This window comes from Ooceraea biroi, chromosome 7 (genome assembly GCF_003672135.1).
Source record: "Ooceraea biroi isolate clonal line C1 chromosome 7, Obir_v5.4, whole genome shotgun sequence".
In the NCBI taxonomy this organism is placed as follows: Eukaryota; Metazoa; Arthropoda; class Insecta; order Hymenoptera; family Formicidae; genus Ooceraea; species Ooceraea biroi.
The window spans coordinates 7,145,205-7,565,784 of record NC_039512.1 but is presented as its reverse complement, the minus strand read 5'-3'; the positions used below and the strand labels follow the sequence as shown (position 1 = coordinate 7,565,784).

The following is a 420,580-nucleotide window of genomic DNA, read 5'->3' as shown; positions in this document are numbered from 1 at the left end:
AACGGATGCACTAGTCCCGCACGACGCGTAGAATACTTAAGGATCCGTGTCTTCTACAGTCCCTACCACCCTATTCCTATCCGCGGCGACCTCCATCTTCTCGAACTAGGCGGTTGGAATGATGTGTAGTACGCATAAAGTATTCCTAGGAGACGATCCGTTTGGAAACTGAGTTACGGTTGCTACGTGGTCCAGGTAGGCAGCGATACGGTCCGCGACATCAACGAAGTCGATCGCGGAATTATGCACGGTGCCGCAGAGACGACGAGGGATGATTATATTTCCATTTGCCGCCGACGTATGGGGAACGAGCGAGCGAAATAGAAGAAATTGAGATTGGGGAGTGGGAAATTCCAAATAGACGTTTACTTATTGTTTTAGTTGCACTCAATAAATTTTTCTTCTTACTCAAAGTTTTATAAGAATGTAATAATTAACGAAACACAGTAGAATAGTATAGGAAAGAGAATATATTGTATTAGAATTAATGTGAGATAAAGAAGGAGCATTAATAGTAATTAGTAAATTATATTTCAGGTATTATAGTTCTTGTACTGCATATAGTTATAAATCTTTTAAATTTATTATACTCAATTTTCAATTTAATTGTATATTCAACAAACAAATCTAATACAGATGAGTAAACGGTTAATATTTTTTTACTTGTTAATCCTTATTTGATTACTGTAATTATAAAATATTAGATATAATTAATACTTTCTTGAATAGAGCAAGATTGGTGGAAAAATTGTTAACTTTAATTCTTTTTATTTTTTAAACATGTAATTTACTTCTGTTATCTCATATTTAAAAAATCATCAAATTACTTCAATAATTAACTCGTTTTAATGTTTATATCGATACAACATTGTTCTTGCATAAAATGTCATTTACAGAAATAAGAGTTAAGATACAGAGGAGACGAGAGAACTCGTTGATCCTACTCATCAATGATGCAGTCAAAGAAGATACACGATGCCGTTGCTCCGATCCGAAGCACGATGCATGTCCTTGGGGGTCGATTTCGCTGCGGACGACACAGCATCGACGAATAATCACCTTTCCAAAGTATCCTCTGACCAACATTCCCATAGCCACCCGCATCCGTGCATGATTATTTATTCAGGATGGATAATGAATCGGACACCCATGGGAGTACAGGCTTTACTTTCGTATAAATCTTCACGTCTATTTCTAAATTTCGGTTAATTCCTGAAGAGTTGTTTAAACATTTTTATGTTTCATCGAATAATGAATACAAACTCTTTCACTCTTTTTGGTTTTTCTGCCCCAGTAAATTTTTGCAAAAATTTAGAATTTCTTTTGTTCAATGAATAAATATCTTCATATGAGTTTCCTTGTTTTCAACGCAGATGTTTTAACAAAGAGTAGATTTTTTAACATCTTTTTTAATATCATAAAATTTCGTATTGCGAGTGGATCAGCAGCCCACGTGCAAAGATTTACGATTGTATGAACTTATGTCGGAATTCAATCGATCTCTGACTGTATTAAGTCGATCCAGCCAAAGGCGCTTGATTGATCGCCAGTACGCGCGACGTGCCCTTTTCTTCCTCACAAGCGTAAGCGACCATTTGTTTTCCTCTTCCCGTTTTCCATGCCGAGCTATTTGTTTAAAGTCGTGCGGTACGCGAAAGAAAGAGAGAGTCGCCTCGTTATTAGAGAAGCCTACTGACAAATGGCTACATCCGTGACAGCTCGTCGCCTGGACGATCGAAGGTCAAGCCCATCAAGCTATTTACGAAAAAAAGGTCTTGCACCTCATTATTCTTCAATAAGACAGGATGCGAACTAATTCGTCAAATAAAATGTAATTTTTTTAAACAAGTTTGAGAATGTCTGATAAGTTTTGAGGAACAGTACGGTCGGATAATAGGATTCTATGGCAACCGAATAGGTGAGGAAGCGTGCGAATTAGTTCGAGTTATGTAGCTCTAACTATAAGTGATTGTGAACGAAATTGCGCTTGTTCTTGTATGTTCCCGTCAACGGAAGGAACATATCTCCGTCACGATCCGCGTGTGGAACGAATTAGTGCGCGACACGCAACACACGAAAATTGCATGAACCGCGCGAGTTCCCTAATCTCCTTCTCAAAAATTCCATTAACCGCGCGGTGTCCGACGATAATTGGACATCGACGTTTTTTAATCCGGCTGACCCGCGCAAATGCGACTGACGCGCAAATCCACGCGTCCAGTATCCAGGACGCATTTACGCGAAATGAGATTTCAGTGTCCGGTTACTCGTTTGCTCGATCAGTCGACACGTAAAGATATACAAAACAAACAAGTGCATCATAGTGCACTCGTTAGTTACTAGAATTGAAGCAAAAATATGTTTTACAAATGTTTGCATAATATTTTACAAATAATTTAAAAAATGCAAAATATAATAAAAATATCACTTCTTATGGTAATAATAATTTTAAACATAGTGATGTAGTTGAATGCGATAATGTATATGAGTGAATCGCTTTTCTGAGATGCAACAATAATGAGAACAAATAAGCAGATGACCCTGTGACAAGAATAAGAACAAATAAGCAGATGACCCTTTCTATTTTATGAAGCGGTTTAAGAGAATCATTTACTCAAATTGAGAGTAATTACATATTTATTACAGTGCAAGTCAGCATAGTGAACAATTTTATTAATATTGATGTATGGAAAAGAGTTTTGCTTAAATAAGCGTGATATCTGATTGTTGGACACAGCTGATAAATTTAATTAATTTAAAACTTAATTGTTCGGGATGTAAATGTTTCGTTTTCGAGGAACGACATTTGTTTTTAGCAAGTGATTATCATCCCATTAATAGTCGATTACGACGAGAAGTTTTGCATCATAACGTCGGGATCAACCTTAAAAAATCGTCCTACGATTATACTTCTCTCCATTCTTTCTAGCGAACACACGTACGTCGGATCTTGGTGCTACTGCATCACTCAGAGTTGTCACAAGCTGAGACAGCTTACGGCATCCTCCACCGGTTTCCACCAATTTGGTGACACGCTCGGGCGTTCGCGGACTTGGACCGGATTATTGCAGGGGGAACGCACAGAACGAGAGTTGTAAATAATATGGAAAACCGTGGAGTGGTATGAGGCAGATGCGGAGTCTCTCCACGAGCAACACCCCACCGGTGTGTAAGTGTGTACGTTTGGCAAGGACACGAGAGAAGGAATACGACGAAGGCAACCGAGTGGCGTTAGAAAGAGGGGAGATCGAAAAGGAGAACACGGGAGGAAGTGCGGAACAGCAGCCTCTCCGACTGGCGGTGGTGACCTGAGTCGCCATATTTCAAAGTGGGGCGTCCTCCGAGGGGCTGTGAATACCTTAATAGTCATAAGGTGTATCCGTATACGGTGGGTATATGGACTTGTCCCCTAAAACGTATTCGAACGTTCTATAGCCGCCAGCTACGGGGGATGATATGGTTCTGGACGATTGTTGCCGCGAAGATACGAGAATGAACACTGAGAACTCGGAGGTCGCAGTGCGCCGAAGTGGTTGTACCGCCGTAGAAATTGTGACAGTCCCAGACTAGGAATACCCGTGGCCAGTGCTCGTAGTGCGGTTGCATTATTAATCAGATTCCGCAACTTCTTCAGACTATTTCTAATGTCGTCCGCATAGATTATCAGGAGTAAGTTTATCATTTTGATCCAGCTTATCTGTTCTTTATCGTTCTTTCGTCGTGCAAAGGGTTTGATTTCAAGTTTGAATAATAATTTTCAAATCAGGGCCACGAGACAAAGTTTCAGAATGTGAGATTTGCGGAATAAATACATGTAATAGATTAAAAAAAACGATTATATATTCTATAATCACCATATAAATCTGTTTTTGCAATTGACTTGATCCATACGGTAATGTTTCACGATCTCGTCTACGCACAGCTCGGTGCTATTTAATAATAAGAGCCTCTCTATTACTCAATGGCTATTAGGAAGAAGGGGGAGGGGTGGTTTTCGGTTCACGGTGCAATCGGTTAATCACCGCTCTCTCATCCCCAACCCGCGCTGAGACAAGGTTTAAGCACCGACGTAGCCGCGCGCCCCTCGGCCCACCCACCAGTCCCCATATCAATTAATCTTACCCAGAATGCAATAACTGTCCAATCTGTTCCCGTAGCCGCGTCATGGTGTCGTGCAGTCTGTACTGTAATGTCCTGCCTCTTTCTCTTTCGCTCTCTACATGTCTCTCTTCTCGTCCTTGCTCTCTCACAGATAAATTTTTCGACGTTTTCTGTCTTTCTTTTGCCTTTTGCGCCGGTTGTTATCCTTTATCTTCGCGATGTCTTGCGCGCGCGATTGGTGCACATTAGCGAGAGCTGTAAACGAGCCTACGGAAAATCTCACGTCTACCCCATCGTCGCATTCGTACAGCCCTGAACGAAATAATGAGCGTGAGAATAGGGAGGGAGGGAAAGCGGAACAAGTCCGGGGAAACTTGGCAGAAAACATATTGGGCCGTTAAGGGGTTCTTTGGGATAGCCTGCTTAATTGGCAGAGCCGTTTAACCCTGAATTACAGCGAGTGAAGCTGGCGGATCCTGATCCGCCAGTACCAGATTCAACAATCTTGATTAATCAAGCTATCGACTCGAGCAAACAGCGGAAGATTATTTAAATTGAGATACGCATTGTACGTCACAATGTAATTATTTTCGATTAGTTACTTATCTGGATGTATAAAATTGTAATTTACATACCTAATCTCTGGAATCCACGTAATATTGCTGTAACAATATATCTAAAAACACAAAATTAGCTCATTTTACTTTATAATTACGTTTGCAATAAAATAGATATCTATTGCTTAAAAATTCAGGAAGAAAAGATATCAAAGTGTCGAAGGGAAAAGAAATTATTGTAGAAACCTTTACAAATAGTAACAGCGTTTATTATTAATAATAATAATGACAATAATATTAATAGCGAGTTTCTAATTACAATAATTACATAATGATATTAATGGTACAACAATAAAAATTTTGATAGCGAGAAAAAGGGAAGAATATAATAACTTTTTAGTGGGACCACTGTGCAAGCCGCCATTAATCAGGACGGCTCTGCACCGTGTGCATGTGTCCGTCTCTATTTATAATATTTATAGCTTCGATTTTTTAAATTCATATTTATATGTATATATTTATACGCTTAGACTAGCCGTGAGATACGGTCTACATGCTATTTACAATTTTTGGTCACAGTTGCAACTTTAGGGATTAGGGTTTAACACCCTTTCTTCAATGACAGATGCGGGAGATATGCAGAATACAGTACGTTCTCTCGCCGTACTTCCACACATTATACGTTCTTCGATGCTAGTCGAACAATGTTCATATTTTCGCATAAAAATGTAGCTCTTACGTGTTATCGATTTTTCCAATCAACAATGAAATATCGGCTAAATGGATGTTTGATTAAAATAATGTCTTCATGTAGTAAATGTGTTAGATTAACATAATTGGCAAGTTGTGAGAATAATGTTCAATTAGCTTGAAGATCGCATTGCGTGTCGTAAGAATATCTACATAAAGAGAAAAGTTACAGTAATTGATCAGCAGTAGATAGAGGCTGATTAAAATAGTGCTAACCATCACTTGTAATAAAAACAGTCAATAGTTCCTTCGTCTTAAATTTACGCATTTTTGTAACTCATAAATTATCTTTTCCTCATAGTAACAAAAAGTTATTTTGTCCGAAAAGAAAATGCTAAAACAGTCAAATTCTCCAACACACTTCATTGCTTAGGAACAACATAGATGCAACATTCTTTAAATGTCCAGTTGCAATAAATTATCAATATATTTATGCTCCATTTATCGTGCAACGGTATAATGCAAGTCAAGAATTCTTAAACTCTTGTGGAATATTTGTATTAAATTAACCATCTTAAAAAAACAGTCGAATAAATATCAACTTATATAACTACTGATAGAAATGTTAAGAGATCAATAAAGATCTCACGCACGCACAATAAAAATGGTAGAATTCTCCCTTTCAGTTAGTTCACATTGTCTCCACAATTCACTCTCAAATTGCACTGTTCCGGCTAATTTTGCGTTTGTCATACCACTTGAATTAATATAAAATTTTGCAGTTCTGTTACTTATTCGGTGTATAAACACTTCAAATATCAACTTTGCTTTTTAATAATCATTAATGTGATATTTCTTAATGATACAAAATATTCCTTTTATAAATTACATATGTTGTAATTCTTTTTACTGATGTATTATAAATGAAAAATTAATGACAATTAACATTTAATTTGAAATATGGAAAATAACGCAAAATGCAAAAGTTGATATTCTCCAGCCAGTAATTCTCCAAGATGAAATCCGTAATTGCTTCACTCATGGTTTTGTTCAAATTATAAATTAATTTATGTCGCTGTCATCGCATTTCCGCCATCATCGACGATCGTGACGATTATTTATGATTTTAATTCTCACAGTTATGTCTTTAACTCGGTCAGTCTGCCTGATTCGCGGGAACAAGCTATCAATTGCGATCATCTCCAATCGCTGTTCCGCACTGGTCCAGCGACGGATTGTCAATCGCTACCTCACCGCTGTCTCACTGCATCATCGGTGGATTTCCACTAGGAAGGGAATTCTGTCCGGGAATTGAACCAATCGGTGGTCGATGCGACGTGTTGAGATCGGCGTGCTGGGTCTCGCGGTGCCTCCTCAGGTCAACCTTCCGCTGGAAAGCTCGACCGCACAGATCGCATGCGAATGGCTTGAAACCTGTGTGCTTTCTCGAATGTGTGATCAGGTTGCTGCTCTGCGAGAACGCTTTGCCGCATACTTGACACTTGTGAGGTTTCTCGCCTGCGACAGAAGAAAGATGGAAACTATTTAGAGAAAATTTGAAATTGATAATCGATTATATTTGAAACTGAATTGTGACACGATAATTATTTGGTAGGAATTAATGTGAATTGTCGAAAAATTAGTTAATTAAGAAATTTATTATGGTTAGAAGATTTCTCTTGTATTTATATCGCTTTTCTATTATGCATAATCAGACTCCAGGATAAATAAATGTGTATAAACATTTCTCTGTTATTTGTTATCTACTCATCTGATCATCCTATATTATAATATGTAAGAAAAACACATCAGAAATCACAATTCTTCAACCATTAAGAAACTTCAACTATAAAACTACTGTTCTTTGTTTATAACATTTTTATTGCAATAATATTCTTTTTTGTGATATTTGATATTTCGTGAGCTTATTCAAATTTATAATCACAACCTCTGACTATAAAGTATTTTGTGAATCTGAATAAGTTATAAAGATATTCCATCACGCAAGCACAATAAGTTTGAAAGAGGAATCGGAAAACTCCGGTAGCGCAATCCAGCTTTCCTCTTACGCCCGCCTGCCACATTCCAGTAAGCATGCACGTTAATCCCGAAGTACCGATTCCCAGTGCCGCGGGCTCTATCTTGCTCGGTCAAGACTCTCCTCGGGCAAAACGGGTGGTCGTAGAAGAGGCAGAGAGGGATGGGGGAGAAGGCTAGCCACCTCGCAAGACGGGTGTAGGTGGCATCAGTGATGCGGGGCACGCCCGGTTAAGATTTCCTCCCAAGCGAGAATCTCAGCCACCCCGGCGGCGAGAAAAGGCAGAGAGAGATAGACCAAGAGGAGACCGAATAGTGGAAAGGGGTGACTATGTGCGCCGCACTAGAGGTTCGTTGTCTCAGGAGCGAGGAGAGAACCCCGGTTGGAAGGGTCGCCGCTCGTTTCTCTCATCCTGGCCGCGAGCTCTGATTGGTGGCCGGGGGCGGCTCCAACCCACGTGTTACCATGACTACCGGCGGGATAACCCGGCTGCTGCTGACTGAGGGTGAGCGAGAAAGAGGTTGCCCGTCGAGGGGTGGTAGCGGCACGACGACGATGCGAACTACGCCGCTGGTGGGCAACGGAGGGCTCGTTAATGGACTCCCCCGTACGTCCATACGTCTAGCCGAGCAACTGGTACACACGTACATACACGCTTGCCCTCTCGGTATCGGCAGGGTGACGGGCGGAGGGTGGATCCATAAACAACTCGTTAGCCGAGCCTTCAATCTCGCCCTGCCGATACGACGAGGCCGTCGATCGCCCTCGCGATTATATCCGGCCGCGATCTTGATTTCCTATCCAGGAAAAAATATCGGCTGCCTCTTCTTGGGGATTTCTCCGGACCAAACGTGCTGATCCGCATTTTGGTGGTACGTTTCCCGAAATCTGAGTTAACGCGATCGTCGATCTCATCGAAGAGCTCAATTCAGAACACGCATACTAGTTAATTCGTTATTAACGTAAGAAATAAATTATTATTTCAAAATGTTTTGTATAATTCTCTTCGACATCTCTGGAAAATCCCATAAAATGAGGTTTCATTAACATTTTTCTGATATTTTAATCATATTTATTATTTTTTAAATATAAGTAACTTTTTAGTCTAATTATTTTAAAAGTTAGATATAAAAGAATAATTATAAAAGATAATTTTATACATACATATATGTGTATTTTCTTTATATGTTTATTAAATATATAACACAAATGCATAACACAATTTTTTAAATAATTTTTAATCAAAATTAACAGAAACGTTTTTACCGTTTTATCACTGTGTGATAAGAATACATATCGACACATTATGCAGTCATTTTATGCAGACATCAGCCGCATAGTTGCGCTTCGGATCAAGATTCACGCGGATTCAGAGTTAAGGACGCGCTTTTGTGAGGGGCGGAGGGTGTACCGTAGGAATTCGACGAGTCTGCCGCTCGATGAAATTCCATGGAGTTCTCCGTGGATCCGGGGGTGGGACGAAACGCTGGAACGGATAGAATTTTCGCGGAGTTAAGCGGTGGAAGCCAGGACGGGGGTGGAAGCACAGGGCGGCCGTTTGAAATTTATGAGCTCGTAAAATCAAGAACCGTCCGAGCGCTCGCACCGAGGTTGCCCGTTTCGCGTCTATATCGCAACGACTTTGCCATGGTTACGGAATATCGCTTCTGCCAGGCAGACGGCCAGCCGAAAATCCAAAGTCCTTCGCTTTCGGTATAAACCTTTCACACTTGACTGACTAGTAAATGAACCCTCGGAATTCAGTTGCTACATACTCTCTTAACAGGATAAAACAAGTTGAACATTTTAAAAGCACTTTCCTCCAATCTCTTTATTTACAAAAAATCGCTCGATTTCAGATTACTCAAGGAATTTATCGTTAAATTTCTGGAAGTTTAAAGTATCCTGTGTATTTGTAGCATAGTCCTAAAATATTATATTTACTGTAAGTGTGTTGCAATCATTATTACAGCAGTAGTAGATATTTGTCTTTGTTTCATAGTGTATAGTGTTGCACTCAATCTTATATTTTTCGCTCTTCGGAAATAGTATTCTTATTTCTTTATGTCGTTGATGTAGCTAGCGCGAATTGCGGTATTTTTTAGCGGTTGAGACGATATTAAGTTCCGCGCTCGTACGCGAGAGAGGGTGGCACTTTAAAATATCATTTTCTTGAGAAAACGAAGGATTAAGGGAACGGAGGAAAAAAAGGAGAAGGGGAGAATAATGTGTAGAAATGGAACGCTGAGTCTACTGGGATTCTCGTTTCTCGGAAACGAAGTAAAGAAGAGAAAGACAGCGCAGAAAAGAAAAGGAGCCGTCGGAAATTTACGCGCTCGTAAAAATCAAGAGCCGTCGGAACTCTCTTGGATCTGTCAGGTTTATCTCTTTGGTAGAATTGTCTGTGCCAAAATAACCGCGTTAATACATTTGTTAGAAGTGATGCGTTACTGAAATGGCTCGTTATTTACAAGATTAAATTCTTTGCAATTATGTAATATTATGATTATTAATCGACTGATGAAAGGACAATCTCTCTTCAATGCAAATATAATCTTGCATAGATTATTTCACTTGTTCACCTAATTCATGGAATATTTCAAGAAAACAAACAAGACAATGCAGTTTCAAGAATGTAATTAAGACACTGATTGTTGATCGATAATGCTACTAGTATTAATGTAAAATACTGATAGTGAACATGAACGAAAGGATTTTCAAAAAGAGAAATAAAGAAAAAAGAAAATAAAAAATTATTAGCGTAAGTAGAATCTATGTGATTCTATGCGCTTAATGTAAATTAATAAAAGTAAAAAGATCGATTTAATCTTTTGACGATTGGTAGCCAATCAAAAGATTTAACAAAATAAATTTGTTACATAAATAAAAAATGACAATTAAATGATATAGTTTAGAATTGAAAATTATATGAAACAATTGCACATATTATTATCAACATTTTCAAATATAAATCTTGATTAATATTTACCAAAAATAATTATAGTTTTTCGAATTGGGACAAGCTTCAACTTTGGGAATGCGCGCATCAAATCTCCAGTGATTCGATCAGCGAGAGAATCGTGAATTCTAGTAGCAGATTCACTGAACAGAGGAATTTTCAAAGAAAAGCGGGAGGCTGATGGAAAGAAAAAAGCTGAGCGTCTCTCGGAATTTACGCGCTCGTAAAAATCAAGTACCGTCGGAGCACGCCCTATCTGTCCTTATCCCTTATGCGAAAGGCAACCACCGGAGTCCCGATCTAAATGTACACAGGTGCATTCTCTGCCGCAGCCTACATGCTCTTGCACGTATGCATGCGTCTTCGAGGAGTGGCGAGATCAAAGATTTAACCGGCGGCGCCAGTTGAGATTCGACGCTCGCGAATTTTTAACCGCGGAGGGGTTGCCGAGCAGGCAGGCTCGGGCAGGGAGATTCGAGGCTGAGAGCCCCTGAGGTTTAAGACGCCATTACATCCCTCGGAGATGTCGGCCGACGCCCCTAAAACTATATTAAACTCCCGGAAATCTTACACGCGCGAAGATGCCTCGTCTCTGCTAATTCTCCCACCCTGTCGCTCGCGCACTCGCCCTTCGCGAGTGCCGTAAGTTCGACCGTTTTCTTCGCACGTCCCTCTCGCAAGAGAACTTATTTTCGAAAGCGGGAGACCGAGATAGCATTTTGATCAACTGCCACGAAGACGTATATGCTATCATTAGTCATCGGAGAACATCAATTCCAAGATTTACTATAAATTTCAGCCTGAATTTAAATTTAAATTGAGATATAATTATTATACTTGTTAATCAAAGCGATACAATGATTATCTTTTTTTAAACATTTCAGAAAATTTATGAGATAAAATATCACAATGCACTACTTCGAGATGTTGTATTTAGTATCGAGATTAGCGATAAAAATAGATCTCGACCGTTCAAAATATTGATTTCAGTACTCGGTCTATTTATTCGTTTTGGAACTTAGAAAAGGCAAACGGTTTGAGCGGGAGTGCAAAGAAGGAGGAGAAAGAAGGAGACAGCTAAAAAGAGAACGATAGGAAGAAATTCTGATATGGAGAAGGTGAACCGGACGTTGGCCGAAGCATTGATTTCTTCTCATCTTCATCGACCACGTTCCGAGCCTCTTGGGGCGTCCCTGCCCTATAACTGAAATCCTCGCGAGAGACGAGAGGAGAGTGGAATCGAAGAAGAGCGCCACATCTCATATTTCATATCGAGGACAGCATGGATTTTCTTCCGTATCTTCAAAGCTCGCGCAAGGATTACCCGAGGATATCAATCAGACCGTTACTTCTGCAGCACAGTGGACGCCTCAGCAATGTATTGACGAATAAAAAATATTAGAAGTTTATGATTGGAGAAACGACAGAAATTATTATTTTCTTAAAACACATGCAGTTTGATTTCACGTTATGCAAGAGTAATAGAGAGCCTTTTTAAAGAATACTTTTATTTTTATAAAATTCATATGCAATTTAGAAAATTTTTAATGTTTTCTTGTTCAAATTAAAATGATGTGAAGATATCTGTGAAAACTCAAGTAACATAATTTTTAAATTTTAACATAACATAATTTTATGTTATTTAGAATAATAAAAACTTTTATTATAGTGCATATTTATCTTACAATTTTATAAGATGTATTACGAAAGAATTTTGTAATCTTAAGATTATTAATCTTTTTGTCAAAGAGATGAAGTATAGTATTTTGTCAATCTATTGTTTGGATCAAATAAAAGCCGTATTTGTATAGGCACGTAAAACTGTACGTACCAATGATATCTATTGGAAAACGGAACTAGAAAAAATCTATTTTCGGCAAATTCTCAATACGAGCGTGCGTTGCGGATGTTTTGTCGTCGTACGAACTACAAAATAAAAAACGTGAACACCAATACTCCCTTGTTCAATATATACGGATATAGCGATTTACAAGTGACCGTTACTGGCCTCCAATTTCGCACTGAGTCACGTTTGTGTTTACCAGTTTACGCCCACGTCAGCCATGATTTCACGCCCCGTCCCGACGAAACATGGGAATCTCTCAGAGCAAAGATAGGTGAAACGATCGATTAAAAAAAAAAAGAAAAAGAAGAAAAATGCCGATTGCAACTAACCTCAATGTGCACTTATTTCCATAACAAATAAATTTTTAACGATGTAATATATTGAATTTAATGTTCATGATTTGATTATTTTGGATATTAAAAACTTTAAAAAATTCAGAAAAGTATAATAATAATTGGTACTTTTTTCGTAAACAATAAAAAGTACAACATTATGATTTGAATTGCAATTACCGAAATGTTATCTTAAAAAAACGCATCTGCTATAACAACACCCACAGAGAAAACCATAAACTTTCACATAGAATATCATTGGTATATGCGACATTTTGGAATGCAACTCGCAAATTCTCTGAACTGCGCTGTCGTTGTTGCCGCCCCCCGGGGCAACATCTACGTACGTAGCGAATGTAAAACACGTACGCCGTCTACACGTGTACGACTGTGGCGTTTTAGCCCTCGGACACCCCTTCGAGGGCGAAAAAACGACTATCGCTATCCGCATACGTCCGTGAAATAATAAATATTGCAGGTATGTCGAATCAATGAGTCCGCTTGCTATTACAGAGATATCTGCACCTTCAAATTGATTTGATTTTGCATTTGAACCGTCTATCAAGCGCAATTTTGTAACTTATATTTGTCAAATTAAAATTAGATTTGTACAATAATATAATATTTTAAATCTAATTCGTAATTATACATATATAAAAATATAATAATATTAATTTATTTCACAACATTTAAAATGCTCCACAAATTAAGTGAAAATTGAAGGTTATAAATTGATATTTATAAGTCACAAATAACGGCCTTCTAACATCTCTTTCATTATTGCATAATTTAATTATAAATCAGTAAGAGTGGCATTTCGTAACAATAATTTTGGCAGGCGCAAATGGGGGACAGGAATCAAGGAAAGGAAGAAGGAAACATGATACAAGGACTAAGTCCGTTAGCTCCTTAGTGCTTTCAGTATACCACAGGGATCCGTGATAATAATCCTCTCCCAGACGATCATGGCGGATGTATGGCTATTAAATTATTAGCGCGTCGATCAACATTAGGAATCGTGACAAATCCGATCTATGCCATCCGCGCTAAGACTCCTTTTACCGCATTGTTCATGTGCGCACGGCTTAATTGCCAATTGTATTTCGAAACGGCATCGTCTTTATCCCTTGTGTTCTCTCTCTGCCTATGTGGTTATTAATAAATGACCCATTATTTCACCTATCACAAAACGATAACGACGTGGAGGAAGTATTAGTTGGTGCAACAATATTTAAGATTTATTGCAAAGATTAAAAAATTAAACCCCAAAAATATATTGCATCCAACAATATAAACTACTCTAAGATAATAAAATAAAATAAAATATATAATTTTAATCCGACTCTAACCATCTATCTATTGTATCTTGTATGATATCTATTGTACATCACGAGACCACAAATGATACCTTGGTGCCAGCGATGCGGCCAAACTCGCGTAACTCTAAAATATGATGCCGCTGATACATTCGGGATAACGCTAAAACAAATTGATTGCATCGATTGCGTCGACCGGCACAACCATCTCGCAACAACTGTCCTCACAATAAATAACAATAACTAACGACCGAGCCCCTGATCGACGGTGAACATCACATTCGTCCCTTTCCACCCTCGGTAGCGTACGACGTATCAAACCCATCCTGGTACGTACGCGCACGGCTTCAAGTGTCAATGACGAGCCAGGGCGAGTTGGGGTTGCATGGACACGCTGATGCTGCTGCGCGCTCCGGGTGCAGTTAATTTCAACCACCCACACCCGGTCTGGTTGTTCGCGTGGGTGGTTACGCGGATAGGCCGAGGAGTGAAAAAGGGGGTGGCGATGGTTTTGAGCGGGTTAGGGACAGGGCGGAGGGAACGGGGGTCGGCGAGTGGCGAGATATATACCGGATGGTAAAGGGGAGGGGTCCGGAGTGGGGCACGAAAGCGACGAACAACAGGCAGGCTGGCGAGAGCGACCGGAGGGGGTTGACGTGCTCCCGGCATGTCGATATCCCTGGAAATTTAATCATGCCGTTCCACTATGAACATCGCGCGCCGCGCCACTCGACGAGCGCTATATGGATGACGCCACGGTCCCGTGGAACGTTATACCGGCGAATTTGCATGTTTAATGCGGTATCGGTTGCTTGCGCGCCGCGCCCACACCCGCTCTCTCACCGGTGCGACATTAAATATAGCGCTGTTAGCCGGCGTCAGCACCTCGTCTAAAGAGTACGCTTTTATCGTCCCTGATGACGAGGATCTCGTCATCGAGATAAATCTTAAGAACGCCAAGTCAGATATAACGACTCACACTGTGATTAAAAGTGAATACTAGCGGTAATATTAATTTGAAAGTCGAATTATATTATAGTTTGTAATCGTAAATGAGAAAGAAAGTGTACTAAATTTATTAAGAGCGGCAGAATATATTTACTTACTTATTTTCTTAATATATTCTTTATTTCCGTAATTTGTATAATTATTCTAAGTTTCATAAAACTTTTTTATCCAACGAACTGCTCCTCCGAGTCGAAAAAGATGACCACACCCAGAGATAAGGGCTGAAACACTAGCCCGAAATAATAGCGTCCAATTAACCCATACCCCTATGCGGAAGACATCCTTTAAGAATAGCAAACAACGATACAATCATGCGATTAATACAACTACGGTAATTTCTACGTGCCGGTTCTACGTGCCGTGTAAACACGCTTTTTACCACATGTGATCCGATATGCTGGGACACGGCGCTGCGTCGTCGTCGCTAACGAGCCGTAAAGTCGAAAGAGGGATGAGAAGGGCCGGGCTGAGGCCTCTTGCACAAGGGGGCCAGGAAGGAAGGGGGTAGACGGTCCTCCGACCATGTCGCGAAGTTTAAACAGCTTAGAGGGATGTTGCGGCGCCCCCGATGCTTGGGGCGCTAAGTCAGCCGGAAACCTCTAATAGCCCGTCTGTGCGAAAAGGAGGAAGAGAGAGGCAGAGAAAGAGAAAGAGTGGAACGTCGTAGTCGGGGATGGAGTCCACAGGCGCACTATGAACACAGCCGCAAAGGTGTCCGTACAGGTTGTATCTCTGCGAGTATACGATAACCGCACCCTCGAGGCGAGCTCGAGGGAAACGCGTTCGACCAGGTATCCGCGTACGTCGCAGCCGCAACTGAATTCATAATTCGAGAGGGGCGAGGGTGGTCGTGCGCCCGTGCCTCTGCGGCCTGGGGTAATTATTAATCGTGTTATGAACGGCGCTGGTATGTGTGTGTTTGTTGAAAATTACGTGGCTATTTTAATGCGTTAGCAATATTTCCCGAGTGTTTTTCTTTCGCGAAATGGTTCTGCATAAATAATCACCATACTGACCGTTTTTTGATGTTGTATGTATATGAGATTCTGTGTATTAATTAAATATATATCGAGACGGCTTACTTGACTGCTCCTGGAACGAGAAGCTAAACTGAATTAACGTATCGCAGAAAACAGATGTGATAACGTTACGGGGCTCATAATGGCAATAGAATAGGAACGTAAGATGCTTTACTCGCATGTCGATTTAACTTCGCGGAGGAAGTTCGGCCGTCAGCCAAAGATTACAACCAGTAGTAAATGCATAATGTACAAAAGATAGGCGCCGAGGCTTTGATGCAGTTGTGTTTACGCGTGTAATCAACGTCGTGGCACAGTAAAGTAGTGGATGACCTCGACGATTCCAATTAATCGTGCCAGTCATTGCGACTGTTTTAATGGATATCGCATTACCAAGTACTTCACGAGACTTGAATTTCCACCGCGATAACGCGTATGGATATTATTTGATGCGTATTAGATATACATATTTTACTCCACGTAACTGTTTGATTCATTGCAGAAACTTTATTTATTGCTTGATCAAATTTTAAGCGCTACGTGTGTCCCATTTATATTATTATTGCTCGCAGAATAATATACCTAAAATCAATTTTTCTGTGGATAGTACAATAATTAGATAAATAATATTTTCCATATATTTTGTCTGATACAAAAGAGGTCGCGTGTGATTGCATGAGAACAACCAATGATGATTTCATCGTCAGAAAAATCGCCTAGTCGCGCGACATACGTCTCAAATATTGCCAAATATTCGGGTGAAATAGAAACATTCAACGAAAAGATCGAAGAGTATACAGAATGCACTGTTCCGCCCCTTTTCTCTTTGCCTCGATCCATCGACTTTACTTTGTACCACCGGCGAACAGGTTGTGTTTATTGTGAAAACATAAAGGGCACGATCACGCTTGTGTGGATAAGACCGCGTACACATTGCGAATTGATCATGCCGGTGACAGCAGGACGATGATTTTGACCGATAATGTTCTTTTATAATTATTGTAACTATTGATATAGAGATACGTAAGAATGTTTTAGTTTTCCATTCGAAAGATAAAAAATGATGAGTTTTAGAAAATACTCTCATATGCAATTATTATTTTTATTAAGAAATAATTAATTAAAAATTATTTTAGGAAAAAAAATATACAATGTTACCAGAAAAATATGGAATTCGACTATTTCTATGTAATATTGTATATTGATATAACTGCTGCAGCACTGCATTCATCAGACCAGGCAGCATCGCACGGGGCTGATGCTATCAAAACTCATCGCCCGCTATCCACCCCACGAAGCTCTGAAAATATTCTAGCGGCCCTTCCAAAGACATTCTGCCGGTGTTTTCTCATCGGAGAGGCTCGTGACCACTTGCCAGTCTGCCACTCCGCTCGTCAACCCCTTGCAACGACCGTGCACTTGACTCGTCGTACCCCCTGACGCGTCCCACCTCGCCACCCTCCCCCGAAAACGTTCGCCTAACTGCGAAGGTAACGCGAAGTAACACGACCCCTCGTAGTCTATTCCGGGTTGCCGACTCGCGCACGAACAATATTTGCAGAGCTCTTATTCCCAACCCCCGTGAGCGGCGGCGCTTCGACCCCCTCTCGTCTGAACCACCCGTTTCTCTTTCCATCCCTCGTGTGCACCAGCAACCACCTACCTACCTACCTAATAATGATTTTACGTTACGCCACGCCGTTCCCCGGGGAATCCGACGGTGCCGCACCCTTATTGCACATGGCCCGTGCGCGGTATGTGGGGTACGTAGGCAGCCGGCCGAAGGGGGGGTCAGAAAAAGAGAGAGGACTGATTATCATTAGCAGCGGAGTCCCAGAACACCCTCGGCGCTACCTCGACGCACGTACGCACGCAGCCGGCGCGTCATTCGAGGTCGTGGGAGCAACGAGATTTGTTCGTGCGTATGATAAAAAAAAGAGAGATTGCGTTGAGGGTAAAAACAGTCCGTCGAATCGATCTAGTAAACGCACAAGCTACCAAGAGGTGTGTAATCCGTCAGAGAGGTTACAAAACGGGATTTTCAGTTTAGATTTTTAGTTTTTTCTTTAATAATTTCTATGACAAAATAATAAACTGCAGGAAATTAATTAAATATATCACTTAAGCGATTTCTATGTAATTTAAATGTAATTAAAGTGTTTTTAAAGATTTTTATTATATTTCAGAAGAACATTATAAAAATTTTATTCGAAATTTCCAGATAAAGTAGAACGTATCAAAAGATGTTTTCATTGTTAAAAAACTACTGGAGTATCTATCCTTTATCACCAAAGAAAAAGCTGTCCCCCGGGAACGGAAGAGTCCTATGGAAAAAAGGACTCGGACTCGTCCCTGTTTCACGGCGCAATTGCCGCAAGCAAACCGTGAACTGTCATTGGTCGAAACTCTCAGGGTACCCTTGAATTTTTCATTTTCCTGAATAATGAATTAAATGTTTCATGGCGACCCTTGGCGCGGAGGATGTAACGGTGCGTATAGGATACAACTGCGTGCAGCATGAGGATTCGTAGGCGGGATCCGCAGGTTGTTAGAAAAGTCTGCGGAAGTGACCATCGCTTTGTATCCTGTTTCGTTGAGTCCTTTCGTTCGGTCGTTTCGGCGACCGTAGAATGAGCGTCGTGGGGGCGGAGGGCCTCGGAGTGACGGCGGGATGGAGTGGCGTGGGGGAGGACAAGGTGATAATTTGATAAGACATCGGGAGGGGTTGCCATGGAGACGATACAAAACCCAGAACCTCTACTGAAACCCTCCAGCAAGCGCGCCTTCTCTCATTCGTTGCTCTCTCCACCCTTGAGAAACCTACTCCTTCAGGTCTCCGCTCCATCAGCCTGGAGACACCGAAGTGTCAAGTGTCCTGCTGCTACCATCCCCTGGCGAATCCCCCGGCTTTCTTACCCCGACCTATCACGCGTAGGACTTCGCGTCCAACATTGATGCGTGCTGTCAAAGATAAACACGCATAGCACAGATATGAAAATACATGAAGGAGGATACGAGAATTATGTCCATCGTTCATAGATTAAAAATGCAAAAAGGAGTAGATGAAATTTTTTTACAAGAACATCAACAGTGCATTAAATATGAATAAAGATTATTCCTTATTTCTGACGAAGTTCTCAAGTAGAAATCATCATAAAAGCCTAAAATATTTTATTCGACATTTCACACACTGGCACGTAAACTCTCATTATCGAATCTAATTCTGATGGAAAAGACACTTCTCATTTCAGGCAAAATCGGTAGTTAAGATATCCATTTCAGGAAGCAAAATCGTATCGTAAACACGACTCACTCGTATATGTCCCGCACAGACTCCGCGTTGCGTCACAATAAAGTTCCATTTCAAGATTGGGGAAGCTACCATCCCAAATCGTGGGAGCAAAGAACGAGGAGGCTAACTGCAAGAGAGAAGGGAGATAGGGAAGCACCCCGAAAGACATTACGATTATTACCGAGTGAAACTCGCAATGTGGGACTCGGCATCCCTGAAATGCACTGGCCACATGTGCTGTATTCAACTAGATCCTCTCGCAATGACTTGGTCCAGACGGTTAGCTGCATTATTTATCGCACGAACTTGCTAGACTAATTGATCCTTTAGGTTCCCCAATGACGATATCGGAGAATCACGAACGCAATTTTCGCATAGCGTCCAAAAGTTTGGTGAGCTGACCATAGTCGAGATAATCGCATGTCCGAGGATCCAATACGAATAATTTTAACATTTCTGTCCGATTAGATAGGGCAATGTAGAATTAGTAGCAATAAAACTACAGTTCGTGATTATTTTTGGGTGTTCCGTGAGTCGTTTTCCATACGCGATAATTGCATTTTAGCTACTAGTAGTTTTTCATTGGAATTTTTATTGGAAATCCATAACAATATCGGATTCATTGCAGAATTAAAGTCAACAGTAATGCTTTCCGCTTTCATTAAACACGCTCTCCATCAATAGCAACTAATGATTTATACATAGCAGGCATTAATATTACTTTTAAGTTTACTGGTCAAATTTTCTTGATTAGTAAATCGCACGAGATGTCATTAGACGAAAGAAATAAATCTTTCCAATTCTCATTATCAAAGCAAGATTCGTAAATAACTTACCGGTGTGTATGTAGGTGTGCTTCTTCATGTCGCTTTTCTGGTGGAATCGTTTGCCGCAGAACTGGCACGGATACGGTCTCGTGTCCGAGTGGATTAGAAGGTGAGTGCTGAGCGTGCTAGATCTCTTGAAGGCTTTGCCGCATTGCTTGCACTCGAATACCTTCTCTGCGGAGTGCACCGCCCTATGTTGCGTGAGACTGATTTCATGGCCGAAGGTTTTGTTGCACAGTTCGCAGGCGAATGGTCGTTTACCGTTGTGGGACCGCCTCGCATGCACCTGTATACGAATTCATCTTTAATCCTATTCTAAAAAATATTATAAAATACACGTGTATACAGAAAACGATACAAATTGCACGTGCCGACATATTGTAATAATTCAGAATAAATTATCGCAATACGGACAAACATCTGAGAAAACTATTTATGCCACTTATCATGTTTTTTAAGTATGAGTAAAATTTTTTCTAATAATGCGTATATGTGGAAACGTAAAAAATTATATGTTACAGATATTTCTTACGCACGTCTTCTAAATACAAGAATACAAAAATAAATTGCAAAAGAAAAATGATGATGATTGTGTAAAAAATAATTATTATCAGCTGGAGGCGATAGAGCTGTCAGAATCCACGCTGAATGTCTCACCGTGTCGACAATAAATCAGAAATGAATCAAAATAAATTGTCGGGTACCGTCGGCAGGATCCTGAGTCTGAGAAAAAAGCGTACGTCAAGAACACATACGTACCTCGAGCCCATGCGGCGTGCTGAACATCTTGTCGCACTTGACGCAGCTGTAGACGTCGCCGAGCGGATGGGGATGGTGCAGCCCGTGCGCCGTGTGGGCCGAATGCAGCCCCGGGTGACCCGGATGAACGCCGCGTAGCAATGGATGCAAGTGCGGCGGTAGAAGATGATGCGGCAGCAGTTGAGGATGCAGGTACGAGAGAGGATGATGCGGATGAGGTGGTAGGAGTCCGCTCTGAAGATGCAACGGCGGATACAGGATGGACGAGCCGGGTGGAGGCGGATGTGCGCCGATGGAAGCGGTTTCTCGATGCGGGGACGCATTCAGGTAAGTGGAAGGTGGATCTGGCCTGAGGAGAGCCGACACGCTAAAACTGTCACCAGATTTTTTCGGCGGATGTAACACAGGTGACGTCGCGATACTGACGGGTGACGGCGAAGGCGTTGACGACGATCGCGGCGGACTCGAAGTGCCCTCGTGGTCATCCTCGTCGCCGACTTCCTCGACATCCACGTCGACTTCCTCCTCGCCGACGTCGAGGTCCATCTCGGCATCCCGCCGCTCGGGCGGAGGAGACTCCGGGCAGGGAGACTGCGATGGCGAGGGACTTCTTGTCGCCGGCGAGCCCACCAGGCGACCCACTCCGAAGGACAACCGTTCTGTACAAGATATTATTTAATAATTCTCAATAATTATTTATATTTTATCAAAGTAATCTAACTTCATTTTAGTACTATCAATTAATTGATAAAGAAGTTTTATTACAAATTAAAAAATTATATTAGATTCACAAATCCATAAAAAAGATTCAGTGATAACTTCTTTCTTTCTCTCTTTCTCTCTATTTGTTCCTTTCATAGATATTGTATTTTTGAATATATAGGTAAACATTTCGTAATCAATAAACCAGAGTACATACACAGAATTTAGTCACGAGACCAAGATGGCCAATGACTGGACGGACGGCGGTTACGTCACGTATGAGATATATACGTGTGTGGGACGAGGAATCCGAAAAAGGAAAGCTACGGGTAAATACAGTATCTTCTGGCGGAAGGACCCGGTCGAAATGAGATTTGAGTCACGTACTGGGCCTTTTTTCTTAGCGTGCTGGCGCAAGGGTGTTTAAGGGATGGGAGCAGAGCATGAGAGGTCATGACAGGGTCTCATGTTGCGCTAACGAGGCATCGCGAGGAGAGAACCGAATAGTGAGGTGCCGAGAGCGAAATGTATTTCTGCGGCGTTTCGTGAAGCAGTGCCCTTAATGAAATCTTCCTCGCACACTGTCAGAATTTTTCAACTATCGTATGTCGTGATTAACCCTTAAGCGTCATAACGCGAAGTTACACTTAATAAAGCAATGACAATAAAGAAAAACGTTATGACTCGTTAGAATGAAGACTTATTTTATTATACATATTTAATTATACATTTTTGCGTAACGTAAGTGGCAGAATAATTGAAAAAAGTAAATTTTTATTATTTCTATTTATATTGTTAATTATTAATGCGATTATCTACTAGATAGCACGTCATGTAATTATAGTTCTAACGTTCTACGATTATTCAATTTATGAGGAGATAAAGCTGTTGACATTATTAGAATATTAAATTAATATTTTCACAGTGACAATTGTAAATTGCATCACATCGCAATTTCGGTATCGCGTGTCAATCGGAATTTACTGCGCTTTCTGATTATCAAATCGATGATTTCCGACGCAGCTTTGATTTGTCTGTCGCGTCATTTTATCTGTTGACTTGTTCAAATGAAACATGATTCAATCATGAATTTTGATGTATTTGTTAGATTAAGCGCGCAGAATGTATGTACTTTGTTTCCAGCGTTATCACCATGACATAGATTTGACGAGAAATTTGGGAGTAATGTAGATTCGATTTCAAGATACGATTAGCACAATACAGAATATATTGATTCATTTATCGTTGATATGATTTGAATTACTTTGACTAAGTATCATGTATCTTGAATAAGCATCTATATATCTTAAATGTCTCAAAATAAATCGCCGTCTTCATTGTAAATGACTGAATAATGACGTAGTCAGCTTAATTCCTAATTTGCATTGAAATTAAATCACACGAACAAAATACGTAACATTAAGATACAAATAAAGAGGGAAAAAGGAACTATAAAGAAAGAAATAAAAATTGCTTTTGCAAACTTTTTGCCTCAAATTCCGAGAAATGAAAGTACATGGAGATCCACAGAAAAATCAGTATATGTTAGGAATGTTTAGAAATTATTTGTGGCATTTCTAATAATTACGATTCATCTCGACTACCTCTAACTAACAATAAGTTGTGATTTACGGCCTTGAGTGAATCGAAAATCGAGCACGCGTGCATCGCGCCTCGCCATGCGGGAAGGAAGGGCGAACTTCGGTTCCTGCGTTTTACGACCCCTCTTGGTATCCGGCAATTTTAGCATCGGACCACTTATTGCGTCTCTCCCGTATACCCGGCATATTATATTTATAATCCGTGCGCGCGACACGCGGTCACGTGCCGGCTTGTATGATGCACCGGTGTCGGTTAATTGCATTTAAAGCTCTTCGCGAGCCTCGTTGTTGGGGTCGATTATTATCGTGTCTCCTGGTGGCTTTGCAATCGAATCAAAATACGACTCGAGTCAGAGTAGCCTAATGTAATGAGAAACCGGCGCCTCGCGCCTGCAGGGATCTGTCCGAGGTGACAGATAGGTGCTTTATTGTACCGGTTGAAAGCACAAAAGAGACGTAAGCAAGAACTAATGAAATTACCAACATTATATCTGATTTTTTTTCCTTTCTCATTTATATTATAATGCATATTCAGAAGTTTGTGTTATTCTAAACTTAAATAATAAACTTATAAATTTATATTCGTGTACAGAAACGATAACATCTGCTGTTTATTGATTTTTGGGACTTAATTTAATACTGATAATGTAACATATTCTCTAAAAGCATAAATATGTTTTTCAAAGAAATGTACCAATAACAAATTGTTGTTTTCTATTAGGATATTCTTACATTACATGAATACTATTTTACAATATAACATTGTCAACATGTAACTAATTTTAAATTAATTGCACCGGAAATTTATTCGATTTATTGTTGTTGGTTGCTGACAATCGCAAAAATCATTCTCTCTTCATCATCGTAATAATCGACTGTTCTATGCGAAATCTTTGGAAGATGGAGAGTCATCAAGATGAGAATCAACAAAAACAAGGAGGAAGTTCGGACAGATGTGACTCGCTGCAAGATAGGAAGAACTGCTTACGCAAATGCTGCGTCTGGGTCGACTGGAATGCGCTAAAAACCGGTGATACAAACCGACGAGAAAAACCACGACGGCAACCGTCCGGCAGATGCGTTAACTTTGGTCCGGGTTTGACGGAGATCCGCACGTCATGCGTGCTTACGCACACATGCATCTGAAACTGCATTGAGATGCACCTCACGTGGTCTGTAGCGGCTTCCAGCCCGATACAGTGAATGAAACTTCTTGACTTTGGAATCGTTTTTGCTGCGGTCTCGCCGATGCGACATCGTAGCCCGCCATGTTTGCGCAAAGTGCTCGGAGCCGCTTATGGGACAAGGCAGACAAAGTTTTCAGAGTGTAGCTGCCACATGAACAACAGTGAACGATCCAGAGTGAGAACACGTTAACTTGTCGATCAGCTAATAGTACATAATTATGTCATCGTAGCGTAAGTTAAAGCAAAATTTTATTTATAATTATTATAGCAGTTTAAATAGAACATCATTGGAAGTGAAATTGAATTAATCACAAATTATAATATCTTCAATTCAAAACAATTTTGCGTATTAAAAATAAACTGAAAAAATCAATATTTCAAATAAATAAAATCAATATTTCAAATAAATCAATATTTTTCATATATAGGAAATATGTAGAAAAATAGAAAGTAAAATTTTGATGTGCTAATTTGATCAATATGCAATTTTGATAGATAAATACGGTTGAAATGATTCAATTTCATCGCAAAAGCATTTCTTATAAACAGTGAATTGGCAAGTCGACTCGTGACAAGGGGTGACAAGGATGCCGAAGACGGTTGTGGACGTAGATTAATAAAAGAAGGCCAAGTCGGGGGAACAATTAGATCGAGTTAATGGCTAACTTTAATCTTCTGTCGTCCGTCAGTCGTTTACTGCGTAGCGATCTGCCGCTATTAAAACTGTTACTGCACTTCAAACCCCTTCCGTGCTGCCGGTTCATGGAAAGGAACACACGCGACCTTTGCCGTATAGGCGGCGTCAATAGAGCCGGATGACAGGACATGTGGGTTTTCACAAACAGATTTTTTATCCACCCGTCAGTGGCTATTTAAAGCTAATCCTGTCACAACGGCGGATCATATCAGAGCATACTTATGAACTTACTTCAAGAAAATTCTTAGAAAAATATTTCAAGAAAAGATTTTCATCCGAAGAGATTCGGATGGAAGGAAATTGATAGATCAGATCAGAGCAACATTTCCATTTCATCAACGTGATTTTTTAATAATGACATCACAAAGAGAGTTCTTGTTTATTTTAAGACGACAGCTACAGTTTCCTCTTAATAATATCCTGCATTTTTCGTGATGAAGATAACAGTGATAATCCAAACAATAATGACACAAACAATAATGCGACGTTGCTCAACGAGCGTTATATTTACGCGACGAAAATCTTGGCGGAGCGGCGATGGAAGCACGACAATAAAAATATCGTAGCCGATCTTATCACGTCCAAGAATGAACGAAGCAGATGAATGGCCACGTGCACGCGCGCGCTCGCGCGCGCAAGAACGAGAAGAGTAGGAAGAGAGTATGCACGAGCGTTTAACATGACAAGATGTTACTAATTCAGGGTAGGTACAAGCACAAAGGGGCCGACGGCCCGAATCCCTGTGCCCGCGCCTCTAATCCGCTCCAATTGGGCCGACAGGAGTTAGAGAGGCCCATGTCCGTCCGCGGTATGACGCGTGCTACCATTTATCCCAATCGTCGACGACGACCGGTCGTTCTTAATGATCGGTAAATAAAAACCCGCCGTCATCCGGGCTGAGGAGGAAGCCATCATCGGGGCGAAAGGTCGACGCTACACCCGCGCGCCTACACCTTCCACGGAGAAATAAGAAGCGGCATTGAACAAAAGGCGCTATAATAATGCAGATAAATGCAATCTAATTGAATTAAATACACATCCTACTGCTCACATACCTGAGTGACTTTTCGGTAAAGGTGGAAGATTCGTAACTTCTGTTGCACTTCCGAAAGGTGCCCACAATCTCGGGAACACTAAACGAACATTACATCCTCCTGAAGCAAAAGAAATATATAATATTATTAATGTAGTTACAATGAAAATGTGATCTATATTAAATTTATTACGTAAAGAATAATATAACAATAGCATTTATCATTTTAAAAAGATACCAATATTTTTATATTCTAAATCTGTTATAAATCTGTACGAATAAAGGTGCTTTTATTAGATTACTTGAAGAGAGTTGAATAAAAAAATTTTTACTTTGTTACTTTTTTGTACTAGAGTATATAAGTTGTTAAATATTATATCAGCATCGAAGGAACGCATATAACGTCGTTACACTTTAGATTTATTATGTGCTTGCCAGAATGTTGGAAGACAATGATACGCAAAATCCGACATGAAAAGATAATGGTGCAAACGGCAAAACGATCGCGTATTTTTCTCGATCGTTTATGCATCGTTACTCTGCGAACCGCTATCGCAGTAACGTCTCAAGCCCTGACAAATTTAGTATTCCTAGTTCGTAGGAAAGATCAACCCCTCGACAAGAGCGTCTTTATTAGAAAGGAAGAGAAACCCTCCTCTATTTATCAACCTTGCCCGGCCATTACTCGCTCTCTTTCTCCCCGAGACCTGCATTCCTATCCCCGAACATTCGCCATCCATCCCGGTTCGTTTCTTTGATCGTTCTAGTAGAGCATCAAAGTTCCAACTTCACGCCAATTCGCCACCCCGATGATTAATGAGACGAGCGAAATCCCCGTCTTTCGCTTAGTACACTACGGAATGCAAGAATTATGCGATATTTCTAATTAATATTGGCACACAATTACATTACGAGATTCATGATAAACCCGAATATTCATTCGCAGCAATCTTTTTACAAATTGTCGATGATTTAATAATAACGTAATTATGAACGTAACAATTACGATTGATAAAATTGATGCTTTGAAGCGTTGCATTGCCTTATATTCGAGTTTATGTATCAAGGCTTTGAGAAATTATTACCATGGATAAAATATTGCACAAGTATTCATTTTATTGTTCACTAGGCCGAAGTTAGCGATTTCCAATATCATAGCAGTGAAATGGAGAAATCCGCAACCATGGTAATAGTTGGAATTAATCGTGATAGTCGGGAGAAGTTGTGGTTTGCAGTTGACAAGCGATCATGCCATAATCCATGTTGGTTTTTTACATAGGCGCGATAATATATCAAATCCGAGCTTTACGACGTTGAGTGTAATCCAGAGTTTATCTAATCATTCAACTCGATCGCACTAAATCAGATCTGTCTTCTATATTGGTACCGTATGCGTCATGCAACGTTTCATTTCACTATCGAATAAGAAGACAAAGTTAGAAGCGGAATATAAAATGCAATGTTATATCGCAGTAAAATAAATATGTGCCAGGAATTGTTTTTCTGTTCTTGATAATAATAAATGTTTTTAATTTAATTAATTACGTTAATTTATTTTAATTACGTTAATATCAAGTGTTTAATTGCAATTTATTTTAATCGAAATTAAATTTATATTAGATTAAAAATTCATATAAAAAAATATATATTGATTACAATACGTAGGAAATGATTTTGTCATGCAAAGATAGAAAAAATGTTTTAACAATAAATGTTAGACAAGAAAAATATTTCTGTATACTGGATAATAACAAATTACTCATGAAATAATAGATTGATCATATATTACATATAATTCATCATCTTTGTTAGTAATCGCCATAAAGATCAATTGATCGATAACAAGGTATCGATCAGCCAGTTATATAGAGAATCGACAAAAAGAAAAAAGAAATGAGAGAAATCCGTAATCCGGGCAATATAGGACCGACTGGGATAATCTGAGATAGCGTGGAGGGATTAGACGCTCCATGCCGCAAAGGCTATCTCATTCTCGCAGGATTATCAGAAATAAATCATATTTTCCTACATAGTAAACGCGCGCGCACCGAGCGTGTCTGAGATAAGATGGTCGGATGTAACACATCGATACTCGTGTATACACAATGCAGGTAACGCGTGTTTGTCAGCCAGCAAGAGCATCGACGATATCGGGCCGTTTTCTCGTGCGACGTTTATCCTGCGTAGTCGGTTTCGCTATCTTCCTGTCGTAAATCTATAAAACGATACAGCCAACGTGATTTGCCGTTGAAACCACCGACGAAAACAGCCGCCGCCGATCGGCAAATCTAGAGAATCAGCTTTTTTAGGATCGAGGAAATTATCTTGAGTTAAAAGTAACGCTGACTTATGTGATAAAATATGCCTTCTTTTTATGTATTAAATAAAAATATACGTTGAAAGCCATTGAATTTGCTAATCGATATAGACACACGCAGAAAAGAAGAGAAAATTGTGCCTGTTAAATTTAATAAAGATTTAAACTACATAGATTTACTTTTATGAATGGTCTTTTATCTTTTCCGAATTGTTAATCTTTTCTCAGTTTTCCCAGTTACTTTGTTGTTAGAATAGAAAACTAGAACCCAGATGCTGCGAGGAATACTTTTGATTCTGTGCCCAATTGTGAGCAGCAATTAATAGTTTGTTATAAAGGACACATACAGCCCTTTTATGCTTAATACTACAACGAAAGTACAGGTGGAAGGAGAACAATCAACCCTCTCGAGCTGCCCATCACCTAGCAATTATCGCTTAAACCGCTTAGCTCGACGCCTATAGCTCGATATTATTGCATTTAGGCTGTTACCGCGATTAGTAGCGGGGTATTAGTATAGGCAGCCGTCTAATGCCAGCCATCCCCTCTCACCTGTTGAACGGACCGTTGTGCACGACGAGAGCCTCTACGCACCTGCACGCGCGTGTGTTCGTGGTGCGTGTGCTACTCGCTCCGGAGCCGCACAAATTGGAGCACGCGTGTGCGTGGAGCGAGCTTAGGCGTTGACGCGAGCTACAGAAGCTATCGCGTAAACGCCACGTTGCAGGGGTAATGGGCAGGTAATAGATAGGATGATGACAGGCGAGAGATGGGCACGGGGGGTGAGTGTCAGCGGCGCACCGTCAGTAAGCGGCAGACAGCTGGGGATGTCAAAGGCTTGAGCGTGATATGCGTTCCGGCTGGTTATTTTGAATATGGGTTTCCGCTGCGGAGAGTCATGTCATCAGTGCGGATCTGCGTTCCCGCTGGCTCTGATCGGTTTGCGGGGATGTTCCGGGTGGAATAATTAATGGCGCTGGGTTTTCAATTGCGATAATGTACCGTTCATAAGCACGCGAATGTAACTGATTCAAAATTGGTATATTAATTCGGAACTTCTGGAAAGAATCGAAAAGTATGTTGCACAGTTTTTTTTATAAAAATTGTGAGAAATTGATATGTTAAAAAATTTTTGTTGGTTGAATCCTTAACTATTATTATCTTATTGGCATCGTAAAATTTAAGATCACTTTTATGTGTATCCTACTTATATAGTTTATTATAATATATTATAATATCATTAAAGTAAGTTGAAAGCTTAGCTGATGATATCATAATAAAAAGCTAAAATACTTGATCTATTTTGTTCTCGTAATAAAAAATGCTACGAAACGTCGCTCAAGAATGCAAAGACATTTAAAAACTAATATGGCGAACACTGATGATTTACTACTCCACTATATTGCTAGAATCATTGACAATTCAGTGTCAACAAAAAGAACACATCATTTGACCACTCTTACCTTCAGTATCGACAGGAATCTGCGGGTTCTCCTGAAGATTCTCATTATTGTTGGTCTCCGGCGGCAACGGTTGCTGATGCACAAGTGAAGAAGCTGGCTGTTTAGGCTTGACAACTCGAAACGCTGATGCTTCGGCAACTCCCCGTCTCGAAAAGTCTAATGGACCCACCCCTACAGGCGAGTGTTGCTGCTGCACTTCCATCATCCTGGACCTCGAGTCCGTTTTCACCTTCTTACAACTTTCTCGTCACTGCACAAGACATTCGCATTCTCTTCTGTCACGCTATGATCCTTCTTTAGCAATAAATGCACACCTTTAATTTTCAAAAGAATTTTTTGCCAAGTTCTTTTTTGACAAGGCCGTCGGTTGAGCTCGCAAAATCCTCCACGTTTTCAAAGAATGATGCCTTTAGAAATAACAAATCATTTATTAAGGTTTTCAAACAGTTGATTCGTCACGAAGGAAAACTTCTTCTTGAAGATTATCTGTTCGCAGATCGTTCATCTTTCCGAAAACTATCAGCAGCCATCCCAAAACAGCGTACTCAGCACAGCCGTAATAGTCTTTTCACTAAGTTCGCAGACACTTGAAGAGGAGCTTGTTGATCGTTAACACCTGGACGGGTCCTGGTAGGACAGCTCCTGCCGACGTCGCGACGGCGAATACCTGTCGTGCAAGAAAGAATGCTTCCGATTGTCAACGACACTGATTTCCGTGCGGTCCATCGGCCGGATGACGGAACAGGTCGAAAACGGCGGAGCACCGGTTCAAGCCCGGGGGATGTGAGAGACGTTGGCCGTTAGAGCGGGTGGGTGCCTCAACGCCGACTGCTGTTAACGGATCTGATAGTGGAGAGACTCCCATGCGATGACGGCCGGAGAGCGGTGGTCGCGGCGACAGAGAGAGACAGAAGGAGCCACACAAACGACGCACACATCGTTGATGTCCACGCGGAGAGGGAGGACACCCACACAGACATCCGATGCACATCGGGATTTTAGTCCCGGGTACCGCCTCCCGGGCACGCCCTCTCACTCTGTTCTCCACCCACACACACACCGGGTCGCCTCGTGTGTTCGTGGCAACGCACACACGAACCCATACACTGACGATCGTCGATCCATGAGGAGGAGTGGGGCAGCGACGCTACCGGACGCTACCGGGCGTCGCTGCTCCGACGTCGCGTGTGGGGTGCTGATGGGGTTCCGCATCCGTTGTGTGCGTGTGCGATATGTGTTTGGGTGGAGGTTTGTGCGTGTGTGCGCGTCCGAACTGCACGGCCACCGAACACGAGACACACGTTGCGCGCTACGCTCTCTCACCTCCCGTTGCAGCATTATGTGGAACCACTCGGCCACCCTGATTCCACTCTTGACTCCACTGATTGATATTTGCGCGCTGCCCTCGCACACTTGAACGTACGTGCACGTACGCCGCCCGGGCGCTCGTCCCTCAACGCCCACCGTGAAGGTGGGTACCAGCGAGAAGTGAACTTAGAAAATTTAGGCAACGAAGGCGAAGGCGGAAGAAAGGTTGCGCTTTTACGGCGGCAACGCTGATCTCTGATACTTCTTGGGAGATGAGATTCCGAAGAGGGCGAAATCTTCGTGATTGGTTGAGAAGTTTTAAGCTTACATGCGTTTCTTTCAAAGAATTGTCTTGTTAGGTGATATCTGTTTTAGTATTGAAAGATTTGAAAAATAGAAACAAATAAGCTTTAGAAATTTAACTGAAGCACTAAAATAAAAATATATAATAATAAAATATATTTTAGATGCTTTATAATTTAGATTGTTTTATAATTTAGTATGATAATAAAAAGTTAAGAATGAACATGATACTGAATTTTAGAACACTAATTTTTAATATTATTAATATTGAAACAGTTATTTGTCGGAACTTTTGTAATGTCAATTTATTAGCCAGCATTCAAATGTACTTTATAATAGATTTTTTTCATATCAACTATCAAAGATTGTTTTAATCTTAAACTTTCATAAAGGTGAGTATTTCCCCAAGAGATAGGAACGTCGAAAATCTCTCACGATACGCTCTGAAAGACTAATTCCAAGCGCGATATCGGCAATAAAGTTTATCAAGCGTCAAACAGTTTTAACGTTTAATCGCATGCCGAAACGCAGCGACGGTGTTTTCTGAACTGGCGTGACTTCCGTCCGATAATCAGAATTTTTGGTGCAACGACACTTCACATATGCCGATAACGTGCTATGTGCAATAGGCTTACCTTTTTGTTGTCAGAATTATTCGCGATGTCACTGTACTTATCACCTTTCTCGTATGTTTAATACTTGTGCATATATATAAAGCATATGTAAAGAGCATCAGAAATGTTTATCGTATTATTCATCGATGCATTAATTGCATTTCTCCCACTTATGAGATTTATGAGAGCTTATGAGGGCTCGATAAGAAACAAAATTACGCGTTTACACTTTTCGTGCGTTTATTAATGTGATGTTTGCGAAATCATTGCGCGAGACTTTTGTGCGTATTTTGTGCGCATGAACTGTGTATCTAAGGAATAACATTTCTTTTACATTAACATGTTGGCAACACATACATATTAACAATTACTCGTGATAATATAATATTCATGCACCGATTCGCAAATGTCTTTCATAATCAATTCCATGAAAATATTATGACAAATAAAGAGTTTAACTGTGTAATCACTTAAGCTGTAACACTTAGATTGCAAAGAATAGATTACAGTGCTCGACCGCCGCCGGCTTCGCTGCATTTCAATCCTGTGATACAATTTGCAACATAATACATAATTTTCCAATTAATGTATTTTTTCGATATTTGTTAACATTATTAAATTTTAGATTTTCTGATATGACAAGAGTCTGCAGTTTATTATTTAGTTTTTTAATAATAATCACTTGTCTATAGTTTAAAATGCCACAGATGCCACATACAGAGATAACATTACTTATCGAATTGAATTTCCAGAATACAAAATCTACTTCTCTTTCAATGAAAATTCCTGGCGGTGCGTATAACTAAATTTCCCAGGAAGATGATTCTACGCAATTTCCTCGTAGATCATTTTCCACGCTGGAAAATCGAGACGAGCGGTTGCAACGTTGTTCAGTCGCGCTCAGGGTGAATACACAAGGTGTAGCCGGGTGTAACACCGAGAGTGTCGTCGTCGTCGGGGACGTAAGTATCCGCGAGGTTGACGCGAGACGAGATGTTGGATGTCAGGCGAGACCGACAAACCGCATCAATCATACTCACTCACTCGCTCGCTCGCATCGTCGTACGTTCTCCCTGGAGCACCGGCGACGTCCCAGGGCCGCTCTATCTTCGGGAGAAAATTGCTTACTCCCATACTGCGAATACGGGAACGATGGTGAGGCGAGCGTGCGAAAAGCTGTACGCCGTACGGCACCCTCGATGTTGGCCTGTAAAAGAAACGACAGCCGAAGGGGGTAGAAGGAGGCGTGAAGACAAGAGCGTGGCAAAGAAATTATGAGGTCATGATGCAGAAATCGACCGCGGAAGGATTCCTTTGTGCGCAGTCAAAGTAAATCGAATTTTTATTGTATAATTCGTTAATTAATTGAGTTTTATCATCTATTGGAATAGAATTATTTTAGCAAGATTCAAATATATACATACAGGGTGAGGCACCTAAAACAGACCACTTGAATATCTCGGCTGTTATTGATGATAGAAAAAAATGTGTCAGACCAAATTTGCATGGTTTCGAGGGACACATAATTTGTTCTAAATAGTTTTTTATTAGGTGGACGCGTAGAGGTCATATGAAGGTCAACTTCGTTTTTTTAAATGGTATGATATGTTTTTTTACGTACCATCTAGTAGAGCGTTTGAAGATGCGCACATTGATCTACAGGTCAAAATCATTCAAGGTCACTGAAGGCCAACTGCAAGGAAAAATAATTTACTTTATATTGCCTAGAGTTCTCTGCTATTAAAAATACCGTAAATTCAGAAATGAAAAAGTTCTAACTGTTAGAAATTTTTTCTTTTCCGAGAAGTTCTGAGTTAATGATATCATTATTTTTTATATTGCCTAGAGTTCTCTGCTATTGAAAGTACCGTAAATTCAGAAATGAAAAAGTTCTAGCCCTTAGAAATTTTTTCTTTTCCAAGAAGTTCTGAATTGTTCATATCATTATTTCTTATATTGCCTAGAGTTCCTCGCTATTGAAAGTACCGTAAATTCAGAAATGAAAAAGTTCTAGCCCTTAGAAATTTTTTCTTTTCCGAGAAGTTCTGAGTTGATGATATCATTATTTTTTATATTGCCTAGAGTTCTCTGCTATTGAAAGTATCGTAAATTCAGAAATGAAAAAGTTCTAGTCCTTAGAAATTTTTTATTTTCCGAGAAGTTCTGAGTTGTTGATATTTATATTTTTATATTGCCTAGAGTTCTCTGCAACTGAAAATACCGTAAATTCAGAAATGAAAGTTCTAGCACTTAGAAATTTTAGTCTTCAGTGACCTTGAATGATTTTGACCCGTAGATTAATGTGCGCCTCTTCAAACGCCCTACTAGATGGTACGTAAAAACATAGTATACCATTTAAAAAACCGAAGTTGACCTTCATATGACCTCTACGCGTCCACCTAATAAACAATTATTTAGAACAAATTATGTGTCCCTCGAAACCATGCAAGTTTGGTCTGACACATTTTTTTCTATCACCAATAACAGCCGAGATATTCAGGTGGCCTGTTTTAGGTGCCTCACCCTGTATATAACTATGGTTATTATTTAAATATTGCTAAAATAATCATACGTTTCGTTTTTCTCATTTGTTGATCGTATATATATGTTGTGATAGGAAAACAAAATATTATAAATGTGCACAAACATATTTATTCAATATTAGGTCGAAGAATGATAAAGCACATGGTCCATTGTGAGACGTATATTGATTCTTTGAATAAAAGTGTTTTGGAAAGAAGGTATCTTATCGATCTCTGCATCCCTCAACTCGCAGTTTTGCTATCGATGACGTGCATCCAAGTCTGCCCGTGTTTGTCTGCATAAATATATGTATACTGGCCGTGATTTACACAAGTCGGAAGATATCTTTATCCTCCACGTTAGTGACATCAAGAGACATAACAAATATTAGATATATTTATCTTATACTTTTATTCTTTTGAAATGTTTTACGATGTTATAAATACTCTTCCCTCTTTAAATTATTCTTTAATTTAATTGTACAAACATATTGTTATGAGATCTTCCGATTGAACACGATTAACTACGCGACAAAGCCGTTCATCGTATATGTGAGATATTACCAGTACTTTGACACGAATACGAGATATGACATCATCGTTGATCAGTATTAATCGAGCATCGATACGCGTGTCACCGCAACAATGAACGCCCACGAGTCGGCGGTACCTTAAAGCAAACTAGTTCAACAACGCCGGATATACAGCGGGCGGCCGGCTGGCGCCACGAATTTAGTACTTGATTGTCCCGTCGAACAATTGTTTCGCCGGTAGTAAATGCGAGAGAGGAGACTGTGAGGATCTGTCTCTTCCCTCCTCTCTTTCTCTCTCTCTCTCTCTCTCTCTCTCTTTGTCTTCTTCTGCCTCTTTTCTTTCTACGTCGGAACAGACGAGACAGCCACGCGGCATACACAGCATGTATATGACTCATTCTCAATCAAGAGAAGGAACATATTAGCGATTGTCTTTACCAATTGGGGATATGTGGGTGATGGTTATCGCCGGGAGGGCAGAGAGGGAGGAACGATATACGTGTAAAATACGCATCGTGGAGATACGCGTATAATTATCTCGCGCGAGATCGCATGTGGGCATGATCGCGCTCCCGCGGAGAACAGATGGACCCCTGCGGGTAGACGAACGATTGTTTTACCGTAAGCATGCGCTATCTGGAAACTGGAACGTAATTGGCAGAAATTGGTCCAATTTAAACCGATTAATCCGGATCCAGAGAGCAAGAATCCCGGCACGAGGTATCGACCGATTAGCGATTCGATCGAAAAGATTATTCCAAACTTTCGAAAATTCTTTAAAAGTAATGCCCCTTTGATAAATTTTTTTATTATACTAACGATGCATAATTCAATATCCGACGACTGAATAATTATATTTCCCATGTTGGAATAATATATGATAACTTTTTAGTTGAATCTATATATGTATATGTATATATATGTACAGTTGAGCTATGATATCTCACATGTTATCATGACGGCAAGGCCATTGCAATATTGTGGCGCAACAGATCTCAAAATTACAACAAACAACAACAGAAATGCTAATTCGTCAACATTAATGAAACTTTGTCCGAATCGCCGTCACTTATCTAATCAGCCAGACGGTCAAATGATTAATACATACGATTTAAATCCGCAGAGATCGATGGATCCTGATGCAACAAATGCCGACCAACGAAAGCGTAGCTGCTTCGATTAAGACTTCAGGTCTCAATAATCATGGCAAAGTTACTGCTGAGTTCATTATACGAAAACAGTTCTGGCCATTTTGTGCTTTCGCAATTGAAACAAAGCTTTTGTCAAATCGTACAGTCAAATATGCCTCCTGCAATAATCCCAGCTTCTCCACGATTATCGGCTCATTAGGTCACTATACTCTGCACAAACAATTAAAACATTATTATTAATCCGAATGATCAAATTAAAAGTTTTTCTTTTAGCACTCTCTCAGTATTATGAGTTACCATCCGGAAAATTGCAGACGCATTATGCGTTTTAAAAAATTGATAATTATCCGCCAAATATCCAAATCTCAAAATAATTACTTCTTTTAACGACAAATAACGACAGAGTAACTGCTCGCCTGTACATTTTATAAAAGAAACAAATATATTATTCTATTATTTATAAATGGACACGGATGGTTGATAAAAAAAATAAACTGGCAAACTCTTGCGTGGAACTGATGTACCGGATGTCATCCGCGCTTGTTCCTTCCGTGCTCGCGAGCAGTTTCGTGCGCGTAATTTTCGTGGACCGTCGACGTCAACTCCCGGAAGGATTTGCAGGAGCCGGGAGCTTCCGCCGGATTCGCGATTAGATTTTCATGCAAGAGGGGACGTCGCGCGCGCGGAGGCGCGCCTTGACTCCGGGACGATGGGAGCGGACATATGGTGTCACGCGCGCGGCGTGTTTTCATCGCGAGGCGGGAGCCGAACAGAGCAGGCTGTACAGGACAGACAAGGTGGTCCGAGAAAGACGAAGAATTAACGCGCGACAAACGAGCGTGACCATGTACACGTACGGGCGAGAAGGGGACTTTGTGCGGGGTTACCACGGGGGAACCGGAGTGTGTAAACCCCCATAATATACGGACATATGCACCGACGAGCACCGACGAACCCTCGCTGGATCCCCGCGGACTGATATTTAGGACCGATATTCATTAGCAGTTTCGCGCGGGGTGAAAAGCGCGGAACCGAAAGGGGGTCGGACAGAATGGGACAGAGAAAGAAAAGAGAGAGAGAGAGAGAGAGAGAGAAGGAGAAAGGGATAGGATAATATGGGCGGGGTACGGTGACCTGCCTGACGTTGTAGATGATAACTGTTCCGAAGGATACTTCGATATCCTATAACGTCATTCCCCTCGTCGATGATCTATGGTTGTGTCTTGATATGCAGGCAGAGAACGGTCCAGATTGAGATATTAAGTATGCGCCACGCACTCCCTCGTGATAATGCGGGTAACAGTGAGATGAGGATTCAGTTTATTGCTCGGACAGCTGGAGTCTCAAAGACGATTTAAATGGGTAATAAATAAATTGTCTTATGCACCCTGAAGACAACAAAATTTATTATCAAGTTTAGTTTACGCGCAGTGACGATTCCCGTAGACACGTAATTATGACATATGTTACGCATGTTATTAATGTCCAGATGCTAATTGAGAGAAACAATTCTTTGAACTTTACACGATAAAACTCACGATCTAACTTACGGTACAAAATTTGCTTTAATCAATTAATTTTCGATGAATATCAATCAATTAATATAAATCAATTAAATCAAACACGCGTAATTGATTTCAACGCATAAAATATTATATCCAATACTGCTGCATTAAAATCCCTTCTCGTCGATAATAGCGTGCGCGAGAAAGAGAAAGAGGAAGAGAGAGATATTACCTGATCAATTTGATAATTTATCGGATTAATAAAATATAATGATGCTCCAATCCGTGGAATCGTAGACTGACGGCAAAACAATACAAATTATTCATGGGATTGCATAATTAGCTGCAACATGTCGTTTTCGAGAATTTATTCGTATACGCAAGATAGACTGGAGAACTTTTACATCAAGTTCAATCTTAATGAGCGACATGTATCACGTCTCCATCCTTGCCTAATCTTAATTTTGGGATTACGTCAGTGACTGAACGAGGCAGACGAGAGAGGCATATCCGGTTGGCTTAGATTGACTTGGCGCCAAGCACTGCGCGTACGACTGCCGGAATTAAATGATTATTACGTTACACGTCGGTCTCAGAACGGAGAAAAGGACGGTGAAGGACATGGGGAGTGATGAGAGGAAACATATAAGAAATGTATTATATTATTGTAATCCCGCTAAGAAATCCAATTATGCTTACTTCCTTAAATGGCATCTTTGATACCGTTAATAAATGTAACATAAAGCTTTGTTATTGAAGATATCAATACAGCTTATTGATGAATTGTGTGGAATTTTAAAAAATGTGCTTGCTTTTGTATTTTATTATACGTGTAAATTTGTGAACAGATGGCGCACTAATTTATTTTGTTTGTGCTTAATTTGATTTGATAAAGATTTATTTTAAGACTTTATTCAACAATGATATTTTATATAGAAGATAATATAACGCACGACACATTAATATCAGACGACATTCGTCATTTTCATCGACAAAAAGGACATAATCGAAACCCGCATACGACAGTTTATAATTTAAAGGAACTCATCAGTGAGATATGTCCATACAAATTAATTTAAGACGGTTGCGCCCCCCGTTGCTTCAGGAATTAGGAAACTGAACAAAACGATTAATTTTTATAAATATACGCGCCGTGGCGCGACTAACGTGGCGCCCTGGCGCGATTCACGGAAACTTGGCGCCCGGAAAAGCTAATTCTTAAGGGAAATAGATGAGGACAATTAAGAAGCGAGCGAACGAGAGCAATTAAAGCGGCGAAAAAGAGATCCAAGGAAATTGAAATCTAATATCGTTTTATAACAATTATATATAACGAAAATAGGTAATAAATAGTTATAATGTATCTAAAAAATAATAAAAATAAAAAGAAACGGAAAATACAGTATATACTGTTTTCAGGTAAGTAATAATAATAAAAATAATGTTATTTTCTCTGAATAGACCACAAGCTTTCAAATGCAGCCAATTCATCCCCTTAAAATACCGTTTCAGCCGCCCTTCATTTGACGTTTTCCTTTGTTTATTAAGATCTTTAGATTTGGTTTTGATTGCCTACCTTAACTTTCAATACGCACGTCTTCGCAACGGAAGCTGGATTTTGGAATCAAGCGGAAGCGCGGCAGTAAAAGCCGACGTAACAGCGCGCCGCGCGCGGCATGGTAATTTCACATTCTCGCTGCCGGTTGAATTCGCTTTCTCTCTTCCTCTCTCTCTCTCTTCCTCTCTCTCTCTCTCTTTCTCTCTCTCACTCTTTCTGTCATGAAGAGAGTTGACGCGAAATGCCCAAGGCTGCTATTCATGCGAGCATGTGCGTGTAACTATCTACCTACCTACGTACCTACAGGGTGAACCGGATCAAACGCAGTTTTGCCAAACGGCCGAGGCGCACTGCCTCATCTGAATTGATAATAGCGACGTCAGCATATCAAAGACCGCGCGATTCACCCGTGCGATTTACCCATCGACATAGATGCCCCTCTTCTTTGCACACTCGCAAAGGTTATGCAAAGGTTGTGTGGTGTAAGTGGTGTATTTAAAGAGAAGGCAAGAGAAAAAGAGAGAGACGAAGGAAAAACAGAGGGACAGATAAGGACGCAGCAGATTCAAATGCGTTTCTCCGTCTTCCGAGAATACGCGAACTCGTGGGAACGAGGACATCCCATGAGGAGAGACTGTCTCCGAGCAGGCATCCAAATTTCGATCTGGATCACTTGACTTCATCAAAGAAACGAATTTTTGACAGCCAGGGGAAGGAGGATTGAAGGAAGAGTGCATGAAAAATATTTTTTTAAAGGTCTTATGTTTGAAAACTCATGCGAAATGTCAGACATCCTCCGAAAGCTATTCATGAAGCATAAGATTGCTTGAATTAAACACAAAGAAGAAGATATAAAAGTTCTATTATCATTAATAGACTTTTAATTTGATATTTATGATCCAAGCCATTAAAACTTACGTTAACAGTAAAAGTTTACCGTCTTATTTTATTCCAGCAGCCTATCGTGAATAAAAGGTTATTATGATTATAACTATTATCTTTTAACTTCTGATCGCAAGATGCATATTTCAGCAGGAAAGCCTTAGTCACGCGCGAATCGCATAATAGATTAGACCTCGTACGAATTCAAAACTTTTCCAATTATTTCCGGCGTACAGAGATTCCCCGGGTCCACAGCAAAATACTCGCTGCGACTCCCCCATTGCCCTCTGTCGTGCTGCCCCTCCGTCCACCCTCTCCGCGCCACGGATAAGAAATTTAATTAAAACCATGGAAAAACAAGAGAAGTACCACGGAGAGTTAAATGAATTCAAGCGGATGACAGAGGAAGGAGCACATGAACAAGGTGAACCACCGCCACAGCACAAGAGTGGAAGTACAGGCACTTCCTTCGCAGCGGGCGGAAGGACATCCCCGCCTTCTTCTGGACTAATCAGAGACCGAGGGCTAATTAAATTAGCGATCATGGCCTTGGATGGGGCAGGCTTCGTGGATAAACGAGCTCCCGCTTTGTCTTCGCCGCCGTTACAGCTCGGCGATCCGGCTCGAATCCCTGGTGTAATGCAGTAAGGTACCCCCGTTGGGCATAACCGCGCCCCTGTTTGCCACTCACTACCCCTGATTAGGTGGACTTCCTGTCCACGAGTCGTCGCGACGAGCCGTACGCGCGCGACCATCGTGTACATCGTCGACAGCTGACCGCACACAACGGCGTTTATTCATATAACGTACGCCTATGTTCGATCCGTCGCTTGTCCGGGGGTTAATGATTGGGCTTGATTGCTTGGCAAACATGGGCGAGCCTCGAATCAACCTCCCGTCCCACTGGTCCACCCCCTTCGTCGCGACGACTTCCTCCGGGGTGTTGCACGTTGTGTCCTGAGAAATGTTTGGACTTCAGCGGATTTGGAAGTAATATCATTTCCAGAAAGTGCATTAATCAGATAAAGAAACTACTACGTGTTGTATTTATCATCAAATGCTCTGCAATCGTCGCACTTCAAAGTACGTATAATATAAATTTAAGTTATTTTATCAAAAGTTTATTACATATTTGTGTAAATCTTTAATGTTGCGAAAATAGTAATTATATTTTGTAATTCATGTTTGCATGTACTCAGAATTTTATCAGCGTCGCAACGAGGTCGAGCGAATACGATGCTATGCTAAACGCGGTCTTCTTCTAAGTGAGCTCGACGAAGAAGCGCGTCAATGGAGAAGGAGAATGGACGAAGATAACAACGATGATGATGATGCTGATGACGAGGATGATGAGTCAGAGTCGAGATTGAGAATAGCGCCGGGGTCAACTGACGAAGGAAGTCCGACTTGACCGGCATCGTTTGACCCTCGAGATTAGTCGATCGTGTCGCGGCAACGACCCATTGATCTGTGATCAATCGGATTCATTGACACGACGCGAAACGCGACGAAAATGAAGATTTCAGAGACTCGACAGAATAATATTTAATCTGAAATGGTATGTATAACATGCATTTTTTCCGCAAATCAAGATTTAAGTTTCCAATTTACTATGTGATTGTGTCATTTATAATGATGGAAGATGATCGTCGGCATTCTTCAAAATCAGGAAAACAAAACGTCAAAAAATCCAAGTGAATTGGCAAGGGTCGGCAATTTTACACGCGAAGTAAATCTCGAATCTCTAGGTTGCGTTATGGCCGCGTCGGGACCAAAGCTTTTAACGGCTCAGGTGGCACCCCGTCGCCCGATAATATAACATTATTTTAGTAGAGACGTTCTGGAAACCAGCAGAGATTGTAACTAGCCGGATTCCAGATCCGACGGACAGCAGCACGGATAAATAACGAGCCTCTTAAGGCCAGCCGATAGTTACGTTCATAGAGATCCTCTGAATTTTTCATCGCCATTGTGGTGAATCATATTGGTCCTTCGAGTACTTCGAAGCTAAATTTCGATATTGAGACCTTCAACGTCAGCAAGCTCTCGAGAAAGATAATCAAGAAGTTATCCAGATGGCATGGATCCACATTGCCACCATATTCCACAGCATTGTAATACAATTTTAGATGAGATGAGACGAGAGAGTGTCATGATTACGTGGGATAAAAGTTTGCATTGAATACATTTTCGATTCAAGGAGTTGCAACGTACAGATATTTAAAAAAAACAATCAAAAAATATATACGAAAAAATGTTTCATGACGTAAATGAAATATAGATATAGAATAAAAACTGTAAGTAATGAAAAGATAAAATTATTGATATCGTAAATAAGAAATTTTATTTAAGAAACTACTTTATAATAATATAGTTTATAAAAGCTAAGGTAAAGCTAAAAAATATATATGTATATAAATATTATTATGCATGTGAAAAAATTTGTTTTTTAGAAAAGATGCAACCGCTCTCGAAGACCTTACGAAAAGTTCTCCTGATAATCGTTGTGCGGGTTTCTTTTTTTTCGCAGCTCCTTAACTTAACTCGATGTCTTTCCACCCTCGCTGTCCAGGTGCTTGCTTTTTAATTGGATATCTCGGGAGTACGCTGGGGAGACATCCGGGAGACGATAAAGCAAACTCGAAAAGTGAGGTCGGACTGCTCGCGAGGGCTCGTCAAACTGCGAATTACCAGCCTTATTATTATCATCCGCGGTTCTAACGCGCTACTTTTTTTCCTTGCGTTCGCGGGGCCCACCCCCTCAAACGACAAGAGATAAAAAGGAGGGAGAACGAGGAAAGCGGAGCCCTCCTTCTGGATAATAATTTGCGGCGCATTTAGTTTTTCAACGAAAAGTAGCAATATGAAGAGCGTCAGAGGGTACAGATATTATTTATCACACTAAACCGCCACGTAGCACTCAAAAAACTATCCCATCTTTACTTCCTGCGAGACAAAAGGGAATGCTTTAAATTAGCAAAACAGGATATGAAAATGCTCATAGAATAAGATATCACCGGCTTATAAAGTAAATGCACGTAAAGAGTAAGCAAATAGTACTGCAAATAATGTAGCTGTGAAGAATAGTTTCAGAAAAGTTTTCTGAGTAAATATTAACACTTATATAATTATTTAATTACACCCGAATTGTAATACTAAAGTTTGGTTAATTTTCAAATTTTACAACAGATAATGCATGTATATAATGCACATCGTTTACAGAATATTTCAAGTTTACTACTCTTTTATATATCTTTAAACGATATTTGTTCTGTTTCTGTATTTTAATTAATTTTTTTTATCTTACAGGAATCAGGAGATAATATCAATGTTTTAAAGTGAAAGAACGGAAAAGTCAGATCTATAAAGCGTTGTTTTTTAAAGGTGATCGGGACAGGAGTATTTGATAATTCCAGATTATCTTGGATACGATCTCTGCCAATTCTCTTCTCAAACCGTTCCCCGCTCACGTTCATCCACGATCAAGCATGAACGACTTGGGTTTCACTTGAAAATTTGTCCACAAGAGCTTTCCATACAGTGGGGACGTCCAATTCTCACGCATTACGCAAAATGACTTCCACAATATCCCACAAAAATTCACAGAAGAAGAGTGGTGCGACTGACCATAATATTTTCATAAGGGTCCACGTCCGTCCATTACAAATTCCCATTCGCCGGGGCTCAAAGTAATTAGCAGCGGAGCCTTGGATATGACGAACTACGCGTTGTGACGGGATTCATTTACGAAACATCTGGAGCGACGCAAACGGACGGACATACGGGATGCATGCAGTTCCGTTTATTCCAGCAATTCCGTTTAAATTAGTTGAACGCGACCGTTTTTATGACGACGCCGAGCGATTCACACGTACCCTCCCCTTCATCTGTTCCCGCGAGTAATCATCCAGATTCGTAAATTACTCGTTGGCACCCGGCCGCGCGTTACTGCACGAAAATCCACTTTGCTCGTGAATTTGCGCTCGCGCTTGATTAAAATTAAAAATTGCCGCGTGATCCATACGGCCGAAAAAGGTGACGCGTTTCGTAACCAAATGACGAGCCTCCTGTTTGTCTACACCATTGATTGGAACTAGAAATGATCGATTAATTGAATGGCAGAAACAAATTTTCCGATGGTCGTTCCATGTGAAATGATAATAATTTCAAATTGATGTACTTGTATGAGTATGCGATGCACAATTGCCAAATTACCAAACGAGATAATGACATTTTTTGGAGCTCAATCGCGAACTCAATTTTCATGCTACGGTTATGTGCGTCATTGTTGACAGAAACATTTTGTGTAAGTTTTTTAAAATATCTTTCCTTCGATTAACTCGATATTGTAATATAATAATATATAATAAATAAAAAGAAGTAAATATCATTCTTTCTTCTTGAATATTATACATTTGCAAACGGAAATTACCATAACGCAACTTTCGAAAGTATCTAATGCACACTGCGCAGAAATATGCGCAAACAACGTGGCGGACCGACTAGGCTGCGGATGTATGTACGCTCGTAAAACAGACATGTCTGGGGCCACAAATTGGAGCGTGCTCCAAGGAGTATAAGAAAGCAGACATACATCCACTGACATACGTTCGCCGAGCAAAGAATGGACGGGACAATAGATCCACTTGAAATCTTCGTTTAAAACTCACGAACGCTGTTGCTCGCTGGAGGAAAAAGTTCTGTCATGTTCAAAAATATACCGTCTCTCTGGTTTTCCTCTTTGCTTTTATATCGACTTGTTTTCTTCTGATATACATCAATAGATAATAAAAATATTGTAAATCAACGTTTGTAATTCACAAAAGTATTTCATTTACGACAAATTATGAATAATTGTAAGTGGATACATCGTATGATAAAATGTTACACAAATTTATTTATGCAACAATCCTAAATTTGTATTATCGTAATTTCACAATTTATAATCACAATATATAATTTACAGAAGAAGACACACGAAAGATCCTTATTAATAATGATTCTTTTGTAATCTGTAACTAAAATTAAATTACAATAAAATTACAATAAAATTACAAAATTCACCACTAAATAGCCGACTACTGAGAAAATGAAGGAAACAAAAAGTTCGGAAAAGCTCGAGTAAAAGCGAGATCTTCTTTCCTCGCCGGCGCGGCGCTTCTTCCTGGCGCTTTTCGACTTTGGAATCCGACGTGATGGTAAGCTCGAGACACGCGCAAACCCAGGGATACTCCGGCAAACGAGAGCGGGCGATATCTTGCTTGGGCAAGGCGCTTAATTAAAACGAGGAACGAGACGCCCGGGGGTACCGCGGGCATCCATCGGCCACCGCATCGCATAACGGCAACGTTTCCATAATTCGGCCGAAAACCCAACCAGCAGACACGGTGGTCAGCAACGGACGCTGTGGATCGCGGGTCCTGACCACGGTTATTAACTGACCAGGATGTACGAGACACCGGGGACCCAGTTGGATGGTGAACACACAAACCGACGGATACCGGCACGGGGCAGAAATACGCGCTCCCGCGTGCAAGCTTCCTACGAGCTATGTTGCCGAAAGGATTGATGGGGACCGGTCATCGGTTATACCCCGCTGAAACACGCTTCGAGCTGCACGCGGGCCCGCAGACAATTGCGTCCGGAGCGTTCCCCGGCGCAATTGAATTATCGGTGATGTGCATGCGCCCGCGCCTCCCGTGTCTACGTGCAATTCGTTACATCGGACCGACACGAATTCGTAAATTCGTAATCGGCCGACGTTTTTCCCGCAATTACGAAAATCTTGCCGCGCCCGGCCCTCCTCTTTTTCAATAAACTGATGGGGGAGTATTATTAATTGGAATACATCCATAAAGTACACACGAACGTGAACTGTGAGATATATTTGACATAAAAAATAAAATGGAAATGCGTAACATATACACATACAACAGTTTATTGCTGCATAAAAACGCTTAGAATTTATGACATCTGCTAGTGCATACAACAGTGGAAAAATTATTTTGCAGTTTTTATGACGACTGTAATTAAGTATATTCTTGTAAAATATCCATATTCACTTGAAAAATACTCATATCCGAAATTAAAATGATTTAAATAACAAGTAGCGCTGATTTGGGCTCTCGACGAATCCGGTCGCTCAAAATAATCACGCTTCGCGTTCCGATATCAAGTCGAAGATGATCGACCCTTTCCTCGCTAAAAAAAAAGAAAAGCAGGAAAGGAAGAAAGAAAAAGGAGAAGCCGTAGGTAGAATTGAGAGAAACTGCCCCAAGCGAAGTCAACCGAGGATCTATCGTCCTCCGGGGACTAACTGGATCGTGCAGGTCGGGAGATAGAGAGACTGAAAAAAAGGGGGAGCGAGGGCGAAAACTGTAGCGGCGGAGAAGGAGAAGACAAGCGGCAGAATTGAATCGAATTGGACCAGCTTGGCACTGGCGTGTTCACAGGCAGTTCGTCCAAGGGTATTTGTTCCGTATACGTAAGCATAGCCTTCGGAGACCTCGTTGCCGGGGGTGTAACGGTAGCGCTGGACTGAACGGAGGGAAAGGAGAGGGAAGGGCGCATAAAGCACCGTCGTCGGCACCACCGGGGCACGTGGTGCATGCGGGGCGTATTAAGTCCACGTGGAGAGAGTCACGCGCGTCTCCTGGGATCGCTGGTAGGAGTCGAGGAGATGGGCGCGACCGCTCCCTGGAGAGGGTGGATGGGTGTGTGTCTGTGTTGGATGAGTACGTGCATGTCCGAACGGCTAATTGTTTAAAATCTGATCGTACGTAAGCGCGTTACGGTGACTAATTAGGCGATGGCCGCGACCGTTGAGTATATCGGGCGCGATTTAATGATCCCACGTGAGGAGGTATTAATTACGTTCGCGAGCGCGCGGTAATTACGGATAGGTGCGGTACGAAATTGCCGTCGCGGAATGAGTTCGCCCGTCAAGGTTCAGGTTAATTATTTGCGTCGCCGGAGGTATGTACCGCGCTGATAAGGAATGATTGCTTAACGATGATGAGTTAAGTAATTTGTCGCGCGTAATTGGTAGATGATGAAAGTTTATTGAAAATAAGAATGTGTGTACATGTAACATCAGAAATAAGTACATGTGATTTGTTTATAACGCATGCAGGGTTCACTATATAATTATAAAAAAATTACTTTGCAATATAATATTGTATCATTAACAACTAAATAACGGAAATGATAATTGTTATTCATTTATTATTCATCATTTTAATGTATAAATATATGTTTATAAATTTATGTATAAATAAAATGTTTTTTATTCTAATATATTAATTTTTACATATCATGATAAGAAATTAATTTATGTATTATATGCGAGAGACAACTTTGGCAAAAGCAAGGAATTTTGAGAATAATCAAGTAAAATCTGATTCTGTATACTCGTCGACGTTAATTAAACGATGGCGTAATTTCCAACTAAGCCAGTTCCAGAGTGATGCGGACTACTGATTCCATGATAAACAGGATCTGATGACACCAACTCATTGATCACAGCGATGAGCTCATGCGCTAGGATAGTAGTAGTAAAGATTTATGCGCGGACTTAACCGCTCGCGGCAGCGATTTCCATAGCTCATTTAATTATCGGTTACAATGCCGTGAAACTGTGATCCAATATGAAAACGTAGTAGCAAATTATTTTAACGAGATCAATACATCTTATATATAGAGAATTATATAGAGAATTTAACAAAGACGTGAAAAATAATCAAATACGAACTATAAATAATAATTATTAAGTAGCAACTGATAATGTAATAACTGATTATTAATATATTCTATTTTTTAACGCCTTTCTAACGCCCGTACATTTAATACGTGATCGTAAATAATGATGTTCACCGTGTGTATTTCATCGCTCTCTTGAGGTATCCTGATACGATTAGTCGCGTGATCAAAATGATAATAAAACATTGCAGGTATAAAACACAACGAGATCGCAATTCCAGCAACGAGCAGAGCACACCCGTGAATTCCGGCACACCCCCGCAATGTAGCCACCACCCTTCACCTTTGATTTATCCTCTTATCATATGCGAGCTCGTTGGTGGCGTGCGGGGGCGGCCGCGAGACTCCAACAATATCGCCACCCCCGGCGGTGGGAGCGCGATGAAAATGGGATTGAAAACCACCAGACTAATCTCCTACCTTTCTCGCGTATATACGCAACATCCACGCTCGTGTGCGCACATACACACACGCGCGCGCGCGCGCGCGCACATGTATGCGGAATCGTCCACCTGCACGATTAACCCCCGCGTTCTTCTGCGTGGGCGCGCACGCGCATGTACCCACGCGCACACACGCAACGAGCGCGTTTAAATGCCTGCATGTACCGCGCGGCGGTGTGCGTACTAGTCGCGTTCAGAAACGGCTGCCATTTAAATAAATGTTTAATCTCGCTCGTCCCCTCGTCCTCCCCGGTTTTCTCGTCGGCGCCTACCCCCGGTTCCTCTTTTTCCTCTTACATTTTGTTCTGGGAGCAGCTCGCCCGATGAACTGGTAAAGGACGGAGGATTGCGAGGAGGAACGCACGGAACAAGTGGGAAAAAGAGAGAGGAAGAGAGATGCCGGATCCAAAGAGCGCGGGATTGCACTGCAAGGAAGCGAAAGCACCGTAGGTAGGACGAAGAGGGCGAGAGAACGGCGGGGGCGAAAGGACCACCAGAGAGCGGCAAGTAAAAAACCAATCGAGTCTGTGCAGTGTGGTGCTGCGCGGCGCTGAATCCCTCCACCCTCTCGGCCTCAACCCCGGTTCCTGGACCATCCGAGAGACCAAGCCCCGCAGCCATTTAACCTCTGCATTGCAAATGCCGCCCCCCTATCTGCCATCCCGCGGCCATCCGGCCCGACAAGGCACGGCGCGGCAAGAAGGGAAACGAGAAGGGGGAGAATGCAGACTTGAGCCGAGACTGTTATTTTAACGAAATATCTTTAAACGTCGGCACGAGGGGTGAGAGCGGGTGGACGGATGGTGGCTGGAGGTGGAGAACGAGCCCCGCCAGTCAGCCCCCGGAGGGAGTGGATGGGTGAGGACGGCGAGACGAGGGGGATGATCTCGGACGAGCTCGAAGCGGAGAGATGAAAGGATACCTAGTTACGGGACGAGAGCACACCGGTTTAAAGGATTACCGGCCTGCCCATTATTCAAATGTATGCTAAACGCGCGGGGCGATGTGCGCGATAGCCTTATCAACCCTCTTGCGAGGCGCACCGTGCCGCGCGGATATTTCACGGTGGTTCGCCGCAATAGCGCTTTCGGCCCCGGACCTATCCATAACTACGCTTTACTCCGACAACGCTTTTACTGTCGTACTCAGCGCTGCCGCGCTGATGACCGGACGCGGAAATTCACCCTCGCTGGCAACTTTACTTGAACGTGCGTCAAAAATAATCTGCTAATTCGTGAAGCTGCTTTGTAAAGATATTTGGATCCTCCTTCTTCTTCGATAATTAATATGCGATAGCTCTATCATCAAAGAGTCGGACTTTTGTGCAATAAGCCATTGAAACTCCCTGAAATTTTTTTCGAAAAATTTCTTTACTGAATACTTCCGGAATTTGTAATATAATAATGTAATTAATATTTTTGTATTCGATTATTATATTAAAAGACTTCAAAAATACAAAACGTTAAGAGACAATTATTTGACGTTGTTGTTCGAGCTGTTATTGCTATTATGGCAATTAAATCTGAGCCTCTTGGAAAAGAAATATCATAACAGATTCTAAACCGCTTGACTCATGATTAGAATGGAAAATCTTAACTGAGCTTTTCAATCCGTTAGCAGTAACTTTTGCGAGGCAGAATTGCCGGTGAATTTCAGATCGCCTATATCGAAACCGCGGCAGTTGCTCTCTTCTCTGTCGGTCGCTCGCAGATACGTTAGTCGTAACGCACGGAGAAAAGTCGTCGCAAGATTTGCGCGAAGCGTGAATGGAAGAGGGCGTGGGAAACGACGAAGTGGTCGCGTACGCGGATAGTGTGCTGACTTGCGACCGGTCCGGTAATTGCCGTAATTGTGCCGAGTGATTCACACATCAGGATCGGCGCGGCGCTCCCGCCACTCCACCCTCGCCTCTTTCGCGCAACACACACACATACACACACACACATAGATATATATATTCGCAGTCGAGAGCATTCGCGCGCGGCAGAGTCGAGAGCGCGAGCGCATCTGCGCGGGATTTCGGAAACAATTGCCGACAATTCTCGCCACTTGACTCGCGGCCAGCGATTGACGTGAGAATCCGCTTAGACGACCGTACAACTCCGCCGCGGAGCGTATGAGGTCATCTTCATTAAATCGTTCTCCGCTTAATGACTGATCTAATTTTTTCCCCTTTGTCTCTCTTTCTCCACCGCCGCCGACAGCGGTAACGCAGGCCCTCGCCCGCGTTGCATTCGCTGCACCACCGATCAGCCCGCTCTTCACCTTAAACTCGCTTTTTCCACTTCTACGGACGGAAACATAATTCGTGGAAAGGTTGTGGTCGTTCTCCTCTCTGGTCTGAAACGCGAGAGAAGATTGACGTTGAACGACCGATTCGCTAGTTTGGATTCACGAGCAATTAGTATCTGCGGAATTATCTCTTCCGGTGAAGCAGTACGTGAAATGCCTCTAGTTTCTCGGATAAAGTTTGCGTTTTTAAAATAAAACGATTCGCATGTAGAGGAATTATGCATTCTTATCTTTAACATGATTTAAATGAAACATACATATATGTATATGCAATTAAATACATTTTATTGATGGCTGATATATCTATGAAAGTTTTTAAATTCTTTGACTTCATAAAAATTTTTTACCGAGAGGACACAGTCAACTTTAGGTGGAGATTTTGTTTATAACATGTAATTTCTTCAGAAATTTGGACACAAATTAATCTCTGCCAATGGCTCATGTTTATTAACATCATATAATTTTATGGTATGTAATAGAATAATGATTAAAAAATATTCAGAAGAAGAGCGCGAATCTTATGTTTAATCATACATCACATTGGTCATTTTATAAATAATCATTAATCACACTTCATAATAATCACATGATTAGCTTAGTATAAATTTAGCTAGTTCTTTTATCATAATCGTGTTAGTTACATATTTCAAATATATTCGCAAACCGTTATCTAGTAATCCGTCCACAAGAGATCAAACCATTCGATAAAATTTAATCCGGGTTGCTTCCAAAAACTTAAATCTCATTAGAGTCATATTCTCTTGTAGAATTTCATACGTGCCGTGTGTGACCGTGAAGGAAATCAATTCAGATCCCTCGGTCCCGCAGGAGCTGACATTTGACACCTCGCCAGGATATTTGCCACCCCGCCAGTGATTGGCTGATTATGATCTCGCTAATCCCGAGACGGGTGGGCTTGGACCACCCCGACGTGATTGCCGAGCTCAAAGACAAATACGTATTGCGCACCCTTCAGAGCTGCGCTTCGCGAGGCGAGCACGCACGGCACGACCCCAATTTTCGTGCGTGCGTACCGCATGCGCGTGTGCCGATTACATGCGATTCCGCTGGGCATACATTCGCCAATGAAAATCGCTGTTCGCGAAATGATATTTCATCTGTACGTTATTCCATTCCATTCTCACTAACTTGTGTCTTTTTTGTATGATAAAATTAGAAGTGCCCGCCATCTTTTTCTCTATAATTGCAAGCTGATTTTAACATACTATATAAATAAAAGCTAAGTTTTTGTATATTATCGTTATGAAACGTGCATCGTAACATGCTTGACAGTAACATAAAATTTGAAGTACAACAATACCAAAATGCGATATAGCTTTTGAATAGTACATGCATAATTTATCTTCCCATAAGTACATTTTAATCTGGAAGTTAATCGTCAACGTATTTATTGTAGAAATTCTCACAGTAGACAAAGGGCAACGCTTTCCATTTTCGCAAAACTCGAATACAAATTACTCCATAAAGTCCTCGTAGTTTAACTTCAAACGCGAAGAGAAGCGATTCCAGGATTTTACCCTCCAATTGACGTCCAAAGCGTTAACGAGAAACGAATGTAACAGTTCTCTGAATAGAAGACAGCATGTCTTCGTAACATCCTGCAAGTTTTCCGTCCTTCAGACGATGCGCGCTCTTTTCCCGTGGAAAATTTCAATTACCCGCGACTTGGTAATGTAATGGAAATTTTACCCTGAATGTAATTCCGCGAGAATCGCGCGATTACTTCTACCTCATGGTTCACGACTTTGAGGTAATCGTGAATCGAAAAGTGCCAACAAAGACGCTGTTCTCGCGTAGCACAGGGCCACAATCAAAATACTAATCGTCTAGAGAGCAAAAGGTGTAAGTCCATAGAAATTAGATGTAAGGGACTTAATATTGCTCGGCGGCGCGGATCGCTAAAGAGTATTACGGGGGATTACCGAGGTAAAGTGACACCCTTGGCCCAGGGGCTGTCGTGGCGCGCCACGCATAGTCTTAACAAAACACCGGGGGTTGGCGGAGTCTTCTGTAAATATTGTTACGGCCACCCCGTCGGCAATTTCGCCAGCCATATGTCAAGCCACCGATGTCCTTTTTAGCGTTTTCGAGCACGCACGTCAGTCGCACGTACGTTAGCTAGTTCTCGACAAAATCGCGACAAGGAAAAAAAATCACGCAGCATGAAAAGATTAGTTTTCAAAGACATTATCTGTATTACGAAAAAAAGGAAAAAATGAAATGCATAGAAGTGCTTATTCTGAAAATTCGGATAACTTTTGTTGATTTCTCCTAATATGTTAGATATCAATAGTTGTGTGTCTTTTAAGAAGAATCATTTATCTTAGATATATCATTTTATATTAGATTATTTTCTAATTTACATGTTATGTTTGCTATTTTCAATCTGTCCACAAAAAAGAAATGCAATCTTCTACATTAATCATATTGCAAATATAAATTTTCGCTGATTGCATTAAATGTAAATAGTATATAGAATGAAACAGCGTTGTTATTATCTATAGATGAAACAGTCTCATCTCTATATAGAATACATCTTAATCAAGTTATTTTGTTATCTTAATCAAGTAATCTCTTCTTTTGTGTTCCCGCAGTTTAGGTTAAGTATTCTTATATGATTCTCTGTAAACGCTATTTCTTGGTCTTTTTACAATAAAATAATCTGCAAAATGACAATATAATTAAATAAACATTGTTAAAATCTATTAAGTAATATATTTTTAAAATTGTAAACATTTTTTTCTTCATATTTAATATTGGAAAATTGAACAGAAGTTTTATTTATATTATTTTTCGTATTGCAAAAATGCTGCTATTTAAAAGTTTGGCAGGGATACACTTGATGCTAATGTGGGATATAAAGCAATAAGTACGGGGGTCAGCAAGGGTGAATCGTAAATTAGAAAGCAGAGCGAGAGAGAGGCGAGAAAGCAGCGGGGTCCCGAATTAGCATCGCTTTCAAGTCGCTTTCTAATCTCGGTAACTGGACAAATTGACACTGAATGATCAGTAACGAACGGGCGTAAGGCTCAAGTGGATTTGCGGCCGTATGAAGGACACCTCGAGAAACGAAGGAGGGGCATCACGTTGCACCGCGCCGTCTTATGTACTATGGTGTACCGCGACCGACACGTGGCACGGATTACATATATGCACATGTTACACGGGCAATTTCGAACGTTTAGCTAACATGCATACTGAAAGAGCCCTTTAAGCGACGAATCAAATCTTTGACACGGTGAGTTAAAGATATCCCCCAAGTTGCAAAGTTTCGCGCTAAAAAAATTAAAATTATTTTATTTATCTTTATTTCTCTATCTCAGAATATTTTTCCCTTAAAAACCGTACAATGATACTTCAGGTAAGGGATATTTTAATAGGGAGTGCCACTAACTACATAAAGAATGTAAACTAATCTGAGAAAACAAGAATCATCAATTAATAAATTTGTTGATTAAATATATTCCAATTTCGCAGTTACTTTATTTTAAATTTATTTGAGAAGTGTCTTCAACGGAAGTAAAATTTTGCAGAATACAGGAAGTAAAATAACTGAGATACGAGCAGATTGTGAAAGACTGCAATCGGGATTAGTCGCGACAGCTGCTATGGATTTCACGTTGCTGACTTGGGATAGAGGGAGGCTTGCTCCTTGGTCGTGGTAAATACGCGCATGGTCACCGTAAACATAAATTCTCCGTATATACTTGTCTCCGGTAGCCACGATTTATTACCCGTGAATCGAGAAGGGGGTGGTTTACAATAGGCCGGTAAATTGCGGCCCGTTTATACCGATGGAGACGTTATAGCGAGTTCGGCGATGCGGACGAACAAGTGTGAAATCAGGTGCATCCATAATGCAAAGGGGTGGGTACGGGATACTCACTCCCAATGTACGAGCTCCCGTGTTGTAACCTTCCCTCGCTCAACCTCCCCCGTCCGCTCGTATCCCCCCAATACACGCTGCAAATCAATTAGACACGCGGCGGAACGTTACGTTTATTGCCGATGTATCGAAAAACAGAACGCCCCGTCGCCGACCCTCCGGAAATATTGCGGATTTCGCAGGAAGACGCACGTGGGTGGACGACGGTGATGAAACGCGAGAAATCCACTCGTGGTCGATTTTTTGGAGTGTTTACGGATTAATCGACGAACGGTTCTCGTCGACTTTCGTAGGCAGGCAGACTGCGGCTTTTAGTCTCAAAACAGAATGATACTCAACACTTTCGAGAATTGAATTCACGGGAGAGAATAATTCCACCCGGAGATGTTCTAATTAAATAAATTAATTAGAAAAGAAAACTAAATTATTACATAGAGTACTTAAATATAAATGTGAAGATAACGAGGATTTAATTACATGTATACACAGATGTTACATATCAAACGTATATGCAGTGAACAGTCATTAATTTATCATAGTAATTTGCAATATAATATATTATTTATAATATTGTAATGTTGAATTCTGACCAATAAGTTTTTATTGAGTCACTAGTACATTATCCTCTTTTTAGATTTATAGCTTATAGATATAAATAGAACAAAATTTACTTTTGATTTGTATTCTCGCAAAATAATGGTACAGGTAACGAATAATATATCATCCTCTGAGAGATGCGGTGCGTTTTTCATGTTGCTGCATGTTTTAATGTTCGATACTGAACTGTAAAAGTGGTGTTGAACAAAGTGCAAAGTGATGCAGATCGTTGAGGATGGCCTTAACTTGGTAAGAATTAAAACGAACTGCTCGAGAGGGTAGCTAAGGGTCGTAACCTCCAGCGATTATACTAATAGTCGGGGCGTAGATAAGCTGACGAGGAATACGGAGAATGGCTAAAGGCTACTAATTGTTTTCCGTCAAGGAAATTTCGTTTAGACGATTCCCGTTCGCTTTGTCTATATTGTAACGAAAGGCGCAGTTAGATTCAATAATCGTGAATTATATTTTATTACTAGTAATTAATTATTGTGTTTTAAGCAATCTATTGGATTGGCCAATAATTTATTTCTATTTTCTAGAGTTGGTGCGGTAAAATTTGAATGTGGCGCCAATTGTACATATTTATTTATATCTAAAGTAAATATTTTTTGAAAGGTGGCAATTCAACTGGCCAACTGATTAAATAAAATAACCTTATAAATAATTAAGATAACAATATATTGTAATTATTACTATTATAAATTCTATTTACAATAGCACGTAGAAAATTTAAATGTTAGCAATGAAATGATAATCGAACAAATATCCTTATTATCATTTAAGATTGTTACGTCAGAACGTACTTTTCAATAGCTTTTAAAGCAAAAGGATAATTAGTAAAGTGGATCACTGCTTATTGAAGCGGATGAGATAAATTTATGTAATGTTCTCGTGAAGTCTTTGGCGAAAAATGTTCCGGATATCTGACGTCCAGATGGAACAAAAATGCTACGTATGTATCCCGATGACCGAGCCAGGTACGATGGCGTACCACCGATGCGGAAGGAAAGCCCGAGGCGTAAAAGCGAACAATGGCCTCCTTTCTGGCAGGTTGATCCTGCTTGAGTAATGTTGAAATCTGGGGCGTTCCTGGGAAAGACCACCTGACCTCTTCGTCCCTCCATCACTGCTGTTGGACCCTCATGGAGTCACGCCCGGTTACAACAGAGATCGAACGCGCCACTAATGACGCTGTTGTGATAACGACTATTACGATTATGTACGAATAATGTTAATAACGCTATTATCCTAAAATCTCTAATAATGATGCGTACACAATGCAAACATATAATGCTTGAAGCATGCAACTTAGACAAGTTAAGGTAATTAGTTTTTTTATTTCCTTTATGAGTATTTTTATTTTATTACATGAAGTATAGAAATATGAAAGTATGAAATATCGGTTTTGATAAATAAATTTAATATTCTTGTGGACGAAATATTACATCGTCTCGAAGAGTAAAACATTTAATTGATAATTAAACTTTTGTAAAACTTATTGCTGAGAAGTACATACAAATTATTTAAAAACTAGAGTACTATTGAATGTGTGACATCCGATATTATATTATTCTTTTTATAAAAAGACTTTTCTTCCTTAGATCGACATAATGTGCTTTAGTGAGAAAACCAGCAGCGTCAAGATGGCTTACATGATTACAACGACGTGACATCGATCTTGAAAAATTGCAGGCGCACATTGTCGCGAACTACTTCTGAATATCATCCCGCTCCGTATATACACCCTTCTCCAGCGGAAGTAAAATTAAACCAATATCCACATTTGCAAGCGCAGTGTCGCATTGCGCTATTCCAACAAGAACGAAAAAAGAAGTGCGGACAGTTGTAGAATCCACAGAGTTCCTCCTCGTACCCTCACTCGAAAGTCAGAAATATCGGAATTTCGTATAGCGAGGAGCGTGCGAATGTGTCTCGGGGATCCCAGAAAACGTCGTTCTGGGATGGACACGCAGCAGGTAATGGAAGATGTGATAATTTAGTATGCACGGTCGGAGTTTATTTGAATTTTATTGGCGGACTCGCTGTCACGTGGGTCACGTGGTCATAGGAGAGTGGCGGCGGCAATGCCGCAGGGGGGTTCCTTTTTCGCTTTATCGGATCGGGGACGAAACGACGCTCCTCCCGTTTTCCCGAGGGGACACTTCCGTCCGACCAATATCGCTCCTCTTCCTCCGTCACTCGAGTCCTCTCGCTCCCAGCCTGTCTCTACTTCTGTACAACCCCCTTACCTCCTCATCCCTTGCCTCTTTATCCCCCTCTCTCTCTCCATCTTTTACTCTCTCTCCCGGGGCGCTTCCAATATCTTTCTAAGTTCTCAGAGCCGGCCATGAATAAACTATTTCCCGACTTTGAATATCTGAGCGTTTTGCGCGGGAATGGGACCGCCATCGAGGGACCGACCGCAGAAAGGACGGAGGTGGGCGATATCGATTGATCGACATCACTCGTGGAACGAGGAAACATCGTAGCGAAAGTGCGACCCTTCAATTTTTCGAAAACGGTTTTAAGAGAGAGAGAAAGGACAGACGATGTTATTTGTTCCATTTTTTTTTACGATTTCAGTTTCTTGGCGATTGTAAAAGATTGTGATAACTTTAGTAATCCGCTAACTTCACAGGAACACATTGTACAATGACTTTTTTTAAGAATTAAGGGAATGAAACTAATCTGAATATGATTTAGATATCCTGATCATATGCAGAATTTAATTGTTTACGGTCTAATATAATTAATAATAATCTAATCCTCAAGAGTTTTTGGACAAAAGCTCCAGAAATCATTGGGTTCATTAACAGATTAACAAAGTGTTTCGCTAATCCACGTCGATCATCAAGCAAAAGAGGTCATTAATTAACATCAGACAGGATTCTTTATTCTTGATCTCGATAGCGGGGCGATTAATTTTTCGTGTCGTCGAGGATGATGAAATCAAGCAGTCAGCATAATGAGTAGCGTTGTCTGCCGCGCAATTCATCGAGTGTCGCAGGAGTAAGGGGCGCGGAACGCGTGCGGGGTGGCGAAGGACGGTGGGGTTATTAATATTCAGAACGAGAAGCGGGAGTCGAGAGCAGTGCCGAGTGACAAATACCTAGCGCCCCGTCCCAACCCCGGCGCGGCTCAACTCTGTAATTAACGCTAATCTCCAGGCCGTTTCTGCGACACCGTACCACCCACTCCGTCTTCTCTCCTGTCTCTCTGTACTTACAGAGTGGAGAATGGCTTTAAGCGGGAGCTCAGTCGATTCCCAGACAAGAGCATTTCGATGTTTTCATGATAAAAAATAAGCTCGTAATTTTATGCTTCCCCTTATCGTTTATGCTTTGTTGTTACACTGCGTGTAAACAATTAGTGTTATTTTTTAATGATATAACAGCACTTGGATTTTTCATATATACTCATATGTATACCGATACAAATGATTAGAAATAAATATGATTAGATATTTACATGCACAGTTAGAAAATTTACGCACAACGTATAGATCTTATGCTATGAAAAAATAGAAAACTCTTGCTCTATGGTTTGCCGCATGCTATCTTCCAGTGAAATAAAAAAACGGCTACCGCATGAGCGCGGCATCCCGTCACGGTTTCTGAATATTTTTGCGAACATTACCGGCCAGCCGTTTATTCGTCATGTGAGCTGCGTATTTAAATTTACAAAACTGCGTACTATATTATAACTGTGCACTGCATATGTAAACCCTCATAAATTTCTTTAATGGAATTCATAGACTAAACAGCATCTTTTATGCATTAAGTTTCATAACTAAAGTTTAATTAATAAATTTCAAAAACTGAAAAAAGAATATTTAAATGCAAATTGCTGATCGAAGAAGCACGATAAACTACAATAAAACACATATCTCATCATATAGTTAATAATTTCACAATTTTATAAATAATTGAATGATTCAACGCCAGAAAAAAGAGATCTATACAACGATTTAAACATTTTTTCGAAGCCTGCGCATCACGTACAACGAACAACACTCGGCAGTCAGTCAGAAGTACGGAAGTACTTGATTAAAGATACGCACATTCAGCATCGTAAGACCTCTGTACGAGCTAGTATACCTCTTATCACGAGAGATTACTGCAGACAGTGTACAACAATTTAGGTGAAGGGACGAGCGCCGGAAAACGGACGTGCCCAGGTACTTCTGACCGTCACAAGCTGCTCTAATCGAGTCCCTCCAATGCTCTGAAACCGCCAGTGTTTCTTCCGTTAAGCTACGAAGGAGTGAGGGAGAAAGAGACGGTCGTAAGGGGTGGGATGCGAGCGAGAGAAAAGGCGGCCAATCCAATTCTGCGCTCAAGCCCGACCGTTGTGATGGCGGAGGGTGGCGAAAAAACGCAGCCACGGCCGGCGCAAGGCAAGCGGTAGGTCTCCGGGCTTTTTTGCGTTTAATCAAGGATATTCGCGGTCGGCTAGTCGCTATTTCAGTCCGCCGAGTGTTAACCGAAGCGCGCAACTACTACCGAGTATCATACCGCAGAAAGTGGATGAAGGAATCTTGGTCCTTTGACCTGCCAGGGACGCTGCTGCTTCTTGTAATTGTCCGTAATCTTGTAAACTGCACTGCGTTTATGTTGGTTTTGCTTACCGCGTCTTACACTGTCATATTCTTTAGCTTCTTGCGGCAATCGGTTAAACCAGCATTCGATATTATAACCTTGTAGACAATTACGAAAGAACAAAGTGATAGATAATGGACATTATGACATCTCAAAATACGTTCGCATTAATTATCAGTATATTCATATATTATATAATCATATAAATAAAGATTTGTTGCAATATAATATTCCAATATATTGGAATTGGATCAATCTTGCTTAATTAAATGAAGACCTCACGCTGTGACACGCTCAAGAATCATTTGATTTGTAGAATCTAATAAAATCGATTAGGGATGCGATACCCCTTTCGCTATCATCGCGATAGTCTAGACGTGATGTAGTAGGAAACGACAACTCTAATTTCGTCCTTAAGCATCAAGTATCCTTGCTGTCACTCCTGTAAATTACTTCATCCCGATGACGCGTTGATCGTCGAAAACACCCTCTGAATTCCGAGTGGGTCACTCGAAGGGGTCACTGACATCCTTTCAACATAACTTTCCACGATCACGATTCACGATGACTGCAGAATAATTTCTTTTTAATATTACTTGATAACGTATGTAATTGTACATATCGCGACCCGAAAGATAAATATGTCTAATTATATTGGGAGTGAAAGATGCTACGAAATAAATTACGTAAATTTAAAAACTCTTTATCTATATTAGATGAGAGAATTTAATATTATATAATTATTATTAATATAACACACACATAATTGAAAACATATTGAGGCATTCATATTAAAATATAATTATTACACACGATAAATTCTATTAAATATCATTTTACAATCAAGAACAAGTAGTGACAATATCCGAATTCAAGAGGAGTATATCAATGCTCGGATAACAGTTCAAATGGGAGCAAAAGGGTTGCTTCCTTCAGGGGTGAAAGCCATGATAATCATAGATGACGCTGGTCGAAACAATGCGCCCAGCATCCGTCGCCCTAACACAGGGCGTGAGTTTCGTCTATGAACTGGGGAGAAGCGGGGGCGATGTCAGACTACAGTGATGTATGGCTGAAGCGAGCTCGGGAAATACCACGTGCCCCGCTACCTAGCATACAGCGACTCGTAAGGATTAGGGTGGCGACCTACTATATTCTGCAACGCATCGCTTCGTGATGCAATTGGATTCCTTTGACCACGAGTACCCTTCCTTTCATCTATCCTAAGATCCATCGTCACCGACTACTGCTTTAACTACTGCTTTACAGGATTATATTGTTCTCAAATTTATAGAATTTTCGAAGTATGAGCATTTTTAATGACTGAACATAAGCAATTTGAAATCGTCGATGCAACGTATTCTCTATCTGATTAACAATCAAATGTAAACTGTAAAAAAATACAAGAACTAGCAATTACCATCTAGTATCGACTAAATCAATAAAAAATTTGAAATAAAATGTATTTAAAAAATATATATATATATATAACAATATTATAATAAAAGTTATAATAATATGTTACAGGATAGATATTTTATAGATACTGAAGAATATATATATGTCTCTTATGCAATACCTACAGAAGAAAAGGAAGTGTGAACAGTTGGGTAAACATTGCATCACTTATCGATAATGCTATGTTCTTATCAATGGAATAAAATTGAAAATCGACAAAAAGGAATTCTCTCTTCAATAAGTGAACCGAGTTTGACAAAAAAAATATGTTACGGGGTTTACTGGTGTAATGCATATGCAGTCATACATATACATATACACTTTTTCATCCATGTATCGGATTCTCATCTATGAGAATTAAAGATTGTTTTAAGAATTTATTATTTATATGTATATTTTACGCTGTCAAACTATACTATTGAAAAATAAAAATTGCATCTGACATGATATTGACACTGACTACTGACATCTCATTTTCTTTTTCTTTTTTTGTAGAAGATAGTGGAGTCCCGTAACAGACTTTTTCAGAACTAATATGGTACGTACACTTCCCTAGTTCCCTAGCAAGTGCAGCCCAGTGCAGCCAGTGTCAGTTTTTGCTGATAAATGCAGTTTGTGAGTTTACCGTGCGGCGTTGAGGCGCAATGATAAACCGAAATTCTGTGATACATATTTACCTGTTTTTAATATATTTATTATTGTATAATGAAGCAAAATCATATCGCGCTGTGGTCGTTATTCATGGCATACTCACCGGCAGCGACAGTATGGAACTTATTGGGAACAGGATCCAGGAGGTAGGAGCAAAACAATCCAGGATATCAGCAGAACAAAAGCCATTGTACACCAACTATGACCTTTATGCGCGAACACAATGCATTTGTTTCGTAGATTGTTTATGATATTCTGTAATAAAATAATCACACATATGCGAATCAATTTAATGGGTATAACATGTATTATCATATCAGTGAATAAAAATAAATTCATAATGTGCATTAATTCGATCTTATCATTTCCCATGATTTTTGTTTTTTTTTATTTTGGCATCATTATATCAAGACTGCGTATTTATATCTGCACTACAGTAATAATTTATAAATAATTTATAGTCAATAAATTAGCTGAATTTGATTTTTCTACTTAAAGCCTATTTCCATAGATGCACCCTGGAACTCCGGTTTATAATACTGTCAGATTCGCAGGCTGGAGTAGCTTAGAACCAATGTGGCAACAGGTAGAAGAAATAGGCACTGATGTTATTTCTATAGGTGCTGCATTTCCCGAGGGAATTAATTTAATTGGCTATAGCCAAGGTGGTTTATTAGCTAGGGCGATATTGCAAAGGTTTCCTGAGCATAATGTGAGAAATTTTATTTCTTTGAGCTCACCGCAAGCAGGGCAGTACGGAAGTATGTGAGATTATAATATTCTGTAAAAAATATGGAAGGCACAGTATTTCTATTTAAATTATGACATTTTTTTTCCAGCACGTTTCCTGCGTTTAATCTTTCCAGATCTAGTATGCGAGACTGCGTACGAACTTTTTTATTCACGACTTGGGCAACATACTAGCGTTGGAAATTATTGGAATGATCCTCATCATCAGGTTAGCATATGAATAATAAACACACGTTAACTTGTATTACAAAAATTCTAAAATTACTTCCTGAGTTCTTCAAGCAGACTATAATCTTATATATTGACACGAATTTTTCCTGTTTTGGTTTCAGACATTGTATTATAAGTACAGCAAATTTTTGCCATATGTGAATAACGAAGCTGTCATTGTCAACAACGCTGACTACAAAGAGGGCCTGACTAAATTGAAACGTATGATACTTATCGGAGGACCAGATGATGGAGTCGTCACTCCATGGCAAAGCAGTCACTTTGGATATTACAATAATAACGAGACTGTGATAGAAATGCGTGACAGATCTATTTATAAAAATGACACCATTGGTTTAAAAACATTAGATAAACAAGGAAAGTTAAAAATCATTACTGTACCAGGAATTTCTCATACCGAATGGCACAAAAATATTTCTATAGTAGATAAATTTTTATTACCATATTTAGATTAAACTTAGTGAAATGTAATTAAATTAAATTAAATAGTAAAATTTATGAAATATAATAATTGGCAGTCCAAAGAATCATTATACCAATTTATACCAAATGATTTAAACAATTACAAATTTACTTTTTTCTTACATTTTCTTGCCTTATAATTTGTATTAAAATTAGATTAATATAATTTTATGAGGGAGAAACATATAGCACTAAATTATCTTATGCATATATACTGTATAATCTATGCTATTCATTACAACTACATGCATCTTTTTTGTAACGGAATTATGTATATTTACGTGCATTTACGACGTAATACTCAATGTTTTAAAAAAGATTATTTATTATAAATATCTGTATTTCAAATTGTTTATATAATGTTTATATATGCCAATAAGAAAATACTTGTAATTGTTATCAATACACACTTACATATGTAATTGTTATCAATAAATTTATTGAGATTCGTCTATTACAAAACTAATTGTAAGTTCACTGTACTTATTTTTGGTTCAGTTAAATTCTTCAGAATAGTACTTTATTAAGTACTGGCACATCACGTCATCATTTCATAATTATCATTGCGTAATTAAATGTCGATGTGTATCACGATAAGTTTTTTTTTTTGAAAAGTTTGAAGCTTTTATCACACGTGCTTCAATGGAACGACTAGCATAAGTATTTAAAATTTTTTGTTGTGTGTAAAACGCGTAATTAAATCCAGTGCCCATTTCGGTTGATCCGATGGCACCATGTGACCTGCATTTCGCACGAGAGCCTCTGTTAAATTGTCGACACTCTTTGTATAACCGGCCAATTCGTCTCCGACTAGCCATACCCTTCTTGGCGCTTTCGCATATTTGTCTGCGCCGGGCCACTGTAACTTTTGCAGATAATTTTCCGTGAGCGGATACGCAACGATGATGTCTAATTGTCCGTTGTAAATGAGCACTCTATAATGTTTCAGGAGGTCGATCAGGAGAACTGCTATAGATTGCATAACGTCTCCTTTTAGATGTTCCTCAACATCGCGAGTTTCAACGTGAAAAGTGTTGTTGCCCACGTGTACCGCACGTCTGACATCGACTCGTTGAATCCACTCAGACATCCAATCGGAATCATTGCTATCTTTTGTGTTCAGGTAGTTGTAATAGTACTCGAAACCGGTTAAATTGCGAAATAAGGATGGCGAGCCGTTTAAATCGCCGTTGAGAAGCGTATCGAAGATCTGAAACGCCTCAATGTATCTCTTTTGCTTTATAAATTCGCGGCCCTTTTTCTCGTACAGTTGAAACAGAGCTTTCCCATTTCGATCTATCAGTCCGATTTGATATAAGTAGTCGCTATATAATAATTGGTTTTCTGGATCACACAACCCATTACCAATGGCTAGTCCCTTCAAGTTAATTTTCGTTTCCGCTTTGATATTGTAATCTTTAATGGCATGAGACACCGCAGGCACATATTTTCCAGCGTACGACTCACCAGTGACGAAGAAGTCATTGTTCTGTAGCTCTGGGAATAATAAAAAGAATTGTACCAGAGCAGTGTGAATATCTCTTCCTACGTGCGTTTCATTCGTAGCGTATCCCTTATCGTTCTCGGTAAAACTGTAGCCAGTTCCAACCGGGTTGTCAATGTAGATTAAGTTGTGTGCCATGTTCCACGAGTATTTTCGCATTTTCAGAGTTTTGTTCGCGGTTACAATGAACGGGCCATTTTCCATGAAAAGGCCAAACATCGAGGTTGCCCCTGGACCACCTTGCAGCCATAATACTACTGGTGCGGTTTTTGGATTGTGCTACAAAAATAATTAAATAATTATTTCTAATATTATCGTACAATCGAATTTATAACAAAATAATATTATCCATAATTTATAAAAACTAAACTTAAAATCTGAAAAGCCAGAACTTAAAATTGGTTTCTTTACATCGCATATAGCACATGATAGATCATTATATGATACTGTAAAACAATATTTCTGCATTTATGCACGACTAATCTTTTGTTTCTCTAATTAAGTACTTTTCTGGGAATTAAGCTGTTCGTCATTACGTGAAAAGATTGCTGATCATCACTTACCATGGCTGGGAAAAACCAGAAGAAAAGATTAGAATTGTATTCTTTGTTGACCGTAAGATAACCTGAGTAACTGCTGATATCGCCCATCTCCTTGTGCTGGACAACAGCTTTTGCTCGTGCTTCCTCAATTTTTCCATTTTCTATCAAAGGCGTGAGGAAGAGCGGTACACCAGCATCCTCTCCGTCGGCGAGACGATGCTCCTTCAATCGCGGATACACGTTCAAGTATCCGCTTAAACTCTTGTGTGGCAATGCGAGAAATAGTACACTTAATGCGAGAATGAGTATTCTGTTCATGTTGCCGGCTAAGAGCTACGACTAGACTAATACTGTCACTCGGGGAACGCTTGGTAAATACGTATTTTTGCCGTTGTCGGACGTACTGATACCACGGCCTTTCCTGTCAATGGTACCACTGCAACAAGCGTGAACAATGAATTATGATACTCATGATGACTCAATCATCAATATATCAGAGCACGGTGACACTTGTATAATCCAACGGAAATTTCCATAATTAACAAGTACGGACTTTCGTTGAATATTATTCGAAAAGATTTATTTATCGTTATCATATCGCATGCAGAGATCGATTTTTGAGAAAGAATTATTCGTATAAATCGAAGCGTAAGAAACCGTTCACTTGCGTCACGTTGCGTTGCGTTAATTACCTCAGATTTGATATTGCTGTTACATTTTTCACGTGTTGACAATGAGAAAAATCTAACTGCACTCTGTTTTGAATTCTAACGGTCGAGATGGCGTTGCAATAATGACTGCTTCACATGAGATGGGGCACTCTGGGGCAGTACGAAGCACGCGAGAGTTCTGCCAGCAATAGGTATCTCACGTCACTGGAAACAGTGCTACGTTCTGATATAATTGGTTAGTACATACATCTTTATTGCGCAGTTCCTTATCATACGAACGCCAAAGTACAAAGCAATCGTCGCTTGGTACACCATCAGCTGATCGCACCTAACTATAACTGACAGTGTGCGTCAAGTTTGCTCGCTCTGACGATCTTGGTGAGGTTAGTTCAACGTTTACTTTCAATTCTGAAATTAATTCACTGCTAATATCGCGCGTCGTAAATTTGTAAATCTCTGTTAACCAAAACGACAATAGTAATTTATATTATGCTTAATTTATACATGCTATATTTTGTTATTATTCTTATATATCTTAAATTAAAATATTCTTTATCTATCTATTTATATTTCTGATATTTATTACATCAGAATATTTATTGCAGAATGCAGTGTTAATATTTCATATTTTTCTTGTTCTTACAGTTGATATGGTATGTTTGCTACAAACGTGAAATCAATTTGCACATACCCACATATAAACATTCAACATGAATGATTCCTTCTTGGAAGAACTAGAGCTGATACCAAAAGACTCGAAGAAGACGACCCACCAGCAAGCAGATCGTCATGTAACTACCAGACATGCCACTTCGTCTCCACTGCTTAACTTTTCGGAACAGGATAGAAGGGACGATACTTTGCGAGCACATAAGGAACGTTCAATTGAAACAATCTCCAATATACCAGATATAAGGATCGTAAGTACTAAAGATCCTTCCTTGAAAGATCCTAAGAAACCGTTTGATCGAAATGTTAAAAAACATTCCGTGAGTATAAAAACACTGGAGAAAAATGAGAAGTCTGTAGAAAGTAAGGGAAAGCTTGTGGATGTGAGAGTAAAAGTGGACAATAACAAACAGCAGAACATCAGCGGAGACCACAAAATAAAATTACAAGAAACAAGACACCTTAAAGTGCCTGAAAACAAAATTGTTAACAGAGATCGTAATTGGCGTTCTGGATCGCACAAGGAGAACTCTCATTTGCTAAATACTTCTATTAAAGAGAATAGATGTTCCCCTGATTCTTCCAATAATCATTCCTCAGATGTTTCTAGTAAGGAGAATAGCCGTCCTTCTGATTCTTCCAGAGAGACTGGTTTTGTTAATTCGAAGAAAGAGAAAGAGAGATTGCCGGATAAAGTGAAAAGATCGGGTTTTACAGTACAAGAACAAGACCCGGTTGGCTTACTTACAGCAATCAAAGAATTGATAAGCACGTACACCAAGCAAGAAAGTACAAAGATTTTACGTGCTATGCAAGAATTACACATAAATTCTCAAGCAACTTTGATAAAAAATCTGCTGAATCAAACGAACGATCTGATTAAAGAAGTCAATCCCGGTAAGGATTCTGCTAGAATAAGTTTTCTGATTGAGGAGAATGAGCAATTGAAACAAGAATTGATTACTCTGCAAGTGCGAACTGAGGATCTACAAAATAAGTTAGAGGAGTTTGAATCCTTGAAACAAGAAAATGCGGCCTTGAAATTGAAATGTCACGAATGATCACAAACATAGAATCATATTAAATATCGGATTAAAAAGTTAATTACGTTTTTTTTGCATAAAACATTAGTAACCATGTTCAGGATGCCTTTTAGTTGCTTAACTTTTGTAAGAAGTGCACATTGCAAGACTGAGCAAAATATTCCTCGTTTGAGAGCTGCCAAAAGAGATTACAATTATAAGCAGTTAATATTTTTGCATTTAGTTTTATATAATGTATTCATGATAAAACAACAGTAATCATTCGTTATCATTTAACTATTAATACATTGTATAATGAAAATATTTACTTATTAAAACTTGATATTACTATTATTGAAATAACTTATTTTTTTACTAAAATGTCGTTATATGTATAAAAGTATATGCCATAATATACGAGCACTAGCTTAAGAATAAAAATTTTGAGTATTTCTTATAATAAAACATTTAACAAAATTTATATTTATATTTACTTGTAACAATTTATTTCTTTCATGTCCGAAATTCCCATTTCTCACAGTGTTTTTATTCAAAAGTTATGCAATTTTACATTAATTGTGGAAGTTATGTAAAACACTTATTAACGAAATCGATATATCCTAAATTCATATTCATTAAAAATGATAAAAACATTGACACATCGAACAATAACGGTTTTCAGGCTTTTTAGTATAAATATATATATATTTAGGATAATTTGCTACCTCACATCAATGCATGTTGATACATTATATTATCTATATACATGTACATTCTTTTTCTTACAATATATTTCTTATTAAATATTTAAGATGTCTTTGGCAAATTAGCCAACTTCGTAAAGCTATTTGCGATAAGAACACTATAAAAAAAAGTATAAAAAGAACAAAAATACCATATTATATTTACATGGCAATTAATTTTTATAAATAACTCCATCTTAAATGCATAATCTGTAGAAAACATATCTATTTTAATAAGCATACAAAATTTAACAATTAAAGCATATCTTCGAGATAATTGCACTGTTACTGATAATCAAATCCATTTCTAAAAATTTATCTTTATCGTGTATATGTGTGATGCGAACGTAAATATTTTGCAAAAACTGAGAAAAAACATTAATAATGATTAATAATGCAAATGCACAGAACTTTGAGAAAACTTAGAATCAATATAAATAAGTTATTATATTTAATCTGGAGAGAGATAAGAACAATTATTTTCTTAGCTTTTATTTTCCAACAAATAATCTTATATTGAATTCCTGAGTTCTACAAGACAAAAGCTGTCTTTTTTTGAAAATTACGTATCATACTGCGATATTTCCAAGTTTTCTATCATACATTCATACATTACTGAAACAAATTTTTTTATATATTTTGGGAAATATTTTTCTCCTTTATGTCAGTATACATATATTACATACATATATTCTTAAAATAATTATTATATGAATTATACGTATTCTTATATGTATTATTTATACTCTTACAAATAAAGAACGACATTTTATAAAATTTATGATTATGGAACTTTGGTCGAAGAGCTGAATTTTCAGCAAAAAGCTATTAATTGAACTTTCTTCAAAGCTTCACACGTTCCAAAAAGCTGACTAATTCCTTTCAATAAAGAATTATTGATATTCATGAAAAACAATATGCATATATAAATTAACAACGTTCATTTTGCAAATTTAAAATTATTTTTCAAGCTTTCAGCTTTTTGGCAATTAATCTTGTACAAAAGATCTATTTCCATACATTTTCTTAATGTATTTTTTTAGAAATTACTGCTATTATAAATGTTGCCTTGGCCATGTTGAAAATACATTTACCTTCAAAACTTTCAGATTTGCGATATTCATAGTAACATTCATAGAATATAAAAATTATTTAAGAACTTTTCTTATAATTCAATCGCGATGTGAATGTTCTCCTCGTCTTAGTTCTACTGGTTCCTCCTCTTCTTCTTGATCTTCATTATCTGTTCGTTCTCCTTCTTCAGGTGGCCTCGTCCATCTAAGAAAATGATTTTATTGTAGTTATATTCGTAAAAAGTAAAAATTTTCGTACATTTCGTATGCAAATTGACAATTTTTACATCGGTTAGTAAAGCTATTTTTTGAAGTCTATAATTTAAAATTTTATCTCCTGCATACACGTGCACACTAATCCAATCATATAAAATTAAGATTACATTAGTAACTAATAACATTATCTAATCTGAAAATAATTAGGGCTTAACCTGATTAATGTTTCTGGTGATCTGTAGAGGAAGATTAGTTTGGCAAACAAGTCTTCTTCAAGACATAAATCGCCACTCTCGCGGACCAGGTAAATATCTAAACAGAGACGGAGAATTCTATCGACGTAGGGTAAATCGTCGAACATGATTTTAGGAGCCATATCGCTGACGATTTTCCGCATCATTTGGCTTATGACTATCACGGCCGTGGTATACAATCCTAGGATTCTGTTTGGAACAATTTTTAGAACAATTTTTAGGCATAGGATTATAAAAATTCTGCATAAAATTTTGCCATGTAAAAAGATCGTCTTCTTTAAACTGTTAAACTTACCCAAATCCGCTGATGAAGCTTAAACTTTCGGGGAAAGCCTTGTCGTTGAACAGAAACATCATAATATAATTGCAATCGTTTAACGGCACTTTGTCCAAAACAGTCTTGTAGAAATTGTCCGTGCATATTTCCTTAATTATCCACCATTGTTGATGAGCACAACATTCTTTATCCGTCGATAATTGAATACTGATGTTTCTGTAGAGATAACTGTCATCATCTTCATCATCGCTTATTTCTAAAAGGACATTATAATTAGACATCTTCTCTTGTCTCCTCATACTTCTCTTTATATTATTTTTATAGCATTCAGTTGCTTACGTAAATGTGATGATTGCATCAATTGTGGAACAACATTGGTGGTTCTAGCTGTAACTTTGAGGAACTTTGGAAAAGCACTTTGCAGTACTATGGTCGCATTCGTTGCATTAGCATTGTCGTTCAGCATGTCCACTAGTTTTTGTCTTATAGGATTAAACTCGTTGTTCACATAAGGTGGCAGTTGTATGTCACGAATGGTTGTGGTAACTCCGCTTGAATCTTTGGCATCTGTTTTCCTTGAAACTGTCCATTCTACATGTATTGTTACACTCGTGTTTCTGGAAGCTAGCTCTGCTTTTAATCTAAGAGAGAAGACAACATAGCAATAATAAATATTTATGAAATGTACACATATTTTATTTAATAAGTATTTCTTTTAATACATAACTCATCAGTTTTATTTAACATTATCAACATTATAAGAAATATTATTTTAAGAGAAAAATAATGAAAATTTCTCTATTTTATAATCAAAAATTTCTATTAACTAATTTTAGTTTTGTTAGGTGCTCATGACATGTTACAGCCAAGCTCTCGTTGAAACAAACCATACTTTACATACCTTGTTTTGTCTGGTGGTGAAATACTCCAAAGATTTCTGGAGAAACCGCTAAATTGTACTGCAGCTACATCAGAAGAGACATAATTTTCGAAAAACGTAACTGCCGATCTGTCTACCGTGTACACGTTTATAGTTGTCAAATTATTGTATTGTTTTTCGGTATATTCCATGATGGAACTGCCTTGCGCCGACATTGAGTAGATGGGTTCATACGGACCAATCCGTATTTTCATGGTTACATCATAAGGCAAGTTTGATATACCAACAGTACTTCCAAGTGCAAAAAGAAGCAACGGAAACCAGATTAAACCGATTATGAGGAAAAGAGCAGTGCCGCCTACTAAATACTTGCTCATTTGTTTTTTCTTTGCTCCTCGTGGCTGAGGAAAATCTGATTCGACTCCTCGCATACACTAAAATTGTACAGAATAATATATTACAATTTTCACATTATATGTATTATATACATGAGAGAAATTATTTTAATTTATTTCAATATCAAGAGAAAAAGGAGTTAAAAAAATAATTAGATATTTTTATACGTAAATATTATTATTATCTGAAAATTTCTTGAAGACATATACATATAAATCAAAACTTATTGGCAAAAAGAAAATATTTATTAAAAAATTCTATTTGTATCATTTTTATATTATGTTTTGCATACAACTTACCTTGATTTGATAAATACTAGCAAAGATGTCTTCCATTTTAAACCAGTCCATTATAGTCATGGATGTATCAGTCCAAATCCAATCCATTACCGCTCGAAGTTCGAAAAGGAAAGGAATCAACATAAATCTGCGAGATATTTTATGTTAACATAAAAATGTTATGTGTCAATATAGAAATAACATAAAAATACTATTTTGTAACAAATGTTACTAACCCTTTAAACAAGGTATAATTCACGATGCTATATTTTTTGCATAAAAAGTTACCCAGTATTCGAGTTGGGTATCCCTGTCGCAATTGATATGCCGCTAACAAAAGATAGAAACATTTCACCATGTACCAAATTTGCGGCGGAAGATTATCATTGAATTGTCTGCAATTGCAAGAAAAATATATTACACACAATAAAAATATCTGAGATAAAGCAAGATAATATATTACCTTTCGGTTACGCTCGGTAAAATGAAAAACATCCAAAGGTGGACGCCAAATACTAAGCAATATTGGAAAATTAATTTTCCCACCATAGATTTTCTGAGGAAAAGAGCTCTGTCAATTACTATCAGAGCAAATTGTAATAGTAACATTAATAGAAAAGGCATTGGAACTCGATTTTCTTGAAAATAAGCTGCTACACCGCCGTCGCCTTGTTGAGTCTAAAGTTAGAAAGAGAGAATACGAAAAATATTAATATTATATACAAATATATATCAATTTTCGTAAATTTTATAATACGATACTTACTCCGAATGCGGAAAATCCAAAAATAAGTAAAAGGAAGTTGAAGAAATCACAAAGGAACATATAAGCGTAAACATTTGTCGTTTCCTTGCCGGTAGGAATAATAATCATTTCGAAGAAGTTCTTAACTGGTGCACTATATTTGGTGACGCTGCAAAATTAAAGAATATATTTGGAGCGATTAAAGACATTAGCATCTCTTAAAGAGATTGTGTTTACTACTGTATTTTATATAAATCATTAAAAGTGAATACCACAAAATATTTTTTCTCAAACGTAATAAATATATGTATACGCATTTAAATAATACGTATTAATAGTAACGTACGTTATATTCATCGTTTTAGAAAATGACTTGCTATGATGATGCACTTCTTCTTCTTCTTGTACGGCCGTGTCATTTTGATCTGTTGGCGATGATGTACTGGCTTCCTCGCCAGTTACATCAGGAAAGTTCAGAGATTGTTCCTGAGATGTTTTTACTTCTTGATGTGAACTGCATATTAAAAAATGATATATTTATAATTAGAGCATAAATATTAAACAATTTTTAATAATGATTGCAACATACTCAATATCTTTCTGCGAGCTGGAGTTTTCCTGCGTTTTGTTTGAAGGTGGCGTCTTCGACGGTACAGCTAATTGAGAAGGTGCAATGCCACGTAGTTTCAGAGGTGCAGCCGTCCATTGGCCCAAAGATTTTAACATAAGTCTATGGATTGATTATATATTATTCTTTATGAAATATTTATTATAAAGACGTAAATTAGTGTATATTGTATATATTGTTAAAATTTGTTTTTATTTTACCTATGAAAGAATAGCATAAGAAGCAGTAATAAATCCCAAAGAGCATAATTGGGTCTTTTTTCAATACCCATAATTCTTGGAATGTAAAATGGGGAGCTTGGTGGAGCTTGCCGATTCCAGATTATTTCCAATTGGAAGATACATTTTATTATGACAATGGCCTAAAATGGTGACGACAATCTTCGTATCTTTTGATATACATGTATAGTCAGATATATAAATTATATGTGTTGCTTACCTCGACATATGCAATTAATGTCACCCAGAATGTCTTGGAGGGTCGTGGAATAGTCAAAGAACCCCATAAGAACACCATAAGCGGCAATGGCGTCGAGAGTACAGAAGCGTTCTTGATTTGATGAAGGAACACCATAAAGTAACAAAGTAAACTGGAATGCGCTAAGATTGCAAACCAGATGGATGCTGCTAATTGTATAATGGGCGGTTGATCCACCTCTGAAAGTTCCCCGACCTCTTCGTCTTGCTGGGCGGCCAAAGTTTGCGAGAAAAGTGTGCTGCATGTATAAAATCCTTGCGTTAATCATATCTCATAATCCAAATAAACTGTTTAACATATATTCGTAGAAGAAAGATGATCTATTGTGTATGTGAGTGACTCACAGTGAGTCTTGTATAACAAATACAAATTACTTAAAACATCAAGATTTCTAGTGTGTAATATAAAACAGGAGTAATATAAAAATAATTTTAATCAGAACTTTATACACATAAAGAGAAATATTGGAAAAATGTAACTTTTGTATTTTATGCACACACAGGAATAATTCCAAGTGTCATAACTGAACAGTATGTATAAACTAGGGGGAAGAACATCTTTCTTCTGTATGGAATTGATATCAAAAGCACATTTAAAGCCCAGTTCAGGAACCAAGTTGCACCTGAAAATGGAACTGAAGATATGCGGAAACATTAAGACGTTCGCCACACAGTGGATGTCCGTTTACTTTTGTCGATCACTGTGCACGATAATTAAAGGGACACATAGGTTGCTTATTACAAATTTTCTTGGTCTTGCATGATCTTTGTCGTGTCAGGAAGCGATTCATTTTCGCTCAAACAACTTGCCACAAAATGTAGCGCGAAGTAGTAGAAGTAGTAGATAATCGGATATTAAAAGATTTTAACTAATGTGTCGCATGCGAAGACAGACGTGCAGTGCATTTGAAATTGCCAAGCACATCGAGATGCCTGGATTTCACGACACACTTTTGGTACCTGGAGGAGGACATGTCCAATCCTCGCTCCAAACTCGGCGCCAGGATTCGGATGTGCGGCACTGCCAGCGAGCTCTCTTTCCTGACACAAACAATAGCACGCTCTTTCTACGTTTACTTCGTACAATATTTTGAACGCTAAGGATTCTAATTAGGATCTTAATAAATTATTAGTTCTACCAATCATATTATCATGGAAAAGAAGAAGATAATAATAACGGAAAGTTTTAGGAAGAAAGATTAATTAAAACGAAAAGAATTTTGCATATTAAATAAATAAATGCATAGAATCTGCATTTATTTTAATGTTTTTATATAACAATATTATTCTTTGGTTTTAATTTGATATAAAACCTTACGATGATTGATTTGATTTAGTTTATCAGTGAATCGCTTCTTATTTTTTTGATATTATGCATTGATTTTGATGCATTTGTTTGTTTATCATGCTGCCGATCAGAAGAAACATTATCGATCTCAGCTACATGATTTCTCATGATTCCTGTTAGGGCTTTTCGCCATAAAGTAACATTCGAGCTCACATGAGATATACAAGCAACTTTTAGATGTTTCTTCTTAAATTTTGCTTAATTTTTAAACAGACATACATTGCTTTTTTGTAATACCAAAACATTTTTAATTCACTAAATAGTTAAAACAAGTAACAGAATAAATTTTCTTTTAGAAAATATAACATATACTTTATATAGGGTTGACCGCGCGAAAAGCCCGTATGGAAGTTTTTAGAAAAATTTAAATGCAAAGCTTTGTATTAATTTTTAATAACAAAGTTTTGCGTTTAAAGTTTGCTAAAAAAATTCAATCCAATATATGTATAGATGTTTAATTAAGCTTAAAATAAATTATTAGATCAAGTGAAAACATAATATTCTAACTAAAAAACAATTCGAAAACACCAAGCTTGTATAAATAAGACTGATAAAAAATTAATTGTAGCAAAAATTATCATATGTAAATAATTACTACATAAAACTGTTTCAGTGGAATTAGTATCAGTTTGATGTAAAGGAATTATCTTACCCAAATATAATAATTATAATTCTCAACTATTAAAGCATTTTACACACAAAAGCCCTTACCTTTCATCTTGTGAGCGCGGTTTACTCGGACCTTCGCCAGGATCAAATGATTCCTCTGTAGTGCCATTTGTAGTCAATCTGTTTTACAGTGAGCACATTTACTACTAGCAGCTACATATCTTTTTTTCATTTCGGGTTTACTAAACCTCCATACTATCTTTTTTACTTACATATTGTTTTAAATAGGATACTAAACGTTTTACTAATTTTAAGAGTATATATAAAAGAGAAAAAAAACAGAGACAGAGAGAGAGAGAAGTACAAATTATTAATAATATTTTTGACAATTAATTAGAAAGTATGCAACAAGTAGCAGAAAATGAGTTTCTTACTGCATAATTATTTTACAAACGATTTGCTGTTATAAATAACTATAAAAATAAATAGAAATAATTTATGGCACCTAATTAATATTATAGGTATACTGTACATTTGCATAAAGTATTAAGAATTATAAGAAAAGCAATATTAAAATAAAACGTGAAATATCATAAAAACTAAAAATAACATTTGTAATGTATTTACATACACAGAATAGCTTTTATAAAAATGGAATTATAGATTCATTTAACAAACATGTAAAATAGTAGCAATACAAGTTATTAATAAATTACACAACTACGTATTTACATGTTTGAAAGCTAAAGGGATACAGCGTTAAGCAATAAATAATATAAAAAAGTATTTTCCAGATGACAAGGATGTCTTTCTCACATGTAGTCTTAGTGATAATAAATACATTTTCCTAATCTTGATTAGCAGATATAACGCGTTTCAGTTTTATGATTGTAATTATTGACGGAAGTAAACTCACCGTTCCTGCATCAGAGGTTGCATCGGTTGCCACATTTGATTGATTCCCAATCGCAATCCCATTCTAAAATCTGGTTTCGCCTAAACATAGTAATTATCAATTATTATTATTATTATTAGAAAATATTAGTATACTACAATAAGGTATTTTATTAGAACAAATTAGTGTTTACTTTTTATATAATAATTTATACCTTTAAGAGTTTCTTTTCTTTCGCCAAAACTTTGCGAATGTATCTATAATCATGGGAGAATCGATTCAGATATTTCGTCATCGAAGTTAGAGTACTATTGATCATCACCAAGAGGAACTTAAAGTATGTGAAAAACGACACTTTTTTCTGATCTTCCTTTTCTTCTTCGTCGCTTTTTTTATCTTTTCTTCTCTCCTCTTCTGCATCTGAAGATTCTAATGACTTAGCCAAGTCTGTTATTTCTTTCTCTTCTGTTTCCATTTCCACCGAAGTGAGACTTGTTCGATCGGGACCCTAATAAATAAATTTTAATTCAATTTTTATATTAAAAATATTATTTATTATTTACAATATATTGACAGTATTTAATTAAGAGAAAGTATTATTTCAGCAATAATTAATTATTTAATATATATTTTATAGTATATTCTTACTGTACAATAAATGTACAATAAGCGGTTATTGTGTACAATAATTGTGGTTACAAAAATTATAATAGCTGGTATTTATACAAGATTTATGTGCGTCAACGTGCAACATAGCCTTTCCACAATTCTACAAGATACAGTATACACATATAGGAATTAAGTAAAATTCAATATAAAATATTAAACAATGTAAAGAGACGATACAGGTGACAACAAGTTTTGTTTTCAATATGAAGCCAACAGATGAGAGAAAAGAAATATTGAAGATTAAAAGCGTTGCATAAATAAATGTTTCATTCGTTATTATTACATTCGTTATTATAATCGTTATTAAAATATGTTGCTATTAATAATTTTTATATTATAACTTATGTTACTGTTTAAGAGATATAGTGTATAAAGATTATGTTTAATAAGAAATATTATATACAGGGTGTCTGACATAAGGCGAAAAACCTCTCGCCCACAAGTAGATCTCGTCAAACTGAATTAAAAAGTCCTGTACCATTTTGCAAACAACCACGTAAAATTTCGAGTAATTAAGTAAAGAAAGTTCGCTAATTCAGCGGACGCGAGGGAAGTACGAATGAATAACGTAAAAAACGCGAGCGCTGGCGTATTTCTAGAAGAACGCGATAGCAGCGAGTATCGGATTACAGCGGCGAGCCAGACGACTTTTTGTGATGTATAAGAAACGGCAGCGGCAGGCGAGGCGACGCTTCTAAGAACGACAACACTTTCTCGGCAACACGAGCGCTTGAATGAGACGCTGAGAAATTATTGTCCACGCGTCGTCTCGCCTGCCGCTGTAATCCGATACTCGCTGCTATCGCGTTCTTCTACGAAATACGCCAGCGCTCGCGTTTTTTACGTTATTCATTCGTACTTCCCTCGCGTCCGCTGAATTAGCGAACTTTCTTTACTTAATTACTCGAAATTTTACGTGGTTGTTTGCAAAATGGTACAGGACTTTTTAATTCAGTTTGACGAGATCTACCTGTGGGCAAGAGGTTTTTCGCCTTATGTCAGACACCCTGTATATGTATAAAAGAGCATTGCAAAAAGAGTATGTAATAAATACAAAATATTCTGAATTAAATTATGGTTATATTAAAAGAGATTCAAAAAGGCATAGCAATTTTAAAAAACAGAAGCATAAATAAAATTAAAATTTTGTGAAAAAATTATTAATTAAATTGTGGTAAATGTAAATCACGAAAGCTGAAATTGAGATTTCAACAGAATAGGTGCAGGAAGAATAAAGTAGATTGCTTTACCAAATAAGAATAGGAGAATATTACATACAAAAGAATTCGAGCACTAAATATGAACACAGAAGTAATATAGACGTAATTTCCACTGAAAGCAATAGCTGATACAATCTGCAGTTGATTTTTCCCAAATAAGGAGTTACCAAAAAGAAAAATATTTTAGTGTTTATCAAAATAAATTAAAAGTTTAGTAAAATTGGATTTAGCTGTAATGATTTAATTGTTATATTGCACATTTTGTCAGATTTAGAATTAACTCTCCCTTAAGAAAGAGTCAATCACACATTGTACCAAAAGTCAGATTTATCTTCTGCTTGGCAGTTCCTTGGAGACAGTATTATACAAGGATAAAAGGAGACAATTAATATAGACAGGTGAGTGTCTGCAACGGTCATGCAGTCTTTTAAAGGGAAAGGGATGTCTCACATCGGTCGCCATCGCAGTGTCGGTCTCGGAGCGAGCACTCAAATAGGACATGGATGATTTCTTCCGTGTTAAAGGTACGCTTCTACGTCGAAGTTTCAGGGCATCCTTTTCAGTCCCTCCGTACATGGCGACGTGCGTCGCAATCTCAATGTCTGTCTTAATCAGCGTGTTCATCAACTGCAAGGAGACTTACGCGTCAATTTTTAAGGTTTCCTCCATCCACCGATCAATTTCGTGCGTCGTTGTATCGGTCGAATATGTTGTGTGCTTCCTCCTCGAAGAGGAAAGTGAGAGGAAGAGAAAAAAAAGAGAAAAAAAGAAAACCAATGGGATGATAGATGCAATCATAGAGCAAAAGAAAATATGGGCACTGATGATGACAGGCATGAGGAAAGATTTTGGTTGCAATCATCACACGAAGAATTTAATCATTCTTTGTAGCAGTCCATTCGAGATGCTTATAGGGAAATTTAAAAATGTCTTTTGACAATCTTATTATATATTTTGTTAGGCATATATCGATTTGTATGTCTTCCTATAAATATAAATATGTATAAAAATATATATATATATATATAATAATATATAAGAATAAAAATAAAATATATAATAAACATATAATTTCATATAAATATATATGAACAAAATTGAATTTTAATTATTAAATACTTAGAATTTTATTAGACACCTTGATGAACCATAATACCTTGATTAGGGATTAGTAAAATTTAAAAAATCTTCCTTATTGTTATAATAAAACTTTTAATAATCACACTCATCAAGTGTTTATATCAGAATTTTTTAGACAAAGTAGTAATTTAATATTATGCACGTTTCTTAATTTTACATACCTCTGAAACAGTCATTCTCCTTCCCTTTTGTTCTTGTTCACAGCGACGTTGTTTTTCTTTCCTTTCAGTTTCGCTATCAGGAATTAAGTCAGTAACATCATCACCCAAATCGTCAAACATGTAGTAATCGCCCGATCTGATAGCTAAGTATAAAAACAAAATTATAAATTTTTTATAAATCATTATTTATACTATAAGTATAAGCAAAAGCCATGCACAGTCACAACATAGTTAGAAGAAAATAAAAGTACATCGAATATATTTTATACAGTAATTTTATACAACAATGTTAATTATTATATATAATGATTATGATATAATTATTAAATTTTCTTGATTACAAATGCACAAATATACGCATAAATGCCAATAATTAATTAAACAACTAATTGATTGACTACATGACAGAACCGTACACGAAACTGAAATCTGTACTAGCTCAAACACTTTATATACAAATTAAACTGGTTAGATTTTGGAATGAGAACATCAATTGCTAGGATATATAATGCTAAGGAATATCTTTAAAAAATGTACATTTACCCTCTCTATTGGTCTTCGGCGTATGAATTCTGTACAACGGCCGCGTTTCTGGATAGAGTTCATCTAATAAACATATACATATATAAAAGATAAAAATAAAAAGCTAAAAAAAAATAGCGATATCAGTATATACAGAGTATATACTACACTATGTTACATATATATTACATTAATTAACGTATAATTGGACTGTTCAATTCCTTTCTCGAAAAAACTGCTGAAAAATAATAATCCATTAAGAAATATGAAGAAAATCGCTCGTTTTATAAGAACTGGATTTATATGATGGTCCATTAAAAATGGATATAAATGAGTAGATTTTATGGATTATGAAATATGAGAATAATGATAAAAGAAGCAAAAAATGATTAACTGATCTCAGAAGCAGTTCAAAGAAAATGATAGAAGAAGATAGCAGAATAACAAAATGGGTTGATTGAACAGGAACTTATGTACAATAGTTTCTTTCAACAGTTTCAGTTGTCACTTTTTTCATATGGTACAACATCTCATATATAAGCATCTAAGAAAGGAACACTTAAAGACACTACCACTTCTAAGACGAGATGACCACCAGATAAAGTAAAGTGTGTATTGTAGCACAATCTAGATATGCAGGCGTGAGGAAGCGAATGTACAGGACACCATAGTGCACTGCCGACGAGAACGTTGGTCTTGATGAGTGATTACACGTGTGATGCGAATGCGGGGAACGGGAAGCCGTCGAGATGATCGACTGGCGCGGAGTATGCAGTCCGTTCATCCATGGTGGCCCGATCGGCAAGCTGGACTGACGCCGATGCCTCATGGGGGATGTGAACGATCGATCGATGAGACTACGATCATATGGCGGAGGTGAAAACACTGGAAACGTCTCATCGGGTGACGGTCCCCGAGGATTTAGTTCGCTACTGGGTGGCGAACCGAATGAGATACGAGTCGGTTCGAGGTAGCCCTCGAGGCTGACAGTCATTACGGCAGAATTTGGTGTGGGTGCCTGTAACAAGGACGCTGCCCGTGGCGTCAGCGGGGGCGGCTCATCATCATCCTCGTCCAGAGGTGTCTGATACCCCTGCGGTGGCGTATGACCCGAGGACACGCAGGAGCTTACACTGGAAGTTCTTGCCAACGGCGCTTGTCCCTCTTTTTTGATGCATTAAAGATAGATATATTGGATGTCATACATTTCACACGTGGCATAATGTCGAGAAACATTATAACACAGTTTAAAAGAAATTGAGATATATTGGTTTGATCAACAATTTCCTTCTGTTTTTTTTGCATATGTGACACTCGAACATCGTACCGATTCGCATAACCAAGCTTGTGCAATAATGTATCGAAAATACTCATTCTTGTTCTTTATAAAACAATGCTCATATTCGAACCAAATGCTCAAAATTCAATAAAATTCAACAAATTTTATTTAAATGCGCATTGAAACGTCATCTTTTAAAAAATCTTTACTTTAGATGTGAATAAATATATATAACATCATTCAGTGTTAACCGTATTATTCTCGAAAATAGAGAGGAAAATTTTAGCCAAACCAGTAATGAAAAAATAGTTAATTTAAATAGAACTTCATAACCGCTTGTTTTCAAAGATTTATGTTTTCTTTAGAACCGCTTCGATAAGATATTATATTCTAAACTGGTAGTGTATATTTTCAATGATTGTCTTACCGTGTTTGTGAATTTGAGGTTCTATATAACTTTTTATCCTTTGCTGATTGGCCTTGATCTTATCCATCTTAAACTTTAATTTTTCTAAGACGGTTTTCTCCACATTTTCTTGAATGTCTATCCGCTTCTGATGCAACTCTTCGAGTAATTCTGCACCGCGAGATGCTAGAACGCTCATAGCTTTCGTCTCGTCCACTAGGTGGAAAAAGTAGTAGCTTTTGAAAAAGCGTTTCTGTATCAAGAGGAAACTAAAGCATAGTCCATCCCAGACCATGCCAATGTCCTCACGAGGAACATTGCACTCAGTGGGATCCAACACTATATCACTAGCGCTCCTGAATTTCTTCAGACATGCGATACCCAGCAGCTGAATCAACCAACATGCTGAACGTTCGAGCTAATATAAGAAAAGGTATATTAATTTATATATATTTTTATGTATACATAATAGTGTGTTAAAATATGTGATTAAAGTTAAAGAAATACATTAATGTGCATCTTACACAAAAATATAATTAAAATTGATACATAGAATAAAAATAAGTTTTTTAAGAATTACTTACATCTTTGATAAGAACGCAACCCACACCCTGAAGTAAGGCTTTCGAGAAGATAACGATGACACAATATCCAATCAGCAGGTTCCACCACTTTAAGATAGTCTTCGTTGGTCTTAGGTAAAAATCGCTTCCTTGCCAAAGAAATATGAACGCTCCTATGAGGTAGCCAAGAGAGAAAAGATTCGTTCTTTTTGTTCCAGCCAAGAACATAATCGACAAAGTCACCCACATGAGACTCATCAGGAAACCACGCTTAGCTACATCTAGCCATGAATGTATGTGAGACACGTAATCCTTCACAGGATTCACAAAATTTGGTTTCTCCATATCTTGGAAAACAGAGTAATTATGTCCAGCTACGAAATCGTTGTTAGAAAGTAAAAAGTTTTGCTGTTCAACGTGGAAGACCAGACTTTGCCGCACTATCATCATTAATAAGATGAAGTCACCTAAATGTAAAAGAAAAAAGATATAAATAAAAAGATTTCAGATATTCTGCTTTGAAATTATAAACTTACAAATCAGTTTTTTGGGATTTGGTGGAAAATCTGGATCAGGTAGGTACATCCATTCCTGTAGCCTCCTCATTACATCAGATTCGTCCCATGGATATTCTAAGACAGACCCGAATAGAATCTTGTTGGTTATCGCTCTCATTTAATTTAATATCTAGTCAATGTAATCGCATTACCTATGCAGAGCCATGAAGGCGGAGCTACGACGATGGCATACTGTATGGGTAGAAGAATTATGGCAAAAAGTTTAAATATAGGCCAAATTCGGGCCACGGTTTTCCTCTTCAACGGAAAGAAAAGCAGTAACCACATACTGTACAAAACGGAATAAAAGTCTAATCTAGTGCCGATCAGCGTGACGATTCCGATGAAGCATATCTCAAGGCCGAATTTATAGAAGCCATAATTGAAGAGGAATTTCAAGCACTCCGGCAATCCTTTGTCAGCATCGGCCCTAGTGATTCTTGGGAACATCACTTGAGGAGTGTCCAGAGATTCTCCTTTATTATGACGATAAAACCATTGACGGATTCTGATTATCTTCCTAAAGGTCGTTACAGTAACGATGCCAATGTAGCCCTTCAACAGTTCTGGTAGTCTACCTGGTTCTGCTTTTCTCATCCCGAACCATTCGGCTATATTGTAGATCGTATTGTTGCTTGCATATTGCTGATTTTCTTCATTAATATTTTTCTGAAATAATTCATTGATTAATGCCTGATGATATAATAAATTTTTCAATCATATTAAATATTTTATTTGTTCTAATACAATATGTAAAGATTTATTTAATGAATCTTACCGTGCAATTGACATCCCAATTATCATGATTAATATATTGAATTTGATACAACATTTTGGTAACCATGAGAAGCGATATGATCGCAGCCATTACATTAATCGTTGTTATCTGTATGTTTCTTCTAAAATTGATCATTATGACTACGGCGACGATAAAGAAGAAATTTATTGCGCATATCTATATATGAACAAATATATATAATTAACTTATTTTTCACTGTTATAACGGTGCGTGGATATGCATCAGAATAATTTTACTCACATCATTGACACACAAAAGGATGAATGAAATAAAAATAATCTTTTGCATGTGAATTTCGAGGAAGAGCCAAGTGTTATTATAAAAATTCACTATATGTTTTGTTATTTTTCGAAACAGCGCAATTCTTTCTAATTTTGACATGTCTGTAAATAAGTTTAAAAATATCTACATAATAATATTCCATAAGTAAAGTAAAAATAATTTATTTTTAAACGTAAATAAATGTAGAGCATACGTTTTAACTGTTTCAACGTGTACATCGTATACTTTTCGTCTTCGGTGAGCGTAACGTCAGCTGGCGAAGACACTGGAATATTTAAGCTAGGAGAATGTCCTAAACTGGCACGTCTAAACGAGCTTTCAGGTCTAAAATCAATCACACACACAAGTTATACTTCTAAATATTTAAAATTTAGCGTTATTGTGCAATAATATTGCCATAAAAGTGCTTTTACAAACCCTAATCTGTCAATATTAGTAACTTCAAGAAAGTCTTTGTGGAAATAATGAATCTGAAGTACTGTGATGATAACGAAAAACGTCGGCGTTAGCAATCTCACGAATAAATCTTTGATTTCGTAGGACTCTAGTCCAATGTCCATTTGCCTAAAATAATATATAATTGTACTCACTAAGATATTGAATTAAAGTTAATGAATTAATTAAAGTTTAATGAAAAATAATTAAGCAATGATTACTTACAGATCTTGATCTATACCAAGATATTCCCAGTATGAAGGAAAATTTTTGAATTGATATGTATATACAAGAATTAGCATGATTATTGAGTATCCAATGACAGTTAGCCAAAATCCATACATTATTCTTCTCCAGGCTATCCACGATATCTGAAATGTTACAATTTAATATTTAATGTTTTCATTAGCAAATATAAACTGAATATTTGTTTCTCTGAGTATTTGTTATATCGCTTTACATACCTGGAATGTAATAACGAAGAAGAGAAACAGTGACATATAAATAATTCTAAAGACTGTCATGCGTTCTCCCGTAATGCCGCAAATAAACAGCATAATCGCCACTACGGCAATCCAAAATTTGGTCAATAAATTATGCAATAGTTTTCCAACATTTTTCATAAATTGGCTCTTAATCTCTGGTGCATCATGGCTCATAGCAGTTGTAGCTGCTGTCGAAACAGATATGTGTAACGGCGCTACCATGTCTTTCAAGGCAGAAGACCGTTTTTGCTGTTTTCGTTCTGTCATGTATTGCCTGAGAGTGATCCAAAACATTGATATGAATAGGCACTGTGAAAAAATAAATTATATATTAAATATATTTCAATGTAATAATATAATACAATTTATATTATACAAAAAATTTATATATATAATTATATGTAAGTACATTTATAATATAAAGTAAAAAATTATAAATCTATTTTCAAAAACATTAGATGTTATTTGCAAGGAATGTACCTTAACTATTAAGTGCCAGCGACTGAGTTTATCGGCTTTGATGAAGCCAATCTCAGAAATTTCGATGCCGCTCACCACTGTCGGCAATTCTTGATCAGTCAAGTCCATGCTGTAAACATATTGTCCAAGAAGTAAGAGGGTCGCATAGAACACGATGAAGGGAGAACATTTCATCATAGAAGCACGTTTATCCGGAACCATCCATAAAATTAGTGCCCATAGAAGCAGGACAAATGTCGTCCAACTATGATACATTATACTCCATGTCTGAAAAATTATAAAAAGGAAATATAATGAGATTTTCTGAATTAATTATTCTAAAATGTTATATTTTATCACATACTTACCATCATTATTATATTTGTAGCAAGATATGATGAATTAACTATTAATTGGAAAATAGAATACACTGCCATGATTATTTGTTCGATGATACCTGGCGTCTCATCAGGTACTCCTAAATTATATATCATTAATTAATCATAAATTCCATTCTGTTTACACATAACATTGCGTATTATATATTTTAATCGTTACCCTCACTGAGGCTCTGCATCTGTATGCTATCATCCGGATGACCATCTTGGTTGACGATGATACTCCCGGTAGTAGAATCCTGAAGAAGGCCCGCTCTTCCGGATCCAAATCGCATCAGCTGTACAGCAAAACAAATGCTATATTTTTTAGTGATGTAATACTTTTAACGATGTAAACTGTAATATTTTATTCTATAAATTTTATTACCGTGCTTCTCCTTCTATGCTAAGACTCAATGTTTCTTCTAAATTTCTATTCTATATAATAACGGCAGAAGCATGCAAAGCGTACAAAATAGTGTACGCTTATTTTTACAATATTTGTTAAGTTTTGTTAATATTGATGATTGCGTGTATGGGAATTAATTAAGTTCAATTCGTGCAAATTTTGCCAAATTGTATGATCATTTGTCCGAATAGAACTTCAAGCCGTTCAACGAATTTGATTTATGTAACATACACAAGCCAGAAAAATAAATAGTTAATGAATTAATCATGCATATTCAATTGATATACGTACAGGCGTTCGCTCGTCAATTGTTGGTAACGAAGAATCTACGACCGGCTTCTAAAACAATGGCAAACTAAACATGCAGCACATTTGCATGTTTCCAAACGGAAAAGGATTTTGCTCAGCATTAAACAACAATGGTACATCTGGAAGGCGATAGCAAGTAAGAATACAAAAAATATTTTAAAATAAGCAGGACAATTTTTTACAAATATCAATTCTTCAAGAGAACCTTTTTGTGGCTAAAAGTTGATAGTAAAAGCTGCGTGAATAATGTCAATAGCTTCTCAAATTAGAATCGCTTGTAGGTGCAAATGTTGATTGCGTGCATGTTTTATATTATCAATTAGTAGCTAATATATTACAGATAATTTGCAAATACAAAAAAAGAAATTATATAGAAGATAGAATTATAAAAAAATATAAAAACATCGAAAAAAATGTTTAAAATGTAATTAATAAAAATTTAAAACTTCTCATGAAATGAAAATATAAAGAATTCAAAGATATTAAGATTAAAGATATTAAATGCATAAATAGTATGTTTAAAAATTAGAATTTAGTAACTCAGAAAAACTTTGAGAAGTTAGTGACATTCCTATTAAAATTGGATTAAATTAAATAATTAAAAGACGAATTAAGAACAGAGATATTTATGTAATTTTTGGCATCCCCAATGCGCTACATATCAGCTAAGATAAAATCTGAAAATACAGCTGACAAAAAAACAAATTCTATAATTACAAACATATAGAAACATTAATCATATAGCGAATCGGCTCATGTGAGACGAAATCTTACACGAGCTTTACGTCGTGCCGATTGCCATCTTTGGGAAGGTGTCCTACGTCTGACGGACACATGCCTAGACAATGGAGTGTCCAAGTTCTCCAATCTACCGCTTAATCGTTTCGTTTTCTGTGCCTGTAATGCCTCGTTAGTAAAAGCAAGATATTTTCAGCAAATTCCTCCACAAATCATATTTAATTTTGAAATCGCCAAGATTGCAAACTTAGTCGAACTTAGAACTGTCAAAGCTTTCAAACTGTTTTCAGGCTTGCAAATTGTTCAAATCTTCTAAATTACCATAATAATTTCCGTAATTATTTCCGTATTATTTTTCTCTTTTTGTTGTTTCTTGTTTTTCCTATTTTTGTTTCTATCAAAAATAGAATATTAAAGCAAAGTTACTTAACAAGTCATAATTAACAAATAGACTGCTCTATATTTATATAAAATATGTAAATGTAAATAAAAATAAACTCTCTAATATCATTGCACAAAGATATTACTCTTGCAATTTTGCAAGGAAAATTTAATCAATATTTGGCGATCTCCTAGTTTTAACAAGCTCATTTAGCAAAATTAATCAGGCGTTGACACTTTCAAATACATGAATTTAAAGGTTTTATTAGGCCACCTGTTAGTTGCAGAGTCAACGTTAATTATCCTTCTCCATAAATGGATTAATTATGTTGCACCCAATAAGCAGCTAGCGAATAGCTTGGGAAGATTTTAACTTTAAAATAGTCCAAGTTCTAAGAGAAGTTTTGATACAAAGAAAAGGAATGTGCTATTCGATATACTATTTCTAATAAAATTTCCCTATAAACTGTAATATTTAGTTTTAGTATTATATTGTTGTGATAAATCATAACATCAAATTTTTATTTTTCAAAATAATACTATTTTCTATAGACACTATTTCTCTACATATATTTCTAACATCGATATTATTACGAAAACACGATATTATTACGTTAGTAATACAGCAATTTGAGTAATTTTAATAAAATAAGAATTAAGGTACTACTCAAATATACTAATTCTAGGTAACGAAGCTTATGTCAAGAACATTATTTTATGTTAGAAATCTATATGTTATCCCTACATACACTGCCCAATGTATCTTTAGTTTTATTATACCAGCTAGTAGTTACCATTTTTTAAAGCACCGTAATTTTTATTAGACAAGAAAATGCGTGAACTTACCGGTTTCTTACTGAGAAACTGGGACTGCAACGCAAGAACGTAGTACAACCAGAAAAGCCTTAAAGCGTATCCGTAAATCAACCAATCGGCATCATCTGTGTACTCCACATCTCTTGGATGACTGCAGTTGGTGTGATAAACTGCAGTTAACATTAAGTAACGTGACCAAGCGCTGGATACTGGAATGATTTCTTGCGGCCACTCATTCTGGTAGGCGAGCAATGCGATGATGTGAACAATCACCACGACCATGACAATCTTGCAGATCACGGCAAAACCTTTTCGCAGTTCTCGATTGCAAGCCCAGCATGTTGCGGCTCCGAGAAAAACCAGGAAGTAGAAAGCTGCCTCTATTGATGGTTTCAAAGCTGCAGTGCAGCATAATGATGCCAGGACAACGTAGGTGCCGATACGTCCCAGGAAATTGATTATCTAAATTGTAGATACGCGTAAATGCAAATTATCTCTCAGTACTTTGTTTTTCGCAAAATGCGTTATTAAACATGTATTTTACATTAGAGGAATTGGTTTTAAAGTGAGCAATATTGAAAACCTTCAGAAAAATAACGCAATTTAACGATTAATATTTTTATATACAATAAAAGTGGCGCATTTTATCGTATATAAAAATATTAGTTGTTAAATACAAAATTTATTCTATGCTGAACATATCGTATGCTTTAATGTACCTTTGAGTTTCTGTCTTCTATTTCCCTCTCTTGAGAATTATTGTCTTGAGGAGGAATATTATCCTCTTCATTGATAGGTTTTTGTGTAAGGAAACGACATATAAAATATATTGCAAGCACGGTAGGTAAGACTATGAATTCTGGCGTTAGCCAATAAAATATTTCCCACACGGATGCACTATCTAATCTGACGAAGCCTATGTGTCTAAAAAGCTTCTCTATAAACTCGCCTGAAAATGTGTGTACGTATGTGTGTTTGTATAATATAACATTTTTAGATTATAATATTATAATGTTTAGATTAGATTAGAAGTGTTGCTTACAGTTTTGCAGAAAGTATCCATAAGGCGGTAGTGATAGGAGGACAATATGAAAGATGATCTGAGATATAGCTATAATAAAGGCTAGGCAAATGCAGGTTTTCAAGTATACTCCTGTATGACCTGTCATGGTCCTGTGCGTCGGTATTGGGACCATCGGAGAATATAACATTAGTCCCAAATAGACGATCGACAATCCCACTGGTCTCCATATTGTACCTGTTATACCAGAATTTATGTTATTACAAGTAATTTTATTAATTTTGTATAATTTTATAAATTTATCATTTTTCCATTTATTATATTAATCTGATTACATTATTCTTGCGATTTATAGTATATCTGTAATAAAAATATTAGAACTATTTAGATAAAGTTTATATTAATTTATTTGCTTCTTTCATTTATTATATAAACTAATTTACTTTACTTTGGTTTTCAAGATTTTATTCAAAGAAGAAACTTTTCGTAAATGTTATACAGGGTGAGGCACCTAAAACAGGCTACCTGAATATCTCGGCTGTTATTGATAATAAAAAAAAAATGTGTCAAACCAAACTTGTATGGTTTCGAGGGACACATAATTTGTTCTAAATAGTTTTTTATTAGATGGACGCGTAGAGATCATATGAAGGTCAACTTCGTTTTTTTAAATGGTATGATATGTTTTTTTACGTACCATCTAGTAGAGCGTTTGAAGATGTGCACATTGATCTACGGGTCAAAATCATTCAAGGTCACTGAAGGCAAGGGAAAATAATTTACTTTATATTGCCTAGAGTTCCCTGCTATTGAAAATACTGTAAACTCAGAAATGAAAAAGTTCTAGCCCTTAGAAATGTTTTCTTTTCCGAGAAGTTCTGAGTTGATGATATCATTATTTTTTATATTGCCTAGAGTTCTCTGCTATTGAAAATACCGTAAATTCAGAAATGAAAAAGTTCTAGCCGTTCGAAATTTTTTCTTTTTCGAGAAGTTCTGAGTTGATGATATCATTATTTTTTATATTGCCTAGAGTTCTCTGCTATTAAAAATACCGTAAACTCAGAAATGAAAAAGTTCTAGCACTTAGAAATTTTAGCCTTCAGTGACCTTGATTGATTTTGACCCGTAGATCAATGTGCGCATCTTCAAACGCTCTACTAGATGGTACGTAAAAAAACATATCATACCATTTAAAAAAACGACGTTGACCTTCATATGACCTCTACGCGTCCACCTAATAAAAAATTATTTAGAACAAATTATGTGTCCCTCGAAACCATGCAAGTTTGGTCTGACACATTTTTTTCTATCACCAATAACAGCCGAGATATTCAGGTGGTCTGTTTTAGGTGCCTCACCCTGTATATACATATATAAAATATATACATATAATCTTATGAAACATAAAAAAGTATATAAAGCTTGCGTATAAAGCTATGCAGGTTTTGATGATATTGTGGTAACGATTATTTTTACATTTGAAAAGGTCATTCATAACAGGAAAGGAATTACTCGGCATGCAGTCAATAATAATACTCCCTAGAAAATGACATTTCAACCCCTCTGAACGTAGTATGAACTATTATACTACTGGATGAACATGTAGTATAAGACTGAAGCAAACTCAGATACATTGATAATGAAAATTGTTATCAAATTTTTGGTCCATTAATGATAATTATTTTTGTTTCATGAGACGTTACGAAAATATAACATAGAAATAAACATAGTTTGTTAATTCACATCTGTTACACTATACTAGAATTTCCGTTTCATGTGTTCTTCTAAATGATTTGCACAAGTAATTTATCATTGTGACTCACTGTCTCTAGCAATTTACTCATTCTATTCGGAGTATGTTATATTAGACCGACATATATAAATAACAGCATTGTGTCGCTGCCAAGTAAAGTCCGCGGCAAACCCCTACAGAGTTTTAATTGTACGCGCGTGCATAAATTTGAGATTTATATTTAAATTGATGCCATTACAACAATATGTTATTTTAAGCATTATTTTTCTATTAGATATAGATTTAATCTTGTATTTAACTATATAAACGAATTAACGAATATAAAAATTAAAAAATATTAATTATTGGCATATATGTGTAGAAGTGAATCTTAATAATTATTACAATGTTAACATTAAATTATTTATTATAATAATTTAAATAACACATAAATTAAATTATAGGTTTCTTATTATATAACTCTTCATCTTTGTGAATTATATCAAAGATTCAGGCTTATAAAGTTCCATGATTACGAAACAGCGGAAATGAGAAGGTTACACGCACGAAAATTTCATCATATTCTTAGGATATATCTATAAAATAAAGTTAACCTTGATTCGATGAATTGTTACGACACAAAGATTATAATAGCTAAAAATCCGTTACATTACCCATAAAATCTTTTTTATACTATATATTATTTAATTCGCACATAATAATGATTTACACCTAGACAAATAAACAACTAATATCTATTTTTATTACTTGAAAAATATTATTAAATTATATATTATTAACTTTATTAATATAAAAAGTTTGCATAGTCTAACCAAACTTAAAAATGATAAAAAATGCATAAATCATAAAATATTTTTTAATAATATATCAGTATAAAATTATCATGTGTGTCGTTTCATCATTATTATTTATTTTATATTTTTATTTAACGATTGATTAAAGATTTGTCATCTACAAAACATCGCAATAAATCGTAGCATGCCATGTTTGCATCAGATATTAAGTTTGTTCTGATAAAAAGAACATAAGTATCCTACTTTCGATGAGAGGATCCTCTTAGTATTCGTTACGTACATTTGTTCAATATAGCTAGCGATTGTATATTTATTTAGATAAAGCTAGCAAATCTCTTGCTCTCACATGGAACGGATATACGAGTTCAACCGCCTGTTCCCTAATTTTAGAACGCTCCCTAATTTACGTGCTTAGGCACGTGTCCGTGATGTCAATGTGGAAATGTGATAGTTACGAAAGTTCATTCTTATTCTATCCTCTTTATCTTTCCACATATCTTATGTTCAAATATTTTGTTATGCAGAAATGCATGTGTATTCATATTATGTCATCTAGTAATTAAAATGCGTTAATGTGTTATAAAAAATAGAAGAATAACTGAAAGCAGAATTGCTGAAAGAATAACTAATATACATACATGTAAATTAGATTTAAAAATTATATTTAGTCAAATTTCTTTTTTAACTGATCAAAATTATGTGAGTATCAAAGTGAATCGTTAACAATAGTAGCATAATGATGTGATCCAGCATGTGGCGAGTTGATAACACATTGATAAATAATGGCAGCATTACTGTTTGATCAATAATGGACGGATCAATACAAAACATTAATCTTAAATACACGGTATATAACTTTAATATTATAATCTTCATTAACTAATCTTTTTAACATGTAGAAACTTTATTAAATAGGAACGTTATTAAAAAATAATGTATGTTAAAACTGCAAAGAAAGTAAGTCAAGAAAAGTCCAATATAAATGTAGTGAACACATGGTCATCAGAGGAAGTTATATATCATCACATGTTGTTTGTCTGCTATCGTGTAGTTATCGTAAAGCGTAATTAGCATAATCCCAAATATGGTTATTTAGAGTGTAGGCAGTAGCCGACCTAAGTCGGATTCCTCAATATGATCATCGTCTATTTCTAGTTATTCTGTTACGAAATACGATAAAGCGGCATTTCGTATTCTTCGTTTTACTGATTTCCAATTACAACGACCAACGGGTTAAGATCGTTAGTCAAACAGAAATGGTGAATTATAAGCATAAATGTCACTGAATGCATTATCATTTCGGCAAAATAATTTTGAAGAGTTCTTTTCATAACACAAAAATGCGATTTTTATATTAATAAATGACTATTTTTTATTTCATTTTTTTATTTCATTTCATTATTGTATTATATTTTATAGCATACAATTTATTTTAAAAACGGTGTATATAGTATTACAACAGCAAAAATATTAATTTTTATATTATTTAATACATTATTTACATTTTCTAATCTTTTTAATATGTAATTATTTAGCATTAAAACAATGAATGTCTGAAAAATACATATTTAAAAAATTAATATTTATAAAGAGATTATATAAAAGTAGATCTTTTCATTTCCCGTGTTTCTCATTTTTTCCTGTTTCATAATTAAGATATTAATTAATTAATATACGATAATTAATTAATTAATATACGAGAAAATTGCATATATTTAATGATGTCCTCATTCTTTTTTGCGAGAGTTAGTAATAAAATTAATTGACATAACGATGAGTGCACAAAAACTCGAATGAGTGTAAACCTTATACAATATTTAAATTATACAATACTTAAATAATATTTAAAAGCATTTTATGTTTATTTTCATCATTCATATTGTTTTATAAATCATCATTAATAATAGATATGCGTGAGCCATTTATTATCTGGATTATAAGGAAACAGGCGAGAGAAAGAATCATGTGAACGGGACTTACATCCAACTAAAATGACTGGTAAAACTACCCTGAGGAGGGCTACGTTCAGCCAGTATTTCGTCATGCCTTGAGCTGCCTGAATGGCCTTTTACCCTGAAATAAAGAAATAAGAGACAGATGAGCAATTATGCAATTGAGAATGTTTCTAAGATTTGTCGAAATTCTATGTCAGAGCGTAAACTGTCCCGGAATCAATAAAACGCTGCCGCAGTCAAACACCTTTAACCCCATTTTGCCAAGAGACACAGTGCTAACGTATCGTGCTACACCCTTCGCTTTATGATCTCGCTGACTTTTTTAGAGTCCAGGTCCCTTTCATAAACCGGTTTCCACTGCTGTTTTTATGTGATATGTTCTTCAAGTCGTCACGCTAGCTGTCCTCGCATGATTCCGTTATCCAGCCATAATATGAGCTGATATCGGTACGTTTACAATTAATTAAAAATAAATAACACAAAATGATTCTCACGATTTCATGTAACAATTTCTTTTGATAATGGAAAATTGATATCTTTATTTAAAGTTGTATTCACTATCAATATAATACTTATATGTATTATTTGGTGATTAGGATATGGTACTAATGTCCAAACATTCCCGACATAACTTCTATTTAAGCAATTCTAGGAACGAAAGTGAGTATGTTTTTGGTCGTAAGAATTCAGAGAAAGTCAGTGAGAATTCAGAGAAGTCAGAGAGAATTCAGTAAAAAGAGGCGCGCCCACCTTAATTACGGGCCAATTACATAGGGGCACATCACTAAGAGGTGCGCCGGTTACACTTTTATCGCATGTGGATACGAACACGAATGATGTATGTGGGAATAAGAGGGAAAAGATATGACGTTGCGTGACGATATTATTCTACCATGGGCAATATCAGTCAATTTTCTTGTATGCAATCCGACAGCACCTTTTGATATATATGAATAAAAAATGAAACGATTTTATGATGATGAAAAGTGAATACAGTGATTAAGAACGGCGTGTTCGATTGCTTTCTTTAACTACCGATGCGAACTTTAGCATCTGATTTTTAGAGAACTAGAGTTTTGGATATAACATTTAAATATATTATAATTTAATTTTAATATGATTCATATAGGAACATAATCGTTCCATTATCAAGTTTTAATCTGTTTATAGTTTTCAAAGCGTAAATTTTAAAAGATTATTTTAAATACATATGTTATGTTAAGCACAATGCGCATAGAATGTTTCCACATAGTTTGCATACCACATGTGTTGCATCGTAATTAGTTATTTAATTTGACTAACAAATACTGAATGAGTAACATATTTGAATTATTCAAATGTACAGGTATATTGGAATTTGATGAAGAAACACTGGTTTTCTTTTATTTATTCCGAAGGTTTAATAGACTTTATAATTACATAACTGATATTGTAGAATTGCATAACTATCGTGATACTTACGCATAAATAGCGTGAGAATTATTACTAATTTTTAAACTTTATTATCGTAGCCAGAATATCATAAATTGTTATATGCGTGTCTTAATCATTGTAACATGCAGGTAATTTTGGCATTATATGTATTGAACAAATTGTTAATATTTGTCATCATCGTTTGTCATATATTACGTCTCACGAATATAATTATGTCCGATGTTTTTACTTACGTTATATTCTAATAATGATAATCTAAACCTGCAGTTTGAACTTGAAAAGAGATATAGTTTTCGCTATTAATAACGTAATCTCTTGACACTTTAATTTTGCTATTATCTGCTTACGCATAAAACTATATTTTGATTAAATTTGTATAACGTGTACAGCAGCATATGCACAGGTTGCGTGTTATGTTGATGTATTTTACGTGCAAATGCGTGACACACGCTATAACGAGGAGTTAATCAAGAGAATGCATAACACCATTTAAAGAGCAAACAGTGCTGTGAAATAACGAGGATTTCTTTGTGTTTTTGATAAATGATAGCGATAGATTATTTCAGCATTTAAAAATGACCTTTAGACAGCATAATTATTTAACAATGACGACAATATCAGATTGATTCTCTTTTTACATAACTCTTTGAAATTATTAAAAGATATGATACGTTAAAGATGCTACAAAATGTCCCAAGAAACTTACACTAAAAACATACAGTTTATTAATTCATTTTTAATTTTATGGAACGTATAACAGAAGAGAAAATATTTAGTCGCAACTAATATTAATTATCGGAACATAATTTAAACACGTATGTCAATTTGCAACCGTAAATACAATGAGAATAGCTAGTGAATTGCAGAATTTTTAAGTACAACATTTTAAGATACTTATTTATGTATGTTACTTGTTAATAAAAAACAAAAACGATAAAACATGTTACTTTATTTATCATTGTTTATAAAAATTGTTCAGTAATGGTAGAAGAGTGAACCGCTTCACTTCATGTCTTTTTTTATCTCATACGTTGTGATAATCATACATGTGCAAGAGGCCTTGTGCACTCAATACGATAATTTAACGGATATTACCGAGTGCAAACGTGATATACGATATAGTACATTTTAAACATTTCCTTAATAATTATAAACAATCTTTTTGCTGGCATAATATATATGCATATATAACCATATTAAAAATATCTATACTTATAAGTATTAATTGAAAAATTTGTCTCTATTTGTTTCTGTTTAATAATGGATAAAAAATTGTTTACCTTTATTCTTAAAAAGAAACTGCATAAAATCTGACTACGTTAGATTAAAAAGGAATCCAAATTGTGTGAATTTAAGAAAGAATTCTCATATAAAGCTTATTTGTACGGATTTATTTCTATTTATCTAGAGGTATCTTGAATTAGCATCGCGAACAATAGTCCTTGGTTGCTACATGTACTTCCCATGCTCACACTTCCGTTTACCTTAATTATCTTGGACAATGCTTAATTGATATCGTAACTTTGAATCTGATGATGATTTTTATTATTTTACACTGCTTTTCAAATATTGAAATATTTTGCAAATATAGATTTAAGCAATATATTTATCAGATTAAACAATTCACTCATTAAATTCGTCATAAGATTATAGGGGTCATTGTAAAGAGTTAATAGTAGTTGATAGGTGTCATAGTATCAGAGAATTTGAATTCAAAGTATTTTTATTTACTATGACAACAAATTTAACATGCAACCTTGATTACTTAAGTTGTGTGCTTTTCCTTCAACATATCATCCATTCATACATCTAAACAAAAATCTCTTCACTTCAAAATTCCACGCGTTGCCTAACAGAAGCGCTCTTCTCCCTTCATCAAAGATCTATTTCAATAAAATCAAGAAACATCAAGAAAGAGGAGCGCCAAAACCTCTAAACATTCTATTTCCGAATTGACGACGTCAGCATTCACATCCACTGTAGTAAATTGCCGTGACAAAAAGCGGAGCGTACCTTATGCGAGCACACTGACGCGCAGTTTCAGAGCATCCCCTTTCAAGGACTTTCTCCCAACCGTCTTTAGGCCAATCAAAAGGTCTCAAAGGGAGCGACATGCGCTCTCTTTCTGGATGCGTATTTCAACAACCGGAAAATAACGAACCATCACGATTACCACCGCTTCACTACACCGGTGCACTTTAGCCACGACACATTCAATCGCATTCAAAGGTATCCGGTATGGCTTTATGAATGGCAGCAGTTCCAGCGCACGCCCACGTGTCACCTACTACGAAATCGATGGAGCATCGACCGACGCTCGATTCTGCTTTACATTAGATTCCAACCGGCCGACTTCCGCCGATGACTAACAACCTACCGCTCGATTTGCCGGTTTGGCACTGACTGACTGGTTGGCCGACCAGGTCACACCGTCAGACCAGGCGCCTAGCCAAGGCTAGGCCTGATACCCGAACGTATTCGCGTACTGTAGAACGTAGTGTGCATGCGCGGTACTGTGTGCGTCATCACGGTGGAATACACAAATGTGATTCAGACTTTTTCTTATTGTCTTCTTTCCGTTTTATTGTTTAACGATCGAGATTCCATCTAGAAATAATTCTCTGCATCTTTTTTAATATTATTAAAAAACACGGGTTTTTATTGTTTTCATATGTAAATTTGAAAACAAGTAATACCGTGAATGTAATTGCGACATTATAATAACAAATAGATATTAAGATGGTCAGCAATATCATGAATTATTTTTTCTTAAATTTTATATTTAGCACGAAATAAGTTTATTATAAAATAAAGTATTTCTTGGATGATAATGTCATGATGTTTGCAGAGATGGCGCCTTAGTTTACTTTGTCGAGGAAATAATCCATGATACGTGTATCGGCTGATAACGTAATAAAACTGTAGCTCTGAAGTTATATATAATGTGTAATTATATCTTTATTTATACTATTTCTCATAAGAATGATAAAAATAAATATGATTTAATAAAATAAATTTAATAAAACAAATCTCTGGACCAAACAAGGAGATTAAAACATATTTTTTTTTATTTCAATCAGTCTTTAATTTTAAGATCGTTCATAGTTAAACATCCAATTGTTTCATCATATAATGGAAGAATGCGAGTATCAGTAAGCTGAATCCCAATGGCACGCAAGTTGCTTTTATCCATGCCCACATACTGCAAAGATGCATATTTCAAAATCGCATTAACGTACACATTAACGAAATGTAAATGCAGACTACTATGCCACTATTTACTCACTTAAATATGTACGCAGAGAGTATAGCTTAAAGCGATAGTGCATCAAAGAAATCAAATATGTGCACATAAATAGCACTAAATGCATTAAATTCAATTATCTACGAAAGGAATGAGCACACTAATGCACACTAATAAATAAGATTGTATTGAAAATATTAGAGTACTCGTAATCGTAAGTTTTATCTGATATGATGTACGGTTCCACCGTTCGCAGAATACCGCAATCGTAGATAACTACAGGTATCAGTGGATTATTATCATTATCCGTTTTGACCTGTTCTATTTTGTAGATTATTGCTTCACCGCTAACTACCTACAAGAAAATATTTAAAATATTAATATAACAAAGGCATATCAAGATATTTTAACAAAATAATGTGAGAGATATTAATAAATATAATAAATCTTTTTAACCATAATTTTATATTTTTTTTATTACCTTCCCGAATGATGTATGAAAGCCATCTAACCAAGGCGCTGTTACGGTAGTGATGAAAAATTGACAGCCATTGGTGTTTCTTCCAATATTCGCCATGCTGACGAATAATGGTACAGTATGTTTCACTTCGAAGGTCTCATCTTCGAAGTACTTTCCATAGATACTAATAGAACCATAGCCATCGGTTTTTTCAACATCGCCAGCTACAATAATTAAAGTATAATTACATAGCACAATCATAATTATGTACAATACAAAATGAGTAAAAATTTTTACTTCTTTATTAAAAATTTTTACTTTTATTCAAGGGATGTAACCTTGGATTAAGTATTTCTTTATCACTTTGTGAAATCTGGTTCCTATATATGTTTTTCCTTCTACGCCAGTAGTAGCAAGAGTGATAAAGTTCTTCACCGTCTTCGGCGCTATTTCACCGAACAGGCCGATAACAATCCTTCCAGCTGGATGATTATCTATCATGATATCGAAATACACCTCATCCGTGACTTCGAATTCCTAAAATAGAATTTTATTCTGTGTCAATGTTTAGTTATTACGCAATTGATACGCAGCCTATTCTAATCTAATAATACCGACAACAACCTAATAGTTTATTTTGCTGTAGTAAAAATAGATCAATGATCATTTGAGAGGAAAAGATATGGCATGTACCAAATATCTTAACTTGTCAAAAACTGTAGCAAAGTGCAAAACTTAAAATGACATATATTCATAGAAGATCGTATATGATTGTACATGTTGGCGCGCGCTTATTAAAGTGTAACAATCGGGGAAACCTTACGATATATTCGTAAAGACGATGTATTCGTCAGACGCACTGATACCTTCTTATTTAGCTATTTATTTTTTCTTTTTAATATAAATTCTCAATCAACGAATAACGGATGAATTAGTGTAATATAATGTTGAAATTTCAGTGTTCATGCAATCAAGGTACAATTTTTATCGTCTCTTATAATATAGCACTATCTCAGTCAAATTTTAATAAAAAAGTTTGTCAAGATGCTATACAATCTAATAAAAATGAAAATGATAAATTGATCGAGTTCATGTAATTTGCATTTCTTATATGTTTTGGATATGCATGCAAAATCGAGATTTTATACAAAAAAGATAGGAAAAATATGACAAAAACTAATTTCCATTTTGTTGAGCAATTACTTACCTATTAATGATACTCAAAAATTTATTATACTTAAAGTTATACTTAAAAAGAGATATCACCGAAAACAATATAACACGATTGTATTAAGCACACGCAGCAAACGGTACCTGGATGGTCGAGACAGCAACAACGAGGGAGAGGATTGTAAACAGGCACTTCATGATTTTACGATTTTGTCCCGAATGATATTTTGGAGCAAGAATCTCACGGTACGATTTTATTTAATCGATCGCAACGATATTTTTGCGTTGACTCGTAATCACGATTGCGGTACACGGTAAAACAACGACGTACGACCATTTTCTTGCAGAAGCCATGCGTCTGCTCGTAGTATGCGCTGTCATCGAGCACAGCGTCGGCGCTACAAATTGAACAAAATAAATTAAAAAATAAGGAGATCTCAGATACATTACTTTAAAAGGAAAATAAGCATGAGTTGAAAAATATTTGATGTTTATTTTTTTATGTATATGTTCCAGTATAAGTTTATTGAACTTATACTAGAAATTTATTAAATGAATGATTTTATTTTATTTTAGAATTTCTAATAATAAAATTCTCATTCGTGGTACAATAGATTAGATTAAATTAGAAGATTAGGTTCTCTGATTTAGAGGTCAACTTTGATATGCGATCGTATCAGCTTCGATAATCTTCGGAGCGTCGATCGAGTAATCCCGTTATATCCGATCACGGAGCGTGGCGCGTATTATAAAAGCTGTGAGTGCTGTGATCTTAAAAACAGTGTTGGTGACGATGAAGAACGGTCGGCATTCAGGAAAAGAGCGTACGAAATGGGCGACATTGACGATAGTAGCAATTGTCATTGTCGTCGTGGACGCAGCTACACTTGGACATCAAACAAAAATTGTGTCGCCTGATGCCAGTCAGATTACTCAACAAGCAAATGACAAGGAATCGAAAGATCCTGTCACAGAACAAATCACTTACGAAGGCGATCAAGTATGGAGAATTTGGAAGACGAAAAACAATAGCGAAGAATTAGTGCAACGTTACGACGAAGACGGTTGTATGTAACAATTTTACATCTGCATAAAATGTACTTTTATTTCTAATTTAAAATAGATATTTATCAAAGATCGTATAAGGATATAGTTTTGGAATTCTTTTGGTCGTAGCATACTCAATATGGTCGAACAATGCGTCGATCGCTGATATTTTTGTTCGGAATTACATGTTGGAGCATGTGGATTCAATATTTAAGAGGAGTGGAATGACATATCAAGTTCTAATTGAGGATGTACAACAAGCGATCGATGAGGAGAATCCTCCTCTTTCACAGGATGAGCAAGAGGAGCTTGAAGGGCGTAAAGGTTTGACGTTTTTATTATAAATATTTATTATAAAGTTTTATTAACAGCTTATGGAATTGCTTATATCGTTTATGTGCTTTAGTATATTCTTCTTCATTCTTTAAATTGCTTTCCAATGGTATTAATAATGGAAAAAAATATATTTATTATATTAAATTTATCTTCTTAACACTGATAAAAGTTGTGAAATTTTATAGTTTACTTTAGCTACTTATATAATTAAAGTAAACCAACGAAAATATCAAAAATAATTATAAAGAAATAAATTTAAGAATAAGTTTAATAAAAGTAGCAATTTTTAATTGATTTTATGCTAAATTACATAAGATTAAAAAAACGAAATAATTAAAATAAATTCTTAAAAAAACTAATACTATTAACATCTTATAATTTCAATTATTTCTTCATAAGACTGTTGGGAATCAATCGAGGTTGTCGGCCTCAACTGAATTTCACCTGGTAACCCGGTTTCGCTTCAATGCTGATTAACATTAACAGTTATACTTTACTTGTACACTACGCGTGTGTATAAAATATGTAGTCGTCACACGTTCTGCCTGCTTTCTGCAGCATTTCGATGTTTTTCCCGTGATCGTTTGCATAGCCAGTCGATTCGACGTCGATTCCGTTATCCAGTAACACAGATTTGACGAGATTTAGTTTTCAATTAAACCACATATGAGAAATTGTTACCACATGTTAGAAATTACATTTACGCGAATCAAGTAAAAGCAACAATCCTTTCACGAAAATTTACAAAAATTACTTGCTATCGCGTCGCGGATTAAGCAGTTGAATAAATAATAAAGCACATTCGCAACTATGATATATAATGATCGCATTGTCACCGAAGTGAGGTTTTTAGTGATTTTTTAGCTCGTTACGCTTGGTGGCAGGGATTCAGACGTAGATATTCACGTCCTCGTCCTCTTCGTTATCCTGTAGCTAGTACATACGGTGTAGGTGGTCCTTGGCATTTTAGGGGTGAGCTTTTTCAAGCGTAATCCGCTTCGTTGATTCAGGATAGCTTCAACTCTACATTATGCTAGCACCGAAGTATTCTATGCTAAAATTATTTTAAAAAATACTCGCTTTATTATATCATATTACATTATATCACATCGATCTGAATCTACGAAGCGGTTGCTAAATAGGGGCATGAGGGCATTGATGCAACCTTTGAATAAAGATATATTTGTCAGGTCATCGAATGGAATGGACTAGTTATCATCGATTGGAGGATATATTGGAATACTTAGATTTTCTTGCGGATACGTACCCTAACATATGTTCCGTTAGGACCATCGGAGAATCTGTTGAAGGTCGTCCTCTAAAGGTATCATCTACGATTTTGATATCTACGTTTCGACAAAATCGACAAAAAGTTCAAGTGTTTAATATTGTTTTATTGTTTTAATGTTAAGGTTTTAAGGATTAGTAATGGTAAACCAAATGCACCAGCGCTGTGGATCGATGGTGGTATTCATGCTAGGGAATGGATATCACCCGCGGCTGTGACCTATATCATCGATTATTTGGTTGAAAATAGTGAAAATTTGGAAGTTGACTATTATATCCTGCCAGTTGTCAATCCGGATGGATACCACCATACCTTTGTCTCCGATCGCCTATGGAGGAAGAATAGAAGGAAAGTTGATTATAGCGGTTGTTCGGGTGTGGATTTGAATCGAAACTTCGGTTACCGTTGGGGCGGAATGGGAACAAGCAAGGATGTATGTCGCGAAACGTTCTCAGGTACCCGAGCGTTCTCTGAGCCAGAAACCGATGCCATTCGAATGTTCTTCGATATCAGCTCGGCAAATTTCAAGGTCAGTTGGATTTAAATCAAATGAACATTTTACGTTCAATTTGCGCGGTATCATTTATTTGATTTAATTAATTACTTTATTTTTTGCTTTTTGATAATACATCAACCTATAATGTAGCAGCATTATAAAGCATTATTTATAAAGCAATTCAATATTATTTTTTAAATTAAATGTTACGTTATATGTAATTCTGAACATCTCAACAAAAAAAACTACAGCATTATTGTTAACTTTAATCTTCCAAATAGATGTCCAAATTCACAATTTAAACTTGCGTTAAACTCCGAAATGTTTCATAGTGCATATTTTAAAATTTGCCTTGCAGGCTTATCTCACTTTCCATTCCTATGGGCAATTTATTTTATATCCATGGGGATATGACAAACGAGTGCCACCTGATTATACAGAACTTGACATGGTCGGTCGTCAAGCAGCGGCAGCCATGAAGAAGATTGGAGGCAGTGTATATACTGTTGGCAATAGTGCTACAACATTATATCCAGCCTCTGGTGGTTCTGATGACTGGGCGAAGGCTCTTCTCAAGATCAAGTATACATACACAATTGAACTGAGAGATACTGGAAGATATGGTTTTATACTTCCAGCCCGTTACATCATTCCAACGGCCAAGGAAGCGCTTGCTGCAGTGGAAGTAATTACGGAAGCGTGCAAGAAAGCATAATTTTTAATCCAGCAATTATATGCGCGCAAATTAAATTAAATGTAAAAATTAATGACTAATGTCTCTTTTTTTTAACTGGTTTATTATTGCATTCTGTAGAAGAAGAGGAGTACTGGATTACGCGTTGATTACTGGATTTCAAACTAGCATTTATTTTATACTTTAACGTTTAATATTATGAAATATATAGTATATAGTTAACATAAAACTGATATGTGATAATTCTTGTGACTTATTTATTGCGTAAAATAAACAATGAAAATATTCTATATTATAAGTTTTTCCTTTAAAACATCATTTACTTTCTTTTGGATAGGTTTAGAATAAGAAACATAAAAGTCGCAGTAAAAATGTTTATTTTATTTGTACTGCATGTTTGTTTTGCACAGAATAACATATAATATTTCGTCATCAGAATTCATTGATAACTAGTCAATACAGTCAGTATTAATTACTAGCAACATTCTTTTCAATCCATGTATTAAATTTGGACACTTTAGCATATACGGATGGCGCACCAACAGTACCACATGGTATAATGCCCCAAGATACGACTCCAGCAAGGACCGGTTTGTTTCCATAACGTTTTATTAATGGGCCGCCAGAGTCACCCTGTAAATAAATTAAAAAATTTACATTTTATTATTTTCACCTTAACAGTTATTATCATGATTTAATGAATTAAAGTTTGCAATACTTACACTACACGCGGAAATTCCACCGGTCAATGGGCCAGTGCAGACATTAGTTTCGTGAACAGGTGAATATCCTGTTAGACGTTCGACGTTTTTGTGGCATGTGACGCGGTCGACGAACATTAATTTAATATGCTGAAGATCATCTGGCAGTCCCGGAAAGGTGTCCTCAGTGGAACCCCATCCGCACAGAGCTGCATCTCCAGTTGGTTCGTCTTCTGCATTCAGCAATTCAATGGGTTGTACTTCCTTTGTGAATTTCAATGAACCCTTAAGCTTGATCATACCAATATCGTACGGGCCAACACCACTGTAATTTATGTGAATTGTTATTCAAATTTTCTTGAAAATAACTGCAATAAACTACAGAAATTATATGTTAAAGGAAAGATGATATCCACATCTGAATTCTACTGTACTAACACTAATATAAATAATAATATGGATATTATAATACAAAACTTAAATATTCATGGGCTGTATTGTTTGTATCTCTAATATTTTTAAAACTATTATATGATATTGTATTCACCCTTGATATTGTTCATTTGGAATGCTCTTCTCCGCTTCTATTGCTTGCTCAGTGCTTTCTACAACACTAAGCTTATTCTTTCCAGCTTTGATGAGCAGAACGCCATAGTTAGGAACTGCCTGAATGCAATGTGCTGCAGTTATTATCCATTGACTATTAAGAATTGATCCTGCACAGAAGTGGGATGCGGTTTCTTTTGTTGGTCCCCATTGGAGGGAAACTATGTACGGATATGCTCCTTGTGGCGCTTTGGAACCTCCTACTATTTGCGGATTAATTGGAAACCGCATTCGGAAACCGAGATAAGGTTTCTCTGTAAAAATAAAATTAATAATAAATAAGAAAACATACGTGATAAAATTGATCGTAACGTGTTAAAAATAAATCGGCACAAGAAATCCGAGGAAACTTGTAACAATGTATAATGCGGAATTCAATTTTATTCTTTTTTCAGAATCTGTGAAATAATTAGTACAAATTTATTTAGAACGGTTAAAAAAGATTAGGTTTTATTTGATAAACAAAGAAACGTTCTAGATTTTATTAAAATTTTGAGACTTAATTTATGATATAGGAAATTGTAATTCATAAGTGTAATATTTCTATTCTTTTAAAGTATTTTGAGTTAAAAATTGTGTAACATTTATTGTATCACTTTTTATATAAATGTCAATTGAGAAACTTAATTGTTTAATGTTTATAAGTTATATATAATCTATAAATTGAAGAATTGACTTACCGGCGAATGCTACCGCTAGGAAAGCAAGGAGAACAATTACTTTGAAAGCCATTGCGTTTTTTGATGTCAATTCGGTAACTCGACTGTATTTTATACTCATTTCGTTGCGTGTCATTGTACGATATCAATGTGACCGCTGCACTGGTAATCCATCATAATCCATAGGAATCTGCGCGCAACATCTGAGATAAGAAAGATTCTGTCAAAAAATAAGTAAAAGGCAAACACAAAGAGATTTCAGAGATTTTTCTTGATATTAGTGTGAAAATTAAACTAAATTATTAAAGCTAATTTAGATAAAATGCTGTTATTTTTTAATGCTATTACTTCTACACATTGTTTTACTATAATAAGTTACTTTACTATAATAAGTGCATTATTGTAATATATAATGTTAACAAGATTTGTATGGATTTTGCAATATTGTAATATAAAAGTTTTTATCTTTCTTCTTGTTTCTCATTTGCTTTGATGTTATTTAAAATAGAGTTCAACGTGCAAATCACTGATTAAATCTGTTTAAATAACAATAAAACATGTTTTCCGGCATCGATTAGCTATGTTATAAGTCGATCATGATGGATCATCCAGCGGATAAGCGCCTTGTACGTTATCTGATTACCATTCATCATTATCCGGCAACAAAACATACATAAAAACCTTGCAGAGGACCGGTATCTGTTACGATAGTAAATTGATTTATTTATCGAGATTGATAAAAGTAAACTTTCCAGCTTGATATTCTGATGAATAAGCAATAATTAAGATTATACAAATAATACTGGAGGGGATACGTGCATAAAAACCACGAAGAAGCCTTTGTTTAAATTATTTATTTGTTCGGTAATCTTTTACTTGTTCTCGGCGCTGCTCTCATATGGCTTTGAATTCAAAGTATTGTGAACAGTACAAAAAATCTGACTTTTTGTAAAAATAAAAGGAATATTTAAGTCAATATTTTATATCCAGTGATAGCGCTATAGAATCAACAATGTAAAATCTTTATCCATGTTGGAAGAGTATTATTGTAAAAGTTAATAAAAAGTTTATAGCGGATGAGTGAGAATTAAAATGTAAATGAAAGAAGAACAGTGAAAGTGAGTTAATAAAGATTATTTCTTCTCAGCGATATAAGTTCATGCAGAAGACAATCTACGTAAGACTAGAATAATAAGATATTTAAGAGAAGGTTCTGATTTAGATAATTCAAAACCTAAAATTTTTTATACTTATCAGATCTATAATATGTCTAGAATCTATAGTTAAAACAATTTTTAAAAATTCGTTGAATTAAGGGGGGATTCTCATGTAACGAGTCAAAAAATTTTTTTTGCTTAAATCAACTCTAATACATGTGGAAAATATGTTCCTAAAGTTACAAATCGATATTCGACCTCTACGTATAGTTATAGTCGAGTTTTCGACCGCGCGTTGAGTAGGTAGCTGGGAGCGCTCGGAGCGGAGACACGCGTCTCGTCTGTCCTCACTCATACACTCGTACATAACAAACAGCTTCGCAGGTATACGTCTAATGGTTTTCTTTTGTTGTAATATACCTTCGCGTACTTGTATAGCTGAGGCAGGAAATTTTTACGAGAGCTTCAATTCGTGTGTTTGGCGTTTGGCTCCGAAATATTTATATTGTGGCATCCGAACAGTGGAAATAGCCGCATATATTGCTGCAGGATTATTCAACGAAGGCTATTTCGCCGTTTTAAAAATTATGGACACATTAGAACTAAAGATCGGTACCCATTGTAAGGAGTATGCAGACTCGTATGACGCCGCGCGAATACAGCAACAGGAGTGACGAAGCCTCAGTAGCTCGAAAGAAGCTCGAACTGCTCGCAAAGAACTGAATTTACAACAGCAGCAATTATACGAGGATGCAGAAGGCCTACTATATGGCCCTGGAATCGCCGATTAGGACTGTAAGTATTGAAAAGCATTACTTTTTATAACCGAAAACTTTAAACGCGTTTTTCTCGAAATCACTTTTTTCAAACTGGTGTGCAGGGTAACTAAAAAAATATTAGACCGATTGGGCTCTTTCGGGGCTCTACATGTAGACAATTATATTGTTCATCGTATGAACCTCAAAAGCAACAAAAATTTTTAAAGTAAATAATGTTTATTTCACAATAACAATGAAAATTTTAATGAAAAAACAGCATTTTTTTTTCAAATGTCGCCATTCTTTTCAATTTGGTTTTTTTTCTTGCTTCATGAGGTTCAAACGATGCGTAATGATCTATAATTAATAAATATTGTTGAATATTCTGTTTCAGACCATTACAGCGGATGCTAGACTGCACACCGTTTGACGCCTGCGACGCCGAAGCCGCTGAAGGCGGCGTCCATACCTATATCTATATATATGTTTTTTTTAACCAAAAAAATATTTTTATATTCTCTTTACATGTATTGATGTACTATTAAAGTTTGAAATCCTTTGACTAAATACGTTCTTGAAAAAAAATTCCGAAAAATCTGCTTCTTTTTGGCTCTTTACATGAGAATCTCCCCTTAAGTAACTTAAGTTTTTATATACAGTTAAGTTTTGCGCAACAGATATATTCAGCGCGCAAGTGGAAATGGCTTTATTCATGTCCTTTCTCACGCACATACACGCAAAATCAACGCTGTCAATATTCGAATGTTTCAAAAGAAGCAAAAATAATTACATTATTAGAAGAAAAAGAGGATAATAAGTATTTTGAACATAGAGAAGGATTGTTATACACATAGTGTTGACATTATTGATAAACTTAAATATTTTGCAATAATGAATATTTGCAATAAATAATTCTTACATAAAGCTTTTGTTGAGTGTGTTTTTCTAGAAATCAGTTTTCAAATTGGCAAAAAAATATTAAAACTTCATGTTAATATCTTTTTCCACTTCCTCAAAAGAAGTTTGCAAAAAACCTTGTTTTAGGCTTTCTAAACTTTCTTAATTTTCTTTTAATACATATTATAAAATATATAATGTATGGTCACAGCAAATATACCTAACTGACAAATGATGACTAATGCTTCTGACTGTTATTTCTTGCATAAAATAAACAATGACAGTATTATGTATCATAAGTTTTTTTCACGCAATTACTTTTATTATTATTAATTAGATTAATTACTGATTAAGTTTCTATTTTAGGTAGGTCAGCAGTAAGAATTATAGAAGTTGCAGAAAGAATATTTATTTATACAATAGTTTTGTTTTACACAGTATAATACGCAATATTTCGTCAGCAGAAATTATTGATTATAAGATGTTAATATAATCATTAGTAGAGGGCCATGTTCCTGCTAATCCACGAGTTAAATTTAGATGTTCTAGTGTATACGGATGGTGCACCAACAGTACCGCATGGGATGATGCCCCAAGATACGATTCCAGTGAGCACCGGTTTGTTTCCATTACGGCTAATTAGGGGGCCACCAGAGTCACCCTATAAATACATTGTAAGTTTTTAAAATTATATTTTGTTATTTAATTATATTAAATATTTATTTATATTATAAATATTTAATATGAAATATTAAATTTCATATTAAATATTTCATTTTCCAAAAATTTAATGATTTAAATTTTGCTTTACTTACGCTGCACGCTGATTTTTCACCATTCAATGGGCCAGTGCAAACATTAGTTTCATGGACAGGAGAAGATCCTGTTAGACGTCTGACGGCTTCGTGGCATGTGGTACGATCGACATATTCCAATTGAGCATGCTGAAGTATATCTGGATACCTTGGGTTTCTGGTTCGCGAAGTGGAACCCCATCCAGCGAGGAACGCGTTTCCAGTTGGGTCACTTTCTGCTTCCGCCAGTTCAATGGTTTGTACATCGTTTGTTAATGTTAAGGGAGACTTAAGCTTGATCAGTGCAATATCGTACGGACCAACACCACTGAAATATAAATTGTTCATAAAAATTTTCTTAAAACTAATTCTAATAAACTATAGAATTATTATCCAAAAGAAAAAATAACAATTGTCGAAATCAGTAATAATGTTGTGCCTATCTGGAAAATCTGAAATCTAGTACGTGCTTATTTAAGATAACTTCTTTAATTAAAAGTTTCAATGATAATCAGGATCTTAATACTGCATCTTTTTATCAAAATGTTACAAATACTGCAAATCTAAAAATCTCGTTATAATTTCAAACTGTCAGCCGAAAAGTTGTTGTATAAATTAATTTTTTACATAGAATTATAAATATATTATATGTATATATATATCCATATGTTCATACCCAGATTATACTGTACTAATACTAATCCAATTAATAATTCGAATATTAACACAAAATTTCAATATAGACTGAATGAATTATTTATATTTCTAATATTTTTAATACTTTGTTATATAATATACTCACCCTCGGTATTGTTCATGCTCAATATAGTTATTTACTTCAATTACTTGTTCATTGTTTTCTGATGTTTTAATATTATGCTTTCCAGCCTTGATAAGGAACACGCCATAGCTAGGAACTGCCTGAGTGCAATGCGCTGCAGTTACAATCCACTGACTGTTCAAAATGGATCCAGCGCAGAAATGGGATGCGCTATTTTTTGTTTGTCCCCATTGGAGAGAAACGATGTATGGATAACCTCCTTTGGGCGCGTCGGACCCTCCTACTACTTGGGAGGAAATCGGAAAGTGCATTCGAAAACCGAGATACGGTTTCTCTGTGAAAATAAAATTAAGAATTAGTTAGAAAATAGATGCGAGAATATTCATTGTAGCATGTTGAAAATGAATCCCCATAAGAAAATTAATTATTTTAACGATGCGAAATTAAATTTCACTTGTTTTAAAATCTGTGAAATAATGCGATAACTAAACTTTTTAATCATTGAAAAATATAACTGAGAAATATATTGAACAACTATGACGGTACTATTTTTCGAATTTTGCATTATTCACATGTACTCTTATGTAACCACGATATATATTACCTATTTATGAATTCTATAGAGAAAAAATCCGTACCAACAATGATAACTATAAAGAAGATTATAAAAGTAAATATTTAAACATACAATTTTTACACGATAGTTTTTCTTAAATAATATGAATTTATTTAAGAAAACAGTTAAAAGAACGGGTTACGTTTTACTTAATAAAAAGTAAGAGATTTTAGATTTGGAATGTGAAGGCTGAATTGTTCATGACACAAAAAATTGAAAACTGTTTACAAGTGAAATATTTCTACATTTTGCAAACATTTCAACTAAAATATTTTCTAATATTTATTGTACCTTGTCCCATAAATGTCTAAAAATGTGATATAAATCACTAAAAACTTTAATTAATTAATTGTTCTATATTTATAAATTATATATAAGATATGATTGAAAAATTAACTTACCGGCGAATGCTACCGCGAGGAGAGCGAACACGACAATTAGTTTCGAATCCATTTCGAAGTGTGGTGTCAACTGGATGAAACCACTGTGTTTTATACTCGTTTCGTCAAGTGCCTCCATACGATATCAATAATGACAGTGCGTTGATAATCCATCGTAATCCATAGGAATCTGCACGATATATCTAAGATAAGAGAGATTTTGCTAAGAAATGATTGAAAGATAGAACAACTTCAGAGATTTTTTTCGTAACTTTTAATAAATGATATCAACGTAAAAATTAAACTGAATTGCTAAAGCTTGTATAGATAAACAATAATGTTTTATATATTATATGATGTTTTAATATAACAGGTTTTATTATATTAAACAAAACATAAATAGATTTTGTAACGAAATTTTTATCCTTTATGTATGTGGATTATTGCGAATGTAAATTTTTAAGAATTTAAAATATAAGTTTTGTGAAAAATGTATCACCGATCACTACATTATTATTTACAATTTGTTTTTATCAGTTTGCAATTAAATTTTTAATTGGTCTACTTTTTAAGTAGAGCAATAAAGAGAAAAATTGTACAATATATTGTACATAGTATGAAAAATTTAATTTCCAAAAATAATATGCATATCAGAAAAAATATACATTTTAAACAAAATTTTATGTTAGTTGGTAGTAACATCGTAAGTTAACGATGCAAAATTTCTGTTCAAGTTAAAACAATATTATTGAAAATTAATTAAAAACTCCATTAAAACTTAATATACGATATATTTAAATTATTGAAATAATTTTTAATAGTTGTAAAATATAATTGAGAACTATTGAGGGACTAGGACGGTACTACTTTTTGAATTTTGCATTATTCACATGGATTCTTATGTAACCACGATATATATTTACGAATTCTGCAGAGTAAAAATTCGTACTAAAAGTAATAATTATTAAGAAGATTATAAGATTATAAAATTAAATATTTAAACATGAAAATTTATTTTTAAATAATTAAATAATTATTGCTTCGTAGAGTGATTCTGGCGAAATATTATATCTAATGTATTATACTTATTTCATAAAAAAAAGAATTAATATATAAAATAACTATTATGTAAACACTGTAAACCATTTTTAATTATTAATTTTTATTTCATTTTTTGTATTTATCATTTGTATTTATCATTTCATATTATTAAAATTAGAATCTAGCATGTAAATCATGCGTGAGATCTGTGTAAATAAAAATAAAACATTTTTCCTGATTAACCAACTATGCTAAAAATTAATTGCGATGGGTCATCCAGCGGATAAGCGTCTTGTTATCTGATTACGATCAATCATTATCCGGCAACAAAGTAGGCGTAAAAACCTTACGGAAAGCCCATATCTCTTTTACGATAGCAAATTGATTTATTTATCGAGAGTGATGAAAATGGACTTTCCAACGTCAAGTTTCGATGAAATAGTAATTAAGATTATAGAAATAAAGTAATAATAGAGAGAATACGTTCATAAACAATACGAAGTTTTTCTTTACATTATTTCTTTATCTGGCAATGACTTGCTTCTTGTTGGCGCAATTTAATATTGTTCTCAATATTTCCCGTGTTCCGGTATTACTGCCAGTACTGAAAATCTATAGTATACGTGACATAAACCATAGCTTTCTGTACTGGCAGTCAAATATCGGAACGCAGCCATTGTATATTGTATAGTATATTGTACACAGTATGAAAACTTTAGTTTCCAAGAATAATGAGCATAAAGAAAAAGTATCTTTAAAACAAAGTTTCATGTTAGTTCGTGGTAACGTCGTAAGTTAAATGTAAAATCTCTGCCCAAGTTGAAACAACATTATCATTCTAGCCCTATAAATTTTTTCTTTTTCCGAGGAATTCTGGACTATCTATATTGTTAATTGGCATATTGCCTATATTTTTCGAGTATTAAAATTCCTTCAGAACAACAAATAAAAAAGTTCTAGTCCTATAAATTTTTTCTTTTTCCGAGGAGTTCTGGGCTACCTATATTGTTATTTGGCATATTACCTAGAGTTCTCGACTATTGAAAATCCTTCAGACCCATTAATGAAAAAGTTCTAGCCATTGAAAATGTTTTCTTTTTCCGAGCAGTTCTAGCATGATAATATTATTAATTGGCATATTGCCTAGAGTTCTCTGCTATTGAAAATACCGTAAATTCAGAAATGAAAAAGTTCTCGAGTTTAAAATTGTTTTCTTCTCAGAGGAGTTCTGAGTTGATGATATCATTATTTTTTACATTGCCTGGAGTTCTCTGTTATTGAAAATACCGTAAACTTGGAAATGAAAAAGTTCTAGCCCGTAGAAATTTTTTCTTTATCCGGGTAGTTCTGAGCTGTTGATATCATTATTTTTTATTCTAAATAAATCGTTAGATTCGCTAGGAACAGTACTAAATAAAAATCTCTTGTCAATCGACACAACCCGTGTAGAAAAATGAATATGGTCTTAAAAAGTCCCGATTAATTTTCTTCAATATTAATACGGCCCTATAATGGTATGTAAGAAATATTTTTTCGGGACCTTATAAGGAAATAATAAAAAATATTGTTTTAATCATCTGTCCTTATAGTCATTCTTATTAGGCCCTAACAATTTTCTGCACGGGAACTAGCCAGTTCTTTATTAGATACACGACGTTTCGACCTTAATTCAGGTCCTTATCAAGCGTAATATGCAGTTATTTAAGTTTTAGGAACTAACTGCATGTTACGCTTGATATGAACCTGAACTGAGGTCGAAACGTCGTGTATCTAATAAAGAACTGGCCAGTTGTGTCGATTGACAAGAGATTTTTAATTAATATTTTTTATACTGCATAGAGTTCTCTGCTATTGAAAATACCGTAAATTCAGAAATGTAAACGTTCTAACCCTTAGAAATTTTTTCTTTTCCGAGGAGTTCTGAGTTGTGGATATCGTTATTTTTTATATTGCCTAGAATTCTCTACTATTGAAAATACCGTAAACTCAGGAATGAAAAAGTTCTAGCCCGTAGAAATGTTTTCTTTTTCCGAGAAGTTCTGGGATATCTATATTGTTATTTGGCATATTGCCTAGAGTTCTTTGCTATTGAAAATCCTTTAAATTTAGAAATGAAAAAGTTCTCGAGTTTAAAATTGTTTTCTTCTCAGAGGAGTTCTGTGATATCTAAACTGTTATTTGGCATATTGCCTAGAGTTCTCTGCTATTGAAAATACCGTAAACTCAGAAATGAAAAAGTTCTAGCCCTTAGAAATTTTTTCTTTTTCCGAGGTTGAAATATACATAAATATACATATATTGAAATATATAGACATAGATTCATAGATACATAGACTCTATGTCAATTAGATTCTATGAGAAAGCTACATATTTTGTGTGTGTGTGTGTATATAAAATAAAATATATACAAATATGTATTTTTTTAAATATAAAACGTTTAGAATAAATTTTTCCAATTATATTAAAGAATTTTAAAAGTTGATGTTAATATTATAGAACAGAAGTACAAAGTGAAGTGTTACTGTAAACAAAATAACATTAAAATAACACTGAAATCGGCTTCTTTTTTTAAAACTAAATATTAAACTAAGAATTTAACATTTATTTGTTAGAGATAAAGTACTAGAGAAACTGTTATCTACTATTCATCTTTTACATTATACAGATTGTGGTTAAGAGATACAAAAATCATAATACGTAATTTTTTTATTTTTTATTTTTTATTTTTTATTTTTTTACATTATATAAGGTGCAGCATTATGTTATCAATATTTGTAAGTCAATCGTAGTTGTTAGCAATACTTCTTCGCAGTGCGCAAATTAAAAATTTAAATATTTTAGTGTACATAAATAGCGTACAAAATAATGTATCCATATACAATTCCAATGAGCGTATTGACAAAAGTTCAAGTTATTATGCATTCATGACATTATTAATCCAATTGACGTAGGAGGGTACGCGAGTATAAACAGAAGGAGAGCGGGAAACACCACATGGGTAGACACCCCACGAAACGACACCAATCTGGGTAGCAGTCTTCGAATTATTGTCAAATTGGACCAATGGACCACCAGAATCACCCTACAAAAAAATAATTATTTAAGAAAAAATATTATACAAAAATTTCATGTTTAAATATTTGATCTTATAATCTTCTTTATATATAGTTATCTGTACGGATTTTTTCTCTCTACAAAATTCATAAATAAATAAATATATATATATATATATCGTAATTATAAAATAGTGCATGTGAATAATGCAAAATTCGAAAAGTAATACCGTCATAGTCGCTTAAATGGAATATTATAGTTTATTTAGTTAATTACTATTAAAGAATTAAAAAGCTTTGATTTTTCTTACAGAGCAGGCGGCCACTTCTCCAGCTGAATCGGTGCAGATCTGTGTGTCAAAAAGTTCCGGTTTTTTGCCGATGATGCCTTCTGGGAACTTGGCTAGACAGGATTTGTTGTCCAACAGGGGTACAGTAGCTTTTTGGAGGACTGCAGGAAGCATTGGGCGCAATCCTTTGGAGATGGAGCCCCATCCAGTGACTACAGCATCACCACTTCGTACTTGATCTTGCTCGGGTAATTTGACGGCAGACACTCTCTCATTCAAAACGAGAGGAGTCTTCAGTTTCAAGACAGCAATGTCAAATGGAGCAATACCTCTAAAAAAATAGTAATGATTCAGTCCGATCATGTCTTCATACTCCAGACATACGTCTACTACGTTATCAGTTGGGAAAACCGGTTGCCGATTACGAAAGTGTTATCAAGAAGGGTGTGATGACATTGTTCCATGACACAGATTGTAAGTTGTGAAATGATTATTGATTTTGTGAACTAAATATTTAAGAAAGATTTCTTTTAATTGACATATTGAAAGATTAAATTTATGTATTTGCCACCTCGTAAAATCGTTTCTGAAGATAAAATATAATATTTTATAAGTAGTTATAATATTGTTTTCTTGATAAATAATATTACATTAATAGATGTAGATGATATACAGATACATATACTGTAAATGCATTATTAATAACGTATTAATTAAAACATTTTCTCAAAATTTTAGGAATATGAATATAAATATATATAGATAATAATATATTCAAACAAAGTTAAATTGGAAAATGTGTTTTGCTAAAATGTGTATCCTCACAAATGCGTTTTATATCTAGTGCTATATAGATAAGATACTACTTTCGCTTATCTTCGACGCGCAACAAATTATTATTAGATTTGTTTTTGAACTGCGCTGCTAGATATGCAAAGATATGTAATCAATCTAGTAGCTTAATTCAAAAACAAATCTAATAATTTATTGCACGAAAATAAGCGCACAAAATACGACAGAATATTAATTATATATGTTACTGTTAAAATATATAATGTCGATATTATATGTAATACCTAGGTATTTCATGAAGGTCATCAGTTTTCAATAGTTATAACTAGTTAGTCTATGAAATAATAATCTAGTTATTTCATAGAATATCAACAGTATACGCTTTAGCTGTAACATATATAATAATGCTAATATTAATACTAGCTAATACTTTCATATTTAATAAGTAGTAAATATCGTAAATTTTATGAATAGAGATATTTGACATCTAAAAATACAAGAGGTTTAAAATATACATGTCTTTTATACTTTATCTCTATTATATATGAATTTATACGCATGCGCGCGTATATTTAAGAAAAATTATAATATTTATAAATTTTGTATATAATAATTATGTATTTTAAGATGTATTATATATTATTTTAAATATTTTAACCAATTTTTTCTACACATTTTACATATTTTCTGAAATATTTGTATATCTACGGTTTTTTTTTATCAAACAGTCACTAAATAATCCATAAAGCAAATTTACATAAGAATAAATATATTGAAAAGAAATCATGATTTAGAATACTAAAGATATTTTATTCGTTAAAAAGTAAAAATAGAAAGTAAAGCGTACCCCTTGAAATTTTCATGGACAATAGCCTTTTCAACGTCAACTTCCTGTTGGGTGGATTCTTCACGAGTAAGATAGTGTTTGCCAGCTACGACCTTAAGTTTGCCGATTCTCAGGATACAGTGTGCAGCAGTCAAAACATAACGTTCATTCAGAATCGAGCCACCGCAAACATGATTGTACTTGAAAATAGGTGGAACACCCCAACGAATAGACACTTGGTGAGGAAATTCACCCGGTTCGGCATCCTGACCATCAGTGATTCTGGGTTGCAGGCCGAAAGGTGTGGCCAAGGATGCTGTCGAAAGTTAAAAAAATTGTTTATTTATTTCTTGGCTGTTTTAGAGAATATAAATAATATTCGTGCAAGACTTCAAATTTTTGTTTATATAGAAACAAAAATTGAGTTAACTTTACATATTTCCAAATAAGATAGTAAAAGATTAGATTTTAGATAATCTGCTTAAAATGCGTTATTTTACTTAATTTGGTACATAATTACTACATGGAATTATTTGTAAATATTGTTTATTTAAATATACACATTTCTAAAATAATTTATATATTAATTACACTATTTTATGTAATAATTTTGTAATTAAAAGAAAAAGAAATATCTACTTTCCGTACATCCTCGATATTAATTAAAACTATGAAATATATAGATTCAATTTATAGAAATTTATAGAAGTATAGATATAAGTACAGAAAGATGCATACTTACCCTGGAATACCAGGACGGCGGCTAAAAGACACTGAATCAGCATTGTCGATGTTAGCTTAATGAAAGCTGAGTGCTGAATAATATCTTACGGTTTATATACCACGACATAATGGATAATGTCTCATGATAAGACATACTGTATTTGTGTATTTTGGATTTGCTTTGATAACGCACCTTCTCAAACACTTTGGATTCACTTTGATAACATACCTTCTTGAACGCATAGATAAGCATGCACTAACTATCCCTTTACAATTTTAATGTTCCACCGGAAATAAATAATAACCACATATCTCCTTAATCAAATAAAGTAATCAAATAAATTAACAAAAAAAGAAATTAATCTACTACTAAATTTATTCATTATATTGTGTTCCTTATAATATTATACATTCGAGGTAATACACAGATCGAAAAACAAATAATTTAATTTAGCATCTTTTAATTAAATAAAATAAAAAAGTACTTAATTGTTCATTATATACAAAACATATTGAGTATTATTTTAATAAATAACAAATAATTAAATAATAAATACATATACATTATGTAACGTATCTTACGCTATTTAAATTACTTGCACTATAAACATAAGTTTGCACATATACACTTCATATACTTCATGTATAAATAAAAAAAAATATACAATGACAGAAGCACATGTGTTAATAAGTATTAATTTTACAATTTTAGCATATTAGAATACTTTTTATAATAATCCAATTTACAAATTTATGTATATTACTTACTTTAACTGCAAATTAAATATAAAAAAATTCATCTAAAAATATAATTTTGCATAAAATATACAAAATCTATTATACCAGCTTTTGCATTTATTTGTAACTTCAAAATTGATTATGTCATAACAGATAATGTGTTTAATTAGGTACGAGTCTATCTTTCGTGATCATCGTTAATTTATTTCGATAACGATATGCTGATTTTTCGATACGGATACCCTGTTCAGCGATCTGTATCACTCTATAGCAATATAATTCTATATCTCTATAGGTAACGGCAAAGACCGGTTTATTTGGTATGCCACATAAAGAGCATTTGCTCTCCGTTAGTCGGGAAAGACGCTCGAATGTTAAATAAGTGTGCATCGGAAGTGCATTTCACGTATTGCAAGCGACTAAACGAGCGATCGCACGAATTCCCGCCCAAATCTCGCGCGCGGTCGGAACTATTTGAGTCGCCGGCAACAGAAATCCGTATGTTCCGCGATCACGTAATTCTACAGTGTACGCATATTTTATCCCGGCGACGCCTTTGGCCCAGTCGTCGGACGTCCCTAGAGAAGAATATTTTTTATTACAATAAACTGTGTATTAAAATGATAATAAATAATACTAGCATATGTACCAGAAGTTGGATACATTAAATCTGCCACTGGTCCAAATTGATAATGAGTGCCGTGAATTTTTGCAATTGCATTAATTGCCTTTTTCGCTGCACTCATCATATCGGAATAATCCGGAGGTTTCGTATGTGTGTGTCCCCATGGCACTAACCACATTTGAGAGTACGAATGCAAAGTCAAATACATTCTAAAAAATTTAGTTGTTTAGCAAGATTAGTATCAATTCGTTTCTATAAAATAAATTCTAATCTATTTTATATAAAATAGATTAGAGTAAGTTATAATGAAATAAAAAAGAATTTTTGGGAGGTATATTGCTCTAAATAATAAAGCTTACTTAAATATATTATGTAAGCGATTAGTATACCGAATGTGTTGCTTGTTGGCTAAAATATAGTCTGCCATAGCCTTTGTTTCCGGTTCGGAAAAGGCAAAAGGTCCAGAGTAAGTTTCATGACAAGGATCTGAACTTGCTCCCCCTTCATTTTCCTCGCCCCAGTGGTATGCAAAATTTCGATTCGGATCAACTCCCTCGCATTTAGTCCATAACCATCTGGTATAATGCGTCACGAATTGTAAGAAGTTCGAAGGCGTGTACCTAGAAGAATTAGAGATCGCATACTGTTCTATTTTATTATAAACCAAAGTTCAAAATGTTATGTATATTAAATTATGTAACAAACGAAAAACATTTTATAATTCAAACAACTTTTACTTGTTATCTTAAAATCTAAAGTCCTGTCGTTCTACAATCTAATCTCTTAAAGATCGACTGCCGCAATTTAAAAAGATTATAGGACGTTATTCTAACAAATAACATTTCTTTGAATAATATCGCGTTCAAGAGATGCGTATATTAGGATTATGTAAGCATATAATTAATATCAATGTTATTGATATCATTATTATGACTTAATAATTGACTGAAGTTTTGGATGTCGAAATATTCCTCCGGTCCTGAAAATTCTTACCTACTATCAGTTTGACTTTCTGCGTGATTACTCCTGGTTTTCCGCCAAAAACGGTCACCTATATGGCTATATTCGTAACCGTCAGGATTAGCCACAGGCAAAATCATCCAATCTGACATGTCCAGCAATTTCGAGTAAGTCGAGTTCCTCTCAACTAACTGATTCAATATGTAGGTCGCTACAGCGGTACTGATCCATTCCCGGCCGTGCATACCTACGAATATGATGACAATTCGCCGAAAAGAAGACCTAACGGGACGGGATACATATAAAACGTAGGAAGCATGCGTCGGAAACTTGGCCAATCAGAAAAAAATTCTGTAATAAATTTCTTTATAGTAAAAATTTTTACGATGCTAAGTAGAAAAATAAAACGCTAATATAAATAATCGTCAATTTATAATTTTACAATTTATAATATTGTTTCGTTTATTTTTGACTTATATTTCTATCCTTGTGAAAAAATAATCATTCATTTTGTTCTTTTCCATTTCTTTCAAGAAAAGAATTAAACTTACCGGCATCAATCCAAATTGCAGGTTTTTTATCGCCATTTTTGTGTGATCCTGTCGATACCTTTGCCATTTTTATTGGTTGACCTTCGTAGCTATGGCCAATAGTTACTAATTCTACCAGTTTTGGATAATTGAAAGCTAGATGTTCTAAATAACGCATGATATCTGCAAGTGTTAATTTGCATAACAATATATCAATTTACTTTGTTATTTACTTAATTTTTAATATCTCATATATATAAACTCTTGCGATTCTTTTCTTTTAAAAACGTAATTCATATGCAATTCTTTTTCCGACAAAATCTTTTTTGAAAAGAACAGTAAAATAATTTAATACAATATAAAAATATAGTTTTATTTTCATGGTTTTACCTCCATATCGATGATAACGTTTCCATGTCATCGTGTGTCCTTGAGTAGTCACCAAGTCTTCGCGTTGTTCTTTTGACATTTTTGGATTTTGATAAGCGATCGTTTTCTATTAATAAAAAATAAAAAAATTAATCTCTATCAATTTATAACTATGGCTCAATATAGAAAAAAAGGAGATTATTATAATTATTTATGTCAATAACCAGCAAACTTTCCTTTTCTTATTTCCAAGCTTCCTAGAAATAATTAATTAATGATTCGTAAAAATAATGATTACTTGGAAATTTCGCATAATTTGCAAAAATCTTTTATCTTCTTTCGACATAAAAAAAATGATGATTTATTTATTACTGTCTATATTTCTTTTGTATTTTTGCGTTTTATGTGAAAAACTATTAGAAGTAAAGTGTGTCAGCCTTATGCACATACATGCACAGTTAGAATATGCTGTTAGAATCTTCTTCACCTAAAGAATTTATATGTGTACATACATGTATCATTGAATCATAATTAATTTTATTAAATGCTTTTGTGGATGTCAATAATTCTAATATTATTATGAATATAATATTTTTGTTAATTAAAGAAAATAATTCTTCTAAAGTTCTACATATTTTTAAAAATATATGTGATATTTAGAATTTTAATGTAATATAAAGAATGTAAAAGTATGTTTATTTTTACCTGGATATCTGATATTAACACTTTAAAATTAATATTTCTATCCTGTAAGTAATCTTTAACATCAGCCACAAGATCTGGCGCAATGATGACGTCGGTAGTTCTAATAAAGGAATAAAATAGATATAAAATGTGTAAAAGTAATATGTTAAATAATTTTCTATTGGATGTAATCAGAAAGGCAAACCTGTTAGGCTTTGGAAATGACCAAAATTTGATTTCTTCTGGCTCGGCATCTTTCAAATCACGTAGATCCACAATATGATTTTCCGTAGTAGGAAACAGCCTAATCAATTGGTAATTTTTATAATTTACTCTTGGAATACGTGATCGTAAGTTTTTCTTTTCAGTACCAACGATACTGTTAACAACTGTGCTGAATCCACTTGTTACAACAGACAGCATAGATTCAACTAGGCCAAGTAGAGAAAAACCTCTATTGTCATTATCATCCCATAATGATTCTCTGGTTATCTCTTGAGGATAACTATCTGTTTTGGTAAGCTCAATTTTTCCTCCTTTTCTGTCTTCCAATTTCGAACATGATTGTTTCTCTTGATTGTTATAAAAATCCTGCAAGCTATCTTCGTCAGTTATTTATTATTCTTATAATGTAAATAATATTTTCTATCTTAATTACATTAAACTGATTCATGATAATGTTCATATTCATATTATAAGACGTAAAAAATATTATATTACAAACCTTGGCGAATAAAAACTATAAAAGCTTTTATAACTTTTATGTCTTATATATAATAAAATAAGAATGATTAATTTATTTATGTTACAAATAATCTATTATTTATTTTAAATAATTTAAAAACATTTAAATTGAAAATTAAAATTTTATATTTAAATTTAATATTAAAATTAAAAAATGCGTATCCAGATCACAAATTTCAAAAAATGCAATTTGCACTTGACTAAGTACATCTTGGCTATTTTAAATATGAAAAGCACATTTTTGCATAAAAAGAGTCTTCAGAGTCGATTACAACTTTAAAAGATACAACGGTCACGTTTAAGGTTACGGTCCACTTCCTCATAAGAATGTACGAAGATGAACTAGAACGTGCAGAACGCATCATATGAACAAACATACCTTAACAACATAACGATATAACAACATAATTGGAATATAATTCACGCGTGGAAACAATGCATAAGAATTAGTGAATAGAGATTGATTACAGTTTAAAATAAAAAATTGACTGTTTAAAATGAAAATTTTAGTTATAATCAACAATCACGTTTTTATGTGTGTAGAATTACATTAATTATCAATGAACAACACTAACCCACTATTTTCTTCATCCAGAACTCTTTTTTCTCGAATTATCCTCCCCTTCAAATAATTCTTCTCGTATCTTGGATGTGTCACCATGTAAGTGTCGCGATATGGAATGCCATTTATCGAATGTTGCACAAGAATCATTAAAACTGTAAGGATCACGCACAGGATCGAGCCGACACTCATGGCGTGCTTCGACCGCGCCAGGACTCGATTGTCTCGAAGGCTACTTGTTGACTGACGAACCTGTAGCCGGAACCAGTTGCTCGACACTAGTTTATGCAGGCGCATGAAGCACGGATTTCACTCTTTCGCCCCGCAGTCCCTGGTTTACGGGATTTCAGCTCCGCGTTGCATGATGTTCTTCTTTACGGCAACGGATCAAAGGCTTCGGGGTTAATCGATGGATGTTCAAAGCGCTAGAGGGGTCAGATGCACTGTCGATGTTCATAACTTCAATCGACTTGACGTAGTATTTACTTAAATTTCGAAATTCATTATCTAAAATAAAAAAATGCAGTTGCTTCTGATCCTGATGGTTTCCGAGTAAAGTTATAGTATGTTAAATTTAAAAATAATAACGACAGTTGATATGAAATATTAGTTTAGCTAAGCATGTTTCTTATTTTCATGTTAATTCATTTTTAGAATTTTGTAGATATTTATGTAAAATAAAATAATGATGTTTGTATATGTTCCTTGCTAATTTACATTATCTGTATTTCTGTATTTAGTACTAATATAAATAGTATAATTCTTTTTAAAACATCATTACTAAAATTTTATATAGTAATATTTCATTATAATCAAGAATACGGTATGATAAAATTATTTTTGTTAATTATTAAGTAAATAATAGTACATTCAACGTAAACTTTGCAGATTACGCGAATACATTCAAACGAATTTATTTGGGATGTATAGTAACGCAACGTATAGTAGGTCAGTAAGTTGCCGTTAGTAAAACACGTTCTCACTTAAGTACAAGAACTTATGTACAAGAACAACTCCATAATTATATATATTAAATCAATTTTTCTGTTCATTTATTTATCTTGTGTACTGCAATTAACAATTTTTTCAAAACTTTTAATATAGACATACTCACACACAGATACACAAAGTATTATACACGTTAATTACAATCATAACTTGACTTTTCTTTATACTTACATAAATTCTTCATAAGTTGTATGAAGAGAAAGAGAGAGAGAGAGAGAGAGAATTATTTTTATATAATTTTTATATATCAACTTTATAAAAATTTACTGAGATTAACAAGACAGTAAAATTTATGACCTTAAAATCAATGAAATTTTTATAATTTTAATTGCACAGAAATTATATTACAAGTAATATTACAAATTTAAATGCCGAAAATAATATTACGTGACTTATTAATACTGTAAATTATACGTAAATCAAATAAGAAACTATTTAAAAAGATAGGAGGGACAAGTAAGATTAAGATTCGATGTGAATATGGTTTATTGTTATTACAACTATACGCGCGTACCCATGCGGCACGCAACGATACAATTATTGCGTGAACGTACAGAGAGTATAATAGAGCGTAAACAAGTAATAATATTAATATAATTATTATATTATAATGACTGAATGTTAAATTAATATTACGCTGTTAGTCAGGATTGGGCGCGTACGAAATAAACTCCAAACAGAGAAGAAAGGGCAGACAAATGATAAGATGAAGAACGCAAAGGAAGACACGGTCGGTTTTCTCAAGCAGGCCCTTTGATACTATTAGCGGCACTCAATCGTTTCTCACGTGTTCCAAGACGTGTTTTGAGCCCAGCATCTTCAAGAAGAACAACGTCATTCACTTGTTTTACGTCTGATCTCAGCAGGAGATAACGTAACTTGCGCACGCCGCTTATTAAAGGGCCAAGCATACCCGAGAAAGGTTCCCAGGATCAACGTTAATCTACTCCTTGATCATCGAATATACCGCACGAATTTTGACTAGCACGTTGCGTAACTACGAGTCCTTCCTCAATCGTAAATCGAAGTGATCTGCAGAGAGTGGAGGAAGAAGAACGTCGAACAAGCTCCGACCGATCTTCGCCCGGAAGACAAAAGTAAGGACCGCGAAGAAAGCAACGTCGAGAGGAAGGCAGGCTGTATTCCCCCTTGCGCCGCCATACCGCTGCAATAATTACAATATAATCGAATCGCGATCATAATAATTGACTGCTCATCGTCGTGCCCGTCGAGGCGGAAGCGCGTTGCACTCGACGGCTCTCGACGGTCCACACGAGCCCGAAATGGCAAGAATCTGTAAGTTCACCGAAAGGATACGCGCTCGATACTGCCTCGTCACGTGCATACGCCTCTCCCCGAGTAGCATTTCGCGTTCCCCGTGCGTAACTTTCGAATTGATCCTAAACGTAACATTGCTTTTTCCGTGATCGCGCGGGCTGATTAGCCAGCTCGCGACCATATCTTCCCCAGGACCATGTCTCTTCACAAGGCCTCCTTTTAAGGCGACTTTATCCCGCGCGGCGGCGTATTTACACTTATTTATAACATCCGTCCATCGTATATCGAGGGAGCATGACACGGGGGTTTCTTTATGCATGTGTACGTGTACGTATGTGTATATATAATGTGCTCTGCGCAACGACGTAACATTCTGCCGAACTCTCAAGTATTAATGTAATCGTGTATGGATTCGCGATGCTCTCGCGCATTATTAATGATCTGCATGCATGTTCAATTTTATCTTAGGAGAGGTGCGTTACTCCGTTTAGTTTACTTTACCTTAAAATTTGATAATTGTAATTTTTGAAATCTTGGAAATATAAATACATAAAGTTTCCATAAGCTTCATGAATCCTATAAATAAATTTCTTTAAATAAAGAGAAATTAAAATCGTTAAAATTAAAGTGCTTGCATCGGTCGTTGTTAATGCGCGAGAATCGATTTGTTATCTTTGCGTAAGAGTCATATATGTACGTAGTACGTGTAACAATGTTAAGTGTGTATTTATGCATACGCCATACGTAGTCGGTTTTAAAAACCGAAGACGCATTTAGCATCGCGTTCGAGTTACGCTCGTTTTGAATGCTCGATGCTCTTCGTAGATCGAGCGAAGAGCACGGTTGATTCACAACTATGACTACGAGCTATCGGTAAGTTCATTCGCGTGCGATTGATCAAGCGATCGATCGTATCCTAAGAGGGGAAAGGTGGATAAATCATAAACTTAGTAATTTCTTAGCAAAAAAGTTCCTTAGGAAATATTTTAAAGTAAATATATGTAACATTTTTGTTTTAAATTTACATATATCTCGCATACAAATGTTATAATTTAAAATGCAGTGCCACAGCAATTGCTAAAAAGTAAATAATACGTGTGTAGCACTATTAACCTTTTATTCCGTAGAAAAAAGCGGTCTGCAGGGAATAACTAATTATAATTTTAAAGCATTACATTTATATATATATGTTAATAATTTTTTATGAGAAATCAAAAGTAAACCAAACTAGATTATTTGACCACCTAACCCTTCTTAGATTTCCATTGTAGTACTCTACTATTCGCTATGTTAAATCGCAACAGTAACGATAATTATAACAACAACTTTCTCTCGTTTATACTGCATGTCGATGCGAGGATGGAATCGATTCACACATCACCTCTCGTACTCCTCGTTCACTCTCGAAGAGAGGGAGCTCCTTGATCTCTTTCCGGTGTTATTGATAATTATGTTGCCCCTACCGTTTATAACATGAACGTTCTATTATTGTAATTCAATGCTACGAAATGCACGAAGATTTATTACGGGTAGTCAGTTAACGATAATGATTTATTCGTTTCAGCCGTTCCGGCGCATCCTCCACGTATTTCGGCAGAATAGCGACTCTAATCGATTATAATCGATGTATACATCGATCACATCCGCAACATCGTTATTCTTAATTTCTCGGTCGCTCCGTTCTAATTGGACCTTTACATTTCTTGTGCTAAAGATATGTGTCGGTGTTAGTTGTTTTGGAGGTGTGGAACCGTCATCGATGAATCTGGGATGATGTTCGTGCCCGGTTGGTCTTGGCGATTGTGGTGGGCGTGATAGTTCTTAAACGATGTTGGCCTTGGCGATAGAGTTTCCCATCATGACTTTATTGACGAAATTTACGATGGCCGTGGCCGGTTGCTCTGGTTCTAATTCGGCGAATACGTGACATTGATTGTCCGATTTGTGAGCGGGTTTCCTCGCTACAAAGCCGAAGCAGCGACTGGAAAAAGAAATAAATAATTTTAATTCAATTTTAATTTAATTAACACTAAATTTTATCAAACATCTCGTAACAGTTTATTGCAATTAAAGAGACAAAATTATGAACTCTCTTCTTTTAAAACAAATTTTACAGATTGTAAAATAAAAATTCTCGGATGTTAGCTCGAAATATTTTATATTAGAAAATTACGTTATTTTATTATATTTTAATTTAAATAAATTTGGCATTCAAAACGTACTGAGCGCTAAGCGGTCTTCCGGTATCTTCACCGGCGAATTCCCACGTGCGTTCCTCAGTGTCCAATCCACAATAACTTATGTTATTTGTGGGATAATGTCTGCGGAAGAATAACTTTCTCGCATTATCGGTCAAAGTAATGCCCTGTGTGGAAACCTTAAAGTGAACAATTGTGGCAACAGGCAGCGGCTTCTGCTCAAACAAACTGGTGATAGCTTTCTTGATGGCTTGCGGCCCGGTCAGGGACTCGGTATCAATAGTGAAGAGGTACAAAACGTTACAAGCTGCAAAAAATAACATATTCCAAATACTTGAATATTTCTTCACACATATACACACATCTTTCCTTAATCATAAGAAATTGAAGAAAAGTTCTAAATAAAATTTTGAAAATGCTTGAAATGTTTTAATCTAGTAGTAATCAAGTTGAGAAATTTTTTATCTTTATGGTTTAATCTCATCTAAGCTCATTTAAATGGAGAGTGCTCAACCAAGTAAATCAACTAAAAAAAATCTTAGATCTTAATTTCACCGAAAAAGTTTATGCAATTCCATGTGAATTTTACGTAAAAATATCATTCGTAGCAAATTACCTGCTCCCTGAGCGAGAAGCTGCTGCGTGCTGTTAGTACCAGGCGAGTCCAAAGCTCTGGCGGCTGCTTCCGGCTCGGGTAACAGCAGTTGACAAGGCAGTGCCATAGCCATCAAGCTGTGTTGATAAACCAGCGCTGAGAGTGAGCTGAAGACCGGCTCGTTCGCGCATCCTTTCAACCTGACGCCGCGCGACGTCGGCTCGATCAGGAAGTGCCTGACGAGCTCGCTCGAAGGATCTCGAGGGCTGCTGGGTGCACCAGGAGGTGGCGTCGCTACTTTCAATGCCAGTCCGAACGCACCAGGGAACGAGTTGCTATCTCGCACCACGAATGTACCAGGTGTTGCATCTTTCAGCATTGAGATTGCTAAAAAATTTTGCCGATTTTTACCTTTGCATTATTATTTTTTATCTTTGTTGTTTTTGTTAAGTTGCATAGGAGGATTAAGTAAAATAATTTATAAATGAAGCTTAGATTTTATAATAAATATAATAAATATTGTGTGCATTTGTTCGTAATTTAGAATATATCAATATACATAATTGTTTAGTGTACACAAATATGTAATTTTTATGATAAAAAAAGTTCTCAAAAGTTCTTGAAATTTACCTTGTTCCCGTGATATATTGGGTTTGTACCAGATTCTGCTGGTATCACGTACGAACTTCACATTGGCGTCGGCCACCTCCTGAGGCTCGGTATTCGAATGAACGCTGGAGCGTCGCGAGCCATAATATTGTACTTGCGGCGAAGACTGGCCGCCACTGTTGATCGAGGTGTATGACGTAGCGCTCTGTGTAAAGTACAAGAAAAAAAATCATTCAAATGCAACTTTTTTATATGTTAATCTTAACATTAAATATAATTAAACAAATATGAGATATTTCTACTTAAAACACTTCAATTCTGAAATTATTTTTTGAACAGGAAAATTTAATTATGAAAAAATTATAGTCGTATTAATTTAAAAGTTTAATTGAAGTTTTAGTTTACGATTAAGTTAAGTTGCATCAAATATACAAGATGTTGCTTGTTATCCTGAAAGAGTTGAGCTAACAATAGCGCGGTATGAATGTAACGTAATATGAGGATGCTCACCTTGGGGCTTTGGGCGAATTCTATACGGGTCGGTGTTCCAGGACTGCGCGAAACAGCCTGTGGCTGCGACATCGTCGATTCGCTTACCGGAGAAACAGGTCGGTCCTTGCTGCAAAACGAGCAACCGGATATGGTGTTAAAGGATATTCAACGAGAATGCGCATCGACATTTCCGTGCAGACAGACATGTGTTGGCTGACTCGTGCACAGTGCTATACATCATATGGAAAACACTGCATAGGGAGGTGATATACACCGTTGTGGATTCTAATGTTAAACGGCACAAGTATCTCCTACAAAAAGCATGAGGGGGAAAGAGGGGGTTGATTTCTGTCAAACCGTTTAAATCTCTTTCCCAGAAGGTCAAAGTTATGAGAAGAAACATTGTCTTCGTTTTTAGATAATGCATTTTAGTTTTTGTTGATATGGAATTTGAAGTATGTGGAAGGTTTCTATGACACAATGCAAGTGCGAATTCTTGTTAGTTCATGGGTGCAACACACACACGTGACTGCGATTTGATTTGGTGATACGATGTGTTGAATTGTTGCATCTTTGTTACAACTATAGTAATGTAGATGTTACAGTCTTTTGTTTTATAATTTATATCACTATTTTGCGTCTCTAGCAATCTATAGTGCGACTGAAAGGGCCATAAAATTATACAAACTTCATGTTATTCGAGTTATAAAAAGTAGGAATGGAAAATTAAATTTCTGCTCATGTGAAAATGTTATTACGTGAAAATGATTTATTATCCATGATGAGATGCAATTGCATTCCGAGAGTATATCGACACGCGCGGTTAGTGACATGACAAACATACATAGTGCACATTTGGGCGCGACACCCTCTGTCGTTATGATTAACTTGCAAGTTTAACGGTGTTAAAAAAATTCCATTGATTTACAGACATCTTTTTTGCTCGCGTGATTTTTCGTGATATATATTACCTATAGTCGAATGATGCCGATTGGTTAGTGAGCGGCCATCGTTTGTTATGCGTTTGTTTAAGCGGCCCGCTTGCCGGGAAACTCAAGCGTCTAGAATCACGAATACGATTCTGCATCATCATCACCGTTGCTTTGCAGTCTTCCGTTGTGCTCAAAGAAAATCTTTTTTTATGTCGTTGGTGTCACTTGCGTAGAATATTTTTACGAAATTTTTACAGCAGATTATTGAATGAAAAAAATGGAAAAAATATCCAATTTGCAGTGCTAATATTTTCGCCCATTTTCGCCATTTCAAAATAAGGATTTTTAAACTTTAATATTGTAAAATGTTGGTGCCATAACGTAAAGAAAACATTGCTGAATGTTTCTTAACATTACGACATTTTATTACTTTTTATTAAAATCATTGCAGGTAGTAACATTTGAAAAATCCATTAATTTCACATATAATTATAAAATTTGTCAGTAGCGCAAAGAAGAATCTTTAGAATTTGCAAATTTTCATTTCATACAATTATGCATAAAACTTAGCAAAGTACATTAAATAAAAAACAGAACCTACCGCTGTGTTGTCGGACTCTTGGGTGGAAGTCCCGTCTCCTTCGAGACTTCTCTTCGTTCTTCGATATACATCGTTCGTTCCGCGCCGTAGTTGTCGACATTATTGTTGTTGTTACCGCCAGCGTCGTTATTGTTGTTGACGTTGTAGCTGTTGTTGGACGTCATGTAGGTGCGATCGCTGGCGAACGTCACTGTTGGCGACGCATTGTTAACGTAGGGCGTCCGCGGATGAACCGGAAACGCCGGCGTTTGCGGTCGTGAGGCGCCGCTAACGATCGCGCTGCCGGGACTGACGCTTCTCTCGGTCCACGATGACGCCGAGTCATTGTGCGGCTGCAGAATTCGAAGCGATTATTGCGGTTGCATTACATTCGCCCCGCAGAACGAACGGGGCGAAGTGTAACGAACTGGCGATACGTCAATTGGCCGCGAACGTTTATACGTCATACTGTTCTCTACGTCAGTCTACGCGCTACCAGCCAAGCGAGGCATGCTGGACAGGCTTGAAATGCCGCGACTAATTGAATGCTCAATTAGCGCGCCTAATCTAGAATTACCACCAACATGGGGCATGAAAAAGGACTGCGAGGCAAATGCTTGTTATGAAACATACGATTGCTGGGTGCGGACGCGCAGGAACTATGTGTGCGTGAGAGGGTGACAAACCTGGGTGCAATTCTGCCATGCTTTTGGCGACTGGTTAGGGGAGCAATTAGTGACATTGCTAGGCACACTTGCGGATATTGTGGCGGCTGCGATTGCATTGTTGTTGACAGGAGGATGCTCGTTCTCGGTTTTAGACGTGCTCGGGGACGTGTGAACCGGCGAGATCTCGGCTAGAGACTGAATGAGGCTCACGAGAGGATCGGGCTGATCGACCACCGTCAGCAATCCGCCGTCCACTTGATCGCCGCTGCTGGCTGAACTGTAACTCTGATAGGGAACGCGGTTCCTCGACTCGGGCCGCGCGTTTCGGCTCGGGACCGCGTACTCTGCGGTCGAGATAGTCTGCTTCCGGTCAGAGTGGTCGTTGCTGATGCTGTTGCTGTTGACGCCGGATTGCAGCTGATGGTGGCGGTGCTCGCGTAGAAACGCATCTGCGCGCGCGAAGCTATCGCTGCGCGATTCCGGTCGCGGCGGCTGTTGCTGATGCTGTCTCTCGGCATTGCTGGTACTCGATTGCTGGCCCGTTGTTAACCCTAAAGATGGTGTGGCCGCTAAGGCTGAACGGGGGGATGCCGGAGGGCTCTGGAATGCAAGCCAAGCGCTATGCTACATGCCGGCGAACTAAGAGCGTTTAATCCTTTTGATGCTATGCTCCGAGTGCCCTCGATTACCCCCGAGCGCTGGCGGGGCTTTAAGCCCGAATCGTTGTTAATTAATTACGCGGGCTAATTAATGGCGCGAGTTAACGCGGCGAAGTCGTAACGCAGCTGCCGCGTCAGCTGGGAATTGTTCGCGTTACTGTGGGAGAACGATGAACGCAACGACCTTCTTTTCATGATGCTGCGTAGCCCCGCGTTCCGCAAACAAATTTAATTAAAATCGCGAAAGCGTACATTCATGACTATGATGTATAACATTATTAAACAAGTTATTTTTTTATGATGATGATACTCTGTATTAATCACCAAAGCAGAACCTTTTAGCTGATAGTAATATTAATGTTATTAATATTGCGTTAAGCCAAAATAGATGATACCGGCGAAAATATGTTGAAATATGAAAGAAAACTATAAAGTAATAGAATTGTTAAATTGATAACGCGCTGGATACTTTAATATGAAATATGATTTTTTTTCTTCGTATGTGCATCAAAAGTATAGCACGAAAAGGGGTTAAAGGGGATTTCTACACGCATAGGTAATCGCACTCTACGTTCTAGAGGAGCTATTTCGTGCTATTTAGGATCTAACTATACAGCGTCGCTATAAAATACAACGTTATATTGAAGGTATTTCCCTAGCTTGTCATCTATGGGGTCTAAATTGTAGCGTTCGTGCTGCCGCCGTCTTACTGGCGTAAAGCGGGACCGACCGTATCACCGTTTCGAATGCGATACAAATAACTATTCATTTCCCAATATCACCCTTCAATATTACCCTTCAATATTACCCTTCGTCGTCGTAATATTCCACTCTCATACGATTAATTTAAAAATAAAAATCGTAAGATTTTTCATATCCATGCAATATAAAAAGTATTTACAAATTGAATATAAAATGCTGTCAAAATCGAATCTTGCTGAAATATATTGTACATATTGGATTCCTTATTTAGATTCTTTGGGCGATATAAAAATTTATGTATATTATTATTTGTGTGCACCTCATAAGGAATATAGTATGCAAGATCTCGAAGTAATAATTACGATTGTAATACGGAAGAATCTGTGTATTCGAAACAATGGCACGTATGATATCAGCGATCTAACTAGCATAGAATACACCGAATGCGTCTGAATGCACACATCCACTCACCTGACTGTCGTACTTGCGATACTCGTATGCGCGTTTTATGGAAACGAACGGCCGTTCGTTTATGCTCTCCGCTCGTGGTCTGCCGAGAATACCGTTTCCGACATTGCCATTATACTTCCGGCTGCTCGATCTCTGCGGAAGTAGAGGACTAGCTGGTGCGGAGGTGTACGGAACGGCTCTCGACGGCAGCTAATCGATAAATGGCAAATGTCAACTAAGTTAATCCTAGAATGCGCAATTCGTTTTTCGCATTAATAAATAATTGTTTCTTAGATTAGACTGTTAGCAGTTTGTTATGTTAGTAAATTGCAAAAAAGTTACAAGTTGTATTTTGTATAGAGAAAGTTGTGAAACCTGCACAAGAACAAATACTTCATGCTTTATAATTAAACAAAGATATTGCAAAATGCCTTTTTATTAAATATAATTCTTATTTCTGCATATAATACTGGCATTCTAGGATTAATAATATCAGAGATATTCCACAATGCAACCTTATATTCTCTCATATATCTGATCGTTCTTACCTGTCCAGAAATGGGACTTGCTGCCCACGAATCGTCATCGTCGTCGAGAACCGCTGAATCGCTCGCATAACCATCGTGTCTTAATCTTCCTCTCTGCAAACTTCTGAGCTCGCCGATGACACGGTTTCCGGTTTCTTGACGCCAAAGCTTACCAGGATTCCTTTCATCTCTTCTAGCGGCGAGTTTCAACTGCTGTTGTCTCAGCCACGACAACCTAACGATTAGGAGAAAACTGAACTGTCTTATCGTGAACTCTTTGGCGTTTCTGTCAAACATAACGTGCAAAGGCGAAAAGACAAAGGGCAAGATACACTTTATTAGCACAAATGGAGTAATAAATTGCTTCCATTATGAGCAATCAGAGAATCAATCGATCAGAGAAGGAATTAAGTCTTTCTGCCTGATATTAACCAACCTATGCGACTATTTAACAGGACGTTATGAATAATGTCGGATCACAGTGACGTTTTACGTCATTATGAATGTTGATCATAGTGACGTTTCTCGCTTTCATACCTCACATCAGAGGCCTATCGCGTTATGCGACACACAGATGAAAATACGAAAAGTTGCTCTTTCTCGTGGAGAACACGAGACTGCGCGATTCCGGTAACAAAGACTCGTTAGAATACGCTGGCTCCTTCGCAAATAGACTCGCGGGATTCTGCTACGCCTGATTCTGGACCTCCTACCGCGATAGACACCGATAATTACATCCTGATCGATGAGGTCGCCCCAGGCCACCGGCTCGTGGCTCAGGAGAGCGTGTTACATACAACTGCTGCCCGAGATAATAAATGATGACCGCGGTAGCTAATCAGCGTAAGTCACGGAGATTTCTTTTCTCCAATAACGAAATTTATGTCCGTTACTGTGAACGCGCGCACAACCCCCGGGAGAGTTGTAAACTGCATCTTGTGAGTGAGCTTGTCGTTTCGCAGAAGAGCATTAATCGAAAGTTCATTACTTCGAATCTCTGAGTTTTCATTGGCGAACGCTACATTATAAAATTTACTTTTACGTGAGAAATTACTGCTACGACATTATGTTCAGCATACATGCATATATACGTACAGTATAGCTGTCTGAGTAATTGTGATTAGTAGAAAAAAGTGCCGATACTTTAGAAAAAAATTGCGAGCTGGAAAATAACGTAGATATGGATGAATGCAAATACAAAGCACAATATTGAAAGCGTAAAATATAAAAGAGCTTGGAAACGTGAGTTTGCATCGACCTTGACCAATTCGTTGAATTCTTTGCTGATATTTGCGTTTATTTTCGAGATATCATTGATTGAAATATTGGTTTATGTTTCTTGGAAACCAAGTTCGATAATATACGCTGCATTATTAAGCAGAAAGAGATGCAAAATCCTGTATGCCTTGCCTATTATTCACGAGAAACAGCAAACGCTAAACGTCATCTTCGCACGTTGGTTTATTTATACAATCTCGATAGTTCCACAACCGCGGCGAAAGTTTACTGCGTCTTAAGATTTGTTAAACATTTTTTCCATTATATATGATATGTTGTTACAAATTTCTTTTTTTAAAACATGACAAAACTATTCTCTTGTTATTATTAGTATTACTTGCGCACAATCCAAACTGTTAATCTTAAATTGTTGATATATCACAGCGTGTCATCGGTCGTATCAACAGAAATTGTAACAGATGTGCGCACGCAAGTCAACGTGTCATAGAATGCGACTGTGTATGCATGTATCGACGTGTCATCTGCAAATATGCAATGCATATGAATTCACAGTGGGTGAATTTTAAATCATACTAAGCTTCGGTTATATCATAAAAATAATTTATAATAATTTACTATATTTACAAAGTTAAATTAAAAATGTACGACTCCTAGAGAACATTGTTAACATGTTACATCTACTACCGACATTTTGTGTAAAGGCCTCCATAGAAAAGTTTAGTTGACGGGGATAGAAACCTCATCTGTAACCTCATCTATATCTGTAGAAACCTCATCTATACGAAAAGAACATTAGAAACACGAGCTTACGATGAAAATTATATGTAGCTTTACGAGCGACTTGTACTTCGTCTTCGAATGACTTCCGTTTCCGAGTGTCGTTTTTCTGGGTTTTCAGAGTTACGATGGAAGAAAAGTTACCAAGAACTAAAAACGAATACTCCAATATAATGCATCTGATGACGTAAGGAAAAAAAGATACGAAGGAAGCAGCATAAAATATAAAGAATAAAAATAAAATTTAGAGACTTTAAAACTTTTACAGACTGACAAATAACTTTTTATCCTAAATTGCAATATTAGATTTCTCACTACGTACAATATTCCATCCTCAACGTATCAAACGTGACTAAAATACATGAAGATAGATGAAATATGGAGGCAGAGATGTATTTATGGCTCCACATGGCCGATTTAGTGCACGTCCTCTCTCTTGCCCGTTCTATATTTATAATTATGTCAGAGAACGAACGGCGTTCTCTCGAAATAGGTGATTTCTTCGTCTCTCAAGCCTCATATTTTTTCTCGACGACACAATCGTTGCAATGTCGCAATCCCGAAAACTCTAAAATGCATTCATTAAGCAGCGCGACGTTACAAGATCCCGTTTAATTTTAGTGAGAGCCACAACGGATGAACACGATGATTTCTCGTGTCCCCATATCTGAAATGTCGCGTTTCTTTCACTCGTAAAAAAGCAGACCTGTCAAACGTCTGTCGGTCTTCTCAACCATAAACGTTGTCTGTTTCCTCTCGGAGGGTCGGAGCACCTCTTCGCACGAAATCTCGCGATTACTCGCGCGCAACGCAAAATCGCTCCGTTCGTGAAGAGAAGTCATGCGTTTATTTTCACGCCGCTTCGTGGTACGCAATACAATGCGGATTTTACGACGCGGATCTCTGGTTCGTCGAATCGCGCGCGGACGAGTTATCATCAACCCTCCATTTGGATAGATCCATTTGGATAGATGGTTGAAAAAAGAGGTAACTTGGGAAATAAAGATTTTGGAAAGGTTGTGCTTTTTTCTGAAAATTAGACGCTAATTATATTTTATGGTTATATCTAAATATTCTATATCTAAAATCAAGTCCACAATGTGCACACATTATTCAGAGTAATATTAAAAAAAGAAGATTTATAGAACAAATGTTTCTATATCAAATTTAAATATTGAGTATTAAAGAATGTGTAAGTATTTTCAGGATATTCTATATCGGTAATAAAATATTTGCAAAGTTATTTATAGTCCAGAAAAGAGAGAATCGCGCAATGCAATGATATCGGTTCTCTAATTTGGCGCGTTTTTGCGATACGGCAGTGAAAGAGTGAATACATAAACCGGTATATTATTTTATAGACGTGTCGGACCGAACAAGGTTAACAGACTCGTTTTACGCGACTGTCCGTGCTTTCTCTTCCATTCACGCGCAGAATTTCATTCGTGAAATGTGCGGGGCGGAACCGGACCGCGAAAGCCTCGGGTTGTGCAAAAAATTGATGATTTCGAAGTGAATGGCGTTATATAGTAACCGTGCGTTTATGGGATGCGTCCACATTTACCGTGACACGATATAACGACCAAAATATTGTTCTTTCCTTTTGAAATATTGCTATTATAAATATTGTATATCCACTTTAGTTCTTATGGTTCTTCACTGTCATAGTACTTCAAAGAAGACTTTACTACTAGTGTAATCTTCTTTTCTATTTGTGATAAAGAATAATGACTCATGGTGACTATGTTTACCATTCCTGGTAAAAGTATGTTGTGCCGCGTATGGGTCGACAATTCATTAATTGCCCATGGTCGACTCGCGAATCTCTCTGTTTCTCTCCTTTTATACCTCGTCTCCCTCCCTTTTTCTCTCTTTCTCCTTTCTCTGGCTGGCCCGTTCTCTCAACCGCAAACGCGGTTCTTTTGCGGTCCCGTTTCGGACGATGCATTGCGACACCATACCGTCGACGACGGTCGTCTGGAAGATTTGCCAGAAGTACGGCCTACTCGCTCAACCGCGATTTTCCCTCTGCCGACATCCGTGGAACCTAGTCTGATCTCTGCTTTCGTAATGTCGCGATTTATTCGCCGCGAGGAAAATGTTCTCGGTCGTTGGTAGCGTGAAACGTGCGTTGTGCGACATACAGGGAACATAATTCTCTCGAAAATGAGAGAAAGAAAAAAAGCAAGTACTTGATAATGTCTGCATAGAGAATAGAGCTGTGTCAAAGTACGGCGTGATTTTAGAATAATCACCGAAGCGAGAAGAATTTAACGTTTTCGCCACTCTTGTTATCATTAAAATGCTCGATAATTTTATATAAAAACATCATAAAATAAAATAAGTGTAAGAAAAAATCACTCACCCATCGATGTGGTCTGTTCCGCTCCTCACAGGTCCATTCGCGAATTCCGGTGGTGGATCCGGAGTATTGGGACTGAGAGGGCTGATGGATCTTCTGGAATTCTCGCCAAGAATGTCCTCGAAATCCACGACGGGTGCCGCGCCGCGCACAGACGCCTTTCTCACTAACGAAGGCGACGACAGCTTCTGGTGCTTTATCATGTCAGTCGTGGCACCGTACGAAAACGGCTGACTGGTTTGCCTGGCGTGATACGGGATATCTTCGTCGATGAAGTCGATGTTGCCAGGCGGCGAGAAGGAATCCGTATGTTTTCTATAGGTATCATTGGACTCCGGGATCTTCCGCTCCGAGGAGGCGCGGTATTCGAAATCGTCCCGCCGATGCTCGATGCTCTTCGGTGATTCTCGATATTCGTTCTTCAGGGTGCTGTAACTGCTGCTCGAATTGTAAGGTGGACTGGATTCCTTGCCAGGCCCGTAGCTCCTGTAGGAGTCTTTCAAAGTGGAATAAGTAGACGTCGGATGGCTGCTGCCGTGACTGCTGTAGCTGCGCGTCTCCTGGATGTACATCTTCTCGCTTCGATCACGGTTGTAATCATCAGTCGGAGGATCTGGCATAGACTGTGAAAGGATCATTTTATGGTTTAATTAAAAATCGTCGAATGACGAATCTATTTTAATTAATAGATCCTGTATTAATTTTTACATGGAATTTTTACATTACATACATGGAATTGTTCTATATATAATCGTTGATAATCGATAAATTGTATTACCTCAACGGTGAGCATCATATCATGAAGGAGTTTGTCGAGATCCCCGTGAGCTTGATTTTCCGGCTCGGGTTCTGGCGGACTAGGTCTTTGTGGCGGTGCACTACTTATGCCACTATCCATGGAAACTGTTAATGGGGAACCACGGGCACCTCCTGCAGGGCCCTGATGTACAACGGCGTATAAGGATCCATCTATAGGTCCGCAAGTGTAACCCAAGCCACGTGGTGAAGTCTGAACCGAAGAGCTCGGAGGTGGCGGTGACAATGGAGTCTCACGGCCTTCTGGAACAAAATATAACAATATAATAACAATGAATATAACAAAATAATAAGAATAATTATAAAATATATTTTAGTGTAAATTAAGTATCATTAAATATATTCGATTTTACAGTTTGAATGCCAGTGTCAGTTCTTATTTCTTAAATGTGTCGTCATATTATCAAGCATATTGCAATTTGAATAGTTTATCTGAAATGTTTGACATTAATTGATCAATACTTTATAAATCGAAATCATATGTAGTCGTAAATAAAAGATTCTGGGATTTAACGGCAATGAAAGAGCATTCGCGTAATGATAACGAGTTAAGTCGCGAATAAATTCTCTTGAATTCTTCTTGCACAGGAATATCTGCGGACACCCGCGTGAACTATAATTCCGCGAGCCTCGGGAAATCGCGCGAGGAGCTTGTTAAAGGAACAACCGCCGGCCATAAATTGTTGACTGACGTTGCTCTCGAGTACGAATCGCAACGAGGGAGTTAAGAATCGTCCATTCCATATATTCTCCTTTCTACCATCGCATCACGCCATTTCGAGATAATTACTGGCCGGTTTCCAAGATATCAGAAGTGTCAGTAATTGAAGCGAATTGAAGTGTACATAATCTAATATCGAAGATGTATGAAAATTATGTTACGAAAGATCAGCACGAGATGTAACTTGAGAACATTCAGTTAACAAGATCTTTGCGTTAATAAACATACTTTTGTAAAATTTACGTTACCATCACATTGATGCAAAAATGCTTCTGTAATATATCTTTTGCACAATTAATGTCGCAATTGACAATAAATCATTGCGATGGCTTTGTTGGGAACATAATTCTTGGAAAGCCATTGTACCGTCGCAGTTGCCAAGTTTGCAACAAGGCTTTCTGGAAGTCCACGACCATGCTATGATTACTTGATTCCCGCCGGCGCGGCGTCTTGGCTGCTTTCTTGGGGCGCAACCTCGACAAAGTCTTTTTTCCTGGTGACCTCGTGACACGGAGCTAACCTACCGCAAGGATTACGTCATCTAAACGCGCGAATTATTCAACTATGACATAACACGGATAAGTAGTAAATTGACGTAAGGCTTTCGAGAGAAAACAGAAAGGATGAATCACATTTTGCATCTAGATGCGATGATGATGACAGCTGAAAATTACTAAACAGTTTCCTAATGATATTCCTTTAAAACATTTCAGATTTTGAAACATCGAAAATTTTTGAGAATGGACAGAGAATTAAATTAAATGTATCAACAATGCAATATTAATGACTGAAATAGTAAGTATTTATTACAAGAAGGATATCAATGTCAATTTAAATAATTACTAAAAATCTAAAAGTAAATAATACAATAAAGATAGACGACATTTATCAGTGTTTTTGTACATGAAGAGCCAAGAGTTTTCCAACATGTTGATAAAACTCTATCAGCTAGCTATTAATGGCGCGAAAGCTTGCAGGAATAGAATTTACACCGAATAAAAAGAAACAAGAAAGCGAGCGAGCGACGCGGACGGTAGGAAGTTTATTTAACTCCACGCTGGCGAAGTTGGGTAACAATGTTGAGAATAAAAAGGTGCGAACCCAGCTGTAGATACAAGTAATAAAATTGAGAACACGCCAGAACCAAAGTTGAACTTTCTACGAACGATAAAAGTTTACCCGAATCTACTCGCGCGGAGTGTAAGTACGATAGGAAAATGGTAGTTTAGATACGCAACGTTATAAAGTTTTCCAAGTGTTAAGCATCCAATTACCCCGAGATACCGATGATTTATATATCTTCAAGAAACAACGATAACGGCAATGCATTCCATGCAGTGCCATGATTACACCCACTACTGCATCTCGTATAACACATGTGCGACAAGTATCGTCCTGCAAGAAACCATCCTACACGAGCAACGTCGTGTTAATCCGTACTGAACGAATGAAGGATTAACACGACGAGCAAGTACCACTCTCTTCATCGTGTCGAACAGAGCCGCATGTTCCCACGAGAGATCCGCGCATATTCGGTATGGATTAATCAAGATCTGAACTGATGTTTCCTGCGGCGCTACTCGATGCGCTTGTTCGCGTCCGGTTTGCGCGGTCGAGATCCTTGCTACTTTATATGCACCGACAACCGCCACGTTGGGGAGCGCGATACGATGTAGTATCTTCGTTTCACGACGCCGTGAAACGCATAGCGACGTAGGAAGCCCGTAAGCCCGAGGGTTGATCATCCTCGGTGTGAGAGTCCCCTTAACGGGTCCGTCTGCGGAGATGCGTATCCGGTAGCGCGTGCGTGCACGCAGAATTTCGCGATGGCTTATTTTTCGCGCTGCTCCTACGTCCGTTTTTTCCTCGGCCCGTTTCCTCCCCTTCGCCTCCCTCGATCGTCCGCTTTGATCCGGCATTCCGTGCACCGCGGGGCGCAAGTATGGCCAATGCACTCTTGGCGCCTTAGGCCCCTGTCACACTCTACGTCTTTCTCCGGTGACAGCGACGGCTCCGCGCTAACGCAATCGTGCCGGGTATGAACGCTGGATTGTCGGCTTAATTGGAATCCCCGGGGTGTAATTATTTGTCTAAGCGGTGCGCTACGCGCGATTGGGTTTCGCTTTTAATATAATTCGTCCGCTGAAATGTCCGTTCTTTCGTCCCGACAGCTGAAACGGCCGCTTTGGCATTTGCGAAGCATGTGGTCTCGTTACTTGTCTAATATATCTTATGTTTTATAAGTCGTATCTCTTCGTAACTAATTGTTCTGCAGATTTTTTCACTCGAGAAGCGACGACAATAGTCAATGTGACCAAAAGTGTTTTACAAATATGTTTTAAAATTAATAAATTAGTAAATAAATTAGTATTTTACCAACATCATCTAAAGTGGACAAAACTGCTACATGCTCACGATAATTCGGGAAAAAAAATATAGATAGCCATACTCACGAATCATCGCCTTCGCGAATAAGTAGTGACTGAGATCGAGATTAATTTGGAATTATCACATGGGGCAGATTTGTCGAAGGACACCGGGTATAATCTCCTAGGGCTGTGCGGGGAGGCCTCATCTGAATTCAATCCACGACGCCGCTATCTCGTCGACACATCGTGCCCGGTATAAATCATTTTTATTCGAACGACTCTCGCTTATTATACTCAAACCGGCCCGCGCGTTCTGTCAATGACGATTAATCTACCACCTCGAGCAGATGGAACGCATTTAACGCCCGCTCGCAAACATGCACGCGCGAACAGGGCCGCACTCGGAAACAGCGGATTTACTAAAGAAACTCTGCATGGTTTTATACACCCACATTCGCAATTGTAATGCGCGATTTAATTAGTCTAATGGAACAGGTTGTCACCTACACTTCGTGTAAGTAATGACGAAGGAAAGACGCATCGCTGCATCGCCGAATTGCGTGCTCCGAAGTATTTATCAAACGCTCGCGCGTGATTCCGTAGTAGGTAGGCACAGCGTTTGGATAAAAAAGTGAGCCCGGGATGGGCATTAACGAGCGAGCCCAATTAAATTATCGCAGACACATCTCATAATCTTCGGACATGCGACGGCCGACGTAAGTATGATTAAATAGCCATTAAAGTGCGGAGCACGCGGGCTCATTAAAAATAGTAACACGACAAAAATGCTAATGTCGCAATATATTGCATCCTTAAGCTGCACGCGAGCTCTAACAGGCACGGTTACGCGCCGTAAAGGCGACAATTAACCGTGCTCAACGATTAATTAATTAATTAAGACTGAGGCTTCCCTGTCGCGAGAAAACGAGCTGGCTCGCGAAATTGCGAGCAGCACCGTATATCTCGAAAATAACGAGTGGTTTTCTCGTTAATCACACCCGTGAGCGGCGTATAAATTTCTACGAGCGCTGTCCGGTCGCGGCCCGGAAAGCGCGTTTAACACGCGCGCTCTCGAACCGCAGCTGCAACTGCACATCGCGGATGTTGATCGCGATGGCGGATAGCGGCGTCGCCGTCGGCCGCACGCTCCGAATCGGTCATGGATTTATTGCGCCAAATGATACCGTCGCCTCTCTAGTTTCCCGCCCGACCCTAATTACAAGTTTTCCGATGTATCTTTTTGCGCTTTGCATCGATGAAGCGGGAATGCGCGCGATGCGGCATGCCGCGCGGCGCCAAGGACGAAATCGGCCGCGCGCGATTTATCGCCGTCATTCATTATTCGCGTGCGACCGCATAATGGGTAGTCGAAGGTGATCTCGAAGCGTCGGAGATACATACGGAAAACGTATGGATAATATATGAGCTTGTATTTTGTTATTGAATGTGAAAAATGTTCTTCAACATAACATAAGAAACTTGAGTTACATGTTTGATGTACAAAATACTGATGATGACAAGAGATAACATTTTAATCCACACTCATAACAACTCGAATATACAGTATATTTCCTAAGTATTTCTTTGGAGACTAATTATCACGAAATATTTCTATTATATTAAATTCTATTATACTAAATTATAATAAAATAATTAATTATTAATTGCAGGAAGAAATTTATTGAGAAAATTAATAAAGAAGAAATATACTGCAAGATAATATGGAAAAATGAAACTTTTGGATCAAATCATAACGTTTATTAAAAGTGCACAAAATATTATCGTCATTTAACATTGCGATTTACAAGTCTAATGAATTTTGCTGTTACCTTGAAACAAACAATCTTCCGGGAGGATGATATAAATTTCCCAGCGTGCTAATATAAATGTCAAAGCGACCGACTACGAGTTACGCAAACCCGAGAGAAGATAATAGATCGTAATACCAATCAATTAACTATCGCAAATAAAAGTCTTGTAGCTGTGGGCTTCGTAAAATCGCCCGAATGGACAAACTGATAAACTGTATTTCTACAATAGAGCCTCCCATGAAATACCGCAACGATATATATCTTCGCGGAAAACGGAAGTGTTGATGTTCGATTGGTCGCAAATAAGTACTGGCACTGCCTTTATATCGACGAGCATAAATTTTAATTTTTAATACGAATCTCAATGAAGAAAACAATGCATGTATGTTACACGTATCCAATTTGCTTGAATAATCGATTTTATCAGAGAACTCGATTACGACATTCGTCCGACTCGATTGCCAAAACGAGCTTGTGGCTGCGGCAGTAATTACGCGCACGTGTATATGCTTCAAGCCCGCATCAGACTAAATCAAGCTCGCATTAAAGATTGCGGTTGCGATTTAGAAATTGGGATTTAATCAATCGAAACGTTGCGTTGCCTGCTACATTTTGTTTGGTCGAATCTCAGTCTCCGAATCGCAATCTCGATCTCGAATGCATAATTTGATGCGGATGTAACGTCGCGCCGAGCGCATTATTCAATCCCGACGCTGATGCGTCCTGGCATCGGAAGTGCATCGGCGACACGCGGATTCGCGTGACCGTCGGCAGTCGCGGCCAGGACAACGACGACGATGATGGCGGCTGCCAAGTATTTCAATTTCTCGCTGCTGAACGCCGCGAACCGATCGCGCGCGTTCGCGCACAGATACCGGGGCTGGATATGATAATTAGATTCTCGCGCAGGAACGTCATCGCCGTAGCCGGCTTACATGCTCGCTTTCTCCTGTCTCTCTCTTTCTTTCTCCCTCTGTCTTTCTTTCTCTCGCTCTCTTCCAAGGGTAGACTTATAGTTAATCGCGGTGGTTTTAACTTATTTATTACGTTACGCTCTTGTGATTTAACCCCGTAATTTAGGGACGCGCGACGGGGCGAGATACATGCGAGACGCGGATAAGGTGGCGAGTACGGGAAATTTAAGGACGCGATTCCACGTGCCCAACGGGTTTACGATGCCCGCGGGTTTCCGCTGCGTGTTCACGTGCGGATGTAAATTAAGTCTTCTCCGGCGATTTACACTCTTGGACCTGGTAATAAAAATATATTCCAGGAGGAATTCTTAGAAACAGATTTATAGAACATAACGTTATTAATACGACGGGGAGTCTCGGTTTAGTAATGCAGTCGTTCACACGTACACACGTGAAACTGTGTTATACGTTGGCTTTTATATAAAAATATATAATAATTCTTGGATATGCATCACCATTAATTATTGAGAATTTTTGAAAAAAATCTCGAAACTAGTTTTTAAAGAATATCTTAGTATTCATTTAAACGTGTCAGATCTTTAATTGCAACATACTTGTATAGCAGACGAATCGTCATAATTAACCGAGCGACTGATCTGCATAACAACGCAGCTGCCTACACAAATATTTCAAAGACTACAATACGACTGTATTCGTATCTTAAAAATCGCTTTAGTCTGCATATAACTACGTCATTTTTCCTTGCTCATCGCTAGTCGTCCATCTTGGCGAAGGACAAAATCGTTCATACGCGAGGTACTAAAATTTAGCATCCTTCCTTTGGAAGGGTTTCTATTCATCAGTGCAGTGGGCCGTCATTATCTCCAGGTGAACGACGAAACACGAAGAAGGTAGGCAAGTAGTACCCGGTGCGAAAGAAGGAGAAAGAGAGAAAGGCATACGGACGAATTACTCGTTTGACGGCCTTATAGAGATTCATGAGACGCCGATGGGAAATGGGTACAGAGATCCAGTCAGGGATGTACGTTCCCCACAACTGACGACAAAAATGCAAGAGACGGGGGCGTGGTAGCCGTAGGGAACCCCAACAAAGGGAAGATATGAAGAATCGCACGAACTTCTACGAGCATGATTAATGTTGCATAACGTGTTCCACACTGACGAAACTAGTCTACAACTTCGATCGAACCAATTTTATCAATTGCATTTTACTTAAACGTTAAATTAAAATTAATTATGTATTAAATTTTTATACTTTTTGAAAAATTTAATGACAATTTAAAAATAATTATAGATATGTAATGTAGCATAATAGAAGAAAAGTTACATTTCAATGCAACTATTTTTCGTTGCATCAACTTTAGCTTGCCTGATGCTGCAATCCAATTTTAATTAGTGATCAATATCGTGCCTTATTAGTGTTTATTATTATCGTACCAACAGTGCATCAGATCCCAACAGTATGACCACTGAAACCAAGCGGGCAACAGCACTCAACACGAAATAATTCCTAATGCGGACCGTCACCGGGGAAGCTACCGATACTTCTTTGGCGAGTTGTTCGAGAACTGTAACGAGAAAACAACGCGTGCTCCGTTCACCGGGAGCACAGAAACGGCACTGTGCGTTGCAAATGCCGTACGATAGTGATCACTACCACCACCACTACTGTCATTCGCATTAACCGCCACCACCACCGACGGCTCCGTCCTCGTCATCATCATCGGCGGCCAGACCTGCGTCCTACGCAAGAAGTTCGCATGGCGATATGGAGTTTCGGAGCTGCCTCTCGACGCGCGGCACCATATAAATGCACGCGTACGGCGGTCACGTGCGTGCAGATATGCACGTCACGGTTTCGCGGGGTCCGAAATTGCGCGGTTTCCTTTCTTTCGAGACGCACGTATGGACCGTCCGGCCCGTTCCCTTGAAATTCCCAGCTACGAACGCGCGCGCGCGCACACACACACGTATTTAGAGCACGCAACGTCCGTGTAGAATCACGCTTCAAATACGTACTTTTCGAGGCGCTTTTGTGTAAGTAGGCCGCATACTTTCTCGTTCTTGTACCGGTGGCTCTTTAAGGATATCATTTCTTTGCGATTAATAATAATAAGTCAAAGGAGCGTGGAAGAAATTGGGCCGCGCACACACACACACACATACGTATCAACGGCAAATGTCAAACGATATCTCATTGATGGCTTTTATCCTACACACGCGTACGCGAAGAGAGAGAGAGAGAGAGAGAGAGAGAGAGAGAGAGAGAGAACAATCGGCGAGAGAGCCTGGGTCCGTTTGATTCACGCACTTCCACTCATACGCACACGCCGCTCCATTATGCATTAGCGACGTACTATGGCGCACGTGTTTCCTCGTGTTACGTGGTGATCGCACATGTGTGCGCGTCCCATTTGACGGTACGGGTGTCGTTGCGTGTTCCGCTCACAGGCCCCTCTACTTCACTCGAGTGGTCTCCAGTCGCCGGTCCTTCTACGGCAACTCTCGGCTCACCGCATAAGCCGATCGGCTACATGGTCATCGTCGTCGTCGTCTTTCTCGGCGTGGTCGATCGCACACGTCGATTCCATGCGCGCTCGCACGCACTCCGCCGTTATTTGGCGCACACGAGAAAACGGTTCCCGGATTCCTGGATCTAATTGGAGCCGGGACCACCTGCGATCCCTGCCACGCCGATCGATACCAAAATTAAAGGTTACGTTCGCGGCAAAGACGGACCGCGGAGCGAATCGTGGCTGCCCAAGCGACTTCTGCTCGGAAGATCATGAAGATGTACGTACAAATTAGGCGAAATTGTTCGCTTAATTACTATGCAATTAAAATCTCATTTTGTGGTCATTACATACGTTAGCTGGACAATGGACCGTAATTTTCGAGGGAATCTTCAATCTTTCTTCTTTTTTTTTTTATTCTTCACTTCTTCTTCTTCTTCACTTTTCGTAATGTTCCTCATGTTTTCAGTCGGTACCATGCGAGCCAGTGTTCGAAATCGATAGTCGCGAATCAACGACCGGCAATTAATAATTCATCGTCCGGCGACGAATGCTGGAACGCTGGCACGCGTACGGGCAAGAACTGCGTGCAAGTACTATCCTCCTACTACCATGCGGCACGTGAGCGGTAATACGCTTCTTCTTTTAGACGAACGCACGTCCCCGCGCATTCACGATCGTCACATATGTACTAGGTGCTCGTGACGAATGCTAATGCACGCTTAGCGCCAGACGATGAGGCGCGCCGAACAATAAGAGAGAATTATGGCAGAGGGTGCATCGTTAGGGGCAATTAGGATTGCGCGAATTGATTGATCACTTACACTATGAGTTATAGCTGCTGCGGTAGTTCCTTTATTTGCTGGAGTTGATTGGCACGAGCTTATCAAAGTTGGTTTTGTTCCCAACAAATTTTATACATTTTGCACCGAAAGAGAGAGAGAGAGGGAGAGTATCAATGAAATATTTTTCAATAAAATATAATTTAAATGTTTCATTCAGTTTCTGACTATTATCAAGGCGAGACTATTGTCAAGGGAGAGAGAAATTGCACGTTTACAGCATCCAAAATACCAAGAGTACATTCAAGTAATATTCACGTAATATTCACGTAATATTCACACGTGGCACAAGTCTCCATTCGCGCGTGTGTTTTAAGCTGGTTTCAACACACATCTCGGCAAATATACGTGATGTTGGTGCTGATTGCTCATCACAGGAACGGGAGCACGAATATGATGTTGGATGTATTTCGTTAAGCAAGAATAGAGTGACCTCGCTACTGGTAGCTTAATAATAACCCATTAGGCGCCGGGATATTATAACGCATAATGTGGCGCACAATCGTACCGGACCTGCAGAAGTGCACGTGGGATGTGTGTCCAAGAATAATTGGTTCACCTGGTAGCACCATTATTACGGCGTCAGCCGTTTATTTAATCGTTACATATAACGTAAGAGATATACAAGTGTTGTTACATTATCGCGACGTCACCTGCAATACCTGAAGCTTTGACAACCGACAATTAAGCAGATCGGCAATCATCCAGTTTACTTGATATATTATACATATATAGAGCATGTTTGTTTCTAAGATATTGACTTGTCAGCGTTCAATAATGAGAGATTTATCAACTCTGAAAGTGCGGCGCGACGTTGAATGCGCACGTGATTAAGATCGATACGAGGACCGCGAGATGGAAGGTCGAAATGATCAAAACTAGTTGACATTTCACCGCGCATATTGATGCCCAATGCATTCCGAACGTCTATAAAATAACGATTTAATAATGATGCCGCGTTGAAAGCGCATATTTCTCTGAGAAGGAAGAAATAGATTTAAGTCTGATAACTCTTTGGTTTGCGTTACGTTACAGCACTAGCTTCTATTTACTTATCTCCAAGCGAATAATTTATGATCAAGAGAAGGATTTGCGTGAGGAATCGGATCTGAGGCAGGTGGACCGCGCGCTGGCAGACGCGACCACCGATTTACCACCTCGCGCTCGTCCGCGCGTAACGTGGCTATTTCCACTGTCGAGGAGTAATGAGGATAAAGCGAAAAGTTGGTCGGCTACAGTCGGCTAGTGTGTAGCGATGTATATTCCTAGACAACTAATCTAGGACAAGGACGCGTGCACGATTTGTGTGTGAGATGACGCGGCGCATGATGCGTTGGTCTCAGTGAAGCGCAGCCAGGTGGGATTTACCTGTGCACATTTATCTTTATCGAAGATTAAAAGGAAGAAAGATGTTAGAATAAATAAATTAATTAATAATATCGCCAGCGGAAAAAAATCATGTAAATTGATAACTTTAAATAAATAAATAAATAATATTGCTAGCGGAAAGAAAGTCATGTAAATTGATAATTTTATATATAGTTCAAATCCTCTCTGTGCAATGTTATCTATTTGCGTTTCACAGTGTCACATATTTCCTCTCACAGATCATGTATCATGACTTATATACGTATATACGTAAGCCCAAATTTAGAGTAACGGCTGTTCCGCTTCGCGTGATACGGGTAATGCCGGAAATCTCGATATTGACATCTGGCCGGGGCAAAAGACGATTTCTCTTGCTTATGTCCGCCCGTAAAGAACAAAAACACTGCACAATGCGCATCGAAGTGGTAAAATAAAACTGCCGGAGGCGGTCCCTGCACGGAGAGACTGCACAGGGTTGGGGTAAACAATGGTGACGTAATAGCGGAAAGACGTATGACCGAACGACAAGACAATGGGCTCTTGTCTTCTGTGTTCTCTGTCCTCACTCCTTCATGTCTCTTTCTCTTTCATTCTCATTGCACGGAGGTTTTCTCTTCTTGTTTTACCGCACAGTGTCTTCGACAGCGGCGACCAGACAAAAGGTCCGCGAGATCAGCTCGCGGGATTTTTGAGAATTGGTGTGAGTCGTCCGTTTTATTTCTTGAGAAACGCGCGGACGCAAAAAATTTACAATCCGACGGCAAACAGAGAGTAAATGTTCGTTGTGTGTCAAGTGGTTAACGCGTGCAAAGACCAGACAAAGTCTGTTTGCTAATGTCCGTTACTACTTAGCATTTCTCCTACGTATTTCGACATCTTGTATCGCAATCCGTTAAATTTTCACAGCAAAAATCTATATAAAAACTTTGTAATTTTAAATGGTTCTGTTACTTTAATATTTCTTCATAAAAAGAGCACAATAAATCAAGAAAAATGTCGAATTTTAATGAGCTATTCTCCGAACTAAAGCAACTAAAGAGTACACTGAGGTGCATAAATGACTTCCTTTTTCGGTGTAAATGGTGTAGATAAGCGCGCCATCTGCGTGGTCGAATGTATGCTGCGCTTATCTACACCTATCTACACCGAAAAAGGAAGTCATTTATGCACCTCAGTGTACATTGAGAGAAAAGTAAAGAGGCAGTAATGAGACATCAGCGCTATTGAGAGAGCTCTTTCTTCCTTTTTTCTTTTTTAATAGAAACTTTAACGGAGAAATTATGCGGTGAACAGAAATCACGCGCAGTTACCAACTATGGGGTGTTTTCTCAAAGATCAATCTTGATCTACACTTTCCAGGAACCAACTTTCTCGCGGAATGGTTCGAAGGCGATTCTCAGAGCGAGAGTAGCCCGGTCAGGCCGGTTCGCCAATTTTGGATCAAAAGTTTCTACGCAAAGAGTCGCCTTAACGGTAGACTGTAAAATTAAGGTCAATCTCCAATCGCAAGAATCATGAAACGTTAAATGGATGTTTATCACGAAATGCTACAGTACTAGGCCATGAAGCAATAGAGGAAGATCAAGAGATGTATCTATAGTAAATGCCACACTTTATTTTTATAAATACTTGTGAATTAATAAAATAAGCAATTTGTATCTTATAAAATTATAGAAAATAACATAATAATAAATTATAATAAAACGTTTAAATTGTAGAAATATGTTGAGTCACCTCTCGACTTCTGTCAGAATAATTTCGAAATTACTCAAATCAAATTTGCAACCGACAATCTAAATTACTAAACTAATAAGAAAATATTAATAAGTATAAAATAATATTAACTTACTCGAAACGCCCGCCACTTTCGCCACTTTGTCAATCACAATGCTACAGTCAAAGAAAAGCTAATACAATTGCGCGTAATCACTGCACAAACGAGAAATCTCGTATTTATTGATTATAAATGATAAAAGTATTGAATTTTGTAAGAGCTCCGAAACATCGATCACGCGAAGATCAAGAATCGAACTGAGACTACTGCGGTCACGTAGAAGCGCGCGAAAACTGTTAAGCTGTATCCCCATCCATGGCGTCGCGACGCCAAGAATAAACCCGTACGCTCCCCACCACCATGAAAATCACCTATATTGTGCAGCTTTCCATCCCTTTTCACGGTGCAGACTTTTGTTACATTTTGATTCTCGTAATAACATACGATTGTTATTTGCGTGCAGCAAACTGTGAGAGAAAGAGAGAGAGAGTGCAACTTATTTAATTAGCTGTTATTCATCTATTTAATATGCAATACTTATTTTATACATTTATGCAATTTGAGATGCTTTTTCTTGTTTGAAAACTTAAAAATTAACCTTTAAATGAATATAAGCTTCCTTCGACGTATTGAGTTTTCTTTTCAATTTAATTTTTAATTCAACGGACCACTTCTGATTTTTTTCTATGCTTTAAAGCCTATTCCAAGAGATCGTACATATAGATCTCTTGGCTGGTACAAATTCACCCGGAAACATTAAGAAGGAAGATTCATTACACTTCCGTCTCGCCTCGCGCATCACCGATCAAAGAAGGAGAGTTCGGAAACTTTTTCGTTCAGCAACTCATACACGTATAACTCGGCAGGTCGTTAAAGCGGATCGTTCACGCGAGCACTCTAGGAAACTTATTTTCTGTCGCGTGGGTGCAGAGCGTGTGGGCATCGCGACGCTTCCGACGATCATCTCGTCACGATGAAGGTTCGTTACACTCGCCAATTCGCCGCCAGCAATAAGCTCTTCGTGCCGGTAAACGTTGTCCCGCGACGTGGAAATGCATCCCTTACGTTAACTCTTTGCTTTCACCCGGCCGCGAGGGAAATCACGAGCGTGGTCTCGCATTAAATCGTTAGACAAAGTAGCAGCGCAAATCGAAGGCTCGAGCACCAATTGATGCGGGCGCACCCGCCGGCGACAAATCGCTACCATGCTTGACAGAGTGATATTGGAGTGATTTAAAACGTAATTTAGAACGTCTGAACCCGACACGGGGACAATTAAGAGGGCCGTCTTGGGAAATCGGCTCTTGGGACGATTTTAGAGATCGTTCGCGTGAAAAATCGTGCTTCTTTTGTAGCCCACGTGATTGTCCATTGACGCGGAAGTACAGTTTTCATTTGAAAATCCGACAACATTTAATTAAAATATAAATTCTGCCTGTGGATCTAATCAATTTCCACTGTCAATAAATATCCAAACGATCAACTTCTGGAGAAAATACTTATGAGATCGACATGAAATCTCAATGTAGAGTTATATGAAAGGATCTCGATAAGCAATCGCATTCCGATCCAACGGCAGAATGTACCACGATCTTTTTCGCAGTTATCGAGAAATAGAATTGATTCCAGTTTGGACACACCCTTTAGTCGGCAAACGAGGGTGAGTATTTGGCAAACGGATCGTCGCTGGTATTGCGGTTGAACTACCGGCATCCAATCGGTTCAACCCATCCCCTTAATTTGTCCGTCTCCCTTCGGCCGCAGAATCACGCCGCTGACGAGCACCCGCCGTCTTTCTTTCCGGTCTCATCTACCGTCATTCTTCGTCTTGTAACAAACGGCGTCGATTTAGCATCGCGCGCAATTTGGGTCACAGCTTTATTGGACCGACCGATCGCTAACGAAATGAATTGACTCTGAGAGCGTTGGTCGTCCGGCATCGTCGACGCTTACTTTTAGGGGAAACATAGCGATGACGCGATCGTCTCAATTAAAGCACTATACCAAGCAGAACAAATCGCTATGCTATGCTATACTGGATCTTGATGTCTTTGGTTAAGTGAGTAAAACCGTGTGACCAGTGCAACTCATCCTTTCAATGACGGACTTTAATTAGGTTTAATAGTGCATTAGTTGGCACTATTAATCTAATTTTTAAAAATGCCTGAATAGATGCATCTAAGGAAAAACAATTCTTTTCATTTTTCTCCAATTTTTTCATTATTACATTTATGTGTCATTTTTTATGAATTTAGGCGACAGAAAATGTACTTTATTATATGGACATTCATCGTGATTCCACTTCATTCATCATTTATTTCATTAAGAAGCCGTATCAGAGAAAAGTGAAAATGCAAATAGGCATCAACGGAGTAGAAACACTATACTCGGAAACAACCAACGCGCTGGACCTTGCCCATCCATTGGGCCGACCTTTGATCTATTTCCAGCCATAGAAATCTCCTCCGTCGCGATAAACCGCCATTTTCCTTCCACTTGGCAGAACGTATTTCCGGCGGTCTTAGTCAGCCGTTCTAAATGCACTATCTATCTACTAACTATCGTTCTTTCGTCTAGCTCGCTCTCTGTCCCTCCCTCCCTCGCCGTGAACGCCAGCCAAGTTGTATTTCTGACTAGCTCTAACACAGTCAGATCGGGGTTAATTGGGTGCCATTACGTCGAAAATTAGTACGAATTAGTTGACAACGATGAGCTTCTTGCGGCGTGGACCATGGACCGCGGCTTTCACGAGATCAATAAATTAATAGACCAAGCTCGTAGCCTCAAATTTACAATGTAAAGCAGAGACTAGCATTCATTTGTAAGAATCATGTTGTAAGCAAGTGATACCTCACGCAAATTGATTTCTAACAACGTGATCATAATATCACGTCGTTAATGCGCGCATCTATATGATATATTTTGAGTAATTGGGAAGTAAAACATGATAATTGGCTTAATTAACGTAATAAATAACATTAACATAAATATAACGTCGACTCTACATCGTTTTATATTTCAGTGAAGTTATAAAGCATATTCATAATATTTGTAACATTTATATTTTGATATCATATATTAATTTTATTATATTGTCAAACATTTATATACGTTGTTATCGTATTGCAAATATGATATAAAAAACTGACATATTAATACATGAAATTTTATATCTCCTGCGATCTTTTATTTGCAATATTACCATTTTGGAATTGATTTTATTCCTTTATAAAATAATCCATCATTGTGTTCAAAACATCAATAATTTAAATTGATTTTCTAAGTGCTTAATTACTTTAATTAATTTTTTGAGATTATTTATAATGATTTAATTTTAAGAAGTGGAGAGAAGAGATAAGCCTTTCTATCTTATATTTAAAACGTGATAAGATAAAGAGGAAAAATCGCACTCACCATCGTCGCTGATCTCGAGATTCGTGTAGCTATCCCAGTGCAGAATAGGATCGTGATGTGCCGATGCGTGCGGCACGGCGGGCGTCGGTGCCGGTATTGGGCCGTTCTGACGTTTCGCATCGGTAGCGAAGTAAAGTGTCACCACGCTGTCAGATGGACATCGAGGGTCGTCGCAGGCGACGTCAAGCACCGATCGCGGGAAGGACACGACGTTCTCCGTAATTACGCACGTGTGGAACTGTGGACATAATAATGACCGGTACGGTAATGTGCGTGAATTAATTATTAGTTTCTAAACGAACATTCATTTCTAATCTTTTAAACTTTGCCATCAAAATCATGTACTATATACAAAGTGAGAGTGATTTCTCGTTGATAGGTTCTCTGCAAAATTCGCGATTGACTCGTTTTCGACAAAGGTTTAATTTAATATCAACAAAAATATCGATCGAAAACTTTTTTCAAGCAACGTGACTTCTGACATAACATGTATAAATTATTGATGTAAAATATGATGAATACATCATGATATGCAGAATATGGAAATATGCAATGTTACATAAACACACGTGCATAGACATTATAATTAATCAGTCAAGCGAAATAAAGAAATGCAACCTTTAATATGCATAAGTTTAATTATTGTAACAAGGTAACGTCGATTAATGTCACATATCTTAATTGTAGTCTCTGTATTTTTCCGATTGCTTATATTAAATTCCTTTTGCGTTAAAGCATAAAGTATATCCAACTATTAACCGATCTTGATATCACGTTCAGATTGCAAAGGATGTTATTTGCCTGTTGGGCATAAATTATTGCGCAAACGTTCGCCGCCTTTTTACAAATGCATAGACATCGCCGTCCTTGCTACTATTTACGAAGCACTTTGCATCAACTGTCATTTATGTCGTTGATTTCTAGCTGTATCACTTACTTGCTACACGCATCATCATGCGTAACGATGCATTTACGATAAATATGACAAACACAAACGACATACATAAATGTTGACTCGAGATACTATTCATATTTCATATTCATATTCATATATATTCCAATATTTTATGATTCTATGAAAATTAATGCAAAATATTTCAGTTAAAAAATCATGAACTGTAATAAAAATTTATTTGATACTGCGCAAAATTTATTATAAAACATAAGTCTATCATATAATATAATATATCGCATTCTCACCTGGAGGGAAAACATAACTTCTCGAGCCTGCTTGGAGTATACCCTGTGGTAGCATTTGACCAAGATGTCGCCCCTCAATCGAAGTCCGCCGAGATTAACCGTGAATTCGCGCGCGTTCGTCACCGAGTACAGATCCGAAGTATATACCGGCGTAAGTCCTTCATATACCTTGAGGAAGGCTCGACAGCCCGTCGGCTCAAAGAGCGGCACGCCGAGGACTGTTAGATGGGTCAGGTACAATGGCGACTGACTGATTCTCAGTGAACCCGATAGCAGTCCACTGAAATACTCGATGTATCTGTGATAAATCACGAGAGACCGTTAAGCTCTTGATATCAAAGAGTTAGCATTCTATTTAATTCTAAATCTTGAATTTTATTTTTAATTCTCAATTCAGAAGATTGTATTCAAAGATAAATATCACAAATGATGAACACAATCTTGATGAAATTTGTTCAAACATGAAATCATCTATTTATTCTTTTTTTGTAGTAGAATAGCAAAAAAAATAGAAACAAATTTTCTCGGAGCCAGAAGTGCACGCGTGCACGAGGAACATGATGAATGGGATTGATACTTCGGCCAATGGAAGCCTTGGCTGGCCCGTGACACGAAGCGATGTGCATATCGGACGAGCACGCAGATGCTAGTACGTGCAACGAACGTTCGACATCGTATGTTGTACGAGAACTCACGCAGACAGGTCCGGTAATGGTTTCATATGCTTGCGAGAGCGCAACTACGCTAACGACATGCTAATGCTCGCGGCTTGCGGAATTAATGAAAGAACTCCGGTAGGCAGGTCCGTAAGGACCACGAAGAGCGGTCGATCGGACGAGCAAGATGAAGCGCCGAGGAAGTCACCACGCACGCGGCACACCTCGGTCGCGGCTCATTACAGTCATTATGAATGCGCACGACGACGCGGATGACGAGGACGATGATAAGGACGATGATGACGGTAATGATACGGCGGCCGTAGGTAGCGTTGAGGTCGATGGCGCGTAATACGCGCGATAAACTACTGGATGGGTCGCGTTTGTTTCGCTAAAAGGAACCGGTTGGACGATCCAGCATGAATTGCAAAAAGAAGAGAGACATGCGTGAAAACTACGGAAATCGAAAAGCAATAATTAGAATCAAGAAGATCGTAATTAAGAATCAATTTAGTATAATTACTTTTTTGTGGGATTATGTATTTAATAATTGTTATTTTGATAATCGGTTAAAAAACGATATCTGATTGTTTATAATAAATATGTGAATATGTGAAATTCAGTATTATCAGTTAAAACAATGTTTCTTTTTCAAAAATAAATATTTTTTTTGCATAATTGAAAAAGAATAATTATTAATGCGTTATTCACAGGGAATAAGATTTCAATAATTTAATGTATTTAATTGAGTAAACATTTTTGTCTGAAATACTAATTCAGAGAATAATTATTCATACTTTATGTAGCATAACAAAACCAAAAGATAATATTTCCGCAAATCATGTTCGAAATAAATAATCTGAATTAAATTAATAATTTTCAATGTAGCACAGATGACAAAATTTTCTTCTTATTCGGATTGTATCTGAATTGGACAAAAATTACGATGAATACAAGTGTGGATGAGATTAAAGGAGACAGCCGCATGCAAGCACAACCGCATTTTATTACCATCATTATGCATGCATACGACGACATGGCGATGAAGTAAACGATAAGACCGCCAATGAAGATAATGATGGGAGCTCGCTATCTTTAGATCAATGGTTCATAGTACTCGCGATAAAACCGGCTAACAGAAACGTCTCTTGAATAACAAGAATATCAAGTACGCAGTATGGCCCATCATTTTATTTTGTTAATCTAAATTGCCAGTTTGCCTCGCGATTATCTCTCCAAGTGAATGTTGTGATCACAGTGTGAACGAAGCGATTATAGTTGCATATTTAAAAATCTCAGCGTGTGATGTTAGATTGTTCTAAAAAAATTTTAAAGGATTTCGAACGAAAATCCAGAATCCATTATGGAGCAATGACCGGATAGGCATCAAGATGATTAATGGCGTTGGAGAAACACGAAGGATGGCAGAAAACGAGCAAGAATGATTGAAGATGATGATGACTAGATAATGAGGACTCGACATTTCAGGTCGATGGCGCGTAGAACGGATAACAAATAAAATGACAGGAATGGTTATTCAAGGACATGAGGTGTCCTTCTTAATAGGATCGCCATGGCAATAAACGCGGACCAGTTACACGCTTCTCCTTCTTGCGATATAAATTTAAAGAAGTTAAATGGCTTCCGCAATAAACGTCGCACGCATCGTTGATACGCAAAAACGATCTCTTCTACATGAGAATTTTAAGTTAAGCACGTTGCACTCGCCTTATTTAATTTTAAATTGATAAGCGCTTTCACGAAAAATAAATCAAGTGCGAAGAGAGTCAAAGAAACCATTTCATGGCGGCAAGAATGGTGATGATAATAAGCATAAGAAAATGTAAAGCACGTTATATAAAACATTACTTTTTCTAAGCTTTACGTTCTAATTCTGAAATTAAATAATAAAATGGATGAAGTGGAATTATATTTTTACGATACCGACTCATCAAATACAGACCGAATACGGTAAACTAGTTTTACAATATAAGATTGCAGTCGCAGTTACTCGTCGTTAAAAGCTCCAGCGACTGAAAAGTAAAATAAATGATGCGGACGCCAAATATCAAACACCCGTCAATATGAGAGATAGGAGCTAGGAAATAAACTTATAGACTTCGCGATATGCAGCGTGCGCGCGCGATAACCACACCCGCGGATGATTTTACGATACTATTTGACTTAGTCGTGAATACGAATATCGCGAGTGTGATAGAGCGTGCGCTTCAACGTTAACAGGTAGCAACGGATTTCTCTTCCTCTTTCTCGCTGATTACCTTCGATGCGACGGAACCTGCAGCAATCCAATCTTGTCGTCGAGGAACCTCCTCATGGCGAACCTGTCCAGCGCTTGATCGCGTCCCCCGCAGATGCTGCTGTAGTTCATGTAAGCGGACACCGCCACACCCAGCCGCTCCTTACTGCCCCTGAAGAGAACGATAACGTTAACTTGGTACTGCGAATGTGCGCCATCGATTGCGTACCTCCTCTGCGAGAGGCAAGATACGAAAAAAGTTTCGCCGCGGGCTCATATCGCGTGCCCTAATGACGTTATTATTCACGATGAATGGAAATGACTAAAGGAAAGTTATGGACGCAGGATTTCAGAAGGGGGAGAGGGACAGTGAATGTACCACCACGGCAAAATTATGGCTTTTGTGGCTGAACGTTTCAACGTTAAACGTTCTACAAAAACTAGGTCGCATTGTACAATCTAAATGCGTATATAGAGATAATCTTGCACGTGTATCTCAAGAGAACTTTCTTTTCGGTGTGACAGAAATTCATTTTTCATATCCTTTTTACGATAAATATATACGATAAAATTAAGTTGCTCGTATCTAAATCGATAATTTTGTTAATAATTTAATCTATGGCTTAATATTATTAAATGAAAAGTTAAATTAAACTAAAAAATGGTAAATTCACCTAGCATGCAAAACAACGACGCGATTAGAAGCGCCGTTCAGCCAGGAGTCGAGCTCTTTGCAGAGAGCGCACAGTCTCTCCAAACTTGGCGCTAATCCCTGCGGCCATCCAGCCTCTCTCGTATTCGGCTCGCCGGGTCGACCAGGCGACGATAAGTTAAAAATCTGGAATAGGCAAAACAGCCAAAATATCAAAAAGATTGCAAAGCTTAAACAATGAAAAAATATAATATAACTACATGAATTTATCCCATAAAGTAAAAAATCGATTAACGAAAAATGTTTCACTAATCGAGATTCAACAATTATATTTTCCACACGCTTAATCTTAAGTCTTAAGTATATATAATTTTAAGACATTATATTTTATAGTTGTATTATCTAAGAAAAAAATGTATTACACACGTATCATATTCATAAAGTTATTTGTATTATCTTTATAAAATACGGAATGCTCTTTTCCTTTATTCCGAAAGAAAGAGTAACGAAAAATCCCAAGAGAGATATTGGAAATCGTACCATGTAATTATCGGCGTGTTTCCCGCGCAGGAGAGTGGTAGCGTGTTCAAGAACACCCTGCGCATCCTCTCTATACCAGAGGGCGATGATCCTTTCGGTGACGTAACAGAGCTCCATCACCTCCGTCACGCGACCTCCGCCCTTTCCCGATCCCGTCATTGTCGAATCCGCGCCGACGCCCGGCGTCCTCGCAGGAGTTGACGCCATCGCTGACGTCTGCACCTGTAATGAAAATGGCTTATTTGAATTTGACAAATAAAAAATTCATGACATGTTGTCAGCAAAAATAGATGAAAAGTAATTAGAATCTAAAATAATGTCTGAATGTATACAAATAATTTATTCGTCATTTAAAAAAGCGTAATGATAGAATTAAAGAATTGAAATGTCAGTATTGGTATTTTTAGTTTCGAGGGAATTTCTCAAAACGTCCAACTATTTTTCACATCGCTATCGGTGAAATGTAAATCGGGGTTTACTTTTAGTGACGAAACTATGTCACTCGAAGCGAATGAAATTGTATAAATTCGTTTTGGGGAAGAAAATCCTTTCGCGAATAGCTCCGCACCACTCGATCCTATCTTCGGGAATCTTTCCACAAGATTTGTCTCTGACTGCCGCAAAACTTAGTTTTCCCGTACAAAACAATGCCGTGCCAGACAATCAAATTTTCTCCGTAGAAGACAGATCTCATTTCTTTATTCCCCGTCTACGTATTCACTTCGTCCTTTCTCGTTTCCCCCGTAATAGCTCTGAACACACACATAGAATTTAAGGAAATAAATTGCAATACGTATTAATAAAATCTTTTCTAAGAGAAATCATGATGAGAAAAATGTCTGAACATCAATTTGTTTATTACATTATTTTCAGAATAAGCACTCAGTAAAACACTCTAAAGAATAGTTTCATGTCTATCGGCTGCACATTTGTTTCAATTACGTCACACGCAATCACTGTCTTCCAAGTAAGTGCATAAATAATTGACAATTCCGCAAACATTTCCGACGATAGATCGGAGGCAGCGACATAAAGCGGCGCGAGCGATTGTCAGTTCACGAATTAGTTCTATCCACCTTCGAATACTTCGGCGCGTAAACGATCCTGACGACGACGATGTTCTTCTCCGGCATGGCGATGTCCTTACGGAGGACACACTATCGAGGGATGGATCGACATGTAATCCCCGGCGCCTTAACGGGAACGCCGCGTTTATTCCGCCGAGGGACGACGCCGTGGAGATACATCGAGATGACACGCCGTGTTTCTCGCCGCGCGACGATACACTGCCGGGTATTGTGTTTCGCCTGGTTTTGCTGGAGATACGCAAGAATATCCAGTGGCCAGTCGGTCGGTCGGCGGTTTTGTCAGATAATCGCGCCGCCTTCTGTCGTGTACGCTGACGTGCGCCAGCTCGCGCATCCAGGGCCGCTTTGACCGTTGTCACTGTCATTTCGCAACGTTTATTTGCGTATCGTGATCGAAACTGCGCATCACTAGCTGACTTTTCGCAATTCCGCCGCGACGATACAACTGTAGCGTAAAATTGATGATTAGTAACGCCTTGCATCAGCTTCAACTTTGAGAATGATATCAAGACGAAGCAATTCTGTGCACTTTTAAGAAACTTGCTTGATTTGTCATGTTTGTCAAGACCATGTGTATAATATCATCAGTGTCACGTTATCAATTCCACATCGCGTCGGCTTAATCGCGACATCCTTAATTCGGACATCATCATCACGCACTCGATGATGAGATCCTTTTCGAGCTAAACTCCTCGATTTCTTCAGGCACAGTTTTTTAGTCTCCTGTAAATCATCCAAGACGAAGAACTGGCTGGCTTCTTATTCTAAACTTCTGGACTATGCTCTCTTAAGGCGAACGTTTCTTACTCGTGTTAAAGCGGCCCTGCACGTAGATGAGAGAGCGCGCGCGCGCGAATGCGTGATGTAACGAATTCGTGCAGGTAGCGTGACTTTGATTCCCACACCGAATAGTCACGCTATTGCTAGTCGAACCGTGGTTGGCGTTGGATCGTCTTAATACGATGCAAGGCCTCAGGACGCGCGTTGCGGAAGGCGCGCGGATGATTTGTCGCGGAGGACGTGCGAAAATTACACGGAGAAGTAGGCGCGCAAACGAGCCGGATGTACTTGCGTTTTTGTCCGTTCGCTGCGGTTTCTTCCTCGTCGGCATCAGCATCCACGACGCGTTGGCTTCGCCGGTTAGCCCAAGTCATTTATAGGGTCTCGGCAATGGAGTACTATCGCCGTCCAGGTACGCCGTTATTGATGGCGCTTGTTAAAATTATTCGCGTGATTTATGCGGGATTATAGTCGTACGTTGTTTGTTATCTTCGTCTGCGAGCACTCATCCTGCGTGTCTCGTCGGGAAATTTTATCTGAATTATAGATAATTCGCTGCACAACAGACGTAATGTAATCCGTAAAGCCTGACAAGTTGGCTTTTCTGTACTAATGTGCACATAATTTCTGGCTGTACTCAACAGCGTTCTGTCTGGCCCTTTCAAGCGGTTCGCCAAGGCTTTACCTTTGTACATCGAGCTGTACTATTATAACTAATTACGACAGTGAGACCAAAACGCCTCTGGTACATTTGCGTACGTACTATTATTTTATGCCTGCGGTACTTGTCTCTGTAAATTATTAATAGTAATAATATAAAGGATAATAATGAAAATCAAACATTTTATCTCTTTTTAGATAAATGTTTTTGAGAACGTGCAATTTATCTAATTTATGTCCGAGGAGAACAGAGCTAAAGTGGCACGCAACACGAGAAGGTAGGAAATGAATCCACCGCGCAACTCGAGTCCCAGAAATATATAGGGCGGGTAACAATGAATTCCGGGCGTCGCGGAAAAAAGGGCAGAACGAGCCGGGCAAGAGAACAAGAGCGAGCCGGCCAGCTCCTAAAAATACTTGGTTTTATGAGATCATAACGTTACGAGTTCGTTTCTCGCGGGGCGTATAGCCAGGCCTACCCACCCGTACATAAATCCCTTTGGCCGTTAGGCTCACGTGTGAAATTGCTATTACGTCCCGCGGTTCTACCGCAGCTGTCACTACATGGAAACCGCCCGTGTATAAGTATTCGGCATTTCTTATCCGATCGTCTAACTTCGCTGGTTACTACTCGTAGAAGCTGCAAAATGGGAATATTGCTTATCGTACATCGGCAAACATGAATTTTATCGTCACTGACTTAGAATAGATACTCGGTTATAAATCGATGATTAAAAAAGTTTGAGAATTTTTCAATAATTATAAAATTTAATGATTTTAGCTAGTCTGTTAGAAGCATGGAACATAGATATTCGTCTGTGATTTTAGAGATTGTAAAATCTTTAAGAAACGTTGAACATTATGCATAAAAATAAAGTTTTATAAAGTTATTATTCAAAAAAGTTTTTATGTTCGTCCTTCTGGATTTTTTTAGATATCTTAATAAATCACAAGATTTGAAAATTTCAAAGATTTTATGAAATTATTATAGAAAGTGAGAAATGTATAAATTGACAAGTACGAATATTCGGAAACGAGATGTCATTATATTGCCTCTGCCATTAATTCTGTGCAATTATGGAAGACGATAAGTCGATGTACACGACGAACCGCACCACTAATGTCAATTATCGTTAATCCACTTAATTGCTCGTAGTTAATTTCTAATTGGAATAATGATGCTGAAATGAGTGGACTTAATCTTCATCGATTACATTTGAAGGTTGTTAATAATGACGTAGATGAATTTTCCTATTCTTATCATTTTTTGAAAACCATAGAATTTGACGTAACTTATTGCAATGCTACATTATTGCGAAAAAATTGTCGTTGTGATTGATTAATGATCAAATAAAGAATTCATTTAAAAGAAGAATTGTTTTAAAACGTAGCGATGCAAATTTAAACTCTATTGAATTATGAAAAGTATTTTTATTTTTAACAAATGCTGTCAATATGCACTGTTTTTAAAAAAATTTGTTTGTCAGCTTTTTGCGTAGAAAATAAAAATACGACGCAATACGCGAACAAAAATAATCGATGAAAATTCTCAACGTCGTCATGAGAAATAAGAACGAGCGCGATAACAGCTGCGCAACAGTTTTTACTGCACGCTAATTACTATTCCACATAATTATCACTGCTCCCACTTTGCCTCACCTTCATACTTTACACGGCTCATAACTGCGATGTAATCGCGAATGATAGTTTCCGGAACGGATTCGCGCAATTAATTAACATGGTTAAAAATAATACAGTGTTAACCTTGATAATCTCGTATCTTTATCGTAAAACACATCATTAAATATAAATAATATTAAATATCTATTAATAATTAACACAGTATTTTTTTAATTTAAAAATTTATAGAATAATTAATAATCAAGTATTACGTTAACAAAAAAGTAATACATCGTTGTAGAAATAACGTGTATCAGTCTCATTGTATAATAAAAATGCCTTCTTCGCATTTCATGTAAGAATATCACTGATCGGCCATACCGTGGACCTCCTTTCTGCATACATTTCCACAGTAATAGCGGTATGGTCTCCGCGCGAATAAGTGCGGTGTTTCAAGAATACATTATCCATCCAACGTCAACACGCGCGGATTATCGCGGCGGAACATCGCGGCTGATACTGAACAACCGTATAATGCGCCGCTTTATTACCATTTTAGCGAATAATTTTCAGTGGCATCGTCGTGTGTACGCATTACAAGTGCCCGACAGTGAAATTTCAAAAAGACTCGCTAGTCTCTTTATGTCGGATCGTGACTTGACTAAAAAGCGCAACTGAGCCGGAAATTAGAGGTAAAATTATGTCCTATTACTTTCACGCTCTTGTATATCACGTCGTATTATGATTACGCTATTATTTTTGTGATTTCCAAGTAAGCTTCACGAGCACGCGTGCGACAGATACCGTAAGTAGATATTTGTGTACTTGTCACGTGGATTGATTTACGGAATCGATTGCCTCGGCAGATAACAAATAATCCCAGGAGATACTGACCGGTTGCACGAACCGGTGGACAGGGGTAATTAGTGTACTGATTATCAGTCGGATATTAGTATTCCCTCCCAGGCGCACGCTAATAGAAAGTTATTCCGCCGGCGTGTTGTGTGAGTAGCGGATTGTGTAACGCGTGTCTCATTTTGATCCCCGCAATTATGGTTATCGTGAATTTTAACCGAGCCGCTTCGACGCAATTTCCCAGATTAAATCGCCAATGCAATTAAATCTCGCATCGCTTGTTTACAGAAATCTGCAGTGCGCGCAAAGCGAGACCCGAAATTGCGGTCGACGCAGAGTCCACCATCATCAAGGCACAGCGAAAACTCTGTTTTAACGTCATGACGCTGTAATGTAACGAGCTGCCGGCGTATAGAACTTCCGGTGCTTGAAAAAAAGAGCATAGAGAGACGACATTTCCATTTGAATGTGGGGAAAGTGCTCTTCGGAGCTCAACGTTTCGGAAAGGTCGTGCACGTGTCCTCCAGTTTCTGTATTTCGAAAGCGGATGCTTATGCCGGACGGACTGGGACGAGTCGTCAGGAATAATTTCGTGCAACTTGTACGGCAAAATGTTGCCTGGCAGAATACGCGGTTCCAAACGTGAGCGCAAAAGTTTCGCGTTTGTTTGAACATAAAGTGTAAAAACGTAGCTCCATCTCATGCTTGCTCATGGAATAAATGGAGATACGCCCGAGGTGGTATCTACTGCTCGTATGTGTTACCGGTTCTATTATTATTAAATGTTTAAAGAAGCTGTTAGCGATAAATCGCAAATCCTCGATGCCAATATATCAGGAATAGATAAGATATGGTGCTCCTAATTCGTCAAGTGAGAAACATTTCTCTGAAAGATTGTCACTTTTTTGATCGCGCACACGTTTACTTTCTCTGTTTTTATTTCATCTCTTCTTATCATAGTGATACACGTACTTATGGATAAGTATAATTTCCCACGTTATAATTAATTGATTTCTTATATTAATTTATGATAAGAGGAAGGAGATATAACGAATATATAATTTTTTAATTATAATTTAAACGAGAAACATAGTGCATAATTGTGTGATATAAACACTTGCTTACCTGTTGTTGTTTGTTCCTTGTGATGATGTTTTTCGGTTGTGATTCGTAGCCGCCATTGTGCTGTAATAAAAAACAAAAAGCAATTAGTCACCATGTTTATATATTGAAAAATATAAAAATTAAATTAATAATTTTTATATAAGTGCAAAATAAGAAAAAAATATCAAAATTATTCATCCTCGATATATCACTATCATATTATCAGTAAAGAAACATTTAATTATCAATGTTTGAAATAACGCGTTAGTATTATACGTGTGCGTATTTCTATAGAGAACAGATAATAGCTTAGTCTTATTAACTTTCCACCTCGGTGCGTCGAAAATACTATTACTCTCTTCATGGGCGTTGTCTCAAGAAAAGTGGGTGACATTATTGTTCATTGTTTTGAAATTAATGGATACGGTATAAGTTGTTTCCATTGTTGCCCTGGAGAAAAATTATGCAACGACAGGTGCCGCAATAGTGCGCTGAATTCCTAAAAACCAGTTGCATCATGGTCAATTTAAGCCTACCTATTAAATATCTTGTACTGAATAGACATGCTACACTGCACACGTAACATTGTTTAGTTATAACGTTATTACAGACGCATCTAATCCTTTGAGAAGAAATAAAATAGAAAACTTGTTTATAAATTGAAAAGTTTAATCCACGAAAATAATTTTAAAAAAACGTCATTTAATAAGACTTTTTACATTAGCAGAATCGAATTTATGCGATTATAACACGTTTCAAATATTTCTTAAATAATATGCTCAATTATAATATTTCTTTAGGAAATAGCATAAAATTCTAACAGCTTAATTGGAAATTAAATTTCAAGGAATAAGCAATTGTATAGTTAAAAAAATCTGTAGACGGCATTTATAAGAAAACTACCACCTACTATAATTTGGTGCACGCGTGTGAGTAACACGTGCGATTCGGACGCACCTCGCTCTCTATATGGAGGGCAGTGTGCCAGACAGTAAAGGCGATACGATGCAAAAGCGTCTCCGTCTCCTCTCGTAGCGGCGTCTCGACGTCCTTAAAATTATTATTCACCGCATCCTGCCGGGTGTCACCGCAACGGCAGCAATTCGCCCGCAGCCAAGCGCGCGACAGCGAACTGGTGTTAGAACTCATCGGTGCACAAGATCGTGTTCGAGGCTTTTATGCGATGCTTTATTTCCATGTATCCTTCATTATGCAAGTGATGTCGGTTAAATTAATCAAACGCCTCGACAACGACGATATAATCTCCGATATCGATCATGAGGAATCATCAATTCTTCAAGTAGCGTCATTACCTCTTTTCTTTGGCACGACAATTACTTTCTCGAACAAAACAATTACGTTAATTTCAATAACGTCTCCAGGCAAATGATAAATTGTACTTCACGTCGCTGTCTCATAGAAAATAAGATTAACAAAACTTGATCGTAATCGGTTCAATTGATTATCCCAGAGAGACGTGACTTCTAATCTTAATTCTCGGCCATATATAGGATTCCAGAGTCACTGTGTCACACTTGGAACCACGTGTATCAATACATCATGTCCATTTCGTAATACCGGACACTATCTCGTCTTATTTTATTTGTTCTAGTTTTTTTCTTTACTTTTACGCAATCCTTTCCACGCGTTTCTCGGATATAAAGCGGATCATCAATCGTCGCACTTGGGTCAAGTGTCGTATAGACGTATATAGCGTAACGTAATTCGCTCCTACTTGAGCACGTAGGCTAAAGCACTCGATCCTTATTGCATCAGGATCAAATTAAAAAAGTTTTATCGTTATCGAACTTACTACTGTTTGAGCATTTTTGTATTTTGTACTATGTATAGCTTGTATATGGTATATATCAACTATGCGGTTTTCGTTTCCATTGTGAATTGTGTCTACGTAGCAAGAGATCCCTTTAATGAGTGTTGGAAATCTCTCAAGGCTTCTTGTTACAGATTCTTCTCGCTTAAGATTAATATTAAGTATAACAGCTGTACTAAATATATTAGATATCTTTTTCATCTAAATATACTCTCATAGATATTCTATCACTCGATAACAGAACACGACTTATTTTCTCATCCCAGTCGTTTTATTACTTTCGTGGTGTGTCATTTGTTTCGTTACGGGATTCACATATTGCGTGCATATTTTTTCAACAATTTCAACAATTCCTCAATATTTTACATCTTAATTTCTCGTCAACTTGACATGCAAACAAGAAGCGTCAAACGTACTTGCCACGACTTATCACGGATAAGCTTCGAAGGACCTTTCGTACGCAACCACATCGCATGATCAGCTCTCGCGATTCCATCCTCTCGTGTGCCAATCAATCCGCCGCGGCTTCGCTTTGCAGGTGTACGCGTTCAAGGTCATTCATTTTCAAGGTACGCACCCTCTCGTGGTCATGCTCGATTCATCGAACCTCTCTCGCACCGGAAGCACCGCTTGCAGCTCGAGACTGCTGCCCTGCGGCTTTCCTCACGTTTTCTTCCGGGCGTCGCCGCGATGGCACATGATGCTGATGACACGATCAGAATGAGAGTTTCGGTGATCACGCGACCTGGGTCAACCGGAATGAACGTCTGCGTCGCTCGGGAGCCGCCCCGGCGCTGCGGGTATACAGAGGGTTGAAGCCTGCATCTCTCTCCCGGGGGTCGGGATGGTCCATGGCGGGGTGGGCACGGGGTGAGAGAACTCGACACGTAACCATGGCGACTCTAGTCGGCGTTTGTGACCTTAACACGCAGGCCCGATCCTGCGCCGCGCGGATCCATCCTTCGAGTCTGCGAACTTTCAGAGAGCCGCGCAAGGGTGTAGGTATGACACCTTTGAATGGCTGAAACGCCACTCCCTTGAAATATAATTAGGCCACGTCGCCCCGCGTGGAATTTATCTTGTCAGATAGTCCTTCGAAATTCCCTCTCGGTCGGGCAGGCAAGTACCGGGTAGCTGAGGGTTCAATAGAACTTTGACGATGCGGGCTGGGATATTTATCTTAACGTCCAAATAACCATTCGCCGTGAATGTAATCACTGCTTCCGCCCGCTCAATGAAGATATCCGTAGATTGTTGTATACATACGTATATATACGTCATTTTAGAAATATGTTTCTTATGGATATAATATATTCTCTGTATATAAACGATGTTTTATAATACTTTAATCAATATCTCACAACAGTGCAAATTTCCTTGTAGAGTGAATGTATGATGTTCTTCCTAAAGTGTCGTTGTTTAATCTGGACGTGATTTTGCCTGATAGTTCTTGAGAGATACTATTTTTGCTTAGTGGAACAAGATAAATTAAATATGTATCTTGATCCGTTCACGGAGTTTCTCTTCCCGCATGTGATGTTATCGATACGTTGCTTTAAGTTCCTGCGCGCCCCCTCGCATCGCCAATAAGGAAAAGCAAAGACGAGTGGGTCGAGCGTGCCACTCCCTTAGAATACACTCACTTGGAATACAATTAGGCCACCCGGTAATATACACGCAATTTCTCCAATGCCGCACTTTGTACATACATCTAAATTTTGCCCATAACGCGCGGGCGCACGCTTGAACTTGTTAATTTGTAATCCGGCAGGGAATGAGATTCATGTCGCGACGTTAAATGCAATTTTTAATGTGTTTCTAACAAGATTTTCGTTTCAGGTGATGAAATAACTTTAGGAGAGCATGTCGTGACACGTGCAAAATGACTTCACATACTTGTCATACCACACCCTTCCGGTGTAATTAGGTCAAGTTTTTACATCAAAATTATTATAAAATACAGATTTAATTTTAAGAGAGACTTTACGTTACTTTTCGAAGAAAGAAAATATAATTTTGTATGAAAACTTCTCTTATTCATTTTAAATAAAATTTTAAATAAAATTTATAATCTAATCTAATATTAAAAGATTGTTATAAAGTATAAAGGAAATTATATTTAAACCGTTTTCGAAATCTTGATTATATATGAAAGAATTTTAATAATCATACAAGCAGTCAAATCCAGCATTAATGTCACACCAAGTTAAACGATCGAATTTTTAATTTGCTGTACAATGATTTGCATGTAAAAGCGACAAGTCAATACTTTTTTAATATACCTGTCGTATCTGCATATTGTCACGGCAAAAATTAGCTCTTTTAAAATGAATTTCTAAAAGGTTTTCTTGATAATTCATCCGTCTTGACGTAACACGCTAATTCCCAGACGAAAGAGATACCAGCGATATTTTACGACAAGATAAATTATGTCAGGAGGACCGATAGGCCTTCGTAAGTGAAACACGTTTCACCAGGACTAGGTAACCGGATAAACACAAAGATGTCCTTGGCAAGAGATCGCAGATGGAATATATCGTCGGCTACCTCTACATCGAAGTTCAGATTCCGACTGAATTGCGAAAACTGTGCGATTACTAAATCTGCCACGTAAAAATGCGGATAGCGCGACTTCAGCTATAAAAAAGATACAAAGAGAAGGCCCTCGTTGAAATTCACATTCGTGAATGGTAAAATAGCGGTTTCGAGAATAGCGATTCGAGAATTCATGAATAATAATAGATGCGGTATATAAACCGCCTTATTTTTGGATTCGTTGAAAGCTTGTGTACGCCATACGACTATGGTGAGCCACCACTAATTGTTCGTAAAATATCTCGGATTTCACAAATTATTATAACATGACATAATTTAGTAGCGCCGGTTTTAATATCATCCAATAATGCTGCGCGGGTGCTTATTGCAGAACTTTAATAACGTGGAATCATTGAACTGTAATTGGCCGATGAGATTTAAACGCATAAAGTAGGTTTTACGTGTCCAACTAAATCGTTAATTAGTGTGATGCTTTTGATCAGAAACGATGCGTTTGATCAGAAACGATGCGTTTAATCAGAAACGATGCGCTTTATCATTGAAAAAAAATCGGCACTTTAATGTATGCAATGTATGCAATGTATGCAATGTGCAATAATCATTAAATAGGATTACAACGTGATCATTTCTCATAATAATCCGAATGAATCTCAAATTTATTCTCACAGAATACATGCGGAACGACATGGTTCGTTATACAACTTTCATATTAAGCGCGAATTAAAGAAGAGAAGTGTGCACAGATTTCTCGAATATTAATCGTCTTGTGCATTTTAATGATACTTTATTTTGGACTTCATTAAGTGCGTACCTACACGCAATAATGTGCGATGAGACATGCGAGAAAATAATCTAAAGATACATATGATTACACGATACAATTAATCTTTCATAGAAGCGACTGATAGTAGCTTTACTGTAATAAAGGTTAGAATCGCAGAATTAAGAATTAATTTTTTACCACATTTTATATAAACTTCTGCTAGAGAATTATTTGCTGCACGTACTTAATCTGGTATTTTATTAATCTCGATAAAAAGCGTTTAAGACTGATAACACGTAAGGTCGATTAAAGACCGAAATAAAACAGCACATAAAGAAGCTAATAATAATACTCAGCGACAGCTGATAATACTGGACCTTTGCACCAATGTTATGCGGAATATTATCGCGGAAATCGACCACAGTTCGATCTTGGCAGAAGACAACAATTGCTTTTAACGACATCGATAATAAATGACTAATGTAACCGGAACAACAATGCTGCAGTTAACCTGGCGTGGTATGCGAAGATCACTATGACGCTCGTTGAAGGGGCGAGTAATGCCAGGGGGATTGGCAGGGTACCCAATTGGCTAATCCATACTTAATTGACTTATGTCTCGCAATCGAACGTCACGATCGAGAATCGCATTGGAGATCAAATGGAGCGCAGCTGCGGAGGGTCCAGATTCCGGGTAACTCTTGCATAGCGAATGGATCGTGACGCTGGAATGAGGAAAGAGCGTGAATGACAATCGCGATTCGTAGTTACGGCATATTACATTAGCGGATGTGTGTGGCAAGATGCCGATTGGAAGCATGGAATGCGAGTTCCAATCGGTAACCGTAACACCCGTGTTCCTATTCAAATGATCCGTAGTACCTATTTATCGACAATAAATAGTACAAGCTTGAATGTATGTGTGTGTTACATAGTATTGTTAAGAATATACATTATTATATAATAATCTATTAAATATTTGTACCTTGAAGAAATATATAATTAATGTTTCGAAAAATATCGTGTTTAAAGATTTTATCTATTTTTGTGAGAAATTTTATGATCATTTATTTTAACGATTTTAAAATAAAGATTTTTGAAATGTATATATTTCCATAAAAACTAATAAATCAAACTGGATGATGCAAATACATGAGAAAAATATATTCCTCAACTTATATTGCAATGTACTTCAACAGAATTTTAATTCAGCAGCTTAGTTATTTAGGTATTCTTGGTAATCTAAAAGTTTTAAGGGAGAAGACAAAGTCCACAACCTCAAATTTTCATGGAGAGTAAACCATCTTTAAAAGTATCACAATCATGAACGCAGAGGATACAGCGTTGAATTTTAATACAAACGAAACACCCTACGTATGCCTCTGATCCGCTGAAAATAACGCTTCAGCCAAAAACTGAAGTCTTCGAGAATTCAAGATGTATATTATTATGTATAAAGTTATTACGCGGAATGACTCAAGTTCTTCTCAATTTCACGACGATTTTTGTATTCTTAAATTACGTGTTCGCATTACAGGATATTTCGTAACGTTCGTTCGTGATCTACCAATAATCACCTCTACCTAATACCAGGATGAGACAATCTTTGCGACGTTTGTTCCAACCTTGACTCTACTAAGAAAGCCTTGTGGCAAAACAAGATATGACAAGACGTGGACACGTATCTACATATATATGCACACGCGTGCACGTTGCACGATACTTGTCTTAATGGCTGACGATTACATAAAGTCAGCTTTTTACTCGCGTCGCGGTGTTGTCCGGGAAATACGCGATTCTTTTTTCGCCCCTTACCTCGTCGCATTGTAAGATTGCAGGAGTGATCTCACAGGAAGTGACGCCCTTTACGCTCATCGATATAAATACGCGCGCATGCGGCACGCCGGTAAAGAACACACACCGATGGCTATCGTTTTATTATACATCTTCTTGTCCTCTCTCTTTTCCTCTTTCCTCTGCTTCTCGACGTCATTCGTCGTAACTTCTCTGCGACTGCAATGGTTTTTCAATGATACAACTTCACCGTAAATACGACATAAAGGAAAGAACGATACCGATCGTAAAGAGTGCCGTCGAAAGAAGCCCGTAACTTATCTTCAGCCCGGCTTTATCGTTGACTCTTGACCCGATCACGCCGAGTTCACCGGTATAATCTTTTCATGTTATTTCGCCTCTATTTGTTTTTTGGGCATAATAAAATCGTTAGTGGCAGTAATGGGAGATCTATTCATTGATTAGGTGATAATAAATGTTGGGTAATAAACCATGAGCTATTTTAGTACGAAAAGGGATGTGCTTGCTCTTAATTTGATCATATAACGTAAATTATTCGTATTATTGGCACATTAAATATTATACAGGGCGTTTCTAAAAGGTCTCGTCAAACTTTAACCACAGATGCATTATTATGTATTAATTAGGATTATACAAGGTGAGGCACCTAAAACAGGCCACCTGAATATCTCGGCTGTTATTGATGATAGAAAAAAATGTGTCAGACCAAACTTGCATGGTTTCGAGGGACACATAATTTCTTCTAAATAGTTTTTTATTAGGTGGACGCGTAGAGGTCATATGAAGGTCAACTTTGTTTTTTTAAATGGTATGATATGTTTTTTACGTACCATCTAGTAGAGCGTTTGAAGATGCGCACATTGATCTACGGGTCAAAATCATTCAAGGTCACTGAAGGCCAACTGTAAGGGAAAATAACTTAATTTATATTGCCTAGAGTTCTCTGCTATTATAAATACTGTAAACTCAGAAATGAAAAAGTTCTCGAGTTTAAAAGTTTTTTCTTCTTAGAGGAGTTCTGAGTTGATGATATCATTATTTTTTATATTGCCTAGAGTTCTCTGCTATTGAAAATACCCTAAATTCAGAAATGAAAAAGTTCTAGCACTTAGAAATTTTAGCCTTCAGTGACCTTGAATGATTTTGACCCGTAGATCAATGTGCGCATCTTCAAACGCTCTACTAGATGGTACGTAAAAAAACATACCATTTAAAAAAACGAAGTTGACCTTCATATGACCTCTACGCGTCCACCTAATAAAAAATTATTTAGAACAAATTATGTGTCCCTCGAAACCATGCAAGTTTGGTCTGACACATTTTTTTCTATCACCAATAACAGCCGAGATATTCAGGTGGCCTGTTTTAGGTGCCTCACCCTATATAGTTTTTAATAGAAATCAATAAAATTCGCATTTAACGTATTTTAATTCGAGACATTACATCAACGTAGATGACCATATAAGAGAGTGATTATCTTTTTTTTAATCAACTTGCACAAAAGATAAAGTCAATTTTTTCCATAAACACGCGATTAATTGAAATCTATTAATCAGAATTTCTTCTTTCTTTGGTTTCACGATTTCATCTCTATCGGTAAGAATCACATAGAATCACGTAAAAGCAGGAACGCGATCATCGGGAATTTGGTAGTCTCAACCGCACGCTGCCTCTCGTTCATTCCAGATCGTAGTCTCGATTCGGGTTTTGGATTCGCGCCAACTATCGAAAACACTCTACTTTCACAGCGGTAAATCGTCCGCGTCGCGTGTGGCTGCATGAAAAAGGGTAGAACGATCCCGACTACTTAAATCGATTGAACACACGACTATGCGCGTTACTGAATAATTTCCAAACTTCGAACAAAATTAGGAGCAAAGAAACCACATTTCATCATTGATCTGCATATAACACAAACAAAAAATTATGAAACTTTAGAACAGTTTTAACATTGTAATTTAACTTATTATGCTCTTATAACTTAACTTTAATTTAACTTGGATAATATTCAATAACGTATTCAGTAATTATTCAGAAATTATTCAGTAACTTAATAAAAACCTGTAATTAACATTTTTAGTGTAATATTAATAATTAAATGATGATTTTTACTTTTCAATAAAATTTTTATTAAAATTTATTAAAATAAAATGTTTATTATTTTTTAATTTTATTTTGTGATACATTTTTTGATATATTGGAGCGTTTAGTTTTACATATATTAATAAAAGAAAACATAAAAATTTCTTATCTCTTTTTTGCTTATAATGTCGAGTTACTGATCAAAACTTTTGCAGTGCCGCGAGAACGTTTTACAGATGGATATAACGATAGCAGAATTGAATCACGAGGCGTTTACGAGATGTGTTCGCGTATTTCGTTCGCGTGTGGCCAGAACGTCTGAGTTAACGACAACTTGCTTTCAGGGAATTCACTGACCGCCCAGAAAGCCGGTCGTTGGCACTACTAGCAGAGGTTTTCACGTTCGATAATGAAGACTTACGAACGACCTCGCAGTGTTGGACTTTTATGATTGCAGATACCATCTTCGGTAATATGAGACTCTACTTATATCACATCATTTTCAAGAACATTGAATTTTACTGTTTATGACTCTTTCACATACACACAAATGAATAAAATCATATATTGTCAAAAATCTCTTTTTCTTAAATAATATTTCTTACAATGAAAGTTCACTCATATATAATATCAAAAAATGTAGACAGATTTTTATTTTCATACTGCGTCATGCAATCATATATAACAATCATAAATCATCATTGATACTTGATCATTTCATCATGAATCATACGAAACATTCAAGATTCTCGCAACCGGCGAGAGAACGTTTATTTTGCAAGCGAGAAACTTGTCGTCGAACCACTAATTGATGCTCCAACACGAGGGAGAACTCCGTGCAAGAACGTCGTCTGCGATTTGCCTTCATTTGTTCGACGAAGTGTGTAAAGGGCCTAATGTCGCAGCCAATTACTGCGTATAACAGATGAATCAAAGTGCATCGCGTTAGGAAACCAGTTCAGCACGCGTGTAAACACGTCGTTCGTTGCCAGTGTCTCTCGCAATTGCATTCCCGTCGGCCAACAATCATTGGCAGTTAATGCTATACTCATAGAAAAGAGCGCGAATACTCGTTCAAGTATTTTTATAATATAATATCTTTATATATATAGCAATATTGTTGTGCATAGTATTATATTTTCCCCCGAAAATAACAAAAATAATTGTCAGGAATGCGACTCTTAGAAGAAAATATGCGCGTATTAAAACGAAGTTGAATTAATTATGAATATATAAGCAGATAAATTATAAATTAGACAGTAAAATGGGATCGTTCGTAGCTGCGTATCACATTACATTTACACGTAGTTACACTTCCCATAACGGGTCGAAAAAGAGAAAGGAATTGTTAACAGCACGTATTACATTACAAGTCACACGCTTTCCATAACGGATCAAATGGGTCAAAGAACATCCCGAAGAATTTCGAGCAACATACTTTAACGACTTTGCGTATCCCGCCTGCCGCAAACCCATCCTGGGCCCCTGTGAACTTCTACCGACGCTTCCCAAACGTTTTCCTATGTTGTTTCACGTGTTAGACGGAAACTTAAATCATTTGACGCACCTTGCGAGCCTGACCGTTTCCGTCAAGCTGTTTCTGGGTGAACGGTAGCTCGTTAACTCGCGAGTGAAAAGCATTTATCCGTATCAGACTTGACAAGGCTTGATAAATTAGGCAGTCAAGATTAAGTAGGAAGTAACAAAATTTTTGAAAAATCAAGAATAAATGCATAGAATAAGTTCACAGTGCTTTTCTTGATATTATCTTGATAATATATCTCTTGTTTTTAATATTACTCTTCCGTTTCTCAATATAATGATATTGCTTTCTCAAATTTTTCACCCTGGTATCAGATGATTCAGACGATTCGCACATCCAGATTTCGTACTCTGTACATTTCCGCGTGACGACGATATGATGACGCAGAAGAAAACAAAGCGTGAATTGGTCGATGTATTATTGTTGGTAGACATGTGCTGATACGCGAGTTTCATAAATCAATGTCGAGGATGCTGGTGCTATCGCTGGATATGTTGGCTGATGGATTGGAATATTTTAGTACGCAATTTGCCAGATGATTTGGAAAGAATTGCAGATATTCTTTAAATTATGAGTTATTCAGCGCACTCGAATTTTTTACACCGATGCATAAAGAATAGCTACATTTCCCGAAGTTCGATCCTCTCAAACTTCTATTTCTAATAAATTATCATATAAACTTAATTTTAATTCAATGATTATAGTTTTTACATAATATATTCTTAATACTGAGTGTTTTTGTAGTTTTGTACTTTAATTTCACAGTTCAGTTCACAAAAATTAAAATAGCAGAAATAAAACAACTGTTCCGGAAAATTATAGCAAAAGGGATGAGTTATAGAGATGATTATCTTCGGACTAGATATCGAGATTTTTGTTCAATATCCGGATGATCGTTTCTACGTATTTTTCGCGAGTCTATGGTAATACCACCTTAAAATTCCGCATCGGGGTAAATGCGTTCGCCGTGCCGGCGATAAAGTCGAACGAGAATAGATGAGTGACGCAAGGCGCCGTGAGGTCGCGATATGTATTCGACACTTATCCGTAGCCAACGAATATAAATTATATTTGAGAAAAGATTGAACAGGGTTGATGCAGCAATGAGATATTGTTGAACACCAAATGACCATTAGCTTACTTTGTACTAAAGAATTGTATTGTATTTAAGGAAGAGATTTTTTGTTTTAATTTACTTCACCAATATCCTAAAATTAATGTTTCATACACAATTTCTACCAAAGAAAAACAATATAGACTTTAAATCCAACACATATTTGTTATAAAAATTCGAAACAATAACAGTGCAGCGTATTATGTAAAGTTGCACATATTTTCGCAACTTCCATGCATGGGAATAGTAACTCAAATATTCATCGAAATCCGATATCGACAACCATTGAAAATTGTCGAAGAGAATCTCGCAGTTAATCTTACAGTTAAACTCGCATAAATCACATCCTGCATTTCTCCACAGAGATTTGCGCGATAATTTATGTGAATAAGCAGTCAGCATTTTACGAAAAGGATGGAAAGTTATTGATGATCATAATTATTATTGTTCGTGATAATATTTGGCTGTCGAATTTATAATCCTCGATATTTCGCGATCTCTCCTGTGGTCAGGGCGAGTGTGTCATAAATTTTCATCGAAGCGTGTTATACAACGTAAGAAAACTTCTCGGAATAACATTACACCGTCATTGCCTTACATCATCACTATTATCTCCACAAATATTTTACTTGCTTATAAATTATAAGTTATTGTGTTTCCTATTTCATTCATTTATTTATTTTATGATTGTGACACTTTTACAGCTGACAGACATTTTCTATTTCCTTCCAAATCCATGTTACTACAAAAGTTATCGCGATTTATCTTGACATTTTTTTCTATCAAGAAACACAAAAGAAACATAACCTTTACTCATTTTCTCACAAATGTAATATTAATTTTAAATGTTATACGATTAGTACTTCACGGGATTTGTAACAGTACAAATGCACAACTGCATTATTATTAACACAAAATATAATCTTGCTGTCAATCGAAAGATTATCGGCGCTCAAGATAAATCGTCCAACACCAGACGACGATCTCGATCATCGGCTTCGAAGACTCACCGTGTAAACGACGTGATAATTCCGATGCACATCGCCGTGACACTGGACCGTCGACAGCATGTTGTCGGTCGGCTGTCAGCCCTCCAAAAAAAGAAGACAACTGTATCGGCCGCCGACTATCTCCTTGCACTAAGCGCAACGACCTCGCGGCTTAACGTCACATCTGACCGCGCACTTTTTCACTGGCGAACCATCGATATTGCTCGAGGCACCCCGGATATTCTTCATGCACTCTGTGCACCAGCATCCCACGACAGCATCAACCGAATATGGCACTTCTCAACGTCACTTGATAATTTTCACGTAATTTCTCAATGCACCTTATATCTCTAAAGCGATCGATTCGATTATTTTGAACAATAATGAAAATTAATAATTTATTAATTTAATTTTGAATTAAATAATTTCGCAATTACTATTAATAACTAATTATTTTATTATATTTTAGATTCTGCATCAATTCACGGAGATTTTAAATGATTCAATACAGACGAGAGAGAAAGAGATTGTCCAAGAAGAAATTTAAGACCGGGGACAATTTTTCAGGTCCCGCATGTCGGTAGCAAGACGGTCCGGATGGACGCGGCACGTTTGACGGCAAAAGCCGACGGAGCTCGAATGGAGAACTCGCGCGTTTCGGAGCACGCATGGATAGAGTATTCAGCGATAGCGCTTAAGCGTACGGAACACGCATGCGTGATGCCCTGGGCGCGCTCGCGCGCGCCGTGTCCCTCGCCGTTACCTTCCTCCGCGTGTTCCATCGGCATCCTCCTCATCTGACAATCCCCGGCTTTTTCAATTATCGTCGTCGATGCTCTGACAGCTCGCGTCTTTCAGTAATGCGCCGCATGCCGCATATTTTCATCCCGGAATCGCATGGGAGATGTGAAATCGTGAGGTGCCTCTTCGACGTCTGGATTAAATCGACAGCCCGGCGGAGGACATAAATTTCAGCTCAATGTTATGTCCTCTTAGAGTGCATAGAAATAAATCTTTAAGAAAGCACAATTCTCCTGGGTAGCAATTTTCTCGAAATCTAAAGTACGATTTCAAATTACGCATTTATGAGAAAGAAATTGAGTAATCCACGTCCAGTACCATTCGGATTTACAAAGAATGGAATTTGTGCTTTCGAATTTCCTGCGGATGTATAACTGAAAGAAAAATATCTTGGAATTTCCGAGAAACGGATGTAATGGACATAATAGATTTTAAGATCAAAAAAGGTAGACGAACGGACATAACGAACGGCCCTCTCCATTTTTCTTTCACAAATAAGTAATACAACATGAAATCCGATTAAAAAGCAGATAAGGAACTAATTAATTTGTTATCGTAGTTACGATACAGTCTCGTTAAAATTCACTGTATCGGTTCTGTGCTTCATTTACGAGCTATTCATAGGGCAGTGTTTATTAAATTAAATTTTATTGTACTCAACAATGGTCTCGAAGGACCAATCAATCTTATTCCGGTCGAGTTGTGCGAAGCACGTAACGGATTTATTTTACGAATGTAGGCGGCGCGACTTCGAATTATTATTCACCCCATAGTATCTCGATCGATTATCGATACAGTTTCGATCACAGACGCTCACCGTCACTTTTACCGCCTAAACCGGTTCGCGGGACGGATCATTTGTCTCGATCCGCGTGTTTCTTTGATCCTGTCGTATCATCGACGTCCTTGATTCATGATCGTATTCTGATTGGGTGCAACTGATCAATAGCTCTCTTCTTTTATTTATGGACTTTTGGATTACTGGACTCACTTTCGTCGTCAATTGTACGCTTCCGACTGTCAACCTGAATTATTATTTGATTCGTGATAATGCAAGATTAAAATTCCTGAACAGATGAATCTAGTTACTGAAGTTTATTGTCTATCTATGTGACGAAGAGTATTTTAATAAAGACATGCGATTATACATATGATTACATATATGATTATAAAGGTAAAAGTACCTTTTTTTAGAAAATCTTATTACTTCAATAATGCCACATTAAATTGCGCTATGATCTTAATGCTTTAATGGATAAATGTTTAGACTGCCATGTGATAGGAGTTTTTTTTACTTTCGTTTATTTTTCGTATCAAAGTAAGAACAGTGAGAGGAGTTGGTATACTGCTGAGCACATAAAAAATATGTCGAGCTAAATTCAGATCTTACGTTTTCAACGCCTAAAATTAGCAATGATATCTGCATAGGAAACAGGAACCATCGACGTCAGAACAATAACACGATCGATGGTTTCAAGCTATTTCACACGCCATATTAATAGAACTCAATCTCAGTTGTAGCCGCAAGTAATATCTTGTATTGATTCATTTTTATTTTCAAAAATTCTGTTATTCTTGTCAAAAGTAAAATCTAAACGTTATTTAATTGTATTACATTTGTATGCTTCAAATCTACCTTGAAAATTATACTTTCAAAATTTATGGCGTATTTGTTTTAAGATCAAGAAATTTTTAATGCACTTACAAGCTCTTTCTGGGATAATGTTCATTAAATGAAATTTGATTATACTCAACAATGGTGCATCTCGGAGAATCAATCAATCTTATTCCGGTCGAGCTGTGCAAAGCGCGCAACGGATTTATTTTACAAATATAAAAATTTTTTGAATGGATAGACAGTGTGCAAGTTTGCAAATATCTTTATATAGCACTTGGCAATAACATGTAAACTGCATTATACGTAATAAATGAGGTATGGCATAAGAGAGATTCTTGCGGCATTGTGGCAACAATGAAGATCGACGATCTTCGAAGAAGGAACATTCGAAGAACCATTCAGATCGTCTTTTCATTACGACGGAGATTCGCGATCGATAGATCGTCCTGGTGGGCGGTCCGCAGCATCATTTTTTACATGGCCAGTGAAGGCGACTCCGACGCGATAAATTCTTGTTTCTCCCTTTTCTTCTCCGTTTTCACGTACACAGCTGGTAATCGATGCGTGGGTGAAAAAGGCATGACTTTATATAATAAGCACATCTCATTATTTTTAACAAAGACACGGCACAATCGCGCATTTTGCACAATACAAGCCACGCAATAATGTATAAATCTTTGCCATATAATTAAAGATTCTGTTGGATTGCACATGTTAAATTTAATAAAGTCAATCTTTCTTTTAATCATCAATAGCTTTTTGTACAAGATAGCAAAATACATTATATTGACAATTTGAGCACATAAATGTATGCATCATTTCTTTAATAATGTTAATAGCGAAACTAACATTCGGGATTATATATATCTAAATTCCAAGAATTATCTCCATCTGTTTTCTTTCGATTTTGCTAATGGAAATCGAGATCGCGCTTCGATTTAATGCCAAGCACGAGCCATTAATCTCGTCGTCGACTCTTTAATCGGTAATTAGCCAACAATTTATCTGCATGCACAGCACACGAACAGCAGACTCACTCGTGTCCGTCGCACGGCGGCAATGTCGACGTGCGAATTTAAATCTGACGCCGCCATGCAGCTGAGAAATCGCACCGAATTTCGGGATGCAAATGCAGGCGAGAAAGCAATTTCGTGGTGCACGCGTGTTGGTGCGCATATTCACGCAACGCTCGCAACGAAACCAATTAAAGCTGTTCTCTCGCGGCGAAGGTCGTCGCTTTAAAGCATGTCTCGCACCGGCGAAAGGCGCGAAGTGCTAATGCGGGGGCGAGTATGATGATGGTGGTAGTTGTAGCAATGGTGGTGGTGATGGTGTTACCGACGAGCAAAGCGAGCGGAACATTTTTCATGCTTCCGACATAAAATCCCGGCGAGAAGCGGAGCATTAATCCTTCAGCGGCATCGAAGGTTCCTCGGCGAACCGGCTGCAGCAAGACAGTTCATAAATTTCGATGCACTTAGAGCGGCGCGCTAACCACCCCTTCGGCGCATCGAATCGCTACCAGGCAATCGGTAAAAGACGAGGCGAGAATAAATGGACGAAAATGCTTGGAGAAACAAAGAGACAATGCCGAAGCTGTCGATAGTCGCTTGTCTAGAAATCTCCCTGCTTATATTATATATAGAAGAGATTAGAATCGAATCCGAAGCCATTTCTTAAGATTTTTCAAGAAACGTGGATTGTTCCCATTAAGAATGCGAAATATAATGTAGCAAATGTAATCAATTTAATAAAGTACCGAATTAAATAACGACATTATCCTTAATTCTGTGCTTTTTACACCACAATGGGAATACTTTTTACGAGGAGAGACAATAACGGCATGACGATTAAATATATTTTACTCCGCGAAAGAATACTTTCATGGAATTCTCTTCAATAGAACTGAAATTACTCTACGCTCTTACAGATTAAATAAAAGTGGCGTTGAAAATTGCTACTGGCATTAAATAAAGACCGACCATTCGCTATTGGACAAAGAGGAGGAAGTCGCGCGAAGAATCGAGATGGACCAGGAGAGTTAATGCGCTAGAAATAGTGTGTGCATGTGTGTATATACGATGGTGCGATATAGAACAATGACAAATCGCTCGGGCGAAAGGATGGGCTCCGCTACCAGCGTACAGAAAAATGCAAACTTTGATAAACGGCGCATAACTCGGAGGAAAACTCTCTTTTTCTCTCTCTCTCTCTCTCTCCCTCTTTCTTCTCGCGTAACTGACATGGTTACTGGAAACTATGAAAGCCGAGTGTGCTCCTAGAATAAATCGCTTTTATGCATTATGCGGCCTGCTCCGTGTCGCTGAGAGTGTGTCACGTTTTCTTTCATTTTTACCTTTCGAGATAATCCGGGAAAAATAGGACACTTACGCTTTCGGTTTGGGTTTCTCCAGAAGTATTAATAATATTTCACTGTGGGATTTAATAGATTTATTCGCTTGATTAATAAATCTATTTAACCCGTTCGGTGCCACTGCATCTGGCGTGTCAGCGGGATACTCCCCCAATTTGTCATAACTGATGAGGTGCACTGGGATTCCTACTGAGCTTTCAGCATGTTACCAAGTCTGACATTCAAAAGTTAATTTATATTCGCGTTTTATTCGTGCATTTATAAATACATGATAAAATATTGAATCCTATGATACTGAAATTATTTTACAATACCAATCAAGAATAGAGAGAATAGTCTTATACTTATGTTTATACGAAATGAAAAAGTTCTAGACTTTAGAAATTTTTTCTTTTTCCGAGGAGTTCTGAGATATTTATATTGTTATTTGGCATAGTGCCTAGAGTTCTCTGTTATTGAAAATACTCGAAATCCAGAAATAAAAAAGTTCTAGCCCTAAGAAAGTTTTTCTTTTCTGAGAAGTTCTGAGTTGTTGATATCATTATTTTTTATATTGTCTACAGTTCTCTGCTATTGAAAATACCATAAACTCAGAAATGAAAAAGTTCTAGCCGTTAGAAATTTTTTCTTTTCCGAGAAATTCTGAGATGATGATATCATTATTTTTTATATTGCCTAGAGTTCTCTGCTATTGAAAATACCGTAAATTCAGAAATGAAAAAGTTCTAGCCCTTAGAAATTTTTTCTTTTCCGAGAAGTTCTGAGTTGATGATATCATTATTTTTTATATTGCCTAGAGTTCTCTGCTATTGAAAATACCGTAAATTTAGAAATGAAAAAGTTCTCGAGTTTAAAATTGTTTTCTTCTTAGAGGAGTTCTGTGATATCTAAACTGTTATTTGGCCTATTGCCTAGAGTTCTCTGTTATTGAAAATACTCGAAATCCAGAAATGAAAAAGTTCTAGCCCTTAGAAATTTTTTCTTTTTCCGAGTAGTTCTGAGATATGCATATTGTTATTTTTTATATTACCTAGAGTTCTCTGTTATTGAAAATTATACTTATGTTAACTTTTGGATTTCGAGTATTTTGATGTTGTTTAATGCATAGAGAGACTGTTTACAACTTTGATGAGCCTAAATTTAACCAGAAGTCATGTTCCCGATAAACAGCACGCGCCAACCAGATCGCGTCTGGTGCCTGCACCGAGAGTGCATTCCTTTCCCTTCGTCCTGTCAAAGATTGAGCCCAGGAACACGATGCAACCCCTTCCCGTAAATAAATCAGTAACGTTTATGCGTGCATATGCCAGATGTTAGGGATGAATGTGAGCTGGTACTCTGCTCTTGCAAAGAGAAAACACGAGAGTTTGGAAAACATGCGGTGGCAGTTTCAGATTCGCTGAGAGTCGCTTTGCAACATTTTCACAAGATCAACTATACTTACTGATGACTTTCATATGTAAGTGAAATGAAATTCAATGCAAATATAAAACATACGATTTTATTTCAATTGTTCTCAGATTCAGTTTAAAATTTACCAATCGATCAATTTAATCTGTTACTATTATTTTATCTCGCAACGAATTGGAAGCATTGTTAACAAACAATGTTGTAATCGCTTTTAACCCAATTGCAAAGCAATCAAGCGGATTATAAAGCTTGTATAATTTTAAAATCAATAGGATTTACATTTGCAATATTAAATGATGATTTAATGTGTACAAACAGAATCGTTATATGAATCAAGATAATTATTATATAGCGATTTGCAATAACGAATGCTTTAACTTGGACTGAATTGCCGCCACAGCTATATCACCCGATAAAACTTCTATGTGGAGTTAACATAACTATAATAGGCTATTATAATTTTAACTAAAGTTTGAGTCATTATTTTTTCTCATGTAAAATAAAATTATGAATATTTTAAAAACGTTACAGATAACATAGAAAATGAAGGCATCTCTGATGCATAAAAACAGTGGCAGGAAAAATCCCGTTGGTTTTATTCAGATAAATATTGCAACATACCATTGTTAAAGTGTAAAAACAAGATGTCAGTTTCCAATTTTTCTTATTTTAAATTTGTTTGACACTTTATCCGTGCGAATTCAAAATAAAATATAAAATAATTGTTAGTATTTCAATCAGGAGCAAGTAAATTAACGTTTTATTTAGACAACGCAGTTCTCCGTTTTATTAAAAAAACTTCCCTATATAGCAGAGACATATCGCATGATACACGTTTTACTGTTTTGTATGCAAATTGGTGACGTAAACATGAATATGTAAAAAGTATCGCGCGTCACGCATAAAACATTTTTGTGTGCGAGGTGCAAAAATTGACGTGCCTCGGTCAAATTACAGCTAGCAAAACATCATCGAAAATTAACGAAATACCGCGCGAGTGCACATCCAGCTGCATCATTCCGGATTGCGCTGTATCCTGTCAACGGCCTAACGACCTACGATCCTATTTCCCGACCTTTCGTCGAAACGGTTAGACATGGAACACGCGTACAACGTTTCTTGCGCCAATGATGACTGGCAGCTGCAGGATTCTCAAGGATCCGCTACACCTCTCTCTTTTTTTTTTAAAGTAGTCGACCCTCTTAACCTTAAACCCTTTCAACGGGTACGTGCCGCAAGGAGCAAAGGGGGCGGGAGTGCCCTTAATAGAACTTTAGTTAAAGCGGATGGAAAATTGGCATCGGGCTGTGTGAGAGGCGAGATTAACCGCCGGTATATTTAATATTCACTGAGTTACAGGAGCTATTACCATCGAATGCGAAATGTTTAATATCTGGCATTTAATTTCTGGCATTGTTTTAATATTCTCAGTACCTTGTTAGAATCTATAATTATAATTTATATTATATAGAGCAATAGATACAAGGAAACAAATGAAATAAATGTTTCTCATTAAATTTATATATATATATATATATATATATATATATATATAATATTTGATAATAATAATATATAATATTTGATAGTTTTAATTATCTCCGTATGTGAAGCAGTCAGAATCCAATTTACTGGGGTTTCTGAATCACAATCACGCTCAGGGGTGTTTTATTATCGGCATACATTTGCGACGCGAAATAACTTCCGGCAGTGCTTGGAAGACATAACTCACAACACGGCGAATTCAAATATCCGGTGGTAAAAATCGACGCTCACAGAGAGAGCGGAGCCGACCGGCCAACCAAGCCGGTTGGTCAGTCGTGTTAAAACGTCGCTCCATTATTCCAGCGAGCCGGTAACTTTTACGAGCGCGGCATGAACGTTCGTTGCAGTTATCGCGACGTTACATCGCGGTGTTACATCGCCGCTGCGAATGTGCTCGGGCGCGGACGAATGGCGCGACTTATTCGACGTTGGTAATTACAACAGAATCCCTCGATTGAGACGTCAATTATCGAAAGATGCAGTCGTCATTTCTCGATCCGTGTCGCAGAGATTCCCCTCCTTGGCGAGGCTAATTAACTCGTCGCGGCGAGTATCTTTACGTCGGCAAAAATCGTCGCAGATTAATCAGAATCTGGTATAGACATACGATGCCACCATCGTCGTCGTCGTCTTCGTCTTCGTCTTCGTCTTCGTCTTCATCGTCGTCGTCGTCGTTTTCGTTTTCGTTTTCGTCGTTCCCAGCTTCGTCGTGGAAGTCTTACGACGACCGACCGATACGGACTTCACCTAGGCTGCTTATTTGCAAGCGGGTTAGTGACTTCTCTTTGCATATCGTGGGTAATCTGGTCTAGAGGTCTGGCTTTCAGCAAGGGGCGACTCTTGGTCGGCTGCTATCAGTCACTCGCGGTGTAATCATTACGCGCACCGCGCCCGCGATTATGACGCCTGGTAAATTACGTACATGGTATATGCGTAGCGATACTATTTATAGTAACCGTGCGATAATGCACTCGCGCGTTTCTACGCGGGGCAACGCGTAGTTTAGAGCGCACGGAGTTGTTAAGCACGGTTAGGATAACTGCGAAGGATACACTTGCTTTGAGAAAGAATGAGAATTTCATCACTTTAAGATCCTAGTTTCAAGGCAAAATCAAGCTTTAATAAACAAAGTAAATTCGATATAAGGCGCTAACAAATGATTTACAATACTCAAATAACTCAATGTGGCAATAGACTAATGAATGTTACTTGTTGCCTGCATGTAAATATTGTTTACTGCGGTACTAATACGGTAATGTCAATTATAATAGCTACTATGGTTATAGTCCAATTTTGTGAGAAAATATTACTTTATCACGCTGGCTTTTGCCTAGGCATTATATTCATTAGCGATATCTGCTCCAACTTTTGCGCCTGGATTTAAGCATCCTCGTTTTCCTCGCTCTACATTCGGATAAAAATTACTATTATTAATGTGCAACCGCATATTATATAACGGAACTGAAAATCGTTATCATCGGTAGAAGATTGCCGGAGTTGCCCTGTTCAGTCATCCGTTAAAATAAGCGACGGACAACGGTTCTTTTTTTCGTCTCGGTTTCCCATTACGTAAACGAAGAATTTCCCGGAGAAGCCGCCAATATCGATACGCGCCTTTAAGCGTTAATGTGTTAACGATGTCAAACTGCAATCGCACGCATAATTAAACCGCGCCCGATAACCTTATTTGCGCTGCAAAATGTGATTGTGCGACATCTTGGCAAAAGAATGTAAATCAAAATTTTTATTTAACAAGAAAGAAGAGAAGACATTTTGATCAGAAATTGCTAATCTAGTATAATTATAAATAGTCTATAATTGAAGAATTTTGTTCTTGGACTTTCTCATTTTATTTCAATTCCTATTAAGAAATTAGAAATTTCCTTGTTCCCGATGATTCTCTTCTATCCGCAATGTGATGTATCATAATGCATCACATCCGCTTGTGATTGTCTGACCGCGATAGTGCGTAAGCCACTGTCGTAATTACCTAATTAGGTCGGCGGTATAAAAAAATAGGATGATCACGACTTTCTGAGTAATGTAAAACTGGTTGATGTCATCGTATCGATTTGGTTGGTGTATCAGGCGTAACCTTTCGTCAAGCACAAGATCGCGACGAAATCGAGTAAAAACAAGATTAGAGTGGGAGATATTGCGACACGAGTGCGAGCAATATTAGCGTAGCGACTTTATATCTGCCAAGATAAAATCTGCAAAGACGAGAATCCTTGAAATTCTAGTTTATCGTTCAACTGACGGACATTTTATTATTCTCCCGTGGTGTGTTGTGTCTCCGAACACGACGACGTAAACACGCGTGCGATATCACTGCAAGAGCAACTGCATTAATGAACTGCTATGCGTTGTTTTATTTGCAGTTATTATGTTCCTTCGATATTTTGTGCCAAAAAACTGCGATTGTCCAATATGACCGTTTCAGACAATGCTTTTATAAATGCTCTAAATTTTATTGAACAAACTTCCATAAAACTAATAATCATATGCAGACAAGAACCTTCATGAATAATAAAAAATTCATAATCGTGAATTTTTAGGAATAAAATTGCGATTCATGTATATTCATTTTTTATTATTCGATCTTTCATTTTACTTTTTCGCCTGCCGGCATTATTAGCATTATCCCTTATTCCCTCGACACAAATACAGAGTAAACGTAAAGCCTCACAAGGGCAGCAATCAGGTTGCCAGGGAAATAAATTCTAATCCCATTTACCCCCGACATATAACAAACGCCGACGCTAATTTCGCAATTACGTATTCGCTGTCTCGGCCGGTCTCCCAGCAGCAACGCGACCAGGAAGAGATCTCCATCTGCCAGATGCGCGCGGATGGGGCGACCTTAATCCCCGAACGTCAAACATTCTCTCGTCGACGCGCGGCGGGCGAGAGCTAATTCCATAAAAGACAAATTCGCGCCGTCCGGAGGAATTCAATTTGCGTGCGAGTTTTGCATAACGAGTACACCGCGACGACCGCGTATATATATATGAGCCCGATAGTTTCTCATTAAACCACGCTGACCCAGAATCAGACCCCATAGCGCGACGCAGCGCGAGCACAATGGTACCGTGCCGTCGGGGATAACCACCCCCTCGACTGCTCGACCGCTTCAATTGGATGTATGGTTTGCATACCGATAGTCTCGCGGGAACAATGCTGTGCGTAAGTCTGTATATGTCCTAGTATGTATATGTGCTCTGTATAGCGACGTAAGCGTCGCTGACGTAAAACGGATGCAGGATGCATGAGAAAGACAAAAATTGCATACCGAGCTGCATCGACTTGCTCGTTGTTTTTCAAGGATCACAAATGGCTTTGAGAGCTACCTCGACAGTAACGACTTAGTGTTTCGTACAAAGTGAGCGATTTAAATTTATCGAAGCGTATTAAATAATAAATTTAAAAGCTGTTCAATATTTGTAAATTCCAAAAATAAATTCTAAAAATTTTAATATTGCTGTAAATTGTCAGTTACGACAAATTTTGTAAAAAACGTTTAAAAGCTTCCCTCTCTGCGTCTTTCGAAAAGGCGCGGATTTATTCAAAAATATTCCAAATTGGAGCTTGTCACGTTATCGCTTGTCCATAATCAGTGCCGAAATCGGGTGCGACATTGAATGCATACACAATGCACATGTCCGTGCCCGCATATATACGTGCACGCGGGTATCGTGTCCTGTGAGAGCCTCAGTGGTGCCTCAACCTCTGACCTACATGGATGACGGAATCTCGGATGATGACGGTTGATACACCCCGGGGAGCTTTAGGATTCGGCTCAGTGCACTTATGCCGCTCGCACTCGCGGGATTTGCACCACGAAAAAGATATATTGGCGTCTCGTTGCGTTTCGCGTACAAACGAGATAAAACTTTATTGGTCTTTCGAGGAAAATGTCGCCGGTCCTGGATTCCGCCGTGCAACTTACAGCTCAACATTTTGTACGACGCCCGCCGTGTCAAAGGAAATTGTTTCTCCCTACCCTCCGCGAGACGCGGAGCGCCGTGAGAGATCACGCGGTGGATTCACGACAAAGTGCCGCTCGTGATTTTGCGATAGATGTACACAAAATTGGACGAGAGATGTAGAAATGTTCACAAAAGGATAAAAGGATCGCGACGAAGATTTGTCACTTTACCTCAAAAATCCGAATGCATGCTTTCGCAGTTCGTCGAATTTTTTGTGTACGCAAATATATAGGATTGCAGTGCAATTAAATTAGGTAATAACGTAAGTATACTTAAAACGTCAATTAATGTTAATTAGTGTATGTGAATAACGTTTTTAGCAAACACGCAAATAAATAGAAAAATAATCCAGATAGCTCTGGATGTTCCGTGAATTTTACAAAAATTCGTGTGTCTCAATAATCAATAAACACATATCATAGTATCCTTTCCTTTAAGAAAAGTATATCGTACGAATCATATATTATTAAAATTAAATTTTCTCTACGATAATATGCGCATTATATCAACTTAATGTAATAAAATTCAATTAGTACTCACCGTGACTTGCTGATTAGTAGGACTAGGGCTAGGGCTCGGTGTGGAATTTGGCGTTGAGAGCTCCCCCGATCCAGGAGAGGGCGAATTCGCAGCGACACTGCCGACGGTCGGAAACGCCCTCGCTGGATCAGCTTGCCATTGCTTATGGATTTGCTGCGAGGTGTCTCGGAACCTCGCGCCCTGAAGCAAAAGGCGCATAATTTTTTTATTAGAAAAGGAAAAGCGAGACATCTTCCGGAGAGATGTAATAATTAGGCAGACACGCCAGTCACTTTACTTCAAGACTAAATGATAAATCTCGTATATCGGTGTATTCATCGCGCTGCTCAGCCCAGTGAAAGTATGATGATTTCTTTTTGCGCTCAACCGCGCATGTTACAGCGTGTCATTATACGGCAATTAATATGCATATGTCGTCGCGAGCGCGCCGCTGAACACTTGCATCCTTGAAGAACTAGATCGCCCGGATCGTTTATGTCCGCGCACACGTCATATCATCTGATGACACAGTTCGATTAGTCTCGGATATTTGCCTCTAGACAATTGTATCGAAATCGATCGCTTCGCTCCGTCGATTCGACAAGTCTAATTAGAATGATAAACCAGTCTACGTTATTGCCGTAAATACACGGCCAGATTTCTCGCTAAATTTTACATTAACGTGAAATACCGTTAGCTATCTCTCTACCTAGTTTTATATCATCTCGTGAGTATGATGATACCAGCTGAGAAGCTAAACACATCAGATTACAAATATAAATAATAGGTTGAAACAGAATATAGAAGCATGTTATACATGGCAATATACATATTGTACATATATATTCTATTTTTTGATATACACACAGATGTAATGCATTAATACTTAACATAAATTATGAGAAAATACGCATACGTTACGTTTCGTACGCAATTATGAATTCTGCAGCTGTACTGTCAAAATGACAGTAACTGCAGAAGTTCGTGGACCCCGCGGATGAATTACAAAGGATCGCGTGCGCAATTCTCCATAAGAACAGTTCGCGGATGCAATAATTGCGCTTATGCAACGCCTCGGCGTAATAGCAATTAACGTCGAGGGAGTATAATAGTAGCGGCATAAGCGGAATCTCTCGGAGCGAATACGTTCCGAATGTGGACCGCGTTCAAGCGATCGCTCGCCTCTCGCTTGACACCACCTTTTTAAGATTCCGAACCGTGCGCGAGTCCTGTTCGAGCACGCGCGTCCGACGAATTACGGAGAGTCAATCTAAAATTTTTCACCCGTGTCAAATCGGCGCTGGCTGAATTGCTGCGGCCTCGAAATTAATTTCACGAGGAATGAGGCTAATTTACATCCGCCACGACGCGTTCGCTTCTCGCAATCGCGGCCACATTGTATATAATAATATCTCACGTCGCACCGTGTAATCTCCCGTGAGATTGCACGCTGTGATTAAAGGACGCATTTTTCGGGAGACTCTCTTGCCTCGCGCATCGACGAGCCATTAAATCTGCGATTGCGTGCACGTGTCGGTCAGTGATGCTTGCGGGACAGAATTGTCAATGATGATCAAACATTTACATTTACCAAACATATCAGCCACTAATATTGTACTACACATCGTATACAGTAATCAATATGGATGTAAATCGTGCATCGTGTTAGCAAATACAACTGAGTGTTGTAAAAGCTTACACTTTACATATCAATTTCCAATATTCCAATTCCATTGAATATTCGATGATATATAACGTGCACGTGCAAAAGCATCAAAAGGATTAAATATGAATTTATCTCTTCACTGTGAGTGTGTCACTGACATATATGCTAATGGAAATAGTCATACACTCTTTTGCATGGACAACGATTAGAATATTTATAACTCTCTTCACGTTCACGAAATTTAGATAGGAGAATGATAAAAATCCACGTTTTATATGCACCCGGTATATGTTCCAGGCAGAATCCCGCCGTGTGTACGTGAGGTGTGAGGGATCGAATGAGGAACGCGTTCGTGTGCGTGGCACACCGATCGTACGAGCTCCCATAAACGTCCGCGATCGAGACTAACGGGCCGCAGTGATTTAGCCTCCGTCTTTCATGGCTCTGTGCCGAGAGTGATCCAGCACGATCGAGATCGTCAGATACGTCCGTGGCATTCACGTGGCGATCCGGACGATCTACGCGGAGGTCGACTACCGGATACGGTATGGCGGAACGCGTGCGGGGCGCGATCGTTTTCATCGTAAACAAAGGCGCGGTTTAAATGGCGCTTCAGTTAAATCACGATTTACAGCGGATAAAGCGTAATGTTGCGAAACGAAACTCTTCCCAATGCCGTTGTCCGTAATGAAGCGTATAGTCCGTACGGTGACGTAGCGAAAATTTCGATCTTTACATCATAGAACGGTTTTCGATTCGAGACTAGTGGAGAAGTTTTTCACTCACGATCAGTCTGCACATCTTCCTTTGTGACTTGTAATTGAATGCCGTTTAATTGAACGGTTTTAATTTAAACGCAGACGTGCGTCTCAACGCTTTGTGATTTCCGTTTTATGATAATGTAAAAAGCCAATCACAAAGTCATTTCAGACGCCGTTAATCTTTGTAAACGATTTACAGTATTTTCCTCCTTTATTTTCCTTGTGGAATAAAGAGTTCCCTTTACAGTAAAAATTCTGTCTCTACAGAATAAGAAAATAATATATATTTAAGCTATCGTAAAACTTGTTAAAAAAAATACATAGCAGATAATCAGCTGCAATATTTAAATAAATTATTATAGTAGATGCATATCAGATATTTATCAGAGCACTGCCTTTTTCCTGCAACTCGTATCTCATTTACATTAAAAATCATTACGACTATCGTTGTCACTAGAAGAGTCTCCCGTTATCATCTAGCTCGTTCTTCTTTTTCTCAATTGACGTACAGTCTATCGCGATAAGATAAACTGTTATCTATCACATAATCCCTATGCGAACAGGCGTGATCGACTCGCGAGCGGCGGAAATTGATTGCATCGCGGATACGCGATGCAGTTCCACTTTTTCTTCCCCTTTAGCCGCGGGAGGGTTGTGATGCGCGGCGCAGCACGATGCTGCCGCGAGTAACGACATCGTCTCGTTTGCGCGCGGCATCATCCCCTCGCGGATTAAACGCTTCGCGAAAATTTTTCAGGATCGAGTGTCCGTCGGAGCGTGGAAACAAGCGCGCGTGGATACATATCGGACGTGGCGAGCAACGTTATCCGACAACCCAAGCCGACACGCCGTGTTTCTAGTTGAGGTTTTGCGGGTGTACCGGGACTTCTCGGAATTTCCACTGTAATTCGAAGCGTGCTGCCAAGCGGAATCTTGTTGTGGCGTTTTATATCTCTCGTATTACGCGCTGAAAAGGTTCCGCCGGCCTAAAATGACTAACCGATGTCTCGTCGCTGGCAATTTAACGAATTCCAATGAGACATGTATATTTTTTTTATTCGAATAATTTTAGCAGATGACATAAATTCTTAAATTTATTTTAATCGATTAATCGGGTGAAAAATCACGCGAGCGAGAATATAAGAATAGTACATTTATCATGTTCAGCAGAAACAAGTGCGGCTCGCTCGGCGTAGCCGAGTCATGACGCGTTCGTTATTCTCGCGTCATTAAAATTAAACGCGCCTGACGTGCCGACGAGGTGTTGGCATGCCAATCGACCCCGCATCTTCGAGCGACGATGCCGAGCGCGCGAGGGCTAATCGCACGATCGCAAAAATCGCGGGGCGCGTCGAGGAGGAAACGAGGAGCGGCGGCGGGTTGTTGCGGCCGCTACGATCGCGCCGAATTAAAGTCCCTTCGGGTCCGATGCCGCGGCGATCTCCTATCGAGCGATCTTACCACGTACCTCGTCGAAGAGGTCGTCCAGTTCTTTCTGAGGTATCTTGGCCTTCATCCTGCGGGCATTCCTCGCGTCGAACTTCCCCGAGACGTCTCTTTATCTCGACGCTGCGCGAAAGGGACCGAATAAGAAGAGTCGAAGCGAGGAGGACGCGCGGCCCCGTTTCCCTTCGCTTCTTCAAATGTCACGAGCCGGGCCTGTTCCCTCTCGTTTTTGCGGATGATCTCGAAAGACGTCAGTCCTTCTTGGGCGCATAAATAGTCGATGACGCGCGACGAAGCGCGCGAGAAGGTCGCACGATGATGGTCGCGATGGCGCACGCGGCCGGTTCTGCACTCTTCGTCGTCGGGGACACAGCCGTTGTAGCCGGTCACGTCGGTCCATCATTCATCGTCGCTGTTCAACCTTCGCTCGACTGGAGCACACGTCCGCAACAGCTCGTGCGGGATCACACTGGCACACGTCGCTTTCGATTCTTTATTCGAACTTTCACCAGCATTTCGTTCTTCATCAAAAATTGGTGATTCGTATTATTATTAAATGATAATGTGATGAATTAATATATTAATATTATTACAGTTCACATATTAGTAATATTAATTTTTTATAATTATTGTGCATGTACACTTTAAACGTTAATGCTGTTGAATATAAATTACTTATTTATTGGATTAGAAACGTATTTGAAATTTGTATTTACAGTAAATATTTTCCGTTAAATATAATAATTTATATAATATACATTCATGATGTATCTAGATGATTATTGCCTGCGAATCATGCATTCGAAAACTAATAACACTTTCGGTTCGATAACATTCAGTATGGAAATATATTGGCCGATTCGGCAAACCTGTGGCGATATTTTCCTTGTCGCGACGTACAAATCCACGCCTCGAATTCGCGTGACTTCGTCGATACACCGCGGAATCCTTTTAGGAACTTTTAAAGCGACATCAATTCGTCTCACGTGTTCGCTCGTAGCGCATGTTGACGTCTCAAATATTTCTCTTTGAAAATAAACGGGACCTTGAATACTATTTATGTCGCTTCGCGATTCTTTCACGGACGAAAAATTCAGTAGAGAAATTTATGCAATTCAGTCGACAAGAAACTATTATCAGAATTTATTAAAGATATTGCATATTTTTCTGTTAAATTTAATTGAAAAGTTTCACGTTGAAAATAATTTGTTAAAGCTACATTTCATGGTTTTATTAAACACTAATAATGCACAAGAATACTCTCTTCCCTCATAATTATTTTAAATTATAATGTTTTCACGTGCGCGACGTTTTAATCATATCGAGGAGATCTAAAGTACGAAAGTCGAACAAAAGATTACCTTCGTCATGAAGTGAAACGGTTTTACGAGTTCGAGCACTTAGCCCGCGGGAAAGCCGGCGTATCGCGAGCTCTCATCGTCGAAACGTAAGCCATTTTGGCGTTTATGCCGAATTATCGAGGGCTCATTGCCCTTCGTTCTCGAGCGGTACTTCCGCCACTCTGGCGTATTGTGTTTCAAACACGTACCGGATTTCGAGCCGTTGCATTGCGGCGATATCGATGTATCAGGTGCATAAAATGTGTATGGTTTCTCGGTGACAACTCGGCGGAGAACGGCGACGGCGATGTTCTCACGACACGCGGTCCCCGATCTGGCCGATTACGATCTCTCGGTTTCTTTTCAGCATGCCGCGAGGATTTCCGCGTGCTATTAATCTCGCGAGCTAATGTTAATGCGAAAACGTTCAGTCGGCGAGTCCCGCGGGTTTCCAGCGATCCCCGGATCGCCGGGGAAAAGAGGAGAGGGTACTAATAAATGTTCCTCGATCGCGCACTACCGTGCATAGACAAATGCGAGTTATGAGCTACGCCGATGCGTCGGTTATGATAAAATGGCAAAAGTCGCCGCTTCCTGCGGGAATTCGCGATCATACACCACGCGAATTCTGCTCGCGGCCGTAATGGTAATTGCGTGCCTTTCGCTGCACCCGTAATTTCGTTTATATCCCTTTATCCTTTACATAAAGCTACGACCGTAACTTTGGTTCGAAATGACGAGAAAGATTATCGTTCGCGTTCGTCTATCCGTACCGTGTACGCGCGAGTGACACCGCACGTCCGATGCACTCGGAAAGCGTCACTTCTAAGCCGTTCAAAGGCAGCGTGGCGAGATAATCTCTTCTGACTCGATCCCGCTGGTACATCGCGCGCGGTTCTGATAGTCAACGATACGTTTACCTCGACGTAAACACCTCCCGCGAAGCTATTCATGCTACCTATCTGGCCAGCATCTGAGACCCGTCGCGCCGGAGATGTACCACGAGATGACACGACCCCCGTATTTATCTATCACCGACCACGGTTCGTTAGATAATCGAGCAAGGGGAAGCGAGCGTTAAAAGTTCCGGCCGTGATCGGAGTAATCACCAACGCATCAGAGCAAACGAGTTTCCCGTTCTCGTTTCGTTTCGGACGGCAACGTTGTATTTTAAAGCACGGACGTGCTGGACCACGCGAGGGAGAAGGCGGACACCACCTCTCTACCACGGCACCGCTTCAGGGAGGATAAACGACCTCGCGCGCAAGGAAGATCGAGATTGCACCGGCAGACCTCGACATTTGTACAGCATCGATTTAACAGTAGAATGTTCCTGGTTTTTTTATCGACAGAATGCATTGCTTCCGGATGCCTTCGATTGGTTTACTGAATACAAATGATTAAATTGCAAATCTTGCAATCGTACGTGTGTGTACGTGACTATAGGAAAAGATCACAATAAAAGTGTTTTCTGTAAGATTTAAATTAAGAGAGATTATCCAGAAGGAAGGTGAACCTTAGTGAACACTCGATGCTTCCATTATCGTAATTAAAATCGCCGGAGAGAGAACCGAGTTTATCGAAAGTTTCACGGTGACTTTTTTCCTAAGACTAGACGTGGAAGATTTAAAAAGTTAAAAGCGGACAGCACTCACAGCTTTACTTGAACGACGTACAACAAATAGCGAGAAATAGATACAAGAACGTAAGTTTAGGATGTGAAAGATAGAGAGGATCGCTTTATGACGCCTTCTAACCGGAGATAAAGCCGGGGAGCATCACTCTTTGTTACACCGAAAATTGCGCGCGAGCGGAGGTCTTCCATTTCCTGAACATACGAGCAGCGGCAGGGGATTACGAACTACAAGCAAAACCTCAGCGTCCACATCGGCTCTGAATCCAGCTGCGCGCGGTCGTTGCCGCTGTCGCCGTTTGTTCGCCGAAAGAAATTCAGGTTACATGTCTGCCCCGCTTCGTGCTCGTGCTACGAGGTCTCTTTAAGCGATCAGGCCGCGCACGTTTCGCGGGCACATCGGCCAAGGGATACCAATACCCCGGGTACCGTTTCTCACGGTGCGCTATCGGCCTTTTGCGAACAGGTATATGTATCTATGCATGGGATATTATCGGGCTGTACAACAATAAACTGGTGGATTACCACCATTGCGATGCGACGTGACAGCTCGCGCCAGAGCGAAATATCGCGTTGTCACATTCAAATGAGAGTGTCGATTTTATCATGAAACACAACGTGACACGACGAAACAAAGTGCTACAGCGGTTTGTTTGATGTAACGAGATTGTTGGCAATATACTTATCGATTGAAATGCAACAATGTACGATATAAAATGAAAACAGTGCAAAATTGCGTTCCGTGGAATTGTATTATCCAGCAAGCGGAATGCGGTTGATTACAATTTCCTGAAAAATCGGAGTTTCAAAGGCAGATTTTCACAAAGAAGTTTCATTTCAAATGAGAATTTCAATAATTTCCTTTTATAGCATTTTTAAATAATGAGATCCTTAATGATCCTTATGATATTAATTTATTATCGCGTTGAAAAACGAGTTAAAGTTTATTTTCCATATATGACATATATCCATAGAAGAGATATATGGGTCTTTATTGTCTCAGCAGTATTACGTTTCACTGGGACATTAGTAACGAAAAGGTCAATTGATGGCTCGGGAAGCCCAGAAAGGTCAGATGAATACTATGTACAATGATATATATTCCATATGAAATGGTTATCGAAATTTGTAACGTATAATTTCAATAACTGTTACCCAACAGGAAACATTCTCTGATCAGAGTTGCAGCGTTATTATCGCTATTATCTCCGTTATGCAATGACAGCCAATGCCATCCATGATGTAAAATAAGCAAACAATCATCGCTCTCACGCATTGCCACCAAGTTACGCTACGTGTCGCTGAAACACGTGAGAATGATCACGCGGAAAGTAGGCACGAATAAAGAAGCCTCTATACTTTCTCTTACATGAGACTCTGTTGTAGCAATACGTTATTAACGCTCTTTCTATAAATCTAAAATATACATGAACATTATACATGTTCTTTTATAAAGTTAAGTTATGCAAATTATAGCTTGAGCTTATTGTATAATTAATTTTTTGTACTTATAGTGAAAATTTATTACTCATTCAGTTTATAAAATGTCACTTGTATTTAAAAATCTATATTGCATGTAATATTAAAAGTCATTAATATTGAAATTTCCTATCTGATATTAATAATTAAAAATTTAAGAAGATTTCTTCGTATTATAACGGGATTGAATGCCTTGCAATCATCCTATAATTGATCTTTAAAACATGAGACGCAAGGTTCATAGACCAATAGCTTCCTCGTAGCAATAACGTCTCTCAGCAGATAATTCGAGATCGCCACCTACGCGTTCGCTGTACATACGCATCAGCATCGAAGTATGGTTGAATGCATAATTCTGTCATGCGATAACCAGCCAGATATAATCGGATTATGTTTCTTATTGATTCCGCCATCTTCGACTACATCAGTTATCTCGCAGCAGCTGTATAAATATTTCCACCGACATATACTTTACTACACGTAATCAGACAGTTAAAGCAGTTACTTTTTTAATACCGAAGAAATAATGTATCGTAATTTGAATCATGTCGTTTTAAATCATATCGACATTAAACTCGAATAATTGCAATGCAAGGTATAATCGCTACCTCCTAAATATTACTTTAAACTGTCATCCTGAAAATCGGAGTTGATTTAAAAAGGATCTTCCTACTTTCAAAAAGTCATCACGCACTTATACATCTATACGAACACAACACATACTCCGAACCGTTTCATTGCACAATTTATTTTTTCACAGACACAAAAAAACTCACAATACTATTATTTCCAAAGATGAAGACCATCATCAATCTTCTCCGAAAAATCTTTCGAGCGACGAAATGTCATTTCGCATGATACCAACGCTCAAACGATATCTTCAATTTGAATGACCGTTTTCCCTTTTAATTTATTTGTGGCTTTCAAACAGATTTTCGTGGACTCTCTTTGGAATCTACTTATCTCGAAAGGGACCAGCGCGCATTTCTCACGCGCGCTCGCGTACTCCTCTTATACGTGCGCTCTTACGTGTGCACGTACGTCGACTGGCCGGATCGCGCGCGCGAGTCGCACTCACGATCCGCGCTCACGAATCACCGAGAGACGTGCGTCGCATGTGCCGTTCGCCGTGATGATCTTGGCGTGTTCTTCGTCTTCGCCGCGTCGTACCGACATCAAGGAGAGGACGGGGAAGGGGAGACGGCAGTGGAAACTGCAACGGGGAACCTTACTGCAGCTGCAGCGCGACGCGGTTCTTGCGTAATCGATGCTTGTGGTGCGCGAAGCCGGTGAGGGTAGGTCTTTCATTTCTTGTCTGCTAGAAGAAAATAAAAAGCTGCCGCGCAATAGCGCTGTCACGTTGAGGATCCATGTAGCGCTATCGAGCTATTTTCAATTTCGGACGTTCTCATCAGCGAACCGTACGAGCGGCATGAATGAGATGATCGATCGGCTGCGATCGATTCGCGTTTATATTTCGGGAACCGCGAGTATGCTCGCCTTTGAGGAGGAAATGGATTCGATATTGCTGATGAATGTTTCATCGGGCACAGTGCAACGTTTTATTCATCTAAAGCTGTTCGTGTCGGAATAGATTACTTGGTTTCTTTATTGTTGCTTGACGGGTAGTTGAAACAAACACAAATACATTCATATATTCCTTCCATTTTACGAACGGTTTCTAATTTTTCTCGCAACCAGACGATTCTATGAACAATGTTTTCCGTGTTCACTGTCACCCGGGTGTGATTCACCGAACACATCCGGGATGATGATGATCATAGATTACATTCGATTAATTTCCCTCTGCGCGCTGACTCAAACGTGGACACGCAAGCGTACTGGCCCGTAGCCAATATAGATATCTCCTTGAAAAATTGGCCCAATTTCTACTAAAGCTGAAACGACAGCAAAAAAGTCTCATTTACGTATCTCGACTTGGAAATACTGCGAATTAACGAATTAAAAGTCTGGAAAATTGCCTGGGCAACAAAGTTACGATGTTGGCTGAAGGAGTTTGATAGATTTATTGCGGCCCAATTTTGTCACAAACTTAGGCCTGTATCACAGTCGGCGCGGCTGCATATCAAGACTATAATCATGATAATTATTATTATCCATGCGTCATATTCATAAGGTTTAATTCTAGGTCGCGAGACCAGATAGACTGTCGCGAGCGTATGCGCAAAGTTTACTGCGGTGACAGCGGTGAAGGCTGCGCACTTATATTTGCATATCCAATAAGAACGTTTGTCGGAGCTATGAGACAAATTACAATATGAAACAATACAGAAGCGTTTTCATCTTTACTATCACTTTAGCACCTTGCAAGCTTACAAAATTCAATACAAGTTTAAACCGGTAGTGTTTGCGGTTCGGATATAATTCAATTAGACATAATCTAATTTTGCATTCATATCAATGCCACCTTTGTTCTCTATGGCGCGAAGCTATTTCTGTTCATGTTTAGCTGCGGCACCATCACGTCATTTCGACGCAATATTCCTGAGCACTCGAAGCTATGTTTGGCGCGTTGTACGTTTAAGCGATATTTCTTATCAGACGTAGTGTAATCACAAAAATCAAGCAAAAGCGGAAACATCAAGGAAAAATCAGGTGAGATATTGTGGAAATTTGTAAATATCGGGAAACATGATTGAGAAGTGTTCGAAGCAGGAACGGAAAATACGTTGATGCGTTTCCAAGCGTTGCCAGGGATTTGCACGGGACCACGAAGCGCAACGTCGACATTTACTGCCACGACGCAGTATACGCCGGCTGTACTGACGGAACGAATCGGACGTGCGATTCATCGCGCGTTAAGGTGACAACGGTGACATCGGCGGAGATAATGGCCAAAGAAGTATTATGCGTTGCTGATGAGAGGCGGATGACCCTGCGCGATCGCGATCTTGAACGGGCCGGAGTTAATTAGAGCCGACGCGCGCGCATTCCGTCGCAATTCGGGGCTTAATTAATCTATTTATCGGCGCGGTAATCTCGCACACCAACTTTATACATACGCGCGTCACGTGCGTGGTCACAACGAGTCCATTACGGCAAGTAGAGCTGTTTCGGCCGTGGCTCATTGGAGATTCATTCGCGTCGGCAATAACAGAGAATCGCTGAATATCTTTTTATCAAGATAAGAACAGGATTTTACGTAACATCAACGTACGATTAGCAAATGAACATGACTCGCGCCTTATCTGCTTCGATTGGGTCGTTTCAAGCAGGAATGGCGATATCTTGCCGACTTAATGTTCGGGACATAGAAATTGAATTAAATAAGCAATCTCGGATTGCGTTCTGTTATCTGAGACTTTTAAAAATCAGAATTAAATTCGGATCAACGTTCACAACATGAGTGACACACGCCGCAAATCTAATCTTGTGTTGCAAACGTAGAATCAATAAAGTATAGCATTGCTAACAAAAATGTGTCAACTTATGCTGAAAGATTAAGTGGTTCGTGTGAAATATTTATTTTTCGCGTGCAAGTTCTTTTACAATAAACATTAGATGCAATAGAGTACGCAAGAACACGAAGTGAGAAGAAAATTCGGCGAGTGCGGGGGCTCATAAGAACCGCAACTTCCGTCAAGATTTCAACGACGAGGAGAGTGTGAGGAGTATCAGAGAGCGTCGAGAAATCCTGGAGAACGGCGGCGAGCGTGTGGAGAACGTGGGCATACGCCCACGTCGCACATGTACGTAAAAAAGTTTCGCAGGATATCCTCACGCGGAAAAGGAGCACCGTACGTCCTACGCGAACGCATGGTAACGCGAGGTCGTTTGCACGAAGCGAGATTTGCACGTGCATTCGCGTCTCTGCGTGCGAGGGGTGTTGTCGATGACAACGCACCGGTACCGGTCGTGCAAGGACACGCTGTACAATGGAGCCACGAGGAAGAAGGTGCCCTGAGTTATGAGACGTCGCATAATTGCACGCCGATCGGCCCGGTCGAGGAATGTAATTTGTCTCCCGGCCGAGAGCGCGGCGTGTATTTGCGAAAGTAATTAAGATGCGCGCCGCGCGAGGTGAGGCCGCATCGACTCGCTGCGACTGCTGATTGCACTTGAGTCGCATCGAAATGCTTTTAACTCGTGTGCTGGGTAAGGATTTTAATTAATCGAGGATTTGCGCACACGACTGCATCTGTCTTGATCTCAATTTGCTTCACGTTTCGTAGACAAGAATCAACGACGCGAAGCAGTAGAAGGAGAGAATAATGATGTAAAAGGAGAAAATAGGATCTCATTAAAGAATTTTATTATAAGGAATTTATTTATTTTTTGTTAAAGAATGAATTCTTAAAAACCAAGAAAGGGGATTTAAAGAATGATATTTTTCATGATTTGTTTACTTTGATTTTGCAGAAATTCTAAGCTGCTAGTAGAAATATTGAAAATTCCAAAATTTCACTAAGTTTCTCATGTGCTCATTCAAGCATTTGGTGATATAGTTGCACAAAAATAGTGCTTCAAGTCGAAAAAGCTCTTCGTTTCTGCGAGTTTCGCAGATTACGCTATCTTTGTCGGTGTATCGTCCCAGTTGTTAAATCGCTATCACGCATCATAAAGTTGAATAGCAACGTTTTTATGAACGTTATCGCCGCCACGTGAGGCCAAAGGTGCGTGCGAAGCCGAATGTTATTATAGCTCAAGCTTTAATAGCTTCACTGAGCTGTTCGCATATCAGTAGCGCGATACAACGATGGTGTCACGCAATCATTCCACAAATAATCCACAGTCCGTCGTGTCACGTTATACAAAATCACAGCAAGCTATTTTTCATACTTTGCGTTTGTATATCCATAAGAAAATTCTGACTGCGAAAATGCAATTTCTAGGTTCTTCTCAAAAAGCAATCGATTTTCTAACCGAAAGTCTGAAGACTATCGAATAAGAATTTTATTTTTATTTTGTTTCTTCTTCTTTCCAATTCGCATTTACAATTTTAGATAAACTATCTTTAATGATTTCTCTCACTTAAATATATGCTTACGTTTTATCGAGAGTACGTCTGCTATCCACTATCACTGTGATTAATCTTGCAGGACGCTCTGTTATTTGTTAAATAATTATTTAAGCAGTCCATATCACTCGTGGCATTCCATCGATCGTCGAAGATGTCTGTCCAGTTGAACGTCTCAAAGGTTGACAGAAAGGTAAACCGGAGGTTACAAGCTCATGGAGCTGAAGCCCAGTGGGCACTTGAAGCATTCTCCCAACAGTGAGTCCAGCCGGCCAAGCAGCCACCCACTTTAGTCAACCACCCACGTGGGCACATAAGCGATGCACACACAGTTCCATCGTGTTTGCATTCCTTCCCCTACGACGTAGACCGGTCGACTACTCAATGTACCGGAGTGCGTGCATAAGGAGGAGAAAAAAAGCAGGATGTCGCGAAGTCGCCGTAGAAATTATTGCTTCCAGTTACTGCCGCCGCTACCAGAATATTTTTCAGCGAGCGAATGGCTTTCTCGCGTTCCCCGCGTGAGTTACACAAATACGCACGAGCAAAACAAATGATGACTGGTTTCCCTTTAGCATAAATATCTCAGGTGGACACCGATGACAATGTTCCGCGTGAAATATCGAGGAACATAGTAAATAACTAGATATCGTGCTTTTTTTTAAGGGAAAAAAATATAACGCAGCAAAAGCGTATGTATTATGCGCGGAAAATAGACGTGTCAGGGAAATTTACCAAACTCGGCAGTCCCGAGACGCGCATGGAGACAAGTTCTATTCCCAGAAGCGTATACGAAGTGTATCAAAAGTTCTGTGGAGTGGAAGGAGCAACAAGTTTTCATGAAATTTCCTCTCAAAACTTCTCGATATCTTACTCTTTCGAGCTTTTTCGCAGCCAGGGACACGAGTTTTATTAAATAGAAAGTAGATGCAGAGTCCTTGTAACTTAACAGCATCACACACGAAATGTTTTCTATTTCTGCTTTAAAATTACTCACTCCACTCCAGAATGCTACTCCAGAAATCTAACAAAATTCTTCCCGAGGAAGAAGTTTTATTCAGTCTTGAAAAATCCATTTTCTTGATACTCGAAACTTACATTACCCGCCACACAAAATAGATCGTAGTTCGAGTTAGCTCGAGCCTTGCAAGGGGGTGTCGTTATAAAATAACAGTTCTACATTCCGATCAACCCAGAGGTGAATGATAAGCCCCTCTCTCTTTAATCACCGAAGTCAAAGCGGACCGCTGCTAATTGGAGCAAGCGTCGACGCGAGATGAATGGACGTCTGACGGCATAGACAGTTCCTTATCTCCATAGTACTACGAAATATTTCCGTGTTTACTCTCGATAAGGCTTCGATCGATAAGGAGAGTTCCCGCCGATGCTGATCGCCTCACTGACCCATATTGAAATGTGGACGAGCGCACGCGCGCGCATGTGTGCGCGGCGAACACATTGGTCTTCATTGGGAATCATTTTGATTTCCGAGAAGTCCATAGTCTCTGAGAGCACGTCTGAATGATTTACCGTATAACCGATTGTCGGACAATTCACTTCAGCTTCGGTATAATGTTGCGCAGTCAAAGTTACGATCTTTTCCCGGCTGCGCGGTTGTGTAATCTATTTTCGATCAAGTGGACGTGAAATTAGTCTAATTACAGGTAATGCAATGCTGCTCGCGCTGGAATGCAATGACGGTTTTGATTCACGGGTACGGAGCACTTACTGGTAGTAATTACTGGATAAGGTAAGCTGATATTTCGAACGTGCACGCGAATCTAACGAACGCATGGTAATAAAATGAAAATAGCAAGCTCTTAACGATATAATAGCCTCGTATTAGCATTTTAGACTGCTATGCAAATGACGAAATATTTCAAATACTTTAACGTACTACGCTTTTCATCACTGTTCTAAAACGCTCATCAGAGTGCGAGAGCACTTTGTTCCAGCGTTGGAGTGTCTTGAATGTACATACATACGAGGTATCGAAAGAGCCAGAAGAAAGACTTCAATTACACTTGATTGAACAACGAAATTCTCGAGTGCTCCTCGATGAAGGTGCTCTATCAAAAGACCGGTATGTTTATTAAACGTCTATGACTTTTTGACGCTATTAACGCATCATATTGTTCATTTGTCAACATATCGTAGTCAGTATCGATAAATTTCAATAATTTTATTTAGCTTACATTATTATTCATGACAACTATTATTCATCACACGGATATCTTGTCTCTCATTACATCAGAATTATGAATAAAAAATTTTCAGTGTGGAGAGTACTTAAAGCCAATTCGATGTCGGATGAGATTGGTGGGCGGACAAGAGGAGGTGAGGAAGGACGGAAGGATGAGGCCAGGTGAGGTTATTCGCCGACGTTGTGGTAGCCACGGCTTCAAGGTCGCCGAGATCATGGCGAGGACGTGGTTGCTGGACCAATCAAAAGCGAGCACCATCGTTACGCGATTCTTTAGCAAATGATACATTTTCCATTTTTACGTTGCAACTAGCTATTCACGCTGTGAGAGTAACACGTCACGTATTTCACATATTATTTCACAGAATACACATAAAAGTAAACCATATTTATTCTATAATTTAATATAGCTTAAGTTTTGTTAACGTAATTATGTTCTGTAACATAACATCTTCTAATTAAATTAATATAAGATACATTAATTATAAATAAATATAAAATCGTAATTAAAATCTTTTTCTAAAATTAAAAAAAAATTTTTATACATAATATAGAAAAGTGCATGAAAAATACTAAAAATTTTACTGCTAATGTATAAAGCGTGTCGTAGATGTGTCACAAACTTTTCCACTAGAAGAAAGTATGAAACTCATGCCAAAAGTTGTACGACGTTTTCCCTCGCAAGGTATGCGTCGGGATCGCGTGGAGAATTTCTCACGCGGCGGAATCGCATCAGATATCGAGCGATAATGTGCGAGCTGCAGATCGCGATCGGCGGATATCGCGTGTTACTTAAAAATCACTTAACATGACACAGGTACGAGTCTGAGATATTTGCATATTCGCGCCGAACGCGCCGAACGCGCCTCGACTCGCCGTTTCTCATTCTTGGCTGCGGATGCCCGGGGTTGCAACGGGTGTGCGAGGACGACGCCGATTTAATGATCTAATATTACCGACGACGAATGGAGAGGGATGAAATTTGCATAACTGGCCGAGAAAGGTGAAAACGAAAGTGAACGAATCGCCTTGCGACGCTGGGAAGCCGCGCGCTGCGCGTCGCACGGCAAACGAGCTTCATTACCTTGCTGGACCTCGCGTTGGGTATCGTGTCTCTTCTTAATTGGCGGGATGAACGAGCCAAAGATCCTCGGCATGAAGTTTCTCGCCTTTAGTCTCGGATCATTAGTCGGAACGCGCAACGACTAATTATTTTTCTCGAAAACGCGCCATCCCCTTACGTTTGTCCTTGCCCTCACATTACTCATGGCGATTCCGCGTGGAATGGGGTGCCGGCATAAAATATAAATAGCAACACAATTTTTATGGTATATATTTTGCTTTGAATAAACTGTTAGAATTTTTGTTTTGATTAAAGAAAACCTGAGAACTCCTGAAAACGTTGGCATTCAGAAAAATCTGCGGCAGCGGAAGATCGCCGGATGGATCGCCTTGCAACGAACTTTGAATCGTGCAGCTCCTGGAAACACCGCACGCTACACTCATCATTCCATCTCGCACACGTGACGAATCGCGTGCGCGCATACCTGCGAGAAATCCCCGGCAACATAATAACAGTAAGTAAACGGCAATAATGAGAAGTATCTCCCATCGCGATGTGCCAGGCGTGCCCGGCTTGCAACCGGAATTGCATACGACTTAATTGTACGCATCGGCCTAATATATGCAAATATCTCGTCTGTAATTACGCGCGCGCGAGCCGACGCGCCGCGCCGGCTCGCACCCCTATGCCGCGCGACGTCGATCATTAGCCATCGTAAAAGTCCGCGCGGTTCGAGCCGCCGTCGCTTGATTTACTAGCGTTAAATACCGGCTTACGTCCGACAGTCGTAAAATCGTCGGAGGGGTAAGGCAGTTGACGACTTCTTCGGCGACGCAAGGTGGATAAGAGTACGCGCCCACGCGCGTCTCCCTTTCGCGCTCGACAAGAGCCTCTCTATCCCGCTGACCATCGCCGATTCGTAAGCGCGATAAGATGTCGCGGTCGGGAGGAGAAAAGGATCCAGCGGCGCGTACAGAAAGGAAGGGGACCGAGCACGGTGTGACTTTCTCTTCCGCCTGGTGTTAAATGCCGCGCCGGCTGCGCGACGGAACAAACGGCTCGCACGTTATCACCGGGTGGTTACCTCGGGATCGTAGAAACTTCGTACGCAACTTTACGCCGCCACGGTGTTGCTCCGCAGAGTCCTGGTAGTCTTTTCTTGGGAGCCTGGGTTGGAGCGAATTCCAAGTGGCTGGATAAGCCCGAGTTGATCGTTACTCGCCTCGCCCATTAAAATTATTTATTTATACGCTTTAGGCGCGCAGATTGGAAATATTATCCATATAAATTAAAAGTACACTTAGTAATCTTGATGCAATGAGGGGAGGAGCTATTCTTGGAGCGTGACTAAAACCTGCTTTTGTACTTTCCTCGGAAAATTTGCCAGCGTTACACCGTACCAAGCAGTGATTTAATTTCAGGCTTTTCTGGAACGCCATGTATTTTGTTGTCGTTGCGATTGTATAGTCGTTAAAGCGAATAGTCGGATAATTACACTTAATAATCGGTGATTATGCAAAATCACTTGCGGAATAACTATATACTCGTTAGCATATTATGTGCGTATTATTTAGTTTTGCAATTTGCGGCATTATGTTGTTCTTATGGGTTTATTATAATGCTCGGTGCACACGTGCGTGCGTGCGGGTGCAAAGAGTGAAATGAAAGAGTAACCACAAACGTGAATTCGCGTCGTCTCGCTGCTTCGATTTATCGTCGATCGTAACTCATTGGCAGCGGACAAACGGCAATATTTGCTCAAAAAGGGACACGTTCCACCGAGTGCTAGAGGTGTATTCAACCCCCTGCGGTTCGAGGGAACGTATTCAGTAATACTTGGAATATGTCGTTAATTTAGCAGGCGGATTGTCGACGAAAGAGACCGGCGTGAACGACGTCGCGTTCGTGGAATTCCGTGGAGGCGTAGACTTTGCGAATCCTCTGACATTAATGAATTAACTGAGGAAGTAAACGATTGCTGATGAATGGCAAACTGTTCCTACGAGCCAACGGAGAATTCCTCTGCACTTATTATACATCGCAATCTAGCGAACTTGCTAAAAGTCAATTAATGATTTAGGAGCGAAAGTTTGAGGTTGCAATAAATGTTCACCTCCTCGGTAGTTCGTAAAGTCTTGTTAAAAGAACAGCAATTAATGCCAATTGAACTGTGGGAAATGGTACAGTGTAAAAAAAAGAAACGATTGTACGCATGGGGAAAAACATAATGACGAGGTATTTAATGTTCATTCCATACGGTGCTTTGAGGGTTTTGCGAAAGTCGACGTCTGACTAATAACTGTCCGTCACTACTGCCGGTATTGGTTGAGTCTACCTCAATCGCATGTGTTTTCACAGCTGTGCGATTATTCCATTCTTGCACACATGTTTATCGTGTACATGAAGCTGATAGACGTGAATAATTAATGGTGATAAAAAATGATCAAGATAAACGTTAACGCGATCTTAAATCTGACTTAGCTCAACGCCCGCGCATCCGTAGCTTCAATTGCTACACCCTCGAAAGAACCGCCATTTCACAAAACCGTTCAATTTTCCTCAGTCGCGTTTATCTCCGTCATATCTCGCGGATAAATCTCCCTCGACGGTCACGAAACGTATCGCAAGCTAAATTCGTAACAATATGTGCCCCCTGGGCGCGAGACGCCCCCGGCTACACCCTCGGCCTCGAAAAACTCCGCGCAATCTATCACGGGGCGGCGAAAGAGCAGAACGGCCACGCACGAACGCACACACAATCTCCGCCGAGTGAGACCTGCATGTTCCCTCCTACCCTCCTAAATCCATCCGTTCCGCTCGCGCTGACATACGAGCGTGACAAGCGGCGTGAATCCTCGCGCCCGCCGACACTTGTAAATGCGACTTTAAGAGCGGCGCGAGACGGGGCCGAGACAAGCCGGGGACAAAGTGGCCGCGGTGTTCGCGGTGTAACGGCCACGTTGGTTACCGGTTTGTCGCGCGAGAATGCCTATCGTGAGTCACGAATACACGTGCAGGCATCCGCCGCGCGCGTTGGCGCGGTCTCGCGTGCATCGCCGGCTGCTGCGAGGCGGATCGCCCACACGCGGCGGGGATTTCAGCTCGCGGGCGCGAAACGCGGCCCGTGATCGACGTGTGCGTGCACTCCGCGGCGCGGCGATCGATAATCGCGATTATCGATGCGCGCCGATGGGATCAAGGATGACAAAGCGGCCGCGCACTCTTCCGTACTCGCGGAAATGGGGTTCGAGATCAAGATAAACGACGTTATATCGCGATTTTCGCGACTCGCTAAAATGCAACGGTGAAATGTCCTGTTATGGATAAAAATTGCGCTGCGAGTTCTTGTCGCGCGCGTAGGATTGATATCCGTAATTTCGCCGGCGATGTAGGTAATGAAAAATCGGCCGGGGAATTGTATTGCATGAATTATAGCTGCAAACATGGGAATGCTGATGCATCACTCTCTCGTAGCTGGTCTTGCGCTACGCTGATAATATTTTTTAACGTATTAATCTGCAGTTGAATTAAGCTCACAGTAAGAACCAACGCTGCAGGCGCAAATCATCATCCTCCGTTTGAGCTTAAGCTTTTCTTTGGACTAATGCTAATAAATGTTGTTTTCATTTCCGGTTATTACAATTATATGCTATATATGTACTCCGACTCCGAGCTCGCAATAAATACTTCTGTATCTAAGACTGACTTTGGTTGAATAGTGGGAGTAGTATCTTAATATTTATGAGTGTATTGCGCTACCTATCACGTTCCGTGCGCTCCTTTCTCTTCTCTTTCTCTCATCTCGAGGTCTCGCTCGTACCTCGTAGAATCTCGCGGAAGCCTATCGCGATCAGCGTTGCGTCCGTCGTGAGCCAAGCGTGACTCGTAATGAAAGTTTGCAATTAGCGTCCTATGGCGCTCCAAGGAGTCATGGATAATAAGGAGCCGGGCCTGACTACTCATTTGTTAAGATCTTTTAAATAACAGCCTGTGTAGCTGGAGGTGAGACAGGTCGGTGTAACGTTACCACGCGTATTTATCGCAAATGAAATCTCTGCTAACAATAACAATTAAACTTTTGCACTCATCTCGCCTGATCCCTTCGGTAGATTTGGACGAAATGTTTTCGTCATCTTTCCCGCGCGTGTTACTATGATTCCGAGAATTTTTCTATAATCACAGAAGAGAAATTAGGGATCAACCATCTAATAATATTTCCTAATGATAAATTAAGAGGTAAGTAAGGAAGAACGAGATTTTAAAATGTTCCGGGATAAGATTCTGGAAGAGACCTACATCAAATAGCGTCGGGATATGGATAGGCGGCCGACAGACAGATTACAAAACAATTTAATGCGATTAGACTGTCCGACGGGCATTGGGGAGCGGCTCTGTCAGTCTGCTGTCAAATTCCGTAGCCAGCAATGGTACTTTATGGAAGCAGGGTAAGGCGGTTGGTTACGATCCAGTTGGTTACGGTCAGTTCCCAGTTGCCTGATTTGTTCACACGGCACTTCGCATCTACTTTTTCTAGTGACATCCCCTACGTTGCAAACGATGTCCGCCGCGAAGCAATCATGGTATTATCGGCTATTTTATTTTGTTTCTTCTCTTTACGCTCTATGAAGCATTATTAAAACTCTTATTTCAAACATTTCGCGATGAATTTAATACGTTATTAATACATTGAAAATATTGAAGCAAGTGAGCATAAATGAAATTTTAAACCATTTGTAGAGAAATTAAAATCATCAAAGCTTTGTCATCATAATCATTCACAGAGTTGCACATATAATACACACTTCTATAGCTTTAAATACATTTCATAATGCATGTTTCAAAGAATTTTTCTTACTTTGTGAAAGAAAAATCTGGAAAACCTGAAAAGCTGTTTCGAACTGAAATTATCGGTAAAGTTTCTGAAGCGATCTGGGGAAAGCTCATCGGACGTTTCTTCTCGTTTAATCGCTTAACGACCAGTAGATGTTCCTGCAGAAAACTTAACTGTGGGTTTGAGACAAAAAGCTCTGGAGAACTGCTTAAAGGTGACCAATAAAACGCGAAAACGGGTGACGCCAAGCATTCTTCCTTCAGCTAGATACCCATTCTTCTATTTAAAAGATTAGTCTTATAGTTAGTAACACAATCATAAGTTTTACATTAGAATAGAAACAAAATCTATTATATAATCGGTGCGATTAAATTAAAAAAGAAATTGTATTTAATAAATTTATTTTTTATCTCTATCAACTGTGAAATTTGTTCGAGTAGGCAGAATTGTTCAATAGCGACAACAGCAAACTTGGCACATAATCGGGAAATAAAAAGAGAAAAGAGAACGAGCCAGCTAGATCATGTGCTGTTGTAAAAGAAAACGAAACGCGACAGAATCACGAGCGTATTTTCTCTTTCGTCGCACCGGTCTGCGCGATTCGATGTTCCAAAGTGTTAATAATGCTAATGCATTGACCTCGAGCGGAGCGTACCGGCGAGGCACATCAATATTCATTAGCATGGCTCGTCGTGCGCGCCGAATAATTGCGCTCGGCCCTGTCGGTGTGTAACCCACAAACCCACAATATGCATGAACGCACTTTAGGGCGTTTCGCGGCTGTTAACGCGTGTGCGTGCCTACGCGTGTGTCTGCCCGCTGAAAAAGAATCGCCTTTATCATTTATATACGCTTGCGACATATTTAGCTCTTTGTTTCAGTGTATTGCGATGTATGATTAATTATTGATACCAGACTTATGAAAGGCGGGAAAGTTTCACGATGCTCATGACCATAAAACCTAATGACGAGCACATTCTTATGATGAGGCTCGTAAATCTTTGTGACAGGATAATTTCAGAATTGACATTGTTTAAACGCAACAACCAATCATTCAAATCCATAGTCAATGGTACAGTAGAAGAAATGGCGAAATAGCAGCTGTTATAAAACATAGTTTCCTGTGTGTACAGGAGGATAAAGATTACATAAATTTTATTAATTAAATTAATATTTTTTCCACAATTTACCGCTTATATTAATCAAAAAGCTTATAGATATATAAAAAATGGAAGATAAAGACTAAAAGGACTTAAAACTTTAGAAATTATTGGAGAGATCATCCCTACGTGATACAGATTTGTGAACCATGAAAAATAATCTCCTCATCAAGATTAACTCCACGTAAACTAATTTCCTAGCCGACTAAGCGTGTGCTCATCGCAGAGACCAAATTAAAAAAACAACGTTATCAAAGAGGACAGGTTAACACTCGTCGGTGACATTACAATTACAAAACCAGCTCGAGTCACAGGAATGGAGTCTTAAAGCGCTGAGGAAGCGCCGAAATCGCGCGGTACGCTCAGTCCGTGTCGTTTTCGTTATAATTTATTCGATGATCACAATTATCCGCCTTCTCGACGACCTTTCTGCACCGCGAACCTCGAAATTCCGCAGTCCGGTTTTAGGAGCGAGATGCTTCGCTGTCGTTGCAGTCCGAGTGTGGCGAATTACTTTTATTCAAGTCATTTACGAGGTTCTTACGAGCGGATCGCGCGCAAACAATTTCGGCGGAGAAAGAGAGACAGAAAGATCGTAAAACGTCTGCCAATAATTCGTGGTTAATGCGGCAAAAACCAACGGATTCTCACTGCTTTTTTCAGCTTCATTCACGGAAACGGCGAACACTGTATCACAGTCAGGAAATGTGAATGAGAAATTTTATTGCTGCGCGCTATTTCTCCGTTTAAACTACGAGCACTCATTACGTTTGCGCACGAATGGAGATTTGTCTTCCGGTTGAATCTATTGTATTTCAAAGACAATTGTGTTTGGAGCTCAAATATGTATTTTTGGAATTACCTTGAGTTGATAAGCGCAAACACGTACCCTCTCCCGTTAATCTGAAAATGATCTTTATATTTGCTCGCTCGTATCTCCACTCCCTTCTTGCTGTAATACATCTAGCACGATTACATTCAATTATACTAGGAAGATCACAGGAAGGAACGTATCTAACGAGATATAAATGTTCAACAGAAATTCATTCCATAAGTAACAAGGAGAAGCCGACTTTTCTCCGCTTCATAATCTGAAACCGATGACGGATGTAGTCGGATTGGAGGAAACCAACTACTCTTTTCCGCTTTTCCACTTTCCTCTCGCATGCTTTTTGCGGTTGGTCGGCCGGCGCGCCCGACTTTCCCGACGTTTTCCCCATTTCCTCACTCGGGACTTTCCCGTATTAAAACCGTAGTGCAACCGTAGGGAGAAGGCTCTCTGTTCGCAAAATTTCGCCCTTTTCCCGCACAATGGCCGCAGAGTCCTGGGGATGCAAACGTACAGGAATTTGGGACGGCCGCTTACGTCACACGGTCGGCGGAAAGATCACGATGACGTGGACACTAAATTCGGCGAGGATCCCTCCGGCGAGCGAATGATTATTAGAGGTTGTAAAACTGGTTTTTCGAAATCCCCCTGGCGCCGGGCGGCAGCGAGTCCGCTTGTTTAATTCACGTGTTTAATTCACGACATTGCGCCGCGCCATAATCTGTCGGACGCGCTCGGCTTCATTCAATATTCCATTTCTTCGTTGGCGTAAATAATGCTGGCCTCACAACGATGCGAGTGCGATACATATGTTACGCGTGCGGTAACTACAGCTGCTCTTTATTCCCTCGCAGGCCACCCTGGTACAATTAGCTTCGCAGCGTACAGCGCGCAACGCTGTAATTAATTGCGTTCAATGGAACACGGTACGTTTTAATCGAGCTTAGGAAAGGTTAATATCAGGTTTACTAACTATCAAATGATTATCTTCTAGTTTGTACTGACCGACGGAAGCTCTTATTTATATAATTGAATAAGAAGAGATTTGGAAAAGACGTTTTCATTTTGCAAGTCTATAAATCACGTAAAATAATATACAACTATGCAAATATATACATACATATATGTATATTCCAAATATTATATTCGATATCAGATATTAATATAGCTCCAGCTCGTTTTGATGATACGCTTTCAGGATTTCCTTGATTCATATCATTTGTAAACTGACACTTTTATTCGAAGATATACACGACATTAAACATTCAAAATAACCCTGTATCATATATGTTCTTACACGCAAATGCTCAATGGTACACGTGTCTGTCCAAGATATGCGAGTGCGCGACGAAATTCTCGGAAAGGCTATTTCGGCGCGTTTGCGAATTTCGGGGGTTGACCTTGAGGAGTCGCGACGCCGCGAATTCTTCAAGTTTTTTTAAGGAAAAAAAGGCGCGACGTAATTGCCGCCGCGGTCAATTGAGCGAACGCTCACGAGAGAACGAAAGGCGAACGAAAAGTCTGCCAGATGAAGGAGGACGCTTGAAGATCGCTCTCGGATGAATGGATCCGCCTCCATTCTCGGTGATTTGCGCTTCACCTCATTTGCATGCCAATTAATTGGCCACAATTACCGGAGGATTTATGGCGCTGTGGATGTTTCTGTCACCATAATCCTCGCCGCGGCACACCCTTTTCCATCTCGTTCGTTTGGCAAGTATCGCCGATGAAAAATTATTAACGCTTCCACAATCTTCCTTAGCGGCTTGCATACAATTTGTTTAACAAGGTGAGAAGCTGCGGAGAAATTACATTTCTATTTTTTGCATTCTTTTTTACTCAGGAATTTCTTCACTCTTTGAGCAGCGATAGAGATACTTGTACTACTGGTGCACAGTAATGATCGTACTTGTAAGGCGATTTGCATCTTTTAATTAAGTATTAAGAGATCTGTTTCTCTTTTATCTTTGCTGCTGATGAAATTCTCTGTTTAAATTTTCTTTAAAGTTTTCCTTACAGAATTTCTTATTTATTTTAGTTTTACAGTTGTTATTAGTCACTTAAAGTTTTTTACAGTTGTTATTAGTTTTACTTTTGCTAGCTGAAGTTATATCTTGCGTTCTCAAGTGCTCTCGATTTTCATATCTACCGTGTATGTTCATGTTAGTATGTTAGTTTATTAATGTGTTCGCCAATCCCCCTACCTATTTCATTTAAAATTAGACATGACGGATCTCTAAGGATCCACGTCAGTCTTCATTGTATGTTCACACGCATCTTCGCACTTGACAGTCCAAGGCCGAGTGTCATTTGACATTCGTACTCCTCATTGAAACAAATTGCCATCTACAATAGAAATAAGAAGACAGAACACTATTTCAACACAGAGATTCTCAATGGCTTCGTACTTTGTCAACAGCTTATGTTAATAAGATAGTGTGTGTAAAAAGAATTTGCACAATATTACACGAAACGTAAAAATTCACGTTTTCAGTATTATCATTTTCTCAGCATGCACACATTTTACTTATTTTTAATTAAATATCTGAATTTAAGACATATTTTTCAAAATTAAGTTAAAATTTTAATGTTAGACAAGATCTGCATAATGTAAAAGCATCAGGAATAAATATTTCAATCAATAGTTTCGAGTATAGTCTTCCTCGTCTTACAACATAAGATATTAAATAACCGGTCAATGAAAAAGAAAGCTATCAATTTATATGCATCGCTGACGGTAAAAGTAACGTATAGTAACTATTTCTTCCGCTTTTTAATTTAATTTAATTATTGCGTATGCATGCAGGGAAGAATTTATCTCTTTTTTCTTTCTCGTTAAATCGTCACCGGAGACATTTTATTAGAAATCGATCTGATTCGCGCACAATGCGTATTCGGCTGATGAAAAGTACTCGGATACCAACGAGAACAAAGAATCCGTGCATTCTCGCATTTCTGACCTTTGTTTTCTCGAGAAAGACAAATTGCCATCTCGTAATTTATTGCAAAATATGTTAGTTCGAAGAAAAAAGCAGCGTTGAGTGTCGCATGCAAAAGTAGCGCTCTTCGACGCGCAAACAGTGCCGTACCTGTCACGAGCCGTTATCTAATCGAGCATGGGTCTTATCGCTCTCCCCTGGCCTCTCATTTAAACATGACCTCCCTAGAATCGCGAGTACCGCGTAAAAATTATGCTCAGCCTTGCAACGCTATGTGCTCTGGTCTCCCAAGGCGCATGTAAAATGAATTCGTGATAGACGATCGCGAGTCACAGAGAGTTCCACTTGATACATACTTGAAGATTCCTCTCAAAGTATCAAGATCATCGACTTCGACGTGCTCGTTGCAGACAACGGCGATGCATCCAGTCCTCGTTTATCGTCTTCGTGGATTTAAGAGAGAAGAAACAAATCAAGAAACCGCGTGTTATCAATGTTTTTCTTTGCGAATGATAATACTGGTTACGTACGGCTGGATTGCAAAATCTCCACGCAAATCACGCAATCACCAGCGGAGAAGCTTTACGATGTGGCTGGTGCTTGTACCAATTATAAATAACGCGATGAGAAATAGCAACAAATTATCCAGAAAAAGATGGTTTATCAAAGGAACAAAATTACGGTAATTACGGAGAAAAGAATAAACCTCTCTCTCTCTCCCTCTTCCTCTCTTTCTCTTTCTCTCTTTGAGCTCTCGAACATTCACCGCTTCGCCATTTCGCAATTTTATCGCCCAATTAATCTGAGTAATTTCGTCCTATTTAGATTAATTTAAATATTTCCATCGCAGTTTCAGGCATTACGCTGACGCAGGAATTCACGTCGTAATTCCGTCAGGTGAGATCGCAGCGTGCCTCTCGCGCAACACACGACAGCTCTCGAGGTACTTTAAGCCTAAACTGTTCCGCTGCAGCTCTTGCAGCTCTTCGGCCGTTGTTGAGCAACAATCGTTGCGGCTGAAACGCGTCCTTTACAGGCCGCGTAAACGTCGCGGGTACATCCCAGCCACCGTCGAGAAGACGTCAGGAATTTCTCTTCTTCGCTAGAGCTATATACATACGCGCGGCGCGGCGAATTTAGAACGCAACAAGAAGAAATCGCGACGGGGCGACACGGGGAAGGATGGAGGAACAGCAGCGGGAAAGACGGCAGCGGGGCCGACGGAAGACAGAGAAATCGAGGGAAGGAGCGCCATTTTGATACATAACAGACGTTTGCACTGCCGGAGCATTTGCACATCCGACGGCGATGCCGAGAAGAATTTGCATGTCACAGACATGAAAAAGATACAACGCGACGTTTCCTCGTTTTTCCATGTAAATGTAAATTTATGCTATGTATCCGAAAATGTCATTTTCTTGAATTATAATTGAATAGATTAAATGTTTTCTCAAAAATTGTATTATGTAATTATTATATAATAGTCTTAATGTTTCTTCTTTAATGTTTTGTATAAGTCTTTAATACTTTTCAAGCTCTTTCAATGTATTAAATTATTTAATCATTATATATATAATACAATAACATATTATTTTTGAAAAAGTATAATATATAATTTTAACAGATAATTGCTTAATAGACAATTTAATTAATCTGGATCTTTGTTATTGAAATTGTACTGTATGACAAAAAAAGAAGCTTTGGATGTACGTTAAACTGAGATATCAAGAAATGTTAAATATCTCGGAAATTACATATATATGATAATGAATTTATTCGAGCAGTAGTTTTAAAATGTAATCGCCGATGCTCTCATTTTACAGCAGCATGCGTCGATTACCACTATTCCTTATCAATCGTAATCGTAAATCAGTACAAGGATCACCATCAAGGCTAACGTGCCGAGAACCTGAACATCAAAGGGGATCTACGAGTGCCACGAATGTTCTCTCTTTGGATCCCGCTAAGAACCCCGAGGATTACCTTGAGCGAGGCGGGATTAATCCGCGATTCGAGATCGTCCGTCAAGAATGGAACAGACACCATGATTTAAATATCTAAAGCACATATCGCGTCGGGGGGAGGATAGAGAAGAGGGGACAAAAAACTGAGAGGCGGCAAGATGTGCACTACGTGGGCAAGCAAGAGAAAAAGAAATCGTACGCAATGCGAGTACCTCATTGGTGGAGCCGTGACCGTTCATCTTGCCGTCACCTCTGGTATCCCATTACCGGTCTGCGGCGAAACGCTCCGAGGATCGTTCACCTTCTTGCATCGATTTTCGAAAATGGCGCATTTCGTCCTTGGCACGCGCGCGCGCGCTTCCGCGAGAACTCTCGATTTTCGGGCGTGCTCAAGGTCACCTGGCCGCCGCTTATATCAGGTTCAACGACCTGCGGTCGAGATTTGCATCGATCGGAGGGTGACGAGGGATCGATCGCAACGACGACCGGTTGCCCGTCGCAAGCGACTTGTCTCCTTTACGAGCAGAAGAATGCAGAGCGGCCGAGCGCTCCGAGGAACCGTTGTCTCGAGTGCCGCGTCGAGTGCGAACCCTCTCAGCTTCACTATCAACTTCGCACCGATCTTCTTCGATGACTATCCATCAATTTGGATCTGCTGCGTTGCGTCGCGAAAATCGCGCAAACTACGACACCGATATTACAGTTTACAACCAGCAGACCATTTACATCCAGCTTCTTGATTCATGGATCATCACACGATTCAACACATGTTCGATGTCGCTCCGATATATCGAATCGCACGCGCCAAAATTCTTCGCCAAGCTCATTCGCGGGTCGTTTCAACTAAGCGTTTCTCGCGTGTGCGGAAGTTCCCGGAGGCCGGTTTTTTGCCGGTCGAGTGGCGATCCCGACGGTGACGATCGCGCTGGACCGAAATGGAGCCGGAGCCGCGCTGCGACAGCGAATCGATCTTTCCCACGTCCTTCGCGTCGGAGCGCTCTTCGCGGACTGGAGAGCGCCGCAGCGCGCGTGCACGGAACCCATCGCTATCGCCGCAGGTAGACACCCCACCAAATACGCCGCTTGAAAATTCGTAGCCGCGAGTTAATAACCCGTTCTCACGTACACAGCACGACGTCACATCATGCGCGGGTGATCGTGATCGTTGGCGTATTCCGCAAATGTCGTGTGACGGAAAAAAGAATTTTTGGTCGTTCGATGTAATCATTGCTGCAAGGCGAAATTCTTCAAGTTGCTGAAGCTGAATCTTTGCGTAGCAGGTTTTCGTTTTTCAAGAATGCCGTTACGTTTCAATGCAGACTGCGAATGAAAAATTTTCTAAATGTGAAATTTGTTATGTACGTTATTATACGCTACATTTGTTGGAAAGAATGTCGTTGCTTATAAGAAACGAACAGTTTTATGTAGAACTTTAATTGAAGAAATGTTATCTTAAACAAAGACTATTTTATACAAGAGACATCTAATTAGTATTTTGTATACTGATTACAAACTATTAATTAGATAGAGGAAAGTCCCCGATTATGAGATACCATATCGATTTTGCCGAATGTAAGGAAATCTATGGGCAGAATTTAAAAATGTAATACGTTATCTTGAAGAGAATTTAATAAGTTTTAGGTTGGTGAAATGAAAAATCTAATTTAAATATTTTTTTTTGAAAATTAAAAAAATTTGAAAAAGAGCTTTACGCAGGATCGAGAAAGTGTGCTCCTAATATAAGATACCTCGAGAAATCGGTGTTAAAAGTGCAAAATACATCAGTATTGCAATTAAAAAACTATATTAGATAGTTTTATAAAAATACTGCTTCCACAGCCTTCGCCAAATCTTCACGATTCCACTGTCGACGCTTCCTCGTATCTCTAACCTCCATAGTCAGTTCTATAAAAATTAAATACACAAAAATTCGTAATATAAATTCGTATTAACTTTTCTTTAACCTTAAGTAGTATTTTCTTTCTTTTTATTACACTACATAATCTTCATATTCGAGCAATAATTATCTCATATTAAGAGTACCCTGAATATCTCATTATACGAGCCACACGCCTAGCGGTACCGCGATCATGAAATCTAACCTCTACAATTAAGCAATTCAACAAATTGCGTATTTTCCTGTTACTACGATTCTACTCTATCATTGCATACTGAATTTATTGCCAACCATTTCTTTATTATATAATAAACAAGGTTTAAAGACTTACCTCAAGTTCCTTTGACATGTTCACAATTTCACAAACCTTTTCTTGCAAAAGCTAAACGCAATAACGAACAATGAATTTTTCACTAAATACATTTTACACCAAGAGTAATAAGTTCATGGTGGAACTAACAGATGATGCTCACTAGTTTAGCAGAAACCCCATTATCTCATATCAGGAGCATATCTCATAATAGGGGATTCTCCTCTATTTCTCGTATAAAATAGATTTTGCTTAAGGTAACTTTTACTTGAGATGAATGATATCTTCTTTACATTCATTCAAAAATATATTTTTAATTGATAATCTCTTCTGTTCGATCCGCGGAATTTCGATTGATGATCACAATCATTATTAGTCCTTAATCATCGTGGCGTAGCGGGTGTCACGACACGAGATGCCGCGAAATTCTTTCGCCATCGTGTCTCGCTGGTTCTCTGATCATCGCTCGATCCTTCGATCGATCGGGCCAGCCGCCACGGACTCGAATCCCGTTACAGCCCTCGCACGCGATCGCATCGCATTTCCCTTCCATGGTCCGAAAACGTGCGGCCGATGCACGTCCGGGTGATGCACGTGCGTGCATCGGGAGTGCACCACGACTCAGCTCGGAGTAAGCCTCCGACAACGAGACATCGCGATCGTTTAAGTTAATGCGCCTGCGTATGTAATTCGTCGCTCGTGCTGAATCATAATAATTACCGCCTTTTCATCGAACGCATGATTATGCTAATTATACGCCGTCGCGGCGATCGCACGCAGAGATGTAGGATTTTATACGCGCATAGTTAGAGTTCACGGGGTTCATGGGGTAAGGTGGTTAACCCCCGGGTCTCGGCTTTTCCTCATAGCGAAGGATCGCTTGACTTTACTTCGCACTTTACAGACGTAAAAGCATAACGTAGAAACACGCAACGCGGCGATCAAGGCGATCATTTTTTCAAAGGGAAACACCTTTTACCACGTAAACGGATAAGATCGTCAGGGAAAACTTCGCTCTTACATCGAGCTCTCGTCATGTTTTCTAGGACGATTCTTGTAATACCGATTTTGCTTAACCAATAGTGCTCCAAAAGCGTCTAGAGCAAAGTCGTGGCTGCTCCTCAGTACGGAAGGGTTCAGCCTCAAAGGGCAAATCGATCTCGCCGCAAAGCCGATAATCCGGCATCCTACCCCGTCAAAGTAAACGAACATCGCACAGAGGCGCCTTACCAAGCACGATCCGACCCTTCCCCCCGACACACATCCCTCCGCGCCTCCTCGTGTGCTCCTACCCCGCGGAGGTCTCCCGTGACCTCGCGTTTATGCGAACCAGTCTTCCGCCTCCCCCGCGGCCACCGAGCTTCCCTCGATCGAGTGCGACCAACTGCCATTACGTTATACCCGCTTATACCCGTCGCATGGTACCTCGCCACTTGGGTTAATATCAGTGCAGCTGTGCGGATGCATCGCCGCACTACCGTGCGCGCTGAGGTGCAGGCCGAGGTGCAGGCCTAGGCTGCCTAGCAGGCGGGAGGGTGAGGAAGACGCCGAGATGTCGTGGAGGAGGGGCCCCACGACGTTACCTACCGTCTGGTTTCCCCGGTTCTTGCCGCCTGTTTACAATCCTGGAAGACCGTGCCTGGTACACACTGCCTGGTACGTACTGCCAGGTATGGTGGTAGCCGCCGCTGGTTTCGTACTTGGCGTGGTTTACAACGTCGATGCACCGCGACGAAGCCTCGGCGAAGCTCAGAGAGCTCTTGGCACCGAGAACACTCGCCGCGGAGAGTGCCTCTGTGCGGCTGTGGACGCAGCTGGTCGCAACGGGTGGAGAACAAGGATAAGCGATGCGCGGGGTTAAGGTTGCGGGTGATAACGCTCCGATTTGTTCGCACGAGTTTCTGCTTGCAGCACGATTTACGTGGAATTCTTCCGAGCAATTCCGCATTATCGTTGCGTTACTCGATATGAATTTAAGTGTTTTATTATTTGCGCGATAGACGTTATCAAATTGTCTGCTTTTGTTGAATATGTTCTGAAAATATTGGACTCGCGAGTTATCAGAGGAACCCTTTTCGACTAAAATTTGAAGCTCAAGCTATGGCAGACCTTTATATTTTTCCGCCGTATTCCAATTTCTGCAGCGCTACAACTCATACATTCCGAAATAGGGGAAAGGGATTGCTTTTCGATCAGTCAGGACGCTTCTATCTGACGCTCACGATGTCTCGATATTTCGGAAGAATGTGTCGGGTGGTGGCGACTATCAAGGATGACTTCGTATGCAGGCGAAATAGCCTGGAGGCGTGCGGAGATTTCGGGATCGATAAAAAAGAAGGAGAGGAGGAGAAGGGAGAGAAAGGGGGAAGCGCTAGGCGGGTGGAGAGGAAAAAGGTAGTTCACGTAGGGACGCGGCGAGAATCATGTGACCTTCGATCTCGAAGGAAACCCCGGGTTCTCCATATCCGACGAATGATGTCGTTCGTTAGCTCGTTCCATCGGCCAGCGGCTCTCAACTCGTTCTATCTGGAATTCCAGGAGGAGCGGCCGAGTTACGGCGATGATATCAATACTCGCGAGAGATACACCAGCGAGGGAGGAGCGCGCCATATCTCGCGCGATACCATTGTGGCGCACCGGGGTCTGCTCCGCGAGTACACTGCCTGCTAAAATTTCGCTGGAATCTCCCCGAAGGATACGCGTGATTTAGCCCTCTTGCTCGAAACTCGAAGCGCATCGCGCTAATAGAGACTTCCGCCGTAACTCGCGCATCAGTGGATGTTGCGGAGCGTCTAGCCGCCGTACCGTGCTTTATCGTGTGCCAAGCGTTGCACGTGTAAACTTGATACGCGCTCATTAATATTTTCCGCTGATTAGGTTTCTTCTTCTTGTAACCGGGGTGCTGAAGTGTGAAGAATATCGCGTCATGCTCGAGTAATATGCTGAATATACCTAACACGCGATCGTTACTTGCGCCGCTACCATAATCCGAGGCGTTTACGCGCTCCTCCGCAACGGAGGGGAAAATCGGGCGACTTTGGTTTAAACGCAATTGCCGCGCTGAAATATAAACACGCCCCTAAGAAATAGGAGCTCTATCTCTCTCTCTCTCTTTCTTACACGTCGACCGAACGTGGAACGCGTTCAATTCAAGGCAAGCTCGTTACTTCCAGCTCCCGGATCATCATTGCGCCCTCGCCGCGGGAGATAAAAACTGCCGCGCCGGAGTTCCATGTGCGTCACGTTCGCGCCGTGCGTTTTGAAATTCGAAGCAGGTTCCGGTTCCTTCCAGGAGTCGCACGGCCGACCGGCAAAGCCGCTGCTCGGCCCTTCGTGGTATTGTTGTTGTCACTGATCCCTCCTCCTGCTCCGCGTTATGATGTAATTCGCCACACGCGCCTCCGGGGTTCTCGGACGAGCGGAGGTATCCGTAGTGCGTCTCTCGTCGCCTTGAACTTAAGACACCGTGTATATCGATACGGGACCACACGCGTGTCGGCGTGTATGAGCCTCGTACGAGCTCTCGCGCTCCTAACGAGTGTGTACACTTCGCGCCAGCGGCGTAGAAGAATGCTGTTGCTTTCATTGGCGTTGCACCGTATCTCACGAGAGTCGTGCGTTGTCGCAATAAAATTTCATTTAATCGCTGCTGGTACAAAACGTTCATTTAAGCTGCGAAATCGTCACAATGCAATTAGCGCACGGAACGCGACTGCGGAATTATTTCAGCGTTTCATGGGATCCCCTGAGAAATTTGTACTGTGGTCTTTACGTGTCTAGAAAAATGAGGCATCCACATTCATTACGCTGGAATAACTCTCGTTTGCCCAACTACCCTCTCGCGGCCGTTCGTTCAAATCGTTTGCTTTTTTTTTCATCTCGTTGCAGCCATCTCGAACCACTACGGCGGATATGACGTAGTATTTTTACGGCGCGGCCGGCGGGCAATTATGCGTTTTTCATCGGGAGGAGAGCAGTGACGATCGTCTGCCGCTCGTAAGCGTAATGAGTCCGCGTTACTAATGATCGTGCGTTTGTAATCACGCCGAAGGACCGGATGCCGCCAGACTCGCTGATCAATCGACGATAGTTCTGACGACCTTGGTAATTACTACGGGCCCTGTTTACGACCCCCTACCCCCCCGATATTTTTCCAGCGTGCACGAAATGTCATTCGATTGCGATCGTTAATTTCGCGGCGGCTTTGAGCGGAGAATCGCATGCGTTTGGGAGCAACGGATCGATTTCGAAGAAATCAGCCAATCAGCTCTCGTATCTGGTATCACCCTTTTCATAACAAGCTGTAAAACGTTGCAAACACGCCTTCACTCGATTAGCTTCTCGTGTAAAAATTCTTAGGAATTTATGTATCTCGAATTAGACTATCAAATAGAAAGAGAGAGAGAGAACTTTATCTTGTACATTCTCAATCACCTATATCTTAATGTAAACGTTTAAAACCATAAAGTCATAAACTAGATCCTGATCCTCCGTAATACTTCACGGATGATACCATCGATAAATAACACCTTCTTACGAAAGGACTAACTATTCTTCCATTAGTCCAATGACATTCGCGTAAGCCAGCGATTACACTTCTCAGACTTACTTTGCCGTTATTCCAACGTAACAGCAGGATCAATCCGTCCTTTCCGGCAAGAAGTGTTACAACAAAGCGACACACAAAGGAAGTTCGCTTTTACCGGAGGAAGTCGTGCACTTTGGTCTTGCACTTTAGTGCGCACGTCGATCTGCACTTCGGCGTGCACCTCTCGTGTCCGACACACGTTCCTCTTCATGTCCAGGAACGTTCATCGTCCCGCCAAGTCACTCAGATCCGGCACAAGCGCGTGCTGAAGACGCGCATGTAAGTACGTACGGTTCTCTCTCTCTCTCGTCATGCGCGAGCGTGACATCGGAGTACTTGGAGATACGAGGAAGGTAAAGTAAGTAAGGCTCGTGCCCTGCCCGGTGACTGAACCCACACAGCATTTCACGTAAGGAGCGCACACGCACGCACGGCACGTATACCTACACACGCTCGCCGAGACGTCAGATCGAAGAACCGTTCGGAGAACCGAGGATCTCATCAGTTAAGATATCGACGCGCTTTTTGGATTAAAGCGCATGATGAAGACTTGTTGCGCGCATGGGTGGAGAACGACGGAGGCCACTCATTAATCCGCGTTATTTCGTTATCGCGCCATCGACCTCTAGGCCGTGAGAAGGATGATTATTTCCGCGCGAAGTAGACGTAACGATCGCACGAAATTATATGTGTGTGACGTTATCGGAGATATTAAATTTCCCGCGAGTTACTTGCGAGTTTCTTATTATCGCGAATGATGTCAAACAAGTTTCCCCCAGATCCCCAAAATTTTCGCACGGATTTAAGCATCGTCTCAATGAGCTTGAAAATTTGTTGATCTTACATGGAGGAAGTCAAATCCGACGTATGTAATCGCTATCAACGTGAGCCTCGGCTTAGCGCACCTCGAAGACTCGAAGGGTTTGTTTGAGTACCAGGAAGTACGCGGAAGAGAGCACGACTGGATAGAAGAGGAGCTCTTCATGTAGGTACGTGGAAGTGTGTGCTCTTTGCTCCAGTCTGTCGTAAACCTTCCGAGAAGGAGCGCCTTGATTACGAATGTCGCGCTTAGGAGAAGTGACATGTTCACGACAGCCTAATCGCCACGTTTGCGTTTGCGGAACGTTCGTATGCTTGAATTTGTGACGCCGGAAAACAAAATGCAACTAAAAGAATGCCTGTTTAAATAAGACATACCTTGTCCTCGCACGACTTATGGCAGATGTACTTGCACACTGAAACAAAAAAGATTCGAATCTATAGTATGATTCGACAATTTTATAAATTTTTCAGCTTCACTAATCTTAATGTGAGGATTAAATTTATAAGTAAATTTTAATTGGACGGTGAAATTTCCCAGACAGAGATTTGTTTGTTATTTTCCATGCATTTCAAGTTAAAGCTATCATTAGCTTCCAGCATTACAATCACTTCTTCGATCCACGCGTTATATACTAATATACAATCAAGTTTAATTATTCTGCTCCATGCGGACGTAGCAAATGAGCTTGATCTAACTTTCACGCACGCAGACGGGCGTGCGATCGATAGTGCGTTATCCTGCATTAATCATAGTAATCATCTCATGTCATCTGGAGCACACGGCAATGAGACTTAATACCAGTAATAACGTTAATAATAATAATAAAAAGAAAAACAGCGTACTTCAACAGCACTGCAGCAACATCGCTCCAATTGGCACTTTCCCGCCACGCAGGAGCTTCCGTATCAACGATTGATTCGAGAATAGCCTGAACGAGAGCCAACTGTTACCAGCTGCCCTGAAGGGAATGATATTATCGACTTACCTCTGCAGCAGGAAGCTTGCTTGATCACCGCCTGGTGGCACAAATGACACGGTCGGGGCTTGCGCAGTTGCTTGGTTCGGAACACGTGACATTGTGGTTCAAAATCGCTCTGGAACAAGAAGAGAATCTAATTATTATACTACGATCGTGTTTCGGCTGATTAAAAAAAAGGAAGCGTCATCCCGGCCGGCGCCACTACGCGCTTTTTGTGCCTGACTTTTTCGTCGACATCGATCAATTAGTCGCGAGAACCTCTCGAGCGATTAACCTCGTTTAAAGCGCAGAATTATAAATGGGGAGCTTGTTCGACGATGGCACTCGAAGGAGAAACGCCTGATGCCTGAAATAAGGTCGCGCATTGCAAGCCAAAGCCCGCAGTGATGAAGATCGTAAGTATTCACAAACGAAATCATCAGTTTGGAACGTCAAGGTATGTTTTGGATCAAATGTATTCATCAAACACTTGTGTGTTTGCTACAGTCGCAAAATATAATTTGTACACATGTAACACATTTAAGAGCATTCATGATATTTTACGATAATATTGTATCAATGTGAAAATAACTTATTGGCCCGTCGTTATTTAATACCCCCCATCAAATTCGCAAACTGCTTGCCGATACCAATATTACATTTGACGCGAGAAAAAAGTTGGGGAGATTATACAATTTATGAGAAGAAACCAGAAGAATCGGGATTATTAAAAGGGCAACATCATTATCGATGTAACGAATTTATCGCAGGATGAAACATGCTGCGCGTGTTCGCGATATTGCCGGCTCGCAGCGAGCCCGTACAATTAATCACGTAACAAATCGAGAGATCAGCTCCGCTTAATCATTGCTCGGAGAATTCTCTCGGCCGGCTTCGCAGCAATTATAATTATTCTCATGTGTGGCTGTTCTGCGGCCACAGATGGAAGAGACTTCTCAAGCGGACGGTTGGCGCATAAATTGAGAAAACAGAACAGCCATTCATTAGGATCGCGTTTATCCCTGGATACGCTGCCGGCAGAACACTCGTCTCCTCTATGACTTCGGTACGACAGTCAACCTGTTAACAGTACTTAAGCCGGTGCGCACTCCGTCGAGGAGAGGCAGTTCGCAAAGTTATGCGCAAATAAGCGCCCAAGGCACACTGCATCCTCCGCGAAGCGCAGCCGCGATTACGGACACGCGATGCACGGTTCTTCCCCCGAGAAAGGTAGATACTCTGTCTCTTCACCCACGTTGATCGGATCTCGGAGAAGGAAAACACGGATTTGAATACGTATTACCATGGTACAATGCTCGGCGAATCACATTTAGTGACGCGCGATTGAGCAATCCCGTGTGCAAATACGCAAATCTACACGCATCTACAAATATTTATTCTTAGTATGGAAACCGATTGACACATATGATGCAAGCAGAAAATAAATGCTGTCGTAACATAAATATCCCGAAATAGAATCGTTGGAATTATTTTTCCAGATATATTCTTCGAAGGGAAAGGAAAAGACGTATTTATTTGAAATCATGTAATGCATGAGCATAACTTTGTTATAATTCGCAAAGATTCACAAATGATATATTTTTTCTTGCGTTAATGTTGTATTTAGCAGATTTAAACATTATAATGTATGTAATAAATAATAATGTTTTTTAACGAGTCGCATAATTGAGACGTGAGAAAAATGTGCCGCACGAGAGAAATCCCCCGCGGATAAAACTCGTACACCACGCATCACACCATCGGTGCGTTGATTTTATTATGTACGGTGCGTTTTTTTTTTCTTTTCATCGCCGACTGACGACAAACGTGTTGACGTGAATTGCAAAATATCGGGCTATTACCGCGATGCAATATTTTGTAATTATCAGTTTTATCGACACCGCGGGGCGCGCGATGAATTATTATAATGTTATATGCGGACTCGACGCACGGACTCGGAAGAGAGCAGCCTTCCTTATTGGACATTATACATCGCCGCACTTTCTTCACCCGTCGTCGTCGTAAATGTCGCCATGTATATCTCCTTTTTATTGAACGATAAAACACTGTCCCCATAAACAGTTTCCCATTGTATCGCTTTTCGCCGAGTTACCGCAGAGTTTGATCTATGGACACCGCATTTGCCGAAATTATTAATTCGTTGGTTTATCATCGCGTAATAATACACCGCTGCATATCGTGGCACGACAACAACAATTTTGCGTCATAAAAGTGTGGTACGATTGAATTTCATTGTGTATTGAGCTGCAGGATAAATATTAATTCCTTGGAAATCTTGTATCTCCTAAATATGTTATTATTACATTTATATTATTTTATCTCTTGTTCTTATTGCTTTGACATATTCAGTTTATATACAGAATTTTATTATTTTAGAATGCCAACGGAAATATCACATTATTTCATGTAATATCAAATTTAGAATTTATCAAAATTCGAAAAAAATCTTAAATTCTTTCCCACTGCGAATTCTATAATACTGCAAAAATTTCATATGCTGCTTCTCTTATCAATTTCAACGAGAGCTCGAATATCAAATACGTCATTTGGCAAGTATCTCATATTGGGAAAGCAATAAACATCGCATTATCGGTTAATCGTGACTATTGCGTGGAATGCATTCGACGCAAGCGTTTTCAGGAATTATCGAAATCCGAACGGAATGTGCGAATCGAAATAAAGCGGCTATTTAATACTAAAGATCGATGGTGATCTTCCAGCAGTAATTCAATCCGCTGAACGACAATACGTCTAATTTGTCTGCTAATTAATGTAATTATCGGATTTATTTGGATGACGCATGACATGTGCATCATGAGAGAAGAGCAAAAAATGACAAAGCAAATGTATCAATACATATTACTGCTTGAACTTCATTCATCGCAATTGTGCATACGTCTTACTAGCTAATTGCCGGATTCATTAGTCAGGATTTCTGACATCGCTTGGATAAAGCACCGTCATTGATCACGCGGGGTTAATTGATCTTTAATCTTCGCTAGAATCGGCGGCATTATACGAGTTCCATGCCTGGTGTGTCATTTCTATCTTTAAAAGTTCTTTTAAAGTTTCACTCTATCGTGTATTTTCAAACAATTTTTCAATCACAAGCTTAGTCTCGAAAAAAGTGAATATGTAAAAACACTATTTTTAATTGCACCTTTTTTACGAGCACGAATATTAAATTAAATTATTTATTAAATTATATTATATTATTTATTTTTCCATGGAATTTCAATCAAAAGTTTTTACCTTATTTGATTTTATAGCAGGTGAAATTGCAATAGCGAGAATTTACGAAGCTGATTGACATTTCCATAACAATAGAAATGTTCTAGTTGGTTTGGTTGTATATTTGTTTCTCGTTGCGTTCGTTCTATTCATTAATTTACTTATGCAAGCAATCCTGTTCGATTCAACGAAACACATAGTTAGGTGAATTACTTGTATCAGTCGAACGTACACGCGCATTTTCTTTTCTGCAATTGAGGCAGGCTCTCTCATACGGTGCACACAAACGGAACGCGTGTAAACGAGACGGCACGGCGGGATTTTATTTAACGAGCAAGCTGATTTAGGATGAATAATCCACCTTGCCGCGTGGATAATCGCTATATTTCATAATAGGTTCAATGGGCCGTGCGATATATCACGTAATGTGTAATTTCTCCGATATGCACATTCAATGAGAGCAATACGCCTATAACATTGTACAATAGCATAATTTGTGATAAATACGTATGACGTGCTAGCCCGTTTTAGTCGGAAGTGAGCCTGATAGTATTACTACGGCTTTATAGGTTCGTTGATTCAATACATTCAAAAGGTTATTGTAATGTATTATTGTAATGTAATAATAAATTGTCAGCGGTGATAATACGAGAACAAATAAAATTAAGTAGACAGGAAAAGGATTAGATGTAAATATCGGTAAAACTGAAAGTAACAATGTAGAAGCTTGATATCAATTCTGGAATTGATTTGATGTCTAATTAATGTAATGTCGTTCAACAAGAAATATTTCGACGTTTCGCTGAATCATAGCAATGACTTCTTATAAATTTACATATTCTAACGTGATTTGAGAGAGCAATATTTTCCCGCCATAATAATCAGTTGTAATAAACTATAACTTCCGATAGAATCCCGCTGTGTGCATTTATGCCTTCGGCCGCTCTATCATGTTCTAATTAATAAGTATAACAACCTTTCACACACGCACACACACGAGGATACGAAACAGAATATAAACTGCGTTTTCTAAGATTTCTATCGTAAGATCCTAAGAACTATAATTTACTAGATTTAATATCACGTAACTAAAATTATTGAAGACTTATGATGCTCTCAATTCATTACTCTTCATATAAGAAGTTGTACTTCCATATCATAAACTGGCAGGTTTTTTAATTACTATCTAGAATCTATTTAAGGAATTGCTATTTCTGGATTTACAAAGCTTACACAGAAGTCAGGAGCTTGCGTAGTGCACAAGTTCAAAGCTCGAGCTATGGTTCAAGTGGCATCAAGTGCGCTTTCTCTGTCACGATATCGCGCATGCTGCGAGCAGCGCGAGATCATTCAAAAGAAGATGAGGAGGAATGAGTGACGGGAGGCAAATGAGAGCTGGAACAGAGCCGGCTTTGTCGAGTCGCGTTCGCGCTTGCGACTCGGAACATTTCGATTTGCATTAACTGCGAAGATATGAAGACGAAAATACTGCCGACTTTCCCCTCTATTTCCCTTCTCTTTGATGATGATTTTATCTTCCTGATAGAATTATTTCCTGGTGAGCGTGTGATATGGAAGAAATGTTAACATTTGTATAAACGTGATTCTGAACTACATATACGCGTAACTACACGGGAACCCTAACCCTCTCTTTCCATCATCCTCTTCGGGAGTTCCTGAATTAGAATCCTCTTTGTCTATACCTATTTACGTAGGCCAACCCGTGCCGGGCACGTGCCATAATTCAACCTTGACAACAATCCACATTGATTTAAGCAATCGCCATCTGATCATACTTGTTCGTCCGTCGCGACTGCTCACGCTGATAAATGATTCACCAAGGTGGCCGGTTCACGTCGGCGAGGAAGCGGCAACTAAAAAAAAGGTGAACAAGCTATCGGGTCCAGAAACGAGGCTAACGCTCGCAACGACAAGATCTCCGCTTGCATGAGGGCCTGTGCACAGCAAGCGCTTGTATCGCCGTTGGCACACATAAACGCGCGGCCGTGTCTTCGCTCGAGCTTAGTTCCGCGAGAGCATCTCCGCGATCGCGTTACTCCGGAAGTGGTGCGTGTAATGAAGAATGACGAGGTAAAGGAGAAGACGAGGGACAAGATGGATCCTCCGTGGATAGCAAGAGGCACTTCCTTAATCCTAAACTTACTGATGCTGATCTTATAAGACTCGTACTTTGTTCTTTGATGCACAAAATCAGAATGGTTAAAAAAATATTTTTAATATTTCCACCTCACGATACAATTTCAAGCTAATTCCCTTAATTTCCTTGAGATTGGGGATTAATTTGCATCGCAGGGAAATGAGGATTGTGGCGCTTGAAGTTATAAGACGATTATCCCGTGTAATAGCTGCGTATAAAGGAAATAACTTTCAAGGTGAACGGCGTCGGCTGCATCGCGAACACTCCACGGTTTAACAAATTGCAGGAGCGTGCACTGCGAGGTGGGCAGAAAAAAATCTCAGATCCGTGCTCGCAAAGCGTGGCGATTTTATATCTGATGGCGCGCTCGTGTCCTGTGAAGCTTCACGAGGTGTGGCGCCGCGCGCTTCGCAATGGCGCGCGATGATGAGAGCCGCTAAGACAAAAAGAAGTTTATGAACATCAACGAATTTCGTAATTTCTGACGAACTTCGCTAATTACTTAATTAACAACGTCTTATTAGCGGGCTGGAACATTAATTCCGTATTCTAAAAGTTTATTAATTAACCATTAATTAGACCTCGTCATTTGTGATCTACTGAATTGAAAACTTGTTGGATAGACGTGTACATGTGTGTGCATGTAGTTAAAATGACAAGTTGAAACTAAAAATGTTATTCTTGCCATATTATAATTTATTGGCTGCGTGGGACACATTGGCGCATGACCTTTTCGCTTTTATGTCATTTTTGCAACGAGTGACGCTCACAGTGCTGATAACACATTCCCGACTGCAACATCGCCTCCGAGCAGAACGATAATTCACAAAGTTACCATACGACTATTGGCATTCCAGACGCGACGTTGCTCGAGTAATAAAAAAGGGACAATAGAAGGAATGAAGAGGAAGAGATCGAGAATAAAGGTTCAGACGGCATAACAATAAGAATAGAAGGCAGAAATGAGTGTAGCGAAAAAATAAAGATTATAGATATATTAAGGATTATAGATAAAAATATATTGATATTTCTAGAAAGGAATAATACATAGTTTTTGTATATATTTTGTAATATATTTTTTGTAGAAATAGTTGTATTATATCTGTATATTTAATAGAAATATTCAATATACATTTAGCATTCAATATATCAAAGTCTCAATAATATCCAGTTAACGTTTTCACTTTGTCTGTAAAGATTTCTGCAAAAATCGCACTTTTTTTGTGAACAGTCTGTAGCTACGCCATTGGCCGCATAATTTTGCCACCTCAATAGCTACAAACCGCCATATCGCAATTTCACCATGCCCGAATCCCGATGACATCGGAACCGCGACGAACAAACGAAGGAATGAGAACGAAGGTCGTGGAACGAAGATTAAGAAAGGAGTAGGCATGGTCGCGTGATTGGTAATCCTTTCGGCTTGTAAATCCGGCACGGAAATGGAACAGAACGCGCATTCGAAAAACGATATTCGTTATTCATTGGATGCCTGAGCGTGCGTGAGTTCACGTAGGCTGACGTGCGTTAGGTCCGCGTGATCACGCGCCCATAAATTTCCATTTAGGGCCCCTCATTGCTCAACTCTTGGGCGCAGGTATCGAGTTTCACGGTGAATTTTGCGACACGAGATTTGGTCACTCGACTGAAGATCGATACCGTTTTGTTATTCGACGCCGCTTGCCAAGGGTGAAGGCTAAAGTTTGCACCGAGTTTGGCTTCAATCGACATTGCTTCATACACCAAGGATTTAATTCATCGCACATACACGTATTATACAAGTCGTGCTATGAAATTTAATAAACCGATCATATTTCTAAGAATCTCGATTAATCATCAATTTTGAAGTACAATCAACAGTCACGCCGCTGAAACTTTTATTCTTGAGGATAGCAACTGAAAGATTCAATGCAATGAAGGACGTCTAATTTATATTTTTGAGAATTCGATAAAATTAATTTCATAAAGTCAAGAAAATTGGATTTGAATTAACTTTCTCAAGTTATACTAACACTAAACCGAACTTTATCTCCCTTCACAAGTAATAGTATCCATTTAGAAAATAAGGCAACGTATATTATACGATATTATACGAAGACGGCCATTTATTCTTCATGTGCATAATGTAATACTCTATTATAATGTGTTCCGTGTCGATCTTTCGAGAAAATCACGAGTTTCTAGATGCAATCCGCACGTCACGCGCAGGAACGAAGCTGAGACGCTAGCTATTGACAATGAACTTGGAGATATCGTGCAGGAGTAGACGAGAGCGAAGGGGGGAAAAAGGGAATGCACGTTGATGCACATCACGGTATCCTCGCAGTGCATCCAGATTGCGCGGCTGATAACGCGGCTTTGCTGTACTTGACACACCGTAGCGAGAGATTATGTTGCATGCGCGCCGTACGTCGTGGCGATCCAGCCGACGAGCAAAATGCGGCATGACGAACGGCCGCGGCACTATCTCGCGGCGTGCCAACCGGTTTCTTTGCGGAGAAAATTTCGCGCAGGATTGTGCCCGGGATGTCCGTGAATTGAAGTACACGTGCGCCGATGATCGCGCGCGGGCTACCGCGAAGCTCGTAGCTAGCTGCACGCTGCGAGAGAATAGATTACATTACATCTCCGTACAGGAATGTTGCTCCGGCTCTTTTTTTAGCCAAACTCGACGTTTCCGACACACGCGATACTCAGCAGGATGACTTGGACGTGAAATACCACCCGTGGCGGTATTAAACAATATGAGGATCGCAAACAAAGATAAATAAAAATTATCTGAGGTAACAGTAAATCGGATATTTAATTTCTAGGCTGTAATTCAGTATCACGGTTATCGTAACATTTTTGTGTTATAAGATATTTACATCCACAACGATTAAAACATATGGAGAAAACGGGAAACGCGAGCTATAAATATCGTCTGCACCTTCAGATGTACACCACATTTAATGAAGACATTTATCTTCTTGTTTCTAATCTGCGGATTGAGAAATTGGTTACTCTTGTTCCGTGTGATATTAATGCGTACAAGGTGGACCATGAAACTCATGGCATGCGCTGCTATTAAACTTGATAAATAGAACGTTAACATTGCGTATTCTGCCTACCGTGTTATCAATCGAATGCATAATTCCAATAAATTAATTCCTCATATCTTTAACGATCCTCGATAACATTTACATCAAATTACCAAAACCGATTAATTTAGAAATTTTTAAGTTAGCCCACGTGCGCTTTCTTCCCTTATAACATACCAATCGATCGTTTATCATTTGAACGTGCCAAGATCTAAACGCTACAACTCTCGCGATTTTCTTTATTTCTATCATTTCAGTTCTAAGTTTTCTCTTTGAAAGAACGATCCCGGTATACGCGAGTATCTGCCATTTGTTAGGCACAGTCGTGTGGTTTTTGCAACCCGACCACTTGTGAGTGAGATATGGATCACTTGAGGAATCTCGTCCCTCTTTCTTGAAACTTCGGCACATGCTCCTTTCTAAGAAGAGAAATCTTTTTGGTTCATTTTAGTACAAACGAAATTTTCAATATTATTGTCTTCGATGTGCTTTGAAATATAATTGGAATTGTTAAATTTAAATTAATAAATTTTTACGGACATCATAGAAATTGAATAGAAAATTCAACCATAACTGACCTAAATTAAAGTGCTCCAATATTTTCAGATTCTTTTTTTAATTTAATTTTATAATATTTTGAATTGAAATCAAGATTGTAAAAAAATATTTAGTGCAAAATAATATTCTCAAAGCAGAATATAATTTATTTCATTGAAATCCAGGTTTATAACAGTATTTTGAATGCAAAGCGCAATTCTTTGCCATAGATATCTTGTGGTCTGCGTCTATATGAATCCCGTACATGGAGACCATGTGTAAAGAATCAAGAAAAGAAATATTCGACTTCGATTCAAAATAGTTCGTATAATCCGCATTTCAAGCATAATGGAAATTCAACTATTTTTCAAGGTACTCCGAAACGACTACCTTATTAGACCGTCCGTGCACACACATTCCAGCTGGATAATAAGAAGATCCAATTTAGCGAAGGAAATCAAAGTCAACCGAGCACTGCTGGTAATCCTCGGTGCCGTTTGTCATCATTAGGTAATCCGCGACAATTTCCGGCAACGACGAAGCATTGTGCCAGCAGTTATACTTCCAGAATTTGTTCTCGCTACCCCGACTAGATAGATATAATGTGTACTGTACGCGAATATAGCGTTTCCGACAGTCGTGCCATCGTGTTAAAATTGAGTCAGTGGAGCCGCTTTCAAAATGGATCAAGCGGGGAACGCATCACGGAATGAATTCATCGTATCCATCGGTGCTATCGCAAAGTGTCACTCTCCAAACGTTTGTAAAATATCAAAATTTCATCAAGTGAGGACACACGTGTGTGTGTACACCCAGCAACGCGGTCGCCAGAATTGTTCCCGATGAGTTAAAACAGTTAAAAAACAGTCGTACAGTTAAAACGCAGTAAAGACGAAAGAATGCCGTCGGTCGAAGACATGTGTGATGCCCATGCCATGCGGGGCGTGTTATTACTCGGAAACGTCATAATCCTACATTCAACGCAGATGGACACGGGCGCATATGGGCGGAAGGTTACGCGTATAAATCTCTCTCTCTCTGGTCCCTTCGTTACGGGCGCTCCTACAATGCGCTGTCGTGGAATTTATTCATAGAGTCGGCGAGCCTGTGAACTTAGACTATTAACTAACGTTCACGTGTAGCGGTCTGCTTTCGCTACGTTTTACGATTATTCTACGAATCATCGAAATATGAAGCTACCTTATTTTAATTTCATGCTTCTCTCCCTCACATTCGAAGCTTAACGTTTCATAGCTTATTACAGCGCATATATCAGCAGTCTTTCTATGAAACACATAACTTTTTATATGAACAAATATTGTTTTCACTTTTATATCTGCAGTAGTAATGAATATGGAGAAAAATGTAATTGCTATAGTTTTGAGTTTCCACCGCGTTCGCGCGATGTTGCGTTCACAGCAGAAATCCAGTAACATCTGCGAGCGTGTAATCTGACCTATAATACTATTTTTACTATTTTTACATGGCGCTTCCATATCCTCTTTTGTGTCGACAAAATGGTAACAATCCACCCTTCGTCCTCGATAACAACGTATCGAGCTTTCGCAACGAGTATCGCTTCGAGGGATATAGTTCTTTATGTGTGGTTCCAGAGAGAAAAGAGCGCTTTACGATTCCACTCTCGACGCTAGCTGCGTCTTTCGAAAGAGCGATGAGCGCTCCACTTTCTCGATTTTGACACAAAATGTTCAACGAGTTCCCAGTGAACCATCTGCAGAAACAACTGTTATCAGCCAAAAGTTTTCGAAAGATTAAAGAAGAGAACGTATTGCCTGTTGTTTTCTACCTGTACTTATTCGTTAGACGGGCTGTTGTTTCACAATATATATCCTGTGAGGATATCTTCGATACGTAGTTTGGAGCTTCCATAAAAACATTGCGAGAACAAAATCTAGCATTCAGGATACGATGACGTTATAAATAGATTGAAGATAAATCTCGAATCGATAAACTGACGTCGAAAACAGAATCTGTCGCTCAGAATGTTATCTTCTATTTTACAAATTTTACCGTGACTTGTTACTTATTATCTACGTAATTGATATAATTATTATTAATTATTTTATTCACATTTTCATGTTTCCATATTATCAATCTGCTATTTCAGGGCGAAATATCTCACACAATTGCATGTCATAATCCCGAGAAGCACCTGTCAGATTTGAAGCCGATGATGAAATACTTTCACGAGTAGCGCACGTCGGAGATCTTTATATCTCGTTAGCATGTCAGAGAAGTATAAGGACTAAGGACAGATGCTTACTAGACCAAAATTTACGTAATCTTCCGAGACGAGCGATTCATTGTGCTCGGTAGTCCCGGTACTATACAAACAAATTAGGCACATTTTAAACTTCCACTTAAGAATGCATTTGAAAATATTTTCCAAATAATAATAAAAATCAACAACGTCAATACTATGTATAAACAGTTTAATCATATTTTTTATTGTAACTTAAAATTGCAGTACAAATTTCTAATTCATTAAATAATGTTAGAAAATTTTTACTTTTGTGTGTATTAATATGCATCTTGCTATACATATAAGATATAATAATATCAATTCTTGTTTATTACAACAGGGCAACAAAATCCTAGAAAAATGTTGCTTATTCTGTTATCTCGAAATATAAGCTAGGCAAAGTCGAATGTGCTGGCTTTACGAGGCACATCGCTTTATGACGCGAATCGCGCGGCCACGCGCGGATGTCCATGTCGGCTTCGCGATTCTTCGTTGCTATAACATATACGCGACATATTCTGAGCTTGGATTGAGCTTAATTACCGCTGATCGTTGGGCGGCGCGATAATTGCAACGCTCCCGAGAGACTAATTACGGAGAATGTACGGGTGAGAGCGGATGCCGGATGGTTCATAGGCCTGGCTATCTGTCTCGCGGATGGACGCACACGCGCGTGCGATGCATCGTGCGAAACACAGACACGCGACATTGGTCTTGTTTGTGCGACGTGTTTTCGCCGTATTAATTCCGGTGATTATGTCACGGATGCAATCGTAGCGCCGCGATACATAAGAACGGCCCTTATCTTCTGGTCACCCAGTTTACGACTATCGTCGGGTCCTGATGGCGATGCAGAGTGCTAGGTTATCGCGGGTTATTCTGCACTGTCGCTTTTTCACCCCTTCCGTAACGCGGAATTCCAGTCGGAATGCTTCAATGGAAAGTTTATGCAACGAAGATAGAAGAAAAATATCACATTTTTTCACAAAGTTTGAATTATTGCTTGCCTTATTTATACATTTATTTTGCTGCTTTTTTTGCTTTAGTGATCTTAAATAATATTGATAATATTGATGATATTCGATTGCTGATATTGTAAATTTCGAATTCTTTTTTTCTTTTAACGAACTGACAATGAATCATGTTGAACCTCGCAAAATGCCGAATATTCCTTGAGATTATTGATAAATTCCCCATTTTTATAAATAATCTCACCATTGAGTTGATCAAGTTTGCTATATACTTGTTTCCTTCACAATCTACAGATTTATTTTCATTGACGTGAATATATATCACCATTACAATTTACTAACGAGATTGTTATCAATAGTGAGTAGCTGGCAGCTGTCTTTTATGTTCACAAAGAGTTATGTTGAACTGAAATACCCAGATATGTCTTTCAGCGCAAATCCCATTTGATATGAAAACCTTTAGTCAATAAAACCCTGCATTTACCGTGCTACAAGACGTTCTATCCCATGGAAGTTATGGCACAAAGCCATTCATTACAAGAGCGACTTTTCCAGAACTAATCCGACCGGTTGCGCCGTAGCGGAAGAATTATTAGCGTCGTCCGCAAAAAGCTCTCTTATCTACGCAAAATCTCCCTTGCCTACTTTCTCCGTTGTTTATCCCGACGGAATAGAGCGGCGCGACTGCGTAAAACATTAGCGTTGGGCGGCTTGGCCTCAATAATTTAATGCATAGTACTGCTTTATGCATAACGCCTTGTTTAGTCGGAGATAAAGTGTTGGAGTGTAAGAGGAGCCTGACCGAAAATAAAAAGTGACTTCTGCGGGTCGTTGTGGATTTTACGGAAAAAGCGTACGACTCTGCATTTTGCATTTTATTGCAACGTTAAATGTAAACTTCTTCGTTGTGTGGACGGGTGATTTGTTACAAGCGTGAATTAAGTTTCCGAGAGTAAAATTTTATGCAAACATGTACAGCAGGCTGAAACCATGTCGCATGGAAATCCGCTATGAATTTATGTGAAAAATCAAGAAATTTGCATTACTATACAAAGATTTCAGATATTTATAATAAATTCATTTATTAAATGAATATATATTTTATCATCACATTGATTATTTTGGCAATCTTTACATTAAAATTGCTATTGTCATCATTATACCGCAAATATCTGCGAAAATAAAATAGCTTTAAGTAAAAACTGCCAGTTTGCAATCTCAACCGTGTTAGCGTGCAGACTATTAAACATGAACAAATTAAACGTCGCTCGCAACTGAGAATGTAAAGTTACCTAGTCATGTACGAAGCATTACTGCGAATGGCTCGGGGTTAAAATTCCGATCATCGCTCTAGCAAAGTCATACAGCATTTCATTGAAGTCGCGATGCGAAAACGCCGGCGGTAAGATCTCTAATTCTCGATTAGAAGTCGCTAGCGTCGTTCTTAATGACTTATCGTTAATTAAATCTGCGTCGTTCGATCTCCTCTCCTTTATGCATTCTGCTCAAGGAACTGGGTTGCAATTTTTTTCATTTTCTAAACGTTCAATTGACAGGCGGTTTAATCATTCGAATAATGCACTACTTACAGAATATATAGACTGCCCCAGAATTGTCGCCGTTAATCTTATCTATGGATTCCTTTTGGTCAACATAAAATGTTGACTTGCTCTCAAGAATAATTTTTACGAATCACCGACTACAAAAAGAGTCGAATTTTCTAAAAGACTTTGCAATAATAAATTTTTAATCTGGCAATTTAAATTCTAATTGAAAAAAATGAAAATGTATTAATTAAAAATCGTTATTAAATAGCTTACTCATTACCTCGTTTTAAATGTTCAATGTAAGAAGGCGAGATTATCTTTTTGCAATACAGATAGAGCATGATAAGCGAATGCTAATGGTGCATATTTTACAGTTTACTGCCTGTCCCTTGCGTAACTTTAGCAACAGTGTACTTAATATGTCGACCTCGCTGTTCAGTAGGTATTCACGCGTACATATAACATTACTGACAAGGACTCGGTCTCATTTGTCGGTATTGCACACATTTCTTACCTACTAACATATCTGCATAAAATAAATTTTATTTGTACAATGAAAACAATTTAATTTTGACGTATTTAATACGTATTTAATTGACGTAATAGTAATAATGATCTTTTCGTGTCGTTTATTTTCAAACGCATTAATAAGGACTAACGATAACCATATGAAAACTCAAAACTGTAATGTAATGAATTAAATTATGTAAGCATGTCTCTTAAGCCCAAGAAAAGTTCCTTTTGAGAAACCGCTTAATCATAAATCTCTCGCTTTTCCTGTGGCAGAAAGTACCAATTATCCCCAAGTAATCATCGATATCCCACCGACAATCTACGTCGCTTTCAAACGTTTCTATACGCGACGGAAAATGCGTCAAATAATAACGGAATAAGATCTTCGTGGGCGTGGAGGTAAGAGACGTATTTTCACGTTGACGGGATTATAGCAGGCATAAATAACGGAACAAATGTAACCGCTACAACGCGATGAACAGAGACGATGGGAACTTTCGAATCTAGACCTTTTTCTTGTAGTTACCTAGTTGCAGCGACATTTTTTGCGAAAACAGACATCTCTTGTTTGTTTTAAAATGTAACATCTTGTCATCGAGGAATTCGTAAAAGATTATGATGATTGTGACATTAAATGTAAGAAATGATTGAAAAAGCTAAAAGAAATTCCAGTTTCTAATAAATATTGTTATGTATGTATTATAAACGGTGCCAGGTATCATGTATAGAATGTGAATTATTCGAACTTGACTTATCTATAAATTCAGAGTTCTATTATATAATCATGAATCTATAAATCACTCAATAATACATAGATATTCCAGAATTCAAGGATTTGCGGATGACTTTTGCGATATTCCGTAAAGTCACGAAGGTGTAACATCGCAATCTATGATTGAAGCGTGCCTGCTACAAAATTGTTCGATTCATAGAGGCGTCATTGCACCTCTCGACCCGCTCCATTGAGGAAACCTTTCACGTGCACGCGTTGTATAGATACGTGATTGCTCGCTTGGACGCGTGGCCGTCGAAGACATGCCAATAGCTTCTCAACAAAGCTACGCATCTGATAGTGAATCGTTGCGCATAGTCGCGCACGTTGTATGCATAACAGACCGCTATAAGTACTACAAGACCTCAATTCCCATTGTCTCGTACGATACATGGATTTACTTTTCGCTTAGCTTGTTGAATGTGCTTAAACACATTCAATGGGCAAAAAATGCAGATCCGCCGACGATCGCGATGTAGCAAGTAATATCGATGTTACTGGGACCAAATACGAATATAGCTATTACCTGACATCAATTATTATTATAACATTGTTAACAACGTGTAAAATTAATTTGTAATTGAAAGCAATTTTGGAAAAATGTATTATTATAAATTACTTAAGTACGTATATATCAATCTCTAAATTTACTAATGTATATAAAATAAATAAAATTTCTAAATGTAAAACGAAACAAACATCGTGAACCTTGTCCTAATTTTCGAGATTTCATCGTTCTGCGAGTTTTATTCAACAACTTTCCTAGATTTATTCAAGATATTTCTGGAGCCATCTGTTCATCATTGATCTCACCATTAATTCAAACCAGACCACCGTTTCTTCGAACTCGATTTTCAGCCTGACGCAACATTAATGGTCTCCAGTACTCCTCATGGATCCGTATCGCCCCGATCTGTATATCTCCGCACCAATTGGAAATCTCTATGGAATTTATAGCCGACAATGCAAACGCAATACGCACAACACTGTCGTGCATCACGATCGCTAGTCAGCCTGGCGACTGCTACGTGCCTTCCTACATCGAGTTGCGTAACACCATAACGTTTACGTTCCGCATAATTTCAATGTCCCATATTCGGCGTCCCGTCACCCCACTGCCGAGCTGGGACGTCTTTTATCTCGCGAACCATCGCAGAGAACCATCCATGAGGGAATGTAACGTGGAACGGCTGCTTCCGGCGTACGCTGATCAACGCGCGTAAAAATGGAAATGAGCAATTGTTGTGTACGTGTCGACGTTGTACCGTGCCGAGTTAATTAATCGCGAACAGCTCATGATGTAATAAAACGCGCGCGCGTCACGCGTTACAGGCACGTAGTGTGACTTTTGTTTGTCTCTGTGCATATGTATGTATTGTAATATTTGTAATAAATTTTTGATAAATACAAAAATCCGATATATTTTTAAATATTGGAAAATTAAGATTTATAATAAATTGATATATATTTCACTAAAATTAAAACACTAGAGCATTATATGTTAGTATTAAAGTATACAACTTATATATCTTAAACACAATTATAATATATAGTCTATTTTTTATTCCAACGCCTATTATCATTTAAATTATCATTATAATATTCGAGGATTTAAATCATCGAAGCAACAAAGCTGTGAAACATTTCTTTCCCAGTGCGATTTTAGCCGTTATGACCTCGTAACTATTTAACTAATAATAACAATGTGTTAATGATGTTAATTGGTACGGATTGAAAGTAGGTCAACACATTAAATGAAGCTAAAAATGCGCAGACCTATTCAAAGGATATATTAAAGTTCAAGGATAAACTGTCATTCCTCATTGAGTACAATCTTGAGACTCATCTTGTTCCCATCATGCAATATCCGGTAATTTTAAACATTATCACTGTCTTTCAATAGATAATTGAACTTTTCTTATCTTAAAATACGTATAATTTTCTTTTTTAAATTTTATTTTAATATAAGTATAAAAATCTATATAAAATATACTTGTAAATAATATACACAAAATATTAATAATAATAAAAAATTACATATAAAAATGTAAATTATATAAAATTATGAAATTTATACATCAATTTCTACTTGTGAAATTTTTCTTTTACAATTGATTGCTTTGTGCTCAGAGATTTAATTATTATTATAATCAAAACATGCGATTATACAAGTTAGCACCTAAAATAAGATTCCCAGTAATATGCACTGCAGATAATTATGAACAACGGTATGAAAAACGGTAAATGGCCAGGTCTTCTATAAATAGCTCACTGAGGAAAGAAGCACAATAGCAGCTCATGTTTCATATAGTACCTATATCATCGACAGATCGGCAGGCCGACGAGCAGCTTGTAAATCGTTCTGTCAGTCAATACCGATTGACAGAACGATATTCCTCATACATTTTTAGGCCCAACGTCAACAGCGGCCGACGAACATGTAATTTGACTTGTTAAGCCGATCCATTAAGGCGATGCGGCTATATCGTCAGTGTCGTTACTGGCCATCTCGCGCGGGTGAATTTGAGGTCATCCGTTTCCACCGCTAATCGTGCTGTCAGGCACACGGAATACGCTCAAATCTTCATCCGCTTTCTGCGACCGAGGGGATATTTTTGAAAGTGCAGCATCCCTCTCCATTAGCCAGCTGAATCGCTAAATGGAACGTGTTACGCAGCTTGTGGCATTACCTCGTATAACGACAGCTATGCTTTATTGTATACAGTCCAATCCGTTAAAAACGATGTTAATATTCATGTCGCATGAAAGATATGTTTGACGTTGAAGAATCAGACTTAATCGTCGCAAACCGGAATTCGTGCTGCGTCACCGTGTACATCAGTTAAAATGCGTCGTTAAAAGAACTCAGACTGCGTTGATTGAGCCATCACATCTTAGTGAGTTGTGTTTATGATCTATCACCTCTTTAAAATATTCTTCGCATGTGAAATATGTTTTTTAACAACGTGTCACCGGAGAAAAATTTTTAACATTCTGTTGGAAAACGATTGATCGAATGGGAAACTGTCAACTTCAAAAGTCACATGTGTCCAAAACAATTTGAGAGTGCATTTCTCTTGTGTGATATGTTGCTTGCCACTATCAGTGCCGCATGATGCGACGCAGCGTATCGCGAGTTGGATCGTGAGGACGTAGGTAATTAGCTGGTGAGGCTTCAAACTGAGAATGCAAGACCGTCAGTCGCCAGACTGGTCGCACGCCGCCAAGAAACGGGCGACTTCCAGTCTCGCGCTATCGCGGTCGGTGTCGCGTTATCGATTTCGATGCAAGGGTGAAACATCCGCAAGGATGGTAAAAAGAGTATGCGAAGAAATTAATGCGAAGCTAGAAACTAACGGCGATGTTCAAAGAAGGATAAATGTCTGCCGATTATCTTGATTATATATGATAACATGATTACAAATTGATATCAAATTAATACATTTTTTTATAAAGATTTACAAATTAGTTTGTTTTCAATTAATATATAAATAGAAATAAATATCTGATCTTTTTGCCACCAAGAATAAGAGGATGGCAAGATGGCGAGGCTAATGCGCCGCATTAGATGCACAACAAGATCCGGTCGCTTTATTTATAGCGCAAATATAACGACTTGACCGTCAAGTCATCGAATACATCGAGTTCGTGATGCAACGACCAAGTGATGTATAACGAGGTGTGCCTGGAAAGTACGTAATCGCGTAGAGAATATGCAAGAGAATTAATGTTCCATCAGTTCGACTGCCTAACAGTGATTTGTTTTCCTAGACGTCCCATACTTCACAATCTATTGTAAATTTGTCGGAACTTTTTGTTATTGATTGGATCACGTGAAGTTACGGATGCAAATTAATTATAAAAGGCACGTTGTATCAATGAGAGAGAAATCCTTACAGAAGATTTGAATGAGTACTGCGATTATTGCAAATAAAGAAATAAACAATAACAAATTTTTAACAATTCTCTTGATAACTTCTGATCAGATTAAATCGTTAGCAATTTGCGGATTTAATAACATAACTGATCTGTATCTGGTTTTGACATCTGTTAACAACGTAACAAATTATCAGTTGAGCGATTTATTGATGACTGCTGCTCGTTGCACTGTATTTTGCCTCGCTTTTCCTTTTGATCTACGTAATTTAATACAATTAATGACCACACCTGTACGGCCTTGATCGCGAGTGATTGTCGGTCGACATATCGAATGCGGCATCGAAATTGCGACAGAAAGAATTTGCCGGGAATGTTGTTTGACGTAACCGACGTTGTGATTGTTGCGTGACGCCGCAACAGTGCGGTTGTCGGAAACGTATATATACTTACAGGTGCATTGCGGATTTAAATATTCCGTGTCGCAATGCAATGCATAACCATAATAGCGGTAACGTATAAGGACGCAATCAAGCGTTTCACATCATATCAAACCTGTCCACATTTTGCGTTTACAAATTCTGTATATCGCAGCGTTCTTGATATCATAATTTCTCATTGCAATGACAATATTCAATTATCCTCACAATTGAATTAGATGCAGTAATCTTTGTGATCATTATCTCTCTTGAAAACTTCATACATAGATATTAAAATAAAGAGATAAATGCTAGTTAAATAATTTTATAGTAGTTGCACATATGAGACGTATAAAAGTAGGAAAATATTCGTCTAATAAATTGCATTTGCTTTCTCTTAATCCACATCGCTATTTTAATTTAACGAAGATCCAATTGCAATTAAATTTTACTCTGTAAAATCTCTCTGTATTTTTGTCAGAAGTCTCATAGCGACATAATGTCAAGCCATATAATATGCAGATTTGCTTCACGTCAGCTGTTTCAACGAATCTGAATATCCATTTAGTTATGCATCGCGGTAGATTGCACATTCCGGCACACAACCGTCGAAAAATCGTCGTTCGCCACACTTCGTTAGTCGTGTTAACCAACGTGCTGCGATGCATGCAGAAATTTTAATATACAATCTTGTCATATTGCGCTTTCAACAAGTTGCTCGCTTGACAACACGTACGATGCATAGCCAAGGGGTCTTTACGAAGCAATAATTTGCCTCCATTGAGAAGAGAGCAAGGCTTTGTTAGTCTTAATCTTAATTGGCAATTTGGTAACGTACGATGTGTCTCGTCGGAGTTTCATTATTTTTTTGTCACTTTTTCGTAGGAATTTGAAGCGATGCCCGCATCTTCAAGTTGCGGCGAGTTGATGCGATAATATGAACAAAATCGCATTCGCGGATGAGGAATAACGGAGTTGTCATTAAAACTTTTAGAATTTACAATATTTTCTCAGTACCTTAATATGAAGAAACTATATTGTACCATATCGAACTTTGTGATATGTATGTATGTATATTTTACATAACATATTTGTTTTAAATCATTTGTTTTTAATAGAAAGCAGAAAAATTTATCATCATTCAGTATATATAGTTATATTCTTGAAATCAAATTCTTATTATTATATATATATCATTATTAAAGATTTGTAATAATACAAATATTCTATCTCTTTTGTATCTTATGAAAAATATTACTGCAGTATTACTTGTAGCAGTCTGAAGTCGAATCGATCATGCATGACCTTGTAGCATTTCGCAGTCTCAGCAGGAATCACATATACAATGTCACGGCTTTTATGTGCACGTAAATGACTCCGATAGGCCACAATTCCAAGTTTTTTTACGTAAGTCAAGTCTCCTGTTATTAGCGCGAGCCGTTAGACGCTTTTGCAATTCGCCTCGAGACCGTTTCTTCGATTTTCACATACACTCGAGTTTGTGATATCATCTGCATCAGTGCGTGCATGTAATTTATTTATTCACATGTATCAAGATGCAAGATCTATGAAGAGACTCATAAATTATCTTCTTTGATATGAAATAGTAATAGACCTTTATGATAATTTCATCTTCATCTCTAAGAGAAAAACGATAAACGTTTACATAAGACTTTAGTCCCAAGACGTGACAAAAATCATATTTCATATATAATGATTCATGGCTGATGATAAAATTACACTAACAGTAATTTGACACTTGTTGAAATTAGATGATTCAAATAAGCACGGTACATAAGTAGAAATGCTTTGTCAGCAAGCAGAGATGAAAAAGATGTTGCGAATAGCATCACGCGGTTCTGAATCATAATTTGTATTTTATGGTGATACCAATCTAATTATACCAATTGTCACAATAACTGAAAGTTGCCTCTCAATATATAAAAATCTTATAAAAATATTCTTGAAAATATTTAATTTTTATATTCACGTTATGTACATATGGCCAAGAATGATTGAAGTGGCGATACTTAAAATTCCTTTTTGAATATTATAGATCTTTTGTATTAAACATATTGGATTAATTAAGATCACACAATCGACATAGCAGGCGAAGCGTGGTATCACGCACGAATTGACTCAAATACCATAACTGTGAGACAGGGGATCAGTCGTTAATTAATTAAGGGAATCGATCTGCTCACACGGGAGCGTTATCAGATGATCAGATCGGTTTCTATTGTCGGACGAATCAAGTAACAGTAAATTTCGATACCTCAGTGCAACATGTCTTTACCGATATATGTATTATATTAGGGGTGTGATTTAGTTTTGAGGGTTTTTTTTGCTCAAAAACGCATGTATTTAAATATGATAATGAATGAATACCTTCATCAAAATATTTTCCTTCGTTTTCTATAACTTTTTCCCATCTTTCTGACAAGAGATGAATTCCACGACGATAAAATGACTCTTCTTTTGAGTTGATCCATTCGTCGACGAATTTTCGCACTTCTTCGAAATTATGAAAGTGTGTATCCTCTAAAGCGTGTTGCATCGACCGGAACAAATAATAATCGCATGGAGCAATGTCCGGAGAATACGCGGGGTGCGGTAAGACTTCCCATTCAAGCTCTAATAGTGTTTGTTTCACTGATAACGCAACGTGAGGTCGAGCGTTGTCATGAAGAAGAATCACTTTCCGTCGTTTACTCGCAATTGGTGGTCGTTTTTGATCCAATGCTTGCTTCAACTTGTACAATTGGTGTCGATAACGATCAGCCGTGACAGTCTCATGCGGATTTAACAGCTCATAGTACACTATCCCACCAAATACAGAGCATTACTTTTGAACCGTGAATATTGCGTCTCGGAGTGGATGTTGATGGTTCGCCTGGATCCACCCATGATTTTCCGCGTTTGGGATTATCAAAATAGATCCACTTTTCATCCCCAGTAACAATCCGAGACAAAAGATTCTTCTTTTTTTGCCTGGCGATCAACGAAATGCAAATGTTCAACCGGTTCGCAATGGCACTTTCCGATAATTGATGTCGAACCCATTTCCCTTCTTTCTGAAGTTTTCCCATTTCATGTAAATGTTTGGTAACTGTTGTACGATCAACATTTAATGCTCTGGCAAGTTCTGAAGTGGATTGTGTTGGATGTTCGTCCAATAATGCTTGAAAATCTGCATTTTCAAGCTTTCTTGGTTGTCCCGAGCGTTCTTTGTCCTTCACATCAGTATCACCACTTTTAAAGCGTCTAAACCAGTATTCATACGTCTTAATTGATGGGGCAGAATCACCATAAGTTTCCAAAAGAATTCTATAACCCTCAGCCGCAGTTTTGTTTTGATTAAAAAACAAAAGCAACGCATGTCGAAAATGCTAAAGAGCTTTCGGAAGTTGCATTTTTACGATGATATAAACACGACTGTTATTGCATCTATTGCTATAATGCTACTAAATGTCATGGATAATGTCAACACTGTAAGAAACAACAGTTATCGGAAACAGCTATTGGAACAAACTGACACTACAGCCATCTGTTGCAAAACCCTCAAAACTAAATCACACTCCTAATAAAATACTTGTACAGGCATTATACATCCACGATCATGCAAATTTACTTAATAAAGAGTGATATGTTTGAAAATAATCTCGATAATTCATGAGAGCATGAGAAAAGCTGAAATTCAAAACTCGATCTATTTCAGTTTGTAGTTCAGTTCAAGGATTAAGAGTAAAATGCTACGACAACAGCAGGATTATTGCATACTGGATTTATTTAATAGCACGGTCGAGAAAATCTCGCTTTGCTGAAAGAGAAATCAAATTGTGGATTTATGCTACTTGCGTACTACGAGACTCGCCGTTAAGATTCGCTATGCGCATCGGGCTAATTAACACCCGCATCGAAACGGTGGCGTTAATGCCTGGACATATACGGTGAGTGTGAAGAAACTTGTCCAATGCTTCTGAGAATACGTAATTGCGTGTACAACAAGCGAAATCAATTAGCACCTCGCGACTGTTTGACTAATTGCAACAGCAATAAATATAATTTATAAACGATTGCATTTGTTCGTATTCGATAATCAGAATTTATTAATTATACAATTAATTAGAACTTCTTATGATAGTTATTGCATTGCATTGAGAAAATATTTTTTCATATTCTAGGAAACTGTTAAGAAATCAGATGATAAGTGGGAAATTTGAGCAAGTTTTCCTCAGTTTATAGATCGGGTGCACTCGGCAAAAAAAAAGAACCGATGTTTGACAAAAGAAAAAAGAAAAGAATTGAATGATGCCTCGGCCCGAGAAACGCAGATTTTGTTCGACCTCCATACGAGAAAGGCTTGCTCGTGATTCCCTCCGCGACGTTACGTTTAAGAGTACGCGATACGATCATTTGAGACCACATTAAAGCTCTTGGAAAAATCAACCACGATTGTATTGAATCCAATTCCTTGACACCAAGCCAACGTCGGACCCTCAGGAGATTGCCGTCTTCAGCTGAATACCTGCACGCGTACATGTCGCTACGACGCTGCGCCAGTACTCGTTGTTAACAGAAACAAAATATATCTCTCTCTTCTTTAAAAGTATTTCTTTAAAAATAACTAATTATAAATCTAGATCATTACACAGTTCATACTTAGAAGAAGAATTCGAAGAAGAACATTTCGATTTTCAAATAATGGACTTGTAAACAAAATTAACGTCCAAATTAGCTTCAAATTAATTCAGTGAACCTCACGAACTTTCTCTCGTTGAATTATTACAAACAGCTTACGTATCCGGATAACATCGATGAATTACACGAAATGAGAATGGTCAGCACACGGTGAATTTCGATTGACCATAAGGGTCAACGATTGGTCGATCAAGTTCAGCAGCCAGTTAGCCGACAGCCTGCTGTCGTTCGGCTAACGACTTAATGACGGGAATTCACCACTTATGAGTTCCTCTTTTTCTCCCCTGTCCTGTCCTTCTCTCTTTCTTCTTCTTCCTCTCTTCCTCTCACTCTGTTGTTCGCAATTCTTTCCTCTTCCGTCGTCATTGTCATTGTCAGTTGTGTAAAACAGTATAGTTAACAGATCAGTAACAATGTTGAAAATTAGTGGTGTTTAAATTCATCGTCATTGAGCTATATTGTACTGCATTAATGAACTGTATCGGAAAGAACAAATTCAGACAGTGAAAGTGGACGTACAACGAGACAATAGACTTGTTTTTTCTAATTACATTCTATTAAATAATTTTTTCCTTTCTCTTCCGTTCTGAGTAAAACGATTTATCAAATTATATTTTAAAACTGAAAGAGCTGCTAAATTTAAGATATATTGCTGTCTTTTAGTAGAGACGTTCTCATAAACGAGTAATTACTTGCGCAGCTGTTTGTTCATAGATCATATCAGAGTTTTGATCTTTCGCTTTAATTTACTCCAATACCAACAATTACTCGCACATTGCGGTTACCCTTTCTTCCTAGAAGAATAGTGTTTGACGTCGCTCTGATATTTCCTCACACTCCTAGGAAATGACACTGCATTCCTAAGTGATTATTCCACAAGCAATTGTTGTGCACTGAGGGACGATACTGGCGTGGCAGAAGTCACGGTTTTCCGCATTGTTCACTATTATGAAATTACTTATTCTATTTTATTACTATATTTATGATATATAGGAAGGCTCAACAAATAATCAATGAACGAATAATAGTTGTGAGCAATGCTTGGTGACGGCGCAAGTAGTAATTTAATCTTCAGAAGGTACAGGTAAACGTTTCGGTCTACTCGTTAGACCATCTTCAGTACACTTTAACAATAAACACGTTGAGACAGATAATTAAAATCCAATATAAATCAACAAATGTAATATCAGATACATACCAAGATAAATTCAATGAGCATATAAATCATAAAGTTGGCCCATGAACAACGTAAAAAACATTCACATCGCTGAATCTAGTTGTCACCTTAAGTCACGTTAAAATAAAGTTAATAAAATAGGTCAAAAAATGTAAAATATTAAATAAACTGTCATATACACACTATTTCAAACAACCTATACAGCGCAAAAATAAATTACAGGAACATAGCCTGCGACATCCTACTAATCCCGCTTTCACAGTAAGAATAACATGTACGAATAGCACGGCGAAAATCGAACTCAGTCAACAGTCGTACATACAAACCAAAAACACCGAGACAAAGTCAAAGAGGTGAAAACATGTTTAAAATAGGGAGATAGTCATCTGATAGAAATTCTGTGTCATTTTCTAGATTTAATGGCTTTAATTGTCTTTTTATATTCACCATTTCCGAAACTAACCTTTTTTTATATGATCCTTCTTTGTCTAGAATTTGCACATCATCCCGGTCGAAATTATGTCCAGAACTCAATCTATGAGTCGAAATAACCGACGGGGAACCAAACTTTTTGTTTATGTCTTTTCTGTGCTCATTTACTCTAGTTCGGAGCTATCTTTTTGTTTGACCGACGTAAGTGAATATAAAAAGACAATTAAAGCCATTAAATCTAGAAAATGACACAGAATTTCTATCAGATGACTATCTCCCTATTTTAAACATGTTTTCACCTCTTTGACTTTGTCTCGGTGTTTTTGGTTTGTATGTACGACTGTTGACTGAGTTCGATTTTCGCCGTGCTATTCGTACATGTTATTCTTACTGTGAAAGCGGGATTAGTAGGATGTCGCAGGCTATGTTCCTGTAATTTATTTTTGCGCTGTATAGGTTGTTTGAAATAGTGTGTATATGACAGTTTATTTAATATTTTACATTTTTTGACCTATTTTAGTAACTTTATTTTAACGTGACTTAAGGTGACAACTAGATTCAGCGATGTGAATGTTTTTTACGTTGTTCATGGGCCAACTTTATGATTTATATGCTCATTGAATTTATCTTGGTATGTATCTGATATTACATTTGTTGATTTATATTGGATTTTAATTATCTGTCTCAACGTGTTTATTGTTAAAGTGTACTGAAGATGGTCTAACGAGTAGACCGAAACGTTTACCTGTACTTTCTGAAGAATAAACCACCTGTACCTTCTGAAGATTAAATTACTACTTGCGCCGTCACCAAGCATTGCTCACAACTATTATTCGTTCATTTACTATATTTATATTTTATTTTTATATTTTATATCTTTAATTCTTACGATTTCTTTAAAATTATGAGCTACATTTATTGCATTTTAGATTCAGAAGTGCTTGCAAAAGGATTGTACGCAATTGACCCGCGTAAAGATCTTTGATATTGTACATGACATTTACAATATAACATCAATAAAAATATATCTTCAAAATCTAATTTAATTATTAATTAATTAATTAAATTTATCGTTTAAGTGGATCCAAATATGAATATCTTTCGGCGAATATTTCGTTTCTTTCTATTTCGCGGCTGTTAAATGAATCGATCCATCAGACCGGTTAGCACGTGTAGATAATCATCTTGAACGCTATCATCTATGGCACATTAAATTAACGTTAAGCCTTATCCAATGATCGCAATATAATATTTCCTCAAGATCCAATGTGTTGCAACCAGTATTTCCAATATTGTAGCTATCTATCGATCAGTGTTCAACACTTATAAATTGTTGGCTCGAAGGATTTTATACACTATAAACTATATATATTATAAAATATTATATACTACAAATAATATTTTTTATTTTCGCATATCTTGTTACGTAATTTAGCTTAAGTTAAATCTAGGTTAATATTCATGCTCTTCACATAAATCAACTTTTCCTTTGTCTGACTATAATTAGCACAAAGTGTATGTTATTACATTTGATGTACCGCTGAAAATTCTGTGCTTTGCGTGCAACACTAAATGTGCCGAGCAATTCTTTACGTAATGAAATGTCCCTTGCGTTTTACAGATGACAGAAACAGACGCATTCATTAGTGAGACCTTGTCGAATACTCGTGAACAGTCGAATCTTTATTCTGTTGGGTGTTTTCATAATGTACCAAACTTAGCAGAAATTTGTTATTCTGATCAAAAATATTCACTAATGTTTAAAAATATCTAATTGGAGCTAAGTTGAAACTAAGTTACGCCAAGTTGAACTAAGCGAAGCTTTGTGTCACAAGTGGATAGTGTTCTCAGTATAAATCTTGTAAAATGGACGTAAGTATTAACTATTAATTATGATTTTTGAGTGGAATTGTTATCAAGGTAAACACTTTTCAAGTATTTGAAGAAGTAATAGTACAGAAACATTCAATGCTGCTTCTACTTTGTCATCAACCATGAGAAGCTAGATTATTATTGGAAAATTCAATCTGAAATTTCTGTTATTAATTTCCGATAAATTATAATAAAGATAAATTTACTTTAGTATTCTCTTGTTTATACAGACATCATTTGTCGAGGGCGAGACACGTGTACTGCAATGGCAGGATTATCTCATTATCACTGGAGTCATGTCGGTCTCCATCTTCATCGGAATTTACTATCGGTTCAGCGGTGGTCGACAACGTACAGCAGCGGTCAGTTTTTAAAAAGTCAATTTCTACACTCCAGACAAATTCGGCATTATATCAATTCGATCGTAATAATCTGCGTGTGAATCATACAAATGTCGTTATGCAATCGGCCTTATTTGGATAGAAATACTACTGTGTAATATCTGTGTAAGTTATGAGGCATTGGCCGCTAATAAATTAAGTCCCGTTGATTTTCTGAAAACTCGACGTGTTAATTAACGTTACACCGTTACGATTCCGCTAAATAACTTGCTGAAATTTATCGATTTACGAAACTGATCGGTAATGCATAAATTTTCAATGTCGCAAAAAACTATAAAGTCTTTTAACGTAGCTAGTATCGAAATCGCGAAATTATATCTTTGGTTGAATGATTGTCACAAAAAATTTTTACAAAACTTTGGTTTTACTAGAAGAATATTATGTCGATTAATTTTATCTATCTCATTATTAAATGACGTACGCTAGGTGATTATTTTTGTGGGAAGTTTCGAATGGGAAGTTGTGCATCATAAACGATTCGTAATTCATAAACAATTCGTTTTTCGTGCATAAGCTTGTTAGTTAATTAATCGCATAATTATCACCTACAGGAGTACTTCTCTGCAGACAACTCGATGGGAATCTTTCCTCTTGCGGTTGCCATGATGGCTTCCCAAATATCAGCAGTTAGCATGCTTGGGATGAGCGGGGAAACTTACATTCGTGGTTCGACCATTGTATTTTTGTATATCTGCAGCATTTTTGTCATTCCAATTATAAGTTTCTGTCATCTACCAGTTTTCTTCGAGATAAAGGTCGTAAGCATCTACGAGGTAATTGCCGGATTCTTCGCTTGAGAATCATCATCTACTAATCTAGTAGCTAATGACATAATTCTCTGAAAACGTTTGCGCAAATATAATATACATATACCAATAATAAAAATATATAACAATAAAACGCATGAAAAATGTGCTATAGTCAAATTTTATAAAATAATAAAACGATAAAGAATATAAAGTTCATTCGATATTACGAAATATTGAAAACAAAATCTTTCGAAGTCCCGAAATAATTTGCAAACTAATTTCTTTCATCTTAAGTAGTCGGTTTCTAAACAAGTTGCAACAAGAAATTTTTGCGCGTCATAAATTTACCTATTCATTAAAGTTAAAACAATTTCTGGTTTCTTGCTGCCAGTACCTAGAGAAACGATTCGGATTGTATATGCGGCTGTTGGTGAGCGCGGCTAACTTTACCGAGACGATGTTACTGACTGGTGTGATGCTGTACGCTCCTTCATTAGCTCTCGAAGCTACCACAGGCCTATCCAGTACCATGAGTATTTTGATACTCGCCATAATCTGTACCTTCTACTCCACGATAGGCGGCATCAAAGCGGTTCTGGTTACCGATATTTTCCAGGGTTTTCTGATGTTCATTGCTCTCGGTACTATCATTGGCATTATTGCCATGAACATTGACGATGGAATCATTGGCATCTGGCGTATCGCACAAGAAGATAATCGTCTCGATTTTTCTAAGTAAGTTGGAACGATCAATATCAATCACCAATTTATTTTTTGTACACCAATTATTCCTATATCCCGCAAATGATGTAATATATTATGTTTTATCAAAAGTTTAACATAATAAATATTTTTCAATATTCTTAGTTGGAGTTTAGATCCAACCATACAATACACATGCTGGAGTACTTTACTTGGTGGAGCAGCAATATTTCTATCCTTCTTTGCAGTGAATCAAGTGCAGATTCAACGTTTAATGACCACTAAGTACGTTATTTCTAGAATAAATATATTCATATATCAAAATTATCAAATGTAGCATAAAATTTAAGAAAAAAACGTGTCAAGTTATTGCTCGTAATTATTTTACTTATGTGGATATATTTATAAGTTTTAAACACGCAATATAACATGTTAAAATATAATAAATTAAAATAAAAAATGAATTAATTGAAACAAAATTATTTATTCATTTTCGCAGGAAACTAAAAGTGGCTAGACAAGCCCTATTGTGGTGCACTCCTTTGATAGTACTAATAGGAGTTTTGACGTGTTTCGCCGGACTGTCAATCTACGCGGTCTATAGAAACTGCGATCCTGTTGCTTCCGGCAAGATAAACACCTACGACAAAATATTGCCGTACTTCTCCGCAGAGAGGTTGACACCCGGAGTGGTCGGCATTATCGTCTCCGGCATTTTCAGCGCTAGTCTGAGCACAATCTCCGCCATGATGAATTCATTAGCCGCGGTAGCGCTCGAGGATTACGTGAAACCACTGCATCGAAAATTCGGAGCAGATTTTTCTGACCAGAAGGCCACCTTCACAGCCAAGGCGCTCACCCTTATAAACGGTGTCATTTGCTTGTTCTTGGCGTTAATAGCAAAGACAATGGGCACGCTAGTAGTCATCGCTATCAGCATACACGGAGCCATTGGCGGACCGATTTTAGGCATCTTTACTCTCGGAATGTTTAGTGAGACCGCTAATGAGCTGGGAACCATCATTGGCATGATTACGGCACTAGTTGTTTGCTTGTGGGCTGCTTTCGGAAAACCGAAACCACCCATTCCATCATTGCCAGTATCGATCGAAGGTTGCGCGAATTCTACAATGTTAATGCTTGCTGATCAAGTTAGTTCCAACAGGTAAGCTATTTTTAAAAATCGCTTTAAAGTAATTTATTAGCGACTAGATATTAATCAAATATGACGAACATTTAGATTTTTGAGTAATTTTTCAATTAAGAGCCATTAAAAAATGCTGCATTTAAACAATACTTTTTCATGTATCTTTTGTTATCAAGATAAAAATCAACAAAAATTTTCAATTTATTCTTCAAATGTTAAATTTACTGTCATAAAACATAAAACATTTTTTTCATTGAAGATTTCAATTCGGAAATCGCGTATTCGACTGCCTAAATATTAACATTGTAATACTAGCAGTACGTGTGATACAGATTATGACTGCCAGTTATTTTTCGCTTGCCATAGACCGATGAATGTAACGAACATATGTAAATTTACCTAAGTTGAGGGAAACAGTTAGAGGAGAAAGAGCACAGCTCGATTTTATGCATGCCGCATGGCATGAATCGCACGATGATTAGAATATGAATCAGTGCAATAAATCGCTTTATCGCAGCCCTACAAAATTTGCGAAACAACGATGTTCTTAATAAACGCGAAGATTCCGCGTTACTGTAATTATATGTGAGTTAAGCGTCACTTCTTTATTTCTTTTACACTCGACATTTTCTCATGAACGATAATCGCACTATTCGGCATTCCCACGATAATAAATAATTGCTAATTGCACCATTAATAAACAGAAATTACGGTTGTCTCCCGGAATCTTCACTGTGCCGTTATTAGCGGGATTAGATGTGTTATTGCTTTCTCTTTGTCGGCGCGAATTAGCGTAAATCAATGGCTCTATTTTCAACGATATGAGGCATTAAGAAGTCATTTGCATAGTGATAAAAATGAACGGTGTTTCTTTTATTTTATTAAATTTAATTGAAATTTCATCGCTAGAGAGATGTTTTATTAATTAGACATTTTATACTATCAACATATTATTTATATTTAATATATGTGTGAAAAAAAGAATTTAATTTAACTTTCATTTAATGAGAAAATATGGTCTTATCAAACAGGATAAAATCATGATTTATTCATTTTTTATAATTGGCTTATTTCTTTCTTTGCAGTACTCTCCAACCAGATCCATCGTCATACTTTTATTTGTATCGTATATCCTACTTGTGGTATAATCCCATAGGACTGACAATTACTTTAGTAGTTGGATATGTGGCAAGCCTTGTAGTACGAGTTATCCAACGCAAAACCAATATCGAACACGATCCAAGTTTGTTTGTGCCATTTCTGGCCGCTAGGATCAGACGGCGACGCCAAGACGCGGAGAAAACCACGAACAGTCAGCTTTTTGTTTTAGAACCCTATGTAAGATGATGCTTTCTCGATTAAATAACATAAATAATCAGTTTTAAAGTACATATTATTATCTCAAATTTTTCAACTTAATTGATTGGATGTTTATTTAGTACTTGATAGAATAAGAATAAGTAAATTGTAAAATTAAATTAAGTTATAATATAAAAACTGATTTTTATTAAAGATTAATATTATTATTAGATTAATAAAATTAATTTAATAAGTATTTACATGTACATGATTATCACAATATTGTTAATAGTTGATTGATCATAAACATACTATCATACATTAAATCATATTCTCTCTCTTACATATGTAAGGTTATTTATATTATTATAGTATATATTATTATATATAATATATATTATCATGATAAAACTATAACTTTTTTTATCACATAAAATAAAAAGAATGCTGTATGATATTCCTTATATAACACTCATTTTTTGATACATGTACAAACATATTGAAAATAAAATTATCGTTTGCATGATGATATTATCAAGAAACTCTTAACGACACAACACGCAAGCTTTCGTTTTGCAGATAATTTTTATGTTGTTGATTTACGCAATTACCGGCCACAGGGCTATTATCCAATTACAAGGGAAGCGCGCGGGAGCCTGTCTGCAAATCAGTCTGCGACAGTTCACTGTGATGAATGTCGACAGGCTCGAGCGAAATTCGCGAGCACCAGTTTTTCGGTTGGGAAAGAGGGAGCTTGGTTCCTGCATTAATTTGCAATTTAACGAGCGCCGATTGGCGGAAAAGAGTGTGACGGGATAATGCGGCATGTGGGTTGGTTCAACGTCGACGACCACGGCGATTTAAACGGGACGATTTCGCCGAACGTGTTGCCGCCGAAATTGGCGCGACTTATCTCATAATCGCGTATGGCCAATTACCGTATCCAGCACGGGTAGGCCTTTAATTCGTTTAATCGAGGTTCATCTGTGCACAGGGACGTTGTTGCCCCCTACATGGCGCATGATTGCACGATGAAAAAAAAGGAGGAGTAATTGGTACGTTGTCGGGAGCTCGTGTTCGAGTTGCTGTTACAGCGAGTTCGTACTAGAACTTCATGTTGATCTTTTTATTTTTATAAACTGATTTTGTGATATTCACATCCAAAAGTCTAAATGAGAGACGAATCATTTCATTGTCAGATTAAAGAAATTAATTGATTTTCGTACATCTTGTAAAGTATAAATATACATCATACGCTTCTCTTTGCCTCTCTTTCTCTCTCTTTTTCTCTCATTTATGTAAAACATAATGCAAACGCAATTCTGACGCGCTATAAATATACAAATAATACAATTAATAAAATAGAAATTAATACAATCTTTATATTACAAAAAAACCATTGAATTTCAATTTACATTCGGAATAACGTTTTCGAATGCCGTTCACGTAACGTAAATTCCACGAATCGAAACACAGATCAATTTTTCCCATGCGATCTTCCCTAGCACTTATCACTTTGATCTACACGGTAGGCTCACCGTTATCGCGTGTGCATCTCGTTGCATTTTCACGATGACTCGCAGCATCACGGTGGGATCGGTTGGGAGGACTCGCAAGTGGGTACCGGAGGGCGATACATATAGAAATGCGCATACGTACGAGCACAATGACTAAAACTTTCGTTCCACCCCCGTCTATCCCTGCGTGCGTGATTCGCGGGCTTACATTTAAAATTGAAATCACGAGTTCCGGTGGGTCGGACTTCATACTGCGGCATTCCGTCGATCTTGATCATTGACGCGTTCCTTTTTGTGTATTTCACCCTTTCTCATACCCTTTTCACCCAAGCCATTCCCTTTTTTTCTGCCGTCCATCGACGCTGCTCGCGCGAACCGCGTGAATATGCATGAATTGTCTGGCGCACGGCCAGGACGAATTTCAAAGCAGAAATCCGGCCGACCGGTTCATTCATCGGCGAGGCCGGACGAGTTTACGCTGCGACGGACTGTTTACTCTCGAGGGAAGAGAAATTTTTGAACGCCTTCGAAAGTTTCGGGGTTGAATACATTTCCAGTTTTACAATCGAATGACCAACAGTGTTATCCAAAAGCTATGGTATATAAGTTTTTTTCTTTTTATACTATTACTACAGGATGCGTTATTGGCAAATATGACAAATGTGATATCGAGTGCGGAGATCAATGAAATTGTTTCTGGTGGACTAAAGAACGAGCAATGTGTGATAAAAATTATTTTCATCACACGGTGCATCATTACGATATTTCTTGATATCGTTGTTTCTCAATTTCGACAAAATAATCGTGATATTCCAAAGTATTCGCCGTTGCAAAGAGTTTACACTTCGTGCCCGGATCCCGGGTCTTCCGCGATAACCTATGGAAAAGACAGTTGGTGCACACACGCGATGCAGATGCTGCATTTGTGCAGAATTCAGTGGTCCAGCCGGCCCATGCATTATAGGGAATACGATATCCATCTCACGTCAAGATCTGCGGACCTTACGGCTGCCGTACGGCACCTACTTGCAGCAAAACAACGAAAAACGATGGCGCATTTTGTGGAAACTTAGAATCGCACGTAGCGTGTGCACGGTGTGTGCTACTTGTAGCCACAGCAATCTGATCGGCAGCTGGCTTTATACAAAATTTATCCACATCATTTTTAACAAAAAAGCAATAATTCCATAGCCCTGAACTATTTAAGAATTGATGAACAAATATCCAGAGAACATTGCAAAGACGGATAAAATTTAATATACACTTTAAAGCTTTCAACTGCCTTTCAGAATTCGCATCTCTTGAAAATCTTCTGAAATTGTCTCGTTTCTATTAATATAACCGTTCCTATAACTGGTTGCATAAGTGAAGCTACCGTCTTTTGCCTTGAATCGAATCTACGATTGGCGCCATATTGGTCGAAGCCTAGACACGTTATTACGGAAACGGCCCCGAGGTCTATGCTGGAACGAACGAACGATGCAAGTTGCAAGATGGTCAGTTGCAGTTGCCTTGCAGCGAGCCCTTCCTGTCGATTTAACCGCAAAACTGCCCGGCGGGCGGGCCTCTTATCTTGAACTTAAGTGCAGCTTGCAGCTCGCCACCGTGTCCCGATCGGCTGTTCGTAACGGCGCAATGGGATTCACGAACCGATCCGTGTGAAATGATGGCTACCGGGAAGAACACGGCGCAGGGGCGGATTAACGTACCAGGAACGATCACGAATTGACTTGTAAAACGGAAAGAGCGTCCAGGAATATCGATCCCCCGCTCACTTCAAATATGGACCTGATCGTCTATGCCGGCTCATACGTTATCCCGCGGGAGACAGGAATACGTAACACACAGAAGCGCATAGAGCCATGGGAAATGATTCCTCGTCGAGCCAGAGGATAAAACACGATTTCCAATGGAATAATTTGGTTCTCTTTATAAATCTGCGCCAATTCACCACCCAGGTAAATTCTAGTTTAAGAACTAATTCTAGTTTAAAACTGTTACAGTAATACCGTGAAGATGCGTTAATTCAAATAATAATTCGTGATAGTTTTCTATCTGGATGAATGAAGGACATTCTTTAGATATTGAGAGAAATTACATACAACATAGCTTTTAGAAATGCAGACTGTTGCTACAGCGAGTTTATGGCCTGCCGCAGGCAGGCATGCAGCTGATACTTCCATCTGCCATGATCTTATTGCTCTCCCGCATTTATTGTGCGGGGCATTTGTTGGCACTTTGTCGGCGAGCTCGTTATACTCCAGCTGAGCGAAGTGTTCGACGCATCGAACTTGATCGGTCTATTGTTAGCGGGCGTAGTCACGCAACGGACACCCGATCGTTTCATCCGGATCGGCAAATCGTTTCCAGCCCTTTGGTTTGACAAACTTGTTTTCGTTGAACGCGTTTTACAAATACTGCTCCGTGCAGTCATCGTAACACCTCACGCAGGGCATTGTTGCATTCTTCATTGTCAACGTCATCGTTTAAAGGTTCGTCGATATTGGTGCAGTAATCCACAAATGTTGGTCGATACAAGAAACAAATTTTGCAATTCGAACAATAAAATCGCAGCTATGAAAAATACGGTGTGATCAAGCCAATATAATTGTACAATTATATAATTTCTTTATAGTAAAACGTAAAGTGAACGACGAATTGGAGAATTTACGCAGTAGTAATTTCCAGTGCCACCCATGGCGAGCATAGCATGACGTATCGTGTTTTTACGCGACCGGAAGGGAAGTTGTCAGTTACAACTTGAAACCGTAGCACTACATAACGTTTAGCGCAGCTTAAAAAACAACCCTTAATCATTTTAACGTTCCTTTATTAGAAAGGACTGTTCAAACAGCAGGTCGACCGATATTCTCACGCGCCCTTTTTAGGGCGTGGATGTGCCTGCGTCAACAAACATCTACCTTCTAAACACGACCTCTCTTCAGCGTGCGATGTTCGGTCTGCTATCGGGCAGACGTGTCGATTACGTTTTATATGTATGTGAAGCATGCGTCTGCTGATGACACGTATGAACAGAACGCCGCACAGTCACATAAGATTAATTACCGTCGATTCCGCGTGGAACCGATTCTTCCTGTCCGGAAATGGCGTAAATTATGGCGTCATATCACACATTCACATATCACATATTTCATTTTTACTGGGAGAAATGAATCGCGCCTCGGTAATGCATTTAATGATTTACTTGACCGGCAAGCATTTACAAATTGAATATTCTTTGGTCTATGAGAGAGAGTACATGCATTTAATAATTGCAAGATATTTATGAAAGTAAAATGTTTTTGCAATACATAAAATAACGTACACACAGTATGAATTGTTAATAAAATTAAAAACTGAAAATTTTATGATAAAATACATCTTGACATCAAGATCTTATTTTTAATTTATTGATTTATGTAAATGCATTGCGATATTTTATTACAAAATAAAATATCACTGTAATATTTTATTACAAAAGTCGTTTGTTACATACGTGTGTGAAATATAAAATCTTTTCAACGGCAAGTGACATTTCACGACATGCATTCAATTTAATGAACCAGGAGATGGACCATACATAATTTTCTCACTATAAAATGAAATGGCGCTTTCATATATATGAATATGTACGATACGTAGCACGTTTTTGTCGAAGATTTATACTGTGGCATTTCGCTCCTTAATGTGAAATCAATTTGTCGTTGTAAAGTAAATGTTTTTTATGGTACTGTTATAATAATAATCCCTCAGAAAGGTCAAGTGAGTCGAGTGAGCAAAGCGGAGATTACACGCGGCTTAGAAAGCATCGCGATCTTTAATAATACGCTCTTCTTGATTCTGGATAATTTGTCAGTATAGTACATGAAAATGGTAAAGAAAGAATCACTAACTTCGAGTAAGAAACTGCGCTCTAATGTACTCTCAACGATATAATTGCAAATATTTTCCCGCGCACGAGAGCACGAAAGCACGAGAGCACGGGAAAACACCACTGTTTCCAACAAACGCCTCAATTTACTCGTATCAGTATCGCTCTTGCAGTCAACTACGATGTAATAACGTTAGAATGATCTTTAATTCAATGGATTGCAACCTTACTTGTACTTAACTCACGATGTACGTGATTACCGACAAGATCGAGATAATGATAGTCTCTGAAGGAACGTAAAAGTATACGAGGAGTCATTGTGACTGTAAAATGCTAGTGCTTGAATTAATGTAATATTAACACATTTTTCAGACATACTGTGTACACGCACATACGCTTATTGTTTAATCACATTGTAAGGCAGCTGCTCGGAAAAATTAAACCGCTACATTGAGAGCGCTCAGCTTGAGGCAGCCGATCGTCTTAGCAAGCTCGTAAATTGGTCTTTATCAGTAATCAAAAAATTCGACTTCCGCGTGGTAAGAGATACGAGTACAAACGTTTTAGTACGTAGCGGCATTCTTCAAAGCAGTCGCGTGGTGTGCGTGCACGGAACCGGCCATTCAAAGCCATTCACTGTGAATTCCAAACGAGCCCGTCCACAAAGTACGGCTGATTAAAGAAGCATTTCCATACCTTCTCTATATTCTCGCTGAGCATTGCAATACACATTGTAGAAAGTGAAATTGTTTCATTGATAAGTTCAATAAAAACAATTCAAATTATTGATTACTGGAAGGTATATGCAATGCGTCACTAATCGATTTCGAGAATTCCGCCCGACTTTTGACACGTTTTTCCTACTTATGTAATGCGGTCGTTGCACCGAACCGTCTAAAATTAACGGTCAGTTTACGTCTACATGTGTGTTATTGGTGTTCAGCCACCGATTGCTATTATTGGCGAAATCACGTAGTCAAATAGCATGTGCTAGGAACTAGGAATGTAGAAGGAGAATATTTCCGCAAATCCTGTAAGTGTAATTCATTCGAATACTCTTAGTATCGAATTTGTTTAAAAAAATCAAGAAGGTAGATAAGATACTATTAGAATATCTTTTCAAAAACACATTAACAATAAAATATAATTTTGAATTAAAAACTTTATTAATTATATTGTATGATTTTTTATATATAATATGTTATACTTAGTGTAGAATAATACGATCTAAGATGTAAGAATTCCGAGCAAATTCCTTCAATGATTCGCAGCCGGATCACTATAAGCCGCAATCGTGACGCGCACGGGGTCTTGTTCAAGAAATGCACTGAGGTATGCATCCGGTTTGTGAAAGAAGTTCTCGTTATTCCTTCTGTAACTGACCGATTATGTAAAGCGAGTTTCCACGGGTGGCCTCGCAATCGTGCTCGTATTCTTATGCAGGGCACACCGCCTCGTCTTCTACAGGGCGCAATTGCGCGGGCGTTTCTACAGATCCATCTGTTGAGACCTATCAATCCCTATTCTATCAAAGTCGTGATTTTGTCAGATGGTATCATTTGTACATGAATAAGCCTTTCAATTTTTGTGTAAGAATAATGATTAAAAGTGTCGACTGCCTTGTCAATGTAAAGCTCTGTAGAGAAAAGCAACTTGATTTTTTAATAATTAATTACAATAATACTTTAATAATTAAATTACAATAATATACACATGGTATATTTAATGATTATCCTCATTCTGGTTTGAGTCTCCCGATTTTGCAGGTAACATGTTTGTGTTAATGGCCGCAGTTACATTTCGTTAGGGCCCATGTGTTTCTCAAATAACGGCATCATATTTTCGCCGACAAACAATCACTGTTCCAGGAACACGTACTACCAGTAAACACGGTCCTAACTCAAAACGAAAAGCACTCTTGACTAAACGACCGGACCATTGTTCTTGCGAGATGTTTGCATGTGTGGAATAACGCATTGAAACGCGAAAAGGCGGTATCCTCTTCAGGGGCCGACGACGAACATCATCCGAAGTATCGCCGTCGACCGCACGGACCATCCGGTCGACACGAGCCATAAAACTACGTTCTTTGTTCACACGCGCGTGGCCGGCCTGTCGTGTGGCTGAAAGCTGAATTTCTCAACCGCTAGTAATCTATTGTCCAAGTATCAGGCACTCGTAAAATCACGAGTCACATGTCGAATATATTTAGTCTTATCGATACGGTTTCAAAAAATAATCGCCGTAGCAGTATCACATTCTGTTGGAGATCGGATATATAAATTAAATACTTATATTTATATAAATTAAAGAAGAATTTTTATCTATAAGTAAAATAAAAATATTTTTTCTTAGCACAAGGGTATATTCTTTATATTTATTATTCGACAAAGACAAACGTGTGTGTGAAGCTGGCGTATTATTTCGCGGAAAATCATTAATTATTGAGAGTTCTGGCTCCCTTTTTAATAGTTCTAGAGTTCCTGATAGGTTAAACACATAGTTCTGGCCATTAAAGCGAAAAAATCGCATAGTGCAAAGTGAGACGCCAACTTCACGCAGCGTCTCACTTTGTCCTGCGACAGTTTCCGCCATAATTCCGGCTAGATTTTAAAAGATCTACAGTTCTATATGAGTTCTAGAAAGAGTTCTAGCGAAAAAATTTTTTTTTCATCTTTTCATAATTATTAAAGCTAAAAAATGTTTAAGGGAATGACGACTGGTTAATTTCAGAGAGTTCTGTGCTTTATGAAATATTTCTCGTGTAGTTCTGAACATATTTAACCATTTTCCAAAGAGTTCTGAATGCAAACATTAACAATTATTTAATAAAAAATTGTTATCGTCCGAGAAAGACGTATCTACGGAGATATATGTGAGACGCTGGTCGATTTTCGAGAGTTCTGCTTATTCTAAAACAGTTCTCGTATAGTTCGGGACATGTACAATGCCTTTCCAAAGAGTTCTGATAGGAACGATTAGAAAATTTTTTTAAAAATTATTTCGCCCAAAGAGTGGACGTTTTCGACTTTACCAGTGAGACGCTGGTTGATTATCGAGAGTTCTGCTTATTCTAAAATACTTTTCGTATAGTTCCACACGTAATTATGAATTTCCTAAAGAGAAATGATACGCCAGCTTCACACACACACAAGCAAACTTCCTGCCACTTTTATACTCTTGGGACACTTTTATACTCTTTTTGCTATTGAACACAAACGTCACGCGGATGAATTAAGGGAAATTCTACGTGATCCAAAGAAAGCAAGGATACTTTCAAAGAATTTCCAGGACGAAATTTTTCCTTGCGGCTTACCGCAGTAGGTTGTCAGTGCGGATGAAGCGAGGTGCATCGGATAGTATAATATATATTTAAATAAATAATGCTGCGCTAATATGTCGTCACATCGCGAGAGCACGTTCGCCGGCTAGAAGGGGGACTTTACGGTCATTCGACGATGAAATTCGTGCGTGCATGCTACCTTCAAGCAGCAGAAAGGATTTCACGGAATGCAGAGAAAGATCGTTATGCACGGTCCTTTCTCACTAGCATCACAAAGCTTTGCAGGAAACGAGAATTGGATTAATAAATTGAGATCTCACGTAACGCGAGAGAGCACTTTGTAGCATTAAACAGAACGTACAAACGTGCACGTGTAGATCCTATAATCAGATTTCTAAAACATGATTATACTTCGCTGTATAGTTTATTTCTGTATCCGTAATTTACTTGTCGGAATCTGTTGATTCCTACGAGCACGATACGTAACTTTGTGTTATTGGAGCAAAACGCTGCGAGATCAGAAATATCTCCCAGCGTATCCAGCGATCTAAAATATGAAGATGGAGGCAGCAACATACATCTACTGCTACGTCCGACTTTGATTTATTTGCATTATCATACTTAACGCGAGGTGTGTGATGGAAATACAAATCATTCTTTAAAGGAAGAATTAAATTGCGAAAATTATACGCGCGCAAATCGCCTCGCGCGCAAAGACGCGGAATAAATCGACGTTCCTCTGTAAAAGATCGCAGTTCGCTCGACGGATTTCAAAGTCACGATCGCGATAAGATTGAGAGCCGTTTCCGAGATGCATCCTGTAACATATGTCGCGACTGATGTGATGTGATCTCACGTAGGACTTCCACGGAAACGACGGTGTACGTGGAGAAAAAATGTATGGGAACGCTGCCGAGGGGGTGAAAGTATACGAACGAGCACTTGATAAATTCGTCGGGGAGGCGATGCACCGTGTCGCGATGCGCAACGTCAGGAGAGCTAGTGTTATTTATGGACGATTTAAGCGGCAACGGCACGATGCGGGTGCGTCTGTGTGCAATTCCGTGAAACATTCGGCTAGAATCGTTTGTACCGAGGATTCAAGACGCCGCTTCCGAGTAATCAGCGAATCTAGATGCACCGTGTCCAGTTTCGCGGATTAAGATCGTGTACGTTTCGAGTTACCGGAAGAAAAGCGGATTAAAGTAGTCAGCAATTAGAATTATACGGAGACTCACGTTGTTATATTCATAGAGATATAAATTTCATTGATAATCTAAAAATTCTGTTCTTTTCAAAAAAAGCAAAATTACCTCGATTATTCAAAGTCTCTAAAATTTTCGATTTATGTTAAAAGTTCAGTGAAGTGCAACGTACGTATTCAAGGGCCGCGATTAACGTGCTTCTTTGAACCCCCACGAAAACCGGTTCTCTTTTTCTCGTAGGTGTCGTCGCCGCCTAGATGCGCCCTGTGAAAGGTGTCACGTTCGATCATGTGTACTCCGCCGTTAGGGCGTAGCGTAGGTATTCAATAGCGAGAGAATGCGCTAAAAGAAAGAGGAAAGAACAGACAGACCGAGATCCAAGCATTCCCGACCTGCTCTAATCTGCCTGGCACTGAAAATCTGATGAGCTACTTCTTCTTCCCTACGTCGCGCCTCTTCCTGCCTTTTCTTTTCCCTCCTTTTTTCTAACGGACGATGTGACACCGTAACTCGAATGTTCTTGTAACGCAGCGATCTCGTACTTGTAACGCAGCAACTTAACTTAGAACGGAATTTCCTCGATCGATTAGTCTTGTTGTATACTTTATATCGGAGAAGGAAGAAGGGCAGAACTAAGTGAAGAAAATACAGGAAGTTTTCGTTTGATCTGCACTCGTATTGGATATCATCACATTCGTAAAAGCAGTTCGTTAATCGAGAAATCGGACTTTATGATGATCGAGGAACTATTCTCGTTACCGTATGGTAATCATCCTTTTGCATAAATGATCCCTAGATAGCTAGAGAGTGATTAAGTCTGATGTCTCTCAAGTAAAGTTAAAAGAGTTGGCCTAACTTTCTCAATTTATTTGAAAATGAATGACGATCATATCCATTAATGCAAATTTTTCAAAATCTGAAATGCTCTATTAAAACTACATTTTAATTATTCACGAATGTGTAAAATGCCCGAAAAACAGCAAAATTTGCGGTTTAGATTGGCTAAAATAAATTTCGGAATGAATTATTCAACAGTCAGTTTGTTAAAAAATATTTATTGATATGCTTTCGAAACTTTTGTGCGGAAGTTCTTTCGTAGAACTCGGGATGCATAGCAATTAAAACCACGCACACTGCCGCATCGACGCAACAACATGAGTAATGAGGATCGATCTTTTCGTGCAACGTCGAGGAACGCGCGAGAGCGTTCTTCCGTAGGAAAATCACGTAGGATAGTCCAGTTAACTGGATTTAAGTAGAGGTGAAATCCGCTACGGCTCGCGGTCGGATTCTCCGTATAAATCGAGACCCGTGATCGACGTGACGGACGCGGGGGAATAGCCGCGGTCAAGATAACCGGAGGTAATGACCATAATGGCGTAACCTTCTGAATTGTATAGAAAATATAGTTTCAACGGATTGCGCGGGACATCACCGGATGGTACGTGTCACGTAAATCGTTGTTATTACGGGATCGCAATATTGGTGGTTGCTACAAGACGAATTTTTCTGCGGTATTACACCTATGATTTAACTAGCGACGTAAGGAATGAATACGTTGATGCATCATGACTCTCTGTAATCTCGAAAATCAGTAATTTCCGATCAGATATTTCAATTGCTTCTATGCGCTACAAATAATTGTAGCTGTAATGCAACAGCTAATTTTTCATATCGCAGACTGATATCTTGCTACGTTCTTTAGATCTTAATAAAAGAAAATTTTCCTCTTATAAGTAGCCAAGGATGTTATGTAAAGAAAAATGATTATCATCTAGAACTCTACAATTTCTGTTGCATAATAACTTCTAATAAGAATAAATTAATATTGTATGTTGCGTTATCGCTTTGGACTCAATTTAAAATCACAATTTTATAAATTCTAATTTTAAAAATTTGACAAACATGCGACAGAATTACAATAATCGCTCCTTGTAGAACAATCTTAATAACGAGATGCATGATTGAGAAAGGAGAGGAATGTTGTTTCCGGCACATTGAATTTCTAGTCATCCAAGATTCATCCGGAAATTCCGTCCCGTAAATTAATTCCAGCTATAAATCCTGGTCTTCACCTTTGTTCTCGAGTAGCAAAGGGGATCGCGCGCTGTAATCGTGATTTTCATGGGAATCCAAGTGGCCGCCTTCACCCGTATAAGTCAGCACGCGACCATTACGTATACTTTGATCCTTCGATTCGATTGCGCGGCCCTTGTCGGGACTAATGGTCCAAACAGGAAGCGCAAGCGTGCCTCCACATTTATCCAGACGATCGAATTCCGTTCTCCTTTACACGCATGTTCTGCACTTTCGTGATGTAACGCGTATGTGGAAAATGCGCTTCTTTGATATATCGAATCGTCCTTTTCTTCTTAAAATTAACATAGCTTTTTTTAAATACAAAATCTGTACACAATATTGTACAGGAACTATTCTTTAACAGGAACTTCTTTACAAATATATTCGGTGTATATATGCAGGTATAAAATAATGCACGTGACAAATATCTCGTTTATTTTAGTACTGTTTAAATTAATATTTAAAATTTCTACTCATTTAATTGAAATGATAAGTATATATTTTTGTTACAAACGTGTAGATATCGTTTTATCTTAATTCCTCAAGCATCGAGCAAAGAGTAAACGTAATCCGAGAATTGTACGCCGAGGGATTGGGACGAGAGGTATTTTCCAAGGATTTAACGCAAGTGGTCTTAAATTGCGCGCACCTTGATATTTGGTCTCTCCGAATAGTGGTCTATCGTTTAGTCGCCCATTATCCTTGGGCTCATAGCTCGCCCGATATCATTGATGAAGTGAAACGCCCGGTCGGCATCGTAACCCGACGATAAATCGGCTGGCTAAGAGCTTCTCTATAATTCTGGAAACGATTATACAATCCATACTTTCAGTCTTGAAGAGTTTATCTGTCCTTTAGCGGCATTGATTGTTCATTGCTGAGTGCTAGGCTTATTAGCGATGCTGCGTTTCGAAAGTGTTAATTCCGCGGGTTGAGCATTTAATGCGCGGAAAAGTACAAGATTTCTTAGAAAAATAAAGAAATCTCGAAATCATGTAAGAATTCGAGAACTGGGAATGAAGAAATAAATCAGAGATATATATACGCAAGGTTCACAGACTAATTGGTTGTAGATTATTCCGCGTACGTTGAAAAGGCGAATGGAATGTTTTTTAACTGTATCTGAAAAAAGAGATTTTTTAAATTTCGCAATAACGCGGGAAAACGTTCACTCGTTTACTCGGAGATCCTTTTACAGCGCGGCGCGCAGTTTACTGATGAGAATGCAGATCGGAGAAGATGGTTCACAGGTGCGTGTCGCTCATAATTCAAAGAAAGACATTGCTTTGGGACATACGAGGGTGCCACCGAGGAGTCATGCAGAGCCCTATCTGATCGATTTAGCTAAACGCCTTCACTATATCACCCTTAACAGATCTTCACCTTTCACCCTCTCATATATGGCAGACCGTATTTCTCGCCTTACTCCGTGTTTCTTCGCAGCAACTCTGTTCTTTATAATATATACGGTGGCAACAAAACTAATGTCGCCGTTGTCTTGCATGAGAACAAAACCGTGAGAATTGTAGATCCTCTTTTGATTTGGCTATGATAACAATATGCAATAATTGTAGAATAATGGATAAAAAAAATCAACAATATTATTATATGTTTTCTCTTTTAATTAGATTTATTTATTATACATTTATTATACATTTTTGTTCATTTGTTATATTAAATTTAATAAACTCGCCCGGAGAAAAAACGCCCTAATTATGTCCACTTAAAATTCATTTATCTCGTCCAGCGCTATCAGGAGCAAATCAGTGGACTGCCTGTCGAAATCATCGTCGACTTGCGACATTTATCTTTCCTCGGTGGGCGCGTGGGCATCCCAAGAGGAGGAAAGGACCACTACCGCGGTTTGTTCACTGACGTGGAGGTCCTTAGTCTTCGCATTCTCCACCTCGGATGTGCCGTTAATTGTACGCGCACGCAAGAGACAGCACCTATTCATTACTTTGGTTATTTCATCCGGCAGTCGCAGCTGGCACTCTCGGTGCATAGGCACGACTCTGTGCGACGAATTCCAAGTTCCTTTCCGGGCTCGTCCTCATTACCGGCGTCGTTCCCTTCAGAAATCATGCGGCGACCCGCGCTCACCTCACCGTTGCGACGAGGGGAGTTCATCGAGCTGATTACTGGGGATCATGACGATCGCTGCCGACGTGGATACGGAAACGGAGTGCGAGCTCGGGAAATATTCTGGTGCTCGGCTGGAGAAAATATAATTGAGGGCTCCAGCAAGTCGAGGTCGCGTGTGCCGTTTTGTCTTCGCCGCGAGATTTGCTCGCTCTGCTATGCTACGATTTCGTTCGCTTATATTATCTGCTTATGCGATGCACGACGCAATTGTGCTTTCCGAAGCTGCACGGACAAGAGAAAATGTGATTACACGGGATCGAGCTGGGCCGTTGTTTTCGCTTCGAATAAGCAGGCGGACGTGTATAAATTTATTTTCTATTCACATTGTTGATTTATCTAATAAGCAATCAAGGAACTTGTCGTGTGTGTGGTATATACGCAACGTAAGAAAATAATTCACAGCATTGTTTATCCTGCACTTGTTAGTATACGATTCTCGATTTTTAAAAGAATCTAAATAATGTATTTATTATAACTACTGATAAATTTTTATAGAAAATACATCAAAACTTAAAAAATAATTTTTTACGACTTATATTAGCACTATTATCGTGTTTCAATAAAATAAATTTGAAAATAAAATATTTTCAAATAATAATTTTGCTTTCATGTTTCTGCGATAAATCTTTGCAAAATTCAATTACATTAATAAATCATGTTCTTCTTTTCCATTATTCATTTACAAGACACAGAACAATGTTATTAATGAAATCGTGATGACATGATATTTTTAGAAATATCATTCCCCTGCTACTTCTGGATTCTCATATAAACAAAGTCTCGAGTCATAATCGCGCGATAAACCGCGACTTATCCGCAATCCACGGAAAAAAGCGTCTGACAGTTGCGTGGCAGCTCTCACGAACGCTAAGAAACTCATTTAATATTCATAGATCGGTTTTTACGATCTCCGATTAACTGATCTTTTGGCGGTACCGAGACAAGCATTGTTATCCATCAATCTAAATTAACGATCGAAAATGCGCCCTAACGTACGTAATTAGAGCCAACCGTTCGTGCCAACTCTTGCAAGTCGTTTCGCAAAAATTGCACGCTATCAGCGCATATCTTTCTTTACAAAATGACACCAGCTCAATAAACATAAGCGTGCTCGCTGACACGTTAAGATATTTTAGTCGATCAGGAAGCACGAGAGTAGGCCAACAGGATAAGACAAGAGCAGAGAAGACCACAACGTGCAGTCGTAAATTATTTTTGTCAAGAGTCGCAGCTAACCGATCATAAACTTGGAGCACGTCATTGTCGTTTGCGAAAGATTTTGCCCACACCGAGCTAGGTCGATCGTAAACGCTTTACATTCGCGAAGAATCGAGCGGAGGAAAACGCCGCTTTACTCCTTGACATTTCCCGGTATTGTCTGGCGAATTATCATATTGCGCGCGTATGCACGGCGGCGCACCGCTGACGTTCTCGGATTCGCGTTTTTGCTGATATGAAATATTCGTCTGATGGACTATTATTGCTATATTGCTGCCACCATTCCACAAACCGTATCGCAAACCGCATACACATTAGATTCGCGCGGGAATGTGTGACGTGTTTGCTGTTAATGCGGAGGCTAATGAATAATATGAATATTTAACGAGGTTGATGACGGAAGCAACGAAAATATGAATAGTTATATAAATGACATTTTTAAAAAGACAATCAGTTATTGCAGGATTAAAGAATTGTGTGTGAACAATTATATGTAGTAATTACAATTAGATTACAGCAGCCCATAAAACTAAAAAAATTTGTTTATAATGCAATGATTAAATTCAGCGAAATTTATTTTCAGATATTTTTTATTGATCGTCGAAACTAAATTACGTACTCTAACAATCGCATCGCTAACAAATGCACGTTCCAAGAAAAGTTTAAAACGATGATTATGGATACGAATGCATCTTAAGCTTTGTTTTTGACATATTAATTGCGCGTCATGCGCCACACACGGAGCTGTTGAGTCCTTTAAGGCCAATGGCTCGACGTGGTGTATCAATTATTCAAAACAATAAGCTAACAATTGGATACTGTGCGTAGAGCATAGAGGTCCTTATTGCCATCGCTTCATGGCTTCCTTATTGCCATCGCTCAACGTCCAGCCTCGAAGATTTATACACCAGGCCGTCCTTTTTCCACAGGGCATGAGATCCAGTCGGAGAAATCGCGGAGATCGAGGAGAAATGATGGGGTCGCCATTGGAATTTGTCATTCTGCGTTGTTAAAGGCATATAATTCATATAGCAGAAATCATTTTGCACGCCCAGCCTTAATGATACCGTATTATGAGACGTGATTAGGGGTTGTCTGAAATAGAAAATATCTATTTGTGTAGAATTGTACATAAGTATGCATTTTAATGAAACCTTTTTGACTTATTGCAGAGTAATAAGAGTTTACTTGCCACAATAGGCACATCGATATCGACAGTATGTGATTATTTACGAAATAACGTATGTATTATGCGAGAGATATGTATCATGCTGTAAATCTTGCCGTGAGAGTGTTTTAGAAGCTATAATCAGTAGATTCTATTTCTGTTTGCGATCAATGAACGATCTAATGCAATCTACGTGTGATCACAATTAAGTCATACGATAAAAGCTACATTATTTCATTCCCACAGCGTGTCGCGCATTATTATAATGCTTGACATTGGCACGGAATACTTCCTGCCCACAAACATCAATTAACCTCTGGAACAATAAGGCGTACGACTTCGTTGTCGTCGTCGAACAATGATACATAAGAATAAAAAGCAACCATCGAAAATTTCATTAACTGATTGTTATAATGACAATGGGCAATTGGAATACATTAGTCGCTACACGACAACAATATAACATAATATTGTAAAACATTTATTTAAAAAGAATGCATATGATATTCAATAGCTGTAAGGCACTTACAATACGTAACTAAAACTAAATTCTGTACATAAAGTTTAAGAGAATAAAGCATCTAGAGACACATTCGCCATGAACCATGCATTTTCCCGATTATAATAGAATGAATTTCATCCTAGCTGTACTGTTATTCATGATTAATGGCGGATATTGAAAATTCAAAAAAAGGATTGAAAGGCCAGAACTTTCTCCGGACATAATCTTCGGATATGCCGCTCACGCGAAGAGACCTAATACCGTTTCACTGGGAAAGTTGACCCTTCACAGACAATGCTGCGCGAGAATACGTCGCGTGTCCTAATTGTGGAACTTTTAATTGCGCACCGTCGTGCAACTGCAATTAAGGAATCTCGAGAGGTCGGCCGAAGTCATCGCAATTGGCACAGATCTCCGAGACGTCAGTCGCGATACTGTCCGATTTAATCTTCTTTTGTGTCCGTCTATCCGTTCCTTCTTCCTCTTCTTCATTCTCCTTGACTTGAACGCTCGTTAAGAGTCTCTTCAACATTGTCACACTCTTTCCGCCAGATATCGCTCGCACTTAATCCGTGACGTAAAATGGTAGCTCTGCGCGTGGCGAGACAAACACTTGACTATCATTTGTAAAAAACCAAATCCACATTTTAAAGAAAATCAAATAGTTTCATACACGCATATATCTATAGATGTTGTTATTTATTCAAACAAGGTAAAATACAAAATACATAATTCCTTGCACCTTATTGAAGTTTATCAGTGGAATGCATAATGAAAACTTTTTAGTTTCACTAGCGATAAAGGAAAGTTGAAGCTAATAATAATAGCGTAACCTATGGCGTACGAGAAATACTTTTAAAACATTCGAACATTACTTAAAACTTTTATCACGTTGATTTTTCACGTTGATAAGATGAACGTTTACAATTTAAAAGCTGTTTAACATATTTCCATTAGTATTTAGGTCATTATTATAAGACTTTTCATTATTCAATTTATTACATGTATAAGCAAATCTCTCAGTTTGACGTTTTAAATTAAAACGTATATGAACGCCGAGCATTCGGAGTGGCAGCAAGGAAGAAATTTATTAACGCAATCGCTTTGGCCCCCGTTCGGAAGCTTGAAGCTTGCAATTCAATTTAATTGCAGACGAGAAACGAGAGTCACTTGTAATACAGCTTTAATCTTAAACAAGAGCGATGCAATCATTTTATGGAGAGTTACTGTTGCATTCTCATTAATATCGTTCGATCTCATTATTAGTATAAAATTATCTTTTAATTATTTAATACTAAGAATTATATATATTTCCGTTTTTATTATTATTTATTGAATAATATTCACAAGATAATATTTTATCAAATGTGTATAGTCTTATAAATTTAATGTCTTAATTTTTCAAATTAATGTTTTTATTATATTTATATGTTATGTATCAAACTTATTTTATGAATTTCTCACTCTTTTTTAATAAAAAATATGAAAGTAGTATTATATGACTTCGATATTTTCATCATGTAAGTTTTAATAATTGAAGAAAGCTCTTTGTGTAATATAATTGCTACACATTATGATATTTGCATGCTTCGCAATTTTGGATGGTATAAAAATATATACGACGAGATTGGCGGATTAAATCCATGGAGACTACGGCGCTGTTAAGATAAACAAAGAATATCTTCGTTATTTTTAACCTTTATATTGGGAAACTAGGGAGTCCTTGTCCCTGCGATCTGAAACGCTGTAGACGTCTCCGGCGCCAAAAATAAGACAAGGGTAAGTCGCTGAGTAATTGACTGACTTGTTCAAATCCCGTTAGAACGATTCGTCCTGAATTTAGAGACATGATTAACATCCAATCTTCAACAAAAAAAAAATATGGAAAATTCGTTGAACATCAGCAGGAACGAAATTTTTAAGTACAATTTTGAAAAAAATAGAAATTTAAGATACATGTTCTCTCGAAAAAAAGAAGTGAGACTGAGTAGAAATAATAGTATCAAAGTTTTAAGGATTGGCACGATTTCCGTCACGTGAACTGCGCCTAACGTGAGATTAATCGAAGTCAAAGACCCGTACCGGGATCGACAAAAGGGTATATCGCGCGGTTGATTTCTATATTCCGCACAGCATTGGATCCGTTGAAACCTGTCATAATCGTACATTACGATCGATCGATTCCTGAAAACTCCGGCAGACACGATAATCTTCATCGAAAGGTCAGCAGGCACGCTTGCGAGATTTCGCTGGCCCGCAGGCTTTGCAATTCGCGTCGAGGATTAGGAAACTCATGTAACCATCGTGGTCTCTGGATCATCAAGCATCGACTTGATTGCGCGCACCCATCAATTACGCGTTCTGCATGTGCACCTGCCGATTTCGAATTGCTGATACGAACCCTGGCTCTGGTTTTAAGATTCGGTTTATCCATGATAAGAAAGCCGTTCGAGTCGTTACAATTGTGCCGGTTTCGGAGGTAGGCAAGGAAAAGCTACGTAGTAAGGTAATATTATGACAGCGCCCACGAGAGGTGTAAGAAAAATACGTGTGCGAAGAGCAAACAACATAAGGTATTGAGCAAAGACCGGAGTAAACGTACCGCGAACAGAGTGAGTTCATGCGCGTAGGTAGAATCGACAATGTGCGAAGAGATCTAACCTTTCGAAAGATATTGCATTACTCGTTTGCTAACGCTTGAAAACTTGAACTCTTACAAAGCTAACGTAACAGAAAATTACTTAAAACATCATTCAGCCCAGACGTATCTCTAATGGCAAGATACGTCCGTGGCGAGATCAAAAGACTCGCGTTATCCAGCGAAAAGTTCACGCGAAACTACTGTAACTTGTATAATAATATTTTAACTATTTTAACTATTTTAACACACTTTTTGTAAACGAAGAGATATTCAAGAAACGTTTCTCTTCGAGCCATAAACCATTTCATTCTAAATGTATCCTCGTCATTTATGTACCATCCTCTCAAATTTAAGTCGCCATAATCATTAACATATCTGGATGCCATTTGAATTCCGAGGCGTAATTACATCTCGCGATTGGTCATACGAATATCCGAAGAATCGATTAAAATTCCACGGGCGTAAGCATCCTCCCGCATGCAGGAAACATCAACTTTCCACGGAGGAGCGTATCGCAGTGTAGGCGAAGGGAAAAATCGGCCGGGCCCCGAGGGCCCGCTAATTTAATTGCCGGTCTTTACATCGCGAAAGATCGTGCACGACGGTGGGCGGTATTTCGTACGCGCGTGCATACACGCACGCAGGTGTACGTCCGCGCGTCGGTACCGATAATAGTACGGTTATAATAACAGAGAGCGGCTTTCGTATACGAGCGTTCAGAAACGCCGACGCGCCGTCGTTGGAAAGCCATGGTGGTCGGACCGGATTCAAAGCACCGGCGGATACACGCGTCGGGAAAAGCATTTTCTCGTCGCGAGTATCTCACACGCTATCTTCGTTCATTGGACTGGTCCAATTGATCGCGCAATTCTTCTTTGTTCTACGAGGTGTTTCTATGTCAGCGAAGAATTACATTTCCACGTGAACTTTTTGCATTAGCACGGAATTCAGCAGTTAGTTTCCACTTTTGTACTATATCCTTTTCTTTCAATATTTTCTATTTTCTTCTGTTTTATTTTGTTTTTTTTTTTTTATATTATTCTACATTTTATATTTTACTTCTTCAACTGTTTTTTTATAATTGGGACACACAGAGTTTGAATATTAGCTCAGAATAAAAATAACACACAGAATAAAAATAACACTCTGAATCGTCACATGAGACATTCTACATTTGCGAAAATATATATCGTCTTTTAAAATATTAAAAAAACTTAAAAAACATTTGGATTAATAAATAGCGCTTTTGCAAGCATAAAATTTCATTACTTCTCTTGTTTGTCGTACATGTACATCTCTACAACATACATCGATAATTCGCATTCACGTGTTCGTTCTACATAGGTACTCTGGTTGTAATCGTTCCGTGGAATATCGTATCGCATTTAAAGTGCCGCTTTAATTAAAATGCCGTGGTATGCCGCCACGGGGTGGCTTAGTATTATTTAATTGCCCACCCTCTAATGTCTAGCGTTTTTTACCGATCTGGCGATCAGCGTATTTCCGTTTGCGATTAGCTTTACTGAAACCGAAGCGTCGAATCAACTGAAAAGTCTTACGTAAACGTTCATCGAAATTAATTTTAATTTCACTTTTCTTGCTAGTTCCAGCAAATCGCAATTGACTGAAAACCAAACCGTTGAAATCTTCATTATTCCGTATTTTCAACAATAAGCAATTCCAACATTTGATTACCCAGTCCGTTTATTTTTGCGACCACACGCACGTGCGTTTCGTGACGGCGCCGCTGCGAATGAGATGTAAATACGGAAGCGAATGACGTGAATTGATCACGTAATGAACTGTGCCCGAATTAATTTATCTCCCGTTGCCTGGCGTTTTCACGACTTAACTGCACAGAAATTGAACTCGATTGAAATGTACAATTAGCGTAGTCGTCAATTAAACGTTCTTTTCATCGCGTCGACGTGAAACAGCTCGTAAATGACGTTGTGTTTTCATAGTGTGTGTACGTGCATATCTGTTAGGACAGCTTGTCTGATACACGTGGTATGCAGGGACCAGAAACCTGAAACACGAGATCTTCGCGCGAATGCAGTTTCGTGCCACCTAGGCGTTTTTTGCTTCCTGGATTGTAATTTTAATCCCCATCGCTTGGAAAAATGTTCTATTTGTACAAAGATATTTCGTAAATTCAGAGCTATTAATAAAATAGGTGTAACTAATCACCAAATTAAGTTGTTAAAATTCGTTTGCTTTAAATTAATAATTAATTATTATAATTTATTCTATAATTATTATAATTATAATTATTATAATTTATTATATATTTATTTATTATAAATTATTCAGAATAACATTATTGATATAGTTCTTGCATGTATATAAATAAATTTCACGTTATAAACAGATTTCACAGAAAAATATATATTTAAACGAAATATTTGACTTCTTGTTATATACATGTTATGAACTATATTAAATTTGTGTAACGTGACTTGTGTAAGAATAATCTCTGTTATTTTTCGATAATCGTCGAAAACATCAATGTTGATTTTCCAAGCACTGCAAAGCAATAAAAGTAATATAAATAGAAATGTTAAAGCGATATATATATTACATAAAAATTATTCGAGCGTGTGCAACGAATATCACGACTTGAGGCTTATTGTAATTTTAAGAAGTGGCTAACGCAGTGTCTGTTATTACCGATTTAATTGCTAGGTCGTGCACGAGATATCGTTGAATCGATGACGGTACCCGCGGGGTGTCCGTCGAAGCGGTCCGGAACCGAGAAAAGGGCCGTCGTAGAGAATTAATAAATCAGTTAGCCGGCGGGAAGAGAGATATGTTGACCACCGCAGTGCCCCTCCGTCATTTCGAGATTTCGTATCTCTCGATCTTACGGCATCCTGGGCTGAAAGAAACTGCCTAATAGTCGCCTCAAGTCGGTGACCCTCCTACGTTCCCAACGCACTACATTGGGAATTGTTTCTTTCTCTCTTGTAAGTCGTACTACTTATTAGGAACGAGATATGAACCATAAACGTCTCGTTTAAGTTTATTTTATCGATTCTATCGGACTCAATATTCGTGGGAAGAATGGTCAACGATAATGAACAAGAAAACTGATGGCAGTAGAAGAACGATTAGTGTGGCGGCGAACAAATAATGCGACTTATCGCTAACTAAGCTAGGGCCCTAAGGATGAGCGAGTTGATTTTAAAAAATTGCTTCTCGGAAGGACAATGTTGGAGGCGTCATGGGTCCGAGAAAAATTATGTCAAAGCATAGATAAAACGTTTGTTTTTTAATTAAATCGCATTTTTTAACAAAAGTAAGTCTCTTTAGTAACTACGTGTTTGTTTCCGTTGCAAAAATTAAATTTAAATCTTACAATAGATTTGTATGAACAATAGCTACTATAAGTTACAATATACTCCAGTATGGTGGTATTTTATCAAATATTCAATACTTGAATTCCAGGCATTACGAGCCAATCGAGTGAACCAAATTTTCATGAAATATAAGAGGAACGTTTTACATTCCATCCATATATCATAATTACGAATACCAATAAAACATAACTGGGTACCAGGATAACTCTCCGTTTAGTTTAAGCCGCTCGTTGAAAAAATTGATAACCGTAAGAGTGCGGGGCCATGTGCCACCATCTCGGATAGGTCAAGTGGACCAGTATCACAGTTTTCACTCTCCGTCTTGTTATGCATTCGATTATAATGTCTTCAACAGGCATCTATTTTTAAACAACGCATACGGGAAAGTTTATCAATCTAAATGCGTATGCATATGTAATAACGTTTCATTTACGAAGTATCACGACAAATATTTCCTTTACTATCTTGTTAATTTTATAATATCAATATCAACAAGAATTTGATAAAAAATATCGCTTTTGTAACTCATTTTATTTTCCAAAAGAAAGTTTTCTTCTTAACATGCACCGCAAGCAAATTTATATCATTTAAATGCAATCCGCTTTTCACTTCTGAGGATTTACATTTTAGTAATATTTACAACAAACTCCTATAAAGGAGCTCTCTCGCGAAGAATTACATTGCGAAAAATTCTTTGATAGAAACGAACCAAACGCACAGTGAGTTTCGAATTTTCGCTTGGCTTGTCATAACATTCGCCGCGAGAAAGTCGCGCGGAAAACTTTTCAAGGGGAATCTTACCTTGACAAGCAGGTGGATCGGTTGACTGACGCTGAGTGGCTTGCCCCTCCTGGCCTTTCCGCCTCCACCACCCAAACACTTTATCCACGGCATTCCTGGAGCGTTTCCTCGCGTCTACCTGTTATTTGCAATTGCCTCTTCTCTTCCTTCTTCGCTTTCGTGATTACTTCGTTTTCCGTCTCCTCCGCAGCCTACGATTCCCAGGACTTCTCACTCGTTTTCTCGAAGCTCCTTCGTGTTCGATGCATCGCGCGATTTACGATGGGACTGCCTCCGACCCAAAAAGCTTAGGAGATTTCACGTGATAAATCTTGTCACATGCCTCCCGTGGGACGGAACGGAGAATAGGAAAATTGAAGATTACGTCATCAAAGCCTTAAAAACTTTGTGATAACTTGATGTGTGTTTTTAAAGAGTTCTGATACTTCAGCGTTTGACGCAGAGATATAGAACTTTCTCGGATAAAGATATAGAAAACTTGATGTAAAGGATCAAGATAATCGTTGCGCGATTTATACAAATTTCTTGAGCGAGTTCTACGTATGCATTAGCAGCGATGCAACTTTTATTTTCTCGGTGCAATGAGCTTTTAGTGCACGTAATACTTTCAAGTTGTTGGCGAACAGGATTTCCGCGATTCTGGATTTCGCATTTTCACGGGAGTTGCTGTAGGGCGCGAAACTTTCAGCAAAGTAAGTACGCGGGAGTAAGATTGCGAGGATTCTTCCGGAGTACCTGCTGAAGAATTGGTTTCGTTTCAGGCGCAGTGGAAGTTTTAACCGCGAGGTAACTCTAAGCGCCCGGCGTCCTCGGGGATTTCATAATAGCTGTGTTCACACCTTCGCGGAAGTATTTTCTGGATCTGTCGGTGCGTAAACCTTTCGAGAATATCCGCGAAATATCCTGCGCGAGATGCTGGACGTTGTAGTAGCCTCGGATGATTTTGCGCCTTTGGGGAATTCCAGTCCACCTTTCTTCCGTACTGTTTTCGAGCTTTGCTCAAACACGCTGGTACTCGGCTCCGTTGAAACAGCGATCACTCGCGAGTATGGTCTCGATTAACACTTCAGTAAACGCAATCAGCAATGAAAACGGCCACCACGCAGCTCGCTCAACAGAAGCATTCAATTCCGTTACTGCTTTACTTCGATCTTCCAAGGGGCGTTTGTTTAATCAAAAGGTTCGTTTTATTACACTCAGGTGTATCTGTAATTGCGTGATTACTTCTTGCGATATTTTTCCTTACGAACGAAAAGTCTTACATTTATATTAGCTTCGTAAATAAGATATCAATTTTCATTTTTTATCATTCAAACGTCGTGCATCAATAAAGTAGTAAATGCTTGCACTTTCAGTTTTGATTTCTTTGTTACACTAATTTTACAATTTTTTTTGGTTTTGTTTTGCGTCAGAGATTCGCGAGAAAATCAGTACGCATTAGTTTTTCGTTTTGCTACGAATGAATTCAATCGAATGGAATATCACGATCTAGACACGTAGCAAGTACTCCGAAAATTGCACTTCCGGCGCAGCCCACATCATTCCTGTCGCTCGATGCGATAACATGAGTCCACGACGGGAGGGAAGAAACGGGAAGAAAATGTTGTTACTATTGAAGCTGCGCGCGAGCGAGTTTTCCTCCTGGCTTTTCCCTCACGTGGCACCGCATCGGCGTAAAACGAGCGACGTCCGCTCTCGCGCGCGGCTCTCGCAAGACTGGCGGCTGTCCAGTTCGCTATCGTCGATTTTATACGCGCGTTGTCAGCGCGCCCAGACTGGGTCGTGGTTCGCGTTATCGGCGGAAAACGCTGTAAAGACGTGCATGCCACGTCTTCGGTCGATTTTCAGTCTCGCGATGCGTTATGCATTGTATTTTGAGAGAAAATTCGCAGTCAGCGAATATATCTGAGCCTTTGTAATCACGTCCCAAAGTTGACAAGATCGTGCTTTAACATACCAAATTATCATAAAATTATCATAAAATTATCAATTTTACCGGAACCATTACAGTTTATCGATATTTACACAATGGCTTTTCATAAAATAATATCATAAAGTATCCTTGTTCTGAAAACACATTGTCACGAAATATTTATAGGATCGTTATCGTCTATCATCATTCATTATAGATATATCAGAGGCTTATTACATTACCGTATTGCATTACATCCCGCGCGAGCATACAACGCGACCATTTTTCATTTCTTAACGACCGCACGTCAAAGTTTAATCGATGCATCTTGAGAAATTCAGATCATAGTCTTCCGCTTTCATCGATCATAAAACATTATGAGACTACTGTCTAGTTTTCTCGCGATGTGACCTTTGCGCCAGATGATTCCGTTGAATTTTTCATCGTGGCTCGAAAACTTATAGCGAAGTTTCCGTCAAAAATTCAGTTTGCCGTCGTCGCCAGTGTCGTATTTCGCGGACTTAGACGTCTTAGACTTCTACTCACCGTTGCAGCAAAAATACGTCAGCGTCATTAAATCCATAATTAAACGCATAACCGCACTTTAATCAATAATACACGTTATTTCACGGCATCACGTAAGATGTAGTAGAACGAGTGCGCGAGGAGGCTAAACAGTTTGCCAAGCAAGCAGACGTTATTATCATGACCAGCAAAATTTGATCGAAAGATGCCAGGATCTCTTTCTCCCTTCTTACTTTTCTCCTTCCCGCATCGTTCGTACAACGAAGTTATTAATACGCGAGCGGAACGTCGCTACGTCTCGACCATTATGCTACACGAAAATCGTGTGTCGTATCGCGTGCCGGTCGTCATTATTTACGGGCAAACCCGGTGTTGCGATATAGGGGTCTTATGGTCTCCCGTCGAGGCCCACCCGGGTCAGCGGCACCCTCCCGTTGCGGAATGCGGCCCGGCAGATCGCGAATACGTGTCTATACCGATAGACTCGTTACCGATTCTAATCATCCATTAGAGAACCCTCCTTTCCCTCCCAGTTTCGTGGCTCAATTAGCCGATCAACGATCTCTCGATCGGTCGAGTGGAAAATCGGAACAAGAATGAAGTTCGCGCGACTAGAAAACATAGAGAAGGAGAGAGCGCTTATATTTTTATGCACGCCGGTCCCCGTCGACCGGTTGGCTTCGCGGTCTGCCGTCGACTGACAGAAAATGCCAGCCGGGACTACGTGGAGAGCTCAGAGAACGGCCCTACCGACAAGCGGCCCGAAGGGACCAACAATCCGTGTCGAATAGCAGCCATGGCCGGGCTCGCAGCATCTGCGGCCGTTTCCAGTCTCCGCGATGTCTGCGTGGTTTCGAGGCCCCGCCATGGATCGATTCAGTTCCGGTCGCGCCGCGCCGTTTAGAACACAACTTCCGCAAGGATTACGTCGGAGGAAGTTAGCCCTTTGTGCCTCGACGGCGGTTTGCAGCGTATGCAGGTGCACCTCTGCGCTGCCGCTCCGGTTTAGCGAATTAGCAGCCCAACGGGAGGTTTGTTAGATAATATGCGAGGGCAAAGTGTGTACACGGAACTACCGTTACTGCTTTTATCTGCAAACTCCATCATTATCTCGAGGTTAATATTTTCCTTGCTTTCGTTATGAAAGGATCTTGCAAGATCTCATAAGCAGCATCACGGATTTTTACATGTTCACGTTAAAAAAACGTTGAAAGCAGAGAATGTCCATTGCGCGTTTCATGTATCTCGTCATTCACAACGATAAAAATATGTGTATACCGCGGATCGATCATAAAATCAGATGTCCCACTGTTTGAGAGACGATACACTTCGTATAATGCATGCTGTGTTACAAGAGGGGTATCAACGAAGAACGCGTTTACATCTCGTCCTGGAGCAACGACATGCAGTGTTCTTTACGATGAGTGCTCATAAAGTCAGTGCCGTACTAACTTTTATTTTTAGGTTTGCGTTGAATGACGTGAAGATGATGTAGCAGAATTGCGAACAGAAACATGGAATTTCAAGCAATATTTCTGGCAACAGTTCTGTTAGAAAACAGAATAAAATCGAAAGTTCTAATGTGATTTGGCGCAAATCAAAATTAATGCTTTTAATTTTTTGAAAAAAGTATGTTTAAACTATTGAAACATACTTATTTAAAAATAAACAATAAAACAAATACATAAGAGTTTATGTATAAATGCATTAAAAGATCGAGAATAAATTTTATGTGTGTCATCAAAATATTTGGTTGGAATATATGTATATTCGTTATTAAAAATACTAAAAAACAAGATGAACACATATTACAATCCAATAATTTACCTAGTCGAAAGAAGAAATTGCTTATTAAAAGTCATAAATAAATTCCAGAGGACTAAATATTCCATAGCAGCAGAAGAAAAAAGTAGCGCGTAAATAAAATAGCGTGCAGTTTTACATAATTTACGTGAAAGTTGATTTGAGATTTTCCATCGACAAATTGCGAGATACCCGAAGCCTTCTACTACATTAATCCGGCTAAATGGCGCTAAAATTAATCGACTCGAGAGCGCCTTTTCAGTTCCAGCTAAACGAGTTATGGATCGGTCGCGGAATTTTAGTTAATCCATTTATATCGTGTGCGAATTTTCGAGGACCGATGATAAAGTGCCTCTCGCGAGATGCATTAGCAACATCGAAACGCAACCCAATTTCGCTCGGTTATAGATGCCGCGGAAACTCGTGGCATTAAAGAGTCACTAAACTCCCATGCGCTCGGCTGATTTAAAGATACCCGGCTCGCCGTGCTCCCGGGAAATAGGCGCATGATTTTCCGAACAGAGGCATCCTCTGCTCTCGCGGCGCCGAGTTTTCTCGTCTTTCTTCGTGACGTTCGCCGCCGGCGAAGTCGCTAATTAAGTTTGCACAGCACTGCCGGCGCGTATAAGGCGGAGAAGTATGTAACTTTCTGTTCAGGGGGAGGTAATGCGAGTGGAATACTTAATATCGGGCGAGTAAGCTAAGGTACTTATGTAAGTATATACGCTCGCGGTATACAGAGTGATTCACATTTAACTCCGTCCTCAATATCTTCTTCTATCCGAAGAGTCATCAATCTCTGCGAATTTGAACATTCAAATATCTCAAGTTCCCTGATTTTGGATGCACGAACGATCCATCAGGAGAATTTAAGGAATTTTGCTATAGTCCCGCGGTTTTCCTCGATTATCCGATATTGACATTGCTATGGCGAATCGTGCAACCATTTTCATAGATTTATTGCTGGATTATATAGAAAATTCTGTACTTACATGAAACTGTGAAACATATAAACATGTAAATCGCATGATGATGCGTTGACCCGCCGTTACATGCGTTGCTCATCTTCCTCGTTTAACTCGCCAACGGACCGACAAAGTCGTGTTTCGCTATTAACGCGAGACACAACACAGCTTTAGCTTAACGCATACGCTCACCCTCTTCTAAAGCAAAATGCAATATCGGAGCACTCGGCAGTGCACCTATGCACATATCGACGCTACCAATGGCGTATGCGAGGGAGAAATTGGAACCCGAGCCGATCCTACAGGATGAGGGTTAGTCCGGCCAATTTCAGAACCACTTTGTTCCCCTTAACTTTCGCAGCTCCGAATGACCAAATAGACGCACTCTCCAGACTCTGGAGAGTCCTGCATATTCGATGTAATTTGCTCTTCCTTTTCTCTCAGAGGTACGTTCCAGCGTAATGGATATTGGAACGGATTTTGATATATAATTCTTTCATATATTAATCTTCAATTATTTAAGAAAAATAGAATATAAAATAGTATAATACTTCTATCTTGTTTCATTTGATTATTAATATCTAATGAAACAATTACTTTCTAAATATGATTAAAACATTCAAGTAAATTAAAGATATAAACTTAATTACTATTGGTACGAAACTAATCTATATATATATATATATATATATATATATATATATATATATAAGCCATTATTAATATTCACGTAATTGGCAAAAAAACGCCTTATTAGGACAAAAATGTGTTAACAAAAGTTCAATATAGTCATCACGCTGGAAACAGATATAAAAAATTATTTCGGACAAAAAAGGAGCATTCTCTTTTCCGACAGTAACTACAGTGTACCATACTTGCCATGGCATTTATCACAATTATTAGCGCCATGAAACGGCCACTTAATTTCGGGTGCAGCCCTCTCTGCGCAAAAAAAGACACCTTCGTTTATCGACCGGGAAATCCCGATCTCCCCAATTGACGTGCGGTCGGACAGACGATTTTGAATGGACTTGAATGCCGCGCCGAGAGATCGAAAGATTGGTTGTTCGAGCGATACCGCGAGTCGCGGGCGATCTTAAAGGCTGTTGACTGATAACTTTGGAAACACGTGTATTGCGCGATATAATATTGGCAGGTGCTACAAACGCTCGACAGCTCGCGCGGCTTAAAACGTTTCGGGGGAATATTTAGGAAACTGTGATAGCTCACTTTGTATGATTCTAATCCTTGATGATTTTGTTTTTTGAAACGCTCGTTTCAAAAAACGAGCGTTTCAAAACGCTCCGCGTCCGCGCCTCACGCACACCGATCACCGATCGCGAGTGCCGAGTCGCGTGGGAGGACGTCGCAGAGCACCGCGGATCACCGCGGAGCGCGAGATCGCGATCGAACGAGGCCGTTCGATACCCATGACCATTGCCCTTTGCCATCCGTCATTACGGGTTTCCGAAAGATCGACGTTGCGTCGCGTTTTCGCGTTTTCGCGCACGTCGCGTCGGCGCGAGGAATTCTTCGATCGAAAGAGTGCCGGAAACCATGTCCCGTGCCGCACGATTATCGTCGAATAATAAAATTTATTTAACAAACCTGCGAACATAATTACATTTCCAAGATTTGAAAATTGATTAAATTCTTTGTACAGAGGAGACGCAAAAGGTTTGAGAAAAAATTTTGTGCGGCAGCTTGAGAGTAGTCTTAACGAATTAGCAAGCTAAAAAACGTGGGTTCCACGAATGGCCCCATTAATCTCCCAATATTATTAGCCCTGAGATCCCTGTATGATTCACGTGCCACTCCTTCGATGTTTCGTGCGGCCGCAGAAGCGATCATTACGCCACTGATCGACGCATATGCGTGTACGCGTGTATAACGCCGTGCTTGAGAACGGTTGAGCTTAATGTTAAAGTGTATCGCTCTTGGAACACATATCGAGCCTGTGGAGGTCACACACTGGGATTAAGCGTGGTAATATGGCGTCTGTAACATGGTACGAGGTACCACGATCGCAAATGCTTCCTCGATCCAGAGAGTGCAAATTACAAAACTTTTAATTCGAGTTTTTTAATTAAATTCTCTAATATAATTTTAACCAGGATTATGCAAAAGCTTTTTATTAGGATTCAAATAAAAATTTTTAAAAGAAATTATTATTAACATATAAGTTATATTATGCATCTTATTTAAATTCATGTTATGATATTAATAATTAATTCTATATAATTATCATATTTTCGCGTAAATGAATAACATTCTCATTAATACTATCATTACACTAATATTATTATATAATTATACTAATGGTTTTTCGTGTATTACGCAAGTGCAAAAGATAAATACGCGAAAAACGTGAAAACACATGGAAGAGAGACGAATGTAAAAATATCGATAGACAGAACTGATAAATCTGTCCTGACGGAAAGTAGACGCAATCTCGCTGGCAAAAATCAATATATGACAGACAAGAAAATAATCCCTGGACTCGCGAGATTTATGCGAAAAGCAATTTCACGTCTCGCGTATTTTTCCAGTTGTTAAAAATGTTCAACGCTGTCATATTATATGACCGAAATTATCCAACAACTTAATATTTTTCTGTCGCGCTCGCAATATTATCTGTAATCCGCGTCTTCTGTGAAATAGTTATATACTCATGAATTTTCGTCGGAAAACGGTCGAATGAGACTCTTAACTATCTACATACACCTTTTGTACCATTTTTTTTACTGTGTCTCGCTTCCTACTGCAATAAAGAGTTTCCTGCACCTGCGCGACCGACAAAGATGAATTGGATACAAGAGCAGTAATAAAGTTCGCTGCACGGTCGACAAGCTATCTCGGTGTTGAAACTTATTATTTTTATGTCATATCCAGTACGTCAGGTTTTACTGCTTAATATAATATTATCATATCAAAAAATATATTATTCGTGACATTGATTGTGGTAACATTTTTTATTATCTCTCAGAGATTCGTCGACGCTTCCTTATGTTCACGTTAAAACCGATTAAATATATTTTTAATACATTTTCTAATAGTTAAATTATTAAATTGTATGTACGAAATTCAGCAAAATTTTGTTACCAAATAAAGTTTCTCAGGATTCAATGCGATCTGATGAAGTCATCAGAAATCCAAGATATAAGGAGAGATCAAATATAAACCGTTAAATAAGAAATCTGTAATCTTACACAATCCACAGTTTTTGCTGAACATAATTATATGTATCTAAATCATTGTTTAAAAATCAAATATTTCAAGTTATTTTTGTTTTATCATTAAACAAATGATCATTTTTTTCATCTATCAGATTTTCTATCTTTTCACTTTTCAGTTTATTAGTTCCATATGCAGTTCCGATTCATCGCAAAACACAAGACGATATAATTTCTGTTTTCTTTGTTTATCCTCATCTATAATTTCGAACAAATAATAGGTTGCAAACTGCATAGGCAAAAGTAAAAGGTGAAAAAGAAGCAAATACCTGTATAATAACTACGTGATGTGCAACGTTTAAACGTCGAGAAAGCGAAATAACTTGCACCGGTTTTCTCGCTTAGATCGAATTAATGATGACGTCGAAGAGGTCGAAGATTAGACTAATTACGAGAGAAATTAAGATGTATCACCGAGAATATACATACGCAATATGTCATGTTCCAAACGTATTTACTTATGCATCTATACGACTAAAGAAAAAAAGAAATATCTTTTTTAATTAATTTGATACCTATCACATAAAAATGCATAAAATGGAAGAAACAAGAAAATAATGGAAACGGTGATTATGTTATGCATCCGCAGTTTTCATTAGTATGAACCTCCTTCGATCAATCTTACAAGTCATACCTTATCTGCGCGCAGCTGGTCACGATAAACTATAACGGCGACAGATAAATCAAAACACGCCTTGGCATAATCGTGAGTTGTAACTTAGCGTTTTTATTCAAAATTTGGTAAGGACCGTAATTCGTTGGACATTTGCATCGGGCCGGCATGTTGCTCAGTCCATACAAAAAAATTGAAAAAAGTAACGCGCGCCCTAGGCAGCACGCACTTTCATTTATCATCCGGTGGGTCCAACCCGGCAATTATTCGTTTTTCACAGTTTTAGTCGCGCTCGAACGCGCTCTTGTAAATGTGTTGCGTATGCGTGCATAATCCGCATCAAAAGGACCGAAGTAGTTTTTGTCTATTCATTATTTTCTCTATATGTAAATTAAGAGTGATTATAATAGTTATTTTAATTTTAAATGTACATTAAATATGTTAATATATATTTATCAAAAACTAATATTAAAAATAATAAGATTTTAAAAATATAGTGATTGCTAATACAATTTTCAATTCGATATTTCAGAATGGTAGATTATATAGTTAATAAATTAAGAATAAGTTTTTTCATGTATGATTTACTGTTAGAGATCAAGAGGACCATTAACTTGAAATCTCGAAATATCGAGAACAAATATTTACTTCGAGAGAGTCCGATCGGTAGCTCAGTAACTTGTTTTTCTAAAAAAACCCGTGTTGTGTATTGATCATAGCGAATTTTTATATAGGCGTTATCCAATACGAATTTGAAACGATCGAGCGAGACACTTCAAGAGCAGAGTACTCGCGACCGGCTAACAAAATCTGTGATTCGGACTGCAGTCGTAGCGCGTTTAAAATAAACATTTTATTTCATTAAGTGATTATCGAGTGAAACTTTCTTATTTTTTCCCCTCTTTCTTCTCGACCGGTAACGGTTAAACTTTACGTAGTGCAAAAAGCATCCACTTTAGAGAAGAATCTGTTAAAATAATCTACAAAGTGCAAAATATTTTGGACAATCCAAAGTATGCACATGTCCAAATGCGCGGACCGATTTAGCGATACTAAAGAGAAATTATCGCTCTCGGTTAGCATAACATCGGGCTTGAAAACCCTCGCGTAGATTGATGCGTTTGCACGATCCATGGATCTTCCGAATTGCTACACGAATTGCCACAGCCTTCGGGGACGCAGATGCATTCGACCAACGAATACGACTTTAATATTTCAACGAGAACATATCGACGACATGCGATGTGTTTTGGCAGATATTTGCGAAAATGAGTACATACATAAAGTATGTTTAAAACGAATTTTATATGTGTTCGAAGAGATTATATAGATTTTGTTACGTTTAATCCTATCGATAAACTTTAATTTATCGAATTACTATTAGAATACATATTTTTACTTAATATAATACAAATACTAAGAAAACAATGAATTTAAAATGATTACGTAAAGATAAAATTAAAAAAAATAAAAGATTAAGAATATTAATAAAAAAATGAATTATGATCATAACCTAATTAATACAGGGAAAACACAGTGAAATTTTCCGTAGTTTCTTCTTGGACATGTTTCGTAGAAATTAAACGATCAATTATCATGCTGATCATTTGTGCGCATCTTACGATACATGGATACGCAGTTAAATGTCCGCCTCACGGATAATTTCTCCATCTTATAATTAGCGTCGGGGGCATCTACCTGATGGCAGAATAATTTGTAATAAATCGCCGCGCGATTACGCCTCCTTCGTGGCTGTGACTGGCGCGATTCTTACGCTTGACGGTCGCGTGGCATCATATATCATAAATCTTGATAAAGAGACACGAGGATGGCCTATAAAAGCGCGTTCTCTCTGTACCGTTTCATTATCCGGTATTACCTCCTCGATCGCGTTACGTTCGATCTTGATCTGCTTGGAAGCATCAAGTCCACTACCGTTACGCTCGTTTGTTATGTCTTCATCGGGAAATAAAACTCGCGCTTTGTTACCCATCTGCACTGTAGGTTGTCGAAGGTACACGCAGTATTTTTCACCCATTAAAGTCCTGTGTTTCCCTATAAACTTAAAGTGGTATCGGCTTCGTGTCTTCAATGTCGACGATATATTCAGGAATTTTATCGCGGCAATACTTTCGCTGCACTTTCCGTGTTTGCATCTTGGATTAGTTGCGCACGGCTCTTCGATGATTACAGAGGATATCCTCTTCCCTTCGTGAAAGATCTTCGACTACTGTGTGAACTACCGTGATTCCCACGTCGGCCGTGAATTTTATTTACAATCTGGGCAATGCGTCGATCTCACGAGATTCTCACGAAATAACCCGGGAAATTATTATTATATCACGCCAAATCATTATTCAGCCAGGAACATCGGAAAACGTCGATTCACGTTACGTTCGTCGATCGGAATTATAGTCATGAAGAAGGTCAAGTTTGCATAATTCGTAAAGTGCTATGTCCGTTAATCGTTCACCATCTCTCACGTGACGGATGTTGTCGTGTAATATCTGTTGCATAGTTCATCGAACGGCGTATGTAATACCGCATAATTGGGCTTTTAACCTGGATCATTATTTTAATACCGTCGATCACACTCTCAGTAATAAGTGCGCGTGTGAACTTTACGTAAAACGTGACAGCATTAAGAAATGCACTTTGCTGAATATCTACTAATAATGGCAATTAGATTAGATAGTTTCTGTGGTGAGATATTAGTCAACGGAACACCGTTTGACTGTATTATACTGGTTTTAAGTTCAACTTGTACATTCGAATGTGTATTTTCTCGAAGGGCATATCATTCTTATAATATATTCAACGCTTTTTTAAAAGTAATACGTGGTATTAACATCAATATTATAGTACATAATTCACATATCTGTTTAAATTTTCAACTAACTAAAATAGTAATACAACGATTGCTTATTTTTTATTATTTGCTTATTTTTTAGAAACCTCAATATAATAATATAATACGAATAAAAAAAGAAAAGTTGCTTAAACACTGAAATTATATGTCATGTATAAAATAGATGATAGGTAAAATATCTCTATGTTTAATAATTGTACGTAGATATTTATATTTGACTCAGAGTATAATTTTTGCACAACTCTGGCGCAATTTTCTTTAATAAATGCATTTAACAGAAATACCTTTTTTTATCGAAGATCGAGCAACGGTACCACCGATTCTTTCAGTCAACGTTTCTTCCTAAGTAAATAAGAATGCCGTTCGAAAACTCGCTTCCTACGTATCTTTTTTTTGTCGCTATAATCTTGCATTCGATGTTACGTTCTTACCTTTCGTACCAAACAAGATAATCCATTCACGATCCATTCATCCATTCAAGTCGAAGTGTCGGGCCGCCTTTTAATCTATTTTTAACAAATACGACGCGTGCCCAGCTTCAACACCTGGCTATTCTTTTTCCAACATCTGTGCACCCTCGCCATCTTGCATGCCCTCTTTTCACGAATCGATCCTTTTTCCGGGTCGCAACCAGTATCTTCATCATTCGATCCTTTGTATCATGTATCCGTGTTTTCCTACAGAACATAAATAAAAATTCTCTGTGGAATTTTGAATAATTCCCGTTACGTGCAAACAGCTCTTTTCATAATGTTCGCTTTCATTTCTGATGAACAGAGTGGTTTTTATAAATAAAGGCTGCTTGTAAAAAATATTTTGTGCAAAATCGTTGATATACCTAGATGTGGCCAACAAATGGACGGCATATTTTATTATTAAAGTATACAAAGGGTAGAAAAAGACGAAAGCAATGTCCCAGTCCTGCCTCTTTACCAAAAGCATGAGAGCATTTCTCGCTCATGTACGCTGTTGCATGAACATGTAATGGAGCAACCAAATGCACGCTTTCTGAGCGAAATGCGAACGAACATACAATATTTCAGCTAGAATGCATACATTCGGTCGTTTTGTACTTTCGTGCGGAATAGGATGATACGTGAACTACAAATACACGTAAGTTTCGTGGAGAAGAGACAAGATGAAACATTGCTTTTTGTTTCTTTATCGCTTCCTGTTTCTTTTGATGTTTCATATTCAACGATATATATTATCCTATTTATATATAAGAGAATTGTAATGAGAGAAATTCCGATCTCGAATTCTTACAATCGATCGAATTAATCCCAAAGGACCATAACATGGAAGAGAAATAGGTCGGAAAATTTCGCAGTCAATCTTTAATTAGGCATTCTACTCAACCAGATTATACTGGTATTATTATCGGATTGTCTCAAAGGGAAAGAGAAATCGTCATTGTTTCTGTGGGAGATTGTCATCTGGCAATGAAACATTTTTTCTTTATCGCTCATGATTCTTCTTTAATTCACATTTCACATATCATACATTTTCAAAAGATATTTAGAGGAAAAAATGTTTAAAGGGTGCGTAATTCTTGCTTTGATTTAATCAGGAAACAGCAATTCCTCTTCTTTCGAGTTTGTTTAAAAATTTTGCAGGCGAAATCTGTTTTCGCTCTACGATCTCCAAACGCAGAGATTCCAACCACGTATAAGTCACGACATAGGAATGAACTCTTTGATGTTCCCTACGGCCCACGCTAACATCGCCGTTCGTTGGTCGAAATAGAGATGACTAGTGATGTGTCGCCATGTGCGTATAACTATCCCGTCTCACGCATAAATAGGATCGTCCGTGCTAAATACGCGTCTAGCGTTGGCGAACATATAACTAGCATATTTAGCGAACGTAGACGCGAGACGATTATAATGCAACGCGGATGTATCATGGAGTTTCGTTATTGTCAGGTCTCTATTAACCTTCTTGAAATTGAGCGTGCAGTGATTTCAGCCAATTCATTTACTTGTTATTTTGTTATCTCGGTTGTATAAAAAACTATTTTGCCTGAATCTTCTGATATTACGTTCTGTATTTCTTAATTTACTAATTTTTAATAAAATATTACAGAGATAATTACAAGACTTTAGATTTTGTATTGGAAGATGAAACATTTACATTTAGTATTTTTAAAATCCTTAAAGTGTATTTTGAACCATGCATTTTTCACTTTCACGTCTATAAACGTGCAGCTACTAATTTTTAATTCAACAGATGAGCTGACAGAGTGAATAAACAGCAAATCGATGTGCTAGATTACCACATTTGGACCTCGTGGAGACAATCGCATTGAATGCCGGAGACCAACCCTTTCTCGACAAAACAGTTCGCTTCCGTTCACGCATGCTAATCGACACTATTTGTGTGCACAGTACGGTGAAGCTAGAAAAAGAAAACAGTTACTCATGATGCGATATAATTTAACACACTAGGCACGCGTACAACGCGGATCCAAGTTTGACATTGTCCTCTATCTTGCTTTATGACAAAAACTTTAATTATTTGCAATATTTTGCACCATCAACGCTTTATAACCGGCAAAAAATTTAGGAGAAATTATTAACTGTTCCTACGTTAAAATTACGCGACAGCATAATGATGCGCATTGTGAACAATGGGACGTGCTACACCTAATATGACGCACTGTAATTATTCTTGAAAGCTTCGCCGGTGAATAATCATCCGCCTTCCCTTTTTTTCATTTCTTCCAAATGACTGAAACCGCGACCCTCCGGTCAAGCAACCGCAAGAATTGGCGCCGGTATGACTCATCGTCTTCCTCCGTCACCAGCGATCTATTTCCGCCACCTGGTATATTAACCCAGACACGCAGAAAGGCGGGTGCTTCGCCACGCGTGCACGCGCTCGCACACGAACAGTAAAGTTAATAACTTAACAGGCCCATCTGCTACAGTGGGTGTAGAAAGTATTTGTACACTATAGAAATTTTCACAGAATTTATATAATTGCGTTAATCAATTTCTCTCATTCGATTTTCACTGCAGAATACTTATTGTGCATCATTGCTACGCACATTGTTAACGCACGTTGGATGCGTCGGCTATGATACGCACGAACTGCGCCTTTCAGAGCATGGCTCTTTTCCGGCGCTCTCACGCCGCTAACGTTATTTGTGGACAAAGACGGCGACCGGAAATTTCACGGAACGGGATGCGAGCGTTTTTATAGAAAGCTCGCGGAAAATAGCATAATCATTATGTGCAAATGTTTGAAAGAAGTAAATTATTACAATGACACGAAACGAAATGGAAAAGAGAAGATAAAAATATAGCTATTTATTTCTCACGAATCGTTTGAGTCATTTCCTAGTGAGATGCGATTTTAGTTGCGTGTATAAGAGAAGAAAGGGATCCCTCTAGCTAATTTCGTAAACTTCCGATTACGCCCTGTTGTAATTACGTACCGTCATTTCCTTTATGTGCTTTCCGAGAAAACGTCGTGCTTTCATTGAGGAAGATACCCTCGCAACGAACGCATCGGGGTATCTTTGTTCAATGCGGAAATGTGTCGTCATCGGTAATTATGTAGCTGCCAGTCAGCCATGACATTGACAGTCAATCCATTTTTTCTTCTTTACCTTGATTTTGTAAGGGAAGGATTTCGCATTCCAGATAGCACAGAGAATTCAAAAAAATTTGTCATGTCACCTATTCTGAGCTCATTTTCAGATGCAAAAAGAATAGAAAAACTGTTATGGAGCGTAAAAGAATTCTTTTTGCATCTAAAAAATGAACTCAGAATTTATGACATACAAGTGAATTTGTTTTTAACTTTCTGTGCTATCTGGGATGTCTAATTTGAAAATTATTTGAATTATTAACGGTAATCTGATCTCGAATACGTTAATATTTTGTGAAATGTATTTTCTGAGTATAGGGGAAGGAGTTTTGCTCACGTATTTACAACTTTTTTACATAAGCTTTTTTAAATATTATTAACAGAAAATAAAAAGTTTGTTGCTATTTACTTTGTATATCAGCAGTCAGAAAATTGTCTTCCATAAGTTATATAGGTACCTATAACATCCAATACTAATACCGATGTATGGTACTAGAGAGATCGCCTGAATATACTTATAAACTATAGCGCGATGTTCTACAAAGATATGTAACAATTTTTCTAATATCTTTCTCGATCTATTGGGCGGCTGATGAATCTCCTCTCGAAAAAAAGAAAGTAAAGCAAAAATAAAAACTCAATTTAAAAACAAAGCACTGAATTAAATTGTACACTAATACTAACTAATTTTAACTTTATCTACCGGTGCTATTTTATCGACACATATGTTGTCAGAAATTAGTGATTAAAGGGAAGTCGTCTGTTTTACCGACAAAATCAGTAAGTTTTTATTTAAACAATTCTTTTTATTGGTTGTACAGAACTGTTGCACAATTTCTGTCAATATGACATTAATGAAACAGCACGATAGAATTGTGCAACAATACAAAACCTATTACAAAGAAATGAGAAGAAAAAGTCAGAACATGAATGCGAACAAAAGAGTATCATGACGCATAGTCAAACGGAGGAACAGAGAGAAAGAGAGAGAGAGAGAGAGAGAGAGAGAGAGAGAGAGAGAGAGGTAAACGTATAATCAAATATGTCAAGAATATGAAACAAGGATAGAATGAGCGATTAAAAAAAGAGCGTACGATCAAAAGAAAAAAAATACGACATAGGATAGTGTGCACCATACATGTATATTACTCTCGCGCACATGAAAGAGACAAAGAGAAGATAAGTGTATCTGTGTGCACTTACAAATTGCTGAAAATACGTGTTAAATTATTTAATCATGTTGCATTTACTCTTATACTAGTATTGTGAAAATAATAATTACTTGCCATTATATTATGTTCTATGAATTTTATTAATTATTATGTTTTTTTCTACAATATAATTCGTATATATATACAAAGATCTACTTAAAATACTATACTATCAAGTATACAATATACCTCGTAAAAATAACAATAGTAACAAAAAAGGACAAATTTAGATTCATGAGAAGGAACGCGCAAGATATAACGATTGTAGAGAATACATTTTAAAAAGCACGCATTAACCCAGGAGCAAAGTGATTCTTATCATATTATAAATCTCAAAATTATACCAGTCATACGCACGATGACTATAAGAAACAATGTTATAAAAACTGAATTACTTCTCGTTACTTAATCTCTCATCCTTATGTCATACAAACTACACGTGTATATATATATTATCATAGCGTATACTATTTCCGTTTACAAGGTGATACACTATTCTAAATTTATTGTATATTCGACGATGCTTAACACTTAAATATAATTATATATCTTTCTTTGCTTATTTATTTCCGTGTGTACATACGCAGTGCCCTTTATTAATGTATGTTAAGGGACAAAATAGGAACTGTGATCGCCTGATGTACCTTGTTCGTCCGCTCTTTTAAATACTTATTTATACGCCGTTCTGTTAGTTTTATTTGAAAGGAGTATGGAAAATTGTAAAAATTTTGTGGTACAAAACCAATCGTTATGAAACTTGACACAAACTTAGTATGAGGTAAAATATGAAGAAATCTAACTAAAATCGACCGGCTAAATGAGTGGATCCTGGTCAAAAAGCAGAAAATGTGTCCAATGAATCGTGTGGCGGCAGTGCCATTTACCACTTATATAATCTAATTTTGGCAATAAAATAACATTGTTCGTGAATGGCTCCTCACAAATACTGCAGCTTTGTCGACTTTGTCCACTCATTTAGCCGGTCGATTTTAGTTAGATTTCTTTATATTTTACCTCATACTAAGTTTGTGTCAAGTTTCATAACGATGGGTTTTGTACCACAAAATTTTTACAATTTTCCATACTCCTTTATTTGTAACAGTTCTTTTCATATTTATTTTTAAAATATCAAATTTCCAAATTATTTCTATTAAGATACTATAATCTAAGAGAACTTAAATTTTAAATTTATTACAACTTGATATATTTGCATGGAACATTGCAAAATTTGCAGCTAATAAAAATGTTATAAATTATCATGTTTATTGTAATGATAGTATCTAAGAATATGTATTGATAGTAAGAAGATGGCAAGAAAAGTTAAGGTGACTGTTGAATAATAATGCTAGCAACATAAAAAGTATACTCTCATATTAATATTTTAAAATCTGTATTACAAATTGTGTTTTCAATCAATATTAAAATTTGTTTACAATGCATATTCAAAAATGCAATTAAAGATAAACTTTAATGGTAAAAAATTAAACTTAAAAAAACAGTAAAAACTATCTTGAGTAAAAACCAAAAATATGTTTTTCAATATTCATAAAGATTAAATATGGATTTCACGTATGATCTATCGCAAATGGAGTTTTTATCGGCAAGTAAAGTGTTTGGACGAATATATGGTGCAGTTTGCGTACAAACAGGCCGCAAGAAGGCACCGAGCAACGTAAAACACGAGCTCCTAAATCTTGGAAAATTTCTTGGAAAACGATTGCGAGAATGGCGGCGTGCAAAAGTGCAATATTGAACAAATATTTGTTAACCGTAATAGAATTTGTTACAAAAAAGCAATTATTTATTAGTATTCGAAATAAAAAATTGCTGTGTGTCATTTTTACGAGACTTTATTTGCTGACATTCGATAGCAATTCAGAATGATTCGTTGCCATCAAGGAAATGCTTGCTCCCTCTGTACATAAAATTCACGACGCCGAATCGATGGAAACGTCGCGCGCATCCGTATTAAAGCTGAACTTTTCTCTCACGGTATATCGCGACGGATGTTCAAATATCCGAAGTATCATTTTCGTCACAACAATAAATTCATACTAGAAATCATTTGTCGACTACTCTGACGTGATTTTCATTAATCGAAGAATTAACCTAAGAAAATATAAAATTATTCTTTACTAAAACTCTTCTTAAACATCACACCTAATTCTTTACTCTGTAATTTTATTTTAAATATTAATATTTCCGATAATGTGTATCAGTTTATTGTTATAGTTGAAAATTATTAATGAACAGTCCAACAGGATAATATATTGTTAAATATCAATTTTGCACGCGCCATTTTCGTCTTTTATTTTTATGTTGGTTAAAACGCAATTAATCCAACATATTGGACGCGATTAACAATGTATATATATATATAAATAACGTTATATATATTTATAGTTTAGGATATACAGTTTATATATATATATATATATATATATATATACCTTTTCTTTCACTTATTGTTAAATACCATGTATCTTACAGTATACACCAGTTTCACGCTATCCATCGAGGGCGATTAGCGAGCAATTTATCCTTCGACCGTTTTTACTTTACGCGTCGTGATATCGGTAAGTTTCTAATGACACTGAAAACACATTGCCAGCGTTCGTCATTCATTATCTACTCCGAAATCGCTTAAGTTAATCGTATCTCTGCAAATCAGTACCTGTGAAAAGCAGATCCAATTGGAAATCTGTTTCCGCGATAAGTCCTGATGACGTCCGACTTAATTTTATTCTTTTCTTCTACTTTCTTGGAAGAAATCGAATAATTCAATAATCTCGAATACGCGTTTATGGAGACTTCTTATAAATTAGACATTCTTCGAGTGTAAACATTTTTCTTTTCCGCTGCTCTTTATATATAATAATAATTGTATTCAAGATAAACTTTTGTACTTTGGTCTAGATTCTGTATAGTTCCGTATAAATCCTTGATTATAACTGACAAGAGTCACATACACATACACATGAATCTCGACGTACATAATATGTGTATTAAGAAATTAATTGTTAATATAAACACTTTACTGAAATAATTCCTTCAAAATATAAAATAAGATGAAAGATGGTAGAAAACTAAACTTAATAAATAACAAAAAAATAGATTAATTATTTTTATTAAATTCCGATATTACCAATTTAATTCTTAAAACAATCTGTCCATTTGCAAGAATCAAATGTAAGTAAACTAAATTTCGTATACCACTTTCTCATGCCGATCTTTCGGGAAAGCGGAAAATAAAAATATCTGTGATATTAATGTGCAAAAAAAAGGATAACGCGAACGGAAAAGGAAATGAAATAAGCATACAAAACACAAATAGTTACTATTATTTTCTTTCTAACATATTTATTATAAGTCATATTATATTGGCAAGTTTAATGGCTTACAAGCTAATAATAAAAAAGAATGATGAACGTAAATAGTAATAACTAGCATAATGAAGAATAGAGAATAAGACGGTATGTATACAAGAAACGAGAAGGAAGAAGAGATAACGTATCAAAGGAAATAAGCTGAAGAAAAAAGTCCATTTGACTGTCGATAAATAGAGTACGTGATATTTACAAAAAAGATGAACGGCGCGGTGGGATTAGAAGCCGAAAAAATTCTGGAATAAGAAAGAAATGAAGGATATACAATGTGTACTGGCACGTTCGTGTACAATATATCTGACGATTACGTCTGTCTCGGTCTCAAGCAGGAACGTTCCGACGGAAAGTTGATATCGACAAAATGCCAGAGGAAAATAAAAGAAAAAGGAAAATATATTTTTCTAGATACACTGCTGATAATATCCCCGACATCTGCCTCCAAGCTGCGAGAAACAGACGCATTTCCTTACACTATATATACTAACAGATTCTCGGAAAAAGATAAAAAATAGGATGTAACGCAAATACGGACAATGACGTTGTAATAACATTAATTCTAAGTTACGCTATAAAAAGAGAAAAACGCAAACATAACAATAAGGAAGCACCTTAGTGTATTGTACGATGAAGCTGTGGATTTTCAAAGGATTATACTCCGAAGAGATCGCAGTAACTACTTTCCGCAAAATTTCATTTACTTCTCTTTAAAGTTCTTTTTTCCTTTTTTTCTCACTCTATCTTATGTACAATCAATGTTCGAATTATCAATGTCGGAAACTAATAAAACGACAACGGATTATACGGATTGCCGATAGCGAATAGATAATGTTTCATATATAGACGGCGAATACGCTTTGGCCGTCTCGGAGTCACTATAAAATTAAAAGTCGAAACTATATCAAAACTATATCGAAATATGAACGCGATACATGTCAGAAATGATAAAGCGGACGAAATTCGACTACAAATAAAATTAGAATACACACTTAAACGTAAATTTCTTGACAAAACTCTTAATACATGGCAAATTATTATTTAGTTTTAAATCACCATTTAAAATTTTCCATAAGACAGTCCAAATGTTGATACACAATTAAAACTTAATCGTGATTAAAAATGGACCAAAATTGAATACAGAAATTGTTGCGATACATCTTCGTTACATCATCTTCGCAGTCTCAGGGACGCTATGTACGTCGAGATTGCACGCTCATCTTCAGAATCTTCAGAAGTTTTTCTGATAGGCATTACAAAATAAGTTAGAGGTTTACGTGCTTATCATTAAAAAGACTATGCTTTATGTTCTCATAATTGTACAGCGTGTTCCAATCCTTGCATTAATATCCGTTAGCAGCATATTTCTCAAATTATCTAGAGATAAAATTCTTAATATAGAAATATCAAGAACATAATAAGAATTTACCGCTGACGGATGTCACATGAGATCTGGAATACTCTGTATAATAGATCCCTGATTATAATTTATCATAAAATATCACGTACAAGTATACTTATAACTCTCTTTCTCACTAATATGTATGTAATCTATATGCAGAGTATCTCCCTCTCTCTCTCTCTCTCTCTCTCTCTCTATGTGTGATCGCGTATGTGATTAGAACCATCTAAGCATATAATGCACATTCATGCATTCACACATGCAGTCCATTCATATAGTTACTTCTCTCGCTGATAAAGTTAACTGAAATATTCTCAAAACGAAATGTCGGAATCAAAGTGACCTAACACGGCTCCAAGCCAAAAGTTAAGTACTTCATTCATTCTCTCACATTTCTATTCTCTTTATCTTTCTCTTTTGTTCCATTTCATGCACGTTCACGCGATCTCTTTATTCTACATCGATTAAGCTGTAAAAATCACTAACCGGTTTCACGACCCGTAAAATGACTGTAAGTACAATGTATTGCATTGTGATTTTGGAATTCAGCATTGTTAATCACAGAGTAGTCGAGCGCGGCGTCTGGCAGTGCATTGTCATGCATCTCGCGAGTGAGTTGCACATATCAGGGAGCGTACGTATAGACTTAAGCACACTGATAGACAAAATGATAAGACACAAAACTTTGTTTAAAGGATAAATATGTTTAGTATATACCTGTATGTATATACGAAGAAAACCCACATATCCATTAGAGAAATATACAGATTTTTCAAAGTTTCAATAAAATATGCAACTCAACTTTCAATTACATCTTTATATAAAAAGAAAAATAAGATAATTTGAGTACTGTGAGAGAAAAGTGGTTTATATTGCTAAAAATAATCTATTATATCTTATCGATTGTCCCCCTTTACGAAAATTGTTTATAAAAGGGTGGAAGATTTATGAACGGAATTAAAGAAGAACCTGATTGTCTAATGATAGCACAGTTAAATATTAACCACTAATGTAAAAAGAGATTCTTTTATTTGCAAATTATATTAAATTATTTCCTCCCAATTTAATAGTAAAACTTCTCTCTCTTTTGTTTTTCTTTTTTCCTCTTTTCCTGTTTCTTTATCGTTTTTCCTTGATTAATTAATTTAGAGAATCTCTTACATCTATTTGTATTAAGACAGCAAATGCATGAAATGTATGAAGCAACTAAATTTATTAACAACAAATACATATAAAGGGGAAAGAAATTACAAACTATTATGCTTAAATCATAATGTATTACTAAGTACTCATATGTTTTCTAAAGGTATTTACGAAAGTTCAATAAAGTATCTTATCATTTTGCCCATAACAGTGTATATAGACATCCCACGATCTTGTGGTGAACTATCGTGTAATTGAGGTAGTTCATTCTTGCTTCTCTTATGAAGTACAATTAGAGAGTTCGCATCAAGCCAAGAATTTCTAATCGCAGTCGCAGAATAATCGTTTATTAAGAATGCTAACAGCATTTAGATTATCCGTGTGTGTTGTTTATATAACTGAAAATAATTTTTTTCTTATAATTCTGAAAAAATTCCAATCTCAAAATCGTTAAAGATGTAAAATGCAAATTCTTTTATAAACATTTTTTTTTATATTTATGTTTTACGCGTTAAAAAGATGTTTTTAGATTTCTGGCTTCTGTGGATTTCTCAAATCATATTGCAAAAGTCTACAATAATCTGTTAAGTATAATTAACAGATTATCGCAGACTTTTGCAATATGATTTGAGAAACTCATGCGAATCAATTACAATTACAAAAATCTATGAATGGTTGATCTATTAAATGTTATATTTCTTATTTATGCTCGCTCGACTGTTCTGTGCAAGAAGAGACAACTTTTTAACCTAAATTCGTGGAAGCTGTATTATCTTGCTATTACATATGACTATATGTAAATATTGTATATGTATACATAATATAAATGTATATAATATATTATTATAGAGACTTTATTATATAAAGACGCACGATTCGCAGTTGACGTATGAATTTCCATAAAGTAGTATATGCCATATATGTGAGCATGAATATAGCGCGAGAAGAAGAGTGATATTTAATAATATGGAGGTAGCTGATGGTGATTTCACAATTATTTCTTTTCTGCTACACTGTGAATGCGCACGCGAAAATTCGTTTCAACTTTTTTCTTCAACGCGGATTTATTAACACGCACTTTATTATTTCGGAAATACATTATGAAAAATGTTCCTCTATTTAATGGTCCAAAACTTAAAAATTGGATATTAATCAACGCATTTCATAAACAAAATTATTTCATTACACGTTTGAAGAAAATTAAAAAAGTAATGTTTTATTAATTTTAAATAATTAAAAATTTTTATAAAGTTCAAATTATATTCATTAGTTTAAGATAATTCCCTTTATTTCTTGTTCGGAATCTTTCTGCTATATTCATTAACAAAATTAATCGATTAGAAACGGATTTGCGCGCATGCACCAATACATATGACTTCACTTGTGTAAAATCTCGTAACAAACAAGAAACAAATAAACAAATGAAACAAAACATAGTAGGCTGTAAGACGCAAATCGCCTACATCAGATTAACGTAAGAACCACACCTGTAATAATAGTAGTAGTAGTAGTATAGTTGTAGTAGTAGTAGTAGTCTCTATAAGTATAGTATCACGGCCTGGCTGCTTCAGATTTCCTGAGTTTGTTATTACATTTACATAATGTAATTATTATATCGCGTCGGTTATTAAGTACCTGAGACGGTGGCTCGCTCCCGGCCGTGCGCACGTATACCCCCGCATGCACTTTTCGTTCTACAGTTGTATTGCTTGTAGTATGACACGCAATTGCGCAAATGTTTCCTAATTCGTTAGTCTTCCGTCTGAATCTCTATATCAAATAGGAAATATAAAATTCGTTATTATTACTGTCGGGTTTCACAAGTCTGAACGTCTTTCACGCGAACGTAGAACGCATAATGATGAACTTCATGGAATATCTTATAATGTAAAATTAAAACGAATTTAAATGATGATATTTGTAGAAGAAAGAAAAAGATATTTGTATACTTTCCAAATCTATGTATGTTTTCCCTAAATAAAATTTTCTGTAGTTATAAGAAGTCCGAATTTATATTAGAAGATACATATAAAAATTACGTTTTACTGTGTTCCTTGTAAAAAACACGCAATTTCGTGTGTTATTAAGAAAAATTAATTTTAAAATATATGTCAGTTCTTATAAAGACGAATTAACTTGATCGAATCGGTAACGCTTCGAGAATTTACAAAGGGTCATTATCCATGACTTTGCGTTCGCCTGGACACCAACAATCGCCGAGAAAATTCATGTGCGGATGTGTCGCTCGCAAATTTCGAATGTCGTTACGACTGGGACTATTTGCTCCAGCTTCACATTTACATTTTGCCGAGCGGACAAGGGAGCAGACATGGCTCGCTCCCGAATGAGCGGCGGCGGCCAGACAGTCCGTAAAAGGCTTACCGCATTTACGGCGTCGTTAATCCGCCTTTATAATCACCGTGGAAGCAAGGCGAGCTGCGCGACCACATTCGGCCGGTTCGGAGGTCTTTACGAGCTTCCAACTCGCACGCGTTATTATCGCCGATAGCCTTGTGCAGAACTCCGGTCGTTACTGATATCGCGTTGTCGTTCTGCCGTGCGTTAACTACGTTCGCCTTAACTTCCTACTCGCGTGTAAAACTTAAAAAATCCCATGAAAAAAGATAAGAGATTCACTGTGATTAAATGTTGAAAGAAAAACTAGAACCATTTTATAGATAATTCATAAACCGCGATGGTACTCATGTGACTTGGAATCTTATATGCAGTGTATCCTCTCTTTGATATACGCGCACATGTAACAGATTAAACAATTTTTCACAAATCTCAAATTATCTAGAGTAGGAAACACGAAAGTAAAACATTTCACATTTGGCTGTGTCATACAATGATAACGTTTTTCAATTAGTTGTGCCATCCTGAGGAAGATATGAAATAGAGTGATACCGGTAGAGTTATACTACATTTTATTGAGTTTTATTTTATTGAAAAACCGTGAAAAACGGAAAACAAAAAGATTCTCGACAAGTGCAAAATTTTATATGCACAATTAAACGAAAATGTGGTTCATGCTAGTAATCACATTTAAATCGATGTATAGATGACTTGCCTATGTCACGACGCTTGCAATCACATCGAAATCTGAATTCACTCAAATTATATGGACCTGGTCCCCTTTATATACGTTACTATTGTAACATCAAAAAGTTTATTACTGCCTGTTAGAATAGACGAAAAGGGGCAGCAGGACGCCGCAGGAGCATTTTTACGCGGCACCGTTTTAGATACGATCGATCCTCGAAAGCTACAGCAAAGTACAAATACATCTGCATATATCCTGAATTAAATACATTACTGTTGAGTGAAATAGGACTGCTATGTAAGACTCAATGTAGAAGTTTATTCTGGGAAAATGTGTCGAGCATGTTCCCAGGAACAACTAGTTTCTCTCAAATTCAATGAGCGCAAAAAGCTGATCAATTAATCCGTACCAGATGCTAAATCTGTCTATACGGACTTATTGATGCGCGCTGCGTCCTTCATCGCATACAAAATATATTATTGAATTTAAGAGAAAAGGTAATTTAAATTTCCGGCAGTTAGACGATTTAGTCCATGTACTGATTAAATTTATTATAACTAATATAAAATCATTAATTAATCCAATAAGAAACCGTCAAGTTTCATTCTTTCGCTTTTATAACTGCTTTTACAAACTATTTAATAAATGTTCAAACATTTATAAATTCTATGTGATATGGATAGTATTACCTATTATAAAGAGCTATATGATGGTATATTATATATGATATAATTAATAATTATTGACAAGATTGCTGCAATATTTGCATGCTGTGCCTTCAAGGATCGATTTTATAATATGAACAGTTTTAAAGGACTTAAACTTTCTTTCAAAATAGAAACTATCACGTGTTTTTCAAATAATTTCACAGACATTGGAATCTATGTCGCCGAAAAATTAACACAACTGCGATAATTTTGAGATTGGGAGAACGCCGGCCGGGCACGTTATACAGTTTACGCACACGATTGTCTCTAAAAGCTATTGCAATACTGTAATTGGTGACATTATTCGAGATGACTATTGCGGACTATGTTCAATGAACTATGACAATATGGGACTGACCCGGCAAAGGGGTTGGGGAGGATGGCGGATCACGCTGGGACTGCGGAATCTTTTGTGTAAAAATATATATATGTACACATGTATATATATAGACATATATGTTCATCCGTATGTATATATATACATATAAGTATGTATGTATAAATACTGTCGTAGAAAACTATGATCCATTGGAAGGGTCGGGGCAGAGAAGGATAAAAGCGGCGCTTGCATCTCTTTGTGAACAAACGAGGCCGAGCCCGCCAACCTCCCACTTCTATACATATTACACAAGTATATAGAATATAGAATGAATATATATATATACACATACTATGAACTATACATATATATGGCTGGCATATACAAACGATACTTTGCGTATGAATGTCGTGTATTCATGTTTGTGGGGTACGTCCGGCAAACTCCGCACGCGCGAGTCGCTACTTTATTATTACGAAAATCAAGAAATGATTGAAATCTATCAACGAGATCACTATTAATTATTAACGATGATAAACGTCATGCGACAGATTATCGCGGCTATGGTTTAATCAGTTTAAACGACTTCTGTGTTCTTGCTTGTTCGCTATGGCATCTCCGAATCATAAATTTGTCTTCCATAATTATTATATTGGTTTTGGTGGCGTTTTTTAAATACAAATCTGCCGATTCAGATTCTATATTATAATATTTAAGATATAGATATAGAGCAGAAGTAAAAATATTAGTATCATGTAATATAATCTTTAATCAGTTGGTTAAGCTTATCAGAAACTTGACTGATCCAGGCTTGTCCTTGTTATCCTTGTTAAGATACGAAAAATGTAGTCTCTTAATAGGACAAGTCGCGTATAAAAATATACGACCTGCCTCGTTACTTGATGTGTATCTTGATATAATGTATAAATTGAACAAAGACGAACATCAATCTATTTTAACTCGTATTATCGATTTTTGTTTGTTCGCACAAAATAGTCAAGTGCACGTTTTCTCTTTTCCTGTACAATTTTCATATTTCTTTCGATTTGTATAATTATTATGTTTTCGCAGCAGTTAAAATTTTAGTTTCTTTTTAGAAATTGTTATAATCTTCGTATATATATTCGCACCTACTGTATATTGTGTTCAAAATAATTCAAAATAAATCGCAAATTAAAATGACTCTAATGATAAATAATGGATGTAGAGTCTTGCGCCGAAAATATTTTTAGATACTTTTGAACGAAGAATTAAGTCGAATAGCACGTGTACAATGACGTATACAAATTTCCAGCCATAAGTAATACAAAAATTAATATTAATTATAAATGTAAAATATAAACAAAAAACCGCAATATATAAATGAGAAAATATTAAATTTTTGTAATTTTTGTTTAACCTTGCATCCCCGTATGATAATGAACTACAATAACTATATACTTAATAACTAAATCCATAATAACTAATATAAATCTAATATATCCATAAAAACTACTGTTTATTTTACACAGAACGAAAATATGTAAAATATGTAAAATATGTTCGAAATATTCCTTATGTAATGCAATTGAACACGTTGTATGTCTTCAATTACATCGTTATTTCTATCATCATCACTTTTGAGAACAGAAAATAATCCTTCAATGACAAATCTTGCAAATACATTAAATGTCGAATAATGCACACTTGATCTTTAATAAAAAATTCGAGCCTCTTACGAGGTGATGCAACAAGATTGTATTGCAACAAGTACTTCCCGGCCATCAATATCCTGATTTAATTCCGACAATTTTATACAACAAACGTTTCATAACATACAAATAGTACTCGCCAATGAGTTTTTCATTTTCCAAAACAAATTTGTAATGAAAAACTGCTGCCTTTTAATTATAAAAATAATTAAATATTTTTTTCACGATAAAATATAATTTTGTCGCTTTCGGCGAGCCTGGCGACTTTCACATACATACTACATGGCGTTTAGTTTCCAGGTCGTACTTGAAACTGTCTCGAGTGCAGTAACAATCAAATCCAAAAATTTGTACTCTCTCTTAATAGGTTTTGCAATACGGTTGCAAGCAATGCATTTTTTTAATCTTCTTCTTAATCTGCTTGCGTGCAAATCAAGAGTGCAGATTTTTCTTTTGTTTAAATATTGTGTTTTGGCATTGATATGAATCTAACCATGGTCATTTGATTCAATGAAATTAACTGATAATTTATTATTTTCTGAATTATTATATATCTCTCATCTTTCATTATAATTTTCCACAAAAAAAATTTCCAAATCATTGTGTTCGAACGACTTTTACTTTTTTCTAGAAAGAAAATATATAGATATATATAGAAATATGGACACACATGCACACATACATATATCAGAATTTTATATATAATATATATTATAGAATAGAAATATATTTTTTTGTAATATAGCAATTTTATAAAGACAAGTATTGTGACAAAGTATATTTGATAAGCACGAAATAATATATGTTTATTTAGAACATTATTTACCCCAATTTATCCCGATTTCGTTTATAATTTTATACTAATTGGTTTTAAAAAGTAGAATGAAACTTTTCTTTAGCTGGAAACTTTTATACGTTATGGTAGAGCATTATTGTGAATCATAATTCTCAAATACAACACTACATAGAATCCTTTTCATATTAAAAATGGCTTTGCTAGTTTGTTTAACACAAAAGTTTAACACAAAACATAAAATAGAAGGTGCGAATATCCGCTTTCATTAAAAAAGTAAAAATCTTTACAATGCCCTTTAAAGTTTAGTAATCCTGCGAATAAATTTGTACTCTACGCGAGATGGTGTGCTTCTTTTCATAATAATAGAGAGCTTCAAGGCAAGAAGTGGTTTCTTTGTACCTATTTAGACCTGGATACACTTTTCGGTCAATATTGTTTTCGCATTTTCCCTTTCTTCTTTTTTATATATTAGAGTCGATATTTCTCATCATTTTTATCGCACATGAGGAATGCATGTGATTGTCAACCAAATAAAAATGTGAAATCTCTAAACTCACGGGAATACGGATCCTAAATTGGAATCCCTGTGGGATAAAGCTAGTAATGCTTATACAGATCGTAAATTGTGGAGGCGTCAGGTATAAAAAAGAAAAACAGAGAAAGATGCCATGAATGCTGCAATGTCCGTAGTTAAATATCTAATATCGGATGCTTTTATAAAACATGTCGCGGGTAATAAATACGTGCCTGTCATAATTTTATATATCACGCGTATTCGCTTTTAAACATCCGCGCACATCGTATACAAGTGTTATGATCGTATACAGTTGCATTCGTATACACATATACAATGTCAAGTTTAACTTTATCCTGCAATTTAGCTTATCAAATTTAGGCAATCAATAGCACGTCCGTTTTATTTGCGTTTTACTGATGACATAATCGTCTAGCAGAGTAACCCAGATATCTAAATCATTAAAAGTTAGTTTTTTTGGATAGTTATTATATATATATAAAGATATTTAAGAGAGTGACAGAGGTTTATTTATTCATGTTTAGTTTAATAAAGATGCCGATTAACTTCATAAGGATTTTCTTCTCACATTTTACATTATTTGATACTAATCGGACTGAAAACGTCATATTCTTTGCATCTTTCCATGATCTACTTGTATCCACTTTGATCACGCTTAATCTCTCCGAACACATCATCACGGGCATTATCGTATTATAAATCTATATAATTGCTTGGCATCTCGTGACAAACTTGTCTCAAAAGCCAAATTATCTCATTGTCGTCTCAACAAATCTTAAATACTAATCGATTACTATATTTCGAGTATTGTGTTAGCCTACAAACTATCTATGTAACCTAATTTCGATGAAACTGCAAATTTCAATTTAGATTAGTCAATAATCATCATTTTGAAACGTAATGATGAAGTTGATGTATGATGTATGTGTATAATCAGTGTTTTGCTCTGTATTGCTAAATATGCAGACATATTTAGCATAGTTCAACTAGACCTCGCTAACTCAGTGATTGGCTTTCCACAGCAATAAAAAGCGATTATATACTCTTGGATCCGCTTGCAATAAGTGTGAGGTCATCTGCGTAAGATAGAATTGACCATAAAAAATGTATATTCCTTTTCAATATATATGGTACTATGTACTTACACGACATAGCATCGAGTCAGATAGAATAAAAGTACCGAACCACTTTGACGTACGCCCGAACCAAAGGTAAGGTGCGAGGTATTATAATCAGCGATTTAAAACTGTTCGAAATCATCGTAGTGCAATCTGCGTGCAAGCTACATATTGCAGCTAGAATCATTCATTCGAGCATTTCAGCTGGAGTAAGAGCGCGGCGCATCGTTGCATGTGAGTCCAATACAAAAGTATTGGACGTATCCAGTCACGCCACGATCACCTTTTGTTAATTTCTCAGTTAAAACGAAATAATACTTATAGCACTCTTTACTCTTCTTAAGAATTCCTCCTCTATGCCGGGCTAAATTTCTGATGATAAGTCTGTTAATCGATACGTCCCGATTGTCACGTCCAACAGTACCTGTTTCGTGAGCATTATGAGTGAAAGCCATACGCAATACTGTTGGCAAGAGCATGAAATTGGGATGCACCAATTAACGCATAATAGCAACCCTTTGGTTCACGTGTCATGGCTTAGTCTTGTCTATGAGCAAGACTATGGATAAGAAATCTAGTCTCCCAAGATGATTCGATCATCATTGGATTAATTTAGATCACCAATTGGATTTTAATAGCTGCAACTGCTGCTAGTTTCAAGTCGCCCTATATTGTCAGTTTTCTGTGACTCTTTAAACACTATTTCTATTCCCTAAACCCATGTAGGGAACGACCACAAAGATCTTTCAATTATTGCGTGTTTCGTTCATTCTTTTCTTCCTTTCAGTATTCTATTCACATACGTGTTTAAAGAAACGGTCAAAACAATTAATCGCAAACATGTTGAAGAGTTCAAGATAATGTTATCTAGTGCGAGAAGACGTCAACTTTTCAATATTTCCAGTCACGTCTAATCTATTCTTGTCGCTACAAACTACTACGTTTCTTGATAAAGTTCATGTAAAGTTTCTCTTTCTTACGCTTCTACCTCTATCGTTATTATCTATTATTATCATATACACTATACATGTATATAAATATATCCGCATATATCTATACACATGTATGTCATTGATAATATTTACTCTAAGTAATCAAGTAGGAACCATTCAACAGCGCACCGCGTCGCGCACGCACATTGATCGATTGCACGGTTTTTCGGTCGCTGATCTTTTCACTTTACGAAAACGGAAAAGTTTCTGCCGTACTAAAAAATAGCTCACGTGCGCGCCAGCAATAACTAAACATTTACCATATCGCCCGAACTTTAATCTTCTCCTCGTCACGGTTTGCTATCGATTCCAGTCTATGGCATTTCAGGCGCAGCTGCAACTTCAAAGATAGCGCAATCGACTAACTTTATTCCTAAGAATTACGTACGGCATATTTTTTACATACCGTGTTCGCATTTTATGCCAATGTTAACAAGAGTAATCTCTATTCTGGACTTAAGTACTAAGTCATGGCAAAGCCTAAAATACCATTCCCAGAAAAAATGTTGAATGCAAAGAGCGAAACAGTGGGAGCAAAAAAATCGAGGTAAAATCAGGTACTAAATTTTTCTTTACACTTTTTGTATCTTTTAAATCGATAAAAACGAGAAATAATATTTGTCGTATAGGTGATATATTAACATAATTTTAAAAATCGAGAAAAATTAACGCGAAAAAGTAACGCGTAAATAGAAAAGAAGACATTACACTTTTGGTCTAGTTATAGATCAATCAAATAACGAATCGCCAATCATGATTAACAGAATCCAGTTGAACGTTATTTTAAATTGATGCGCGTGCCATATATGCTTGCATGTGTCCGCATCATAGACATATATGCCTATCATCATATCATACGTGTCTATCGCCTGCATATATTCAATAGATACACATGAAATCATTATAACCCCTACTGCCTTCGCTTTCAATGCATACATTCCATATTTTCATAAACTTAAGCGATATATATGTTTGTCAACATTCGTACATATAATAATATTAATAATAAGATTTATAATTGTTTTGGCCCATAAACCTTCGGAAAATAAACGAGAAAAATAATGGCTTCGCTATCACTTTCGGTAACGCTTCTTCAGATTTGCAAGCAATTACACGGTATTCAAGTCCGTGGTCATTATGATTCTAGCTGATCTTCTAGTTGTTCCTCTGATTAAGCAGTATTTAATCTTTTCGTTTACTGAGATTCATCTTAGTTTGTTCTATCACCTATATGCATTGAGGTAGACGGATGGAATATTTGGGGGTTGATGTGCATGTACGTGTGCGTATATTGAATATTATATATACGTGTTATGTTATACGCGCGTACTTGCCTTTGTGATCCAAGCTTGACACAATGGGCAAGCTCAATCATGTCCATTTTTGTCCACTTCACAATTCATCCTGCAAGATAACAACAAACGGAAATAGAACGTTTGTGTCTGTGTCTGCGGATGAATAAGCCTCTCGTTTCTAACGTGTCTTCTTTCCTCAATGATGAAATCGCTGCGGTTCATGATGCATCGCGGAGTTTATCATTGTTATGAAAAACAATGGTATCACCTACTCTGCCTTCGTCATATCTGGTTCCTCACTCTCACTGTATTCTTCGTCTTCTCCGCCGGATGTTTCTGCCAGGTCACCTGCCATAATTTGCCTATCGTGCATTGTATCCTGCCTATCCTCATTCTTAATTACTCCAGTATTTCGGGCCTCCTCATCCCTTCCGATCATAGGATATTCCTCAGAGGAAGGCATTAAACTCCGGTTGCCATGCTTGTTCATGTTTATCTGCATTTTAGCTACGTGAGCCATAGCAGCATGCTGTGAACCTATCGTCGAAAGGGCTGTGTTTTCCGCAATTAACTGCAGATAGGTCTCCAAAAGTGCCGAATTCATATGTTCACCCATCACGCTTCCTTCGTGACTCGGGTGATGACTGGTAGGATGCAATGGTGCTATGTTGGGCTCGCGGCTACCGTGCATCGTGTCTAGCGATTTAGCAGCAATCGCTGTTGCCGTTGAGGGTTTGCTGGAGCTGCTACCACTTACCTTAGTGATAACAGTGTTGTTGGGTGTTGAAGAATTGTACCTAAGGCTAAGGGGCAAAGTAAGATCTTCGGGATCATCACCCCCGCAGATGCTGCTACCGGCCTCAGACGGTGCACTTCCGCGAGGTAATTCCAATCTGACGTCATTCCTGCGTGGTCCTGTTGGACTTGCGCGAGCTCGTAACTCCGCCGCACTTATTTTGATTCCAGCCTTAGCAAATAAACGAGAAGCTAATTCAGGATCAAACGGACTTGGCATTTGTAACACTGGAAGATCCTTCGTGCTAATTCCTCGATGCTGTCTCGACATGTGTGAATGTAGTGAGTTCCGTGACTTGGCGACTGTACCACATAATACGCAACGATAACCCGGACAGATAGTGTGCTTGTCTTCTAGATGAGTGCGTAATGTATGCGCTGATCGATAGATTTTCCCACATTTCGGACATGGCCTTGGATCCGTAGCACGTACACGTATCACTTCCATACCTCGTCGAACTGAAAATAAATTATGGCTATATAAATATGGGTTCATATGTATTTAGTTCTCGAATAATAACAGAGCTGTATCACTGCCCGATATGCAATTTTTAACAATGCTTATTCAATAACTTTAATTAGAAAGTAATGAAAGTTTTATACATTTTTTCAACACCGAAAAAAATTAATCAACTGAAATTTATTTTATAAAATTATGAAAATTTTAATATCCTTTAGTTATAAAATACTACGTAAGACCTGTTGAGATAAATAACAATAAATATATAACAATAAATAATAAAAAAACATTAATAACAGAACAGAAAAGGTTTCATTTGTCACATAAAGTCGATTACGTATTTTACAACTTCATATATCATAAGAAATTGCGACAAGAATAAAATATTATACTTTGGATTTCTTTGAATATTCTTTATTGTACAAAGCATTACTTAAATAGTATAGACTTTATTTCGTATGTTTTAGACGTATGTATATATAAGCTAATATCTGCTAAAATAGTGCATATATATATACTCTATACATTACTCATCATACGAGCTGTCAGTCATGAGAAAACAACAATCGATAATAAATAATACTTAACAAAACTTCGCGAAAACGCTTTGCAACTGCTCTGGCGCTCCAGACTGTACATTGACGTAATTTCATATGCATTCCTGCATGAATCTCATTTTGGAAAATATCACGCTAATCACGAATATATTACAGAACTCGTCGCATCCGCTGGCCATTCTCTTTGAGATTCACAACTAACAACTCGTACATCGGCTGAAGAATTATATAAATATACCTCCTCGGGCGTTCATTCGCAATGTATTCTAATGTACACGGTTTCGAACATAATATCTTTCGGGGGCTTTTTATCTAGGGAATACTGATAAAACGTAAGAGTGTAGAAAAATAAGGCTAGGCATCATCGAGCGATCATACTTCTGTGGTCGACGTGTTCAATCGCGATTTTACCTACTCGCACAGATCCGTGTACCTCATGCACTCTCACAACTTTCTCACACGTCACGTTGAACTTCATCGCACTTCGCCAGTCGCTAAAGCAAACGAATCTCTAGAGCGCTTTAGACCGATCGCTCGGTTTCGGCGCGATTGTCGCTACCATTTTTGGCGTGCGCCGTCCATTCTGTCCATTCTACATTCTTAAGACTATATTATTTAACATAAGGCTGGCTTACTCAGCTTAGAGGAACATTGTTTTCTCTTTTAGATACGTAATCTAATCGTTATATCGATGTCGGAATCACTGCGTACGTCGAACACCAGACATCGTTGCGTATATAAGTCGCTTGTTTCTACGGCGTCTACACTTCAGGCTCTACAGGAAATACTGCTTCATCCATTTTATATAAATTCAACTTTATGTATATCTCTTATGTGTACATATACATACATGTACATATATATATGTATATATACACATTCTATATATAATTGCTCTTTATATATTTATAGATTTTTCCTTTGTCGATATAATCTCTGGCGTATGTACAATATGTGCGCTTTCCGTCAGGGATAAACTTTACGGCGGGTGCATGGTATGACAGTTTTAAAATAAATCACTGAAGATAGCTTATTTTACAACTTTGCGTATCTCCGGCTAATCAACTATCGGAATTATACGTCAACGCCACGTACAATACTTTCACACTTTCAGCTAATTTGTGATTGGCATCATCAACACACTCACCAAATTCACTTATGTTTCGATCGTATTATGCAAAATCTAATCTTCATCGAACAGACTCTCTTCCAACGTTCGCGATTTGCCCTCGTGCGGCGATAATAAGCTCAATTTGATGTTAATTTGGTATTTGTTCTTATCGAAAGTACTAATTGAGCAAGCTTAAATTTTCTCGCACTAGAAATGATTGTCGATTGACATCTAAATTGCATAAGTTCGTTAAATATTTGCTCTATTTTCTCACATATAATTACGAACATCATTCTATTACATAGGTAGTAAGTTTTGGTGACAGATAACATAATTTTCGAAAACTTATTTTGGATTTAAATTCTTATCGAATGATTTGTTATGATTAATATATAGTAGTTTCGACAATAATCTCAAGTAGAAGATCCCACTTAAATCTCTCATTACTCATTATCGCCGCACATTTATCGCACGGAGAGTTTCAGAGTCAAAAGGTATCTTTGGCAAAAGCCTCTTGGAATTAAAGATTAAACAGTTTCGTGATCAGAGTTGTACTGATCCTCGTCTGTTCATCAGACGTAAGTCCACCTCAAGGTCTTAATCTGATCCCATTGCACTGGATGCTTCAATCGCATATGGTTTCTGACACTGTTAGGATGGGAGAAGGTTTTGCCGCAAGAAGCAACGGGACAGGTAGGCGAGTCTCTAGGATAGTGATGGTCCAAGTGCGCCCTCATGGTGCTGATGTCTTGTAGCATCCTACAGCAGAGCGGACATCTGTAACCGTGCTGGCGATGATGCTCCCGCAGTAGCCTCTGCTGCCTGTAGTCCGGTTGCCCGCGCTGATACTTGCTAGTTGTCCTAATCGTCATAGTGGCCGTGGTAGAAGACTGATTAATTGGCGGGTCGTCTTCCAGTGACGCCTGATGACGGTGGTGAGGAGGAGGGACGGATAGTGGATGATGATGGCGATGCCGATGATGTTGCTGGTGATGGCTGTGGTGGTGGTGGTAAGCCGCGCCCTCTGCCTCATCAAGCCCGTGATCTGCAACCACCACCACACCAACGTTACCACCAGCCACCACCACCGTAATCCCACCCCGAGCAATACGCGATAATGCTACACGCCCAACCTTGACCCAACGATGTTCAACATTTAAGGGTATTTCCCGTAGCGAGATTACACTCAGCAGTAACTATTTAACTGATATTACACTCAGCATTAACTGATACCAACCAATCGCTAATTGTTATTGATACGGGGCGGAGACCATTTATGTAATTAACATAAGGTGCTTATTCCTCGAATGTAACTGATTGCTAAGCTATTTTAGTTTTAGAAATATCATTATGTATCAATATTAATATATAGAAATATATATCATTATTATATATATATCATTGTAACATATGATATTGAAATATCTATATCGATATTAATAATTGTTTCACAGAACTATGTGTGTACATATACATACATATGTACACACACATCCATACACACATGTTGTACTTTTTCAAATATTTATGATATATATTATGATGTTTTCTGCGATTTAATTAATAATCATTTACATATTCAGAATAATTACAAAATAGTCTCCAATAGTTCAACATGAAAGTGGCATTACATTGTGAAAATACATAGTTTGAATATAGTAGTAAACATCCACATAACAGATAGATATATATAATTGAAATCATGGCAAATGTTGACACATAAATGGGGCTCTTGGAACTCGACTCAAATCAAATTCTACAAAACTTAAAATGCGAAGAACTGTCAAGATTTTTTACTGGATAACGGTTTTTTACTTGAATATGGTTGGAAGGAGTCTGTACCGTGCAAGAGAATAAATCGGTAATTAACATTACCATTTAATCGTGTTCTTTAAATAGGGAAATAAGGATATTCGAATCGAAGATCTCTTTTGTTATGATTGAATTTTTGTTACAATTAAATTTTCGGCGAAAGGTGACGGAGGTGTACTTTTGAAACTGAATTCGCAAATATGCTAATCAATTAGATTCTTGATAAATATTCTGCCACGAGATTATTCATGTGATTATTTAATATTATGCGTTTTGTCAGCTTTCGTATACTCATTCAATTTCGTATACATTCGATTTGACGCATTGTTTTAGGCACACGTCAAAATATAAGATATTCGATTGTATCATTTTGTATCATACTATTTAAATTAGTAATTTACACCATCACTTTTTTGTGTCTTTCTTGTTATTGCGTTTGAGTATGCGTTTCGTTAGCCGTCGTCTCAAAATTAATGAAAACTTGATCTGTAGGTTGTTCGATTAATTTGATACGGTCGGAAGCAATTTTGTCCACCAGAAAGTTTTAATTCTTTGCATCACTTTTATATTGTTTCATTTATGCAATAATAATTCCTATATTTATTTCTATTATATATATATATAGATCAGTGCGTAAGTTCTTGCCGATTTTGCAATTTTTCTTTATTGAAATAAGCGATATACCGATATAAAGATCGATATATCGATATAAATTAATCAAAGTATTTTCCATCATTTTCTGCGACTTTTTCCGGTAACTTTCCGGCAACATACGAATTTCAACATACCACGTTGAAAAAAAGTCATCTTTTGAGGCGATCCATTTATCGAGCCATCGACAAGAATTTATACATCAACCTAATATAAGTCTCCAAAAGTATAAAGGTATCAATAAATCTCTATAATGTCATTAATTAATTTCAAATAGCATACTAAAGCATAATCATAAATCATAATTAGTTATGATGTAAATGAATAATATCCATTATTTTAAACAAAATCATGCATTATATAATATAAATAGAAACAAGAATGAATATCCATTATTTACAGTGAAATATATAGTTTAACCAACTATGAATTATGGATTAAGAGCAATAATATGAAAATTGTAGAGGGAAAATGAAAATCATTCATTTATATTAACATCATTACTATAGGATATACCAAAGTTACAACATGCCTGCGAAAATTATATCAATCAATTTGATCTGTCCTAATTTTAAAAAATCAAAAGATTAGAGACGCATTCAGATACATTCGTTTCACATAAAAGTTACTATAAAATTTAGCGTTTTATCATGAGCAATGCTCTAAACGGAATAAACAAATTTCAAGCGGACAATGGCGATGGAAATCCCGTTATGCTATTTCGAACATCCCTATCAAGCAGATAGCAATCCCCGCGCTTCCGACCGATATCGACTACAATCTTTCGGCAAGTGGTGAAAACGTGATCGCGTCTCGACAACCGGCGGACGACGACGCCAAACGTACTCATGGCAACGAAGACGAGGATGGCGATTGATGCTGTTGCTGCTGGGCAGTTGGATTGTTCATGCTAGGCCTTTGATGTATCCCGTGCGCCTGTAGCTGGTGATTGATCAAGTAATGCTTGGTCTTGCATCGCTTGCCGCATACGTTGCATTGCGGCCACGTGTCTGGCGGTGGCCAGTTCGAGTGGACGTTTTTCACGTGCTGCCGCAGGTTGCTCGGCGACGAGTAGCTACGGCCGCAGTATCGACATAGAGGCCTAGCGTCGTCGTGACGTAGTGCCGTGTAGAGCCTCGCGAAATTCTCCACCGTCTGTGTGGTATCGGTGGCGGCGGCCGCCATCGCGGCCTCCTCCCTCTTCGGCATCGCCGATCCTACAACCAGGACATGCCCGTCAGTTGATACCGTTTCCTTCCTCGCTTTTTCTCTCCCGCCCCTCCCACGATTTCTTTTTCTCTCACTACTGATCTCTCTCTCCCTCTCCATTCTCTCTCATTCTCCATCTTTCCTTCTCTTTCTCTCATTTTCTCATTCTCTTTCTATCTCTCGCTTTCTCGCACACTTTTTCCCTAGCGTGCTCTATCACATGCGCATTCACTCTTATTCTCTTCCTCTCTCTCTTTCTCCTTCTTTCTCTCCCTCATTCTTTGTCTCACTCTCCTTTCGATACCATAATCGCGCTTTCTTTCTCTATTACGCATACAGATTCACATACACGCATACACACATACACGACACATATTCGCACAAATGTACAGAGGCACATACAGTAAACCTTTCGCTCTTTCTTTCTGTCATTCTCCCTTCTCTTCGCTCTGTATCCGAGCACACACACATATAGCCAGTTACACATGATTCCTTTCTCTCCATCTGCCTCACGTTCTCTCTCCTTCTCTCTCGCATTCCGTTTGTCTTTCCTACTCTCTCTCGTTCTCGCTCGTTCCGCACCCTCGGATACACTTTCGCGCCCGATCCATCCGTCTCTCTTCACACCGGCGATCACACAGATATACACGCACACACAGATACACGTACACATTCGCTCTTGCTTCTCTGCTCTTTCATCCTGCTCTAGTGCACACATACTCGAACGCGCATTACTCTCGTACTCTCAGGGCATGCCCGGTTGTAGGATGTTTGGTGTGTTGTTGTTGATGTTGTTGTTGTTCTTGTTGATGTTGTTTCTTATCCAAAATGTAATTCGACGGCTCTAGGCTGAATGAATCGCAATGCATTTCCGTAATCTATCGCTCGTTTGTCCCTCCCGATTTCGGTATCACGTTCATGTGGAGACACGGACAACTTCCAGTTCACGACCGTAATCGAACGCACATTCCGCGCCGTAGCGCACACTCGGTGATACGAGATTTTAGCACAGCTGTTGCCGTCGTTACGCACTTCCGGTATGTCTCACGAATCAGACGGGAAATTTCCAGAATAAATGAAATACAATCACGTTTCATCTAACAGCAAGCATCGTCGCTCACCTTCGTCTTCGTGCATATTAAGTTCTCGAAGAGAGAGAGAGAGAGAGAGAGAGAGAGAGAGAGAGAGAGAGAGAGAGAAAGAGACTAAGAGAGAATCAGAAAGGGAGCTAGAGAAAAAAAACGATAGGGAGCAACTGAAGAAGAAAGAGATAGGGGAAAAGGGAAAGAGTGAGGATGAAGCTGAGAGAAATGGAAGATCCGGGCGAAAGAAAAAGATAAGGAAGAGCTGAAGGGTGGAGCAAGAAGGAGCGAGACAGAGCAAGAGTAAGCGAACTACGTAAGAACCCTCGTATTGATCCACCCTCTACGCCTCGTTACGACTATCTTTCCTACGAATCTCTACGCTTATGCTCCAACTAAGGCGTCTCCCATTTTCGTGCACGTCTCATTACGTAAAAGACAAGTGTATAGAATCACTATGGTATTCAATTCAGAAGAGTAAACACTTTCCCTTGCAATCATCGTTATATTTCATTTTCAGTCTTTTGAAAAACTCGTCTGGTTATTAGTAATTATTGATAATTTAAGTATCATGATAAGTAACTTCGTGTCTTTCTCCTCTGCTAAGAAAAAAATCATTCCTACCTTCTTAAGAACAGCCAATTGTCTGCAAATCTAGTCAAGTCATAACTTTTCGGGTAATCAAATTTCAAAAATGCGAGAATAGTCGTGGAATAACGCTCGAACAAAATACTATTTCTATCCTAACAATGATTTATTTTCAATAACATAGAGGAAAAATGTTTTCCAACACACTAGTAAAACTAACTCTGAAGCAAAATTGGATTTGCCATATTTGTATGACCGTACTATTCTGAAAATTGACTTTCGTTGGCCAAATCCAGTGTGAAGCAACGTGTAAAGGAGGAAGACAGTACGTAGACTGCTCTCTGATTTATGGTGGACGACAAACCAATTTATTAGAATTACAGAGTCGCGTACATATAACGCGAACCGCGGGAAACCGTACTCTGTGATGATTTATGTATCAATCGAGCTACACCAGAAATCGGGTAGAATTAAGGTCATATCGCTTCTAAAACATTAAGCTTGGTTCTCTTCTCATTTTCTATCATCTTTTATTATTCAGTAGAATTTTCAAATCCAATATATCCGTAACTTATATAAATGCAAATGTGAAACATTTCCGGATTATTATTTAATATTTTTCCACAAGTATTAAAAATTTAAGTAAATCTTAAATAAAATAATTTAAATAACAAAATTTCATTAAATTTATTAGTTATAAAACTCATAAATCCATACCTTAAGCTTATTTAAGCAAATATTCTTAAAATAATCAATTTACTTGTTTGCTACATTCTTAATGACCAAAATTGCATCTCATTAGATTTGAGACATTCACAAATGTCGCATAACCATTTCTTTCATGAAACATGTTCAAGTAAAACAGTGATTGGTCAAAGAATCTTAAAAGTTCAAGTTCGATCAATCAGGACGAAAGGTATACGTGTCCAGCTGATTACAACCAACCTCTGAGCAGATCAGACGGAAGAAAATGATAGAAACATGTGAGATGTGGGGTGCGGAAAAAAACGATGGACGGAAAGACAAAATACGGAGGGTTAGATAGGGGAAGCGAGGAACGGAGAAGTGAGAAAGGTAACCAAAGGGGATAAGTGGAATGATGAAGGACCATGGAAATAAGAAAAGATGCTAAGAGATTTAAAGAAGATAAACGAAGGGACGCGATTTCTTTCGAGAAATTCTTTCGAAAACGAAATTACCTCCAGAGAAAATGTAAAAAGTTTCACGGAGCAGCTGAAGAGATAAAAATTTCCTTTTCCACTTAACCTATTTTTTAAAACGAGTAAAGTGAAAGATATTTTAATTTTGTTAGAGGAAAGATATATAAAATGTATATAAATGTTGGGTTTCTAAATGTCTCTCAATATACCGAATTAAGGATATGGAGTAAGATATTACGGAGAGACAAAACTAGGTTTCACTATTTCCGTTATAGTGTAATATTAGAAAAACACTCGATCTCTCTGTCTCTCATAATATAAAAATTTAATTTATCATAACTATATTAAGATTTAATCATCTTTATTACGGAATATTCCCAATATATACGAAGAGCAAATTATATCTTTCCAAAATAATTTTGATCTGGTATTGAAAAAATTATAGAAAACATAATTAAAATCGTAAATATTTTTCAACAATAGCAATTCTGATATTCGTCCAATTATTCTTATCATTAAAATTCGATACTCGAGCAATTAGAGAACGGATCGTGAAACCCTTATCGCCCCGCGACTAAACACCCTATCCCGGATATGGGAAGACGGTTGAAGATGGCTAAAGACAGTCCACTAGGAAACTCCTCCGAGAGAGAAGATGAAATACGAGAAGATGATACAGTGATCATCGAGGTTTTCGCAAAGAACTTCAAGGAGGACGAAGATGTGCGGACGATGGAGGGGACGCCAATGTTGTCGACAGAGAAGGAGATTCGGTAGCAAGCCAGGATGATTGCGCCAGTCCATTAGTGGCGTCGCTCCGACGAATTGCGCTGCATTAACGAGGACCTGCTCCTCGAGGAGCAGTCAGCACGCTGATTGGCCGAAGGGAGCCTGAAGATCGATGTCTTCGGGTTTCCGGGAAAGTCCTTCCGCGTCTGCTTCGCATTACCGCAGGGGCGAGCAACTCGAAAACGTCGATCTCGTCGAGGAAAGAGAAAGATAGAGAGAGACAGATGGGGATCAATAGGTGGCAGTGCAATTCCTATTCCTGTAAGTATTACTGAAATGAGAAACGAGCACCAATGTGCTACACCGAAATCTGATTCGATGTTACGGCAACAGAGTGCGAAATAACCATCAGCAGTTTTCCACAGTATCCCGCAAAAACTAATCACTGGAAGAGTTTGGATCTTATAATAAATCTTGTTTAAACCTTTGCGCGCATTGTTAATCTGATGAGCTTCTTATGAATAATGTGGAGTAAGACGAATCAAATATTCATCATCAGTTTTTCGAAAAATCTCATAAAATTTGCTTTATGGTCCATAATGTCCGCCAAGCCAGTTTAATGCTTTATTGCTCGCTATAGGACTATGGTCACACCTGGCTTATGGCATCAGCGTTGTTAACGATTGGTTACATCAGCGTTCAGCGCGGCTTATGACAGGCGGTTTGATATATGATAGCCGTTAAATAGGAGAGAGAGAGAGAGAGAGAGCAAAGGAGAGAAATCCGAGGGGGTGAAAAAGTTTAATTTAGATAGCCGACATGGTTGCCTGCTAGCTTTGCCCTTTCCCTCAATGCGATCAAAATTTTTTACTTTTACTCCGGGGGTGAAAAAAGCAAAAAAATATATCGCGCAATACCGATGAGGGTACTTTTATTCAAGTTCCGCTCTTTCGCGTTTTCTCTTGTTCTATACCGAGAATATAAAGAGTACAGTATGTTATATCGTGTCACACATTTGAGCTGCACTTTTATAATTAAGACATTTAAATTAATATTAATTAAGACATTTAAATCTCTTTAATTTTTCTTTAAATTTTTCCGATAATATACAAAATAATTTTTTACACAACAGATGCCTTCCAAAGGTTCCAAAGATAATGCAAAAAAATTTGGGGATATCCTCTTTAAAAGTTTTTCTTTAGAGTACTTTATAAGGCAGACTGAATAGGATGAGTTGCTTTCCTACAATTGAAAAACCATGTCTTCCATCGAAAGTTTTTCCCCAACTATTGGGATGCGATGTATCGAGCGTCGTGCGTGACACGCACATGTATTATACACAAGACATTTAAGTGGGAAGGAAAAAGACGATTTCGCGTAGTTGAAACGACTTTCGTGCCGGATTTGCTAAAAGGAGGGTTGGTATGAAGCAACTGGATAGCCGGAGCTGCCTGGATGAAACTGAGATTGCTTGACAATGGCGGCAATAACACAGAGAATACAGAACTATATAGACATAAACCGAGAGAAACATGGATAAGATCGGCATAAAGATAACCGAAATAAAAACTTGCTTCTCTTGTAAAGAATAAAAAAAGGGTTTGATTTTTTCGGAATTTTGTGTGCAATTCGAGATAAACGTATCTAATAACGAAGCCAACAATTTCAATTAAAAGAGAATGAAAAAATTTTTATTGTCAAATTTGCATTCCTATTGAAAACGAAAAATGATTTTGCATTTCGAGATAGATGTGTTATGTGTAATTCGAGATAAACGTATCTAATAACGATTTAAGCCAAACAATTTCAATTAAAAGAAAATAATGAAAAAATTTTTATTATTGCCAAGTTTGCATTTCGAGATATATTGGTAACTATTTTAGATAACATTTTAAATTTAAAATTCGTACTTTAAAGATAATGGAATCTATTTATGCTATACAAAATATATTTATGGAATGTAAGTAGCAAGATTGTTATCTAGCGGCACACATGTTTAGAGATATATATAAAAAGAAAGATATATATAAGACAATAAGAGATTGGAACGAACACGTGATACGGAATTGTACGGATAGAAGGTACGAAGGAAGGGTAAGAAAAAGTATTGGAAGACGTTGAAGGGGATGGATATCGCTGTGCGTGACGCGCGTGTGTAAGACGTGAGTGCGCGCGTTCCAGGCACGTTAGAAGAAAATAAAGGGTGGATTTACGTATTCGGAGTGAATTTCGCCTTAGGAGATTGCCGACCAGAACCGCATGGGACAATAGAACCTCGTAAAAGCTTCGAAGGAAAAAACTGCGAATATATTTGAAATCGCATAGAAATGCATAGAATAAAAATCTCAGAAGAAGAAAACTGGATATCGAGACAAAGAATACAACAAAATACAAAAGTCTGCAAAATAACTATCAATATTGAAAAATGTTAAGAGAAAACTTCGTAAAAAGAAACATCAATAAAAGAATATCATTTGTATAATATGTAAATTATATGCATAATAATTTATAAAATTGTCCTTAGACATATAACGATAGCTTGGGTTCCGGTCGAACTCGTAAAAAAAAACTCGAATCATATCGGCGATTGCCGAAAGAAATGATATCTGTAACGCGCGTGACATGCGTGCGTTAAGCGGCGAGTGCGTGAGACTCGGGCATGTTAGGAAAAAAAGTAGAGGGTGAATTGACGTAGTTGAAATGACTTTGGTCCGCGAAGGGAGCGGTGAAGGAGAAACGGGGGATAGGGGTAGGCGTTTGGGCGATCGGAGGTACCACCGAAGAAGCTTAGGGTGGTTGGCGGCGGCGATGGCGGCGGTGGTGGCGGTGGCGACGACGATGGTGGTGGTTGAGTGGTGGCGAGAGGTGGATGCCGGGGGCAAGTGAGGGCAGATCAATGCGGACATGTGCGGGAAATTGCACAGGGATCGATCCCAGGACCCTCGGGGGAAGCGCGGCCTCTGTGTTTTTCTCTGTCACTCCCTCTCTCGTACCCCCTATATACCCTCTCTGCCTCCGTCTGCTCTGTCTCTCATTTCGCTTCTCTTCGCGTCCCCGGTTTCCTAACCCTCTCTTTCTTTCGCTCTTCTCACTCTTTCGTGCGGGTTATATCTCGCTTTCTCCTAAACTGCCTTCCCCTGACTGACGGATGCGTCGTTTACTGGTATCATTGATGATCCTTCAACGATTGACAATTTTGAATTTTTAGATATAACGCTTTCTTCGGTGGATGATTCGATTGAAATGCTACTTATATTTAAATTTATATTTAGTTTTGAATAGAATATTACTAGAAACTTCTAGACACAACATGTTATATATATTATGTTATATATATCACTAGGCATTTGAAAAGTACCATCAAATATTGCATTGCCAAATAAGGCAAGATTTAAGACAAATCAATGACTGAAGCGAAACTAGAATATAAAGTAGCATGTTACTTGTGTCCAATGCTTCTAAGAAATATATTTGGATTTGTGCTTAATCTTCATTATTCCTGTGTTCGCATGTGTGCGTTCCATATTTATGAAAAAATAAAATAAATGAATATATCTATTTCGTACTTAGGTTCAAACCAATAAAATTTTTTAAAACAATTTTAGAAAAAGCTGATAACAAGTAAATTAAGATTATTTATAGAATTAATATAATGTTAAAATCAAACTTTAAATTTATTTTTAATTTTGTTGCAACAATTTTTTTAATCTAAGCGATTCAACTGTCAATACTCTAAAAATGTTAATTTTCCGTTTATAGAAATGTGCCTATAGCATCGTTTTGAAAACGACTTTTGAAAGACACTATTCTCGCTCCGAAAGTTTCTTTCAGTAAACGTTTCAAAATGTTCTCAGAAGGCATGTTAAATGATTTCCGTTGTACAGATACTGACACTAAAAAAAACTACCATTTACTTGTCTCATAAATTTGCAAGAAGCTATTAAAAGACATTTCGAAGTTTTTTTCCTTATAGTCATCCTACAACTGCAACGGTAACTTGAAAAATGTACTACAGTTTCAGGTAAGAAAGCTGAACAAAAAAATAAAATGAAAGAAAAGAAGAAAATAGAAAATATTACGTTAAAGATTTAGTGAGAGAAAGGTTTGATGTATTATGTCAACGGCAGAAAGTTTGTAACTTTTTTAGTAAAATTTAAACGCAAAACTTTATATTAAGAATTTGCGTTTGAATTTTGTTAAAAAGATACGGACATGTCAAAAAAATTCAGACATGTACTACAGACATGTGCACTATTGATTAAGCTATAAAATCATAGAATAAATTCAAATAATACTAAATAGAAAAACACGGAAGCTAGATGCAAAATCTGCAATAAAACTTGTCGGATGCAGCACTGAACCATAAACACATAAACGTCCTGAGAATAAAGTAAGCCGTAAATAATCCTGAAAGTAAGGAGCCTTTCAAGAAATTTTGAAAATCCTTCCAATTTCAAAGAACGTCAGTGTCAAAGCGACAATGTAACTGGACACGTCACCGCATTTTCTTCAAAGTTTCACAAACGGTTGTGGTGCGTGAAACGGCGCACATTTCTTATGGATGCAGCATCCGTGCGGCGCTTCCCCGTGAAGATTGATTAAACCGTCGTCCATGTGAGGTATATTAAAGACGTGACCCGACATAAAGGATCCTTGTTCTCGGTTCCCGTCTACCTCGCTCGCTTTCTTCTATAACCACATTGATTTTCCACTCATCCCGCGATTCATATCTCACCCACCACCCGTCCGCTAATTTTCCCTTCGCAAACTCTCTGAGAGAAAGAGAGAGTAGCAATCACCAGGCGGATGTCCGCGTTTTCCTCGACGTCTTCTTATCGACACCCGGGCGTCGCGATAGAGGCCGTGCAGTCGCTGTTTACTCGTGAGTAATCCGCGAACGAGAGCTCGACCGAGTGCTCGAAAGCTTTGCAAGTTTGATTGAATCCCGGCAGCGAGAACGCCGTCGGCATCAGAAAATGGACAAGTTCCTAGCTGCAGAGTTCGTCCTTCGTGGGATTTATTCTTTTTTTCCTTTTCTTTTTTGTTTTCCCGATGCAAGTTGACGGATATCGCGAACAGAGTGCTGTTTCAGTCAGCACAATTGGCTGCAACTTTTGTATCTCCAATGGGAAGAACATCCGCGGATTGTGAACAAATCGAGAAACATTATAACTGCTATAAACATATTTCGCGACCTCGAATCAGTAAAGCAGACAATGAATAATAGAAAAACAAATAAGCGTGCAATATATTTTTATGAGATATTTTGTTAATTATATTTTATAATTATATTTTATTATATTATTTTATATAACGCCATTTGTGACATTATTCAAATTCTGAATAACGCGCACGCGAAGGTTTGGAAAATATATGCATGCTAGTCATAATGCAATTTGTATTCTTTAATTATTGTTATAAGCGCGTTTTTTTGACGCAAATATTCATTTATAATATTCATTTATAAATATTATTAATTTGTTTAAGAGCATGTGCTTTTTTCAAGTAAAAGCACATGCGGGCTTTTTCTCGTTGATGAGATTTCACCTTTGATGTTCGTCGTTTTTATTGCGTTAAGTGAATTTCGTAGGTAATTTTTTTCTGGCCGGTCGCGCCACGTTTGCTGCGCTGTTGCAGCGTCCGTAAAATGCGTCCTCGTTTTTCGTTCATATCGATGGGGATCGATAGGATAGGGAGACTAAAGCTGAGTATCCGTGACGACGATTTCGGGCGCGCAATGGGACTATAAAATCGAATGCGCGTCATGTTTCTCTCTACCGTTTTTTCTGCATCGACACATAAAGCTACCACAATATTTTCTGAAATTTCATGCTGGACCAATAAAAGTCAAGTATTTTTCGTGATAATAATAACAATTGTATTTATAATAACTGTCATGACAATTTTAATCTATATCACTGGAATTGTGCATCTGACAGTGCTTTATTCGTGCTTCGCAAATATTTTAAACACATAATGCACTCAAATGAAACGAAAACACCATATTTCATATTAAAAAATCGATCTATTTGTCCAACGGTGTCGCAATGACTAATGCGAAAAAGAATTGCAATTGCTATTTGTCCGGAGAACGCAATAATATACAGTAAACCACCCACCCTTCTCTTCCTCCCTGCACGGAGTGACAGCATGTGGATCTCGGGAAAGCGAAGAAAGGGGGAACACAGGACATTACGGCGGCAAGAGACGAAATGGGCGACGGGATAAGGTCGGGTGACGGAAGGATACCGAAGGGCAGACAGATAGGAGAAGCGCAACTACAGGGTGGGCGGCGGGGAAAGAGGAGAGATACAAACAGTTCGACGTGACACCGTGCATTCGTCTCGTTGCTCTGCTTATCGCGCAAGAACCTCATTTTTATCCTTCCCGCGATGTCCTCCAGCGTTCTCCGCCTCCTACAGGCCATGCGTAAGACCACCTACGTAAATCCTATCTGCCATCCCTAACGTCCCGGAATATATCTGATGGCATCGCCACTCCCAAAGTGGGCCACTACATCCAATCTCGTCCTATTTCCGGTCCTCTTCTTTCCACCACTGATCTTTGTTTTCCAACTATAATGTTTCAAGAGTTCGACTAGACTAGAAATTATAACGAGTTCATCGTGAGAAGTTTTCCTGTTTCTTTGAATATTCGTCCTCGAAATCTTTTCAACGCCAAAGAATATAATTTAATAATTGTATAATAATGGCCAATGATAATTGAAAAAATAAGTAATAAATTATTAATATAATGCAAGAAATAAGAGATATACATATAATACATAAACAGAAATATTTTTGTCTATCTACTATGTAACATAGCATAATAATTTAAGAATGCCATGTTCCGGATATCGATTTCGATTTTCCATTTAACGCTGAACTTCAGATAATTGTCATTCTTTCTTTTCTCCCCTTTTTCTCGCACGAAAATACTCTAACAAAATCTAGATTCGGCCGGACATCTGCGGGATACGGGTAGTCAACAAAGATTAAGAAAGCAGCACACGTAGAGGAAAATCTTCCCTTCTACGGCCCTCAGTCCATGTGCTACGCGAACCTTCCGCACATGTATACGCACACGATGCCAACAACGCAGACCAAGATCGCCGGTGAGCAACGGTGTATGCGCGCTGAAGCAATAACTGTGTGTTTGTCTCTGTCACACCGAGATTCACGTGCGATCCTTCTCCCTTTCATGTCATACGTATCGAGGGATATTGCGCAGGACGTCGTACCAGCGGTGGTCAAACGCTGGTAAAGCCATGGCGCCCTTTGTCGAGGGAGCTCGCCAAGACTGATAAGATCTGACCAAGCCCGGTCGAAACGAAGTTATCCGGATCGGATCCGGGTGATAGATGACTCTAATCTGCCGAGAGTGCGCGATCGAAAGTCGACCTTGCAGCAGATCCGAAGAACACGGATCCGTAGTAGGCTGCTGGAATCCAGCACGAGAGATTGAGATAAGGACCAACGCAAAAAAGACATAAGTCACGCTGACACGTAATTTCGGCGAGAGGAATGATAGGCGTAATTGTACCCCGAATGTCACAGCCACGTTGAAAACGGACTTTTAGATTAGAAGCTAAACGGAGTTCTATCACGTTTCTGACCAAATTTTTGCAAGGTTTTTCCAAAATCATTAAAACACAAGATATTATTTGCGAACAAGTAGACACAGAAAGTCAAAAGTGATAAATCGAAATAAAAATGAATCAAGAAATCTAAATGTAGAATATCGTAATCTCGAAATTCACAATCTTATTTTTTACTGGATTTTAGTTAGATTCTGCGGTGGATTTAAAACGGATTTTTCGCACGTTAGATTGTAGTTTTGCGAGTAACGGTAGTTTCCGCCACGAGCCATTGGGTCGGAAAGATTGCAATTTGATCGAAAGCCACAATACTGGAAGAACGTTGTAGCCTCCGGGTAATTCCCCAGCAAGGTTTTTTCGCCAAAATAACGCGTGTAATATTTGTGCACCCGAGGCACATTTGTTGCTGTTATCCATCATTCGATGAGCATTAAACCGTATTCGCTTACCAAACCGAAATTTTTAATTCTCATGCAACTCTAAAAAAAGAATTACGTACATTATCAATATTTTTTACGATTTTACGACGTTTTCCTCAATTGACACATTGACAAATTGCATGCCTACTAACAAGTTTCGGTACTTGCGATTTATCAAGTAGAAAGTTACCGGAAAAGCAAGCATAAGGGTTAAGAAGAGCGAAACTACTCCTACCAAAGTACCATTCAACCAAAACCTTCGCGAAGTCTCATCTCGAAGCTTCGGGAACTACCGCATCACTTCCAAAGTACCCAGAAGTACCCGTAAACGGCAATCATCAATCACAGCCGCAAGAATCATGCGGGTAACGGCGCAACCCCGTGAGACTGATCCTGTCTATCGCTTTCTCCCGCATCGAGCCTCATGTCACTGGGTTACCGCGCGGTCCCGAAACGGAAGCGGATCCCCGGCCGCACCCAGACGGTAGAGTATCATCGGTGAGTGCTTTTAGACGAGGCCGCACTTGTAGACGATGGAGCTTTACGCCGAAGGAGAACATGACGGAACGGGGGGAGGAAGGGCGCTTGAAGTAAGAAGAACGTGAGCGGACGGGTGGTGGGAAAGGAAGGGGGAGGATGGAGGTAAGCCGGGGGTTGCCGGGAACAAATGCGAAGCCCTGCCTCCATTTACGGGGGTTGCGAGCGACGGGAGTTGGCACGAGGCAAGAGATGGAAGAAATTCGTGGAAACACCGCAGAATTGGATAAGCCGACGGGGTTTGTTTTGTCAGGGGTTCGCAACACAAGTTGGCAGCGTGGCATTGCGTGGTCGGTGGTCATAGGCCCGACCATCGCGTGTCCCGGAGAACTTCCTCCCGTTCGCGTTCGTTCGGTCGCTTGCTTCGGTCTACGCGGAAATCGGCAATCTGCTAACCCGAGACAGCCGCTCGCGCCGTTAACAAGCGCCCCCGGATCGATGCTCGGTCGAAATGGCTTTGTTATTTAAATTAATATTTCTTCGGGACGCATATTTTTCGCAAACGACTAAATTAATTCCCTCTCTCCCCATGCTAGTTTCCGCCACTGGTGTCTTTTAGGAGATCTCATTCTTGTTATTCGGCGACTGCACAATGTGAATTTAGAATTATTGATTTAATACTGTTTGACAGAATTGTCTTAGATTTTGCATTGCATTACGAAGAATACATCGATAACTCGATACATTCTAAGAATATTTTCTATAATGTATGTGAGAAGCGAGGTATAATATGATTGCTCTTACTTGTCCTAATAAAAAATATGCATCTTTTAATTTTTTGATTTCTTAATAAAAATAATTTAAAAGATATTTACTATTAGACATCATTTAATTACTATTTTTTATTCTATTCCACCGTATTTGTCACGTTCAAAATCACAGTAAAGTAAGCGGCTGCAATTTGTTTCTTCAGATATTCGTTCTGCGATACGATTCACCAGTCTCATTTCCTATCGCAGCGAAAGTGCGGAAGGAGACGGGTCCTTACGCGAAGTATTGTCGGGAGGAGACCGATGGCGATCGAAAGCCCAACAATGAAATTGCGATTATCATCCGAGCAGGGTTGCTTGCCCTCATCAAACCCTATATACGCGAGGGCGAATCGAATGGTATGGAACACGACGAGAGACAGGGAGAGAAAGACAGAAAGAGGGTACCGAGAGGGTGAGGGGTGGGATTGGCACCAGGCGGAGGAGGAAGATAGAGTTAGAGGAATGAGCGGGAGGTACTAGGTGCTGTTTGTTGAATCCTCGAGATCAATACGACGAACCCTATCTCTTTCTCCCTCGTAATATTCCGGACGATAGCGTGCGTGACACACGTACATGTTCATGTTCCCGATATACATCATTCGAGAGACGAAGTGATGCTGCATCGATTTATTCGGGATTTCCCACCAAAGTGTTGCCAACCAAGGTGTGTTTCGACAAGAGATGGAAACAGAAATTGCCTACGCACGAATCGTCCGATTGTGCATTTCCATTTTTTGTCTATGAAATTAAATTGACATCATCAATGATAAACGAGAGAAATCTCGTGATTAATTATAGGATCGTCACGTTGCGTACATCAGTCATGCCGGCCGTGATATATTGCTACCACGAGATTGCAACAAGTATCGTAGCTTCATTTCTGATAACTATGTAAAATAATTTTGCAAGGTTCTATTTCAAATTATCTAAATGGAAATCTCATATTTCTCAAGAATTGAGAAAAAAATACGTAGTCAAATTATATGAATGTTTTTATGTTACGATTGAACTGTTCTTGAAAATTTCCGTCTAAACTGCTCGATCGAGCTCATTGATGTATGTTTCATATATAAAAGCTCAAAAGCCCTTCCACACAGAAAAGACGCGCGGAAGACGAAATTAATCACGATAGCTCTCTTCAAGGTGGGAGTCCGTATCTCCGGCTTTACCACCCATTTCCACGTAATCCTTCATTCCACCCGGCTCTTCCATAAAGGCTGCCAATTCCACAAAGGATGAATACATCGTGAGAGGGTGGCTTCACAACGCGGGCCTACCTTTTAAGAAACGGGCCGGTCATACCACTTTACTTATCGCACTATTTATACCGCGAAGAATTTCACGAGGAAGCTCTGTCGTGGAGCTTTTTCTAACTTCGCCTCTCTCTCTCTTTCTCTCAGTTTCCCCTGTTCCTTCTCTCTCGACCAATCGAGGAGGTCTGCTTATCGTCGCCGCGAAGGGTGAACTGCGCACTGCGGTACAGGACGAAAATAGGTCGACCAATTCTCGTACCAGAACCCTCTTTCGCCTTCACCTTACCTATCGACACCTCCGCACCCTTAACCGAGCTCTAATAAAAAAACGAATATCTGCGAATGAGCTTCGATCGCTTAGGCGCGGTCTTTTCCACGCATAGTCAGGGTCAAATTTAACCATTTTATATATAATGCGCTGAGAGGGAGGTGAAATGTATATTGAATTATTCAAAATTTTACGTTAATAGCACTAATGTTTCAGGATACATATTATATATGTAACGAACGTATAAATATGGATTTAGCACTTTTCCATTTAAACATGATTTAATTAACTCATGTAATATTAAGGAAGTTGTGCTATTGAAGATATTACATTATAAAATATAAAGCGACACAATATTTTAACATATTTATATAATGAATCAAATTCGTAAAAAAGTAGCAAAAGTTTAAAATTGCTTATATATTGCTTTTATGTAAATTATATTAATAGCAAATCGATAACTAATTTAAAGATTTTTCTGAATATATAACAAAATTATAAAGAAAATTAATAAAATTACCAAAAAATAATTCTTTATATCTTTGATCAGTTAAATATAAGAGAGACAGAGATTCCTTTCTATGAAAATATCGTAATAAAAACTGATATAACGGTAAAATTTATTTTCGGAGCGAAAGCTCCTCGTCAGAGTTTGAGTTTTAACCAAGCAAGCTATGAGATCTCGGCTCGGAACTAAAGTTCAGAATAGTTAATTCCGTACAAACGTTAAACTGTACAATTGCACGCACCTTCGCTCGACGCTATTATCAAACTAGCAAATACTATAGTTTACATTGCATCTACGCACCTTCCTCCAGCGCATTGCAGAGGAGAGCCTACATATACATATATACACATATATATTAACACCTGCGATCCTCGTATCGTCAGCGCTAACTCATACTTCCGCTTTCGCTAAAAGATACGAGCACTCATCATCTCCGGCGAACAATGATGCACATAGCGCGTTTCTCACATTTCATTCTTCCATATCGCGATAACAACAAAATCATCACTATAAAATCATCAGCTGCACAAAAATCACCCAGTTGTTGCTACCAGTGTCCTTCCATCACGAATTATCCGTAGAGTTATACGCATCGGCAAATATACAACCCGTTTTATCAAAAAATATCTGTAATGATCTTCACGCATGTAGACGCGTGTACTTCAGTCGCGAGCAAAATCTTTATTCTGGTTTTCAAATCACTGTTTATCTTCAGGCCACCTGTCCGTCGGAGAAAATTGTTGTTCGGGCTGCTGGCCCGCAGAAACTTGAGGAGTAGTCTGCAACGATTGCTGCTGCGCCTGTACGTGCGTCTGCATCTGATACAGGGGATAACTCTTTCGCTTTCTGATGCCATGCATGGAGAGTAGATGGATCTGCAGATATTGCTTGGTCTTGAATAATTTGTTGCACACGTAGCACGATATGTACTCGGTCTGCACGGTATGAACGTTGACAATGTGTTGCTTCAGATTCGAATTGTTCGAGTATATCTTGCCGCACTCGGGGCACTTAGGTTTACCGCCGTGATTCGCGTTATCCAACTGCTGATGAAATCGTCTCTGAGTTTGCTGATGGAGCATCGCCATGCTCTCGATCTTGTCCTTCGCGCAGGACAGCATCAGATTCAGCTGATCGCCTTTGGTTGCGCCGCCCTGCTGAAGATTTTGAAGGTTGTTCTGTAGTTTCTGATGCATCATCGTGAGTTGTTCAGTGTTCAGGCTGTTGAGAGAGTTGAGAGCATTGAGGGTGTGTTGCTGCGACAACTGTTGGCTGGTGGCATGGTGAGGATGCTGATGATGATGGTGATGCTGGAGCAGGGCCGAGAGATCCTGCCCTTTCGAGTTGTGACCCCCGCCGCTCTGGTAGGTTCCAGATCCGGTGTGCTCGTTCCTCGTGGAGGACGTACCCGGCAGCCAAGCGGAACTCGAGCTTGAACCGTCTCCTCCAGAGGGCTGCCACCGCCCTGGAACCACCAGCCAATGTCAGTCCTCAGCCAACCTCGGTACGATCCCTTAAACTATTCAATTTTTTTTGCCTCTCGCAGCTCATCGTTATGCCCTTTTTTCAACTTTCTCTTTTCTGAAAGTGAGCGTCCAAGCCTTAAAGGTAACTCGCCCTCGACAACTTTCATTCGGTCCCTCCCCCAACAAGTCTCTTTCTAAATCTAGATTCAACCTTGACTCTTCGTATCGTGCTAATTAGGCACGACAATCCTGGCGCTCCTGTGCATCCTACTGTTCGTCTCTTCTTCGTCATCATCTTCCTAAATCGCAGTTTTTGTTTTTGACTTTTATTCGAACTGTCGAATCACACCGACCGAGTGAGACCGCTACATCAATAAGCGAATAATTGGGGCTTTAGTTATTATATATAGCGGATTGGTATGGCGATCCTGAGGACTTTGTTGATGCGGTATAAATAATGACGCGAGCCAATTTCATATTTGCAGAATTTCCCGATGCAAGCCACGCGAAAATGAGCCTTACGTCGCAAACGTAAACTCGAAGACAAAAACGAAGGCCCGATGTAAAATTCGTTTTCAAATTACTTGCGTAGCTGCAAAAATGGTTTTTGCGTCTCTAACAATTAAGATACGCTGCAATAAAGAAAGCCATCGAAGAGCCGTCGAGGTACGACTCCATATTATACTGCTGCTCACCGTGTGATAAGAGGGGTAGCTGACAGGAAATGCAGGGTTGTGAGAGGTACGAGAGTTCCATGCATTCAACGCAACAACGAGAGACCAGAGTCTTAGGAAACGACGGAAGGATACGAGTCTAGGCTTCGAGAACGTTTAAAAGGGTGAAATCAGATTGTTGATTTAGCACACTTACCATAACTTGAGTCAGTCGGGTTTGAATGAATACCAGATGGACCTGCCCCTGAGAGTATTCCTGTAATTCATGATCGTGGCAACTATTAGTTCAATATTAACATTCACAAAAATATATCATTTACTCAAAAAATGTATTTTGTTAAATAAAAAAATGTGCAATGTTTATATGTTTGTCTTTAAAACTTAAGAGTATAACGTTTATTGTTACAATATTGCTATATACTTCGCTCCTTTGGTGGAAGAACGTCACAACTCAAAAATTCCCGATTTTGTGTTAGTAATGCTGAGGTACTCTATTTGTTGTATATTTTCACATGGAGGAACGTCTTAGATGTGAGTGCAAAAAAATCTGCCAGATAGCAGTTGTGTCGTTCGGGAATGCTAGCCGTTAGTGCTTTTTTTGAAGATGGTCAGTTGTGTTTCTGAGTTGGAGGACCAAAGGAACGACTTATTAAAAATCGATGTAATTCCTTATTATTTATTTAATAATTTGCGGTTCATCAATAAAGTCAACTACTTCACGATGAAAATATAGATCAACAAGATCCATATCGCTCAATTAACTGCAATACAGGTAAACAAGCTCAAATTAGATTAATAACATGTTAGTATGTTACATTTAATGAGATTCATATACTAACACAAGTTAAAGAATACAATGAAATTATATAAACAAATGGAAATAATTGTAATTATTCATTAATTAATTTTAATTGAAGTTGTAATTAGTAATTAAGTCGGGCTAATTGGTAATTACAAAAGTAATTAGTAACTGGACGAGAAATTAATTATTAATTACAAATGTAATTAGTAATTAAATGTACCATTAATTAAAGAAGTAATTTGCATTCTCTCGTAAAATTGGAATTTCTTTGTTGCATCATACATTCAACTCTGTCTTAGAAATAACAAATTGACTGCTATAAATAAACATCGAAATATGACATATTTTCAGATAAATTAATATTCTGTTTTTTTTCTCATTTCAAAGCACTCATGGCAAAGTTAAATAAAGTAATAACATAAAAAATATAGTTTGATAAATATAAAATCGGACTGCAAACTTTGATATAAAAATTTCAAAAATCGAATAGTTACCTTGCATATTACCTTGAAGGCTCAATAATGCTGCGGGGAAGGTATTACGATGTTCCATATCGTTCATCATGTCATTTGGTTCAGCCTTCACAGAATGCAAAATGCTTTCGTTATTCGAAATATCCTCATCTTCCGACAGTGAGGAATCGCAAGTCGATTGCGCCTGGAAATAAATGAAATAATCCCACATTTATATATGTAATTGTAGCTAGAGTGATTTCTTTTTTCTAATATAATGGTCCACTGGCTAGGACGTACCGGCAAGAAACACTACATTTTTAATATATAACTGATATAATTAAACAAATATACGCGTCGGAAAATCAGAGTATATTCGCTCGCTCGCTTACTAATCGTCGCACTCACACTTCTATCTCTCTATTTGTCTTTCTCTTTCTCTTTGTCCGTCTATGTCCATTATGTCTGTCGCTTGTCTGTTTATATAGCTTATAAGGTTAATGGTGCCTTTTCTAAATTACCAATTGTGCGGAAAGCACGTCAACTCGTGTTAGAAGCCGTAAATACAGTCTCAAGTATTTGTCCCGAAAACGGTTAGCTTCATCATCAATGTCCCGAATAAAATGCATTTACATAATTATAAATAATAAACTACTTATGAACACACACATATATATGTATATCTTTAATCTGACGAAATATACTTTTGCTCACCTGTACATTATTCAGAGACACCGTATGTATCGTAGGACCGCCTTCGAGAGCTTGACCTAACAAAGATTCTTGAAGATCAGATTTCGAAGACGGTTCTACATGATTGCTTAGTGCAGGACTGTAACTTCTTGATCGCTTCTCCGGTGGTGATTGAGCACCAGCATCTTCCCTTCCATTGTCTTGCCAAGTGTTACGTGGCGTCGCCTAATGAAAAACATTAAATAAAATTCGAATAATAATAACGTGAATAATAATGAAATAATAATCTGATATTTCGATCAATCTTTCGTATAGTCCAGAACTATAATACTAATATTTAATATCGTATAATCTCATTATGTAAGTAATCAGCCAAACTCCGAATATTCATTATTAAAAGTTTCGCGCGTAATATTTGTCTAACGTCTATTATGAGTCGCGAAATTAAAAGCTAAAGGACGAAGCGGGGAATCCTAGCCGGGATTCCGCCTGTCGCGGTAGCGGCGACGACGTAGTGTTAAAAGCACATTAATTAAAATTCGTTTTAATTAAAGCTAAATTAATTAAAAGTTCGAAACCAGCCGTATAATTCGTATAATTAATTTTCCAACTTCCATATTAAACTACCGGGGGGACAACTTACAGGTGCGCTATCGTTGTTGCCGGCTGAGGACGACGGAAGCGGAATTTTTGCGTTAACACCACAGTTGACGTCGGCCAGTCCTCGCACGTGAAGCAACTGTGCCGTTTTCAGAAATGCTCCCAATTGATCCTGACTCACGTGCACTTCACCGTGATACATAAATCGCAGCAAGGATTCCATGTCTGACGCCGGAACATCTCTCAAAATTATGATGGGATGTTGACATGGATTTGCCTGCACAGAAAATTAACATTTTCTTTAAATTTATATTTTCATGAAGAATTAGTCTTTTTAGAACCTAGCCAGAATATTTACGTGTACAGTAAACAACGATACGTTTTATTTACCTACACTTAACATGAAATGTTTCATGTTTATGTAATTATGTCTAAAGTTAAATAACATTATTACATATATTTGCTAAAAACCTTATTTCGTACTCGAGTTGCATAAATGCCATAAAATTATTGTAAGCTTGTCACATGTCTCCAGTTTCAGGCTGTTCAGGCAATTGTACAATGTCACTCGATAGTATTTATCCAATTGAACAGTCGAAACGACAGTCGAACACGTAACATTGATTCAACGAGATTTGATATAAGATACTAGTGTCAGATTAATCGCGGTTATTAATTATCAGCCCACCCCGGCCCATCATTAGTACAGTTATACCGTGCGCAGCGTGGTAATTACGAAAAGTATGCGCTTCAACATTTGATCGATCAAGGCTATCGATCCATTAGAAGCACATGATTTTTCTAATCGTAAATTCATGCAAGCGAGGATCGGGAACCATTACGAGGATACAGCGATCCTCTATCAACGAGAGGTCAAGAGGTTTGACGGTAACAAATCCCCCCCCCCCCTTTTCTACTCTCTGCTCCGTGTACAAAAAAAGAAACAGATATGCTTCTCACGTATACTGAAATTCAGCAAACTGCATACACGTCGATATCCATCGCGCAAAAGGAGAAGTAACTCTTTTCAGACTAAACGACTCAGCATTGGTTAAAGGTCAGGAGAGGTGAACGAGGATTCTGATCGATGCTCGGCAAATCGATCCTACTTCCGAAGCGCTTAATCCCATCCACCGATAGACGCGCAGGGGTGCCTTGACGGCCGATTAATTTATAACGATTTACAACCGAGATGCACATAATCAGCCTCGTTTAATCCACGTCGAAGCTGCCTCCTTATCTCGCTGCACTGATTTGTATGTTTAATAGCACGTAAATATCTCTTCTTTAATTTCTAATTGTGTGTTTTTTAAAATCTTTTTTAAATTCTTTAAAAATATATCTTGAAGACCTGAACAAGAAGACTTGAAAATCGCAAATCTATGAGACAAAATGTAGCTACATAAGATAAAAATATTCTGTACTTCGAATTTATAAAACACATATAAAAAAGAGCACATATGTACAAAAGACACAATCGATCAGAAATAATTAAATGATCGTTCATCGAATTGAAACTCTAAATATTATTACAAAGTTTACGAAATATGACAGATTTACGAAAATTTCACTTGTCTGACTCGCAAGGATAGAGTATTCTATAACAATGTGATGTTAAATACGTCTACAATATCAAGAATGTGCCCTAGATACCTTTTCACCTTTCATCAGCTGAGTGACCGAGTGAAATCGCTTTCCGCCGACGGTTAATTGCATCCGCGAATAGTCACGCTTGACGGCCAATTGATTCGTAACGACGATTTATAACCACGACGCATATAATGATCAATACTCAATCTACGTCGGGATGTACCCCTTGGGCATCAATTCTTGCACCTGTCAAACTGGCGAATAAACTCTTAATATTAAATGATGCTCAAAATCGTTAGACGATTTATTCTCACCAAGTGTAAAGTTCTTTACTCATAGTCAACTTATCATTCTAAATATTGCACGTACGTAAAGGTTGATGCTTGTACCTACATCACAGCAGGAAATTATATTATTCAATAATTATATACAGTTTGTACATAAGAAAATTATATAATACAAATTCCGTATGGATTATGCAGCCTGCGTGCGTGTATGCACCGATAATCGTAAACTTCCGCCATTCATTAAATTATTTATTAAAGTAATATGTTAAAATAATGATCATGACTTGCTAATTTTTTGAATAAACGTATATATATTTCTTGTTTACAACGCGAGATTTTAGACAAAGGGTCTCGTAACAATTATTTGTCGCGTAACAATGAACAACAAACGCGCAATGCGTTCTCTAACTAAATGAAGGATTACATCAATGCACGCCGGTATCGATTGTGATCGGCCGATCGCTCTCGCGGAAAGACCGCGAGAATGGCAGAGGCTGCCTCCTCATGCATAACACGGAGGCGTTTCACGGCGATGTGTGCACGCCATGGCAATACTATACGGAGTGCCGGTGCCATTATCGACAGCGATATTAATTGTAATTAATGAGCCTCACGGGATAGCACAATTTTCCATGCGCCTGCCTGCACAGTTATATCGAGATGATGCGATGCCGTACATGCATACAGACACACACAGACAAGTTGCATCGCGAAAGCTGAGATGCACAATGCCACGATCTCGGCGGAGATCCGTTTTGAGTTCGATTATCGATGCCCCGAATTTAACATTGTACATACGTGTGTGAAAACCGCGAAGGCTCGGCGCTGCCGTGTACAGGGACATTTATTATTGGCCAGTATCGATTTAATGTCCGTGCACGTGGTGCAGCGAGGTGCGGCGTCTCGATTTATTGAACTGCAATGGAGGTATATCGCGGTCGCGGAAAGTGTTTCACGAGATTGAAGCAAGCAACCGAAGAGAAATACTTATTGAGAAACGCGTAGATGCGTAAAGAGATTCGTTGTGATACATTGTAACTTTGTTATAATATAATTTTATAGACTTTACTGATATAATTTCTTTGAAAGACGATAATTATATTTTGCATATATTAATATCAAATGTATATATAACAAATTGCGTATATTAATAAGCGCGTTCTTATTTATAAATAACTATCAAATCAATTTATATAAAATACAATTCATGTTTGACTTTTGTTTCATATAAATAAAATAACAAATTATTAAATTCTATTCAAGAAAAGAAAATTCTATACAATGTGTGTTATTATTTTCAGCAGATAATTACCTCTAAATGTGATAACATAACATTGTATTTAATAGAAGGTTTTTTCCATGGAGTCTGCAACGAATCCATCGTTGCACGATGCGATATCGTAATTGCAGTACATTTTATTAAATATCGATAGTCACTCCGCGATAAAAGAAAAACTACGCTGGTCGAACTTTTTTATCTCGACAAAAGTATGACTTAATCAATCGAATGTATTGAGATTCATCTCTCGACGAAGGCAATTTCCGCGCGCGCAATGCATAGAAGAGAAATATTTTTACCAATAATCCCGTGATTACGAAAGCACAACTTTTTAATAATAATTACGCCCAAGATTGAATAAACGATCCTCATTATAATGGTAAAAATATGAGAAAATCCAATACGAACGATGAAATAAATCTCAGTGTTTTATTGGTGTACCGTATCCGTCATAAAGGAGAGAAAGGTAACATTAACCGATAAGAGAAATAACCCGACATTTCTAGAATAAAAGACACAAATAAAGCTTTTTTGCAACTTGCATCATCATGTACAATTTTATCACGATTTTAATTCACAGTTCTTGTGTAAAACCTATCTCGGTCTCGGAATTTCAATGAACATTTTTATTTCGAGATGCACATTAAGCATGGCACATGTACGAATATACAAATATACCTTCAATATCAACTGCAGATACGGAAAGTCGATGATAATAATTTCAACAATTGAAGCGGTGTAAATAATCACCATTTAAGAGCACGTGCGCATTTTTAAAGCTTTGTAGTGGGAAGGAACAAAGCCAAGCATTAGCAGAAGAGAGACAATGAGTGGCGCACGAGGAAGACAGAAAGAGAACACCACGAACTCCTTTATCGCATTAACCAACTCAATTAACAACTTTGAGATGAGACTCTATCCTCTCTAATTAGACCTAACGGGATTAAAACAGGTCAATAATTAATTGTATGATCGCGTGTGCGTCACAGCAGACTAGGCGAATAATCAAAGAGCCTACGATTAATTTGCGAGATGTGTATCGATCTTCTTATCGTAAATCTAAATCCCCAGCGAATAATACTTGCTCGATTGCGATCATATATGCAAGAGTGTCGCCGATTTTCCTAATTATATTTTATATCGTCTTATACAATATAAATCATGCATCATTCTATTAAACATGATTACGTGTGGAATTGTACAGAGTATTAATGTAAGTTAGCATCAAAGATCATATTGTAGTATCGCATCGCTGTGCTTGTTATCAAATGAAATCTAATTGATAAATTGCTCGTATACACTTCATCCAATGAACAATTCGTCTCAATCATCAAAATGCTCGCCGGATAATACAACATTTATCGATATGTGTCAACTATTTATACGCTTCTCAGAATTTTTTATCTGCACGTTTGATGTGTGTTCACCGATGTGACGGAAACCTTAAAATGCGTTCAAATATTTTCCAGGAGGAAATGTAAATAAAAAAGAAATTTGTCTTATTACAGGATTCATTCCATTTGCGTGGATCAGCCGCAAGTTAATTTCCGTCGCCATTTTTCGTGCATTGAGGAAACCGCTCGCGCAGCTCGGAACGTGGGAAACCTCATGCCAGTCTTATTAACGGCTTCTTGCGAGCCACCACACGCATTCATGTAAGTACAATTTTTCAGCACACTCGCGTATCACCGAAGTCGCGCAACCATAATTATCCAGCCATCTGCGAGCAATCGCGCAGCGGAATCCAGAGCGTCCACTTTCTAAAATCCGTAAAGCAGTAGTGCGCCGAAGATCGTGGCGAGCGATTAAAGCGGCCGCGTGATCGAGCGGCACGGATAATTGATTAGTGGAAATAAAGTGGGGGGCATGTGTGAGACACAATGAAGGGGGTGGTGAAGATTAACGATACGCCGTAGAAAACGATCGGACTTGTACTCGAGCGTGTCGCAAGACGCATTATGGTGTTGAGGCTCTTAACTCTTTCGGACCTGGTGTTCATTACGATATATCTTTTTGATTTGTTATGGGCTGGCATATTTCAAAGGCACTTAGCATTATTGCCGCAGTTCGTAAACAGTCACCAATTGTAATTTCAATTATTTGGCACGACCTTGCGTACGCAAAATAATAAATGGGAGAATAATTAGCTAATCGGAAAATTTGTTTAGAGAAGAGATCTAGCAGACAAAGCGATATTGTGCACTATAAAATGTACAAAACGGCATTGCTACTTATATGCATATTATGATTTAAAAATAATTGCTTTCTGTTATTTTGAACTTAAGATGTCAAATGTGATGCGTTTAAAAATATCTTATTTGCAGGGGAATGACTCTTCAATATGTTTGCGCAGATGTTTGATTTAGATATCTTCGAGATTGTTTTGCCGATTATAATTGTCGAAGCAATTAAACAGAGGAACAGAGGAAAATCCCGTTGTTTCGGGATTCGACGAAACTTTAAATTAACGCGCGAGAGGAAATGCGTTTGAAATGCACGTGAAGGAAGGACAGGGGCATTGTTGTTGTACAATTTTATGGCGTGCGCATTACAAGGAACGCTGAGTGTCACGAACACCGAGCACGTAATCGCGTATAGCGGCTATATATCGTGATATCGCATGTGCGCGAGAAGCACCCTAACTAAACCGTAAGTAGAAAAGTAGATACGATTGCATGGTTTCTGATCCGGTTATGCGGCGTGCACGGCAGCAGTCGTGGCTTCGCAAAACATATCGCCGGCATCACGTATACGCACAAGTAGCGATGGGTTCGACGCTCGTTTGCGGAAGATCGATACGTGACTCAAGCGCGCATCATCGATCATCGAGAGCATGACCGCGTGCAAAAACGTGCGTGATGTGCAACAGAGCTTCAAACAGAACTTGGAAATTCAGCTCTTACTGAATGCGGAATTAATGTTACCATGTGACCTACTCGAACGGAAAATTGCTAAAATTGTTCAAACAGGGAGATCAAATCGTAAATAAAAAATTTACAATACATTTGACATAGTGGACACAGTCCTTTGAAAAATCGAAGTTGTTAAGAATTCACCGTTGAATAATCGAATATTGAAAAAGTTTCTCTCCGCTTTATATTAATAATTTCAGAAGATATATTTTCGCCGATAATTACATTTCCACGAATTTATTATTTTATTATTACGTTTGTTCGCGACAAATACGCGCGGTTTCCTATAATTGCTTAGCATTATGAATACGAAAAAATTATCATTATTCGTGAATATTCAACCGTATCAATTTATTTCGCGCATTTAAATATTAAAATATTCGAGTGTTTTTGCATACATTTTAAATAATAGCGCACATTTTAAATAATCAGGGGCTTGGTGGTAATCGGTTTGTTTTTGATGCTGCGAATTATCGTTGATTCGAAACCATTACTTCGAGACCACTGCTCCAGGAATCTACGTATGTGAGTGCGCACACATGCGTTCCACGCGTGTGTGCTTCCCTTATCTGCTTATCTCAATGTCTGATGTTTCACTGACGCACGTATTAAACTTTCCTCGCATTATCCGTCCAATTCGCGAGATAATGGTAGCGTGGGTATCGATCAAACCTCGCACATAGTTACCGACTTCCTGCTTTTTTTTTTCTTTTTTTCTTAGCAGCGACGTTGACATCAGCTCGGTAACGACGGCGATAAATTAGGTTTACAAGATACAAGGTAACGGGATTAATCATTAGATCATTAAATTATCGTGATTGATAAGTCATCGAGAAATTTTGTTGACTGAATTAGAAGAATCTGTTATCTGTTATTTTACATGTATGTGTCAAGGTGAACACACAATTGCGCAAAACGACATAATGTGCGTTTATATTTCAAAATTATGCGGCAAATTAAGAGACACGGTAGTGTCTCGCGCCAAGTTTACGCGTTTTTTTGTACCTTTTTATAAAAAGGTAATTTTGTTGTGATATTTAACTAATAGAGCATTACGAAATTGAAGATTACGATGTATCACAGTCGGATATATATCTTCTTTTTAACTTCGACTGAGCTTTGAAATTATTACGAGTCAATTTGGTATTTTGTAAAAGCATACAAGATATCTTCCGACGTTTTCAACCTTTTAAATCATAGGCAATGGTAACCGTTGTACAATTACGTCAATCATTGGGGTATTAATGAATCGTTGCGTTCGTACATACCGACAGACGCATCGTTCCCCTACAACGCCGCTATTGCGAAATATTTCATTTGCGAGATAACGTAATCATGACAGTCGCGATGCTATCGATCTATTCGTTATTGATTTATCGTGGATTCTGGATCGCAACACCGATGTCGCCGGCGCAACAGGGGAGAAGGCAATAAATGTGCATCGCGCGCGTCTCCTCTCCAGCGTCGCCTTTTCCAGGCAGCCGCAAACAGGAATGCACGCACGTACAACGACGCACTTCCGTTGATAAAAATACACGCGGCATAATGCGTCTCGGTACACACGCCGACATTTCGCTTCGCTCCGTACGAGTACGGAAAGCGAACAAGACACTGAAAGGCGAGGCGTGTTCGTCTTTGCTGCGCGTGAAAAAAAAAAAGATTACTGCGCAGCGACGTTTCGTGCGTAATCTCGCTTAATTATGCGCATGCACAAAATATAATTCTTCGCGAAGAGAAGAAGATGAGGAAGAAGAAGAAGAAGAAGAATTAGGAATGAACGAACGAATCGTTAAAGATCTGAAGCTTTGTCCGCGGATATCTGACATTAAGAAACTAATTTGCATACAACGATTCACGATGCAAAAAGAAAAACCAACAAGCATGTGGTTGGTATGGACCATGAACGTGTAGATTTCATTATCATTTTGAAACTGAGAAGCTGTTTGTTTCACACGGACGCGTCATTTGACCATTTCAGCATAATGCAAGAGATACTTGTTCATGTTTCTATTAACAGAACGCAGCGGACTGCGCACCACGGCAATATAAATGAACCACAATTTCGTAGATACGCGCTGGCGCGTCGCATATAACGCCTCTGTGTACGACGTTGATTTCGCCTGCGTCGCGCTCCAACAGAAAGACGGAGCGTGTACGAGCACACGCAGCACAATTATATACCGGCGATAATTTGCTGGCCGCATGTGCGCCGCTTAGGCGCGTGACATTAAGCGTAATGCGAGTACATCCGCGGCGCACTAACGAAAAACGAGAATGCCGGCGAGCGGCGCGCCGCGAATTAATGGATATATTCTTCCTACGAATAAACACGTTACGTTCGTACAGTCGTGCAAGCGGACAGTCTGCTGAGAAGAGAAATCGAACAATTGGAAGAGGAAATTGCTGTAATACGAGAAATATTTTTTTCCAAAGAAATCAGGATATTGATTTAGGATTACTCGTCTGCAGTTTTACAGAAAGAGAAGACCCATTTTCTTGAGTCGGTAATACGGATACACTTGTACGAGCTCATTAAGCTTATTCAAGTCTGCAGCGGAGGAAATGCCATTGCACAAGTACAACTGGTTCTGACAAGACAAAATACTCCACTGAATTTTACATGACAATCCCCGACGCGAATATCGAAGTAATCACTAAACTCAATATTCGTGTCGTGTGCGTTTCGAGCTTGTACGCGAGTGTGATTCCCGACACGTATTACCATTGGTTCAACCGACAGATCCAGTTGGGATCAGATTAAATAGTGAATTCAAAGATAGCAGCCTTGATATTTCCGATCCGCAAACTGTTGCAATAATAATCGATCGTGCACAAACGCAATCACCGTCTTTTTGAACGGAAGACTCGTTCGGCAGTTCTTTTATCGACCTTGCCGCAATTCGCGCTGCTATTTAGAATTGATACGATACACGAGTCACATGATATATTTAGATATACCGCACTCAGTGCCGGCGAGATATTTTAAAAGACGGGGGACGGCGATGCAAAATGCAGCGCGAAAGAATGCTAAGATACTGCGAGAAATAAATTTTATTGTTAGATTCTGCGTTCTTGCCCAGAATCCCTTGTATAAATATGACAGCCAATTCTGCTTCGATAATTGAGATATCTATATTAATAACACATGGTCTCCTTTTCCAGGTGTGCGTGTTACCGATGAATCCCTTTTTCAAATCGTCTAATCGTAACAAGCGCATCATATTAGCATTTTTTACACATCGCTGAATGTAGTGGCATCAATATTAGCAAAATGCTATTGTTAATAATAATTGCCGCGGCATTGTCGTTGCACATACATTTGCATACATGTATATAATTGCAACGTTGGATACATGCGTATAATTGTATATATTAAACATATGTATGCTAAATTATTAATTAGACCATTAAATGCAATTATATAAATTGCCATTATATATAAAATGACGGAATATAATTAATCTAAATTAATCTTCACGTTCAATTTCTCATAAATTCTTATATTTCACTTTGGGACACCATCGAGACTCTTACGCAACGTCATTGTTCATTAAAACTGTTCAGCCATGCTTTTACACAACGATAAACAATCTGTCCAGCCACGTTATTACTCCATCTCATTAATCTCCGCGGCGCATATTACCGTGCCAAATCCTTAATGCACCGCAGCACTAACACCAGGCACTAACCCTGGTTCGAGACCATATTACACTCTGCGGGAGTACCCGGCTCCTCCGAAGTTGTGCCTATTCGAGGTCGAGATAATTGATAGTTAGCTCGACGCGTACTGTTAGGTCGGTTTATCAGGTCGAGCCGATCTTTGCGCATTTTAAATTCACAACGGCGACAGCGGCAGTCAGCGTGATATTCGTTTCGGCAGCGACGCCTTCGATTCGACGACGGATAAATCACCGTAATAGCCGGTTCATGGTGTGGTGACCGGTGAGGTGTTGCGGTGTCTCGCGGATAGCGGAATCCGCGCGCGCACGTGTTCCCAGCCCGCGTGTGCAAGCACACGAACTCACGCATACCTACACCGCGTATCCGCGCTCCCGCCTGTTGGAAATTACCGATCCGATATGCAAATAGCCATGGTGACCACTAATGCGCGGTTAACGGTAACGTTATTAACGGATCGTTACACGGTGTCCGGAGAATGTGCGTACGCGAGCGTGTGCGTGCGTATACGATACGGGGAATAGGGTCTATGTACACGCAATGATCGTCGATGACAACTGAAAAATGACAAAGAAATCGAGTATTTATACGGTGGACAAGAAATTGGGTATTTATATACGGTGGTCAAGAAATAGAATTAAAAGTTGGATGCCTGGCAAAACGTCGGTAGCGACAGGTAATTAATAAATTAATAGTAATGAGCAATTAAACGACGCTGCGAAGCGATTTATTATTTGCACGCGACGCAACGAACCGGATAATGCCGGAATATGCGCGATGACTGCAACGCCGATGCACATAGCTGCGTCGGCGAAACGCGAGCGGCTCGTAATGATGAATATGGAGGGACGACATATTTACGGAAAAAGATTCAAACAGGAAGTATTCGTCGAGAGGTTGAGATAAGATAACGCGCGGATGTGAATGAATTTAGGAACGTTGCAAAATACTGATACACGATATTAACTAAACACTAATCTTGTTGTTATTACATTACGATGCTCGTTTTATACATTTTAAGTGAAAACTTGTTTTCTGGAACGGATGTATTTGCTTCAACTTTGAACTTGACTCGCGACGACTGCCATAAGTGGAATAAAAGGTTATTCAAATTAGCGATCTTGTCGGAAATTTCAAGCGTGATCTTAAAAGCGATTTAAATCAAGTAAGAACGTGGGATACACGTTTATGATACTTTGATGATAACGGAACATGAGAGTCTGTGTCTGAGTCCGAATATTATTTGCATCATTAATAGAAGTAACGGAACTTTATTTAATACAAGTGTCTGTAATAAGAGAATTGCGTATAGTGTTCGAAGATTCTTCTGCGAGCTTCAACCGCGTCGTACATGATTCAACGTACATGATTCAGATTCAAGAAGCTCGTTAATTGATAAGTAACCCAACTAGTTGCGATCAGCAAGAGTTCCAAGAAAGGTCGCGTAAGGAAATTGACGAAAGTCGCGAATAGGTCGCGTCGTATGATTCAGATAAAATCCCTGAAATGAAACATGTATGTATGTGTCGCGCAAGACTCACACAAAACAAGAGAAACTGAAAGCACATTCTTATAGAATGATACTGCAAATATCTTCGGGAAAAATTGCGCACGGATTGTGGAAGAAGCGAACACCGAATAGACATTGTTGTGAAGTGATTCACGTACAGAAAATTCAAATAATAATTTAGAATAACAATCGCTTTTAGACGCAAAAGGAAGAAATGCGTGCTTTGGTGAATTAATCGACTGAAATTTTCTTATAAAAACAAACATTACATATTGCATATTACATATTTGTTAAACATATTCATGAAAAGTAAGGAAATTAAACGCGTCCGATAATCGTAACACATAAAAAATAAATTTGAATAAAACAAATATAATATATTGTTTCTCGAAATATGAGCATAATTTTCTATAAAATCAAAAGTCACTGCTCTCGAGTATCGTTAAAATGCTTAAATATCAAATATCAGATGTGTGATGTAAGAGATCTTGCCAGACTTCTTTCTCAAGACATTCTGTATCGCTGTTGATCATGGTGCTTTTAAGCGGTCGACTGTTGCCAGCTCGCGCCTTTAATTCCGCCTGAGTGTCATCGCGGACGAGCGGTCAAATTCTTGAATTACATCGTAACATATATAGCAACGCGTGATGAGCGCGCGTACACGCCCGACGGGGGGGGGAGGGGGAGGGGTTGGCTTCGTCGTCATTCCCCGTTCTTTGGATCCCAACGCGACTCGCTTTGTACGTTTCTTTTTTTCTTCCCTCACTTCGCGGAGGAGCGAAGGGGTGGAGGGCACGCGGAGAAATTTATTACGGCGCGCGGCGCGGTGGCCGATCTTATTTTAAGATCCACCGCGCGTACGTCTCGCCCATGGTGCTTGCTCGTGTACACGCTCGGGTACTTATGGCGACGATCCGGTGGACGGACGGCGTTATGGTCGACAGATGTACTACGTCCGCCTAAATTCGGGGCCGTCCTCGATCGGCAGCCCGAAACCCGTCGCCTGCGGGATAATTGATCGCGCGAGTAAGAAATGGGTACTTGCTTCTCTTGCGTGAGAATAAAGATACAGAATATTTCACTCGACGTGCGCGTGATGAGTGTATCGAATATTCACTCTTAAAAAAGTATTATATAAAGTATATTATAAATATATATATAAAACAAATTATACTTTATCGAATATTTTCCAGTCTAATTTTCATGAAGCTAAAACAAGCGTCATCTCTTGCATTTCGCGAAATGCCCGCGTGTATGATGTATATCGACAAAATGAACGCATGTATTACTGTTCGTGCGATGTTTCAGCAGCGATTTAATTATGGTTTTTTTATGGCTCGGAAAATAATGGAGCAATTAATTTACGACGGCGGCGGCGGGTGTTATATACGTGATATTTCCGTATGGCGTTCAGCATTTAAGGCGCCCCGGAAATTGGCTTGGAATAAAACGTGGGCGGCGAATTGTCGTGCAATTTGCGATGGATGCGATTAATTCATAAAGTCGTCCTCGTTACGTGCATGCAATAATTTGATAGAATGTAACAACCGTTAATGTTGTGCACCGTGCGTGCACGTTACCGTCCAGTTTCTCTGCGCGATAATTAGCGCATGCCTGATTAGTTACATGAATTTTTAGTAATTAATTGTATGTGTATCCTTAATTAACATGCAGTCAGTAAGTTAATTTTGAAACAAATAGAGGTATTTCACTGTGACTCCATCGTCAGAAACAAAACCGCAGGGTAAACATGATGCTTTTGGAAACACGTGTAAATCTATTCTATTTTAAATCCAACGGTGACGGATTCATTAAAACGAGACCTCGGGCGAGCGATTGCAAAATGATTGCAAATATTTGAACAAATAATGCTTTCATCTATCTAGGAGCGAGAAAGCACAGGGAGGATGAAGCTTATTAGCTATATTTACACACGTTCACCATGAAAATTTCGTTCCGAATCTTTTTCTGCGTCTTCGAGTCGCTATTTCATCCGATAATTTATTAACTCGTAAAAATGGCTCTACGAATCATTGAATTCCGTATGAAAGAGATACATATATCTGTCGTCCCAAGGCATCGTACCGTGAATCCCCACGGGGTATGGGGGAGGCAGAGGGCTACTCGTAACCATTATTGCCCCGGTCAAATATAGCTCCAGCGTGCCGATACCTACGCCCGACAACGAGTCTTGAAACATTTATCCAGTGCGTTCGAAATAGTCTCGTTTCGTCGCGTATTATTCTTGGAATCAGTCGCTCGCTAACGTCGAGTGCTGCCCAATCAAAGCCCCATTCTTCCGCCTCCCAACACGTCAAGCCGTTTACGATTACATGCGTCATGCTCAGCACACCCACGTGTGCGTACTCTCGATCAGCGGCAATCGCGCAACTGCGGTCTTGCTCACGATCGATGTGTGGAGAACATTTGGACGTGAATTTACAGTCACGTATAAGCAGGCTCGTTTATGAAATTGCGTTTGCATTTATTCATATCTAATGAGGAGGAAAAAAATGGCTGGTTCATTTGTGTTATCTGCGAGTCTCGTTCCCTTTTCAACTGCAGTTATCCCAACGATCGCCATCTGCGTCGTGACGGAACGGCTGAGAAAGAAACAGCGGTTTACTTCTCATTATGATCAATTTCCGTAGTATCGTTGGTACCGCACTCGCGGCAGGTTTTCTCCTCCATTAGCGATGAATTACAGTGTTTATAAGCGCTGTACTTAGCGAAGCACGAGGGAGCGAGAGAGCAAGACGCGAAAGACAGTAAGAAACGAGAGAGGGACTATCATCGATGAGTAACGTGTGGGATGACGCAGTCGTTTAAGTCTGCATTAAGCGCCCTCGCACGCACGTGTAACGGTGATCACTCTCTCAGCTCAAAACGCGTGCGCGCTAGATCTTTGCGTCGCAAGGAACAACATGCTGAAGCGGGTAATTAAAGTCGGATACAGATCAAAAACGTTATTTGGGGAAGCATGATGCGAACTCTGGCGAGACGAAACGCGAAACTTTTATCACCTTCTGTGTCGCAGTTCTGATCTTGATACTTGCTCTAGCTGATAAATATGCGAGTTCAATTTTTTCAATTTCCACTTTCTATATTAAAATTACTTCAAATAAATGACAGAAATAACTGGAAAAATATTTGATATTGAAAAACGAACGTTTTGAACTTCAAATTTTTTAATTAAAATTTAATTAAAAATTCGAATTCTGTTTCGGAAATCCCTGACAAAGGCTTGTTATTTAACTTCCGTGGATCGATATCGCTAATTTAACGATCGAAATTTCAGTGATGTTAATGCCGATTGGGCGCGTGGAGCTGCTCGAGTAGAAATAGATGCTAGGCGTTAAGAGTCTCGTATACACAGTCGCACCTCGCATCACGCGCAGCCGGAAACAAACGAGCACTCGCGCACGTCTCGTATATTTCCAGCGCGCGCGCGCACGACACGCGCGTGCAGAGCTCATAAGAGTGCCTCGACGGTGCGCATCGATGGTAAATTTAAATGCGACCGGTCACGAGAGAGAAGAAGAGAGACGCAGAGAGACGAAATAGGTAGCCGCAAGAGCACGCACACGCATGTGGAGTATCTCAGCTGCCCTACGAACACCTTTAAATATAGAATATAGAGCACCTTGCGCCGCCGCATGATGGGATTGTGCAAGCGTGATTTTCTCTGCCCTGCACTCGGCACGCGTTGTTTCTAGCGTTTCCCGCGGCGCGCGCACTCTTCTCTTTGTATATCCTTTGCCGCACTCGCGTTCCGCTTTGGTCTCCCTTCATTTATATTTCTCGCGACTTATTTCTAGCACACTCACAACCTCTCCTGCACGAGAGTTCGTACCGAGATATGCGAACTCTTTCGATATCAACGAAATAACTATGTGACGCACCAAGACGCACGTGACTTTTATGCAAAGACGTTAAATAATTTATTTTAGATGATGTGTTTGGAATAATATAATTATTTCTTAAAAATGATAATTACTTTTTATTCATTTTTCGATATTTTCGGATAACTGTATTATGTGAAGAGTTAAAGATCATTATCCATCTTTATTGTCCTCCTTCGTCTCCCCCGCTATTATATTTTCTTCTTCCCTTGGCGTCGCGCAACTTTAACGTTCGTACTTTCGTTAATTACGGCTGAAAAAACTGCCGGGACGAGATAACGGGCTTTTGTCCGCGCCTTTATCTCCGCGTCTACGACGCTCTTATTATTTTCACGCGCGCGCGTCGCGTGGGACGTCGTCGGCGATGCGTGCACGCGACGAGCCACGATTAATATAGCCATGCGTGTATACACGCGTGTATCCGCCGCGCGAGATTCCGGGGGTACGATAACGAGCCCCATGTGCCTTTTTCCAATTCAAACAGGAAGAGAACGCGGTTGAGGATGATCGAATTGCACTTAAATAAAATGAACGAACGTTGTAATTAACGTTTACCAACCAGCTGTCACCGAGTAGGGTTCGCAGAGAGTAAAGAGAACGAATCTCCGGCGACTTTCTTTCCGGTATCAATGGACACGCGATGCACTGGAGAAATCATTCACGGCGCAACGCGGAAAAGTAGAAACTCGTATCAAATCTGACAGACATATCTTAGTGAATCACGATGCCACTTTGGAGATATTGTTAACTTGACACAACAATTGTATATAAACTTAAGTATGTAAAAATCTTATATTTAATTTGCAAAAACTCAAAATTACCATAAATCGCTTCTTACTAAGAAATTATTCGCACATTTTCTCTTAACGTAAAATCAATACCGCATTGAGTAAAAAAATTAGTAAATGAGAGGAGCTTACTTGAAAGCGGATATGCGACACTCCAAGAAGCTGTGAAAACTCATTAAGCCTGTTCTCATGACGCTCCAATATTAATCCGACGATCAACGTCTAACAAAGCGGAACACGCCTTTCAGAGGCCGTCAACAGCGTTAGATAACTCCGTTAACGTTCCATTAATATCCACGGGCGACGATGACCGTTCGAAGGAAATGAAATACTTTGTGCCGGCGCGTAGAAATTAACACGACTCGCCCGACTTTGCAGCACCGTAAATGTCAGTTGATCTAGTCCGTGCTTTAATCAACTGATTTGCTCTCCGTTACTTTGCTCTCTCGGTTCGCTGGACCCCGACGTAGTCTCGATTTAATTAACAGATTAGAGTCCGCGCAATTAGTGTCACCCGCCGATCTCCGCTGTCTAAGAAATCAAACCGACTCAGCGTACACTTGTCAGATGCAGAATACTTTCCTTTATAAAGTTCAACGACACTTAGGCGACATTTGAACCGCGAAATACGCTATCACGTCAGGTACGCGATACCGCGATGCTTCGATTTATCCTCATTGACAAATTTATCTCGCGGAAATAAATCGGCGCCCATCGCGCTCGTCCATCGAACGTGATCAATTTCGCTGGTTGCGATTTGCAAGATGTCGTTTACGCGCAAAAGGACCTATATCGCGGAGGACATTTGTTATCGTGGAAACTCGCGTATACGCAGAACGACTGCCATTCGTATTTTGGCAAATATCGTTGCGGGCTCGGTTCGATAACCGGACGATTCGTCATCGACTTCTGGCTGATAGTCAAATGAACGGGCCCCTCGTAAATCGACGCGCACGATGCACCGACGCATAAATCACCCGTCGTTCAGGTGCGCCTCTATCACAGTTTCGCGATTTCATTACCGTTACACATCGGGGCGCGTCGTGCCAAATCAAATCGAAAAATATTTTCGAAAGCACCCGGTCGCAAGCGAGCGATTGAACAAACGAGCGAGCGAGTGAGCGAGCGTGGGCGCTTATCGGACCGTGTTATTTACCGAGTAAATGGCGGACCGATTAACGCTGCGCGATAATTAATACGGGAAATAAAATGAAAATGATATAATAAAGTGTGTCCAACGTAGCGGTAAATATCCCCGGAAAAATAGCCCCGGGATAACGCTTATCCGCCCTGTTGTTACGACGGAACAGAAAAAGAGAGAGAAGAGAGTTCGTTATTGCGATTTCCACCACCAGAGATTTAGTATGGCGGCTCTTTCTCATAATATATCTCTCTTTTGTATTTTTCTTTTCTAAGCTTTACCATTAGTCACGATGCTCCCATATTTTTCACGAACACGTGTCAGAGTGCCTCTTTACAACGGTCAGCGTCGATCATGCCCGTGAACGAAGCCGTATTGGCTACAAGCGGTTACTACGCGCGCAATACTTTACATGCTAACAATAAGTAGGCGATCGTCGAAGCCAATACGGAATCCTACGTCACGCTGGTGGGCAAACAAAAAGCAGGTAATACGGTGAAACGTTCGCTTTTAATGCTAGCATAATGGTAACTCTTGTTGCCGTTGTAAGAAGGCCGTTACCGCCAGCGGTCCGCCTTTCCCCATTACAACCGTCGTTACAACGTGGCCAGTTGGTCTGAATGTAATTGTGTATGAAGCCCGGGGATTTATACGATACACATAAAATTCTCGTCGTCTGTCCACGTAGCCGACATGACGTAAGTGCGACGCCTCGATCCGCGTGTACGCTTTATTAACTCGCCTTGAGTACTGCTCGACTACACTTAAAATCAATTAGTGGTACGCGTCAATTAGAAAGTCTGTCGCTTCATCCGAGCCCGAGTTGCTGTTCGGCCGACGAGCAACGCGTTCGTACGCAGAATAATCGTCGAGGATGACGAGACGAGCATGCTGGACGCCGTGATTTTAAAAGAGCCACTCCGCGTTCTATTGCACTCTGTTTCCTCGCAGATGTAGTTTCAAAACCGGTGTGCGCGCAATTAAAATTGCTATTATTGAAAAATTTATGAAGTTTATAAAAATACCAATTTGGGTTCTTTAAGAGAAGTTTTTACAAAGCAGTTTTAATGTAATTTAAAATTTCGGATTATCCGATGTGAAAATTTCTCAGTACGATAATAATCGACGAGCCTATAATTTACAATGCTTTCTGTACATATCAAAGTAGCACGCGTATACATATACATATGTAATCGCATCGGTATCGAACTTCCGTTTAATGCAGTTGTGAATTGGCTTGCGGTTACGAAATAACAGCTCGCCGTTTCTTAATTAACTTTATTTTTTTCAAACTTCTTACGATGCGTATTTGTGATAATAACACGCATTATTTAGAATGTTGTGAAATATAATTCCTGACCTGCATTAACATAATAAATGTGTTTGACGAAATCGTACAAGTACGTTTAAAAGCGATCAATGATATTTTACATGGATATTTATTAGCGATGATTTGAACGTTATTTTGCACATTGTTATACAAATCTTCAAACCCTTTGCGAATGAGAAGCATTCGCAAAGATACTGTCAAATTGCCATTCGTTTTTTCCGTTGACAAGCCCATGGAATAAATCGCTTCAGTGACATGTCGAATCGATGCATCAAATCCATCATGAGAAATTTAGGTAAATGTGAAGCGAGAGAGATAGAGAGAAATTTTTAAGGAAATATTGTTTTTGTGTGATTGTAATATGAAATCCTTTGGCATAGAAACAGATTATATATTCAATTATATGCATGCAATTATATATCATATAACGTTTTATCTCCACAATTATGTTTAATTGCCATAATTATGTTATACATCCCCATAATGTTATTTCCATTTTTGCGCTTTTGATGCCACAATGTGTCAAGGAAAATCTAATAAATAGTATTGTATAAATGTTAATTATCGTTTCTTTCACAAATAATTCGCGCGCTGCGGTTCTTTATACATTTTTAATGATCTTCACATGTTACAGATTTAAAAATTCAGTTCTTAAAATGGAGTAGCATTAGAGAAAAGTAAAAGATTGCCATTCTCCATGATTTCGCGATGATTTTTAATATGCGAAATTTATAAAATCAGAACCAGGTTTTCTCTTTTCCTCTTTTTCCCGTTCTCGATCTTTCTTTCTCTAATCGCTGCATATTTAAGTCTATTAAAATGTATAATTACTAGAGTTTAAAAGTATAATTACTAAAAGATATATAATTCGTGCAATTGCACGCGCGCGAGAATAAGATTTTTGCATTGCTTGCATAAAAAATCTGAAAAAAGGGAAGAGGATTTTAAAGATAAGTTCATATCGCAATAATGTTTGCAAATTTTTCAGCATTATTCGAAATGAGAGACTTTGTTGCAAAGTTTAAACACAACATAAAATATACACCCCAACGTCACTAACAACCCCATTAACAACGATCTAAGATCTAAGATTAGCGATGATCTCGAGGTAGAAATTATTACTGGAACGGCTAAAATTAATGACATACAGCTCTAAATTTGAATCTGCATGACGCATTCATAGTCATCAATAAATACCGTACCGAATTTAAACTTGACACTTGTGTTCTATCGTAAAAGAGAGAGAGAGGGGGAGAGATTATTGGAAAAAATTGCAGCAGAAAATGATTTTAAAAATAGTGTAAAATAAAAAAATGAGCATATTAATAGATATTGATAAAAATAAACGTTTCTTCATAAATTTTATGTCGAAACATACGTTCGTTTGTTGAAGCAACTATCAAATTCTTTTTCGAATAAATCATAACGTAGATATTCCTGGAGAAGGAAGATATCAGTTTCCGTAAGCAAAGAGCATAAGTAGTGCGGTTCGCGATTATCAGCTATAATTTCGTTTTGCCATCGCAGTGTTAACGTTCCTACACACATTGTGTCACATGCGACCTTGAGTCGACTTTCCTACTTTACGATCGAGTTACACGTCGCTCGCACATGCAGTGACCGCTAAATTACATTCCTCAGCTCTATGATTTAATAATGCATCGTTGCGAAATTATCCAACAGGTTTCGCACATTTATGCGAAAATTAATTAGTAATTAGAATATCACAGTTTTGACAAAATCAAATTTACATTCCGATAATTCTCAAATGTTATGATTTATTTGTATATATATTTATCTTCGTTATAATGATAACGATATGATAATGATAAATAAAATAATATGAAATAGTCTATGATGGTTTTCCAATAGCACCATGTATGGTAGCGAACGTGTCGATCACACGAAGTCCATCCACCTATAAATTTTACTTCTAAAATTCGAAGAAAAAAGATATACTAACCTTGAGCAACTTCCTGAAATATGGACTGCACGCTGAAAGTACCACTTTGTGAGCGGTGAAGCTGCGATTGTTATCGCAAGCAAGAGTGACATCAACAAAGTCCTCTTCATCTCTCAGATGTCGGAATGAGTTCAAAATGCTCGAGTGGAAGTCATTCCACCTGAGTGAATACTGCTGCTCACCACTCTGTGAGGACGAAGAGGCCGCCATGGCTTCCGTCCCCTTGGTACTAACAGCTCGTGGTGCTATCGTGCTCAGTCAAGCGCCCTGAAATCTCCCACGAGGGCACGTCTTCGTACGTTTCGTCTTTCTATCTTCTGAAGACTTCGGTCGATCTTAACCTTCGCGTGATGATCCAGACTCACTTCGAGATTAAATTATAAGAAGTGATGTTACTAAGCACTTTAAACTTCAAAAACAGACGTTCTAGATTTTTACGCGGCGCTCACTGCCGTTGTGAAAGCCAAGAAGTAATGTTTATCCGAATAAAAGCAAGTACAGAGGAAACTTCAAGCACACTGCCTTGGATTTCATAATCTGTCATGATAGAAATGGTACCTGAAAGCGCATCAAAAAACATCGATTTGGATAAAAATCAACAAGATGATTGCATAGTAATATAATTGCAGCACGTCAACAAAGTTCTTCTGAGATTATGAGCCAACGCGAATGGACTATAGGCTATGCACTCTGTGTGTGCTAAAATTTTAACGATGCATCCAAATGTGAACTCCATTAGCAAAACGTTACAGTATGGAGAGACATATAGGACACTCTAATAGGACGAAGAACGTCCAATCAATATCAAAGCTCTTGCCATGTTCTGCATACTATAACAACGTGAATAGTCCTGATCATATTTGTAATATGTCTCTTTACTCCATCAATTTCAATAATTAATAATCGATAAACAGTATGTCCGATATAAACTTACATGAAGAATTCCATATAAAATGGTATCTGAACACACACACAAGAAGGCCGAGAAAATTAGACTTAAATAAAATGAGCACAATTTATTTAAAAACCGTATTGATTCGAAATCATTTAAAAAAACTTTGTGGATACACTGCATTGGATATGAGGCGTTAAAAAAGCATTCATATTGCGATATCCTTTAATTTTTATATAAATTTTTTCGATATTGTAGATATAGTGCATAACTAATTGTATAATATCTACTCTAGTTGTTACTGAAAACTATCACATAACAGATTTGATTTTTCTTCTAATTATATTCAATTTTTCATTTTTCTTGCACACATGTCTACAATATTAATAATTTCTATTGAATTCGAGTTTTGTGTATGTACTTTTAAGTATGAAATTGATACATTTTTGTTAATTTTTTTAGAGATACACAAGCATTAATGTAAGAAAATCACTCAAAACGACACGCTAAGTAAATTGGTTTATTATAACTTACGCGTTATATGTAATATTATTGCCTGTAAGCATGAATTATACATACAAATTAATCATACTTTTATTCAGTATTCCAGAATTAAAGATTACATTTTTAATGGTTATCGACTGGCCGATTGTCCATGAAAATTGAAATATGTAATTCGTAACGAACGCATTATGCGTTACATTTTTAATATCGGACTCATCGGAGACGATTAAAATTTAAATTTTAATGTGCCGTTCGTAATGAACAAATTAAGCATTATCTTGCCAATGTAAAACTTGCCACTAATGGAATTGTGCAATCGACCTTAGCACGCACAATCATTCAATATAAAATATTTTTACGTTCATCTCGTTAACCTTTCCTGCTAAATGCTATTTATGCCGAAATCATAAAAGCCACGTAAATTCCGATAAAAATGGCAATGTATTCAATATTATTATGCTTATCGTAGCGTGAAGTCCACAGTAAATAAAAACAGCGTTAATTTAAAGATATTGTATATGACTTAATAACATGTAATAAGTTAAGATAGAGTGTATAAAAAGTAGTTTACATTTATTGTTATAGAGGTTTAGGAAATAAATAATCGGTAATGCATAATAATATTCTTACATTAATGCATCTATAAATTTGCAGTAGTATATATGAGACAAGTAATCTAAGAGCTCCTTTAAACATTATCTTATAAAAATGGTGCAAAAACTAAATTGTAATGTTTCTTCTTTGTATTTTACTTTTTTTTACATAATAATAAAGTCATATAAGTAATAATTGATACACTACCTTAGAAGTTTCCAGCGCGTTGTGAACTTCCTCTTCAGCAATACTCACACGTTAAATTGCTGTAAGAGTACTGTCTTCAATTTGTTTCACAGATATCAATGTGATAAAATTATGGCGAGACGTTAAATTTATATATTTAATGCAAGTTCCACTTTTCACTTACGCATATTCTTTTATTGTTTCTATTTTCTCTATTTTCTCTTTTATCTCTTTATGTTGTTTTTCATTCTATTACTTTTTAATTCTCAGAAGTTTTACGATAGGACAGAAAATAAATCTGTTTTTCTCCTTTCTCTCATTTAATCGATATTGAAGGGCTGATCAATTGATGATGAGAAAACACAATTTTAAAGAAATATCTGACGAATGTGTCAGTTTAATAAACAAGAAATTTTATTCGAGACTCAACTATCTGTTGACTATCAAAACTATCAAATCTGTTGATGGCTTTCTTTAACCGAAAGAAATTTATTATTTATTATAAATTTATTAGCGTCTCTGTCAATGTTAACGTTTCTTCGGGTACATTAGCATGTACGTCACTTTTTCGTGCGTATCGAAATGCTTGCATCTTCTGTCTTCGCACGTTATAGTCAAATCTCGTCATTCCAGCATTCGGATTTGACAAACAGATTGATGAACCTTGCGGTTCTTCTTCATTCCTTTGTCCTTGTACTTTTGGATAGAGGCACCTTGTTTCACGCTCGTATCCTTGCTTATCATTACCGTCTCGGTCTTTGACTGCTTTCTGTTTTCTTCTTTTTTCTCTTTGCGTCTTTGTCTGACTGCACACTCTCTTCTCCTGTAATCACAATACAAGCAATCGATATAAATTGAATAATCCAAAATGAAACATTACGAAATAACACAGAGATTACATAATTTTTTTAAGCAATTAAATCTTTAATTTTTAAATTTACGAGAGCTAGTACAAACGAATGTTTAAAATTGTTATTTGTTCTTTTTAAGATAAGAGATGCCCAAGTTCACATGGGTTGACCAATAGATGGTCATTATTTGCCGATGCTAACCGGTTCGTTCACAAAAATACTCTGCAACAGAATCTTCGGATCAACAGAACGTCATCCGGTTTACGATCCTTTTATCCGCGCGCCGCGCCTTCGCGCGGCCGGAACGTCTCGCGAGACTCCGAATTTTTCAACGCTTTTACTGGCATCGCGACACTTAATGCGCGGCTGGATGCAAACGCGTTATGCGTTCCCTGTGCTTGGCCAGTGATATACAGCCGATAACGAGGCGAACGAGGAACCTAGGGGGCCGGTGATCGACCAAGTGAAAGATCCGAGAAGACTATTATTCCATCGGCATAGTTTCGCGGGGCTCGTTTCTGCTGGCCGATGCTGACCGATTGCTGGAGGAATACTCGGCATGATACTATATTTGTTGCGCTTGCCAAAAATATTGAATTACGAAATTATTACGCAGGTAGATCTCACTTTATTCTTCTTACGCGACCCTCAAACAATTCAAAAAGATTTACCTCAAATGTCTTTAATTTAATTTACGTCTTTAATTTACTGTACGTGTACAGTTTACTGTGCTATATGTATCTTCATGTCAAACCGATTTTTAAATTCTTCGTAATGAAAAACAAAATCCTGGTCAAGAAATGCCGTTTAACGAGATTTAACGTGATATATGAGAGGCTGGAGTCTTGCGTGAATACTGCAGACATAAATACTATATACGCGTGCAACACGCGTCCGTCAAGTATCATGATCAAGAGACGATTCCTGAGAAATCAATTAGGCATGAAAAAAAGGGACTTGTTTCTAATACGTGAGAATACGCGCGTGTATCACGATCACCGGGCGATCGAAGTGCCGGCCGATAAGGAACTCGCGCACTTTACGGAACTTGCGTCACACACGGAAGAGCCATCGTGATGTTATTTTGCGTTTACAAACATCTCTAATCGTAAATCATTCAGTTTTACGGCCGGTAGTAAACGTTTCTTTTTACCGTACATCGATTACCGTAATGTAAGCGCGACGTTCGTCGCGTCGCCTTCTCGCCGCGCACTTTCGCGCACTCGATTATCAAACGTTACCAATTGAAGACGTAAATTTCAATCCAACTTCCGCTCTTTTTGATGCATACGATCTTTTTACCTACATACGTACGTACATACACATTCAATCCGATGGTGATTTCGTACGAATAATTCATCAGCAAAATTTCGTAATTAATGTAACATGTGGCATGGTAAAATACATCTGTCGTGCATATTACGAAATAAATAGCAACCAAACTTTGATAAATAATATAAGATACGATATGTAATATTATTATATACACATACAGTGATATGATAAAAAACTACATTTTACAGATTTATAAAAGAAGAGCGTATTATATGTTATGGATCAAATAAGTATTTAGGAATCTTCTAAAAGTGCTCTGCTTCTGTTTCTCTTTCTCTTTTCCCATTATTTGTTTGTATTTTACATTACATCATTTTAGTCTCTTCATTAAAAGAGAACTTCATGATATCGCGCGATGCTTATCGATCGGTGGTTATCAGCAAAATTTGCCTGATCGTGTTTGTCGCACAATGTACGCGATAACTTTCGCAGCTTTAATTACGAAAATAGCTCGATCTCACTGATAACGGCCGCGTTGTTTCGCATTTCCGCGTATATAATAACACTTTGTAAACAAGCATTCGAAACGAAGCAAGATATCGCGAACTAACGTACAATTAATCCGAAACACCAAAAACTGACGCGATCACAGGCATGTAATGCGATTACGATACACGTGTTCGGAAATCAAAGTGTACATGTTCGCTATACTAATACATCAAAAAGATTGTGATGAAAATGCTTAATTATGAAAAATGCTTAATTAACTTTATCCTCCGGGAACTTCTTTTCCAAAAAATATCAGAATTAATGAATGCTATACACATACATCACTGTGAAAAAGAATTTATTTTTAATGTCAATTGCGAAATTATTAACAAATTTATCATGTTTCGAGCTATCAAACGTATAAACGATGTATCAAACATTAGAAGCATTCCAAACACTCACACGTTATGAAATTGAGATATGACTGCGATTTTGCAAGCACATACCTAGAAAGCAATTGCACGAGACGCACTTTATCTATTTCTTCTTGTACTGTTGCTATATATTTCACTTGACTTGCTTTTGCATCTTTTCGTGACAACGTAAACTGAAGTTTATCTGGCACGTTTAATCGCAAACGTAATCGTTAATATCGCGTCTGTTATCGTACGTACTTCGTTCGTGAGTTCAATTCGGTAAAATTATGTATGACATATGTTTAGGAAGACAATAGCAGAGACGATTAAGCACTGAAAAGTTCGTTTTTATAAAATTGAAGCTGTTAACTTGAATTTGTATATTATCCCAGCGAAAATAAAACTCGGATTATGCAACTTCAGAGACATAACGGTGAATTACTGTTACACGCGAAGAATACATTAATTTTGCCTTTCTCTCAGTTTATTTTGCTTTAATTTCTACTCTCCCATAATTAACATTTTAATAAAAACGCACATCTAAAAACTCCCAATTTCAATTAAAATTTGACAAGATTGGAAATTCGCAATTACAATTTAAACTCGACTCGAATTAAAAGTTTAATATTTTGAGATAGTACATGAATTGCATGCGATTACAGGAGCATGTCGTTGTTACGAGAAAGAAAATGCCACTTCCTTCCATGCGTGGGAATCACGTGTTTATGTGAATCGGATGATGGAGTAAGACAAACTCGCGCTATCTGGTTCGTATATATTTTCAGTCAGGTGTTTACTGGCTCGCGAATGTATAAAATCTTGTAATCGCGCGGAAACGTAAAACAGTGCGTGTCGCATACGGTCGCATATGTGCGGCATTCCATTGTATCGTATGAATGAACCATGCCGTCTGGAAACATATTTTGACTGACCAATCGATGCCGCTAGCGCCCAAACTGTTTTCCAATGCGGTATCGGCGTGTGAATATTGTAATTCCAACATCTGCGAATTGTTGGAAAATACGAATTACGCGTGAGCTTGAAACGCGAATTGAAACCGATCCCAAGTTAAAAGATTTTATCATATATTTGGCGTGTCGCACGTTTGGGCACGTACAAAATCTAGTACGATAGTTAACGGAAATTACATGAATCGATATGTATCGATTAAACGGCATTGATCATCCTAATATCGTCCTCGGTGTAGATCAATTTCAAGGTACACACCCAAGCTTACACCCGGACAACTCGCGCTAACACCATTTAACGCTTGATTAATAATGCTGCTTAGAATCAATTACAGTAAATTTATTACTTCTAACCGGTAAGTCAGGAGACCTCCAGGTTCTATCCACTTTTTCTGCTCAACTGAAATCGTTTTGCATATCATTGTGTACGCGCAGAATATTTCTTTGTGTACGCACATCGTACACAAAGAAATATTCCGCGCGCGCAAAAAAACGGGTGATCTGCATATGTCATTAGGAATGATCGATGAACCCGACGGTAAAGCCTGGGTAGCCGTCATTAACGCAGCCACTTTTTGCGCGCGCATTCATGTGAGTACGCCCGGAACGACGCTGCGATTCTCCTTGCCAAATTTTGCGCGATTTACCGACCGCCAACGAAAATCGACTGATCCGCCCCGTAAGAAGTAACGAAATCGCCGAATGCGCGCCCGCCGCGAGTCATTTGCAATTTAATCCCTCATACATTATTTATCATCCTTAACGATCGTCGCCATTTCTCCTACGCTTTTTGGAATAATCCATTTTGGTTGCGATTCCATTGCGATGTTAATTTAGGGATAGATGGATCCATTTGTTTCCAAATTGCTATTCTTATCAGGGAATTAAATATTTTCACCCATTTCGTCACAGTTTCACGAGCTTTATTATACATTTCTGTCACATAAATTTCTATCCATCAGCATACTTTCTGCATGTTCTCGAGTGTATGTGAAATCTTCAGTTTTTTAAGATCTAGGAATATTATTCAACTATTTTTCTTTTTTAATGTGATAATTGATGACACGAATTACAAATTTATTAATTCTTATGTTTTTTTAATACTTGTCTGAATTATTGATACTATTGTCTCAGTTTCCCATTGTCTGTTATTGCTACCTTCAATGACTTTTTACAAAATATTCCACGTTTCTATCAATCTGTGTGTACAATCGGCGACGAAGCCTTCCGCGAATCAACGATCATTTTGCATTCTGGTGGTGATCGACAGTCAACGGGGACTATTGTCAGCACTTTTCAATGATATGTTACTGCGAGCAAGCGAGGTTTGATCTCTCTGCCACCCCCGCTTTGCCGACTCGCTCGGTGTGCAAGCGATTTGCATACGTTGAATTTCGTGCGGCGCAATAACCGGCCGTTTTATTTGCGCATCGAGCGTAATTACGTCGAGTGAGACGAACCACGGAGGGTAATAATTGAATGACGATCGCCCAGATAGCATAATAATGAGTCGACCTCCCTACCATCACTATCACCATCATTACCACGGGCATAACCACCATCATCACCGCTACTGGCACCACTGCACAACAATAACAACAAAAGCAACACCAAAGCATCGTCATCAGCGTCACCGTCATCAATGATGCTAGTGGTCAGATGACTTTCACCTTTCAGCATATGAACGCATCGCACGTATGCCGGCACGACAGTATGTTGTGCCCGTGTGCGTGATGATGGCAAGTGTTTGGTAATTTTGGGAGATAATAGCGTCCCGGTTAATTGGAATCCTTTCGTATGCGGATACGCGTTGATTGAATATCGATGAGAAGATCGCAATAATTATCCTGAGAAATTTATTGCAAGATTGCTTTCAGGAAACCGGCGAATCAAGAAAAATAAAGCTCCTTTGCATGATAAAAGATATTACTTAAAAAAAATTTGATTATCAACTAAATGTTTTTATAATGCTTACACATGCTTACACATTTATACATGAGCGGAAACATAAACAAAAATTTAAGCCATATTATTACGCTTTTACAATTACATGAGAGAATCAATATGAAAAAATGGAATAATTAAATAACCATCTGACACATCCACGAATAAAACAGAAATACAGAAAGGCCAAAAATGGTTAAAATAGTTAAAAGCTATTTTAATATATATGTTAACATTATAATTTTATCAGACCGCGTGCATTTTTATCGTAATGCACAAGCACCGTAATTTTTGTTCGAGAAAAAGAGTCCAAGTTCACACAATGCACGATAAGCCGATCGTTAAGATGTGTGTATGTATAAAGGCATATATATAGATGCGGTATTAATTTATTTTATGCGCGCTCGCGTGCACCGGCTCACGCACACGAGACTCCGTGCGCGTTTCCTGATCACACAGTATAAACGCCAGGTTGATGACCCTTTAATAACTCTGTGCGTTCTCGCGATCGGATGTGGATCTTGTATCAGCCAATTAGAAGACGTTTAGTAATGAGGATGCTGATGAGATCTCGATGAATCGCGACTGATACTCGACGAAGGTAAGTCACGTGGCCGGAAATAGCATTCTAAAGGAATTCGTTACGCGACACGCGCATTACTGCCGGAAGAACTATAATAAAATGCACAATTTTCATTAACAGACTATTGATAGAAAAATCAACGATTCAGGGCATAAAATTAAGATCGATATTAATGAAACGATGTCTGCGGATACTTAATGTACACATTTATATTATATGTAAGAGTTAAACTTTCTTTTAAATAAATAATAAAGACAGTTTTATATAAAATCAGATTATAATAATATTTTATAAAATATTATATTTAATAAAAAAAAATTCTTTAGAGATCGCCTGTGCACGGTTCTGTAAATTATCTTCACGGATATTTTACACTTCAGTTATTCGTAAGATACAGGTGTAACGTAACAACGCATTAACTGCATTTCGAGCGTGAGTAAGGCAAATGCAGGGACATCTTAAATATTCCACGTAGACGACGAACCTTGACGTGACAAACATTATCGAATACAAGCATATTGTAATATTAAACTTAGTAGCCACTCGACACGCTTGTACATGATTTCAACTTAAAAAGACGTAGTTAATAACTAAAAGATTACGTTCCAAGAATTTATATTATTCATTGTACATTAAACTGTTATCGTGATACACGTGCAATGCAAAAGCACAAAAACGAGGAACGTAAATGTTTTAACTATACATAAAGTGCAAATAGACTTGAAGCAAAAAACGGAATGTTTAATATTGTGGAAAAAAATTCCTTGAGAATTTTCTAGATATCTTTCTTGAAATTTCTAGATATAAATGCAAAATATTTTGAGATGCAAATTTAAAATTAATTTATTAGTTGATTTGTTAAACTAAATTAGAAAGGAGAGTACGAAACGAGTGTCTAAAACAGATTGTAGAAGTTATTTATTTCAAAATTACTATTGCGGTACTTAATCTCATGTTTAAGTTTTTATATTCCACCTGTATCATATAAGTAGAAACGTGACGGAATACAGGAATACGTGATGTAGGATAATAGCACATACACCAGTGCAAAATAATGCGAGCACTCTTATCTCGTTCTATGCAATGTGGGACGCGTTATCAGCCAAGTCTGTGCTGCAGAATGCTGTATTTTTATCGCGAAATGAAGGAGGTGGGAGGGGAAGCTTGACAAACCTGAATTAAGATCGATTACGCGGGGCATTACCGCGAATGCGCCAAGACGAGCAATTTATCAACGGACATGTTTACACGTGACCATCGCGATACATACGTTCTGCATTTACTACGTGTCATCGTATTTACCAGCATATTTGCTACGTTGTAAGCCAGCGTAATTGTGCACGCTTTAAATCCGCCACTGCCAGTAATACGTGTTCGGCATCCGTTATTCTCGGCACGCATTTTATCCGCGAAAACCGGCGTTCGTTTGTGAGAAATTCTCGCACCCACGATTTATGATCGCATGACGCGCAATGCAAACGATCCGTAAGATAAATTATTTAGCGAAAATAGCTATTTCGTAAAAATAATTCATAGTTTGCGCTTATATTTATTCATGCGGTTTAACAGAGAATCTTGTAAGCTAAAATTAAAGTCTTATAGGATATTTGCAAAAAAAATAGAAATTTGAGTTAGCTTTTAAATGTTTTCAATTAAATAAATACATTAAAAGAGTTTTAGTTAAATATATAAAATATAATTTCGATATTCCCCAAAAGCGAATGTCAAGATGAACTCGACGACAATAGCGATGCAGACTGCGAAAATATGTTTGCCTTCAAAGTGTTTTTTGTTCATTTGTACAATTTATTACACATGCACACATACATACGATTATTACACGATGGTCTCAAGGTGAAGTAATCGTCTAAATTCGGCGATTAGGTAATACTGATGAATAACTTCAACGATGAACGGTATGGTTTAAAAACTTATTAAGTGCGTATATAATATATAAATCACTAATAAACTGAAGTCCGTTGAAATAAAAATAGTGCAACCCTTTAATTTCGCGCATTGATTTATTACGAAGGGAGAAATTGCAGAAATTCAAACTAAAAAGGCAAATACAAATTAAAAATAATACACGCGGTAATTTCAATGAAATTTTTGCAAACCTTAAATCCACATATGGATAATTAATCTTTATAAATATTTAACACGTCGTTATAAATCAATCAACAGATTACCAAATGACGTTTTACTTGGGGAAAATTGAGATACTTCATAAATTTCGAGAAACGTGCTTTTCTCATTCGCGAGAGAATTGCGGCAGCTGCGCAATCGCAAGAGAGCCGCACTCGATCCTTGAAATTCCAGTCGAATGTCCACTTATGCACGGACATGCGCTCACGCGCAATTGCCCGTGATGCGTATAATGCACATATACCGGAATAGATCAAGACGAGTTGAGAGATCGGGTACGTACCGCGGCAGGTATGCCGCGAATTCGAGGTGTGGCACTAGTCACTACTCTTCCCTCGTCTCTCCCGAGGGAAACCTACTCCTCCTCATCGGCTCTCGTTGACTGCCTACTCGGAGAGAGTAGTACTGCGAGGCAATTAGAATCGCACATAGATTCATCGACGGCATACCACTGTGTCTCCATTCTCGACATTCTCGTCGCTCTCTCTTCGAACCGACGTGCCGACCGAGCGACTTTGCACGAAATCTCGAACGAATGGAAAAGTAAACGCTTATACGCAACATTCGAGCAATACCGAGTATGATAAATTCTCCTCACTTGGTAGAACAGCGATATGCTACAATACATAAAACATGTTCGCTAAAATAATTTGCAAACTGAAGCGAAATATGATTGTTAATGTGAAATTAATGTAAAATGTAAAATTTTAAAGAAGAGGCCTCGTGTGTCGTACTATTATAAATTTCATTATCATATTACTAATGCAAAAGTTTCAATACGTGATTGAACGTATTACCGAATTCATTTTAAAATAAAATACCTTGTCACTTTGAAAACAAATGTGAGAAGATATCTTTCCGATAGAAAAAAAACCGGAACCGGAAACTAAAAACACTGCAAAGTAATAACTTTGTGTAATGAAGCAAGTCGAAATTACCTCATTCCAACAGAGTATGTATCGCGATATGCACATTGCTATTTGCATTCACTCCATACTTATAAAGTCAGCGCTTTTTGCTGACAGCTTTTGCGCACACTATCAGCAAGGAGTACAAAGTCGTTACATGTGGAATAGTACCGGATATTAATCAGTATGATTTGATATGCTGACAGTCTTCCTTCTGCATAAAATATGTTTTCGTTACATAAACTGTACTACTATATCAAACTCCTCAATAGATAAACGCAAAATAAAGAATGCATGACAGAATGGTCGAAAGTCCGTTTTCGGAATTTCCTTCAAAACCATGATCAAAGTATTTTGTGCTGAATGTCGTTTTGGATGTTTGAATATCCTGAGTTTTGGGAATAGAAGTCATGCGAAACTAATACGAAAGATGTTCGAGCACTACTATGCCTTTTCTGGTCACACATCGTGTACAAATAAATAAATTTAAATTAAATCATACGTAATTGCTTCTCTCAAGTCCGGTATGTAAATTCTTACTAATATTATATAATTAATACTTAGTAGTTCTCTGTACCACATAACGTAATGCGAGACTTTAATGAGTCATTTTCATTTTCCGGTCGAGAAAAAGCAGTGCGGCAAGCGCCAACAGCATGGAATTCATCAGTGAAAGTTTTCGTTGCGGATCGAAAGTGAAAACGCATTTTCATATAGTGGGTGCGTCGCGAGAGTGCACTTTACAAGCGCACATGTCCGTGTCCGGGAAATCCTATAACGAGGCTCGTATTACGGGCGCCCTTTCATGTACTGTGCCCGTGCACGTCGGGTGCGTTACAAATATACGTGTACGTCTACGTTATCCGCGTACATGTGTATGTTCGAGAGGGTAGTGCACGAAAGATACAAACGAAAAATGTGAAACGCTGAGAGAGGAAAAGCAGGACGTACTCGTATTACAGGGGTGACCCACAGGACTTTCTACGAACAATCGTTAGCGAGTATCGTATAATACCGGAAATATTAAGAGTTTAAAAAAAGTAGAGAAATAATATAAAGAGAGAATAGTAATAATATAATAATAAATATAAGAATAATATTAAATATAATATGTTGTACGAGATCCATTAAATTTCGTTTAATATTATGTTCGACTTAAAATTGATAGTTGCAGTTTTTTATTTATTATGTATAAAATATAATTATGAGAAACTATAGTATACTGTGTTGGTTAATTTAGAAATACGATTAATGATTTCAAAGCGCGATAAGGAATGCATATACTAGTACTATAATCATCTCGTTTATACTGAAAATAAACATCCGGGCAACCATTTTTTTCACGATTCTTCTGACAAAGAAACAATTTATGTTACTTTCTTAAGATAAATTTTGAAAACATTAAAGTTTGCACGAAATAAAATATTCTCAGATAGAATCGAGTTTGCTAATACAATTTTTCCTGCTTTACAATTCTTACACAATTCGTAGAATTATTTCTTAGCTTGACACCAATATGACAGTGACATTTATACCAAGTATCGAATTATTTAGGTAGCTTGGTTCCAATTCCCAGTTCTGATCCAAGACCTAGTGAAACACTGGTATGTTATTTTATTCTGATGTCATTTTAGCATCCCCTAAAGAAATCCGGGATCCAGCATTGCAATAGCACTACGATGAAATCAATTGCTAAGTCAGCAAACGCATCCGGTATCAAGAATAGGCGGCATTGTGCTCTCCGTTACGTGGCGTAAGCCTGGCTTAAAAGCGTGCAAAAGTACGTGCGCGTATACCTGAATCTCGTGAAGCAACCTAGGAACCATTATAATATTGCCGGCGCAATTATCGGGCCAGCTGCCGATGTTTCCTTGGGGCCCCTTTTGGGTCTTCAAAGGCAGGTACCAAACTAGAATCTACCGTTTTGCGAGTGCACATATATTATATATCAGATACCTACGCTGTACCCATGAAAGTCTTAGCCTAGGAAGAGAGATATATATCTTCTTGCGTCATTGCGGTTGCCTGTCTTCTTGAGAGAACCATGTTGGTTAGGGATAGAACAGTGAAAACGATACTTGGAACAACAGAATATTCGATATGCATCTTGAAGATTCGAGGAATGTCACGACGTTCAATAAGTAACAAACGGTTTATGAAACAAGAAATATCAGATAAATTTAATCCAAGTGAGATTGATGGTAAGCAGCAGAAATAAGCAGCATTTCTTCGGAGATGAAGATATTCAATAATAAATTAATGAATCGGCGTTTATTAATTAATGATAACTGTGTTTTTTTGGTATATTTTTTGTAGCACAATACAAACAATAAGAAAAAAAAAAGCAAGGAAATTCTAATTTTGCGTCTGCTCGCAGCTGCTCGCGTGTCGCAACAATTTCGATAGACGTCTATCGATTCATCTCGCAACTATAAACAATATTGGCATTTACTAATTCAATGATTGCAATTAAATCATTCAAATAATAGCTGCCGCTGTAAATCACGCTATCACGTCCCTTCCACCACTTGCGTCAGATTATAGTTCGATATCCGGCAGTCCCTCGACGATTCGGCATATATCATCAGTAAAGTTTGCCCACCGACAATTGCCCTCCTCTTCCACCTCCCCCTATTTCTCGTTTCCAACGTCGGATTGTGACGAATGTATGTGCATCATCTCGCGGCCGCAATCTCCTGCCCGTCGATTCATTAATTAATCGCTGGAAGCATATACAGAGACCGTGTGTTCGCGCACGGTGGCAATTACCGGCGCATTGTCGCGCATAAATCATTAGCAAACGCGTCGTTTCCATAATTCGGTTAATTTGCAGTGTTTTTGCCGACACCGTCATACAACGTGCCGCTTAATGGAACACTCTCGAAACACATGAAAAGTAAAATCTTTTCTTATGAGTAAACAAGAAAATATGTATGCGCATTACAGAACAAAACTTTCGATTTTGAAGGTATCTTGTACTTAGTTTTATTTAATTTTACTTTTATTTAGTTTAATAAAAGAAAATTATGTGTAAACAATTCAACAAATACCTATTAATTTTTAAATATTTTTTCCACGAAAACAAAAAAGAATCATAAAGAATGATGTCTTGTGCAACATTGAACTTCTCATAAAATAGCAAATTTGTCGTAAAATATAACAAAATTGAATATAAATAATATAATATAATATAAATAATGAAATAATCAATTATTAATATTCGATATTTAATAATATTGAATATTTCTATCATATATCTAACATAATATCCAACAGATATAAACTTTAAATTGATACATTAATTTATGATCTTATTCGAATTTTTTGTTGACTGATAATGTATGTCACGACGAGAGAGATATTGATGACCTGTTTCATATAATTTACTGTAATACATTACCTTTACCATTCGGCGTGCAAAACAATAATGTGTAATTGACTATCTGAAGGATTATCATCGCGGAAATATAGTAATTGAATAAAATAAGTAATCAACATGATATAACCGTTATGTTAATTTGATGTACAATCTACAATTTTTAAGGCAAATTTGTTTTTATACAGCACCAATTAATGAATATAGTTAATAAACATTATAAACTTCCGCTGTTATTAAAATAAATTCTAAACAAGGAAGTTACTAAATTATATCCACAGTTTAATTAAATCACATAAATGATAAAATCAATATCTTATCAAAAGCGATATAAACTTTTAATGTAATAGATTCTAAATTTACTGCTTCCGTCATAAATTAACGAAAGTTAATTTAAACAGTTTTAAGCTTATATTATTTAATAATAATTCTTCCGAGATCTTTCTCTTATCACGAAAAAGTGAACTTAAATAATAAAAAACTTATTATTGAAATATTAAAAATGTTACTTAAGTATTTAATATATCTCATATTTCACAACTCTGGTTTCCCTTCACGCATAACTCTTTCGCCTTTTTTTAAATATATTTCATATTTATTCGAGTTATATATCTAATACATAAAAAAATTATGCTAGATTTGTGCAAATATGAGAAAGCAAAAATGTAAGCAAAGCTGCTTACATATTTACTTCAGATCTACTTGTTTTGTTTCAAAGATTTTTTAAGAAGCAGTCATGCTGAATCCGAAGAAACGTTCTGTCACACTTGTAAATGTTTACTCTTCTTCTGACCGTGGTTTTCGATAACAGCAGGATTATATTCCTTACGTATGTTCGCCGATAATCTAAAGATAAGGCAAAGCGACGCAAACAAATAAACGTGCTTCACATCGTCGCCGACGGTTATGTTATTGACGTACGACGGTTCAGCGAATCTAGCTGTTGGATTACAAATTGTCTGAGTTAACCCTCGTCAACGTAGGCGTCTTTGTGGGGCTTACTTTTAGATTTATATGAATATCACAACGCAGCCGTACAACGCTGTACGTGATATCATCCAAGCGGTGCGAATTTTAATGCTAAACTAACGTACAGTGAAAAATTCACTTAACGCTATTATGAATCATGTGAAAATTGTCAGACTTCCGCGAAATATATTTGACAACAATTAAATAGGATAAACAGTATTAAGTCTTTACGTATAGAAATTCCTAAAGTTTGTGAATTTCCAACATAGTTCTACAGTAATTAGCGTTCAACTTTGTTATCTCGCTCCGTCGTTCTAGTAATAATGTCAACTGCTTCCCTTTGGTTTCATTACCGTTTCGGTTTTCTTTCCTACATATTGCATGAACCTACATTACACTGCATATACATCACTCGCATGAATTCAAAGAATAATTATTCCTATTTCCATACATAACGAATGTTCGATCGTGACTATCAGCTTATCGTGATGCGTGTGAGTCAGTCATTAATAAAACGGTGGCCATGCACACCATAAAAAGCGTACAGCCGAGGGTTCGTATCGATCAAATAACCATCGCCCGCCATGTGTGAAGACGCGGAACGAGGGGATTTCGGCCCTTAACCGACACTGTAGTAGTGATTTTCGCTAATTCTCTAATACGTAATACGCACACGAAATAAATTCACGACAAATGCACAAAGCAAAATGCATAAATAACAAAACAATGCTGTTTTTATTTCAATAAATATTGTATGAAGATTGTAATTGCTTTAATATAATACTGTCACATAAAAGTCACATATAAATTGTAAATATCCGACGAGACACATTCTGCATGTTCTTAAATGCCATTAAAATTCGATCACATTGATTTGTAGAGAAACCTATCAACTGGAAAAAGCGTAATCGTTTATCAGACTTCTTTTTCGAAAATTTAATTAATTAAATTAATTAAAATCTAAATTTTCTTCAGTCTATACACAATTACTGCAACAGTACAACCTTTCAAGAAACATATGCTCATCATTGTAGCGTTACACCTAAATGTTATACTTGTCTTTGCGTAAGGAGTAGTCCTGAAATCTGTATAGTATAATCACACTAGATGGTGCGCAAATGTTGCAGTTCTAAAGGTTCCAAAACTGAAAAAACTGTACTGCGAAATCGGATAGAATAACTACGCATATGATAAAAGTATGTTGACCGGCTGTCCAGGAAAATGTCTATTCTTCATGAGCAAGCTCGGGTGTAAATGCAAGCATGCATTGGTATGAAGCTCGGGTCGATCCGTTTGACCCCTGATACGTGCACATGCATTACCGGATAATGCACGTGCGTACATTAATTACGCGTCGGACAAGCCGCACGTTCTCAATTTCTCGCTCTATGTCACTCTCTCACTCTCTTTGCCTCTCTTCCTCTGGTATCCAGGAAGCCTCGTGTCAAATTTATCAAAAACGCGACGGGAAGCCCGTGGGATGATAGAAACGAGGAGAAAGTAAACGCGGGCAGCGCAATGGAGCTTTCTTGCGTCCATGTAATGCCGCGTAATGCTGCGATTCTCATTATTACGTTTAGAAAGCCCCATGCTTGCTCCCACGAATTTCATTCTGAACGAATTAATTGGCAGCGACGGCGGCGTAAAAAGAAAGCTCGGATTGTAACAGAGGACAAGAAATATCGAGGGAGAGAAAGAGGAAGAAAGACGATTGCTCGTGCTTGTCCGAGGTGTCGTATTTATAAATCCGCGTAACTCGCGCAACCGGTTCTGCGTACTATCGGACCGCGCCGTTTCCCGCATTGTAGATCAGCAGTTCGGTCACGAATACGTAAGCGCAAGTATGACTATGAGCGTTAATATCGGTATAAGTTAGAAGAATGTAAGGCTTTAACCCTCACAATTGACCTAACTGCACGTGTGATGTCGTAACCAATACGCAAATGATTTGAAAACTGCAACAATGTGCTATTGCAATTCGCATTAAAAAACGAGGTTGAATAATAAGCATCAAGCTTCATTAAAATTACTAATTCTGACGTTCTGACTATTCTTTTCGCGCAATATCGTGTAACGACGGAAGGATTATTATATCTTGTGTATACGGATGGGAATGATGCAACGTGTAACAAAAGATTTGAAAGAGATCTACGTAATGAACGTGGATGTGCAGTAAGTTGTGGAAAAGGAGACTGTACAACCTAGTTCTAGAAAACCTTGTTTTGTTTGCGCACGCAATTTGCGTATGGAGCGCGAGTATAGCATACTATTATTATCCTGAGTAATAATAGAAATACAGCTGAACTGCAGCTGTTCGTCGATATACCGAAACATACATTCCGAGATGAAAGTGTCGCAATGCAAGTCTCAAAAATTAAGTGTGTAAAAATCGCATTTGTGCCTATCTGTAAAAAGTTGCTTGCGTATCAATTAAAATGTCACGTGGCATGAGAAATTGTACAAAAAAAATAGTATTTTACAAATTTTCGAAATTTTCCAACGACACATCGATCGTACGGCTTAAACACGTGATTGATTACAGGTATCAGTTTGGTGTAAACTTCTCGTACATTCTGGCACGCCAACACTATAAGCAAATTATTATTATCTTTTAACAGATAATGCATAATATGCCTATGCAACAATAGTAATTTTTTATAAATAATAAAAGATAATGAAAAATATTTATGAGTAATTCTTGGAAAGTTCCCTTTTAAAAACAAGCAAGAAAAGAGAGAATCTTTACACCTTTTATTGAAAACAATGAAACCAGCACACGAGGTCTCCATTAGTTTATGTCAGTAGATTCCTACACTCGTCTACGTATTATATGCACATTAGATACATAGTATGCAAGCGTGTGCATGTGTGATTGCAGCGTACTGCACAAACCGATTTATTGATCACAAGCGTCGCATGCAATACGATGAATATTGCGTGCTTACTATTGTATATCGCAACAGTCGATATACGACTAAAAGTTCAATTGCATGCCATTTTTCTCAGTTTCGTAAGAATACGAAAAATATAATGTATAATAATAATTTAAAAAATAATAAGCAACAAAAACAGCTAACATAAAGCGTTAAAGCAAGTAAAAGCAGCCTACTATTACATATAAAGCAAAACCTTCAAAGCACATGTAGCCGTTTTTTTCGACCACGTGGTCTTAAAACGATGGATAACGTTGTGATACTATTACGTAGCAAATATAACTTACATGTGCAATTGATATACAGTTTTATCTAGTATATTTAGTACAGAGCTACAATAGAAATACATTCTAAATTCATTGGCATTATTTATAAAAAGTTACCTAGAAAACTAAAACCACTTTTATATGTATAAAACTGGATATACGTACATATATAAAATATAAAAAAATATAAAAATCATACCATATCGTTAAAAAAATCAAACAAACCTGATCTTCTCTAATCTGTTTTACTCTTTCAAAAAAAAGCAAACGTTTTGCACATAATTCTTTCTTCATACACAGGTTGCGTACATACAGTACGTGCAGGACCGACTCTCAGAGAATACTACAGTTTTTTTAGAGAAGATACTAAGAAAGAAGAGATTCTTAGAAAGAAGAGCACGAAGCAGCACAAAGTAGTACTATCTATAGTTATAAGCAATATTACCTACACTCCTACACAAAGTATTATATACGTAGCAGTACACATTCCTGCCGCATTTGAAGTCTGTCTGCCAATCATGAGCTTTACACGAGGTCTCCATTAATCCTATTGGTTGAATTTCATCAAAATTGCCTATGTCGTATCCTTGTACCGTACTATTATGTATTATGTACTATTGTATTGTATACTGCACTTACGTACTGTATATTTTTCTTTGTTTCCTACTTGTATCCTAATTGTATCTTCTTTATTTCTCATCCTCTTGCTCTTCCCATCCATACCAAAAAGCAATTGCCTCAAAATTTGCTCTAAAAAGTGTACAACCATGTATTTTCCCGTGTATTTTATAATGTTTTTATCAACATATTTCTCTGATATTGAATATCTATGATATTCGTATATTGTAATTGTAATATCATTGATAAAATATATTAATAAGTCATAGTTCCTATACAAAACGTTACTATACAAAATTTATATCTAAAATGTATCCGAAAATTAAAATGTAATTTATATAAAATTACATTTTAAAAATAGCATACTAGTTAAATAAATTTGAAGTCGATTTCTGTAAATACTAGAATTTTTGACAAAGCAAAAACATTTTGAAGAAAATTGCTTTCTTATCTGTTTTTGAATTTGAATAATATTAATTAGAAATTATTAATTGTTATCTTTTTACAAATCAGGTTCTTGATAGTTCCAAAAAAATGATTTTCTGATCAAATAATCTTTATAACAATCAATTCAATTTTTGGTAGTAATGTAGTCATCGTCAGTAATGACAGTAGCTAATTGCACATATAAGAACATAGAGGCTGAATGTCAGAGACAATCATAAATGAAACGAGATCATCGCAGGAAATTGCAACATTGCGTTCGGCAAATAGACTGATTATTGGATGTATAAAAATCTATCGGTCGCATAAGAGGATAAAATAGTATCAAATTATTAACATAAAATTACGATGACAGGTCAGAAACAAGAAAAAGTTAGAGCACGTGCAGCTAACAGTTGTAAACATTTAATACACGCCAGATTTATCATCGTCGGTCACTAATACACAGACGGACATTATCAAAGTCGTAATAACGTCGTGTTTGTTTCTGCAGAGTTTGAAACTTTACGCAAAACACATATGTTATCTTTCTGTCGCGTGTGCGATCAATTATTCAATATTTATCAAGATTATATATAAATATTACAAAAGATACTGTTCTCTAGTATCTTTTAAAAAAAGACCGCAGGATCTTTTTTAAAACTGTTTATAAAGTAGACTTAAATAATGTAGGTAATAATGTAGATGGATTCCTAATAAAATAAAAATCTGAGTCACATAAATGTTATTAATTTTTTTTGGTGAAAAACAAGCATTTCATAAAGAAGAGGAAACTACCAGGTAATTTGTTGACATTAGATAACATCAATTATACTGACATTAGTTTCCGACATAATGACATTAGACAAATGTCCTTAACGATAAATATTTTAAATTCTAAGAAAGTAAAGTAAATGAAATACCACGCCTTTCATGATCTCATTATTTAATCATGTTAAATATGAAAAGTACACATTTGCATACGACGACAAAAACAAAAAATACCTCTCAGTTCTTAACAACATTATATCAGAATCTAAGTTTACTAACTTTAGCAAAATCTTTAATGTTCAATATTGATCTCTAATAACTGGCAATGTCAGACAATTCTAAATATAATATCGCAAAAAGATGATCGTTTTATAAAATAAATCTGCGCATGAAACTCCATACACAAAGCAATAAGAAATATACATAATCAATATGCATAACATAATAAATCCAATCGTCCGATAGAATCTAACGTTTCGCATAAGTATAAAGTTTTATGTAAGCGTCATCTCGAGCATTCATAGTTTCAATACCTAATGTGGTTCTCGGAAAATTTTTCATCGCACATTGGGAGATATGTTTACTTGCGTTTATGACGCGTTTATGACGCAGAAAGTCCTTCGCGCAAAGAGACCAACGTCGTTTAAATAATTGTACTAATCCTCCCGCGACCTTTTTTTTCTTCCTCACACTCAGAAAAAAGTTGAACGTCGAACGAGCGAGGATCGCAGCGTATTTTCGTGAGAGATCCTGTCGTTCCGCTCGCGATCGCGAAACACGAAACACTATAAAAGCGCGGCACGTCGAGCAACGAGCAGGACGGCGCAATTAACGGCGTGGGCCGTGGTCGATCCTGCAATTAACTTTAACGAACGGGCGGCCTTGCGATTAAACTTAATTAGTATCGCGGTAATAACTCGTTAATAATCAGAACGGTGTGCGGGAGCGCGGCTCTGTACATGCACATCCGTGCACGTGCACCAATGCACATCGTCGTTCTCCAAATGCGTATGTGTTGCGTGTGTACTTAAAGTATGCTTGTATGAATGCGCGCGCGTGCACTCGGCATGTACGTGTGCGATTGTAGGAGCGTGTAGGTGGGCTTCATATTTACGTGACGATGATGGCGACGAGGAGGAGGAGAAGAACGACGACGACGACAATGTCGGTACACAGTCCCCGACGACGACCGGTGGCTGGAAGGTGTCGACGGTTCTCACACCGAACTTTCAGCGTCGATGAAAAAACGCACATTCAACACCAAACCAAAAATGTGGATCAGAGATCAGTGAGAAGACAAAAGCAACACGACAAACGCAATTTCACACTAGGCCGCGTCTCTCCGCTCGCACATTTTTCTTTCTTCCTCTCTCCCCCCCTCCTCCTCACCCCTCGATCGGCCGCCGCGCACGAACCCGCGAGAATCTGGATTATGATGATGATGGTTACCTCCACTTCCTTGTCTTCCTCCGATCGCACTGGGGGATGAAAATAACAAAGAACGGCTCCTCGTCCCTGGCTCGGGAGGCACGTGAAAACCGGCTGGAACGAAAAGCGGGGATCCAACAAATCCAGAAACTCGCATCAACCGCGTGAGAGACCGAGCGAGGCAAGAAATCGAAATCGGCGACGTCAGGAACAGAACTATCGATGTGGTATCACGCTCCTCTTCATCCTCTTCCTCTTGGTTACATTCTCCGTTTCAGCGCACTACCCGCGAGGGTTCTTCTCGATATCTCGATCGCGCGCGCACCGCGAGCGAGATGCCGGCCGTCGCGCGTGTGCCTCGGCGGCGCGGTATACGAACGCGAGACCGACGAGCGCGTGCGACTTGGACGCGCGTCCGATGATCAGTGGAATCAAGCGGAGAATGCTCCCGCGTGTTGTTCAAGCGTAACGAGAGCGTTTATCGTGGACCGACCGCGAGTTGCGACGAGTAAGTACGCGAAAAGCAAGTCCGTACACACTACCGTTTCTTGCGGCTAACGGTGACAATGACGACAAACGATGCGGCCAGTAAAGCACGAGTACGAACCTGATTGCGGGGCGGCGCACCGAATTATGGGTCGCTTTACGCTTTCGGCGGCCGTTCGCTCCCTCTACTACCTCGCGCCTGGCCTCCTTATCACCCCTGTGAGTTCTCTTTCGCGCTCACGTACGCCCCACTACGTGGTGCGTAGACAGATCATCCCCACCGCCGGGTTGGGGTATAGTGGCTCTCTTTATGGCGCAGACACTTCTCCCACTATCGCGATACGCTGCGAGGAGTATGCTTCGATCTCCCCACCAGAGAGTCGCGGCGCGCGGCGGTAGCATTGCCCCTTGTATGCCGTCGTCTGGAAGAGGAAGAGCGTGAGAGCACGAGCTGGAGGACCGCGAGCGGAACGAGGACGGAGAGGCTTCCACCTTACGACGTAGCTGCGGGGATGATGACGGATACGTCGCCGAGGCGACGAGGCGCGCGAGGATGCTTTACGTCTTCCGGTGCGAGGTTTTAGCACGAGGATCATTTTCGGTTAAAGGAGCAAACCGCTTCGGAGGGAACGCCGCGGAAACCGGCGATGCCGCTGCGCGTCTCGATGAGGCAGGATGTTTCGACTTCTGTCGCGGTAGCATCCGATGTTGATGTTCCGCGTCTTCCGATGCGTCTTTTCAGTGCTGTTTAGTCATCTCCGTTTAGTCATTAGCGAAAGATTGCACGATCTGTTAGCTCTTGATGAATTAGAATGTTGTTGCTTATCGGTACCACCTATTAATGCTGAGACACGATGTGTAGCCCAAGGGATGTCTCTAAGGATAGGCGTGTCCAACCTGCGGGACTACCTGAACACCTAGCATTGCGTCCCTACAAGATCATAAAAATCAAATTTTTGAACTGTGATTTGTAACGATACTTTATGTTTCACAAACACAAAGTCAAATATTCCACTAGTTTTATGTTGCTCTCTTTTTTAATGTTATAATAAAAAATATTTAAAAAATAAAGCAAGTTATTTACTTACATTAACTGTATTATATATTTTATATGTGTGCCGAGACTCCCTGGTAGAAATCTGTGCAGTTTTTCTAGACACCCAAGCAGTTACTGTCTAGTATTACTGTATTCTCATAAATTGTATCAATACTGTGTAGAAAATGGACAAAAACTAGATAGAGTTTTACTAAGCCCATTTTATGAGTAGTAAACTTGCTTAGTAATAGGTTAAATAGTTTCTTTGTCTAGTTTTTGTTCAGTAAATGAATTCAGATTTTGTGCATCTTTTGTGGCCAGTAACTGTAGGAAAAACGTTACATCTTGATCGGGATCCCAACAGTTTTACTCGTCAATTACTGGGCAGAATGTAACAAAACTGTTCAATAACTACTAAATAAATACACGAAATTTCTACCAGGGCTATTTCTCTTCACTTAATGCGGAAAGCCAAAAGGTTGGACACGCCCCATAGGACAAATGGAACCTTTGTACACACGGATACCTGAATAATCGACAAGATTTTATTTAGTTATGAAGAGAATTATAAATAAAAAATAAAAATATGGCGATATATATGTATATATAGAAGTAAAAAATAAAACTGTTACATTTTACAGATAGCATAATTTTGTTCTGATATTTTATTCCATATACCTCACTGAATTGGCCGTAACCACCTAGCTTAACGCTGGCAGCTCTATAAATTTTTGATGATAGCACGAATCTGTTCTTCTTATTAGAGCAGTTAAAGCTTCCATCAGGAAGATCTTGGATATTGCAGTTCTATTTTTGAGCTGAAAATACGTAGCCCCTAAAGACGCCTTTAGTGTCACAGTTTCAGAATAGAAGAGAATCGATACTTGCAACGAAAATACCCTCTTGCAATTAACCGTTTTTTAAAATCAAACTGCAGATAAATGAATTATTTGTAAGTTAGGATTATTTTTTTACAAATATGCTGTTTATTATTTCAATTGGTAATACAATTTTTGACAATTTTCGTATAATATAAGAAAGGGAACGTTTAAAATTAAAAAAAATTTCTGCTCTTTCTGTTACATTCTGCGAGTGACATGTTGCTTCATTTTTTAATGTTTAGAATTCTACTGAACTGTTCTTGAATATGTACGAATATTATAAAAATGTCAGTTAAAACGATTCTAGGAACATTAATCCGCATTATTCATTATAGACATAGCATGTTCAATGCATAAATCAATATGCAAACTTCAATATATTGCGCGCTTTCATCAATCTCAGATTCAAAAGGATAAATAATAGTTTTACGATACAATGCTGAAATAAGCGAGGATATTACATTATTTTTAATTTTCATCATTTTTTTGCAATGCATATTATATAATATAATTATACTAGATATTATATATCGGTTACACATATTTATGTAAAAATATTTATATAAATATACATACATACATATATATATTTATACTGTAACTTTTCATATGCTGGAAGAAATATATATATATATATATATATATATATATATATATATTGGACACTTTACGTGGGACACTCTGTATAAATGGAAGTAAGGAAATTGTTTGACAAAACCGAAATAACAAACTGGTATAATTAACAAGATTACCGGAGTTAGAAACGTACCTAGAAGTGCCTAAGTATTTTCTTAGAATTTAGAAGCCTACATCATGTAGCATTCTGTTTTACTCTCGCTCGACTCAACTCACCCGTACACATGCTACCAAATCTACGGAATCTGGCATCACCTGACATCTGTCTACATGTTCAAGTTTTTTTTGTATGTAGGCTTCTAAATTCTAGGTACCTAGGCTTTTACTTCAGTAAGCTTGTCAGATTTACGAACAATTTTCCAATATATATGTGTTTATTTCTATATATATTTATTGTATATATATTTCTTCCTTTATATGAAAAGTTAAAGTGTGTGTGTGTGTGTGTGTATACACACACACACAGATCGTAATTCAAGTTGCGATCACCACGTCAATGATCTTCTCCACGTTTCTTCAGCGTTTTACGGAATGCACATTCTGAGTGCAGCCACCAGCATGCAGCACCACGCGGAGCGGCAAGTTCTCGCTGCCACCCTTAACGACGTCGATGCGATCGATAGTCCAAGCTGAAGACACACTCGGGTACAATCCGCAGATACTTTACCAGAATGTGGTGAGCATCTCGGAGACGGTACGATCTCGATGAGCGTTATCGCTGAAGGTCGGTAAGGACTACAGGGTAAGAAAAGTTGCGGAAAAGTGCAGTACTTACTTCGCTTTCGTCATATCCTTCTCTTTCGCTTCGCTTCCTTCAACCCCCGGTAGATGTCGATGCTCGCGACGGGGTGGCCGATGGAATTGCAAAAGCACAACTGTCCCTCAGTGGGTGGTGCGAGCCTTTCGCGAGCGTGACTGTAGTTCCCTTCAACTGCTTACGTTAAATACAAAAAGCTAATCTCTTCTTTTCTTGAAGGTGGAAACGATTGAATGACGATTGAAGACGCTCATGATAACGCAAATGTGTCGAATTACGTATATCTATTTTTATTTTCTCTTATCTTTGTATGTACATTATAATTTACGTAACATCTGTTCCATTTCTGTTGTGTAGATATGCATATAGAGCCAGCAGCAATTGTAGCAAAATGTGTCACGATTCGTCCACAGTCATTACATTGCAACGACGGTATTAACTCAGATAAGCGCATTGCATTTTAATTGCGCGAGTGATACCTATTAGCTTTGCAAATTAACGTCAGAGGTGTACGTAAGAATTTCCACCTTACTTTGTAGCTAGCAAACGTGTAATGAAAGCAATTGTCAAGTATCCTAATAAAAAAGATACTTGTAACGACCAACTGTGTAGTAAACAGCGTAATTAATGTAATCACGTTGATAGTCATTAGGCATATCATTTCGAAAGTACCTGCTGGTAATGTATTTTACGATAACATTCCAACACTCGTTAGTGATAAGTAAACGTTACATGGTATTGAAGTTGTTTAATTTGAAAATTAATGAAAATTGATGATTTAATGTGAAAATGAATAATTTTGAAAATTTATTTGTCATTTTTTATTTTATTATTATCAGTTTATTATTGTCAGTTTTTATTTTATTATTTCTAAGAAACAGTATTATGACTGAAATCTTATAAGTACGTGTAAAGTCAGATGTCAAAATACAAAGATATTAATTTCCTTAATATCCTGTTTAGAAATCGAAATATTAAATGCATATTGAGCTTTTTTGTCTCTTTTGTTTGCTTCTGGAAATGTTCAAAATGCCGTTTATATGCAGTTTATAAAGCACTGCCAGAGAGACGTGATAACGTTGCGTGAGCTTCACATAATGAAAGGAAGAAACAACAAATTGACAGGTGGTTTGATAGTTTCACAGAAAACGAAGCCGCGTATTCAATACTTGTTTTCTAAATAAAACGACACGAACAGTGATAACAAGTAGTACGCGCATCATTATCATCATCTAATTGAAAATTAATTAATTTCTTTTGTAATTTTATTTCTCTCTAAAAGTTACCGTGGCGCTTATGAAATAACACTTAAGCTTAATGTTACTGGTAATTATCGCTCAATTCAATTTATCGTTTTACATAATTCAAATTTCTTAAGATCACCCATATAGTCAACGGAAGAATTAACAGATTAATGAAAAACGATCCCGCTTTGCTATAATAGCATTAGTCGGCGTTGCGATAAATCGAATCTCAGATTTGAATATTCAAATATCGGAATATCGACAGGTATACGTAACAATACATGGATATTTTAAGAATGAAAAGCTCTGTTAGTCGTATTACGAACAATGGTATTATTATTTGTGAAATCTGTAAATATCTATTACAAATTTCGCGCGCGTGCGAAAAAATTTCGATATATTTTCATTACATCAATTACTTTATTATTCCATTATTCTCCTAAAGTAAGCGACGTTTTTGCTATTTCACCAAACCGTTGACGAGTGAAATTTTCCTGATGTCAGTGAGTCATTCATAGCATTGCACATAATGCACATACTCAGTGTCGCTAAATGACTCATTATCAAGAGACGGAACATTCATTGGTTATGTACCGCCGACGTAAGATGTTTGGATTTTTTGCATCGTACTCACAAACGTTTATTACATCATATAAATGATTCAAGAGCACATAATTATCACAAAACACAATCCTAACCTAAACCTATCTCTACGATTGAGAATCGCCAGCATGCAGTTGCTCCGAACTGTCATCTTTCATAGCCTGAGCCACGTGTCCCGCCGCCGCGTCTGTCTCTGATCATCCAGCGTCGCAGGGCGCGCAGCTTCGGCTGCGCCAGCGCAAGCGATCGATATCCCAGACCGCCGGGGTTTCGTCTGTCCGGCGTGACGTCACGGTGCGCGAGTCGAGTCGAGACGATGAGGAACGTAGCCTGCCGAGGGTGGCCGAGGTGGCGTGAGCCGCGTTAGCAGCGAGCCGTCGACGCGAACACGGCCCCCGAGCATCGCCGTCGTTTTGACGTAGTGCTCGCTACGTCGCCCTCGAACGTTCCACGCGGAAGTCGTGCGGCCGCTCGCGACTCGCGTGCGCGAGTTCGGTAAACCTCATCCTCGCGAGTCTCGTCGAGGTGCCGTTCGGAAACGCCGAAACAACGTCCGCGCGCGAAAGTGACAGCTTCGAGTGGTGTGTTCCAATCCCCTGGAGAACGTCGGGGGACGTTATGGTTACACCGCTGAAAAGATCCCGTAAGTTTCGAGAACGTGGTCGCCGGGGTGTCCGGCAATTATCGAGATTATCGAGAATGAGCCCCGGGGGTACCAGCGAATTTTTTCAGAACCGGACGAAGACGCAAGGTCGATCTTCGGACCGGACGATCATCTCACGGAGTCCGTTTGCATTTCGCGGAGGAACGGTCGCGACGCTGACGTTGCGCGGGACTTCCGCCGTGCCGCGATAAAGCCCGCTCGCCGTCTGACCATTCGCCGGCGCTTTCCGCTTGACGCGCATGTAATTTTCGCGGATGCATGCAACGGAGAGCGGACGAAAGGGAGCACTCGTCTGATCATAGGCGAGCTGCAACCCCTTCGGGTCGCGGCGCAGCTGAGCTCGACCGGGCGCGACCCACAGCCCTACATTCGTGGTCTGCGGCGTGACCTAACCTCAACTCACCCCACCTTAGGCGAGCTTCGTCACCACCCTCTCTATTCCGAGAACTGCGACAGGATCTTACGCATCGGATTCTCCTCTTGTTAACCATGTACTCTTATGCTAATTGATCAATAACGCATCATGACCTATTTTATTTTATTTTTGATTTCCTCGTGGCAATTTTATATCGGAAATATTTTTATTGAGGGGATCTGAGATTGTGTACAATTTTTGAAACATCTTTTTAACGATGCTCAGAAATTCCATATCGTATCTTGAAATTTTCTTTAATGACGATTTAATTCGTTTGAAAAAATATTAAGATTGTGTATTTTTTTAAATTTTTTACGATTGCAAATATTTAAACGAAAAATATAATAATATAGTTATTAGTGTAACAATTTTAGGAAAATTATTGCTATCATGTTTAGTGAAATACATGTAGCTGACCTTGGCAAAGAGAATCAATCATTTCTGTATAGCGACAGTCTAGAGACAACGCCTTCTGATGACAGTGCCGTTAATTAACGAACAAACGATTTAGTCACAGGTTGACCTCATTGCACCAATTATCTCTATGATAATATTATACTACTGAATACGAGAACGTCTGCTTTAATACTCACTCGGGAACACCATGGTACTCCGGAGGATGCACTTTCGTGTGATGCACTTTCATATTAACAGCAAAGTGCTGTTTTTTGATCGGTGGCTGCAATTTCTCTCGACTTTTAGAAACTTTTACAAAATTACGTTATCGTTTTATGCTCTTCAAATATGAATTTATATTCATATTAAATAACGCGAGATGTGCAAATCAGTTGCAGATTTAACTATAACGGAATATCAACGCAACGCGCGGTCGCAATCATATTCGCAGCCGAATTTTTCGCTCTGTTAAATTTGAAGCGCCGCGGGCCATATTTTCGTTCTTGACATTGTTGCAGTATCGTTGGAATCGAATTGCGATGTAAATAGAGTTTTGCGAGTAAACAGACCAAAGGAAACGGAACAAGGGAAAGAAAGAATTCTAGTAAACTGCGAAGACTGTCAGGCGAATAGTGCGCAGTGACGCGATGCGATGAAGGGAGCACGTGTCTCTCGCAAAATTGTTTTATTCGATAAAATTGAAGTATCTCCCGTGTCGTGCGATACAAAATTGAATTTGCAATAAGCGAGGATTACAGAGACGTGCCGCGATATCACGCGTAAATTCGCGACTTCTCTCGTGCGTGTAAATAACGTCGCACACCGATAGAGAAATCATAGAGGTATGAAGGCTTCGATATGTTACTGATTGATAACAACAATAAATTCAATACATGTGCGAATAACCGAGAGATTCATTATGTGCGTTGAAATATTATTTATACGTTGCAGCTCTATTTAAATAATTTAATAATTCGTAGATAAATTAATGGAATGCAACCAATTTTCTGCTTGTTTAAACAACAATGACAAAATGAAACTGAATAATTTCTGTTAATTGGAACCATGAATGATAAATAATTTCTCTTGGCAACTAAATAATTGTATCATTCATATGTTGCGAAATATAATATAAAGTATGAAATTAAATTATATAAATGTATTATAATGTACTATAATAATGTATATTTGCATCATATATTTTTAAATAATTATATACTTTTATATTATTCTGTTGAAATTATTAAATTTTATTTTACTTTATGTCTAGATTTATTTAACGTATCTGCATATAAGATCAGTCTAATGATTTTTAAATAAGTGGAAAAAACGTGTCATTTACATCTGTTGCAATGCTTTAGAAAGTATCATTAAATATAATTCTGGAATTTGGTATAACTTCACGTTGAATATTTTCGGAAAAATCTATCCCAATAGTTAAATATTCTACTACCATTACTCAAGAGTTATAATGACAAGCATATTTCATCGCGTTATGCAGTTGAATAATTATATTAATTGATACCTTCAGTTGCCGAGGAAACCATGCTTAGTAGCGTGTTTGCGCTCTAGTTAATAATACAATTTACGTCATTATCGAGAAAACTGAATAAAATAATATCGAACGACTTAGTCATAACGTTCATTTAATTACGTATGTCTAACTCGCAAAACATCGGAGTCGCGTTTATGAAACATTTTGCAATTCGTCAAATGAATAGAATAATAAATCCAGTACAATATTTCTACGTTTTGTATTATTCAATGTTTCGCAATTAATAAATATTACACTACACTACTCAATGAACGGTAACTTGATGTAACATTAAGCTCTTTTCGGCGTGTGATGTCCGGCGTTTCACGATTACTCTAACTGTTGTTTCTTGCATTTGAATTTTTGCAGGTAGCTAAACTTTACCGCCTCACTTCCTGGAAGTCAACGCACTACCCACGCCACCAGCATCGCCTAAACCCAGCGGTTATTCCTTGCTCCTTACCTGCAACACCAACGGTGTGGACACGTGGAGCCAAGTCGCGAATCGCAAAAGATTCAACAACGAGGAAGAGCTCGAGGTTACGAAGGAACGATAGACGCGGAAGAGTCGAGTCGTGAGAGCTCCGGGCGGGATAGCCTTTGATTGTGATGTGGTGGAGCCCCCCGGGGGGCCGCGGGGGCAGGAGGTCAGAGGCAGATTGGTTGTGAGGGCAACAAGCACGGCTCGGTTGCCCCGTGGCGAAATCGCCGGCAGGGAGGAGGAGGAGGTAGGATGGTGTGACCTCCGGCGTCATCCCGCCCGACGCGGAGGTGGTGCTGGAGGAGGCGGAGGTGGCGGTGGAGTCGAGCAACTGCCCGACTCGGAGGAGGAGGAGTTGACGGCGATGTCGAGGCAGTTTCGAGGTGAACGGGACCACGTGAGTCGCGACTACCAAGAGGGCTACCTCGGCGATTTTCGGGATCTACGCGACCTCAGGGACTTTAGGGACTTCCATCGAGATCCTATCAGCGACGTCAGAGACGAAAGGGACAGTCAGGTGCCCAGGGAGGGACCTACCACCGGCAGGCCTTACCGAGACGACTATCCGGAAGAGTACGATCATCGTCCTACCGCTGCATCCACCTCGGCGAACCTTATCAACAATCCGGTGAGTTGCAGCTGCTTTCCATGCAGAATGGATTAGTCACGGTCACAGGAAGCGTATCAGTACAATCTAATGAAGATAGCTAGGCATACTTCTTTTAGATTGCATGATTTTGCCCAAAGCGCATACGTGTAAACGTATGTAACGTAGGTATAATATATAATATATAAGTATAATTATACGCATGAGAAGCATATTTCGAGATGTTACAAAATAAACTTGTGCTATCATCTATAGTAAACTTATATGCAAATTCTCAATAAGCTGAGTTTTAAGTCGTGATGAAATTACCTTAATTCGTACCGTAAATCATTATTTAGTTATTATTGCAATACTACTTATATAATATCGTCATTTTTTGACAACAAAATCAGACCATCGAGAGCGTGTTTAATATTCTAGATATAAAAGAAAATAATGTGCAAAAAAAGTAAGCAATACATGTTCAGGATGATTTTAAACGCACCTTGTCGCATGAAGCCAAAGTATGATAATGGCTTTGCGAAGACGCTTTCTCAATAATATTATTTCTTATAAGTACCATTATGTATCGAAAGCGCGGTCGTTCCCGTTAAAAACTTGCTCCTAGAAACCTACTTAAAACTTGAATAGCCATTTGTACAACATTATCACTCCCATTCGCTTGTGTTGCTGCGAAATAGAGGAATAGTTGCGAACTTAAGCCATTAGCAACAGTTTCAAATCCTATGTAAATTTACGTTGTAGATAGTTTCCGTCCTACACATATGCTCTCGCGGTAATATAACTTAACTCTCTCTCTCTCTCTCTCTCTCTCTCTTCTTTTAATCACTAGGAACTTTACAAGTTCAATGCAAACAATATCATCTAAATATATGATGTTTTCATAATTATTTGAAACACTAATCCATTTGAAACAATATATATTTCTCATTGAAAAGTGGTGCAATAAAACACAATGTATCTCGTATTTGCATTTGATGTATTCGCGTCACAAGGTTGATTTTATGGCTCTGTGGGTTCTTTGATTGAAAAGAAATCTCGCCCGACTGCCAGGCGCGGCGACATAAAATCTCTCTCTATGAGTATACATTTCTCTCTGATAGAATGCGATTTTCTGGTGTTCCCATTGGCGAGGAGACAGCCGCAGGAGAGAGAGTAGCCGCTTTATAATGTTGCGTGCACATCGTATTGCACAATATTGCGCGTCGCCCGGATATGCCATCAGCGTTCGTATCTCGTATCGGAGCTCCGATACGATCTTGCTACACAGGAGATTTCACCTTAGCTGTGCACTACGTGCCTTCTTATCAAACAATAAATTCAAATTAACGTAACCGTTGATTAATATTGTCTCGTTACGATCTACAATAACTACTTATTGCTGGCTACGTGATACCGCTACCACGTGCGCGTACGCATTAATCCTGGAATTTCATATGATCGTGCCACGATACACGCTTTCGTCGCAGAGAAACACGTGCTCATTGATATCAAGAGCTATCGCGAGCTTTTATGCCTGCGTCCCGAGATCGAGATTGCTTTATGAGCCGGCAATCAAGTGCGAACCGCTCGATCCTTGGGCAACGCCTCGTAAGCTGGTTTCACATTTGTTTTCTCAAATAGACTCTTTACTTATACTTACCTTAAATATATTTCATACAAATTGCTTTATATTTCGCAATATTCTTAAGTGTAAGATATAATACACAATACATGTATGATACATAAAAGATGATGGATTATAAATTGAATTAAATAACGTACAAACGTGTACAGAGTACACATGAGAGATGAGTATACACTGGGTCCGGGGTTACGACTTAGATCTAACATTAGATATTTCGAACTTACATTATTCTTTACAGCTGCCATTTCGCTGTTCAGCAGTTGGTGGACCACTTAGTCGTAAACAATCTTGTTTGCGCGGAGCGGATCCTATACGAAGTTTTCCTTAAACTCGGAAGCAGGTCAAACGTGTTACGGAGTGAAACTGTATAGTACGAGGGTGCGAGGCTGTGTGCCGTATACCGAGGATGAAGGATCGACCTCTTTGATCACGATGCTCGCTTTAGGCTCCCTTTGGTATCTCCGATAATTGATGCTGGCTCTCTTCATTTAGCGTTCTTGCATCTTTCATGGCGACGCGTCTTCGGTGTCACATTTGCGGTGTTCTCTCATTTACAGCTGTATTCACCGCGACATCCTTTCTCGCTATTTGCTTCTCGAGGGTCAGACTCGCTAATGAGAGGGACGGGAACTCTACGTAGCCGAAGGGTGCGAGATGGCAGAGGCAACAAGGTGGAAAATGAAATCTGTCCTAGAAGGACGGTTTTTCACCGAATATGACGCACGACTCGTAAAACTGGGCTACTCTGTTCTCTGAAAAATAATTCCGGTACATCAGTTTGTGCTCGGATATATTATAATATTCTTAATTGATACTCGTCCAACTCGTTCTCTTGTTTTACCACAAATATGGCAAATAGTGCTTCAACTATTAGCAGATCTTAGCGGGGTTGCGTGAAGAATTATAATTATCCATTGTGTGATATAATTACGTATCTCAGATTTATTTCTTGTGTTAAAAAAATGATGCTGTATTTATCGCGAGGCCAAATACGGATCAAAGCTGTTTCTGCTTAAGCAATGAGATCTCATTGTGAGGTTGATTGATTTCTTCATAGTTAGCGAGACGAGTCGTTAAGTCACGTTAAACGTGATGCGCGTGCGATTATGCTGATGTATATCTTCGCATAATCGTAGCGTTGCACGCCCGTTTGCGCGGATCGTTTGAATATCACGAGTGCCTGTTTCGTGTCATACGATTTGTCGGAGTCAAATCAGGAATGTGAAACGATTTGATTTCGTCCAGCCTCTCTAATGTTGGTGCGCTTTTGCTTGCAGATCTTAGATCAATGTCCGACTGTGCGTTGATTGAAATTGCGAAAGTGGAGTTACAAGATTGATACGTTCCATAAAAGAAACAAAACTTGAATCAAAGATGGAGTATGCAAGGTTTTGTCGACTATACGATTCTATGAAGATACACATCAGCGTAATTGCGTGCCCATCAGATTTAACGTGGCTTACTTACAAATCGTTCGCACGGTTCGGTTTTTCGTATCAATAACTTTGCCGAATCGGCAAATTTTGCCGACGGATTCTGTAAAGAAACCGTCGCCGGTCGTTAGTGGCGTATACATCATAGTAGAGGCGTTCAGACGATTCAGTTCTTTTACGGTTGAGGTCGATTCGGCAAAATTACCAACACGGTCAAAAAATCGAAGTGTGAACGATCTGTTATAGACAAAATCTTGTTCAGAGTCTCGTTCTCCTTTTATCACGTGCTGCGGTCGAGTCTTTCGTATAAATAAAGACGTTGGTTTTATTCAAGTGCTAACATTGCGCACAATTCACGTGTTCATAAGATATTCTCTTATTCCATTCACGTATCCACAAATAACGTTCCGCAAACGTTCAGGAAACTCTATCGATGTGGTTAGAATCCGCTTATTATTTTATTGAGATGTTACGCTGTTTTGGCTTGTCGACTTGTCGAACTGCAGTAACACCTTCTCCAGGCTGCGATCGCTCGCGAGAGCCGTGCGCTTCCTTTAATCGATATCGTTAGGTAACGACACGGGCGTGTTCGCATCCATCACGCGCGCATTTATCGTTAAACCGTTCGCTTACATCGATTGCGCATTCAAGAATCTTGCACGCTTCGTAATTGTACGTCTGTAATTATGCAAATGTCGACCACGTATACGCATTACGTTACAACTCTGTAGCCGGCGTATGTGTGATAATCGCACGTGGACTTAAACGGGACCGCGGGCTCGCGGCGTGTAATGGAAGAGCGATCGTCATCGCTTATACCAACCAGACCGGTTGGCTGTCGTTCTTTCCGAATTACCGTGACCAGCAATTACCGCATTTAATGCGCGATGATCGATAAATACGTTGTTCGAAAGTGAAAATCGCATGGGAAAGAGAGTGAGACCGGCGCATGAACGTCGCTGGAAAATCCAGATTGCCGAGAGAGTGCGATTGTATCTGTGCGTGCGAGTGCTCAATTGTCTGTATATTTCCGAAATTCTCGATGCATCGCGTGCACGTACCAGTGTGCGTATGCATGTAATTATATGTCATACATGCACTGCAGCGAATGAATCGAATCGATGACCCTTTTATCTCGCCTCTCGAAAATGTTATTAAACTAGCATTAAATTGGAGATCTCCGAGTCTACCGATGACGATGAAATATTTTTAAATTACTAAAAAAAATTACTGAAAAAACTACTCGTATGCTTGATAAAAGTCGTCCCATATGAATATTTTACATATTTAAATTTTGGGAGATATAAAATAAAATAAATGTTGTTGTCATACAATGATTAAAATAGCATAAAATATTTTATAAATGACACAGTTATAGATTATATATATATATATGTATATGTATCGCAGACTGCATTAAAATTAATTGGCAATGTGCAACATTCTGGTGCTGCAATGCTATTTACATCGGTAAATGTAAATTTAACAACGGCTTGTCGATGATTATAATTAAATACGCATTTATCTGCATAGATTGGAGATACCATGTATTTTATCTCAGATTATATGATTCGACAAGAGACGTGAACTGCTAGTTTGCGGCCAACAAGGAAGTCCGTAGTGAAAAATTTCGATTGACGTAAGGTTGCGTTACCATGAACATCTAATTACCGCAATGCGCGCACGTGTAACTCGAAAGTAGAACGTTGTTACTGCTACCACACGCAATTAATATCTCTCGATCTGCATGCGAAAAGGCGAGCTATTACTCCCGTAATAGCTTCACTGCCTCGAAACATGTACGAGTTGCGCGTTGGAGATTTTAAAGGATCGGGCCACCCACACGCTTTTTCCTACAGCAAGAATAATCTAATATGTCGTTTATTTCTATTATTTATAAGACTATAATACGCAATGTTGCAATACGGATGTGTAATTCATTCTAACATAATGCATTTGCATTTCGTCATGTTCTTAATGTTGTGGGAAAAGAAGTAAGAGTGAACTCTTAGCACAGCTTTCTCATGTATAGCAAACTTCCTTTACATTGTTACATACATTGCAAGATAGTATTTCTTAAATTATATTTCTGTATTAAAAGAAAAGTATTATAAAAGAAAGTTATTAAACACGCGTTAAAATGAGTCATTTGTTAAGAAAATAATCGTATTGATTATTAATACTTTTTTGATCGTTTACATGCTTGTGTCAATTGGAATAGTAATAAATAATATCTTCGAAATCAATTTACAAAAGAAATGAAAAACTAAGAATTGCGACAAAAAGACTCTAAAAGTATCTAAGGGTAGGTGAGCGTATTGAAACTCGTGTAAAGCGTGTTAACTTCGTTCGGAAAGCGTCATCGACAAGCGACTAGCGTGAATCAATGGAAAGACGAAGAGTAGAGGCGACCTCTCATCGTCTCACGGGAGAGTTCTTCAGGGTAGTGGGTCTCTGTGGCTATGGCCGGGTCTCCAGACCCGGTTCCAGCGAATATAGGTCAGTGTATAAGTCTGCAGGAGCAAAAGGGCTGGACTTTTGCCCGTGAGCGCGTCTCGATCCTTCTGGACCGAGTGTCTGCCTCAGCGTCGGAGACTGCTAACGGCCAAACGGGTTTGCACAGGCGTTTCTTCCTCCATTCCTCCTCTCTTCCTCGTCCTCATCTCTTCTACCGAGAAAGAATTCCACCAACCATGTCTCTCAAGTCAAGAATCGCCGTCGAAATTATTGTTAATAGTCTACCGCCAGTGTATTGCGGGTCTTTGGTTACCTGTCAGTTCCGAGGAAACCACCTAATGTGTTATACCTTAATGCCTTTGGTAATTAAATACTTATTGCTCTCGGTATTTGTGTTGTATTTCGTTTCAAACGGTAGAACTATCGCAAGCAAAGATCGGAGCAACCAATGGAGATCAAGGCGAATCGGGGGAATTGACTTCCAAATTTAACGCTACAAATTTTATCACAGTGTCCTTGCTATTCTTTCGTGTCTTTTATGTCATACTCATTCTTATAAATATTTTTCATATTAATTCCAAATGTTTGTACCAAATGTCTGAGTGGAGAGAAAGAACTATAATTTTTAATTTCCGAATATAAGAGTATGCGAAAAGTGTGAGAGAGAAAGATTGTATATATGTACTGTGACTATATATAACAGCCTATCATACTTCTGAAGATTGAAGATTGGAAACAAGTTTTTACCGCAAAAAATGGTTTTAAAGTGCAAATATAACGTCGTAGTACCCAAGGTCGCGATTTCGAATATCTTATATTTCGTTAAATGGCAAAGGCATATCATAATTCTCGTTGGCGCATAGCAATCAGGATGAAATTGAGGCTTCATTATTGTGCAAAGTATTGTTGGTCTTCGAACGTATCATACTTGTCCTGTCTTTTAAATCACTAATTCTGCATCCCACAAATTGTAACTTTTAAAGTTAGCTTCAGTTAGACGCAATATCCGCGTAGAAAACAACAAAATATATTAAAATATAACCTTTCAACACGTATAAAAGCGATTCAGATAAATAACTCCAAAAAAGCAAGTTTGTCTCGCAATACGACATCCTACAGCCTATTCGCGTAAACATCGATTAATAAGTTGCAATGTCTGGGCGTCAGGATAGTGCAACACACAAAGGAATATAATATTCTGATTTGGAATTTGCGTTTCTGATCCGATATTTCAAATACGTGATGTCAAATTGAGAATGTCTCATTACAAATTGCGCACGAAGAATCGTAAATGGTAAGAAGATTTTAGTTATTTTCTATTTTTGGTACGTTTTTGGTACTGGTTGAAATGTTTGACATAGTTTCAGTCTTTCTCGAAATATTTTAATTAAAATGCTTGAACAAGCGAAACGTCTTAAATGGCTTAGAAACATATGCTAGTTAAATGAATATTTAATGGCGACTAGTTAAAACAAGACCTCTGAGATTTTCTAAGATCTCGGATTCTCTCCAACTGGGTCATTTTTCATACGACTCAGCTTTTATGCAGAGTGTAAATCACGGGAATCACTTGCTTATGCTTGTAGATTCTGGCATTGCCAGTGTGTAAATGATGAGAAAGTACGTATCGCTTCACAAGAGTTATAAATTCTACAGATGCTTGGAAAATATTTCTGATTTAACGTTTCCTGCTTTCGATACAACAGCATGCTTCGGCCAATAATACGCTTTCGATAAATAGAGTCGATCAAGTCGATGCAAGGCGCGAAGCGGAACCAACTTAGCAATATATTTATAGCACTCACTACTTTCAAATTAGCAATCCCGCCCAGGTAGATTACGATGACAACATTCCTTATTATACCTCGGTGCTAACCAATAAATCAATCACCTAATATTTTTAACATTCAGTCGTCCAATCGTTTAAATAGTTTCTCCGTATTGCACTGCAAAAAAATATATACGTATTCAAAACATTGCATGTATTAGAGATAATGAGGCATATTTTATAATATTGTTTCATTAAATCACATATATCGCTCATATCGCAAGTTAAATCGAACAAAACAGTGCATTGCACGCATTGATTGCATCGGCTGCAGGCAAAGAAGAACGAGTAAAGGATGCAGCCATAGAAGAAAAAGAAAAAATTAAAAAAATAAAAGCGCGATCGCAAGGTGAGATCCAGGGCCTTTGTTGCTTAGAAAAGCTACGGTTCTCTTCTATAGATAGATGTATTTTCTTATAGCATGCCATAGTTACACTTTTTCTTTCCTCCTTTTCTTCTTCGGCTTGCAATTCTTGAATACGTCAACCTTTTGCTTCTCATCACCCTGAATTACCACAAACGTATACTCTCGTGTACGTGTGTTCGCATTGTGCTCCACACTGAACAGCTAGCGATGATATCGAGAAATCTAAAAAAATATATTTACCATAAAAGTTTATGCAGTTGTGATTAAAACATTATAAGCTAAATATATCCTGTTTTTATTATTTTTTTATTACGTTTAGTGATTAAATTGTCTACGTAGAAACATCTTAAAATTTTAGCGTGATGAATAATATATTGATACATTTCAATATAATATAATTTCAATATACAGTTAAATATAATAATATAATAAATAAAATAATTTGTTTGTGAACTATCTTCATAAAATAATAATTATAAAAATATCTTATAAAGAAAATACCAAACTAAATAAAAAATCCGCACAGAATCTTGGTCCGTTTTACTTTTTGTGGGAAGATCAAATGAGTTTCTTTGTTCTTTGCTCAACGAACCTATGAATTTTTTATTCATCCTGTATCATCTCGATCAGCATTGACCAAACATTGTTCCACGCATGCGTGCTACAGCCGACCGCTGCAGATACTCAACTATTCCAACCATGTAAACGTTTAAATGGTGTAGAATCAGTATTTGAAGTGTAATAATATTTAATTCTTACAGTGTTTGATTCTCTTTTCACATCATATTTTTTTCATTTATTTCATTTTCTTATTTCTAACCTGCTAACTTTATTAAAACAGTTTAATACCTCTCATTGTGCAATAAAAAATATCTTTGCAAGATATTTTAAGATCGTTTTATTATATTGCGCATACAATGTGTCACGACTTAAGGCTAATCTTTCAATAAGAAACCGACAGATACTAATAAGTCTGCAAAGGTGTGACACCGCCACATTGGTATTGTAGAGTAGAGGGCATAGCAATGGTGTCAGTTACTGCCGCTTTTGTTGTATAGTTGAGTACACCTGCGGCTGCGGAATTAGCTGAAAAAAGCCTTTTAGTGGATCTCCGCATATCTTGAAAATTGCAGAAATTACAGGAATATCTTCTTGGAATATCGAAGAAGAATACCAAAAGAATATCCTTGTGTCGTCAGATTGCGTTAAAGAGAACGCGTGACATGAACGACAGTGAAAAAGAAGAGAAACGCGTTCGGCAAAAGGAAACTCTAAAATAAAAAAAAACAAAGTACGAAAGAGAATTCAGAAGAAGGTATTTCTTACAGCCTTAGGACTTCCCTTTCCTGATCGTGATCGCGTTATGCCCCTCGGCCAAGTAGACGGGACACGAGCGCAAGTAAACGAGTGCCAGCGTGCACCCTCTCATGCTTCTGCACCTGATCGGGTTCTTGCCGCTTAATTGGAAAGATCCACGAGGAGGATCGGGCATTGTGTTCGCGGACAAGAGTCGCGTGAAGCACGCGAGGAGGTGGCACGATCGCGGCTTAGTTTGATGGAGGCGCTCCGCTCGGACAGCGAGATGAAGGGGTTTCGCGGAGCGATAAGCTGACGGGGGCGCGCAAGGTGCGTCGGGTCGTTAACTCGGGTTGTTAACTGCTGGAGTTGTCTTGTTCGCGAGCAAAGCGTGTTACGTAATGAGTTAATACCACGCAAGTTCGTATCATCTTTTTTTCATTTCCGCAGACGCGCTCTTTGCATCTTTGCCCGCCCCCTAAGAGGATTAAAACGCGTCTCGCGCACACCGGTTGAACTGTTGCTCCTGTTGCCTTCGAGAGGCACGTGGCGTTATGGAACGATTTACGATTCCTGATAATCACTCGCATAATATATGTGACCACGGCGGCATTTTTAATTTGGTGTATGTGGAGTATTAAGGTTGAAAAAATCTATATGCAGAAATGTGCTACAGGTGGAATGTAAATTAGCCAATACTTTCTTTTATAATTAGTTTGTTGCAAAACTTTTCTAAGCAATTATTTAATTACTGAATATGTCGTAAATATTAAATTAAGAAGTATGAGATACGCATAATAATATTTATTTTCATGTTTATGAAAATAAATATTATTTCTTGTAAAAGTTTTGCAGAACAAAATAAGATGTTATCTATTTATTTCTTTATATAAATTTATAAGCAGTGATTTTGATTTGGGTACCGCTTTGCAATTCAATGAACGCGTTTACGTATTACGAACCGGTTATATATACATGTATACTGATTTTAACGAAGAAACTTTATTGCATTTTTACGTTATTTCTTTAAGCTTATAATAATTTCCTGTTTAAGTGTATACTCAAGTAGCATTGCAGATAAGACACACGTTGTAAATAACATCGTCACTTTTATGTTTATTATGTTATTAGTTATCGGATTATAAATCTTTAACCGTTGGTCTATTTACCAGATTACTTGCATACATGGTTTTATTACTCAAAAAGATTCTACCATAATTCAGCAAGTGTAACGCTTTTAAAATAGGGCATCATTAAATACATTTTTCTATAATTATAAGTTTTTAAATCATCTTTACAGGATACACACATATTTCTTTCATAAAAGATTCGGAAATTTTTGTATTTTCCAAAAGAAATTTTCAAACCTTTTATTTTTTATAAAAGCTCCTAGACTCTTCTATACTTCTTAAAAGAATGTACAGCTTCTTAAAGAATTCCGAGAAAAATATAATGCTCCAACAAATAGTCATAAAGTGGCACGCTTTTAAGTTCGCAAATCCTCGCGGCAGGTCGCAACGAGAGGCCGCAAGGATTCGAGCCGGTCCAGGATCCTTACGTAAAATATCGCAGTGGTATCCGACCGGACGGTCGAATATTATTTCGCCTCGTAAAGGTCCTGATGAGAGCGTCGGGCTGGGATTATTTAATGACGCGTGTATCTCCGGTGCACGAAGCACCAGGTATATAGGGTGGCGCGCGCGGAGAGTGGTAGATCGAGGGACGATGAGAGGAGGGAGATGGGCAACTCCACTCAGGTATGCGAGTGCTCTGCGGGCAGCACACCGTCACAAAGTACAATTGTATGAGTGGGTGGGATATGTACTTGCACACATATGGAGGACGAGCCTTCTCATTTCGAAACTTTGAACAAATGACAGGGGATCGGAGAGGGCTGACCTTCTCTCCACCAAAAGTCCTCCCTTCTCTTCCCCGACATTCGTGTTGGATGTGTGCTCGTCCCGCTACGTACGCAGACCCTTCAGGTAAATCGAAACAGGTACCCACCAGGTTGCCATTTTGAATAACGGCGAAAAGAAAGAAGATAGGATGATGAGGCAAGAGGATCACAAAATGGATGAGGGGGCGTTTTTCGGTTCTCGTTTGCACGTCGGCCATCTACGATTGTTTACCGCTCTCAGGACGAGTATCGCATCTGTGCTAAAAATACCACGATGTACCGCATATTTATCCCTCGCAGGAGAAGGGAAGAGCTGGAATAATGCCTATTATATTATATATTCGTCGTCTTCACAAAATATACATTTTAACCAGAAATTGTTATGCACAAAATTCATAGTACGTGTAAATCGAGCATAATTGAATAAAAATTCGTTGAATTAATTATTTTATCAAAGAAACTTTGACGAAAAATTCATGAAGTAAAATGACACGAGGTGAAATTATAAACTCAAGTTTTCTACACACTGCAACTATAATAAATGCAGAAAAATATCGTTTGATACAACAATGATACATAATTCGTAGTAATGATAAAACCAAGATTTTCAGCTGATGAACGATAAAGAAAAGGTCGAAGCAGGAGCAATCACATATGCGAAATAACGTGGCGCTCGAGCGCGAAAACAGATTGGCATTTGGCATGCGGTATTGTTGGCGTTTATGATTCGTTAAGGAGGCCGATTGTGTCAACGCTGACAAGTTTACTATGGTCTTTCCGGCGGGCAATGCACGGCACAGTGGTGAACGTCCATAGCCACACCGGGAGGTTATTGCGCCGTGGTTGCGGTGGTTTCCCGGTAATTTATGGATATTTATGGAACGCTAAATAACAACGGCGACCATCTTGCTAGCGCTTACACTTCATTGCGCATTTTCACAGTGTCGAAATCCATTACACAGCAAGTATGCCGGACTTGAACGATCGGTCATCCAAAAATTGCGTTTTATCGGACGAGACAATCGTTTCTCATCCGTTTTAAGGTTCTACAGGTACTTTATCATAGGATATCTCACGATTATTTTTCACCCGCTTTATTCACGGACCGGGAATACGAGACCAGCTACCTGACGTTAGGAACAATGGATCTTCGAAGTTATCTAGGATAGCTCGGCAACCCGAACCACACACATTAGTGACACTTCATTAGGATAATTCGAACGGATGCTTCGATCTTCGATCAATACCTGCGATTATTTCTTGCGTGGAAGAAAATATAAAGAAGGACATGAGTGATTGCGTAAACTCATCTATCTTTCTAAACCATCAAAATTTATTTCTCAATGCAAGTTTTGTTGAGAATAGAATTTCTTTTATATTTACTATCTACCCTGTAAGCATTTTTTCCATACTGTAATATATTATGATTACACTCGGAAATAAAATTTTCTTAAGAATTCGGATATTTCACAGATTACCTAAATATTGATTTTAAAGATTATCGATCATTATCATTTCTGAATTCTGTGAACTAGTACATAAAAAGCTGAGTTTTATTGGTGAGAATTCTCCAAGATCTCTCAGTGATCAAGTCACGGTTGCACTACGCTTTTAACACACTGATGGTGAGTTTAAGACGCTTCAGGAGAATGAAATGAATTTTGAAACGGCCATGCAGGCCCAGAAGGGATGCGCGGCGCCGAAAGGCAAAGCGAGAGTAAAAGTCTCGAGGCTGGCTTACGACCGCTTCTTGCTAGAAACACATGAATAATGCAACAATTGGTCGGAATGACGACGAGCCTTTGTTTTCGCAGACCCTTCGTTACCGCCCGCCAAATTGCTCGCGAGCTATCCACATCGTCGGCTAGTCACCGACCAATTTCAGGCACAGACAGCCCCTATCTTCCTCGCGCTATCGCGGACCTGTCTTGCTTGTGCTCACGAGAGAACCCGGCGAATAATTAACAATTATGGGTGGAGCATACTAGCCTACGTTGCAGCTGCACTTTGCACGCAGAAGGCTGTCAAGGGAATAGATATTCTTTTCCAGGAAACAAGCTGCGCCAGTAGATCAAGACACGAAGGCTCTGTGATTAATTGACGGTGTTCTGCTTTCGTTTTCTGCGCAAATGAGTGTTTTTGAGTAACTGTGTAAATTCAACGCTATTAAAAATCTTTATTCTTTACTTATTTACAAATAAAGATCGATTCATACTATACCTACGTAATGGTACATGTCGTATAATGTGAATCGATCTTAATTTTACAACATATTTTAATGAATGAAAGTTTGATATACTAGCAATTTAATTTTGATACGCGCAAAAATACGTTGTTTTCTTAATTTATATAATAATTTAAAATATTTGTTTGTTGAATTTCATTTACCATTCGTATAGTATGCTATTATAGGCACATGTGATTTACGATATATGTCACGTTGAATTCTTCTGGATAATATTTTTAATCATCGAGGTAAATCCCAGACATTTGTTGCGCGCCTCCCAGCAGATTTCCGATATCGGATCGAACAGCACTATGGTGACATCTCAATTATGGTTAAAACAGAATGGTTATCCATTGAGATTTGTGGATCTCGTTCAGAGAAATGTAACATGAGATTTCTCTCTCTTTTTTTCCATTTCAGCAAACACAGAGAGAGAGAAAGAGACACACACACACACACATATGTAGTTTTAGCTACGCTAATATAAAAAATGCATTCATGTCTTATATGTTAATTAAGAAAAGAAAATATGCTTAACAATTAATACATACAGAGTGAGGCACCTAAAATAGGCCACCTGAATATCTCGGCTGTTATTGGTGATAAAAAAAATGTGTCAGACCAAACTTGCATGGTTTCGAGGGACACATAATTTCTTCTAAATAATTTTTTATTAGGTGGACGCGTAAAGGTCATATGAAGATCAACTTCGTTTATTTAAATGGTATGATATGTTTTTTTACGTACCATCTAGTAGATGCGCACATTGATCTACGGGTCAAAATCATTCAAGATCACTGAAGGCCAACTGCAAGGGAAAATAATTTACTTTATATTGCCTAGAGTTCTCTGCTATTAAAAATACTGTAAACTCAGAAATGAAAAAGTTCTAGCCCTTAGAAATTTTTTCTTTTTCCGCGAAGTTCTGAGTTGTTGATATCTATATTTTTTATATTGCCTAGAGTTCTCTGCTATTGAAAATACCGTAAAATCAGAAATGAAAAGTTCTAGCACTTAGAAATTTTGGCCTTCAGTGACCTTTAATGATTTTGACCCATAGATCAATGTGCGCATCTTCAAACGCTCTACTAGATGGTACGTAAAAAAACATATCATACCATTTAAAAAACGAAGTTGACCTTCATATGACCTTTACGCGTCCACCTAATAAAAAATTATTTAGAACAAATTATGTATCCCTCGAAACCATGCAAGTTTGGTCAGACACATTTTTTTCTATCACCAATAACAGCCGAGATATTCAGGTGGCCTGTTTTAGGTGCCTCACCCTGTATATTAGTGAGAAAAGATATTTGATATTTTTTTAAATATTACAATTACAAATCGATATGTAGAATCCTAACATATGTTCTTAGTAGCATATTGGTGTAGGTCGGAGACTAAGAACGGACAGACTTGCCCCTTCGATCCGTTCAGATGGCAGATTGCACTCGCAAGCTCGTCCTCATCGCATCTGATTTACACGGAGCCTGCTCCGAAAACCGGTAACCAGGTTCTCTTCGGGGCTAATGGAATTTGACCAAATGCTGAGAATTCGAATTTGGTTCCGTCCGCATTGATTATCGTTTGGTTCCCAGTGCAGTTACTTTATTAATCGTTAGCCTGATGCCGCTTTGTTGTCTCCTCATATTATATTTTTTAGGAATTTAGGAATGGAATTATATTAAATGTAAACATTAAAGATTGGAATTAATTTCAATCTTCCAAGTATATGTATGATAATAAAAAAGACGTCTTTTATTTGAATTATTGAATTTTATTACGAATGCCTAAATTATCATAAATAAATATGGAAACTTCTTTCTGTACATTTACGGTATTGAAATACGAGTATTGAAGTATATAAGTATTGAAATATCGTTTATTTATACTATTGGTACATATTATTAAGATATGAATTCGTTAAAATTATTTACGGTATTCCAAAGCAATTTTGCAGCAAACTATCATTATATTAATTCACCATGTTGAAATCAACGTGAACCGATCTTTTTGCGAACGATCTAGCTTTCTTTTGCCGTCACTATTCTCGCAATTTCAAGGAGTGGCGTTATATATCTGTAACGAAGAAATCGCGTAGACTATTTTTGTAGCAAATCACCGAATCACTTGGTGCACATACGTAGATTCCTCGAGTAATAAGAGCAACAAGACATTTTGAAATTTAAAAGATTACTGTTGCAGTCGGGTAATTTCACTGATCATTCTCGATCGATAATTCATAGTAATCCACGTGAAAAGAAACAACAGGATACATGAAAGATAAAAGAAAGTCATATACATTACACAGATGAGAGATAGATTATAAAGCAAGTCAAATTTGCATCGTTTTATCACTGCCCGTCCGAGATTCAGTGATAACAGTGCACAGATCAATGACATCTCACAAACAACTCATTTACGGTCTGAAATCCGAAACGTGATAAACTCCCTCTCCATCGTGTAAATCTCAAGCTTTCTCGCAGACACTGAAGTATGCATTTATCGCGGAGAACAGTATCGAGGATTCGCGAGACAGAGAAGAAGAGAAATCGGAGGGAAGGACAAGGAGGAGACGCTGATGAAGAAGGAAGGCCTCAGTGCTCCCGGCTAATAAAGAATTTATAGTCCTTGTTACTGGTACGGTTTTCTACGAATTAACGTTGATTACCAGCTCGGACACGCGGTAAAAACCTAGAAAACGAGATAGCCCGGTACGCGCAGAAACCGATTAAACGAATTCATGAATAACTTAAGAACGTTTCACGACGCACCTGGCCCCTCTTGCTTCTCTCCTTCCTTAATCCCCTTTCTCAGGCTACGTGACAGTTTTGGAATCGTTCACATCGGCCTCGTAACGCACTCACTTGGACGGAGCTGACAACGTTGATGTTAAGAGTCCGGAGTTTGATGGAAGTACGTGATGAGGGTGTTTCGGTTTTAGATATTGTATCCTCATAAGAAAAAAACTTGCGTTAGAACAGTATCTGATCGGACATGGTAAGGCGAGACTAAACTATCGCCTCTTAATTGAAATGAATTCTAAATTGAACTCTGTTATCCAATTTACGAAAAATAAAGGCTGAGCAAATATGTTAATCACAAAATTAAAAATTACATGAATACAAAAACTGTTATTATTGTTAAACTTTTTTTATAAGACTACTATCTGACTTGAAATTTTCATTTGACATACAGAATCACATTGCTCTTCCTGTTTAAGTAAATTATTTATAATTATATAAATCTTTATAATTATATAAAACTTGGATATACAGTTACTTGAATCATTAGTTGCCATGCATTACGTGTCGTTCATATACTCTTTTATTCAATACAAGGTTGTCTACTTTTAGTCGATACTAAAACTTCTTCACTTCTAACTTTCTATGAGCTGTAATAAAAATAATAATATGCTAGACGTGAAGTTTAATCGGATTTCAAAATTTCAAAAAGTCCCCTGCCTGCTTAGGCCCCCTTCGGCGGCAGCAACGACGTCGTATTCGGAACCCCCTTTAATTCGCCAGTAAAATGCGTGCAAGAATTAAACGAAAGCCGTAAAATCAGGCGACCATGCTTTAATACATATGACTGTGGAATCATCTTGCGAGTTTCATTTAGATGCTCGTACGCTGCGTGACGTACGGAAAAGAGATCTAACGTTTTATGGACGTATCCGCGGTTGATTTACGCGATATCGATTGATCCGCAAGAATGCTCATGGGATATCGTACATTTATAGGACTGGAGATATCACGCCTGACCTTTTTCGTTTTTGCGCAGTAGTGGAGGATGCTTTAGCATTATATGTTTCTAAAATAATATCTACTTTTGTTATTTATATTTGAAATTATTCTTGTTAAAGTATTATGGTAATAATAGATAAAATTCCTACAATTCAATAATACTTTTATGAGATTTTGTAGCTGTATATATGTGTGTGAATATGCCAATATAAAAGATTAATAAAACTGTTTCTTCTTAATTATAGCTTACATGATACAAAAAAGTATGATATAGAATGTAGGGCATACCACGTTGAAGTTGAACTATTGACTTTTTAATCAGTAATTAGAGTGAATAAAAAGTTACCAAAGAAAGGAATTTTATAATATTAGTGATTAGAACTTTCTGAATTTAAAAATAATAATGCTTACTAGGGGACAGAAACGAAATAATAAATATCAATACTAATATCTCGGGGTGTACGCAAAAATTTCATGCAAGTAATATTTGTGGCATCGTCAGCATAAATCAACACGAATGGGCACATTTCTGCAAGAGCTTACATAGGTTCTTGTATAAAATATAATTTAGCTATAACGCGTGACTATCAATGGTAAAATACGATAATCGTTTGCGTTTTTGATGCGAATTAATTGCGCGGCACTTGGCGCAGAATTTTAACGCTTTGCCGTGGGGACGTAAATCATGCGAGATGATCGAAAATTGAATTTCTCTCAACCGATCGTAAAATATTTCGCGCGACCATTTCTTCTCTCTCTTTCTCTCTCTTCCTACTTACGTTAGTTTTGATGGTATTATTCAGGATTTGAAATAGCGCGACTGCGAGAAGCAAAAGGGAGATAACTGGTTCTCATTTATCGTCTTCGCCTGTGTTTATAGTCCCAGATGGAAATTGATCGTGAAATATATGAAATATTTAGCGCAGAAATATGCAGTGTCTTCAACGTATTTCTTTTACGTGTTGATAGAGGCTGTAAGCCTCTTTGTCACGCTTTAGTCAAACATGACAAAACAATGAAAAAGACTCAAAACAGTAAATACTTCGACGTACTAATGCTAAGCTGTGTACGCGTGAAACGTAGTCTGCATTGTCACGTTTCCGCTGCTGTTTCAAGGCTAATATTTTCGTCGAACGAAACATTTGTACTTGTCACATAGAACGCGGTGACGCACATCGATCACCGAGACACCCGGTACACGCAGACGGGCGCGAATAACGCATGAATCGCAGCAATTCACGAGACTGGATTCGCCGGGCAGGTCGTTAATGAAGATAAAAATCTAATTAGCTGGCCATAAACGAACACCGGGAATTTTTAAGGCCGTCGCGCTGAACATGTAGTCAGGCGCAAATTCATGAGCTTCCTCTAAGCGCGGCGTAAAGAGCCTCTTTTCGATGCTGACGTCACGTGGATGAGAATGCGGTCAGTCCGGATGAAACTACACGATAGTCCTAGGAATATCGGCCCAGAAGGCGATGCGATTAAAATATTCGCCGTAAACGGCGACGGTCATTTCTCGAGATTATGCTCGTTGCTCGTTACCTCGTGGTATTGCATAAATTTAATTCCGACATGCAAACTTGAAGGACAAAGAAGGTAATTACGCGCAATATAATTTTACAAATGTCATTTTATAATGTAAAAGTTTAGTAACGGACAGTGGGAATGTAATTTGAATTAAACTCTATGTTGATGATAATAGTTCAGATTGAGCACATTAGATGGTTCGATCAGGTAAAGATCACAAAGAAAGACTTTACAACGTTTCGTGAAGGCGAAGTTTTAGAATATTAATTGCTCCATTTGCCAAGAAGTTCTGCGACTACATCTGATGCCAATCATTTATTCAATTGCATTACAAATTATAATATACGAGTTATGAAGTTTCATCATGTCAATAATAGAAATTCCGAAGAATGTATTAGAGAAATAATTATAATTGAAAAAAATTTTTTTAAATGTACCTATCTATATATATATATATAATTGTAGAAATCTCAGTACTCATTAAATCATTTTCTTAATTTTGATGTAGTCTTAATAAAACTTCTTTTTGATGGAAATAAAAATTGCATCAACGTAACAATTACTCTTGCATTTTTTACGCGACATTGACTTGCTGATAAATGTAAGTTTGATGATAAATATTGAATCTATCTATTAATATTTTATGACGGCGTTCACGCTGGTGTATCTATCATGTATTCGTTTCAACTTACTTCTAAGGGCGTAAAAGCCGTTCGATAGAACGAGTTTACTTTTCTTTTACTTCCGGCATACCGAGCATCTTAATCCATAAAAGGGAACATGCGGTATAGTGGCTTTAGGGAAGCCCTTCGTAGACCTTATTAAGTATTTAAAGAGTATAAGGACCCTGCACCATGGCTCGCTCCATGGGTACCGCTTAACTACCCGCTCGAATTACCTCGCCTCGTATTCCATCCCGTACGACGAGAAAAATATAGAGCGCTCGCAAGAGAGACAATCGCCTTAGAGAAATTACTAGGCGGAAATACTAGGGATTACGATGTTCTGCCGTTAAGTCTACGGCCAGGTGAAAGGGATTGCTGCAAAAGTGCTAGATGCAGAAGGTCGCCAAAACCTATTTTCTCAAGAAATTCTTCAAAAGAGCAAATCTATTTCGCATTATTATAAAGACAGGAACCACACACTTTTATGAAGGTTGCAAATGTGAAGCACATTGCTCCTTATCATGTTACGCAAGGGGGAAATGCGACATTTTAAGTTAACGTAATTTTGACAATTATGTATGAAATATTTATAAAGTAAAACGAACATTAGAAACATGATTTGCTTTATCAAATAAATTATGGTTAATCATATTATTTTTTGTCTTCTACATTGGGATTTCCCATATTGATTTTTCCAAACAAGTGCTTAGCAAAGAAATGATATATTTGGCAGACCAGTTAGGTAGTAGTGTAGTGGTATATTTGGGTTGGCCAATAATAATTTTTTTATATTTTTTTTCACCGTGCAATACTCAAATATCGTATCGATTCACATAAGCGAGTTTGTGCGTTTTCAATACTGCATTTCGATAGTTTTAGTATCTCTGCTGTCTCGCGTGTTGTATAGCGTTATTTTCGATTAAACTCTTGATTTGGTAATCGTATACCCCAGAAAAGAGAGGAAAATTATTGGCTGACCCAATATATTGTTACAACGGCAAATAAAATGTCATATATTCATCTATATATTCGACCATATCGTGAATAATCGTAGATTATATACACAAATGAGGCGAGTTGTTGACATTGTCAAAGAGAAACAAGCGGCTCTTAAGTCAAGAATAATTTTCTGGTGCATTAGATTTGCGATTTAATGCTTAAGGGACGGTAACAGCTGAAAACTGTAAGCTGCAACGTGATTCGAGGGGTTGCGTGTGTATAATAAAGTGCGGAAGGGGTGATCATACACAGTATGGAACACGCACCACTGACTCGGAAGCGTCTCGTAACGTTTTCAGACTTACAGAGCGTAGTCTACAATCCCAACCCCCTCAGGAGTGTATTCTTATAGATGAATTAATATTTATGATCAAAGGATGTTGCATTCTTTTGCATTCCTTTCATATCTGCACAGAAAAAGCAAACTTTAACGCGTCTTAATGCAGCAAAGTGCTATGTACTAAAAGTAACTGCGATATAGTTACTTACGCAGTTCCTGCTCATTCTTTATTATATATATAGCTGTGATATTATATGCAATATTATATGAAATATTATACGATATATTATATGAAAAAAGTATATTAAATTTCAATTGCTGCCAAAATTTAATGTTACGTTATTAGCACATTATATTAATTGTTGCTGGTATTATTAAAATAACTAGTAAACATATAATATAAAATTTTAATACCTGTTATTAATTGATGGATATTAAATTGTAAACATGTTACACACACATTATACAAAATAGTATATTATACAAAACGAGGCGTAATTAAATTATCGAATGCTGTACGTTATTATATGTTCAATATTCTCATCAATCAATGAACTTTTTAACATAATTAAAATAAAGTAATTAATATCGCAAATTCGATATTTATAATAACTGTAATTGCATGTAAATAGGCAGTGTGTCGCTCTTAGTATTACCATCAATTTAATAATTAACTTTATTTGATAATAAATTCAGTTTCTCTCGACATAACATTTACAATATTGTCTAATATTGTTCGCAGGCTTCCAAGCACAAACTTGAATATTTTTGGATAATTTTCTGGCAAAAAAGCAGATCTGTAGATCTAGAAAGCATATAGTTTACTAAAATACAGTATTTTCTTTTTTCTGACATTGTTTGAACATAAATTTGTGGAATACCCGTGTATACGTACATTTCCATTGAACCATTAAATTCTTTTGTCAATGCGGTGCTGCTTTCCAAAACCGGTCTCTGTTCCCATAGATTTTTTCCATAGCAGAAGAAAGATACCGAAACTGACGTAGATCTCCTAAAGAGACATACCTCTGTTTCTCAAAACGTAAATGTTACACTTTATCAAAACTAATGCGATCTATTTAGTTAATTAACTCATTAAGAACTCATAGTTTGTACATTTCTTGTTTGAAAGATAATGTTTTTTTGAATAGCACGAGCTTAAACTACATTAAGTGATGAACAATCTTTAATTGATTGTATCACATTGAGATTAAAGAAATATGAATTTTGAAGGATAGAATAGAAGGAAATCCACTATTATATAATTCACTATTACAACGTATAGCAATATACAGAACGTTTTTACATCTTTTATAATATGATAATAACAAAAATGAATAAAAAGATGAAGATATTAATGTTGCATGTAATGTCCTTTAGCTACGGATACATTGGAATCAACACACATACACCCATACACGGTCATCGAAAAGCTAGAGGTATCGGCAAAACATCTGTGAATAGGATGTTGCGGATTTGTGCCGATAGCAATAAATGTCCAACCGACTCATACACAGACGTGCATATAAAGCGAACTAGACGGCAACCTGAGCTGCTTATTGGAACAATGATGCAGCTAGAGACGAATAGAAAAGGGCGGATAGTAGGCCCTCAAACCGGTAATTTGTTCATCTATCAGGTGGCGCCTGCGTGACCGACGAGCATTATGGTCGAGCAAAGATGGTTCGAAATTCAAATTCAAATGCGCGGCCGTGTACACTAGTAAAGGTATAGCTGGCGGCTGCTTTTCTACTAAACCATTTTGATTATACTCATTACTCGAGCCCAACCCAACCGCGTCCTCTCTTCTCGCCCTCTCTCTCTCTTTCTTTTTCCTCCTCCCAACCCCCTCTCGTTCTAGATTCGGCCCCTCTTTTCAAAAAACCTCGTTTTAAAGTGGCCGAGACGAGCAGACCTTCGTCTTCTGTTATTCCCGGAAATCGTGGCTCTCGGATAGGTCTTTGATAGGCCAATACGTGTGCGTGTAACTCTTTACGATTTACGATGGCAGACGCCGAGCGCGTCTGCGTGAGGTCCAATGGGTTATTTTTGCGCATCTTTATGCCAGCAACACGGCTTTTTTACTGGTCCCAGATTGCCGGAAGGTGTCGTCTTACGATACGGCATTGCGTAATGAGTATGGATAGCGCGGTCTTATAAGCATTAGGTAAAAAAACACACGTACAAAAAGTTTCTTCCCCATTTTGCCGTCGAGACTTGTATGTCGTCTGGTAGCATAATTCCAGGGAAACAACGTTCTATTCGATGTACTTCGATCATTTATTCAGAGAGAATCAGTATAATGCTTCTTTAATAATATGCCTCGGAGACATTCACATAATGACACCAAGAAAGTAAGCGCTCTAAATAATGTTCACTTTTTATAAAACTGTGTCAAATTAAAATTGATACACGTACATATATGCTCCATTTCATATAAATGTATATTATTTATTGTGAGAGATAAATTCTGATATATTCAATTATTTCTTTTGAAGTAAGTTATTCATCATACAGAAATAACACATTGCCATATAAAATTTCCAACGATCGTTATTTTATCATATTTTCATATTAAATAATATTATTTTCTGGAATTTTCTGGAATTTTATGATATTTCCATTTTATGACGGGATAAAAACTTCGTTAGAAAATATTGTGTTGTACATTATATTGTACATATCTTCAATAACGTGCGAAAATAAAGTGATAAGTGATTGTCTAATGTGAACACAATAATGCACGTGAAAAGATAGCAAGTGAAAGTTTAAATATGCATACTATGCGGAAACCACCTCATTATAAAGAAAAAAGATATCAGCAAAAATGCATCATGCATCGTAACGAATAAGCTTATGATATATAGAATTTATCTAAAGCAGTTCAGATAAATTCTTCATAAATTAATGTGTTTATTCAATGATTTATTATTGCGGAATCGTTTCAACAGTAATCTTGATTCTATTTTTACTATTACATAAGATACGATTAAACTATAAATCCTTAGAGAGTTATTGTAAGAAATAACGATAAAATTATAAATGCGTGCTGTTTAATATATATACTTTTATCGGCAAGATAATTAGAATTTAATTTATGGTGTGAATGGATATTTATAATTTATGATAGAAGTTACGTATAATTGCAACACTAATTATTTCTCTTATGGAAAAGCAGGAAATAATGTACCCAGTTTATTATTTCCTGCTTCTTTCTGCTTAGAGAGATATATGTATAAAATCCATATATATATGTATGATGTACATTTGCTTATGGAATAATGCATCGATGAATGTGGCAATACTGATCACTACAATGACAATCATTAGGAGAAATGGAATGTTTAGCATGGTTACATTACTACAATATATGTCACACTCTGAATTATATTATCACAATTGTTGCCGTGCTCTTCATCTAATCGCGTAATAACGTTTCACAATGGATATGTGCTTTAGCAAAATAAATATGTATTTAAAAAATTTTTTTCTTATAACACTTCATGGACGTGTAATATGCGCCGTTCCATGACAGCATCGACAGACGCTAAATGCGAGTGCAGTATAGCGGAGAAAAGTGCTAACAGAAACCCATTACGGCGCGATCGATCGATGCGTTGGCGTTCTAAAACACAAAGCAGAGATTAATTAGGAATCGTAAGCGACGATGTGAAAATATTGGAAACCTTATTCAATCAGGATGTGTCCGAATATAAGTAATAACTATAATAACAACGGTATAACCCGAAAGTTTAGTGTAATGAGGTACCAGGGCAAATATTGAAGGCGAATGCGACATAAATGCCAGAACGCGATGTCGCGAGTGAAATCCACACGGACGCGAATATCATGTGTCTAATTACGGTGTATTATAAAATTTATGGCAGTCTAAGTGAAATCTCTCTCTTTCTCTCTCCGGCTCAGTAAATGTCTAAATATAGACGCTAGTTAAGCGCGGAAGTCAGCACGACGCGGGTTGTCCGCGGAGATGCATTGATCGATGGGCTGCAGCCGCGGGAATGCACTTTCCGTGTAGCGACTGCGGCTCGCATAAGTGATAATAAAACGTGATCGTAAAAAATCCACGCAGTCCGGCTAATTCGTTGTCGCTGTCCATTCTGTACAATTTTCACGTAGCGCACTTTGCAGTCAGTTAACGACAAAAGCCAGCGGATGTGTCGTGCATCGAATCGGCCTTGAATATTTGCATTACGTGTTGCATAGGCTGGTTATTGC

The 420,580-nt window shown here is 38.1% G+C and overlaps 14 protein-coding genes and 3 long non-coding RNA genes across 55 annotated transcripts; 8 read left to right on the top strand and 9 right to left on the bottom strand.

Moving 5' to 3' along the window:
- Positions 1 to 5,224: 5,224 nt before the first annotated feature.
- On the bottom strand, positions 5,225 to 30,593 carry LOC105279272 (fez family zinc finger protein 2). Its single transcript, XM_011338933.3, has 5 exons — positions 29,745 to 30,593; positions 25,987 to 26,085; positions 20,745 to 21,403; positions 19,995 to 20,271; positions 5,225 to 6,866 (listed from the first exon to the last, which is right to left on the bottom strand). Exons 1-5 carry the CDS (start codon positions 29,947 to 29,949, stop codon positions 6,610 to 6,612), a joined length of 1,497 nt encoding a protein of 498 aa, XP_011337235.1. The 5' UTR covers positions 29,950 to 30,593; the 3' UTR covers positions 5,225 to 6,609.
- A 10,317-nt stretch (positions 30,594 to 40,910) lies between these two features.
- On the top strand, positions 40,911 to 41,679 carry LOC105279273. Its single transcript, XR_893903.1, has 2 exons — positions 40,911 to 41,203; positions 41,320 to 41,679. It is a non-coding gene; the product is annotated as an uncharacterized LOC105279273 (long non-coding RNA).
- Positions 41,680 to 61,752: 20,073 nt separating this feature from the next.
- LOC105279278 (lysosomal thioesterase PPT2 homolog) lies at positions 61,753 to 63,728 on the top strand. The gene is made up of 4 exons (XM_011338938.2): positions 61,753 to 61,973; positions 62,339 to 62,588; positions 62,667 to 62,785; positions 62,910 to 63,728. The coding sequence occupies exons 1-4, from the start codon at positions 61,821 to 61,823 to the stop codon at positions 63,261 to 63,263; spliced, it is 876 nt and encodes a 291-aa protein (XP_011337240.1). The 5' UTR covers positions 61,753 to 61,820; the 3' UTR covers positions 63,264 to 63,728.
- On the bottom strand, positions 63,693 to 66,151 carry LOC105279277 (venom serine carboxypeptidase). The gene is made up of 3 exons (XM_011338937.2): positions 66,009 to 66,151; positions 65,338 to 65,752; positions 63,693 to 65,053 (listed from the first exon to the last, which is right to left on the bottom strand). Exons 2-3 carry the CDS (start codon positions 65,632 to 65,634, stop codon positions 63,935 to 63,937), a joined length of 1,416 nt encoding a protein of 471 aa, XP_011337239.1. The 5' UTR covers positions 65,635 to 65,752; positions 66,009 to 66,151; the 3' UTR covers positions 63,693 to 63,934.
- A 101-nt stretch (positions 66,152 to 66,252) lies between these two features.
- LOC105279275 lies at positions 66,253 to 68,162 on the top strand. 2 transcript variants are annotated; one of them, XM_011338936.2, is made up of 2 exons: positions 66,253 to 66,365; positions 66,633 to 68,155. In XM_011338936.2, exon 2 carries the CDS (start codon positions 66,698 to 66,700, stop codon positions 67,715 to 67,717), a length of 1,020 nt encoding a protein of 339 aa, XP_011337238.2. In that variant the 5' UTR covers positions 66,253 to 66,365; positions 66,633 to 66,697; the 3' UTR covers positions 67,718 to 68,155. The 2 variants fall into 2 exon arrangements, with proteins under 2 accessions (XP_011337238.2, XP_011337237.2); XM_011338935.2 differs by having other exon boundaries at positions 66,254 to 66,370; positions 66,633 to 68,162.
- A 200-nt stretch (positions 68,163 to 68,362) lies between these two features.
- On the bottom strand, positions 68,363 to 97,933 carry LOC105279274 (piezo-type mechanosensitive ion channel component). 13 transcript variants are annotated; one of them, XM_026971486.1, is made up of 40 exons: positions 97,477 to 97,932; positions 94,055 to 94,147; positions 89,546 to 89,761; positions 89,223 to 89,452; positions 88,534 to 88,965; positions 87,343 to 87,474; positions 86,551 to 86,598; positions 86,032 to 86,149; positions 85,842 to 85,951; positions 85,495 to 85,761; positions 84,994 to 85,323; positions 84,755 to 84,900; positions 84,512 to 84,658; positions 84,288 to 84,418; positions 84,053 to 84,195; positions 83,792 to 83,968; positions 83,166 to 83,682; positions 82,993 to 83,088; positions 82,478 to 82,923; positions 81,915 to 82,311; positions 80,230 to 80,292; positions 79,687 to 79,829; positions 78,836 to 79,012; positions 76,711 to 77,004; positions 76,518 to 76,597; positions 75,704 to 75,781; positions 74,605 to 74,685; positions 73,607 to 73,883; positions 73,369 to 73,529; positions 73,130 to 73,270; positions 72,887 to 73,054; positions 72,562 to 72,709; positions 72,259 to 72,473; positions 72,032 to 72,190; positions 71,817 to 71,943; positions 71,143 to 71,555; positions 70,581 to 70,882; positions 70,260 to 70,497; positions 69,926 to 70,153; positions 68,363 to 69,699 (listed from the first exon to the last, which is right to left on the bottom strand). In XM_026971486.1, the coding sequence occupies exons 2-40, from the start codon at positions 94,116 to 94,118 to the stop codon at positions 69,594 to 69,596; spliced, it is 7,746 nt and encodes a 2,581-aa protein (XP_026827287.1). In that variant the 5' UTR covers positions 94,119 to 94,147; positions 97,477 to 97,932; the 3' UTR covers positions 68,363 to 69,593. The 13 variants fall into 13 exon arrangements, with proteins under 13 accessions (XP_026827287.1, XP_026827288.1, XP_026827296.1 ...); XM_026971487.1 differs by having other exon boundaries at positions 87,343 to 87,465; XM_026971495.1 differs by lacking the exon at positions 78,836 to 79,012 and having other exon boundaries at positions 97,477 to 97,933.
- A 573-nt stretch (positions 97,934 to 98,506) lies between these two features.
- Positions 98,507 to 100,595, bottom strand: LOC105279279 (peptidyl-prolyl cis-trans isomerase A2). The gene is made up of 5 exons (XM_011338939.2): positions 100,482 to 100,595; positions 99,506 to 99,704; positions 99,189 to 99,391; positions 98,914 to 99,062; positions 98,507 to 98,665 (listed from the first exon to the last, which is right to left on the bottom strand). The coding sequence occupies exons 1-5, from the start codon at positions 100,533 to 100,535 to the stop codon at positions 98,569 to 98,571; spliced, it is 702 nt and encodes a 233-aa protein (XP_011337241.1). The 5' UTR covers positions 100,536 to 100,595; the 3' UTR covers positions 98,507 to 98,568.
- A 426-nt stretch (positions 100,596 to 101,021) lies between these two features.
- On the top strand, positions 101,022 to 104,488 carry LOC105279281 (carboxypeptidase B). The gene is made up of 5 exons (XM_011338942.3): positions 101,022 to 101,404; positions 101,514 to 101,708; positions 102,911 to 103,044; positions 103,133 to 103,537; positions 103,863 to 104,488. The coding sequence occupies exons 1-5, from the start codon at positions 101,131 to 101,133 to the stop codon at positions 104,217 to 104,219; spliced, it is 1,365 nt and encodes a 454-aa protein (XP_011337244.1). The 5' UTR covers positions 101,022 to 101,130; the 3' UTR covers positions 104,220 to 104,488.
- Positions 104,314 to 106,025, bottom strand: LOC105279280 (chymotrypsin-2-like). Its single transcript, XM_026971071.1, has 3 exons — positions 105,447 to 106,025; positions 104,921 to 105,236; positions 104,314 to 104,831 (listed from the first exon to the last, which is right to left on the bottom strand). The coding sequence occupies exons 1-3, from the start codon at positions 105,734 to 105,736 to the stop codon at positions 104,667 to 104,669; spliced, it is 771 nt and encodes a 256-aa protein (XP_026826872.1). The 5' UTR covers positions 105,737 to 106,025; the 3' UTR covers positions 104,314 to 104,666.
- Positions 106,026 to 107,481: 1,456 nt separating this feature from the next.
- LOC105279442 lies at positions 107,482 to 108,584 on the top strand. Its single transcript, XR_893935.3, has 2 exons — positions 107,482 to 108,116; positions 108,474 to 108,584. It is a non-coding gene; the product is annotated as an uncharacterized LOC105279442 (long non-coding RNA).
- A 784-nt stretch (positions 108,585 to 109,368) lies between these two features.
- On the bottom strand, positions 109,369 to 118,349 carry LOC105279292 (transmembrane protease serine 9). The gene is made up of 8 exons (XM_026971070.1): positions 118,292 to 118,349; positions 117,571 to 117,865; positions 115,953 to 116,262; positions 115,509 to 115,670; positions 111,569 to 111,680; positions 110,573 to 110,885; positions 109,792 to 110,098; positions 109,369 to 109,637 (listed from the first exon to the last, which is right to left on the bottom strand). Exons 1-8 carry the CDS (start codon positions 118,332 to 118,334, stop codon positions 109,473 to 109,475), a joined length of 1,707 nt encoding a protein of 568 aa, XP_026826871.1. The 5' UTR covers positions 118,335 to 118,349; the 3' UTR covers positions 109,369 to 109,472.
- Positions 118,350 to 119,057: 708 nt separating this feature from the next.
- Positions 119,058 to 123,758, bottom strand: LOC105279282 (carboxypeptidase B). 2 transcript variants are annotated; one of them, XM_011338943.3, is made up of 9 exons: positions 123,498 to 123,758; positions 122,384 to 122,776; positions 122,200 to 122,299; positions 121,516 to 121,621; positions 121,147 to 121,308; positions 120,629 to 120,842; positions 120,025 to 120,255; positions 119,660 to 119,844; positions 119,058 to 119,588 (listed from the first exon to the last, which is right to left on the bottom strand). In XM_011338943.3, the coding sequence occupies exons 1-9, from the start codon at positions 123,674 to 123,676 to the stop codon at positions 119,413 to 119,415; spliced, it is 1,746 nt and encodes a 581-aa protein (XP_011337245.1). In that variant the 5' UTR covers positions 123,677 to 123,758; the 3' UTR covers positions 119,058 to 119,412. The 2 variants fall into 2 exon arrangements, with proteins under 2 accessions (XP_011337245.1, XP_026827132.1); XM_026971331.1 differs by having other exon boundaries at positions 122,384 to 122,769; positions 123,498 to 123,630.
- A 1,202-nt stretch (positions 123,759 to 124,960) lies between these two features.
- LOC105279293 (tensin) lies at positions 124,961 to 286,383 on the bottom strand. Of its 13 annotated transcripts, none has more exons than XM_026971413.1 (22): positions 284,010 to 286,381; positions 228,380 to 228,488; positions 227,769 to 227,806; positions 191,506 to 191,685; positions 166,557 to 166,616; positions 160,429 to 160,650; positions 159,911 to 160,074; positions 159,259 to 159,408; positions 156,324 to 156,621; positions 155,124 to 155,361; positions 139,339 to 139,619; positions 138,564 to 139,183; positions 134,204 to 134,417; positions 133,677 to 133,865; positions 132,055 to 132,444; positions 131,198 to 131,529; positions 130,636 to 130,797; positions 129,683 to 129,791; positions 129,194 to 129,377; positions 128,585 to 128,950; positions 127,993 to 128,275; positions 124,961 to 127,751 (listed from the first exon to the last, which is right to left on the bottom strand). In XM_026971413.1, the coding sequence occupies exons 1-22, from the start codon at positions 284,100 to 284,102 to the stop codon at positions 127,592 to 127,594; spliced, it is 4,842 nt and encodes a 1,613-aa protein (XP_026827214.1). In that variant the 5' UTR covers positions 284,103 to 286,381; the 3' UTR covers positions 124,961 to 127,591. The 13 variants fall into 13 exon arrangements, with proteins under 13 accessions (XP_026827214.1, XP_026827211.1, XP_026827212.1 ...); XM_026971410.1 differs by having other exon boundaries at positions 130,636 to 130,725; positions 131,863 to 132,444; positions 284,010 to 286,380; XM_026971411.1 differs by lacking the exon at positions 130,636 to 130,797 and having other exon boundaries at positions 131,863 to 132,444; positions 284,010 to 286,383.
- LOC105279283 lies at positions 251,258 to 252,179 on the top strand. Its single transcript, XR_002193271.2, has 2 exons — positions 251,258 to 251,690; positions 251,925 to 252,179. It is a non-coding gene; the product is annotated as an uncharacterized LOC105279283 (long non-coding RNA).
- Positions 255,448 to 260,749, top strand: LOC105282116 (putative sodium-dependent multivitamin transporter). Its single transcript, XM_011343854.3, has 7 exons — positions 255,448 to 255,922; positions 256,153 to 256,284; positions 256,875 to 257,096; positions 257,464 to 257,807; positions 257,940 to 258,059; positions 258,274 to 258,939; positions 260,007 to 260,749. Exons 1-7 carry the CDS (start codon positions 255,917 to 255,919, stop codon positions 260,266 to 260,268), a joined length of 1,752 nt encoding a protein of 583 aa, XP_011342156.1. The 5' UTR covers positions 255,448 to 255,916; the 3' UTR covers positions 260,269 to 260,749.
- A 9,978-nt stretch (positions 286,384 to 296,361) lies between the features above and the next one.
- On the bottom strand, positions 296,362 to 386,998 carry LOC105282115 (protein abrupt). 13 transcript variants are annotated; one of them, XM_011343849.3, is made up of 9 exons: positions 386,271 to 386,998; positions 365,908 to 366,709; positions 365,137 to 365,158; positions 363,711 to 364,268; positions 343,374 to 343,607; positions 342,752 to 342,955; positions 342,080 to 342,242; positions 340,980 to 341,039; positions 300,821 to 318,409 (listed from the first exon to the last, which is right to left on the bottom strand). In XM_011343849.3, the coding sequence occupies exons 4-9, from the start codon at positions 363,918 to 363,920 to the stop codon at positions 317,424 to 317,426; spliced, it is 1,857 nt and encodes a 618-aa protein (XP_011342151.1). In that variant the 5' UTR covers positions 363,921 to 364,268; positions 365,137 to 365,158; positions 365,908 to 366,709; positions 386,271 to 386,998; the 3' UTR covers positions 300,821 to 317,423. The 13 variants fall into 13 exon arrangements, with proteins under 13 accessions (XP_019888087.1, XP_011342151.1, XP_011342153.1 ...); XM_020032525.2 differs by lacking the exons at positions 300,821 to 318,409; positions 365,137 to 365,158 and adding exons at positions 321,034 to 321,123; positions 323,388 to 323,758 and having other exon boundaries at positions 386,271 to 386,986; XM_020032528.2 differs by lacking the exons at positions 300,821 to 318,409; positions 365,137 to 365,158 and adding an exon at positions 296,362 to 296,606 and having other exon boundaries at positions 386,271 to 386,981.
- A 3,162-nt stretch (positions 386,999 to 390,160) lies between these two features.
- On the top strand, positions 390,161 to 410,859 carry LOC105282111 (nuclear receptor coactivator 5-like). Its single transcript, XM_026971235.1, has 3 exons — positions 390,161 to 392,535; positions 395,271 to 396,010; positions 410,517 to 410,859. Exons 2-3 carry the CDS (start codon positions 395,747 to 395,749, stop codon positions 410,526 to 410,528), a joined length of 276 nt encoding a protein of 91 aa, XP_026827036.1. The 5' UTR covers positions 390,161 to 392,535; positions 395,271 to 395,746; the 3' UTR covers positions 410,529 to 410,859.
- Positions 410,860 to 420,580: the final 9,721 nt, after the last annotated feature.

Coding starts and splice junctions, on each gene's coding strand:
- LOC105279292 (XM_026971070.1), bottom strand. CDS start 118,334: ATGCTGATTCAGTGTCTTTTAGCCGCCGTCCTGGTATTCCAGG. Junction 115,671..115,952: donor GAGAAGTGGCCGCCTGCTCT/GTAAGAAAAATC, acceptor ATTTTTTTGTAG/GGTGATTCTGGTGGTCCATT. Junction 110,886..111,568: donor CCTCGCGGTAGCATTCGCCG/GTAAGTTAATTT, acceptor TTATTTTCACAG/AGAAACCGTATCTCGGTTTT.
- LOC105279277 (XM_011338937.2), bottom strand. CDS start 65,634: ATGAACAGAATACTCATTCTCGCATTAAGTGTACTATTTCTCGCATTG. Junction 65,054..65,337: donor TCTGGTTTTTCCCAGCCATG/GTAAGTGATGAT, acceptor TTATTTTTGTAG/CACAATCCAAAAACCGCACC.
- LOC105279275 (XM_011338935.2), top strand. CDS start 66,698: ATGAATGATTCCTTCTTGGAAGAACTAGAGCTGATACCAAAAGACTCG.
- LOC105282116 (XM_011343854.3), top strand. Junction 257,808..257,939: donor AATCGTCTCGATTTTTCTAA/GTAAGTTGGAAC, acceptor CAATATTCTTAG/TTGGAGTTTAGATCCAACCA. Junction 258,060..258,273: donor CAACGTTTAATGACCACTAA/GTACGTTATTTC, acceptor TCATTTTCGCAG/GAAACTAAAAGTGGCTAGAC.
- LOC105279274 (XM_026971486.1), bottom strand. CDS start 94,118: ATGACGAAATACTGGCTGAACGTAGCCCTCCTCAGGGTAGTTTTACCA. Junction 82,312..82,477: donor GTTGCGTTCTTATCAAAGAT/GTAAGTAATTCT, acceptor TTCTTATATTAG/CTCGAACGTTCAGCATGTTG. Junction 77,005..78,835: donor ACACTGCGATGGCGACCGAT/GTGAGACATCCC, acceptor TTTATTTATTAG/GGTCCCGATCGAACAAGTCT.
- LOC105279272 (XM_011338933.3), bottom strand. CDS start 29,949: ATGATGGAAGTGCAGCAGCAACACTCGCCTGTAGGGGTGGGTCCATTA. Junction 26,086..29,744: donor GATTCCTGTCGATACTGAAG/GTAAGAGTGGTC, acceptor CTTTTGCTTCAG/GAGGATGTAATGTTCGTTTA. Junction 20,272..20,744: donor GCACGCCGCATGGGCTCGAG/GTACGTATGTGT, acceptor ATTCGTATACAG/GTGCATGCGAGGCGGTCCCA.
- LOC105279278 (XM_011338938.2), top strand. CDS start 61,821: ATGATAAACCGAAATTCTGTGATACATATTTACCTGTTTTTAATATAT. Junction 61,974..62,338: donor TTGGGAACAGGATCCAGGAG/GTAGGAGCAAAA, acceptor CTATTTCCATAG/ATGCACCCTGGAACTCCGGT. Junction 62,786..62,909: donor GGAATGATCCTCATCATCAG/GTTAGCATATGA, acceptor TTTTGGTTTCAG/ACATTGTATTATAAGTACAG.
- LOC105279281 (XM_011338942.3), top strand. CDS start 101,131: ATGAAGAACGGTCGGCATTCAGGAAAAGAGCGTACGAAATGGGCGACA. Junction 101,709..102,910: donor GGAGCTTGAAGGGCGTAAAG/GTTTGACGTTTT, acceptor TATATTTGTCAG/GTCATCGAATGGAATGGACT. Junction 103,538..103,862: donor TCAGCTCGGCAAATTTCAAG/GTCAGTTGGATT, acceptor TTTGCCTTGCAG/GCTTATCTCACTTTCCATTC.
- LOC105279293 (XM_026971410.1), bottom strand. CDS start 284,102: ATGCCGTGGATAAAGTGTTTGGGTGGTGGAGGCGGAAAGGCCAGGAGG. Junction 139,184..139,338: donor ATATGATGCTCACCGTTGAG/GTAATACAATTT, acceptor ATCCTTTCACAG/TCTATGCCAGATCCTCCGAC. Junction 129,792..130,635: donor TCGGCATCATTCGACTATAG/GTAATATATATC, acceptor CTCGTTTTGCAG/CAAGGACCGACCTGTTTCTC.
- LOC105282115 (XM_011343849.3), bottom strand. CDS start 363,920: ATGGCGGCCTCTTCGTCCTCACAGAGTGGTGAGCAGCAGTATTCACTC. Junction 343,608..363,710: donor ATTTCAGGAAGTTGCTCAAG/GTTAGTATATCT, acceptor TTTTCTGTGCAG/GCAAATCCATGTCAACATCC. Junction 341,040..342,079: donor CCTTCAAGGTAATATGCAAG/GTAACTATTCGA, acceptor CATGAATTACAG/GAATACTCTCAGGGGCAGGT.
- LOC105279280 (XM_026971071.1), bottom strand. CDS start 105,736: ATGCGGTTTCCAATTAATCCGCAAATAGTAGGAGGTTCCAAAGCGCCA. Junction 105,237..105,446: donor CCAAATGAACAATATCAAGG/GTGAATACAATA, acceptor AATAACAATTCA/CATAAATTACAGTGGTGTTG. Junction 104,832..104,920: donor GTGGAATTTCCGCGTGTAGT/GTAAGTATTGCA, acceptor ATTTATTTACAG/GGTGACTCTGGCGGCCCATT.
- LOC105279282 (XM_011338943.3), bottom strand. CDS start 123,676: ATGAGTGTCGGCTCGATCCTGTGCGTGATCCTTACAGTTTTAATGATT. Junction 121,622..122,199: donor TGTTAATATCAGATATCCAG/GTAAAAATAAAC, acceptor TTTTATTAATAG/AAAACGATCGCTTATCAAAA. Junction 121,309..121,515: donor ACGTTATCATCGATATGGAG/GTAAAACCATGA, acceptor TAACACTTGCAG/ATATCATGCGTTATTTAGAA.
- LOC105282111 (XM_026971235.1), top strand. CDS start 395,747: ATGTCGAGGCAGTTTCGAGGTGAACGGGACCACGTGAGTCGCGACTAC.
- LOC105279279 (XM_011338939.2), bottom strand. CDS start 100,535: ATGAAGTGCCTGTTTACAATCCTCTCCCTCGTTGTTGCTGTCTCGACC. Junction 99,063..99,188: donor TTCATACATCATTCGGGAAG/GTAATAAAAAAA, acceptor ATTTTCTTGTAG/GTAGTTAGCGGTGAAGCAAT. Junction 98,666..98,913: donor GATAAAACTTACGATTACGA/GTACTCTAATAT, acceptor GCATCTTTGCAG/TATGTGGGCATGGATAAAAG.